Raw genomic sequence first — 445,713 nt, forward strand, 5'->3', positions numbered from 1 at the left:
ATTCAACACAAATAGATTGATGGGTTAGATGAGATTTTTGGTAATAGATACCTTGAAAGCTCGAACTCAAAATATGTAGTCGACTTTTGGTCTATATTAAGCTTAGTTTAGTTATATTTTTTAATCGATTTAAAACTAAGGAATTGAACGTTTAAGCCGCTACAAGAATACATCTTGCTAATTTGATAAAAGTTACTTTTCAGTGAATTTGAAAACTTTGAAAAAGTAAAAAATGCTTTTATAATTTTTTTTAACTTTGAATATCTTTCAAATTGTTAGATTAATGAAAAAAGTATGCTGTACCTTTTTTTGTCGAAAAATCTGTTTCGCCATGCCCCTTTTATTATTCTTCAAATTGTTACGAAATTAAGAAAAAAACGAGTTTTTAATGAGTTAGTTAAACGAAAAAAGTGTGAAAGTCCTTTCTTGTAGAGCGTTCAATTTCCTACAAAAATATGCAAGGAAATTTGCGACAAAGTCGGTTGATAAAAAAAATTATTTTTTGTTAATATGACATTGATGTAAAAATGTAAAACTGCAAAGCGGAGGATCTTCCCATTCTAATTAAGAGCTCATATTTGCTGAGTATGTTCTAAAGGTGTCTAGAAATCGGAGTATAAAATCAAAAAACATATTCCATTTTTTTGACCCACCCTAATATGTATCACGTATGTATAATTGCATATATTTACATATGTGTACTGCATACATAACAATAACAAAATACTTTTGAGGAGATATTTAATTTAAAGGATATCACCCTTTGAGGCTATCAAAACAATTTTTTATTATAGAACTTGAAAAGAAATCTTCACTAAAATGTTAACAAAATAAAATAAATACAAACAAAAACACGAGTTCTTAATATACAAAAGCTTATATAAAAATAAATAAATATTGCAAAACAATCTTAAAATAAAAACCCCACCAACATCAATTCGATCATATTATGAATGATGATAACTTAATTTACACCTTTGGTGGAGGTCTTAGAGCTACATTAGCTTCTGGATCCTTTGCTGAAGAGCTTCCCCGTGATCCTTTTTTTCCATGAGGATGGGGTCCACCACGCTTGCCTCGCTTTGTTGTATGGCGTCCTTGGTATTTGTGGCTTTGACCATGCTGGTGTTGGTAGCCATAGCCTTCGGGATTGTTATTGTACTTTGGCGAATAAGTATCATATTCCAACTGAGGTTTCTGGGGTGCTGAATATGGTCGATTATGGGAGCTTTCCCAGTTTGATGATTGTGCAACAAGAGAAGACGACGATGATGGTTCCTTCTTAAAAACAAACTGGTAGGGATTCATTATTGGATAGCCAGAGTCTTCGGAGTCCTCTTCGGGTTTTGCTTCAGTATAAAGCGCATATCCTTTATAATCTGGATGTTCCTTGGTCTTTTGTGGTCTATTGATTACAAGTTTTTCTGGTTTGTATGGCAAGGAGTTGATGTCTTGGTATATATCTGAATTGAAGAACAGTTTGGGTTTAGTTGCTACTCGTTCCTCTTGAACTACATGAGATAAATCAAATTCTTCCATATTCTTAAGAGCGGCTGAATGGTCAAAAGATTCTACTGGTATTTTAGTTGAATAAGGCCTCGAAGCTTGCATAGACTGTAAAGGAGCTCGTGCCTTGATTTTGTAGATGAATTCTACATTAGGAGCTAAGCTCTCTGAAAGTTCTTGTTGCAATGAGCTTGAATAAGTTTCCTCTTGGCTTGATGCACTTGGTTTTTGGGCTATTTTTGGACTTTGATTCCGAGTGGATGACGATGTGTATTGAAAACTCGTTTGTTTTGGCTTTGGAGTTGTTTGAATGCGTTGGCCACTTTCGGCTTGCTGAAATTTAGCATAGGTTGTCTTTGGTTCAGAAGGGGGAATAATTTTTCCATCGGCTTCCATTTCTTTCATATACTTGATGACAGATTTTTCTATTTGCTTCAGAATTTCTTCTTTGGGAATTTCACTGGAAGCTGCTGCCTTAATGCGATCATTGTCAGATGATGATTGCGGTCTCATGGATGGAGCTACATAAGCGGTTTCAGCATTATTATTTGGTTGGTATCGGTATTTGGTTTCAAACTTTGGTTCATACTGCTGTTCGGACACAGTTTCATAGGTTGAGTAATCATAAACGTCATATGATCGAGTGACTGGGTCTTTTTCATAAACAGGCGCCGATACTGGTATTGGTGCAGGTGTTTGTGTTTCTGGTTCGGGCGCTTCAAAGACATCATATTTATTCTGAGGTGGCATATTCTCTGCAGTAATTCTTATGGGTTCCTTGAGACGACTTCCGTACATTTGCATGGCCTTGGCAACATACTCTTCAGCGGTTTCGACGTCGTCCACTTGACGCTCTTCATTGCCAAAGCTGTATTGAGATACACCGGCCGGATTGGTAGGAAATTGACTCTCAGGACGGACCAAATTTAACTCGTATGGATAGTTTTCTTTAAAATAAAAAATAAATTTGTATCTGAGGGCAAGAATATTATGCAAGAAAATGTTACCTGTCTCTTGATCAGATGTGGCATAAGAGGATGGCATTGCATATCTAGAGGACTCAGTTCGACTAGCCATAGCAATTTGATCAGGTCCAGCAGCTTTTTCTGTCACTTCTTCGACTGCTGTTGCTTCAGTTCTAGCACCAGGACGACGTCTTCCCCGCGCATTGTTTGCTGTTACAAGCAATGGCAAAAGCTGTATGAAGATGAAAAAAGAAAGAATTCAAATTAATAATACAATAAAGTGAAATATAGTCCAAATATCCTTCGTCAAACTTTTGGAGACAAGTACCTAACTTATCTCTTGACACTCTGAAGATGAAAATGACTCAGTTTCAGAGTGAATGTTAAACGATTCACAATGTAAAGTGATTTACGCTCTCAACTGTGCTGGTTTGAAAGAATGGATGGGACCTACAATTTTCTGCCGAGTTCGATCAGCTAAGGTGAAAGCAGGGATGATAGATATTCGACACGACTACTGTTGAGAACTTCGATGTAGTCTTCGTCTTTAATCGCAAACCCCCCCCCCCCAAGCCTTCAAGATCATGTTTTTATTTAGCTGATTTCATCATAATGTACATGATTAACTGAAACTTGTTCGTAAATCTTAGAGATTTAGAGGCAGCACAGATGCTCGAGCCCCCTCCAAATTTTGAAACGGATGTTTGGGTTTGTTTGAGTAAGAGCCTAAGCTGACGATGAGGGTTGGGATAATTTTTGTTTTTCCGATTTCAGTCCAATTCAGAATTCCTTAGATCATTTTTTTAGTATTTTGACTTCCAATTACATCACCGCTAAATTATTGCAAAACTTCTTATGCAATCTAAATAAAAACGCCGTATTTGATCGTCTTAAGTATATTTACTTTTTTTTTTTTAATAATATTTTTCTCAAAGACATATCAAAATCTAAGTGGCCAACAGGTTTGGATTAAACATCAAAAAGAATTTCATTCAAAATTAGTTTTTGAGACTTTCACGTTCTGCATTTCACTTTTTGCGTATTCACTTGCCGAAAGTGGAATAGGTGTTCTGCATTTTTTCACTCATTTAGATTTTCGATCGAATTCAATTCACTATGTTATTGTTCGTGAATTTGGGGGCCTTTTTCTATGAATCTGCAATTGCAGTAATTTCACTTTAGAAACAAATTAAAAATGGAAGACCCTTCAGTTTTGACAGTTAGAAGTACAGTTTGAATTCGATCGAATTGCGGAACATGGGCGTATATATAACGAAAATATTGATGAGTATAGCTCAAAAACTCTTGACGTGATAGGAATAAATCTGTAAACAGTTTTTGATTCAGCACATGACAAAGTTCGAACGAAGGATGACTCAACTCCTTGCTGTTTGTGTAAAATGTTTGGGACACAAGAACTTTAAAAAAACACTAGGTACTCTGAATGTGAAAGGAGGAAACAGTAGTACGAATCTGTCGAGAGCAGTATAATGCTACTATACCACTTTCAGTACCGCAGCACAGCGTTTAACTCTCGATCAAAGAAAAATAAAAAGAAATGAACATTTTTTCGCACATTTACCCTCTAAAAAATGTTTGAAAAATTTTCCAGCCCCCTCCAAAATTTTTTCTGGATACGCCACTGCGTACAGGGTATAAATTAGCAAACAAAACAAAATATTCGTGTTTTACTCCTTGGTTTTGCTGGGAAAGCGAAGAAGATATCATTTCGTTTGCTAATAATATACAAGGGATTTGTACTTAAAATGCAGTATAGACATTAACTTGAAAAAGAAGCGGATTTAAAACAAAAGTTTTCGACAACAAACTGTTAAAAAAGTTGAAATATGAACTTTAATATTTACTGCAATTTACCCCACAAGGTACAAACATCATTCTTCAACTTTGTACTTAAGTAATTGCAGACTCTTTTTTAACATACTATTTCAGAGTCACATTAAACATTAAAGAAGGCTTATAACCCCTTTTCAATCGGACGTTTAAATGAAGAGATTAACACAGCTCCAAAAAACGATAACTTAAGAGGATAATTAATTAATAAATGTTAATAAATGATAATGGGGAATAATAAGAGTTTCTAAATAAAATCAAAGAAGGTAAGTATGATTTGCAATCAATATTTTTTTTTTTTTAATTTAGGTAAGAAACTTTTATATACTTTTATTGTGAAGCAGGTAATGATTTTTTGAAATAGTAATAAAAAATGTATTTCTGTTGATTTATCTACAAAGTACACAAAACGAACAATGGTTTCTATTAAAACATTGTAGACTGATATTAAATTTGAATTATAAATGTCTACAAATTTTTAAATCAGGTTGTGTTCATTTGTCTTAACTGAATTACAGCACTAAATAAATTGATTCTTATTTCGCTTATTTGTTGATATACAGCAGCATTTTTCTTAAGTTTATTCATGAAATAGAAAAATTAAATATTTTGTATTTGAAAATTATTATTTTGAATTATCATTCCTTTCAGTTATCTTTAAAAAACGTTTGCAATGATAAAGGAACACTCGATGTCTTCAATAGTAAATTTTTATCCTCGTACATAATACACAAATTACTGAAATGTTTAATTCTCTTTAAGAAACAATTTTTCAACATTTTTTTTTTCAAATTTGGTTAATCTATGTTCTTGTAGATGTAGTTGATTTTTCAAAAATTTAATTGAGCCTTTTATATTTCAAACAAAGAGGTTTTAAACGCCGATATGAATTAAAGTTTGATCAGCACAATTAAAAGAATTGCTCTCGTTTACAATCGGAAGATATGTCCTTTTTTAAAATATATCTTTAAAATTTTAACCACAGATCTTTTAAATCCGTCTTGAATAGTGTTCATACGAATATCACAATCATTTGTATCACTAAAAACTTTATAATCAAAAGTCTCTCATTTCTTGTAACACACTGCAAAAGTAAATGCACACTTTTATGCGCCCACACATTTCTTTTTAAATTCACTTTTTTTTTATAATCCTTGGGCTATGTGGTCAGCATTAATATTAATTCAAGCCAAAATGACTTTCACTCTCTCTGATGTGTGACGAGATCGTTGAGCTATCATCCACTTGCACTTGCACTTGTTAAACATTAAATTTCTTTATTCGTTTCTTTTTGTTTTTTTATATTTATTTATATTTTGTTTTAAAAATTTAAATTTAAAATTCACTTGATAGTAAACTTACAATTAATTGTAGAATAAGAAAATATTTGATTTTGACGATCATGGCTTAGCAGTATCCAAACATGAATTGTTATCGAATCGTGTCCATGATCAACCTTTTATAAGAAAGTACAAAAAACGACCACCAGGGTGAGAAAAATAGCGGATAAGACAACAGAAGAGCAGCATGCAATAATTGCATCTCCCTTCTTCCATGGGTATTAAACGAGTACGTGCAGTTATGGTTGTTGCATTGGTGCCAGCAAATGTAAAAGATAGAAAACCGATGACGATGATGAGATACAATGTCGAATGGGAAAATGAGATTTTCCACCTTGATTGTTGTTGTAGGTTTTTTTTGCTTTGTTATTTTTTTTTGTTTAGTGCGGATGATTCCGTTTTGAGCTGTCTTGACGTGTGTCCAGTTTTAAACGAAGATAGAAAGAGCTTATTTGCACCACAAATAGTAGCAGAAAAAAAGAAAATTTCCTCTTGAAAACAGATCGGCATAATAGTGAGTTTGAAGAAAAAAAAGTGTTTGGCAAGCTTCGCAGAGCTATCGTTTGGTTGGGCGGTTGGGGTAATGACTTGAGTGCGATACACGATCGATGCAATGATGTACCGGCTAGTACGTTAAGGAGGCAGTTGGAAGAAGGTATTATGGATGAGATAAGCTCTATTAAATAATACTCATAATTCATCTGGCAGCCATATCATAAATGGTGATAATATTTCAACTTGGCAAATGTGGGGAGTGGGTCACATTTGTCGAGTTCTTTTGGGGAGTAAGTAAAAAGTTTAAGACCTTTGATACTCGAAGAGATTTGAATTTAACTATCAAAACTAGTTAGTGTTGACTAGGTGTTTTTATCTGTTCGCAAAACAGTGTTTTGCTTTTGAATAATGTTTTGGTTGAAACTGTTCTAAAAGATGTTTATTGAGTCTGTATGAAGATGCGTTGCGATGTTGATAGGTATGAGACCTACATGAAATACTATACATTATAGAACTGTATATGTATAAAACCAATTTGATGCCGAGGACTTTTTTGTAGAACATTTAAGCCGTTACAATAATCCATCTTACTAATTTAATAATAATGACTTTTCAGTGAAGTAGAAAATTTTGAAAAGTAAAAAAAGTTTTTATATTTTTGTTTAACTTTGACCTCGAATATCTTTCAAATGGTGAGATTAATAAAAAAAAATTAATAAGACCTTTTTTGTGGAGCAATCTGCTTCCCACAAGAATATGTCATGCGCGTTTGATTATTATAATTTTTCAATTTGTTAAAAAATTAAGAACAAAAAACGAATTTTTAAAGATTTTCTCGATTTTTGGACCTCAAAAATCTACTAAACGGTTAGATAATAATTCAAAAAAGTGTATTTAACCTTTTTTGTAGAGCGTTCAATTTTCTACAAGAATATGAAAAAAATTGGCTAAAAATTCAATTAATAAAAAATATTTGGTGAGTATATTCTACAGGTGTCTAGTAATCGAGTTTTCGAGGTACTAAATCAAAAAAACGAATTTCGATGTTTTTGACCCACCCTAAGGGATACCTAGGTGTACTTTTTCATCATAGTGATATTGTTTTTATCTTTGAAAAGAAGTCAAGTCAAGCATGTTGTTGCGAACACAATCATTTATTTATTTGTTTATTTATTTATATTATATATTTGACAACTATGTTTGATGTAAAAAATGTGCTAATTTAATAAAAAAAATCCAAGATATAGCATAAAAAGGGTATAAAAGTGTTTTTCACTACTTTGGTACGTTTTGGTCTTTGTTTTAAATTCTTTAAATTTTGTTTTTCATTGAACATTCTAAACAAATCCAAGAGCGAACATCTTTTTGAATCAATTTAGCTAAATTTCTAGCTTATATTCAGTTTTTTAAAAGAAAATTCTATAACCGCTTATTCTGTCCGCCAGTTGGAAGTTGGAAGATTTTTCGTATTTCTCATACTAATATGCTTCAGTGTCCCAAATTTCATGACTTTTCGTCAAGAAATGGCCGTGTAAATGATTTTTGACGCCATAAAGCACCACTGTGCGACGAGGAGAATGATACATAGTCGAATCCCTTTTGACCAACAGATTTTCAAATCTTTAACGAGTTCATAGCATGTGTCATGTGTCATCTTCATTTTTACTTTAAATTTAGTAAAACTAATAATTTACCAAATAGTCTAAACCATTAAAAAAATTCGTAAAAATAGGAATTTTGCCATATTTCAACAAATTTCAAAACGCATGTGCGACCGGAACTCCTTACCCAATTTGAACAATTTTTTTTTCTGCTAAATATTTAGCTAATATAAAGGTATTCCAAAGCTATTTTATTAAAAAAAAAAGATGTTAGGGTGTTTAAATTTTTTTTGTAAAAATACCATTTTTTTCAAGCTTTAGAGCCGATGCGCGGATTGAAGATATTAACCGATATTGATTATTTTTTAACCCCTTCTTAGTCTTGACCATTCACGACTTTTCCGCGATATTACGATTTGAAATTCGAAAAAAACCCAAAAATGACCCACCTCAGTATACATTAGCAAACAAAAAAAATCGATAGAAGGGTTTTGCTGCATGGTATTATAGGTAGATATGGGCTGTATAAAAGCGAGGAATATCATTTCGTTGGCTAAGAATATACAAGAGATTTTTACTTAAAAAGCAGGATATAAAATAATAAAATCTTGACATTAATTTGATATACATAATATATCGTAGTTCGGGGGAACGTGAAGTCAAGTGACGATTATTCAAAATTTAAAATTTCTCACTCAACCCGTTATTCTCAACGCTTCCAATGTATTACTCACGAAAATTAAAAAGTATACTTCCGAAAAACTACTGCCCGGTCGTGTCGGAAGAACTTTGCATATGCTCATAAATTACCTTATGCTAAATAATGATTGAATGAATTGTTAAGTTTTTTATGCGAGAACCACACATAGGTTTTGCTCATTTAAACCGGAAGAATAAGGAAATATACTCGTAAATTTTTAATAAAACTCTGTCACTTTGTTCTACTTTATTTGCAGTGCAAAATCCAACCGTTTTCAACAAGAATCTCAATCCATTTATTTCCTTATATAATATCAAGCTGAATAGTTCAGAAGAAAAAGATTGAAATCTTTCATCATAGAAAAACCTTTAGCAAAGGACAAAAATGATTGCGAAGTATCGGTTCCTTCAGTCTACCGCTCACGTATTTTTTTCTCTAATTTTTATTAAAATATATCTTGTTTAACGAAATATAGCTAATTGCATTTATGATAAGGCCCAGCAGCTCTGAGGTATGGCATTATTTTTTCTATTTCAAATCTAGACAAGCAAAATAGTAACTCTTCCTGACACACAAAGTACGCCTTTCAAATTATACACATAAGTAATCCAATAAAAGAATTTCGTTTCCAATTTAACTTGGGTTTTCCTTATTGTAATAATGCGATACAAAAAATTGGGTTACATAACTCTAAAATGAACCTAAGGCGTATAGGGAATTTCCTATAATTTATTCATACGATTTTCATTTACAATGTTGTGCCATTAGTAACACTTGTAGTAGCAAAGGAGGAAGAAGATTCAAAATAGCTTCCTGCATTTCATCGGACATTAACTGACATTTAGTTGATGTGGACTGAAAATGACTAAATGAAGTATAGAATAGACATTAAAAAAAAAACTTGGATGAAATAATGATCTTCACATGTATTTTCTCGTTATGGCGAACAATTTTTTTTGCTTTGAACTTGATCACAATTGAGTTTTTTTGTAAATAATAATCGATCAACTAAGTAAAAACTAGATACTCCTGGAAAAAATAATAAATGATAATTTATAGCATAGCATTTTTTTTTCTTAGTAAATCAATTGCTGCCAAACAATTTTCTCCTAATTTGGAGTGTAGATTGTGGTTGTGAGCCGCTACGGTTCTGTGATTTAACAATCAACACATAGCCACGAAAGTATTTTTCACTTTTGTTTTGTTTTTTAAATTTTCCATGTGAATTTACTTCTATTAATTTCCCTAAACGAAAGAAAGTGATTATGGTATTTTGTTTTGATCGTAATTTGCCTGTTTTTTCATTCTCTGGTTTTAAAAGTGTTAATTAGGTTCATTAAACAAAATTAAAGAAGAATACCAAAATGATTAACTAAGGCTTTGCACACTAAACAAAGACATTTTCATACATTGTATATTTATAAAATTTTCTTATAAGTAATGCACTTATGGAAAATAATGAAATCAATCTCAGGACCCAAAACTAAGGAATTGGACAGAGGAGTTGATCATACAAACTGTTAAACATTTTGGTAGGAATTTATAAATTTTTTAATGAATCAGAATATGTTGCTTTTACGGTTTTATAGACCTGTTGAAGCGATTGGGAAAACTAAAACATTGGTAACACTGACTTACAGCCAAAATGGGCACTTAATACCACTTTGATTTCAGGGACTCGGGATATTTCTTAAAGAAAATAAAAATTATTTGTTAAAAATAAAAACAAACAATGGATAGGTACATATGTTTTCGAGATATGATTATTCAAAGGTTTTTTCGTTGTTTTTCCAAGCATACTTATGTACGTAGTATTCGTGCTAAATCTTAAGTAATAAATGACCAATCTGAATGAAAAAACCATCACCTGAGTGCTGAATAAATAAGCAAGAAACATGTTTATACATACCTACATTTACATAATGCTTAATTTTTATTATTAATATCTTAATTTTTATTTTGAAATTTACAAGTTTTACTTTTTCCGCGTGTCTCGACTCTCGACTTGCTTTTAGCCAGCATAAAATATGGCCGCAGCTCGCTTCCGACATTGTTTGGCATTGCCAGATGCCCATTATTTACCATCTATCGAAAGGGGTCGATAGATGGCGTACTATAAAGGTAGAGATATGGAAATTATAATAAACACTAGAATAATTTTTCTGGGTCACCTTAGGTATTTAAGGCCAATGATCAAAACATTAAAAAAAAAAAAAACGATTTTTTAAAGGAAAATTTTGTAAAAAAAATTCTTACCGAAAGAAAAATTCAAAAACTTTCGAAATCTCCATGTTTTAAATTTTTTTTGTGTAGCAGACTTCTTGATAAAGATAACAAGATATTTTTCTTCAAAATCAATTAAAGGTTTTAAAGATAGGACCCTTTTTTGAAACGATAAAAATGTTTGCCTGTTTGCAAGTTGAATTTGAAAATTTTTAAAAAGTAGTTTTTTGTAGGTAGGTAGTTAAAATTCCTATGGTCACGGGTTCTTTAAAGTTTTTTTTTTTTCAAAATTAAAATATTGTAAAAAACTTAAGAAAAATTATTTAAAAAAAGAAAAAAAATTTTTTTTAATTTTTACTTATTAGTTTATTTTTATGAATCCTGAACTTTCCATAATAGCCTACATCGCAAGCAAAAATTATGAAAAAATATCGTATTCAATCTTAATTTTTTTTTGTTATGGTCTTATAATATCAATTTGTAACAGAAATCAAAATGCTACATCCTGTTCCAGGTTTCCCATTTCACCTTCTATGAAATTTTTGAATTTTAATTTTTAGAAATTATTCAAAACAAAAGACTTTGACAACGTAGAAAACTCATCAAAACTATATACTGTCACAATCCGCTCCTTTTTTTCCAGCTGTTCGACAAGCCCACAATAAAATTATCCTCACATTCAACTCACATAGTTCCAATCATTAAAACATTTTATAAAAATCGACAGCGGCGCTCATATCAATATCAAAAGCAATCAGTTGCAAGTATTTTCAATTAATTTTTGGCTCATTTCATACACAAAAATAAAATTATTCAAATTGAACTCAACGGCATAATTCAGATCCCGTTAAATTGTTTAAATTATATTTATTGCCAACAATTAACCAACACCCAAACATGAATCTCGATCGATCGTAAACTTTCCGATCAATGCAGGCGCGCGAACAATTGATCGATACCTTGTCAGCCGTGCAATTATTTGTTTGAAGACCAATGCCAGCCTATTGTCATGGTAAAATGCAGATGTACTTAATGAACTGACAATTGCCAATATTGTTTTTCAATACGAATGGGACACCTTTAATCGTTTGATTGGATTGGAAATGTGATATGAGTTGAGTATGATATATCAACGGTTCATTTATGAGTTGCCATTGCCACAATTAAGTTTCTGACAATTAAACGTTAAAGAGACTTTTGAGAAGAATACCTTATCTTTTGTGTGTAAGAGGCCATTCATCATCAACCAAGTGTGCTGCACGTTAATTGCCACCTTTGCTGGGACTTAAATAAATACATATCTCATGAAGCATGTTTGTTGTTCAGATGGAACAGCACCTACCCGTCCATACATCTCCGAGATACAGTAGGTGCTTTTGATTTTTCTTGTACCAAAATTGAATTTAATAACAATTTCAGTTTTACTCTTTAAAATTCGTAAGTTAATTCGGTTTCATAAAGTCGAGCTTTTGTTGTAATATTCTCCGTGTTAGGCCATTTCTCAATCATAATGAAACTGATTCTTCAGTTAACTGGAATTTAATGTATTTGGAGATTATTATAACTTAATAATTGAATTTATTACTTGAAAATCCCTAAAGGAGCAAGGCTTAGTGGCTTACACGTCTCAACCATTCTTATGTGCTTTTAATTAATTTGTAAGAATGGGAGACACTTACAATTTACCTCCGGCTTCACTTAATACTTAAATAATGCTGTAAGAATTCAGTACCTACTGAAAAAATGGTTCTAAGTAAAGCAATATTTTCTTCATGAACCAAAAGTTGTTAGTAAATAATATTTTATTCATAAAATAATCTCAACATTTTTCATTTTCTCTGAAAACCTATCAATTGTAAATGTTTTTTTATGGTATAAAATTGAATTTCTAAGAAAATTGAATTCTGGTTAAACTAAAATGAAAACGAGTTAATGTTGGGCCTGCGGCATTTGTTTAAAAAACCAAACAGAAGAAGAAGTATAAACTCTGGTTGGCATAATACACTTTCCGCGAGCGAATTACTTTCATTTTCCATGCGAGTGCTTTGTTGTATTTTTTTTTGTAAACCCAGCTCTTGAAGTCTTGAAGTCGGTAGCAAGTTGCAGAGTCTTTGGGCTAATAATGGTGGTAATGGCAATGGTTATAAGTAAAATACTTTAAGGTTATTGATCTGGATATGTTCGTACTCTGTGTTGAGTATAGTTGGAAAATAATAATAAAAAAAAGTTTAGTTATATATTATGACTACAACAGCTGTGATCCTGTCTTGCGGTATTTCAAGAATCGAGTTTGAGTCGCATGCCATCCACTGTGAAAACAATTGATAGACCAGTTTAATTGTTGCATTGTTGGAGACTTGCATTATAGTTACAAGAGGAAAAGATTAACAAGAAACCTAGAAAAATGTTAATTTCCCAAGTTACATACATATAAGGTTTTGAATATTATTGTCTGTACCCATAATACGAAGTAAACGGTGTTTTTGTTTGATTTAGTTAATTATAAGTCGTATTTGGTATTACTTTTTTTGTTGATTTTGTGAAGTACCTACCATATATAGACATAAACCAAATGGTTCCACATCAGATTTTCCGGGCGCGGTGGAGCTAAACTATGTCTGCAAATCATTCTGCAGTCTATATGAAGGGGCTGTTTTCATCGTCAATTACAATTCTACTTTTAGTTCAACTTCCATTTGGATAGCAGAGTTAATTTTACCATACAAAATGCAGGAAAAATTTAAGAGAACAATTACACTTTTTACAATCAGAAGACAAAAATGCTATCTTTTTTAATAAAACTATGTCAAAGCAAAAAAAAAAGTAAGCAAAAAATAGATACGCAATAACTATTAAAATCCGCTGGAAAAATAAAATCGGAAAACCGATGGATAAACAGGAAAATGTTTTGAGTGAATTAAAGTACAAGATAAAAGTTGCTCCTAGACCTCTGCGAAAGTTTTTTTGATACCACACCAAAGAAAAAAGGATGTTGTTTCAGAGTGTAGGTACAGCTGAAAAAGGCATATTAATACATCCTTTTGGTTCTGGAAGATACCTTAGTATCCGTGTGTTTTTTATTAATTTAAATGAATTCACATTTTTATAAATTTTTTGAGAAATTTTTTTTTTTTTTTTGTAATTTAAAAGAAAGATTTTAAGTGAAAAGGAAAATTTGTCAAAAGAAAGGTTAGCTTAATATAACACTGGTTTACAAGGGTTTTGTTGCCGAAACAAAAATATACTTTTCTGAAGGTTTTTGGTGTGCTGAACTCGAATCCGAAGTCACAAACAACTAATCAGCTCCCGTTTTTGAGATATTACCGTTAGAAAATGCAAAAATACGTTTTTTTGAACTATTCGGACCTTCTTCTTTTGTATAAAGAAAATTGTTTGAGCATATTTAGTAACGGTTTCTATAAGAACTGTTTTCCATCTTTCGACACCTGTTTAAATCTTTTCAATATCTTTTATATTGCCCGAGATATCTCAAACTGATGTAAGTGGGTATGGCTTCATATATCATATAGAAGTTAATGACGTTATAAAATTTATAAAAATACCAAACAACTTAGGATATCTCGGGCAGTAAAAAAGATAACGGAAAGATTTAAACAGATTTAGAAAGGTGGTAAATAGTACTTATGAAAACCGTTACTAAATATGCTCAAATTTTCCTTATATAAAAGAAAAAGGTCCGAAGTACTGCATTTTCTAACGGTAATATTTCAAAAACGGGAGCTGATTAATTTTTTTTTACTTCAGATTCGAGTTCAGCACACCGAAAACCTTCAGAAAAGTATATTTTGTTTCAGCAACAAAAAAGAAGTTTAATTTTGTTAACCAGTGTAATTGAATCATCAGGCGTAAGAATAGAATAAGTCCAGTTTTTGTCCGAAAATGGCATCTTTAGACATATTCTAAGTCGAAAAAAAAACAAAACAAATATTTTGACTGTCGAAGTTATAGAGGTGAAAAATCCCATAAGTTTGAAGAAAAGAATAAATTCAGTTTTTTGCGTTGTCCCACCAATTTCCCAAAGTGGACTTATTCTGTTCTAATAACTGATGATTCAACTACTCAAGTCACACTGGTGTATAAATTGGTGTAAATTCATTAATTTTGGTGTAAAATTGAGGAAATTGAAAAAATATGGTGTATTTCTCAAAATTAGTGGTATAAAAATTATACCACTGTCTTTTCTGTAAAAAATTTCAACATTTTTTTAAGATTCCGTGCAAAAAATACACCGATATTCAGTTGTTTTTATAATATGCCATTAATGGTGCATAAAATTATTCGATTCTGAAATCAACCAAAACGGTATATTTTGTACACTCTCTTTAGTGTAGGAAGCACACCCTGTGGACATACAATTCACCAGAGTGCATAAGTGGGAGACGCCATATTTTTCAATGGCCGCCATTTAAAAAAAGAAGACAGCGATTAATAATTTTACTATAATAGTATATTTATCGACTTATTATCCCGCATTCTTAGTTTTTTCGATTCAGTAAATTACACTGGTTAACAAAATTAAACTTTTTTTTTCTTGCCGAACAAAAAATATACTTTTCTGAAGGTTTTCGGTGTGCTGAGCTCGAATCCGAAGTCAAAAAAAATTAATCAGATCGTTTTTGAAATATTACCGTTAGAAAATGCAGTACCTACTTCGAACCTTATTCTTTTATATAAGGAAAATTGTTTGAGCATATTTAGTAACGGTTTTTATAAGAACTATCTTCCACCTTTTTAAATCTGTTTAAATCTTTCCGATATCTTTTTAACTGCCCGAGATATCCTCAGTTCTTTGGTATTTTTATAAATTGTATAACGTCATTGTCTCTTTTATGATATATGAAGCCAAACCCACTTACTTCATTTTAAGATATCTCGGACAATACAAAAGATATTGCAAAGATTTAAACAGGTATCGAAAGATGGAAAACAGTTCTTAAAGAAACCGTTACTAAATATGCTCAAACAATTTTCCTTATACAAAAGAATAAGGTCCGAAGAACTCAAAAAAACGTTTTTTTTTCTAACGGTAATATCTAAAAAACGGGAGCTGATTAGTTGTTTTTGACTTCAGATTCACCGAAAACCTTCAGAAAAGTATATTTTTGTTTCGGCAACAAAACCCTTGTAAACCAGTGTTATATTATAAAATAACTCTTCTTAAAAAAATGTAAAACAACACAAAAATTATAATTTTTGAAAAAACCGATTTTTAAAATCGAAAAAATAAATCATTAATTCACTGACATTTTTGAGGAGGTCGATTTTTAGAGGGGGTAGTATCTAAAATTAGTAGACAGAATGTGTTTCGTTTTTAAATTAGGGAAACAAATTCATATTTAACCATTAGTTTCTTATGGCAAAATTATGAAAGTGAATGAAAATTCATTTTCATTTATTTCATAAGAAATGGTGTGAATTAGAATTCATCAAACTGTTTGAGGTGAAAAAAAAACTTTGGTTCCAATTTTAAATCAGAATAATTTAAATGGTGTATTTTATCCATAGATTAATTGTGTATTTTTCAATTTCAAAGGTATAATTTTCACCAAAAAACCAAATCATTTAATATACCACTACCAAAATCGGTATATTTTTTTAACCACCGGAGTTTATTATGTACGAGAAAATGGTGTATTTTTTATATTCAACATGGATATCACGGAAGTGCAAAAAATACACCAAATATTTTAGTGTATTTTAGACTTTTGTGCGACTTGAGTAAAGATACAAACTTGTAAATTAAATTATTAAACAAAAAATAAAATCGATTTTTGAAATCAAACAAAGACTAGCGGTTGGTCTTCAATAGAGTTTTTTGGTACCACCGCTCCATGCTTTTGTTTTAAGAAAAAGATATAAACTAAGATCGTCAGGCTTACATTTGCTAAGAATTGTTTTACCACCGGGATAGTCCTTGCTGTACCTTTAAACATTTCCATTAAAATTGCCAATAAAAAAATAAAGTTATATCCTAAGATATAACTTTTAATGTTTTCGCGGTTGTTAACACATGACATTATTAGGGTTTTCGGATTATCCGCGTTATATATATATATAAATATAAAGTGAGTTCACTACTGTACTCACCCTGAACGTTTTGCTTCCAATTGCAATGAGCGTGGTCAACGGGGAACTACCAGCGAGATGTTATAAGCGATTTTGGCTACGCAAGTTGTAGCGGGGCGTAGGAGGTTCCGTGTTTTGTTGTAGGCTTGCAAGTTGGGAGCAAACCGTACTCACTGTATCCTTGTTGGTGTGAAGCGGCAATTGTATAGAACGTGACGAGTTTATTAAAGGGACCCACGTACGAGATAGCTGAAAACTGTCATCCCGATTGACGAAAATGGCTTCCACGATCTTTGCTTTTTATTATATCCATTCGCTTCTAGGACTTCGTCCAACAACAAAAGTTCCGTGTTGAGATGATCGCTGTCACAAATTCTATGAGCACGTTGAAAAAGTGTGGAAACGACGGATCTCAAATTTGCTGGATGGTGGTGGGAGTCAGCATGAAGATATCGGTTAGTGTGGATGTTTTTTCGGTAAACCGTGTCTCCTAAGGAGCCATTTTGGTTGCGCATCACTTTTACGTCCAAAAATGCAATGGAACCTTCTTTCTCTTTTTCCATTGTAAATTTTATGTTTGGACGTAGTGCGTTGAGGTGTTCTAAAAAATTGAAAATTGCGGAATTTTTGAGAATGCAGAAAGTGTCATCCACATATCTCAGCCAGACTCTTGGTTTTTCTTTCGAACTGTTCAGAGCTTTTTTCTCAAAATTCTCCATCCAAATATCTGCAATCAATGGAGCTAAGGGCAAACCCATAGCGAGGCCATCTTTTTGCAAATAAAATTGTCCGTTGAAGCAGAAATAGCCCGAAGAGAGACAGAAATCCAAAAGAGGCAAATAGTTCTCATTGATGCCGGCGGTTGAGATAAGCTCACGGATGATGACAAGAACTTCCTGCACTGGCACATTCGTAAAAAGTGACTCAACGTCAAAACTCACCATCATTTCTTCATTTTCTAATCGCAAACCACTTAAAATTGACACAAAATGTGCGGAATCCTTTATGTGATGTTCAGACGAGCCAACCAAAAACGTCAACTAAATGCTTTGATGACAAGGTGAAAAATTTTAAACACCTGTGGTATTAAATAAATCTATAGAAACCTAGGTGGCCAGTTTACTTAAAAATATTCCCCTTAGACGAGAATATTTTAAAGTAAGTTAGCCACCTAGGTTTCTATAGATTTATTTTATACCACAGGGGGCCATTCTGGTTCTGTGAACACGTGAATCGAAAAAAAAACTTTCATTTTCGCTTTCACACATTCTTTTCACTTTTTCGATTAATTTGAAATGAAAAAGCGATTCTCGTCCTGCGAATGAAAACATCGTGTTGAACTCAAAAACTTTCACATTGGTGAATATTTTGAACTGTTTCAAATGTCAAAACGAAAAATAATATTTTTAAATTCTTGTTTCAATTTGGTTGTTATTTCTTAGCATTTATTAAAATGCCTTCAATTTATGTTAGACTTCTAATTCAAACAAATCGGAGGAATACGCAAAGGTTCGATACATAAATATGTACGCTATATTACCATACAAATAGATTTATTCTCTTTTAGAAATAACATGAGAATAATCAGAAGAAATTTAAGAGACAACGAAAATCCTTTCGAGATGATAACGGAGGAGCATTTCATACAGCTATACTGCTTTCCAAAACATTTATGCAGAGTTCTAATAGATGAAATAATCCCATTTCTTGAATCATCATCAAGGATACATGCACTTCCAGCGCACACTTAAGTGCTATGTGCATTGCGTGTTTTTGCTCAAGGATCCTTCCAGCGAGCTGTTGGTCAGGATTACTTATCTTCATTATCTCAAACATCAGTTTCTCGATGCATTACAGAGGTTGCAATTAAATTGCATTGCAAACCGACACGTAAAATTCCCAAGAGCTGCGCAATTTTTGGAGATAAAAAGGAAGTTTTTTGACATAGCAGGTTTCCCGGGTGTTATAGGGTTAATCGACGGTACACACATCAAAATTGCAGCACCAAGAAAAGAAATAGAACACGTTTATTACTGCAGAAAAGGTGGACATTCGAAAAATGTCCAAATCATATGTGGTGCAGATCATTTGATTTTTAGTGCTAATGCTCGATTTGGTGGATCTTCTCACGATTCCTATATTTGGAGATGTTCAAAAACAAAAACCACCTTGGAAAGGTTATTTTCTTCAGGTGAACTTTTATTTGCTAGGGGACAGTGGGTATCCTTTGCAGCCGTGGTTGATGACACCGATCCTTGAATGTAATTCAAATGGTAAAGAGGCGTTCAACAAGGCACACAAAATAACAAGGAGTATTGTCGAAAGGTGTATAGGTATTTTAAAAAGCAGATTCCGTTGCTTGGCAGCGGGAAGGGTGTTATATTACGCTCCTGGGAAAGCAGGCGTCATTATTAACGCATGTATTGTTTTACATGATATGTTAATAAAAGCAAGAATTCCCCTGAATGAAGACCTTATAATTGGAGCTGAATCTCAAGATGAAAGGGAAATAGCTATAAGGGGAAATTTTAATGAGAGCAATGTTTTAGCCGAAGCACGAAATATTCGACAGCAAATTGTACGAAATAATTTCCCTAGGTACAAATAAAAAAAAAAATTAAATTAAAATATCAAATTCAAACAAAAAATTTATCTTTTATTGCATTTAACAAATTAGGAGGTTTTCTAAGGCTATAACATTCCTTTCCTCTAGTTTCAACCGTTTTTCTTTTATCTCTAAATTTTTTTCTTCAAGTTCTATGAGTTTATCATTTGATAAAGGTAACGATTCTCGCTTTCGCTTTTGCCTGTTTGTTACCGCAGTTGCTGATGGCCTTGAAGTTACCGTTTCCGAAACCCCTGCAGTTGCCTGCTCTTCTTGATGGAGGCCGGTAGAAGTCGATGGTCCTACATTTTCATTTTGTTCTTATCAAGTAAATTTTGCAATGTAGACCTTACTTATTATTTGAAAACAAAATTCATATATTAACATTTTAAAAGTTTTTGAACTGAACAATGTAATGTTCTTACGAAGTCCTCTGTTTCAATGACTATTTCTAAAACAGGTTCATCCCCTTCAACATTTTTGTCTGTAATTATTCCAAGTCACTGAGCTCTTTGATTTTGGTGATTCCGTTGATCCCACTGCGGTTTTGGGATTCTTTGTTATCTGCATATTTTTCTTGCTGTTTCTTCTACACAAAAAATGTAAAATTCATTTGAATGACCACAAAACTAGCTCAGTTACTTACTTTAAGTCGCCCCAAGTCTTCCTCCACTGTTCATAGGTTGTGTTAGCTCCTCCCAAAGCATTGAGATCATTTGCCAATGATTTCCAGGTATTGTCCCTTTGACGACCTCCATCTACCGAAACAAATCTACGAAAATCATTAAAACGCGATATCATTTTTTAAAATAGTTTTCTTACTTGTCGTGTGCAATTTCCACATTTTGTTCCAAAAAACTTATTAAAAAATCTTTTTGAGCTTGCGTGACGCTCTTTCCTTTATTTTTTTTCAAAAAATTATCCATTTAAAATGTTTAAAAGTTTCGATTTCGAACATTCACAATCGAATTATTTAGTGAAAGAAAAATATTCATATGAATATTTTTGATGTTTGTTTTCATTTTTTCACAGAACGAGAATCAAATTTATAAATGAACAAGTGAAAAGCTTTTCGTTTCACTTATTCATAGAACCAGAATTGGCCCCCAGGTGTTTAAATTTTTTCATAAAATACTTTTTTACATTTTGCATCGAAAAACAAATTTCACATTTTTTTAAGGAAAATGTGCAATAGCTATGAAATTTTTAAAGTGTTTATGTACTCATCCAATTATTGTAGAAAATTATGTATAAAAAAAGAAATAAATAAAATTAATTTATTCGTGGTTGTAGTGAACGAAAACATAAGATGATTAAATTTAAAATACACTGAACGAAAAAAAAAACATAATTTTATGAACTGGTTGCGATAGAACTTTTTTCTATCTGTTTTTACAACAGTCATAATCATAAGTGTAGCTATCAGCCGATGAAGGGTTGCCCATTGTCTATCGGACACCCTGTATTATATTCGGACCCATTCTAAACAAAAATTACCAAGGAAATGGTTTCGGGAGAATGGTTCCAATCGGAAAAATGGTGAAAATTTCCATTTTTTTTTTGCTTTCTCCATATTCTTAATCATTGAAGAACGAAATTCAAGCTTAAAAAAATAATGAAATTTCAAGAACTTTTTAGTTGGGAGTTTTTTTCAGAATAGGCCTGATTATGCCGATTACAACTCAACTTCAACTTTTTGAATCGTTTTATCTAAGAAGCGGTGGGTCTTAAGAAAAAAAGTTTATTCAAAATTTGCAAACATCATTTTGAATTGTAAAATGTGAAAAAGAAATATAAAACAAATTAAAAAAAAAAAAATTATTATTTTAATTTAGGTAACTTTTTTTTTTTAATTTTTTTTCTGATTTTTTTTGTTGATTTTTTTTTCTCGAAACTAAACAAACTCTTAAACTAACAATAGATGTTTAAGATAAAGATACTTTGAACTGCAAGAGCAAGTACGTGCGACCCAGTCGTGCACTTTATTTAATAAGATGTAATATCATAGGTTTCAACTTTTACTCCTTATTATTTGTACATATGTTTCCCTATTTCATTACCTTCGTTCGAAATTAAGTAATAATCATTTATTTAAAAAAAAATTTAAAATTAAAAAGCCATTAAAATGAGTGTTGTTTCTGATGACTCCAAATACGTCTGTTCTTCTATCTTCATTGATTCGACTACAATTTACAGAAACTTTTACCAAATGTCACACATTTATCAGACATGTTTCAAATGAATACTTGTTTTTTTGAATAAGTATTTTCTGTATTCAACAAAATACGTTAACGCAAAAACCGTAACCGATATAAAGATTTAAAATCGAACCTCAGAGTTTCAAACTCTGAAGAACTTTAAAGCCCCTAAAAACAATTTAACATCAATTTGAAAAAGCTTTATAAACTAGTATAGCATACCTTAAGGAGAAATTAATTTTAGTATTCAAAATTCTTCTTCTCTTTAATTTTCAAATTTTGAAAATAAAATCCAAATACTATGAATTTAATGCTGTTAAAACATTTAGAGCCGTTTGCTGAATCGAAACCTAAGCATTAATGTTCAACATAAATCCTTATGTGACAGTTTGCGCAGATGAAAAAGTATAGAATAAGAGTTTATGTTGAACTTAAATTTTATTTAAGTTTCGTTTCAACTAACGGCCCTTACATATTTAATATTCCTTTACCTTCACTAGTATACTCATGACTAAGTTTTTTTTTCTGAGGTTGATCATATGTAAATGTGGAACAAAAATGATGTTATATCTTTTCTTCAAAACTTAAGAAATAAAAAATGTACACTACGGTGTATACGTACTTTCTTGAATATATTATTTTTTATTTTTAAATTCCCATTTCAGGTGCAGATATGTACATTATACCTTATAATAAGCCCAGTGATGTGCCAAGAATTTCAACATGATACTAGCCTACAGTGGTGCGTTTTATGAATTTCTCGGTCAAAAAATATTATATTGAAAATTATTATAAGATTTTAATTAAAATATTTTTTTTATAAAATGATCGTTTCAATATGAGAGCCAGGCTAACAATTAAAATTTTTTGGTCTCTCAAATGGCCCCCTACATTTTTTTAATAATTGCTCGCTAAACATTGCTACAAATGTCTTCTTCTTGTCCCATTGTGTATAATTGATATAAGTATAATTATGTAATAATGATAATAATAATTGATTAATTAGTAATAATGGTATAATTATGTAATAATGATAATAATAATTGATTAATTAATAATAATGATTATAAAAATCACAGCATGGATAGACTGTGAATTTTATAAGACTTTATTTACTATACAGGGTACGATAGTAAGGTTACTGATGAGCCTAGTGTTATACATATACATGGGCGAAACACATTGGAGTTGTTGTCATTTAAAATTCTAAAATTGAGTTTTGGTTTTAAGTTATAAAAATCCATACTAATAATTTTGCTTCTATAATGCTTTACAGTAGCAACAATTGCATCTGTAAAGCTTTATAACATCAAAATTCTTTGTCGGGATATCCTCAAATGGTTTTGCCCACCAAGAGTAGTATGCCATTAAATTTTTTGTACAATGCAGAATTTTTTGAAGAGAGAAAAATGAAAATCGATTTTAAAGAATAGTTTTTTATGTTTTTGGTAAGTCTTTCAAAATAATAATAATAATAAATAATTAATAATAAACATTTCAATGTAAGAAAAAACGGTTTTTCAAAAAAAAAAAAATGCATTTTGTTTTAAACCCAAAAATGATTTTTTTTGTTAAATATTTTTTTAGAAGTGGACCGAAAAATATTTTTTTTATTACAAAAGTTTGGTCAGATGACAAGAACCGTTAATTTTGGTCCTTAGAAAATGTTCAATTTCCCTTCTAAGGAATCGCCAAAACCCTTAACTACGAAGTTTCATGGGTTTAAGTAGTGGCAGCTCGAAAAAGAGCCTATCAGACAGACAGATAGAATTGCGTGACTTGCTTTTTTGCATTCTTTTTCATCGTAATGTCATGTCTGATTGTTATCTCAAGGTAGATTTATTTTCTCTGTCGGTTTAAGGGGATTTTATAATTAATTTTATCTGAAAGAGTAAAACTTCGAAATAGCTCAGAATGAAATGATGCTGCAGTACGTTTTCGGCTTACAATCGATTTAAAAATTCTTTGTAAGCTTTTTTTAAGTAACGCTAATGCAGCCACTTCCATATAGTAGGTACTAAATCTAAATGTGAAATATGAATTCAGTATGTCCTATTTTCTTTCCCATATTTTCAAATTCATTAAAATTTTAAATCGATTTTATAAAGAAAATCACAAGAACGGTTTTTATTTAATTTTTTTTTTACAAAGTTATATACATATTGCACTGGTTTATTTTTAAAATAAAATACAAATTATATAAAAAAATATCTTACAGTAAGCTTTCAATAGTTTGCATTAAAAATTAGATCTTAGGACTAACGCAAGGAGTGAGATTTCTATACAGTTTCTTTCTTGGCTCGTCTTGATAGATTTTTATCAGAAGTCCTTTGTCGATTCATTTGTGTTTGTACCCTTCTGCGGTTCTGGCTTAAACCTGCTCCGAGGGGAGTTGCATTGCGCTTGGAACTCTTAATCCGCAAGGAGTGAGCGTGATAATTGAATGGCCTTTGAGTTATTGAAACGACCTGTGATGGTGACGAACTTGAAGCTTGATAATATTGCTGGTCTGTTTGTTGATGTTGGTAATCTGTGGCTTGTCCATCATCGGCTTGATAGCTCTCATGGATTGGTGTAGCTGTTGGTGCATGACGTTCAAATGGTTTTATCGACGGCAATGGGTATTGAGTTGAATGGTCTGTATTATCGGAGTCGGTGAAATGAACTTTTGTGTGTGTGCTCCGTGGATTGTTTTCAGTTATTGGGAGTGGGGTATCATCATATCCTTGTGGTAGGACATATATACTTTGATGACCATAATCTGGTGGTTCCATGGCATAATAGTACATTGTTTGATAGGTTTGTCCAGCTGTATGAGTAGGAGTTGGAGCATGAACAGGCTGTTCCTGATCAACTTGCATATAGTAGTATTGCTGCGGTTGTTCTCCATGGACGGCTTGTTGGGTATATTGTTGTTCTACTACTTGGTGCGTCTCTTGTTGTCTGCCCTTAAAGCTTTGATAAACATCATCAATAGCTGGATAATGTTGCTCTGCATATCCATAGTTCTGGGGTTCTTCTGGTTGTTGTTGCTGTTGTTGATGTTCGTAATGGACTTCTTGGGGTTTCTCCTGAACCTGATCGTATTGTTGGTATTGATGCTGTTGTTGCTGCTGTTGCTGATGTTGCTTTTGATTTTCTGTTTCTTCAAGAATTTTAAGGTAGTGTGCAGCTCGTATTTCCAAATATTGTTGGAGTAGACTTTGTAAGTGAGATGCGTATTTCGTAGGTCCAGGAATGCGAAGTACAATAACAGGCTCGTTGTATTGACCATGACCATGACCTTCTCCTTGTGTTTGTGTTAGTCCTTGTTCTTGTACATGGCCATGAGATGGTCCCTCTTCTTGTTGATGATATTCATTTGGTCCTAGATCAGGTTGTGAGGGGACAAATGGAGTTTTAGTTTCATAGCCTCCATTTCCATTCTGCTTTAATTCATACGAATAAGACGGGATAATTGAAATCGTAGATTGTTCTTCATTTTTGATGTGATACCCTGGTGCTGAAGCCGGAATGTCATGTTGTGAGTATGGATAAAACCTAAATGTAGGTTTTGGATAGTCATAACCACCCCCTGACTCTTGACCATTGTAATACCCATAACTGCAAAAATAAAAATCTATATTTATATTGAATGGGAATTTTAAAAGAATACACATACCCTAAGTCACCTTCAACCGTTCGTTTTGAGTTCTTTGTAGTGGTATTTTCTCGTTCGACCTTAATTTTAATTTTGTCGCCATGTAATTTGAATTGCTTATCAAGTTCTTTGATAAACTCTAAATCATCATCTGGCAAATCTTTAAATGAGTCTATGGGTGATTTGGTGATTGGTGATTTTGTTGGTTTTTTCTTTAGTGTTATAACTTTTTTGGGATAAATTTTCTCTGATGTTTTTTCAAGCACTTTTTCTGAGTCCTTATCGAATGATTTAAGAGCTGCTGAAGCCAATCCAATAAGAAGCAAGGTATTTATCTGAAAATAAAATGTAAAAAATTTTTCAGAAAACATAAAACTATAAACAAAACTTTTATAAGACCAAAGCCATTGACTTAAAGGTCGATGAAGGTTAAAAATAAATCTCCATGACTGTCTAAAATTAGTCCCCAAATTGGTATTACAAAAAATTAAAACCTTGATTTATTTATCTACACTTTATACCCACTTTTTTATCTATTTAAAAATATTTTTGTTTTTAAGTACTTTAGTACATTTTAAGTCAAGCTCTTAAAAAAATTGATCGATCAAATATGTCAATAATTCATACATTTTCAAAAAAACACAAAGCTCCTTCAAATTAGTACCTACAAATTCTGGTTTTCTATATAAAATTTTTTATCTGATAAAGGATTACCAAATTTTTTTTGAACAAAATAATTTCTTAGTTAATGGTAACCCTGAAGACAAGAAATTTTATTGCTACATTAAATAGTAGAGTAACTAAAGCAAATTATTAGGGAACCCGGCCGAACAGCTCTGATTTTGACGATTTTTGTTTTCAAACGTAGGTAATTAAAAATACTTTAAAGTCTATAGATTCAAAATTGCCGATGTTGCCGTATTGTTTTTTAAAATTAAAATTAATTTTTTTTTGAACAAAACCATTTTTTTTTGCTTAAATTTCATAAAACAAATGATAGCAAAACATTCCCTAGATAACTTAAGGAAAAAAAGTATAAAGGAGTAAGGGACAATCTTCCATCGTTTAAGCGATAAATGCAATTTTCTCACAATCTGACACAAAAAAAATATTTTGAAAACAACGGCAACACCTACAATATTTTAAAATACATTTTTAAAAAGCCAGAAGCTCATTCGTATCTCTTAAATTTAAATCCACTAAATTTAATGAAGAGTTTTTGAAAAAATGGTCCTCAAACTCAGAATTAGGAAAAAATGTTTTAAAAAAAATTTTAAATGATTTTTTTCCAAACTTTTTCTAATAAAATATGAATTTATTTTAAAAAAATTTTTGGCCATAAATATTATCAGTTGAATTCAAAAGAGGAAAAGGTAATATATATTACAGTTTAAAAAAAAAATTAAAAATTACTTCAATTTCAATGGGTTTTTTTGATAAAAACTGAATTTTTGCATTGAAATAATTGATTTTCTCAAAGACTTTGGTAAATAAGAACTTTAAATTTTTGCTATTTCACTTTCAACAGTAATATAATATAGTAATAAAAAATAATTTTATATTTAGAAGTTGAACTTAAAAAAAAAATAAGTTATTTTTTTTTCCAAAACTTCTATTTAAAAAAGTTCCTCGAAAATGATATACTTTTTAGTTTTTTTCATAAACCGTAATACATATTGACATTTCCTTTTATAATTTCAAATCATAATAAATGTGGCCAAAAAAATTAAAAAATAAAATGCATTTTATATTACGAAAAAGTTTTAAAAACCACATGTTAAAATTTCTTCAATAATTTTTTTTTTCAAAAATCTGAGTTGAGTTACCATTTTTTTAAAAGCCCTTAATTCAATTAACTTAATTTTAATTTTACAAATATGACTAAGTCTCTAGGTTTTTAAAAAATGAACATTTAAATATTGTAGGTGTTGCCGTTGTGTTCAAATATTTTTTTTTGTGTTTGAAGTCAATTAATAAGAAAATTGCATCTATCGCTTGAACGATGAAAGATTGTCCCTCACTCCCAATCCAATCCAATCCCAAAAATATTAATCAATTTTTCCACCAGAAATTGGGCAGAAAAACAGTTAATAACACTTTTTGATGATTTTTTTTCCTTGAATTTCCTAGACAATCTTTTGGCATCAATTAATTTATGAAATTTAAGAAAAATTTTTTTGTTCACAAAAATCTTCAATAAAATTTAAAAAATCAAAACGGCAACACCGGCAATTTTTAATCTATAGACTTTAAAGTATTTTTAATTACCGACGTTTGAAAAAAAAGATCATCAAAATCTAAGCTGTTCGGCCGGGTTCCCGGGTTCCCGGGTTGTAGAAAAAACACGCCTATTGCCAATTTTTGAGCTTTAGTTACTCCACTAAAAATGTAGTTTAAGTTTCAAAGCTATTAAAGGCTTGGCCACACCGAAGGGTACATGCGGTAGCGGTACGGGTACTTGTATGAAAAAAATTCCAAACTGACACATCAACGTTCAGATGTGGAATTTTTTTCATACAATTACCCGTACCGCTACCGCATGTACCCTTCGGTGTGGCCAAACCTTAACGTAAATTAATGAAAATTCGTTTTGAAAGTATTTCTCAAAATATTTTAAAAATATAAGAAAGATAGGAAATTTAGTATTGAGAGGGTCAGATAAATTAATTCAAGAACTCTTATGATTGGTTGGTATTGATCCTGAATTTCATCCTTTATAATAGGTTAAAAGCCCCCCTAAATCTTCTCATTGGCTTTTTTGAACTGTTTTTATTTATTATAAAATTCTTTATTTAAAAAATATAAAAACAAGAATGGCGTGAAATGCTGTCTGTCGAAAGAACTGTTATTACTAAAAACCTCTCAAAGATAAACATTTGTTTTTTTGTATTTTCAACGACTTCTTTGCAAACGCATCTATTGAATTTAATTTTGTGCCTACGGTAAATTGTAATATGCCATTCATTACCTCTTAAGTTACATGTTCCACAAGAGTGCATTAAGATATCAAATAATGATTTACCCTTTTTAGATCCAAAAATGCACACGTTTTCTTTTTAAATCAAGTAGTTGTTGATTTTTTTTTTGTTTTTTTTTTTGAAATTAGAACATTAATTACCTATCAAACTCAATATTTTGAAATATAAAAAACGTGTGTTTTTATTCAAATTGATGTCCATTTTAAGGCCTATTTCAGCGCTAGAAAACACTTGGTCAGTTACATAATCGTGTAAGTAGATACAAATTTTTCATTAATTTTGAGCTGGGGACCAGCCAATATTTCATTTAACTAAATATTCAATTAAAAAAAGATTTGTTATGTTAAATTAATTATGTACATATGTATGTATGTACATTGTACATAATTTAATGAAACCATTATAAGGAATTTAAAAGTAATTTTTATTACATTTCATTAATTTTCAAAGAAATTGAACATAAATTAAATATCGATATCACAGAAAACAAAAACAAAAATCATTACATCTTGAGCGATGGTAGCTAGACCAATTCAAATAACTTGATCAGCAAGAGGCATAAAAACAATAAAGTTTAGAGGTAATTAAGATGGATTTGACACTTGAGCTATAAGCTAGTATTTTTACAGATTCAAATACGTGTAAGCCAACAAATCAGTGGTGAAACTAATTGCGACAATTTTCATTCGTTTGTGCAAACTTGTCATTTTTTATAGAAAATTAAATGACCGTTCGATTGTGTTTTATTTGCACATACAAATAGTTGCGGCTTTATGGCTTGAGTAATAAAAAATTCCATCTTCGATTGTGTGTTTGCTCGTGTTGTATTTTTTTCTCACATAAAACTCCACACATGATGCAAAAATGATGATGGTCGCAGATGCAGATACAAATATTCATGTGGGGAATGTTTTTTATGTGATACCTGATACATGCCTACTGTTTGCGTTTTCACAGTGCCAGCAAACAAAACACAAATGGAAAGTCTCACAAAGCTTGGCCTGTCTTTGACATGAAGAGGGCCGGGGATGATGATGCAACTCTTCAAATGCAAGACAATTATTATTGTGAATCATTTTCTCTGTAGATTAATTAATTCCAATCTCAATAAGATAGTTGCCGCACGATAGTATTATGGTACACAAGTAATCCATGACACCAAAGCTCCAAATGAACTGTAGATGGACGAGACAGACCAAATACAAAAGTCGTTGTTAAAAACAATGATCGTCGTCGTCGATCGACTATGGATTGAACATTAACTTTGAATTTTCAAAGTCGCAACGAGAAAGACCAAAAAAAAATAATAGTTTCAATTTAGCCTGACATGACCAATCCTCGCAGCTGAGACTAAGCGAAACTCTATAATGTGCTTGAAAGCAGAGAACAAGTTACCATTTTTTAACAAAAAGTTAAATAACCCCTCGTTAGCAAGTTGGTTGCGTCATTATGTAAGAGTCATTCATGTAGCATAGAGACACAAAGACCGTTATAGCTGGTGGGCTTGTAAACAAGGAAGACATGTGATTGGTAGCCTTTTTTCTCACTTCCTATAGAAGTCCGGTTAGTTTGGGTGCTTCTTCGCCAATTCAACTTTTCTTTTAACATTTTAATGGTTTTGAAGGTTTTTTGTTTTGTTTTGGTCAATCCATGCGCCTTAATAGATTGCAGAGGAAAGATTTTTCGAGCCTATTTTGGGGCTTGGTAATGAGTTTTGTTACCAGTTTTTACACTTTTTTTCGCTTTAATTTTGATGATAAAAACAAAAACTATTTGTTGACAGAGAAAAAGTCAGTGAAATTAATCATATTAATTTTGCACCACCTTGCACAAAATCCATTTTTTGTCAGATTCGATTCAGTATAAGAAGGACTTGGAATACCTACCTTACCTATTCAAGATTCATTTCACTATTTTAATCTAAGAACATAATATTTCTATGATCCGTATATGGGTTTACAAAGTTGATTGTGAAAACATCTTATATTGTTATGTCGTTCAATATTATTTTTCACTTGTCATTGAAAAAAAAAACAATTCCTAAAAGAATTGCATTTTTTAATATAATTAAACTGACTCCTTTTCAAACGTCATTCATAATGAGAAATGATTAATATCACGATCTTCAACTGAGAAAAATTTATTTTTTTTTGTATATTATCGTGAGATAGAGTAATTCACAAACAAGATACAGTTTTATGTATATCCGCAATATGATTAAAACGCAATTTTCTCACAATACTCGTACCTTTGATGATTTTGCAAGAAAAGTAGTTGAGTGTCACATACGTCCCACATTACTTTGAGCTGCTGAATAAATTGTTTTGCTTCATTTAACTCGGTCAGTCGTAAAGACTGTACCCTGGCTCCATAACGATAGATTGGCGTAGAGTTAAAGGTATTTTAACGATCGGTAATCAAAACATTATTACTTACTTTTTTCTATTTCTTTTTTTTCATTTAATTTCCTGCGTCGCAGCGTACAGGTTGATTATTGCAATAATGGTCCTAATCGGTCAAGGTTTTTTACTGAGCGATTATGGGAGATTTATTACGCTAACATTTTCGGAGGTCTATTAGTTTTGATAGTCACATGTGTGGTTAATAGCAATTATATACATTACTATTTACCATAAAGATAATCTAGTTTGAACATACGCAACGCATTTTTGGTTGTGTATTAGAAAGTAAGCAAATTACAAGATGACCAAGGAATTTCTGAACGTAAGAAGGTATAAGTATAAGGCAATTAACAATAGAAATTAACAAAGCATCATTATAACTTCAATGAGCATATACAAAAAAAAATAAAAGTCTTGAAGTAAATTTCTAGCAACTTACTAAAATTCCTACGGATTTTGACGGAAAATGAATAAAAAGAAAAAAATAAACAAAATGATAGACTGGTTAGCTTGATGATCGCAAATTTGTTTTGTGTTAAACCAAAGGTCAAAAAAGGTCTTTAAAAGCGAGAAATATAGAACTCTAACCCTCATATAAAGAAAGCCACGATCGTGGAATAGTGCTGAAATTAGATGAATTATTTGTTGATAATATATTAATGTAATTATGTTCAAGGAATCATATATCAATCAATTTGTGATTGAAGACTAAACATGAGGCCCTGCTAGTCCGCAGAGTTGAATATGAACATCAAGACGAGATCTTAATGCGTAGAGATAATTCTGTTACAAAAAATTGCGACAATGCAAAATGGTAGATCGATTTGGATGTCATCTGCGTTCAATTCAATCAAAACAACGTTAATTTTTGTCACTACTTGACATTTCAACTTAAGAAATTCTCAATTTAATCTGGCTAAAAGATGTAGAGCAATAGAACATTAACGAAGGTAAAATATTTGAAATTCTAAAAAAAAGATTTGAGGAAAAGTTATTTTATAACAAAGAAAGAAGGCAGAAAGTGATAGTGGTACCTACAGTGATAGAATTTAGCACTAATGTTTGATTGGTAATGATGTTCAAATCGTGCCCGTGGGGAACATTGGGCCCCCACTCCTCAGGAACTCGGAGAAATCACTTCTTTTTTACAATGACTTTGACGAAATCAACGAAACCGGCAAAAGGCAGATTTTACCATTCAATGTCAACGTTGACAGCTACCATTTGCGTCCCTCAGACCTGCTCGAAGTAAAGAAAAACATATCCAAACTTAAGACCAATCAAGCTGCTGGAGCTGACGGCCTTGCTGCAGAGCTATTTTAAGCAGCAGGAGATGACCTGGTTGGGAGTATATACTCAACTCATCTGCCGAAAATGGTCGGAACAAAGCATTGTATTATGTCCGATCCTTTAGAAAGGAGACATTCTGAATTGCACCAATTATAGATTAGTTAGCCTCCTTAATATCGCAAATAAGATCCTATCTGGCTTAGTATGTGATCGTCTGAAGTCCTTCGTCAACAATCTGATAGGCCCTTGTCAGTGTGGCTTTAGACGGTGGCTTTTTGTATGACCGAACATGGCGGTCTTGCCCTCGCTTCCCCTATCCCAAGATAATAAGATTTTTATAAATGTTTTCACTTATTCGCCATGCTCTTGGCTCTACCATTAAAGACTTATTTTAAACTATATTCCTGGAATCAGCTTATTCAAATTTACAATTCGTAGCCGTAAAGCCAAATTGTTCTAAGTCACAAAAACCAAATTTTACAGAGGACGATTTTTAAGTTTCAAATTGGTTTAAAGCATCAATTTTCTGTTCGTTTGCCATTCAAGTTATGTTTTTTATAAACTTTGAACAAAATATACAAGTTAACCTCATTAGTAGGTGCATACTATTTTTAAATATTTTTTAAAACTAAAAACCCAAAAATTGACATAGAACAATTCCTATACAAGTACGCACTTTCCTTAAATAAAAAGTGGACTTAGAACAAAAAATCAAGAATATACTCGGGCTCATTTTCAAAAGTCTACTTCCCTGTTTTTATTGTTCTATGTCCCATTAAATTATATTATCTGCGGAATGAAATTTTTTTGACAAAAACGGTTTTCAAATTCGGAAAGAGCACCCTCAAATTAGTAAAACTGCATCATTAACTCATTTTCGGTAAAAAGTGGATATAGAACAATTTTGCTTTACGCCGACGAATTACAGTTTATTAAAGTCACAAAAAAGTCCCCATTTAGAGTTTAATGCGCCATATGTTTGAAGTTGATGGCAGCTTAATTTCGACAAAGTGGACCACACCAATATCAATAATATTAATTATAGCAATCAATTGGAAACCATGGTACTACGACTTACTACATGCTACGACGACAGAATTTTCTTTTATCTCATCCGCTTTTAGTACCATCTAAGTTACGGCCAGTTGTGGTTGTCCGCAAAATATTGTAACAAAACTTCATGTTTGATTGTGTATTTTGGTCGCTTGGTCAGATGGTGCAATTAATATGGCAATAAGTGTTATACATTCTATTCGTGTGGCTTTTTCACAGATCGGCACTGTGATCACTGATCACCTTGCACAATGAATTTCAATATACAGCAAAAGCATGTACCTAGAGATAGAGCTCTTACATAATAGGCCAGGGAAATCGCTCCTTTATCTTTTTGGACTGAGACATGGCTATGGCTGCTACTGCTACAAGACAACACAAACCACCTGCATGCAACTCTACATACCAGAGTTTTATAGAGGAGTGGAATTGTCTTCTGACAATGCGATGATTTTAGTGCCCCCAAGGCTACTGAGGTCTGGGGAAGCTATAGGAAGTGAAAGGTGGTGTATTGTTTAGGAGTGCTGGCTGCATACAAAAAGACAATAATGAATCATGAATGGATGAGAGGATGCGAGGTACATTGAACTGAAAACATGTTCGTTAGCATGCTGACAAACAGGTGAGGTGATCTTGTAAGTACACAAACATAGCATGTTGACTTTATACTTGTCTTGGCCGTAAACTGAACTGAAAGAAACTCACCGTGAAAATTTTCTTTTTTTGTTTTGGTTTAATAATCCACAGCTGAACCAATCATACCAAATTTAGTAAACTCGCACAGATATAAATGCTGCTGTTTTTTTTTTTTTTCTTAAAACACATCTTGCGTTTGATATATTTCAAATATTAATCCTTACATATTTCTATTAATAAATAAATTCAATGGAATCGGTCATAATATTGGTTTAATGGTTTAGTTTAGAGAGAGAAAAAAAAACTACTTTTCACAAATGGATAGGGCAGGTACTCTGGAAATTTATTGTAGTTTTACTTTAAGAAAAATAAAACTTTTAATAACCAGCAAATAAAAGTGTGACATCGATATAAATTTAAAGCCAAATGTTAGGACTTGTTGTATGCTGGCAATATGGTGAAAACTTTAAACTTGAAAATATCTATCTATATCAATGGGTCTACTTCATTTCATTATTACTTTCTTTCTTATAAAATTGCACACTTTAATATTTTTTGCGATCTTAAAAGCGATGTAGAATAATTGAACAAGTTCTTAATGTGTGTAAATGTAGAATTATAAATCCAAATTGTTTTTTTGAAGTTGAGTTAGAAGTTTACCCATTTCGATCGATCGTGCGATTGTTGAAATTCATGATATTGCATTGTTCAGGTACCTGAAATGTTAAATAAATTTCAGAATTAGTGGGTACCGCGCTTTAAGAGCAGCAAATATTAAATTTAAAATTTTTTTCCAACTAGCTCTATTATTCTTTGAAGTTCCAAAATTATTCGATAATCAGAACTCATAACGTTTGATTTTAATGTCAGCAATTATCACTCATTGTTCATTTAAATTTTCGACATTACCGGTTAAGGAATATACATATGTTTGAATGAATTATCTAAGTTTCTTAGTCTAGCTATTCAAAAGGAATATATTGATGTCTCGGATACTATAGAACTCAAAAACAATTGTTTTTGTACAGCTCAAAACTCATCGACCCCTTCTGATTTACTACAAACAAGCGACTCGATACCTCCTTGGAACCTCTTTTGTTAATGGATGTCATCCTCATAATGATTGGCAAAATCACGCCCGAAAAGAATAGAGATACGCTGTAATAACCGTCAGTAAAATTCCTTAGATTTAAGGAGAGCCGTATTGAATCAGAATTGATTTAGTTCTTTCCAATTAACTACAGCGTTATTGTCCTAATTCTCTGAAAGAAGTTTTTAACAGTTTGATTAGTTTAGTTTTAAGAAAAAGAGGTTGCTTAGTTATAATGTAAGCCTAGGAGAGTTATTGATTTACACTCTGTTTCCTGTAGCAGATTTATGACTAGAAACTTTAAGCTCAAAGGGGTACGTTATCCGACTGATAACAACTGAATGCCTAAAAGATTGCTTTTGTGAAAAGGATTTCTAACTTGCAAAGACCTCTTGGTTATGGAGATTATGAACATATGTTTTAAGAAAAGTATCAAAATTATGAATTTGTGTGAATTTCCTTTTTCTTCTCCAACTTTTTGGTAACAAGAACGAGACTATCCAAAGAATTCCGGGTAGTGCAATTTGCAAAAAGTAAGATAGAATGAAAGAGCGAAAAGAACGCCAATTTATGTGCCGATCTGTCCATCTCCAAAATTAAGAATTATAATAATACTGACGCAATATTATTTAACGACGTTCTTTTCTAGCAGTGAAAACGTTAGTTTTTTTATATTAAAATAAGACTCAGATTAATTAAAACAAGTGGTTACATATATTTATACTGGTCTAAGCCGAATTTTAATCAACCTCATCAATAAAATCTAATCATTATAATATCTATGTACTACGAATACTTTTAAATATGCTTTATCGATTCTTAGCTCAATAAGAATAAGAAGTCGAATGACAAATTTCATTCATTATCTACCTATCAAATCTGTCTATCATAAAGTACCATTTCTTAAATTTGACAAAACAAACATTTTGCAACTTTGTTTTGCTTTTGAATAACATTTCTAAACAATTGCTTCCTATAATATACACTTAATGGACTATAATTCACGTAAGCGACCTAGTCTCAATTTCTTTTTTTTTTACCAATCCATTTATCAAATTTATTAGCCTTGAAGGGTTCCAACCCATTCTCGTTTTATTCAATTTAATAGTTGTTATCCAACAAACACTCAATTACCCTCGATTTGTAACTTATAAAACTCAAAACACCAAACCCCTTTATTTTTCACCGCTGCGAAAATTAATCAAATCTTTAACATCATTACACTTCTAACAGTGCATCTTATTATTTAATGATCAGGTTTCACTTTGCCATCTGATAAAGTAATCATTATCTTAATCTTCCACACCGACAATACTAATGAATCTATCTGCAACACAATTCACCTCAACAAGATGTTCATCTCATCAACATAAACTCAATTAAATGAAATAAAAAAAAGAAAAATAACAAAACATAGTAGAAACGGGCAGACGTAACGCAACCGAACCATAAAGAAGAGGCGTCGAATAAGACATCTAGTTTCACATTTCCGGCAGTTTTAATAGTTTGGTGAAAATGAGATTCACGGATCTTGTGACTTTTGTAAGAAACAATAAAAAGAAGTTTTAGCCAAACGCTGGTATTCAAAAAATGGCACTTTTTCCAGAGTCTATTAAAACTATTTAAATTAACACGTACCACAATAATTATCCACTGCTTCATTTTTCAATTTTTTATTTATTTTGTTTTTTTTTTTTTTCTTTAATTCTTTTAATTATTGAGAAAAGTCTTTAACACTAATAAATGTAACAACACAATTTCCAATATCCCACAGTAAATCCAATCCAGATGCAAAGATGCACACACTATCCGCGCGTAATAAAATCCATAAATGTGTAAAGAGTCAACGGTTACAGGTCTCACGAGCAACTATTGGCTCTGCAGAAGTTGTAATTTGCTTTTATATTCCGTGCCCCTTCTATTTGGATCTTGATTTTTTATAACAAGTATCTTTGCAGACGGATGGGACTTTTTGCAGACTTTTTCGTGAATCATGAATGGCATAAGGTAGAGTTGCAATTGTTTGTTAAATGATAATTATTGAATCTATGTTCATCACAATATTAAAAGCCCAATTTTACCAACCTATTAAGCTCAAGTTTCAATAATTAGGGCAAAACAAAAAATGGTTTGTTTACTAGTGGGTGTCTTTATATCTGACGTGTTAAAATTAAGAAACAAGTGAAAAAAATTGAACATGTTTATGGTAAATCTTTAAATAATCCACTTAAAACTATTGGGGCTTATAGGAAAAATGAAAAGAAACATTGTTTTCAATAGAAACGAAAAAAATTAATACATTTAAATAACATTTAAAAAAATTGGGTAAACAAAGTTTTCAAAAAAAAAAATCATTCGTTAGTTTTCAAAAAAATTGTTTTTTGTTTTAAGTTTTAAACATTTTTTAACATTCATTAAAACCATTTTAATCGTTGAGAAGAAAGTTAGAAATCAAGTAAACGGCATGTACCTTTGAAACGAGTACAAAAAGTATTTTTTATTTCAAAGGTACGATGTTATTTGCCACAGTACACGCAATAATTTTAATCAACATCATTAGAGTCATTTTTGAGAAAATAACGTTTTTTCATTTCGGTTGCATGACAATTGACAAGTAAATACATGCTGTTATTTTTGTCCTAGAAATTAAATTTCTATTTCGCTTAGGGAGTCTCACAAAACTTATAACTACCATGTTCGAAGAAAATCGCTTCCGTAGCTTAGTCTACAGTTCAGTCAGTTTTGTTGAACTGTAGACTAAGCTACGGGAGCGATTTTCTTCCAACATGGTAGTTATACGTATATGTAGCTAATCATATGAACTTGAGTTAAAAAAAGTTCCTCATTTTTTTTTTTTAAATGCATTCAATATAAAACGTAAATGTAATTGTAAGTTTAACCTTTTACGCTATTATGTTACAATCTACTCAGAGAAAATAGTTGGTATATAGATATCATAATGTTTTTAAATTCATCTTAAGTATTGATTTATTTCCATAAAAGCTTTTTTAAACAAAATCTTAAAAATCGAAACCGAAAGTTTGGAAGAAAGAAGAAATTAATAAAAATAATCTTTGGTGAATTTTCAAATCTATTTAGACCAAATTTATTATACTTCACTAAATTTTTAGGTCGCCATTTAAAAAGGAAAATTTTGAAATTTCTATGCCAATTGACAGATTTCTCATTTTTAATAAAGACTTTAAATGGAGAGTGAGTGGGGCTAATTACAAAAGTAACAGAAGTAATAACTCATATTATGATCAGATTTTTTTCACATTTTTACTGACAACGTTTAATTTTATGAATAAAAATCGAATTTTGAAAAACGAAATATAAATTTGAAAATTGCTTAACAAAAAACTTAGAAATAAACTGTGATCCTTTAAGATTAACATTCAATCTATTAAACAAAAAGAGGGTGACTGGATTATGTTGGAACTTTGTAGGGTTTTTGCTGTGGATAATCAAATTGTAAAATGCACAGTCACTTAAAACCTTCACTAGTTTAGATTTTGCAATTAATTGGAAAAAAAACCAAAAGCTATATTTTTCTTGTTTTTTTTTTCAAATTCATTTAAAAATGCCGAATAATTATTCGAATAAAAACATATACAATCTTTCTTAATATGTAGACCTTTACATACAAAAAACAGTGTTTGGCTAGTGACAATATGACAATATGAATTTTTTCTTTTCAAAAAACCTAACTTGAAATTTAATTCTTTGTTTCAAATTATTATAGGTAAACTTCTTAAAAATAAAACTGTTTTCAAGTGAGACATTCTAGTCCAGCACTGAAAAATGTATCTTTTTGAAGTGAAAACTTCTTAAGTATCGTAGTGATTTGAAACAAGATGAAACGAAAACGCGACACGAACATTCAACTTGTTATAACTTTTTTGTTTTAATAGATAGATGAATGAAATTTGTACTGAAGATAGGTAATATAATTGTACAAAATTTCAATTGATTTCATATTCAAAATTCTGAGATAACGGTAAAAAGATGTTCTTTTTCTACACACGTTATATCTTTTGATCTATTGCACATACAAATTTTATTTAACTTTAGTACGCATGCTGATAACATAAACTTTTGTTTGATATATCACACATAACAGTACGTGCTCTACAAGTTACACAATCTTAAATTGAAAAAAAAATTGAAAAATACCTCAAAACACCTGTGGAGATCTGTTGCCGATGACCAGTGTAGGAAGTACCGTAATTTCAGCTCAGATGTTGTATAGACATGGACGATATAAATATTTTGAGCTGAAACAATAAGCTTTCAGATGATATAAAATTAATATAGGTTGTCATATAAAAAACATGTATTTAAAGGAGATAGAATAAAAATAGGTAGATTTTTTCTTTTTTTTTTTGCAAGAAAAATTTTTTTAAGGTTTCACTTCTACCACGTGTGAATTGCACACATGACTTTTTTTTTAGATTGGTTTTCATATAACGTTGTTTTTTGGAAATAGTGCACATAATAGACAAGAAACTCACAGCAGTTATGTGAACGTGATTGGCAGAATTCTTTGGGTTGGTCTTTAAATTGGACATATGAGATTCTCGCAGACTCTATTGGGGTAATTCCAAATTAAAGTTTTTTAAATAACTCTTTAGCAAACTCAATTTATTCATTATTCATTGTACCTATTTGTAAATATTTTGACGCTATTGTTGCTATCATTTATTTACAAGTATTTTTTTTTATATTAAGAATGAAGATATGATATTTCACCAATAGTAAAGATTTTCATTGACATAATGAGCCATTCATCTCAATTCACCTCCTTTTCTCTAGCCATACAATCAAATAAATTTATTTCAGATAAATCAAACATGTGAAGTTGTTAAATCGAAAAAATAAAAAAAAAATACTACGTTGAATTTTATTACATCACTAAGATCCATCATCACAATTTCATCGTCGTGGTCTTTGGCAAAATTTCGCGATTCGCGAGGATCCCCGTCTTATAGGTAGGACTCTATGATTGAAGAAAAAAAAAAATAGTACACTTATACTGAATATTAGAAGATGATCTCTCTTCCGGATCGTTTTCTTTGATAAACAGAGATACAATTGGGATTCATATGCTGCGTCGTTGTCGGCAGTTGGAATAAGATGAGGTAAAAGATACATGCAGAGAGCCATTTATCTGATAAATAAATAAGACTCTTCCTAGTTCGATAGTGTTTTTTCTTTTTGATGGAATCCGAAATGAAGAAGATTCAAGATGGGTTTCTGTGCCATTTTTGGGCAAACGAGTTTGGCTGGCTCTTTGGAAGTTGATTTATTGTCACACTTTTGCCATAAACGTAATTTGTCAAAATAGTTAAAGAAGTAAAAACTATACAAAATTTAAAAATGGTATGTTGCAGACTATTTAATGACAGGTACTTTAATACTCCTTAAGTGTATCTATTAAGGTACCTACATACATGTATACTTCTACATCTATAAAAAAAATTTAATCAAACACACAAAACTAAAAATTTAGCATATTCTAAAAGTTTAATTAATTCCATAAAAAAAGACACGCCTTCATGTGACTGTAGGTATTCTAAAATTGTGTTTATTTTTACCTCCAATAGCTGATTTTATGGTAAACAATTTAATTTTTTTCTTCCGCATGATTTCCGGCTAAACACCATATCATTCACATACAAATATTGGTTTTTATTACTTTCATTTGAATATTTATGCAAATAACACTAGTTATAGTCATAATTAATTGCCAATCGGAGTAATCTTCTGAAAACTAGAGTGCTATCAATAACTTTTACGAAGACTGGTAATTCATTTAAATTATGAAAAATTGATTTGCTTTTTTTAATGAATAACCATATTTATGGCATTTCTTAGAAAAGGTTACCTAATTTCTATTCCACATGACAAGTAAATAATATTATTTGCAAAACAACAAAAACAACCACAGGCACTAATCAAGCAAAAGTGGTTATGAAAATAAACATAAGGAAAGCTTTATTTTATTATGAAATACGCATTTTGTTTAAATCTAAAATTTTAATCAAAAGCACGATTTTTCTTTTGTTTAACAACTTGTTTCATGGTGTATCTTTTATGTTATGAATAAAAGAGCTAAATATATTTGTTTAAAGATCATATAGCACAAGCGTAGGTTATCAAGGTTCATTATAATAAAATTAATGCAATGTCAAAAACTATGAGTCACAGTTCGGAGGGTTTTATTTGCATAATTTCTTTTAATATATAAGACTGGAAATGCCTCCCATTTAATAAGTTTTTGACAAATTTTGAGTTTGTGCATCCATATATACTATATAGCATAGAAAACATTAGTAACATAATGTATGGCTGGTTGCACTTATGAGATTTCATAGCTGCTTAGGGTATACATGCCGATACACTGAAAATAATAAATTTCGTAAAATTACGAAAATAGTTTCATACACTACATTTTCGTTGGCCCAACGAAACATTCGTTGGCTCAACGAAAATATGTAATTTTTCGTAATATGAAAACCTTCATCAATTAATGAAAACGTTTCATACACTTTTTCTCCCTTTTTAGTGCCAAAAAATCCAATTCAATGAAAAGATTCATCAATTAACGAAAAATTTCATACTCATTTTAAAGAACAAAAATACGATTTTTTTCCTTACTTAATCAAAGTTTTAATTAAGTAACGAAAAAATTCATTAACTTATGAAATTCAACATTAACTAACGAAAATCTTCATAAGCTTATGAAAATTCTTCATATACTAATGAAATATTACATTGGCTTATGAAAAAATACATCAGTTAACGAAAAAAAATCGTTGCCTTACAAAAAAAAAAAAAAAAAAACGTAGACTTGGGTGCATTTCTGTTTTAATGGTTGAAAATTGAATCTTGCTGGATATAGTTCACATTAGGTTTTTGTTTAAAAATCTATGTAAGTTGAGCTGAATATAAAAAATATTTGCGTATTGACAAGGTGTCTCACGGATAAGTCAACTGATGAGTCCAAGTGAGCTCCACCGGGTCGAAACGCCATTTTTTTGTTTGGACTGTATTAAATTAATAATAATTTCATAAGTCCAATAAATATTTAACAATAATCTACTAAAAAAAAAAATAATACAACGAAAAGTTTCGTTAGCTAACGAATATTTTTTTCGTAATTTAATTAAAATATTCATTAAATTTACGAAAAAATTCGTTAGCTAACGAAAGTTCTTTCATAAATTAATCAAAAAATACATTGACTAACGAAAAATATCACCGTGGTTAATTAAATTTTACGTTAATCAATGAAAAAGTTTCGTAAAGTGATGTAAAAATTCATTAATTCGCGATCAAAAATGTTTATGAAAAATTTCATTAAAATACGACAGTTTTCGTTAGTTGATGAAGTTCTTCATTAACGTATGAAAGCCATTTCGTTGAGCCAATTAAATTTTTCATCGGCTGAAAATTAATTAAATTTTCGTTGGCTCAACGAATTTTTTCGTTGTATTTACGTAAGGATTTGGTTCAGTGTAGATGTTTACCTGGCGATATAACATGATATTGAGAAGGAAGTTTAATAAGAACCGAGTTTGAACATAAATTGTTGTTGTTCTGGCTGTTTCATTCAAATTAATTAGATATCATGTTTAATTTGATTTTCTATTTGTTTAAATATCCATAATATTTACACGAGTACAAAAGGTAGATTTGTATTGTTAATTCTCAAGTAACAAGCTTAAGTCGTTGTTAATTTGTGAAATGAATGATATTTGCCTTGGCATGTTAGTAAGCTATAAATCTCATTTGTATGGTCAATTCAAGTTCGGTTTTTTTTTCAAGGCAGTGATGATAATATGTAGCTGCTTATAATAAATTGTTTGTGATCAATTCATCACTATAACAATAAATGCAAGGGAACCAAATTTGTCATCCTAGTAAACCATAATTCAAAAAACGAAGAGGGCCTTCTTTGATGCAAATGATTGTATCGTGACAGTCTTGATAGGTTTGTACAAAGGAAACAAAAAAAGTGTTTGGAATAATACTCCAGTCAAAGCGTCATTTGACCTTGCGCACAGAGGCACTGTCAGTTTTCATTTCATGGATCGATAGGGGGACATTTGAAAGGCTTAACCCCAATTTCTCACCACCTGATCATTCTTTTTAGCGGAGTTATTCACAAAAATGCAATTTTTGGGATATTTTACTTTTAAGCTAATATCTTTGCTCCACTTTGTCGTAGACCAAAAAATAAACATGCATTCTCTTCCTTATAATATTTTCTATTCTTGAATGTAATTTCATTGTATTTGAGTAAGTTACTACAAAATGGCAGCCAGTTGAAGTCAAATTCTAGTAGTTAAAAAACAAATTTTCGTTTTTATTTCGAAAAAAGTTTATATTATGGTTAACATTATTCTAACCTATTTTGTAGCCCTATTCATGTCATGCATGCATTTTAAAGAAAAAATCAGCCCTTTATCACCAAAGATGGCCGAGTAATTGATAAATGAATGCATGCAAAACCGGTGCGAAAACACCCAAAAATATCGTTTTTTGGGAATAACTCGGCTTCAGGATGTCCTACAGCAAAAAATAAAGCTATTAATTGTTTGTCACAACATTTTCTATCGATTCAAGCCTTTCAAATGCACCCCTATCGATCCATGAAATAAAAACTGACAGTGCCTCTGTGCGCAAGGTTAGGCCCTTTTTTCCGACGCTTTGACTGGAGTATAAACTAGTTTTTCAGATTTAAATTTATGTAAGGCAATATTTTTCGATACATTTTCCGTTAACCCTTTCGGATCCAGCGTTACTCTCATGTAACATTTTTTTAAAAATTCGTAAAAAATATTAAACTAAAAAATTTTTAAGGTTTCGATGGCTTAATTGAAAGATAATAATGTCTAGTTATTGGATTATTACAAAAAGTTAGTCAAATATCATACCTTTAAATTTTTTAAGGGACTGAAATTCACATTTTTTTTTTGAAAAAAAAAAAATTTTTATACATGGTCATAATTTTGAAAAAAAGATATAAAAAATGTTAATGCAGAAAGTGTTTTATTTTTTTGCTTAGAAGAAGAAGCATACATTATAGATTCATAAAAAGTTATTTTCTCAGTTCTCCGAGTTTTTTTGGTGGTCGTAGGCAGTGCATGTTACTTACATGTAACTTGAGAAAAACACATTAGTTTTGCTATTTATTATTTTGGAAAATTACTTTTTGCTATTCATATCTCTTAGTTGTGATGTTTTTGACCCGATAATACCGAAAAAACATTTTTTAATATTGATTTTCATAGCTTGGGTTCGAAAGGGTTAAAAGTTTAAATAGCCTAAATTAGCACTACACAACCTAATTGTATGGTAGTCGTAGTTCTTGGCTGTGTACACAAAATATTATGTCAGAAAAATTTTATTTGAAAATTTTAATATTCGGGATTTTTAAAAATTTTAAATTTTAGTATGGGTAATCTAGAAAAAAAACTCAAGAGGCGATACAAATATGTTAGTCCAGGCAAATTAGTAATTTTTCGCGTTACAAAATTTTTTTCACGGAATGTGTTCGAGTGTAGGTAAGTCCTCATCATAAAAGTCAATTTGTTGGGATGATAAGACGTCAGGAGCAGCCGCCATCTTGGAAAAGAGGTTGGTTCCGTTTTCATTTAATAGCTCCATTTTTACGCATTTTAACCAAAAATACCAAGGACATACTTATTGACAATACAATTTTCTATAAAATGGTATGCGATTGAACTCCGTGAGTTAGTTATTTTCGACTTGTAAATGTGAAAGCGTCCAAAAAAATGTGCTCCAATGAACCGGGAAGTCGGTGCTGCCTACACGGCCGAACAACTATATTTTAAATTAGCTTAATGGTATTAATTTTATATTCCATCGCATAAGCCAACTTCAATAAATAACTTACTTATCTCATTCAAAAAACAAAAATGCTAATAATTACAAAATATAAAAAAAGTATAAACATTTATTTGTCTTAAAACTATCTACTGATTAACTTAGACGGTATTAAAATATCAGGGTAAAAATTAATTGTTTTCTATGCAACAATTCAGAGAATAAAATAAATATAATATTTTGTTTTATATAGAAAGAACCAATCAGCTCAAAGTCTCAAAGTTGAACTAGTCAGACACCACACTTTTCCATCAAAGTGAGTGCCCTATCCCTACTTCTATTCCACTGCAGTCATCTCCTCATCCGAAGTTGGAACTTTTTTTTGCTGATGGCCTTTTCTCTTAGAAATGGATCGCTTAAAATGGCTGCCATAAATATTTTCATTAGAAGAATATGATATTGTGTTGTAACTATCCTCAGCTTGAGGAGATGTAATAGTATAGCTTTGTTGCTGTGCCAGACCTTCTTCACCACGACGGGAATGTTCTTCTTGCATTCGACGGACCAGCCAACTCGGAATATAAGAATCAAGTAGACTCTTGGATCGACGAGTGTGGAAGAAGTCGGGTAGCGGGGATTGATGACTTTTGCTAGACTCGAAAGTTTGTCCTAATGAGCGATATTTACTTCCTAGGGATGGTCTCGACACATGTATTGGACGCCAGGGATTGACTTCGTTATTTGAAGATGATTCTATAACTGAGGATGTTGACTTTTCAGAAGGTAGTTTCTCTGTCGTAGTGAAGCTAACAAACGATGGAGGATAAGGGAAGCTTACGGCAAAAGATTTACCCGATCGGCCTGAAGATGATGGTCGTCGTGGGGCATAAACGTCTTGGTTGGATTCTGCCACTGGTCGACGGAATGGAGCATCTGGAACCCCATATTCAATCTCAGGTTCTTTTCCAACCGTGTCGGGAGGTCCATAGGTAATGGCAGGCTTTTGAGCACTTTCAGCCTGATGAACGGACTTGATTTCTTTTAAATGATTTAAATAGTACGTTTGAGTCTCAGAAGGTGCTGTGGGCTGTGGGTAGTTTTCATAGTTTTCGCTTAGGACTGGCTTTTCATTCTCTTCAGCTTTTGGGTTGTACTTGAATTCATTCTGATGGCTTAAGTAATAGTTTTGTGATTTGGAGGTGCTTGTGCTTGCTTGTACCAATTGATTTTCATATCCGTAGCTCAAAGCTGACTCCGGTGATTTTTTTGTATTTTGATAGGAATTCGAAGGACTCGAATCAACTTGTGATGGCTGACTTTGATACTCAACAGATTTCATTTGGTTGGAATAACGAATCTCTGGTTGATAGCTAGGTGTTGGCGGCATTTGTGTTGGCTTTGGCGGTGTTACATCTTGAGAATAATCCCTCTGGGAATATTCCTGCTTTTTTAGGTACTGTTTTGGTGGTAGCCCATAGTCTTCGGCTGGTTTAGCATATTCAATGTCCTTTTGAGACTGGAAAAGTACATCTGGAGACAGTCCATACACGTGTTGAGCATAGTTCTGTTCACGAATTCCATTGCCAATTGGGTATTGGATTAGTTCTTGTTGTTGTTGTTCTACTTCTTGATGTGATGGTGGTGATTGTTGATACAGTTGCAATTGTGGTTGCGCAGCCGCATCATAACCCATATCATGAGAGTATGAAACTGGCTCTGATGGAGCAGCAGCTGTTGACGGAACTGTCACTTGTGATGGACCGTGGAAAGAGTGTTGCTGTTGTTGCTCATCAGACCTGAAATGGAAAAAAAAGTTGGAATTTTTATTTTCTTACAAGTCTCATCTTTAGCAGTTATTAAAAAATCAAATAATGCAAAAATCCACCAACAAAAAATGCTGAAACGTGTTTCGCTTTCTAAATGCAAACATCATACTGTGGCGAGTGAATCAATTTGATTAGATAACCTGAAATGACTTAAGGCAATGATGAAGCTGTATGACAGGCATCTCGGAATTCATGTTGCATGTTTCAATTGAATGCAATGAAAATGAAAATATCTACGATTGGGTGCAATTATGATTTGATCTCGGAAGTTGCCACCTTGCTTTTACCAAACGTTTGATTTGGTTAGTCTATTGATGGTATTTGCTGGGTCATGCATGAAGAAAAGCAAATAAAACTTGACGGTGTGTGATTGGTTTGTGTTGTTCATGAGCCGCGATATATAACACAAATAAAAATTACAAATTATAAGGAAGACATTTTTTGGGGCGAGTAGCTTTTTTCATAGCAGGGCTAAAGCCGTGTGCCACCTTCATTGTTAAAGCAAAAGTACAACGTGTTTATGGTTTTTACATAAGTATCAAGTCTTTGTTTTATTGTTAATTGTGTTGATTGGTTTGATGCGTAAATAATAACTAATTTCCCACAGAAAATTGTTGCAGAGACCTTGCATTTAAAACATTTGTGCATTAAAAATCATATGTGAATAAATGCCTCATTCCTTGGTTGATTTTACATTATTTATAGAAACACACTTCAGGCTACAAAAAATAAATTTTTACATAGAAACATTTGCGTGTAAAGGGGTTTATTATTAGGTATTATTATTTAAAATAAATACCTACACACTATGTTATTAATCGAAAACCAAGTGAAAAGGAGGGGCCAAGTACCTAAAAAGCCATGTTTTCGTGATTTGTTAGTGACGACACATAATTAAAATATTTTTGTTAAAATCAATATGATCTATAAATTAAAGTATAACATTCGAAAAATATTATATACCTACAATTTTTACAAAAAATACCAACAAAAAAAAATACGACAGTGGCAGCAAATATTCGGACGTGGAAAAAAGTCGAATTGCGGTCCCCTCGTTACGCGATCACAAGCTAAAAGTTCGCTTCTTTCCTAGCATTTCTTAATTTTTAGCCAAATAATTTCGTAGTAAAAATGAAAAATTAAAAGAAAGAATCAAATTTGCTTTAAAAATTATGTACATCTTTCTTAAGTGTTTTGACAGCTAAACGAAGTATTCAATGATATTTCATAGGTGTAGGTATATGACAAAATAATTTAAAAAAAAATTTCAAGGCTCAATTAATTAACTCTCCATTCAGAAACAAGTGTTCCTAGAATGACGCTAGTTATAAATAAAACTTAAATTCACATGTAACATAAATTTAATTTAGCTATCCATATAAAAAGTAATATGCAACGATAAATCCGTTCAATGCCATTTGAAAATACAAAATAGACATTTGCACGTTACATGATTGAAATTTTAATTGTTTACGATATTATGATACAATAAAACACATTTCTTGGGTCACCATTTATTGAAATAGTTATACAAAATGATTATTTTTTTGCAGGACATTTGGTAAAATTGTTAATTGTACTGTTGAAAAAAAAACTGCCTATAAAAGTTGTACATATAATTGAATTTGAAGAGAACAGGTTTTTTGGTCTATTAGATGGAGCACAATAGAAATAAACACTTTTCAAACCGAAACGAATGAACTTCCAGATGCGTGCCTATTTTATTATAATCGGTAAATAAGAAAATAATTGCCTTGAACTCAAATTGCAGTTTCACAGTTTAAAAAATAACTTATGTATGTAAATTACAAATTGCAGGCCTTAAAAATGGCTACTTCTTTAGGTATATTAAAAAAACAAATCCTACCCTAATTGCCAAATCACTACTTGCTGTGTTGCACTTATAAAAATTATTGCGCCCATAAGAAAAAAATATCATAATTTAATTATTATCTTAACAGAGCATAAAATTATGGCATTAAATAATTACAAATTGCAGTATAATGCGTAACTATGCCAAAAGTTATAGTATACTATGTCGCACGCTTCATAAATTGTTTCTCTTCATGACGGAAGAGTTGCATTGTAATTAAGTAAGTGCGAGTGTGGAATTTTTGTGTACCCTCTCCTCTTTGCAAACAACTTAGATTTGCAAGTGTGAATATGTGGGTTTTAATTACAGACAAATCCTGTCCCTGTTTGTGTAGTTTAAATACAGATTATAAATCCTGTTTTTTTCTTATCTATGCAACCTACATAATTTTGAATTTATCGATTGGCTAATAGAAAATCAAATACTTATACCAGATACCAGATTGTAGGAAAAAAACATTAAACAGGTCAATTTAATAAGTCATATCAGTTGGTAATGGTAAAATACTTTTAATTGCGTTGATTGTAAATTGTAAAATATATCAAAATGTTTTTGATTTGATTTTCATATTTTGTCTGCCTTTATTTGAACACATTTTGGATTTTTTTAAATTTTTATTCAAAACTTTATTTATTTATTATTATAAATTTTAAGTAAATTATATAAAAATAAGTAATAATAAATATAGGAAGTCGACAACATTCTAGAGAAAGAGGTTTGCAAATCGTAAAATCCATTGAAAAAAAAAAAAATAATTTGCTTTCAATTTAGTTTAATTCCGAATCCGCAGTCAGAGTCATAATTATTTTGCTGGCACGCAGACGTCACATTCTTGAAATACTTGAAAATAAGAGGTCAAAAACGAGTTTTTGAGTACTTTTGACGTCGAATTACTTTACCGATAATTTTTTTGCAAAACTACTTATGCAATCTCAAAATTCGACATTTGATCGTCTAAGAGCCATTTTTGTAATTTAGAGATAAAACGAGAAAAACGTAATAAAAACACCTATTAACTCTACTAACTCTCACAATAGTCACTTGAAACCATTTGGATATTACAAGACTTGGAACTTATTTTAATAAAAAATATTAGATTTCGATTTATTTTTTTTTTAAACTTTATAACGAAAATAGTGATGAGTAGAGTACCTATAGCTCAAAAACTAGACATGATAGAATAAATCTGGAAAAAGTTTCAAATTCAGCACACTAAAAGTGTAAGAGCCGGCAGCAGATTTCTTGAGCGAGAGGTAACCGATTTATATTAATAGATCAAATGGACCTCATTTAAAGCGGTTACAAACATGCAAAAGCTGAAACACAATCACGCTTTGCCGTCGATTTTGACAACTGCCAAAAGTTCAACCATACGAAATCTGTGTAACCTCACACAATAGGGGGGTTCACATTGACCAATTTACCGGACAGACCGATTGTCATTTGGCCTGATGGCTGAATTATATTTTTCGTTCACACTCATCAGACAATTTTCATCAAACCCCATTTTTCATCTTATTTTTAATGTATCTTTCACCTATTCTGCTCTCAAATTGAAGAGAATGGATTATTACTGTCTGCCGGACAGACATGTCGTTCAATTGACTAACATGTCCGTCCGACAATCAAAAAATCAAAATTTTTTGAAAACCATCCGGCAAACCGGACAGGCAGTCGGATGGGTGTTCACATTATCAAATCAGCATCAGATCAGACCAAATGGTGGCTGGTCTGTCCGGTAAGTTAGTCAATGTGAACCCCCCTAATGACGCTTTTTCTACGTACGCTTTTTTTGACAAACGTAAGGAAACGTAAAGAAGCGAGCAAACAATTCAACTAGGTTGAACTTTTGCTCGCTTTCTGACATTTATCAGATATAGTTACAGTCACCCACATAATTGTTGGGCCAAATGTGAAAAAAAAATAAATTATAAATACTAGGTGTGCTTTTCTGTTTCTATATATAAATTTTGCACAAAAAAACGACATCGAGATATTTTAAATCAATCAAAAATAACAATAATTTAATGATGTGGTAGACTGAGTTTTATTGTTAGTTCTCTTTAAAAGAGAATTTATTTTGATTGGTTTTGCTTTTATAACTATAGGATTAGAGAATAAACAAATTGTTATGTATTTTTCAATACATTATAATATCCTTCTTCATTTTTCCAAATTCAAATCAAGATAAAGACATGGCCCAATAATTTTGTGAGTGACTGTGTTTTTTTTTTATTTGACAGCACATTTTATGTTTCAATCAGCTGTTCAAATTAAAAGTGACAGAAGCTTTGAGGATTTCTCAACGTAACGCGACGACGCGTCTGGCAAAGCGTGATTGTGTTTCTGCTTTAAGTCTGCCGGCAATGTTATTGCATTTTCTCTCAGAATCGGCGCCGATACAATCCGGCAGACTTACATGTTTGTTATCGCTATAAATGGACCTTCTTGATCTATTAATATAAATCGGTTACCTCTCGCTCAAGAAATCTGCTAACCTAACAAAATTTTTGCTCCCGACATTTTTTTTTAATTTTCTGTACAAATGCCCCACCCGTGACACAAGTGTACCTACCTCTATTGAAATTCTATTTGAAATATTTTTTCCTCTGATAACCAAAACCTTTTGTTCAGTATATACCAGATATTACGTCGATAAGAGAAATCCTCCGTAAAATAATCGTAACATTTTTTGGTGGGTGCATACCGTTTAACAAAATGCATTCATGGTCCATCACCATCATATTGCATAAGATGGAAGTGTCACCAAACATTCCTTGTGCTTTCTCTCAACAGAAACTACTCTAATACCCAGTGAACTCTATTGCTGAAAAAAAAAACAATTTGCATCATAAAATCGACGCGTAAAATGAATGAATTTTCCAACAACTCGTTTTATTAAAATAAAATTGTTGTGATGAAATCCACAAAATCTAATGACTTCCTGATGGGTTAGTTTCAGTTTTAGTTTCAGGAGAAAGCCAAGGAGAACTACTGCGCATAGCCGTTCAAAACAAACTCCTATAGCTTCGAGCAAGATTAATGTATATTCATTTGCTTCGAGCTATAATATTCGGTACGTGCTTCCAACTTGTGTAACAACTCAGTTAAGGATTTGTTTTGCTTTTTATTATTTTTTCCTCAATCGCACCCATGCTCATAAAGTGAGTTTGTTTAATTTATTTGCCAATGACAGGATTTACCTGTCCCCGTTTCACAATTCAAACATTGTAGTCTTAAAGCTTTAAAAAGCTTGTAATATTAGCCAATATCCACACCACTATTTTTATCAAATACACAAACCGAAAACTTACCCGCCATGCTGTTCAATCGGAACAAATTGTATCTGGTATTCGTTTTCGTTAACATTTCCGTTTCCGGCTGACTGCTGTTGAGGAACATCGTGACTGTAATAGAAATGTGGTGCCGGTTGCGGTTGTGGCTGTCCAACATCATACAACTGTTGCGGATTATGAGGCGGCAATTGGCCACCGGCAGGCAGATACATAATTTCTTCACCATGGTAAGCTGGTGATTGTTGATGTTGGTACTCTAAACATGGTAAGATCAATTACAATTAGTAATCAAAGAGTCGAGTCACATGAACAATTTATTGAATGTAAACAAACCGGCTTCTGCTGGTGCAGTCGGTTGATCGGTTAGTGGTTGGACATGCTGATGTGCCCTTGTTGAATAACGATGAGTATCGAATGGATTTGGTATTGGTGGGTAGTCTTCGTTCGAAATGGGCGGATACAGCTGCACTGGCTGACCTTTGGCTGGTTGTTTACTGAGCGGAGGGGGCATTGATTTTGATTGTCTTTCATTTTTAATGTGATCATCTTCGATGTCTTCAAGATTGATTTTTCGAGTTGAAGATTCATCATAGACAGCTATAGTCGTAAAGGGAAGGAGGCAGAATAATAGAACCGGTGGTATTAACTGTGGATATAAGAAAAAAAGGTTATTTGTAAAAGATTGCAATATTTGATTTAAAAGTTTATTTATCTCAAAAAATCGCATATAAACATAATTTTTTTGTGTTTTGGCAGAAGTATCTTTTGAAATTAAATAGGTATGCTTACTATAATATCTTTCACTACAACCCAAATGAGATAATTTCGCAAATAAGATTATATTATTTCAAATTTAATTAATATTTCATTCTATACTATTTAACAGGAAGACCGACACAATCCCGAAATTTTGAATCCAGAAAACCCAGAATCTTGAAAATCCAAAATCCAGAAAGTCCGGAAAACCCAAAATCCAGAAAACCCTAAATCCCGAAAACCCAAAATCCCGAAAACCCAGAATCCCGAAAATCTAAAATCCAGAGAACCCAAAATCCCGAAAACCCAAAATCCAGAAAGGCCAAAATCCCAAAAATAAAACAGAAAAAGTAAAAAACTCTTCAAAATTGTATTTCACTGATATTTTAATTGAAGTATAAAATAAAACACCAATTAAATAACAAAAATAACAATACAAAAATATTAAGTTAAATATTAAAACTTAAAAGTATTTTTTCCAACTTAACTCAATCACAACAAAACACTGCTCAAAGCAGAATAAGTACTTGAAATCATGTAAAAAGAGATATTAAGAGAATTATACATTTATATTGTTTTTTTATGGGTTTACTACTTCACTTCACACTTGTGGGGACTTTTCACTAGTCGATTTTTGCCGTGCGACGAAGCTTTTCGGCTCGTGTGTACGTAAGTCGCAAGCGACTAAAGTGCCATCCCCATAGAAAAATCCTAGTCGACCAACATTCCCGCTTCTATAAAGCTTTATAGAAGCAACTATTGCATTTATAAAGCGTTATAGAAGCAAAATTGTTAGTTGGACTGGCAACACTGATTGTAAACCATCTTGAAACCAACTTGTAGGAATGTTAGAAATCAGGCTAATATTCGAAAAAGATCTTGTGTTTCCGCCGTCATTGGAAGAGAATTCTGCAAGAGAGGGTCATACATTCTCTGACTGAAGCCCATACCAGCCTACGAATACCTATGTATGTACACATATTTTGTACGTAGAAATTTTGACAAACACTACTGTTTCTTTTATTAATATAGATCTAAGGAAGTTTTTATTAGTAACTTAATATGAGACGGGAAAACCAAAATCTGTCAATAATTTACAATTTTTATTTTGACCATTTTTTACTAACGGTCGTGCATTTTATTTTAATTCATTATTTTTTTTTCTGCCTGAATTTTTTAAAAGTCAGTAGTTACTCATTTTTTTATTTTTAGTCTATTGAATAGACCCTTTTTGATGGAACAAATTCGTTCAAGAGTTTTTATTGGCGATTATGATTCCTTGGCATACAAGAATACTCCAGCCAAAAGTGCTACTAAATCCATTGGTGCATTTCTGAGAAAACGGCAACACTGGTCGGTTTTCAGTTTTTTTGATTTAACTCGAAAATCAAGCCTGACTTTGAAATGGTTCAAAGACACTTTTTATAGCAAATTAAATTTTCTGTCAAGTTAAGATGGTTAAAAAATTTTAAAAATTATTTTTGACTAATATTCTAACCTAAAATCAAAGAAAAAAAAGTTAAAAAATTGACAATTTTATTTTTTTTTACTAAATCAAGGGGCATTTTGTGTATGTAGCCGGGACGTCCAAACTTTGTACTAATGAAATAAAGTAGAGGTAAAATCCTTTGATAATATGCAATTTTTAATTTTTTTGTCAAGAAACAACTTAAATGTACCTATTCAAAAATTAGCACTTTTTCTAAATTTTTGACTTTTTTAATTAAAAGCAAGTTTTTAAAACTCGATAAAATCGTATTAATTGGTAACTTTTAGACTTTTAAAGTAAACATACTTCGAGGGATTGATTTAATATAAACTAAATATGACAAACAAAAAAATTTATTTGCATCCTTATGGCTTTTTGTGCAATTTTGTGTATGTGCATTTTTATAAATTCGGGTCGAATGGATGGACGGAGAGCCATTAGCTTTGGTCTATTGCATAGAAGAACATTTAATACCAACTCTTTTACTGTTTTCAATGGCCTGAAAAACAATTCTTGTAAAATCCGCGACCAACGAAAAGTTTCTCTTGAAAAACAAAAAAAAATACTCTAATGAGTTTGAAACAAAATAGCTCAGGCAAATTAGCAAATCAAATTGCACTTTTCGCGGGACAAATTTTTTTCATGGAACGTGTTTAGGTGAATGTCCTTATCGTAAAAGTGAATTTTTTGGGATGATAAGATATCGGGAACAGCCGCCATCTTGGAAAAGAGGTCGGTGCCGTTTTTATTTTATAACTCCATTTTTACTCATTTAAACCAAAAATGTCCGAGGATAGACTTATTATCAAATAAATTATCTAAAAAATGATATACAAATGAATTCCGTGAGTTAGTTAAATTCAATTTTATAGTCGGTCAAAGTCCGGGTTCTTCTCTCAAGGTTAAGACAATATGACATTTTATAAAATATCTGAAGAACTTTTGATTTGTTTGGGATTTTCTAAAAGAATGAAATATAGCACTTTTAATTATCTATGAAATGAGCACTTTATCGTTACTGTAACCAACATAATGTATAAGTTATCTAACGTCGAAGTTCACATTCTACCAGTCAAAAGTGAGAAAATATCAAGTTTTCTTCTATTAGACCGAGCAAATTTTTGAAGTGGAGGTATAACCAAAATATAAGTAAACAGTTTTTTAACTATATTCGTCTAAATATTGAATTCAAAGTTTGAAATCTTTAATGTTAACCTTTATATGGTTTTCGAGGTTTTAAATGAAGTGAATTTTCCAATTAATGTGAATAAGCTAAAGTGACACTATTTAAAATTCTAAATATAAGAACTGATGCCCTGTCATTTTTCCTAAACATGAACACCTCAATCTCAGCATTACGATAAGTATAACTCAAGATATGAGGTGTGTAAGCCGTTATGTTTTCGAGACTATTGTGTTTAATTTTTGATTGTTTATTTGAACTATTGAAATCCCAAATATGTTCAGTTTAAAAATCGTATATCATGACTTCGACGTTTGTTGCTTCTACAATGTGATGGTTACAAAAACAATAAAGGGTTCATTTCATAGATAATTAAAAGTGCTATAATTCATTCTTTAAGAAAATCCCAAACAAATCGAAAGTTCTTCAGATATTTGAAAAAATGTCATATTGTCTTAACCTTGCGAGAAGAACCCGGACTTTGACCGACTATAAAATTGAATTTAACTAATTCACGGAATTCATTTGTATACCATTTTTTAGATAATTTAATTGATAATAAGTCTATCCTCGGACATTTTTGGTTTAAATGAGTAAAAATGGAGTTATAAAATAAAAACGGCACCGACCTCTTTTCCAAGATGGCGGCTGTTCCCGATATCTTATCATCCCAAAAAATTCACTTTTACGATAAGGACATTCACCTAAACACGTTCCATGAAAAAAATTTGTCCCGCGAAAAGTGCAATTTGATTTGCTAATTTGCCTGAGCTATTTTGTTTCAAACTCATTAGAGTATTTTTTTTTGTTTTTCAAGAGAAACTTTTCGTTGGTCGCGGATTTTACAAGAATTGTTTTTCAGGCCATTGAAAACAGTAAAAGAGTTGGTATTAAATGTTCTTCTATGCAATAGACCAAAGCTAATGGCTCTCCGTCCATCCATTCGACCCGAATTTATAAAAATGCACATACACAAAATTGCACAAAAAGCCATAAGGATGCAAATAAATTTTTTTGTTTGTCATATTTAGTTTATATTAAATCAATCCCTCGAAGTATGTTTACTTTAAAAGTCTAAAAGTTACCAATTAATACGATTTTATCGAGTTTTAAAAACTTGCTTTTAATTAAAAAAGTCAAAAATTTAGAAAAAGTGCTAATTTTTGAATAGGTACATTTAAGTTGTTTCTTGACAAAAAAATTAAAAATTGCATATTATCAAAGGATTTTACCTCTACTTTATTTCATTAGTACAAAGTTTGGACGTCCCGGCTACATACACAAAATGCCCCTTGATTTAGTAAAAAAAAATAAAATTGTCAATTTTTTAACTTTTTTTTCTTTGATTTTAGGTTAGAATATTAGTCAAAAATAATTTTTAAAATTTTTTAACCATCTTAACTTGACAGAAAATTTAATTTGCTATACAAAGTGTCTTTGAACCATTTCAAAGTCAGGCTTGATTTTCGAGTTAAATCAAAAAAACTGAAAACCGACCAGTGTTGCCGTTTTCTCAGAAATGCACCAATGGATTTAGTAGCACTTTTGGCTGGAGTATTCTTGTATGCCAAGGAATCATAATCGCTAATAAAAAGTCTTGAACGAATTTGTTCTATTTTTGCTCTGGAGCTCGGGTCTATTAAATAGACTATTTATTCGAAAAATAAAAACAAAGCAAATAGGTACTTGCATTTTGCTTTCAAAAATAAAATTAAAAATGAGTACCTACTGAGTATTAGAAAAATACGGCTATTGTTCATTTATGTAAATATGAGAATTGTTTGAATATTCCGAATCCATCAATACAAAAAATTACATTGTTAGTTGTATGTAGGTACAAATATAGGGATAAATTTCCTTCTTTTAATCATTTAACTTTAAATGAATTCATTTAATATAAAACAATGGTTATTATAAAATCGAGATATTTCTACACTACATTGCCTCCACATTATTGAAATACCAAAGTAATTAGTGAACAATTCATACCTTGTACATAATTTGCAGAAATGAAATGTTAAATTGCTTTTTTGCTTGTTGGATAGCCAATTATGATATCAATGAAACTCTAACATTTAGTAAAGTTATTGCGAATTTATTTGCGACAGCGAGATATTTTGATTTCTGTCAATTTGAGTACGTTTAAAGAAAATTGCATTTTTGTGTTTTATAAAAACTCAATTCATTTTAAATCTCAATTGGAAGTTAAAAATCTTGATTTCTTTATTTGAAAAAATAGCTAACAGCGAGGCTAAATTAAGCGTTAAGTAAAAGCGATTCATTTGAGTTCACTATGGTGTATACGTATTATATAATTTTTTATATATTTATTTTTTATAGGCATGTACAAATGTACATATATGTACCTCGAAATTAGTCCAGTCAATAAGAAAAAAAATTAACAAATGTGACGTCAGCAAAAATAGTATAAATCTCAGTGACGAAAACGAGTTGCCGCAAAGAACATTTGCAAGTATGTTTCCGATATTATGAAATTTACATCCACTTTTTTTTGCAGGAACTATTATAGATTTTTCTGTGTAAATTTTTCTTGGCTCCATATAATTATCCTACAGTTACAGTTTTTGTGAGTTTTATACAATTTAAGGACTGGGAAAGAAAATTTACTGTACAACTGCCCCACCTGTGTTACAAGTGTTCCTGTACTTAAATTCTATGAGAAATATCAAGCGTTAAATAAGAGTGGTTCATTTAACCCTCTACTGCATACGAAGCCAAATATGGTTTTGTCTGTTTGTATGCACTTTTCTCTTCTCTGTCACAAAAAAATGGTAAAGATTAACTACAATCCTCTTCTTTGTGTTTCTGAGAACCCATAGAGATAGTTTTTTCGTGTGTCCGACACAAAATAGAGGTGTATTTTATGATCACAGGTGAGTCGATCAGTCGTGTGCAATGAAATCGAAAGTGTAGAATTTATTCATACTTTAAGTGTTAATTACTGCGTTTGTTTGGAAAGTAAAGTGGAATTAAAAATTTATTTTTGATCGATTGTGTTATTGTGTATGCTATGGATCAATTTTTATTGAAAAAAAAATATTGGCCTGGTCTTGGGAGGGCAAAAAGGACGGAAGCCATATTTGGCCTCGTATGCATTCAGGGGTTGTAAATCTACACAATTTGTTAAATTTTTTTTTTGAAAATTTTGTTTCTTTACATTGTTAATTTGCTTGGAAGCTATGTTTTATTTCAGAAGTGGAGCCCCTTCGCTTTTAGAGACATTTTTCTCATGTTAACCCCATTTCCAGCGGCGTAACCACAAAAATTTTAGGGGGAGGGGGCTCACCTATAATATTTTTCAATAATTGTATTACTTTTTAGTTTTTGTAAGATCTGGGAGTGGGTGAAAATGTTGGAGCAAGACTTACTTCGACAGTGGAAAGAATGTGAACCAGAAAAAATATGTATAACGGACAAAAACAAATTGTTTTTCTCGGTTCCATGTCTTAAAATGAGCCAAATTTGAATTAATTCTTAACCTTTTGTAATGCAATGTATTTATTTTACTTTATTTTGTTTTTAAATGATGAATATTTATCTTTTGATATTTTTAATTGTATTCTTTACATAATCTGAATAAATTAAATTAGTAAAATTTCTTACCCCTTAATGCATACGAAGCCAAATTTGGCTTATAAACAAATTTTTTAAACAAATTAATTTAAACAAATTTTTTTAATGAAAACCGTTTTGAAACAACCCAAAGAACCCATGTAAAGCATTTTTAAATTTTTTCGTCCGCTAATATTAATTCATGCAGTAGAGGGTTAAGGTCACTATGGTGTATACGTATTTTTTATATAATAAAATAATATAGTTTCTACTTTCGCTGTTGGAGTTCAAGTAATTTTTAAATGTAGACAAAACATTTTGGGAGTTTACTATAGGCATTAGGGAATCATCGTAGAAAGGAAGGGATTTGAATTTTATATTTCATATAGTGAGGGACATTGAGACAAACATTTTAGTTTCCTCCGTTTCTAAAATACAGTACATAACGCTTATAAGAAACTCTAAAATTGCACAATATTTGTTTCTTATAACCGAGTGTTTCTTATATTCTTAGAACGGATATAAGAAACAAGTTTCTTATACGGATATAAGAAACAAGTTTCTTATACAAATATACCTACCACAAACTTATCCTCGCCTAAATATTCAATCCAATTATATAACTTAGCTATTTTATATTTTTTTCCACAGATTTCTTTTCTATTTTTTCCCGATTTAATTTATTCAAGGATTATGTATCAATTTAGTTTTAAGTGAAATATTAGCTGTGTTCCTTTGGCCTGAAGTATCTACTGCTAAGTAGGTCTGGTTGTATTCAACACCATTTCTTCAATAGAAAAAATGTCTTTGAATGGATTCAGATGCACTAAAAAGTACTTTGCTGAGCCCAAAGGAACACAGCCATTATTTCGCAACATTTTTAGCAAAGGCAAACACAGCAGGGATATAAAGAACACAAACACAACAAATAACAAATTGAACACTGAACTGAAATTATCTTCAAATAATGTCAAACTCAAACAGTGTCGCCATGAAAATATTTGGAAAAATCTGCAAAAATGACGAAAAAAATCTGCAATGCAGATTTCTTAAAATTTGGGAGACTCCCATTGAAAAAGTTTTCGAATTGGTTTCAACTAAAAAAATTACTTCGAGAGTAATTTTCCTCGCTTGAATTGATAAATTTGTATCATTAGTATCTTCCCTGGAAGTGTGGCTTTATTGTATTGTTGGGCTTTTTCCAATATAAAATCAAAAATGTACTGAACGTTATGAAAAAACTCCAGCTGATTTGACAACTGTATTATTTAAATAGGAAAAATTGTAGGTAGTTTTTGGCAAAATAAATTATGTTTTAGTTCGTCCTTGGCTTTTATTTAATTGACATTTTACTGGAGTTTTTGGAATGTTATCCTTTTTTGTCTTTTAAAGGTTAAGTTTCAGCTGCAGATAAAATCTGCACTGCAGATTTATAGTTCTCAAAAGTCTGGGAATAGGTTAAAAATCTGCAAAATGCAGATAAATCTATTGGCAACACTGCTCAAAAGACATTTGCACAGGTTGCTTTAAATTTTTCTTAAGGGTTCATGTTTTTTTAGTTTCGTGATTTTTTTGAAAGTTTCTTAAATCCAACCAACTTTATGTGTGAGCAAGAAAGTTCGTGGTTTGAAAAATGTTTCTTTTATCAGTGTTTTTCTTATAAACGTGTTTCTTATAAACACATAATTCAACATTAAAATATATGGTAAAGTACACGGTGCTTTTGTTCGAGTTTCTTTTAAGCGAGGTTTTCTTATAAGCGTGTTTCTTATAAGCGATAAATACTGTATTACCGTTATAAAATGCAAAAAATAGAGTTATAACGAGTATGACTGCTAACTTTCTTATTGTCTGTTAGGTATATCTAAATTTTAAGTCAATAACTATGCAACAGCATGTTATTGTAGGTGAAACCTTTAATAATTAATTATTTTGTTTACAAATCAAGCCAATTTTTTAGAAAATTGCCCCTCTTGGCTCAAATGGGGGCATTGGAGCTCTTCCTCCCATACTACACCAACGATTTTTTCCTGCCTTGACCCAGAGTACACGCGACGCTCTTTATGGCACATTCCTCCTGAATTACCTTGTATATTTTTGTGTCCAGATGATGATATTTGGCTTTAACTTGAAAATTTCAATCTAATCCGATTGATAGATGCCAAAAAGCTTTAGTGTATTAGTTGGGTTGAGACAAATTAAATAAAATGCACGACTGGGTCGCACGAACTTGCTCTTAGAGTTAAAGTTGCTTAAATTTTTAAGACTTTTTACATAGAAATTTGGAAAAAAATAAATATGGTTTAAAACAAAAAAATAAAAAAAAAAATCTGAAATCAAATTGCCCTCCAAAGTAAGTATGCCGTTTTGATTGATATATTAAGATGCATTTTAAGAAAAAAAATTTTCAAAATCATTAGAGCCGTTTTTTAAAAAACTAATTTTTTTTTAAATAATTTTTTGGGAAAAAAGTTTTAAAATAAAATTGGTATGCCATTTTGTAGAAATTACTAATCAACATCTTACAACAAAATTTCAAAAAAATTCAATGTCCCGTTTTCGAAAATTTGATTTTCCAAAAAAAAATATCAAAATTTTTTTAAAAATCCAAAAATTATTTTTTTGGAAACTTAATTCTTGGTTCATATTTAAATTATATAAACGCTTCTTCAAAAAAAGTTTCGTTGAAATCAATTAAGCAGTTTCGGAGATAATCGGATTTGAAAAAAACGGTTCTATGGCAGGTACCGTTAATAATGATTTTCAAACAAAAATTTTTTTTTTCATTAGAAGATAGACCTTAGCTTAAAACTACTACTTGAATTTTTTAAACAAAATCGTTATAGCCGTTTTTGAGATATTTCAATTTTACTAAAATCGGTATATGACAAGTACCGTTATTTTTGATCCAAAAAAATTAATTCCAAAAACTCCTCTGGAGAGTCGTCAAATAACGCTACATACCAAGTTTTACATCAATCGGTCCATCCGTTTAGGCTGTAGCTTCTTATATAGACAGACAGACAGACAGACAGACAGACAGACAGACAGACAGACAGACAGACAGACAGACAGACAGACAGACAGACAGACAGACAGACAGACAGACAGACAGACAGACAGACAGACAGACAGACAGACAGACAGACAGACAGACAGACAGACAGACAGACAGACAGACAGACAGACAGACAGACAGACAGACAGACAGACAGACAGACAGACAGACAGACAGACAGACAGACAGACAGACAGACAGACAGACAGACAGACAGACAGACAGACAGACAGACAGACAGACAGACAGACAGACAGACAGACAGACAGACAGACAGACAGACAGACAGACAGACAGACAGACAGACAGACAGACAGACAGACAGACAGACAGACAGACAGACAGACAGACAGACAGACAGACAGACAGACAGACAGACAGACAGACAGACAGACAGACAGACAGACAGACAGACAGACAGACAGACAGACAGACAGACAGACAGACAGACAGACAGACAGACAGACAGACAGACAGACAGACAGACAGACAGACAGACAGACAGACAGACAGACAGACAGACAGACAGACAGACAGACAGACAGACAGACAGACAGACAGACAGACAGACAGACAGACAGACAGACAGACAGACAGACAGACAGACAGACAGACAGACAGACAGACAGACAGACAGACAGACAGACAGACAGACAGACAGACAGACAGACAGACAGACAGACAGACAGACAGACAGACAGACAGACAGACAGACAGACAGACAGACAGACAGACAGACAGACAGACAGACAGACAGACAGACAGACAGACAGACAGACAGACAGACAGACAGACAGACAGACAGACAGACAGACAGACAGACAGACAGACAGACAGACAGACAGACAGACAGACAGACAGACAGACAGACAGACAGACAGACAGACAGACAGACAGACAGACAGACAGACAGACAGACAGACAGACAGACAGACAGACAGACAGACAGACAGACAGACAGACAGACAGACAGACAGACAGACAGACAGACAGACAGACAGACAGACAGACAGACAGACAGACAGACAGACAGACAGACAGACAGACAGACAGACAGACAGACAGACAGACAGACAGACAGACAGACAGACAGACAGACAGACAGACAGACAGACAGACAGACAGACAGACAGACAGACAGACAGACAGACAGACAGACAGACAGACAGACAGACAGACAGACAGACAGACAGACAGACAGACAGACAGACAGACAGACAGACAGACAGACAGACAGACAGACAGACAGACAGACAGACAGACAGACAGACAGACAGACAGACAGACAGACAGACAGACAGACAGACAGACAGACAGACAGACAGACAGACAGACAGACAGACAGACAGACAGACAGACAGACAGACAGACAGACAGACAGACAGACAGACAGACAGACAGACAGACAGACAGACAGACAGACAGACAGACAGACAGACAGACAGACAGACAGACAGACAGACAGACAGACAGACAGACAGACAGACAGACAGACAGACAGACAGACAGACAGACAGACAGACAGACAGACAGACAGACAGACAGACAGACAGACAGACAGACAGACAGACAGACAGACAGACAGACAGACAGACAGACAGACAGACAGACAGACAGACAGACAGACAGACAGACAGACAGACAGACAGACAGACAGACAGACAGACAGACAGACAGACAGACAGACAGACAGACAGACAGACAGACAGACAGACAGACAGACAGACAGACAGACAGACAGACAGACAGACAGACAGACAGACAGACAGACAGACAGACAGACAGACAGACAGACAGACAGACAGACAGACAGACAGACAGACAGACAGACAGACAGACAGACAGACAGACAGACAGACAGACAGACAGACAGACAGACAGACAGACAGACAGACAGACAGACAGACAGACAGACAGACAGACAGACAGACAGACAGACAGACAGACAGACAGACAGACAGACAGACAGACAGACAGACAGACAGACAGACAGACAGACAGACAGACAGACAGACAGACCACTTTTTTGGCATTGTCTACCATCGTAATGTCATGGAAAAATGTTATCTCAACTTTTTTTTTTTACGAATGCATAACTTGATATATATAGTACCTATATCGCAAGTAAAAAAATATTATAGGAGGGAGGTTTATTCCCATCCGTTTAGCCGGAAGGTGCAATATTCGAAAAAATTGACTTTACTTGGAAAAGAAAATATTTAAAATTAACGGTTACCCTCACAATATCGTGTTATACCTTTCTGTAAAGGCAAAAACTTTTTTTTCCAGATTTTGGTTTCCGACAAAAACCAAAAACATTGAAATTTGAAAGCAAAGTTATTACATACATAATTATTACATAAAAATTTGAAATTTCTTTGGAAATTTCGCTATTTTTTCAAAACTTTCAATTTGAAGATAAATTTAAAAAAAAAACTATTTCTTAAAACAACTTTATTAAACAGACGAATTTTGGCTTAACAAAAAAGTCTAAGACGCCATTGTGAATGTAACTGTTGATTTTTAAAAATTCTTTTTCCAACTTAAGTCAATTTTTTCCAAAATTGCCCCTCTCGGCAATACGGAGATGAGTAAAATTTGCCAACCTACACTCTCTAGCTTTTTTGGCACAGTGCTGTATAAAGCATTCGAATTTCCGGTAATGACAGTGTTGTTTTGAAAACCTCTTCAAAAAGTTATCTTAATTTTTTTTTAACTTTCTTGAAGTCCATTTCCGGCTTGCGTTGCGTTTTCGCAACGTCATGTTTGAAGACTTCTAGAACATAACTGAATTTTAATTGAAATGAACTAAAAAATGATTTTGAAAGATGGTTGAATTTATCTAATCGATCTGTTTTTGGATTTTTTTGTTGCTTTTTTAGGATTTTCAAAATTCTAGCTCTAGTAAAATTTGAAGAAGGATTTTTAAACGCATTTTGTTATTTTGTTTTCAACAATTTTTCAATACCCAGTGTATTTTTTATTTATTTCATTTCTTAATAAAAATGTTCAAATAAAACTGATTTATAATTTATGTAAGAAAATTTTTTTAAATAATTTTTATGAGGCCCATTTTCGGCAACGTCAATTTTCCGGAAAACCAGAAACTTTTTCAAATTTTTTTTTCACATTTCTTCTAATTAGACCCAACACAGATAGTGTGTAAAATTTCATGTTTCGAAGTCAACTGGAACTGGTAGCCGGGTTAATTCAATTGCATCAAAAACTACGTAACTTTTACAGTTGTATACTATGTATTCTTTTCTTATTATATCTCCAACATTCGCTAATTAACGCCTTAAGATCAAATTATGTATAATTCCGAATTAAGTTATTATTTTCATGACAGCTTTGGAAGTTCCAACATTTATTCTTGTAATACCTCAACTGTGTTTATTAACACTTTAATTAATTAAAAAGCTTACAACCACAAGCGATACTAAATGAGTGATACACACTTTATACCGAGTTTTTCCTGTCATCAATTTAACTCTTTATCAATCAAAATTATGAGCATTTTGGTAGTGCGCACCTGCTTGCTCTCGAGCACATCAAAAACATGTTAAACATTATTGACCTTTTTGAGTTTAACCCAGCCTAACCATCACCAGCGATCTGTTATCCAATGGTTTGACTTAATTGGATGCCTTGTCATTAATCATTCATCTCCATCATCATAACAACTTACTGAACTACTTCTGGTAGATTGTAAATTGTTGCCTTAAGCCTCCCCTTCCGCCATCGCCATCACTATCGCAAACCTTTACGGAAAAATGTCTATGTCCGATTTGAGTGGTGCACTAAATCGCCCGACGCCTTCGTCATCAGTCGCCGCCTTTGTGGTCGCTTAAAGTGAAAGTTTAATCATAGTATTACCTAAAAATATATATATATGTGTTCCGCATCATGTATCTAGGACCAAACCTAAAAGCCACATAGATATTTTGTCTGTCGTGTTAACATGGCTATGCGGATACGTAATCTCTTTCCGAATAGTCCAGTTTAGTGAGTACGATGACGGGGAGTGAACTTGTTTGTCGGATGTTTTCACGACAGCCGCGACGCAACTTCAACGATCTAGAAATCTAATGTGTCATTTATATCATGCAATAAAACCAAATAAAAATAAAAATAAAACAAATTTAACGCGCACCACCTAACATTCGACTTTCCATTTCACCATCATAATCATAGGCGGCGAATTGCACAGCACAGGTACCTACTTTCAAATGAAAGTGAGAGTCCTCTATATAATAAAACCACTTCTTGCAAATAACGCTGCGGTCCACTTTAGGTTGTTATGCGGTAGGTAGAGGCGTCAGGTTTTCAATATCGATTTCAATTTAAAACGAAAGGACTTTCTAAGAGTGCGTTCCTCCACTCATATCGCCAGATACAATGATGCTCCGGTTAAAATGTGGTTGCGCATTAGGAAGCGCATATAGCTTAAAAGATTGCTGGACCATCACCAAAAGTTCGAGAAAGGATAGATGGACAGCATTAATTTATGACGTTACTTGAAGAAGATTAAATTCACAATGAAAGGCATTTTTTGTAATGGATGATTCCTCTTCTCTTTTGCGTGGTCAAATAGTATTACAGTGAAATCCCTCAATGTTATTAGCTCCTTAGCAAATTTTTGATTTAAAACAAAAGACCTAACCTAAAAATACCTTTACTACTTATTACCATTAACTCCCTGATAGATGTATGAACCTATGAACTGACTTAAGCGGAAACACAAAACACTTGCAATAACCAGTTAAAATGAATTGCAAACCTTTAAAGGAGATTTCACTGTATTGATGGTACAATTCGCAGCATTGGAATCATTGATAAATTAAAGCATATATATACAAATGTTAGACTGTCAGTTTTGTTGTGATTATAATACGCTTCTCCATGATTGATGTTGCTCATTCATACGGAACCGTTAATGAATCGTTCATCTCGATTAAACCGCAATGATAAATGCATATTTGTTGAGGGATTTCTTATTTGTAATATGGTAAGCCGCGCACATTTTGTGGTGAATAATTGATTGGTAAGTAAGTAAGAATGATTTTGTGGCATGGGAACATAGATATTACATAAGTACCTACACATGTCACTTGGTTGTTTAACATTTTGTAAGATTAGTACCTTTGATAAACTGATGTTAGAAATATGCTTAAATAAGTTTTAAAGAAATTGAAAGTCATTTATAAAGAGCATTTAAAGATGAGAAGGGGTTCTCAACTAACAAACAGACAAGCTTCTTTCCTTAATTTAACCATCAATTTGGTAACAAATACCCACCTTTCAAATAAGACAAACGTTTCCGAGAGTGTTTAGGATTAAAATGTGTTTAAATGTACCTAGATTTGAGGTTAAAGGAATATTGAAAGAAAAAGTCTCTAGTTTCTGCGAGATCAGCGAGAGGCCATCAATGTCAAGTTTTACCATTATGAGTCTTATAAGTGCACATGCACATACTTCTTTCAGAAATATGAAGTCCCCAATCAGAGTCGGTAGACAGACAGCCACCGCTAAAGTCTAGCCCGAAAACTATTTTTCGAACGTGCTAGAGGCCCTCTAAAAATGGATCTCTAGTAAAATTGAAATCAGAAGTGATGTTGCAGAAATACTATGATTCATGTCTAAACTACTCTATGTAACTAGACAGAAGGAAAGACGTAGAAGAAAAAGCAGTCCTTCCTGGACTATTTTACTCGTTATACGAGGATACTATGCAAGAATTCATATGAAAATCTGCAAATTCTGTAAATTAAATAATGGAAAAGACATATAGACCGCTGTTATCTTGTTTATCTCCTGGAAGTAGCAATCTTTTTTCTTGAAGCTTGGTGTGTCTTAAGGGCTCAACATAAATCCTAATATTTTCAGGTAAAATTAATTAATTGAAGGCAAACTATTTGCAGACCAAGAAGGTAACGGAGAAGACTCGTACGATCTTCTCCGTTACCGCCTTTGTCTGTGAATAATTTTTCTACGTTAAATGGCTTTTTCCTGAAACTTCTAAGGCAACAACTCTCTAGAATGTAGCATGCTATATATATTTAATATTTATTTAAATTAACCTAAATGGAAACTAACTCTGTTCAAATACATGTCAGTTATGGAAAAGTATTTTTTTTTAATTCACACAATTCTTCTTTCTGAAACCTTTCACAAGCCAAAAATAAACGAAAACAACTCCCACATACAAAGATTTATATTTTATTATAAGATTTAAATCATTCATGTAAATTAGGTCACTAAAAGAATGAAACCATTATACGCTCTCTTTATCTAAATAAACTTTTTCTTTAATTTGTTAATCGCTCACTAAATTATGATGTCCAAGAAAAAAATTATGATTTGAAAGTTTATTTAATACAAATAAAGATGTTACTTTGCTTGTTGCTTTTATTTTTAAGACGATAACATAACTTGCTAACAATTCAATTAGCACCTTGTTCCGTATTAATTACACATTTTATATACTTCCGAATATCAGCAAAACTATGATATTTTCACTTTTTCTTTTTTTTATAAACAACCAAATTTATTTGATTTCTTTCTTCCTCGAAGCTATAAAGCTGACCTACATTAATAGTGCCGACAAAATAATAATAATGTCATTAAATTATAAATTTAATAGAAAGGAAAAAAATTAGTCTCTAATTAGCCCCCGAAACAAAACACATATCATCACCATAGGGATCCATCAACCTAACTCATGATGCGGATGCTTTTGAAAAGAAAATTGTGCGAATTCTCAGACCCTGCCATTGTGTTCCAGAAATATTAGTTTTTCTCGCTCGAAAATGAAAATTCACAAAAAAAAAAAAACAAAAAACTCGACGAAGAATAAATTTACCATTCTTTGCCGTGATATGAAGAAGCATGGTAAATACATAAAACCAGCACGAACAAAAAGTGAATGTACGCATCTGCGAGGAAATACCAACAAACTTTGGGAACTTGAAGATAGTCAGCCAAGCAGCCAGCCAGCATCAGGAGCTTGAAAGATTTGCTCATCGAAAAAATTGTTTCAAATCGCACGCCAGATTGTAAATTAGTTGAATTAACTTCGACAACGATGGCGACCAACGCAAGTACAGTGGGACAGAATACAAATTTGACTATAGAATGAGAACCTTGCAAATGAAGGGAATATAAAAGCTTAGTAAAGTTATAAATAGGGGACTTATTTCGCTTCGAAATACATCATCGATTTCAACATACAAATAGGTTACGAAATAAATTTTAGTTTCCACATGGTTTATTTTATTTTAATATTTTGATGTTCATATAGCTGTTGAAGCTAATATGTAGTTTGTTGAAAAGTAGGTAGGTAGTCCAAAGGATTTAATTGTGGTTTTTGAATTTTGAGACAGGTAGTTCAAAAATTCAGAAAGTGTCGAAATTTGTTGTAAGTGATTAGTGCTGAAAAAAGCGAAACCAAAAATGTTTTTTTTTCTATTTTTACAAAACAAATACAAACACACTGTTCTACTGTGCGACTCTGAATTATTACCTCACACCTGGCCGCTCTTTGAGATGGAAATGAAAAGTCAATGGCAGCGGGTACGCGATGGTCAGAAGAAAATTTGAGAAGAGACACAAAAAATTCGATTAAATCACCGGAGACTGCGCGGCCGGCGATACAGATGTTGAGATTTGTTGGTTTGAGATATTAATTAATGCCTTTAGGTGCAAAGCTGCCTGTTGTATGTGAATTTGGCATTAGAATGTTACCATAGTTGGATAGTTTTTATTATTATTTTTTTTTTAATTTTTGGTTGATAGTAACTTGAAGTAATGATGATGATCATATAGCATTCCAGTTTTCTGTCATAATGTGTTGATTGCGTAGAAGACTTACATTATAATACATATTTTTCCGTACCGTTATCGAAGTTCTGGTTATGTGCAATTATAAGGCGATAAATATTTTATACTCTGTAATGGGCATTTGATGGTAATTTGTAGTTTGCCTTATTATTTAGTTGTTAAAAGTAGGCCAAGTGAGAGGCGTTCATGCGAAGATGCTATTTGGTGTCTTTATGAGTAAAACTCGATTTAATAAAACTGATGGGAGCAGTAAATCAATTTTGTTATTGGACTTAAATTATTCTAGTTGTGTTTATTGTATATTTGTATGATTTTTTTTAATTCATAAATTATTTCTTTCTTTTCAAGTTTGTCTTAATTTTTGGATGCACAATGTTAGAAAAAACATTCAAGTATTTTGAGATAAGGTACGAAGATTTTTTGAAAATGAATCAGGCATTGCAAAAATAAGTATCGCTTCACTGCAAAGACAAATCTTAAGGCTGATTAGATAAGCGCCATTCCTTTTCTTATTGAAGTGGCTAAGACAGCAATATAACTAAGTTTTATTAATCAGTAGGTAAGCAGCACAGAAACAGTTTACACTTTATAACAAAAGCAAAGAAAGTGCTGGAAATGATGGGTAGAAAAGTCAAATTGAATAATTCTTTATTGAATATTGGCAAAGCTTCACGTGTGTGTTCATTGATTTGTTGTTCGATGATCAATCTCGTTTTCACTTAAGCCAGAAAGTGAAAAAAAACCCTTCACGGTAAATAGTTATAGGGTATGTGGAACTTGTCTTCCATTTTCCAGTTGAACAATTTTCCAATATTTCAGAGGCAAGGAGCCAAATTTGAAATATCTTGAGGCCAAAAATAGCCGCTTTCAAAAATGCTCAAAAAAAAACGCATACAATTTTTTTATAGAATTTTTATTTTCAAAAGAATTTATTTTAGCAGATTGCATGTAGGTGTAGGTACCTACAACATACAAGTATTTTATTTTCATTTATTTGATATATTTTGGATTTTCGAGCAAAATTAAAATAATAACAATAAAAAAAAAACGAAAAATGTAAATAATTTGGTTCTATCTGTTCATATTCATAGTGGATTTTTGTTTGCAAAATTCTTTCAGTAAGGGGCCTTACCTTAAATCAACAAATTCAAAGCTTTGAGAGCTAATTTTTGATAAATATGTAGCTATTTCTTGGAATTATTTTGCGTTGAAGATGACATTTTAAAGTAAATGTAGGACATTAGTTAAAAGTGGTTTGTAATTAGGTATTAAAGTTGTTTCAACTTAGAAAAATAGCATCAATTTTAATAAAAAAAAAAATAGGTGAATGCTTTACCAATGTGCTATCTCACTGTTGGAAATAAGGGGGATAAAATGCAACAAACGCTAAAGTCCGACAAAAATTTAAAATTTTCTTACATTTTTTAAATTCTAATTTAAATATTAGATCAGTGCCGACGCCTTCAAAAACATTAAAAAGTAAAAAAAAATCATAGTAGAATGAAACCCATCGGAAAAGGAGGTGAATATGATTAAAATGAAAGGAAAAATAAATTACGGGCGAGCCGAGTTTGGGAAGTGGTTGGGTTGAGTTTGTAATGGTAAAAAATGGTATATCTCGATTCCCAGCCGAACAACAAGTTCTTTGGAAAAAAGGTGTATGGCAAAGCTGTATGTAATAAAAAGATCTACAACTTTTGTGTTGACAATTTTTTCACATAACCTCAAAATGTATGTGAAAAATTTAAATAACCGAGTTTTTGTTTTTTTTTTTATTTTTATCTTTTTCAAAAAAAAAAAAAATTTTTCTAATGAAATTTTGTGAAAACTTACCTAATTATGTCCCAAATACACTGTTATTTATTTGATATAAAATATTTATTTTTTCACCTTATTTTGACTTAATACCAAAAAACACCCTAATTTTCAATCCAAAATTCAAGTGTTAAAATATCAGTTTTTTTGAAAAGCATTTGATTCGTTAAAATGTCTACTTTCTGACGGTGTACAAAAATAGACAAATATAGTTCATGTTCTCGTAAAATGCAAAAAATGAAAAAAGCTTGAATTCGAAATTTTTTTTATCATTGTTTACAATTTTGGCCAATTTATTGAAATATACACTTTTGTTACTCAAAAACCGGAAGATTTATCAATGTAACATTATACGTTGGTTTTTTTCCCTCAGTTTATATGTATCAAATCGATACGTAAAATCTCCTTATCGATTTCAAAGTCCCCTATATTATAACAGAGTAGGTAGAACCAAGCTGTATGGAGCTATATTTCATCTGGTCCTCCTTATCAACTGCTTTTGTAGGTTGACGATAGAGAATTCCTGCTGCTCCGTCAAAGTTGACTACAACATTTATATCCTTGAAACATTTGAGATCGATATAAGGTTACCAAAAGGCGATGCACTGTTATATAACGTGGCACAATTTATCAAATGATCGTTCAACTTCTGATGTCAGTGTCAGTAAGGACCTTTCTCAGAGAACCAATAAGCCCAGCACAAGCCGAAGGCATGAATATTGAGAGAAGTGGATGAAAACATTCTGGGTTGCTTTGAGATAAAAATTCTTCGATGTTCGAATAGAGGAGAAGATTCAACGACAAGCTACCCTCCGTTATCACCCTGAATCAATTTGGCCCAAAGATAATTATGAATAATTGGATTTTATAACAAACTCCCTTTTCATAATTTAGTTAGTATAATAATATTAACATTTTCAATATAATATACATCTGTAATATTCATACTGAACATTAACATATATTTATGATTTGAAAGATATTTGTTTAAATAAATAAACAACTGCTTGAAAGTCAGTTTATTAAGAATTCAGTGCCATGGATTTTTTTTAATATCTTACCGTATAAATATTCATTTATGAACTCTTTAAAGGTTTATGCACTAAATAAATTAAAGTGAAATCATTTCTATGAACTCAGAATGAATAAAACCCAAAATTTCACAATTCAATTACTTAAATTAGAACTTAAACAAAAGAGCTGAGTTTAAATAAATTACATACCATTTTATTGGTATCCAATAATCCTCTTTGCAAATTATTTTTGTTTTATTTTATTAAATTCACTGAGAAATAGAAAATAATACACCAACTAAGAAATTGAAGTCTCTTTCACTTTGAAAGATAAAAGTCAATCACTGAGCGCGCTTTTACTACACAATTTACCCGCCACACGATTTCCAACACAATAAATAGAATCCGATTATCCTTGAAAGCAATTACTGTGTCTCTCTCTTTTTCGATATTTGAACAGGCCAAATTATCGTTTGAACGTTTCAACTTCAACTGCAACAGGAGGATGGTGGGGCCATTTATTTTATACCCACATCCATGAAAACACAGTCAGCTGAGCCAGTTGAAGTTAAAGAAGAACTTCTTCTTCTCACCACTTGCCATCGAAGCTTCAAACACACACACAGTGTGAGCTGCGAGGTGTGTAGAAAAGATGCTGTGGTGGGTTAAATGATAAAGTACTCTGCTTTCAATTAGATTTAAATCAATTGATGGACAGGAAAGTTTGCAAAATTAACACTAAGTACGCTTGTTACGAGTATTTTGACTGAAATGTTGTCTTGATTTGCTACAACCACCTTTGGCAGTTTCTTTTTTTGTATCATTTCACCAAAAATTTCTATTGTGCGATTGATCAGAGATGACAAAGTGTTTACGAGTTCCATGTTCCATCTGTTTGCACACGAGAGAAGCAATTTGTCATGTAATATTGTTCCGAGTTCCGACAGTAGTTATCGATTTACTAATTGCTTGAGTAAGTAAAACAGTGGCACTCACAGGTATTCCGTGCATCTGGAGAATGCGATTGAGGGTCTTTGAGGAGATCAGTAGGGGTATAGATATGGTATTACATGATCATGGTAACCACTTATCAGAGCAAGCTATTGTCTTTCAGTATGTCAAGACTCATTACTCTTGCGGGGCTCGCAGGTTGAGAGAATGTTGTATGACAGGCATCAGATCACAAATAAAGAGTTATCTTTGGGAAATATTTAAAGACAGTTGCGAATTTAGATTTCGATGAGTAGGCGAGTTCTGTTTGGTGAATGTGTAGATGGATTTGTCAGCTTTAGGATGGAGTGTGTAATTGGTGCTGTAAAAAGTGTGATGAGAGATGTAAATGAGGTTGCAAATTTATTTGCCGTGAGTCAAGGGAGACAAGTTTTTGTATATGTAGGTATAGTTTATGGTTTTTGCATAGGAGATGTCAGTTTATTTTTGCTTTGGAATGACCAATATCTGATAATATGTATATGTAAGTCTATACAAGAGGCATTATGATTCCTTAAAAAGCCTATACATATCTTGAGTTATTTTTATTTGACTTAGTCAAAATGACACAGAATATTTTATTAAATGTAAATACGCGAGATTTGTTGTAGAATCTTATTTCACGTAAGCGTCTCTAATACCTCGTAATTTCGTCCGGTCCGCCATAACAAGCTTACAACAACTGCACCTATCTATTTGTGCTAAGTTTTCAATTTTCTTAAGTTTTCCTTTCATTTAAGGATTGTCGTAGCCCAAAATAATAAAAGAGAATGTCACATAATCTATTTTTTACCAATTTTTCATTTTACTTAAAAAAAAAAAAAAACAAATTGCTCAAATAAAATTATTTTTTCAATGCTGTAATCTCAACATTTAAATATTAATAATAGCTTGTCGAAATCTAAATGCATTTTCAAGACATCAATCATTTCTTTAAGCGATATGCACTCCCCTGTAATAATAATTTGTTTTCTTGTGTCTTCCTCCGGGCATATTTTAAGCTAAATTTGTGATTAGACATAATACTTAAAAGAAAGCAATGGACTTAACAAAATTTGAACTCAAGATGCTAAATCTATTATAAAATAATACAAAATAAATTGCACGATTGAAAACCCACGTCGATACTTGGATCTAATCGTTCAAGGCTATTATATAGGTTTTGAGAAAGGATTGAAGATGTGAAAAGATATTTAAATTTCAGCAAAGACACAAATAATGTAAAAAGGTTACTCATATTAAAGAAAAATGTTTCCGTTAAATCTGACACAAAAGTAGCTATAATTTATAAAATATAAAGGAACAACCAATTGATTGAGTCCTTTTATTTGAAAGTGGTATAAGTCCATGTAGTAAAAACCATTTAGTTTACGTTCAACAAAATATTGCAGCCATTAGATGCGTTAGTTACTTGATTTTTTTATTTGAACAAAAAAAAAACGATTAATTTTTGTTTTTGGTTTAATAAATTGATATTTAAAAAAAAAATTGTGAAATGTGAATTATACCACTTTCAAATACAAAGACTCAATTTTCCGTGAAATCAATATTTTTGAGGTTATGTATATTAGGTTTTTATTTTGACACTAGATGGCGCATCAAGAGGGTTAAAGTTTTTTCTCATTTGCAATAGGTATGTGTTGACTTATGAGGCCATTTTTTTATATATATATATATAATTTGCCAACATACTAGTCAAATTCGTCGTCCCACTCGTACAACTCAAAAAAGTATTTACGATTCATTTATTTAATTTTAAAATTAGTACAAATTTTAATTGTTAAATACAAAAAACAAACACTCACATGACACTTGCGTTTTAATGTCATTTGACTGAAAAAAACTTAAGCGTTTCCTCAAGTAAAAAAGTCTCCTCAGACGTTAACTTGAGATAAATTTCGACTCCAGTGATGAATATGAACATGAATAAGCATTCGCTTGAGCGAATGCTTAAGGTATTTCTCAACTCGAGTGATGACTATGAATTCCACCCTAAGTTTTTAAAAAATTAGTTTTAAAACTCAAAATTTTGAAAAAAAAATGATCATGAAATTGAATGTTTTTTGGAATGATGTTTTTTTTTCAAAATTTTGTTGATTTTTTTTTAAAAGTTTGCTTATGTGTTCAATTGACTTAATATACTTTCAGTCAAAAATTTAAGACCAGTTGTTTATTTATTACTCAAGATATAGCCTGAGTACTAAGCATGCTTGGAAAACAACATTTTTTTAGAAAAGATTTTAGAGTTCTGGGTTTAAATCTATATGAAAAGTACAAAAACTAGTGTTATTAAATATTTTCGTCTTTTGATTGCATTCAAAGTTTGATGCTTTAAGGACATCTTTTATGTTGAAATGAATTTTCGACTAATTTGTAATGTACTCAATTAAAATTAAAGTTTTCAATTTGTTTATCCTTATGAATCATTTTTTGTTGTTAAACGTGCAAAATTTAATTGATCTACCTAAGTAGGTACTGAGATTCCAAAAAACACGGCAATTGAAAGTATGTATTGGCAATTTGTTTCTTCTGTTTAAATTCAACTTAAAAAAAATTACCTCTCATCTAAACGGGGGAAATAGACCCCTTACAGGATTATTAAACAAATGTTTCCGTTAAATCTGACACAAAAGTAGCTATAATTTATAAAATATAAAGGAACAACCAATTGATTGAGTCCTTTTATTTGAAAGTGGTATAAGTCCATGTAGTAAAAACCATTTAGTTTACGTTCAACAAAATATTGCAGCCATTAGATGCGTTAGTTACTTGATTTTTTTATTTGAACAAAAAAAAAAACGATTAATTTTTGTTTTTGGTTTAATAAATTGATATTTAAAAAAAAAATTGTGAAATGTGAATTATACCACTTTCAAATACAAAGACTCAATTTTCCGTGAAATCAATATTTTTGAGGTTATGTATATTAGGTTTTTATTTTGACACTAGATGGCGCATCAAGAGGGTTAAAGTTTTTTCTCATTTGCAATAGGTATGTGTTGACTTATGAGGCCATTTTTTTATATATATATATATAATTTGCCAACATACTAGTCAAATTCGTCGTCCCACTCGTACAACTCAAAAAAGTATTTACGATTCATTTATTTAATTTTAAAATTAGTACAAATTTTAATTGTTAAATACAAAAAACAAACACTCACATGACACTTGCGTTTTAATGTCATTTGACTGAAAAAAACTTAAGCGTTTCCTCAAGTTAAAAAGTCTCCTCAGACGTTAACTTGAGATAAATTTCGACTCCAGTGATGAATATGAACATGAATAAGCATTCGCTTGAGCGAATGCTTAAGGTATTTCTCAACTCGAGTGATGACTATGAATTCCACCCTAAGTTTTTAAAAAATTAGTTTTAAAACTCAAAATTTTGAAAAAAAAATGATCATGGAATTGAATGTTTTTTGGAATGATGTTTTTTTTTCAAAATTTTGTTGATTTTTTTTAAAAAGTTTGCTTATGTGTTCAATTGACTTAATATACTTTCAGTCAAAAATTTAAGACCAGTTGTTTATTTATTACTCAAGATATAGCCTGAGTACTAAGCATGCTTGGAAAACAACATTTTTTTAGAAAAGATTTTAGAGTTCTGGGTTTAAATCTATATGAAAAGTACAAAAACTAGTGTTATTAAATATTTTCGTCTTTTGATTGCATTCAAAGTTTGATGCTTTAAGGACATCTTTTATGTTGAAATGAATTTTCGACTAATTTGTAATGTACTCAATTAAAATTAAAGTTTTCAATTTGTTTATCCTTATGAATCATTTTTTGTTGTTAAACGTGCAAAATTTAATTGATCTACCTAAGTAGGTACTGAGATTCCAAAAAACACGGCAATTGAAAGTATGTATTGGCAATTTGTTTCTTCTGTTTAAATTCAACTTAAAAAAAATTACCTCTCATCTAAACGGGGGAAATAGACCCCTTACAGGATTATTAAACAAATTCTCGGAAACTCTTTTAGTTTATAAAATATCAGCAAAAAAATCGAAATGTTTATAAAAAACTCTAAAATAAATCATACAAATTTGGTAAACCTTTATTAAAGTAATACGAAATAAAAAAAAAAGAGTTATATTGACTTTGTATTTATTCGAAATATAAAATGGTTTTCGAATGAACATTAAAGACAGTTGTGTTCTTTGAAAGACAAACTTAAATAAAAAATGTACATGGGCTTCAAGTCTAATTGATTTGGTTGCAACTAAATTGTGCAAACATTTCTGTTACAATTAATTTCTTCAATATGTTGGTTTTGTTATTTAAGTCTTTTTTCAAAGAAAGAAATTAGTTTAATTATTGACGTCATTGGTTTCAGACTGTCATCTTTCAGGGCAATTCGAGATTGTGACAAAAAGTTGTGCCAAAAAGTAATGTTATCCATATGTGATAATGGAAAATTTATATTAGAGATGCCGCTAACATTCGGCCACTATTCGGTATTCGGCCTATTCGGCCTATTTTTTACCGACTTCCAAAAAGGAGGAGGTATTCAATTCGTCTGTATTTTTTTTTTTTTTTTTTTTTTTTTTATGTTTGTTACCGCATAACTTTGGACTGAGTGAATCAATTTTGATAATTCTTTTTGTATTGGAAAGCTGGTGGCTGCAGTGTGGTCCCATTTCAATTTCGTTCACTTTTAGCCATAGGAACTATTTTAAAAACAAAAAAACCCAGTTTTGATCCATGGAAGTCGGTTTTGTTTTTTTGCTAAAAATGATTATTCTATTAAACTATTCGGCCGAATATCGAATACCAAATGGAGAAGAAAAAAGACATACCTACATTATTGTACCAAAATGTGTATTTTATTAAAAAATTTTAATTTTAGTACTTATAATCTACTAAAGGCAAGTTGTGGTGAATGAAAACTATTAGTTCCGCATTTGTTGGTACTAAACGATTACGTTTATCTTCGTAGACTATTCCTGCTTCGAAAAATAGTCTTTCGCTGTAAACACTTGTCCCAGGAGAAGAAAGGTAGACTTTAGCAAATGTTGTCAAAATATGAAATTTTGTAGTATGTGTTGACCACCACTTGTATGGGTCCGCCGCCGTTCGATCTTGGCGAACAGTCCTCATATATAATTCGATTTTAGATGTCTATCTTTGCAGTAGTATGTAGTGTGTTCAGACATTTATCTTAAAAGTAGTTCAGTTATTCATGGTTACAATACGATGTTGTTGGGAATATTTTAAGCCACATCTATTCTTGAGACAAAGTATATTTTTTTTTGAAATTACCAACGTTTTTTTCTGAGTGTCCTTGGCCGAATATTCGGCGGCCGAGGAGCGTGGCCGAATATTCGGTATTCGGCCAAATCAATGTTCGTGGCATCTCTAATTTATATAGGGAAATGTAAATTGATTACCTGGGGAACTTTTCAAGTTATAAATCAAACCCAAATCTAAATATCTTTCACCTTTATTCTAGCATTTTTGGTTACACCCATATTTGATAGGGAAAAATTATTATGCATACATAAGATTAAGCTTTCAAGAACATAACTTACTTAATCCTCAAACAGTTCAGTCTTACTGGTTTGTTAACTATTTTCTTTTTTTATTTTTAAAAATATCTTTAGAGAAAAAACAATAAATTAGTTTATTTAACACGCACATTAAAAATTACTGGTCAAAAAATACATTCAGTTTTAAAATATTTTTAAAATCTAAAAATAAATTTCAAATTTTTGATTATGGCCTTCCTTTGATAGCATGTGTTTTGGGTGCATCATTGGGTGATGGAATATATTCGTGCATGTTGAGGAGCATTCCTACTGGGACATTTATTGGTTTGACATCTCTGTTAAATCTATAGCTGCGATAGTTTTGCAGGGAATTCGCATAAGCCTGCAGGCCATAAGGTATATTACTAGCTGTGTCCGGCTCCGTTGCTGAACGTCCGGCAGCGCCAGCAAAGTCATTGATTTGTGGTTGTGGGATAATTTGTGGAGCGTATGCCTGCTGCGCCATAGGTGACATATAGGGACTGATTGGAACAATGAGTGGACGAGTTGGAATCAACTGAAGGTACTGCACGCCGCCATCGTTAACCTGAGGCTGTGGTAGATATTGCATCAAGACTGGAGTTGGAGGACTTTGTTGAGGTTGAATATGAGCCTGATGATGAGGCTGATGTTGATGCTGATGTTGATGCGGATGCTGATGCTGATGCTGAGGTGCTGGTGGCATAGGCTGGAAATTTGTTTCAAGTGCTGGTGACGTTGGTAGTCGTGGTGGTTGAGCTTCAGTTCGGTAAGTGGTTATTGCGGGTGAATATTGTTGTTGTTGTATTGGATACGGATGAGTGAAGAGCTGTGTTGTGTAAATCTTGGATGGAGTTGAGCTGCTTTCATACTGCTGGGCATATGCATTAATCGAGTTAAGAAGCGGGTCATCGTGCTGGGATACGGTTTTAGTATTTGAAGTGTGCGATTTTCCACTTTTTGTTGCAATCTCTGGATTAGATACGGCATAGGCATAGGTACTTAGTAGACATAATACAAAAATGCGAATCATCTGTGAAAAAAAAGATGACAATCGAGTTATTTTTCTATTGTAGAATTGTTTAATAAAGTATTTCCTACATCTAACCCTAAGATATGGGTGCCTTGTAAAATGTTAAACGATTTTCCTTTGCTAAAATAAGTTTTCGGATTGAAAAAAGTAGCTTTTCGTGCCATTTTTAATAAGAAAAACCCTTGGAAGGGGTTATCGTAACAAAGCTGAATGAGAAAGGATTTAATTTTAATGGATACTGGTTTTTGTCTACATATAAGTTTTTTAAAAAGACATTTTGCAAAATAAGACTTCGCAATATTTTTACAATTTTTTTGTAATTTTAAATCTTTTAATAATTTTTAAAGTATTGCTTAGCTTTTAAATTTTTTTTAAGGCTTGATAAGAAATTGAAAAATAATAAAAAGCAAAATACCGTCATAGCAATAAATTTTAGTGCCAGATATAAATGGAGAAATAAATAATATAAAAAAAAATGTTTTGCAAAGTGGAAACATAGCCTGATAAAATCTAATTACAAATTAATGCAAATTTAAAAATTATACAAAAAACAAAACGAACCTAGTATTCCACCGAATAACCCCTTCCTCTTCAATCATAACATCGTGAATTAATTAATAATAATTTTTATTATAATTTAACAATTAATTAATAATTATAATTAATAAAAAATGGTTAAGTGCCGGTTTGGTCACAGTCGATTATCTTTTAATCAAGGATTATTCCATACAAAAATCCTTGATTAAAAGATAATCGAGTGTCAACAAACCGGCCCTAAATCTAATAAACAAAATTTTTTTATTTCGTCAGCAAAAGAATTCAGTGAAAAACATGCGAATAGTATATGTGGCTGCAGTTATAATTAGTACTTAGATACAAAGGAATTTTTTTTTTCAAACAAATTAAAAGTCCCTAAGTCAAACTTTAAGAATGTTTCTAAGCCGATACTGATTTAATTTCGAAAAGTTTAACTTTTTAACTGACCCAGATCTCAAAAAAAAAAAAAATTAGTAAAATTATTAAGCATTTTTTAGTCTGCTGTTGAAATTTTTGAATTCACTTTTTTTAAGCTTTTATTCTTATTCTTAGCTTACACCACAATTTTGGTTTACAAATTTTTGTTTATCCTTATTTCATAATATTTCATCCCCATGTATATAGTTCTACTTTGAATAAAAAACACAAGGAAACGCCATACAATCACAAAAAAATTATCCTGAACTCAAACGAAAGAGCTTAGCGAAAAACTTTACATGCACCAGAATTATATAAGTGACAAATTAATTTGCATACAAAACAAAACATTTAAATAACACCGTTACCTTTATATATCTATTAACTAGATTTGTTGCAAAAAAAATAAACAAACTAATTCACAATATCACTGTATCAATCTGCAGGAGCTTGATACAAATATTACATTGGTTAACCAACTCTTCCGAAACTTATATACTCTCCGGCGGAAGATCATTCGTTCGCATGCTCTCCCCAATTCATTTAAAAGCAACAAACAGTATAAATCTGGTGGGGAAAATAGGAAAATATTTAATCAATAAAAGTTGCAAAATATGCGGTAATCGTTCAATTGCTCCAGCAGCATTCAACCAAAACTGCGTTGAAAAATGCAGAAAATGAAGGAAAAACTAACAAAGAAAAAACCCGACTATGGTCAAGGTGACACGCTCTACCACCGACCATCGCAAAGTAATTCTCATCGTCATCGCCACCACCAGTGGGTGGGGGTTTTTATTATAAGTTTCATTCCCACTCACAAATGCAACAAATTGTGCAACACACAGATAGCCGAGAGTGTAAAACTGCCACTTGTTTTGCCGGTAGTTCAATGACCAAAAGTTAAATGACTGAAACCAACCTGTCAAATGACCGGTTAGGTGTTAAAGGCAGAGTCCGGAATTGAATTGACAGATTACGATGAAATGGTTCATCTGGAAATAGACAACTTACAACCATGTTTAGACCCACGGCACTGGTGTAGTTTAACATAGAAAAGCAGGTAAAATCGAGAGTTTCAATTGAGATGTTTGGCTGAAAGTCTAGTTTTTAAAACCACTTTTGCGAAACAAGAAAAAATTGCTCATATGTTTTATCCTTTTTGAATTTTTATTTCCTGCCTAAACTGGAATGTAAGAAAAACATTTAAGCTTTTCCATTTTAACTTCAACAATAATGTCTAAGAGTATACAACTATGAAGGTAGAATTCAAATGGCTCCTAAAAGTATGATACTTCCGATGGGAAAAAAAAAATACAAGTTGAACTTTTAAAAGCTCCGGTGAAGAGATAATTTCGTGAATGAAATTAAATATAAAAAATTATACCCTCACAACAAGTTCAATAAAGCAACATTCAAAGGCGATATGAAACTGCAAGTAAAAATATAGATAAAGTATAGGCCAATCTAAGCTAAGGTCAATGCCAAGATTTGCGTATAAAGTTTGCATAATGAGAACTTCAAACACTTTGATTTTAATTCATTCTTTATTTTTTTTTTTTCGATATTGCTAGAGAATAAAAAAAAAAAAACACTTTTAAATGGAAATGGAATAGGACTATAATGCCCTTGAATTACTTACTTGATGGTAAGAGTATGCTAACAATGTACACAACACATATGTCTCTAGCTAGTTGAACAAGGATTATTATAAAGTTTGAATTTTCAAGATTTATTTTTCCTTAAAGAACTACCTTTTTTTGTATTCTATGTATACTATAGTTACAGTACATTCTTGAAGATAAATACGTTTTTTCCCCGAGTCACGGCCGGTTTTAGGGGGGGGCAGCCAGGGCCGTCGCCCAGGGGCTCCGAAGGCGCCCCGAACTTTTACAAAAGTTATATAAATAACACGAAGTCTTTCCAATCGATGTTTTATTTATTTTTTCTTTCACAAAGGCGCCCCAATTTTTTTTCTATTTTACTTTTTCAACTGCGCCCGTATTTTTTGTCCTAAACCGTTTGAAGAATGAAGGCGCCCCCAATTTTAGGTTAATTTGTTTGGCTTTCGGAAGGACAATGGTGTCCAAAATCTTCGTTCATCTTTGAAGAACAAGGCGCCCCAATTTCTTTTGGAAAACTAAAGCAATCTTAATATTCCTCCAACCAATTTAATTTTTGCAAAGGCGCCAATATATATAAATCACTAAATCATAGCTGGTAATATGGAGAGGGAATGCGTTTCTTTATTTTTTCCGGATATGGAAAAGAATAGACCGATGAGACAAAATAGTTTATGGAGAATATCCAGACTGTAATAATGAATAAAGAAACAGAAGGGAGACGGGCAGAATCCCGAAATCCAAAATCCAGAAAGCTCAAAATCCAGAAAACCTAATTGCCGAAAACTAAAAACCCAGAAAACCCAAAATCCCGAAAACCTAAAATCCCGAAAACCCAGAATACCGAAAACCCAGAATTCCGAAAAACCAAAAACCCGAAAACCCAAAAACCCGAAAATAAAACAGAAAAAAAAACTCTTCAAAATTGTGAAATTTTAACTGAAACATAAAATTAAAACCAATTAAATAACAATTTAAACATACAATTATTATAAGTTAAATATTAAAATTCATAATTCTTTTGACGATTTTTCCAACTGAACTCAATCACAACTTTTGTTGTTTTGTTGCTGCTGAAAGCGCAATAAGAACTTGAAATCATGTAAAAAAGAGATATTAACGGAATCATACACTTATATTGTTTTTTACGTGTTAATGTTAACACCTTAATTACACACTAAGGATTGTTTTTGAAACCGAAATCTCGAAAAAATTTTCGGGATTTCGGGATCCCATTCTGGATTTTGGGTTTTCGGGGTTCTGGGTTTTTCTATTTTGGGTTTTCGTTTTAAAATGATTTTTTTTTAGAGTATTTAAACCGGCACTGCCCCGAGTTTACGAAGATTTTAATAAACAGGGTGTTGCACAGTCACCGCTCGGACAAAAACTTGTAGAGTCATTTGGGGTAAGATCTCTCAGTGGGTAAGAGCGCGCAGTGCTTATTTCTCGAGTTGTGTCCAAAAAAAACTAAAACGAAAAATGAGGAAATCAGCGCTTAGTAAGACGTCAATAAGTGATGACCTTCGCGATTGCGTGCTCAGCTCCATTTTTTTAAAAGCGGGTTGAAAAAAAATTATGCTGATATCTCTAACAGAATCTTCACAATTTCGCCTTAAAGTGAAAAGTGCGCGCACTTCCCCAAATGACTCTAGCTTGGACGTAATTATATCTTATATATTTCTAGATTTTGTTTTCTTTAAATAGCTCTTAGTTCGCGTGATTGAAGACTATTTTTTTCTTCTTATTATGAAAAGCCAATTGTGTCTTAAAATAGTTTTTTCTACAAATTTTATTAATATTTTTTATATTTTTAAACAAAATATCAAAATAAGTAAGTTTCAGAAAAAAGTTACATTTTAGAATAAAAATAGATAAAACACTTTAACTGAGTTGTTGTTATTCTTAAAAATCTCAAAAATGTAAAAGAATTTTCAATACCGCTAAAAAACCGGCAACAGTTATTGTGTAGGTATTATTGAAAAATTAAATAATGTTTTATTTTACTTAGAGCCAATTTTTCACTAACCAGATAAACCCCAGTTAAAGCTTATTCCTACGGACTAAAGTTTATTTTTATATTGACATTTTTATTTTTCTGATAGTCATGTCGTTTTCGATTGGCTCTCCGGAAGCGTCCGGAATCAATCATCATTCGCCCAAGTTTGAAAGGCAAAACGCTTCTCAGATTTCAAAACAGAATTCAAATCAGAATTCACTAACATGTCAAAACAAAAACACTCAATCAGTGTTTTTTGTTTTTTCATTCAACAATTTATTGTTTTCTGCAATTCAAATTAATTACAAATCAAAAATGGATACATTGATGGATAAATTACCATTTTCTTCGAATAATGATTCATAATTTTCCAACTCTAAAGCCATAACTTGCGTTTGCAAGAAAAAAAAAAAAAATAATACAAATATTTTACAATTGAAATTTCAGACAAATAAAAAATTGAGTGGAAGCGATTTGGACTGTTCCATTCGATTTCAAAATGAGTCAATTCTTGAGTGAAACCAATCGAAAACTACATAACTGAGGATTCAAAAATCAGGGTTTAATTTTGGGTTTAAAGTGAGTGTATTAATATTATGTCGTTTTCGATTGGACGTCCAAAAGCGTCCGGAAGCATTCAGAAGTCTTCTGAAACCGTTTTATTGGCTTGAAAATGACAGCTAGAACGCTTCTTAGAAGAGAAATTCTCTTCTCGATTTCAAATCAGAATCAAATCAAGAAGCACTAATAAATTTATACTTACATGTCAAAGAAACACTCAATCATTGTTATTTCTGTTTTTCATTCAATTTTTTTTTGTTTTCTGCAATTAATTTGTTAATTTATTTTCAAACAAATAATAATTTATTTGTTTTGTTTTGCTTTTAAAACATTTTCCAAAACGAATTCGACATTAATTGGTTAAAAATTAGGTACGATTTAACGATATTTTTATTGAACAGTAATTATAGGTATATACATATACAATTTGCTTAAGGCTAGTTATCTAAAAATTTACATTGATTATATTAGTATTATGTTGGCACAAAAGGGGTCTAACGTTTTTACATTGTTTTTTTTTCATAAGCTAAATTTACAGTTAATTGTAATTGTGTTTGTTTTAAATATTAATTCTGCTGGCAGCTTCTTAACTCAGGTTGTTCAAGTCCGGTTGTCATTGAAAAAATTAGGTACAATTTTCTTTAAATATTAATAATTTTTCAAGTCGTATGCCATGTTTGACATTTTAAATTTCGCAGAAAAACAAACACAAACACAAAAAAAAAAACAGAATTGAGTGGAAGCGATTCAAACTGTTTTATTGGATTTCAGAATGAGTGAATCCTTGAGTGATTCCAATCGAAAACGACATTAATGTCTTTGAGGAGTGTATTAAAAAAAAACTTTTTTTCTCTGAATTCGGAAAAACGTATCTCAGAAAACAAATTGGACATATTAATGTAAAACGATTTTTATATATTCCAGAATAATCATTTCAAGCTCTGTTCAAGCAAGTAAAAGGAATCAGAATATGCGCTAAATCAGCCAAAAAATGAGAGCAGAACGTTGAAGTTCAAATCAAAGTTGATCAAAATAATAATAAAAATACAAAGCTAAATTATTCTGGACAACTCCATGGAACACTAAATGACAGATTGTAAATAAATTTGGGCAAGGGAATATGTTTCATTTTTGTGCTTCTGCCCACAACAAATCAAAATGTATTCTGTCGAACTTTTACAGAAGCGTTATGCACCAAACAGAGCAAAATCATTTCAATTTTTACTTGCGATATAGGTACTATACAGGGTGTCCCAAAAGTTAACGTCGAAACGAAAACGGTAGATAGAGTAGGTGGTGAAAGTTATCAGAAAAATAATAAAAACAATCGCAGCCATATATTTTGGGAGTTATGGGCATTTGAAAAAAAGTCGAAAAAATGGTCACCCCGTGACGGTTTTTCATTTGCCGTGACTACAAATCTTAATTTTTCTAATTTTTTTCTTTTGTTACGGAACCTTGAATAACCCTGCTATCAAATGCATTCAAAAATTTTAACTCAGCTCCATCAGTTTTAAAGAAAATATTACTTTTTTACCCAACTTAGTACTAAAAAATTTTACATGACTCTAATTCAATGAGCCGTAGTGTAAAAAAAATGCACTAAGATGTTTCGGTAAGTTGCCTTAAAAGTTGGTTTGTTCAATTCTCTTTTCAAAATGGTACAACATTGTTGGGAATATTCCATAAATAACCGAGATACATTTTTTTTTCTTAAGAAATCCGACTTTTTTTTGAGGTAATTTTTCAATATTATTCAAGTTTTGTACCCTTTCAGAACCTTTCAGAATACAAAAACTTAAATAATATGGAAAAATTACCTAAAAAATTTTAGTAAAATTAAAATTTCTCAAAAACGGCTCCAACGATTTTGTTTAAAATTCAAATATAAGTTTAAAGACAAGGTCTATCTTTTAATAAAAAATTTGTTTGAAAATCATTATTAACGGTACCTGCCATAGAACCGTTTTTTTCAAATCCGATTATCTCCGAAAGTGCTTATTTGCTTTCAACGAAACTTTTTGTAAAGAAGCATTCATATGATTCAAGTATAAATCAAAAATAAAATATCGAAAAAAATAATTTTTGGATTTTTAAAAAAATTTTGAAAATTTTTTTTTGAAAAATCTAATTTTTAAAAACCGGACATTGATTTTTTTTGAAATTTTGGTTTTAGATGTTGATTAGTGATTTCTACAAAATGGCATACCAATTTTATTTTAAAACTTTTTTTCAAAAAAATTATTTATAAAAAATTAGTTTTTTAAAAAACGGCTCTAACGATTTTGAAAATTTTTTGTCTAAAAATGCATCTTAATATATCAATCAAAACTGCATACTTGTTTTGAAGGGCAATCTGATTTCAAATTTTATTTTATTTTTTTAAAAAACGAATTTTATTTTTTTTTCCAAATTTCCATATAAAAAGTCTTAAAAATTTGAGCAACTTTAACTCTAAGAGCAAGTTCGTGCGACCCAGTCGTGCATTTTATTTATTTAAAAAGTCAAGAACGTCATATTTCAGGAAGATATATTTCAAACCCTTCATTATTTTCACACGAGAAGATAATATTTAACATTATTAATCGAACTATATACATAGTGATTTCAATAACAATACTGGAATGTAAGCATCGAATAAACATTGAAGGGAGAAATTAATCTGAAGCTCAGATAGTAGTATAAAAATTTGAATAGATATAGTCAGATAAATAAGTGAAGACACTCCTAACCAAATGTCACTTTTGACGACTAAGTACATGTTAACACCACGAAAAATGCAATACTGAAGAATTTTATTATGAAACTACAACTACCATACCTTACCTACGTATATATACGTTTGGCAAAACAAATAGGGTATTACATACATACAGTCTTAAAGCTGAAACACAATCACGCTTCAGGGCGTCGCTTCGTTGCGTTACGTTGAGAAATCCTCAAAGCGCGCTTCTGTCACTTTGACTTTGAACAGCTGATTGCAACATAAAATCTGCTGTCAAATAAAAAAAACACAGTCACTCACAAAATTATTGGGCCAAGTCTTTATCTTGATTTAATTGTGGAAAAATGAAAAAGGATATTAATGTGTTTAAAAAATGCATAGAAATTTGTTTATTCTTTAATCCTATAGTTATAAAAACAAAACCAATCAAAATATATTGTTTTTAACAATAAAACTCAGTCTAAAACATCATTAAATTTTTTTTGTTTTTAATACGTAAATTGTTTTGATTTAAAATATCTCGATGTCGTTTTTTTGTGCAAAATCTATATAGAGAAATTAAAAAACACACATAGTTTTGCAATAATTTATTTTTTTTTATTCACATTTGGCGCAATAATAATGTGGGTGACTGTAACTATGACTGTTAAATGTCAGAAAGCGAGCAAAAGTTCAGTCTGGTTGAACTTTTGCTCGCTTTCTTACGTTTCCTTACGTTTGTCAAAAAAAGCGTACGTAAGAAAAGCGTCATTGTGTGAGGATACACAGATTTCCAATAGTTGAACTTTTCGCAGTTGTCAAAATCGACGGCAAAGCGTGATTGTGTTTCAGCTTTTATTTATTAGATTTCACTAAACAGCTCTAAACGGCTTCATAGTTATACAATGCATAAAGTTTAGTGTAGCCTTTATGCAACGTTACATAAATTTTCATTTATAAAACATTTTCTTATCCATTATAGTTATGCTAGGTTTGTGTCCAAATAAGTACTAAAACTGGAAAGTTAGTACTTTTAATCACGATAAACAACTCCATCTGTCGATAAAATAACTCAATCTGCTCCGAAAATAAACAAAAAATTAAAACAAAACAAAAAAAAAGCAAAAAGGTGAGCGATGTCATACCTATAAGGATGCAAATCTCTAAAAAAAAACAACACATTTCCTCATTTGTTTCACTTGATAACAAATTGTTCACATGAAAATATTTACAATCCAAAAAAATTACACCATTAAAAATGATATACATACATACATATGTACATAGGTACATGAATCAATTTCTATGTAAACAAAATAGAGAAAAGAATAGAAAATACACATATTTACTGCGGGCAAAAGTTAGTTAGGAAAAAATCTCCAAAAAACACAATTTATTATTTTTTGTTTTTTTTTCACTGCAAATTATTCATTACAAATTAATCAAATGCCAAAAATGAGTTCTTCGATTAAAAAAAAATATACAAATCATTTGCTGTTTTGTTTTCTTTTTTTGATTTGATGTTCAAATGACATTTGAGAAAAAAAATATTCTTATTCAGGCTCTAAACAACACCAGCCTTATTTATTAGACTTCACTAAACAGCTCTAAACGGTTGCATAGTTATACAATACATAAAGTTTTATGTAGCCTTTATGCAACGTTACATAAATTTCTATTTATTAAACATTTTCCTAGCCATTATTGTTATGCTAGGTTTGTGTCCAAATAAGTACTAAAAATGGAAAATTAGTACGACAAACAACTCCATCTGTCGACAAAATAACTCCATCTGATTCAAAAATAAACAAAAAAAAAAATAAACAAAAACGTGGGCGAAAGTTCTCAATGTCATATGTAGAAGAAAATCTCTAAAAAAAAACACATTTCATTTGTTTTTGCTTGACAACAAATTGTTCACTAGATTGGATTGGAAAATGTATTTTCCGTCGGCTTTTTTTGGTTCACATGTATGAAAATGTAGACATAAATTCTATGGAATAAGAAAAAGATGAAGAGGTACACATATGAATTTATAAGTACTGCGGCCAAAATTTCTCGTAAATCATATCAGGAACAAACCTCCAAATTCCTTATTTTTTGATTAATTGACTTCAAGTTCTTTATTTTTGGAAATGTAATCCAAAAAATAAATTCTTCAATGAAAAAAATATATACAAATATTGATATTTTTTTCTTTTTCTGAAAATTATTTGATGTTCAAATGACATTTAAGCAAAATATATTCTTATTCAGGCTCTAAACAACCTAAAAACTCGTTTAGCTTATACAACTTCTATTAAACGTTGCATAAAGTTTATAAATGACAATTTTCTGTTTAAAGACAATAGAAAGAGTATATAATGCTATGTACTGTCTATGATGAGTTTATAAATAGGGCTGCACAATTATAATAATAGGCGGCATTGAAAAATTTCTTTCATTCACATACTTCTTTGTTTGATTGAAAATAATCCAGGTTAATTACCCCAAAAAAACATTGCACTCATTTTTGCCAAATTTGATAAATGCACCATTTCATTATATTTTTTTTAAATTATTCCACACTGTCATCCAAAAATGTCATATCACTCTCTTGATTCTTGTATAAAAAAAAAAAAAACTTAAGATAATATAACTCGTTTTAATCAGCCCTTTTTTAATTTTGGATGTGTTTCTTTCTATTATTCTTGGATAATTCAATATTGTTTTTCTCGAATTAAATTATGTATGTAAAAAATTGGTGGCAAAACGCTTTGAAAAGTAAATTATATAATTTCATTATATATGTTTTTTTATATCAAAAGTATCTTATTCCAAAACAATTCAAGTCAAACGAGCCCTGATGTTAACTTGAACAACACGTGCGTACGTCCATTTCACGTCCGTATATTTAGTTTATCTGAGTCGGCATCAATCAGTTTCATTGCAATCCTCCATGCTTTATTGGAATTTGACACCTGAAAATTACTTTATTCATTACAATCACAACGTGCGGGCGATCGAATCATCAAAATAATTTATATTCACCGGCAGCATTTGCATTGCGATCTTCTAATTTTTGACATAAATACGTTGTTAGCTTTTTCTTTTTGACAGAAGCTATTCATCGACAACAAACATCAGATTGTGGTAGTTCGTGTTTTTTAGTCATTTCAATTGTTTGGCAAACGAAAGGAATTTTGATTGATGGACTTAAACAGGAATATTTTTATGTGTAATATATATTTCTTTTTTTGGTAAAGATATCAAATGTTGATCTACTATAATAGTTATTATGTAACAAATAATAGAAAGTGCCAATCCTTTCACTATTAAATTGTATTACAAAATTATAGTGTGTATATGTATAGTGAAACAATATAATAATAATAATTCACTATATAAGTCATCATCTCTCCCACTCTCATTCCAATGCACTCCTCTGTTGAATCGATGCAATTAAGTCATCAATTGGCTGAGTAATTGCCTAATTTGTTCAATGACGACGCTCACCTCACCTACGCCTTTCTATCCTTTCTGGCAATCTAATTTCTCATGGTATAATACTTTTTGCCTAGTCTTGGTGGCACCCAAGCACGATCTTTCTGAAGATCAAGTTCGCTGCTTAGCTCTTTCGTTTTAATTTATATATTTCGATTTTCGGAGGGAAAACAACCATTCAGGCGTGCAAAGCTTCCAGTCGTTGCACTCCCTTTATGTTTGGCTTTGTTTTGTTTTTCTTTTGTTCATGCAGATGCAGCACTACTTTGCCGCTGTGTCGTGCCATCTGTGTGTTATAAAGAAAATTATGGAATTTAATCTTTAATCTTCAGCTTCCTTATTCTTTGGCCAAGTGCAAGAGCTAACATTCCGGTTTAATGTTTTAGTGCAGTCAAATACAAATGAAAGTAAGTGGCACTTTTGTGGTGAGGAAAGCATTCATTAATGTGTGGCGCATATAGTTATGGTTGTGATGAATAAGAAAATTTTCAAAAAAAAAACACGTGTATTGTCGTTGTTGGAGAGATTAATTAACGATGTAACACTTCAGGTTGAACAGGTAAGTTAATGGGTAGACAAATGAGTGTATGCATTCATAATAAGAGATTTAATTGTATGATTTATTATTTGTTTAATAGATTAGTTCGCTCAGTTTACTGTTGACCTTCTCATGGAGATTAGGTTTGTTTATAAGCACAACAACGTAATGATAGAAATAGTATTGTTCAAACCAATCTCGATGATGAATTCATCTTTTTGAAAATATGTTTTTCCTTGACTGCTGATTTTGTTTTTTGATATGGGTGGTGTTTGTATGAATAATTATGTGAAAAATTTTACTGCAACTAAAGGAAGTTCGATAAAATTTCTCGATTTATCCAAACTGAGGGAAAAGACGCTGCATAAAATGTGTTGTGGTCATATTTGATTCTACGTTGTAAAAAACTTAATTAATTAAAGTTGTAACGTATTTAATATTTATATATTAAAATTGTCATCAAGCTTATGTAACATTTTAATTTGTCATATAAATTAAGAAACTTGCATTGATTGAAACTTTTTGTGTTTTGAGCAGTTTAAGAATTTCATGTTTTGATCGTCAATACCATTTAACACTCATATGTGTTAAGAGCGTTAACAAAACATATTGCAGGTTTCATCTACAACTAAAATGCACTTTTTGTTTTCTTAGAGGCTAAGAGTTTTTTTTTAATTTCCAAAAACAATTACACTACAAAAAAATAATGCAAGATCAATTTAACACTGTTATAAAACATAATGAATGAACAGTTTGTTGTTATGGAAATAATTCTTCTTCTTATGATTAATGATAAAGCTATAATTTGGCTAGTCATTTGGATATTTCCCATGAGTATCTTACCATCTTCAATATTATATTAAATTTTGAATCCTAGGACGGTGGCAATATCGCCGCGAGGTGGAAAGTAAAATCCAATATCAAACTCAAATAAATTGAAAACGATTTATTTTAAATAAAATTACAAACTGACCACCACATACATTACTCAATTACTTTTAAGAAAAAAAAACTTAACAAAAATTAATTTTATTGCTCATTTATTAGCACTTAACATTATAAGAAGACACAGCAGAATCATTGAAAAAAAAAACACTCAATAATATACTGCTTAAACGATAGCAAAAGTAAACAAATTCAATACCGACAAACGAGTTTAACATGTATAGTATACATATATAATTTCAAATATGAAAGACTTGAGTCATAGATAAATCGCACATGGTGCCATGACGTCGATGGCAGAAGGAGCCACCATCGCACCGGAGAAAACAATCTCAATAAATCAAATGAAAGTGAATGTCCCGCAGATTTGTTCAACGTGAAAAAATGACTCTGAGGTTAAATATACAAGCGACTCTTCACTCTTTCACTCTTTTAAGTTTAAGAACAAAGAAAAGAATTATGTAATAAAATAACAATGACAACAAACAAGAAAATGTCAGAAAGCGAGACAACTTGTGAAGCGAAAAAATCTAGGTCAATCGTATACGTAATATGTTCATGCATACATGGCTGTCTTATTATATTATATTAGAAGATTCGATAACAATAATACTAAACAGTGGGTTTTTTTTCTAGATTTGGTCTTTGCTAAATTTTTTTTAATAAAATCATATTTGAAGTTTTGAAGCATTGACACTAGTCTCGATAATAAGAGAAAAAAATTATTGCTCTGCATTTGATATATAGAGTTGCCAGATAAGCAACTTCAATAAGTATGTGAAGAATGTAAAATATAGCTTGCGTAACTATAAACATATTTTGTGTGCCTGGTACGTGGGAATCATGATCTACATTTCGTCCATATATGAAAGAGCTGATCAGCAAACTTTAAAAATCTAATAACACAATATACTACTGTATTTACTATTCCAAAGTCTTTATGTATTTAAGTCAGTCATTTGTAAAAAGAATTATATTGTTTTTTTTTTGTAATAAAAAAAAAAATGCTAGATTATGTGTAGTATATAAATAAATAAAGTTTAGTTTTTGGTCGATGATTTAAATATCGTCCCCCATAAGCCATAACTATGAATGTTCAAATTAAATTTTTTGACTTTGCCTCCTTCATTGCTCAATAATTTTCCAAATGTTTAGTTATAATGCATACCATCAACATTTCAAATCGGTAAATGTTGAATTCGGTCACAATTTGCGACAGCGATTAGCTTTAAATGACCATACCAAGTTTTCAATTATACTGCTCACTTTCATAATTAAGAAACGCGACTGATGATGGTTATAAACCGAAATGAGCATATTGCATTTGTTGTCTTAAATAGCATCTAATAAAACAAATTACAACATTTACTAACATTTAAAAGGGTTTCTGTGTTCAATTTTTATTATTTGTCCCTCATTACTTTTGTTCTTATGTTTAAAGTGCTTATATTGATCAGACAAATTATGTTCTCTACAATTTTTTTTTCCTTTATTTTAAGCATTACCTACTGAAATATTCTTAGTTATCAGCTTTTTCGTTTCAGGAATAATTACTACCACTTTGTTACAATTTAGTCACTACGAGTTTTAAAAGCTAAAGTATTTTTCACATTATGCTTTCCATCTTTTCTTTTTATGCGACACAACCTTAAATAAACTCAAGCTATGTAATTACTCCATTTATAAGGTTTTAAATGAAAAGCATTATATAATTCCACCTTAATTTAATTTGACGATTAACAAGTCTATTATCTCATTTTAGACATCACAAGACCATAGAAATTAAGTTGCTCGTCTGAAATGCCTAAATTTATGAGAATTATAAAATTTGTATTAAAAGATTTTTTTTTGGTTTGGACAAATCGTGAGATTTTGAATCAACTTCCTCAACATTGTGAAGTTCAAAACAATGTGATAGACAGTAAAAAAAAGTTTTTTTCAACGAAAATTGTAAAGAGGAAGTATTAACAATATAATGGTTGATGTGACAAAGTTGCGAGTAAGTTATTAAAATGTTGGTTCTAATTTTCAGTATCAAATCCAAAGGTAATTTATAGCTTGATGAAGATTACTTTTTAATTTTTGTTCACAAGGTCGCACGCACTTTATAACACGAATAGAGGTATGAGTTTCTACGAAGACAAGTCACGTATTAAATAGGTGTGCCAGACATATTTCCAAAATATAAGTCATTCTTTTTAGAGTACTTATTTACAGTTGATACTTGGGCTTGATATTGTACTTTGTTTTCATTCTATTCCAAATAGTTCTGCACATAATAACAACAAAGTATTTTTTATTTGAAATCCGTGTCTTGTTTATTTTCTTTGAAGAATTTTATACAGAACTTACTTCTTCACCCCGTCTCACTCAAAACACAAACCTAATTTATTCGTTGATCGTTCTTGAATAAAATGGAAGTTTTAGGGGTTAGAAGCAACAACTTTTAGGCATGCATAGTAATTTTTTTTTACTTTCCTGTAACATATATTTAAAAATTCGTAAAAAATATTCCATTTAATATTTTTTTAGGTTTCGATGGCTCAATTGAAAGATAATAATGTCTAGTTACTGGAATAGTACAAAACATTAGTCAAATATCATACTTTTAATTTTTTTTTATACATAGAAAAAGGGACTAAAATTCACATTTTTTTTTTTTTGCTAAAACTTTTAAATTCTTATAGGTATGGTCACAATTTTGAAAATTAAATTAAAAATGTTTGATGGGTTTCTTGTCTACGTTAAACACAATTTTTAAAAAGGTATAAACCAGATTTTTTGGGTTTTATTTTATTTTTCATGCTATTTAATACCTATGCTTGTTTTAAAAAAACCCAAAAGACTTGTATTTTTTTTATAACGGAGACCAAAAAAATTACATTTTGTTATCAGTGTTACTAAAATTAAAATTATCATTTATTCGATTTAAACAAAGTATTGTTAAGCAGGAAGTACATATAGGTCATTAAATGTTTAGATCACTTTTAGTTAGGTATATTTTGAGTCAATTATTCTTAACCAATTTAATTTATCCCTTCATATAAAAGGATGCTTCAAAGCAAACTCACATGTATCTTTGTTTAACTCAGCCTTTACGCTGAAACACTTAAACAACAAAGAATTCCATTTACGTCAAAACTACAATATACAAAGTAAGAGTTTAAAATTCAAAACAATTCGAGCATAAAGTATTTTTATAGTACTTACTTCACACAGCAAAGATACCCATCGAGTATTTATGTCAATTAAAAAGCGAAACTAAATTTCAAAGAATAGATAGGAAAGTCTCATATCATCGAAATCACTGTGATAATTTCCCATATTGAATGCCAATCACCTTCATTTGCATTCAAACATAACTCATTCAACACGAAGAAGAAAACGAATTCAAATAAAATTCACTTTCTGTGGATTTCCAGCAGCATGCCAGGTATTATTCCCACCCCATCCCTCGCAACCGTCATATCTACTTCGACAAAACCAACATGGCTATTATTTGGCACTAAATTCCTGCTGCTGAAAAAAATTTACATTTGACAGTCTTGTGATTTAGTGCACCCACAACACGAAGAGTGAAAGAGAAAGAGAGAAAGTGACTTTGACTGAAGAAGATTTGCCATGTGCTGAATACCAAATCATTGTTTCAATCAATGAAACTGTAGAAAAAAATTCCTTTATTATTTTTTTATTTATTATTATTTTGTTATTTTATTTATAAAAATAAATACAGCGAACAACTTATGAATAGAAAAAAATATACAATAATGATTTCATGAGATTCTATCTAGAAACTAATAGTTTTGATTAGTGATGGCTGGGCGTTCCATAGCTGGTGCTAGGTGCGCCGTAACTTGTACTGGGTGGCAAGTAACTCTTGCCAGGAGCTGATGGAACTCCATAAGATTGTTCTGGAGTCACGTAGTTGCTGTCATCTGAGCCGGAGTATGATGAAGACTCGTGAATGGGTGCAGCTTGTTCGTAGATGCTCTGGGAGCCTCCACTGCCACTAGGTGCACCATAGACTGTTGATGGAACTTGGTAACTTGAGCTGCTACCACCGAAGTTTCCACTGGATGAGCTTGAAGAGCCTGCAAAACTATGGGATGCGGGAAGGTATTCTTGCGATGGTGGAAGGTATTGGTTGCTGGGGTATGACGCACCACTATCTTGGCTGGAACCTAGAAAAGCTGATGGTTTGAATGGGGCCTTGCCATGACCTCCACCGAATCCTCCACTAAAACTGGATGACGAAACAAAGTCAGTGTTAAGGGCGGCTGGTTTGCTGGAAGAGTAAGAGAAATGACCAAGACCCTTCTGTCCGATTGCGTAATTTGGACTGCTTGATCCACCTCCGATCAAACCAAATGAACTGCCTGATGAATACTTGGGAGTGTAAGATGATAGCACTGGTGCACCATATGATGAAGATGGAACTGAGGTGTGTTTTGGTGTGTAGTAACTTCCACCACCGAGGGATGAACTGCCATGGGAAGATGGCCCACCAAAGGAGAAACCACTTCCGCCGTGAGAAGATGATGATCCACCGAAAGACAAGCTATTGCTGCCATGAGAAGATGATGACCCTCCGAAAGACACACCACTACTGCCGTGGTAGTGTGATGAACCACTGCCTAGCCCACCAGAGTAACCAATTGATGGTGCACCGTAGCTGACTGCTGGAGTTCCATAAGTTACTGAAGGTGAATGACCTCCGGAGTAACTGGCTCCACCATGTCCACCGCTGTACGAGCCACCACTACCACCGCCAAAGGAGAGACTTGGGGATCCATACGACTGTGACGGAATGACGACTTTGTGACCCAAAGTGACTCCGAGACCAGCATTTGGATATTTATAGCCACTTGCTCCACCGCCTCCTCCTAATGAAGATCCTCCAAAGGATCCGCCTCCGAATGAAGGTCCTTTTCCTGCACCAGAGGTCTGAATAATGTATGTTTCAACATTGCCATGACCGATATCCGAACCACCTCCACCACTGTAACCGCCTCCACCATGGCCAAAGTCAAAACTTGAACCACCCGAGTATCCACCACCTCCGCTGCCAATAGACGGTGGCAAATATTTATGCGATACTCCACCAGAATATGGTCCAGGTGGTAATTCTCGTTTGTTCTTCACAGCAGCTTGTGAGTCATGGTCCTTTGATCCAGCTAATGTAGACGAAACCAAAAGCAATACGGCGCAGCATATCTGAATGGTGAGAGAGAGAGAATTCATGAGTTGCAATCGTAACACTTTCACTTTGCCCTTCACGTATCCACATGGAAGGGTCTTGGCTTACACTTACAAAGAGTTTCATTATTTCACGGTTTTGGCTTTTGAATCAGGTTTAAAAAAAAGTATCTAGATAATCCACAGAAAGGTGTTGTGCCGCTGCTCCCAGTTACCAGTTATAGACCCAAGATGGGAATGATGTGGATTTACCTAAAATCAAGTGCTTTTATACGCCATGCGAACTTTCAGCCGCTCGCCGAATTTGAGCGGAAGGTAGTATGCTGGAGTGAGTGAGTTTGGTATTGTGCGCTATTTTGACCCCAGATCTAGTTACGACGACGCCGATGACGATGTCGATATTGAAGAAGTAAGAAGAAGAAGAAGAAGCAGAAGTAGAAGAAGACAACAGGTATGGAGGCGTACCTGATGCGTCTGTTGTCTGTTGTATAGAAGGTATATTATGCAGATTGGTAACATGGCTCAAATGGCGGTCATTGTTTTGGTTTTGTTATTGTTTCAGTGTCTTGTTGACTTTTTATATTAATAAATTGATAAGGGTATTATTACGGTTTGTTGTCTGGGTGTGCATTGGCGTGGCGGCTGCCCGCGACGGCTGCGGCTACGGTGGCGGCGTGTCAGTGGCGAAGGTAGACAGTGAGACACGTAATTGTAAGTTACAAGTACAAATAATAATTGAAGTAATAAATAGAAGATACCTTACAGGGGAAGGAAGTCGGATATGTGCTGCTGTTGTTATTGCTGGCGGCTTTGTTGACGGTTTAGATGATTCATGGTGGAAATAAAATTGAGACGGGATAAGATCAAGAGGTTGGGAAGATTAGGAAGGGCATTCATCAAATTGAATGTTTTCCTGATACTCTTTTTTTCAAATAGAAAGGTGCACATCCGATAGATCAAAACAATAGTGTTGAACGATTCGAATTAGTCTTTTACTTTTTTTTTTGTAAATAATTAATGTGTTTAAAAAGGTTTTGCATTGATTATCTGGAGCATTATTTTTAAATGAATTTAATAAATTTTGATAGTTTTTTTTTTTGTTATTAGAGAAACTTTACTGCTTAGCTTACTGCTTTGCTCATTTCACCTCTTACTTAAAATATAGTAATGCAGTGTTCCGTAAAAAGTTATAAGTTTCATAATAATTTTGAAGCGTTTGGTTATTTTACTGTAATACTTTTGGACAACTTAAAGCTTAATGGCTTTGGCTTCCTAGTAAGTCTGAAAGTGAGTATCGAATACTTTTTATACTCAAACGAAAATTCCTGTAAAAATAGGTATCTACACAAGTAGGTATGTAGAATTTATTTGAGGACTGACTTCCGAAAAGTGAATATTAATCACTTTGCTCCGATTTTCTGATCTGATATCGAGTATCCTTAAAGTCTGTTGAACATAAGTCTGAATACCAAAAAGGACTTAAAAGTCGTAATGTGAAGAAATAAAAATATACTCAAATGGAAATTCATTCTTTCGTTGCTTGTGTTTTCGATTTTCTGTGGGGTGTAGCAAAAAGTGTTTTTATCCCGTTTTGAAAGGTAGAAAAAAAAAATGAAAAACAGAATCATCTTTTTTTTAAGTTTTAGTCTTAGTTTTTAAATGACCAACGGCTGAATTTAAATTTACCAGTTGTTGATCAATAAGCCTTGTACCAAACTGAGACTTTATTTAGCTTGTAGTATGGGAATGGGTTTTAATTTTGTTTTCTTATAAAAACTGCTAACAATGATCAATGAATTTCTTACTTCGTGATACAAGCGCATTTCCATTAGCAAAAAAAAATAAAATGCTCGTCTGGGTCGTATATCCTTGCTTTTGTAGTTAAAGTACCTTTACAGAAAGAAAAATAGACCACATAAAATAGAACAAAAACAATAAGATTTCTCTGGGTATGGTTTGTTTCGCTTTTCTTATTTCGGTTTTTGGTTGTGTCGTCTAAGTCGATTCGCTATTTTATTGTTTCGTATTTTTGTTGTTTAGTTTTTTATTTATTTCGTTTTTCCTTATTTCGACAAACTTATACTCCGTTTTCTTATGACTTCGTTTTTAGTTTATTTTGTTATTGATTACTTCGTTTTTTTATTATTTCGTTTTGGAATCAAGTCGCCTTTAGTTCACTTGGACTTTAATTAAATGTTTTAAATGGCGAAACAAATGGTGGCGAATAATTCGCGTCATTTTGAGTGCCTGTTAATTTTAAAGATGCCCAAAAAAGAAAAAAACAACGAATTCGTTACAATTTAAGGTAACTGATCTCTTATATTACAAGGATTTGCTTATCTATAATCCAAAAGTCTTCAAAACCCTAAACAATCCACAAAACTGAAGACGGAATAACCAGATGCCAAAATAAACTAAAAACGAAATGAACCTTGACGAAACAACTCATTGGACTTGTAATGAAAATGCGAAATAAATAAAAATCAAGAAGACACAAGGCGAAGTTATAGTTGGGCGAAGTGATCGAAATACGAAGTAAACGAAAACCCAAATAAAGGATGACGAACTAATCAAAAAAAAATTGTGTCAAAAACGAAATAACAGAAATCGAAGTAAAAAAGGCTAAACAATAGGCACCCGATTTCTCTATGGTTTTCATCCAAGAAGGAAATCTTATTAAAACAATCAGGTTTTCCTTATTGTGTTAAAATCTGCACTACCAGGCCAGGAATCGAACTGAAGACCTCAATTCATTAGTCGCACACCTTACCACCTGAACCAACCTGCTATACAAATATTGATCGCGCTTTTTGTTCTAGTACCAAGTTGGCAAAAAAATGAACTTTTCACTCAAATTTTAAGAAGATTTTCTGTATAAAAATAACAAGAAATCTCCTTAAAAAAACCTTCTTAATCGTTGATTTTAATAAGATTTCCTGATACAACATATGGGCAAAAAAACAATAAGGCAATCTGTTAGTTTTTAGGTGGTCATATTTTTCTCTGTGTATATTTGCTAACTAATCAGAATGTGACTTTTAAACAAAACTGGTTCAACTATTAACGAGTTATACAAGAAAAAACGACTTCAGTGACAGTTATTTATTTATTATTATTTTTTTCAAAAAAAAACAGTTATCCGTATTTGTTGAGAAAAACTAAAACCGCGGTTTTGTTAGAACTAATGACACCATTGCGTATACAAACTCGTTAGAGCCGTTCGTGAAAATTGCAACTACTCGTAAAATTTGTGTGGGAGATATACATTCTAAAAAAAATAAAACCAACCTCGGACACTTCGAAAAAATCATTTGAACTAAATTTCGTGAAAATTGGTCCATCCGTTTATTCTGCAAATTCATGTACAGATTGACGCACCACGAACCAACTCACCGACGCACAAACCGACAGACGTACACTTACACTTGTACCTAATTTAGAACGCATCGTCAAGTACCTATATGTAGAAATTCTTTCTTAAGTCGTACTACGAGAATATTGAATGCATACTTTTCCCTTACTTATCGTAGTCATTTGGCTGATAAGCTTGGAGATAAGATGCGTGATGCTTTATCAAAGGGAATATCGTTTGGACCAATCGTTTTTCTTTTCTTGAAGTTTACACTGCCATACAAAATTCTTCGACTGTGATGTCTGGTCCTATTTCTTAATTAGAATCGGCTGTTTGCTTTATTGACTCACAATCATAAGCATCAATGTGACCACACAATTTATTGTACGCAATAATGCAGGGGGATCAAAGTTATTATTTGTCCCCTTTCTAATTAACCTGATGTGCGAAGTAGATATCCACTTTTTAACAAACCAAGACATCCTCTTTTATACTTCTTGTTGCGTAATATTATGAATTCATGCAACCAGAAAGATTAATTGTAAAGATATTTTAAAAATTTCTCTGCGTCATCTGATTCACCGAAATTAGGAGCGTACGTAGTAAGAACTAAGGAGCAACTTAAATTAACGTATCCGCAACCGTCAAAGAAACGGCTGTCAGTAACCCCTACAAAATGATTGTTGCATAATAAAATGCTGTGTGTAAGAGTTGTGTGTCCGGTTTTTATTTTGGCTTAATGGTTGCAAGAAAAGTTTAAATCTGTCACAGCTAACAGACAGATGGACACAATTATGTTGTTTCAATTAAAGACTGACAACAATTTTTGTGTAAAGAAGACTGATGTATGTACGAACAAATGTATTTGTACGTACTATGTACAAGAGCCAGTCATCAGGTGTTTTGTATAGTAAAGGTAGCTACTAGCTACAAACAATTTGGCTCAATTTTGTGTGCCACTATGTTACTGGAGTAAATGTGTTTTGAAAGTGATCAACGTAAGTTGGAAAATAAATTTAAATAAAAATACAAATTAGTTAAATTTGTCGATATTTTTGTATTGATTCATATTAAAAACTTTTAACGTTATCAATCTATGTTCACGGTAATTAAAATAATAAATACAATACAAAAGCAATTTAACTGTGTTAGTACGTAATTTGATTGCTCCCAAATGTTTTATCGTTCTCTATGGACAAACTCGTTAGTTCATATTGTTTATGTAGGATACATTATTATAGGTACTAATGACGATTAATTAGTATATAAAGCTTCAAAGTATAAACTTAAAGTGTAAATTCACAAACGCATCACTGCACGTTCATAAACGCAAATAATTAGCATCACTTAAAATGTCGATCGTTCACTATTGCAGAGTTGGATAAACTGATGCGCAAATATCAAACAAAAAAGCATCAAGAATTTTCTTGATAACTTGGTGATGCCGACGCGATTTTTAGTAAAAATGAAGGAAAAGGACAATGAAAAGTATTTAATCAAATTCTAAATTGTTTATAAATGAATAAATTTGAAGAAATTTAGGGAATATTTTACCAGCACACAAATTAAACAACTAATAGAAACTAAATTAATATATGAAAGTGTATTTATTGGGGGCAGAAAATCGAAGTCAGTATTGTGGAGGAAAGTTCTGTAGAAGATAAAATGTGATGCTCCAGATTTTAATTACAACAAAGAGTTTGTATTAGTACATTTCCATCATTAAGCAAAAATTGTTTTTAAACGTAAAACTTTTTGTCAATCAGCATCGCATCGTCATCAGCTGAGCAACGATCAGCATCGCAAAAAAGCAGTGATGCGTAATCACTACCAAAAAATTTGACGTTTGTGAATTTACCCAAAATGATTTAGCTTGTTCTGTTTAATGGCTTACATATCTACTATAATAATAAGGTTATCTTTTTATTTATATAGAATAATTTAAATAAATAATAATTTATTCCTTATTATGTCTAAGATTCATAGATGAAATGTCTCATTACTCTTTTCTTTTCCAGTTCCCAGAGTAGAGAGATCTATTTTTGTTTCAATGGGAAGCGTATTCGATCATTTGTCTAACAGCAAGTTTTCACTCGTGTATTGATGAAAATCTTTATTAAGAAAGATTAATTAAGTACGGATTTTTTTCCAAAATTCTGCGTTTCGAAATATGAATTTTTGAAAAACACCTAGTTTTTTAGGGGTATTTTTGGGTAATTTTTGATTTTTAGCTTTTTTTTAGCGTTCAAAAAATCTCAAACTTATAGGACAAGTAGGTTTTGGTTTTTATGCATACATGTGCAAAAACTTGGAATCGTTTAGTGAGTTTTGACTGAATAATGGAAGAAACAAGTTTTAAAAAACACGTTTTTTGACCTTTTTTAACCGATTTTCATCGTTTTTTTTATTTTTATCTTCTTTTATTTAATAGATACAGGAATAAAGTATATCGAGTAATGATAGACCATGACTACGATTATATGTGTGCGAAGTTTCAATCATTTTCGTCAACACAATTTTGAGATAACGGTAAAATAAAATTTTAGAATTCAACAGGTTATAACTTTTGATTAAGAGTAGATAGAAATTTGATTAAACTTTAATGAGCATACTGATACAATTATCTTTCATTTGGTATATCACACATAACGGTAGTCTAACTACAAGCTACACAATGTTAAATCAAGAAACTTGCGAAAAACCTCAAAACACCAGTGGAGATCTGTTGATCATGAACAGCCACCAGTGTGGGAAGTACCGTAATCTCAGTCTGGAAATTCGACATGGTTGACTTTAAAAAATTCTAACTTCTCTTGTAGCCATCTTTGAAATGAGATTGAAACATATGAAGGGTGAAAAAATAAGCTTTTTTTAGGTTGTCAAACAAAAAAATTGATTCCATAGCCTGAGAACATAAAAATTAATGTGTTTTTTGCTTTTTTTTAATGAAATTTGATCGAGTTCAAAAAATTCTAGCTCTTTTTGTAGATGTCTCATAGATCTGATCGAAATATATATATTCTGAGCTAAGACAATAAGCTTTCAGATGGTATAAAATTTTTTATAGGTTGTTTGGGAAAAAATGGAATTAATGACGTGAGAAGATAAAAATTCATGTTTTTTTTGCTGTTTTTGATGAAAATGATTCGTTTTCAATAAATTATTTTTATACTTTTGCGCATTGTAAAAATTTAAAAATGGTTTTATTCTTAAGAAGAAATACTTGGCTTTTAAATTGCATAATGAGAAAATAAAAAAGGTACTTTTTTTTAGCTTTTTCTTGTAAATTAAAGCTGAAACACAATCACGCTTTGCCGTCGATTTTGACAACTGCGAAAAGTTCAACTATAGGAAATCTGTGTATCCTCACACAACGACGCTTTTCTTACGTACGCTTTTTTTGACAAACGTAGGGAGACGTAAGAAAGCGAGCAAAAGTTCAACCAGACTGAACTTTTGCTCGCTTTCTGACATTTAACAGACATAGTTACAGTCACCCACATTATTATTGCGCCAAATGTGAATAAAAAAAAATTAATTATTGTAAAACTATGTGTGTTTTTTAATTTCTCTATACAGGGTGTCCCAAAAGTTAACGTCGAAACGAAAACGGTAGATAGGGTAGGTGGTTACAGTTATCAGAAAAATAATAAAAAAAATCGCAGCCATATATTTTGGGAGTTATGGGCATTTGAAAAAAATTCGAAAAAATGGTCACCCTGTGACGGTTTTTCATGTGCCGTGACTACAAATCTTAATTTTTCTCATTTTTTTCTTTTGTTACGGAACCTTGAATAACCCTGCTATCAAATGCATTCAAAAATTTTAACTCAGCTGCATCAGTTTTAAAGAAAATATTACTTTTTTACCCAAATTAGTACTAAAAAAATTTACATGACTCTAATTCAATGAGCCGTAGCGTAAAAAAAAATGCACTACGATGTTTCGGCAAGTTGCCTTAAAAGTTGGTGTGTTCAATTCTCTTTTCAAAATGGTACAACATTGTTGGGAATATTTCATAAATAACCGAGATAAAATTTTTGTTCTTAAGAAATCCGACTTTTTTTTAGGTAATTTTTCCATATTATTTAAGTTTTTGTATTCTGAAAGGTTCTGAAAGGGTACAAAACTTGAATAATATGGAAAAATTACCTCATAAAAAAGTCGGATTTCTTAAGAAAAAAAATTTTATCTCGGTTATTTATGGAATATTCCCAACAATGTTGTACCATTTTGAAAAGAGAATTGAACACACCAACTTTTAAGGCCGAAACTTCGTAGAGCATTTTTTTTACATTGAATTAGAGTCATGTAAAATTTTTTAGTACTAAGTTGGGTAAAAACTTAATATTTTCTTTAAAACTGATGGAGCTGAGTTAAAATTTTTGAATGCATTTGATAGCAGGGTTATTCAAGGTTCCGTAACAAAAGAAAAAAATGAGAAAAATTAAGATTTGTAGTCACGGCACATGAAAAACCGTCACAGATGACCATATTTTCGAATTTTTTTCAAATGCCCATAACTCCCAAAATATATGGCTGTGATTTTTTTTATTATTTTTCTGATAACTGTCACCACCTTCCCTATCTACCTTTTTCGTTTCGACGTTAACTTTTGGGACACCCTGTATAGATTTTGCACAAAAAAACGACATCGAGATATTTTAAATCAAAACAATTTACGTATTAAAAACAAAAAAAATTTAATGATGTTTTATTGTTAAAAACAATATATTTTGATTGGTTTTGTTTTTATAAATATAGGATTAAGGAATAAACAAATTTCTATGCATTTTTTGAACACATTAATATCCTTTTTCATTTTTCCACAATTAAATCAAGATAAAGACTTGGCCCAATAATTTTGTGAGTGACTGTGTTTTTTTTATTTGACAACAGATTTTATGTTGCAATCAGCTGTTCAAAGTCAAAGTGACAGAAGCGCGCTTTGAGGATTTCTCAACGTAACGCAACGAAGTGACGCCCTAAAGCGTGATTGTGTTTCAGCTTTTATGATTGTTTGAAATAAGTAAACGCTTCAATTGACTCATTTTAAACAAAAGCACACAACCTGTTTTCTGACGACGTTATGACGTAAAATCATCGTCCGTAAACCGGCTTTACAGACAACCTCTTTTTTCAAAAGTTTAATTAATGCCTGAGAAAGAGCTTCTCAAAGTTCAGTTTAATGCACAAATTTCAAAATGACCCATTATTATTTTGAACGCCTCATATAATAAATAATATAAAATTTAAATACTCTTTCATAATGCCTAGAATATAATTTGTTAATCAATTGATAGGCTATTGATTATGTAGTTTAGAAAGGAACTAAGACGTTCACGGGTTTTTATTGCAGGAATCGTTCAATGGGTTATAAAAGAATATAAAACCGCGGAGTGCTATTAAATGAGAGGGTGGAAACTGAAGATAGGGGTGCAAAAGCCCCCTTTTTGGTTTTTTCAATATACCTCGTAAACCAAGCAAAATTTTGATAAATTCCACATACAACTTTTTGTAGAGAATTAAATTTCCTATTGGAATAATGTTTTTTAAAAATTGAAAAAAAAATTTCCATACCAAAATAGTCGAAACAATCATAAAAAAAATATCAAAAAAATCGATTTTTTGAGTTTTTTTGCTTTTTAGTTGTACATTTTTTTTGGGTTGAGATAGACATAAACATAAAGAAAAAAAGAAGATTAAATTTCCTTCAAAATGCTGTACTCACTAAATGTTTTCATTGAAAATTGACCGAAGTAGGTATGGCCATTTTAATCTATCTTTTTTTCGCATTTTTAGTTTTACTTAAGTAAAACAGAAACATTTGAGGAGAAAGTACGATTACTTAAGCACCAAGAACTGATAATGAGATTTTGTAGAGGGGTTAAATACAATCATTGTTTACTATGGGAGGGAGGGTCAATGTCCCCCCGTTTTGGAGGGAGGGGCAATTTTCTAAAAAAAATACTTAAAATTTAAAAAAATTATTAAAAAACAACGGCAACACTTACAGTTTTGATTGATACTTTTTTCAAAAGTTAGAATTATAAACTTAATATTAATTTTAAAATGAAGTTGTTTTAATCAATTCTTTTTGAAATACCCGACTTCAAAGTCAAAACTTGTAAAAAAATATTTAAAAAGCACATTGAGTACAATTTTCACAAAGACTGTGGACTTCAATACGACAAAGTAAACTGCCTTAATTGATTTCTTATCAAATCATGAAAATCATAATGTTCCTATGCCTTCTACTTTTTGAGAAAATTGAAAAATTGACAAAATACTTTCTTATCGGAATCACTCGTTTATTTCAAAAAGAATTGATTAAAATAACTTCATTTTAAAATTAATATTAAGTTTATAATTCTAGCTTTTGAAAAAAGTATCAATCAAAAATGTAAGTGTTGCCGTTGTTTTTTAATATTTTTTTTAATTTTAAGTATTTTTTTTACATAGAAAATTGCCCCTCCCTCTAAAACGGGGGGACATTGACCCTCCCTCCCATAGTAAACAATGATTGTATTTAACCCCTCTGCAAAATCTCATTATCAGTTCTTGGTGCTTAAGTAATCGTACTTTCCCCTCAAATGTTTCTGTTTTACAAGTAAAACTAAAAATGCGAAAAAAAAGATATATTAAAATGGCCATACTTCGGTCAATTTTCAATGAAAACATTTAGTGAGTACAGCCTTTTGAAGGAAATTTAATCTTCTTTTTTTCTTTGGAGCAATGTTTATGTCTATCTCAACCCAAAAAAAATGTACAACTAAAAAAGCAAAAAAACCTCAAAAAATCGATTTTTTTGATATTTTTTTTATGATTGTTTCGACTATTTTGGTATGGAAAATTTTTTTTTTAATTTTTAAAAAACATTATTCCAATTGGAAATTTAATTCTCTACAAAAAGTTGTATGTGCAATATATCAAAATTTTGTTTGGTTTACGAGGTATATTTAATAGCACTCCGCGGTTTTATCTTCTTTTATAATCCATTGAACGATTCCTACAATAAAAACCCGTGAACGTCTTAGTTCCTTATTACCCTGTTTTTTTTCGACATAATCAATAGCCTATGAACTGTACAAAGAAAAATATACCAACTTAATTATTTTTGAAAACATAGTGGGACTAAAAAAACAGCTTTTGAGATAAGGTATGTTCTATCAGAATGTATGCAAATTTATTTCAATTTCTTATTTAAAAGTTCTTTATTTTCTTACACAAGAACCCAAAGTTAATCAACATAAAAAATGATTGGGTCATATTTTAAAACCAGGACTAACTTATACCATATAATTACGGTGACCATATTTCTGGAATCGAAACCCGGGACAGATAAAAAATTCGTTGGATCGTTTTGAAAATATTGATTTTTTTAAATGAGTTTTCATAATTTTCCCTTATTTTGATATCAAGATTTCCTAAACGATTTTATGGGAGCGTTTTTGTTGAAATCATTTACGTCGTTTATGCAACTAGAAATCAAGAAAATGGACTTATAATAGGTAATGTCTGTTAATAACTTCTTAAAAATATTTTTTTAATCAAAATCGGGAGAGCTGTTTTTTAACATTATAATTTTATTTCAAATGATTTGAAATTGTATGATCTTTAACACATCTTTTAACATGTCCTTAAAAGTTTTAAAACTCATCTGGGTTCTTTACTCTTCCATATGTTGTTCTTTTTTCGAAAACATTTTAACTGGTGTAGAAACCTGACAAACAGCAGCTGAAACTAAATAATTGAAGAACATTTAAAAAAAACTAAAGCCCAGTCTAAACGAAAATTTTCATACAAAACCAGCACAACGACATCGTGAACGAAAATTTTACTTTTCGTTGCACAATACGCAGCCTAGGTAACGAAATTCTTACCTGTGCTAGAATATATGGAGAGTTTTCAATCGTTTGCCAATCCCATTTATTTGTCCAGGCAATTTTTCTTGCAGCAACAGTTTTTTGACTTTGAAGACTTAGAAAAATGTTCGTTTTGCTTCAGCAGCGTACTAGGCTTATTGCTTTATCCGAAAAATTAGAAAAATTAGAAAAATTTTAATTTTCAACCACTGTTTTCTTGTTTTCCGTACAAAGTATTTAAAATATTGAATACAAAAATCAGAGAATGTGCAAATACGGGACAATAACGGGACAAATTACAAAATACGGGACACTTATACGTCCCGGGTTTCTTAAATAAAAACCCGGGACAAGCTGTAGAAATACGGGACAGTCCCGGGTAAACCAGGACGGATGGTCACCATACATATAATATATATAACAAAGGTTAGAAGCCGCTCTTTTCCATAGAGAATTGGTATAGAAGTGGGTCGAAAGTGTCTATGAATATGATAAACCCCAATTTTTCTTAGAATAGACAAAAACACAGCTTATGAAAGAACTATGATATGAATATTATGGCCCAATGTATTAACTTTAAAAAAAATGGGTCACTTTTTTTCACCATTAAACTAATTATTAAAACCCACAGTAGACATATACAAGGTGATATATTCCCAGTTTTCATATTTTTCAAGTTCGCGTTGGTTGTCAAAATCGGAGCTCAAAGGAGAGGAACTGTCACAGTTTTTTTTATTAGTAGTAGTAGTTTCTTTTTATTACATACATGGAATTTGACAGTTCCTCACTTCTGATTTCTTTGTTTGTCGGTAGTAGTAGTTTCTTTTTATTACATACATGGAATTTGACAGTTCCTCACTTCTGATTTCTTTGTTTGTCGGTGTGACAAGATACCCAATATATTACCTTCTATGAAGTGTCACTACTGTGATTAAAACCTACTTGAAAGTGTTTTATGTAAGGTGTATCCACATATGACTTATTAGAGATTATATTATTGAAGAGTAAATTTATACCTTGCCTACACGAAAGTTCATACATATTTCACAATTATTAGCTGGAAACTAACCGGAAATTTGAAAAAGGATTTTATTTATTGCATATAGTGGGATGTTGAATATGAAAACTAAAAATTAAATTTATTGATTTTTCCTAATTCCTAAATAACCAAGGAAGCTATAAGTTTAAATTACCAAAGACTTATGATTACAGAATTAAAAAAAAAAAACATATTTGCCTTCACACTCTTATTTATAAAAGTCTGCATAACGAGACTCGTTTACTTTAAGTCCATGATTTTAATACAACAATCTGCTTAAAAAAAATGCCTAATGCACTCGCATTGATTCGTATCACCCCCGAGACCGCTCACATTCAATTAAGTAATCAGCAAAGAAAAATAACAGCATGTTGGTATAAAGGTGCGACCACAAGAAACAATCAATGCAAAAGCGACCTTGTAGCCGGATCCAAAACAATTCTTTTGCCTCTGGTTGTTACGATTCTCCACTCAATTAGATCCATTAGGTTGTCTATCCATCACAGAGTGACAACGGCGAAACTCACCATCATCGTCATCATCATGATCATGACGCAACGCACACTCTTGGATAAAAAATTGTCTCCCAGGGCGCTGAGATAGTTGAAGAAATACATTCATAGATTGAAATATTAACAACTTGTCGATAGAGTCAATCTAAGTTTTGCATCGGAGACGGAGACACATCGGATGCGAGTCTTTGAGTCTGGTGGCGATTGCGGTTGGCGGATGTGTTGTGAAACTGGCGCAGAAAGTGAGTGTTGAGTGTTTATTGCCTGAGGTACCTATGTTGAGTTGAAAATTGAGTAAAAGTTTAGTATTAAATAAAAAAAAATAATATAATTGATATTGTTTGTGAGGTTACACTACACCTGAAGGACAAAAAGATAGTTTATTTTGAGATTAAATTTAATTGCGGATGAGAAGTTTGTTTACCTTCTATTTTTTCCGCACAATGAATCTAAATTATTTGTCCCATAAACAGTTCAAATAAAAAAAACCTGTTGTTTCCACTTAGATTCGGATGGTTATCTTATGATTGTTATAGTTGACAATAATAATCAAAATTGGAAGCGGTCTTTGGGTTAAGAATTTGCCATGATATAGTAAGAAAATATAATCACCATTGAATTTTAAAAGTTGAAGAAATTATGAACAAAATTATTACTTCGAAACAAAGAGTGGGGATTTGGGAAGTTTCTCAATACTGAAACAACGCACAATAAGTTCATCTAGTTATTTAACCCCATTCAAATCGAGCGGTTGAATGTTGTAGCATCGATCATAGGCACTTATATAGGGATCATTTAGTGGTACCCACAGGAAACTTAACTTCTTTTACACACCATTGAAGCGGGTTGTTGTCTATCGTAAATTAAAAAATATAGTACGCTTTCTTAAAAAAAATTCTTAGCAGGTATTATTTTGTTTGCAAACGCATTATATTTGAAAATCTTCACATGTAATCATTTAAATGATCAGAATGATCAGCAAAAGTCAACTTGAATGAATAATTACCGAAAAATAGAACAATTTGCATTAAGATTTGTCTGCATTAAAAAAAATACGCATACACCACAGTGACCCTCTATAATGTCACTCTAATTTAATCTCTGAATAAATTGTGAGACAATATTGTAGTTTTGGTGACCATTAACAAAATCAAAAAGTTGTTCCAAGAGTCCAGATTTTTCACGTTTGGTTTTAAGATTTTGTAATTTGTACCTAATTTCCGTAACTAAGTAGGCTAGCGTAGTTTTTACCATGAAGAAAAAAAAACATAAAACAAAATGATGGATTTTGGCGAAACTTTTTATTTGAATTCCTAATGAAATGAACAAAGATATTGAAGTACCAAATATTCATAAACACAGGGCGGCTAAAAAATGTTTGATAAAATTTTTCATTTCACATTGCATAAGAAAACTCCACTTTAAAAATTTCCCATTTTAAATGGCGACTTAAAATTTAATTGAGGGTGAATAAATTGGATCTAAGGGCAAAAAAGATCATCTATAAGACTTCTTGGTCCTTATACACCAAACGATTTTTCTTTTAACTTTTAGGGCTGGTTTGTTCACACTTGATTATCTTTAAATCAAGGATTTTTCTATAGAATAATCCTTTATTAAAAGATAAATCAACTGTGAACAAACTGGCTCTTAGTATATCAAACTTTGTATGTTTCCGCTGAAACTGACACGATAAACAGAAAAGACGAATTAATGTAGTCTCGGAATTCTAAGAACATTAATTTTTTTTTTTTTTTTTGCTGCAATCTTTGAAATGACTTAACTTAGACCGTGTGTGAATTGCGTTAAATAGTTAACACCGTGTAAAATTTTTGACACTATTGAGATGAATTAAAAATTTTAAGCTGTTTAAAATTTATTGGGCTCTGGGAGCTGGTTAAAGGAGAATGGACAAGTTTGTATGGAATTTGGACGTTGCGCGGCCAGGAATTGTTATTTTTTGATGTAATTAAGGTTTACATATATTGTGGGGAAGTTTTATCCTTGTGACGTACTCCAAAAACGGATAAAATGCATTTTTGCATATAACATTTTATGCAGATTGCCTCAAAGTTGTATCTTATGTGTGTATTTTAAGTGCAAAATACGAAACTCTCATTTTCCCTAAATCTGAAGACCTTTATCTTGAATATCCAACCACTAGAACCCAAACTATAAGCATTTTAAAACAACAGTTTTAAGACTATTTTGAGAGTTTCGTTATTCAATTTTTTGTTAGTTTGAATTGCTTAAAAACTTTCGAACAAAATCTTGAAGTGGTTGTCTTAAAAATCTTATATTATGAGTTTTATTGGTCGGATTTTCAAGAGTAATGACTTCAGACTCTGGGAAAATGACAGAGCATCATATTTTATGTTCCAAATAAAAATATAAACCAATTTGTCGTTCATACATTGAATAATGCATTAACGATACTAATACTGCATTTTCTTACATTCTTAACGCAATACTGCGAAACGTCCATAGTAAAAGTTTTTCCTAAGTTATAGTCCTTTCATTTGATACCAATTTTATTAATGGCCGCTCAACGTTCAAAATGCCCATTCTCCTTTGAGTTAAATTTTTTTTGCATTATGGTTTTGTTTTTTTTTTTTATTAAAAAGGAGTATCATGGCAGAAAAAAGGCAGAAAAAATTTTAAACAATAATCCATACAGCTGAAATTTTTTTTATTAACCTCAATAGTGTCGAAAATTTTACACGGTGTTAACTATTTAACGCAATTCACACACGGCCTTAGACACATTAGGTATTTATAAAAATATGAAATTTCCTTCTACCAATAACTATCACCTTTCGCTTTTGCATAAGCTTTCATCTCTACTCAAAAATAATGTTATTTAATACCAAGATTTTATTATCCAATTCAGCTTAAAATAAGAGCAAAACAGAGGCATTTCTTTGAATTTATTTACATTAATTATACCCACCTTTATAATCTTGGTGAATAATAAAATCACAAATCAGTTATGCAAACAGCCGGCCGGCAGCAATTAAGACAATTTGCTTATCCAAAATATAATTTATTACTATTTAAATTAATTTAAACAAGCCATGTTTGAATTCGGTGATCGAACTTTAAGTGCTTCGTCGATCCATTGAGCTATCCAATTTACATTTCCTTGGATTTTCGGAATCGTAAAGACTATGAATATGAAGTAAACGTGTGAAGATGCTTTCATCCGGTGATAGTTGTTGTTTCCGTTTATTTTTTTACTGTGATTACTTCACGCAATGGCCATTTGTGTTATTAATAATAATAATTATTTCATTTATTTTATTTTTGGGTTGCTATAAATTTTTGTTACCCTTATCTAATGCGTTCATCGTTAAGTTTGTAATCCAGTACTTGCACTGGTCGACCGAACTGGTGAAAGGTTAGCTTATGGCTGTTATAACATAGGTTTGTAGCTTGTAGATGAGGTAATTAAAGTAGTCTGTTTTTAAGTTTGGTTTAAGCGTAGGTAAGTAGGTATTCATATTTTTATTATTATCCATTATATCAATTATTACAAAAAAAGTAATGTTTTTTTTTTTTTCATTTCCTGAACCTATTTTGAAACTTCAAAAATGCAAACAGCATCAATTTAACTTTCTAAAATTTTGCAAACAATAAAAAAAATAAAAAAATATGTATTTAAGTCTGAAAGATAAGAGCCAACTACAAGGGATGAACTTAAGTAGGCTCGAATGCCTATCCGTTACACTTAGGTACCAAGCCACCTTAGTTCCGATAACAAATACCTCAAATTTCACCCAAAAACATTCACCAAAATTTTGAAGAAAAAAAAAACAAAATTTACTTGTTAGCTTCTTATCAATCCTCTACCTCACAGAACCTATCCATTTATGTATATCTATTATTTTCGGTACTCGCTTCTTATCTAGTTCAGTGATTGATAAGATTACGTAGCGAAGCTATTTAACACTTTGATGACAAAGCCAAAAATTCTTAAGTAGATATTTTGGCTGCAAGTTAATATAATATCAACTTTTGATTTCCTTTAAAAATAGACTTGCCAAGAGGACTTTTAACATAAATTTTTCCTGATCATGACACCCCAACTTTTTTTTTGTTGTGCATAAAAGATATTTAGGTACATCTCCAATTGGTTTGGTGAAGCAAATTTTGTATTTTAATAAAATTAAATAGTGCCTCACTTTCTGTTTCACAATAGTTATTATTTGAAATTCTGTACCTGCCATGGAAAACAGTTGCTCTTTTGTACGTGCCGAAACGAGGTGACATCTCTACTGACCTAAATTGCCAAACAAGTCAAATTTGATACCATCACTAATAACAAGTCAATGAGCTGTCAAAAGTTTATTGCGATAACAATAACAAAAATTGGTAATTGGTCAAGTTATTGGCGGAAAAATGTCTTGATCATCAAAATGGCTTTAAAATTTGCAAAACATGTCCGCACTGTCCGTTAAAAAACAAAATAATTGATTTACGTTTTGATTTGAGTCATGTTTTGTAAACTATCGTCCAAATGATTGTCTTAAAAGCATTTATTGTTTAAATTACGACACAGTTGGGTTGCATTTGAATTACATTTTGAGCTCGTTGGGAATAGAGAGCGAAAGTGTGGGAGAAAATCGCCTTGACAAATGATTATGAAGATTGACGATTAGTCACATATTTAGTTTTGAATTCAAAAGGTGTGGCATAAGGTAAAGGTCGTTGGGTAATTTAACATGATTAATTTTAAACGGTAAAAAGTACTTTAAAAGGAAGGCTATAGTTGTTAACATATGGCTTGCAGTTATTTTGGAAGCTAACATAAGATAATGATGAGATACAATTTAACCAGATATCTTAAAAAGAGGTTTAAATAATGGGTTTGTCAGTTAAGAGAGAAGTTTTGTGTTAAATTACTCGCACACATTTTGTATTCAAAGTGAAATGAATTGTAACTTTTATAATTATCTTAACATAAAGCTACTTTTTAATAAAATAAACAATTTTTGTTAGATCTTCAAGCTTATTTCAAATGAATTAGATATGTAGCTATTGCAAAGATTTCTTGTACATATCTGTCGAAACATAAAATTAAAAAAAAAATCTTCTTCTATCCTTCGGGTGGTGTAAGTTTTAATATAAAAACAAAATTACAGAAATTAAGTTTGAATTCACACGCACCATTAGATTTAGATTATAATTGTGTGTGCATTCGCATAATCACTGTTTATGTTGCTTTAAAGAAAAACTTGAGTTTATCCTTTTAGAACTAAATTGGATAAACCTCAGTTTAAGTTAAACAATAGCTATGAAAATGACCCAGTGAATTCCTTCAGGTTAAACAACAAATCATATAAACGGCGGTTGGTACAGTTAAATACTATATTCAACAGTGTTCGGGAAGTCAATATTCTTTTTCTTGGTGTTGAAGAGTGAATTGTGTTTCTTTTTTTTTTTTTCAAAATACAAAAATTTAAAAACTAAAAATAAAAAGTTATTAAAAATTATTAAGTTTTTGGTTTTAACCAAATTTCTTATAAGAAATAAAATGCACGAAGCCCGACTAAGTCGAACGTACCTACTTGCTCTTGTAGTTCAAAGCTTCTGTATTAATAAATTTTAACAAAATTGGTTTACCCATTAACAAGATATACCTACCTACGTCAACAGCCGATATGAATGATTTTTTTTTTTTTTTTAACTATATCCGCATTTTTTGAGAAAACTCACGTTTTATTAGGATTATATAATGTAGTGGTAGTAAAACATTAGGTAGGTACAAAACATTTAATCCAAATCGTAAGAACCATTTAGAGAAACTTGCAATATCTCGAAACTATTATAGGGAACATATGTATAACAAACGCGATATATGAAAACAAAACTTGGAAATTACGAAAAAAAATCTTTTAGTACAAATCCCAAGAAAACCCGCCTACCCGTTTAGGCTGCAGCTTCGTCATGACGACAGTGCCAAAAATGTGAAGCAAGTATGCCAAATTCAAGGTAATAAGTCTGAATGAATAAATCGACAGTTAATTTATGATAATGTTCAATTTTCTGTTGTCAGAGATCCTCAGAAGATCAATAAAAAAAACAAACAATTAGAGTAAGATTTGTAGTTACCGGTTAAAAGAACATTTACTGAAGAAAAAAGGAACATATGATATTTTTTTTGCTAGGTTCACATTCAGGAGAGAAAATATAATTATTCTAACTGCATATTTTTTTTCTACATGTAAATTTAAATTTTTTTTGAGAGTCCAAATCAAAGCTTCTTTGTTCGTGGAAAGCACTAAGTTTGATAAGCCATATATTTTGAGAGGGGTCAGATGGGAAAAAAGTGTTTTTATTTAAAGAAAGAAAACAATTATATCTTTTAAAAAAAGTAAGTTTTTTCTGCAGAAACTTGCGCTTTCTCTTGCAACAAGTGTTTGTTTACGAGTATTTTTTACATAATGTGTTCAGCTAGGGAGCTTTTTGATGTTTGTTTTTCCAACCCAACAGCCCGATTGCGTGGTGTTTTGCAGTTAATGAAGTCAAAACTAAATATGCAATCAAATTTAGAGCCTGAAAATCAAGAAATCTTAGCAAAACACTTTTTTTTTTATTTTTTTCCCGAATTCCTTTACATACAAGTTCCTGGATTGAATCATGTATACAAAAGTAGGCGTGGCAGGGGGCGAATAGGGTCGACATTATTTTGTATTTTTGAACTCGCCTAGATAATCAAATTTCTTCAATTTTATTCAAATTGTGCAAGCCGTTTTCTAGATATAAATATGCCCACTCAGAAGTGGGCGTGGCAGGGGGCGTGGAAATTTCGCTAAAGTTTGTAAAACGTGTTGTAATAACATTTAAAAACAATTTTTTTTCCAAACTGAACTTATTTTTCCAACATCTCCATACAATCAACGCACTGTGTGACGCCATGACGAAAATCAGTTTTTTGTACTTCTCCATCATCGCAGTGCTTCCATTTGGAAGTTTAAAAAACCATGATAAGAACATGATTTCAGTTCAAAAAACATGACTTATTAACAAAAAGAAAAAAGTGATAGAAAATGAACAACCACGTGATCGTGATCAAAGAGGAATACAAAAAAATTATTTCGAGTTTATTTTGTAAAATAATAATTTTAATAAGGTATCAAAGGTAACTACATATGTAGGCTAGGTACTTTTTGCAAAAAGTCTAAAAGTGAAAATTTTTAAACTCATTTTACGATGCAGAAAGCTTAGAGCTTGGCTTTAAAAATTTTGTTTATAGTTTTTTTTCGAAAAAATGGTCTTTTGCTTTAGTAATCCTCCCACTTTTTTCAAAAAGTGGTCAATGTAGTTATAATATAACTTAAATGATCTACAAAGATGGTTGGAATAAAACTTTAAAACAAATATAGGTATGTAGGTTTATAATTTGTAGTCATTTAAGATTAATTTCATTTATACCTACTTCATGTATTGACTTATTAAAAATAACAGTTCACCTAGTGAAAAAGGTTGTTTGGTACGAAAAGATTGTAAAGATTTTTCTCTTGGATTTAAAAAAAAACATGATTTTGGGCACGAAAACATTAAAACATGATTTTAATTTTTAAAAAACATGAAAATCATGCTATCTAAATTATTTCTGGCTGCCCTGCATCATCGTTATGTTACATTGGCCCGTATGCATAAAAAATAGTAAATACTAGCAATATGAAATTAATAAGTATAAACTAGATTTGATATGCACAAAATGTGGACAAAATACGTTCATACTTTAAAATTTTTCAAGTAACAGCATTTACTATTTTTTATGCATATGACCCATTGTATGATATTTTCCGATCTTCAGCCAACGGCACAAACTAAGTTTGAAGTTCCACACTTCCGAACATTTAAGCCTAGTACGCAGCTGAAGCGAAACGAAAAATTTTCAAGTCTCCAAAGTCGACCACGAAAATGCTAACGAAAAAATATAATCGAGTATTCTGGTCAAAGTCAAAATAAAAAAAATACAAATTAATTAAAAATCTAGAAAAAACAACAGAAAATAATTTTTAAAACAAGAAATAAATGAATTAAGAGTAAAAAAAACGTCAACACTGCTTTTGGAATCAAGAAAAATGCACTCCAATTTTTTCATAGAGCTGCCTCAGCTGCGTACTGAAAAACGAAAAGCAAAAGCAATTATGGCTAAGTTTTAAGCCTTAGGCCGTGTGTGAATTGCGTTAAATAGTTAACACCGTGTAAAATTTTTGACACTATTGCGGTGAATACAAAATTTTCAGCTGTTAAAAATTTATTGGGCTCTGGGACCTGGTTAAATTTGAGTTAAATTTTTTTTGCAGATGGTTTTGTTTTTTTTTTTTTTTATTAAAAAGGAGTATCATTGCAGAAAAAAGGCAAACAAAAATTTAATCAATACATTTTTTTTTGCACTTTTTTTGTTCACCTCAATAGTGCCAAAAATTTTACACTGTGTTAACTAATTAACGCAATTCACACACGGCCTTAAAACTTATTTTCCGATATTTTTTCTTGAACTTTTTTATTTTTATTGTTTTAACTTTGACATAATACCCGATGGTATTTTTTGTAACATGTTCGTGATGCGTTCTTTTATTCGACGATGTTAACTATTGTTAACAATAGTTAACTTTCATCGTTCCTAAATGAGAAAAAAGTTACAAAGTGTAACATCGTGACGTCAAAACATCGTTCCTAAATCCAGTGTTGAAGTGTCAAATAGTTACATTTTGTTACTTTTTCCAACTCAGCTTCTGGACTTGAGTTTCAATGTTAATCTGTCAAACACAACTAAATGAGGAAGAGAGGGGATGATGTGAGAAGAGAATTTCTTGTTTGTTTCCATATTTGAAATTATTGAATGCATATTTTTGTTTCAATTTGCTTAGAATTCAATTAAAAAGAATTATTTCAGTACCAAATTAATTTTTTCTTGTTTATTCATTCATAAAATTAATCTCAAAAATTTTCTTTTGACAGATCAACAAAATGTATCATTTAGTCGTTCCTAAATCAAAGTTAACATTTTGTAACAAAATGTAACAAAAGGGGGGTTCACATTGACTAACTTACCGGACAGACCAGCCGCCATTTGGTCTGATCTGATGCTGTTTTGATAGTGTGAACACCCATCCGACAGCCTGTCCGGTTTGCCGGATGGTTTTCAAAAAATTTTGATTTTTTGGTGGTCGGACGAACATGTTAGTCAATTAAACGACATGTCTGTCCGGCAGACAGTGATAATCCATTGTCTCTAATTTGAGAGCAGAATAGGGTAAAGATATATTAAAAATAAGCTGAAAAGTGGGTTTTGATGAAAATTGTCTGATGAGTGTGAACGAAAAATATAATTCGGCCATCAGGCCAAATGACAACGGGTCTGTCCGGTAAGTTGGTCAATGTGAACCCCCCTAATAACAAATACAACGATTTTTTTGACATAACAACAATAGTTAACATTGTTCAATAAAAGAACGGACCATCGCTGTCGTCTTTGGAGACTTAAAAATGTTTTGTTTCGCTTCAGCTACGTACTAGGCTTTATTTACAAAAAATCTCAATGCAAAAACATAAACTAAAAATCCATCACAATTTATATTCCGAAATAAATTTGAAACAATTTATATATTTTGCTATTTTATTTAAAAATAACGGCCATTTTATTCCGAACATCCTGTTCACCTAAACATAACACATCTTCCACAATCCACAAGAACATCCGCTGTACACGCAAACCCAAACAGCTGACTCTGACACAAGCTGTCACAACAACTGTCACTACAAAAACTTCAACTTGTTTTTGTTTTTTTTTGTTTTTTTATATAACCCTAGTTCCACACCTGTTTGCATTTTTCGTGATTTGGTGAAATACCCGGCAAATTTTCCTAGATTTTCATTCAAAAACTAATAACTTCCTGTTCAAATATTACTTATTTAAATTAAATTAACTGATTTTCTGTCACAAAACGTACAAAAATAAGTGAAAAAGATTCAACTTCAATCTTAAAAATGGCTCGCAGTACTCAAGAACTAGCTGGCTTGCTGCGGGGGCTGCAAATAATTGTCAACGCTGTTGCTAAAGAGAATCAAACTCTCTACAAGCATTTGTGGTCAAATTCTAGTATTCGTGAGCTCATCGAAGGTAATTTAGATTTAAGCCGTAAATATTTGGAGAAAGTAGCAACAAATCCCGCCGAAGAATTAAAGAGTTTACAATCTCTGCTCAAGGAAACCCAAGAGCGAACCTGTGTCGTCGCTGAGGGTGTCAAACAGTTGAATAAGATTCAATTGCCTCAGCAAATGAATGTCGTGAGTCATGGTTTAAAATAAAACATAGAAAATCTTATGACATCTTGTTTCTTCCAACAGGAATCAATTTTAAAGATGAGTCAGAATAGTAGCCAAGGTCAAGGTCCCGAACCAAATCCAACAAAAAATCCGCAACAATTTGCAACTGATGCTGCCAACTTAGACATCTCCTCAATTACTCTCAAAGAACTCGAAAAGATTCTCTCGAAGAGAAGCAAGGATCGAGAAGTAAGCCTTCGATTAGCTACAACAAAAGTTGTCAGTGAACCACCTCAGCCTATGGTTGCTGAGGAAAAGCCAACAGTACCCAAACCAAGTGTCTCCAAATCAATGACAGACGATGAGAAATTCGTAGGAAATGTTTTGAATATCATAAAAACTGGAGCTGCGGAGGAAACTTTCATTCCTCCATCGTCTGAGCAAATAGTTCTTCCAAAGCTTAGCACTGTGGCCAAGCAGAGAAAGGTTCCTTCTAGTCGAATTGGACGAATGGCTACGTTTGGTGGTCTATTCGCTGGTCTGGGTATAGGGACCGTTAGCGAGCTAACCAAAGGTGCCTTGGGCATGGGAGGGTCTAAAAATGTAAAGGAAGCTCTGTTTAGCCCTGCCAATGTCGACAAGATAGTCGATACGCTATGCAGAGTTCGTGGAGCTGCCCTGAAAATAGGTCAGATCTTAAGCATCCAAGACAACAGCTTGGTTTCACCGCAATTGATGAAAGCATTCGAGCGTGTGAGACAAGCTGCGGACTACATGCCCGATTGGCAGGTAGAAAAAGTGATGTCCGAAGAGTTGGGTGCAGATTGGAGAAGCAAGCTGACATCTTTCGAACAGAAGCCATTTGCCGCAGCCAGTATTGGACAGGTGAGTTTGATTTTTGACTAAAGTTTCGACTAATAGTATTAAGTTTTAGGTCCATAGAGCAGTTTTGTTGGACGGAATGGAATTGGCCATAAAGATTCAGTATCCCGGAGTTGCTAAGAGTATTGAAAGTGACATTGATAATCTTGTGGGAATGCTCAAGGTTTGGGATGTTTTTCCAAAGGGATTTTTCATTGACAACTTTGTTAAAGTTGCAAAACGTGAACTAGCCTGGGAAGTCGATTATCTCAGGGAAGCTGAATATACGGCAAGATTCAAGGAAATGATTGCACCGTATCCAGAGTATTATGTGCCAACTGTAATTAAGGACATGACCACCGCTAGTGTACTTACAACAGAACTGGTTCCTGGAGTGCCTCTTGATAAATGTTTCCAAATGAGGTGAGTTTTATGCTTTAGCAAGTAGCTTCTTGTAACATTACAGATACTTCTTAACCATGAGTATCAGACTCCTTTCAACAAAACAAATCGATTTAAAATCGATCTCAATGCGTTTTATGTGTCGTAAAGAATGTGCGGAGCATGTTTTACTGAACAAAAAATCGATATTATAATTATTATCTTGAGCTAGTACTTTCTCCTGACATTTACGAGTTAGTCAGATATTACGTGAAGCCTCAAGAGGCTTGACTCTTTTTTCGAATTTTCTTTTGATAATCATTCTGTGAGGCGCGTACTATTACACGATGCCTCTTGAGCTTTGTATATAAAATACAAAGCTCTTGAGTCAAAGACTCAAATTTGACAATTCTCTTTTGATTTAAGTATTGTTGTTGTATTCCACCAAGAAGCAAAAAGAATGAAAGAGAATGTTGAAAAAAGAAAGAGTGGAAAAAGAAACGTCAAAAAAGAGTCTCAGAATTTTGGCCCACGACTCTCCGGTCGGATAATTTTTTGTTTGATCTTCTATCTCTTTTGCACTCATTAGTTTTGAAAAGAGGCGCGCCTCTTGAGGCTTCATGTAATAGCTGACTTACGACTCAAGTTTAGATTACCTTCGATGAGGTCACGACACTTGTAGTATTACTCAAAAATTTAGTTATATCTTGGTAATAATTTGTGGTGATTAAAATTTAATGTCGAATTCCTTTAAAAAAAAAGAATCGATTTGAAATATATAATATTCTTCTTTTGGTATCTGCACTTATTTTATGTATACTTGACCCAAGTAAAGAAAGTCTCTGATAACTTTGAAATTATCCTGTCCATCATGCATGTTCTTTCTATGTAGGTGTAGAGTTCTATTTATCCTACCGTCGGTCGCGTCGGGATAGCAACCTTCAGGCTTAAAGCAAATGTCCGGACGACTCCACGGCTTACAACTCTCAACCATTTTTGCGTGCATGTAATTAGTTTACAATAATTGAAGGGACCTAGAATATTCTGCCAAGCTCGAACGTGTTAGCGGATATGAACTAGCTTTGTCAACTCCTCGCCCGAAACAGTACTGCTGAATAAATGATATAAACGTATAGGTGATGGAGGCTAGATTTTAACCCATGAAGAACTACAATAGGAATTTTGATTTTAAGTGAACGTAATTATCTGGATGAAATTTAGTGTTTCCTTACTACGATGTTTCCTTGTTCGTCTTTATGGGCTCTAGGATTATAACCCTGAGATGTTATTTTTACCCTTTGGTAAAATTTCTGAACCACACTCCTGCTATAGCACCTCTGTATTTCTTGGTCGCTCCTTTTTGTGGTGTCCTTCTTTTCTTATAGGACTTCCTAGAGTCATCGAAACGCTATCGGAAAAATACCTCACAATCTCTTGCGATTTTAGTCTTCTGGTGTTGAAATTCCTCATAGTGATTCCTCACTAGCTATGACAACCGCAGCAAAAACGATTAGCCTGAATCCTTTATCGGACGTGTTGTCGTGCAAGCTATGCTTTCCGATTGTGCTTCCAAAGATGCCTTCTCTTCATAACTCAGCATTCAAATTAACGAGGACAATAATTTTAGTAGGAATAGCGAACTTTTAATGTTGAAAATAAAGTCCTTGGATGTCTCGAATATTCGTCATTTGGTACTTTTTGTTTTCCTCTTTAATTTGAAGAAATCTGCAGCTAACACCTCAGCTGTTTTTTTTTCGGCAAAGCTGAAAGCAAAATCCGCAACATGATTTCCCAAATATAAACATGGCACAAGTTGACAATGACATTAATATTTATGTTTAAATGAGCCATTCACCACTCGTCTTTATAAATCTATTGAATGACACCTTTTTTTAAATTCCTCCAAATTTATGTTATTGATTCTTGAAGATAGAAAAAATTGAATAAATGAATAAATTTTACACAAATACTTATTATTACCTAATTGCAGTTATGAACACCGACGCATCATTGCCGAATCGACTCTAAAACTCTGTTTGCGAGAGCTTTTTGAACTACAATGCATGCAAACAGATCCAAATTGGTCCAATTTCTTGTACGATGACAAATCGAAGCGACTTATGCTTATCGATTTCGGAGCAACAAGGTTTTACCAAAAGGATTTCATCAAAAATTACCGTCATGTAAGTATTTAAACTCATAATTTCCAAGCTTTAAATTTCACCCATGCGTCTTGTGCTCTCAGGTTATAATGTGTGCAGCTAACAATGATCGGAAGGGAGTCTTAGACATGTCTCGTGAAATGGGCTTCCTCACAGGCTACGAATCAAAGCAAATGGACGAAGCCCACGTTGATGCTGTTATGATTTTGGGAGAAATATTCCGATATGATGGAGAATTTGATTTCGGATCTCAAAATACCACACAAAGAATAGCTACACTTGTTCCTACTATGGTCGCACATCGATTGTGCCCTCCTCCAGAAGAGATATACTCGATTCATAGAAAATTATCGGGAGTGTTTTTGTTGTGCTCACGATTAAATGTTAAGATGAATTGCAAACCCTTCTATAAAGAAATCATTGAAGGAAATTAAGTATTTTAATCAAATCCTATAATGTGTTTAGTTAGAAATGAATAAAGTGTTTTTTTTTTTAAGTTTTAAATACGTTAGAGGTCATAATATTTACTTACCTACTTACTTTGTTGCACTAAGATACTTTTTAAGTTCATTTATTTCAATTTCAAATTAAAGCTGACTTTACTGGGTCTTACAACAATGTCAAATTGAGATATTATACTGAAGCACATTTTCCGGTAAATTTAGCACACTAGCTACGACTTGATATTGTTTTCGCTTACACTTTTGTCTAAACGAGAAATACTTGGTCGAAACGCATTTTATAGGTCGTTTCAAATCAAAAGTCCTGACTCAGAGTTTGTTTTCTCCCTTCCAATAAAATTGAGAACAAATAAACAAAAAACTCAATTTTATTGGCTCATTGCGACAAATCAACTCAAAAATAACAACAAATAATGCTTGTTTGAATGAAAGAAATGCTAGAGAAAAAAAATAAACAAACAAACGAAAAATCTGAATTTGTTTATTAATGATTTCTATGGTGACGACTCCAAAATAATTGAAAAATAAAAATAAGATACTTACTGCCCAATTATACAAATGAAAAGATGTGAATAGAATTTTAAGTTATGAATTGCTATCATATAAACTGGACATTTCTGGTCCATCTTCATCTAGTCCTATAATAATATCTTCGGCAAAGTTATCCCAACTGCCTTAAAATTCAAAATAATTAAATAATTGTATGTTTTTTTGTATTGCCCGCGGATATGGAGTGATGCAAGCCTGGGAGACTTGCCTCCGCTTTCTGAGGCTAACCCAGTGAATCTCACAGACGCATCAATTAATTAAAATAAGGATATCAAGAACTGTTCTTCGTTATTTTATCGTAATTTTAGAAAAAGTTCAGCTGCCTCATAAATGCTTCCTTCCAGTAAGCGAATGAGTTTTTTTTATTTTTGCTCAATTTTCCATGGGACTTTTGATTTGAAACGACCTATAGTTGAGATCAATTGAACTATTCACAGTCTATTCAATCAATCCGCTTAAAATAAAAAATAATTTTCATTATTCAAATTTTGACGCAACGCAACGTTTAATTTACATTCCTATAAGTTCTTTCATAATTGCATGGTTGCTTTGTTTACATGCGGTCATTTGCGATCAGACTAATGTCAGAAAAACTATTTGCGCATGTATTTTACTTTGAATTTATGAACACTTTTTCTGATTTGCGTCATTTGTCAAAATTTTTAAGTTTGCAATTCAGCCTCTTCTCCAAAATTAACAAAATATTATCTTGATTCCATCCTTTAAGAAAAAAACACTTTTTTTAAACATTTCTGTCAATATTAACAAATTTATTATATCCAAGAAATTTGCGGCTTTTTTTGTTATTTTGACTTTCCAATTTCCAATTAATATTTTGACAGAATTGAGAAACAAAGAAAAGCTGTATCATCTTTTCAACATGTTCCTTCTTTCTTTAAGTTTAAATTCACTGCGCATGAGAATTTTTTCATTTGCACATTTGCGCTGCAAATATTTGCGTTTTACATTTATGAACACCTGACATTTGTCATTTGCATTAATGAAAGCTTTGCATTCGTCAGACTTGCGCAACCATGCATTTATGAAAGCGCCCTACCTGACACGTCCACGCTTTTGCCGTGATACACCAATTTCGCCGATATAAAAACTTACGGAATTATAAATGGATCGTTTTGTCAATTTGAAAGCGATTGGAAAAGAACTTTTCGAGATTTGCGAACAAGTGAACATGAGATTTCTGTTGAACACTTTGATTTCTGTTGAAAACTAGAAAGTTATTCTAGAAAGTTCCAAATGAAATAAAAACACAAAACACGTTTATAACGATTGAAAAAAGAATACAGAATAATTATTTTGAATACCTAAATTTTCAGATACAAAACAATACACAAAAATCAATGAATACTAGATTGTTTTATCAACAAGTATAATGTGTTCTTTAAATTCCAACAATTTCAGCTTAAGATTTCTCGAAGAAGAAAAGAGATATTTAAAACGGATTTAGAAAGACAAAACTTAGTTCTTTTATAAACCGTTACAAATTTAATTTAAACATATAACCAAACCCTAAGAAGTAACCTCGAAAACTGATAAAAAGCGGCATTTTCAGTTTTCTAACGGGATTATCTCAAAAACGTGATGTGATAGAACTTTTCTAACTCCGGATTCGAGCTCAGCACACACAAAACCTATAGGAAAGTATATTTTGGTTTCTGTAACAAAAAAAAAGTTTAATTTTGTTGACCAGTGTTATTAGAGGTACCAGTTATAGAATCGTTTTCTTGATTTCTGACTTTTTCTAAAATGACTTAAACGATTTAAACTTTTGGCGTTTTGGTATAGCCGAATAAATGATACACCAAAAAATCATAAAAAATCCCCTAATTTCAAAAATGTCTTGTTTTCAGCTTTCCCTCTGCCAGACTGCTTCAAAAGCATTTTGATTTTTGATATGCATTCTTCTTATAAAAAACATAATAACTTATTTACTGTTAGGTATAACCGTATGATGATAACAAATGTAAGTTCTGCCAGACTTTGTGCGTTAACATACTGTGGTGCATATCTAAATATGTACACACTCGAATTTCGTTTAGGTATACCAAAACTGCCAAAATATGCTGTCATAGACTATATTAAAAATATTTGAAAAATCAATTTTTTGAAAACGAACTGATGATTGTTCTACAGTAATGCTCCATCTGCAAAGTTGATACCATTTAGCGATGGTATTCTTACCCTTAGATACTTTGGTACCTAAAGGTCTATTTTTAAGAAACGTTCTTTGTAAATGTTTTTAAACTGTTGGATATTCTTTTGTTTACTCAGATATTAATTTATAAAGCTGTTCATTTTTTCTTGCCGATGATATTTTTTTTAATTTGAGGCCAATTTTCTCCGAGAAGTTTTTAATCTAATAAACATAGGGCCATATTAATAGACATTGTCTAAGCTGCTTCTAAAAAAGACTGGTTATCCTATAAAAAAAACATTGGATAAACCCCAGTCCAAGATAAACTAGGGTCTAAAAATGACTATGAATATGCCCATAGTGTTTTATTAATTGATTCTTATGAACAAAACGATAATTAAGAAAAAAAATAATTATTCAAAATTCATCATAAAACCTATACATTTTATGATAATTAGGTAAACAAGCACCAGGTAAAAACTTTAAAAATGTGTTTTTTTTATTTATGTCGAATTCCAAACAACCCGTAAATTCGATTTGCAGTCGACTTGCAGTCACTTCTTTTTCCTTGCTACTTTTTAAATCTTGAATTGAGAAAGAAATACAACATTATGAGTGTATGTATATCAAGTGAAAAATAATGTTTTTTAATAGTTTTCACTTTATTGGCTATGTGAAGTTGGAGCCCCCAAATGCTACTTTTTTATTTTCAGACCCACCTGGTTCGATTGCCCAAGGTTAGCCAAAGATAGCCAAACTTTTTTTTAAGTTATAGCCCACCCTTAATTCTAAAATTATAACGTATTTAATTTTTTCACATAAAACCACAAAAAATAATTTTTTTTCCTTCAGTTGATTTTTCACTGTAGTTCGTTTGCCCAGGATAGCCCAAAATTTTATCTAAATCCCACAAATGTTCAAAAGATTAAAAAAACTTTTTTCCTTTCACAAACCGAAAAAATTAAATCGTTGGTTTAAAACCGTGGTTTCTTTGCCAAAGGTTAGCCCAGGATAGCCCAACTTATTTTCACTATCATACTCATAGTTTAAAAATTATATACCTAAGCATTATTCTTTTTCACCTCAAAAACTACAAAAAAATGTTTTGTTTTTTTTTTGTTCAGTGTATAATCAGTGTTATCACAGTGGTTCGTTTTCCCAAGGTTAGCCCAGGCTAAACCACCATTTATTTTCGGCATCCCAACTTTAGTTGGTAACAAAGATCACCCAATTTTTTAGAAAAAAAAGCACACATACACCACAGTGACCTTTTAAGTTTATAATTTGGAAACAAGAATAAATCCACTGGTGTGTACCTCAAATGTTAATTATTTCACATAGAATTCTTACTTGATTAAATGTTAGTCCATAAATTTCGAAATAAATGAAATGAAGTGTAAAAATCATTGATTTATTTTGGTTTGTCATATTATGAGCACCTAGAAAATCTACATGCTTAGTATAATCTATCCAAACTTTTTTCAAAAGTAACAACAAATACAAAATGGTGTGTGACGTGATTTCTTTTTCAGTACACGAATAGTACCTACGTTTTAAACCTTTCTCAACTAAACATGGGAATTCCAACAAATTCCATTACTTTTTTTCGTTAGTCCACCCTTAGTTCAAAAATTATGTCAAAAAACTTTTTTCATATTACCAACTTATATAACTACTGATATAATTTGTTAAAATTACAATGGTTAATTGACAAAAAGTGTTAAAAGGACAATTTGTACACTAAAAAAAAAACACATTTTGATTTTTAAGAGTAATTTGAAAAAAGTTTTTTTTTTATAATATTTGAACTGAGTGTGGGCGTAGTAGATTGCTCCAAAAAATATTTTTTTCGATTTTTGGTCGGGCCACCCGCTAAATTTGTCTTTATATTTTTTTTATTTTTTAAAGTGAGCAATAATTTAAAATAATAAGCAAAATGTGCAAATAAAAAGTCTGTGTACTACATGTTGACGAAATTTACTTGGAAGTGGTCACAGAAATTATTATTTCGATATTTTTTTAGAATAAGTACAACAACCATAACTTTTTAACAATTTTTAACTTATAACAAAAAAATTTTTTTTTAACTTTTTTTTTAATTTTTTTTTTTTTATTTTTTTATTTAATTTTTTTTTAAATCGTGGACCACTCTTTGAGGGGTAGCGAAAAAAAAGACATGAATAAAAAGATTGACTGAAAATACTGAAGAGAACTGTAATTTTTGGATAGGAACAATGGACCTGTTCTCCTGTACTGTTTTTTTTTAATAGAAACGAATGAAATATATTGCTTATTTCACAATTGTTAAATAAGAACAGTGTATTCTCGAACCATCATACAAAAGGTGGCAGCAGTTTGACTCAATTAATATTCGCAATAGGTAAACTTAAAATATCTACTGGCTCTAACATGCATACAAAATCAACATCGATTGATTGAAATAGCTTGATTTTAAAATTTGATATCAGTCATAACTGTAAGTTTTGCCGTTGTTTTTAAATACAATTTTTTTTTATCTCAAGTTGTTTTTTTTAGATAATTGTGGAGATATACCAACACCTCGTATTGAACATCTATACAAAAACTCTTTATCGATTCTTGGTGCCAAAATTATCGTTCTCTCTTCTTAGACTTCCAGGATATAGAGCTTATAGTAAAAACTTCCTTATAAACAAACACACATACCTTTCTGCCCAGAACGTCTAAGCTTCTTCAGTTATTTCCCTTAAATCGAACCTAGTTTAACATTACATTGGTTCTCTTTTCTTATCCTCTAAGCAGTCAATCAAATCCAGAAGTGCCTATTTTTTTAACTCCAAGGCAAAATGTATCTTTGCCTTTACTTAAACAGCTTACACATTAGGTACTACTTCAATACTTAAGCTACATTATTTGCTGTTTACTGGTATAACACAAACAACGAGGATATACCTAGAAGATTAACTATAAGAGTCCTTAAAGTTAATTAAGGATACTTCTCTATCTTCCACCTGTCTTAGCAACCAACACCTTCATTATCATTCGCCACCTATGGTGTCTAACATCTTACTTGAAAATGATGACAAAGAAGATTCACGTTTCACCCATCGCCCCATTTCTGTTGCCGCCATTGTATATCTGTGGCTGACGGACACCTATGTGCGAGTACGTGAAAAGAAAAACTCAAACATACCTAAAACCTATATGTATGTGTTGGTATCACGAATTATTTTCTCCATAAAAGCAAAGAGATAAAAAAGTCCCCAACAATCCTATGGAATTTCAGGAATAAACTAATTAAACCAAGAAGTGTGTAGTGGGTAAATGGAGCAGTTACGAAGGCTGAACTTATAACAGGTAGGGGCCTTGAAAGCTTCATAGGCACAGGAAGCCCACAGCTACCCTACTTTCTTTAATCTTAATAAATGTAACTCAGTAAAACAGCCAGACATGCTTATACAATTTTATTCTCCTAGATAGGTATTTTACCTTATTTTATCGAGATTGAAAAAATATCAGTTCCGAAGATACTATTCTTAAGAAGGTCTTTAACTTAAACTTCTAAGGTTTGGAAATATGTAATAGGTTAGTTTCAATAACTGGCGCAGACGTAATTAAAAAACATACATATTTGTATTTAAGTCTCATAATTTTTAAACAAGATTTTATATAGGTAATGCATATAATCCGGCACTGGGAAGTTTCTGTCGATGTTGTTTTATAAGTGAGTCCTATTTCTATGCCCCAACGCCCACATCTATACCAAATTAACTCGTATCGCTCTGACAACAACTTTGAAGGTGGATTCATATTTTGACTAATTCACTTGTTTTGGTTTTGTATCTATTATGTACCTACATACAACGTACACCCCAGCCTACAAAATAAAGTTGATGGTTCTTTTGAAGCTTTGAACTCTTATTTCGTGTTTGCAGCCAGCGGGAATGAATAAGGTGAAATCGGGGTGCAAAACAAAGGAGCAGAGAGGCAGGCGAGCTTGTTTATTGATCTATTTGCGGTTTTCAAGAACAACTGCGGGTGAAAGCAGGATAATTAACTTTTGTCCTGTGGCAATGTTGTAGCTTTTCTTAGACAAACATTCTGTCGCATTCATACAATAACGGTATGTATTATAGGTATGTTATTGACGAAACAACGATGAGATTGAAGGGAATAGCAAATAGACACACAATCATATGTGTATGGGTGTCTTTAAAGGAAAAAAAAAGAAGAAAGTAGAAGTTCAGTTATTAAAGTAATTTTTGTCGAAAAATACATGCTGAAAATATGTTTGTTTGTGGTCAAAATGGAAATAAGTTCGGATGCGAACATACCTACCGACACGCTGCATCCCTTTAGAAATTGACGACAAAAAAATTAGTTAAAATATTAGTAAGTAGATAGATGTAAAATTTTCAAATAAATTCGAGAAACGTAAACCTGCATTATAAACAGTAGTTCTCCAGCCGCTACTAGGTTGATTAGGAACTGGGGTTATGGCTTATGGTGCTGGTGCATTTTGTTGCAATTGTTCCTAATTTTTGAAATACATTTTTCTTAGCTTAAATAAATTATCTTAAATTTTGATTAAAAATGGCTTATGCTTTGATGAAATATACGGACCTAAAAATATGTTTATTTTTGCAAAAACGGCAACGCCATATTTCCGTTCTCCGAATTTTTGAGAAAAAATAGAAATGCAGTTTTGTTAGAATCAATAAGACTATTACGTACATCAAATTTAATCGAAATCGTTATATCCGTTTGCGAGAAAATTGCAATACCTCGAAACGGTATATCGGAGATATGCGTTAAAAAGGAGATATTAAAAAATTAAAAAAATGGGTCTAGGGAATTACGTAAAAATCATCTGTACCAAGTTTCAAGCAAATCCATCCATCCGTTTAGGCCATAGCTCAATGTACAGATTGACGCACAGACGCACATAAGCCACTTTTTTGATCTTCTCCATCATAGTAATATTGGTTTTGATTAAAACCTAAATTTTTTTTCTACACGAAACCAATACTTACCCTATAGAGCAAGTAAAAATAGTACGTATACACCACAGTGACCTTTTTTAATTTAAAAATAGTAAATACACTGGTGTGAGCACTGCGGCTCAAATGTTATTTATTTGACTTAGAATTCTTATTTGATTAAATATTACTTGATCTAACATTCCTGTTAAGAAGCTTTATTTGATTTGTTCTATTTCACCTTAAAACCACAAAATACAAATATTTTTTCGATTGCAAAAATTATCGTATTTTTTTGGATTTTTATGATAACCTAGGAAAACTACATACTAAGCTTTTTTCAAAAGTAACGACAAATACAAAATGGTGTGTGAGGTGATTTCTTGTTCAGTACACGAATAAGACTTTTAAACCTTTCTCAACTAGCCATGGTAATTCCAACAAATTCAATTACTTTTTTTCGTTAGTCCATCCTTAGTTCAAAAACTATGACAAAAAAATTTTTTCAGATTACCAACCTCTTAAAAAACAAAATTTGTTCTTTTTCAGTGTAAAAATTATCCTTCCATATTTCTTCAATTAAACTTGGTTATTCCAATAAATTTCTTCTCTGTCTTTTTTTCCACTTTGAGGTCTTTACATACACATTTGTCTACCCTAATTTAGAAAATCCAAGAAAATGTTTGTATGTATTTAAGTTTTTTGATTAAAGTTCTTTTTTGCGTATAAAGAAGAAAGCAAAGTATGCAGCTTTGTGCCCCACAGTAAAATTTTTTACTCTTCAACAGTATAATTTTCAGTTATTAAATGGCCGAACAAATTCAGATGTTTTTACTATTCTAAACAAAATCTAAGTAGTCGCACCTAATTAGCAACAAAATAGTAACAGAATATAAACTTATTTTGAATTCGCTAATTTGATATAAACTTATCGAAACACTAAAACAAAACAAAAAACTATTGGAGCCCCAAAATGTAAATAACTATTCAGCAACAAAATAGCAACAAAATGTAAACTTATTTTGGTTAAGTTCATATAAACTCAACGAAATAGCCAAAACACAAAAACTACTGGAGCAAAAAATTCAAAATTACCGTCACGATCCAGAGGGGGGGGAGGTGCTTCGCTAAGTTCATATGAACTATAAAAGAAAAACTACCCGAGCAACAAAATCAAAACTGCCATAACTAATTATCAACAAAATTTGCAAAAAGTGCTTCGCTAAGTTCAACTCATGTTTTATTTTGCTTTTCTTAGACACGAACCTTGGTTTTCGGCGAGATAACCTCCCAACCTTTGAAAATTAAGCATCACAATTTAATATTTAAATATAAAAATCCACTAAAAATAAAAAACAAATAATAAAATGCACAAGTGGGTCGCATGAGAGTAATTCCATGTGAAAAGAATATACGAAAAATACCTATGTCATAAAATCTAATTGTGTCATTTTTTACCGGTTCCTTAGCTCAAAATATGAACTTCTGTATATAAATAATCTTTTATCTAATTTTCTTATTTTCAATTTTCTCAAAAACTAGAAGGCATAGAAGCATCTGGTTTTCAGTATTTGATAAGAAATTGATTGAGGCAGTTAATTTCATTGATTAATTTCATATTTTAAATGACAGTCTTGGCAAAAATAGTATTTAATGTGTTTTTTAAAAACTTTTTTCCCGGTAAAAAATGACACAAAAAGATTTTATGACATAGGTATTTTTCGTATATTCTTTTTACATGGAATTACTCATGAATAAGTTGCTTAAATGTTTCTAAATTTGTTTATTACCATATCTTCTTAATAGATCACAGAGAGTTAAAATAGACAATATAAGAAGTAGTATAGCCTCATTTAACATATGAGTGCCACAGGGCTCGGTTTTGGGACCGATTCTATTCTTAGTTTATATAAACTCATTGTTTAGATTGGACTTTAAAAGCACTCTTACTGCGTTTGCAGATGACATTGGCTGTACTTATGGCTCTAAAAGTGCATTAAATCTTGTTGCTGATTTAAACTGGGATCTAGATTTATTGAGAACTTGGTTCAATGAACATAAGTTAATTATAAGCCCTAAAACAAAAACTATGTTTTTCAATCTGTCTTTGGTAAATGTTTTTGAAACTGATGTTATGTACCATGCGAATGATTGCCAAAGGTTTATGATAAATAGGTGCAAATCATGCACAAATGAATTTTCATTTTATAACAATGTAAGTGGCAGCGCTAATTGTTTTGTGGTAGAAAAAGTTGATAGCTTTAAATACTTGGGCCTTCATATAGACTCGAGAATCAACTTCTCATGTCATACGGAGTATCTAAGAAAGTATTTCAACTAAACATCAAGAAATTTCTTTTATCTTAGTAATGTTTGTTTTTTAAAGCTCCTCACAACAATTTATTATGGCATCTTCCATTCTAAGTTACAGTACGCAATTTCTTGTTGGGGAGGGGCTTATCAGAATAAAATTCAACCGCTTCTTATACTCCAGAAAGCTGTTATTAGAAAAATTTTTAGAAAACACCGTCTACATCCAAGTTTTGAACTTTTTGCTACTCTTAAGATACTTCCTGTTAGACATTTGTACTGTTTTAAGGTATTGAAAACATTTTTTAGGAGGTCAGGAAATCTTAATTTCAGGCTAATTTCCAACTATAATCTTCGAGGTAATTTTGTGAATGTTGTTACTGTACCAGATTTTCGCACCACGGCTTTTCGTAACTTTTGTTCTGTGTTTTCATTTCGTCTTTTTAATAAACTTCCCCAGTCTATAAAATCCATAACAATTTCTGGAATATTTTTAAAACGCATAAAACAATGGATTTTTAATTTTGATTACCTAAATATTGAATCACTTTTCGTTGATATTTTGGTTTGAGAGATTTTATCACTATTTCTTTTCGTTTAGCTTTTATTAAATTTTATTTGGAGAATATACAAATTTCTAAAACATTACTTTTTTTCTAGTTCTGTTAAATTAATTATAGAAATGTTAATTTTGTATGTATTTTTATAGATTTTTATTAATTGAATTCATTAATTTTTACTTTGGGTCACCCCACCCTCATTAATCTTTTGAATTTGTTAAGCCTATTGAAGTGGCATTTAACACTATTTTTAATGCTTTATTGTATCAAAAAATACAAAATGTCATTATTATTTCGATTAATTATTAATTATTTATTTATCTTTATTATAATGTATTTGAATTTTAAGCGAAATAAAATATACTCTCTCTCTCTCTCTAAGTTGTCCATATCCAAAAATTAAAACTTAATGGCAGAATTTAGAAATAAGTTATTTTCATATTTGAAAAGGGTCCTTTATGTTTTTCTATAAAAAAATTGAAAATGTCCAAAGTACAAAAAACCAGATTGGGCACACTGTTAATGTCATTGATCCAGATCCCACAACCACAATAGTCAAGAGAAACAGAGAAAGAGAGAGAGAGAGAGAGTACCTTACTTGTTACTTGTTTCATTATTCATAATTTATAAAGAATATTTTGATGTTTTGCAGCTTGTGAATGAGAATGAGACTAACAAAGAAAAACACAAACTGAAATAGTGATAATCAGTACCGTAAGTCGGTGAAGATTACACCCTTATCAGTTATTATTGTGAGGTCGATGAATAGACTTACCCAGCTCCATCCAAACATTCGAATTCAAAAATACAACACAAATTTATCTGAATAGGTACAAGTTCTTTTTTTAGGTTTTTTTTTTACAAAGATTCGTTATAATTTCGAGATGGTTTTTTCTTCTACAAATAGATAATCTTGAAAAGAATCGAAAATGGGCTGTAAAACGAATTCCTCATCAATTGACAGTTTAGATAAACAAAAAAACATCTTCAAGATTGAAGTTTTCAGACTCAGGGAAAATGACAGCATCAGTTCTTAAGGCCAGTTTTACTCTTTAATCTGTGGTTTTACTTTAATTTTATGAATTTAGTAGTAAAGTTGAGGTTAAGCACTGATTCAGGGTTCATATATCTATTTTAAAATAGCTATGCTTGAACCAAAGTTGATCCACAAATGATCCGCCGAAATCGGCGAGTTAAATTACTGATCCGAAGCTTAACCATTTTTTTGTACAAATTGTGTGAATTTTGCCTATTCATATTAATTGGAAAGTTCGTGTTATTTAAATAAATGCTCTAAAACATTTTTATTTATGTTAATCAATGTTGATAATTTCAAGATAAAGGAAATAAAACTAAAATAAATGGATAACGTGCACTTTTGTATGGGTTCTGTTACATTGTGACTTATATCATTGGTAAGGTTTCAGGCATTAATTTTTATGTATGGGCTAAAAAGTTAATGCAAAAAAAATCTTGTAGAGTATCTTATTTACCCATCTTTTTTTTCAAATAAATTTATTTTCTTATTCTAGACTTATAGTATTGTGAAAAAGAATTCTCATTCAAAAATATTTCAAATTTAGGTTTCGATCTTCTAGTACCTATTTACCTGAGCTGCTGTGTACGCATAGCATACAAAAAAAACAATGAAGATATCTAGGTACTGTACTCCTATTCTATCAATTTGATGGCATTTTTTTTCCAAACGTTATTTCTTTCTTCAAATGATCATATTCAGTCACCTACTCTTTAGATATTTGCTTTTGTCGTCTGTGATTTTAGTTTGTCGTATCTATAATGGGTAGTTTTTTTCGTTTATTATATGGATATCGTTTGATGAGCCGCCTATTTGTTAACGGTGCGATGTGTGCGTCTTTAGTCGCCTTCATTGGTCCGATAAAATACAACTAAATAAAAAAAAAGGAAATAAGTCATTTTCAAGTTGAATTTGAGTTGGTGACAATGTTGTCTGTGTCATTTTAAATTGATGCGTTTTAGGAGAAGACATAAAATATTTTTTGCGCGAACCGTTATAGTAGTCCAGTAATTTTAGACATTTTCAACCCCAATCTGCGGAAAAATTCCTATTGGGCTGAATATTGGTATACACCTTCGTTATGGCGTTGTTAAGAAGATGTGAAATATCGACATTGATATCGTGCCGGTGTTAGAAGTTATAGAGGTAAACAACAGAAATGTAACTGGTCTGGTGAGAGGCTTCCCTTTAAGTGCTATTTTTCATCATAATTATATTCGAATTTTAAACTGTTTTTTCCTCAACTAAAAACAGACTGAAAATTGTTTTAAATAATCAAGATTAGCTGAAACATAAGCGGTAAATGATTGCATCACCTTGTCATCACCAATTAAAGTGAGCTCGCCTCTGGAAAACTAGCTTGAAATTTGACATATGTTTTACTAAATTTTGACATATGAGTTGCCAATTTTTGTTTTTTTTTTTTTGTTGCTTCACTCACCAACTCTATAGGTGTGATATACACCAATTCCTGTACTTCTTATTCAATGGGTAATAATATGTATACATAGTATCTAGGGGTTAATGAGAAAACGAGTAAAAGTTCTAAGGAACAGCATCAAGAGTACCTTTACTTAAAAAAACATTGAAACATCAATTCTAAACGGCAAACATACTTTTATTTTGTATATTCCAAATTTGGCTCTTAAACCCCTTTAATATTGTTTTTCCATCCTTATATTCCTTTTATTCCAATTTAACTATCTTGTTCTCATTTGTTTTTGTTTGATGAAACAAAATCTATTTATTAACTGCAATATCCTGAGTGAATCTGGAATTCGTAAATCAAAACTTAACTTGCTCAAGTTTGATTTCAATATAGTTTGGCAATACTGGTAAATTTAAATTTTTAGCGATTTACTTTTAGTTTATCGGAGTAAATTCCTCTATGCCTCATCTCTCATACTCATCTATGATTACTCTCCCAGTTCACTTTAATTCAATTCGCATTTGTTGAGAGCAAGATTCACTAAAGAGCACTTCAAATCTTCAAACAACAAATAATGTCGATTAGCTTGTTGAAGGTAGTGTTACCGTTAACCGTTTTTAAAAAGGCAAATCTATTTCTCAAAAATAACGAGCTATGAATTTCCTGAAAAAGCTAATTTATCTAATTGGTAGACTTGTGACCGATTTCATAAATATTTAAAAGGGCCTTATGAAATCGGCCATTAGTTTAATAGGAAGATTTTAAATCCCATTTAATTTAAAAAAAACTTAAGGATCGCAGTGTGGTGTTTTCCCCAAATAGGTACTCGAGTCCGATGTTTTCAGCTGGTATCACAGCTGACAAAGTGAAACATGTTAGTTTTCTTTTTGTAGGACATCCAAATACTATTGACATTAGTATCTACAATTCAATTCCTGAATTCTTTCAATTTTATGACTTTATCCCAATGCTACCAGTAAAGTATGTAAGTCTTAGCCATTTTTCCATATAAAATTACATAATTTTAGGTACTTGTGATACAGGTAGGGGAACGAAGCGAACAGTGAGACACTTTTCTTTTAAATTGCTATATCTTTGATGCCGGGTACAAAGTAGTTAAGTCAAAAAAATCGATTTTCGGATTTTTATTGGACTTCAGTCAGTTTTTATTTTTTCTCTTTCGTTTGGTCCTATCGCCATAGCTCTAGCGTATCTCCTTCCGTTAGAAATGATTCGGTACAAAAGGATTAAGTCAAAAAAAATTTAAATTGTGTGGTATGTACTAAGGGCGTAAGTTGACTTAACTCCTTTGTGTTTGCATTCATTTTTAAGCTTTAAATAAAAAAATTGATCCTAAAGCGTTAGTCAAGAGGAAGAAAAAAACGAAAAGCGGTTTTTCTACAGTAGGTATTACATTATTTCAAAAAGAATTTTCACATTTGGTAATTAATCACATTAATATTTCCAACTTTCTTTTATAAATTAAACTTTGTTATCAATGTAAACAAAGATTTTTCTTGACTTAACACCTTTGGACCAAGTTTATTTTTGAAGACTAAATGGCTCTAAAGTGTCTGAAAGTCAACACAAATTTTTTTTAAAAACGGTCATTTTCTGGTCAACACCATATGGATATCATTGTATATATATTTCTATAGTACTATCATGAAGTCGAATTTAGTATTAGTTCATGTCGCCACTTTTTTGAGGTGGCGCTCAGTGTGTTTTTTTCATACAAATTCTGCTTTTTCAAGTCACCACTAGAGTTCCTAAGATCGTTTCACTTCATGATAGTACTATGGAAATATATATACAATGATGGATATTGTAACGATGAATTACCGAACTACTTTTAAGATAAAAGTCTGAACACACTACCTGCTACAGTAAAGGTAGAAATGTGAACGGACCTTTAGTAATTAAGAAACTACCCTCTGAACGCATCCAAAGAAATTCCCTCGACTGCTGAATATCCCAAAATATCCCACTGGACTGGAAGTATGAAGCGCCCCCTCTTGGAAAGGAAGCTTCGAGAAGCAAAGACGAGAACCTTCGAAGACATTCTCGAATTCCGAATTTCAGGTATAAAAGGGCAGCGTGGACACCGACCGGATACAGTTTAATCTTGAATGTGAAAGAGTACAGTACAAAGTGAAATAAAGTGTTGGAAATTGTTAGTAGTAAATAAAGTGATTGAAAAGTGTGTTTGTTTGAGCGAATAATAAAAGTAAATTGATTTGAAATAAAGTGTGTTCTTATTTGAACGGAAAGATAAGTGGAAGTTAAAATAAACGAAATAAGTTTTATTGTGAACCCGGAATAAAACATTACATTGGTGTCAGAAAAGTGGAATAAAACTTATTTATTTGTGCGAATCAGATAATTTCGCGAATAAAATAAAAAGTGCGCGTGTGTTTTAACAATAAACAAAGTGTAAAACATTTTGAAATAAGTAAAAGTGCTCGCGTTTTGAAAAGTTAAAATGGGTAAGACATTGAATCAGTTAAGTTTGACTGAGCTGAAGGCGGAATTAACTAAACGAGGTCTTCCTACTGCTGGATCGAAAAATGACCTCATTATTCGCCTGCAGGATTATTTAACCCAGAAAAACGAAGATTTGGATACATTTCAATTCGAAGTTGAAATGGTAGAAGAACGAGTAAGTACTAGTTCCGATATGTCATCCATGATGGCTGTTCTCCTTGCAAAATTTGAAGAACAGAAAGATCAAATGGAACAGCAACGTAAAGAACAAAAGGATGAACAGAAAAATCTTCTTGAACAAATTGAGACACAACGCAATGAACAAAGAGAACAAATGGAACAACAACGAACAGAGCAAAAGAGTGAACAACAGAATCTTCTCGAAAAAATTGAGAAACAACGTACCGAGCAAAAGAGTGAACAACAGAATCTTCTCGAAAAAATGGAGAAACATCTAGAAGAACATCGCGATGAGCAAAAGAATCTTCTAGAAGAACAGAAAAATCTTTTAGAGGGAAAGCTTGGTGATTTCGAGAAGAAGTTCACTGCTCTTGACGAGCGTGTTGAAGAAAACAAAGAAAAGCTGTTGGCAATGGACACAAAGTTCGAAGAGAAATTCCAAGACATTACTAAAGAGTTGGACAAGGTTCGAAAAATTAAGGCCCGAGAAAGTTCTGGTGAGTATTCAAAGAAGAAGGAAATGCATCCACCAACCTTTGATGGACAAAGTTCTTGGTCGATCTACAAGAAACAGTTTGAGGCAGCTGCCACAACAAATGGCTGGGATGACGAAGACAAATGTATAGCGCTGACTCTTGCTCTTAGAGGTCCTGCTGCTGAGTTGTTACAAACTTTACCACCAGAAAAGAATGGTAACTTTAACGCTCTTGTCCAGGTCATTGAAAAACGCTTTGGAGATGGCCATATGCAGGAAGTCTTCCGCGTCCAACTCAATACAAGAGTCCAGAAAAGAGGAGAAACTCTGCAACAACTTCAAGCAGATATTGAAAGGTTGGCTCATCTGGCATATCCGACAGCAGGAGACGACATTATCAATCAGTTTGCGACAGAAGCCTTTGTACGTGCTGTATCTGATATAAATCTTCAGCGAGCAATTCGAACAGCTGGAAAACGTTCCCTTCCTGAAGCATTAGCGTTTGCACTGACTATGGAAGCAGCAGAACAGGCTTCTCAAGGCGTTCATCGGGTAAGAGAAGTTGCAGTGGAGGAATGCTCTTGTCAAAAACTCGCGTTCCAAAGAAACCAGCGAGACGGAGCTGCTCGATGCTGGAACTGTAACAAGACAGGACATCTCCAGCGGCAGTGCAGATTGCCACCAAGAAGAACTGCTTGCGAACACTGTGGAAACAGGAATATTGCCCAACAACAGGTAAGCGATACAACTAACACTCATGCTCATCTTGTTTCCCATTCGGGAAACGAGTAAGGACCAACTTCGAGGGGCAGAAGCTGGTTTCTGGTATCGATGGCCCCAGAACCACAATTCAAGTCTCACAGAGTAAACGAGACAACAAAAGTCTGACAGTGGAGGCGACCATAAACAACAAACAACACGTGGCTACAATTGACACCGGTGCCACCGCCTCTATTGTACGAAGAGACTTGGTGAAGATGACATGGCTACATAACACCAACAGCTACCGTCTGAAGACCGCCACAGGAGAAGCAGCAAGGGTGTACCGTGAAGTTCGTCTTACGATCCGTATGGCAGAACTAGAGTTTTCGCATGTGTTTTTGGTGGCAGATATATGTGACGAGTGCATCATTGGAATCGACTTCATGAAGGACCATGAAATCATTTTGGATATAGGTAATCAAGTCCTGAAATACAGAAATGTGGAGATCCCAATGGTCTATGGCAACGAAAATTCAACAACAATTAGAACTGTCATCAAAGAAGACATGTGCCTGCCTCCTTCTTCAGAAGTTTTTGTGTGGACGAAACTAAAGGGGAATATTGGAAGCCATCGATACCTCATGGTTGAGCCAGAAGTTAAACAAAGTTCCCAAAACATCATCATCGGGAAGACTCTTGTGGCACCAAAGAACAACATGGTACCTGTACGCATACTTAACATCAAACCGTACCCAATCAAGCTTAAGAAAGGAGAAGTTGTTGGGCAATGTGAATCTGTGGCCGCAATAACTAAGATCAACGAGGTGGATACACAGATGACTATGAACTCGGAGAAACTAAAGAAACAAATTCTCAAATCAGACAACTTGAGTCAACATCAGCTTAATGTTGCGGGAAGTCTTCTTCACGAATATGCTGATATTTTCTCTTCACCCAGCGGGCAATACGGCCGGACACAACTGGTGCAGCATCGAATCGATACAGGAGATGCTAGGCCGATTCGTCAACCAGCAAGACGTCTCCCGTTGGCCAAACAAGGTGAAGTTGAAGAAATGATAACAACAATGAAGAAAGACGGGCTAATCGAAAATTCCAAAAGCCCTTGGGCATCACCGGTAGTTCTCGTCAAAAAGAAGGATGGAAGCACTCGATTTTGTGTCGACTACCGCAGGCTGAATGATGTGACGAAGAAAGACAGCTACCCACTGCCAAGAATCAGCGATACTCTAGATGCAATGGAAGGAGCACAATGGTTTTCGACTTTGGATTTGAAGAGTGGCTACTGGCAGGTAGAAATCCATCCAGAAGATCGGGAGAAGACGGCTTTCTCCACAGGAAATGGTCTGTGGCAGTTTAATGTCATGCCGTTTGGGCTATGCAATGCCCCAGCTACTTTTGAGCGCTTAATGGAGTGCGTTTTAAATGGATTAACCTGGAAATCTTGCCTAGTCTATTTGGATGATGTCATCGTTTACGGGAAAACATTTGATGACCATTGTGAAAACCTAAAGGCTGTATTCCAAAGGCTACGAGAAGCACATCTTAAGTTGAATCCAAAGAAATGTGCACTTTTCAAGACCGAGGTTAAATATTTGGGGCATATCATCTCATCCCAAGGAGTGAAGACTGATCCTGAAAAGGTTGACACTGTGAAGAACTGGCCAACCCCTCAGGACAAGCATCAACTTCGGAGTTTCCTCGGTCTGGCAACGTACTATCGACGATTTGTGAAGGATTTTGCGAGAATCTCCAAAAGCTTGCACCAACTTACGGAGAAGGGTAAACCCTTTAAATGGTCAGGTGAGTGTGAGAAAAGCTTTCAGGAACTGAAGCTGCGGTTATGTGAAGCTCCTGTGCTGGCCTATCCGACTCCAGGCAAACAATTCATCATTGACGCAGATGCAAGTAATGTTGGAGTTGGTGCTGTTTTATCGCAAGTTCATGACGGAGAAGAAAAGGTCGTTGCCTATTTCAGCAAGGTACTCTCGAAACAAGAAAGAAACTATTGCGTGACCAGAAGGGAACTTCTAGCTCTGGTATTGGCAACAAAGCACTTCCATAAGTACATCTATGGACAGAAGTTCCTTCTTCGCACAGATCATGGTGCACTAAATTGGCTTTTGAACTTCAAAAATCCAGAGGGTCAAGTAGCAAGATGGATCGAGATACTTCAGACGTATCAATGTCAGATTCAACATCGAAGAGGAAAACTGCATTCAAATGCAGACGCATTATCTCGACGCCCGTGCAAGCAAGACTGCAAACATTGCACACGACTAGAAGAAAAGGAAGTTGTCGCTGTTAGAAGAACGAGAGCTGATCCCATTTGCGGCTGGAGTAATGAAGAACTCAGAATGGCCCAACAGGAAGATTCGGACATCGAACCCATCCTTGCATGGAAGGAACATCAAGAGAAACCAGAATGGGCCGACATCTCCGACCGAAGCCCCACTCTAAAAGCATATTGGGCACAATGGGACTCACTTCATGTGCAAGAAGGGCTACTCAGGCGTAAGTGGGAATCCGCAGATGGTAAATCCTATGTAATGCAGCTAGTCGTACCTCAGTCAAAGGTAAATGATGTTCTCCGAGAGATGCACGGTGGAACTTCTGGAGGCCATTTAGGCATCAACAAGACGCTGGAAAAGCTACGACAGCAATTCTACTGGTTACGTATGAGAGAAGACGTTGAAAAGTGGTGCCGAAAATGTGATACTTGTGCCGCTAGCAAAGGACCAGCTAGAAAAATCCAAAGCAAGATGCAGCAGTACAATGTGGGTGCACCTTTTGAGAGAATTGCAATAGACGTAGCAGGTCCTTTTCCCGAAACCAACAACGGAAATCGATACATCCTTGTAGTGATGGACTACTTCAGCAAATGGCCTGAGGCATTTGCCATTCCAAACCAGGAAACCAAAACAGTTGTGGATAAGATTGTCTTTCATTGGGTGAGCAGGTTCGGAGTACCCATGGAACTTCATTCCGACCAAGGAAGGAACTTCGAATCTAAGATTTTTCAAGAGGTTTGCTCACTCCTTGGCATCAAGAAGACGCGAACAACACCGCTTCATCCACAATCTGATGGGATGGTTGAGCGATTTAACAGGACACTTAAGGAACACCTGTCAAAAGTAGTCAATGATAATCAACGAGACTGGGACCGACATATTCCATTATTCTTGATGGCTTATAGAAGTGCAACACATAGTTCCACTGGACATACACCATCGGAAGTCCTTTTTGGTTCTACAATACGGCTGCCAAGTGAGATAAAATTCGGATGTGTTCCAAATGAGCCACAGGAAATGGATGAGTATGTTGATAACCTGAAAGAAATACTGGCTGACATTCACCAACGGACAAGGACAAATATAAAAGCGTCTAGTGACAGGATGAAAACAAGATATGACGCGCGAGCGACAGCAACAGGGTTTCAAGAAGGAGAACTTGTGTGGTTTTACAATCCCCACCGACAAAAGGGACTATCACCGAAGCTACAACAAAACTGGGAAGGCCCTTACACAGTAATAACCAGAATCAACGACGTGGTTTACCGTATACAGAGAGGAGTAAGAGGCAAATTAAAGGTAGTTCATTGTGACCGTTTACATCGTTATAATGGTGAAAGAAGCAATGGAGTTGTTCGGGACGAACAATCCTAAGAGGGGGGCAATGTAACGATGAATTACCGAACTACTTTTAAGATAAAAGTCTGAACACACTACCTGCTACAGTAAAGGTAGAAATGTGAACGGACCTTTAGTAATTAAGAAACTACCCTCTGAACGCATCCAAAGAAATTCCCTCGACTGCTGAATATCCCAAAATATCCCACTGGACTGGAAGTATGAAGCGCCCCCTCTTGGAAAGGAAGCTTCGAGAAGCAAAGACGAGAACCTTCGAAGACATTCTCGAATTCCGAATTTCAGGTATAAAAGGGCAGCGTGGACACCGACCGGATACAGTTTAATCTTGAATGTGAAAGAGTACAGTACAAAGTGAAATAAAGTGTTGGAAATTGTTAGTAGTAAATAAAGTGATTGAAAAGTGTGTTTGTTTGAGCGAATAATAAAAGTAAATTGATTTGAAATAAAGTGTGTTCTTATTTGAACGGAAAGATAAGTGGAAGTTAAAATAAACGAAATAAGTTTTATTGTGAACCCGGAATAAAACATTACAATATTAAAATAGATCTTATAAATGATGTTTCTGCATCATTACTTTTTTAAAATCATAATAGCCGTGTTTCAATGGTACTCAGTATTTTACTGAGTAAACATTTTATGCTATAAACAACAACAAACGATTACTTTTATCTATTATTAAAAATCCTATTTTGTTGAACGGTCAAAAATGTATAGGTTAAAAAAACTTTTTTGTTTTTGTTTCCAAAGATTTACAAACAAAAATTGAAACTTCAATTTCATTTTCCTCAAAACTACATTTTCTGACTTAACACCTTTGTACCCGGCGCCAAAGATATTTTAGAATGTTTTCAAGCTATCTTAACCAAACTTTGAGGTCATTTAAAGACATATTTTATCTTAATGTTGCAGAAAAAATTATATTTAAAGAATGAATGAGATCATCACATTAAACTAAAATGTAAAAAAAATTAAAACGTATCACTGTTTGCTAGGGGTGCGATCAGTGAGACAGTCTTAGGTGAACATTGAGAAGGACGTATAAAACATAAACAAATTAACGAAAACGTAAAATAATTAAGTACCTAGTATCTTTTTAATTTAATTTTACTGTAACCCATTTCTTCAAAAAAGTTACAAAAATAAAAATATGATCCGCATAATTTTTTTTATGTTAAAAGAAATGAAGTGGCATCCGAAAAAAGTCACAAAGTGGCAACGCTATTGATAGCCTACACGCCTCTTTGCCACCAGTTCACCACCCCTCGCTACATAATATTTATTTTATTACTGCTGCAACCTGCACACACATTTACATTCCTGATCGTGTCGCCGTCCGTCGTCGTCGTCAGAATTCGTTTATTTTTATTGTTGTTGTTGCTGTTGTTGATATTACTTGCGTTTGCTGTTGGCTGCTGCTGCTGCTGCTGTTCACAGAGATCAGTGATCGTCGCCCGCTGATTTCGCTGGCACCAGCAGATACTTCTCGGCTTTTAGTCCGTGCGTTTGTTCTTGTTTGCTGTCTGGCGTTCCAATGACATTTCGTTTTTTCTTTTTTTTTATTTCTAAATAGCTTACTCTCGTTTTGTATCTTGAATCAAATTTATTTGAATTTTGAAACATATAATTGTTGTTGTTTCTGAAATATATTTTATTCGATACTCAGCAGTGCGTTTTTGTGCCGCCAACGCAAAAGAAAAAGAAAAGATTTTGCCTGATTTGTAAAAGAAAAACAACGATAATAATCATTTATATTTTGTTTTATTTTCTTCATTCGATTTATTCGAAGATCAACGGGACTTCGAATGAGGTATCTCACTTTTTTGTATTGCAAAGAAGATGGATACAAAGTGCAACAGGATGCTGTGAATTCACATGGTGCAGACACATGTTGCTTATTAATGTAAATTGGCTATTGTTGCCGCTACATGATGATAGGATATCGAATTCTCATGAAAATCAAGTAAAAATATTCGAATTTAAAAAAGTGTTAAAGTTCGGAAACGTATCGTTTTACTTTGATAAAGTGTCGTAGGTTGTTTTTTTTTGTGTAATAATCGACGTGTTTTTGTTTTTAACGACAAAAATACAAAAACCCCTATAAGAAAGAGCGAGAGAGAGACCCTCTCAATTTATTTGCAAATTTATAAATTCGTTTGATGTGTTACTCTCCCTAATTCAACTTTAATCATATCAGTGCAAGAGTTGCCGTATATAATTTTTTATCGATCAAAATAAATAAATGATTTTATCAAATTTTAGAAAAAAAACGAAGTGAATTTGTTAAAAAAATCGAGTGTTTTTTTTAAATCTAGTTTGTCTAATTTTTAACGTGCTTTCTACAGCTCAAGCGTTTGAAAGTCATTAAAATCACATTCTACAGAGGGCAACCCTGATTCGGTGATCGTTGATTGTGGTGTTTGGTGTATTGTGCAACGCAAAACAGGCGACAATATTTTCAGTGAGAAAATTATTCAATGAGCTTTTGATGTTTATTTTTTTCCATTTTTGATTTGATTCATTATTATTCCGGTAAAACTTGAGTGTGTTAAAAGTATTTGAGGGAGAGCGAAAGATAGAGAGAGAGAGACAAGAAATCATATTATTATCAGTTGATTTGTTGTTGTGGAGGAATAGGAATTCTTGGTATTCAACTATTTCTCATTTAAAGATTGGAGTTCTCTCTCTTTTTCTCTCTGTGTTTACATTTTTTGCATTGTATTGTTATCAGTTGTCGTCTCTGCTAGCGAACTTGATCTTTTTACTTAATTGTTGTTGCTGTAAAAACTGATAAAATCGAAATAATTTTACCCACCGGTCCGGTTGTTGTGTCAGTGTCAGTGATAAAATAGTATTTGGGCGAATACAAATCACAAAAGGAAATTTAAGAAAAAGAAGCGACCTGTGTGTGGTGAATTTTTAATTTACTGACAGATGTTATTTTGTCTTTGAATATGAATGGATATGGGACATATCTACCACGGATATTGGGTAAGGTTCTAATTCTTTTTTAAGTAGGTACATATACCTATTGATCATAAAGCATTTTTGATATTTGATACCTACCTCTTATTTATTTTCTGTTGACATTATACCTACCTACTTGGCATTGCATCCCAGGTGATGTCGGCGCGCGTCTCAATAATTGTTAGACCGCAGACGGTATGGTGCCGGTTATTATCTATTCATTTACTTTTAAGCAATTTATTTGGAATTGTGCCGATGAAATTCTTTGGTACTTTTTTTTTATATTACAAACAGATGATATATCAAAACCGGATATGTTACTTTTTTTTTTGAGTTATTAGAAGATTTCAAAAATATTATGAAATTCCGAATGAACCGTTTTTTTGATTTCCAATTTTTCAGCATTTCAAAAAAAAAAAAAAAACAAACAAACAAATGGTACACCATGTTCAAAAATAACATGAATTTTGTATACCAAAATTCGGAAAAATTGCAATAATTTTATATTTTATAATTTTGGTACGGACCAAGCGAAATATTAAAATACAACGAAAAAGAACAACTTTCAAAAACTTATAAATATTACCTGCCAATAATCAGAACCTCCACTCTACTACTCGACTATTTTAGTTGCTAGTATCTATTTATTTACTTGTCCTATAGCCTACAGGGCAAGTAATTCACAAAAAACATCGAGGTTATAGGTAGGATCAAAATTAAAATTATGATGATTGAATAATCCAAAAAGTGGTTTTCGCCATGCTGTCCGTCGATGTATCCCCGGTTTCTAATACAATCTTTATGCCATATTTTTAACAGTTCTTTAAATATGCCTTCTTTCCTTGTGTTCTTTATACACGTGGAGTTAAGGAAGGTTTTCCTGCGAGACCAATTTAAAAATACGTTTTTTTTAAGCTTGATTGATAAGCAACCCACGATCATTATTTAGAATGTAAGAATATTGACACACGCATTCCGTATCGAGCCTACTCAGGTTCTAGAAAGGAAGGTGGAAAAAACATCTTTCTCATCTTACAATATCGTGGACACAAAGCCAAAACCACGAATCTGCAAAATTGTAGTTTTAAGAAAAACGGTTTCAAAGTATTGGAAACTAAAGCAATCTTATGTAAACTCGTGCAACGGAAATTGAAAGTTTAAGCGTCTTTGCAACAGATAGAGGATTGGGATCGACGCAGTGAATAGAGGGTCCGATAAAAGCAAAATGACGCATTAAAGCCTAAATGTAAAAAAAATTCAGATTCGCGGTTTTGGCATTGTGCTGAAGATATACACACATGTATGTACCTACATAAAAATTTCTCATCTTACTTTCCTACTTTTAAGATTTCTTAATGTTGTTCTATGTAGGTAATTAAAACACAGTAATCTGACATGATCTTCTTAACAGTTTAAAGATTCCTAGTAACAAACGGAAAAAAAGCGAATTTATGAAAGGAAGCTGCTTAAAGGATAATGATAACTGAGTTTATGTGTACTGACTTATGAGTTATGTTAATTAATAACACCAAACCAAAATATTTTGCTACAATGTATTTTTCCGAAGTTTAACCCCGATTGTGCTTTTTTTCAGCTTTGAAATCAACCAATATTTACTGATTTCTGCGACAAAAACGACACGCATTTAAATGCTTATTAATATTTAGCTAACGCCACTTATACATGTTAGTTATGACATCAAAAAGTATTAGATTTTGCAAAAAGTTGTGTACCTATATCTACTACATATTGTTTTGAATGTAATATACGAGTATATACCTACTTGAAATCAATTCCAGTATCGAATGAAAAAATGTATCATAATAGCTGTGAATTCGCTCTAAATAGCTTAATTTGATGCGTGCTCTGAGTCGATAAATTCAAGGCCAAACCCTGAAATACTTATAACTTCATGGAGGTGATGTGATATTAAGTTACTAGTGACAAGTTTTTACTTGTTTTACATTTTTTTTTTCCTTTTTTGTTTATAAAATCTATTAGTAATAAATCTACGTTTATTAACCAACGCAATTATTTGTAAGACGAGGATGATTGAAATTTAGAACATTACTTTGACAACAGATTAAACTAACTAAACTCTAATATTTTATGGCACCTAAGAACCAAGAACCTACATACAAGTATCTAATGTTATTGAGTTTCAGATTATGAGTATATAGAGAAACACGTTTCGAATTCTTAAAGCTGTCTTTATTTTATTAACTCAATTGTATAAACTTATCTTAACAAATATCATAAATAATATCGAGCGCAATAAAATAAAAAATAAACTCAGATATCATTTTCAAAATTCATTCTCCACACTTTTCGATAAAATCATAACCAATGTTTATATTATAAACAAAAAAAGAAAAAGTTAATCGAATCATTATCGTCACTATCTCCAATCACAAAAATTTCCTTGGTTTTGTGATTAAGGCCCATTTGCTGAAACGAGTCTTAAATATTTATGTGAAACATAAACCCTTAAGTTCTACATTACGGTTTGCACGAACTTCAAACTGTGTCATAAATTCCTCTAAGTTTAACATAACTTAGGGGGAAGAAATAGTAGAACTTAAGCTGTTATGTTCTACCTAGGCACTTTTATTTTATGAAAAAAGCAAGAATGTCGCTCAGAAATTGATGTCGGTAGTACAAAGGACATGAATTATTATCAATTTAATAAAAATAAACTTACATTCATTAACTTAAACCATCCACAGATGGTACAATTTACACCACAGTTTTTTGTATGAGGCACTATTTTGCTGTCATATTTCATTGACTAATTTTGACACACCAGCACATTTACACACACACACGAATAATTTTTGTTTAACCAATTAACACTTAGTTTTGGCTCAAATATACTTTTTTACACTTTTATTCCGCAAGATAAAGACACAAACTTGAAAATTTAACGATATTGTTGTATATTAATTGCTAAATTGCTCAAAATCTATTTAAATTATTTGACGTTTCTATTGATTTGACTTTTGAATTTGAAGTTCTCAGCGATTTATATCATGAAAGTAAATCATTGCTAGGTTAAACATAAATATTTTTTAGCAACTTAGAATAAACTAAGTAAAACACAAGAGTTATGTTCGACCTAGCTAAGATGAGAATTTATGACTAGTATGAGCAAATGGGCCTAAGTATTTAATGATATAACACAATATTTTTTTTAGTAAGAATGCGTGTTTTTTTTTTACTAAACTCTTGAAATGAGGAAATGTGTTGCATCCAATGGAAAACTATTGTTTCGAGTTCGTAGCGTAGGTACTATTGAACATAATTTACTAGCACCCAAAGCTGCGGGTGATTTTAATTGCTTACAGGCATTATCGTACTTTTAATTTTATGAAAGGTACTATTGCAAATTATGGTTTACGTAATTCTAATGTATTAAAATTTATTCAAGGTGTCTTACTTGCAATAAAGGTCCATAACATTCATACCTTGAGTCCTAGATTTCAATCAAACGTTACGATGAAACAAAATCAGGAGAAATTTGCTCCCACTTTTATGTTTGTCAGTCAATTTGTTCAGTTTACATTATATTTAGAATGGCCATTAAAAATTAGAAAAATGTCAAGTCGCATATGAATTTTAAAATGTCCAATTTTTTTGACAAAATCGTAGGTTACTAGGACAGCGCCTTACCACTGTGCTATCTCACTGTTGGAAATGAGTATGATAAACTGCAAGTAAAGCTAAAGTGCGCATATAAAATATTAAAATTTGTATTTTTGGTCGGTTTTTTTAAGATGAACATTCACATTAAAATAGCATGAAGTTCACATTAAATTTAACTGAGTTTAAGTGGAATCACCTAATTTTAAGCGGATATCACCTTATTTTAAGGTGGTGAAATCTAATGCGCGCATCATCTTATTTAAGGTGACACTTTTTTCTCCGTGTAGTACTGCCGATTTTACTTGCTATAGGTATTCAAATTATTGAAATAACGATTTTTGAGTTGTAAATTTTTTTTTAACATTGTATTTTATTATCTTTATTCATACGAAGTACATTTAGGCTAAAATGCATAAAAAAGTGTAATAAGTAAATTAGTGAAACTAAAATCAATTTGTTTTTGTATGAATCCTATTCTTTCCTGCGAGTTTTATTTGAAATTTAATTTGCAAACGAATTTTATAATGATACCTAGTTAAGAAAAAAATGCCCTTTCTAAGTAACATAGCCATAGACGTCATAGCCATCTCTATGAGAAGTATTCGCCCATCCAATCCACTCTTGCTCTTTTTCCACCATTAAAAATAAAAAATTGCTTGACACGATATTTTTGCATGCATAAACTTATTAAAACCTATATAGATGCATAAACAGGGACATTTTCCGTTATCAATGTTTTCAATTATTTATTGCGCCTCAAAAATAGAGAAATCATTCTATAATTTGCAGTTTATTTAGTTTTATATAAACAATATACTAATATTGCATCTCAATAATAGAAATACTTGGACAACCAACTTACTGATGTTTAGAAAGTTCTCTCTGTCACGTAGCAAACAAGTTTCTGATAACAATTTATTTACCATCTGGCACATCGTGTCCGTCGTCATTTACTATTCGCCGCACTCGAAAACTTCCAACAGCTTATTGCATCTCTGTAATTTATTGCAGAAAATGCCATATACCTACGATTCAACTTCAAAACCGACAAACTATTATACATATATATGTAAATCATATAATTTACTTTATGAATAAGTTGATGGAACACTTAATTTTCCGCTCATCTTTCATTTCTCATTTCAATCAAAAATTCTGAAGAAAATATAGGTAGTATTGTTTTAAAACAAACAGAAAAAGGGAAAAATTGCGGTACACATTAACAATTTAACGTTGTTTTGTTTTCGTTTTTTTCTCTCAGTCATATCAACATATACTACAAAGTTAAATCTATGAGAAAAAGAGCGCGTTGCACCAAATTAATTTTTGTTTCATTTGGCGTCCTACAGGTATTTCTTTTAACAATATTTCTGGGTACATTCTGAACTGCATTACAAAAACCACACAATAGTTGTGAACACTAAACAAACTAGAATATTGAATAATTTAATCAAAAACACGAACCTCCAATAAGACAACTGCTCAAGGTCAATCATTTCTTGTCACTCAAGTGTGCATTACATTAAACTTACATTAAATTAAATAACATAGTTTCCGTCTGACTTTTTCTAAATATCAAAGTAAAATATTGTTGGTACCTACTCAAAAGTATCCATATTATTATGATAAAATTTATTTCGCAACCAAAAAGGAAGGAAAAACAACCCCAATGAGCAGAAGGAGCTACACAGAGAAAAATATGACCCGGTAAAAACTAACAGATTGCCATATTGTTTTACCGTCCATACATTTCATAAGGAAATCTTATTAAAATCAACGATTAATAAGGTTTTTTTAAGGAGATTTCTTATTATTTTTATAGAGAAAATCTTATTAAAATTTGACTGAAAAGTTGATTTTTTTTGCAACTTAGCACTAGAACAAAAATCGCGATCAATAATTTCATGGCAGGTTGGTTCAGGTGGTAAGGTGGGCGACTAATGATTTGAAGTCTCCAGTTCGATTCCCAGCCTGGTCATCGTTTTTTTTTATTTTTTTGCAGATTTTAAAACAATAAGGAAAACCCGATTGTTTTAATAAGGTTTCCTTCTTGGATGAAAACCATAGAGAAATCTTATTGTTTTTGTTCTATTTTATGTGGTCTATTTTTCTCTGTGTATAAGATAGTCGACCCACTCCAATGTTTGGGCCTCAGTAAGACCTCCTTGTCTTGAGTTTGTTTATTTATTTGTTATTGTTATCAGTTTGAAATTTTATAGTCGCTGTGCGATAATGCCATATGCCATATTACGGAGAAAGTCTACGCGCGCTACTATATCGGTGGTGGTTTTTGATGACTGTAGAAAAGAGCGATAGACGATAGGGAGAGGTGGGTGGGAAATATAAACTGTCGCCTGATAAGGTCAGCTTGAACCGATTCAAATCGGTATACATCTAGATTTAGTATTCGAAATTGTTGCATCGTTAATGAAGTAAAGTGTTCTAAGTTAACATTGTCTAATACTCTAAGTTAAAGCGGGTAATTACTTGACAAGTGTTTATTGATGTTCGAGTAGAAATATTTACAATCTAAGGGATTTATAATTTGATTTATTATAATTATATTTAATCATTAAGTTTTCTAAGAAAAAAAGTTATATGTTCATGGTTGATTATTACATCTGGTTTTGTTAGTAATTTTGTATTAAATACGCCCTCCTAGATCTTTATACGCTATGTTATCAAATTTTGATAGATATTCTATTTTCTTGTTTTAAGATTTTATTTTTATCAGTTGAGAATTTATCTTTTGTTGAATATTGATCATCGCAACCGAGACAATAAAAAAGTTTTTAATGAATAGGTAACAATTATTTTTTACTTCGTCTGTAGAAGTTGTGAGGTGTAGCAAAAAGTTTCACATGTGAAAAAATTAACACTGAAGACATTTATAATCACTATATACAAAGTTTAACCGTATTTAGAGGCTACGGGATTATTCCACGCAGGCAGTTCGTGCATTATAAGCACTCCAAATTTGCTTTAATTCTTTTTTCTGCATGACTTAGGTACTTAAAATAGCGAATTGGGATTTTTGTTCACTTTTGAGAAAAGTTATAAAAAGTCTAAATAAAGTTTTTTACAAAAATTTTAGCCTATTAGCATCCATTTCGAGTAGGCTTGTGTAGTTCACGAACGAACTAGTTCAATCAGGGCCGGTTTTAGGGGGGGGGGGGGGGCAGCCTGGGCCGTCGCCCAGGGGCGCAAGTATTGAGGGGCGCCGCAGGCGCCCCGAACTTTTACAAAAGTTATATAAATAACGAAGTCTATCTAATCCATGTTTTATTTATTTTTACTTTCACAAAGGCGCCCCAATTTTTTTCTATTTTACTTTTTCAACGGCGCTCGTATAGTTTGTCCTAAGCTTTTTGAAGAATGAAGGCGCCCCCCAATTTTGAATTAATTTGTTTGGCTTCCGGAAGGACAATGGTGTCCAAAATCTTCGTTCATCTTTGAAGAACAAGGCGCCCCAATTTCTTTTGAAAGACTAAAGCAATCCTAATATTCCTCCAACCAATTTAATTTTTGCAAAGGCGCCCCTATATATAAAACACTAAATCATAGCTGGTAATATCCAGACTGTAATAATGAATAAAGAAACAGAAGGGAGACAGACAGAATCCCGGAATTAAAAGTCCAGGAAGCCCAAAATCCAGAATACTCTAAATCCCGAAAACCCAAAAACCCGAAAACAAAAAATCCCGAAAACCCAGAATCCCAAAATCCCGAAAAACCAAAATCCCGAAAACCCAAAATGAAGAAAGGCCAAAAATTGACAGCTTCTCCATTTCTCATAAAAAACTACGTTTGTGTATGAGAATAAAAGAATCGATCTGTTCGTTGTTCCCTCCTCCAGGGCACTCTAAGTCATGTCAATTATTTCATATTTTCATATTTCATATTTATTTATATCAAAATTAACTGTCAAAAAAGTCAGAGTTTCTCCGGTTTTCACTTCACATCGAACACTTCAGGGCTTTAGTTTCATCAGCGAACATCGAACACAGAGGAAATAACTCTGGTTGAAAAAGGAGCTACAAAAAACGCTTGACAACGAATTCGGAGCGACCCAGAGTGCCCTAGAGCTCACAACGAACAAACCTAATACTTATAAAGGTATGTCGTTTTCGATTGGCCGTCCGGAAGCGTCCGGAATCATTCAGAAGCCTGCAACAAGTTTTTTATTCTCCTACTGAAAAAAACAAAAAAAAATTATTTGATTTTTCATTAATACAGATATTAAGATTTAGAATTGGGTGGAAGTGATTCAAACTTTTTTATTGGATTTCAGAATGAGTGAATCATTGAGTGATTCCATTTGAAAACGACATTAATGTACCTAGTTGAAAAAGTTTTTGAAAAAATATTGTTCAAATAAAACCAACTGTACCTACTCTTTAAATGTGTTTAAACAAAAAAGTCAGAAAACATGAATATTTAATTTTTTTTAAAGTTAACCTTATGTACTTTAATAAACTGCACATTGTCAATAAATACATTAACAAGTACATGAGAGTTAAGACATAATCTGCTATTGCCTTTTTCGTGATTTTAAAAAGTAGTTTTAAAATGAATTTTTTTTTTAGAGGCGCCACTTGCAATCTTGCCCAGGGGCGCCGGTAGTGCTTAAACCGGCACTGAGTTCAATGAACCAGTTCATCTTGGTGAACAAGTGAACTTAGTTCACTTACTTAGTTCAATTTAGTTCGCGAATAGCGAAAAGGATTTCTATAACAACAAACTAAACAGCAACCTAAAGCAGTCGTAATATGACATTACAAAATAGCTTGCGCTTGTTTCCTTGTCTTATACGACGCACATAGGAGTATTTGCATCGAAAACCTGGCCAAAATTATTTTTCGTTGCTTTTGTTATTATTTTGGTTTAAAATTGATATTCATGCAATAAAATACAATATATAGTAACTTTTTGTATAATTTAACACATAATTTTATAAAAATGAATGCCAAAAAAGCATATAAGGGCACTTTTATTGTAATTAAGGTAGAATTAATCGGTTGATTCTGCCCATGAATCTTCATCAAATGAATCTTCACTATCTTCAACTTCACCCAAAGACATCAAACTCTCATTGGCTGGAATGGGTTCCTCTGCAAGAAGAAGTTCTAGGGTCTCCTTAGAAAATGAGCGTTTTGTACAGGATGGTGGCTTTCTGAGACAACTTAAGAGTGGATCAGAAGTTAGAAGCAATCTGTTGAGGACATCGATATTGCAATCGGTTCTAGCGAACTTTCTTGCATAATTAAGACGGTATAATCTGTAGGGTAAAATTTTATAATACCAACCTTAGTTGTTCAAAAGTAAACTTACCGGAAATGCTTACTTCTAGCTTCTGATGCTTCTTCTGATAGTTGACCAATAGGAAGCAAAGCCTTTTCTATGACTTCAGATCCATGCATTAAAATTTTATGCATGATTGGAGTCATAGGGTACCATGAATACAAATCGACATAAAGCCTAGCTGTATTCATAGCGTACAACCCAAATTTGCCAGTATCAATTTTGAATTCACTAGAAATGGCCTCCAAAATGATTTTAAAGCGGAAAATTAACTGAAAATCGATCCCCGTTATTTCAGCAGCAAGTTCCGGATGATTAAAAAATCTTCGACTAGTATTGCCGTCATTTGTGTTGCCAAAACCAGCTCGAGGAAAATCCACAATAAGGCCAAATTTTTCCCTAAATTCGCCCTGAATTTGAATTTTTCGAATTTTACACACCTCTTTGTCATCCTGTGTTTGTAACTGCCATTTTTTTATTGGGAGCTTATACGCAATATGCAAAAGGCTTTCAAAAAGTCTGATTCGGGCATGTAAGATTGACAACCCAAACTCAAAAGGTTTCTCATTAATTATGTTGGGTACAGTTAACTTGTTAAAATCTTTTGATGTCAATCCGCAAATGTAGCACTTCTGCGTTGATGTTGTTTCAGTAACGGCATTACATATTTTCCCATCAACCATAGTAAAAATTAAGTTATGCTTTACTTCTATGTTGGTCATTGTAGTTTTGACTAGTGAATCGATTTTAGACTGAACATAGTTTATTTCGCTTTCTGTATTGACAACTTTTCTTCTTTTTCCTTCAGGTTATCGTTATATGCTTGTCTATACTTCTGCGCTCTTTGTGGTGTTTTTAAAATTTCTGTCATTACTTTTGAAGCAACATTCTTCCCAGACTCTCTTAATTTCATCGGAGTTGCAAACGCTAGTTCTTCAGTTTGAAAACTTTCCCTAATACTCTCGGTTTTTCTCCTTTTACTTCTATCGCTTAGTTCTAAAAATGATTTTTCAGGTCTTCCTGGCCTGGTAGTTGTGATTGGAATTGAAAAAGTTCCTTCAAGCCATGATTTATTATTTTCTAAGAATGAGTTTTTTTTTTCTCTTTGAATCTAACCATTTCCGCTTTAGATCGCATAACAATTTTGCTAGTCTTGGCTTAAAAACTGCAAGTTTTTCTGTTGAACAAGAAGAAGTAGAACTTAATAAAAAAAATTTTTAAATAATTGATTTTCTCATTTTTATCCCCTTGGCAGTTCTCTTCCATCATGTCAAATAAATATTGTTTTGTAACAACTCTGGAACCTGATGATCCTAATGCAAAATATTACTATTTATTTCCAATTCATATATGTACATATTTCATACATAAATAAACAAACAAATTGTGCACTCACCACACATTCTTATTAAAAACATAGATTAATGTACCACTTCAACCTTCAACTTCGAAATTATTTTGCTCAATCTGTTTTTTTCCCCATACATTCCAAACAATTCTTTTGTTTTTCTTTTAACCATAATCGATCACAATAAAAAAAAATAAACAAATAAGTTAGCATCTACTCGTACTAATGTTCAATAAAAAAAACGTTGCATACTTTTAGTGCTTTTTATGCGAGAGTGAAAAACTAATTGACCCCCAGTTCTCCAAAGAGCGCCTAATTTTGATTGAATTAATTAAAAGAATACATATACTAACTACTAAGCTTCAATTCACTGCAGAATAGCAGGGTATACTATAACAAAGTCATTAAAAAGAAAAGAATTACTTAACAAAAACATCAGGATTTGATACAATAGTTCTAAACCCGAAATGACATAAAAAACACGGTTTAATATTTCCAAAATTAAATGAAAATCGTTAATATATAATTAGGTATATAATAAAACACTTCTTATCCTCGTACAATAGTTGTATTTATTTACAAACGTTTTCGAAAAGTTAACTTTTCATCTTCAGGTGATAGCAAAAATATAATTTTTAAAAAATTTTTTGATAAGTTTACAAATTAATCAAAAATATTTTTATATAAATTGAAATTTTAATAATTTTGTTAAGTAATTGAAATTTAAAGTTATTTTAATAATGTCTAATACTGATAATATTATAATATATACCTGAAGCAGAATTCTCCATTAAAATTTTTTTATATTTCTTTCACAACACTTCGATATCACTTATTGAATAACACTTACCAAAGCTGCTCGCATTACAAAAAAAACGCAGTGGAAAAAACAGTTAACTTTGAACTCATTTTACAACAAGACATGATCTCCAAAAAAAAAAAAACAAGTATATCATATTGACCCATGTATATTTAGCATCCGCTAGGCCAAGCTTTTAGTTGTCAATTTTACTTTTCAGAAAATCGACTTATGACCAGGTTTTCGATGCAAATACTCCTATGTGCGACGACAGCGCCCTTTCAACCCCGACAGACGTTTAAAGAAGGGGTGCAGAAACCAAAGTGCATATGAAATTGCATCCAATTCTTTGTTGAGAGAAATCAGTTCCTCTGCTCTACCTCAAGATTTAGGTGTAAAACAAAAGGTCGCTTGTGCCAGTATCAGCGTTTCTTCTTCGAGCACCCCTTACTCTTATTTCTGAGCAAGAACAAAAAATAAGTAGCATTTTGGTCCTTGCATTACTATGATTTCCATTTAATGAAAGCAAAACGTACTTCTTCTAGACTTTTTACAGGAACCAGAAAGCTCGACAAGAGTATATGAACGAAATTAAGAATTTTTATAGAAAATAAAATATGTACATCATGTAGGGTAAACTACCCAGTGACCGACACCCTTGCCAGTTACCGACACCTTACACAGTTTTTCCGTTTTCTTAAGGTTTTGTTAGGGTGTAGCGTACGAAAACTATTTTTAACGCGTTCAGGCATGTATATTCCATCAGAAAACACTTTACTTCATAGTTGGTAGTGATTGGTTTTGTTGTAATAAAAGGGGCAAGTTTCGAACCTCTGTGAAGTGCATGAAACTTGAGAAATTCTTAAGAAAGACGTTAGTACAAATCATTGTTTAAACAATATATCTGTATATGGTACAAAAATTAAAATTGAATATTGTGTTAGTGAATTGCTTTGTAGATCTATTTCAATTTAAATTATTACAAAAATGATAACATAATTTAATTTTACGTGGGGTGTTCATAACTAGAATATAATGTTCAACGAAATTGAGTGACCGACACTGGTGTCCATAACTGGCGCAATTAGACACGTTTGATGATATTAGTTATGGACACCGTTCTTTTTCTGCAGAATAGCAGTATAAAATATCTCGCCGAATAGGCACAATTATTTTCAAACCACTTTTTGTTTGCTCCTAAGGCCTAGTTTACAGTTCACCGTGTAAAAAAACAAAAGATTCAAAGCATCGCGTAGTGCTTTTAAATAAGTTAATAAAGTGGGTTTCCTTTCGACTGTGTAAAATTACTTTAAAAAAGTGTGAAAGGAATCTGAAAACGATTCATTCGATTTATGCAAGGTGTGTGTATTGTTTGACAATCATTTTTATGCACACGCTAAAAACTTAGCCCTTGTTTGCCTATTTTTATTTCCGCCTAAGTTCACACATACTAGCTTTTAATTTACAAAGAAAACTTCCACCTTCAAGTTTGAGGTCAAATCTTCTTTGTATTCCTAAATCTTTCTTTTTAATTTTAAGGCATGTAACGTTTTGTCTGGGTCCTTATTCTGGTTCTGTGAAAAAATGAAATGATAAAATTTTCACCATCGGAGTTTTCATTCGACTTTTCATTTTATCATTCCATTTTTGCTTTTAAGGTAACTGTCCCTACATTTTTCTACTGATTAAATAGATACGGCAATAGTCAAAACGTTAACGTATGATCGTAAATACATAATTTTTGACGTATTCTATGGCAACTTTTAATTTTCTTGCTAAAAAAAATGGATGTATTTCCTTTTTCCATTAAAATTTGTGTCTTGATGTAGGTACGCAGTTCAACGGTTGTTTGTATTGCTCGACTGCTAATCTTTTTATGTGGGCTCGAGCTCCTTTTTTTTTTGTTATCATGGTATTGTTCTTTTCACAGAAAATATTTCGATGAGAAAATTATTTTCATGTGATAGAATTTTGACTTTAATTTCCATGTTTCCACTGAATCAGAATCGATGAAAACTATTTTCATCAAACTTTTCACAGAAACAGAATAGCCCACCTAAAGTAGAACAGAGAACAGGGGTCGAATCACGGCACACGGTTGTTAACGTATGAACGCTATCTGTACCTACCTTTTTCTTTTACCGTGATTCGACCCCAGGTATTGAAAATTAAGTTTTGTTATAAGTTGAACTGTAAGCTTAAACAGTATTTCAAAGTACTTGAGTGTTCGTCGGGGTCGACATTTCAGGCTATTATTTATAAAGGCCAAAACAGAAGCAAAACAAAGACGAAGATCTGCAAAGTGCATTAAATGTAGTTGAATGCTTAGCTGCATTTACACTCTCAGTTTTATCGCCGGTGTACGATGTTCCTTCTTGAACTAACACCGTACAACGAGAGAATGTCTGTAGTAAAACCGTCTTGTTGTTCGGTTCTAATTCAAAAACGGACATCTTACACACCGGCGATAAAACCAAGAGTGTAAATGCAGCTTAGATATGGGTGTCCATTACTAAAAAAATCGGGTGTCCACTACTGAAAAAATGGTGTCGGTAACTAAAAAACCGGTAAGGTATTACATTTATAATTTTGATATTTTTAAGGAATTACTAAATTATTTATGCTTTCATTATACTTAAAAACCATTTCTTATAGTTTAATTAACCATTTAAATAATTAAAATTGAAGCAGTTTAGGGAAAGTTATGAATTTTCAAACACAAATTATCCCTTAAGGGTGTCGGTCACTGGGTACGTTACCCTATATCTGTTATTTTTAGGTTGTATTTGTTTTATTATGTAGAATGCGTCAATTTTACATACATTTGGATACAGTTTGTACAAACTAATTTTGTTTTTAATTCTAACAAAACCGGAGTGTTTAAAATAAATTGAACTAAAATGAACTAGTTCAGAACTAGTTCATTAGCGTGATTTGAACTTAAGTGATCGAATCACCAACTCTAATTTCGAGGTCTTCGAATAAAAGAAAAAAGAATAATTTTGTTGCCGCTGTTGCCCTATTACACTAGTCAACAAAATTGAACTTTTTTTGCCACAAGAACCAAGATATACTTTTCTAGAGGTTTTTGATGTGCTGAACTCGTCAGAAGTCAGAAAAATTTCATTGGCCTAAGTTTTTTAAATATTACCGTTATAAAATACTAATAAACGTAATTTTGGCTGTATTCGAGCTTCTGTTTTTATGTGGGGTAATTCATTATAAACAAATTTGTACCGGTGATTATAAGAAAAGATATTCTTCTTTTAAAAACTGTTTAAATTTTCCCGATATCTCTTTAATTGCTCGAGATATCTTAAGTTTTAGTTGCTAAGCCAAACAGGAACTAAATTTAATCTAAAGTTTAAGTCCCTGGTCATAAAATGTTTGCCACAAGAACCAAAATATACTTTTCTAGAGGTTATTGGGTCGCTAAACTCGAATCCGCAATCAAAAAAATTCTATAAGCTTCCGTTCTTGAAATATAACCGTTATAAAGAAAACCTTTTTCTGCATTTTATAACTGTAATATTTCAAGAACGGAGGCCAATAGAATTTTTCTGATTGTGGATTCGAGTTCAGCAACCCAAAAACTTTTAGAAAAGTATTTGGTTCTTGTGGCAAAAAAAGTTTAATTTCTTTGGCCAGTGCTGTTTCTGAGTCAAAGACCAATCCTTAAATTTTAAATATATAAATTTTTTGGAAGAATAAAACCAGTTCTTATAGGAACCGTTACAAATTTTTTCATAAGGAATTACCCCACATAAAAACATAATTTCGCAAACAGCCAAAATTACGTTTTTCGTCATTTTCAAATGGTAATATTTCAAAAACTGAGGCCAATACAAATTTTCTTACTTCAGATTCGAGTTCAGCACATCAAAAACATATAGAAAAGTATATTTTGGTTCTTGTGGCAAAATCCTTGTTGACCAGTGTTATTTATTATGATGAAAACTATGTTCGACATAAAATTAAGAATAGCTACACAGAGAAAAATAGAACACATAAAATAGAACAAAAACAATAAGATTTCTCTATGGTTTTCATCCAAGAAGGAAACCTTATTAAAACAATCGGGTTTTCCTTATTGTTTTAAAATCTGCACTTGAAGAGTTTTGAAAAGAAAAAAAAAAAAACAACGATCAGGCCGGGAATCGAGCTGGAGTGTTCAAATCATTAGTCGCCCTTACCACCTGAACCAACCCGCTATGAAAATATTGATCGCGATTTTTGTTGTAGTGCCAAGTTGCAAAAAAAAATGAACTTTTCAATCAAATTTTAATAACATTTTCTCTATAAAAATAATAAGAAATCCTTATAAAAAAAACCTTATTAATCGTTGCTTTTAATAAGATTTCCTCATAAAACATATGGGCCGTAAAACAGTATGGCAATCTGTTAGTTTCTAGGTGGTCATATTTTTCTCTGTGTAAACTGACAACAAGTTAGAGGTTATTTAAATTCATTCTTCAGTCTTATGTTGTTTTCGATTGGCTTCACTCAAGGATTAACTCATTCTGAAATCAAATAAAACAGTCTGAATCTACTTGGAAATTTGGATTGACGTTTAATTATTTAAATATAAGTGATTTTGAGTGAGTTCTGTTTTGAAATCAAGAAGAGATTTTTATTCTGAGAAGCGTTCTTTCTTTCATGTTCGTGCCAGTGTTGCCAGAGTCGGCTGGCTCCCTGAACCAGAGACGTACACAGCATTGGGGCAAGCGGGGCGGTGCCTCGGTTCCCCCGACACGCCCAGGGCCCCGACTGAAGAGAGTTCGATACTTATAAAAGTAAAAAAGCAAAAAGATAAGATATGTGACATGATTTACTTCGGACACAAATTATATTCTTCAGTGTAATGCAAAATGAATTGCTAGTCAGCCATATAATAATAATTAATTTAAAAAAAATACATATTACCTCCGGGGCCCCAAAAAAATAAATTATAAATTGTCTGAAGGCCCCAAAAATGTTACAAAAAATAAGTAGGGCGAATATGTACTTTTTTATTTTCTATATCAAAGGGGCCCGTCTGTGAGCATAAAAAATAGAATAGGTATATCAATAAAATGAAATACCAATAAAATTAAAATTGAAGACTGCTTAACAAAGGCTATCTGAAAATAAAAAACAAAATAAAATCTCTTACAAAAACAAAATTGTTTGCGTTTTTTTGACCATTTTTGAAAGCGGATATTTTTGGCTCCAAGATTTTTCAAAATCGGCTCCTTGCCTCTAAAATATTCTGGCATCACTGGTTCGTGCGAATAAAACACTTTCAGAAGGCTTCTGAATGATTCCGGACGCTTCCAGAGAGCCAATCGAAAACGACATTAAAAAGCTTGATTTTTGGTGCTAACCTAACTTTTGATTTTTTTTATTAAGTTCAAATTTTGAGAATTTATTTATAGACACTGACTGTGTCATTGTATGACAATAAAATTAAGTGCCTAACGTCATACTGCTACGGTATTTACGTTTTAACAAAATTTAATTGATCATACGCTCGTGTGCATAAACCTTAATCACAGCTGTTTAAAGCCTGGTCAAATAAAGGAAGAGAAGCAAAAGATAAACTTAACCAAAGAAGACCAAAAAGAAAAATAAGTAATGAATATGATGGCCGGTCTCAATTTGTTCCGTTTTGCTGTGTTCAGCTCGTGAATGATGGCGACGACGGACGATGATGTTCTATTATTAGCGCAAAAGACGATCCACCGCTGGACGTGAGGTCAAGATCGTTCGTTGCCCAGTTCTTGTCTTCTTTCTCTTCGAATGCGGTTTTCATCTCTCTCAGATATGCATGGTACCGATCGAGATTTCAGCGATCTTAGAACGATCCAACAGTATCTGAAACTTAATACTGTATAGGGTATAGTATCATCGTCATTATGGAGGATGTGCAGGAATCGTTTTTTTTTTTTTTTTTTTGTAAGACACGGAAGAAACAACCATCGCATCATTTCTGTGGAATCTTAAGAGGATGTCGACCTCAAGCTGCTGTTATTGCAGCAGCAAGTAGACGTCAATCAAATTCCGTACCAACCCCATTATTATTTTGCAATTTGGCACAAGAAAATAACAGATTGTCAGCTGATTTCACTTGATCTCTCAGATGGAGTTGCAAATGATCAGATTTCATTGCAATCTGTTGTAAATGTCAATCACAATATGTCAGACTGGTTTGTTGTAGTTTTTGTTTCTATTTTCATTGTGAATTAGAGCTGAAACTTTCGCTTGGGAAGGCGTTCTAATATAGTGTTTTGTATTTTGGGGTGAGTTTGTGTCATTTCTTTGCAAAAAAGCCCTTTTCCTTGTTGAGGTAGAATGTTTTTCTTTGCATATTATTAGTTAAAGTATGAGAGGTAGAGTTGCATTTTGGAAATAACAATATTATTGACAGTGTGCATATTAAAGACTATTAGAATACATATAACGTTAAAGATGGGTTTAATAAGTTTGTAATTGATAAGGCCATCAAAATTTGGTAGTTTTTGAAGTTATACTTCTTATGGGAGGGTGAGTATGAAAATTTACTTTTTGACAAGAATGTCAAAGGGATTATGACGCGATCACCCTGGGTAGCAGGGCTGTCGTTTCACCTTTAGAGTAGGCAGTACTTTAGTATTTAAAAATGCAGTACGCCGCCGTACGGCAAACATAAAACACACAACACGTTGCAAGTTACATGTTTCATGTGGCAAGTTGCATGTGGCAAGTTGTATGTGGCAAGTTGCATGTGGCAAGTTGCATATGGCAAGTTGTATGTGGCAAGTTGCTTGTGGCAAGTTGCATGTGGCAAGCTGCATGTGGCAAGTTGCGTGTGGCAAGTTGTTTGTGGCAAGTTGCGTGTGGTAAGTTGCATGTGGCAAGTTGCGTGTGGCAAGTTGCATGTGGAAAGTTGCACGTGACAAGTTGCATGTGGTAATTTCCATGTGGCAAGTTGCCAGGGTTGCAAAAAGCTCACATTTCAGCTCAGCTCACAGCTCAGCTCAAATTTGAGCTAGCTCACTTTTGAGCTAGGTACCATAGCTCAGCTCATTTGAGCTGAGCTGAAAGTGAGCGCCCCCAACTTCCAACGCCTACATCTCGGAATTTTGAAGAAAATGAAAAAAAAAAATTTGATGCCAAAAGGTAGCGGGGACTCTAACCTACATTTGGGTACAGCTCCCATCCCTGTAGGTCCACGCGTTCTCAAACCGGGAGAACTTAAAATGGCGCTTTAACATGGAAGGCGATTTTTTAAAAATCTGATAATGTGCAAAGCGTAGGCCCATGACACAAGCTATCATTTGGCATCACTCCGAAAAATTGCTCTCAAGCGGTTTAGCTTCCAGGAGCGTTCAAAGATTCGGGGATTTTTCGAAAAAAAAAATTTACCCCACCTTTCAAACGTGATTTTCTCGGAATTTTGAAAAAAGTCGAAAAACCGGATTGTACCGGAATTTTTTTTATGATAAAAAAAGAAATATTTTAGTAAAAAAATAGAAATATATTTACTATTAAAAAAAACCAAGAAAAAAGATCACGAAAAATTATCTGTTTTATTTATAAAAATATCCATGTGTTAAAATAATTTCATTTATAACTAGAACCAAACATCTTAAGCTATGGTGTTTTATATCATATTTCATTATACTTTCCAAATAAAAATCAATGTATCCTCTCACCCATCACAGCTCAGCTCAGCTCACTTTACCTTAGCTCACCCAACAGCTGAGCTCAGCTCACCCAACAGCTCAGCTCAACCATCAGCTCAGCTCACTTTCAGCTTAGCTCAAATGAGCTGAGCTATGGTACATAGCTCAAAAGTGAGCTAGCTCAAAATTTGAGCTGAGCTGCGAGCTGAGCTCGGCTAACTTTTGAGCTTTGTAGCAACCCTGCAAGTTCCATATTGCTACTACTAGTGCTGAAGCACACACAATTCTCATAAAATTACCATATCGCACATTTTATGCGCAATTCATTTGCTTTCGTTAAGCATATACCGTACGTTCTGAACCGCACAACATGAGTAAATTTCACAGAATAAATTGAAAACTACATGGACGCAAGGAGGATGAAAGAATTAATTTATTGTTCACTTGATAAAAATGTAAAAAAACTAAGTGTGGATTAATTACTTCATAATAGAAATTAAAAATATCAAATGAAATTCATTTACATATACTGAATGAGAAGTATAACTTCAGTCGCGTGTACATGTGTACACACACTCTTTTTTTTGTTGTGGTGGTATTTTTTTGATTGATTTGAGTTTGAAGTAGGTAAATACAATTTATGATATCAAAGTACATAAACAAGTGAAAAAATTTATGACAATGATCATCATAATCATGTTTAATAATGAAGTTTGATAAAAAAGCATAAATAATCGTTTTTATCAAAAAACAAAACCGATTTCCATGGATCAAAACTGTGTTTTATGGTTTTTGAAATAGTTCCTATGGCCAGAACTGAACGAAATTGAAATGGGAGCACATTGCAGCCACCACCTTTCCAATACAAAAATTATCAAAATTGGTTGACTTGGTAAGTCGAAAATGGGACATAGGTCCCGAATAAAGTAAAAACAATTTTATATACATATTTTTAGGTGACGTGAAATAACGCCCTAGGAAATAAGGCCCCATTTGATATGCGGCTTTATTTCCATGGAAAAACCGAAATAACGCCCGACGGACCTTATTTCAGTTGCAATATAGAAATAAGACCATCACTAAATGTTTTGCTTGTGGACGACAAAATTAGCATAAGAAATGTTAGGTGACGTGAAATAACGCCCTACGAATTAAGGCCCCATTTGAAATGCGGCTTTATTTACATGGAAAAACCGAAATAACGCCCGACGGGTCTTATTTCAGTTGCAATATAGAAATAAGACCCCATTCGAGATAGAAATAAGGCCGCATTTCTGGAGGAAGCGAAATCTTGCTTCGTGTTCATAGTACCTAAGTAATAAGAACATTACTTCACTTAGAGTAGGAAATAATTTCACTTTTTTTGGGAAGTTAGTTCTCGCTGAATGTGGGACATACATAAGTTCCGAAAATTTTTTTCGGGACTTCTGTCTCAGTAGGGTGGGACATAATTCCCGAAATGGATTCCTTATGACCCAGTAAAGTGGGACATTAGTCCCGAAAAAAAAATTCGGGACTTATGTCCCTGCGCGTCTCAGGAATCCATTGTTTTTGGAATAAAAGACATTTATAGATTCTAGAAAATTGCATCTAGAGATCTTAACCTAAAGTTTTTCCAATTTATTTAAAAACATAATTCAATCTCAACGCGCTTTGAAAAGCCTTAATTTGATCAAGGTTTTATCAAAATTAGTAAATAAGGTTATTTTATAGTTTTATTTGCAACTTTACTGGCGAGGCTATATTTATTTGTAAGATATATTCTTTCTGTCTAGACGGTTTAAATTCGCCTTTTGTATGTTGATTGATTGTGGGTGAATGCATTTAAACTCCCCACATTTGTTGTTTACGAGTATATCTATCATTTTCTCTTTGAATATAAAAAATACTCACCCTTGGAAGTTATCAGAAGACAAGAACTCAATAATATGAGAATGTATTAGCAATTAATTCTTAATGGGTAGCTACGTTTTATGTATAACAAGCTTCTTTTTTTTTTTTTTTTTGCGAAGACCATCATTTTACTTAACCACCAGATACCAACAAATTGTTAACCAATTATTGAATTCCTATGACATGAGACAAAATTATGGAGGTCAAAAATCTCGCGTTATTGAAAATTCAACTTTATGTTAAAATGCTGAGTAAGGTTATTGTTAAGGGTTCCCCATCTACACTGTGGAAAAAATTGATTTGGAGTGAGGCCTTCTTATATAGTACATAAGCTAATTTCTCATTATTTTCAAACTTGAAGCTAAAAATTTTGATCTAAAATTTATTTATTTATAATTAAGCTAAATATTAGGACCTTACATATTATTTGTATGTTTTATAGAAAAACGGAATAACTTTTTGAATCCTATCATAATTTACCTACAAGAAAAAGCTAAAAAAATACCTTTTTTTCTTTTCTCATTATAATATCAATTTTTAATATGAAAATCTTACAAAAAAATTACACAATTGAAAAGTTTAATATTTTTTCTAAAGAATAAAGACCTACTTTAACTTTTACAATGCGTAAAAGGTATACAAATAATTTAGGTATTGAAAACAATAATTTTTCATGAAAAATTGATAAAATCAAACTTTTTTTCTTCTAAAACCATTAAATCCAATTTTTTAAATATAAATTTTATACCATCTGAAAGCCTATTGTTTCAGCTAAAAATATTTATATCAACCATGTCTGCAACACATCTAAAAAAAGAGCTAAAATATTTTGAACCCGATCAATTTTCATAGAAAAAAGCAAGAAAATCAATCTTCTTTTTTTCAATTACCTTAAAGTCCATTTTTTTTAAATGACAACCTAAAATAAATTTTATATCATCTGAAAGTTTATTATTTCACCTTTTATATTGCTCTTCAATTATGTACCTATATTTCTACGATGCCTACAAAAAAAGTAAGAATTTGTTAAATCCAACCATGTCGAAAATTTAAACTGAGAATACGGTACTTCCCACACTGGTGGCTGGTCTGGTCATGGGCAACAAATCTCAGGTGTTTTGAGGTATTTCTGAAGTTTTTTAATTTAACATTTGTACCGTTATGCGTGATATATCAAATGCAAGGTAATATTATCAGCATGCTCAATAAAGTTAAATAAAATTCTTATCTGCTCTAGATCAAAAGAAAGAACGTGTTGAAATATACCTAGAACTTTATTTTACCGTTATCTAGGGTGTCCATTTGGGACCTTACTAAAAAGAGAACATTTTACTCTCGAACCTTAAAAAAAAAAAGAGTACCTAGAAGAAAAAAAAGAGAACAAAAAAGAGAGCAATTGATAAGAAAAAGCAAAAGCCAACGTAACATAAGCAGTACAAATTTAACACAAGATTATACTTATCAAACAGGAATTACGTTAAAAACGATCAAAAATTTGTTATTGTAAATCGTTTGAATGGATGTTTAACTTCTCTAGAAAAGTAAACTTTGGAATAACTTCACAAGTCTTTTTTTAAAAAAACTTAACATAAACCCAAACCTCGCATCCACGCAATATCTATTCGTGAGTGGAGTCGAGTAGGTTACTAATTAGTATATATATTTGCATAAATATATTCTAAGTTGTCTGTCAATTTATTTAAATTGTTGAAAAGCACCTTGATAAAAAAATTTAAATAAAAAATCCGTAATAGACACCTCATCGTTTTTTATTACCTTTTGAATGGTATTTTTCAAATTGTAAAAAACAAATTTCCCCTTCCGATAATCACTACTTTTTCAAAGGTCTACTTTATGTTTTAGTTTAAAAAAAACATTTATAATTTGGTTTCGGAATTTTAAAAAATTTGTTCAATTCCATTGTTAATCGTACATTAAATTTATCTATAGATAAACAAAAAATCAACGTATCGTATCTCCAATAGTTTATTTTTAATGAATTTTGAATTACAATTTTTGCCTCACTGCTAAAAATTTCAGAAAATGGCGTATCTTTTTCGTGGATACTGTCATGGTTCATCGATTTATAAGACGTTATCACGTCAAAAAACTAAAGGATCTCTCTGCTTGCATTTTGAGCTCTACAAAATATTCACTCTTCTTCATAGTATTCAGGAAAATGGGAAAAATTATTCTCGCCGCTCATTCGCTTAAATCAGTATTAAAAATAGAACTGAACTTCTTCAACACGTCATTTTTGCTTTTACTAAAATTAAAAGTACCTACGTATACAAAAGTTAGTTACTTTCTCTTTCCTAAGAGTTTTTAATTGTTTTTTCCATCGACTAAAATTCCAAAATTTACAATAATGAGTTGGTTTAAGATTAAAATTTTCGGCTTAGATCTCTGAAATTCGAAATTTTGTTAGTAAAAAAATTGCAAAATCCTTATTTTATATTGGCACTTTTTTGTATTTTAAAATTTTATAGGTAGGTCATTCAAAAAAAATCCATTTCCAAAAATTTTTCAATTTCAGTTTTACTTGGTTTATGACTGTTCGGTGAAGAAAATACACGATGTTCTGTAGAGAAATCGACGATTGAATGCGTCGAAAAAATTTTTATCTTGAAAAACAACGAACTTTCATACCAATAGCAATAGGTAGATAAAAGAGAGGAAACCAAACATGCTTGTATAGAGTCGATTCCTTCTAACAATCACGGAAAGTACCTAAATATAAATATAAAAGTAAGCATAAATAATAAATATATTACTAGTTAAAAGAAATTTTAAAAATTGACGGCCGTATTAAAGATTCTGTTGAAATCTAGACTATACTTTCCCCTACATTTTAATTGATTCAATTACATACATATGTTAAAGTTAAGTAATTTTCTCATTTTTCATCCTCATTGGATTACAGTTTGTAGTTGCTCCTGAAAACCATTTCATTCAAAATTTTGATAAAACCAAAACAAGTGAAGTAAGATTTATATACTTCTTCTTCTTCTGGTAATTAATGAATCAATGCAGCCAACACCACCGCACTGTAGTCACTACACACCATCAACAAAGTCATCGCCACCGCACAGAAATCCAACACTCATCGCCAACATCCGGTGGATTGTTTACTCTAAACAACGCGCGAGTCGCCCCCAGGCCTGATTAAATTCACAACGAAACTTTCCACATAAAGTCCGACAAAACAACGTCGTCGACGACTGTGGCGACAAAAAATAAACTAAAACAACAACAAAAACAACTTGACATCAACAGCCGCTGGGAGCTGCCTCCACGCTCTCGGTGCAAGCACTCGCATTCCACATAGATATGGCGCGTCTAGGCTAGCCGACCAGAAAGCACCCAGCACTTTGCTCAGCCCAGCCCCAGCCCAGTGCCCATGCCCACCCTAGATCTTCTAGGTGTGCGCACTTGGTACACTGCGATATCGATTTTATTTTGTTTCATTAAAGTTGAAATATATAAAGAAAAAAAAAAAACAAAAACAAAAAATAAATAAATAAAATTGATATTTTTGTTCCCTTGCGCTGCATCTTCTGTTGATTCTTTCAAGTGTTGCCAATGTGTTAAAATATGAATCATAAATGTAAACTTTTATGAGCGTAAACGTTACGATTGGATCGTAAGTCTAACTTACTTGCTTTGAACTCAAGTTTATTGGCTAGAACAGGCATGTCAAACTTGCGGCCCGCGGGCCGCATGCGGCCCACATCGTATATTTGTGCGGCCCAAGCTTAATTTAGGTACAACTTGCATTTTCAATTTTTACATTTAATTTTAGTTATAAAATAAAATTTAAATGTCTCTAATGAACACGAACAAACCGGGGAATCCAATAAAATTGTTTTGAATTTCTCCATTTCAACACGATGTTAACTGCAGAGATTTTAACTTTTTGCTATTTATGTCGCAATGGAGAATTTCCAGCTTATATGAGTTCTTGATGGGTGAAAAGGTAAACAAACATTTTTTGTATTGAAAACAAGCTTTTTTTTGCTGTATTTAGTATTGGAGTGCAGTTTGACCAATGGGAAAGCAGTGAAAAAGTTCCATACGATTTGTTTCATCCTAAGTGAATTTTCGGGAATAAGCTCTGAATTTGTTTATTTGTACAAAATATTTAAGTCGACTTCCAAGCAACCGAAAATTAGATTTCCAGTCGACTTGCAGTCGCTACTTTTTTCTTAAATGAACACCAATGCAAATATTTTCGCTACTTTGTCCCGAAAAATCCATCCTTTTTTAATCTCTTTTTGAGACGGGTTTATAAATATAGAATCAGTACGTAATCATTTGCAAATGGAGCTAATCGAAATCCAGTGTGGCTCCGTTTAAAGATATAAATTCGATGAAGCTGGGATACCTGAATTTTACAAGTATCTAACAAGCAGATTTGAGAACACTCGAAAATTGGCATATGAAATCATTTGTATGTTTGGAAGCACTTCATCGATGCGAGCAGCAGTTTTCACTTATGAATCGAAATGAGTCACCTGTTAAATCCAGAATAACAGATCTACGCCTTGGGTCTGTTTTAAAAGTAATAACTTCTAAAAAATTTTCATCACAAGTAGAGAAGATGGTACAGAAAAGAGATGCCAAGTGTCAGGCAGAAAACATTAATATTACTACATATTGTTCTTGTTCTTTTATAAAAATAAATCTGTTTCGTAAAAATTCTAATATCTTTTTTTTTTGCGGCCCATAGAAATTTAGATCCTGCTATATTGGCCCGTGAATGCCATTGAGTTTGACAAGCCTGGGCTAGAAGTTATTATGTAGAAAGGGTAGACTAGACATTCATTTAAATATCTTCTAATAACGACTTGCTTGAGTTTTTTACTGGGGTGATATTGTATGAATTCGGTCAAAAAGAATCAAAATCGAATTTTTAATAGAAAACAACATTATGGATTACAAAAGGGGGCACCTGTCCTTCCTTATTATACCTCAGGACTAAATAACTTAACCAAATTAAATAGGACCCCATCTGAACTTAAGCTATGTCATTTTTGAAAGTTTTTGCAAGAAGGTGTAAAATCAAACACTCAACTCTAGAAAGCTTACTCAATGTTGAGATTTTTTTATAATTAATTTAATCCACTATGCCTGCCCGGCATCAACAAGGCATGGATCAGACGAAATTATTATATTCATTTCTAAAAGCTGAAAATACGGCACTTTTTTTCTTCACTCGTCATTAAAAGATGGCCTACATATTTTTAATCGGGTTCAAGTCGGGTGGTGGTGACGACTATTTTAAAACACGAGTACCTACCTACTAATTTCTCTTTTCGAAAATTTTTTTAAAAATGTTATTTATAAAGAGTTTACGTTGGAATTTGCAATATTCGGTGCATAACTTTTTTCAGCTCTGTGTTCTACAATTCTTCGCTTGGATGCTACCTATCTTGTTCAATGTCCATTTTTCAAAATGTTGGGAAATCGATTTTTAAAGTTCAGATTGAACATGAAACTGAACTTTTGTTTCTATTATTTTGATTTAGTTATAAATTAAAATCAAAGAGACAGTCATTTTGGATTGAGGGTATTGGACAAGATAGAAATTATGAAATATAATTCCCATTGTTCAATGTAATACAAAAAAAAATTTACTGAACAAAAATGACATGATAAACTATTAAAGAAATGTCCCATTGAATAAAAAAGTTCTCTGTTATTGAAAACTAAAAGAGATAGAAAGAGCGTCACAAAATTATGAAGACTGCATACTACTTAACTCAATTTCGTAAAAAAATGGCCTTTAGCATCCAAAGCGACGAATTCTTAACGATATTGATGAAAATGACAACAAAATCCGGAATGTTTGGGGCCCAACAATGTCTAGCGACCAATTATGTTATTCGATTCTACAAAAAATGTGTCCGAATTCGTAAAAAAAGGATATCTGTAATTATGTAAAAAATTAAAATTATTCAGCCCCAGTCATCTCAAATCTTTAATTGGGTTTTTTTTTGGAAGATTTAGGCCCATTTACTGAAACGAAATTTAAATATTTATGTGAAACATAAACCCTTAAGTTCTACATAGTGGTTTGCACGAACTTCAAATTGTGTCATAAATTCCTCTAAGTTTACCATAACTTTTAGGGGGAAGAAATAGTAGAACTTAAGCAGTTTATGTTCTACTTAAGCAGTTTTATTTGAGAAATAAAGAGAGATTTTCGCTAAAAAAAATAACGTATAGGTACTAAAATGACCACCAATTAATTTTAACAATATGAGTTAACATACCTTTAGAAATATTAACCATCTTCAGATGTAAAAATTCATTTTAAAAATTGTTGAAGGAATTTTCACTGTTTTGTTGTTTATTCCCTACACAAAATTTGACACACACATACTTTTACAAAGCACAAATACATTCACTCGAATCAATCCATTTATTTAGCAAAACACAAATTTTATATTATTTTCACTTTTTTTTACTTTTGTCTATTAGTTTGAAGACACATTTAACAATATTTTTGCTATAATTGCTCAAAAACAAATAAAAACTAACTGACTTTTGTATTGATTTGACATTTTAATTTGAAGTTCTTAGCGATTTCTCGCATGAAAGTAAATCATTGCTAGGTTGAACATAAATATTTTTTTAGCAATTTAGAATAAATAAGTAAAACATAACAGTTATGTTCGACCTAACTAAGATTAGAATTTATAACTAGTATGAGCAAATGGGCCTTAGATAGGTACCTATTATTCATTTAAGGCCTATTTGCTCATACGGATTATAAATTTGACTCTTAGCTAGGTCGAACATAGCACTTATGTTTTACCTACTTAGTTTATTCTAAGTTGCTAAAAAATATTTATGTTCAACCTAGCAATTATTTACTTTCATGCGGATAATCGCTGAAAGTTTCAAATTAAAATGTCAAATCGACTCAAACGTCAGTTAATTTAATTAATTTTTGAACAATTTATCGGAAATAATTTAACAAATTTGCTATTTTATCTATGTTTATTGCAGAAAATGTGAAAATTGGGAAATCGGCAATAAAATAGTGTTTAATTTAATAAAAACAAATTATTCATTTGAAGATAGACATTTTAAAATCTACGTGGAAAATAGGTTAATTTTTGATGGTTTCGTATCTTAAAGTCACATAAATCAAAGTAGTTCAACTTTGAAATAACGACGTTTCAACTTCAATTTATTTTTTCCCTCAGAGTAATTATTGTTATTTTTATTTTTTTCTCAATTAAAATTTCTTAAGTAGAACATAAATCCCTTATGATCTACTATTTCCTCCTCCTAAGTTATGTTTAACTTAGTCAGATTTAGGGGATACTTTTAAGTTCGTGCAAACCGATATGTGGAACATAGTCCTTTATGTTTTACTTAAATATTTAAGTTCCGTTTCAGCAAATGGGCCTAAGATACACAGTTTGACTAATAACTTTAACTGAAATTAACTTTCGAACAGATGCGAAAGTAGCAAAAAGTTACATAGTAGGGACCCTGTACTTTTTTGGGCATTCTACATTTAAAAATTAATTAAAAAAACCCTTTAAGGGTTTTGAAAGCCAAGAATACCAAGAAAAGATTTTTTTCATTTGAAAAATCAGATCTTCGAACTGCTATACAAAAAGTGAAGTTAAATTAAAAGTGAGTTCAAATTCGAGCGAATTGTTTGTTCGCAGTGGCGTATTGAGGGGGGGGGGGGGGGCTCAGGGGGCTCAAGCCCCCCCCCCCAAGCCTCCAAAATCATGTTACTATTTAGCTGATTTCATCATAATCTACATGATTAACTGAAACTTCTTCGTAAATCGTAGAGATTTAGAGGCAGCTCAAATGATCGAGCCCCCTCCAAATTCTTAAATGGTTGTTTGTGTTTGTTTGAGTTAGTGGCCTTAGTTGACGTTGAGGTTTGGGATTTTCAGGATTTTAGTCCAATTCAGAATTCTTCAAATAATTTGTTTGTTGTTTTGACGTCGAATAACATCACCGTTAAATTTTGCAAGGCTTCACGTCGTATTTTATTTTTTTTTTATTTTATTGTCTTGAGTATATTACTTTTTTTCAAAAATAATATTTTTCTCAAAGATATTGGAAATATAAATTTTTTATATCTCAATATCTTAGTGGTCAACATAACTAATGGTTTATTTAAGCAAATTCCAGTTTGTGCTTCTGATTTGTATTAAAAAAGGAACATATTATTAAAAAATATAAATTTCGGATTAAACATCAAAAGAATATTTCATTGAAAATTAGTTTTTGAGACTTTTACGTTCTGCATTTCACTTTTTGAGCATTCACTTGCGTTGCCGATAGTGAAATTATGTGTTCTACATTTTTTCGCTCCTTTCGACATTCTGATCGAATTCAATTCGCTTTGTTTCTGCTCGTGAACTTGGTATCTTTTTCAATGAATCTTCAATTTTTGGACAAAATATTATCAAAAATTTTTTATTGTTTTGTATGTTTATTTGTTGTTAATTTAATACAAAATACATAAAACACATGAGGCATGAAATATCATGCCTCTGTGTTTGCAACCTCATTCGCTTTACATTTTATCTAATTCATTTTTCTTTGAAAATTTGCAATAATATCGCCCATGTTCTGCATTTCACTTACATATTTCATATGTCTCGCAAAATGTGACTTTTATTTTTTCTTTTAAATTCTGCTTTTTTCCAATAAAGTTGCCAATAAAATTGCATCCATGTTCAAAGTAGCAGTAATTTAACTTTAGAAACAAAATAAAAATGGATGATCCTTCAGTTTTGACAGTTTGAAGCATTTTCGAAGTTTTCGAAATCGATCGAAGATCAATTTCAAGTGAAATTGAAAAGTGATGCCAGTTCACTTTCGGTCAAATTGCGGAAATATGGGCATTTATACCGAAAAAAGTATAGCTAAAAAACTAGACGTGATAGAAATAAATCTGTAAACAGTTTTGAATTCAGCACATGAAAAAGGTGGAACGAAAAAGTGTTTTTTTTTTTAAAGATAACTAAACACCTTGCTGTTTGTGTAAAATGTTTGGGATACAAAAACTTCGAAAAATAGCTACTTTGAATGTGAAAGGAGACAGTAGTACAAAGTTGTCGGGAGCAGTAAAATGCTACTATACGACTTTCAGTACCGCAGCACTGCGCTTTTCTCTAGACCAAAGATAAATAAAAAAAGAGACAAATTTGTAGTACATTTACCTTATAAAAAATTTTTGAAAAATTTTTCAGCCCCCCCCAAATTTTTTTCTAGATACGCCACTGTTTGTTCGTATGCCTTTGTGGAATGCGTTTTGTATTTGTGGACTACGAATGTACATTAGACAGTGCGCAGGTCGGAGTTGTTGGTCACATAAAAAATACTAAAATGTTTTTTTTTTTTGTAATTTAATTAGTTTGACGCAATATTTTACATTTAAATATTATAATACGATATTTTTTTTTTCAATTTATTATGAATGGCACTTTACTCCCACCAATTTTTTCTTTAATAGTCACAAGCATTTTTTTTAAAATTTGTTTTCTAATTCAATCGGGTAAAACAATCGATTTGCAAACCCTTCTTTTGTGGGGAATAATATTCAAATTAACAAAAAAAAAAAAACACCACCTGGCAACGCAGCCATGGTCTTTGATTCTGTATCTTCTACAAAAGAAAGAATAACAAAAAACATAACAAACAAAAACAAAGCAAAAAAAAAAAAACTGCTTCAGTAAGTATGCGTGCCATCAATTACTGTGGTATGCAGAGTCTCAATTAGCCATTTGGCTTTTGCTGTTTTTAGAGAGGACTTCGACCGACCGAAGAACGGATGGACGAATGAACGGATGAACAAATCGCAATTGAACGCACTTTGTTGTACACACACGACCATCCAACTCGAGTGTCCAGTGCACTCCATAATCAAGTTGCAGCAGCGCAGTTAGCACCAGCCAGCAAGCCATTCAGCCAGAAGCAGTTGGAAAGCCTGTTCCGCTGGTATGTCCAATCATCCAATGCCAATGGACGGCACACCGAGCTTATTTAGCTAAAGAATGCAACAGGATTTCATGGATGCACTTTGTTGGATTTGGTGGACTCTGCCTATACTTGAATGTGCATTGTGTGTATATGACCACAGGAATACTCGTTGACGTTAGATATAAACATTGCGCTTCGACAACAGGAAATTCGCTGTACCTATACTCTAAGATATAATGGATACCCGGATCAAAAGAGGAATTCTTAGGAAAAAAGATGGGGCATTCGCATTGTGTACTTTTTTTCGCACTAAATAGTGGAAGGGGACAGCTATTGTTTGCTATTGTTTACATTGTCATTTTGTTTGCAGAAATGTTTACGTGATAATCTATTTTATTTACAAATGTTTTGAATTGGATAGATGTAATAAATATTTAATTACATTGTTGGAATAGTGCAAAAATGCAGTTTATGCCTAATTATTTAGGTATATAAAATAATGAAAAATTTGAGAAACTAAGACTAAGATATTGGGTTTCTTTTTACTTAACTTTTAACCGCATCAATATGCTTATGGTAAAATTATCTTTTTTGATAGTTTGCTCGATATGAAAATATGTAAAATTAATAGTCTAAGACCCCACATCTAGTGCTTCACTAAATTTTTTTGATGGCCCTATATCTCGGCGCAGAAATTTTGAATTCATTTTTAAATAAAATAATTTTTCGAAGTTTTTGTTTGAAAAATTAGTAGGTATGTAATTCAAATTTAAACTCGATAAGGATATCAAAAAATTAATTCTCAACCGTGACTCCTGCCGATGTGGCGGCTACCCAGCGAAATTCTACCTTCTATAGCAGGTTCAAGATCTTCCAAAATCCTACTATTAGCTTTTTTTTAAATCTCATTTAGGCCCAATTTATTGACTCTCCATTAAATTTAAAATCGTCATTAAAACAGGGAATTTTAAAATTAAAAACAAAATTCATTTATTCAGTGTCTTTTAAGGATTTTTTTGAAGTTTGACTTCATTAACTAATTGAGCATTAAATTGAAAAGACCTTTTTGTTAAAATGCCGAATTCGACCTTTTAAGAAGGATTTTTAGCGCAAATGGAGGTTTTAAACAGAATTTCTATTTATTCACTCTCCATTAGCGTCAAAGTCATTTCATTTATTATTTTATTAAAAAAAGTTTCAGTGTCAATTGACAATTAAAAATAAATACCTAAAACAGGGATAAATATGGACAAATAGAATGGTGAAAATGTGTATAACCAATATCATAAGACCAACGTTTGGTAATTGTAATTGGTAATAGTACCTACCTCTAATTATTCGAACGGATGTTGAGCAAAAAATAAAGGAAATTTTTTAATTAATTCTTAAACTTTATTTTAAATTCCATTCGTGATATTGACTATTGCATTTGCTTTTCGCCTGGCTTTTTCGGCTATAAATCGTTTACGGAACATAGTTTTGATGCACGTAGATTAATCCTTATGAGCTAAGGTTTGCCGCGACTTTAATAAACACAATAGTTACAACATTCCTAAGTGCGTTGTATTATTTTCAGAGAGCATGTAACGGTTATTACAACAGATACTAAAATGTATTAAATGAAAATATCCATCTTAAAAGTATCTAAAACCAAGAAAACAAAAAATAAATCTATTTGATATGACAAAATACTAGCTTTTGACAGATTTATTTTTCAAAATAAATTAAAAATCCTTGGGATTTTTTTAACAGAGTTTTAAATTTAAAGTTTCCATTAACAACAACGAATTTAACTAAAGAAGAGTGAATAAAATAAATACTTAATGGAATGTACTTAATGGCGTTATTAGTTAACGACGCCGTTAACTAAAGCGATAAAATTCAATATTTAATGGAGACTCAATAAATTGGCCCTTAGGTCCAATTTATTCACACTCCATTAAATTAAAAGTCTCCATTAAAAAAGGGAAATTTTAAAATTTGTATGCGATTTGACAGTTTTCAATTTTTTAATGGAGATTTTAAATATAATGGAGAGTGAATAAATTGGGCCTTAAAGTGTTATGTTATCAAGCTGGATAATTATTTTGGTGTAATGTTCTGCTTGTTGGTTATACAATTTTTTTGTGTGTTCGCATTGAGATATCTTCAATGCCACATTATTCGTAGTAAAGAATTTTTTTCAGACAACAAGAGAACAAAGATCAAAGGGCTTATGTGACGGCCTTGTGGAACACGAGATGTAGCGAAAATAGTTTTGAATATAGAGTAACTTAAAATAACTAATAAGGGTTTTGTTAGAGTCTGAGTCAAAGCCAATGCCAATAGTTAAAGTTTACTAAAACTTAGGTTTATTTTGTTATAAATAGAGGTCTTCATAAAACGAAGTACCTAATCAAATATCAATAAGTATCTTAGTTTTCTTTTTAACAGTAATTAAATTGTAATCTTGTGATGATAATGTTCAACAAATATTTTAACTAAAATGATTAAAAAAGCATGCCAATTTATTATCTTAAACTTAAAAGCTTAACATTCTGTGTGACTTAACCCTTGTTTTTATAATCACATACAAATATTGCAACTAACTTCAAACTTGAAATCTCAAACCATGCGCCAAATCACCCTAAGGTCGTTTTTCAGTAAACACAACAATTTATACATTGCACGTTTTTGTATTGTTCAACAGAGTGTTTTGTTGATGTATCTACAGCACATCAATGCGAGATGCATTTAAATTATAAATTTAAGATTCATATAAAAATAATTGATAAAAGATCCTCCTGAAATCCGCATCATTCATTCACTGAAAAAGAATTTATCTCATTCCGAAAATGGATTAAAAAAGATATTAAAACTATATATTGTTGAAAGCATAAGTTAATTACAATGTTACGTAATTCATTTATGCCAATTGTGGTGAATGTGGCCGTCACCATATTCACAACAGCAGTCAAATAGCTTTATAAAACAATTAGCCATCACTAGATAACAACAAAATTCAAATAACCGTCAATAATAATTATTGTTAATAAACAATTGAATTATTCCCACAGCCATTAAAATTTACAAACAACGTCCGATTGAAACGAGTTGTCATAAAAGATATCTGCATCTATTAATTCGATTCTCAAACTCACACACATATGACTGTGAAGAAATACAATCAAATTTGAATTTATATTGTTTCGCGCCAATTTTTTGACATTTCCAAGTAAAAACAAAAATAAAAACAAATATATTGTTTTCTTACCTCTGAATTGATTGTCACGTGTACAAGAGATTTTCTTAGATTAAAAGATTCATTCAACGTTAAAAACAACTTTATTTGAATTGGCATGCCATTCCCCACTGTAAGATGAAGTTCATAACTGGGTGGCATGCACTTAATAATTTTTTTTAATGGGATACATAGATACAGAAAGTTCTGCTAATTTGGTATAGGAGGGCAATGTGGTTTATTTTTATTTTTGTTTGTTAATTTTTTTAACGAACCATGTTAGGGCGATGTCTTTTGAATGACCTTGTGGCGACTTTCGTGAAACGAGAAATGCGTTATAAAAAAAAGAAATGCGTAAGCACTTTCTAGAAAATTTTGCCAATATAACTAACTTTTAATGTTGATTTTAAATATTTGTTTCTGTTAGAAAAAGCTCTTGCGTAAAGAAAATAATAAATAAATAAATTAATAAATAAATAATAAATTAACAAAAAAATACCTATATATTTGTACAATTGTTCTAAAATGAAATATAAATAAGGTATATAAATAAGCTCTTATGAACATACAATTATATGTTAAACATAAAACCAAAGAACCCCCTTTGCCTTTTGTGGCAAAACTAATGATTTTCGAATTTTGTATGACTTTTAAATGTATAAGAGTTAAAAGGCACAATTATAGGTCGCCTGGAAATATAAAATTTGATTTTATTATTACCTAAACACTGTTTTTAATGATTTTTACCAGCATTTATTTTTATGAACTTTATCATTTGATTTCTTGTATAAAAAGTTATATACCTATGTATATATGTATATTTGTGTATACTTATTTTTGTTTAACCTTTTTCAAAAAAAAAGTTTCTATGCCATTTTCAGAAAATATTGATCGACATTTTTATCTTTAAAAGTTTATAAATACAAAAAAAAAAAAGGTTTTATGGCTGTTACCGTTAATAAAGGTTCGAAAAATATTTTTTCTTTAATTGGGTCTTATTTTTGTGAAAATTACAACAGCTCGGTGACGAGAAAAAGATACTATTCCCAAATTTAGGGCCACGATATTTGTATTGGGTGTGAACAAGCTCTGTATAATATTTGTTAGATTTTAAAATTACTTTTTGATTTGATATTATTTGCAATTTTTTTTATTAAATGTACACATTTTTTCGTTGTTGGATTTTTAGTAAGAATAAATTTGATAAATAAATAAATAAATTTTCACTGAAATAATGATTGGTTTTATTTGTTTTATTAAAGACAAATTCTCTCTTTCTCTCTCTGTCTCTCTCTCTCTCTCTCTCTCTCTCTCTCTCTCTCTCTCTCTCTCTCTCTCTCTCTCTCTCTCTCTCTCTCTCTCTAGCGAATAAGAAAATCTACATTTTATTTGCATATGACTTTGAAATCAAGCGGTGGTAATTTCTTATCTTTTTTTTTATAAACTAAAGCTAAAAGTTTGTTGAAGAATCAGAGATACAAAATATATTTTTCTGATGAGTTAAGCAAGAAAATCCTAAATGGAGACGATTAATCGATAAATATTAAAGAATTTATATTTTAGAATTGTTAAAGTTCTATATGATTATTAAGAATATACTGTAAATTACTTGTTTTTTATATCTAGCATCAATATTGTTTGTAGTACATATATTGTTATTTTAAAGCTTGAAGATATTTCATTTTTAATTACATTTTCCAACTAGAATTTTCTAAAAAAAGTCTTTATAAAGACTTTTGTAGTCCGCCAGCCTTCTATTCTCTTTTTGAATTTGATATGCGAACTGGGTCTGCTTATTAAGATTACGACCTTGTTAATTAATATTCATTCTCTCATTGCAATCTTATATCTAATCATTTGACGTTTAAATCGTCTAATCTCTTATCTTCGATAAAACTCTTATTGCCTACATACATTCTGTTGTGTGAAGTTCTTCGGCACGTTTCTTAATTAAAAATGCAAACTCAATGTGTATTATACACATACCTATTCGTATGAATATTTATGAATTTTGAAAAAATCAGATTCTCAAACTGAAATTATTCAGAGAAAGAACTTTCTGAATATGAGTGAACAATTATTAAATCAGAAATGGACGAATAAATAAAATCAAATTGGTTCTTTAAACTCTCTAAACAGGAAAAGTTTAAGAAGTTTAAAAAAGTAAAAAGTCAAGTCGTTCTTTTTGCAAAACTCATGGGTATGGTATTCTTTATGGGAGTATCAGTAAAGACGATTTGTTTAAAAGAAATAATTTTAATATTAAACTGTGGATGACAAGTTCATATATTGGAAATGGGATATTCCTGGAAAAGAAAACCAAATTTTACTGTCCGTCAATCTAACAACGCTACATGTGCCAATATTAGCCAGATGCTATTTTCTTTCTTATTTATTTTATTGTTTCTAGTTGTAATAGCAATTCACAAAAAGTGGCACACAATTTGAAAATTTATCAATTTCTTTTGTTGTCTATTAAAACCACGTTTAAGGTTGTTTCTATAAAACGATTTGCATTTTATTGTCATTCATTAAGATGACATTCATTGTCAATTAAGTTTTTGTTGACTTCCATTCATCTCTTGTCATATCTGAGTTCGAACGAAGAAAAAAGAAAACATTTTAAAAAGTAACAAGAAATAACTTTTATGAGAAGCGCGCCAAATAACCGGACAAAGTTCGTTAGAATGCAAAGCGAACTCAATTATTGCATTTCCATTTTAACCTACCACCGCTTTGTGTCATTTGTTTTTCTGTTTTCTATGCGTTACCTTCAACAAGTAAAAGGAAAGAAAAAAAAACTCACCTTGAATGATAGAATTTTTTTTCTAGTTCAATCAACTTTTTTTCTAGGATTTTGAGGGTCTGTCTAAGTTTTGAGAGTATTTGTGATTTAAAACTTTCAAATAAAATTTTGTGAAGACTTGTCATTGGATTTCTATGATTTTTATTAGTAAAGTAAAATTAAGTGTTTGAAACTTCAAATTTGTATCATTTACTGATTAAATGTTTTTTATTTCTCTTTTGTGTTTGCACAAAACTATACAACTTTGATCAACAATATAAAATCTTGTTGTTTTGGATAAACAACTTTTCACATACCTGACATCGACAATTCAAATATTCAAATTCAGAATATAGCCACGATTAACGAAGCGACTATATCAATTCCAACTAAAGTTTTCTGTGCTGCTGGAACATATCCAAATGTGGAAAGGTAAAGGAATTGCAGCAGCAATTCTTCTAACATCACATTTTACCTTCCTGTATCAGTTTGGCTTTTGGCTTAGTTTGGTTTGGTTGCAATTTTATGTATGTTCCATTTGGTTATGAAGAAGTTGGAATGTTAAATTTGTTTCTCCTTATTCGGAAGTTGCACGATACCTTCTTTGCTTTTATTATAGGTATATATAGACAGATATTGTCTGAGTTGGCCTTTTGGAATGTGTTTTGACAGAAATAACAAATGATGATTTGGATGCGAGGACGATGTTAGAGAAACAATCTTATTATTCTAGTCTTTTTGTGCTTACCTATGACAAGATTCATTGCTGATGATGTACACATTCCTTAATAATTGGTTTCAACGCGTGCAAGTTCGAATATAAACTCAGTGACAAAAGTTGCTTTTCCGTAAAAGCCATAGTAAGTCGAGTCAAGTTTGTGTATAGAAAAAAAGAAGAAAAATGTTTTTGTTGTTGTTGTTCTCTTCTAAAGGTTTTCTTATAGTTGTGGTCTTTAGAGGTTACTTAAAATAGTTCCACTTAAAAATTGAAGTTTAAATTTTCATATATTTCACTTAGATTTATAAACTATACTGTTAGGTATGTCAATTTAAACTTTGATATTATTCTAATCAGATTATTATGTTTTGCGTATTAAATTAAGTGTTGCAGTTTCTTATTATAGAAATTAATGTTAAAAAAAAATTATAGTCTTTGAACAACAACAACAATTTCTTGAAGGTGCTTCCACCATATGGCCAGAGTTACAGAACTGTTTCACGGATACCAATCCTATCATCAGACGCCTTTATTTTATTTTGTATGTGGTCTAGTAAATTTTAATTTTATTCCAAAAACTTTTTCCGTCGCAATGAACCTATGCTAAGCGAGCTCACAGACTAGTACACTACGCACTGCGCTACCACACCCATATGATTTGTTTCACTCAATTGTAGGCTTTTTAGCTTATCAACATTTCAATGAATAGACTGAACATTTTTGCTGGAAAACAAATAGTAAAATACTATTGACATTGTTTTATGATTTTTGTGGTATCCAGTCCGTTTGAATGTTTCAAAAGATATCTATATGCAAGTGTAAATCAAAAAATTATACTTGGTACATAAATGATTTTTCTTGGAAATTGAATAAATTATGAAACTGACTTGGAATTGAAATATTTACTATTTATGTATGTGTCCGAAGAAAACTCATCTAATGTATTACAAGCTTATAGTTTTTTTCTCTTCTATTGAGTGCAATCGTATGTATTAGAAATAAAAATCAATTATGAAAGTACGTGTACGCCATAGTGAACGAATAGATTCTTCTTCTAGGACTTTGTTTTTACTACATATGTATGAAGTATAACATTGCCTTTTTGACGGGAATCTCGGGTACTCTGTATTCAACATCTCAATACTAGCTGAGTCTATCGTGTTCTAGTTTTTTAGAAACGTGCAGACTCCCTTGGACTTTCGTGTTTCTTATTCAAACAAGCCTTCTCACTCTTGCTGTCATACGAAACTTTTCACAATTGAGAAGTAGTACTACAGGAATAGGTCTGTTAAAATCAGAAAACTGACAGCGGGTTTCCATGAGTTTGCATGAGTTTCCAAAGTTCGAAGACGTTTTTCTCAAAACTACAATTTTGGTTTTGGCATTTTGCCCTCCTGGTGTACACCTACTGTGATTTTGAATCCTTCGACTACTCATTCTGTCACTTCTGCGACATGTCACTTATTATCCCCACTATGGTTTTGGGGCATCTCAGGGTTACCCATAACAAACCTAGTGGTTGTCGATCGAAAGCTTTTTTTCAAAATCAATCAATAGGTACCTTTTACAAAATAATAATCAAACGTGTTATAGTGAAGTCAGACCATTTTTGTACTGTACATGTTCAACTATCGAGATAGTCAAAAAGTCCACGCGCCCCCAATACGGACGCACTCTCGAAGTCATTGACGTTACTAAATTAATGTGCCGGTTCAAACACTAAATTTTTTTTATATAAAATAAATTAATGAAATGAGCAGGGGCGTACGTTTAGTTGTCGGGCCTTGGGGCAAGACTAAATTTTGGGGCCCCTTTGATATTTGGAGGCCCATTTGATATAGAAAATAGGAACAGTAAATGCTCTCCTTTTTTCTTGGGGCCCTGATGTACCTATCATTTGATGGTCGCTTAGATTATAATTATTCAAGTAATATTTTTTGGATCCCAAAGATAATATGTAATTTTCCTTTCAAAAAAGCCATTTATTTTTTTGGGATTCCAGAGGTTATATTTTTTTTAAGATGAAATATTATGTGGCTGGCTACCAATTCATTATGCATTACACTGAAGAATATAATTTGTCTCTCTTGTGTCCGAAGTGATTCATATCAAATATATTATCTTTTGTTTTGAATTGTATCCTGTCGGGGCCCTGAATGGGGCGTGTAGGGGGCCCCGGGGCATGGCCCCGCTTACCACAATGGTGTGTACGCCCCTGGAAATGACTTGACTTGACCAATTTTATTCAGTATTGCTTATAAAAACTTATTAAAATAAAGTTAATAACTGCAATCTATCAATACATTAAATTCATTTTTGTCAACAAATTGTTTACAAAAGAAAATAAAAAAAATATGTATTTCAATATTTCAAAAAAAAAATACTGTTAAAGAAAAAAAAAACTTTTTGATGTGGCTTTCCCAATCAGGAACAGCAATCAACTCACTTTTCCAATGGTAAATCAATCATCGTTGGCGGAAGACCACCTGAAAAATTTATTTCTTTCATCTCGTGTCCAGAACCCATGCATACCTACAGGCTGCGGACCTATCTGTTTTCATGTCCTTGTTTGTAGTAAAATGAAATCAATTAAATTTCATTCCCTTTACAATGGCAAGGTTCTACAAAAAAAAGAAAGAAATACTATCCATGTGGTTTTTTTTTGAGAGTGTATTTTGTTGTTGTTGGTATTTTTCCCTGGAGAAATTGAGAATTAACCGTGATTGTAGGTTTCACACCCGATCACGTAACATGTGACACGTAAAAATCTCCAGAGATGAGCTAATGTATAGTGTTAGTAGTGAATGTGGGCGGACAGGCGAATGATGATGATGATGATGTGGATATGTACGTATATAGGCATGCCACAGAAGCAGTAGCTGCCAGACTGACGGCAGTAATTTTATCGAATGCATCTTTGCTCCTCATCCTGGTTAAACCCAAGGGAATACATCAGGACCCACCATCAACGTAACTCTATGGTTCGTGATACCTACGTTATGCTCATACACACATACAAGTGTTTTGTCGGCGTGTGGTTAGCTCCTAGATAGGAAGGTATATGACGGTGATGATGCTGCTGCTGCTGCTTCTCCATGATGATGACAACGATGATGATGTGTATTGGAAAGTGGTTGCTGTTGTGGATATTTGTATGCATTTCGAAGTGGCCAAGGTAATTCTAAACAGATGTTGAGGGCTTCCAGGCGTATTGAAATCGATTTTCTCCAATCTTTCGATTCATCTGCCTTTAATAGTTTTTTTTTTTTTTTGTGCTCTGGAATAGGTACTGTCTGAGTATATTTTTCTATTTATTAAGTAGGAATGTTTAAATGAATTCTTAAATGAGATAAGTTATAGATGAGCTTGATCATAGAAAATTGGATGTTTAAACCAAATAATAGAAGTTGTTTGTAGTATTGAATTGGTATAAAATACCTAGAACCAAATATGCTACATCGAATGGAATGGTAAGGTAGGAAGAGGAGCCCAGAGGCCAGAGACCTGGAGCAATAAGAAGGTCGAAAGAAATGTCCTTATAAATGTTGTCCTTGCAACCACAATAAATGAAAGTAGTAGTAGTTATAGAAGCGACACCGGAAAATAAATCAGCTATGAAAGAGATGTGGCGTCACATTAGATTTACAGGATTGTGCGTATTCGATAATATAGAATCCCTGGAAAATACTTTTAGGTTAATAAGTAACCAAAGCTGTAATTACAAATAGTATTAATTCATATTTTTTTTTGTTTTTATTAATGTTTTCTCCTTGTAATTTTCAAAAGTCAGTTAGTATTTATCCCCCAGATAGAGAAAAAAAATCAATTTTTCAACAGGCACATATACATAGCTTATTCCTAAGAATAAAACTATCTGCTTTTTTCAGAGACGAATACAAATTATTCTAAGGAATAATCTCAACAAAAATATTGTGCAATTGTCAAAGCTGTTTTAAAAAAATTTTGGTAAAAAATACAGCGGAACACAAGAAAACAAAAACAATTAAAATGACGCTTAATTTTGAATATTTTTGAAATTGACAATTTTTTATTTGTTAATTTGTAGAATAAATTATTCTTGATTGAAAAAGTCAATGTTTAGTACAGGAAAGATAGACTTTTTCGTAGAACGAAATATAGGACGGCTGAGTTTTTCAAATCTGAAAGAAGGTTATTAGAAAAGCTTAAGTCCTGGTTTTCGGGACGCCACCCCCCTGGCGAAATCCGCCATTTTGAAAAACGCGAATCGCTCTATACCTCCAAAACTATGTGTCCTAGAGAAATAGTTATCAGGACAAAGTTCTTGCAAATTTAATTATCCTTTTCTTTGTAGTACATTATTTTTCAGATCGGGCAATAGTTTTTAGGTTATGTTGTTTTAAATTTTATTTTTTCGTTTTTTTTTAAGTTTTTATCATTAACGGTTATAGTAACATAATTTTTTAAACAGTAAAAGTTATAGACCATCAAATTTCCAATAGTTTGGTATATTTTTGAAAGGGCTCCGTGAAGCCAGAACTGCGACCTCAAAATTTTTGAACCAAATTTGTCTAATTCGTTTGTGCACCGTTTGTCTATGTTTGTCCACCCAAAATTTTCGTTTGTCCACCCTTCAAAAAAATTTTAGAGCAAATTCTTTTTTTTTATAGGAAGTCTGAAAAATGAAAAATCGTCTAAAACGCTCAAATTTTAAGATAGACGTATAAGACCAACTGCAATCGTTTGTCCACCTCGAGTTCTATGTACACACCAAATATTATCGTTTTTCCACCCCCCGTTTAGGAGCAATTCCAAAAACAAATTTTGCACTGAAAAATTGAAATTCCCCTAAAATCCCCAAAAATCCATTTTCATCAAAAATTCAAACTGCTGTCGTTTGTCCACCTCGAGTTCTTTACGTATACCAAAAATCATCGTTTGTCCACCCTCCGTTTAGGAGATAATCCAAAAAGAATTTTTTTATAGCAACTCAAAAAAAAGTACGCATACACCACAGTGTACCTCTACTGAAAATTAAAAAGTCCTCAAAAATTATTATTTTTCAAAAATTCAAACGGCAATCGTTTGTCCACCTCGAGAAATGTATACAAACAAAAAATCATCGTTTGTCCACCCTACGTTAAGGAGATATTCAAAAAATAAAATTTGTACTGAAAAATTCAAAGTCCCATAAAATCTCCAAAATATGACTTTTTTCAAAATTTAAAATTTCTGTCGTTTGTCCACCTCGAGTTCTACACGTATACTAAAAATCGTCGTTTGTCCACCCTACGTTTAAAAGATATTCAAAAAACAAAATTTGTACTGAAAATTTCAAAGTCCCAAAAAATCTCCAAAAATTGACTTTTTTCAAAATTTAAAATTTCTGTCGTTTGTCCACCTCGAGTTCTACACGTATACTAAAAATCGTCGTTTGTCCACCCTACGTTTAAAAGATATTCAAAAAACAAAATTTGTACTGAGAAATCGAAAAAAAATATTACGCATACACCAGAGTGAAAATTTCAAAATCCTCAAAAATTACTTTTTTTCAAAAATTCAAACGGCAATCGTTTGTCCACCTCGAGAAATGGATACAAACAAAAAATCGTCGTTTGTCCACCCTACGTTTAGGAGATATTCCAAAAAGAATTTTTCTATAGCAACTCTCAAGAAAATACGCATACATTCCTTAGTAAAAATAACAAAAACCCCAAAAATTTTTTTTACAATAATTTTAGCACTAATTCTTATTGAAATAACTTAGCACTTTCATTTACCATACTAACTTAAACTATTTATATGAACTAAATACAGTAGCCCAAAAAATTTTAGGAACAAACAAAATTCGTGATTCTTTTTTTAGTGATTTTTGATAAGCTGTTTCTCAATGAAAAATAATCGTATCATGACAAAACAAAAAGCATGTCAAAGCTTCATTTTTCTGGTTTTACAATTTTAGAAGTAAAGATTTTATTTAAAATGGTGAAATAGAAATAGAACTGTCTTATTTTCTCTTAAGGAAGTGAGAAATTTTTTTTTTATAAAGTCATTTGCTTATTTGTTTTTAAAGACTTCATTTTCAGTCTTCAAACAAATATTCATACTCTTGAATTAAACTATTCATACCTCAACAACGGATCACTTTATAAAAAATGAAAGGATACTTTTGAAATACCTAATCATTTAATTTTCAAAAAAAAGTAAGTTAATAAAAAAAAATTTTCTTACTGCAAAATTAAAAATTGTCAAACAAATTTTTGGCTTTTCATACCATTTTTGGATACTTTTTTTCATATAATTAGATAAAGTGAACCTTAGAGTGTCCGCAAGAAATCGATTTTCGAAATTTGGTCGGGGGAACCCCATAAAATGTTCCGCCTTTGCAGATTTTTAGATAGCCAAAATTTAAGCTCGATTGGATAAGTCTAAATGGTGCCGACACTCGCTCAAAGTATCAAAAATCTCTGTTTTTTCACTGTTTTTCGAAGAAAATTAGCTCTAGCTCCCAAACAGATGGGGTTATTTTCACTTTTTATATATTAAATGAAAGGTAGTGTTATTACACATAATTCAGATTCAAAATTTAAATTGATGACAATATTTTTTTTTTTTGTAAAACTAAACAAATTTTGAATCTGAATTATGTGTAATAACACTACCTTTCATTTAATATATAAAAAGTGAAAATAACCCCATCTGTTTGGGAGCTAGAGCTAATTTTCTTCGAAAAACAGTGAAAAAACAGAGATTTTTGATACTTTGAGCGAGTGTCGGCACCATTTAGACTTATCCAATCGAGCTTAAATTTTGGCTATCTAAAAATCTGCAAAGGCGGAACATTTTATGGGGTTCCCCCGAAAAAAATTCGACAAAAATTTTTTCCTATGGGAGTTGCGGTCACTCTAGTGAACCTAGTACTGAGAGGGTGCTTAGTTATTTGAATCAGAATAAGCGGTAACATTTTTGAAACAAAAATTTTTAGGGGATTTTATGGGACCTTGAATTTTTTGTTTTTTTAAATATCTTCTGAAAGTAAGGTGGACAAACGACAATTTTTGGTATACGTATAGAACTCGAGGTGGACAAACGACAGAAATTTTAAATTTTGAAAAAAGTCAATTTTTGGAGATTTTTTGGGACTTTGAAATTTTCAGTACAAATTTTGTTTTTTGAATGTCTTTTAAACGTAGGGTGGACAAACGACGATTTTTAGTATACGTGTAGAACTCGAGATGGACAAACGACAGAAATTTGAAATTTTGAAAAAAGTCAAATTTTGGAGATTTTATGGGACTTTGAAATTTTCAGTACAAAATTTGTTTTTTGAATATCTCCTAAACGTAGGGAGGACAAACGACGATTTTTTGTTTGTATCCATTTCTCGAGGTGGAAAAACGATTGCCGTTTGAATTTTTGAAAAAAAGTAATTTTTGAGGATTTTGAAATTTTCACTCTGGTGTATGCGTAATATTTTTTTTTGATTTCTCAGTACAAATTTTGTTTTTTGAATATCTTTTAAACGTAGGGTGGACAAACGACGATTTTTGGTATACGTATATAACTCGAGGTGGACAAACGACAGAAATTTGAAATTTTGAAAAAAGTCAATTTTTGGAGATTTTATGGGACTTTGAAATTTTCAGTACAAATTTTGTTTTTTGAATATCTTTTAAACGTAGGGTGGACAAACGACGATTTTTAGTATACGTGTAGAACTCGAAGTGGACAAACGACAGAAATTTTAAATTTTGAAAAAAATTTTTTGGGACTTTGAAATTTTCAGTACAAATTTTGTTTTTTGAATATCTTTTAAACGTAGGGTGGACAAACGACGATTTTTAGTATACGTGTAGAACTCGAGGTGGACAAACGACAGAAATTTGAAATTTTGAAAAAAGTCAATTTATTTTCGGGACTTTGAAATTTTCAGTAAAAATTTTGTTTTTTGAATATCTTTTAAACGTAGGGTGGACAAACGACGATTTTTAGTATACGTGTAGAACTCGAGGTGGACAAACGACAGAAATTTTAAAAAAGTCAATTTTTGGAGATTTATTGGGACTTTGAAATTTTCAGTAAAAATTTTGTTTTTTGAATATCTTTTAAACGGTGGACAAATGACGATTTTTAGTACACGTGTAGAACTCGAGGTGGACAAACGACAGAAATTAGAAATTTTGAAAAAAGTCAAATTTTGGAGATTTTTGGGACTTTGAAATTTTCAGTACAAATTTTGTTTTTTGAATATCTTTTAAACGTATTGTGGACAAACGACGATTTTTAGTATACGTGTAGAACTCGAGGTGGACAAACGACAGAAATTTTAAATTTTGAAAAAAGTCAATTTTTGGAGATTTTTTGGGACTTTGAATTTTTCAGTACAAAATTTGTTTTTTGAATATCTCCTAAACGTAGGGTGGACAAACGATGATTTTTTGTTTGTATACATTTCTCGAGGTGGACAAACGATTGCCGTTTGAATTTTTGAAAAATAATAATTTTTGAGGACTTTTTAATTTTCAGTAGAGGTACACTGTGGTGTATGCGTACTTTTTTTGAGTTGCTATAAAAAAATTCTTTTTGGAATATCTCCTAAACGGAGGGTGGACAAACGATGATTTTTGGTATACGTAAAGAACTCGAGGTGGACAAACGACAGCAGTTTGAATTTTTGATGAAAATGGATTTTTGGGGATTTTAGGGGAATTTCAATTTTTCAGTGCAAAATTTGTTTTTGGAATTGCTCCTAAACGGGGGCTGGAAAAACGATAATATTTAGTGTGTACATAGAACTCGAGGTGGACAAACGATTGCAGTTGGTTTTATACGTCTATCTTAAAATTTGAGCGTTTTAGACGATTTTTCATTTTTCAGACTTCCTATAAAAAAAAAAAGAATTTGCTCTAAAATTTTTTTGAAGGGTGGACAAACGAAAATTTTGGGTGGACAAACATGGACAAACGGTGGACAAACGAATTAGACAAATTTGGTTCAAAAATTTTGAGGTCGCAGTTCTGGCTTCACGGAGCCTTTTGAAAGTCATGCGATGTATGAGTCGAAAGTTATTGATCTGAAAACTATAGTCTAAGTACAGGAAAGTTAGTTAAAAAAAACAGGCATTTTGTGGAACGAAATATAGGGAGGCTGATTTTTTCAAATCTGAAAGAAGGGTATTAGAAAAGCTTAAGTCCTGGTTCTTGGGAAGCCAACCCCATGGCGAAATCCACCATTTTAAAAAACGCGAATTGGTCTATATCTACTAGAGCCTACTATTGCACGTGTATTAAGGTACACGTGCTACACGTGTATTTATATAATTCGTGCCAAAGCACGTGTATTTGTAAATACACGTGTATTTATATTTACACGTGTATTTATATTTACACGTGTATTTATATTTACACGTGTAAATAGCGTTCGAACAGGTAGATTTGGTGGCGATTTCCTAAAATATGTATTATATTGAATGAAAAGGATATTGTTCAGGTTTTTGCGGTTATTGGCTAGATTTACACATTGAAATTACACGGAAAATTTAATTGGAAATTCTTATTCAACCCTAGCCATATAAATCTTGGAAAAAATTTTTGACCCGATTCCCATTATCGTATCGAACTGAACTTTGTACACATATGAAGTTTGGATTGCAACGCAATATTTTGGGGTCCGAACTCAGGGGAGGGGCATTGGGGGGTTGAAACACCCCAAATCTATTTTATCCCATTCTAAATATCGCAAAAGCTTTTGTAGGTAAATTGCAAGAGAGGGGCTTTGGGAGCTCATACCACCCAGGCAAATTATCATCTTCTTTCAAATATACGACTAAAAAGTAAAAAAATAAAGCAGATTAGATTAGATTACCAAGCAACAAAACATATAAAATAATTAAATTGACTCCATGGAGTCCCTTTAAATGCCGTCCAAGGGCTCCGGTTGTTCCACCGGGACAAGAAAAACGGTTGTTTTGTTGTGAACTACATAAGTCACAGTAGGCATTTGTCCCTTCTCGGTGGGCATATTGCCATACCCAACTCCTTGGCTTCATATTTTAGTTTTATTTTAAAATTTATTTTGATTGAATTTGTCGCTTTATTTATAAAACACCTTTTACACTTTCACTATGAACTTAGTAAACCATATGATCTTCAAATAAACGGTGATTAACAAAAAAAAAAAAAAAACATGTAACATTTGGTACACTTTCTTCTCAGAAAGACACAGTAGGCAATATGCAAATATATCTTGGAAAAATTTATTAGCTTTTTTTTAATGAAAAGGCACATCATTATTTTTAATTTTTGAATAAATTATTTATAAGGTCTTCAAAAAGTTCAAATACTATTTTTCCAATTCGAACTATTTATTTGCACAATAATCTTCAGTTGTTTAGTTTTAAAAACTTTTATTTTACCCCCAAAAAGCAAAAAAATCATTTTGTTTCGTATTTACACGTGTAAATATAAATACACGTGTATTTAATAAATACACGTGTAAATAAGATACACGTGTAAACGTTTTTTAGATACACGTGTACACGTGTATCGGGTACACGTGTAATTAAATACACGAACAAAATCGTAGGCTCTAATATCTACCCACTTAACTATTGGCTTGACAAAATAAGTTACTTAACCAAAGTAATGTAAATATCTTTTCTTTTGCATTCACTTTTGTTCTGCGTGGACAACACTTTTGAGGTTATGTTGTTTTATTTTTTCGTTTTTTTTTTTTTTTAATTTTTCTCAGTCTCTATGATAAAACGTAATTTTTAGCATCATTTAAGTTGTAGAACATCAAATTTCCATTAATTTGGTATCCTTTTGAAGATTATATGACTTTTCAAACCAAAGATACGGAATAATATTTCATTATTTTCAAAAAATATATAATATAAGATGAAACTTAATATTAGCTGCGTTCCTTTGGAAATATTTATCTACTTTTTAGTACTTAAAGCTGCTTTGAACTACTTTTTCAATATAGCAAAAGTAGTTCAAAGTAGTTTTATGATACTAAAAAATTTTGTTTCTATCATAGAGACTGAGAAAAATTTAAAAAAAAAACAAAAAAATTTAAAATAAAACAACATAACCTCAAAAGTGTTGTCCTCGCTGAAAAACAGTGAACAGCACAAGAAAAGATATTTATATTACCTACAACTTTAATTGGGTAGCTTATTCGGGCAAGTCAATAGTGTAGCAGATATAGACCAATTCACGTTTTTCAAAATGGCGGATTTATTAATGCGGTTGGCATCCCGAGAACCAGGACTTAAGCTTTTCTAATAACCTTCTTTCAGATTTGAAAAAATCAGCTTCCCTATATTTCGTTCCACAAAATGCCTTTTTTTTTACTAACTTTCCTGTACTTAGACTACAGTTTTCAGATCAATAACTTTCGACTCATACATCGCATGACTTTCAAAAATATACCAAACTATTGGAAATTTGATGGTCTATAACTTTTACTGTTTAAAAAATTATATTACTATTACCGGGAATGATAAAAAATTAAAAAAACCGAAAAAATAAAATTTAAAACAACAGAACCTAAAAACTATTGCCCGATCAGAAAAATAATGTACTACAAAGAAAAGGATAATTAAATTTCCAAGAACTTTGGCCTGATAACCATTTCTCTAGGACACACGGTTTTGGAGATATAGAGCGATTCGCGTTTTTCAAAATGGCGGATTTCGCCAGGGGGGTGGCGTCCCGAAAACCAGGACTTAAGCTTTTCTAATAACCTTCTTTCAGATTTGAAAAATTCAGCCGTCCTGTATTTCGTTCTACAATATGCCTGTTTTTTTACTAACTTTCCTGTACTAGTTGTTATCTGATTGCTTATGAGCCTAATAAATTTATTCGTCGAACACATATAACTGACTGTTTATTAGATTGAAAAATCTAAAAAAATTGGATTAAAAAAACTTGCTTCCAAAATAATCAAAAAAATGGTCAAGTGCTCAAAATATATGTATGCTAAATTTTAGTTAACGTACAAAATTCTATCCAAATTCTTAGATCAAATGTATTTTCGAGAGGATTTTGTTTCGGAGCTTAAATTAAGCTAAATTTTTGACAATACATTTTTTTAGAAAAAAATTTTCAGCTGTCAAACATTTACCCTGCTCTGGGAGCCGGTTAAACTTTTATCTTCAGAGTATAAATTGTTTGCAAAAGGATTAATGTATTTTTTTTTAATTTATAATAAAAAACTGAAAATAAAGAAAGAGAATTGGGAAAGTAATGTCGACTTTTCACGAGTCGAGTTTAGCCGCACGATAGCTTACAATAAAATCAGGATTTTGTTTTGTTAGTGTTTCGCAAATAAATACAATGATCTGGGGTCGGACTATGGCATACGTTCGTTAACGTTTTGACTATTGCTTTCTCTATTTAATCAGAAAAAAATGATAGAGACATAAAGTGTCAATACGTTAACGTACGTATGCCGTAGTTCGACCCCTGATCTGGTTCATGAGAAAAATAAAACAAAGCTTTTATTGATGATGCACAAAAATTTTAAGTGAATGTAAACGCAAAATTAAAATTCACAGGTCAACGCTTGGTGAAAGTTTGTAAATTGTTAATATTTATAAATGTTTTATACACCATAAATTCTTTTGTTTTGCAACTAAGAAAGTATTTAGCCAATTCAAAAATGTATCCCGATTTTCACAGCTAAATAAAGCGCAAGATAAATTCTTTATTCAACAGACATAGATACAAATGTCAAAAACTTATCCTCGGCTAAAAATTTAACCAAATTCACACACGGCCTAAACTAAGACTTGAAAAATAAGTTCCGTTTTCGAAAAATTGATATTTAAAAAATATATGTATATATTTTTCTTAATGAATGTTATCTTCTTCGTTGGCTACAGGTCGTATTTTGATTTTACTTTTATTGACAGAGTATTGGATATCAGTGATATTGCCTTTCGTCAGAATAACATTAACAAAATCATGGATACTCTGCTTGCAAATTCTTTTCCAATAAATATAATAAAAACATTATTGAACCAATATTTTAATCGATTGGTTCAACCAAAATTAGTTACAAATACAATAGTAGAGTAACTAAAGCAAATTATTAGGGAACCCGGCCGAACAGCTCTGATTTTGACGATTTTTTTTTTCAAACGTAGGTAATTAAAAATACTTTAAAGTCTATAGATTAAAAATTGCCGGTGTTGCCGTATTGTTTTTTTTAAATTAAAATTAATATTTTTTTTAACAAAACCAATTTTTTTGCTTAAATTTCATAAAACAAATGATAGCAAAAGATTCTCTAGGTAATTTAAGGAAAATATATAAAAGGCAGTAAGGGACAATCTTCCATCGTTTAAGCGATAAATGCAATTTTCTAACATTCTGACCTCAAACACAAAAAAAATATTTTGAAAACAACGGCAACACCTACAATATTTTAAAATACATTTTTAAAAAGCCAGAAGCTCATTCTTATCTCTTAAATTTAAATCCACTAAATTTAATCAAGAATTTTTGAAAAAATGGTCCTCAAACTCAGAATTAAAAAAAAAAAATGTTATTAGAAAAATTTAAAATGACTTTTTTCCAAACTTTTTCTAATAAAATATGAATTTATTTAAAAAAAACTTTTGGTCATAAATATTATCAGTTGAATTTCGAAGCAAAAAAGGTAAAATATATCACACTTTTGAAAAAAAAAAATGAAAAATTACTTCAATTTCAATGGTTTTTTTTTTATTAAAACTGAATGTTTGCATTGAAATAATTAATTTTCTCAAAGACTGTGGTAAATAGGAACTTTAAATTTTTGCTATTTAACTTTCAACAGTAAGGGTTATTAAATGAATAAAAAATAATTTTTTGTTTAGATGTTGAACTTTAAAAAAAAAATAAGTTACATTTTTTTCAAAACTTTTATTAAAAAAAGTTCTTCGAAAATGAAATACTTTTTAGTTTTTTTCATAAACCGTAATACATATTGACATTTCCTTTTATAATTTGAAATCATAATAAATGCGGCCAAAAAAATTTGAAAATAAATGCATTTTATATTACGACCAAGTTTAAAAAACGACATGTTAAAATTTTTTCAATAATTTTTTTTTTCAAAAATATGAGTTCAATTACCATTCTTTCAAAAGCCGTTCATTCAATTAACTTAATTTTAATTTTACATATATGACTAAGCTTCTAGCTTTTAAAAAATGTATATTTGAATATTGTAGGTGTTGCCGTTGTGTTCAAATATTTTTTTTTGTGTTTGAAGTCAATTAATAAGAAAATTGCATCTATCGCTTGAACTATGGAAGATTGTCCCTCACTCCCATATATTTTTTTTCCTTGAATTTCCTACACAATCTTTTGGCATCAATTAATGTATGAAATTTAAGAAAAATTTTTGAAAAAAAATTTGTTTTTGTTCACAAAAATCTTCAATTAAATTTAAAAAATCAAAACGGCAACACCGGTAATTTTTAATCTATAGACTTTAAAGTATTTTTAATTACCGACGTTTGAAAAAAAAGATCATCAAAATCTAAGCTGTTCGGCCGGGTTCCCTATATTGCCAATTTTTGAGCTTTAGTTACTCCACTACAACACAGTTTTCGTACAGAAGTTGTTTATATATTCCTAATCTTTGGAATCTACTTCAAGATGCTCTTATTAGAAACAAAGATAATTCAATTTATAAGTTCAAGTGACCTCAACTCTAAAAATTTATAAAGCGTTTCGCCCAGGTACGACAGTGGGCTCATCAGTTAGATCGCCCCACTTAAAATAAAAATAATTTTAATAATTTTTTATTATTTTTTTTTCTTCGTTATTAAAACAAAGATAATGTTCGTTTAGCTTTTAAATCAGTAAATGTTTTAAGAAATTCACTTTTTTAAAATTTAAATTGAGAATTTTCTAAAAATGATAAATCAAATATCGTATATAAAATAAAATGTTTAGGTGATGGAACAAACATTTGCCCATCAGTTTATGTAGGTACATCCATGCAAAAATTGAAAAACCGTATAGCCGGTCATATATCAGATATAAATAACGGACATTCACAAAAAACTGCTCTAGCTTTACATTGTATAGATGAGGGACATAGACCAGATTATAACAATGTAGATATTTTACAAACAGAAAAGCATTATAGTAAAAGAATGGTATTAGAAATGCTACATATTTTAGATTCAGAGAATACTGTTGATAGGAGAACAGATTGTAAATTGCTTAGCAGTATTTATAGTCAGTTTAAATTCTTAAAGTTAAATTTGATAAGAAAATTCTTTTGAATTTCTTGTCAAATAAAAAAGTTTTTATATTTTGAAATTTCAATGATTAGAAACGTCTTTTTTAAGACATTTTTTATTGAATTTTAAAATATTAAAACAACAGCGAAAACAAACTATATGAAATCAAGCAAGAACTATAAGAAAGCCATTAGGATAAAGATAAGTATAAAATTTAAATATACAGGTTGTCCCAAAAGTAATGGATCAAACGAAGTATGCTGATAGGCCAACTTTAGGGCTCTCAGAATTTAGTAACTTGTTTATCCCAAATCCTTACGGTTTTTGATTTAATGCAGTTTTTGTGAAATTTCGACAAATCCCGACTTTGCAACAGTATTTTGCTTCCTCCGCTCATAATTGATTTTTGTTTTTTACAATTCTTTCACTAAAACATTGCCTAATAATAAGAAATAATTAATTAATCAAAATATTTTTTTCTTCATTCGCCATTTTGATGCAAATTAATTAACAGTTCCATGTTTTATAAAAACTCAATTTCTTACTTTTATTTCAGAATTATGAGTTTTAATATTTAACTTATAATAATTGTTTTTAATTGGTTTTAATTTTATGTTTAAGTTAAAATTTCAGTGAAACACAGTTTTGAAGAGTTTTTTATTTTTTCTGTTTTTTTTTCGGGATTTTGGCCTTTCTGGATTTTGGGTTTTCGGGATTTTGGTTTTTCGGGATTCTGGGTTTTCGGGATTTTGGGTTTTCGGGATTCTGGGTTTTCGGGATTTTGGGTTTTCGGGATCTTGGGTTTTCGGGATTTTGGGTTTTCGGGATTTGGGGTTTTCGGGATTTAGGGTTTTCTGGATTTTGGTCTTTCTGGATTTTGGATTTCGGGATTCTGTCCGTCTCCCAAATATACAGGTTGTCCCAAAAGTAATGGATCAAACGAAGTATGCTGATAGGCCAACTTTAGGGCTCTCAGAATTTAGTAACTTGTTTATCCCAAATCCTTACGGTTTTTGATTTAATGCAGTTTTTGTGAAATTTCGACAAATCCCGACTTTGCAACAGTATTTTGCTTCCTCCGCTCATAATTGATTTTTGCTTTTTACAATTCTTTCACTAAAACATTGCCTAATAATAAGAAATAATTAATTAATCAAAATATTTTTTTCTTCATTCGCCATTTTGCTGCAAATTAATTAACAGTTCCATGTTTTATAGAAACTCAATTTCTTACTTTTATTTCAGAGCAACACCCTGAACAAATTTTTTATGGTGTGACCCTGGTTTATTATTTTAAAAACTTGCCGTGTTATTGTAGATTTCAAAAATGTATAAAAGTTTCCAAATATGAAATTAGAACGAAAGATATTACAATTTGAATGCAAAAAAACAGAGGTTTTCAGAGCAAAATAACAAACAAAATTCGAGGCTTTTATTCGAAAAGAAATAAACAAACAACAGTCGAGAAAATTTGTTTATTTTTCTTTGTTATTTTTCTCTGACAGACCCTGTTTTGTTGCTTTTAAATTATAATATCTTTAGTTCTAACTTCAACTTTGGAAACTTTTATACATTTTTGAAAACTGCAATAACACGGCAAGTTTTCAAATTAAGTTATTGCGATTATGTAGTTATGATAGAGCGTTTGTGGATCGAGATAAATGTAATCATGTAATAGTTATTATATCATGAAAAATTATATGATTTTTCAGGTTTCATTAAAAAAATGTGCAAGAAAACAAAAATTTTTTTTCATGTTCTCATTATATTTACAACTAAAAACGACTTCTTGCTAATATGCCCCTGAATCATTTCCTAAAGCATAGTCATATCATAACAATAAAGAAACCCTTCCTATGGTTTAAAAGTTTCCACCTTTTTGCCTTATAATTTTCTGTTTTTCATCTGAGGTTTGGGGGGGGGGGGTCATGACCCCCACGAGCCCCCCCCCCCCCCAAAAATGTTATTTTGGCACGTAGTATCGACTTTAACTTGTGTGCCAAGATTTTGGCAACGGTTTTTGTAGAGGAGTTCAATACAAATACAATAATTTTGTACTATTAGAGGGGGTCCATCTCCCCCCGTTTAGGCAGGACTGGCAATTTTCTAAAATTAAAATAATTTAAATTAAAAAAACACTGCTGAAAAACTGCTTCAATGTAGTCCTTATCGAACAAGGAAAACTATATCTTTCTTCAAGGTTTTGAGAGAGTTGAAAAAATAAAAATCTCATAAAAAAGTAGTTTTCCTACGTTTTTTGCTAATTACTCCAGATTTTGGGGGTGTTACGGAGTTTGTAAACAACTTTTCGTAATCAGTGCAACTAGCTCTACAAAACGTGATAGGTCTCCGCCCGCGTATATTTTCCAACCCTGTTTTTGTTACACAGTCTTATTTATTAATACTGAGATTAAGTTGTAATTCGCATTATTTGCACGTTATCCATATTCACTGTGGCGTATACGTGCTCTTTTTTGTATTTATTTATTATTTTTATTTAAACTGCATGTGCATGAGTAAAAGAGAAGAGGACGTCTGATCAAGCTAGAAAATTTATGTTCATGCAATCTGGCCATATGACACATTATTTTAAAGTAGTTTTCAATGCTGATTAAGAACGCCATCTCTAAAAAATTTCATGTTTTTTGAGTAGCAGAACGGAACTAAGCAAAAAAACAACAATGTTGAGAAACTATCGGTGTCATTTTTATATGTGTAACTATTCCATCGTAAAATTATCACTTATCCGAAATTTTGACTATTTTAAGTAGGTAACCCTTTGTTTTTAAAAACATCGCACACATACAGGATACTCCGTTTTCGCGGGATAATCTACCCAATTTGGGAAAGAGAACCAACGAGTGTTCACAAGAAGATTAATTATATTTCCATGTTTAATTTTTTTAAGAAGGTGCATGAGGGGAGGGTATACAAAAATTGTATCAAATGATTGCCTCTTGAATAGCAAGTTGACAACCCTATAGGTAATGCAAAAATAAACATATGTAACTGATTCTTTCAAATCTTTTTACATTTTCGGTTAATATTTTGTATGGCAACAGTTGCAAATTTAAAAAAAAAAAACAGGCAAATATAATCTTGTTGAATTACTGGGATCAATCATGGTGGCTTATTATTCCATACAAGTATACATCAGCGATAGACCGTGATTACAGAAAATAAAATTCTGCTCAATTGAATTTAAATTGATTATAATTGACTTAGCCGTGATGTTGGTGTACGATTTGTCGTCTGGCGTGTGCTTTTATGCTGCTTCGAGGTGTCTTCATCCATCGATAACATGTGTTATGCACGACGACCGACGACGACGACGCGAGCAATAACGTGTCGTCAATGACTGCTTGTACAAATGCATAGAGGCGTTTGATGTAGACAAACCAATCCGTCATATGTTTATATGTAATCAGAGGAGAGAGATGCTGCTCATAGCCGTATTTAGGGGGGGGGGGGTTTTGGGTGTTTAACCCCCCCCCCCGAAATTTTTTTTCAGAAAATCAAAAGATACCTATATTATAAACATATACAAGTCTAATACACTTAGGAGCAAAAAAATGGAATCAAACTTTTCGTTCTGTAAAAAAGATAATAAATCAGGATGTAATTGACATTTATAAATGTTAATTGCACCATTAAAAAGCTTGAAACAAAAGCTTTAAATCAATGCTAGGAACTTAAAAACCCGTTCACTTTATAAAGATCCAACCAACATAAATGAAGCATGTAAGGAAAAAAAGACTGAAACTGAAACAGAGAGTATCTGGAAAATTTAACATTTTAAAAAAATTAAGTGCAATTTATTGACAGATAACGTCAATAGTAACGAAAGGAAAAAAAAGACTGAAATTGAAGCAGAGAGTATCAAGAAAATTTAACATTTAGAAAAAAATGAAGTGCAATTTATTGACAGATAGCTATGATACTATCGTATGCATTTATAAGTTTTCACCAACAATTAAAAGTAAAAATTTCAAGCTTTTAAATGAGACCATGAAACTTGGAGAAACATTATTTTATCCATTGCAATTTTTGTTTTTAATATAAATAATTTTTTTTTGATTCCGTTTTTTTGCTCTTAAGTGTATATGCAGCACTAAATAATTTGTTTTTTGTATTTTAGTGATTTGATTACCTATACGAAAATCTCCCTTAAAATCACTACCAATTTTCCATCGTTGCAGAAGCTGTCGATGAAGTTTGTATAAAGGAAAACAAAAATTGTTTGGTCCATTACAAAGAGTTTTTATCTCTTTGAACATTTCCTTAAGCACTATGTTAACACCTTAAAAAGCTCTTTTAAGAACCCTTTAAATACCCTTTTATGCAGGGTTTTTGGTGCCGGGACTAAACTATGCTTTTTCAAAGGGTTTCGGTGGCCAAACTCGAATCCAAAGACGGACTTATTCGATCACATCTCGTTTTTGAAATATTACCCTTAAATCTATTTAAATCTTTCAGACATCTTTTCTACTGTCCGAGATATCTTCAGTTGCTTATTACCCACTTTTGTTCTATGTTAACCTTAAATCCAGTATGTAAGCGAAAATAAATGTATCGATTTATTCAGAGACTGTAGTACCTACCAACGCTAGGAAATAACCTCGAAAACTGGCAAAAAGCGGGATTTTCGATTTTCTAACGGGAATATCTCAAAAACGCGATGTGATAGAATTTTTCTGAGTTCGGATTCGGCACTGGTCAACAAGGTTTTGTTACAGAAACCAGGGTATACTTTTCTATAGGCTGAGCTCGAAACCGAAGTCAGAAAAATTCGATCACATCACGTTTTTGAGATATTCCCGTTAGAAAATCGAAAATGCCGCTTTTTACCAGTTTTCAGGGTTATTTTTTAGCGTTTACTTATTTTTTTTTTTAAATTGAATTTGTAACAGTTTCTAAAAGAATTAAGTTTTGTCTCTCTAAATCCGTTTAAATCTTTTAAATATCTATTTTCTTCCTCGAGAAATTATAACTTGAAATCAAAGTGTTTGGGGCATCTCATATTTATTTGCTTTTAATAGCAAATATCGAAAAGTTCTGTACCAATCGCTTTCAAATTTTGACACAATTCTTTTAGAAACTGTTACAAATTTAATTTAAAAAAAAAATAAGTAAACGCTAAAAAATAACTTTGAAAACTGGTAAAAATCGGCATTTTGATTTTCTAACGGGAATATCTCCAAAACGTGATGTGATAGAATTTTTCTGACTTCGGATTCGAGCTCAGCCTATAGAAAAGTATACCCTGGTTTCTGTAACAAAAACCTTGTTGACCAGTGTAATTAGCTCATGTGAAACGGATTGGGGACAAAATCCCGAAAACCGAAATCCCGAAAACCCAAAATCCCGAAAACCCCAAATCCCGATAACCCAAAAACCCGAAAACCCAAAATCCCGAAAACCCAAAATCCCGAAAACCCAGAATCCGGAAAACCCAAAATCCCGAAAACCCAAAATCCCGAAAACCCAGAATCCCGAAAACCCAGAATCCCGAAAACCCAGAATCCCGAAAACCCAAAATCCCGAATGGGATCCCGAAATCCCGAAAAATTATATAAAATGAAAAATTTGCTCAAATTTTTCATTTTATATAATTTTTCGGGATTTCGGTTTCCAAAACAATACTAAGTGTGAAATTAAGGTGTTATTACGTAAAAAACAATATAAGTTTATGATTCCGTTAATATCTCTTTTTACATGATTTCAAGTTCTTAGGTATTGTGATTTCAGCAGTGTTTTGTAATGATTGAGTTAAGTTGGAAAATCGTTGAACTAAAATCAAAAGAATTATGAGTTTTAATATTTAACTTATAATAATTGTTTTTAATTGGTTTTAATTTTATGTTTAAGTTAAAATTTCAGTGAAACACAGTTTTGAAGAGTTTTTTATTTTTTCTGTTTTTTTTTCGGGATTTTGGCCTTTCTGGATTTTGGGTTTTCGGGATTTTGGTTTTTCGGGATTCTGGGTTTTCGGGATTTTGGGTTTTCGGGATTCTGGGTTTTCGGGATTTTGGGTTTTCGGGATCTTGGGTTTTCGGGATTTTGGGTTTTCGGGATTTGGGGTTTTCGGGATTTAGGGTTTTCTGGATTTTGGTCTTTCTGGATTTTGGATTTCGGGATTCTGTCCGTCTCCCATGTGAAACAACTTGGATTATTTAAAATTTTGGTTTTTAAGTATTGCTAATTTCATTTAGAACTCAATAGATAGAATGTACCTGTCAATTTTCTGCTACAAAATTTCAGTGCAAGAAAAAGTCCATTTTTCAATGTTTTATATATTAAATCATAGGAAATAATTTTTTTTATAAAGCCTTAGAATGGTTAAAATTTGTTTCTTAAAAAAAATTTTCTTGCTCGCTAACGCTCGCAATTTATATCAACTCACTTATCACTCTTTGTACCTACAAAACTAGAGATGCCGCTGAATATTCAGCCATTTTTAAATTCGTTTACCGTAAGCAGGGCTTTTTTAAACTTTTAACTACGAATTCCTCTCCTAAAAAATACTTAAAAAGGATATTGGCAAATTTTTCGCTTCTACACAGTTCAAATGACTATTTGATTTAGCGGGATTTAGAATCGACTGCAGGTACATATAGTTGATACAAAGTATTGTGATTTCTAAAAAAAAATTTTGTTTGGTCTGAGCTAACCCCCCCCCCCAAATGAAATCCTAGCTACGGCTATGATGCTGCTCCTTATCGAAACTATTTGTTCGTATATGAATATTCGACAGTATATTATGCACTTATAGTATCGTGAGAATCGAATGGCGACAGTCACTTTTAATAAATTAGTTTTGAGAATGTGTTAATTGAATGAATGAATTATAAAAAATGAAATCTTCATTTTTACGAGGTTTTTAAATTGATACGTATTATTTTGTTTGTACTCTAACATTTTAATCATTCTGAGAAGTTACAAAACAATAATTAAAAATAAAACAGTCACGTGAGTTCTTATTTGTCTTATAAACCAAGAACTTAACTTTTCAAGAGAGCGTTTGTAAACTTCAAAGTGGTGGTTTGCTTATTTTTTTGAGCCTTATCACAATGATTTGTATGTTTTTTGAAAGATTAGATATTTTCCCAACCTTAGCATTAAGCAACGATAATTTTGGCAATGCAATGACTTCAAAATTTGAGTATTTCACCTCTTCCTAGGAGGAGCTATTATGGGGACGTAAGTCATTTTGTGTGAAAAAGAACATCATTGGATATACGACATTTAAGCACAAATTTTGCATTATTATAAAGCCAGTATTTGTCCTACTGCATACAAAAATGTATAGCTATAGGACAAATAAGCATAAAATTCATCGAACAAATTTGGTCTATAGGACAAAATCATTTTTTTTATCTCTAAAACTATGAGAGATATGATTCTGATTGCAGCAATCGAAAGAGCGTGGTCGAATATATAAGATGGCACCTACAACTCATTTTCGGCAAAAATGGTCTATAGGTACGGTGACCATCCGTCCCGGTTTACCCGGGACTGTCCCGTATTTCTATAGCTTGTCCCGGGTTTTTATTTAAGAAACCCGGGACGTATAAGTGTCCCGTATTTTGCAATCTGCCCCGTATTTGCACATTCTCTGATTTTTGTATTTAATGTTTTAAATACTTTGTATGTAGAACAAGAAAACAGTGGTTGGGAAAAAAAAGTTTCCTTAATTTTTCAGATAAAAGCAATAGTCTTAAAAACTTTCGTCAATTACCCAGTTTCAGCTTATTTTTGTTAGGTTGTAAAGCTACACCAGAAAAAGGTCTTTTTTTTAATAATGAACAATACGAATAAAGAAACCATCTTCTTTTAAGAGCTTTCAAGAATTTATTAAAATTTAAGACTTCACAATTTCAAAATCATATAAAATAAAAGCTGAAAAACAGCTCTCGCGATTTTGTTTAAAAAAATATTTTTTAACAGCAGAACCGTTTTTTTGATTTCTGACTGTTTTGTAACCGACTTAAATGATTTCAACGAAACGTTTTCCTTGATATCAAAATTAGAAAAAATTAAGAAAATTCATTTAAAAAAAATTATTGTTTTTATTGAAAATCAAAATTTTTATTTGGCACTAACATTTTTTTTAAGAACATCATAACAACTTCTGTTTTTAAACCTTTATGTACTATGTACAATGCTCATGGGTAAATATTAAAAAAAAAACTTTTAATTTAGTAACCAGCTCCAATGGTTTTAATTTTTATTTCTTAAATGAGAAATAATTAAATGGCGTAGGTATTTCATTTGAATGTCAAATTTATGTTTTTATGATTTTAAAAACTATTTTTGAATATTTCTTATAAAATAAGAATACAATTTCTTGTGTATGAATTATTTCATAACAGGCTTAAATACTCCCAGCAACCTGCTATCCAATCGAGTATTTTGTTTTCTTTAGTTTTGAGTTTTTTACGTTGTTGATTTTTTGATATTTTTTTCTTCTTATAAATTATCTTATAATTATATAAAGTTCAATAATATAAGATTTTATAAAACTAATTTTTTGTCCCGGGTTTAGCTGTCAGAAATATGGTCACCGTATCTATAGGACAAATAAGAACTCATGTGACGAAATGTTTTCCATTAAAAAATAACTAATTATATTCAAAATAAAGCAAGTTGAACTTCTGTTCACCAAGGTAAATAAACAGCTAGTAATTAAAATGTTTGTTTAAAATTGCAATTCGATATAGTAGTAGTTGAAAAAATACGTTTTTGGGCCTTAGTCATGGTAACCCTAAATTATATCCTAATTTAATTCAAGAAATCGGACTCTCGAAATCAATGATGTAAAATCTGCTTTATTTAAAAAACATTTACTACATAATTAAAATGTCTCGAAAATTAGACCAGCTGGATCAGTTCTGTAATCGGATTGAAGTCAGGGACAAAAACCATTGAGAATAGTATTCTATAAAGTACTTTCGGAAAGTATTGTAGTTGTATCGATATTAGGTACCGGAATGGTGATTTTAAAATTCGAACAATTTCTTTATAAATATAAATAATACGTATGCAAAGTTTGATCCAAAACGGTAAAAGCCGTTTTCGAAAAATTTGAAAATTTTGAATGGTAGGGGAGTTTCAGAATCGTCTATACCAAATTTGAACAATTTCCGTCGCGTGTTTAAGCAGTAGAAATGTATACAGATGGACGTACAGACGTACCCGACAAACAATTTTGGTTCTATAAAGCTTTACACATGCAATTGTTGCTTCTGTAAAGCATTATAGAAGCAAAATTGTTAGTAGGGAACAGACGCACAGACAGACGCACAGGCCAACGGCGAAATAAACTTTTTTTGGAATTCCTTATCATTTTAATGTTGGTTTTGAATTTTTATAGATCAAGTAAAAATAGCGCTGCGTTTTTAAAATTAGATTCTATGTGGCAACCCTTTTAAAGGAAAAACTTTCACGTAACTAACACCGTCATATCTTTGTAGTTTTGTAAAATAAGAACATTTTTGAAATACCAAACAAAAGTCTAAATATCGGAAAAAAAAATTAATAAAATAATGAAAGAAATGTGGGCCAATAAATATAGCGTACTGATTACTTGTCGCTTGTGCGTATTTTAGAGATAGCACCTAACATTTTTAAGATCAAACAGAATGTCAGCTAAAGTTTGGTACATTGTTTAGCCTTTATGTGTATACAAAATTGTACTCTTTTGTTCAAAGAAGATTTTTTTAAAAATAGTATTACCTAAGTATTTTCCGCCCGGAATAGGGTTGCCATATTTGTTGACTTACATTTTTATATTATTTTATTAATTTTGTTTTCACTTTTTGGCTTTTGTTTGGCATTTCAAAAATTTTCGACGGTCGACGGTTTTTACATGTGTGTAAATTTGTGTTTTGTTTTTGGGGGAGTATCAAAACATTACTGTTGAGTCTTCGTCAGTCAAAATAATTGATTTACAATACAAATACATATTCGTGGAAGTAATCTCTTTTTTCTAAACGAAATATGCACTTAAATTATTTTTTGTGCTTCAATTGTTTTAAACTATATTCAAGCAGTTCAGTATATCTAACCACCGTACAACAGCAAGACATTTGTACCTAGTAACATAGTAACAATTCAATTATTTAAAAACAGCATGAAATGCTAAAAGCTTTATAAATATTTTTAATTTTCCCTTCTTTAATATAATGGCACTGTTCCTTACTGCATTTCTCTGCATTTTTTTGCACTTAAAGTTTTAACTTTGAATTGTGAGAGTTTCCCTTAATCAACTCTTAGAACAACAAAATGGCTATTTTTATTCTGCTCAGTTCTCTACTTTTGAAGGACAAATATTGTTAATGGAAAATGAAAATTATAATAAACAGTAAAAGTAATTTAAACGTATACATAAACATACATACATATATTTCGTTAATAGCTAAAACCACATGACCACCAACATTATTTTCTCTCTTAGTTTTTCTTCATCTATAGTCTTTTTAATTTAGTGTTCCCTTAACGAGCCTTATGGTTTGTGGGGAGGGAAATGGGACTCCAAGAAAATTTCTGCCAGAGGGCGTAATGGTTTCTGCTTTTAAATTTATCAAAATTACTATGTGTAGGTACTATGTGCGCGACACAAAGATAAATTCCGTCCTCTGTCATCTCTTCCATGTCCATGATGAGAGGGCAAGTCCCACGATGTTATAAGTTCACCATAAGACGGAAATTAAATTAAATCTAAACGACTGTCGTTTATGCTGCTTATCCCTACCTTATTCTATCTCCCTCTCTCTTATTCTCATCTTGTATCTTTTTTACCGTTTCTCCACTAACAATTGACATCAATGTGCAGCACAAATCTGCTCTCCAGACGAATCATAAATAGCTAACGAAGTGCTGTCCTCTTTATGTGCGCCCTATTACTGCTGCCTGCTGCTACTCTACTTCTGATGCTTCGCCATGTTGATTGTTTTCATTAAGCGCATTTACCGTTAATCACAATATTAGTATTAATATTTAATTGAGTGATCACATAGTACAAAGTACAAATACCTACACTTTTGTACAACATAGAAGCCAAATGAAGAAATTCAAGGGAATGGAAATGGCAACGAGAACTCTCAAGTTAAGCAAAAATAACACTCTTCTAAGTCTATCAAAGCAAGTTGGATGCGAATTGAACCCTTTATGGGGTAATAAACCACACCAATGTACCGCTAAGAGGATCTAATTAAATAGACATTCATTATTGGTATTAATACAAACACACGTCGTCATCCTCTTCAAATTGCTTTGAGAATGCCTGTGTGAGTCGTAGTGACTGCAGATGCAGAGTATTCTGATGGTATTTAACTTTGAGTGTGAGGTTATATAGCAGGGATGGCGAACCTTTTTAGAGCCTCGTGCCATTTAAAAAAAAATACTTATTAGAGCTGCCTTTGGCGTGCCATACAGTTTTGATCTAGTTTTTTTTTGTGACCACTAGAAGCAAAAATAATTAATTTTAAACTACGCAGCGTTTTATTTGTAAACACACCTATTAATTTAAATTTGAAAATAACAGATTATATTATTGTAGTTCGTTAATAAAGAAAAACAAAATTTCAGATTAAAGTTATAACTAAATTGCCACTTTTTGCAAAAAGTGGGAGATTTACAAAATTATTATTTCTTTATAGCGTTATTTGTTTTTTTTGACGGGAGGAAATCTTCAAAAGACACTTGGCAGTATTCGACACCAAGTAGTGTGGGACTCTTAACCACTAAAACCACCTCTTTATCAGGACCAATCTTGAGAGATCGACATCAGACTTTTCTTTCTTAACTTTGTAAAATCACTTTGGGGGAAGTTTAAACTTTTAATACTTTCCCATGTTTTTTTAGACCATAAGCTCATGTGGCTTGGTTCTTCTTAATCTCCGAACATGGTTTCTGGTATTCAAGACGGACACCATTTCAGAATTGGTATGACATTGCAGTCTCTGATTATGGGATACAGCGTATTTTTTAACAACTTCTGTAACCGTTTCTATTTGTAAGTCACGATGTAGATCGCTATTTCTTATGTACCAAGGTGCATTAACTATTCCACGAAGGACTTTGTTTTGGAATTTTTGGATGATTTCGGTATTTGTTTTCTTTGTACAGCCCCATAATTGGATACCATAGGTCCAAACAGGCTTTAGTACTTGATTATACAGCATTATTTTGTTTTGGGTTGATAAATCAGAGTTGTTACCAAGTAACCAGTACATTTTTCTATATTTCAAGTTTAGTTCTTCTCTTTTCTTTTTGATGTGCTCTTTCCACTTTAGCTTTGCATCCAAAGTCATTCCAAGGTATTTGGCCGTATTGGCGTAAGGTACAGCTTGATTATTAATGAATATTGGAATATTGTTTATCTTTTTATTTGTAAAGTTTATATGTGAAGATTTTGTTTCATTGAGTTTGATACGCCATTTTTCGGTCCAATCTCTGACTGTGTCGACGGCATATTGCAGCTTTACTGCTCCCCTATAGACACATTTGTCGGGTACCAAAATTGCGGTATCATCTGCAAAAGTAGCCATTATGGTGTGATTCCCAACTGGGATATCCCTTGTGTATAGTAAATACAGGGTAGGACCTAGGACACTTCCTTGTGGTACACCGGCTTCTATTTTCTTCAATTCCGAATATTCTTGATCGTACCTTACTCTAAACAATCGGTCTGAGATGTACGATTTTAATATTTCATAGTACTGTCTGGGAAGATCCCTTTGCAGTTTGTACTCAAGTCCCTCATGCCAAACCTTGTCAAAGGCTTGAGCAACATCTAAGAAAATAGCTGAACATACTTGTTTTTCTTCTATTGCTTTTTCTATTACATCCGTTATTCTATGAACTTGGTCTATCGTGGAATGTTTATTTCTAAAGCCAAACTGATGATTTGGGATTAACCTTCTTTCTTCTATAATTTTGCTAAGTCTCTTCAGAAGCAGTTTTTCAAAAACTTTTGCCATAATTGGTATAAGCGATATTGGTCTGTAAGACGTCACTTCTGTAGGTGGCTTACCTTGCTTGGGTATGACAATAACTTCAGCAATTTTCCAATGGTGTGGGACATACCGTTGCTTAAGGCATGCATTTATTATATATTGGAGTTTTATGAAGGCTTTCAAAGGCATTTCTTTCATAACCTGAGCAGTAACAAGATCGTAACCTGGTGATTTTTTATTTGATAGTTGATGTAAACACATACTTTTTATTTCTTTTAATCTTACAATTGGTATTTCACTTTCATCTATCTTATCAACAAACTGTAAGCTATTTTCAGCCGCGTTTGTTGGGTTAAAAACATTCGCAAGATGCTCCGCGAAAAGGTTAGCTTTTTCTTTTGGGTTACCGATCCATTTCCCATCTTGAGATTTCAAGGGAGAGTTTAGTAACTGCGGTCTTTTCAGGCGCTTGGCTGCTTTCCATAGTGAAAAATCGGTTGAAGCATCAGTCGTTAAATTCTTTAGGAATGTACTGAGTGAATCATTTTTGAATTTATAAATTTGTTTTTTAAGATTGTTGCTTATACGGTTAAACGTTGATTTATCGTCTGGAAATCTAGTATTTTGCCATTTTCTTCGAGCTCTTCTTTTCTCTATTATCAACTCTCTTATCTCTAAAGGATATTTTATTTCATTTTGTCTTCTATTAGAAAATGTTGGAGTACTTTCTTCAGCTGCCTGTTGCACATCAGCAATAAATTGTTCCACTCCATGGTCAATTTGCTCGATTGTATCCATGGGAGATCTTCCAAATTACTCCAGTTTGTTTTCTTATTTACAAGCTTTGGATTACTTTTTTCTATTACTTCCGATTCACTTAGTGATAGAATCACTGGAGTATGATCTGATGACAAGTCATAATTACCTTCGACACTAATGTGATTTCGTTTGATTCATTTAGCTACGAAAAAGTCAATAAGGTCTGGTATTTTGTTAGTATCGGAAGGCCAGTAAGTAAGCGACCTGGAGGAATAGAATTCGCAATTGTATTTACGGCCTGCTTGGAAAAGTCTTTTGCCTTTTGTTGATATAAGTCTTGAACCCCAATGGGTGTGTTTCGCATTGAAGTCTCCACCAACAAGAAAGTTATGCCCAAGAAGATTTAATAGATCTGTTTAGTCATCTTCTGTCGGGGAGCGCCTTGGTGGGCAGTATATAGCTGCTATCTTAAACTCTTTCTTTTTCATACCAATACTAATAGTTGTTACTTGCATATTTTCATTAGTAAGCTTGGTTTCTTCATAATGTTTTAAGCTTTCTTTTATAAGAATCGCCGATCCACCTCTTGCCTTGTCAGCTGGATGTGGAGCGTGGTAACATGAATAGTTTTCTATTACATTATCTAGACTTTGCCCAATGGAGAAGTGAGTTTCGGACACCAGGCAAATATCTATATGTTCTAGATCTAAAAAGATTTTTCATTCGGATAAGTGTTGTAAAAGACCGTTTGCATTCCATGTAGCGATTTTAAGTGTTCTGTCCATCATTGTTTTTTAATAGCGACTTTTTCGCTTAACTGTTTGATATTCAAATCCTGTTTATCAATTCTTTGAAGAATGAGGTGTAGCATTTCTTTTATGGAAGTCTCTTCATTCTTCCGCACATTTTTTAGAATCTGAGAATAGGCTTTATTTTCATCGCTTTTACTTTGAACGGCTTTTTTAGGCGGTTCATTCTTAGTATTGTTTTCAGCAGTTAAATCGGTATTTACTGTGTTTCTGGGTTTGTCTCTAGCAGATGTATTTTTGCTTCTGAACTCTTGGAATTTTTTGGCAACTGGGCAGCCTCTATAGCTTGCCGGGTGATTACCCTGGCAGTTCACACATTTTGCTTTCTGATCTTTGCTCATCGGACAATTTATAGTTGCATGTTTTCCTTCGCACTTTACACAAGCAAACTCGCGGTTGCAGTATTTTTGGGTATGACCAAAAGCTCGGCAACGATTATTTTCGGTTTTAGAGCTTTTCTGATTTCTTGAACAAATCTCAGGACTCGCGTTTGGTTTACGTTTCTTTGTGATACACTTATTTTTCTTTTTCTCAGTTTCAAACAAGAGCTCTTCTTCATCGGTTTGATATTCACGCTCAATATGTTTTGGACTTAACTGAAGCGTGGACTCTGAATCTTTCTTGTCAAGTAAGGAAACTTTCTCTTCGAGTTTTCTCACTTGCAGCTGAAGACTTTGAACTAGAACTTCAAGTTGTTTTCTTGCTGCTATTTCAATTTGCCATTCTTCAAAGTAGTTCTTTGATTTTGATTGGTCTATCTCTTTGTCTTCGATGGAACTCTGTTGATCTGTAATGTCGATCTCTTCATTTTTATTGGTCCCTTTTTCTCTGATGTGTTTAACATCGATAGTATTGTTTGGGGTTGTCGGTGATGTAACCCCTGAAGTAAATTTGTTTGGGGGAGTTCTTTGCATCTTTGAACTCCGTCTCTCAATATGTATAAGCAATAATTGGTCCTCCCCAGAATCCATAGGACCGACCTCTAAAGAGAGTGGATTTACCAGTTTTACTGGATTGCCACCTGGGGTATTTAATCTATTCGTTTTGTTTATTGCCATAATTTTTTTAACTTTGTTTTCGTACCATAAATAGGTCAGTTACTTCTATCCATAGTTTATATTCAGCCGCCCCATAGGGTACAGACGCTGACCAGTGTGCCGCACAATATGTGTCAGACGCTCTTGGATTTAATTGTGAGCTGGTGCATTCAGAGCGATATTTCTGTTCTTTTGCTTCTAGTTCCTGAAAAGATAACTCAGATGACTCAGCTCGTGGATCGAATGGATCCAACGCTCGTCGTTAGTTGGATATCCAGCGGGCACCGCGAGGAGGTGACGATGCGATTTTGCCACGCCTGTTTTTGAAAAAAAAAACTACAAAAATAGTTTTTGGGCGTATTGCCCTCCACCCTCTCTAGTTTGATTGATTCCAACTATTTCCTCGTTTCGACTAATTTTTGAGTCGATATCGGACAAATTCGTTCAGCTACATTTCAATTTCTTCAATTTCCTACCAGTAAAATTTAGACATGTTAAGTTTATCGAAGGATGTCGTATCAGGGTCCTTAGTAGACCTAGCATTTCCGATAATTCTTTAACTTGTGAAAACCTAATTACCTACCGATACAAAACTGTTCAGTTAATTTTACTTGGTCTGGTTTTTCATGTAAATTCAATCCGTTCTTCAGAACGTGAGTATCTTCTTCTGAGAAGAAGAGATTTTTACAGTTTTACAAAATCTCAAGACAAATTTTACTGGAAAAATCGTTGAATGTCGCTCAAATGACAATTGAATTACTTAACTGGTGGCGTGCCGGAAATATTTTATGGCGTGCCACCAATGGCACGCGTGCCATTGGTTCGCCATCCCTGTTATATAGCAATGACTTGTATTTGATTAGACAAAACACTATCAGAGTGTTAATGCGTTTGCAAAGGATTTGAGGTTATATCCTGTAAGAAGGATCCGTCCAATGCAATGTATTTATAATAGAATGGATTTTTTTATTATCTGAACTTCGATGAGTTTCGTAATTAGATTTGTTGCTTTGCAATAATTCATTGTAAGTGACAGTGGCAATAAAATTTGCAATAATCAAATAAGGACAGTTATCGAATGGAGATTTAAGTATTATTAACTGCTACAGAATATTCCTTCAAATAACTTTCGGTAAAGGGATCTTTGAAGCTTAATTTACTAGACAAGTGATAGCACCGAACCAAGGGTAATCCTACTTTACTTAAAAACATACAATCTTATAATTCATAAGACATGGATGGTCTCACCCTATTAATTAATTTTTTTTTTTGCTTGAGGATACATTATTTTTTAAAGATACATTTTACTTAACCTCAAAGCTGCATTATATGACTGAAGTTTAACCTATTTTTTGCATTATTGATGTGTTTTTAATCAGTGATTAAAAAAAAAATTTTAATTTAGAAAAAAATATTCATTGCAAATAAAAAAAATTGCATAAAAAAGCTTGTATTAAAAAAACTTTTATCGAAACTGAAAAATATGTGCCTTAAAAAAAATATTTATTGGATACATTTTGCATTAAATTATTTTTTCATTACAGAAAATATTTTATTTGCAAACGTTTTTACTTGCGATATAGGTACTATAGGGAAAGTTTAGGATTCGTAAAAAAAATCGAACTCGAGATAACAATTTTACGTGACATTACGATGATGGAGAATGCCAAAAAAGTGGGTCCGGCAATTCTGTCTGTCTGTCTATGTATCTGTCTCTATCTGGAGCTGCAGTCTAAACGAGTGAATTGATTTTCTTCAAACTTGGTATTTAGCAGTTTTGGGTGATTCCCTAGAGAGGAAATTCTGATTTTATTTTTATGACCAAAACTAACGGTACCTGCCATATAACGGAAAAAGAAAAGTTAATTTTTTTTTTCAAAAACGGCTCTAACGATATTGATTAAAATTTTTGTGTGAAGTTTTACACATAAGAGCCAACTTTTGAAATAAAAAAAATATTTTTTATACCGTTATTAACGGTACCTGTCATAGAACGGTTTTTTTGATTTATAAATAACTCGTACAAGACTAATCCGCTTTCAACGAAAATTTTTATACAAGAGCGTTTAAAAATTTAAGAAAATTTTCAAAAACTACACTTTTCGCATTTTTAAAAAATATTTCAAAAATTTTTTTCGAAAAATAAATTTTTTGAAAACGGTTTGACGAAAAATCTTTAAATTTCGTTTTTATGTGTACATTAATTATTTCTTCAAAATGGCATACCAACTTTTTTTTTGAAAAATGTTAGAAAATTTTTATTTATAAAAACATAATTTTTTTTTTTTTAAAAACGGCTCCTACGATTTTCGAAATTTTTTTTCTAAAAATACTTACCTTTTTATACAAGAAATAAAATGGCATACACGTTAAACGGTGTTTAATTAATTATAAAAACAGATTTAATTTTTTTATACTACTTTTGAAATTACTTCCAAATATCAAATTTTAAATTTCTTGAATAAAAACAAAAAGCTTTAACATTAGAGTTACTTTAAGCATAAGAGCGACCCCAGTCGTGAAATTTATTTTTAATGCTAAAAAGTTTTATTTTCAATGCAAATATTTTTCAGTTACAAACAATATTTTTTTTTAATGCAAAACATATTACCTAGTTGTAATAAATATTTTTTTAATGAAATGTTTTTCAGCTGCAATAAAAATTTTTTTAATGCGAATTTTTTCAATAGCAATAAAGACTTTTTTTAATGCATTTTTTTTATTTGCTATAAGTATTTTTTTTTAATTTGCAGGTAATGGAAAACTAATGCATTAAAAAAATGATTTCTTACAAGCCTGGTTCTAATATATGTAGGTAGTTTTGCTTGAATATAATATCAGAATATCCTCACTCCATTTATTATAGGTAAAAAGTATTTTTTTTTTCGAAGTTGACCTTGTCCAAATGTCTATTAATAAAATTCACGATTGGGTAGCACGTTCTTGCTCGCCTTCAATGAAATATATGAAAATAACCAAAATGTTAAAACGCTTCAGCAAAAAGTTGCATATTTCCACTATCCGAATTTTTTGGAAAAACTAAAAATGCAGTTTAGAATTTTATTCACACTCACCAAATTAGGTAATCGAAATCGTTAGAACCGTTTCCAAAAAGAATGTAATAAATCGAAACATTTGAATGGAAGGTACAAGTTTTAGGTTTAGACTGCAGCTTCTGATGGACGCACGGACGGATAGTCCGACGGACGTCATGACTAAACCTACTTTTTTTTAACTTCATCGTAATGTTAGTTTTGATTTTTTTTTTGACACGAAGACAATACCTACTTGTAAAATATTTATTTTACAATATATTTTTGTGAAATAATTATTAAAACTAACATGTTCTAGATCAAGTATACACTTAAAACCGAATTTAATGTGAAAAATAGAATTTTTAGGTTTTTAACCAAAACTTAATTTTTTTGTATCGTTAAAAAGATCTGAATGCTTTTCTAAAACAGTCTTTCTTTAACACTTAACACTCGCAATGGGTTAAAGGTCCCAAACACCGTGTCGCCCTCTAAATTCATATTTCAGGGTGTAATGAAATTTGTAGGCGATAGGGTTCAATTCGGCTATAATTTTTTAGTGGAACACAGTGAAATCTATGACCAAATATACGCTGCTACCAATATTGACACAATGCATCGATTTAAAATTCAGCTCTTATTGAAAGGACACAAAAATCAAAAACTTTTCTTAAGGGATGGTGACCCTTGTAAGCCTACTCTACCCTATATTTGGCTTAAAAATTTTATTTTTCTATGGATTCTCAAAATTGTCTATTGATGAAATATAGAATTTAATATTCAATTGTGTGTTTCGTGGGGTTCTTAAAATTTATTATATCGTCGGTCGTAGGCGTAAAATTTGAGTCACTTCAGATTTGACAACACAAAGGAACCAGAAAAAGAAGAAGATTAGAATAGCACTTTTCCAATTTTGCGGGAAGTGAAATTGATATTATTATTTTTTATCTGCAATTGAATTTGTATTTTAAAAGGAGATACGAAAGAATATACTCCTGCGAAGAGGATGTATTGAAAATGTATTTTATCCTGGCAATTATGTGATTCTTTTTTGTTGTTGTTGTTGCTGAAGACAATCGATAAAAGCACTTGGATTAGGAAGTTCTAAACAACCTCTCTCTTTGGAAAGAAGAAAAAGTCACCCTATTCAAAATTTTCTTTATTAATTTTTTATTTTTCAAAACCAGACGGCAGCAGGCAAACATCAAAGATTAAGACAACTAAGCTTTGACATTCTAAACGGTAAAGGAGCCAATTACTGTGACAGTCAGTTTTTATTTATTTATTTTTCTTGTTGTAGAAAGAGGGATTAATTTTGAACAGCATGTTTAGGAAACTGATCTATATTCGTATATAAAAGTTAGAGAAAGGGACAATTGAGGAATAAATGTTTATGGGATGAAATTTTTGCTTTGAAAAGAAACAAATACTAATTTATTGAAGAAGATTGGGTAATGGAAAGTTAGCTATGTACGTATGCATATTTCTTTTTTAGATTATATTTCTGTACGTAAGCTTCCTTCGTCTAGCTTTTGGAGTTTTTTTTTATTTTATGGGAATATGTTTTTGATAGTTTCTGTCAATTTCGACAGGTGATTATTATTTATTTACCCCTCATGTTCAATGTCAAGAAGGACACTGAATAATTTTAAGTAGGTAGCACAGGTAGGTGCTTTTCGACTAAAAATACATATGGACCTACTCTCGATTCTCGGGACTCTGACACTAAAAATTCTGTAACTTTGTTTATTTTAATAGTTGAATATTAATTATTGAATTTTGCAAATATTTTTTTTTATTTGTCATAATTAGTTTAAATTAAATCAATACCTACCTCAAGGTCTGTTTACTTTAAAAGTCGAAAAGTTACCAATTATTACGATTTTATCGAATTTTAAAAACTTGCTTTCAACTAAAAAAGTCAAAAATATAGAAAAAGTGCTAATTTTTGAAAAGGTACATTTCAGTCGTTTCTAGACAAAAAAAAGTTGCATATATTATGAAAGGATTATACCTCTGCTTTATTTTATTAGTACAAAGTTTGGGCGTACCGGCTTCCTACACGAAAAAAATAGTAGTAAAAAAAATAAAATCCTCGATATTTTAACTTTTTTTTCATTGATTTTAGGTTAGAATTTTATTCAATTATAATTTTTAAAATTTTTTAATCATCTTAACTTGATAGAAAATTTAATTTTCTATGAAAAGTGTCTTTGAACCATTTCAAAGGTTTGTTTTTCAAGTTAAATCAAAAAACTGAAAACCGACCAGTGTTGCCGTTTTCTCAGAAATGCACCAATGGGTTTAGTAGCACTTTTGGCTGAAGTATTCTTTTATGCCAATGAATCATATTCAGCAATAAAAAAAACTCTTAAACGAATTTGTTCCATTCAAAAGGGTCTATTCAATAGACTATAAATGATTTTTTTTTAATCTATTGTAGCCAAAATAATGTCGTTCAGATGTCAGGCTCTATTTTTAGTTAACGTATACTACTTTACTAGATACAAAATATATCATCCTAAGAAATTTAATATTTTGCGCACCTTGCAAATACCCTAGAATGTCACAATTCCAATTCAGAAAACTAAATGGTCTTATTTATAGTTTAAAACATAAATCAAATTAAAGTTAACTTATTTCCTAGAAGGACAACTTCATTTTCGTAGCTTTTGTTTGAACAATTAAAGTAAAACCCTAAATTAGTGTCTAATAATAACGAAACATTTATAAACATTTAATCAAATTAACAGAACATCTATTTTTATACGAAGTAGGTACATCAGCATGTAATTTGTCAGTGTCGATAAATAATTAGCACTTAAAGATGTAATAATAACAAAACACTTGTTCTACTCAACTTACTCTTCTACTTGTACGACATCTTACAGTAAACTTAAGGTTTCCTGTAGAGTAATATAAATATTGGAAGAGTTAAGAGTGAATTTTAATTAATGAAACTAGTTTTTTTTTTTCTTAAGATACCGTCACAAGTCATGCAAACTCAATTGCGCTTTTATGTAAAATGAATTATTCATACACAATTTTTGTTTGCCATTTCAACGCCAATGTTTTAATATTAAAAAAATGGCTTAAAAGTATCTTTAAGTGAAAGTAAAATATCAACAAAAAGATCGCTTTTCTTCTGATAACTTAGTTTCAGAGCCTTGAAGAATATGCAAGCAGAACAAATCAGAACCAGAATCCCCATTATTTGATGGGTTGTTCTCTTAACTCCAGGAAAGGATATGGTCGTCTTTGAGCTCAGAAAAACATGAGGTATTGATTTCACGAATTCGGAATTGGATTTTGAACTGAGAAGTTTCCATATTCTTGCCGATGGGCTTCTTGACAAAACGCTTAGAGTGTCATTTCTCAATGAGAAAAATTAAATTGTAAGATTTTTCGTTTATTAATTTCACAAATCACCGATTTGGCAGAGATAGGATTTCAAAAAAGGAGTAGTTTATTTTCTCCTTGTTTTGTTTTTTTTTTTCTATTCTCCATATTGCTTTTAAATTGTATTAACATTAAGTGCCGCATTTTTCGAAGAATTTTTCCATTTCTATTTTCTACAAAAATACATGTTTAGCTACCTTGAACACATGGTAACATTTGAAAGTACCTACATCAAAAACGACAATAAATTTTGTCATTTTGGTTTAGTCTCCTTGATATTGAAAAAAAAAAATCAAATGATGTGTCGCATGCATATTATCAGTCAAATATTTTTCTTTAAACATACTCGTACAATCCTGCTCTTACCGGTTGGATTTTAAAATTTTGACACGCTTATGAGGTTTTTGAAGAAAGTTGTAGAATGTCAAAAAAATTTATTCACTCAAAGCCAATCAGCATTAATACCCCGGTAGAGTCTGTATGTGTATAAGTATAATTTCACTTAGTTTTGATAAAAAAAAAAATATATGACTATAATTTGTTTTTTGTCAAAATAAAAAATTTAAATTGATATTTTCATTCTTATAGTTCGGAATAATGAATAACTCGTGTTTGTTATCAAACAAAGACTCAAGATTCACCAATAAAAATCACACTTTCTTAAAATTCACGCGCGCATATCATTTTACCACTTAACGAATGCAAACAAATTTTAATTACATAGCCAACAAAAGGAACAATAAATGAAAAAGAAAAGAAGAACAAAATAAATTAAGAAGGTAAATATCTCAAACAAAAGTGTTTGTATCTTTGCCCAGGCATCATAATTGCAGCAATTATAATAGCTTTGTTTACTTGAAAAGTATTTATTTAATTTTTTTGTATATTAAATAAAGCATTTGGTATAAATGTGACTCGAACTGAACATCCTACCATGCAGACCAATTGCTTGCGACATGTGCTCGATGAAGATGATTTTTGTGAATTTTCAATAGAATTTTTGTAAGGTAAGAACGTTTTTTTGATGAAGAATAATTAAAAAACTTGACTGAGCTGCTATCATTTTCTTTTTGAATCATCTACAAAAAAAAAAAAAATTGGTTACTATCCGTCTATTTATTTGACGGTCTAATTTCAGTTAAAAATGATCCCAAATTTCTATATGACTGCGAGATGAATTTTTGACATATTGAACTCCAAATTGTGAGCCAAATATTGAGTATTCATATAATTTATGAACAAAATAGATATATTATACCTACCTACTGCAAAAAAAAAAAACTGTCAATTATTTCAAAATCACAACATCTTTACACAATTAATGTATAGGTTTGGAAATAAAAGATATTTTATTTCTTATGAAATTATTCAATACGTCTTTATTGATTTGATTATAAACAAGAATTGATTATTGAAAAATATGAAAATTGAAAACTAATAATTTGATGAAACGATCGAAATATTAATTATGGTTGTTGAAGGGATCTTCGAATGGGGCCAGTTCTTAGAAAAACATAACTACAGTTGGTTAACAGTTCTTTAAAAACAAATGACCCAGGTTGAGAATGTCTTGAGGCTGGTATAGGTCGTAGGCGTGAAATGCATTTTCGAAGACGATCAAGAAAATGTGAAGGATCAATAACTTCATTGTGTGTCGGTTTTGCAAGAAATTCTCCTGGCAATCGCAGTGGTTCACCATAAACCAATTCTGCTGACGTTGCCTTAATATCTTCTTTGAAAGCAGACCTTATTCCAAGCAAAACAAGTGGAAGTGCTTCAATCCAATTTTCATTAGAATGAGCCATGATTGCAGCTTTTAACTGCCGGTGAAAGCGTTCAATCATACCGTTCGCTTGAGGATGCCAAGCCATGGTATGGCGGAGTTCGATACCAAACTGTTTTGCGACACTTTTAAGGGTGTGTGAGGTAAATTGAGATCCTCTATCTACAGTTAGTTTTTCGGGGCATCCAAAACGGGATATCCAACACGATAATAGTCCCATAGTGACAGACTCGGCTGTAATAGTTTGCAATGGACATACCTCTGACCACCGAGTGAATCGATCGGTGATTGTTAGGCAATATCGGTAGGAGTTAACTGGTGGTAACGGTCCAATTATGTCGGCATGCACATGTGAAAATCGAGTAGATGGTGTTGCGAAATTTCCTAAAGATGATTTAACATGTCGAGATACTTTGGAGCGTTGGCAAGAGATACAACATCGGGCCCAAACACGGCAATCTTTGCGCATTGAAGGCCAAACAAAGCGGTCACCAATTAATTTTGTTGAAGTTTTGGCTCCTGGGTGGCTCATGTTGTGCAGAGTTTCAAAAACCTGACGACGATAAGACTTAGTTAAATATGGTCGTGGCTTACCTGTCGATGTGTCACAATAAAGATGCATCGATGTTCTAGGCATCAAAACTTTCTTTAAAATGAGGGATGTGGTGTTGTTCGCGAGAAGATTTTGAAGTTCTTCATCTTCTTCTTGTGAAACTGCGAGGGCTTGATAATCGACAACGGAAGATATGGCTTCAATGCGGGAGAGAGCATCGGCAACAATATTATCTTCTCCTCCAATATGTTGAATGTCGGTAGAGTACTGAGCAATAAATGTAAGATGATTTTGTTGAACAGGTGAAAGTTTTTCTCGTTTTTGTTTAAAAGCGTGAACCAAAGGTTTGTGGTCAGTATAAATTGTAAATACTTGACCTTCCAACATATGACGAAAATGTTGGACTGCTTCATATATTGCTAGAAGTTCTCGATGGTAAGTTGGCCAAGCGTTCTCTCTCTCAGATAATTTCTTTGAAAAGAATGACAAGGGTTGCCAACTGCCTTTTATCTTCTGCATTATACAGGCTCCAATTGAGTGGTTTGATGCATCAGTAAAAAGACCAAGTTCTGCTGCGTAGCTTGGATGGACAAGAAGAGTTGCGGAAGATAAAGCGGCTTTACAACTCTTGAAGACTTCTTCTAACTCTGGTGTCCATGGAACTGGTTGAGATCCTTTGAGTTGAGGATTGCTGATGGCATTGTGAAGTGGAGCTTGAATCTCAGATGCTTTTGGGATGAATCTTCGGTAGAAATCTAGCATTCCAAGAAAACGACGAAGGCCTTTTGCTGTTTTCGGGAGCGGGTAGTCTTCAATAGTCTTAACACGTTCTTTTGGAGGTTTGATTCCTTCAGAATTTACCGTGTATCCAAGGAACTTTACTTCTGAAGCAACAAAAACGCACTTTGATGGATTTATGACCATACCATAATTTGAAAGTCGTTCAAAAATTAGGCGCAAGTGGTTCATATGTTCTTCTGTGGTCTTGGAATAAACCAGAATATCGTCTACATATGTGAAGCAAAAGTCCAGTCCAAATAGAATTTCATCCATCAAACGTTGGAAGGTGTTTCCAGCATTCCTCAGTCCAAAAGTCATAAACATAAACTCGTAGGAACCAAATGGAGTTGTAATGGCTGTTTTGCATACGTCATCAGGGTTAATGGGAATTTGTTGATATGCCTTCAACAAATCAATAGTTGAAAACACATTGCTTCCATTGATGTTGTAAGTGAAATCATGGATATGACGAGAAGAGTACTTATCTGGAATCGTTCGGGCATTCAATGCACGATAATCTCCACAGGGACGCCAACCATTATCGCCTTTAGGTGCTAGATGAAGTGGTGAACACCATGGGCTATCTGAAGGTCGGATAGTTCCAGCAAGTAACATGTCAGCAAATTCCTTCTTGGCAATCTTTAGTTTTTCTGGAGCCAATCGACGAGGGCGACACTGTATTGGAGGGCCTGGTGTTGTGCGGATATGATGCACAGTTTTGTGCTTAATAACTCTAGGCAAACCAGCAGGACGAGTAATTTCTTGAAATTCAGTCAATAAAGCAGTGCATGGCGATGAAATTTGAATTGTTTTCACACTGTTGTGCTGAATTGAAGTGGTTTTTCCAGTTGATTGAAGTCCAGTGTATGTGTCAATTAGGCGTTTCGATTGACAGTCAGGTAGCAAATGATAGTGGGCAAGGAAGTCTGACCCTATTATAGGAATGCTTACGTCAGCTACAACGAATCTCCAAATGAAACTTCGTCGTAATCCCAAATTCAGATCGAGGTGCAGAAATCCATATGTTTTTATTACGGTATCATTTGCAGCGCTTAAATCGTAATCAGTGGAAGGACGTCGTTTTGGTAAAAGCCGGGTTGGAACGCAAGATAAGTCAGATCCGGTATCGATGAGGAATTGATGTTTTGAATTTTGGTCGGTTACAAAGAGACGGCTTCCAGGAACATTGCAGTCATTCGCCGTCATTATAGACTGCTGTTTAAGTTTCCCTGAAAACTGCAAGTTTTATTACACTTACGTGCATTGTGCTGGTATCTGGAGTGATACCAACAATATCCTTCTCTCTTCGCAGACTTAGAACTGCTTCTTGAATTTTGTCTTCCTCGGGCCTTGGAGCGATTTCGAAAAGTTCTATTCGAAGATAGCTCGGCAACTTGTCTTGTGAGAGTGTCAATGGCTTCGAAAAGGGCTTGTGAATTTTGGTTCTGTTCATTATTTGATGTCGCATGAACAGCAAAAGGAATTGGTGGTGGAGAAACTTCAACGATTTTATCAGCAAGCTCAGAAAGCTGATCAGGAGAAAGATCTGATCTCGATGTAAGGATTGCTTGAACGTTCGATGGTAAACGTCGCAACCAAAGTTGTCGCAACAAATTGTCTTGCAGAACTGATGGACCAGCAAGAGAACGAAGGTGACGAAGAAATTGTGAAGGTTTTCGATCACCAAGTTCTTCATCACTGATGAGTTGTCGGACACGTTGCTCTTCTGATGCTGATAAGCGTTCAATGAGCTTCTATTTTAGAACAGTGAAGGGGTTTTGTTCTGGAATCGAGGTTATGATATCCTCTACTTCGGAAGCCACACGAGTATCCAGCTGTGAAACAACATAATGAAATTTAGTGGTTTCATTTGTTATGTCCGAGATAATAAATTGGGACTCAGCTTGAGAAAACCATAAGCTGCGCCGTTCGGCCCAAAACGGTGGAAGTTTCACTGCCACACGGTTGATTGTTGGTTGTGTTGGAGGTCTTGCGTTTTGTTGTTGATTCTGCAGAAGTCGAGAATTTTCTTCTCGGAGAGCAGCAAGTTCAGCTTCCTGTTCTGCATTCATTTTATATTTGAATTCTTGTTAAAGATTGGAAGGTACTTATTCTAAGTCGGGGTCACCAATTTGGAAATAAAAGATATTTTATTTCTTATGAAATTATTCAATACGTCTTTATTGATTTGATTATAAACAAGAATTGATTATTGAAAAATATGAAAATTGAAAACTAATAATTTGATGAAACGATCGAAATATTAATTTAAAGTAAAACGTAAACAAAGTAGTAACAAGTAATAAAAAGTAAATGTAGTGGCTATCGCCACATAGGTATTGGTTTTGCGCAAAATAACAGATTTTTGTGAAATCTTATTATCATTTACAGTGCACGTTTTGTTTGGCCACTATGGCGTATGCATACTTTGTGAAAATGTGAAATGTACCATGTGAAAATTCATTCATGGCAACATTTTTTAAAGGTTTCCTAAAAAAAAATTATTATTATTTTTTTTTTTTAATTTAATATAATTATGTAAGTAGGTATGTATATAAATGTGAAAACAGTAGAATTAACCCATTTTGAAAGCAAAAACACTCGACATAGATCTTATGCCTTATTTGTGTTTCATCTTCTTTCTTCCATAAGGTAATTTATCTATAGGTATGGTGGGCAATGAAGCGTCATCATTGCCATTAAGTATCTATAAGATCGCATGCTAATAGATGGTTTAATTCTAGGTTAAGGTTATTGGTTTCGTCTATCGTCTGGAATGATTGAATTGCAAACATTCTATCGGAAACACTGTCTCCATTATATTGTATTTAATCATAGTTGCGGTGATTGTATGTTGTATCAATGAAAATATTATGAATTTCTGTCATGTTTCAGCCGATGAAACATCATTCTTTTATTATGTGTGTGTAGATGTATGTATGTTGAAAGGTTTGTTTCTTCATAATTTGATTTAATTGAAAAAAGATGAGTTTTAGATAGATTTTCAGGAATGTACAAAAAATAGATACTAAAACTATGTAATTAATAAGTCTCTTCAGCCAGTTCGGTTCCTATATAGTTCGAGTTGGTTGAGTGTTATAAACTTATACACGTCAACGTCAACCATGATGGGGTCTTCACCTGTCACTTTGTATACCGGTTTTGGATACACTCCATTAGCCCCAGCTATCGTAGTCTATATTTTCAACTGTACGATTAAGTCGTTGTGGCTCTAGGGCCTGTTAGTCTAAGAGCCAGGAGCAGATTTCTTTTCATATGAATGTCAGAGGTAGCGTGGGTCATGGTGATGACGAATACCTTAGTCTGCCTGCATTTATTTGGGCCGTTGCACAGTGTGTCGTCCCCTTATGATAAATCACTTTTTTTGTTGTTAAAAATTAATATTTTTGCTATTAAAATATAATTTAGAAGTGTCAACTCATATGAAAACATATTTATCTTACAAAATAACCCAGGTTATGTATTCAAAATAAGCTCCGAAACATGAGTACCTCGGAAATCGAAAATATTTTGAGGAATTTATGGGAATCTTTGAGAGTATATATTTCACGTTTGGTAATTGTTTGAAAAATTTTGTTAAGGTTATTTTGTTTATTTGAGTGTTGTTGTAAAACGTATAACAAAAAAAAATTAAATTTATAAAATTATATATGAGTTATTAAAATTTCTTTGATAAATGGCCAAAAAAAAAAAAATTTAATTTTTAAACTAAATTTAAAAAAATACTTATTAAATCATATCGATAATTTTTTTATATTATTTTGCCATAGGCCTATACTTAATATTGGCAAAGTTTGGTCTGCTTCTGTTTGCGATTACCAGAGATATTCACATTTATGTGCTACGAGTCAAGTACTCAAAATAATTCATTTTTTGAGAAACATCTTCAAGGGGATCACAAAAATGAAAAGATCGATGTTTTTAATAATTTTTAGCCATACACAAGTAACAAAAAGCTGTTTATGTAATTAAAAATACTTTAAATATTGTTTTCAACAAGAAAAAAATTATATTTTTCTGCATACTAGATTTTTAATATAATAACTTGACCCGGCCACGCTCTACTGTGTATTATAGCGTATTTACCAACCTCGCCGATATAAGAATTTACGAAAATGCAAATAAAACGTTATTTCAAAATTTGAAAGCGATTGACAAAAAACTATTCGAGATTTGCTATGAAACGCAAATAAACATACGATTTTTTTGTATAGAGAATATAAACAAAACAAGTTGACTTCAACTTAAGATTTCTCAAGGTAGAAAAAAGATATTGAAAAGATTTAAACGGGCTTTAAAAGAAAACATTTAGTTCTTTTAGAAACTGTCACAAATTTATTTAAAATAAATCACCACGTTCAAGAACATAACCTCAAAAACTGTTAAAAAACGACATTTCAGATTTTCTAACGGGAATATTTCAAAAACGTGATATGATAGAATTTTTCTGAGTTCGGATTCGAGATCAGAACACCAAAAACCTTACGAAAAGTATATTTTTGTTTATATATAAAAAAAAAATTAATTTTGCTCACAAGTGGCTTCTTCAATAAATGTTAATTTCATAAATTATACTAAAAAAAAAAGTAATAGGTTGTTTAATTTGTTAACTTGTAATTTTTTTTTCTATTCCTGCCATAACAACACAAAAAAAGATATTAACACTCCAAAAACTTAGCTGCAAGTATTTATGATAAACTTTTGTATGGGCTCGACACACTGTGCGTTGTCGAGAAAAAGCGCATCAAAAGTACCATTTTTCTGAAAATCGATTAAGTGAGGGTAACCACTTAAAATTTATTGATAACCAACGCCACATACTCACTGATAACAAATATACCAATGGCAGACATTTTAAGTGTGGCCAAAGCCCCGGCAGACTGTCCCGAAAATGCGTTTTTTTTTGGCGTTTTTAGACTTTGGGGTAACCACCTAAAATTAATCGCATCCTGTAGCGGTGGACTCCCTGATAACAAAAATACCCATGGCAGACATTTTGAGTGTGGCCAAACCCTCGGCAGACGGTTTTGAAAATGCAGTTTTTCTGAAAATTGATTTATTTAGGGTAACCACTTAAAACTAGTCGCATCCTGTAGCGGTGGACTCCCTGATAACAAAAATACCCATGGCAGACATTTTAAGTGTGGCCAAACCCTCGGCAGACGGTTTTGAAAATGCAGTTTTTCTGAAAATTGATTTATTTAGGGTAACCACTTGAAATTAGTCGCATCCTGTAGCGGTGGACTCCCTGATAACAAAAATACCCATGGCAGACATTTTGAGTGTGGCCAAACCCTCGGCAGACGGTTTTGAAAATGCAGTTTTTCTGAAAATTGATTTATTTAGGGTAACCACTTAAAACTAGTCGCATCCTGTAGCGGTGGACTCCCTGATAACAAAAATACCCATGGCAGACATTTTGAGTGTGGCCAAACCCTCGGCAGACGGTTTTGAAAATGCAGTTTTTCTGAAAATTGATTTATTTAGGGTAACCACTTGAAATTAGTCGCATCCTGTAGCGGTGGACTCCCTGATAACAAAAATACCCATGGCAGACATTTTGAGTGTGGCCAAACCCTCGACAGACGGTTTTGAAAATGCAGTTTTTCTGAAAATTTATTTATTTTACTTTTTCACATAACTCGCGTATTATTGGACCTAGCAGAAACAATTGTATAGCAATCTTAAAGATAATTGAATTTCCTACAGAACATGTTAAATAAGTTTTTTCGATTAAACCTTCGGTTTAAGAGTTAGGGTGGTTTTTTTGAAGCAAGTCAAAGGGTGATTTTCTTATTTTTGTCATATCTCTTTTATTTGAGCTTTTTTAAAAATTAATTTGAAGTAAAAGTTGTAGATCTTTTTATTACCTTCATTTATTAAATTAACGGTTTTTCGATTTGACAGACCGTTTTCGATCTGTAGGAAAAAAACTTCAAAAAGTTTTTATATAGGAAAAAGGTTCTACATAGTAGGTACATGTAACAAAAAACCTAGGCGTGTAGGTTGCACTCAGGCAAGAAAAAAATTGTATAGTTTTAGGCGGGGAGGGGTAAAAAGATTGCAATTTTTTATATAGGAAAAAGCTATATAAAAAATTGCAAACTTTTTGAAGTTTTTTTCCTACAGATCGAAAACGGTCTGTCAAATCGAAAAACCGTTAATGTAATAAATGAAGGTAGTAAAAAGATCTACAACTTTTACTTCAAATTAATTTTTAAAAAAGCTCAAATAAAAGAGATATGACAAAAATAAGAAAATCACCCTTTGACTTGCTTCAAAAAAACCACCCTAACTCTTAAACCGAAGGTTTAATCGAAAAAACTTATTTAACATGTTCTGTAGGAAATTCAATTATCTTTAAGATTGCTATACAATTGTTTCTGCTAGGTCCAATAATACGCGAGTTATGTGAAAAAGTAAAATAAATAAATTTTCAGAAAAACTGCATTTTCGGGAGCGTCTGCCGGGGGTTTGGCCGCACTAAAAATGTCTGCCATGGGTATTTTTGTCATCAGGGAGTCCACCGCTACAGGATGCGACTAGTTTTAAGTGGTTACCCTAAATAAATCAATTTTCAGAAAAACTGCATTTTCAAAACCGTCTGCCGAGGGTTTGGCCACACTCAAAATGTCTGCCATGGGTATTTTTGTTATCAGGGAGTCCACCGCTACAGGATGCGACTAATTTCAAGTGGTTACCCTAAATAAATCAATTTTCAGAAAAACTGCATTTTCAAAACCGTCTGCCGACGGTTTGGCCACACTCAAAATGTCTGCCATGGGTATTTTTGTTATCAGGGAGTCCACCGCTACAGGATGCGAATAATTTCAAGTGGTTACCCTAAATAAATCAATTTTCAGAAAAACTGCATTTTCAAAACCGTCTGCCGAGGGTTTGGCCACACTCAAAATGTCTGCCATGGGTATTTTTGTTATCAGGGAGTCCACCGCTACAGGATGCGACTAGTTTTAAGTGGTTACCCTAAATAAATCAATTTTCAGAAAAACTGCATTTTCAAAACCGTCTGCCGAGGGTTTGGCCACACTCAAAATGTCTGCCATGGGTATTTTTGTTATCAGGGAGTCCACCGCTACAGGATGCGATTAATTTTAGGTGGTTACCCCAAAGTCTAAAAACGCCAAAAAAAAACGCATTTTCGGGACAGTCTGCCGGGGCTTTGGCCACACTTAAAATGTCTGCCATTGGTATATTTGTTATCAGTGAGTATGTGGCGTTGGTTATCAATAAATTTTAAGTGGTTACCCTCACTAAATCGATTTTCAGAAAAATGGTACTTTTGATGCGCTTTTTCTCGACAACGGCCCAAATAAATGCAGGCAGACTAAGGTATTCGTCATCACCATGACCCACGCTACCTCTGACATTCATATGAATCGGTTACCTCTCACGCAAGAAATCTGCTCCCGGCTCTCGGTCTATGTACTGTACACCTCGTATTTGAATGTTCTCAACCAATATCCACCGATGGAAACTTGACTGAATATTGCTAAAAGGATCATTTTTTTAAAGCAAACTTGAAGGTTTCATCTGCTCTTGTGAATGTCCATTTTCAGCCCCATATATGTATAAGGATCGAAAGATTAACGTCCTGCCATGGCAGGGACTTACTGCTTCAATTGCTTCGAAGAAACAGAAGTTGGAAAGAGGAATTATTCGTTTCATTTCTTCACTAATGTCATTGTATGAACTTATACCTAGTGGATACAAAAAAAAAGCTTCTGAGTACTTCAAAATTACATTCGTCCTTTGAGATATTTTAGTTATTTTCTGAAATGACACGTATTCCTTATGTAAGACTTCGTCTGACCAACTATTTGCAAGTTAAGAGGTTTGCCAACAAGAGCCAACTCGGCCTCGCATCAACATCATTTTGCATCAACCATGAAGAATTTTTTATTAAAAAGTTGTGCATACACTGAACCAAATCCTTACGTAAATACAACGAAAAAATTCGTTGAGCCAACGAAAATTTAATTAGTTTTCAGCCGATGAAAAATTTAATTGGCTCAACGAAATGGCTTTCATACGTTGATGAAGAACTTCATCAGTCAACGAAAACTGTAGTATTTTAATGAAATTTTTCATAAAAATTTTTGATCGAGAGTTAATGAATTTTTACATCAATTTTCGAAATTTTTTCATCGATTAACGTAAAATTTAATTAACCACGGTGATATTTTTCGTTAGTCAATGTATTTTTTGATTAATTTATGAAAGAACTTTCGTTAGCTATCGAATTTTTTCGTAAATTTTATGAACATTTTAATTAAATTACGAAAAAATATTCGTTAGCTAACGAAACTTTTCGTTGTATTAATCATTTTTTTTTTAGTAGATTAAAGTATTTATTTATTGGACTTGTTAAATTATTAATTTACAGTCCAAACCAAAAATTGGCGTTACGCCAAGGTTGAGCTCACTTAAGTCAACTGATGAGTCCGACTTATCGTAAGACACCTTGTCAATACGCAAATATTTTTTATATTCAGCTAAACTTACATAGATTTTTAAACAAAAACCTAATGTGAACTATATAAAGCAAGATTAAATTTTTAATCATTAAAACAGAAATGCACCCAAGTCTACGTTTTTTTTTTGTAAGGCCACGATTTTTTTCGTTAACTAATGTATTTTTTCATAAGCCAATGTAATATTTCATTAATATATGAAGAATTTTCATAAGCTTATGAAGATTTTCCTAAGTTAATGTTGAATTTCATAAGTTAATGAATTTTTTCGTTACTTAATTAAAACTTTGATAAAGTAAGGAAAAAATTCTTATTTTTATTCTTTAAAATGAGTATGAAATTTTTCGTTAATTGATGAATCTTTTCATTGAATTAGATTTTTTGGCACTAAAAAGGGAGAAAAAGTGTATGAAACGTTTTCATTAATTGATGAAGGTTTTCATATTACGAAAAATTGCATATTTTCGTTGAGCCAACGAAAGTTTCGTTGGGCCAACGAAAATGTAGGTAGTGTATGAAACGATTTTCGTAATTTTACGAAATTTATTATTTTCAGTGTACGCCAGAGTGATCGTTGAAGTTACTCTCAAGCCGCAAACAAAAAAAAAAATTGATTACATTTTTTTTTTCAATTTTGTATTGATATTGTTTTTGAAAGGAAATTTTTCAAAGAATCCAATAAAAGTACTAAAAATCTTTTGCAAGTGTTAAATCAAAACCTTGTTAAAAATGGATTTTAACTTGCTTATACGAATTTGAATTTATGTTAACAAATTCAAGTTTTTTAATTCCTACTCCTTCATCCTCAAAATGAGGCAAACTAAATTCTTTGGCTCATATCTGTTCGGAATTATGAATTTGAAAAAAAAAAAAAAATCAATTCAATTAAAAAAAAAACTATGAATATTTTATGTAAGTCTGTTTTAATATCCTATTAACAAAGTTTAACTTTTATTTTTGCAGTCGATATCATCAATTACGTCAGCAAATTAGATTTACGCAATATTTACTCATCTGCGTCAATGGCTATGTTTTTTAAATCACAGATACCGTAAGTACCTATAGTTTTTGTTTTAATCTAATTTATTGACAATTTACTTACACGTAACATTAAATTTGTTTGACAAGAAGTGTTTATAGTTCCTTTTAATTCCATAAAGATGGATATCTAATCAATCAGCTCGTAATTGTTTACTTTCTTTTTCAATGTTTAGTATAACTAGCTTTTATCCAACAAATGTAAAACATAAGTTGATTAGTTATAATGTGTATTCATTCTTCAACTGAATTTGCCGTTTAAAATCAACTTAAGCCATTTTTTTACATAAATCATTTTTTGCTATAATGGTTCCTCAAAGGAAGATTCGTATTCTTGGTAAAAACCAGGTAAGTTTATATACTTTCCCATTAAAAAAAATACCTCTTGAAAGAAGAATAAGGTAGTAATCAGTTAAAGATTAAATCATACAGGTTAAATTTTAAATTCACAAAATGTGCGAGGAAAGCAAGTTGTTGGGCGTTTAGTCTGGTTAAAATCTTCTCCAATTTATTTTATACTTCTCAGCGCTATGCAACGGTTTAAAAACTTACTAAACTTAATCAGTGCAAACAAGATTTGAAGCAATTCAAACGAAATTTTTATTTCTACGAAAAATTGTATTCTTCTAAAAAAAAATATTTTTTGAACATTTACTCAAGTTAAATTTCTGAAGAGTGGAGATGCACTTACTCTCTCTCAGTTTATCAACAAATTTTTTACCTTAAATTTTGGACGAACACCAATCTTTAATTCTCTTTTTTTAGTTATTTAAACGAAAGGTAACTATCTGGGCTTAACTATACAAATAAACCTATGAAATTTCAATACACAGGCACCTTCAATATTATCGCCTATTAAATAGAATAGGAACTATCAAAATCAAGGTTTAATTCATTGAGTATACCTTTCAAAAGCTTCCATTTTGTTGTTCCCAAGAACAAACAGCAAGTCAAAATTGCAACAGGCAATTCAAATCAATTAATAAAAACATTTACTTGTATTTTTCCACTGAACAAACGATTTTAAAATAAAAACATCTGTTTCATTTAACATGCAAAAATATATGAGAACGAATGAAAAAAAAAATTGCTAAGTCTCATTTTGGTGTGCAACAGGGTGGAGGTGGAAAGCTTGAACCAATACAAAAGGTTTACCTTGGTTGTAGCCAGAGTGTGCGGGTGCATAACATACACAATACACCCCTATTTCATTGCTATAGAGAAATATTGTGACGCTTAATTCGACCTAGAGTCAGATAAAATGATATCTATAAGAAACATGCAGATACAAACACGCACACATCCATTATACATATGTTTTAAGGGAAACTGTGCACCCGCCCACGCGGATGAACGAAACGAGGACGAGGATCCGGGAGTATTGGAGCAGACTGTATGTTTAGTCTGACTTTCCCAGTTACTCATCGGATTATATATTTTTTGTTGTTGCCCTGAACAAAACTAGGAAAGTTTCATATAGTTGGGAATGTGTGTGCCTTGAGTTAAAGAACAATGTCCATTGTATTTTTCCATAGTAATTGGTTCTATTTCCAGCGAAAATGAGTATCCACAAAAAATAAAATGCACGACTGGGGCCGCACGTACTTGCTCTTGTAGTTCAAAGTATCTATATCTTAGATAACTATTGGAAATTAAAGATTTTCGTTAAATTTTGAAAAAAAAAATAAGAGTAAAAAAATTCCATTTAAACTTTTTTTTTCAAAACATTTTAGATTTTTTTTTACATTTTACACTTCTAAATGACAAGAAATATCTGTCTGCAAATTTTGAATAAAATTGGCTTAGCCTTTGATGAAATATACGACATTAACTAAAAAATGCATCAATTTGGCAGAAAACGGCAACGCCATACCGTTCTAGGAAATGTTTGTGAAAAACTAAAAACGCAGTTTTGTTAGACTCATTAAGACTACAACGAATACCAAATTTAATCGAAATCGTTAGAGTCGTTTTCGAGAAAATTGCAATAACTCATTAACGATACACGGGAAGAGCCGACATTAGCGAAAAAGAAATTGTCATATTTCCACTATCCGTATTTTTTGAGAAAAACTAAAAACGCAGTTATATTAGATATACGTACAGCATTACTTGTGTCAAATTTAATCAAAATCGTTAGAGCCGTTTTCGAGAAAATTGCAATACCTCGAAAAGTTTGTATGGGAGGTATACGTTCTAGGCGAGATATTAAAAAACAAAAAAAAACCAACCTTGGAAATTACGAAATAATCATCTGTGCCAAATTTCAAGAAAATTCGTCCACCTGTTTAGGCTGCAGCTTCTTGTACACCTTTTTTTGACGACGCACAGACGCACAGACGCACAGACGCACCGACGCACAGACCGACGGACGTCATGACGAAAACCACTTTTTCAGACTTCTCCATTATCGTAATGTTAGTTTTGATTAAAACCTCGAATTATTTTTTTGACACGAAACCAATACTTGCCCTATAGAGCAAGTAAAAAGAGTGGGAAAAGTAATATTAAAATTGGATGAGATTTTTTTTTTTTTTTTAATTTTAATTCTTGGACTTCTATGCGAAAGAAGATCGTATTGGACAAGCTAACATAAAATGTTCATGCTAACAGTAAATGGAATGCATTTTTTTATAAAAGTTTCCTTGAGAATTGGTGAACTATTTGCAATTTAAGCTATAAAGGTATTTTGTTAATATCGTACACAAAATTTGAAAAGGTCTACGTTTTTGCTAAACCAACATTTTTTATCTTGCCATTATCATTATTTACGTCCCTTTAATCTGAACACTGGTAAATCAATTTTTTTTCGACGAATGGTTGTCCTTCTCCTTATACGTATTTACGAATTTTGAGTCAATAGTAGTTGCAAAAATCAATATTCATTTATTTCTTAAAAAGTAACCTCACAGTAAAAAAAAAGACCAATGTCACAGATTCGAAGTGTATGTCAATATTTTCTTAATAATGGGTTATTTTACTTTTTTATTTTCCACGAAAATGTTGATAAATCTTTCAATGCCATAAACCTGTTGCGATCTATATGACTATGAGAAATGTATTTAAAATGCAGTTGGAGAATAAAAATTGAAAGTAACTTGAGTTTTACGTGAAATCAGGCATTTATTTTGCTCTGCCTCTATCTTATCCTTTATGTATCTTTAAAAGCAATACCAAATGTAGCATTTCATTATCCATATACATTTGCAAAAAAAAAAAAAATCAAAAGAATATCACAACTGCCACATGTCCTTACACCTGTTGTGTGGACATTAAATTTAAGACTCCATCTTAACCGAGACAATAACCTTTCGTTTTTGGCAACACAACGTGAAAATATATATGAAAAATACCATATTTTCACTGCATTGGATTTCGTAAAAAAGCATAAATGAACATTTTATTTTGCACGTAAAATATTCGATAGTAATAACCGTAACACTGTGTACATATGTGTGTGTATACGATTAGTCTGTGTCACACGTCTTTTGGTATAGTACATTATACATATATATTAGAAAAATACTTCTTTCTGATTTGGAATTGTTTGAGAGATATAGCTAGCTGAACTTTAGAGAATATCGCTTTTAAAATGAAACCGTTTAATTTGCTTACCATACACTAGCAGCTGTATTTATTAGATTTGCTTAAATTGGTTCTCAAAGGTTGTTTAGTTAAGCTTGCTTAAATATTTAATTCGCCTTTAAGCAACGTTGCTTAAATTTGTATTTATAATCGAATTTCCACAGATGATTAACTAATTGATAGTTGTGTCAAAAAATGAAGGTTAATTGACTAATCTAGTACAAAATACTAATACATTTAAGAAACATCACGTGGTTTTTGACAGATTGATATGTATTTTTGTAAATAAAAATTCTTAACCTTTGACTGAAAAAAAAAACACATTAGGTCGTTGACGATGATTTTGCTTTCGTCGCCGTCGCACAGTGTGCAATTTTGCCAATCTAGCGGTACTTAATTCTAATTCCAAGTAAACTTAATTTTTTTGATGCAAACCAGCTTAATTTTGTTAAGTATTGTATTTCTACAAGGGTTTTATTGATTTTCAAAATTATATATCTAACTATATGTCCAATACGAGTACAAAATGTACCACAATGGGTGGGGAAGAGCCGACATCGAGCAAACGATTTTGGGAGTTGGTTCTTAAACTGTCTCTATTTCGAAAACGAAGCAAAATATCGAAACATTTTATTTAATATTTTTGTCTTATTTTGCCAACAAGAATCTAAAAAAATCATTTTCAATTTGTAAAAATGGGATGTACGATTTTTCAAAAGATCAAAAAATTGGTTTTTGGCCTATGTACCTGAACAAAAAAAAAAAAAATTTAATGGTTTCGCACTCCTGACGCAAGAAAAGTCAACGAATTCTAACACAGAATACATCAATGGAGATTTTAAGCCCAAAAACAGGACGGATACACGAGGATACATTTTTAAAACGCTTCACAAAGTTAAAGAACACAAAAAAAAAACAACACTCTTTAGGTCTTCACACAAATAGTTTTTTATTTTTTTATTTTTTAGTGCACACAAAAATTAACTTACCTTAAATATTTCTTAAATGTTACTTAAAATAAAAAAAAATAAATTTAATTTACACAACTTTTATTTTACTTCACCACGCTCTTATCAAAGTGACACAAGAAAAGCAATGAGCTTTAAATTTTTTTTCTCTTAAACCAAGCTGATGTTTGTGATTCTGTGGAACGGTAAATACAGTTGTTTTCTTGTTGTTTTTTTTTGCCATTCTATTGTCTGAGGTTTTACCTTTCCATTGATACCAATTTTGTTGGATTTGGGAGACATATATTTTTCATTAAAGTACAGCTAGATTGCGAAAATTGCACACTGTGCGTCGGGTTCCTTAATAAAATGCACAGAGCAAAGTCAGAGAGCATTGATTTTTTTAATTTGTATTAACCATTTTATTTTTTAACATTCTTTAATTTTAATTTAAAATTCAAGCTCTTTTTAGGGAATAATTTCATTTCAAACCAAAATGACGCCTTCTCCCCACACCCTAGATACATATATTATTACCATGATACTGAGCACACGATCTAAGTAAACGAATTTCAATATTTTTTCAAAGAAAAAGTGCAATAGCTATAAACATTTTTAAATGTTTACAGAAATTTATAAAATTCATTCATTCGTGGTTGTGGTGAACGAAAACAGATGATGAAATTTAAAATACACTGAACGAAAAAAAGCTAATATTTTCCAAACTGGTTGCGATAGAATTTTTTTCATTTTGGTTTTAGGTTAGGTAGGTTAGGTTATAATTATGGGCTGACAGTTGATTTTGTTACCGTCACACTTAGATCAATGTAGATCCCTTGTGATACCCTTAAGTATTGTAACTTCATGAAAAAGTGTTAACCTATGAATGCTATGGTTGTTCGAGCCATTTGGAGGACTTGACAAAGTTCAGTAGGCTATTGCCTGAGAGTTCCGATAGTTCTTCTAATTCATTAAAGAAGTAGTTTCCTAAGAATTTTTTTCTAGTGCGACAGAGTGCTGGGCAGTGACAGAGGAAGTGAACAGTGTTTTCCTGTTCGTCCTCATTACCGCAGCCTCTGCATAGATCATCCGTACTAAGCCCCATTTTCCTAGTAGGTTATGTCCCGTTAAGACGCCTATTAGGGATCTTAAGGAAGGTTTACTAAGTAGTAAGATCTTGTTTGATTTTTTCTCGTCGAAGTTCGGCCATTGTTTCCTGGTGTGACCGCAGGTTTCTAGGAGGTCCCATCTTTCATTGGTTTTTTGAGAAATCTTGTTGACGATATTTCGCTTTATTTCACATTGTGGGATTCTGATGTTATGGTCTATGGGAGAGGGATCAAGAACTGGTTTTAGTACAGTCATTAGTTTAGCTATCCGCCATTTCAGACTTACAAATTTTTACCGGACACCCTGTATAATACATAAACTACTCAAAACTAAATAGGAACATCTAAAGTTTTTGAGTTTTTTTTGTACCCTTAAAACGGTCACTTCGCGTCCATTATTACCTATATTCAAAAAATATTCACAAATTCACTTGATTTACAAATTTATATAACTAATAGTCATAATAAGCATTCATCAAAATATGACTTTTATTTTTTGGTATTTGCCATCGAAAACCCTTCATTAACTCAACTATAATAAGATCCTACATACAAAATCCTGAAGCTGGTAGTTATGCAAGTGCTCTTGAAATCTTTTAACATATTTTTCTCCTTATAACATGCGCTCATTAGAACTACCACACATAACTTGAAACATGAAAGCAAAACATATCAAGTGAAGCTTTCAAAGTCGGCTTATATGTTTCATTTTTTTCTAACCACCCACTGACACTCAATGTGTTTGTGGGTGAAAAGTTCAAGGGATGCCCCAAACGATTTTGGCCCCATCCATAGCTTTGTGGCAAAGGACGCGAAAAGAAATAAAAAAGATCATAACCATAATTTAATTTTTATTTGCCTTCATATTTAACTGCTGGTAGCGAGCGGCGTGCAGTGCCTTACATCATAAAAGCTGTTTTAGCGTCAATTGCTTAAAGGACCTTAGCCCTTGGAATTGTCTTATATTATGTTGGTAAAGTGTATTTTCGGTTTTATATTATAATATGTATATTATATTTATCCACCTCCTAAATGACTCTGTGTCTGTGGTGTCGTCGTTGCTGCTGGTAACGATGACGGCGCGGGCAAGGGCGGGTTTCTTAAAAGCACATCAAGGTAACATTTCCATCAAAACTGATTATAATGTACTTTTAATGCGCTGGAAATTATCCTTGCGCAAAATAAAGAAACCAGAGTAAGAACAAAAAGATAATAATACCTACATACTTACCGATATACCATATCTATATACATTAGTAAAAATATCAAAATACAACGGATGTAGGTATCTATGTACCCGGAAAGCAAGTTGTCTAACTGACAAGTACAATGCGAATTTAAATTTCGAATTAATTAATGATACTAGCTCCTTGTAATGAGATTGATATCCGTTTACAGCGGCGGATTGATGTGTGTATCGTATCAGGGGAACAGCAGTAGACTCTATTTTCAGTTCTCCTTTGAATAGGCATATGTTTTTTGTTGATTATTTAATCGATTTTGAGTATTCTCTTATTATTATTAAGCAATTTTAAAAGCTTCTATTTAAACTTTTATTAACTATTCCTATCTATCATCATTTTCACTTGCGACATAGGTACTACAAATATATCAAGGCATACCTACATTAAAAAAATAAAATGCACGACTTAGTAGAACTTACTTGCTGTTGTAGTAACAGTTGGCTGGAATGTAAAGACTTTTTATGGTAACATTCAAATATATAGTTTTAATTTAATCTTAAGTTTGTTTTAAAACATAAAATTTACTTTTAATATTGCGTTATAAATGATTTTAACCCCAAACGAAGTAAGTCATTTGGCTTTTTGTATCTATAGCAAAGAATTTTGAGAATACAAATTCAAAATCGTAGCCGTTTGAAAAAAAAAAAAAAGAGTGTGTGTACACATGTACACGCGACTGAAGTTATACTTCTCATTCAGTATATGTAAATGAATTTCATTTGATATTTTTAATTTCTATTATTAAAGTAATTTATCCACACGTCGTTTTTTTACATTTTTATCAAGTGAACAATAAATTAATTCTTTCATCCTCCTTGCGACCATGTAGTTTTCAATTTATTCTGTGAAATTTACTCATGTTGTGCGGTTCAGAACGTACGGTATATGGTTAACGAAAGTAAATGAATTGCGCATAAAATGTGCGATATGGTAATTTTATGAGAATTGTGTGCGCTTCTTCAGCACTAGTAGTAGCAATATGGAACTTGCAGGGTTGCTACAAAGCTCAAAAGTGAGCTGAGCTCAGCTCACAGCTCAGCTCAAATTTTGAGCTAGCTCACTTTTGAGCTATGTACCATAGCTCCAGCTCATTTGAGCTGAGCTGAAAGTGAGCTGAGCTGATGGTTGAGCTGAGCTGTTGGGTGAGCTGAGCTGTCGGTGAGCTGAGCTGAGCTGTTGGGTGAGCTAAGGTAAAGTGAGCTGAGCTGTGATGGGTGAGAGGATACATTGATTTTTATTTGGAAAGTATAATGAAATTTGAAGATATTTTAAACTTTTATAAAACACCATAGCTTAAGATGTTTGGTTCTAGTTATTAACGGAATTATTTTAACACATGGATATTTTTATAAATAAAACAGATAATTTTTCGTGATCTTTTCTCTTGGTTTTTTCAATAGTAAATATATTTCTATTTTTTTAGTAAAATATTTCTTTTTTTATCATAAAAAAAATTCCGGTACAATCCGGTTTTTCGACTTTTTTTCAAAATTCCGAGAAAATCGCGTTTGAAAGTTGGGGTAAATTTTTAATTTCGAAAAATCCCCGAATCGTTGAACGCTCCTGGTAGCTAAACCGCTTGAGAGCAATTTTTGGGAGTGATGCCAAATGGTAGCTTGTGTCATGGGCCTACGCTTTGCACATTATCAGATTTTAAAAAAATCGCCTTAAATGTTAAACCGCCACATCATGCCTTTTTTTCAGAATCGTGCCTATTTTTTTTACTTTTAAGTTCTCCCGGTTTGAGAACGCGTGGACCTACAGGAATGGGAGTTGTACCCAAATGTAGGTTAGAGTCCCCGCTACCTTTTGGCATCAAAAATTTTATTTTTATATTCTTCAAATTCCGCAATATAGGCGTTGGAAGTTGGGGGCGCGAAAAAACTTCTGGGAGCTGAACGCTTTGATCTAGAGGCAGGGGAGTGGTGCCATATGAAAGCTTATATTTTCAGCTACCCGATAGTGGTATAATCCGGTTTTTCGATTTTTTTTCAAAATTCCGATAAAATCGAGTTTGAAAGTTTGGGTAAATTTTTTGTTCGAAAAATAAACGAATCTTTGAATGCTCCTGGTAGCTAAACCGCTTGAGAGCAATTTTTGGGAGTGATGCCAAATGATAGCTTGTGTCATGGGCCTACGCTTTGCACATTATCAGATTTTAAAAAAATCGCCTTAAATGTTAAATGACCTACAGGAATGGGAGTTGTACTCAAATGTAGGTTAGAGTCCCCGCTACCTTTTGGCATCAAAAATTTTATTTTCATTTTCTTCAAATTCCGCAATATAGGCGTTGGAAGTTGGGGGCGCGAAAAAACTTCTGGGAGCTGAACGCTTTGATCTAGAGGCAGGGGAGTGGTGCCATATGAAAGCTTATATTTTCAGCTACCCGATAGTGGGATAATCCGGTTTTTCGATTTTTTTTTCAAAATTCCGATAAAATCGCGTTTGAAAGTTTGGGTAAATTTTTTGTTCGAAAAATGAACGAATCTTTGAATGCTCCTGGTAGCTAAACCGCTTGAGAGCAATTTTTGGGAGTGATGCCAAATGATAGCTTGTGTCATGGGCCTACGCTTTGCACATTATCAGATTTAAAAAAAATCGCCTTAAATGTTAAACCGCCACATCATGCCTATTTTTTCAGAATCGTGCCTATTTTTTTTTACTTTTAAGTTCTCCCGGTTTGAGAACGCGTGGACCTACAGAAATGGGAGTTGTACCCAAATGTAGGTTAGAGTTTCCGCTACCTTTTGGCATCAAAAATTTTATTTTCATTTTCTTCAAAATTCCGCGATATAGGCGTTGGAACGCTTTGATCTAGAGACAGGGGAGTGGTGCCATATGAAAGCTTATATTCTCAGCTACCCGATAGTGGTATAATCCGGTTTTTCGATTTTATTCAAAATTCCGAGAAAATCGCGTTTGAAAGTTGGGGTAAAATTTTTTTTCGAAAAATCCCCGAATCTTTGAACGCTCCTGGAAGCTAAACCGCTTGAGAGCAATTTTCGGGAGTGATGCCAAATGATAGCTTGTGTCATGGGCCTACGCTTTGCATATTGTCAAATTTTTAAAAAATCGCCTTCCATGTTAAACCGCCACATCATGCCTTTTTTTTCAGAATCGTGCCTATTTTTTTTTTACTTTTAAGTTCTCCCGGTTTGAGAACGCGTGGACCTACAGGGATGAGAGTTGTACCCAAATGTAGGTTAGAGTCCCCGCTACCTTTTGGCATCAAAAATTTTTTTTTCATTTTCCTCAAAATTTCGAGATATAGGCGTTGGAAGTTGGGGCGCTCACTTTCAGCTCAGCTCACTTCCAGCTCAGCTCAAATGAGCTAAGCTATGGTATCTAGCTCAAATTTGAGCTGAGCTGTGAGCTGAGCTGAAATGTGAGCTTTTTGCAGCTCTGGCAACTTGCCACATGGAAATTATCACATGTAACTTGCCACATGCAACTTGCCACATGCAACTTGCCACATGCAACTTGCCACATGCAACTTGCCACACGCAACTTGCCACATACAACTTGCCACATGAAACATGTAACTTGCAACGTGTTGTGTGTTTTATGTTTGCCGTACTGCGGCGTACTGCATTTTTAAATACTAAAGTACTGCCTACTCTAAAGGTGAAACGACATCCCTGCTACCCAGGGTGATCGCGTCATAATCCCTTTGACATTCTTGTCAAAAAGTAAATTTTCATACCCACCCTCCCATAAGAAGTATAACTTCAAAAATATAAACAATTTTCGGCAAATAAGAAGTTTAAAAATGTTTCAAAAATAAATTGGCATATTGAAAAGAAAAGAATAAGAAACAAAATTTCGAAAAATTTCATGGAATAAGAAACAAAATTTCGAAAAATTTCATGGATCCGTTCACAAAACTGATAAAAAAAATTAATTTTCTTAAAGATTTTACATATTATTTTTAATTTAATAAGTACCTATTGATTACTGAAATGCTTTGATATAAAATCGATATCGTTAAAATTGGTTGAAGTGATTAGAAATAAGTCAGAAATGAAGAAAACAGTTATATGTTATAAGGTGTGTTTTTTCTACTACTCAGTAGCTACTCATTTTTTTATTTTATTCGAAAAACAATAAATACAAATACTTACTTGTGTAATTTTTATTATTGTTTTGCGAATAAAATGAAAAATGAGTAGCTACTGAGTATTAGAAAAAACACGCCTATTGTTGTTTGTGAAAGTATGGTAAGGCCCAATTTATTCACACTACATTAAATTTAAACCCTCCATTAAGTTTTCTAATTTTTCATTGAGCCTTTTAATATAATGGAGAGTGAATAAATTGGGCCTAAAACATTTTAATAAAAACTCTTAGAATCGTTTTTGGAAATATTTCCCAGACTTTTAAATAAAGTAAAATGGCGCTAAGATCCTTTTTAAGAATTCAGACTGTATATTCTCAAAATGTTCTCTTTCAACATTAAAAGTCTTTTAAAATAATTTTTGTAATATTAAGAGGTCGCCTTTACTCTGAAATGATTTACTCCGTCACTGAATGACTGAGACTGAAATCACCCGTAGCCATAGCTCGAATCGAGAGATAGAGAAAACATCTTTATTTTTCGTTTTCCTAACTAAGTGTGGCAGATTGTCTGAGTTAATTTCCGGTCGATTAAATTAGAACTACCTTTGCGTAGTCCTGGCACATTATGCGTCCATTTTTTTTTCTATTTTTTTTTTAGCCGACAACACTGTCCGTCCATAGTGGTTTATGAGCGGAAAATTTGCTGCTTATGCTTCTGCCGCTACCTACTGCTGCTCCTTCTTCTTCTTCCAACCAAATAAAATGAGCAATGAAAATAAAAGTGCTTGTCCTTGTGTTTCATTTTCTCAGGCTGTCTACCACCGAATATCGTTCATTTTCAATAAACTTTATTGCGACAGTTTTTCGATTTCAATTAAGGAATATCAATCTATTGTTAATGGTTTTTTCCGATCGATATTAAGAAAAATATAAGTATATCAATTTATGTCCTGCTTTGAGAAAATGGCGGGAAAACTTTTACATTTCCTAACTAAGTTAGAAATGATGAGAAGGGTGTTAGGGATAAGTGTATAGTGGTTATGAAGGAGCAAAGGTTGTTGTTATAACCTCCTGATTCCACAAAAATTGATCGACCTTTTGTTTATTGCTTCATGTAAAAAAAAGTTTCAGGAAGTTTGTTTTTGTTTTATTAACTATAACTTATAAGTTGTAGTCTAAATGGGATTTCTGATACAGAATATATGTATAATCTCTTTTTGTTTAGGATATAAACATTAAGTGGATAAATTTAGTATGGAAAATGCAATTAAATAGATTTCTCTTTCGAAATGCAGTGCTTCCGGTTACTCTTCCGTGTTTAGGAATAACTATGTAATTTTTGTATAAAAACCCACCAAAAGTGACACCTGGAACGGTCATTGATTTTTTTTTTTTTTTTGAATCAGCATTGCGACATTTAAGGGCACATTTTGCTCTTGTAAAAAGTTACAAATTATTCTAGACAATGAAGTAAATGTAAATAAATTTAAAAATAAAAATGAAGTTGTTAAAAAGCCGCTGCTTTTAATTTTTTTTATTTTATCCTTTTTATCAGTTATGGTACTTTTTTTCTTGCTTTGAAAGAAAAATAGAAAAATGATTAGAACACTTTTTGTTAACTTTTAAATGAACTTTAATCTGTGGAATATAATTTTCTCGTAATACTATACCTACCTATTTAATTTAGGAAATATGTACCTTCTTACGAAACTCCAAAAAGCTAAAATTTAAATTAAGGCTTGAGGGCCTGATAATTTTCACATTTATTCAATAATTTTAAGTCTTCATTGACTGGAGTAGCTAAGAAAAAACAATTATAGGAAAAGTTCTTAAGGAGGTATGTTAGTAATACAATGCTTTTATCATCAATTCTGCTAAACTTTTTTACTGCCGTTTTAAATTTTGTAATAATAAATTTTATTTTAAATACTTGATTACAAAATTCTGCTTAAAAATGTATGCACACAAAACACTCTTTGTAATCACAAAGCAACAAACTTGTCAATAACCTTTAGAGAAAAAAAGTCCTTAAAAAGAAAAGATTTTATGAGTACCTCTATGTCCTCTATATCATCTATACTCTCTTAAACGTCAAATGTACGAGACAACATTGTGAAACCATGCTAAATAAGTCTTATCATTTGCATAGTTAAACTGACATAAAAGACTTCGACTACTTTACTTATCCGATGCACATCAATGCTATCCAAGGAGCATAAGAACATTATTCTATCCACTTTAAACATTTTCATATACAGGGTCCGCACTCTTACTGTTTTCATTTCTAAGTCCAAAAGGATAATCCTGTAAAACACACAGAAAGAATACCCCATTTACATACATACATATACATACGTATATCTACAACAATTTTAATATTAAAGCAAAAAAAAAAAAAACAAAACAAAACAAAAAAACAAGAATTTAATATCTTTTTTATTCCTTCCTATTCCTAGTAATACCTATAGCACAATGCTTGTTTTTACGATGATGATGGTGGGTCGGTCATAAAGAAAGAATGCAAATAATTATGAACCTTATAAGACCTGTGCATCTCTGCACATCCAAGGATGGCTTTTGCACACTCTGATTACAGACATGTGCTGGGTATTGATTTTATGCGAGTTATTATGTTTTTTTTTAATAACCATGTAATTAGTTTATAAAGTTAAAAAAAATATTACCATGAATTCTATTTAAAATAACTGGAAATCGAGTTTCTATTTTGCAGTATAGACAGAAAAGAATTCATTGAAATTATGCATCTCAGTAATGTAGTTAATGGTAGAGGAATAAATAAAATAAATGAACTTGCTAAGCAGAAAACTTTATTATATTAAGTTTAATTATTGCTGCTGTATGTGCATGGTTTTGTCATATATTCATTCCAGAAACACTTTAGAAAACTATTTTTAATGAGTTGGTTATTGGAAGAAAATTAAAGGAAGTTCATCTTTGAAATATATTTTAATTTGATCTGTTTATACCAACGGTAAAACAATGAGGTGGGTATAATGTTCTCTTACTGTTTCAAGTCTTGAAAAAATCAGTTTGCTGTGCTATTATTCTAATTCTCAACTCTCGTCAGGGATTAACACCCAATAATACTTTTGTTTTTATGACCGAGATAATTCTGAGTTTCTACAAGTTAATGCCGAATTCTAGTACTTAACCACCATTGTTTGCTAACGTAATTTTGATCTTAAAACAGCCTTGGCACAAATTTTGTTTCGTTAAATGTACTGTAAGCGAGTTGTTTGCCGAAAGGGAGCGTATCGGAATCCCGCTTTTTAAAATCCCGTTTTTCGAAAATCCCGAAAAAAGTTTCAAAATCCCGTTTACTAAAATACCGCTTTTTTAAATCCCGTTTTCTGAAATCCCGCATTTTAAAATCCCGTCAAATCCCGAAAATCTCGATTTCTTTACAAAATACATGCTTAATTCACAAATAAAAAAATCATGAGAAATAGACAAAAAATTAGTAAAACTGATTTTTTGCGTTGTAAAGCAGACATAATATGTACCTTCAACACATTATGAAAACGGTATTTCTTTTATAAAAACATAAAATGATTAAAGCCTTAAATTTCAAAATTGTTGAAATGCATCTAAATATAAGTTGAAATATATTTAATTGAAATTTCTTTTGATTATGTAGTTTGTACTTAATTTAAGGTGTTGTGATCATTTTATGTTATTATTAATCTATGGGATTATCACGATTTGATTGTTCTTCTGAAACTTTAAAGTAAATATTAGTTTGTTAATTGGTTCCTTTTTAGTATCACATTCCTTACTTTTTCTTATTTTGTTTTTTATATATTATATTTTTTGTTAAAGGTTTTAATTAAATGCGTTTAGAACAATCTCTCATTTTTTAGTTTGTTTTAGTATCCCCAATTTGCAAGCAAAACTAGTTGTTTTATTTTAAAAAATCGCGGGATTTTTTAAAATAAAACAAATAGTTTTGCTTGCAAGATCGGGATAATAAAAAACGGGATTATAAAGATCAGGATTTTAAAAAGCGGGATAATGAAAAACGGGATTTTAAAAGCGCGATTTAAAAAAACGGGAATATAAAAAACGGGATATCGAACCCAACCCTTTCCGAAATGCACATATGTGCATCTTTAATTCAAAATTTAAAGAATTGTCAAATAAGAATTTAAATAACTATAAGAAAAAAAAGCTTTCAATAAATGATCTGTACCACAATTGAAATTATTTCACCTTTTTAAGACAAATCTATCCACTGAGTGGCCTACTTTTACTAAAAACTAAAAAAAAAAATCCTCTAAAAACACTATTCCTTAGAACTAAAATTTGAAAAATTCGGCTATTTTTATGCATTTTTTGAAAATCATGCATTCGACAAACCGAAAACTAAGGATGTTCACTGGTAATCGTTACAACTCTGCCAAAAACCGGAAGTATCATAGTTCGCTTTTATAGTTGTCTGTTAGTAGTCTCTTTGAGTTTGTGATTAAAAAGGTCCTTACTTAATTACACTGGTCTACAAGGTTTTTGCCACAAGAACCAAAATATACTTTTCTATATGTTTTTGATGTGCTGAACTCGAATCGGAAGTTAGAAAATTTTTATTGGCCTCCGTTTTTTAAATATAACTATTAGAAAATGCCAAAAATACGTCATTTTGGCTGTTTTCGCGGTTATGTTTTTATGTGGGGTAATTTATTATGAATAAATTTGTAAAGGTGTCTATAAGAACTGGTTTTATTCTTCCAAAAAATGTTTAAATCTTTCCGATATCTCTTTTAGGACCAATTTATTCACACTCCATTAAATTTAAAGTCGCCATTAAAAAAGGGAAATTTTAAAATTTGTATGCGATTTGACAGTTTTATAATTTTTAATGGAGCCTTTAAAAATAATGGAGAGTGAATAAATTGGGCCTTAGTGCCTGAGATATTAAAAATTTAAACAGCCGAAACAGCATTGGCCAACCAAATTAAACTTTTTTTGCCACAAGAACCAAAATATATAGACCGAGAGCGGACAGCATATTTTGGCAGTTTTGATATAACCGAAATTCGAGTGTGCACATATCTAGATATGCACCACAGTATATCAACGGAACAAGTCTGGCAGTGATCTTTTTCAGCTTTCCCTTGCCAGACGCATCCAAAGTGCAGCAAAAAATCAATTTTTGGCGTTTTGGTATAACCGAATAAATGATACACCAAAAAATCATAAAAAATCCCCTGATTTCGAATCTGTGGGTACCGCAAGTTTCTTTTTCAGCTTTCCCCCCGCCAGACCGCTTTAAAGCATTTTTAAGTGCATTTTTCTAATAAAAACCCTGATTACTTATTTTCTGTTAGGTATAACTGTATGATAGTAACAAATTAATATTCTATGTCTATTCCAGGTCTAGAAAATATAATTTTAAGCCAGCTATTTTTCAGCCTTCCCTCTGCCAGACGCATCCAAAGTGCAGTCAAAAATCAACTTTTGGCGTTTTATTAGGTATTACCTCAATAAATGATACACCAAAAAATCATACAAAATCCCCTGATTTCAAAAATGTGGGTACCAGAAGTTTTTTTTTAGCTTTCGTCCCGCCAGACCGCTTTGAAGCATTTTGAAATGTATTTTTCTAATAAAAAACCGAATAGCTTATTTTCTGTTGGGAATAACCGTATGATGGTAACAAATTAAAATTCTATGTCTATTCCTGGTTTAGAAAATATAAGTTTAATCCAGATATTTTTCAGCCTTCCCTCTGCCAGACGCCCTTAAAGGTTTCCCAAACAGGTTTTTCCATACAAAAAACACCTAGTTTCTGTTTTTTTCTTATAAAATTGAAATAATATTTTTTTGTTTAGAGTAACCATATGATGGCCAAATATTAACTTTCTCTGCCTTTTCCTGATTTAGAAAATGTAAGTTTAAGCCAGTTTTGTTTCAGCCTACCCTCTGCCAGACGCACAGTGTGGCCGATGGTAGGAAAAGTTGGCAAAAATTATTTTTCTTCGTTTCTAAGTTTGTTATGGGTAAAAATACTTTATTAAAGCACAAAACTGAGACAACTTTTGTGATTCTATGAAAAATTATCAAAAACGCACATTATAAGGACATAAGTATCTGTTACCTTTAACTTTGAAGTTGTTTGAGAAAGAAAATTGTTATTTATTTGTTCAATACTCAGATTTTACTGTTTTTTTTTTTTAAATAAGATTATTCTTAAAAATCGATTTTAGACCTGACTCAACGGTTTAGTCATAACAAAATCTTCTTAATGAAAAAATACACTGGTCAACAAAATTCAACTTTTTTTGTCCGAAGAACCAAAACATACTTTTCTGAAAGATTTAGGGATGCTGAACTCGAATCCACGAAAGAAATATTCTATTAGCTTCCGTTTTTTGAAATATTACCGTTATAGAATGCAAAAAAACACGTTATTTTGAATGTTTATGAGGTTATGGTAAAAAAGTGTGGTAATTTCTTTAAGCATAGTTTGACGCGGTCATCTTCTTCAGAGAACCGTTTCAAATTTTCCGATCTTTTTTCATGTATGAGATATCTCAAGCTGCGCCTGCGTCTCCATTGTGTAGATCAACACTATTTCCTTAAATTTTTAGCCACAATGCTAACCGTACACACTTTCAGTTTTGGCTAATAGAATAATTCTGACAATGGATACGAGTTCAGAATTTCTAACACCTTCAGAAAAGTAAAATTCTGTTGAACTGTATTGTCAGTACTTCCGGAATCTGAGAAATATATACAAAAAAAAAAGAAAGAGTGTGTGTACACATGTACACGCGACTGAAGTTATACTTCTCATTCAGAATATATAATTGAATTTCATTTCACATTTTTAATTTCTATTATTAAATTAATTAATCCACACTTCGTTTTTTACATTTTTATCAAGTGAACAATAAATTAATTCTTTCATCCTCCTTGCGTCCATGTAGTTTTCAATTTATTCTGTGAAATTTACTCATGTTGTGCGGTTCAGAACGTACGGTATATGCTTAACGAAAGTAAATGAATTGCGCATAAATCGCATATCGCACGGTAATTTTATGAAAATTGTGTGTGCTTCAGCACTAGTAGTAGCAATATGGAACTTGCAGGGTTGCTACAAAGCTCAAAAGTGAGCTGAGCTCAGCTCACAGCTCAGCTCAAATTTTGAGCTAGCTCACTTTTGAGCCATGTACCATAGCTCAGCTCATTTGAGCTAAGCTGAAAGTGAGCTGAGCTGATGGTTGAGCTGAGCTGTTGGGTGAGCTGAGCTGTCGGTGAGCTGAGCTGTTGGGTGAGCTAAGGTAAAGTGAACTGAGCTGAGCTGTGATGGGTGAGAGGATACATTGATTTTTATTTGGAAAGTATAATGAAATATGAAGATATTTTAAACTTTTATAAAACACCATAGCTTAAGATGTTTGGTTCTAGTTATTAATGGAATTATTTTAACACATAGATATTTTTATAAATAAGACAGATAATTTTTCGTGATCTTTTCTCTTGGTGTTTTTTATAGTAAATATATTTCTATTTTTTTAGTAAAATATTTCTTTTTTTATCATAAAAAAAAAATTCCGGTACAATCCGTTTTTTCGACTTTTTTTCAAAATTCCGAGAAAATCGGTTTTGAAAGTTGGGGTACATTTTTTTTTTCGAAAAATCCCCGAATCTTTAAACGCTCCTGGAAGCTAAACCGCTTTAGAGCAATTTTTGGGAGTGATGCCGAATGAAAGCTTGTGTCATGGGCCTACGCTTTACACATTATCAGATTTTTAAAAAATCGCCTTCCATGTTAAACCACCACATCATGCCTTTTTTTTCAGAATCGCGCCTATTTTTTTTTACTTTTAAGTTCTCCCGGTTTGAGAACGCTTAGACCTACAGGAATGGGAGTTGTACCCAAATGTAGGTTAGAGTCCCCGCTATCTTTTGGCATCAAAAATTTTATTTTCATTTTCTTCAAAATTCCGCGATATAGGCGTTGGAAGTTGGGGGCGCGAAAAAACTTCTGGGAGCTGAACGCTTTGATCTAGAGACAGTGGAGTGGTGGGATATGAAAGCTTATATTCTCAGCTAGCCGATAGTGGTATAATCCGGTTCTTCGATTTTTTTCAAAATTCCGAGAAAATCGCGTTTGAAAGTTGGGGTAAAATTATTTTTCGAAAAATCCCCGAATCTTTGAACGATCCTGGAAGCTAAACCGCTTGAGAGCAATTTTTGGGAGTGATGCCAAATGATAGCTTGTGTCATGGGCCTACGCTTTGCACATTATCAGATTTTTAAAAAATCGCCTTCCATGTTAAACCGCCACATCATGCCTATTTTATCAGAATCGTGCCTAATTTTTTTTTACTTTTAAGTTCTCTTGGTTTGAGAACGCGTGGACCTACAGGGATGGGAGTTGTACCCAAATGTAGTTTAGAGTCCCCGCTACCTTTTGGCATCAAAATTTTTTTTCATTTTCTTCAAAATTCCGCGATATAGGCGTTCGAACGCTTTGATCTAGAGACAGGGGAGTGGTGCCATATGAAAGCTTATATTCTCAGCTACCCGATAGTGGTATAATCCGGTTTTTCGATTTTTATCAAAATTCCGAGAAAATCGCCTTTGAAAGTTGGGGTAAAATTTTTTTTCGAAAAATCCCCCAATCTTTGAACGCTCCTAGAAGCTAAACCGTTTGAGAGCAATTTTTGGGAATGATGCCAAATGATAGCTTGTGTCATGGGCCTACGCTTTGCACATTGTCAGATTTTTCAAAAATCGCCTTCCATGTTAAACCGCCACATCATGCCTATTTTATCAGAATCGTGCCTATTTTTTTTTTTTTACTTTAAGTACTCCCGGTTTGAGAACGCGTGGACCTACAGGAATGAGAGTTGTACCCAAATGTAGGTTAGAGTCCCCGCTACCTTTTGGCATCAAAACATTTTTTTTTCATTTTTTTAAAAATTCCGAGATATAGGCGTTGGAAGTTGGGGCACTCACTTTCAGCTCAGCTCACTTTAGCTCAGCTCAAATGATCTAAGCTATGGTACCTAGCTCAAATTTGAGCTGAGCTGTGAGCTGAGCTGAAATATAAGCTTTTTGCAACCCTGGCAACTTGCCACATGGAAATTACCACATGCAACTTGCCACATGCAACTTGCCACATGTAACTTGCCACATGCAACTTGCCACACGCAACTTGCCACATGCAACTTGTCACACGCAACTTGCCACATACAACTTGCCACATGCAACTCGCCACATGCAACTTGCCACATGCAACTTGCCACATACGACTTACCACATACAACTTGCCACATGAAACATGTAACTTGCAACGTGTTGTGTGTTTAATGTTTGCCGTACTGCGGCGTACTGCATTTTTAAATACTAAAGTACTGCCTACTCTAAAGGTGAAACGACAGCCCTGCTACCCAGGGTGATCGCGTCATAATCCCTTTGACATTCTTGTCAAAAAGTAAATTTTCATACCCACCCTCCCATAAGAAGTATAACTTCAAAAATCGTTATTTTTAGATAACTTCACATAGTGACACCAAAAACAAAGCGCCACTTCACACCTTTGTGAACTTTTTCTTAACGAGTTTGTATGACGCACACAAAAAACGAATGATTTTAAAGACACCGAATTCGAATAATTTTTTCAAACAAACTAGACACTCATAATTCAAAAGAGAAATGAGAATCGAAAGCATAAACAAAAAATACCAAGACTGGAAACTCGGCGGTCAACTGACGTTTGCCTACAAGCTGCGCGGGGTGGTGAATGTCGTGAACCTATCGTTGTGTTCGTGTCAAATGTGTGGTGAATGTCGTGAATCTATAAATGTGTGCGTGTTAACGTCATTTACCAACGTGGTGGCTTTCACATATATTCACAGACAGCACTGTACACAAAAGGGTTTTGGGGGGAAAGACGTACGAAATTTTCCAGTCTTGGTATTTTTTGTTTATGATCGAAAGCTTCCCTTTTGCTTGTAATTCCATATTTATTTCAATGTTTTATCTCTTGATTTAACGAAATAGCACTTAAAACTTGAAACACAGACGGGAGCTAGAAAAAGGTAAATAACGAATAATTTCGTCAATGGCGACATTTTAAATTGTAGTTACTCACCGCGTTAGACTTAAACCTTGGAATAAAAACGGGTTTTGTGTAGCTTATTAATCCCTTTATTAAAGTAAATTTGTATTTGGCAGTTCGGTACAATTTGAACATAGCTATTTTTGCCAGCTTTTGATACCATTGGCCACACTGTGAGACGCCCTAAAAGGTATCTCAATAGTACAGGAAAGATAGATTTTGCTATATGGGGCATGGGGGTCTGGGAAAAAATCCGAAATGCATTTTGACTTCAGGGCTCGAAAGGCATAAAGACACGAGTCGTAAACCAAATTTTGTTCAATTGCACTAAGAGTCATTTGGCCGCCATTTTTTTTTAATACAAATTTTAGTTTTTCACATAACTCGCGTATTTTTGAACCTACAAAAAAAAAAAAACAATGTATGACAAACTTGAAATAATTTAATTTTCTACAATAATAGGGTAATACCTAGCAAAACGCCAAAAGTTGATTTTTGACTGCACTTTGGATGCGTCTGGCAGAGGGTAGGCTGAAAAATAGCTGGCTTAAAATTATATTTTCTAGACCTGGAATAGACATAGAATATTAATTTGTTACCATCATACGGTTATACCTAACAGAAAATAAGTAATCAGGGTTTTTATTAGAAAAATGCACTTAAAAATGCTTTAAAGCGGTCTGGCGGGGGGAAAGCTGAAAAAGAAACTTGCGGTACCCACAGATTCGAAATCAGGGGATTTTTTATGATTTTTTGGTGTATCATTTATTGGGGTAATACCTAGCAAAACGCCAAAAGTTGATTTTTGACTGCACTTTGGATGCGTCTGGCAAGGGAAAGCTGAAAAAGATCACTGCCAGACTTGTTCCGTTGATATACTGTGGTGCATATCTAGATATGTATGTGCACACTCGAATTTCGGTTATATCAAAACTGCCAAAATATGCTGCCGGCTCTTAGACTAATAGTTTTCTAGAGGTTTTTGAGTTGCTGAACTCGAATCCGCAATCAGAAAAATAACTCCGAGGTTACCCCCTCTTTTCGTCAAATTTCCATTCCATTTTAAAATTTTGGGGAAATTCGTTGATTTGTATTTAAAAGCCCAGAATTCAAGAAATGATTCACATTGCAAAAACGATTCATTTGCTGAAAAGTTACCCAAGAACTGGTAATGACCACGTTACTGTTGATTATTGATTTGATTTCCGCCGAATTTTCCCAATTACGCATTGACATTCTATAAAAAAAGTCTAAAAATCGTTCCTGCTTAATTCCTCATAATTTTTTTGAGCATATTTTCTTTTTTTCCCTTTTAATCATCTTCGTAATGATTTTAATTTCTGTCAGGCAAAGAGTGACGGTTTATAGGCATCAAACATTCAATTTAAAATCATAAATATATCAGGCGTTCAGAATAATAATGGGGAAAATCCATTTTACATTTGTGCATTATTTTGAACTTTGAGAAGCTCTTTCTCAAGAAAGGAACTTTTGGTATGAATGTTTGAGGGATTAATAGCTGTATATTGTCAATATTTTTATTCTATTTGATATAAAACAAGCCCTTAATTTGTATCTTACAACATCCAACCACTAGAAAAGTGGACCTGACCCATTATTATTCTTAACGTCTCATAAATATCATATGTAAATATATTCCAAAAGTTAGTTTTTGAATGTTTTTTGACTTTGTTAGCTTTCTATAAAAGGCCATAAAGGGGGGCTACAACATGCATGGTGATTTATTTCAGGGCTCTATGTCATAAAACTACAACATTGTATTTGGAAACTTTTTTCGAAAATTTAGAAATATGTATACAACCCAATTTCCTCAGTGCACAAATTATGTAATGTCAATTTGAGTTAACACAGTAAAATAGGTTGCGCTGTTTTCAAGCAAAAAATATTTCGAAAAATATTAAAAAACGATTAGTAAGAAAACTGAGATGATATTTTCTTAAGAATTTTCGGTAATTGATCTGTTTAGTTTAAATCAAGTTATAGAACATTATTTTTTTTCTTAAATGTTTGAACCTTGTATTTTAAAATGAGGCGCTTAAACCTCTTAGGTGATCCCAATTTCATCCTTAAGCATGTCTCAACTCCTCAAAATGTTAACTTGTGTAGACTCCAGTTAAAAAAAGTCCACATCCAAAAATGAAAGATTTTTAATTTTCCATGTCCAGTCCATATGAAGGTTATAATATTTCTAATTTGTTTGAATTCTAACATTTTCTGTTTCTTATTTTTTTTTAAAGACATTTAATTTTTTTTATTTTCACTTTAAATGTATCTGTTTAAATGTCAGAAAAATGTATTATGTATGACATGAATGATTTCAATACCAAGTCCAGGAATCAATGGCGAATTTAAAATAACTCCAAAGTGATATCGTCCTTCGTTTTCTATTACTTAATAAAAAAAATACGTTTTTGCGGATCAAAGCATCCAATCCTTCCGATTTCGTTTAATATTATACTACTATATTCACATCGAACTGAACGCAAGAAAATCTTGCCTAGGGTATCGAATAGGAAACAACATTTTATCAACTGAATACTGAAAGGTTTTTTGTTCAGTTAGCAGAATGGGAACTTATTGCACAGCAGCCGGCGCATTTCATTTCGTTTAAAGCCATAGCTCTCTATAGTTGGTCAACATTCCTTGCATTATTTATTTGAACGGGAAATAAAAATCGACAAAAAAATTGAAACTGGATAAAATATTGTTTTTTTTTTTGACAATTCTGCCTTGACAACTTTGGTATGATTTTTAGACTGTCATCACTTTTTGACTTTAAAGTCAAAAATTTAAGTTCTATTCCTTTCGAAGAACTCTTAGGCCCATTTGCTCATACGGATCATAAATTTGATTCATAGCTAGGTCGAACATAGTCCTTGTGTTTTACTTAGTTTATTCTAAGTTGTTAAAAAAAATTTATGTTTAACCTAGCAATGTTTTACTTTCATGCGAGAAATCGCTGAGAACTTCAAATTCGAATGTCAAATCGATACAAACGTCAGTTAATTTTATATTTTTTGAGCAATTAAGCTGAAATTTTTTAATAATTTTGTTATTTTGTGGTTTTTTATTACAAAAATTAATTAAATATAGTGAAACTGATAAAAAATGTGTGTTTGATTTGATAAATTAATTATTCATGTGATGGAAATTTTTTACAAATGTGTTTGTGTGTCACAATTAAGTGACAGAAAATTGACAAATATATACAAAAAAAATGACAAATACTTCTGTAAACATTTATGCGACCAATTGTATCATGGTTAACGTATAAAAGTGAGTTGACCATTCTTTAATTAATTACTGATGTAAATTTTATAGACAACATCATTTTTAAGGGATGTTATGGCTTTTTGCTCAATAAAAATTTCTTATGTAGATCATAAAACCCTTATGTTCTACTATTTCTTGCCCCTAAGTTATGTTATACTTAGAAGAATTTATGACACGAGTTAAAGTTCGTGCAAACGATTATGTAGAACTTTAGGGTTTATGTTTCACATAAAGATTTAAGTTCCGTTTCAGCAAATGGGCCTTACAAATTCAGATTAAAAACTCTCCCCGCAGAGAGACTTATCAGTGTAAAAAAAACTCACTTAGACATTTTATTTACATTTTCTGTCTAATTCACAGTTCTTTGGCATATTGTTATGATGTATGGCACTAACAGAGGTGTGCGTACAAAAATATGATACGATTTTTCGGTTGTGTGACCTCAATTGTTTCAAAGAAATTAATAAATAAGTAAAAATTTTACAAAAATAATCTTCATCTTGTCTTCGAAGAAAGACAAAATCCTGATCACTAAAAACGAACCAACAACACTGTTAAAAAAATCTCTGCCCAGCACAAAGTTATGATTGTTTTCATAACTTTCCATTGCTGCCTAAATCTTACAAGTTTCGGCATTGCTTTAATAGATTAGCTTGAGATTTGTCGGTTTTGACTATAATTTACCTTAAATTTACTAGTCTAAACAATATCCATCTAACTTCGATCTTCTGCTGCCAGATGTAGGCACACAACAACAAAATAGTATAATTTCTGTATGATCATACTCGGTGCTTTTCAACGGTTGTTCATCAAAATATTTTTGTGTTAACTCTGGAATACCGCAAGGCAGCCATTTGGGCCCTATTCTTTTTATAATATTCATAAATGACTTACCATCCGTCTTGAAACATTCGAATTGCCTTATTTATGCGGATGATGTTACAATCTTTAAAACTGTCTCTAATGTTCGTGATTGTGAAATGTTGCAATGTGACCTTAACTCATTTTTCGATTGGTGTGTTCGTAATTGTTTGCTTCTTAATGTCAATAAATGTAATTTTATGAGTTTAACGAGAAAACTATCTAAAATTCCTTTCAATTATTTGTGAAATGGAGTTTCCTTGTCGAATGTAAGTCAAGCTTCTGTTCTTGGTGTCTTATTTGATCCTAAACTAGAATTTATAGAACACATCAATTCCATAAGCAATAAAGCCAATTCGCTTCTCGGTTGGATTAAGAGAGAGTCACCTCAGTTTTCCGATCCTTTTATTGCAAAACAGCTATTTGTAACTTTTGTTAGACCCATCCTAGAGTACGCTTGTCAGGTTTGGTCACCTCATTATGAGTGTCACATAGCGAGACTAGAACGAGTTCAAAAAAGGTTTCTGCGGTTTGCCTTAAGAGGCTTAGGATGGGACAACCCTTACAACCTCCCCCCAAACATAGACAGACTCAAACTTATTGACATGCCTTGTCTTCAGAATAAAAGGTCTTATTTATGTTTTTCGTTCATTGTAAAATTAATTAATGAGAAAATAGACTCTTTGCACCTTTTGTCTCGCATTAATTTTAATATTCCTCAACGCAATTTCAGAAATGTCCCCAATAGTATTATTAATCTCGAACTATCGTACCAATTACGAACGTTTTTCTACTTTAAATGTAATGTTCAGTTTATTTAATGTTTTCAATAATAGATTTCATAATTTATTTGACCAATCACTTAATTTATCTCCTAAATTTCAATCAAATTTTTACTCGATTTTGTAATTTATACCTAATTATAATGTTTTGTTAAAATTTGTAAATTCATGTAAATTGAAGCTAGTATTTAGCTGTACTGAATAAATAAATAAATAAATAATACTTCTTAATTCATTCTTTATTAAGGCCCATTTGCTGAAACGAGTCTTAAATATTTATGTGAAACATAAACCCTTAAGTTCTTCATAGCGGTTTGCAAGAACTTCAAATTGTGTCATAAATTCCTCTAAGTTTAACATAACTTAGGAGGAAGAAATAGTAGAACTTAAGGATTTTATGTTACTTTTAAGCATTATTAATTAAGAAAAAAAGAAGTAATATTTCTTAAAAAATGATCTTGGTTGCAAAATAAAGAGCAATTTATTAGTCTAATAATAATTAACTTATTTTCATACCCCCTTATCATCAGAAAATTGTTTAATTTCCCGCACAAAATTTTTAACCACTGTTCATCATTTTTTTTCATATTTTCAAAACATATTTTGACACACAAACACATTTACAGATCAAATACATTCACATGAACACATTTTTTAGAATCAGATTTATCACATATTTTTGGTCACTTTCTCTATTTTAGGCTTTTTTCTTGCAATAAAATTCCACAAATGTTAAAATATAAAAAAAAAATGTATTCTAACTGCTAAATTGCTCAAAAACTGATTTAATTAATTGACATTTATTTCGATGTGACAATTAAATTTGAAGTTCTCAGCTATTTATATCATGAAAGTATATCATTGCTAGGATCAACCTAAATATTTTTTAGAAACGTAGAATAAACTAAGTAGAACTAAAGAACTATGTTCGACCTAGCTAAGATTAGAATTTATGACTAGTATGAGCAAATGGGCCTAAGTATTTAATTGGGTTGTTAGAATCCCTTCTATCGAATCGCCCACTTGGGCCTTTAATTTACTTAATAAAAACTCCTGTAAGTAATTCTGTAGATACTTCTTGTGCAGTCCGGTAATGAAAAGTCAAAGTTTTTAGTTTAAAAATTCTTTGAAGACTTAAAATAAACTTCAGTTCAAGACCTCAATTTTGAACTTCTTTTCCATAATTAAAATAAAAGAAACTTTATTAGCTTTTTTTTGACAATTTTTCCACAGCATTGTTTTTAATTTTTGTTTTTTAATTTTTACCTTTAGATAATCGATTTTCCTTCAACGTCTGTGGCGTCCCAATTTTCTTGATATTATTTTCCAATTTCCAACCGTTGTCAGTGGGGTTTCAAACCCCAACATACCACACCCCTTCAAGTAAATACAAGTAACTTGTTGCTATACTTACGTTCGCGTGTGACTCCCGCATATATACCCGAGAAACCAACGTAAGCACGAAAGTAATTTACGTTTAAAAAAAGAAAGAAGACTTTCAGGACAACGGAAAAAAAGTAAAATATGTAATTTACCACCCTTTTGCATACTCGGAGTCAGGTCGGGCTACGGCTGCCGTTTTCGGTTCATTGTATTCCTTGGCAAAACTTAGCGCCACATTTTATAGGGTTTTTCGTCCCTAAATTCGCGTGCTAAAAGATACCTCTACCAAGTCACTCTGTAGGGTTCTTTCTCACTCAACGCTAACGCTAACAATACCAACAAAAAAAAAAAAAAAATAAAAGATCCCAACGCCAAAACCATACCGCCGCCACCGTCACCATTGTCGGTCCAACGTAGTTGTTGCCTCCCCCTTTACTGTGTGTGTGTCTGTTGTGAAATTTCCTGTGTTTGGAAAATTGTCGAGGAAAAATGATTATTTATTCATTTTAGGAGCAAAAAGTAAAATTCTCAGGTGGATGGTGAAAGTCATAAGATGCGTAATGAATAGAAATTTACCGGCACCACTTAGAGGCTACAAGTCTAAAAAAAATATATGTAAAAGTCCTCTCTAGTAGATGATGATGGCGCCGTTAAGTTTTTTTTTTTCAAGTACATTTTTGAAGTACCTAAGTACCTATCTTCCCTATCTGCAAAGTGGTTTGCTTTGATTTCAATCACGTTCCACTTTTTTTTTCAGGAACGTTTACTTAATAAATCGTTCTTAAATATAAAACCAATTAGATAAATTTGAAAGAAAATTAATGAAATTTGTACTGGAGAAAAAAAAAACAACAAATCAATGAACAACGTTCATGATTGTCAATTGTTGTATTGAAAACTTAAGGCTCTCTTTTTCTCAATGTGTTCAAGCAAAGAGAGTTGAAAGCTTATTTTGTAGTTGTGTTTACTCTTTATAGAAATCACTCACTAATAGAAAAGCTTATTTGTATACAATAATTTTCGCTCAAGATTTCATTTAATTTGATAAAATTATATATCTTGATGTCCTAGAATAATTGTTATTATTGGCTTATCAAATTTTGAGACTGATTAGTTTAAAAATTAGTTAATACTTCAAGTACCAAAACCTACTCGTAGGTAAATGCTGTATAACCAATTGAAAACATACGATTAGTTCAATGAACTACTATTCAAAGCTTCGTTATATAAGTATCAGAGGCAACAAGTAAAACACCATAAATCGATTAAGCATAACCGGGTTCTTATAGCCGAATGAATTTATGAGAAAACAAATAGAAATAGTTTTCTTGGATAGTTTTAATTTTCTCTTTGCATTCTGCATACCTACCTACTTAATTTAATCTAAAAAAAATTGTCTCATAATTTGCTTCATCCTAAAGAATGGAGTCATGCTACCTACAGAGCTTTAATATTTTGATATTTATATTTTGTGTCGTATTGTGTAAGCACTGAAAACACTTAGAAGATTAGGTATTTTAAACTTCCAAAGCGGACCATATAAAACTCTTTTTGCTGTACAATAAAAAATACCTGAAATCTAAGAGTCGGGACAAAATTGTGATTATGTTAATAATTTTTTGTATAGGTAGGTATTGTTTTTAAAGTTAAACCTTTCCTAGTCTTTAGGATCTAGAATCAACAGAGACTCAAATATTAACCATACGCCAGTCAAAGCGTCGGAGGTTTAACTTTGCGCGCAGAGGCACTGTCAGTTTTTATATAAAATAAAGATGCAATGTGTTCCTTATACCTAAATGAATCATTGGCTTTTTTGGACCAATTACAGATTTTACTGTCTCTACGAAAAAAAACACCCTTTCACCTAAATTTTTTGTATGAAAACTCTTTATTCTTGCTTTCTATCCCAAATTCAATGTTTTTACCAAATTTCATTAGGGTGACCCATCATTTTTGTTTCCACTGAAAAAACACCCTTTTAACCATGATGTTTTCATAGACCCTTTAGATTCTGGTTTCTTATCTTAAAAGTAACATAATTACTGAATTTCAATAGGGTACCACTAATATTACTCTAGTATTACACACTTTTTCAAATATACCCATATTTTCTCTACACCTAAACAAACATCCTTTCACATGAAAAAAAATTATAGATTTGTTTAATTCGTAATTTCTATGGAAAAAGAACATATGTATTTAATGAATTTCGTAAGGGTACCTTTTATACCATTGAATTTATGGGACTTATCGCGGATTTTCCCTATTTCCAAAAAAAAAAACACCCTTTCACCTAAAATACTTGTATAGACTGTTTGGGTTCTTGGTTTTTGTTATAAAAGTAACATTTTCTCCAATTTTCATTAGTGTAACGATTTTTTCCCAGTTTTTGTGCTACTTATTCGGAATTTCATCACTTCTTAAAAAAAAAAAAACATTCTTTCACTCAAGATAATTTTCTACACTTTATAGATTCTTAATTCTTATATCAGCCAAAACTTTTTCACCAAGTTTTAAAAATGAATAAAATTTAAGTCAGCTGTTATATACCTTTCTCACACATAACTCAACCCATCAAAAAAACACCCTTTCACCAAAAATATTTTTAAGAACTTTTTGAATCCTTTGTCCCTGCTTTATCTTAAACCTTCATTTCGAATTTCATCAGTGTAGCATGTTTTTCATATGGGTTCCGGTTATATTTTACCTGTTGAAGTCCAAAAACAAACGCCCTAGTTTTTAATCGGCAATAACTTTTCTTAGAGCAACCGTATTGATTTTCATTAGATTTCATTAGATTCAGCATCAAAAAATACCTTAAAAACATGTGTCATATGAGGATATTTCACAAACCCCTCCCTCCCCTCCCTCTTGTCCACGAAAAAACACCCTTCCACCCAACTTTTTTTAATAGACTTTTATTTCCTTGGTTTTTTTCCCAAAAGGAAACTTTTTGAAAAGTTAGTGTAACAATGTTTTATTTTCTAAATACGTATTTTATGTACCTAGTTTAGTAGTAACTTATAGTTTTCAAAATTCAATTGTTTTATTTTTTTTAAACGAACACAGAAAACCGAATGTAAAATAATGTCTTGACTTTTTGAAAAATAAAATAACACCAAAACACCTTTTTTTATGATCGCCCTTCATTTTTTTTTTTTTTTTTTTTATTTTCGTGACTAGACTAGTTAAACTAGTAAGTTAATTTTTGAAACAATAACATTCCTTCTTTTATTTTAAGCATTCATAGTTATATAAGGATACCTATATTAATTTTTCTTACTATTACTGGGGCGTCCGCCGACACGATATGGGCTCTAGATGTAAGTGCATAAGATTCAATAAAATCGTAATATTTTAAGAAAAAAAAAAACAAAAAAATCAATGGCAAGAAAAAAAAAAAACTAAGTTAGAGAATTCAAATGGTAGGTACCTATCTAGGAAAAAATATTTCTCTTGAATCCTTCAAAAATCACAAAACATGATTTAGAAAGTCGTTTTATAATGTATAACTGCTTCCTTAATGATTTTTAGTAGTTTTTGATTTAAAAAAATGCGATTTTTTTGCTTTTAGCCCTTACGCCTTAGACCCATTTCACACATAGCCGGCGACCGGCTTACCGACCAGGGTAGCCGGTTTTTCTTCATGTTTTCAATTTATTCGCCCATAAGAACGTGTATCTAGCAACCGGATATCCGGGCCGTTTACCGGGTTCCCGGCTATGTGTGAAATGAGACTTACAGCTAGAACAAATCGTGGGCGGGCGCACCAGATAGCAAGACAAATTTAGAGGGCAACTTTCAAGCGTTATCATTCAGGTTTAATCTTCTCTATTTCACTTAATTATATTCTCAAACATCTCTGAATGTTAAAAAAATAATGAGCATGGTTAATGTCTCATAAATTTATTTACCTATAGGTCCAACCCTGTTAAAAACAAAAATAAAGGGTTTTCTTATAAAAAAGTTTTTTTTTTATTTTTCAAAAAACGACTAAATATTTTCGTTATTAATTACACTGTGCTACAAAATAAAAATAATGTTAATTACTTTGGAAGTGACCTAGCAGAGGTTGTAGGCATTACTACGTACAACATATATCGGCACTTGAAATTTTTCATAGACTCTTAAAATTCCAAGTTATCGACAAAGAAACGTTTTTTCAATGTTCATTTCAACGCTTTTTACTCAGTCATTTTTCGGTCAATTTCCGTTTTTTTTACAGTTCTAAGCAGAGGAGTACTTCTTGTTTTTGAAAATATTTTTTTATTATTTTTTATTTGCTCAAGCACCACATTGGGTGCTGAGACCGTTTAAAGCTGCATTTTGTGTTTTTTTTTATAAACAGTTTTGTTGTTGTATTAATGCTGAATCAAACAAGTTTTTATTCATCAAAATCAGTTAGAAATTGTGGAAGTTATGGTTTTTATACTCTAGAAAGAAATTTCAATTATAATTGATAATTTATCAATCAATACGAGTAAATACTCACTTTTTAAATATTTCGGTACGTGCGTCGACTGAAGTTAGCTGGACGGTTTAGTAACCAACCTTAATTATATAAGTATTGAAACTATTTCAACAAAATATGTCTTCTTAAATGATAAACATAAAAACTCTGTATCTTTTTATAATCTTCATGAAAAACAATTTTTTGATAAATAGATATGTATATGCCTACCTAATATCCACGCGTTTGGCAACATTAATAGCCGCAAGCTTTTTCATCCCTGCCATCACAATTGCAACCAACACCACTTTCTTGAAAGTTATTGCCCCTGAAAACTTTCAACAAACCCACATTTGTTTTTGCCTCTACCTGTCTATCGGTTGCATTTCAGCTGATATCTTTGACAGGTGTGGGTGTGGGGGGCTACAGTGAAAAATCGAACTTTTTGAGCTAACACAAAAACTGTCGTAGAACCGAGGGTTGATTCAGTTTGGTTTTGCTCTCTGCCTCTCTCTGCTTAACTCTCCCTTCTTGTAAGTATGGTGCTCTCTTTTAGCCCGAATCAACTTTTTTCCTCTATCATAAACACGCAGAATTCTTAGCGCTTCGTCATAGCTTTTTGGCTTTTTCCCAGTTTGATTTTACCTACGAAGTTGTTCGGATTAAACTAACGGATGTCGAGACCTAAAAGCGGTTAGCAAAATTCTAAGAGAAAAAAAAATATATAATAAGTAATAGCCTTAAACATAATAATTATTGTTCTTGAAAAAAAAAAAAAAAAACAGGATTATACGCTTTTCTTGACGAAAAAATACCTACATATTCTAATATTCATTGTTTTGTGCGTTTGTGGGACTCCAGTCCATAATTCGTGCCAAACTGGGGCAACTTAATCGTTAAATAAAAAAGTAAAAAAAAAGGATAAATGTAGCCTATCCGACTGTTATCCGCTACTTTCTTTACTCCTGTTCGACAGCTCGTAGTCGATGTGAATGTGTGTGCGTGTCGGTATCAACATTGTAAATTGTTATGTGTTTGTATTTTGTCAATTAAGAGGAAAAGGTGTGCTAAATAACAACAAAGCAGAGCAGTAAAAGGAGCAAAAAAAAGGATACCTAGGTACAATAACAGGGACTAAAATTGTGAAAATATTATATTTGAATGTTTGAATTATCGGCAAAGTTTATTGGATTTGTGTCTGTGTGTTCGTGTGCAGTTTATTCCCGTATACAGAAAGAGTCCTTTGTTTGAACAAGGAAATTTTTATGTGTATGCATGGTAAATGACGAAAAATAATCAGAGTGAAGCGCGATAGGATTACAGTGGAACAAATAAAACGAGAAATCATAAAAAAAAAACAGGATATAGCATACTCGTTCAATCAAATCAAGGTGGCGCGGTAGAGAGCTTTGCTATTGTGTAAGTTTTTTTTTATTTTTTGAAATTATTTCGCTTTGTGTTATTAAATTTTGTATCCTAAAGCACATTAATGCAACTTGGTAGGTTCGCCCACTTTTCTCATCACCCGATAACAGAGCGATTTATGACATCTTCTCAAAGACCTGTTGCAAGAGTGATATTTGTTGTCAATGGACAATCTTTTTTTTTACAGAGGTATACATATGTATGTATTATGAATTATGTATGTCCTAATTTTTCTGTAATCGTAAACCGTTTAATGTGGTGTTGAAAATTGTTTTTTTTTTTTTTGTTTTGTTTTTTATTTAGCTATCCCTTAATCCTTTTTTTTATTTGTGTACAAAATATGCTCATATTTACTAAACATTTTTAGATTTAAAACTTTTGATCCCTTTTTAAATGGATATGGGGCCTGGAATGATGAATAGGCCCAACGGGACCAACAGAATTTATGGTTCCCAATGTAGAAACCTTTATATCTAATATTAATTTTTAGTTTAAGTTTTGGAAAAATCAAAGCAATTTAATCTTTACAAAGGGTTGATATCATCAATGAACTCTGTGAAGACCGTTAAATGCGTGCTAATGAAAGTGCGGGACTTTTATCGCATTACCCCCGATTGCAACTTAGTTCTGATTGGACTTATAAAGAAATGTATCTTTCTCGAAGTTAAGTTACGTATTGAAGGTAGCTTTCTATTGAAGGTTCCTACTAAAAAGCGATTAAAAAGCGGTTCACCAAAACGGAAGGGTTATTTCTGCGGACATGTCTTCTAATACAGTTAGGTACATTAGAACCTATATTTTAAGTAAATAATAAAAACATTTGTATCATAAGAATTAGTTAAAATGTGATACTATCGTCTTCTAATTTGAAGATAAGTTAAAATAAACAAATTGAAACATTATCTTAGTTTTTTTTACCGATAATCGAATGTTAGGTATATACATACATTAATGTTTGTATGAAAAATGATATCAGGTGAGTGGCACGTCTTAATCACATATTTTTCATTGTTGTGTCAGTGTGCCATGCCATCAAAGAACTACCGATCTTTATGTTTTTGGTGTAGAGTTTTCAAAAGGGTGCGTTCAACAGTAACAAAGCTGAAATTATTAGACAAAGTATTTAAATTAAATTTCAATCATAGATAGCCTTGCATGCCTGCGCTAACACTAAAATATTTAGAATCTGATAGCGCCCAGCAAAGTATTGTCTTGTGACATGTTCTTAAATAATGCCAGCAGAGGTTCAAAGTTCAAAAGCTTCCTCCATCACCTAGGTCTTTTTTTTTTACACTGCTGACTCTAATCTCTAACAGTATCATTCTCATATACATTCATAAAACGCATCCCCACCTTAAGCGTTCGACTAGGTATGCATAAAATTGTAGGTCCTCTCCATTTTTGCAAAGTAATTACACTTATGCAATAGTGGCAAGTTTCCCTTGCCTTGCCCTTGCCCTTCTTAAGCTCGTCGGGCCAAATTTGTATACAGTCCGCAACACTTGGATTGCCTCATCCATAGTTCGCTTTTAAATCATTGTTTTTTTGTACTTTCTTGATGAGAAAAAAAATGTTTTTTACGAAGCAATAAGGTGACAAAACTGTGTCTGCTATTTAAAAATATACATCCTATTTTTTTTTTAAGTTAACGGCTTTTTCTGAGATGGTTTTAGTTATTTATAAATTTAACGTTTTTTCTGCGTAACTTCTGGATAGTTCCTTTGTATTAACTAAACGTGAAACGAAATTTATTTGTCAATTTTCTCAAAGTAAATAATTTTCTAATATTTTTTGAAGTTAATCAAATAATTTTACATCTTTAAGCGCCATCTTTTCAATTTCTACCATAAGTTACCTAGTCGCATACTGCTTCCTACGTAAACAAAATACAAACGTGCCAATTTCAAACACTTACCGTTACATTTCAAGCTTAATGGGCAAGATTTCTATTATAGTTGTTTCTAACCTTTTTAGTATATTTGTATCTATATCAGATGTGTGATTCGGTATCCTGCATGGTAAATGATTTGTAGGAATTCTAATCATTTAAGCACATATACTCAAAGCCCATTCCAATATGGTTAACTGAGCTGAGGCTATTCCTTTCAAACTAATAAAAACAAAAAGGATTGAGCCATCAAACTAGTTTTTGAAACATCTATAAAAACATCTAATCGTCTGCCCTGATCCAAGCTATCTTTTAACTCTTCTTATTGTTGAGAGAACCTGGATAGCAGTCACTGTGAAAGAAAATTCACCAAAAATTTCTTGGTAAATTGGAAATAATGTCCAAAAATTTGGAAAAATATACCAGATACATTTTGCTTTGCTGATTCGTCATATTGACCGACGGAAGGTGTGACGAAAATTTAATTTTGGTTTTAACTTTTCTCAAAAAAAAAAAAACAAAAAATAAAATAATTAAAACAAACTTAAAAAATATATAAATAGATATAAATACTCGTACCGATATATTTCAACTATTATTTCTTTTTTTTTTTAATATTTACAAATTCTTCTACACACCACATAAAAATATGCCACTCGCAAGTTCTCAGTCACTTTCGGGTTCAGAATAAGTATACTCTACAAGTTGGATGTACATATTAAGGTCTTATAAATTAATTTTTGTTTTTAAATACAATGAATAAAATGGATTCCGGACATTTTTTTTTCAAAAGTTGCTTTAACGCCTAAAACAGCCTTTCAAAGTTCTGTATAAAGCACAAGCTTCAAATGGAATTCTGGACGGCTTATCTATCAATAGATTGCCGCAGCGTCACCGAAATTGTGTGTGATTCCTAAAAGAACCAACCGGCTGCGTCATCTAGCATCAACAAACGCATGTTTGAAGTGGGTCTTCACAGACCGCACAGACTCCGTGCGTCGTTGGTCTTTCTTTACCCTCCACAGTTTATTATAGCTCTCAAGAAAGTTCATTGTAAACAAGTAAGTTTTTTGTAAACTCTCTCGATAAATTTCAACAAGATTATCTTGGCCGCAAAAAATGTAGCAATTTCCATTAAAATTTCTCTAAATAAGAATTATTTATTGTTAAAATAATGAGTGAATACAGGAAAAAACTGTTCTGCATTCAAAACTGCAAGAGTTTCGAATTTGAATATTTAAACTGAAAAACTTAAACTTAACACATATGTATATGGCACTGAAAATTTGGGTTTGTTTTTGAAAATTTGTTTTAAGTAGAGACAAAAATAACAAAAACAAATTCACTCTTTTGTTTTTTAAATTTAGTAATGTTAATTGATAACCATTTGCATACTCATAATGATAATAAGCCATTAAATCCTTCTTTGTCCAAATTTAAACATTACGAGTTAAATATAGATTATTTTGAAAAATAATTAAAATAAATTTCTTTTTTTTTTAATAAAACTATTAATTTTAAATGATTTATCATCACATAATGATGTATGCGTTGGACATGACATTATTAAATAAGTTCTTTGATGTATTATTTAAGCTTAAATGGAATTTGGTTAGCCAAAATTGGTTGTTGATAATTAAATATCATCACCCATTCATAGTCTACTTACTCATACTTTCCAATCAAGTGCTTATATTATCCAAACAATTTTATCATCAGGTATTTTTGTACAAATTAGAACCCACCCACATTTTTTATAGTTTCAATTTATTAAAAAGAAAACACATTAGGTATACTATCTGTTTAGTTTAAAGAGTTTGTTTTTTGTTTAATAAATTCATAAATCGGAAAAAAATTAAAGAGAACTTAAGAAGTAATAAATTTAATTTATACAAACAAATAATCAATTTGTTGTAAGATTCAAAAATTTCATAAGTAAATGTGTTTGATATTATAATGAAAGTAATTTTTTTTATTGTATATATTTATTGTAATGTATATTCAATGAACATATCTATTAATCAGTTTTTCAGATAAAAAACAAAAAAGGAATGAGGCATTTAAGTATAGGTATAACCTTTAAGATTTGGACAAAAGAAATCAAATTCACATGTTCTCTCTATCGATATTATTATCAGACATATTGTAATTATATAATGTACATACAATGTTCATATTTTTTCCAATTTTTGTCTTTCACATTTCTTTAATAAATGTGTAAAAATATAGTCCTATTACTCGCCTCAACGAAATTTTCTTTTTATAGAGAAGCTTTAACATTTCGTCGCTTATATTCTATATTGTTCAATGTCTATTTTTCAAAATTTTGGGAAATCGATTTTTAAAGTTTAGAATGAAAATTTTTGTTGATATCAAAAAATTTTTGTTTTTAAATGGTTTTTTTCTGCAACCCTTGACAATTTTATTAATAAAACAAGTAATAGAAATAGTTTTTCAATTATTTTGAATTATATTGTAAATTAAAATCAAACAGAAGTAATTTTGGATATTGGACAATGGCATATGGAGTGACAAAAAGCTTTCAAAATATGTGGAATATTGAAACAAAAAACTCAATATTGAACAACATAGAAGAAAACACGAACAAAAAAGTTCATATGCATATTTAACAAACAATCCAAAAAAGTGGATACTGGACAAGATAAAAATTATTAAATTCTTTTTTTTTTTAATATACTTCCATTTGTTCAATGTAATAAAAAAAAAGATAAAAAGGAGTTTATGGAACAAAAATGACATGATAAACAGTGAAAAAAATGTCCTAATGAACAAAAAAGTTCTCTGGAACTTGAAAACTAAAAGAGGTAGAACAAAATAGTTTGTATCTAACGAAAGAGCGTCCCAAAATTATAAAGACTGCATACTTTATTCAATTTTGTAAAAAATGGCCTTTAGAACAAGATAGCATCCAAGCGACGATTTGAGTTGACTTATCATAATTTTTTGAGAAAACATCAAATTTGTTTCAAAAAAATTTAACCAGTTTTAATAAAAATTACTACTACTACTAAAAAAATATTTATAAAAATAGAAAAACTATGTAGGTACCTACTTTCTTATAAGATTTTTATTTTTGGCTGTTTTCGATTATTTTGGCATTGACAGTGCCATACCTTAAAAAATTGTAGTGTGAATGTCTGTTGAAAATTATTTTTATTATTATTTTTTATTCACTGTAAGCCTTTTAAATAGATTTACTTTTTGTTAAACAAAAATCTTGATCTTTAAATAAAAATCATTCATCTTAACATAACGTATTGAAGGTTGTTGCGGTACGCATAATTACTTCTTTTTAATTTGGTTAAAAAATGCCAAAAAAAAAAAAACGGAAACAAAATTATAGCCAATAATTTAAAATCTCTTTTTCAAGGCACTTTGTAAGATATTAAAAATATATTGCGCTGCTTGTTTAAAAAAAATTTCTCATTCACCTAATAAATCAACTTTTTTAATGAGCCTCATTAAATTCTTTTCCACGAATCTAAATATCCTTGAATTTATCACAAAGCTTCGTAGCTACCGCATACATTATCACAATCGTTATTCTTGGTAGTAAAAAAAATCAAACCATAAAATAACCCCTATCAGAAGTTTACCACAATTGTTGGATGGTTTTTTGGTGCCCGAAATGTAATCATTATCAATTTTTTTTTTAATAGGAAGGTGAAAATTCATGAAAAATTGTTCAATTTCATCCCACTAAGGCAGAGTTTTTTTTTTGTTGTTTTTTCTGGTGACTATTATAATTCGTTTGAGCTCTTTGCCTATTAGACCTTAATAATCACAAAAAAGGACGTTTATAAATAAAATTGCTGGTGCGTGCGTCCAAAGTCTATGAGGTTCCAGTCTTAATAGAGGAATTAAAAAAAAAACACTAACAACTGAACTCAATGTCGGACTCAGTGCAATTAGTCATGTGAATAATTGATTGAAGAATTTTACCTTTCTCTTTTCTTTTAATTCCCCTCTTAACTTCTGTTATATTGAAATATACGGAAGTTCTTTTATAATGGCAATATATTGGTTCGATAAATATATTGGTTATTGCACTTTTATTTAAAGTGACTCTGATTTTTTGCAATTTAGTAAAAGAAATCATACGTACAATTTCCTTACCGTAAATCGTTATCCATCACTTAACATTAAAGAATCACGCTTAAAAAAAATTAAATAACAATAATGAGGGAGCCCAAAAAACCACAAAATTGTCGAATTTGAACTTCTTGTTTTGAGAATCAGATAGAAATTGACAGGAAGCTGAGTTAATTTCATTTCATTATGATTTTTTTTCTTGTCTGAAGGGATTAAGCAAATACATGCAACCCAGTAGTTCGTTTTATTTATTTTGGGAACGACCATTTCTCATAGAGGCATTCAAATATTAACTCGATTCTTTTGTAAGAATTTAAAAATTTCCTTTAAGGCTTTTCGAGAAACTTTTCTTGGAAAAAAAGTTAAGGAAAAGGATTTTTTGTTTAAAAATTCATTTGGCACCAGCAAAATCCTTTAAAAGCTTCCATATAATCAGAAAAAAGGTTTTATGATATTATCAGAAGCCTCTTAACTTTAAACAATCGTATACAATACACATACATAACTTTAATAAAAAACAAACGTTTTTAATTTCACTTTTACTGTAAAAACTTTGAAGGTTAAAATTAAAAACACGGCATCAAAGCGATTAAAAGAAAATCATTTTCTTAAAAGAATTAAGGTCTAGAAGGAAGTTAAGTCAAATATATGGATATTAAAGATTTTTTTTCCTGAAAGTTAAACATATTCCTTTGATCATCATCATTCTGCCACAACGTAGATGTGGATTTCTGTTCAAATTGAAGCTTCCTTTTTCCGGTTCCGCTTTGATTGCGATTTACAGCACATTATATCTCCGCTCTGGGATGGTGTACATATTTCCCAACGAAATCGAAGCTAATTTGTTTGATTTTCACGTTGAAAACAAAATAAAAAAATTCGTTGAGCAAAAATAAATAAATAAATCTATTCACACATAAAAGTCAAAAGAAATCAACATTATCAATAAATGAAATGAGAAATTGTTGTTTGAAAAAAAAAAAAAAACGAGGAGAAAATAAATAAATAGGAATAAAAATGTACTTAAGTCCAAGGGCATGCCATGTACATGCTTTCAAAAGATTTCTTACCCTGTTTTCCCCCTTTTCCATAGATGTACACTGTACAGTTGTATTTTTATTCATATATCTATGTACATACTCGTATATGTATATGTATTTGGAGTGGAAAGTGTACATTTGTATTTGTTTTTGTAACACGACTCTTATTATCTTATCGAAAGAAACCTTTTTCTCTTATCGTTCTGTGATTTATTTTACTCAAGAAAAAAGAAAATAACAAAAAAAAAATAAACGAATCAAAGAATTTAAATGGAAAGTGTCAGCACTCGATTCAAATGTGGGGTGTTTCTGTCAAGTAGCTTTTTTACTTGTAGGGTTCAAATATTTACTTATTCATTTCCTTTTTTTTACAGTAATTATATTTTTCTGTGGTAAATATTACTCAACATACCTGTTATATTTGATAATTGAACGTACATAATTATTGGTTCGTCAGTATTTGTTTTATATTGAAAAATTGGATTTTTAGTTGGTGTCTTAGTTTTTGAAAAGGAAATGACAATTTTATTTATTTCGAGACCGACCACAAAATTAAGGGAAAATTAAATCTTCAAATTAAAAAAAGTGAACAATTAACCGTGTGTTCCACTAAAAATCTTAAGTTTGTTTTATATGCCAATCAACATATTCATAAGTACATACATTCATCTATCTTACGAAAAACATTAAAAAACCCAAGACATTTTATTCCTAGGACCACAACCGCATCTCTTTAAAATTAGATGATTATATTTCGAAAAAGTAAAATTTTTCGATCATTTAATTTGTATTCTTACAAACTTGAATACCAAAACGGAAATTCTTATATAAAAAAAGGTTTACGAAGTCGAAAATATACAAGGGTGCAGCCATCTTCAAAATTGGCGCTCAAAGGAGAAGGAATGCTCAGGAAATTCGCTCACCAAAGTTCATTAACGATGCTCAAGGCCTACTACTTGTTATTGACGCCAAAATTCTTCACAGATGGCGACAGTATTGTGACGAAATCCTAAATGAGCAATTTCCCAGGATTTACTTTTCAACAGCCGAACCTAATTTAGAAGAAGTACCCGACCTTACAGTCGAAGAAGTTAGCGTGCCGGTGAAAAACTCCAAGAAAGTAAAGGCGATTGGTCGAGACGAAATACCCTCTGAGTTCTGGAAGAAGATGGGAGACATTGGGTGTAAATGGCTTACGATTCTCATCTCCAAACTCATTAGAGGTGACCAAATGCCAAATCAGTGGAGAGAAATTTTCCTCCTCCCAATCTACAAAGGAAAGGGGGACACACGAAACTGTGATAACTACCGATCGATTAAGCTGATGTCACACACCATTAAGATCGTTGAGCGGATTTTGAACGGCCGACTGCGAAAAATAATACGGCTTTCTGATGACCAGTGCGGGTTTGTCTCGGGTAAATCAACCACAGATGCCATACAGAGTTTAAGAATCCGAATGGAAAAAAAACCGTGATTCCTCAAGGGATTTGCATATTGTGCTGGTTGATTTCGAAAAGGAATTCGATAGACAACCACGAGATCTGATATGGGTATCCCTGAGACAGCGAGGGGTTCCGGAAATCTACGTGCGGATGATCAAGGACATGTACGAGGAAGTAAAAACGAAGGTAAAATGCCCCGCAGGAGTCACCGAAGAGTTCCCAATCAAAGTCGGTGTGCACCAGGGAAGCGTCCTGAGTCCTTTGTTCTTTATTACAGTCCGCGAAAACTCTGCCATCTTCTGTGACCGAAAAATGCCCCCTAAACTGAAAGGAAAGCTCTATACTGCAGTTGTTCGCCCAGCACTTACATACGGTTCACAATGTTGGACAATGTACAGAACGTATGAGAGTAAACTGACAGCAGCTGAGAAGAAGATGCTTCGTATGACAGCAGGAGTAACAAAGCTTGATCGAATCAGAAGCAAGAAAATCCGAGGAAGCCTTCACGTCAAAAACACCATCACCAATACAGCATGACCGTTTAAGCTGGTATTGTCATGTACAAAGACGAAACCCTGAGAACCCAGTTTAAAAGGCGATTGCTTACGAAGTTCCAACGCAATCGCGAAGAAGAGGCAGGCCTAAGAACTCATGAAGAAGACAAATGCAACGACAACTGCATTCAGTTGGCCTTAGACATGGAACAATTCAAAATCGAGAAGCCTGCCGATGTTTCCTGAGGTCAACCCGGTGAACCCCACATGCGGAGCCGTAGTGTGAAGCAGTAGAGTGGGAGAGTTGTGACCCCATCCGAGATCATGACTATCGTCGATAATGGAGAAGAAGAAGGTATCATCATGAATACCAATGCATTATTTACTTCACATACATACATATACCCTTTTAATGCATACGTTTATCGCAAGAAATAAACATAGCCGACATAGTCGTTTTTTAAAATTCGTCTTATATGCTTTCTATTCTGAGCCATAAACGAAAAATTACATTGTTGTATGGAAATTGGGAGATATAATGTACATAATTAATAAATATTTTTTTTTTAACCTAAAGAGCTCAATTGCAGTGTCCCACGGAGTTTTTTTTTAACTAGCATAAGTGCCATTTTTAAAAGCAATAATACCTATTTTATTTATTTATTCAGTATTTCTGACTGGTGATATTAATTTCAGCCCAAAAACTTCTTAAATAATTATTATAAAATGCACGACCGGGTTGTAGATTTTAAGAGCTGGCCCACAACGATATGATAATTTATATTTTCTGTTGAACGCAAATTCACCTCTTTTTTTATTGAAAAAAAAAAAAAAAAATATGTAATGTACCTAAAACAAAATTATAAATTTATAAGATCTCGTGGCTTATATCAGTTACGTAGCTTTTTTGGGACATCAGAAGAGAAATAAGAATTTGAAGCGCTTTCCTACGTGAAATATGTCAAATTTAGGGAAATCTTCATCGTCGTCGTATCAGAAATACAGCGCGGAAAAAAACCTAAATTTTAAAACTGAATATGAAAAAAGGTTTGCAGACATATATAATAAATGCCGAATGATATGGAAATGAAGGCATGCTATATCTAGTGTGACTCCGAAGTAAGTTCCAAATTTCTGTGAAGTGGATATGGCAAATTGAAAACTGCCATATAAAATTGTTTGTAAATTTAACACAACCTGTCGATGCGAGCAGTTATTATTACTTGTTAAGAGGTTTAAGTCGCCTATAAGATCAAGCCTAACTTACAACTTGGTCTTGTGAGAGACCAGTAGAGAGACTAGTAGAGAAGAGATTTAAGGTATCAGAAAAAATCAATGTTACCATTCTTCTTAACCTCCTGCTCAAAATTAACGCACACTTTTTTCTTCTTAAGTTATACCCCTGTATTTTATTTAAAATGGCTTTAACATTCTTTGGTGCTTTTTTTTGTGATTGCATATTGTTTAGCAAGTTGAAAATATGATAAACTGCAACAGTATTAACAACCAAAAAAAAGATAAACCAATTTTAGCAATTTAAGGTCAGAAAACTGATATTAAAATAATTTTAGTATTTTAAGAAAACAAATTTTAAAGAATGCAACTTGCAAGGAAGTGACAGTTCTTTCCAATAATTCTATTCAATACTTGGTATTGTCTCTTCTAGCGCATATGACAACTTGGAGTCATCTGTTCATTCCACGAATTAACTTTTGAAGGTTTTGATGTAACTTTTCCTTCACTGCAGTTTTCAGTTCATCAATACTACTTGGAGGTACATTTCGGTCGCGAATACATCTCTTCAACATTTCCTAGACTTGTTCTATTGAATTTAAGTCCGAATTTCTGTGTGGTCAATCCAAAGCTGGCAAATTAAAATCTTGAAGATATTCTCAAACCACTCTAGCATGCATTATTGTGCATCAGACTAAACTGTGGACCAAATCTAGTGGTGATTGGAACCGCATGCTGTTCGAGGATATCAGTCAAGTACTTTTTGGTACTTAACGTAGGTCTAGCAGAGCTCACTTACTCCGTACGTGTTGTAAACCAGGTTTTACTGCATGAAAATGTATGACTCTTCTCTAAAAGGTTCGCGGGATGACAGACACTTCAGCAAATCTCTCCCACAAACATTATATTCGATACCTTAAATTTAAGATCACTCCTGTCTCATTTGAGAAAATAACCATGATACTGTGACATAAAGTTATAATGGGACTTTTCTGCAAAAAAAAATTGGATGTGCGATAAATTTGAGCAGGAGTGTATTTTTATAAATCTGTTTTATAAAAAATTCTAGGTTTACATTTTGCTGCCCAGAAAAAATTAGATTTCGCTGTTTTGGCCCCTTGTAACCATTGAGTTTGACATACCTGGATTAAATCCTCAAATTTTTTTTTCGACACGAAAAAAATACTTGCCCTTAAGCAAGTTAAAATCACCTCCAGTGTTTGGGTACAGCACTTGGTATAACGTAGGTATTTTCATCCTTAAAAATTAGTTAGTAATTATTGAGTTCGCAAAATTATTTCATTAGCCTCACTCCATCCACAGTCTTCACACTAATTTTCTTTTCTAATGCAACAGTGTAACACTTGTTCATTTACCTCGTCTTCACTTCTAAGAATCTTCCTACACATCTATTAATCTATTTAATTTGTTACAACACTTTGGGAATGTCTTCTTATTTACTCCTACGCGCTACAAATAAAAAAATAAACAATTCAACCGAATCAAAATTTAAACTAAAGAAGTTTTAACTTATGCAGCGCATACAAAAATACATCTTATGCATTTACTTAATATGAACAGTGCTGAACAGGGTTCGGACTTTACTTCGATCGAAGTAGATTTACTTCGATTTTCGGAAAAAAATAAAGTCTACTTCCCTACTTCTCTTTTTCAAGAACTACTTCTATTTCTTGATTGAAAAATATTTTTCAAACAATAAATTTAAAGAAATTAGAGAAAGGGATTTAACTTTAATTTTGAATCTAGTCGAGGCATTGAGAAATAAAGCTCCACTGAAATCTCAAAAGATAAATGGAGGTCAGTTATTATTCGACTTCAAGATATAAATAAAATGTATCAAAGTAATTTTGACTGATTTTGAAGAATTCTTGATCAAAAATTTGTTAGATTATGCTGAACTAACCGTTTTACCCAACCACAACGTTGCAACCACTAGATGAGAAAGATTTTTTTTTGGAAAAGAACATACCTAATAAAAAAAGTTAGGAAAATTAATTTTGTTGAAAATTAATTTTTTTTAGAATAAATATTTGTAAATAAATGTTCTGAAAGTTTAATTTTGAAATATAACTACTGCCGAAATTTTGAATCTACTTCACTTTTTTTCTTTCAAAGTTGCTTCGAAATTTTGAAACTGAAGTCCGAACCCTGGTCGCTGTACTTCTTATTCTTATAAGAAACGAATCACTGACGTGTGTTGGAAATCCTCTTATTCTACTTCAGCACTTTTTGTTGCTAGGTCAAGATTTTTTTGGAAATGAACATACCTAATAAAAAAAAGTTAGGAAAATTAATTTTGTTGAAAATTAATTTTTTTTAGAATAAATATTTGTAAATAAATGTTCTGAAAGTTTAATTTTGAAATATAACTACTGCCGAAATTTTGGATCTACTTCACTTTTTTTCTTTCAAAGTTGCTTCGAAATTTTGAAACTGAAGTCCGAACCCTGGTCGCTGTACTTCTTATTCTTATAAGAAACGAATCACTGACGTGTGTTGGAAATCCTCTTATTCTACTTCAGCACTTTTTGTTGCTAGGTCAAGATTTTTTTTTTTAATGAACATACCTAATAAAAAAAAGTTAGGAAAATTAATTTTGTTGAAAATTAATTTTTTTAGAATAAATTATTGTAAATAAATGTTCTGAAAGTTTAATTTTGAAATATAACTACTTCCGAAATTTTGGATCTACTTCACTTTTTTTCTTTCAAAGTTGCTTCGAAATTTTGAAACTGAAGTCCGAACCCTGGTACTGAACATAAAAATTTGCCTTAAAGCTTTGAATTTAAAATAAAAAGGATAAAAAGCAGTTGTTGACTTGAGTTGGTTAGCATAATTTTTTTCGAAAACAGCTTTAACGATAGTTTTGCATTGGTGAAGGCAATTTACATTTCTCAGGAGGAAACTATTATTAAAGGTTTAACTTATTACATAGTTGCTTATAAAAAAAGCTTATAGATCCATTACTGACCAGTTTTGTGAAACATTGTAATTTTTTTTTAAAAGTGTTTTACTTCGTTTAACGTCAAAAATCGCTTAGATAGATAGATCATTTTTTTGTGTCAAAGAAAATTACATAGTTTACAATATTTCATAAGTCATTACACAGAACACCTCAATTTGAAAAGATCAGCATTTAAATCAATATAATTAGAGTAACCACCCCTTCAACGTTTTACCGAAACCCAATCCTAATCTGAAAAATATCCTCAACTTATTTTGAAACCACCGCCAGTTATTAAAATCTCCATATCTTAAAACAAAACTTTCAGAAAATTATTCACACCACTGTGCCTAAATAGCCTGAAAAATTATCAACAGATAGGTATCGACGACTTGACGATGCGAGACTCTTTTTCTGTTTAAAATCTGTCATCGAAGCCTTATTATTTAAAAGTTATATTATCAAATAATGTTTATTTTATAATTTTAAAATGAAACAAAATGAAAATCGAAATCAGAAAACCGATTGCGTCGGCACTGACGCCGACTCTGTGATGGTTATTTTCGAAAAATTTTCCATGTGACTCGCAGAAGCTGACCAAAGAAAAATAGCGCCAAATAGCACAGTAATTCCCATAAAAATGCCACAGTCTTCAAAAACAATTTTTGATATTAAAATTAGAGATAGATACTGGCCTCCCCACTTTTAAAATATTCAAAGAAAGAGCTGGCTGCTTTGTTTTTGTAGCACCATTGAACTATCTCAATTGGAGAAATTATTGTTTATAGTGGTTTCAATTTTTCACTTTGTTTATTTGATATTTAGAATCTATGGCTTTATATTTTTGTCTTATATTTGTTTATGTGTTAAGGAGGCAAAAAATCGGCAGGTGGGCTGGAAATGGAGGGCTTATCGCTCCTCCTTAGAACATTTAGATCGTTTTGATATTATGATTTGTTTGGTTGTTTATGTAAGATATAAAGTTGTTGCTGACGTAGTCGAATTAATCAAGATCGGAGGCTAATTGGAAGGGAATTTGGTTGCTTGGTTGGAACTTGGAAGTGTGAGAGGCTGATTATGTTTTATCACTGATTAGACAGATTAAATTAAAGAGACATGAATATAAAATTTTACTTATGATTCAGGAAAGTATAGTATTGATTAAAAAAATACCAAAAAATTAAGTGTGACATTTAATTGCAAAACTTATCTATGTTGTGCTTATCTCGAAGTTTAAGATTAGGTTAATTGATTGAAAAATAATAAATCTGAAATAAGATTGTGAAACTATTATTATTAGTCAATGGTTTGATCATTATGAAAATGAGTTTTTAGCTGAGGCTACATTTTAAAATAAAATGCGCAATTAAGTCTAGAATGTTTGCTGCTGTTATATTATATAGTAGGGAAACAATAAGACACTTATTTATGGTTTTGAAATTAATACTAAATTAAAACGTTGTTCACAAATAAGGTTGTTGTATAAAAAATCAAGAAAACGGTATTTTAATTTATTTTATTTTATTTTATTTTATTTTATCTTATTTTATTTTATTTTATTTTATTTTATTTTATTTTATTTTATTTTATTTTATTTTATTTTATTTTAGATATTTCATTTTATTTTATTTTATTTTATTTTATTTTATTTTATTTTATTTTATTTTATTTTATTTTATTTTATTTTATTTTATTTTATTTTATTTTATTTTATTTTATTTTATTTTATTTTATTTTATTTTATTTTATTTTATTTTATTTTATTTTATTTTATTTTATTTTATTTTATTTTATTTTATTTTATTTTATTTTATTTTATTTTATTTTATTTTATTTTATTTTATTTTATTTTATTTTATTTTATTTTATTTTATTTTATTTTATTTTATTTTATTTTATTTTATTTTATTTTATTTTATTTTATTTTATTCTATTCTATTCTATTCTATTTTATTTTATTTTATTTTATTTTATTTTATTTTATTTTATTTTATTTTATTTTATTTTATCTTATTTTATTTTATTTTATTTTATTTTATTTTAATTTTATTTTATTATTTTTTTAGAAACATACATAAGTTTTTAGTTAAAAAAATAAGTTGATGATTATTTTCTTCAAAACTGATAAATATTCAAGTGAAGAAAAAGTTGAATACGTTATGTAGATACATAGGTAGGTACTTAAGGTTATAACCTCAAAATCTCCATTTTTAATCCAAACAAAATAGTTCAATTTTACAAAGAAAAATCGTTAACCGTTTGGAATTAATAATGAATATGAGTACCGCAATTTATAAATATTCCCTCCAATGTACATGTACATTAGGGTATGTCAAAAAAATCGAAATTCTTTTTTTTGATTTGGTACTCCGAAAAATCGATTGCTAGACACCTCTTGAATATACACACCAAATATGAGCTCTTTATATTAATGGGAAGGTCCTCCGCTTTGCAATTTTCCATTTTTACATCAAGCTTCTACTAAAAAAAATAATTTTTTTATTAATTGACTTTTTAGCAAATTTCTTTTCATATTCTTGTAGGAAATTGAACGCTCTATAAAAAAGGCCTTATACACTTTTTTCGTTTATCTAATCGTTGAATAGATATTTGAGGTCCAAAAATCGAGAAAATCTTTAAAAATTCGTTTTTTGTTCTTAATTTTGTAACAAATTGAAAAATTATAATAATCAATCGCGCAAGACATATTCTTGTTGGAAATTGATTGCTCCACAAAAAATGTCTTATTAACTATTTTCATTAATCTAACCATTCTAAAGATATTTGAGATCAAAGTTCAAAAAAATTATAAAACCAATTTTTACTTTTAAAAATTTTCCAATTCACTGAAAATTCATTATTTTCAAATTAGCAAGATATATTCTTGTAGAGGCTTAAACGTTCTTTTAAAAATTTCTTGCAATCAAATTGATTGCTTTAACCGTTCAGAAGATATTCGTATCCAAACCAATGCTCACTGATTTCAATAGTTTTCTTATGACCCGTATGCATTGCGATTTGGATGCGAATATCTTCTGAACGGTTAAAGCAATCAATTTGATTGCAAGGAATTTTTTATAGAACGTTTAAGCCTCTACAAGAATATATCTTGCTAATTTGAAAATAATGAATTTTCAGTGAATTGGAAAATTTTTAAAAGTAAAAATTGGTTTTATAATTTTTTTTAACTTTGATCTCAAATATCTTTAGAATGGTTAGATTAATGAAAAAAGTTAATAAGACATTTTTTGTATAGCAATCAATTTCCAACAAGAATATGTCTTGCGCGTTTGATTATTATAATTTTTCAATTTGTTACAAAATTAAGAACAAAAAACGAATTTTTAAAGATTTTCTCGATTTTTGGACCTCAAATATCTATTCAACGATTAGATAAACGAAAAAAGTGTATAAGGCCTTTTTTATAGAGCGTTCAATTTCCTACAAGAATATGAAAAGAAATTTGCTAAAAAGTCAATTAATAAAAAAATATTTTTTTTTAGTAGAAGCTTGATGTAAAAATGGAAAATTGCAAAGCGGAGGACCTTCCCATTAATATAAAGAGCTCATATTTGGTGTGTATATTCTAGAGGTGTCTAGCAGTCGATTTTTCGGAGTACCAAATCAAAAAAAAAGAATTTCGATTTTTTTTGACCCACCCTAATGTACATACATATACCCAAATACCTCTTCTATAAACCAATCAAATCCCTCGTTTTTAATAGTATTCTATTATTCAAACGAATTCGCCCACAATTATAGCACTTTGTTGAATTTATTCAAAAATATAAAATAAAATAAAAACCATGGAAATGATTGGAAAACAAATTAGATTTTCAGAGATGGAAAAAGGTTTACCGAAAAAAATTTTCCATCCATATACAAACATACATACATGAGTATTGTACATATACATATAATGCATGTTATTATACAAACATGCACGCATACCTTCCAGTCTAATTAATTGACGAACAAATTTTACAACAAAAACAATATTGTGCGGTCGCACAACCACACAACAACCACCTGAGTTTCTGTGCGCCTTTTATGTTGTTTTAACTTTGTTTGCAATACGAATAGATATTTCCGTTCGCACACATAATACGTATAGCTCAGCTTCCAATAAAAATAAAACACTTGTTTTCATACAAAAATATACACTCTGCTTCTGCTCTACAGGATGTGTTTTTGAAATTCAAACAAAAATATCCCACATACAGTGGAAATATAATTTAAATAGTTTGTTATTAAATATGCGGCTACTAAATGATACACATTTAATTGAGTTTATTTAAAGCTGGCAGCTGTGCGGTATGCTTCTGAAATTGTGTGAAGGATTATTGTGGTTTTGTTGTATTTTTATTTTAAATTTAAACAAAAAAGTTAAAATATAATCACAACAAAAACATTACTGTTAAAAAAGGAGCCAAGTTCTCCTATGTTGAAATTATGCTGGCACAAAAAGTACTGAGATGTAAAAGTGTACCAAGTTCTAAAGTTTGGGTTCAAATTCGTATCAATAAAATTTTGATTGTTCTCTTGACAATTTTTCTTTTAATTACCGATTTTTAAAGTTATTTCAAAAATTGCCAAGTAAATCAAAATTTTATTGATACGAATTTGAACCCAAACTTTAGAACTTGGTACACTTTTACATCTCAGTACTTTTTGTGCCAGCATAATTTCAACATAGGAGAACTTGGCTCCTTTTTTAACAGTAATGTTTTTGTTGTGATTTCACTACTTTTTGCAAGGTATGGCTGTAGAATTGAAAATCTCTATATTTGATGAAAATTCAGTGAAAATGGGCGGTTGCCACGCCCCCTGGCTGAAATTCTCAAACTTTAAATTTTTTCCTTTGTATAAACTACCATCTCTACCATTCTACCAAATTTCAAGATTCTACGATAATCAAAAGTGCTCTATAATATTTGATGATAATTCAGCGGAAATGGGCGGATGCCACGCCCCCTGAATTGAAAATCTCAAATTTTCGATTTTTCCCTTTGTATGCACCACAAGCCCTATCACCGTGTAAAATTTCAAGTTTCTACGTTAACGGGAAGTTCTCCATAATTTTGATGATCTGTCAGTGAGTGAGTGAGTGAGTGAGTGAGTGAGTGAGTGAGTGAGTGAGTGAGTGAGTGAGTGAATCAGTCAGTCAGTTACGGTTTTTGCGATTTTTGAAGCCCCATATCTCAGAAACTACTCATCGTAAAAGGCTTAAATTTTGTAAGGATTTTGGTTTTGACAAGCTCAATAAATGTAGCGAGTTTGAAATTTCTAGCATCTTTGGTGTGGAAGTTATAGGGGGGTCGAAAATGGCCTGAGTTGTTTCCTGTAAATAAGGGTGTAGTGCCAAAGTTGCTAGAGAACTTGGCTGGGCACTACCGTGCCCCTTGATATACAAATTCATTATTTATATTAACAAAAACAAAATAGTAAAAGTTTAAAAAGTCAAATATACCTACCTTCTGAGTGCATTTTGTCAAAAAAACGTGCTCTGTTGCTCCTTGAGTTTTTACGTGTTGAATATTAAAAGACCATTTGGATCCATCCATTTAAAGGTCACAAACTTGTTTTCAAAGTCCACTTTGTCCTGTACTTCATTAGCAATGTAATGTTTGTATTAATTACTTCAGTTGAAAAAAAAATGTTGCACATACGCCACAGCGACCCACTACGACAATCGCTTTTTTACAATAAGATATAACATCTTGAGCAAATCAAAATTAAAAAATTAAAATAAAATTAAATAATGCTTATGCTTTATGAACTTTACAACGTCATAACATCCTAATATTACCTTTAAACTAGAAATGATTTTTTTAGGATCACGATTTTTATGATAGGCGATTGATGTTGATGAATATTTTCGTTTTATGTTAAGAATTGTATTTTATATTAGGAGCAATTTTTAAATAAAAATTAATTATTTTTGTATCCAATAAATGAAAAAAGAAAAAAATGTTTTTGTTTTCAAGAAGGTCATGTTATATAAAAAAAAGTTAGTATTAATAAGTTTTGTTAGCATATTCTGAAACACATGTCCTTGAATCGCTTGATATTAAAGCTATTAACATCAAAAAATAGTTGTCCATTACTTAAAATACTAAGAAATGGGTCACATTGTCGTATGTGGAACATTTTTTTTCTATAATTTTCCACTAAACATTGATTGTCCATCGCTCACTAACTTATTATTATTTGATAAATTTATGACTTTTTTTTCAATAAAACTAGTTTTTCGAAACTCAAAACTAAAGAAATGCTATTGGAATTATTACAAAATTTTCGATTTGTATGTGGTTTTAATACTAAACTATAAAAGAAACACAATGTAATAGGCCTTGAGGATATTTATTTCAATTAATTATAACTATAAATAAAATTATATTTTAAACCTGATTCATTTATAAAAGCAAAATGTTTTTTGTCTAGTGAATTGGAGTGTATCTATGTAAATGTAATTAGTGTGAACCTTTTTTTATTATTTTATTAAATGTGCCTATTTATTTTTATTCGTCAACAATTCATTTATTTTTATTTTTGTAATTAAATGTCTATTTACATGAATTTCAAGAAAACAAAATAATAATCCTTCTTGCTTCAAATGGAAAATTATTTTTTTTCTCAATTTATAATCGATATATAAAGGTTTTTGCTTGGTGTGGTTAAGCATAAAATGCTTTGAGTTTTAGGTTACCAAAACGATTAAATATATATGTACGTATTTCATTTTGTAAGCCATCTATACAAAAAAGATGATACCGCTCAAATCCTGAAACACTAATGGACTTTATTCTGAACGAATTATCCTTTTGTGGTTATTTTTAATTCACATTTAATAAGCAAATTAAGGGAAATTCAGAGTTTTATGTTAGTTGTTGTTTCTGTTTATTAAAAATAATTTTAATAATCATTAATGATCTAGCTGTTTTCGTTTGCAAGGTCTATTCGGTATTCAAAGTTATGTATTTATAGAATTAAAATTTTATTATGTTTACCACCCAACTATTTTGAAATATTTAGTCAGACGATTGAGAAAAAAACAAAAAATAATTTGTATTCAAATAAATAAATGAAATACGCAATCCTGCTTAATGGGAAGTTTTAGAGTTTTTTTTTTTTTAATCATTGTTTCTGAAACAAAGGTAAGTTAAGTCAAGAAACAATTCTGAGTATGCAGGAATTTTGTCGCTTGTTTGTTGCAAATTTATTGCTTTAATTTGTCCCTCAAAATTAATAATACTTGTGTGAGTGCTATCTTGAACTCAAGCCAGCACCCACACAAAATTAAATTAAATTCATCTTTTTCAGGTGCAAAATGCTTGTGGAACTTGTGAAACATAATAACCATCAAAATAGCACCCACAAAAGGAAAAACTTAAAAATTTATTTCTTATTTATTGCTGCAATCTTGAATTTGTTCATCCAACCCTTGCCCGTCGAAATTAATAAAAGGTGTATTGAAACGAAATTTTCAAAATCTAAGTATGCAAGGTTCTGATGCTAATTTGTAACCCTAAAGCTGGATCCACACTAGGTTGATCAACACGTTCAACATACATTCCAAATCGACATAATGAATAGTTAAATCTTTCCAAACTTGTTCAATTGATGTGTGGGCTCAGATATGTCCTATATGCATCAGTTAGAATAATTTAGAAATGTTTTGCTAATCAGTATGCCGATTTAGAACTTATGTTGAACGTGTTGATCAACCTAGTGTGGATCCAGCTTAATCTTGAATTTGATGCTCAGTGGTTTGGCCATAAAAATGACAGAAAGAGATGTATAATTTTTGAGAACCTATACTTATTAAAAAAAAAAAAAAAAAAAAATAAAAATGCCAAATTAAAAGAGAAATAAGGCCAATTTTGGATTCACCTCATTTAACTGCACTAAATAGGGTCTGATGTCTTCCAAAAAGAGATATACATATTTAGAGTTATTTAGCACGTATTTCCTTGCACAATTACTTTTTGTTTTATTTAAAATCTCCTTTAGCCGTAATACCAACCCCTTATTAACTTACAACAAATTAAATTTATCAAACAATACTCCCATTTTTATTATTTCCTTTCACTTTCAATCTTTCATCACTTAAAAAATATACATATTTCCTGCTCCAAGATCCTTTTATCCTCTTCTATAAAATATCTATTAAAATCCACTGACAAATAATAAAACTTCCTTCATTACACTTATTGTTTTAATTTTTTCAACACCCGTCTACGTCTCCCTCAGTATTTGACCCTTAACCAAAGTTCTAGTTCCTGAAAAAAAGTTCAGTTAAACCCAACACTGCCTAAGTACCTCATGCCCTTAATTACTTTCTTTCATCATAGCAAGCTTCCAAATGCGACTTTATAAAGGTATGTATATTAGTATCGGTCATCGAAAAGAGATTGTACAAGCACATATTTATGTAGGTGTATACATGAGTAGTATAGAACGACTTGTCAACTGTCGTTGCCGGTCCTCCATACATGCCTAGCTCACTCGCTCATATACTCACTTCGTCTTCGTGACACGACACCCATCATCACCATGTCATTCAAACCCCCATGACATAAATGCATTTTAATTAACGTTCAACCAGTACCACATCACCTCAACCACTGACTGCTGCTGTTAGCATGTGAAGTGTCGGGACCTGGATCTGGGGTTCTGGGAATGAATGGGAACCTAACTACTATTAGTGTTTTACTAAATAATGAGGTTTTTCAAGCACTAAAGCTTAAACCTCAAACCTCAAAAGAGGAAATGTTCTACTTTCCCAATTTTTCTTTCTTTTGTTTTTCTTTGTTTTTTTTACAAAACATTCGGATTTGTTTTTTATATTTTTTTTTTTCAAATTGATAAGAACACGTATCCACAACCACACGTAGATAATCAAATTAAACAAAAAATTGACAACGGCAAGTCGTCTGTCCCTAAAACAACTTCAATAAAAGGAATGAATTCAGCATGTTGCTCATTTAATTGAAATTTTTACGCACGGTTGCCTGTTATTTACCTTAATTAGGTACTTTTCGGTAGTTAAAAAGTGGACGTCGCGTCGCGATTTTTGGTCTTTTAATAAAGTCTGTTAATCCAAGTTTCGGATATCGATATCATTGTTTGCTGTATGGATTGAATTATAAAATTTATAAAATAAAAACCAAAACTTAACTTTTAAGATAAAATCTCTATTTTAATACATATCTTTTTCGCATGGTTTTCAATACTAAATCAATCGAATAAATTTGCAAGTAAGTGAAAAGAAGCATGTGTAGGAAATGAATATGAGTATTTCTATTGAACATTGTTGGTTATTGGAAATTCTTCACTTCGCTTAGAAATTAGTCTTTTTAGCTCACTTTGTATATTTACAAATACACTTATTTACATAATATATGATTGTTAAACTCCCTAAAAACCTTATAAGTGTATGAAAATAATTAAAACAATGTTCAGTCATTTTACTTCTTGTTGGCATAAAATATATCAATCTCTCCAGGTTTTACGACCTATAATTACGGTGACCATCCGTCCCGGTTTACCCAGGACTGTCCCGTATTTCTACAGCTTGTCCCGGGTTTTTATTTAAGAAACCCGGGACGTATAAGTGTCCCGTATTTTGTAATTTGTCCCGTGATTGTCCCGTATTTGAACATTCTCTGATTTTTGTATTCAATATTTCAAATACTTTGTGCGGAAAACAAGAAAACAGTGGCTGGAAATTAAAATTAAATACGCTGCTGAAGCAAAACGAAAATTTTTCTAAGTCTCCAAAGTCAAAAAACTTTTGCTGCAAGAAAAATTGCCTGGACAAATAAATGGGAGTGACAAACGATTGAAAAATCTCCATATATTCCAGCACAGGTAAGAATTTCGTTACCTAAGCTGCGTATTGTGCCATGAAAAGCAAAATTTTCGTTTTCGATTTCGTTTTGCTGGTTTTGTAAGAAAATTTTCGTTTCGCCTCCAGGCTAGGTATTAGTTTTTTTAAAATGTTCGTCAATTATTTAGTTCCAGCGTCTGTTTGTCAGGTTGCTACAATAGGTTAAATGTTTTCGAATAAAGAACAACATATGGAAGAGTAAAGAACCCAGATTAGTTTCAAAACTTTTAAGGAAATGTTAAAAGTTGTGTTAAAGATCATACAATTTCAAAATCATTTAAAATAAAATTAAAATGTTAAAAAACAGCTCTCCCGATTTTGATTAAAATAATATTTTCTTTGAAGTTATTAACAGACATTATTATAAAACCATTTTTTTTTTATTTCTGATTTCGACTTAAATGATTTCAACAAAAACGCTCCCATAATATCGTTTAGGCAATCTTGATATCAAAATAATTAAAAAATTACGAAAACTCATTTAAAAAAATTAAATTTTTTATTGAAAAATCAATATTTTCAAAACGATCCAACGAATTTTTATCTGTCCCGGGTTTCGCTTCCAGAAATATGGTCACCGTACCTATAATAGGTCATAGTTTTGTTATATAAATAAAAATACAAACACAAATTCTGGGAATAATTTAATTTTTTTTTCTAACCTATGTCAAAATGGCAACAAAATTAGTTTTAGGAACTCGAAATAGTAACGGAGTTATGAATACCAGAGTAAACGGAGGGGAAACAGTTTAAAGTGTTGAAAAATTCCCTTAAGGACTTGATACTAATAAAAATGATGTATTATGGCATACATTATGTTTCCATAGTGAGAAAATTTTGAAATACAAATTTACAAAGGTGTATTTTAATAAATAACGTGGTAACAGAACATTTTAACGTAGAAAGTAAATATTATGAGACCGAAACCATGTTGCAGTAAGGGTATTTTTTTTAAATTACACGTACGTATGTATGTGGAGCAGGGTTGTTAAAATATCAATTGAAAAAATGCATCTGAAATTAAAAGAAATATATTTATTGCAAATAGAAAAAATTGCATTAAAAAAAATATCAATTGCAACTAAAAAATATTTGCGTTGAAAATTAAATTAAACGTCAATTGCAAATAAATATATTTTGTTTAAAAATTGTGTTGTATTTTTTTGACGGGAGGAAATCTTCAAAAGACACTTGGCAGTATTCGACACCAAGTAGTGTGGGACTCTTAACCACTAAAACCACCTCTTTATCAGGACCAATCTTGAGAGATCGACATCAGATTTTTCTTTCTTAACTTTGTAAAATCACTTTGGGGGAAGTTTAAACTTTTAATACTTTCCCATGTTTTTTTAGACCATAAGCTCATGTGGCTTGGTTCTTCTTAATCTCCGAACATGGTTTCTTGTATTCAAGACGGACACCATTTCAGAATTGGTATGACTTTGCAGTCTCTGATTATGCGATACAGCGTATTTTTTAACAACTTCTGTAACCGTTTCTATTTGTAGGTCACGATGTAGATCGCTATTTCTTATGTACCAAGGTGCATTAACTATTCCACGAAGGACTTTGTTTTGGAAATTTTGGATGATTTCGGTATTTGTTTTCTTTGTACAGCCCCATAATTGGATACCATAGGTCCAAACAGGCTTTAGTACTTGATTATACAGCATTATTTTGTTTTGGGTTGATAAATCAGAGTTGTTACCAAGTAACCAGTACATTTTTCTATATTTCAAGTTTAGTTCTTCTCTTTTCTTTTTGATGTGCTCTTTCCACTTTAGCTTTGCATCCAAAGTCATTCCAAGGTATTTGGCCGTATTGGCGTAAGGTACAGCTTGATTATTAATGAATATTGGAATATTGTTTATCTTTTTATTTGTAAAGTTTATATGTGAAGATTTTGTTTCATTGAGTTTGATACGCCATTTTTCGGTCCAATCTCTGACTGTGTCGACGGCATTTTGCAGCTTTACTGCTCCCCTAGAGACACATTTGTCGGGTACCAAAATTGCGGTATCATCTGCAAAAGTAGCCATTATGGTGTGATTCCCAACTGGGATATCCCTTGTGTATAGTAAATACAGGGTAGGACCTAGGACACTTCCTTGTGGTACACCGGCTTCTATTTTCTTCAATTCCGAATATTCTTGATCGTACCTTACTCTAAACAATCGGTCTGAGATGTACGATTTTAATATTTCATAGTACTGTCTGGGAAGATCCCTTTGCAGTTTGTACTCAAGTCCCTCATGCCAAACCTTGTCAAAGGCTTGAGCAACATCTAAGAAAATAGCTGAACATACTTGTTTTTCTTCTAATGCTTTTTCTATTACATCCGTTATTCTATGAACTTGGTCTATCGTGGAATGTTTATTTCTAAAGCCAAACTGATGATTTGGGATTAACCTTCTTTCTTCTATAATTTTGCTAAGTCTCTTCAGAAGCAGTTTTTCAAAAACTTTTGCCATAATTGGTATAAGCGATATTGGTCTGTAAGACGTCACTTCTGTAGGTGGCTTACCTTGCTTGGGTATGACAATAACTTCAGCAATTTTCCAATGGTGTGGGACATACCGTTGCTTAAGGCATGCATTTATTATATATTGGAGTTTTATGAAGGCTTTCAAAGGCATTTCTTTCATAACCTGAGCAGTAATTAGATCGTAACCTGGTGATTTTTTATTTGATAGTTGATGTAAACACATACTTTTTATTTATTTTAATCTTACAATTGGTATTTCACTTTCATCTATCTTATCAACTAACTGTAAGCTATTTTCAGCCGCGTTTGTTGGGTATGGCTTAAAAACATTCGCAAGATGCTCCGCGAAAAGGTTAGCTTTTTCTTTTGGGTTACCGATCCATTTCCCATCTTGAGATTTCAAGGGAGAGTTTAGTAACTGCGGTCTTTTCAGGCGCTTGGCTGCTTTCCATAGCGAAAAATCGGTTGAAGCATCAGTCGTTAAATTCTTTAGGAATGTACTGAGTGAATCATTTTTGAATTTATAAATTTGTTTTTTAAGATTGTTGCTTATACGGTTAAACGTTGTTTTATCATCTGGAAATCTAGTATTTTGCCATTTTCTTCGAGCTCTTCTTTTCTCTATTATCAACTCTCTTATCTCTGAAGGATATTTTATTTCATTTTGTCTTCTATTAGAAAATGTTGGAGTACTTTCTTCAGCGGCCTGTTGCACATCAGCAATAAATTGTTCCACTTCATGGTCAATTTGTTCGATTGTATCTATTGGAGATCTTAAATTTATAAAACTTAAAAGCCTTTCTCTAAAATCACTCCAGTTTGTTTTCTTATTTACAAGCTTTGGATTACTTTGTTCTATTACTTCCGATTCACTTAGTGTTAGAATCACTGGAGTATGATCTGATGACAAGTCATAATTACCTTCGACACTAATGTGATTTCGTTTGATTCCTTTAGCTACGAAAAAGTCAATAAGATCTGGTATTTTGTTAGTATCGGAAGGCCAGTAAGTAGGCGACCTGGAGGAATAGAATTCGCAATTGTATTTACGGCCTGCTTGGAAAAGTCTTTTGCCTTTTGTTGATATAAGTCTTGAACCCCAATGGGTGTGTTTCGCATTGAAGTCTCCACCAACAAGAAAGTTATGCCCAAGAAGATTTAATAGATCTGTATAGTCATCTTCTGTCGGGGAGCGCCTTGGTGGGCAGTATATAGCTGCTATCTTAAACTCTTTCTTTTTCATACCAATACTAATAGTTGTTACTTGCATATTTTCATTAGTAAGCTTGGTTTCTTCATAATGTTTTAAGCTTTCTTTTATAAGAATCGCCGATCCACCTCTTGCCTTGTCAGCTGGATGTGGAGCGCGGTAACATGAATAGTTTTCTATTACATTATCTAGACTTTGCCCATTGGAGAAGTGAGTTTCGGACACCAGGCAAATATCTATATGTTCTAGATCTAAAAAGATTTTTAATTCGGATAAGTGTTGTAAAAGACCGTTTGCATTCCATGTAGCGATTTTAAGTGTTCTGTCCATCATTGTTTTTTAATAGCGACTTTTTCCCTTAACTGTTTGATATTCAAATCCTGTTTATCAATTCTTTGAAGAATGAGGTGTAGCATTTCTTTTATGGAAGTCTCTTCATTCTTCCGCACATTTTTTAGAATCTGAGAATAGGCTTTATTTTCATCGCTTTTACTTTGAACAGCTTTTTTAGGCGGTTCATTCTTAGTATTGTTTTCAGCAGTTAAAACGGTATTTACTGTGTTTCTGGGTTTGTCTCTAGCAGATGTATTTTTGCTTCTGAACTCTTGGAATTTTTTGGCAACTGGGCAGCCTCTATAGCTTGCCGGGTGATTACCCTGGCAGTTCACACATTTTGCTTTCTGATCTTTGTTCATCGGACAATTTTTAGTTGCATGTTTTCATTCGCACTTTACACAAGCAAACTCGCGGTTGCAGTATTTTTGGGTATGACCAAAAGCTTGGCAACGTTTGCACTGCGGAACAACTTTAGATTTTCGGAGTGGTTCAATTTTAACAGCTATGCCCAAGATTGATCTTACTTTATAAATCTCCTCGACACTTTGTTTACTATCAAAAGTTAGCATGAATAAAGGTAGTAACCTCTTACTTGTCGTCGATTCTCCAGAGGAGTTTTTTATTGTCTCATTCTTAAATAGATTGACTGCATCTAGGGCTTGGAAGCCTTTTTGTACAAGATCTTCCACTACTTCCTCGGGAGAGCACGAGGAATGAAGACCTCTGGCTATTACTTTTATTGGCCTTGTAGCTTTGTTCTCGTATGAGTGCCATTGAATTTTGTGTTTGCTCAGTTCTTCAGTGACAGATCTATACTCGTCGGCTTCTTCGACTATGACTTTCCAGTTGTCTTTGTTGTACGATGTGTATTTGCAAGCTTTTTTAGTACATTTTTCTATTATTTTCTTGAGATCTCCAAACATTGGAAATCCTGAGATCATAATTGGTGGTGGTGTAATTTTTTTGCTGCCTTTAGCGTGAGATTTTGATTTAGCATCAGCTACCGCATTATTCACTTTTTTAGTTTCTGTAATCAACTCTTTATTATTTACAGCTTCAGAGCTTTTCTGATTTCTTAAACAAATCTCGGGACTACCTGTTGCTTTACGTTTCTTTGTGATACGCTTATTTTTCTTTTTCTCAGTTTCGAACAAGAGTTCTTCTTCATCAGTTTGATATTCAGGTTCCATATATCTTGGACTTAACTGAAGCGTGGACTCTGCATCTTTCTTGCTAAGCAAAGAAACTTTCTCTTCGAGTTTTTTCACTTGTAGCTGAAGACTTTGAACTAGAACTTCAAGTTGTTTCCTTGCCGCTATTTCAATTTGCCATTCATCAAAGTAGTTTTTTGATTGGTCTTTCTATTTTTCTTCGATGGAACTCTGTTGATCTGTGATGTCGATCTCTTCATTGATCTTGGTTCCTTTTTCGCTGATGTTTTTAACATCTGTAGTATTGTTTGAGGTTGTCGATGATGTAACCCCTGAAGTTAATTTGTTTGGGGGAGTTCTTTGCATCTTTGAACTCCGTCTCTCAATATTTTAAGCAATAATTGGTCCTCCCCAGAATCCATAGGACCGACCTCGTAAGAGAGTGGATTTACCAGTTTCACTGGAGTGCCACCTGGGGTATTTAATCTAGTCGTTTTGTTCATTGCCATAATTTTTTTAACTTAGTATTCGTACTATAAATAGTTCAGTTACTTCTATCCATAGTTTATATTCAGCCGCCCCACAGGGTACAGACGCTGACCAGTGTGCCGCACAATATGTGTCAGACGCTCTTGGATTTAATTGTGAGCTGGTGCATTCAGAGCGATATTTCTGTTCTTTTGCTCCTAGTTCCTGAAAAGATAACTCAGGTGACTCAGCTCGTGGATCGAATGGATCCAACGCTCGTCGTTAGTTGGATATCCAGCGGGCACCGCGAGGAGGTGACGATGCGATTTTGCCACGCCATGTGTTGTATTGCAAAAAATATATTACTTTAAAAAAATTCTATGCACAATGTGTACATTAAATATTTTTTTTTAAACGTTCTTCAAATTCCTTACGATTTTGGCTACTTCACATTAGCTAAATAGACAAAATTGTAAGAAGGATATTTAAAAAAAAAAAAACATTTTTAATGCACACATTTTGCATTAAATTTTTTTAATGAAAGGAATCCTAAACTTTCTTTAAAGTACCTACATACATAGTATATGGCAAGAAAATATTTATCCCAACTAGATAGTTAGGTCGTTTTTTTAATGTTTGAGCAATTCGTTCAAACTTGGTCTTTTTACAAGACTTATTTTTTGTTTCTAATATGTACCTTCGTACATATTTAAATTTTATGTATTTCTTCAATATTAAAGTATTAGGGTCAATGTGGGTAAATGTTAACAGGGGTAAATGAAAACATGGCTCATAACAAGCTTCAGTTAAATCTCTTTGATGCATAGGTACATAATTACAAATCGCGGACGCATGTATCTTTTAACTAATACGTCGAGCTCATTGCTGTCAAGATAGAATTCATTCGACGATCGTATTTTCCGTGAAAGATAATTTTTTAAAGTGCCAATTAAATAAATGTCCTGTATTTTAAAATGTCATTTATGCCGATTTGCATGTGTTTACATTTACCCCAGAATATTTTTCATAATGGGTAAATGTAAACAACGTATTCTGGGGGTAAATATAAACATATATTTTTGCTGAAATTATTGGTTTTAATAAAAATAAAGTATTTTTAGTCAACTATTATTGCTAAAGTGCCGCGGAGTCACATTTTGAAGCAGCCAACACACCCATTTTCAGTGGATGATGTTTGCAACATCGGTCTTTGACGAAAAAAAAAAATATGACGTTCAGAGCTGCTCAGGATGCATATTGGGTGCTTATATAAAGAATCAAAGGAAGAAAACAAAAAATTTTATTGGAATTTGAAAAAGTTTTTGTCAAATACCTTCTTGAACGTTTTTCAAGTCGTTATCCAAATGATAAAGAGGAAATTCTAAATTTTAAACCACCGTTTACATTTAGGGTAAGCGGGGGTACATTTGACACCGGGGCACATTTGACTTTGCGTTTTTCGGTATGATCGTGCCCTTAATTAACAGTAGTTTGGATGAAGAAAGAAGCTTAGTTTGATTTAAAGAAATTTTGCGAAATTTCGCAGTCTTTCATTAACTTTTCGCGGAGTACCACGTGTTTTCGTGTTTTCTGTATTTCTGATCTTATTTTTGACCATCGGTATGTAAGTGATTTCTGAACCTAATAAAAAGTTTTTTCAATGCTGAATCAATATTTTGAAAGCACTATGCTTAAAGTTAAGTTAATTAAAACCAGCTTTGTAAAAAAATAGTATTAGTTATTGAAAAAAAGAAAAACAGTTATGAAGCTCCTTCGGGGCACCTTTGACTTTTGCAATTTGGGCACATTTTTACGTTGATTTTGGGGAATTATTTATTTAATATATTATTTAAAAGTAAATCGACATCGATTAATTTTGATTAAAATTGAAATGGAGAGATTTTTTGAAATATTTTATGGTTTTTTGTTTTTTCTTCTTCTTTTTAGAAAATAAATTTTTTGATTTATTATTTTCGTTATATTGTTTAGTAGATTGTTTAAAACAATAAATGTATTTTTTTTTTTCTAATTAAATAATAGACGAGTAAGATCCGCTGATAGTTTTAAAAATGTAATGCACACGATGTGGGGTTTAATCCACCATTGTCAAATGTACCCCTTTGAAAGTCAAAAGTGCCCCGGGATCGGGGCACTTTTGACAAAATGACTTTTTTTAGAAAACATAATTTTTTTTAATGTTGTAATGTTGTAAAACAAAAAAAATTACTGTTAGTATAATCTTGAATAGTCAATAAATCAAATACAAAACAAAACATTGGAAAACATTAACAGTTTTCGAAAATACAGACCTTTAAAAACTAAGTGTCAAATGTACCCCCTTCTCCCCTACCCCGAATTTGTAAAAAAGCAGAAACATGGTGGGGTATTTGTAAAAATGCCATATTTGACAGTAATTTAAACAATTTGGGAAATATTTGTTTATATTTATAAAGAAGAATTGCCATCATTTCATATTTGCATTTGAAGATACCTGTCAAGTTGTTCCGTGAAAACATATTAAAATCTAAAGTCAAAAGAAAAAAAAGACATGAAATTGTTTACATTTACCCACATTGACCCTACCTTTATTTCTTATTAATTTCTTTGATTTCGTAACATTCAAACAAGTCCTTTTTTCAGAGGATGTATGATATGACATTTTGTTTACATTTTTGCAATTTATTTGATCTTGAAAAATCTTCTATTCTATTGTAATATCTTCTCATTCGATCTTTTTCAAAAAGTTGAACATTTTAAATTTATCCGAATGTAATCAGTTCAAATTTTTATTTCTATTTGTTGAAATTCAAATAATTAATTTTATTTTAAATCTTTTTTTGTTTTCAGATAAAGTAAGTGCCGACACAAAGTCTTAAGTACGTAAGTATAACAATAATTTTGAATTTACTTGATTTATGTATGGGTTTAAAATATCAATTTATTAAGAAAAATATTGAATAAAATACAAAGAAATCACATACATTTTGACCTTTCTAACAAATAATATAACAAACCATTTACTTTGATGTCTTTTGCGATCACTGAGCAGAAAATATAAATGTACAAATTTTATCTTTTATTTTGAACATTTTTTAGTAATCTCTATGGAAATTGCCTTTAATTAGCATACAAAACAAACTTTATTACTTTTTTCCTACCCAATAACTTTGAGTTCTTAAGTCATATTCAATAATTAAAATGATTTATTACCAATCCTTATTAAAATTAATTTTTCATTAATACACAAATAGCATTTCTCAATTGTGTTGAAATGCAAAGTATAATAAATTAAACAATAATCCCTTTCACACAATAATTCTTAACCATCTGTCTTTTGTCAATTCCCTGTGCTGCCAACTTACCCATAAAACATTCCCATCATTCATCGTTATGCCCATCAGGACTTTGACTCGACCCGGCCGTTGGTTTTCAATTAAGGTCTTTCTTCGAAAGTGAAAATTTTGTTAATAATCCTCTTCCTCCGCAGTTACATAAACAAGTTTTCGTTGAAAATTTCTATCCTCTTTGTTTTGTACTTGTCGCTCAAAATACGAGTAATATTCTTCGCGTATATATCTATGTTGTTCATAGTTCTCTTTTTTTATAATCCAAAATATCTGAGTCTCCGGAGGGTGGAATTGTAAAGAATACGAAAAGAAAAAAAATGTTTGCATATAAATAACGAATGCCAAGAATACATACTATGTTTCTGGTAAAACATATGAGAGTGTCCTATCTCGGGAATGAATCCTTTATGAAATATTCATTTGAATAGAAGTATAAATGGAATGGATCAGGGACAGGTCCCGGACGAAGAACGCAAAACAAAAGGAACTCCTGGTTGAACTTTAGTTTTAGGTTGGTATTTGGGCTTAAATAGGGCAGTGGTGCGGTGGTGGATATATATTTCTGTTTCTTCTTTTTTCTTCGTTCTTACTTTAAAATTTTCAAGGATCAAATTGGATCTAATAAAATACAACTTAAGGTAATATCACAAGGCTCTTTTGTCGACCTTTCAATCATTTTTATGTTGTTGTTACCTTCGGGATGAAAGTCATTTTCATGGCCAGCTTCTATTTATGATTATCGGAGAGAGAACGGTAGTCTAGGTTTGTTATTGGATGATGCTTTTTTTCTGCAGGATAATGACTTTCTGAAATTTTATTAAGGTTATTTCATTGGATAGGGCTTTTTTATTTGTGTTAGAGAATTCACTATATTTATCCTTTGAAAGAGAAGAAGTAAAATGGATTCTTTTTTATGAGAAATATTTTTGCGTATTCACCTTGAAGGTATTTTGTACCTTTTTCGTACGGTCGTCCTTACTGTCAACGCTAGGCTTAGGCTTTGTGAAAGGGACAAAGATTCAGAATTTTTTTCTGATAAATATCTATTTTTTTTCTTGTTTAATTTTAAAAATAGAATTTTAAGAAATATAACTGAATTATAGCATAGATACCAAATAAAAGAATGGAACACTGATATTGGGATTTTAATCAACTGGAAATAGAAACAAATAAGCAAGATAGTGAGTTTTTGAAAAGAGTAGGGTTTTCACTTTGACACATTATGTTCCAGCGTCTTTGAGTGGATTTAAGGAAAGGTAAAGTTTAATGAAGTAGTCACTAGGGGTTTCAATAAAAATCCAATCTGGCTTAAAAGTTTAGGTTAGATAATAGAATAAGTCTGTCAATATGAGATCTCTAAGGAATTTTTTTTCTAAGTATGGGAAAGGTTCCTGATTAAAAAATATATCTAAAGAGTAATATTATAACTGTAACAACTTAAATAATCCTTATTGCGATTGTCAATGATACTAGTCTACAAATAAAGTAGGCATTGAGTCTAACAACTTTTTTTTAATACCTACTGTACTAAGTTAGAAAATCAGTTAGAAGAAAAAATTGGTGTCAAAAGCTTTTTGAGGTATTATTCTTTGAGTTATTGCAATTGAAACAAAAATCTATAAATATTTGAAAGATTTAATTAAAAAAAGAAGTTGAAGCACTCATTTATTTTTTATTTTGTTAAGATATTTTGTTGGACTTTAAATATGTAGATTGCGATAAGCAAACGGTATTATATTATTTATAACTCAGTAGTCACATCCACATCCAATCACTAGTTATGTACATCTACAATTTCAAAATATACTAATTTGAATATCGTTTAAGCATTTCAATCTAAGCTTTCAAATCAGAACAAGCACTTACCTACACCCACCAAAAATACAATTTTTGCAATTCAAAATATTCTATTTCGTCGCAATTTCCGAAATCATTTTTATTGGCATTTTTTCAAATCTTTCTCCCATAAAACAAGGTAAGTTTTCCATTTTTTGTTTTTTTTTTTCATTTTTGTATAAACCTATATCGCACAAAAAAAAATCAATGTTTTGCACATTTTCTAGCACATTGTAGACAATTTGAGCCTCCTAAAGTGTTACTTACCATAATGGTAAACGTAATAAATTCTAATTGGGTGATAATCAAGTTTGTCAAGGAAGAAAATGTTCTACTTGTTTGCCTGCAGGAATTCACACTGATTTCTTGAATCAGTGAAATGCCACATTTATTTTTAAATATTCCAACAATTTCTAGGTTATCTGAAGGGCTTATTTAGGTACCTTTTTACTTGTGATGTGTACATACGTAAATATTTTAAAGGTTACCTTGTGGATGCATAAAATAAATCTTTGAAGACACAAAATGGTTATGTTAGGTATATGAAGCTGAAATTTTTTTTAATTTAAGTCGATATTTTCTCGGTGCATTGATCGATTTATCAAAAGGTAGTATCTTTTTCTCTAGTTATGAAAAAAATTAACTAAGCCATTTAGGATTTAACTAAGATTTGTTGATTTTTTCTTACTAGTTAAGGTTCCTGATTTAATAAAATATTGTTTTTAACAATTTATTTTGAGAACCATAACCAATATTGCTATATTTTGAAATTCTAAAATAATTTTATTTTTTTCAAGTGCGTGCGACATGCTTGTATCCTTTATTTATATACACCTGGGAGGTACATACATACACATATTTTTTTGTCTTAAGAAAGAGAACTTTCACAATTTAAAGAGCGCGTGTGCTTTTCTTGGAATAATTTCTGCCTGATTTGTGTCAACCCCCTAACTGCGGATCTTCTTCTTACTTTTAAAACAATGATGGCTTAGTACTCCTGAGAAAAAAAATCTGTATGTTTTGTATTCAGTATTACTTTTGAGTACCTATAAGAATCATAATATATATAGGTACATATAAATGTAATATATGCGCCAAAAATATACGTGAGGATTTGTTGGCAATATTTTGTACTTGAAATTCGTTTCTTCATTGTAATGATGGAATTTCTCGGAGATTTCCTCTTTTAAGCACATGGCAAAAAAAAAACAAAAAATTGTCATGGGATATAAAAGTTATTGGCAAGGTTTCAAAAAAGTTTTGCAACAGTAAGGATTACTTAAGTTTTGATTTGTTCGAAAGATAATTTTTATACATGTTAAATTATTTTTTCACGAGTATAAATAATAAAATATTTTTGCAAAACTAGTTTAAAGTTCACTGGTGCCCTTTATGCAAGATATTGAACTATTTGAATATCTTAATCTTACTTTACAAAACATATAAATTATATTTTCCCTATATCAAATAGATGCAAATAAATTTTTGCATACAATTAATAAATCGAATGCATTTTTGCCTTTCGATTTAATTGATGGTAGCAAAAGTTTTAATAGTATCAAAATTTTCCTGCTCACTTCAGTTTTTTAATGAATATGAAACCATTTTTTTTGAATGCTATTTTCAATAATTATTTTTTAATCTTTTATACGGATAAGTAATTTATAAATCAAGATATATCTTCCAAATCCAAATACGAATATTGCTTTGGAATACAAAATTTGTAAACAAGATTGAACACATTTATCACACTTTAAAATGTTAATATTTTTTGAGTGATTCCCTTCAAGAAAGCTCATAGTAAGAGGGAAATCAATCAAAAGCTGTCACATTTTAAAATATAACAAGAATGTTGGACTGGTTTACACATCACCCGTGAGTGAATAACGGTTACATATATTACTCTTGGGTTTACCGTAAGTGCCCTTTGGCACTGGACGTTTACGACCTCCACGACGAACACGGATTCTGTAGATGATGAATCCTTTGTTTGTTCTTGTATCCCAGACGACGTGCCTTATCTGGGCGAGTTGACCTAGGCGAGCGGTGCAATTTTGTCAATTGACGGTATTGCCATAACATCGCTCTGCTGCTTGCGATAAAAATCTTGCATGCACCCATTTTTGCGACCTTTCACGGCGACAGACCTCTTCGGGAAATTCGCCTTTACTCTACAAAGTTAAAGTGAAAAAGTGAAAATCCTTGACTATAAAGCAATTCGCTTGATTCCAAATTTATATATACTTTTTAATCAATTTTAGTGCTTTAATTTTAATTTATTCAAAGTACTTTTTAATATTCAACAAATCAATCTTCTGAGAAACTATTTTTTTTTTTATTATTTTGAGCATTTTTTTTCCTGTCAAACAATAACGATCATTTTAATAAAAGAAAACATTCATTTATGTACTTTCAAAGGTACCTACTTCAGTGATATATGTACATCCCACACGGAAAATAAAATCATTAAAAAACAAACACCCCTCAGAGCATCAAAGACCATTTCTCATTTTGCCATTTGCGATTTGTCCTTTTCACATCCCTGTTTATCCAATCTAATCACAGAAAACCAAAGCATATAGCATTGTATTACAAATAAAAGAATCACATTGTTGAAAATGAAAACATTGTAAGTAGATTTGCTGCCATTTAATCACCACAACACGAATGGCACAGCAAAAAGCCCAGAGAATATATCGATCTATCCCTGTTTTGCAAATCCACATTCAGACGGATGTGGATACGGTTACGATTTCCATTCGTATAGTCAACTTGTATTTTGTTTTCATCTATCACTATTGTTTTTCCTCCTGCATAAGGATCTGTGTGTTTTTTTTTTTTATAGAAAGTGATGCAGAGAATGAAAAACCCCCGCCGGCAATAGCGAGTTGTGAACTATCGGTGTACCATTGACATACAAATTGCTATATTTCAATCCATTTCATACACTGAGAAAGAAAATCTATTAAATCTGGTACAAATAGAATACCTTTGCAATTTCAAAAATGTCATTTTTTTTGTCAACCCCAAAACAACATCAAATTAAAGCATGTGTCTTAAAAACAGCATTGTGTTTAAAAATTTATTCTCAAATAATATTTATTTATCCGAGCGTTTAAGTACCGAACAAAAATGTTAATATACAGCCCTATTCTGCTATTCGATTCACATGAAAGTCTAAAATAAGAAGCGTTCAAAAGGTGTTTAAAATTAATTTTAGACAATTTTTATTTCTTAAAAGTTTCTAAAACAGACGGGAACAACACTTTGCTATTGAAAGGTAGAAGTTTTTCAAAGACAATTTGGCATGATAAAGAAAGGGAATCCTTCGATTCACGTGAATCGAATAGCAGAATAGGGCTGATAGAATAATTCCCCAACTGGATAATTATTTTTCCATACGGGTTTAAGATTTTATTTAATTCGGAGGTACCAACAATCTTTCATTAAAACAAAATTTAAAAAAATGCTGAAGCCTTTGCTACAAAGGTTCGAATTTTCCCAGTCTTACAAAAATTATTGTGGTCACAGACTGCATTGACGAAAAACACACAAGGATAAAAAGCATCGAAAACCTGTTTTTTTTGCATTTAGAGACAAATCGGTAATGGTACCTTTGTGTTTCTTATTAGGAATGCATTCAGTCGTCTATTATTTTTATTTCTCCTATTTTGTATTCATATGATAACTTCTTGTTCCTTCTGGTCTTACATGGTGAAAATTGAACTTCGATTTGTCGTATCTGAACCAAATATTGCATGCAAAAATTTTGAATTATTGACGAGCACGATGACGTTAGCTGCAGCTTGATATTTATCCCGTCACTAATTCTCTTCTTTAATTTTCAACTGATGCGCATTGGACTGAACATAACCTACTAAAAGAATTTTTATTTCAAAGCAACCTAGAAGGTTTTCATTATGATCTTTTAACAACAAGAACATCTTGAAGGTGCTACCGCCAAGAGTTTTATGGCTAGAGTTACAGCACTGTTTCATGGATACCAATCCGATCGTCAGAATACTTTATTCCATTTGTATGTGGTGCTTAGCGTATAGAAATTTTTCATTTTCATTCATTCATTCATTCATTCATTCATTCGAAAAAGTTTTGCCGTCACACTTAAGGTTTGATCCTATTATATCTCTCCATCATGATGTTCTGTTCATCTCAAAACGGTTAATAAATGGAATCTGTTAATGATAGCAGCAACTACATTTTTTTTTTCTCTTTTATGACAATATCCACTATATCGATTTATTTCAAGTTCTCAGAAAAGAAAATTGAATTCCTATGTCATCGACTTAAAGTTTTAAGTGCAAAGAGTTCAAAAGTTCGAGTCACATTCAGGCCCAACTCCTTTTTAGATCGCATGACTACACATGAAAAAAAGCAAAATTATTTACATTGAATTTTCCTCTGTGTGTACTGTATACCTAAATAAGAAAAAGTTATCCCATTTCGAGTTCGCATCTGCATCCATTCGCTACTTTCTCTCGACGTAGTAAATCGATAAAATGAAATATTTACAAAAGCTGCTAGTTTTAAGTGTCAGCTTGTACATATTAGTTGAGATGAAAGTGATGCTGTATACCGTAGGGAGAGAGGAATAGAAGGAGACCAATATCGTCACATGTGTGAAGGAATAAGATATTCGAGGATGCAAGCAGAGTGTGAGAGGATGCGGGAGGAAACAACAATGAAAAGGTTAAGTGGTATTAAAATTTTATAAATCCTCTGTTTGGCAATCTGACTTGGAGTTGTAATTCTTCCAATGCCAATGCGAGGGGGTTGGTTTGGTGGTCATTCAACTTTGTTGCCAAGCAATCTAGGGGTAAAGAAATTAATGGGGAAATGGAACTTTGCCAACTGAAATGTATTTTTTTTTTCTTTTTGTTCAGAATAGAAATGTATCTGGTATAAAAAGCTAACGACGCGACCAACCGACAGGATACCTTGCTCATAGGACTGGAAGGAAGGATCGAAAGTTCCTTGAATATAGTTTCGTTTAGCTGACGAGGGTAGTTTTGTTTTTTTTTTTTTTACTTTTTTGTGTACTTTGCCTTGGCGTAGATATAAGAAGTCAACTTTTTTTTGCGGAGGAGGTTATTATTAATTGTTATGTAAAAGCTAAAATGCAAATAAATAAGTACCTACTTGGCTATCAAAAAGAAAAAAAAATAAGAAAATATTACTATTTCACTCAGAGGCGGCGCTAGACCAAAATGAGGCGTGTGCTAGAGTAAATTTTCGGGGCCCCTGAGAAAATCAATTTGGACTATTATTTTGAAAAAAAGTATCAAATCTTCCGTCCAAGTTCAAGTTCAAAATTCTAATAACAAACTTAAGACAAAACGTTTCATTTCAATGTAAGCCCTGTTCCTTTGGGAGGTGGCAAAGTACTACTAGTAGTTTACTAGCGATTTCCAAGACAGTAGATGATAGTACTAGATTAACCAAAACATCTACTATTAGAAGACTACCACTTCCAATGGAACAGGGCTGTAGATGAAAAACAAAATGCACGACTCGATCTCACGAACTTTTTCTAAAGTTTCAGATTGCTTTAATTTTTAAAACTTTTTATATAAATAAGATTTTTTGTTAAATGTTCTAAAACGTGCATATCAAAAAAAAATAATTCGTTCTTCAAATCAAACAAAAAAACAACATCTAGAATGAACTTCAGCAATTTGATTTCTTTTATTAGGGCGCGTTTTTAGAAAAAATCAAAATTGTTAGAAATCGCTATAAACATTTTTCGGAAAAAAACTATCTTAAGTAAAATTGATATGAAATTTTGCAGAAATTTTTAATCTACATTCCAAATTTCAGAAAAATTAAATGCAAAATTTTCTAAAATTTGACAATTCAAATAAAAATCAAACTTTCTTCATCAAAATAAAAACTAACTCTTGATTTCTTTTTTGATTAAATTGTACTTTTCTAAAATTGGTACAATATAATATAGCTATTTATTTTAATGTAAAAATTCTTGTTTTCGTCAGTTTCTCGGTTTCTTTTTTAGAATATAAAAATATCAATTGAATTACTAATTGGAAAAGGTTAATAAATCCATCTCATCTTATTGTTAGCAAAACGCAAATAACTGCACAACTTCTTTATTTGATGGTTCTAAGAATGTGGTTAGGCTAGTCTCACGTTAGTCTTTAAATTTGAAAATTTATACTTTCAAACAACCTGTAATATAGCTGAGTGCCATTGCTTTATTAAAATAAAAAAATTAAAATTTATCAGTAGGAAGAAAAAAATAAGGCCGGGATTTGTTTCTTTCTTTAAACTAATGTTTTTTTTTTTTAAATCACTTGTATATGTATATGATTTCTATGGAGTTTGGTAATAACAACATAAGTCCAAAATCGTCGTTTTGAGATAAATGCATTTTAAAGTTTGAGAAATGCCCCCAAATCCAATTTTATTTAATGCAAGTATATTGGGATGCAATTATTTTTTAAATTATAATATTTACACAAATAAAGTAAGAATAAATAATTTTTAAGCGTATTTATATGTTTTTTAGTGAGATATGTTGTTTTGACCAAACTATTTTTCGTTCAAGAATAAGATTATTTCGAGTTGTGTCCTTAGTGCCTATATTTTTTTTAAAGAATTTTAATTTTTCGAACGAAGGAACTTAGTTGTGCTGTTTTGACCAAACACTTATTTAAAAGTATAAACATTTTTGATTGGTCAAAACAGCACAAGTTGGAGTTATGCCATTATGATCAAATATAATTTTAGAAAAAAGAAGTTAAGTGTGGTTAGGGCCATTGAATATCTTTAGAACTAGTTTACTTAGAGTTATGCAGTTAAGACCAAACGAAAATAGATTTTCGAAAAAAATGGACTTATGCTCCATAGATTTCTATTAGAAAATCGTTTTTTTTTTTTCTTTCTTTTGTATAGAGACAAGATTTACATCAAAATGTAATTTTAGGAATATTGAGGACTTATTGCTTCTTTTAATTGGTCATTCAATTTTGCTTTTGAGTTGAAGAAGAAGAGACCGGAAAAAACCAAGGGGCTCCCCCTGCTAAATACAGGAAGATATATACAAAATTGGAATTGTTTTTGTTGATGTTTGCTTTTCTCTCTTAGATAGGTACTTATCAATCATTTAATTTTTTTTTACGAAATAACTGATAAATTATTCGCATGTTTGTTTGAGCAAAATTTTTGATTTAAAACGGGTTTTTAAAGTTTGGTGGATTGTAAATCCGTCCGTATTTTGAAACATCAATGAATCCGCAAAATGTGTTCGAATACGGAATTTCGAACAGCGAAAATTCGAAAATTCCACTGAAGAAAATGGTCCTTTTTAATCATTAAATTGGCGGCGGAATCAGAAATGTTCTTAAGTCCTAAGTAACAAAGTGTTCAAATTGCTAGAAAGTGTAATAAATCAGTTTATATAAATTGCGAGCGTAAGCGAGCAAAGAATTTTTTTAAGCGAAGTAAAGTTTACCCATTCTTAACCTTTACAAAAACTTATTTCATACAATTTTAAATACCTATACAAAATTGAAAAATAGAAAAGAGAAAAAAAAACTGTTTTATCACTGAGATTTTGTATTTTAAATTTAATTGGGAATTTTAAAAGCAAAATTTTATATAATCTGGGCAAACTAATTATCTGCTTCAGTTGAGAAAAAAAAAACAAACAATAATCTTAAATTGTTTAATTTATTTTTTCTTTCCTACTTTTGCAAAAAGTGGCCAATGTATGCTTCGACTCATCTCGATGGAATTATAGAAATCGAGTGGAAACAAGCCAATTTCAATTATTTGATTGTTTTGAATAAAGAGAAGAGACATGGTTTTTCGGATTTTATTATTTCGAAGACATTTTCATTTAGCGACCGCGGGGCCCCTCTAATAGCGGGGCCGTGTGCGGGGGCACACTCCGCACACCCCTTCCGCCGCCTCTGATTTCACTAAACAGTCTAGATTAAGAGGATTAAGTATTAATTATCTTAAGTAAGTTGAAACTTGAAGGACGTTTGTGGAAGAAACTGTTATGTTGGTATTGATTTTTTGAATACAAAAATCAGTGAAAATAATTATTTTATTAGCAGGGCACATACAAAAATGTTAGTAAAAGGTAAATGCCTTTAATATCGTTCCTCGCTTAGGAATATTTGTAATAAATTTAAAACTATTTCTTAAAAAAACTTAATTTCACTGATAATTAAAATATTATTTAGTGAATTACAAAACAGTCATCTGGGTCCTAAAACTACCTTATCTTCTGACAAAACGAGTCATTTGTATAAAAAAACACTTTTTTTAACTTTGATTTTCAACTCTTTTATGTTTTGAAATTTCAAATAGTTGATTTCTTTTTTGTTTTCAAATTTCCTGGCTTATTTTTAGCTAAGTTGAATATCCTTAATTTTCGGACAAAATTTTTGAACGCGTCATTTTCAAAATTTTATAAAATATCAAAAAATATCCACTCTTTCATTATTTGAGCCCTTAACGACTTTTTGTTGACATAAATTAGAGTTCGTAAAACTTCATATAATTTGAGGTTAAGTGTTAAGACCGTGTCTGTACGATTTATCACCAAAGACTGACAAAATCGGGTATTTTTCGACATTTTATGCATACGCACGGTCTGATTTACATTATAACTTTACTGTAACTACTACTCTTTGAAGTTCGTTCTTTAATAGTTGTTTTATTTACCATAGGTAACCTAAATGCTTTGCTTACTTTCAAAATCAGGCTGGCAAAGTAATAAATAGTGTTTGTCGTTCCATTAAGCTTAATTAATAGTTTTTGTGATGCCCCAAAAGTCAAAATGAGTCAAAATTTTCTCGATAGCCCAGAAGAATTTAGTATAATATTCATTTAATATAGTACGAGTAATTTCTGTTCTTCAAACATTTCTATTGATCAATCGGCTGTACTATTTTTTCACTTTATTTTGTTGTTGTCTATTCTCGTAAACAGATTTTAGCCATATAACCTAATTTATTCCTAGAAATAAAAGCAACTGATTTTTCATTTATAAATCGACAACAACTACATTTTAGAACAAAAATTATGCGTTAATTGAGTTTCCAAACGAATCGACAAAATCAACAGTCCTAATGTACTTTGTGTACAAGGTTAAGTGTGTCACAATGTGGTTGTTCTTCTGCACCGCAATGTTTGGATACCTCTGCCTCGAAATATATTCTGATGACTTTCAAACTAAATCCCAGTCCTGTCACTGGCGTCAATCCAATTATAATTCTATTCCGATAGAATTGCACAATGAAAAGCCGTCCGAAGCCATAACATGTTAGACTTGATCGATAGATGCTCGTTAGGAGCAGCATATTGATGCATAGCAACCCGATATCATGATGCTGAACGTATACCTTCCCCCATGCCGCGCTTGATTTGGCTCTAATGTTCCGTACACACCCCGTAGCCCGTACCTATGTATATGTTTCCTTTCATCGTCCTAGTCATCGTCGTAGTCGTCATCAGGAAGCTGAAGAACCAAAGAACTGAAGCACCGACGCGTACGCAATACACCCGACGCGTACCGGCCTTAATTAGATTGGGCTTTGATGCCAGGGAAATGCTTTATGAAGTCTATGACGATGACGATGACGATGTTGATGATGGTGATGGTGATGTCAAGTACCCACCAGCCACCACCATCATCATAAAGGATGTGGGGAGAATTCGGTTTTTGGTAGATTTTCGACATACAGAGTTGTCAAGGGGATGATGATAATAATTTCATATAACTTTAGCTAAATTGACGACGACGACGATGACTAGGATGATGGCAGGAACGACCGGCTGGCACAAAGATGGAACAGATTTATCAAGAATGCAAAGCACAAAACACTTGAATGAATTTGATTGTGAATCATGAAGATGATGGAATAAATAAAACTGTTTTCATTTATTTTAATCGAATCCACGAACAATGAATTAATAGTGAAAAGGAAAAAGAGCTTTTGATTTTACGGCAATTTATCCATTTTGCTCATAAATTAGGAATTGTATGGAGTTTCCTTGGAGATAAAACTTTAATCTCCCAATGCGAGGATAATAATTTTTTTTTTAGATAGATACCTACCTAACAGAGGTATAATTAGCAGATAAAGCAATTAAAAAGTTGGTCTAATTAGTGTGTTTTTGTACTTTTTTTTTATTTTTCTGCGCTTAATTATGTCAATTAATTGAAGTGAAGATGAAGAGGAGAGTGATGATTTTGTGACAAGGACACAATTGAAACCAACCGTAATAAATTCAGTTGGTTGTTTGTGTTTATGCGACAAACAATTTTTAAAATTATGCACAAATAAAAACAATTAAGATATACATATTGAATAAATATTATATTTTTGTTGCTTTTATAAAAATAATAATTAAAAGGATACATTGAACATAAAAAATAAAAAAGCACTTTAGAATGTTGTTATCAAAAAATATCTTTTATACAGTTAGAAAATGTGATCTCTTAAATTTCTCAAATTCTTGAAAGATATTAGAGCTGCAGGGAAGAAAGATTAATGTCACATTTGTATGAATCACCAAAATTCAGATATTAATTCTTCAATTCTTATATCTTATATGTCAAATTTTTCAATCAAAATCCTTAAAGCCGTTATCGCAAAAAAATGTAATATGTACCTTGAAAATGTTATATGGAATGTGTCCGTTCTAAGCAAAACGTAAAAATAATATAAACTACCAGAATTCTCGTAACCCCAGAATTGCGTTTTCTTAGCTTTATTTTAAATCCAGATAGAATTATTAGAAAAAATAGGGGGGTCATTCCGTAATTTTGAAAACGATAATCGAATCGATGATAATCGTTTTACAGTTTGAGAATCTTTAAAGCTATTTTAAGTCAATTCTGATTCAATATTTCCAAAATAGTTTATATAAATAAAAGTTTTCGTATCCTTAGAAGTCGTATTAGTCTAGGTGATTTAGTAGTTGCCTCTTACTCGGGTGACCCAGGTTCAATTCCAGAAATTGAAATTGTTTTTTTTTTTATTTTCTCAATAATAATCGTCAATAATCGGCAATAAATAAACGATAGCTAAATAGGTCTCGTTTTTTGAGAATTTATTCGTTTTTGGATGCAATATTTGATTTTTTAAAAGTGTACCTATAGGTATTAATTTATTCCAATCACCGATTAATTTGCAAACTCCACTAACAAAAAAAATATTAATGATTAATTTCTACGAATAACTATAATGTTAGAGTAAATTATTTTAATATGTGTAACAAAACACTTTATGCATTTTCCAAAATTATATTCAATGTATGTAAGTTTTAACTTTTGGGTCATTAAACAATTCATATCGCATTAATTTTGGAAAATGAAAATTTTCAAAAATTATACAGGGTGTCCCAAAAGTAATGGATCAACCGAAGTATGCTAATAGGGGATCTTAAGGGCTCTCAGAATTTGGTAACTTGTTCATCCCAAATCCTTACGGTTTTCGATTTAATGCAATTCTTGTGAAATTTCGAAAAATCTCGACTTTGCAACAGTATTTTGCTTCCTGCTGCCATTATTGATTTTTGTTTTTTACAATTCTTTTACTAAAACATTGACAAATAATTAGGAACAATTAATTAATGAAAATATTTTTTATTCCATAAGCCATTTCGATGCAAATTAACTAACAGTTTCAAGTTTTATAAAAAATCAATTTTTAACTTTTATTTGAGAGCAACACCGCAAACAAAATTTCTATGGTGTGTGAATGGTTTATTATTTTAAAAAGTTGCCCTGTTATTGTAGTTTTCAAAAATGTATAAAAGTTTCCAAAGTTGCAGTTAGATCGCAAAATATTACATTTTGAATTCAACAAAACAGGGTTTTTCAGAGCAAAAAACAACCAAAACAAACACATTTTCTCGAACTGTTACTTGTTTATTTTTCTTTGAACAAAAGCCTCTTTTTTTGTTTGTATTTTTGCTTTGAAAAACCCTGTTTTGTTGAATTCAAATTGTAATGTTTTGCGATCTAACTGCAACTTTGGAAACTTTTATACATTTTTGAAAACTACAATAACAGGGCAACTTTTTAAAATAATAAACCATTCACACACCATAGAAATTTTTTTTGCGGTGTTGCTCTCAAATAAAAGTTAAAAATTGATTTTTTATAAAACTTGAAACTGTTAGTTAATTTGCATCGAAATGGCTTATGGAATAAAAAATATTTTCATTAATTAATTGTTCCTAATTATTTGTCAATGTTTTAGTAAAAGAATTGTAAAAAACAAAAATCAATAATGGCAGCAGGAAGCAAAATACTGTTGCAAAGTCGAGATTTTTCGAAATTTCACAAGAATTGCATTAAATCGAAAACCGTAAGGATTTGGGATGAACAAGTTACCAAATTCTGAGAGCCCTTAAGATCCCCTATTAGCATACTTCGTTTGATCCATTACTTTTGGGACACCCTGTATAGGTACGATACGATTAAGAAGGCAACTTAGAAAGAAATCAAATCTTTTGTCTCTTCCAATCCAAAGAAGCGTTCGTTTTAGTATTAGAAACTATTAATTTAAACAACGGCCGCCGTTCAACATACATTCCGGCTATATCTTGTATTAAAAAACGAATAGTTTTTCGCTACACATATTAAAATAATTTACTCTAACATTATGGTTATTTGTAGAAATTAATCATTAATATTTTTTTGTTTGTGGAGTTTGCAAAAAATCGGTGATTGGAATAAATTAATAAACACTTTTAAAAAATCAAATATTGCATCCAAAAACGAATAAATTCTCCAAAAACGAGACCTATTTAGCTATCGTTTATTTATTGACGATTATTGACGATTATTGAGAAAATAAAAAAAAAAAAAAACAATTTCAATTTCTGGAATTGAACCTGGGTCACCCGAGTAAGAGGCAACTACTAAATCACCTAGACTAATACGACTTCTAAGGATACGTAAACTTTTATTTATATAAACTTTTTTGGAAATATTGAATCAGAATTGACTTAAAATAGCTTTAAAGATTCTCAAACTGTAAAACGATTATCATCGATTCGATTATCGTTTTCAAAATTACGGAATGACCCCCAAGATTTTAAAACTCTAAGTTTTGAACAAAAGTATTATATTTGAAACGAATTTAGCTTTTAAAGAAAGAATGTTTAAAGAGAATTCCTTTTTTATACTTAGAGGAAGGCTACTGTTCAGTGGAGCTAAAAAATAAATAACAACAAATCAACAACGATTTGACGACATAAACATTATTCTGTTATGAAGAAATATGGACGAGATTTAAAAATTAAAATATCATTTTAACCCATCAATAATTTTTTTTAGTTTTGTGTCTTCTGGTCGATAGAATCTATAAATTAGAAGACATTCGCTCTACATCATGACAATGATAAGATAAAACTTCTTATGTTTTATTAAACAGTGTGTTAAGATATAATTTGCTTCGATACCTACTAATACTAGCATTTTGATATAACGATTCATTGTTTGTATGCATATCAAAACCTATATTATTCCTGAGTAGCTAATATAAATTCATACATATAACATAAAAAGATAATGGATACCGAATTATTTTGAAAACTTAACAAAAATTAACAAAACCAAATTTCCTCGAGTGAAAACCCAGAAACTCGAAATCGCAATTTGTCCTTGTAGTTTGCAATCATTCAACTGTAAACAATGTTTATCCTGGGGCCAATCAAATCTATGACCCGATTAGGTCTACTCTCCACACCATTTGTTATCGTTCACACCGGCGCACACACAGTCCTCATCCACAGTGCCATACAACTCAATAAGAGGATTTCGTTGGTTTGCAAATTTAATCGATTTCATTTCTGCCAAACCTTCCCTTAAGCCACCTTCCATCTCTCCACCTATACGAACTGTTGAATACGTCTATTAGAAAAAAAAAGTGTAGGTATGTATATTGTAGGTATATACATAACCAGGCAAACAAACTCCTCCATTTCAAAAGTGAATTTTTCATGAATTCCTGAATTCAGGCTGTCGGAGTGGAACCGACTAGTGAATAATTAATCCCATTCGAATTCTTCGAGCGAAATAATTATTTCGAATTTGGCTCGATTCTTTGTATGGCGTATACGCAACATATTTCTTAACAAAAAAAAAAAACAAAAAAAAAGCACTGCAAATGGAATCCAATTAAAATGACTTAGTTTTCACAGATTTATCAATAAATGGAAATGTCGAAAAGTTAGGAAGAACTTTAGTTTTAAAATATGCATGGTATCTGGTATCTATATACCAGATACCTTTGCATGTATTTTATGGCATCTCATAGTTTGCCAAAATAAATATTTTGAATTTTCATGAAAGTCTTTCTGTCTATTAATATATAACTGTCGATGTCGGTCGGCTCGGAAGACGGATGTAAAAGGTTTCAGATAAAATTGATTCGATTCTGTGGCAGAACACATCAAACGTGACCGACCGCCCTGCGGAGGATCAATTTGTTTACCCATCAGCAGAGGAAATGCGTTTGTTTGCTTTTCATCTGAATTGGGATGACAGCAACCTCACATAAACATCACATTCGAGACTCAAGAATTGCCAAAATCTGTAGGAAATTTTGTAATTATAATTGGGAAAGGAAGTCATTTATTTGCGAAACACAGACCACAGAGACGTTGTGTTCGTGTCGTGAAGTTATGTTACAGATAATATGGTCATCAGAGTTTGTATTTTCGGACTGGATAAGAAAGTGTAGGCTGATGGGAAAGTGGCTGTATTGATGAGTAGTGGGTAGTATAGTGTATTCAAGGGGATTGTTTAATGTTTAGAGTGGATTTTTGACATTAGTTGGATTTGTAGTAATTATTTGTTAATGATGTTGTTTGTACAAATAATTTTGAGCACTTGACGGAACTCACTGTGATGATTTTTAATGTGGATTTGTTTTGAAGTAGGTATTATTTGAAAAGGGCACGACGTGTCCACAAACAAGATTGATATACATAGGTGAAGGCAACTCAACCACATGTGCTTGAACTTTGAGAAATAAGCAAAAGGATGAGAGGTGAGATGACAGAAACCAACCAATGTTATTTTTATTTATAGATCATGATGTCATTGCACAGCAATGCATGTAAGTATAAAAAGTTGTACCTTTGTATCGTCCTACGGGGAGAAAAAATGACACAATTAAATCATACATTTTTATTTTTTTACATCCCAATTTTTTAGGCCAAATTGACAGGATTAGAAACGTTTCCATTATTTTATTTTATTTAATTAATTTATTTTTGTTTTACTTTTTTTGATTTCATAAAATAGTTTAAATTATGTATTTTCAATGAAAATTACTAAAAATACTTGTGATTTGGTACCTCAGACTGTTAATAGGTTTATGCTTGCTCATATACATGAATTGCCAGTAATAGCTGTATTCCATAGGTCTACTTTTAACTGCTTTGAAATATTCAAACTACTTTAACCATACAGTTATAGTTTTTGGAAGTAGCAAATTGGGTTTAGTAGTATACAATGGAGCCCTTAAGAACGCTCCAATTTTGTCCCTAAGGACTTGTCTTTTAGTCTGGGTTTAAAATTATCCCCGAGTTTACTCTGGGTTAACTAATATTTTTTTAAATTTATAATAAGAGACTATTAGGCTTTTCTTAATTTTTTACTGAAATCCATCTTCTTGAGATAGCTGCAGTGAAATTCATTGGCAGGATTAACAAACACTGAGTTAGCCAAGCACTGAAAAACGAGCCCTAATTGTCCTTATTGTTTGTTTTATTTTTTTTTTCTTTATTTGGAAAAGATTTGAAAAAACGAATGAACTCCCTTCGAAGAAAACAGGAAAATCAAAATACAGTTGGAACTCGATTATCCGGGATTCGATTAACCGGGACGCTCTATTATCCGTGATGAAAAAATTGGAAATTTGTTCTCGAAAATAAAGACAACGCATTAGTTTAAACTCTGTTATCCGTAATAAACTCTACTATCCGTTATATATGAACAGGACCTAACAAATTCCTTCACTTCAAATCAGTCCTACGCAAAAAGAAGTTACGAGATATGTGTAGTATTTTGTTTTTTACGAGTATCTTATTTTTGTTTTCGTTTTTTTAATAAGTTTTTTAATAAATACTTAAATAAATATAATTTTTTGTTTCAGAAAAGAAAGTTCTATTATTCGGGATTTTCGATTATCCGTAATGGGCTCGGTCCCGACCATCCCGGTTAATCGAGTTTCAACTGTAATTAATTTCAATACATTTGCAAACTTAAGAGTAATACTTACGGCCATATTATTCACTAGTTTAAAAAATACATCTGGATATAAAATTGTCAAATGTCGAAAATAAATCCAAATCCAAAATAGTTATCCCGATTTCAACTGCGAAAATAGTAACAAAATATAGTTAAAAATAACTATTTTTTTCTCTTTGTGATAGTGAATATTATGGATTTGGATTTATTTTTCACATTTTAATTTCTTTCCATCCAGATGTATTTTTTAAACTAGTGAATAATATGGTCGTTAGGGTCTTTTTTGCAATATTATTTTCATGTTTTTTGTTTTGTTTTAGATACTACTTTTAATTGAGAATACATGTTCGTAGTAGCTTTTACAAAATAAAATTCGATTTTCTTTTCATGAAGTATCATCAAATATCTATCCATCCTGAGAATTCTTATCAGGAATAGGACTTAAAGGCTAAAAGAATTTTTCAGAATCAAAACTTTTTCAAGATACTTCTATATGCAGTAATATTACCTACTTATTATACATTCAAGCAATAAAATTATTACAGAAAGCTTTTTTAAGTTCTTCATAAGTTCAGAGTAGGTAAACAATAGAATAATATGCCCTGTCAGTTAGACTATCAGAAGAATAAATGTCAATATAAAAAAAAAACTTTTATTTCTAGGAATAAGCTCTATCTGAGGTTTATCTGACTATTGAAAAATTGGCCCTTAATAAAACAATTAATTATTCTAAAATCTGAAGTTTCTTAAAATAAATATTACTCAACAAGTAAATACAAACTAAAGTTTGTTGATACTTTCTGCCTATTTCCAGAAAATTATCTAACTTCAAAAGGGAAAATGTTTTTCATTTAAATATTTTGTTTAGTTTTGTATGTAAAAAAAAAAATAGTGAAAAATAAAAATTAAAATTTAATTATCAAAATTATATTTATTGTAAAAATTATATTAAACTTATTAGTTCCTGCAATGGCCAAAATGAGTTAACGGGGATTTGCACTTAATTTCAAGTCGCTAGTTGCACTCGTATTCAATAGGAAAGAAGATTGGATTAAATTTTCAAAGAATATTTTGATTTATAGGGAAAAACACGCGTTTTGAGGAAAATGCGCCTTAAGTTATCGTTCGTAAGAAGTTTGGGTTTGGGTTTGGGGATTGTTAAGTGACTTTTGAGGCCTTAAGCATATGTATATAAGCAAAACCACTCTAGGTGATAAATTACACTGTGTTCGAAAATGGAACTTTTTTTTTCCGACATAGCTCTCTCATATCTACTAAAGATAATTCGAGTATGCTGAACACGATGGCGTACTTAGTTTTTCTGGATTAGGTCAAATAAGAAAGATTTTTGCGTTTGAAATTTTGTTTGCACATGCCAAAAATGAGGCGATAAAACACCATATATTTTCTAATTTTTTTATCTATGTATATGATGGAAAATCTATTTTTTTGGAAGTATTATTCGTAAAAAAAGTTATTTGAAAAAAAATCTGTCGAAAGACTATTTAGTAAGTTGCACTTTTTACCGTGAGATAGTTAAAGTTTTTAACTTATTCTTTTTTATAATGAAAGTTGGATATTCAAGAGTATTTTTTGTGAGAGAATGAATCCTAAAGGTTTGAACCTTAAGAAAAAAAATATTCTAGAATATCAGGTAAGATCGAAAAGGGGCAAAACACCCATGGGCTCAAGTAGCTAAAAAAATAAATAAAAAATAGATGACCGTTAAAGGAGTCAAAACAGATAAGCGTGACAAACCCCCTTAAGTTAGAGATGGACTGTGACAAATATATTATGTGTTGTGTATGTAAGCTCATATAATGCAGTATACAGATTAGACTGATTCAAAAAAATTTTTTTTTCTTTTGTTCAAAGCATTGTTGAAAATATTGTTGGAAATGACGACAAAAAAATACTGTAAAAGTTTCAGCCCTTAATGTTAACATTTAGTACCGCCGCATCGCAATTTTCTATTTCCCATACGATTTGTATGGGAAAGATTGTGTATTTGTGTTTAGAATTTTGTATCTTTTTAATGGTTCATCAAAAAGGCTAGATTTAATCATTTTCTTGTATAAAATTGAACGCTCTACAAGATTGCATTTATGAAATTAAAAAAAAACGGACGCGAAAAATTAATTAAAATAATTTTTAGTTGAAAAAATGAATAATTCGAATTTATTGAAAAAGTCAAATATGATAGTTTTAGGGGTTTGTGAGTTATATAAAAGGGTCTGTGAAACCAAAACACAACATAGAATACAAATATTCGAAAATTTTGCCAAATTTTTTGAAAAACATAATAATTTCGTCAAAAAATCGGAAAAAAATGAGAAAAAATTACTTTTTATATTTTAAAGTTGAATAACTTCGAAACGCGGGGGTAAATCAAAAAAATTAATAAGAGCTTTTTTGTAGAGCGGACAATTTTATAAAAGAAAATGATTTTGTCAAGCCTTTTGGATGAACCATTAAAAAGATACAAAATTCTAAACACAAATACACAATCTTTCCCATACAAATCGTATGGGAAATAGAAAATTGCGATGCGGCGGTACTAAATGTTAACATTAAGGGCTGAAACTTTTACAGTATTTTTTTTTTCGTCATTTCCAACAATATTTTCAACAATGCTTTGAACAAAAATAAAATAATTTTTTTTTGAATCAGTCTAATACAGATGGAAGTAATAGTAAATATGTTTTAATTTTAAAACTAATTGAAAGAATTTAAATTAAAATATTGATACCATGCCTGATTTTTTAATTAAATATCTACATCTACATATGTATAATATTCCAGAGTACTAACACATAAAAGGTGTCTACATAAAAATGTTGAGTTTTCGCATACCTTTATAGTTAAAAAATGTAAGAAAAATTGACGTTTTTTCCATAAAATAATGATTTAAATAGTCATTCGACAGATTTTTTTAAAAATAACTTGTCTTACGTATAATACTTCCAAAAAAAAAAAATAGATTTTCCATCATTTTACATCGATAAAAAATCAAAAATTGGAAAATATATGGTGTTTTATACCCTCATTTTTGGCATGTGCAAACAAAATTTCAAGCGCAAAAATCTTTCTTATTTGACCTAATCCAGAAAAACTAAGTACGCCATCGTGTCGGTTTTTTGAACTATCACAGTGTTATTTTTGCAAAAAAAGAGCGAAATATAAAGTTCCAGAGGGATTTTAACTTTTACCACATTATTAAAAGACCCTTTTATGAATTGTTACACAAAAAACTTTAAAAATTTCATTTTAATTCGTTCCTTTTCTGAGTTTCAAAATTATATAACTCAACATGCTAAATCTCAACTCTAGGTTTCGCACTGCAAAGTTTGAATTCATTCTTTTTTCACAACGACCAAAAACAATCGATAATACAAAATTAGAAATTCAATTTAATGGAATACAAATTTGATGTGCAATAATTATTTAAGTTCTAATTGTTCTAAAATTTAATACTACTATAAAAATATTATTGACATATTTAGAAAAATTAAATACGTAATTATTTGTCATTGTCCGTTAAAATCATCAAAAAAATTAAATCTTATACGTACCTAATTACAAAAACCAAAATCATAATGACAATTAAATTCATTATATTAAACGGCTTTTTATTAAATATTTCTAACAATTTTAACTCGTTAAAAATCCCATTTGAAAACAGACAATATCATTATAACAAAACATCAACTTCACTAAAACACACAAACATAATTGTTTTGGACATTGTAACTGTATGACTACACACAAATGATAAATAATGTTATACCATATTGCATGCCATAGCCATTTGCCAACATAAATACAATTTACCAATTCTGGGCCAACACAATAACATCAATTATCCAAAACATTCTGTCGCACCTACCCAATGGGGAGTAATCCTTTTTGGCACCACTTCGAATGGATCCAGCTGAGGCTGATATGCGTTCTAAATAGTCTCGACCTCATAACCACAACCAAGAAAGAAAACACGACCACATAATTGCATGGAATATTAATTTGGTGGAAACCCCTCTTTGTCTCCAACATGTCGCATCACATCGTCAAGGTTGTCGTCCTTCGTGTCGTCTTGAACGTGTGGCTTTCTTAAAAGCCAAATCGATTCATGCTGCTATTTAATTTAATTATTTTTATTGTTCGCCAGAAAGTCAAGCAGCAATATTTGTGGTGGCATTACTTCACAAAACAAATTAAAGTAATCAAGGGGCACAGTAGTGCCCAGCCAAGTTTTCTAGCAACTTTGGCACTACACCCTTATTTACAGGAAAACACTCAGGCCATTTTCTTCCATACACCAAAGATGCTAGAAATTTAAACATTTGTTGAGCTGTTCAAAACCAAACTCCTCACAAAATTTCAGCCTCTTACGATGAAGAGTTTCTGAGATCAAGGGGCACGGTAGTGCCCAGCCAAGTTCTCTAGCAACTTTGGCACTACACCCTTATTTACAGGAAACAACTCAGGCCATTTTCGACCCCCCTCTAACTTCCACACCAAAGATGCCAGAATATTCGCTACATTTGTTGAGCTGGCCGAACCCAAATTCCTCACAAAATTTCAGCTTCTTACGATAAGTAGTTTCTGAGATATAGTACTTCAAAAATCGCGAAAACCGTAACTGACTCACTGACAGATCATCAAAATTATGGAGAACTTCCCGCTATCGTAGAAACTTGAAATTTTACATAGTGATAGGACTTGTGGTGTATACAAAGGAAAAAATCAAAAATTTGAGATTTTCAATTCAGGGGGCGTGGTAACCGCCCATTTTCGCCGAATTTTCATCAATTATTATAGAGCACTTCTGACTATCGTAGAATCTTGAAATTTGGTAGAATGGTAGAACTGGTAGTTTATACAAAGGAAAAAATTTAAAATCTGAGAATTTCAGCCAAATGGCGTGGCAACCGCCCATTTCCGCTGAATTTTAATCAAATATTATAGAGCACTTCTGATTATCGTAGAATCTTGAAATTTGGTAGAATGGTAGAGCTGGTATGTTATACGAAGAAAAAAATTTAAAATCTGATAATTTCGGCCAGGGGGAGTGGTAACCGCCCATTTTCGCCGAATTTTCATCAAATATTATGGAGCACTTCTGACTATCGTAGAATCTTGAAATTTGGTAGAATGGTAGAGATGTGGTAACCGCCCATTTTCACTAAATTTTATCAAATTTTTTAGAGCACTTCTGACTATCGTAGAATCTTGAAACTTGGTAGAATGGTAAAGCTAGTAAGTTATACCAAATAAAAAATCTAAAATTTGAGAATTTTGGATAGGGGGCGTGGCAACCGCCCATTTCTGCTGAATTTTCATCAAATATTATAGAGCATTTCTAACTGCCGTAGAACCTTAAAATTTGGTAGAATGGAAGACCTGGTAGTTTAAACAAAAGAAAATATTTTTAATTTGAGAGTTTTAGACAAGGGGCGTGGTAACCGCCCATTTTCTCTGAGTGTTCATCAATTATAGAGATTTTAAGTTCTACAGCAAAACCTTGCAAAAAGTAGTGAAATCACAACAAAAACATTACTGTTAAAAAAAGAGCCAAGTTCTATTATGTTGAAGTTATGCTGGCACAAAAAGTACTGAAATGTAAAAGTGTACCAAGTTCTAAAGCTTGGCTTTAAATTTGTATAAATAAAATGTTGATTGTTCTCTTGACAATTTTTCTTTACATTACCAATTTTTTATAGTTATTTGAAAAATTGCCAAGTAAACAATCAACATTTTACTTGTACAAATTTAAAGCCAAGCTTTAGAACTTGGTACACTTTTACATTTCAGTACTTTTTGTACCAGCATAACTTCAACATAGGAGAACTTGTCTCTTTTTTTAACAGTAATGTTTTTGTTGTGATATAGGGCTTCAAAAATCGCAAAAACCGTAACTGACTCAATCACTCACTGACAGATCATCAAAATTATGGAGAACTTCCCGTTAACGTAGAAACTTGAAACCTTACACGGTGATAGGACTTGTGGTGTATACAAAGGGAAAAATCGAAAATTTGAGATTTTCAATTCAGGGGGCGTGGTAACCGCCCATTTTCGCCGAATTTTCATCAATTATTATAGAGCACTTCTGACTATCGTAGAATCTTGAAATTTGGTAGAATGGTAGAGATGGTAGTTTGTACAAAGGAAAAAATTAAAAATTTGAGAATTTTAGCCAGGGGGCGTGGCAACCGCCCATTTTCACTGAATTTTCATCAAATATAGAGATTTTCAATTCTACAGCCATACCTTGCAAAAAGTAGTGAAATCACAAGAAAAGCATTACTGTTAAAAAAAGAGCCAAGTTCTCCTATGTTGAAATTATGCTGGCACAAAAAGTACTGAAATGTAAAAGTGTACCAAGTTCTAAAGTTTGGGTTCAAATTCGTATCGATAAAATTTTGATTGTTTGCTTGGCAATTTTTGAAATTACTTTAAAAATCGGTAATTAAAAGAAAAATTGTCATGAGAACAATCAAAATTTTATTGATACGAATTTGAACCCAAACTTTAGAACTTGGTACACCTTTACATTTCAGTACTTTTTATGCCAGCATAATTTCAACACAAAAGAACTTAACTCTTTTTTTAACAGTAATGTTTTTGTTGTGATTTCTTTTTCTTGATAATACTCACCGAACAGTCAGAAATTTGTACCTACGTACATAATGTTTTAAAGTTGAAAACTCAAGGTAATGAAACTTTTATTTTGATAAAAAATATTAATCAAAACAAAAATAAAATTATTTTCAAAGCAAACAAATATTTAATGTAGACGACTGAGTGTCAAGCACTTTTTAATTCAAATCCTACGAATGAAACCAGGGCCGACAAATAAGAAGAAAGGATATAATGTAATTGCGTTTCTTCAAAATATTTTGATTTTATCTCTATTTGACAACATTTTTTAAATCTCAATTGTAATATAAAATGTTTATAGAAGTTTTTTTTTAAACTCTTTTTATATCTTTTGACATTGTAAAGAAGGAAAATAAAATTATAAAATTCGCTTTGGTGCACGAAAAAATGGCCAACAAACGTACTTAAACACACACAGATTTTTTAAAAGTGACGAATTTGAATTAAAGAGACCTCGATACATGGAGATGTGACATATTTTTCGAACCAATTAAAATTACATTCATAATATTCAATGGAAAGTTAACAATACTCAAAATTGAGGCTATGAGAACAATAGTGGCGTAACGCACTTTTTTTCAATGAGTTTTTCATAAAAATGGGTCTCTTAATATATCTATATTAATACAAAAATGGATTTATGCAGCTAGCTCAAAACGGATGGATTAATTCTCTTCAAACTTGGTATGCAGCAGTTTTTGGGGATTGTGCAGATGATTCTATGCAATTAATTATTTTAGAACCTTAACTAACGACACCTGTGTGATGCACCAATACAAGAAAAGTATAATTTTCTCGAAAACTCTTTTAACGTTTAAAATAAAAAAATTTAGTGTGGGTTTTTGGACAAGACCTATCTTTTAACAAAAAAAGAAAGCCATTATTAACGGTACCTGTCATAGAACCGTTTTTTTTTTTTAAATATATAATAGTCTTAGTATATAAATCAAAAATAAAATTTTAAAGAAATGCATTTTTGGATTTTTGAAAAAATGTTGATTTTTTTTAATCAAATTTTTGAAAACAAGTCATTGGATTGTTTTGAAATTTTGGTTTTAGGTGTTCATCTATATTTACTACAATATGGCATACCAACTTTATTTTATTAAGAATTATAAAATTAAAAAAAATAGACACTTCTAAGAATCGAACCTGGGACTCCCGCGTGTGAGCCAAATAGTCATCGAATATTTTGCACTTGTAGGGTTTTGAAATTGTAGCTCAGGATCGCCGCTCAGGACGTGGCCACCTCGTCACTCAGGATTGCCGCTCAGACGCTCAGCCGCTCAGACGCTCAGCCGCTCAGGACGTGGCCGTAGCCATAAACAAAAAATACCAAGACTGGAAACTCGGCGGTCAACTGACGTTTGCCTACAAGCTGCGAGGTGTGGTGAATGTCCTGAACTTATCGTTGTGTTCGTGTCCGATGTGTGGTCAATGTCGTGAATCTATAAATGTGTGCGTGTTAACGTCATTTACCAACGTGGTGGCTTTCACATATATTCAAAGACAACACTGTACACAACAGGGTTTTGGGGGGAAAGACGTACGAAAGTTTCCAGTCTTGGTATTTTTTGTTTATGGCCGTAGCCTAAGAACAACAGAAGAAGTTGAAGTTGAGTTATTATCGCACAGGTGGTTTCAGTTAAGCTGACGACTTAGAAAAACCGCTAAGACCTCAAAATAAATTTTTAAGAGTCAACTACGAAAACTGCGATTTTTTACTTGGAGCGAATTAAAAAAAATCATTTCTTTGACATGAAACGCTTTCATATGTAAGAAACTCAGATATAGGAAATCTTTTTCAGGATTTCAGTGACGATGTTGTACAAACTCCACGAGTCCTTTCACCGAAATTTTGATAATTTTTGTTATATAAAATATTTTCTGTCTTTCGATTTGCATGGTTGTAACTTTTACAACGAATTTGTAAAATAAAAACAGAAAAAGTCCTTCCTGCATCCATTGACTTTGTAGAGCGAAAAGTAGGTATATTATTATTAAATTGCTATTACCTTCCCAGTGAGTGTGCGTTGTGAGGTAATATTCGCCATGGATTTTTATTTCTTATTTTCCGCCCCCTACCATGTTGGCTCGATACAACTTTATATGTTGGCCAAGGAAACAGAGCATACCTTACTGATCTTGGTTTTAGGCTTTCAATTTCAATAAATGTTTTTATTTGGAACGCATGTTATGGTTGTTAATGGGAATTTTCACAACCCCTTGTTGTTTTTGTTCCTGTGCTGTGAGTAACAGTAGGTGCTTGTGTTTCGTGTGGGTAGGTAGGTATATGTGTGTATCTATGCGGGTGGTATTGAAAGGTATTTCCCTCTACCTCAACCGCCAAAAAAAGTAGGTCGGTATAAATCATATAGGGAAGCGAATACAAAAAAAAACTTGGAAATGGGTGTAAACACATTGCTGGAGCTGTTATTTTCTTTTTATTAAAAAATCGTTAAAACAAATTTTATTCTGCGAAGTTGTAAAATGGCTGTGTTTATATTATATCTTGAGTGTTATACCTACAAACCTATATGGCATTTGGGTTATATAAAGTAGGTACGATGGATATGTTGTCAAGGCAACACGCTTTCTGTGGTCCTCCAGGGATTTGACGAGATATTGGTGAAATATTTTTTGATTTGTCCAGAAGACATAAATCACAAGGGATTTTAAGGGCGTCATTTGGAAGGCATTAATCAAAAACGAAAAAAGTTACTTGGATTTATTTTTAAGACTCAATAAAGCTTGGGATGATGTTCTTTTTTTTCTTGGGATGTGTAAGGCAATTAATATTGGAAAATGTTGGAAGAAGATATAAAAAATATAGCAATATAGAATACCTACCTACATTTTGATTTTATTTTAATGATCTTCTAAAACAAATAATTAATCCACAGCATGTCAGAGGTTATATGCGTAGTATACATATATGTTTCTTCTTAAAAAAAAAAATATATTGATATAGGCTATGTACTTATGTACTTATGTTTGTATGTGGTTATTATAAGTGTCTGTGTTCAAGCTCATCACTGGCTCTATAACGTTGTCTTGTATTTGATTAATATTAGTACCTAATGTAGGGGTTTGTAAGTTATATTTATAAGCCCATACATCGACCTTCACTCATTGAATTGCACACTAATTGATTTAAGCCTAGTACGCTTAATTTGAGCTTAAATTTAGCTCCCATACAAAACTCTTTCCAAAGAGTAGGTAAGTCGAGCTAAAATTTTTTAGGAATTCCAACCCAGTTGTACACAGCCCTAGTTAAAAAATCATATTTTTGCACATTTTGTATCTGTCAGAATTTAGCGCACGGAAAAAAAGTGGAGAAAATCGTAAATAAAAAATTTCAGCTAAAATTTAGCTCCATCTGCGTACTAGACTTTATGTTATATTTTTAATTTAATTTTATAAGTTTCATTAAAAACATAAAAACATAAAATCTGTTTTTAGACAAAAAAATGTTAAATAAAAAAGTTTTCAAATTTTTTTTTTGAGTATCCAAAAATTGAATTTTCAAAAAAATACAAAATTAAAGTCCAAAAATTATTTTTTTGAAAATTTTCCTTAATAAAAAAAAAAATTAAAATAAAATATTGTTTTTTTGGCAGTTCGATTTTTTTGGGGGTGACACCATAATTGACGCCCTGTGTGAAACCCATGCTAACTACGCCGTTTAAAAACATTTTTCTTAAAAAAAAAAATCAAAAACTTTTTTTTAATTCCAAAAATGTGAATATTGTATCATAATAGACAATTATAGTTAAAACTTGGGTATTATATTGTGCTGCCTTCTGCCTAGAGTGGGACTCATACACAAATCCCTAAACTAGCAGTCAAGTCTAACATCCAAATTACCATTACCTACCACTTTCTTGAACATCGCAAATATAAACTTTAAATAAACCAAACCTCTCTATTTTTTTAATCAATATATATGATTAAAATCTATACCTTCTTAAAGTACTTACAATTCTTGTGCAAAGTACATATGCACTCAATCGGTCACTACAATCTCACTTCATGTATTCATAATAAAGTTTCTTTTGTTACCTTAAGGCAGGTAAGGCACACATTTGTTAATTGTATATGTGAAAGAGTATACCTACAATACATCAATGTCACTATGCAGGCGAACAAGTAGTGTGTTGTTTTTTTTTATTTTGTTTCTCACCCTTAGAATTTATCTGTCGCTCAATCTCTTCCACCTTTGTAAATAATTTTTGCGAAACATTGACATACATTTGCCCTCATTCATCATAAACAGTAACGCCCTCATTTTTTATATGATTAATCAGTAACATTAAATCGGAAGTATGCACACCTAGCTATATAGGTGCCTCTACATTTGATATGCGTATAATGTTATATGTGTTTTGTAATGTCTACCTATGTTAAATATGTGCACATGATGACGTCAATGCAATGTTCAATGCTTCGATCGTTCAGTTGCTTTGAATACTTATACAAAAGATTTGCACTTGATAGAAAACAACACAACAATATGAAAATATAGTAAATAAAAAAAACTTCTTATACACAAAACATTCGGCAAAGGAAACTGTCAGACAATAAAAAAAAGTTGGTAGTTGTGAGAAGAAACTAATCGCTTAAGAGTCGTCTCATTAAAATAGCAGTATCACACAATTTATCGTACTATTCTTGAATTGCTCCTTAAAAAATACTCCCAGTTTAATAATTCATCTAGTCAGGTCCTTTCGGGGTTATCACGCAATTCAAATGCACAGTTTCTTAAACAATTCATCCCAAATAGTCGGCCGAAAATGGGTACTAGTACCAGCAAACAACTTCAACTTTACTCGAGTACGGCTACATTTTGGACAGAGCTGTAGCAAATAGTGTTACTAAAATCCTTATATTCACTTCAGTAACGAATAATTATGTTTCGTTACTGGTACTGAAGTAACGCAACATACGAGGTACGAATATTCCGAGATGTATGGAACGTACTAAAAGTACCTAACATGCAAAACATACGAAAGTAACGAAACATACGAAAGTACCGAGTAACGATATATTGATGCGGGTACTAGAACCAAAAGTAACTTATACATGCGGGTACTCATTTTGTATGGAAATTGTAACATTCCAATGAATTTTATTTTCAAAATTATAAACTGTAACGATAATAAACTCGTTCTTTTTCGCAGTAAAAATGAATATTGATTGATATAGATACTTTCTTTTTGGAATAAAAAAATTATTTCTCAAAATTCAATTGAGCATGTGAAGAAATTCTAAAAGTTTTCAAATAAAATTAATAAAGAAAAAATCTCGGCACTTAATTCAACATCGTCAAATTACGTTTTCCCGCATTCCTCATCCGCCATATCTTCAGATACATATCTGTACAGCATCCTCAACATATGCCAACATATTTCAACTTTTATGAATTGAAGGAAAAAAAAGGGTCTTTGTAGAGCCTTTTCAATATAAATATAAAAAACCCGATTTTTATAACCATAAATACCCAAAGGCAGTAAGGAAAATTTGGAGAAGTCATTATGACGGGTTGATTTCATTGATTTATAAATAAGATAGAACGGATCGATTGAAAGGATTCCTACATTTGCATATAGGAGTAAAATTTACTTTGCCACAAAATGAATTGAGGCAAGTTAAGGGTATAGATTGCGAATAGCAATAAAAAAATAAAAGGATGGGGTGTTAAATTTTTGAAGAGACTGCGTGTGAAAAGGTTTTTTTTTGTGTGTCAGGAATATTGTTTAAAATTGGCTCTATAAAAGTTTAGTGTGTCTTTTTTGCTTTATTTTTTTGTTGTACCTTCCTATGATTGGCTTTATAAAATAAACCTTAAAGAATGTGTTTGAATTTTATATGTAGTTAGGTACCAACTGTATTTTGTACAATTTTTACATTACTTGCGATATAGGAAGGTATTATAGAAGGTAGGTATTATATACTTAAGGAATTAAAATTTCGTTCGCAATTATAAGTCGTACTTTCGAAAAAAACGCTTTGAAATATTTTGTTTTCTAAATTTTTCAATAACGCCTTAAAAGATTTTTCAAAAATTTAATACATTTTATTTATCATAAATCATAATAATTGGTATGCAACTGGGACTGTATTCGTTTTTTTTTTACATTGTGACGACTGGGTCTTACATATACAGTATACTTGCCCTTAAAGGAAAACTTTCTTAGATTGTTAAGATTGTATACGTAAAATTTCACAAAAGTAAGATTTTAAAAGCAATGCAAAAAAAAAAATAAAACGAAATCGGTTCATTCGCTCTGATGTAGCCTTAACATTTATCGAAGTATTGACTTCTGATCAAACATTTCTTATGTCTATAGTTCATGGAATAGTGTAGCTACATCTAAGCTTTGTTCTTACCATCACGTTCAATAGCAAATCTTTAACATTCGAGAAAACCTCAAACAGAAGTTTCGTCCTTCAATCGAGAATAATTTTATCTAAGAGAATTTATCAAAGCCAAATGCCTTCCGAAGCCTTGGACATTCATTCCATTGAATAAGTGCGTTGTTGCATGTTAATTCATTGATACAAAAGGAATTTTTACACTACGGTTTCCTTCAACAGATTTCTTAAATGATTTTCAGAAGATGCAAAATCATCTTTATTAAAATTGAAGACATTTTAGAATCAATTGCTAATAGGAGAATTAAATATTTAATGTACATTTTTAAGTATAAATATAATGGATCACTGGTTCTTTACTGGTGTGAATTATTTCTAACAAGTAACATCGACAATCGACACAGATCAGACATCGGATTCTCTGTTTATTACATAATACCCATAAACTTACATTCTGCCTCAAAGGCAAATTATTATTCAGACAACTTTTTTTACCGTACCTGGACTAACCAAGAACACTGTAATGTATTTCTATTTGGCAAAGATAGGCCTTCTATACATATCTACTTAATTAAATAATAAATGTAATCGAATTGAATAATATCTCAGCCCTTATCACAAAAACAGCTGTGGCCAAATTAAATATTAATGTCTGCTTTTGTTTATTTCACAGGAAACCAGGACACCTGTTCGTAACAGTTTGCTGCACATTCGAATAATACCTTTGTCCGTTTGTTTTTTCGGAAGCAAAAGAGGAAAGCTGGCAAAAGGATCATCGAGTAATTATTTCCGCTCAAGTTCTATCGCAATTATCCTTTAAGTAGAAGAAAAAGAATAAGATAGAAATCGTTTCGTTTCGACCCGTTACGTTGATTTTCTTTTAATACTCAGTTTTTATTTTCTGCATCAAATCATTGAAGTGAAATCACAAGGAAGAAAAGGACCGACTGGCAACATTTCGATGAAAAGAAAAAAACTCAATACAATACAGTAGTTATGCAAAGTTCAATGAACATTTTATTCATTTGTGAAGAATACACTTTAGCTTTATTCGAAGGATAATAATGCCTTGGCCCATTACTCCAATCATTTTATAGTACCCATGTACACAGACAACATACCTTTTGAAAGCGCCACTCACCATCATTAAAAAGAGAAGAAGAAGAAAAGAATATCATTGAACCCATCGCACAACTGGATTTTATTTTAAATTACTTTAGTCACCAGTCCATCCTGCCATATGTACAAGGATAATTGCAAATCACCATCCATACCAAATGACGATAGTGACGACGATTCCTCCACCGCCGTCTGCACCGATGTTCAATTAATCCGCAAAATTGGATACATTGCTTCGCGCGTTCGGTACCTTAGCGAAATATATGCGAATTTCAAATTGACGAATCCTTACAGTGACTTAGCAAGTGTGCCATCATACAGTTCGGCCGAGAGCCTCGGCAGTACGGCTACTACGACGACTGTTGACGCCCACCACAGCCAAGAACAGGACCTAAATCAAGCGCTAGACTCTGCCGATGCCAGGTTGCGTCAGCGAATCCTTGAGAATTTATTAGTACAAATTTATGAGGATCATCAGACGGTGACCGTGATACGCGAAACGAGGGGCAACTCGAGCAAGGATCACTGTTTCTACATAATGAATAGCAACAGTACCACCAGCAGCAGTGTCGAGCGTCTGCTGCAAGCCAATGATGACGAGGACGAAAGCAATGACAACACTCTGCGAAAAAACTTTCTCAATGTGACCACCACTACAACCGGATCTAGTCAAAGGGAAGGTGGCGGACGAGGCACAACTATGGTGTCCTTTGCGGCCAGCACTGGTCGGCGCGGCAGTGATAACGCGCTGATTGATTGTCGACGAAGAGGAAGTGGAAGCGAAGCGATGGACCAGTTAAAAGTGAATAACTGTCAACAACTAATGCCAACTTCTTCGAAGCCCGTGCATCGTGGAAGCTGTGGTGCCACAGGGGAGCATCTGCTGGCTGCCAATTCGATTGCGAAAAAGTCTACAATTATTCTTAGTAAATCGTGTAGCAATGTTGATGCAGGTGGTGGAACTGGCAACGGATGTGCATCGCTGTATCCTAAGCAAGGTCCTCTGAATGGGGAGGGAGCTAATGTTGCTGCGTTGGCGGATAGTACTGGTGGAAGTGTTGTGGGTGGTAGCGCTGGGAATAATGGAAATAGCGAATTTAGCGTTGTACAAATGAACAATACAATCATTCAGTGCCACTTTAGTGATGATGACTTTAGAGCCTTAGTCAAGGATTTGAAGCGAAAAGTAGAATACACCGAGCGGACGAATTGGCTATGTAAGTTTTTTTTTGTTCTTATTCATTTATTATTTTCAAGAAAAAACTAAAAAAAAAAACATGAATAGTCGTGGGTAAGATAAAATTATAATAAAATCTTATGACTCTCCCAAATTCAATTTGAATTTAAATTCTTAGTAAAACTAAAAATAAAAAAAAATCATAGATTTAGGTAGATTTAGGGCCGGTTTGTTGACACTCGATTATCTTTTAATCAAGGATTTTTGTATGGAATAATCCTTGATTAAAAGATAATCGACTATGAACAAACCGGCACTTATAGAGAAGCAGAAACAGGTTTTTTTCTTTTTAATTTTTTTAAGTCTACCTAAGGCGAATCGAATCCATACAATTCTCAGAAGTAGGATTTTCAACAGAAAACAAAAACATGTATTTATTTTCTGAACCAATTTAAGGAAAATGTAAGAAGGACGCTCTTCCGACGGCGACGACTTGATAATAATTTTGCAAAGCAAATTGTTTAAAGGGTTTATTTTGAAACTCTTAAAATTAAAATTGTGAAACATTTCAAGGTGATTGCTTTACTCTAAAATCGGATACTTTTCAAATCAATCAAACTTAAAAAATATTACATATAGGTACATACTTACATTTTACTATCCAATAATTTGGCTTTTAATTTTATTCATAAAACACACAGATTGGAAAAAATTAAAAACAAGTCGGGGAGTGGCTGAATTCAAAATTGTTCATAAATTTATTCTATCACGTCTACTTTTTGAGCTTAACTGTTTTTTACATTTAAAGTCTAAAAAACTAATTTTCAATAAAATTCTTTTTCATATTTAATCCAAAATATGTTATTTAGGGTGCTTTTTTTTAAGGCGACCATGGATTTTTGTCGCTCCCATGTTTTTTTTTTAGTTTATACTTAGCATATTTCATGCCTCACTCTATATTAAATTGTTGTTTCAAGAGTTTTGTTAAAACATCTTGAATAAGTGACACAATTGAGAATTTTTAGTTTTGAATAAGATACAGGGGGTCAATTCCCGATATGTGAAAATGTGAAATAATAAGTTTTATCACGTTTTCATAATAAATTCGATTCTTGATTTGTGAGGGAAATAAAACAAATGTCTAAATCTTTTCACATGATAATTTTTTTATCATAACCCAATATTCTTGTGAAAAATAATAAACAAATAAAAAACACAATTAAAAAAAAATAAACAATCTCAACTACACCCGGATTCGAACCTAGGTCGAGAGAGTAAAAAGCAACCGCCATACTCACAAGGCTAATTGGAATTTGTTTTTTATGAAAACTTTTGTTCATATAAGCTATTTTTCTCAAAAATGAAAGTTTTTTCATTTAGTACTTTTTAGTACACATCTTATCACATTGAGTTTGAGAATCGCATAAGACTTGCCTGTGAAGTAATAAAATGAAAAAACGCTGTTAAAATTGAAATGATATTATTTTTATCACTTCACAGTTTCACAGATCGGGAATTGACCCCCAGAAGACCAAAATCCCTTGAAAACTGTATTTTGATTTAACAAAGACCGGCAGACCAGTAATCACATCTGACAGCAAGGACTTGTGACCACGTTTTGAATGCAAGTATGTGTGTTATGGTGTTTTGTTTTCGTTATTCTCTAGATGAGGTAGCTAGTTTGTTCCAAGATACCGTTACCACAATAATGTGTATTTATTACCAAGTTATTCCTTTGTTCTTACTTATGAAAGTTTACCACATGATTCCAAGGAACTTTGGTTGTTCTTTGAACTATAAAATAGTTTAAGGGAAGTGGAATTGTTAAAAACACAAAATAAAATAAAAATATTACAAAGAGCATTTTGAGTTTATACTCTGAACATAAATTTCAGATTTGTCATTTATTGAATTAACAAAACTATCAAATTTATTTTATTGATTTTAGCAACCTTCCCTTATCAAGTGCCGTCCTCATTATGTTTTTTGGACAGCATACATAATGATGGAGATAAGCAGAATCAGATAGGGTTGATGTTGCTATTTTTAAATGTTTGAAAGTTTATTTTTCAAAAAATATTTATTGGAAGTCCTTTTTTTCAATTAAAACCATAGACTATGTTCTTTACATCCCTTCATATTATATTATGTTGATCAACACGAAAAAGAAAAATATTTTAAAATCGCGAAAGCCGGTTGCAACCCTAAGAAATACTCAATTATATTGTTGTGTCAATGTCAAGACATAACATTATCTATATTTTTGCTAATTTTTATTTAAACTGGATTAGGATACTAAAAGTAATTCTAAAAACATGAAAATTCTGACTTCTGAATATGAGGTAGCAATCCTAGCAAGTAGTAAGTTTTGATTAGTTTACTATTATATTAAATATGTACTATAAAGGGACGGTCTACGTTTGGTATTCTTCATCTCAAAAACATATTGGTCGTTAAAGGAATAATCTCACCAATTAGTAATGAAAACTGACGAAATTATCTTTATCAGAAAATGGACAGTCATGTGTCTCACTGTTGCAATGTCAAATATTAAAATCTTGAATTGAACAAAAAAAATTACCCTCATTAAGCTTTAAAAACATTAAACTTACAGTTGGATTAAGCTGTTACCTTTTCATACTGCCAAGGCTTCTATAAGGCAACGTAAAATCCCACCATTAAAAACACAAATCAATACGGATAAGAAAATCCTATGTTTTGTTTTCGTCTTAATTTAAAAAGTATAAAATTAGATAACTTAATACAAAGTAACTTTAATTGATTGTAACGCATTTCTACTTTTGTTTATTCTTCTTCATCTGAACTTTTCGTATTAAATTCATCACGTCTTCGTTAACTACCGAACACACTGCTGTTGCCAGCTTTTTACATTCCACCTTTTGTTTTCGTCTTCCAATAATCCTTTTTTAAGAGAGGCTACCCAAAATTGAATTAAAACTCCCATCCTTTCTATTTATATTTCAAACAAATAAATAAAAAAAAATCCTACCCAAACACTCAAATACCATCCCAGAATATCTGTTCAATTAATCTGAAGCACGTATTGTAATCCTTGCTCCTCCTCAAATTCTTTGATGCATGTTTTTTTCATTTATTTATATATGTGTGTGGGTGTACGATTTCGTATAATCCATGATACGCAGATACTTATGATGATCATATTTAATTTTCGCGTTTATATTGATTTTCCGGTACTTTCGTATATTTCATGCCTATCCCAACCGTTCGCGTCGTCGTCGTCGTCAACATCGTGTCGAATCCCCATCCCCACAGTCATTGCTTGGCATGCAACATTTACGTTCGAAAGTGTTCATTCACTCATCAAAAAGCACTAACTCAGTGACTCATTGGAAATATTTCATTGAAACCGCATTCGACATGATGTGAGTCGGGCCTGTCTTTGCAGCAGCAGTAGCAGCATTACTATTAGACCCCAAGCCCCAATATCAAAATATCTGAGCATTCATTCTGCAGGATACTAACTACCACCAACGCATTCACCACATATGAACGTTTGGGTGGTTGCCATCAAAGAGAGATTGTTTGCGAAACAGTCGAAACTCGAAGGAGCTCTCCTTTGCTGGCAGCGTTTTTTAACGATGCAATAAAATTGTTCGTTCCATTTCCAATTAAATTGCGGGAAGGTCCTGGATCCGGGTCTTCCACTTCATTCCCTACGATGAGGTTTGGTACATTTTATTTTTATTACCTACTTTCACTCATTTTACAAGCGTTTCACCCCTTTTTGGATAATGTACATTAAATCATATAAATACGAGTAGATTCAATGGAGTGCTGAAAGTGGTAGCAGAGAGGGTGTGTATGCTTTTGGAGATTTGTGTATAGTGCAAATATTTTTTAGGTCAAGAGAGTACGCGGTTGTGTTGTTCATAATTTGAAATATTATACGCGAACTCTCGACTTTTAGTACCTACCGACTATGACGACGATGGATGGCAATGATGATGGTGTTGTGGCAAATGTTTACAATATAAATGTGTGTGTATACAATAGACCCACACAAAAAGTGTTACTATAAAATTTCATTACAAAATTAGAGTCGATTTTGAGGTTAATGTTCACAAACACAAACATTTTTATCCTCTGGTAAAATTTAAAACTTAGTTACTTCTACATATCGAATTTCAAGTTCATTTTGAAAAGTTTTCTAGTACTTTGGTACTTTACTGAGTAAAGAGGAATGGAAAACCCAAAAAAGTGAAAAGTTTCGTCTCATAATTATTATTTTGTGGTTAAAAAAAACAATCTCATTTGACATGATTTTTTTACGCATTGGAAAAACTTAAATACACTTTTTCGTCCAAAATGTTACAACAGTTATACATATATGTTTCAACTAAGAAACAAAACTTAAAATTTTTTATTTAAAATTTTGTTTTATTTATATTAATATTATAAAAGCTTTTGTATAAAAAAAATTGTTCAAATTAAACTCCCCATTTGGGAGAAAGTAAACAAACTAAAAAGACCAGTTTTATAGGAGGTACCGTTAACCATGATTTTTGGGAAGAAAAACATTCATTGATATAAATAGTCAGAAAAAAGTTTACAAAGTTAAACTGGTTATTTTATTTACTAAAAGAAAAATTTTGTCTATCCCTACAAAAAAAAAAAAGTTTATAAAAAAATGTTCCACATACGCCACAGTGACCCTTAGAGTTAAAACTAATAGAAAAATTAAACAAATTAGATTAAGTACAGTGGCATTCTAATATAATAAAGGCAAAATGTCAAAGTATTGGCTGGCAATTTTAGTAAAGCCTAACAATAAAGTGTTGAGTCTCGAAATGAAAGCTATGAAGTAGTCAGTTGTAGTGTACAAATGCCTTGCCAGAACTATATTATACTATTGCATAACCAAACAAATTAATTCTTCACTAAACACTGTCTGTACGTGACAGAATTAAAACAAATTGATAAAACATTTTTGTTATTAATACCAACTTTCGTTTTCATTTATAATTGGACTTGAACTTATATTTTCTTTTTATTAATAAGCTCGTCGAGTTCTTAAGACTTGGAAAATTACAGAGCATAATCATAATTAGTTATTAATTTAAAAATTCACGTTTCTCATGCCATGAAATACTTAGAAACTTCACTTCTATTTGCAAGTGACATTAAAAATCATAATTCCTTCGGAATCTTTGTGGTAAATATAATTGGATAAAGCCTCCTAATTGAAATTGAAGAAATAGCACGGTAAGATTTTCAATATCTCCTATGTTTTTTTTTTCAGTCAACTGTGTGTGGTTATTAAATTTCATGATTTTCTACCAATATTTTTGAATAATGCTCAAATCATCTCAAAAAACTCACTACAGAACCTAGGTAAATTCTTGATCTGTAATGATACCTTACCCTTTCCTTTCATCTGTATTATATTTACTCTACTAACTACAACATTTTAGCTTATACAATATACAACTTATGTGTATTTCCATAATTTTCCCTTCACAGCTTTCTTCGATAAAGCATAACGCAAAATATCAAATTTCATTTATAGAAGATGCAATTAAATTGGAATATCGCTTACCTAAATCTCTCTTCAAGTTTTGAATGCCAGGGTCTTAAACCACTGTACATTCTAACAATTTAATGTATTCTCGCCTTTAAAACCTTTTCGCCATTAAAACTATACCTAAAACCAATGAATTTTCTCATAAAAATCAACATATCAACCACTAATTCTTTAAAAAAACGCACAATTTTGTATTCATTTTTATTACTCTTCCTTCAAAATGTACGACCATTAAATTTATCTTGCCTTTTATTGCTTGCAAATAATTTAATGGGCATACAACTCTTTCCATGTATTATCTTGAATGCTTTTCATTTGTCGTTTTCTTCCTGTGACTAAAATAAAGCTTGTCATTTACAAAAAAATGTGTTCTAGAATGTTGAATGTAGAATGCAGCACGTTCTTTGCATATTTTTACTCGTTTTTACTGCCATAACTACAAACTCATACTATGGGTTTTTTGCTAACTAAAAGTCGGTACATACTTTCCTTGTTGAATGACATCAATTTGCACCCATTTTCCTTTGGTAACATTAAAATTCGCATTCCTTTCATAAAAAAACATATTTGTCACATTTTATTTTGCAAATACGTAATCTCAAAAAGGAAACGGAAATGGTCATACTACAGGCATTTGCTGGCTGCTTCATGACTTTTACCAAACACCATTATATACATTTTGAAATAAAAATATCATATAACCGCCTTTAAAATGACAATAAATTCCATTGAAAGGAGCCGCTTTCTTTAATATATAAGACGACCACGCGTGACGTTTGATGAGAAGATAAAAATAGCAATAGTGCCACATAGCTTGTCAAGTTACTTTCGGAGATATCTTTTGCAAATTGGTGCCATTATATTGATTGCAATAACACTCTCGAGGATCTTCTCACATTTCACCGCGGACTCAAAATGAATTACATTCCCAGAATGACGAATGCGTCTTTGTGGCGCGGAGCAAGAAAATAATGAAAAATTTTATTCCATTAGCAATTGTATATTTTTTCGTCACTTTTCAGAAATCTTCTATCAGTATTGTTTTGTGATTCAATTTAAAATTAAAATAGTATGAAAGCTATAAATTTCTCTTACTTTGAGTGTAATGGGGGTGCAAAGATATGGTTCCTGTTTCTTTATGAATTGAATACATTTTATTCTGGTTTGTGTTTTTTTGTTAAGTTTTTTTTTATAATTTTTGCTATAAGAAATTAGGTATTTGTCAAAGATTTCAGTGTTTTTGATCAGAGTACACAAATAGGTCTTTCCATTATTGTGGGCGTGACAATTTTACTCATAAATTCATGAATTATTCAGCCTTAAAAATTCCCATTCTCATTTTCTCCATCCCCATTGCCAACACGTCGAGCGTTCCATCCACGACACGGAGGCGGCCTGTGGCGACCAAAATGAGATACAAAATTACATTTCTCAAAAACGGCTCAAACGACTATGAAACAAAAAAATATAGGTATTTTTAACCTGTCTAAAAAACCGTTTTCTTGGTTTCTGAATTTCTTCTAAATGGCTTACATGATTTCAACAATCATTTTTTGGAAACTGACCATTGGTTTTTTTTGAAATGTTGTTTTAATGTTTCGAATAATAATTATTTCTCTATAATGACATTCAAAAAAACTTTTTTTTTAATTTTTGATTTTTTTTATAAAAATATATTTAAAAAAACGACCCTTAAAAAAAATTCTAAAAAGTATTTGGTATTTTTCTTCGAAATTTCTCATAATAAATTGAAACAAACTCGAAGATTATTTTTAAGGAAAATCTGTTTACTTAGCTATGCATACATAATTTACAAATCTTTTTAAAATTTGTTTTTCGACAAAATCATTTTTAAGCTTAGTTGTTTTTATTCATTTATTTATTAATAAATTAATAAATTAATTAATTAATTAATTAATTAATTAATTAATTAATTAATTAGTTAGTTAATTAATTAATTAATTAATTAATTAGTTAGTTAATTAATTAATTAATTAATTAATTAATTAATTAATTAATTAATTAATTAATTCATTCATTCATTCATTCATTCATTCATTCATTCATTCATTCATTCATTCATTCATTCATTCATTCATTCATTCATTCATTCATTCATTCATTCATTCATTCATTCATTCATTCATTCATTCATTCATTCATTCATTCATTCATTCATTCATTCATTCATTCATTCATTCATTCATTCATTCATTCATTCATTCATTCATTCATTCATTCATTCATTCATTCATTCATTCATTCATTCATTCATTCATTCATTCATTCATTCATTCATTCATTCATTCATTCATTCATTCATTCATTCATTCATTCATTCATTCATTCATTCATTCATTCATTCATTCATTCATTCATTCATTCATTCATTCATTCATTCATTCATTCATTCATTCATTCATTCATTCATTCATTCATTCATTCATTCATTCATTCATTCATTCATTCATTCATTCATTCATTCATTCATTCATTCATTCATTCATTCATTCATTCATTCATTCATTCATTCATTCATTCATTCATTCATTCATTCATTCATTCATTCATTCATTCATTCATTCATTCATTCATTCATTCATTCATTCATTCATTCATTCATTCATTCATTCATTCATTCATTCATTCATTCATTCATTCATTCATTCATTCATTTATTATTTATTTATTTATTTATTTATTTATTTATTTATTTATTTATTTATTTATTTATTTATTTATTTATTTATTTATTTATTTATTTATTTATTTATTTATTTATTTATTTATTTATTTATTTATTTATTTATTTATTTATTTATTTATTTATTTATTTATTTATTTATTTATTTATTTATTTATTTATTTATTTATTTATTTATTTATTTATTTATTTATTTATTTATTTATTTATTTATTTATTTATTTATTTATTTATTTATTTATTTATTTATTTATTTATTTATTTATTTATTTATTTATTTATTTATTTATTTATTTATTTATTTATTTATTTATTTATTTATTTATTTATTTATTTATTTATTTATTTATTTATTTAATTATTTATTTATTTATTTATTTATTTATTTATTTATTTATTTATTTATTTATTTATTTATTTATTTATTTATTTATTTATTTATTTATTTATTTATTTATTTATTTATTTATTTATTTATTTATTTATTTATTTATTTATTTATTTATTTATTTATATTTATTTATATTTATTTATTTTTTCTTAAAAATGAGATACAAACCCAAGCCAGGGCACATTCTTTTTATTGTGAATAAATAAGGCCACACGAAAAACATACTTAGGTATAGAACCTAACTTTGTTGGTTTTTTATTCACGTCACGTTTGACACAAAAAACAAATATTTTAATGAGCTATACCATTTTATTGCCAAGTTTCTAAATCCAACTTTAAGATTTTTACTAAGAGATAATCATAAATTGTGAATCAAATAACGAGATAAAAAAAATATATATATAAATCTATTAGTCTGCATATCTTCGAATTTAACTCATCCAACAAGCTTCATGCTAAATTGTGAAAACTGTATTAGAAGAAATAGTTTCCTAGTCATTAGTTATCAACATCATTAATAAAACTTTTCACTATTGATGTTACCAACTTAATATACAAAGTTTTGAAATCCAAAAGTTATCCTAGGGCACACCATCGTTCATCGTACGCATCAAATGCATTTTAATTAAATTCCATTCCAATCAACTTCATCAAGATAAAAAAAAGGGGAATTAAAAATGAATAACCCTTCTGCCATCATTAAACGAATACGTCCACATGTATAATATACATATATGTATCCACATTGCCGATGGCTGTAATTCCAATGGCACGTTCAAAATCATCCACTAATTAACGCAGAAATCTTCATTAAATACATGCGATTAAGTACCGGAAAATAATATTTTCTCATAAAGTTAATTTCAATGTGATTTCTGACGTCACTATGTACAAAATATTCACATATAAATACTTGTAAAATTAATATACATAGATCTATAGCATCCTTATAACCATTTACGTTTATAGCACCGTATTAAAACGGATCGCTGGATTCAATCATCATCTCAACTATAATTGCCAACATAAATACAAAAATATATATATATTTATACATAATAATATTTAACAATTTAAATAATCCATCCTATTGATTTTGTTTTATTAATTTTGTCGGAATATTTTCAGATATTAACTAATTTCACATTCCGTTGAAATTGAATCGAGAATATTCAATTTCGCCAATTGGATAAACATAAAATAAAATAAAAAAAAAATTTAAAAAAAATCTAATAAGGCGCAAATATCCTTATTCATAAAAAAAAAGTAAATAAAATATCTATTTTAGTAATTTCAGTGAGTCTCAATGAATAAAATTTGAAAAACATGGCAAGTTGTCATAGCAAATGTTTCCAACTCAATGACGATGGTGATTTGCCTACCCTAATTTGGATAACACGGTCTTTTTGTCGGTTGGCAAGAAACTCCGTCGGAATATTGAACGATATTTTTTTTCTTTTCATCTTAGTTATCTTTTTAATATTAAATTTGGAGTAACAAAAAAAATCGTGGATTATTTTGGCACATCATTAAAATTACAAGTTTTGAATATAATTTCATGTCTTCATAAGTCTGTGGCATAAGTGCTATAAAATAAAATAATATTTATCACGATTTAATCCTTATACTTAATTAAATAAAAGAAAAAATCAATCAATGGAAGGGACCTGCAATCTACCATCGAACGGCAAAGCAGAGATGCACTTTTTCATGACAATGATAATCTACAAGGCTTTTTCAATTTTAAATTCTTTGAAAATAAGTAGGTACTTAATATTTTCGTATGGACCTCTTATCTGTTGATATATGCTTGGTTCTTTTGTCAACAAAACGGAAAGCTTTTAAATGTTCATCGCAACAAACAAAATTTTTAAGCTAAAGTTTTTCATTCAACTTTCTAACAACTAAAAGCATTTGGTTCTCAAACATAAAGAAGATCTTTAATTTCTATCATCCCAGTCTATCTTTAATTAAGATTTTCAAATAGGGAATAATTTTGCATTGCGCACGAACATATCCGAATTTCGACTGGGCTTACAATTGGTACTACCATTTCAACTTTCGCCAGTCTTTTAATAGCTTCCACATTTCTTTGACCAAAAAAAAAATCCAATAATCGAGATAGTGTTTTTGATTATTTTCCTCTTTCACCAAAAGTTCTCCTCAAGTCAGCTCTCGCTAGCTCTTGTCTTTATTTCGTCTTGATTGTTGAAATCTTACCACAAAAACTAACCCCAAAACATCTGTCTGTTAGTTATTTAACGTACCTACAACCTTGAAGGTCACGTATATTAATTTGTTGCTCCCTCGTTATTGCTGTTCAAAACTTAAACTTTACAAGTTCCCTTTCCCAGCTTTTGACAAACCAATGCAAACTATTAAAGTTTGTTATTATTTTAGTTAAGTGGCATGAACAAAGTGTTTTTAATTCACGAATGTAATATTTAACATCCCTTTCCCCTTAAAATTAACATAAAATTTGTCAATTTTCTTATACTCATTTCAAATTCTTCAAACAACACACCTAAGGATCGCGTTTAGTAACAAATAAACTTAAACATAAAAATTTAATGTCTACTAAGTAAATATACCTACCGGCCTTGAACTTTAAAAGCTAAAACGTGCGACCTAGTGATACACTTTATTTCAATAAATTTTCGATAGAAGTCATAACTTCCTACTATAGCGCCAATCTTCGATGCAATTGAAAGAGAATCGATTGCTAAAGTTACCATTCAGTCTCCAATATATGTAATTCGTACACGTGCAATGCAGGAACCTAAATGTTATGCATTTTAAAAAGTATAAGTTTCGAACTAAAAGTGTAGACATACAAAAGATTTTTGGAGTGTTCTTTTTTTTTTTTTTCTTAAGTATCTCCTCAGAAAGGACTTTCACCAACTTTTATATACATAATCCTCAAGTTTGTCCAAAAGGTGTTTTCTCGAGATACCAAAGTTACATCCTTCACATTCTCTGTGATGCTGATTTTGAATCCATAGAAATTCTTCAACTTTTCAACATTGCAGGATAACATAAAAAAGATATTCATCCTCTCGTTTCGACACTTAAAAGAGACTTTCTTAAAAGTTTTGATTAAAAATCTTCAAATGTAGTATAAAAAACACAAAGTTGAAAGTCGTATAATCGCCACTCAAACAAATTTAAAAAAAAAAAGTTATTTATGTACCTATATAAAATTCAATTAAAACTATTCCGCCCTTCCAATGCTAACAATGCATTTTATCCAATCTTTGGCCAAAATGAGTTAGATAGCTTAATTGAGAAGTTGTAACATTTTCAATCACCTCACAAAGTTAGAATGCAACAAAACAGCTTTGAGTGTTGGCTTTGCAGCATATAAGCCCCAAATTGAATTTTTGGCCATAAAAAAAAGCAATCAAGCTCTCTATATTCATGAACAAATAGATGGTGTTTACTGCATTTTTTGAGTTTTCAATGACTTTTTATAAAACAAAAGGCACAACTAGAAAAAGTCAAAACACAAAATACCGACAAAATTCCAAAAAAGAAAACCACATCAAAACTAATTCATTATTTTTGCTGCACATCTTTGTCTAGGGTTTTGACCAAGCACCGGAAAAATGTCACTTACAATTGACATGGAAAACTTTATAAAATAAATTTGAAAATATTTTCTTTGTCTTGCTTCTATATAGTCCGCAACCTTGCTTCTGTTGGGCTTTCAAGAAGCAATTTGTGGTTTACGATCGGACTTGGTAATGACTTGCAAAAGTTTCAATCCTTGTCATATGAATCCGGTTCTTTTATTTTTGTTTTCTGATTAAATAAATTTTAATTCAAGAGAAAATAATAAACCCTAGAGATTTTTTTCAATTTTTATTTTGTAAAAAAAAAACACCTACCTTTTATGTTTTATTAAAATGTGAGAGAGATGAGAAATTAAACCTTTACTGCTTTTATTTAATTTCAATCAAATAAATTTTTAATAACATTTCCTTTATCAAATTGTTAGTTCAAGAACTTGAAGTTGAAGAAGCCTTTTATATTTAAATTAATTTTAAAGATAAAGAAGCATTTTCTTACATGGCTAACATACGATACAAAATATAACATAATCCATTTGAAGGATAAGAAACGTTCGTGGGATTTCAAAGTTTCTGCTTGAAGACATCCGATCCTTATGTTACAGAGGGTTTGCTAGATACTTGAATTATGATGAATGGGAAAAATAATGGCAAATTGATAAAAATGATACTTGAGAAAATTTTCGAGCTTGAACAGTTGATACATAAATATATATATGGAAGGTAGCTAGGAACGGATATGATTTCTTTAAATTTTTTCTCAAAGAGTTTTAATAGAATTTGTTCATATTTTATTATTCAGTTAAAATATCGAAGAATAATAAAAAGATACAAGATTTATCAAGGAGAGGTCGTTGAATAAGTCATGTTTTGAAATTATTCAATTTTTCCTTGATATGAATTATTCAACAGGAAATACATTTACTTTATGTAGGTATGTGTATTTGTATAAAAGGAAAATTTTTGGGTTATTTAAAAAAACGAACTACAGAAATTAATCAAAGTTGCAATTGCGATGATAGAGAAGATCGCAAAAGGTTTTACTAATTCGCTTTCTACTGGTGCTATAGAAATGTTCCAATAAGTGATACGTGTTACAAACAACAATTAATTAATGCATTTAAAAAAGTGCGTGTACTTGAAGGAATCTAAAATCTATCTGAAACAAATAGTTTAAAGTAGGTATATCTTACTGTCATGAAAAAGTGCATCTCTGCTTAGCCGTTCGCACTCGGTGGTAAATTGTAGGCGACACATTAAAAAAAAATGTTTTAAGACATTTGTTATCATTTATTTCTTGATAAAAAATTAAACTTTGTTTGAAAAAAAGTTTAAATTGCATATTTCTTTGTTATTATTTATATTCCACAAAATTCTGGCTTAAAAAATCTTTACATTCTGTGATTTTTTTTTTGTGTGTGTATATTTTAAGTATTTTTTTTTATTCCTGCAATTTTATTGATTTTTCGTTAACTAAATTTTCATGAAAATATTCTAATAAAATTGATTCATATCGCTACAAATAAAATTTCATGTTAAGAATTTATATACTCATTTAAATGAACATATGGCTAAAACTCAACGTGAATATTCTAGGAATCTAGAACCTTTATTCAGATTTCAAACAAATAGCTTGAAAATGAATTTTCATGTGTCTATAGATTTACTGGAACTACTAGCTACTTCAATGGGCAATTCATGTATTCATGCAATGGGTTGATTCATGTAAAATGTGTAGCATATGCTTAATGAAGTTGCGTATTGTAATGAAAAGCGTTATTATTTTTTCTTAAAATATCAGACTTGTTGAATGAAGAATAATTCTGTTTTTTTTTTTTTTTTTGAGATAGGTACAAGGTACATGATATGTTAAATTTTTTTTTCATTTAAAGTAGGTATATATTTTTCATAATTTAAAGCAATGTTAAAAAAAAATATTTTTGTAATCTTTAAACGAAATTTCTATTACATCTACTGATTAATGGCAAGCAGTATCATTCAATTTTAAAGTTCAAGTGACTTCAACTATAACTTTGAAATTGAATTACCTATATTAAATCGCTCCACTTAAAATAAAAATAATTTCTGTTGTTTTTATTATTTTTTATTCGTTATTATGGCAAGTAGAAGCAGTATCTTTCACAAATTTAATTTAATTTCTACAAAGCAAACAACGCCCTGCATCCAGAAATGTTTCTAAGCAAAATTGCGCTCATCAGACATGCATTAGTTAGTGCAGTCTTTCTAATTACTATGGAACAAACTGTAAAAAAACGAATACACTGAAATACCAAAATTCCAAACAAAATGAGACGAAAAAATAATATTTAAAGTTAGAAAAAAATATTTTAAATTGGTAAACATTTTAGTAATACCAAACAGTTAAGAAAATTATCAAAATCGGAGCACAGATAAAAACAATGAAAAAGCTATTTTTTTTTTTTTTTTGTAAAACTAAAAGTTAAGGCGTGGAATATTTTTACTTAATTAAAAGAAATAGAAAAAGTGTTTTATCTCCTCTAGAATTTCCATCAAAAACTTTTTTGATGGAGGGTATCTAATGCATTTTATAAAAACGTTTGTTTCATGTTTGACTGTGTTGCAAAGCTTTTGAAATTCAGAACGCCTCATTTATGAGAAATTTAAAAGGTAGCACCTCATTTGTAATATGATTTGATGTATAAATAAATCTAGCTTAAAAATTACCCTTTAGTTGATGTTAAAGAATCTTAACTTAACCAAAATTATTATTACGATATTTCTTTTTTGATAATGTCTTTCTTATCAATTAATAAAATTCCATTTATCTCTTTTCTTGCAGGTAAGTTAACACACAAGGAAATGCATAGTAAGTCAGAGAAATAATGTTCCTTTAGCATTTTTTGTTTGATATTTGTAGAATTTTTCTTTTTTTTTATTTTTCTCTCTAAATTCCTTAAACTTAAAATATAAGTTCTTCTCCAAGAAACTTTCTTGTATACCTTCGCTCATGTGTAATTGATTTTCATCATTTAGTCACATTCGTAAACTCAAGTTTAACACGAAAAATAATTATTCCCTACCATATTATCTAGGAACACGCAATAAAGAAACATAAATTTTCGGTTAGCTTAAGAGATTTCAAGAACTTTGGCAAATGTCGTCTTTATATTTCAATACAAAAGAATAACAAAGAAAATGGGAAATCCATTTCATTTATTGGACCCCACATTTGTAAAGATAAGGTATCCTGTATGTCAACCAATATACAAAGTAAAGTAAACAGGATCCAGGCTATATTTTTCTTTCTTTTTTTTTCTATCTTGGTTTTTCGGCTCTGAAGATTTACGAGCATACTTCAGTTGTTCCCAATAGGAATTAAGAAAAAAGTCACATACCCAAGGAAAGGTGAAATAGAGAAACAAGTTTTGTTTGCTAACTTGTGTGTATTGACAAATAATACTTCACACACAGGAAAAACAAATAACTAACCAGAAGTTTATGAGTTAGACCAATATTGAGAAATGAGATAGTAATTGTTTATGATTATTATTACAATAAGGCTAATGGATTCTTTCTACCAAATAGTCAATGATTCTATGACTTTTATTAATAGTTTCACGACGTGGGATTTTGATTTAGAAAGGGATCGCAATGTAACTTAGTGGGTGCGGGGAACTAAGTCCACGGGAACTAAGTCCACTGAGGGACTTCGTTCTCATTGAGTGGGAACGGAATCCACTTTAGTGAAGTGGTTTTCTTTCCCATTCAAGCTGGGATTGAATTCCACTCTCTAATGGGAACCTAGTACACACTCAACAAAATTAAAAGAGAATTTATTTTCAACAACGATTTAATAAAGAAAAACAAAAGTAATCAAATAAGCGTTATTTTTCGTAAAAGTACTTTTTAGTAAAAAAAACGCGCACTGGCATAGGTCCCGATTTTTTTCGGAATTTATGTCCCACTTTACTAGAATCCAATTCGGGACTTAGGTCTGTCCCTCACTACTGAGACATTTGTCCCAAAAAAAAACAATTTCGGCACTCATTTCCGACATGTTAATGGTTAGTCGAAATAGCGTGACAAAATAAGATCATGGAAAGTGAAAGTCTTTTCGAAAATATTTTTGATATGTCTGTGGCAACAAGGAATAACAACATAAGTCAACTTATGTCGAAATTGAGATTTTCACAAAATCTGATGCACAATAAGCGATTCTATCTACCATATTTTTTTCGTATTTTTATCTTAAGCGGCTTTTGAATTACAGGTAAAAGAAAAATGACATTAGCATTGACTTCTTATGGGAAGCCAAATTTTCAAAACGCTCTCCTGAAAAGTTGTAAAAACTGACTTATGTTGTTTTTCCTTGTTGCCACAGATGTATTCTTTTTGAGTTGATAACAGGGTGAAGGGGGAAAAACTTTTGCTCACATGAGAATCTATTTATTTTGTACAACCCAAACGCGAAGCGGAAAAAAATTTTGCCCAGGGGAGAATAAATTTTGAGGTGTGAAAATAAAAATTCGCGCGAATTTTTATTTTCACACCTCAAAATTGATTCTCCCCTGGGCAAAATTTTTTTCCGCTTCGCGTTTGGGTTGTACAAATTAAATAGATTTTTTGCCAAATTATAACACTTCACTAACATACAAGCATTTGCGTCTGCCTGGCGATCTAACATTACCTAAGCAGAGGAACGAACTTGCGTGAGCGGTCCACTTAGGATATTTAAAGTCGCCAATGTCGGCGTCTTTTTAACTAACTGAAACCTTGTCTGGCTCGCTTCGAGGGTTCTCAGTATTTTAAATCCCTTTTAGGGTTCTCTGTCCCGCTCACGTAACTTCGTTGCTCCGCTAAAGGTATGTAAAGTCGCCAGGAAGGCGCCAATAACAACACTTTTTTAACTAAACTGTGCCTTGTCCCGCGGATGGTAATTCCAAATTAAATGGAACTAACATCCAATTGGGTTAGTTCCGTGGGTGTTACACTCCCTACTAACAATTTTGCTTATATAATGCTTTACAGAAGCAACAATTGCATCTGTAAAGCTTTATAGAACCAAAATTGTTTATCGGGCTCTTTTCAGTTTCCTGAAAACTGGATTTCGAAATGAACTGCTGATTTTCCAGATTCGGTAAAAAGTCAAATTTAAAACTCGCGACTCTTTTTCTTCTTATTTTACTTCTTCTTGGTGAAATGGGAATTAAGTTAACATTTAGAGGGAACGAACACCACACGTTTTTTTTCGGACTTAGATTCCCACCTAGCATGGGAACTTACTCCACTTTACTAAAGTGGGTTTCGTTCCCACTAAGTGGGAACTAACTACCTCAGTGGACTTATTTCCCGTGGACTTAGTTCCCCGCACCAACTTAGTGTGGTCCAAAAAATATTTGTTTCGATTTTCGATCGGGCCACCCCCTAAATTTGTTCCACTTATCTATAACATTAACCTTGTGAAATTTCAATTCGATTTCTTAAGCACAAGAGGGTGCTAGTAACAGTTCAATGTTTAGGTTTTGCAGGTAACCTTGATTTTTTAAAATTTTGTTTGAAAAGCAAATACCTATTTTATTTAAGTTTTACTTGTCTTTATAAACTATATAAAATATTTTTTTTTTCGAAAAAAAAGTGAGCAATAATTAATAATAATAAACAATACTAAGCAAAATGGGCAAATAAAAAGTCGTCTGCGTACTTCCTGTTGACGAAATTAACTTGGAAGCGGCAATAGAAATTATTATTTCGATATTTTTTCAGAATACAACAAACACAACTTTCAAGCTATTTTTAACTTAAAATTTAAAAAAAATATTTTTTTTACTCATTTCCATAAAAATACAATTTTTCAATATCGATGAGGACCCATTTCTAAATAAGATAGGAGGCTGAAAATTCAACAGTATGATACCAATAGGATGTGGAACCAAACTAGGGGGTGGCCCAACGTTTATTTGAAAATTTTATTTTTCCCATACAAGCGTGGACCACCTTAATGTACCTACATATATAATTATTTTTCGGCGTTGGCTTTTAGGGCTTTATTTCGATATCAAGTTAGTTTTGGAATTTTCATTTATATCCAGTCTTTGGGTTGTTCTAATATGAAATTGCAGTTTTATCAATTACATTTACATACACAAAATTGTATAATTAGTCTAACACTTAATTAAGAAATTTAGTTCTATCTCTGTGTTCTATTTCCAAAAATCTACTCAGAGAAATTGACTTTAACTCTATTCAAGTCTAAATAGTCTGCAATTCTATTAAATGAAATGAAATAGTACAAATTAATTACATCTTCCAGTGCTTTAAATACTTTAATTTTCTATCCGGTCTATAAGTTGGTTTACAATTATTGGGCAGCTCTCCTGCATCACCTCGTCACTATATCCGATAGCAGGAGATAACAGAACAGAACGTTCTGAACTCACTCCTTTTCTTACCAGCTCACCAGCGTTTTCATTTCATGGAACAAAATTATGAGCAGAAGCTTATTATAGTCTAATGTTGTTACCAACTAAGAACCTAAAGAACCTTAAAAAAAATCAAATTGTTACCTACTTGCTATGAATTTATTTCAAATTCCGGTTGGCCATTAATGAAATAGGTCTAGGTAACCGCTTATAATTGCCACTACCTCAATTTCGAGCAGAGAATAGCATAGATATGTACAACATTTGAGTCACACAGTAGTCGTAGCTTGGCAGCATTTATCTTCTGGTTTCGTTTGCTAGTGTCATGTTCAATGCCGCCTTCGGTAGCAACAATACTCCACAAATTATTGGATAATCTCTACTTTCACTACCCAGCTGAAAAGAAACATTTATTTGAGATGATGAACCAATATCGAGGTTGTCATCTTAGTTTTGTTTGTGTTGATTTTCAGATCCCACAATTTTCACTTCATTCTTGATGGTATTCTATGATCCTGGAAGATTGTAAGTATTTTTGATTCTACGATCAAGGCTGTGCGTTTTGCATCCCTAAACACCAATAATAACTAAATTGGTGATATGCAGTCCTGTCTGATAAAAATGCAAAATCCATCTCCAGTTTTCGCTTTATGAGGGCTTTCATTTACCATTCGGTTAGTGTTTTCTGAAAAGCTGACCTTTTTTTCGATGTTTATACTGTCGTAATTTTTAATTTTGAACAGAAATGTTGTAGACTCGTTTTAGTTCTACTCGCAGACTTAAGGGTTTCTTCTTCTTCCTTTTTCTCGGCGCTGTTATGATCTCGATGTCGAGGGGATCATAACCTTCCCACGTTACTGCTTCACACTAGTGATCCGCCTGTGGGGTTCGCCGGGTTGACCTCAGAAATCGGCGGCAAGCCTCCCGGTTTTGTATTGTTCCGTTTCTGAGGCCAACTGAATGCTGGTGTTTTTGCATTTGCTTGTACCAGGAGTTTTTAGGCCTACCTTTCTTTTTATTTCGTGTTGGAACGTTATATGATATTGCTTTTTTGACGGGGTTCTCAGGATCTCTCCTTTGAACATGGCAATACCAACTGAGTCGGTCGTGTTCAATTTTTTGGGAGATGGTATTTTTAACATGAAGGCTTCCTCGGATCTTCGTACTTCTAATTCTATCAAGCTTTGTTACTCCTGCTGTCATGCGAAGCATCTTCACCTCAGCTGCCGTTAACTCACTCTCATACTTTTTGTACATTGTCCAACATTGTGAACCGTATGTGAGTGCTGGACGCACAACTGCGGTGTAGAGCCTTCCTTTCAGCTTAGGGGGCATTTTTCGATCACAGAAGATAGCAGAATTTTCCCGCCACTTCATCCACCCTACGCTTACGCGATGATTGATATCGTCATCACAAGTACCTTCGTTATTTATCATAGACCCCAGATATTTAAACTTTTCACACTTGGGAAGCACTACACCATTCAAATAAATGTCAGGAATAGGCCTGTGTGGATCAGAAAATGGGCAGCATAGGTATTCTATCTTTTTCGCGCTTATGCGGTACCCACTACCTTCTAGAACATCCACCCATACATCAAGTGCTCGTTGCAGGGATACCGGGTCTTCACTTATGATGGCTCCATCATCAGCAAAGAATAACTGATGCACTTTTGGGTCCGTCACTTTGCCTTCGAGCAGGTAATCAAGAACGGTAATAAAGAGCAGAGGACTCAAGACGCTTCCCTGGTGTACACCTGTGATTTCGAATTCTTCGGTGACTCCAGCTGCACATCTTACTTTAGTAACTGCTCCATCATACATGTCCATAATTATCCGCACATAGGTTTCCGAAACTCCTCGTTGTCTGAGGGCCACCCATATCAGATCTCGTGGTTGTCGATCGAATGCTTTTTCAAAATCAACCAATACCACATGCAAATCCTCCAAGGAATCTCGATGTTTTTCCATAATGATTCTGATACTCTGGATTGCATCTGTGGTTGATTTACCCGCAACAAACCCGCACTGGTCATCAGATAGCCTTATTATTTTTCGCAGTCGGCTACCCAAGACTCGCTCAACGATCTTCATGGTGTGTGACATCAGCTTAATCGAACGGTAATTATCACAGCTTCGAGTATCACCCTTCCCTTTGTATATTGGAAGAAGATAACTTTCCCTCCATTGATTAGGCATTCGATCACCTCGTATAAGCTTGGAAACAAGAACCATGAGCCATCTAGACCCGATGTCTCCCATCTTTTTCCAAAACTCTGAGGGTATTTCGTCTGGCCCAACAGCTTTTCCCTTTTTGGAGTATTTTACAGCCTCACTAACTTCTTCGACTGTGACATCGGATACTTCGCTTAAGTTAGGTGAAGCTATTGGAAAGTGTAGCCTTGGAAATTGTTCATTTAGAAGTTCGTCACAATACTGTCGCCACCTGTGGAGGATTTCTTCGTTTTCCACAAGCAGTTGGCCTTGAGCATTGTTAATAAACTTTGGCGAACAGATCTCCTGAGCATTTCTTCTTCTTTGAGCGGCTATTTTGAAGATGATTGCGCCCTTATTCACGTTTTGTCGTAGATCTCCTGAGCATTTCTTCTTCTTTGAGCGGCTATTTTGAAGATGATTGCGCCCTTATTCACGTTTTGTCGTAGCTCTTGAATAGCACCAGCAGTCGGGGAAGAAATTTCATCTAGCCCCCGATACAGGTCTTCCGTATTCTTGGCTTGAATTTGGGCACATATCTTCTTCGCTTCTTTCTTGCAGTTTCTGTATTCCACTTCGAGGCGTGACTTTTGCTCTGTATTATTAGAGGGGCACTTCGACCAAGCTTTGAAAGCCATTTTCTTTTTACTTACAACTGCTTTAGCTTCATCATTCCACCACCATGTTTCTTTGCCTTGTTGGTTGTGTCCTTTTGAAACCCCTAACAGTGTTTTGGCTTTTTCTATGCAAGTTCGCTGTAGGAGGTCCCACATACTTTGTGCTGTACTCTCTTCATTTCGAAATATATTGGTGTTGTTATACAGATAATTTTTCATATTCGAAATAAAAGCTTCGCCTTTTTCCTTATCCAGATTATACCATTTGATCTTCCCAAAAGTCTTTGTCTTTTTGTTGTCGTTCACTGTCTCCATAAAAAATTCTGTCAGTAGGAGACGGTGTTGGTGGGCGATGATTCTCCCAGTATCACTTTACAATCCTTGACCCGAGGTTTCATGAAACTAGACACCAAATGGTAATCAATCTGAGTCTCATTTCCACCACTGCTGTAAGTGACCAGGTGTCGGCTTTGTTTGATGAACATGGTATTAAGTACGATAAGACCATATGTTTTGCACGAGCTCAGGATGTCTTCACCAGGAGAGTTCCTGATGCCGTATCCGAGGCCTCCATGGCAATCTTCATAGTCTTCGTTTGTTTTCCCGACATGTCCATTTAAATCTCCGCCCACGAACAAAAACTCTTAAGACTTAAGGGTTTCTATTCGCCAAAATATATCCTTAACGGTGCCCACCGATAGAAGTTGCACGAAAGAAAACTTTAAAGAAAACCCCTAGAATCAGAAAGAAGTAATTTAATTGATCTCAAGAAAGATAAAGAGGGATGGAAATTCCTTATCATTGTGAAGTCTCCTTAAAAAAAAAAAAAAAACTTTTCACAATAAAGTTTGATTTTCAGCATACTTCAACGCCGAATATAAAACAATTTCATATCAAGCACCCGGTTGAGTAGGTACTCTTAATGTCAAAAACCACATAAAACGCCACTGATATCGCTCTCTTGGCGAACAAACAGTATTTCAAGCATCACGTATTCTAGTGAGAAGTTATGAAATTTTGTAAATATATGTATATGAATAGCATTTAACAGTTGACCGAGGGTCCTCATTTTAAATTCTTCAGTTGCGTTTTTTCAACAACAACAACAACCACACAAAAATAAACCAAGATAAGAATAAAAATGTATGTAAATGAGCAGAGTTTTCGAAAGCAATGCTGGTGAAATAATAAAAACCCATATGTAAAAGCATTCGCGTTATAATAATAAAGCTTTTTTCCTTCAAAGAGCCAGAGTGTTAAAAGTGGCAGGGCGCATTTTGTTGAGGGTAACCTCATAATATTTGTCGCAGCATCATCGTCATCGTCGTCGTTTTTCCATCATTTAGGGGGTGTATCGTAAGCGATGGAAAATTTAAATTGCAAAACAGCTTAGATACGGATAAGCCAAAAGAGGCGAAAGTGAAAATCCTTGAAATGGATGTAAACGAACGAGGATGGTTGTTTGTCCTTTCAAAAAGGGACTAGAGATTGAAATTGAAAAGAATCTTCTTTTATTTTTTACTTATATGTCATCATAAATCGGTCAACCACTTATAGAAATCATGATTTATGAATTTTTAACATGTTTGTTGAGTTTTAATTTTTACGTAGACAAACTTTTTTTTAAGTTTTTGAAAAAGAAAAAAATAAAAAAATCAAGTTTTGGGTGACATTTATGACGACAACGTGTAGAAAGTTTCATTTGTCTGCGTCGGTCGTCCATCGGTCGCTGTTGTAGGCTTGTAGGTAAATAAAATTTGAAAGTTTTTCGTTGTCTACTTAAGGCTATTTCATGAATTTTAATCGAGTTCTATAAAACGAATTTTGTCATACAAAAAAGTATCGTTTATGTATAATGTTGACGGAAATAGGAGATGGGAAACAAGCTCTAGGCGTTAAAAGTTTGTCCTTAAGTTATTGCCGAATTGAGGACTTAGCATAGAGAATAACAAATATATATGTAAAAAAAGACACAATGAAGAAAGTTTTTTTCTTTAGAACAAAAATAAAAACAAGTTTAAAAAAAAAAAAAAATACAAAAAATAATTTAAAAACTTTGAAAGTTAACTCAGTTTAAGTGCTACAACTTATGTCAACATAGTTTAAATTCGATAGAAACCTTCAGTTTCTTTATGAAGTGGTATGAAAAAGAAACCAAAAATATTTTGTGTCTATTTTTTTTCTTTTGCTGCACCAAGTTAATAATCTAAAACAGAGGTACTACCAAATAGTAATATCCCGCGAATTGTAACAATTATTGCGAAATAACAAACAACTTTGATTTCCAATATGGTTGATATTGACGGCTGAAAAACACTTCGTGCGTTGTAAATCATCTTAATTCCTACCTTCAAACGCTCCTTTAATATTAGGTAGCCACTTGGGACCGTTGTTGTTTATTTTAGCAATAATCAATGATGCACATTTTCTTAAGGGGGGAAAACCCTCTGGACGACAGCTTTTTCAATAATTTTTTATGAAAAACTGAAAGCACTTATTAAAATTTTTAAAAGAACAATATATTACTGACATTATTAAGTATTGATAAAAAATTTTTCAAATCAAAAAATAACAAAATGGCGGCTCTAGAGGCCTTCAAAGTTGGCGCCTCTAGTTTGCGCCGTGCAACGCACAGGTCCAGGAAACAATCTAATATCAAAAGGGAAATTTTTTTCCGTAAGATGATATTAATACGCATTGCATGAACCTAAAATTATTTTTTAAAAATGAAAAATAAAAATTAGAAATAAAAAAACGAAAAAAAAATGTTTTTCTTACAAAGAAGTAGTTAAAAAAAATATTTACTGTAAAAATTAAATCCAACTTTTAGGTTCATGCAATGGCCAATGATTCAAGTAGTAATTTGCTTTAAATTTTAAGTCGATAGCTTCATTAGTTTTTTAGCTACGTTGCACGGCGCGGAAAAAAATGTGTTTCGAGAAAAATACGTTTATAGTTTTCGTTTTTGTACTGTGGTAGGCTCGGAACGCATGGGTTTCGGGACTATCTGGGGTCCTTTGAGGCTTCATTCAAGGCTAAGACCAAAAAAATGGTTTCTTCGGCTGATAAATGAAATTTTTAGGGAAAAATAATAATGCAAAAATTAAAAAAATCCAGAGGGTTTTCCCTCCTTAAGTGTTATCTATTTAGGACAAAAAAATAATCTCATGTAAAACAAGAAAATAATTAGTAATTTGTTTATATTGTATATAGTTGATCTCCAGATATAAAAAGTTTAGGATTATATTTCAGATTCTTTCGGATTAACAGTTAATAGAAACGGAGCATAAGAGTTATGTTATATTTATAAATGATCCTATGGAGTTTCTCTTAAAAAAATAGTTTTTCCCCCGTATTTATAAATGTTGTATAACTTTATACAACTGTTTAAATTTGGAAAATGTGATAAAAAACCTTGTTTATTGTTGTCTTAAAGCTGCCAAACTTATAAACAAGAGTAGATTGTCTTAACCGCGAATAATGTGATTATTATTTTTATTAGATAAATAAAACATATTTCCGAAAATTTTAAAAAAATTATACACTGTATAAGTAAACAAAAATCTAGTAAATACGACTGTTAAAGTTTAATCTTAATTTTCAACTCAAAGTTTCAAAAATTGCCAAAATTAAACTTTACGTAGATATTCAAATTCCAAACATACTGAACTTTTGTTTTTTAATATTTTTTCATCTAAAAAATAGAGGTATTACAAACATCTTATAGAGGTATTGACGACATGTGTTGCCTATAACGAAATCGTAAATCCGGGTAGGAAAGTTTCGGATTAGGAGCAACAAGCTTCTCGTGTCATGGGTAGCTATTACCATGACAAAAGTACTGAACTGCCCATATTTTTGACTAAAATTCTTATTGTTTTACACATTTAATCGATTACATGAAGCTCTTGAAAAAAAATTGGTGTACAATCCAAAACAAACATAAAATAAACAAAATAAATAAAATATAGCGTAGCGATAATCCCATCTCAGAAAAGAAGTTTACGCTAACTGAACACTAAGCTGAAAAAAAAATATTTAAAATTTAAAAACGAAGAACAAAAATGTGCCTTTTGACTAAAATTCAACTGGAATTACTATTTTAACTTTTCATGTACGTTACTTTCTAATAAAAAAAAAGAGTGTGTGTACACATGTACACTCGACTGAAGTTATACTTCTCATTCAGTATATGTAAATGAATTTCATTTGATATTTTTAATTTCTATTATTAAATTAATTAATCCACACTTCGTTTTTTACATTTTTATCAAGTGAACAATAAATTAATTCTTTCATCCTCCTTGCGTCCATGTAGTTTTCAATTTAATCTGTGAACTTTACTCATGTTGTGCGGTTCAGAACGTACTATATATGGTTAACTCATTTGAGCTGAGCTGAAAGTGAGCTGAGCTGTTGGGTGAGCTAAGGTAAAGTGAGCTGAGCTGTGATGGGTGAGAGGATACATTGATTTTTATTTGGAAAGTACAATGAAATATGAAGATATTTTAAACTTTTATAAAACACCATAGCTTAAGATGTTTGGTTCTAGTTATTAATGGAATTATTTTAACACATAGATATTTTTATAAATAAGACAGATAATTTTTCGTGATCTTTTCTCTTGGTGTTTTTGATAGTAAATATATTTCTATTTTTTTAGTAAAATATTTCTTTTTTTATCATAAAAAAAAATTCCGGTAGAATCCGGTTTTTCGACTTTTTTCAAAATTCCGAGAAAATCGGTTTTGAAAGTTGGGGTAATTTTTTTTTCCGAAAAATTCCCGAATCTTTGAACGCTCCTGGAAGCTAAACCGCTTGAGAGCAATTTTTGGGAGTGATGCCAAATGATAGCTTGTGTCATGGGCCTACGCTTTGCACATTATCAGATTTTTAAAAAATTGCCTTCCATGTTAAACCGCCACATCATGCCTATTTTATCAGAATCGTGCCTAATTTTTTTTTACTTTTAAGTTCTCCCGGTTTGAGAACGCGTTTACCTACAGGGATGGAAGTTGTATCCAAATGTAGGTTAGAGTCCCCGCTATCTTTTGGCATCAAAAATTTTATTTTCATTTTCTTCAAAATTCCGCGATATAGGCGTTGGAACGCTTTGATCTAGAGACAGGGGAGTGGTGCCATATGAAAGCTTATATTCTCAGCTAGCCGATGGTGGTATAATCCGGTTTTTCGATTTTTTTCAAAATTCCGAGAAAATCGCGTTTGAAAGTTGGGGTAACATTTTTTTTCGAAAAATCCCCGAATCTTTGAACGCTCCTGGAAGCTAAACGGCTTGAGAGCAATTTTTGGGAGTGATGCCAAATGATAGCTTGTGTCATGGGCCTACGCTTTGCACATTCTCAGATTTTTAAAAAATCATCTTCCATGTTAAACCGCCACATCATACCTATTTTTTCAGAATCGGGCTTAACTTTTTTTTTACCTTTAAGTTCACCCGGTTTGAGAACGCGTGCACCTACAGGGATGGGAGTTGTACCCAAATGTAGGTTAGAGTCCTCGCTACCTTTTGGCATCAAAAAAATTTTTTTCATTTTCTTCAAAATTCCGAGATATATGCGTTGGAAGTTGGGGCTCTCACTTTCAGCTCAGCTCACTTTCAGCTCAGCTCAAATGAGCTTAGCTATGGTACCTAGCTCAAATTTGAGCTGAGCTGTGAGCTGAGCTGAAATGTGAGCTTTTTGCAACCCTGGCAACTTGCCACATGGAAATTACCACATGCAACTTGCCACACACAACTTGCCACATACAACTTGCCACATGCAACTTGCCACATACGACTTGCCACATGCAACTTGCCACATGAAACATGTAACTTGCAACGTGTTGTGTGTTTTATGTTTGCCGTACTACGGCGTACTGCATTTTTAAATACTAAAGTACTGCCTACTCTAAAGGTGAAACGACAGCCCTGCTACCCAGGGTGATCGCGTCATAATCCCTTTGACATTCTTGTCAAAAAGTAAATTTTCATACCCACCCTCCCATAAGAAGTATAACTTCAAAAATTATTACATACGAGTTAAATTTGTGTATGTTCAATATTTAGTTATGAATGCACTTATCTCTGATTCATGCATTATTATTTTGTTGGTTTCTACCATAAAAACAAAACCAAAATTATAAACTTTTTTTGCAGTCCTTTGGGACTATTACCGCGGCAACATTTCTCATTAAAAATTATGTATTTTGAACGTCCTTTAAAATAATCCTGCACACAAATTTTACATATCTAATTAGAGGTGGATCACGGGAATTTGGTCGCACATGCAAAACTTTATATACATTGTGCGTCATTTAAATAAGTCAACTTGTATTGCATCCTCATTGATGTTCTTACGCAAGTTATGTTTTGCTATATTTTTGCCGACTATGGCAAAGCCAAAAGTAGGGTTATGTGTTTGGCTAGAATGTATATATGTATGTTTTTTTTTTAACTACTCCGTAAAAACTTTTAAACTACTTATTCTAATTCGAAAAATAAAGTATTGTTGAGAGCGCCATTCACCTACGTTGGTTATAGGATAAAATATGTCACATTGAACTGTAGGTTAATGGTGCAGTGTTGTACGTTGAGTTGCCGGAGCCCCGGGGCAAGACTAAATTTTGGGGACCCTTGATATTTGTGTCCCATTTGATATAGGAATTAAGAACAAATACAAAAAGTACGTATACGCCCTACTCTTTTTATATGGGTCCCTGATGTATCATACGTTGGTCGCTAATATTATTCAAGTAATATTTTTTGGAGCTCTAAGTGTTTGGGGCTCCTGAGGTAATATTTTTTTTAGATGAAATAAATATGCATTACACTGAAGAATATAATTTGTCTCTCTTGTTTCCGAAGTGATTCATGTTAAACATCCTATCTTTTTGCTTTGTTCATGTATAAAAAGTTGCCTTCTCTGCACTGTCTCCATTCGGGGGCCTGGGGCGTGACGGGATACTGCCCCGCTTGCCCCAATGGTTTGTACGCCCCTGATATGGCGCCCTTTACAGGTGAAAGTCATGTAAAAGTGTTCAAGTATCAAGTCGAATATTTGTTTTAACTAAAAAATATAAATTATTATTGTAGGTACTCAATTTACTGTCGTGCAGTTTAATTCATGTATAAAAACATTTTTTTTTTCTCTGCATTATACCTAGTTGGAGTTCCTCGCGTGTGTAAGCAGAGATGGATGACTTTTCGTTCAGTATGCTGACACGCGCGTATTAACATCAGGATTTTCTCCATTCAGCTGAGTGTCACAACCAACACAACTTGAATGGCTTTCAAAAGCATGGTGTGGTGAAAGCAACTCCACTTCCTTTTCCACTTCACATCAGGGAAGGAAACTATTTCCAAACAATTTCACTCGAGGATAAAATGTTGTTATCCATATACAATCTTTGCAGGCTCCATGCTGTGTATCTATTTAAAAACATGAAAGGGTTGCTTGTCGAAAACAGATATTTTTCAAGATTTAACTTAAAAAAAAAAAAATCTGTATGCAGGTATGTAAGTTAAGTACATACCTATGTAGGTGGGTAAAATCGTTGAAGTTGTCGTAGTCATCATCCTTTGATCGTATTTTTTGATAATAATTAACTGAAATTCTCTTTTGAAAGCCTAAAAATTAAATTAAAGATTGTACCTGAAAGTGCTTACAAACTACACGCCCCAAATCTTTAATTTCATATAAGAGATATATTGACATCGACAAACACATAAGCAAAGTGAAGGAGGAGGCCTCCGTCCTCTTGTCTAATTAAGCAGAAAGCACGAAATCAATTTTACCTTTGTTATCCTTTGCAAATAACTGTGGGCTAAAAGTTTTCTTTGTTTTTCTTCCATTTTTTTTCAGATATTTGTTGGTGTCTCCAAGGCTATTTTTTTTTTGTTTTGCTTTTGTCATTTCTTTCACCTTTCGCTCTGTTTGTTTTCACATAAAGGACAATATAGGAATTCCTTTAAGTAACCCTTGTCAATGCGATTCCACATTACTTTGTATGCCTAGGACAATACAGTTTGGAATGAGAGAGGAAGAGGTTAGAGGTGAGAGAGGCACTATTCTGAATGCGGTTGAATTACATTTCAATGAAAGCAAAAAGGACTCTTATATTACCTAAATTATATCTGTATAGGGGTCTATACATATCGCCGCAGTGTCCTTTTTTCCAATTCAGTTGAACAATTTTTATGGTTAGGCGCCTTTATTCGAAGGAATTTATTTAATTTAACTTCGATTTGGCTAGGATTTACCCAGTCATTGAATGAAGGTGTACGCCCAAATAGTTCTTGGGGATGATAAGGAATGTTTTTTTTTTGTTGATCATCATTGTTGTGCTTTGAGGCATGATGATTGTATCTAGATGGTGGAACCCCTTCTAATCTCTTTAATTAAAGGCCCAAATGGTTAAATGAGGGATAACAATGATATTGTAAAAAAGGCTTACCCAGATTGTGGGTTCTTAAATGGATTTGTACTGGAGTGGATTATATTCACAATGTACCGATGTTTTTTGTTTTGACGATAATGGGAATTTATTTTTGGTTTTCATTTATAATAAACTTTTATTTCGAATTAGCAGAAAGGGTTAGTTAGACTCAATGTCTGTCCTGTTGTCTATAAATGTGTTTGCCTTCAGTCTCAATACATTTTAAATTATAGAATATCTTACTTTTCAAGTTTTGTACCGACATATTTTTGGAGTTTGGAGAATATAATAAGGATCACACTTATTTTGAGCAGCTCCTTTAATTTATTACTTTAAATGTGCTTAAATTTTTAGAAAAATTGCATCAGACTATCAAATTATTGTTGAGAAAGAAGATCACATCCTTGTGCAACTTTTTACCCACAACCGGCGCCGCGCCGATGTACTGGCACTGATTGCTATTCGTTTTTGATTTGTACACGTAAAAGCGCTCATAAAAAATGTGTTCCCTAAAAACTGGGTTTGCCTTTTACCCGGTTGCCAGTTGTGGGTGAAATGGTTCTAAGGTTTTATTTACAGCATCAGCTTAAATTTATCTACCTAAGTTTCGTTTCAACAAATGACCTTAAAGGGCATACTGTTAAGAGTAAATTTTATAATTTTTTTTTTACATTTTTTCTTAGGTATAACACTAATGATCCAATTATATATTCAAAGAATTTTCTTATGGATGTTTAGTTTACATAAAAAACTTTAAATTCCAAGTTACTTTTATGGTAGGTAATAGTACGTGTGATACAGTCTTGTATTTTATTTACCAAGAGATTTGCTGCAGATGTAGAAGGGTATGGAACATTCAGGAATCTAAAAACCAGTAAATGATTATGACGTTGCAAAATGGAAACATTTATGTTAATTCATGTTTTTGACCATGCAAATTTTCTCCAATCGACAATTTTTGCAAACTTCAAACATAAAAGGCAAGCCTGAGGTTCAAAAATATTTCAATTAAAACAATAGAATATTTTTTAATTTTTCCCTTTGCCACATAGAAGGTTTTCAAACTAATAATAAAAACCCTCTCACCTCTCATCAAGGCATCTGGTAATTTTCAATTTTAATACATTTTTAAATTAACAAAACAAAAAAAAAACATTTCCTATTCCAAAGAATCTCTTTCTTATAATATCTCGTGGGTGGGCGAGTGTTAGGCATTTCAACAAAAGAATATGAATATTTATACAAATAAACTTTCCGTTTGCCTCTTTGACCCAGTAAAAATTCTTTCCATTTTGCCCAACAATCTACCATCTCTATATAGCTATACAAAATCCTTGCTGCCTCCAGCACCGGGACTTCATTCACACAACAAATACAAGGTGATTGTTTTGTGTGTGCACAACACAGTAAAATATCTGACATGATTTGCTGACGCATTTTAATAATAAACCTTTTTTCCTTTGATGATGCAAAATCCTTTGCATATTTTCATTTCTTGGGTGTTTAGTGTTTTTATTTTTCTTTGTTATGGTTAGAGCCTATCGTTGTCTTAGTGAATTTTATTTGAATCCTGGGAAACAAATAAGAAAATTTTCATATGACAACGATGACGATGACTACGATCTACGATACGACGAAGACTTAACACAGCACTTTAATGTCGGCATTTATATTGTAAAACGACAAATTGTTCCTACAGAGCCGTTTGTCTGGCCTTTGCTTGTTTGGAACTAGAAATAAGAAAGGATGATGGTATGATCTTTGCCGCAGGGCAGGAGAACAATGGGGAGATTGCAATCAAAAGCTTCTTCTTTTATGTTTTCCCCAGAAAATTTATAACACATTTTTGCTTCAAAGGTCGTGTTTTTATGGTTCCCTTTGTAAGGGAAATATTAAAATCTTAAATCATACTCGTGCATAAACTGTAGTAAAGTTTCTAATTTTTTTTTTTCTCGTCCTGTGGTTGAAGGAAAGGGAATTTCCTTTTTAGTTTGCCTTTTATTTGTGCATTGTAAAATTCGAAATGGTGATTGGATAAAATTACTTGAGCAGTCTTTCAGCTCCTAATTCTTGTTATATGTATTCAGATCTACATGAAGTAAGTACCAGAATTTTATTTATTTTTCGAAAAATTGGCTGTGTGATTCTGCGTTTCAATAGAAGCGAATAGGATTATTCTGCTAGTCCCAAGCTTCCGTTTACTTTTGTAAGAAACTTTTTATACATAATACTTTTTTGATCCCTCAAGATACAGTGACTTTAAGTCTGCATCTGCGTATTTGAAGAAAGCATACAGAAAGTATCAATGCATAATGTATTTTTAATATATTTTGCTTAAAACTCAAGTTATGTGGTTGAAAACACCCATTAAACAAAAATTCTAACTTTTTTGTTGCAAAACCAAATGCATATTAAGATGTTCAATCGTTCATAATATTGTTTCGCTATTATTTGTTTATCGAACAAACCCTTTTTATTCAAAAAAAATCATCTAGTTTTTAATGTATTCACTTAATCACCCTTGTCTATTTTGGAATTACACAAATTTATCTAATCATCATCCAATACTAATACCAATACCATAAACCCTAGGATATTATGCTTATTAGTCAAGGATCAAAATATTAAATCAACTGTCACATTTGATTATTTTTCTTAATAAAAGATAAAAAAGACTGGGATACATTTTTTTTTACATTTTATTTAAATAGGTTATATACCTACTTACATTAATTTTGATTGTCAGTATGTAGGTCACGTTGTTGACTTATAAGGAGGGTATAAATCATGTGCGTTTAACACAATATTCAAAGATAGGTACCAATTTAAATGAAATAATATTTCCTTTGAAAAAGTAGGTATATGAATTGAACATGTGACCGGAAGTCAGGGGACATAACAATAGTTTCAGCTTCTCTGTGGAACTTAAAAAAAAAAACCTGTTAACTAACCAGGATTTTGTATGACTGTTGAATAGAAAATTGCTTGAGGAAATAAAATTATGAAACTTTTCATAACGATTCAACTCAAGAAAATCCAAAATACTGCTTTTTTCGCATTTTTTTCACTTGGACATCGATTTTATATTTATAAAAATTGGTTGAAAAGTGGTTGAGAAAATTTTTTTGACAGTTCTGACGACCAGAGACCAGTTTAATATAATGGTTAAATGAGTGTTGGAACAGTCGTCCGATAGTTGGAATTAGGTTTTAGTGTGTTGGAACAAACTCGGTTTGACCTAGTTTTAGTAAGACCTTGTTTATAATATTAACATATCAATATAAAGGATGGCATACGTTAAGGTTACAAGTGAAGCTTAAAATTGCTGAAACTTCTAAATGATGTAGAAAATTCGAAGATTGAAACTTAAGATTTTAAGATGAAAGAGAAAATTTTACTTCGATGAGTTTTGTGCGTATTTTGTGAAAAGGTTTATCTTTCTGGGAAAACCATGTTTTCTTATTAACTATCTTTATAAACACTGAAACCCATTCAGCCCGATTCTGAATGAAAACTCCCGGAAGCATGCGTTCGGGAGATTCCAATCAAAAAGTTTAGGGTAATTTTGTGCTTTTTTCACTTTTTCATTGTTATTAACGACAAGGAAACAAAATTAAAACAGAAAGAGAATGATATTTATGGAATTTTTTTCATTAGGAGGCTTTCTCCCATACACATTTCCATAGGATTTTCTCCTAAATAGTTACACGTTACACCCATTCAACAGGCCTAACGAAGCGCCATTAAAGAAAATCGAACACCTTCCATGGAGTCAGTATCTAAATCATTTAATTCTTATTATCCTGTATTCGGATACGTACCTGCCAGCTAAAGTTATGCAAATTTCGGAATTATCCACTCCAAACTTGGAGATGATATTCATTATGAAGCGATTTATTATGCAACCAACAGACGCGTACACGACATTGCAACTATTAAAGTAATTAATTATTGAATCTTATCTGGCAAACTGTTGTACTCATAACACATTACCTTGACCAAAGATGCAATCTTTGTAATACCGCATGATGGAGTAAAATGGTTGTAGCAATTAAAGGGTATGATTGATAACAAACATTACTGATGCCGATCAAGGATGGAAGACTCTGTTATTGTTAATAGTACCTACCTATATTTTTTTTACGTTTCGCGCTACATTAAATCCTTGTGTCTGCTGAGAAATGAATGAGGTATTCAGGCAGGCTCTTTTCAATTCCAAAATAACTACCTACCAAAGGCAAAGAAATTCTTAATGCCTTTCTTCTGCTTGGATACAAATGCCACCTTCGCTTCATATCCATCCGAGATCATTTCCGAAAAACTTCTTCAAGTGGAATTTCTTTGAAGGTGCGTATTTCGCATTATCTTCATTAACTCATCCTTTTTTGCAATTCAATGGCTCGTCTCTGTTTTGATGTGTGTGTCTGTATATGGGTTTGCGTTGTGAATCTAAATCGATTCCTTCGAGTTGCTACATCCTTCATTTCATTCACACGCTTTCTTTTACTTTCATTTCTAACTCACTAAAGCTTTGCATCTATCAATTTCTTTTTCGAAGGACGATTCTTTCAGAATATACACACAGAGATTCCACAGTTTGAATATCTAACTGCGTATGTGCGATGGTGGTGATATTGACGAGAGTGTTATATCGTGATATCCGGATCCGGAATGAAAGTAATTTCAAGAGAGAGGATTTCATCGTCAAAGGAAATGCTTTTGAATGTGAGAAATGTGTGCAACATTGTTTTGCATTTGGAAGCCATCAGAAAACATCAAAAACCAGGGTAGATTTTTCGAATTTGATTTATTGTGATTTTCTTTTATTGAACACAAAAACCTCTTTTAGTATAAGAAGTAGGTATGTGAAATGAACAAGCAATCAAAGTGGCAGACAGGATTGAAGCCCGAGCCATGTGATAAATAGAACTATAAAAATGTATACAATATACTAAATAAATATACATACTACAGGCATTGTGAAGACTTAAAAGAGCTGTATGAAGGTTCTGAATTGGTATAGATGAGAAAAAAGATATTTATAGATCTTTTAAAAATATATATTGTAAAGAAAAGAGTTCTAAATTGGAAAAGGCAGTTAAATAGAAGAATTGTGCTGTGGTGCGTTTGGAGAGTTGCTTCAAATTAATGTTCTTTTATTAGGTATAGAAAATCAATCGTTTCTCTTTTATTGTTGTCTAGGGTTAGAGGTCAAAATATAATTATTAAGAAAAGTTTTAAGTTTAATCTATGTGGGATAGGATTATATCAATAGTATGATGTTTAAGGGTAAGATTTTAATTGTAGAAAGAAAAATTCTTTCTAATAAATGCATTTGGATATAGATATATTGTATTTCGACTTGTCATTGATATAAATAAATGCAAATGTGATTTTTCGGAAACAATATGACACCAAAGGCAAAATTAAAAAAAAAACACTCCTAATCCGCAAGTTCCAATTTTGGATATTCAATCCATGGTATTCGTTGAATAACTTTCCTGATTTCTAACATTCTTATAAACGACTTAGATAATTTTAAAACAAAGCAACATTTTGGAAAAAAGCCTTAAGATTTAATTTTTTGAAATTCTGGTTTAAAATGTCGATTAACTTTTGAAGTACCTAATATTTCAATAGCAAAAGAAAACAATTTTATTAGCATTATTTCGCTGAGAAATTTTTGCTGGACAACTGGAGATTCGTGTTCGTCACCCTTAAACATCATAAATATTCGAAACTAATACACTAGAACTTTCCACTTTTATATATGATTTTGAATACAATTTCACAATGCTAATATTCAAATCCAATTTTGACTCACTTCTGACTCAAAGCAAACAAAAATCGATTATAGTTTTCACTTTGTGAGAACGCTTACAGCAACCAATTAAATCTTGTTTCCTCGAGACAATACTATCGAAGATGATCAATAAAATTGAAATTTTCTATTTAAATGACTGTTGTTTCGCTTAAGAATCATTCGCTTTCTGTATATAGGTAAATTTTAAATCAAACCTTATTGGATTCTGACATTACTAATGTTACATAGAACCACCAAACGTAAAAGGGGTAAGGTGTATTCCTTCTTGTTTCTCCTTCTTATCAATATTTTGTAAATCTTTAAAAATTCTCAAAGTCCGTATACCTTTCAAACTCGATGATCCTAATTTCCGAAAGCCTCTTATGGTTTTATTCCCCAGTCATTGATGAATTGGATTCAAATGAAAAAAAAACCTCCATGTATATAACATCATTTAAATATTTGAGATACCATTACGAATTTACCATACACTTACCCACCACAATCTGCCAATTCTAATAAAGCTGCTCTCTCTTTCGATTTGATTTGATTTCAGGCTTTGGTGTCGTCGTTGGTAATTTTATTTTGAAAAATTGACTTTTGAATGCCATCGCTGATACAGTGATACCAGCAATACAAAAAATGTAGGTATACCCATGTCTCAAGGATAATTCTTCATTTGTCATTCCGTTTGGCATGAATTAAATGTGATAGAAATTTTTGCGTGGGAATAAATGTATTAAGTTAAATGTCATTATAGCCCAGTAGAATTAAACATTTCAAATGGAAATAATTAGATCGTGCAATTTTTTTTCATAGGATGATAGAGGGGATCACTGGGAGCTTAAAACCAGTTTTTCGGGAAAATCGACTTTGTGCTTAAGCCGCCATCTTGGATTAAAGGTAAAACACGTTTTAGTGAATAACTCGGCCATTTTTGATTTTTGACAAAAATTAAATATGTAAAACTTGTAGAAAATTTTATTTTCTATAACTTTTGTCTTAGTAAATTTTTCTATATGACCTATATTTTTCGAGTTAATTTGAAAAAACTATACCCCTACTCAGCTTAAACTTTATACCCGCTTTGATTATAGATTTTAAGATGAACGCAATATGGGAGTGTTTTTATATGTTTTTGGGGATGATAAATCTAGCTGCAATGTTAGTTTTTGCAAATTCATGAAATTTTATAAACAAAAGGAACTATCTCAAAATCGGTAAGTGTCGTTTTAAACAAAATTTGTAAATATTATAATTGATGTCTAGCAAGACAAGCAAGTTTTTGAATTTTTCAAATCGGTCCATTAATGCCTGAGATATGACCAATTGTTTATAATAAAAGCTTAAAAGAGAGAGTGAGTCATAAACAATTGGTCATATCTCAGGCATTAATGAACCGATTTGAAAAATTCAAAAACTTGCTTGTCTTGCTAGACATCAATTATAATATTTACCAATTTTGTTTAAAACGACACTTACCGATTTTGAGATAGTTCCTTTTGTTTATAAAATTTCATGAATTTGCAAAAACTAACATTGCAGCTAGATTTATTATCCCCAAAAACATATAAAAACACTCCCATATTGCGTTCATCTTAAAATCTATAATCAAAGCGGGTATAAAGTTTAAGCTGAGTAGGGGTATAGTTTTTTCAAATTAACTCGAAAAATATAGGTCATATAGAAAAATTTATTAAGACAAAAGTTATAGAAAATAAAATTTTCTACAAGTTTTACATATTTAATTTTTGTCAAAAATCAAAAATGGCCGAGTTATTCACTAAAACGTGTTTTACCTTTAATCCAAGATGGCGGCTTAAGCACAAAGTCGATTTTCCCGAAAAACTGGTTTTAAGCTCCCAGTGATCCCCTCTATCATCCTATGAAAAAAAATTGCACGATCTAATTATTTCCATTTCAGCTTAATTTTTTGTACATCCCGACTGGGCTATTATATTTAGAAGTAACACAAATGATGTTATTAACAGCTCTCTCATACAATTAAACAAGAAAGGAAATTATGTTGATTTGTTTATTTAGATTCATTTCCTTTATAAATTTTACTTCTGAAATTGCAAAATCATGTTTTTCGCTACAGTGAACAGATTTTAAAACTCTATTTGTTACATAAGAAACATAAGTTGAACTTACACATACCGATTTGTGTGAAAGTGTATATACACTCCATTTGAGTTAAATAAGGCCAACTTTATTATATGAATCTGATATCGTTACTTCTAAGAAATATTTAGGTACTAATATTTTATACATTTGAAGTTTCCGAAAAAGTGTTAATTTTGAAAAAAAAAACAAAAAAAAATTGTCCCAATGATGAAATTTCTATGTTATGAAAGACTTATATTTAAACGCGGACATTGAGTTTTTGTTTAAAGTTTTGTTTTACCTTCATATGAGGAAAAACTTCTCAAAATAAAAAAAAATTCTTTTTAATTTTATTCATTACCAGTCCTTTTCTACATAAATAAGAGTAGAATTTAAGTTTATTTCAAACATTTCTCCATCATTACATTACATTTAAATAAAAAAAATACACACTAACTTATAAATTTAGTATCTCCTTTGTCGAATAAGAGTGTTTCTATCCTATAACATATAAAAATATATGTATATATTCATAACTTTAGTCAAGAACGAATGCCTTGTGCAAATATCAAATAAATTTTCATTACTCTACAAGGATACCATATAACATGATTTCGTCGTGTACTGGGTGCCCTCTTTAGAAAACAAAAATGAATATTCCAGTAGCGAAAACTTTTGGTCATTACGTGCGGCATCACATGATGTATGGCTTTCTGCAGAGTTTCAGAGCAATTTGTCATCAGGCTGAGAGTTTTCCTCTAGTCTTTAATAATAAATTATAATTTAATTTCATTTGCATTAGCTCTGTATTTTTTTATTTTAATTTTTTTTGAAACTTTTGTATACTGTTAAAATAAAATGGACTGTCTTTAATCAAATCAAAGTTTAGAATACTTTTGAACACATACATTTTTTAAGTAAAAAAAAACTTTAAACGATTACTGTATTGTTTTGTAGAAAAATTCAATATAAGTACAGCAGTAAGAATTGAACATTGTTTATTAAAAAAAATGCATAAATGTGTTTTTTTTTCTGTTCTATTAAATAGGGTTTAGGTACTTGAAATATTTAATTTAAATCACTTGATAAATTCTTCATAGCATAAAATCACTAATAAACTTTAAATCAAAAAAAATTCAATAGTTGCATAAAGGATTTCACAGTGAACATGAACAAGTTTAAGGTTGACCTAAAATGACGACAAAAAACTAAAAATGAGGCTTTGTTCCTATTTTTTGAAGAGGTATGCAATAAAATTATTTTTTGTTATGGGAAGGAGGAAAACTACTTTCATTATTAGGCTCACTAATGAGCGTTCTGGTACCACACTGGTACCAAGAAATTTTAGTTTTAAGATTCAATTTTAAATGGAAATAAAACCCATTCATGGAATCCAAGTAGATTAAGCACAGTACTTTTTAAATTTTTGATTTTTGATAATGGTAAAGACAAAATAGCCAAGAAAATAAAAATCTGATAAAGAAATTATAATTTTCCTATTTTTTAATTTTCTCAAAAACTAGAAGGCTTAACAACATATGGTTTTCAGTATTTGATAAGGAATTTATTGAGTTAGTTTACATTATCGATTTATCCCGTATTGAAATCCAAAGTCAAAAAAAGACAAAAATTGTATTCAATGTATTTTTTCATACTTATTTTTCACAAATGTTGACTTTGAAATCGACTATTTCGAAAACAACTGATTAAAATAATTTGATTTAAAAACTTAAATTAAGTGTATATTCTAGCAAAAAGGTATCACAGGTATTTGTAAGTGTTGCCGTTGTTTTTTAATAATTCTTTTAGTAGTTTTTTTAGAAATTTTCCCTTCCCTCCTAAAAGGGGGAGCATAGACCCTCCTTCCCATAACAAAAAATAATTGTATTGAATACCTCTTCAAAAAACCGTTTTCGGCCAAAAGTTATCGTACTCGAGCCTTGCGTTGGTATCAATTTTTCTCGAAAACTGATTATTATTGCTGAGGCCATCAGGAACAAAGCCTCATTTTTAGTTTTTGTCGTCATTTTAGGTCAACCTTAAACTTGTTCGGCAGACAGCAGTTGAACATTAAAAAAAAAAAACTAAACTTACTTACAGCTTTTTTGTGTGTAAGCTATATGGAAAAGTTGGTTGTCATGGCGCATGGTACGTTTAAGTAACTTGGATAACTGATATTTTCTATACTACACGCACATAAGGCAAAATTGCCCTGATCCAAAGCAGGTGATGTACGAGCACATTTAAGATAGTTGAACTCAACAGTCGAAGATTGTCAAGACTTCTTCTTCTTCTTCTTCTTCTTCTTCTTCTTCTTCTTCTTCTTCTTCTTCTTCTTCTTCTTCTTCTTCTTCTTCTTCTTCTTCTTCTTCTTCTTCTTCTTCTTCTTCTTCTTCTTCTTCTTCTTCTTCTTCTTCTTCTTCTTCTTCTTGTTGTATTTTGTTGATTTCAACTTTAAAAATTCATTTACCTAACCAATAACAAACTACACTCTTATAATTTCAAGGACTTAATATCGAAAAACTATTTTCTTTTTTCTTTTTTCAAATAAAAAAACTTACCTATTTTTATCTTTAGCATTTGAATATTGTTCCATGAAATCGAATTATTTGGGACCAAATTTAATATTAATTCATAGATTTTCTAAGAAAACCATCAACATCACTTTTGCATTTGCAGATCTAAAAATATTTTAACGCAGGACACGTCCTTTGGCATTGTTGAATACAAATTCTTTGTAAATTAATATTCAATCGTCATGGTTGCTGTAAGCGTCTGAAGTATGCTGTTGGTAATAGCAGAGATTTACCCTCAGGCAATTAGAATTCATTATTTAAAGGGTATTTTCCTAAATAATCCATTTTTGTCAAAGCGCTATTGCTATGGATACGAAAGGACACTACTGAACAGGTGGTTAGCTATCCCTGATTAAGATATTTTTTCTATTCGAGTGGCATGGAAGAATGAGAGATAGAAAAAGTTAGAAACTGGGTGAGCAAGAGATGCATCCCATGACTTACGTGATATAGTTCGCTTTCGCTACGTATGTATAGATCTAAATTGAATTCTATCTATATAACTGTCTGTCACAAGAATTTTTTTAGATATCTTTCCAACGTGAGAAACTTTTCTATGAGAGTGACATGAAATTCTCACCTTTTACTCGGAAGGGAGAGGCGGCAGGATCGGCACAAATACAAACATTGTGTTGAAGCTACTACAAGTTGCTGGGGCATAAGATTACTATCTTACCTTTCTGATTTAATTGAGACAGTAATAATGAAATGATCTTAATCATATGCCGGCCACTGAGGGTCGATTCTCGATCAATTCAGTTTTAACAGCAGTTTATTATTTTTTCACTTCACAATAAATTCAAATGCGATTCCCAAACTCATTATGATAAACAGTCATGACTTCCAAATCATCGTTCGAAGAATTACCAATTTGAAAAAACGTAAAAGATTTAAAATTATGTCAAAATTTTAAGTCGATTGGAGCAAAATTGACGAAGTTATGAGTATTTTTAAATTTCTGAATGTTTTATACCAAAACTTAAAACTTTAAAACGTTTTCAAAGCACCGATTCTTTTGAAATTTTGAACACTATTTTTTTGCATAATTTACGAGATGGACTGTTTATTTTTTTTTTAATTTATTGATAATAGGTATATTGATATTGTACAGTAACAAAAGAAGATTTTCTTCGCTAAAAATCGCGTTATTCCTCTCAAAGTGTTCTAAAAAGTAAAAAACTGAAATTTTAAAAAAACTCTTTCAAAGTTTCCTGGGAAAAACTATTATTTAACGAATGCACTTTAATTTTTTGATTTTGGATGATCCAATAACAAGTTATGAGGAGCACCGCAACTCTCCTTTTTCGAGACACACCCGAATTATTGCAGTCATTGACGTATTTTTTAATATTTCTTCTAGAAAGTTTTTATAAAATATTCTTCAAATGTGCCATTAGTTTAAATAAATAGATTTTAACTGTGTAGTCACAAAAAAATCACGAAAACATGCCTTTTTTATACGAATTACCCTTAGCCCTGCCTAAAAAGATAATCGATTGTGAACAAACTGGTCCTTAATCTTCTGTAATCCTTCCATCAGTGAGTGAAGATACCATCCAGTTTCTCTTCTAACTTCTTTTAGAATGAAATATAACTGGACATTATTCTCCTCTGGAGCTCAATTAGTTCATTAGTTGTGTAACAAAATTACCTTTGAACTTATTAGGAGAGTTGGTATTAGAAGCTCTTATTCAAAAGGATATCCTTCAACAAAATTCGTTTATGTATTAGATTTTGTTTAATTCTGACAAGTTCTCTTGATTTTTTAGATGATTTTCTATTATACGAATTTAATTAAATGAATCAGGCCATTCGCTTACCAACCTTAAACCAAATATACTTTGTGATTAAAATTTGAATCGATTCTTTTAAAAGAAACCTCTTTCATATTTATCTATAAAACTTACTTATATGCCAAAAGGTTATTCGATAAAAATCAATATACAGGACTTATGACAGCATTACCATAAATTTCATAAATTCCCTCCAACGTTGCCTGTCGTTTTTTGATTAATGGACGAAAAATCTCCGATTTCACCTTTTGAACTTACAGCTCTCTAATTGAACAAACACACTGTTATTCCTAGCAAATATTTGTCCTGTCATTTTATATAGCTTGTCGCACTTCTAAAAAAAACACATTTTGTTACCAGCCAGAACAGCAGCTATCGTTATAACTAATTCAGCGTCAAATGGAAAATAACATGAATGATGAATCTCTCCAAGAAGGAGTTAACGCAAATAGATGTCCAACAAGGACAATAATGTACCAGGTGAAAGTTCAAAGAAAAGAAAGAACACGCCACATGATCTTTTAACAATTGCCCAGGGTGTACTGTATACTCGTATACTCTTTTTTTTTCTCCTTTGGAACTCGCATTCGTATTCGAAGCAGCCACCGAATAAAAACGAACGGGTGAAATAAAATAAACAAAGAAAAAAAGATGAGAGATTGATATCGGATCGTTCAATCTATATCATTTGACATATGGCAACGAGTGTCCCAAAGTTCCATTCCGAACTCTCTTCTATTTCCTCCCGTGTCGCGGTCGTCTGGATGTGGGTGGGAACTTACGTAATCATGCAATATAGAATTCTATCATCCATGCTAAAACTGTTTTCTTTTTCGGATACCGGAAAAGGACATGTACGTGCACAACTCCTGTTATTCATTCACTCAATTTCGTGAGAACAATGGTTTGGGTAGAGATGGTGTATGAATGCTGCATGTGGTACGTGTTATGTGCACCGGGAGAAATATACCACTAACGTCTCACTTCTTAAGACGATTGGGAGCGTTTTTGACAAGACTTCCCTTCCTTTTCTTGTCTTTCGACAGGACTCCCTGTCGCCTGCCAACTCATCCCATCACCGCTATAGAATGGATGAAAATTCAATTTTTCCCTGAGAAGGCACTATAAGCTGGATTGTTGTGTTTTTGCGGGCGAAGGCGACGACGAAGTGTGGTTGTGTGTGTGTGTATTTGTTTATTCCTGTGACAACTATATATAGTTCAGTTTGGAATGCAGATGTTTCAACTGTCACGTAAGATGCGGATACAAATTGCATTTCGGGAGACAGAAAAGCTTTTAAGTGAAAATGAGAAAACTAGACGATGGCAGAGGAAATACAAAGGCAACATGATAGGAAAAAAACCAACATTCTATGGTGGTATAGTTGAAAGATCAGGATAAGTGATGTCGAAGAGTATACTTGTAAGTTTTTTGGTAGTCTTGAGCTGGATTAAGTTTTTTTTTCATTTTTTTTCTCCTATACATTTTTACGAAAACACTGATACACATATACATATGTAAGTAAAGTTTGTAAATAGGTCTTGATCTGTCCTATTATATAGGTTGTTTTAGCTATTTTCTAAGAAACGGGAAAGATTGAAGATTAAATTTATCCTTGACTTCTTCATTAAGTCTTGTATTAAACTGAATAAACTTATCGACTAAAGGAGAAACAATTTAAAATTAACGGAAACCATTTTGATTAGCTATTTTTCGAAATGAGTTTGCGTTGAAGATGATCATTTTAAAATCAAAGTGAAACCACGTCAATTTTAAGTGGTTTTTGAAACAAAAAGCTGAAGTCTGAAACAAAATTTAATTTTCAAAGATGATTCAGTTTGTTTGATGTACATTTTTACATTGCGTTTTTTATTTCAGTGTAGGTAACAAACAAGTCTCTCTCTTTCTCTTCTTAGCCAGCTACTTCCAAGTTTGCACACCAAGTTGATTAAGGTCCCATTCCATTGGCGAGTGCCACCTGAGCCGAGGTCTACATCTGCAAGGTCAGTCGCCCTTAGGACCACCATCAACAGAATCAAAAATTGCTTCAAGCAAACAATTTATTTTTCTCCTAGGTCAAAGTCCATGCATCTGCTCCATACAGCAAGACTTTGATGATTAATAGATTTTTGTATAGAGACAATTTGGTTGCTCGAGAGAGGGTCATTGGTTAATTGCATTGACGGACCAAAATTACCAAGAGAAATTTTTCGTTTGATTTTATCGCTGGTTTTGTTGTCTGTGCTTATTCCAGAGTCTTAATAGACAAACTCCATCCTCGAAATAACGGCTACCTTAGATAAAACGGCTACCTTTATTTTAATATAATAGGTATCTAAATGGTTCAAATAATTTGGAATTTATAAGTAAGCGATCGTTAAGAAATATTTCAAATTTGTAGGCCATCTAAACATTGCTCTTTTTCATTTGCTTATACATACATAGAATTTTTTAAGAGCGATTTTTCTATATCCGAATACTTGCCTCTCAAAAATTTTGATTAGCATATATAAAAAGGTATTCAAAATCAGAAAATTTGAAATTACTGTTTTATTCTTTTTCAATTATTACTTGTGCATGTTCTCTCTTATGAGAACTCGATTTAAAACTTGTCAAAAATTTTAAAAACAATTTTTTATTTCTATACAGGGTGTCCCACAGTCACCGCCCCAAATGAAAACCATGGATTCCTGAGGTCATTTTAAGTCGAAAAACTTAAGAGGCAATTTTTTCGTTTTCGTCCCGTTTTCGAGTTTTGACGATTTTTATCATTTTTGATCTCTTTTCCTTTATCTTTGCCAAACTACGTCTGATTCGAATGATTTTTTTTGCAACCAATCAAGAATTTATTAAAATTTTAGTTTGTCTCACAACTTTTTTTTCTGCTGACAACCGTTTCGCCGCAATTTTGCATCAAACACAATTTTCTTCGTTTTTTAAATTGTTTTTTACACTTTCATATCATTTTAGCCAAAAAAAACACGTAAATGAGTTTTAATTTTTTGCACATATGTACCTATTATTAAAGCCCAGTTTATTTTCTTGAAAAAAATAATATTTTTTTCATAAAAAAGATTACTCAAAGTAATTAAAAAAAAAAATAAACAAACTGAGTGAATTAAAAAAAAAATAATTTTAGATACAAAATTAATTTAATTGAACTAAAAACTTTTTATGAGCTATTGTGGTTAAGAAAAGAACAAATAGATAGAGCTCAGAAAAAGTTTAAGTTCATTTAAATAATTTTTTTATTTAAAAATTATTTTTTTTTAATTCACTCAGTTTATTTTTTTTTTTTTAATTACTTTCAGTAGTCTTTTTTAAGAAAATAAACTGGGCTTTAATAATATGTGCAAAAAATTCATACTCATTTACGTGTTTTTTTTTTTTACTAAAATGATATGAAAGTATAAAAAACAACTTAAAAAACGAAGAAAATTGTGTTTGATGCAAAATTGCGGAGAAACGGTTGTCCGCAGAAAAACAAGTTATGAAACAAACTAAAAATGCAATAAATTCTTGATGGGTTGCAAAAAAAATTTTTCGAATCAGACGTAGTTTGGCAAAGATAAGGCCAGTTAAAGGAAAAGTGATCAAAAATCATAAAAACCGCCATAAGTTGAAAACGGGACGAAAACGAGAAAATTGCCACTTAGGTTTTTCGACTTAAAATCACGGTTTTCATTTGGGTCGTGACTGTGGGACACCCTGCATATCTGGCTTAAAATCCAGATTGTCTAACTCACAATTATTTATCCCATAGAATGTCTTTGTTCTGAATTCCTTGAAAAAATAAAATATTAAACACGGCAGCTGTTAAAATATTAACAATCTTTAAGTACTTAATGGCAGCATCTTTCCTTTTTCCATTTTTTTCTGGAACCAACTCGGATATAAAAACCAAAGTTGTACTTAACTTCTTTCTTTTGCCTAATTCAAAAGATTATTCCAGATAAATTATGCTGCATTTTAAAGCTCTTGTCTGATGGTAGAAAGAAATCCTTCTAATTGTTCACTTCCTAGGTGCAAACATCGTATTATTATACAATACTCGTACACTCCATGTTCTATAGGTATACCGTACAATTTAAAATCTGAATTATCACCTAAATAAGTATGCCTATCCGTTCTTAATGTTGTTCTTCAACGTAACATCTAAAAGAACATTACGAGGATATACAGTTGATTATCCCCTTTTCCAAATTGGTCTTTATTACAACACCAGCATTAGAATGAGGAAAATAGAGAAAACACTTCTTACAGCACTGATTTGCATTTGAACCTATTTCCAACCCAATGACTGCCCACTCCTTTTACCTTAATTGAATTTTTATTTAGATTAGCTGTTGTGATCACTACCTACTCCTGGTTAATCCTTATCCACTCTTTTCTAACCAAACCTTTTTTTTTTGTTTTGTTTTTTGTTACAGGTTTATCGAAACGTCCTATGGGACCACCACACCGAAAAAGTAGTTTACCAAAGCACACCGAAGTTAAGAAACGCTTTCTGGAGATATGTGATACAACTTTCTCGGACGAGGTGAAGGCTGCACTACGTCTGCCCTCGTTTGATTCGTACGATTGGAGTGATTCGGATGTCATTCATTTGATGCAGACAATGTTCATTGAATTGGGGTTCACACACAAGTTCCACATACCCATGGACACGTTACGCGAATGGCTTTATGAAGTCTATAAGCACTATAACGAAGTTCCGTTCCATAATTTTCGGCACTGCTTTTGTGTAGCACAAATGGTGAGTGAAGATATTTCATAATAAAAAAAAATCCTTTGACATGTCGATGTCACATGTCAATCTAATACATATATATGTAGGTAGTTATACACGTTTCTGGTAGGTATATTGAGATATAGGGATTTTTTACTGACAGTTTTTATGGACTGTTTTTATGCCTCTTTATCATGTTGGACTATGACACTGACAAGCGTGTGATAGTGATGAACATCGACTTTTATCAAAACTGACACATTGTACGTATATAATCGTATAATAAGTACGACAGCGAAGGTGTGAGAGGGAGGAGAAAAAGGATGAACCTTCTTTCGCCACAACTATTCATTCTATCGTTTGTCACGCTTAAAGGCTGTCAAGGCTATAAAGTAATGATTTTTGGTTCACATATCGGGTGGAAATAATTGGCTAGTTGTGCATAATTAGGAATAATTGAACAAGAACGTTTAGTCTATATGATTGAGCAATGGTGATGGTGATGCTGCTGATGCGCGATGATGATGATTGTGCTATGATTTTATGATGTCTCATATAAAAAATTCAGTTGATTTCCTTGGAGACTACCGGAAATTTAATGCATATGAAGGAGCTCAAAATGTCGTTCTATATTATATACGTGTTTACGTGGTTGTATTCTAGATCCTTGAAGAAAAATTGTTTGCCACCAAGCTTAGGGAAATTGTACTTTGTAGGCGGGAAAAAGATTAAAGTTACATATATAAAAATGCAAAATTTGAAAGATTTACAAAGACAGAAATTTCTTGGTATCCTGAACAACGTCTTCCCTTGGAGAGTGTTTTTTTTTTTTTTTTTTTTCTTTAATACCTACAGCTCTCGGAGGAAATTTGAGGAATCAATAATTTGAAATGCCAGATGCAATCATTGGAAAGAGGAAGTGTATAAGCAATGTGGGAGGCGTTTACAAAAAATCAAAGTGACAAGGTACTCTAAAATGAAAAAATAGAAAAAACAATAATATTTCATAATCTTAAATTACTGCTTTTATTTGATAAATATTGTAATAGTTTGTCTTATTTCGGGAATTAAAATGTGTTTCATGATCCCGTATGGAATCACGACTTAACTGTTCCCACTTAAGGACCACATATAAATTGTTGCCCGAAAAGTGTTTAATATATTCTCATATGATAACTCAAATTTCGGGAAAAAAATAATAGGTTCACGTTTGGATCTGCCACCTTAAATTCAAGTAGAAAGTCAAGAATTTAATAAAAAACAAAGGATTTAATAGGCTTCGCGGTTGCACACCCTTAATGAGGGTATCTTGCCACCTTCGTCTTTACTTCGTACGTGTATATGCTCATTTGCACGTAGATTTCCGGAACTCCTCGAAGTCTTAAGGAAACCTATATAAAATCTGTTGGTTTTTTTATTGAATAACTTTTCAAGATCAACCAGTACAATATACAATTCCCTTTGAGGGAAAAGATAATACGTTTTGAAAAAAACATGTAACAAAAAATGGTCTTGCCCCAACATGGGGGCAAGACCGCTTTCAATCTTAAAATATGGAATCTTTTTGCTATAATCAAAACGTATGCTTTATTTTCATGGGTTCCCAACTTTTATTACAAAAGAAAAGTTAGAACTTTTAAATATTTCATTTAAAAAAGTACGAATTACTTTTCACACGAAACATGACGATTTGATGAAAAATCATAAAATTTACTATAACTTTTCGGGATTTCACCAATCTTGACCATACTTACAGACATAATCGATCTTAACAGAATCCATTTATTTTATATTACAAGTCCTGCTTATTTATTTTTTTTTTTTCATACAACATAGTAAACAAAACTGTCTTGCCCCCAAAGGCGGTCTTGCCCCCACTGCCCCGAGATGAATTATTTTTTTTTTTCACCTTAAAAGTTTGTCTTATTTCGGGAATTAAAATGTGTTTCATGATCCCGTATGGAATCACGACTTAACTGTTCCCACTTAAGGACCACATATAAATTGTTGCCCGAAAAGTGTTTAATATATTCTCATATGATAACTCAAATTTCGGGAAAAAAATAATAGGTTCACGTTTGGATCTGCCACCTTAAATTCAAGTAGAAAGTCAAGAATTTAATAAAAAACAAAGGATTTAATAGGCTTCGCGGTTGCACACCCTTAATGAGGGTATCTTGCCACCTTCGTCTTTACTTCGTACGTGTATATGCTCATTTGCACGTAGATTTCCGGAACTCCTCGAAGTCTTAAGGAAACCTATATAAAATCTGTTGGTTTTTTTATTGAATAACTTTTCAAGATCAACCAGTACAATATACAATTCCCTTTGAGGGATCACAATGCTTTTCAATTCCGATTATTAACCCCTTGTAACCCAAGATCGTAAATTTTTCAACATTTACCGCCAATTAAAAACTATAGGTGCCATTTATTCGATTTTTTTTTTGTACTATTTCGATAAAGCAATATTTAAAAATTATGTTATAAAGTGCCCGACTACGGGTAATTTTTCAACGTTAGGTCCGGCTGTGGTAAAATATATTCTTAGAAACTGCTCATCTCAAAGCCCCCCACAATATTTTCACCACCTGTGGTAAATAATGCCCGTCGAATTTAACAAATTAATTATAAAAAAACGACGGCACTATACGTATACTTTGTGAAGTTGGCTACCCCAAATGCTAATTTTTTTTTCAAACCCACCAAGTTCGATTGCCTTAGATTAGCCTAGGATAGCCCAAGATTTTTTTTCGCTACCCCACCCTTAGTTCTAAAATATATAGGTTATGCGGGGGCAAGACCGCCCCTTTAGTGTTTAACCGTCTTAAAAAAACAATAAAAAAACATCTTTTAATTAGAATAAAATCTTTATTCATTAGTTTTAATGTTTTTTGTAGGAAATCTCATCATTAAAAAAATTTTTTAATATACTAAACAAAAGATAATACGTTTTGAAAAAAACATGTAACAAAAAATGGTCTTGCCCCAACATGGGGGCAAGACCGCTTTCAATCTTAAAATATGGAATCTTTTTGCTATAATCAAAACGTATGCTTTATTTTCATGGGTTCCCAACTTTTATTACAAAAGAAAAGTTAGAACTTTTAAATATTTCATTTAAAAAAGTACGAATTACTTTTCACACGAAACATGACGATTTGATGAAAAATCATAAAATTTACTATAACTTTTCGGGATTTCACCAATCTTGACCATACTTACAGACATAATCGATCTTAACAGAATCCATTTATTTTATATTACAAGTCCTGCTTATTTATTTTTTTTTTTTCATACAACATAGTAAACAAAACTGTCTTGCCCCCAAAGGCGGTCTTGCCCCCACTGCCCCGAGATGAATTATTTTTTTTTTTCACCTTAAATCACAAAAAATAATTTTTTTTATTCAGTGTAAAAATTGTTGGTTTTGGACTGTTGTTCGTTTTCCCAACGTTAGCCCAGGATAGCCCAACTTTTATTTTCGCTATCCTACGCTTAGTTTAAAAATTATAGAACCATTTCAAAATTAGTTTTTTAAGAATTTTTTGTATAATAACACTGTGTTCGAAAATGGAACTTTTTTTCCGACAGAGGGCTCTCATGTCTACTAAAGATAATTCGAGTATGCTGAACACGATGGCGTACTCAGTTTTTCTGGATTAGGTCAAATAAGAAAGATTTTTGCGTTTGAAATTTTGTTTGCACATGCCAAAAATGAGGGTATAAAACACCATATATTTTAAAATTTTAAATTTTTTATCGATGTAAAATGACGAAAAATCTATTTTTTGAAAAGTATTATTCGTAAAAGAAGTTACCGAAAAAAAATTTGTCGAATGACATTTGAAATCATTATTTTATGAAAAAAACGTCGATTTTTCTTCAATTTTTCTTGTATTTTTCGTTTTACTTAAATTAAAATGCAGCACTCGGTGGCAACGATTTGATCTTGTGTTTCGGGATAGAATATGGCTTTGTTTACAAATACGAATAGGCAGAACCTACCTACCTACCTACAATATTGGTTAAGCTTAAGAGTGAAAAAAAAACTCAAATTTTTAGTTTATAAAATAAAAAAATTACAAAATGTTTAAGCCCTAGTTTGTTCACAGTCGATTATCTTTTAATCAAGGATTATTCCATACAAAAATCCTTGATGAAAAGATAATCGAGTGTGGACAAACCGGCCCTAAATGCAATACATATGTAGGGGAAGTGGGGGGCAAAATCGTTTTCTTACTATGTTGTATGACAACAAAAAAATAAAACTGGCAAAACTTGCAATATGAAAAAGGGGCTTTTGGTACGATCGGCCATGTCTGAAAGTATGAGCAAGTTTTTTTGAAACTCCGAAAAAGTTACGGAAAGGAAACTTTTGTGATTTTTCAACAAATCATTACAGTTTATGTTAAAAGTAAGTTGCACTTTTAACAGTGAGATAGTTAAAGTTTTTAACTTATTCTTTTTTATAATGAAAGTTGGATATTCAAGAGTATTTTTTAGTGAAAGAGTGAATCCCAAAGGTTTGAACCTTAACAAAAAAAATAGTTTTTGAACTTAAAAAAAATTAAATAAAAATATTGATACCATGCCTGATTTTGTAATTAAATATCTACATCTACATATGTATAATATTCCAGAGTACTAACACATAAAAGATGTGTACAAAAAAATTTTTGAATTTTCGTATAAATTTGTACCTTTATAGTTAAAAAATTTAAGAAAAAGTGAAAAAAAAGTCGACGTTTTTTGCCATAAAATAATGATTTAAAATGTCATTAGACAGATTTTTTTTCAAATAACTTCTTTTACGTATAATCCTTCCAAAAAATAGATAAAAAATAGCAAAAATCTTTCTTATTTGACCTAATCCAGAAAAACTGAGTACGCCATCGTGTTCAGCATACTCGAATTATCTTTAGTAGACATGAGAGCCCTCTGTCGGTTTTTTGAACTATCACAGTGTAATTTTTGAACTAAGTGATGTAATTTGTTGGTTTTACCATGGTTGATTGAGAAAAAGTGTTAAAAATACAATTTTAACACTGGAAAAACAAATTTTGATTTTTAAGAGGTTGGAAATTGGAAAAAAGTTTTTTGTCATATTTTTTAACTACGGCGGGCTAACGAAAAAAAGTGATGTAATTTGTTGGAATTACCATGGCTAATTAAGATTGAGTATAAAAGGGACAATTTTTACACTGAAAAAAAGAACAAATTTTGATTTTTAATGTTTTTCTGTAATTTGAAAAAAATTTCCCTGACCTAAAGGTGGGCTAACGAAAAAAAGTGATGTTTATGAGAAAAAGTGTAAAAAGGACAATTAATGCTCATACGGCACACCAAAAAAATCAATTCTTCTTACACTTGAAAGAATATTTGTATTTTGTGGGTTTTAAAGGTGAAATGAAACAAATCAACCTAAGCTTTTTAAAAGGATTGTTATATGGACTACATTCAACCAAGTTAGAATTCTGAGGCCCAATTTATTCACTCTCCATTAAATTTAAAGTCGCCATTAAAAATTGAAAACATGTCAAATCACATACGACATTTTAAAATTTCCCATTTTAAATGGCGACTTTAAATTTAATGGAGAGTGAATAAATTCGGCCTTAGTCAAATAAATAACATTTGAGCGAAATTCTCACACCAGTGGATTTAATTTTTCTAAATTATAAATCAAAAGGGTCACTGTGGTGTATGCGTACTATTTTTTTGTGAGGTGAATAAAAACTAATGCTCATATAATTTTTAAACTGGTCTATCCTGGACTTACCTTGGGCAAAAAAACCGCGGTTTTAAACTAACGATTTTTCCACAGAAAATAAAATAACAATTTTTTCGGTTTCTGATATAAAAAAGTGTTTTGTTGTATCTTTCGAAAAATAGTTGAATAAGGAAAAAAGAATGTTGGGCTATCCTGGGCTAACGTTGCCCAAACGAACAACAGTGGAAAACTAACAATTTTTACACAGAATAAAAAAATTATTTGTTGTGATTTTTTTATGGTGAAAAAAATAATTCCGTTATAATTTCAGAACTAAGGGTGGGCTAACGAAAACAAATAGTGGGCTATCCTGGACTATCCTTGGGCAATCGAACTAGGTAGGTTTGAAAAAAAAAGATTGTATGTACACATGTACACGCGACTGAAGTTATACTTCTCACTCAGGATATGTAAATGAATTTTATTTGATATTTTTATTTTTTTTATTTTTGTTTTATTAAAATCATCAAACAGTGTAATTTTTTTACAATCTCAGCTTATGGTGATTTAGGAAATTTTTTTATGCTAGATCTCCTTAACCCAAGACAATCTAACTTACCAGAAAATAGTTATGCATAAAAAAACACTTCATTCTTTACAGTTTTATCAAGTGAACACTAAATTAATTCTTCTATCCTGCTTGCATCCATGTTGTTTTCAATTTGTTCTTTGAAAGTTACTCATGTCGTGAGATTCAGAACGCACGGCATATGCCTTACGAAAGTAAACGAATATCTGGTTATTCTTATGAGAATTGTGTGTGCTCGAGCACTAGTAGTAGCAACAACCAACTTGCCACATGGAAATTACTATATTTAACTTGTCACATGCAACTTGCCACATGCACCTTGTCACATGCAACTTGCCACACGCAACTTGCTACATGCAACCTGCCACATGCAACTTGCCAAATGCAACTTGCCACATGCAACATGCCACATGCAACTTGACACACGCAACTTACCACATGCAACTTGCCACATACCCTTCCACGTGTTGCATACTGAATGCCACATGACTCGTGCTACTTGCCACATGCAACATGCACTTGCACCACATGGTATTTGCCACATGCCACTTGCGACATTAAACATGATACTTGCCACGTGTTGTGTTTTTTTTTTTTTTTGCCGTACTGCGGCGTACTGCATTTTTAAATACTAAAATACTTACAACTCTAAAGGTGAAACGACAGCCCTGCTGCCCAATTTTCAGTCTTGAAGATGGCGATCGCGTCATAATCCCTTTGACATTCTTGTCAAAAAGTAAATTTTCATGGCTCACCGCCGCAAAAGAAGTATAACTTCAAAAATTAGCATTTTGGGGTGCCAAATTCACATAGCCATAAACTGTCATTCATGTAGAACTCATAAGTATGTTTCGCTGAGTTCAATTCGTTGTAATTAGTCTAGATAGACAGATAGATAGAATTAGATTTACTGTTAATTTTCTTGTTTATTTTATGTAACATAAGACATTCAGCATGACTTCGCCGTCTGTTTGAATTAGCCTATATGTACATTAGGGTATCCCTAATTTTAAACAATGTGAATTTCAAAATCTATACGGGCTCAAAAGTTTCTAAATAAATTTATAAAAATATTTCCACAGTTTCAAATCTCTATCATTATTTTTACCCGCGTCGAATTTATTTTCAATGTTATACAAAATATCAATAAATCAAAGGAAGTTTTGAAGTGTTTTACTTAAAAATTCGGCAAAACTGTAAACGTTGATAGAAAATTTTCAAAATTTGTAAATATCTTAAGAACTAAAAAGATCTAAAATCTTTAACCCGTTCAAAATAGCCGATAAAATTTCTTCTTTTTTTTGTGATGTTGACGGCTATTTTTGTATGGCTAAATATTTTTCTAAAAAGTCAAAAATAATTTGTGCAAATGTGATGCATCTAACTGCTAAACCCGTCCCAGCAGGGGCAGGACCGGTATCAAGTTATTTGATGAATTGCATTTGTATGCATAACTGACTCTACGTCGATGTCGTTGTAGAGTTGCAGTTTTGATAACATAGATTAAACATTGACTGGACAATAAAAACAGTATATTGAAAAATAATATTGTTTAAAATATATATGATTTAGACGAAAAATTAGTCTTTATTTGAAAAGCAATATCTTGGAATTTTTAAGCCCATAGAAATAGACATTTTATGAACGTTAAGTACTGGAATTCTTGGCTCATGCCAGAAATTAGTAAAGAGCTAAAACGAAGAATGGAAAATTTGCGTTTTTTTTTGCTATATTTTGCATTTTTGGTAAAGGTTCGTTCCGAAAACTTTTAATGTTCATTTACCCAAAACTATAAGAAGAGTGTCTCTGCAAAAAAAAACTGAACTGCAGGATTCAACGCACTGTCTTATGTATAAGGTTGAAGTACTTAACTTGATTTTAAACTTTGTTATTTATTATTTTATTTTTTATGAAATCTCTGCCTCATGAACTTCCCGTAAAATTCGTTCTCAACTTATTGTTTAAAACATCCGACTGCTACTAAACATTTTAAATTGAAATAACAAACAAGTGCTTCAAATCTATTCAAAAACTTGTTCGGTACTCAATTCCCCATTTCAATGCTTTCTTTAATTAAAAAAAAATACATTTCTTATTTCCAACAATAACTCATAATACTGGCTTGCAAGCTTTATATAGGTATCCCTATCGAACATTGTATAAAACCCAATGACCTGAAAAATAATGTAATTTGTCGAATAGGTATATATCTCAGGTACAATCTCTGACACCACTACATGCAACTTTTCCTCACTTTTCTTTAACAATATGATTTTTAAAGAACAAAGCTTTAGGTTGTTAAAAAAAAACGATGCCAAGAACACAAAATATGTTACAAGGACATTCTGTCAACAAACTCACACAATACATGCACAATACACACTAGGATAAGCATCAAAAGATACGATGTCCTTGTACGAGTATCTTTTCATGCAGGAGCTATCAACATAAACTTTATTTATCCATTTATTCGTTCGGTAGATGATTCTATTCACAAAAAATTCTCTTCTGTTTCGTCTATATTGTGTCCTATTTTTTTCCCTCCAAATATTTGTGGGTATATATGAGTGCATTTATTTTTATGTTCGCACTTAAAAGAATCTTGAGCACTTTTATCTAAAAAGAAAATTTGTCATTTGGGATTCAGCTCAAAAGTCCTTAAACATTTATAAATAAGTTTCGAATTAGAACGATAAAAGGTCCTGTGCCATTTTAGGTGCTGCACATTTTGTGTCCCCTTGGTCCTTTGGCCAGTGATGTGCAACATATTGCATCCTGTTTCATGTACATTGTCCTTTCTTTTATCTATGTCCAATCGATAGTAGTTGTGCAGTGCACAGTACATTGAACAGAAAAACAGTTTGCAATGCATTTAAGGTTCCCATTGTAGTATGTACAAGAAAAAAAAATGAAACAATTTGTATGCGAGGATATGATGTTCCTTTTCATTTCTCTTTGCCCCGAAACTATTCACATACAGTGTATGCATGCATACATGCATACTTTTGTAAACTAAAAGAGCGACAGTAGTGAAATGATAAGAAAACTAAAAAAAGCTTAAAATCTCTGCATCACTTAAGGACCGAAGGATATTGAAACAATTTTCATTTATTTTTAGCACTTGCATTCGTTTTTTATTTTTCAAGTACTCGTACATATACTATGTATAGTATGAATATAGCTTCTTATAACACGTTTGTCTTAAAGTGGCTTTTCTATAAAGACATGTATTTAAGAACGTTCTGAAAATAGAAATAAGAGTACGATAGGTACTCTTGACCTTATGGCGAGGGATATTTTTGGATCACTTTTGATGCCAATGATGGTGCCTGTATCTATTTTCAGTACCTATATTTGGTAATTTTGAGAAATTCTTGATGAGAGGAATAAAAATTAACTAGTCAAAATTTGCGACTTTTCATACCTAATTGTTTTGTTTAAAATTTCATGCTTTTGTTTTTGTTTTTGTCCATGGTTTAAATTAAGTCTTCCTAAAATCTTTGTTCAACTTATACCGTTACCGAATTTACATTGATCTCTTTTAGGCTAGTTTAAGCCAGTGACTATCTCAAGATATAAGTTATTTGTATGATAAATTGCTACTCAAGATCATTATAGAGTGCCAAGTCGCTACTCGCTAATAATGCAATCCATTTAATTAGATTCGTCGAATTTCTGCTCTTATACTGAATGATTACAGTATGCTTGCAATCATCCTTTCTTAAAATATTGAGGTAGTTTATTATCATTAAATTTATGAAATTAAAAGAAAATTTAAAAAATTTGAATAAATTCCAAAAAACAACATGGCAACATCGGTAATTTTTTATCTCTAAAGGTGTTCTCTAATATTATCATTTTTTAGCTTCGGTAACTCTAATGCGAGTGAAGATTATGAAGTTCATAGGTACATAGAGGAACAAAACTCTATGTCTCTTACTAGTTAATGATAAGCAGTATCTATGATCCGTCTTCAAATCATCCGCATAAATAATTGAACGATAAATGTATAATGATTCCTACATTTAACAAAGATGGCTAAATCAATGATGTAGTAGAACCAAAAACTGTTGTTTCTAGGAGCAGGAATTTCCTTAAAAGGATAGAGAAGTCAAAACATTATTCATAAATAAACACAAAACAAAAAATGCCTTAAATATTCAGAAAAACTTTTTCTTTAACAAACAAAAAAACTCATCCTTAACAATATTGCAATCAACAATTTACATTATTTTTAGAATTAATTTTCCCTGATTTATCAAGTTAGTCAGTTGAGTGATTCGCTTTGAGTGAACTATTTAAATGTTAATCGGATTTATCTGAAGCTAAAGTACATAGCCCAACAATTAAAACGCCAGTCTTTCCTCTTTCATACTCTTACCCTTCAATGAGTTTCAATTACGAACTTTTATAAGCTTTGCAGAACTAATTAACAAGACTCTCAATACGAATTAATTTTACTACCACCCCCTTCAATCAAATATCATTTCGAACCTACCGCCACCAGACCCGTGGCCCATTCCATCACCAACGCCATCATAATCTCCCACCTCCCATCACCTGTTTCAAGGTAGAAACATTAAAAATTCAAAATCCTCATTCAAAACCTCAACATTTTGAGTGCGCACATTCGTTTCTGTTGCTTTTTCTCGTTCTTTCGTTTTGACTTTTCTATTGCTCTGTCTTTTTCTTTTATTTTGTGAATATCTAACCGAAGTATCTTTCATTCGGCACTAAAAAGAAAGCAACAAAAAAAAAAAAAATAAAAAAAAGCAATATGAAATGCTGCCATCACAAATTTGAGGAGACTACTTCCATTAAGAGCTGTTAGCCGTTGGGTTATGTTGTTTGTGCTTCATACACTAGTATGCTCGTATTCAGTTACTGATGCCACAGTTGTTGCAAGGATATTTTTAGTTTAGCCTCTTTAGGTGTATCCATGTATAAGTAGGTGTGTATGATATGAATATATGTATGTATGGTTTTTGTACTGATGTGACCTGCATTCACAATTAGTTTTCTGAACACAAATACAATAACAAAAGGATAATAACTTCAAACCGAAGAAAAGGAACAAAACTACTATGACAAGGAGAACAATTTGAAGGTAACAAGAATCTTTGAAAGCACTTAAGTCGACCGTTTTTTCGAAGTACATATTTTCCTCCATTTTCTCGAATACAGTTTAGAAAAAAAAAGACTATTTTTAAGTGTTTCCGTTGTAACAACGAGGACATTTTCAACATAAAGCACTTAATTTCTTTCGTTCTTTCATGCATGTTAACACAATTATTATTTATGTTAAATTAACGCAACGTGTATTTTATTCTAGATGTATGCAATTACACGACAAGCCAATCTGATATCACGTCTGGGGGAGTTGGAATGTCTGATTCTTTTAGTCTCCTGCATATGTCACGATCTCGATCATCCTGGCTATAATAATATTTATCAAATAAATGCACGCACAGAGCTGGCTCTCAGGTAAGATTTACATTTAAGACCAAAAACTAATGCATTTATATAAAATGATTTTTTTTTATTCTTTAGGTATAACGACATCTCACCTTTGGAAAACCATCATTGTTCAATCGCTTTTCGTTTGCTGGAACATCCGGAATGCAATATATTCAAACACTTCAGTAGAGAATCATTTAAGTAAGTTATTTTCGTATTTTTTTTTCGTCCACCTTAATGTTTGATTTAGCTTGGCGATTTTTCCTACCAATTGTTCTGTTTAGTTCAATATCAACCAGTTTTGAGTTCAATTACATCAACAACTGTAAACGACATTAGGTATATTGCAGTATTGAACTTGACGAAGTATTTTCGGTATTTTTTTAACCACAAAAAGTATTTAAATCTACAAAAAATATTGTTTTGTACTGAAATAGTTGATGTAGTTTGATGATAAGTAAGTTCTTGATCTCTTTTCGATTGGTATAAAACAGGTTCAGAGTTCAGCTTGTTACTAAAAATACGAACGAGTAGAAAAAACTCCAACTATCGACCGATCGCATTCGCATTTCTTTGATCCTAGGTCATGAAAAAGCTTAAAAAAATATCAACTGAAGGAAAATCTTTAAGGTTTAAAGATTTTTAATGACAAACAGTTCGTTTTTCAAGTAATAGATTGATGGGCAAGCTAATGGTATCTTACAAAGAAGTTTAGGAGAACGTAAAATAATTTAACTTTGCAGAAAACCTTGAAAAATCATTTGTATTTTAAATGTACGTAACCTTTAAAAAAAATGCAATTGTATTTTTATTAATAAAAAAAAAAAAACAACATACAAAAAAGTGATTTCTTCGTCTTGATAATTCACAAATGGGAAAAAACAATATAAAATTTAAAAAAAAAAACCTTAAACCAAAAATAAAAGCTGAACAATTTTGACCAAAACACAAACCTTTTAAATCAAAGTTAAACAACGTTACTTTCAAGTAGTTGCCTATTTGAAAAATAAATACAAACTCAAATCAAAGAAATTAATTTTGAACTAAAAAATATTATCTAATCCAGGTTGATTTTGTTTCTCTGAGTTACTACGTAGATGTAACTAACGCCATATTAACACGGTGACAAGTCTGTCACCTAAATTTGTGTCTAAAATTTTGTATTTCTTAAACTTTCTCTTTAACGGTGTTTTCATGTTTCTCAGGAGTTTCGATATTTGTTTTAATTTGTCTTAGTTTGATTTTTCTTTATTAAACCTTTCGAACCCAAATTAGGAATATCAATATTAAAATTTTTTTTCAGTATCGTGTCAAAAACAGTACAACTAAGAAGTATGAATAGAAAAAGTTGTTTTCCAAAATAATAAATAGCAACTTATGTCGTCGGCTTAGAGTGTAAACCTGCTAACTCCACTTTTACACTCCTGACAAAATTGTTAAAAAATAAAATATTTCTAAATGTTTTTATAAATTCAAGACAGCATAAAGTTATTCCTTAGATTTCATACTATTAAATGTAAAAGATTTTCTAAGATTTTAAAGCTTTTTGTATTTTTAATCAATTTTTGAAATCATTTTTTATGGAGTTTTGCAGGAAGGAGTTAGCAGGTTTACACTCTAAGCCGACGATGTGTTACTCTCATTTTACATGTAAGTTATATACACTGTCTATTACCACCAAAAAAGCCGGATAACTGAGAAAATAATTTTTTATATAATAATAATGAATAATTCTTTTAAGCTAAAATAACAAAACACTTTCTAGATTTATGTACATTTTTTATGTGTTTTTTTTTTTTCCAAATTATTACCATATAAAAAAAAACTTTTAGCAAAAAAACATATTTAAATTAGTCCTTTTTCGATAAAAAAAAATTAAAAGTATGATATTTGACTAACTTTTTGTACTAATCCATTAACTAGACATTATTATCTTTTAATTAAGTTTATTTTAAATATTAAAGTCATCTCACTACATCAACAATCAATTTTGTTGTTTTAGTTAAGAATAACTTACGGGAAATATATATTTACATTATGTATGTATACATAAATCCAGACACGCGTTGAAAGAAACCATACATACATACCCACTAGTGGCACTAATTAAGAAATTTGCAGTTCAATAAATCTCTGCGACAACCAAATGATAATACCAGAGACAAAGTTTTCCTAGACACAAATTAATCGAATTATCATTGAGAATGATACCTAGACGAAAATAAAATAGTTTATCGATCCTAATTTACATTTAAAATAAACAACAGCAAGAAAAAATATCTCTTCCACCAATTCAATTATAAAAAGAATTTTTTATCGTTTCATTGTTGGAGTTTATAGCATAAAAAATATACATAACTATTGGATGATCAATATATGTATTAGTATATCAAGATTCATTGGAGTTTAGGTACAAGTAGTTTTACTTGACACACCTGATCACTTATTTTTAAAAGAAACAAAACGAATAGTTCACAACTAAACTGTTTAGAAAATAAAATTTATTTATTACTTATCGAATTACAAAAGGACTGAAAATAATTAATATTTACAAAAGGATTGAAAATAATTAATATTTTTTCTAAAATAAAATACTTGTAAAGATTAAATCATATTTTGTATTTCGTTAATGTTAAAACCGCTGTTATGCCTTCTGTTTCAAGAATTTAGAAATAAATGAATCCAACTCTTTGAAATTTTGAAGTTTTGAAATTTCAAATAAAAACAGTTCTGAAAAAGTAAACAAATTACAGTCGAATCCATCTAAGTCGAATTTTCACAGGACACGAAAATTGGGCCGAGTTAGACGTAAATTCGAGTAAAAGGAATCTATTTAGCCTTTTTGCTGCAGGCGGTTTCATAAAAAATTGTGACTTAGAGGGAATCGACTGTATTTGAAATTTAAATTGTTTGTCAAAAGAGCTTTTTTTCACAAATTGACAGGAACTATGTGATAGAAGAGCTACCTTACGGCCTTACGGAAAGGATATAAAATATTGTTTGAATGTATTAGTTTTAAAAACTTTTTGAAAATTGAAAGCTTGATTACGTTCAAGCTTTTTGATTCGACTACTTTTAAAAAATGAGAAAGAGATATACAAATTTGTTGCTAGGGGGAATAAGAAAGAACATCTTGTTTACTTTTTTGTACTTTTTTTAGTTCAGGCTTAAAAGTTCTCCTGGGTTTCGCAGAGAAAAATATAAAGAGGCAATATTAAATCTTCCACGGTGTACATACCTGTACATCAGTGGCGATTCCTCTTAGTTGAAATTGAAATAAATAATTTAACTAATGAAGAACATTGACATTAACTGAAGATGTACGCTTTCAATTTTAAAAAATCTCTTTATAATTCTTTTTCGTTTAAATAGTCCCAAACCAACATGTTCTTCAAGTTTTCAACAGGCATACAATATATGTATTTCTCTGGTTGGCGGTAAAATTTCCGCCAACAAATTCCATACAAATTCTATTTTTTCGGAGATATGCTATCTCTTTTCACCTTCAAGAACCTTACGACAAAAAAATATCAAAGGTTGGCCGTGAAAAAATCGTTAACCAAGATACACAAAATCAAGGTAAAAGAAAAGAAAAAAAAAAAATGAAATATCACAACGGAGCGAGCGTAGAGCATCCACAAACTATATACTCACACAAATTTGATTATGTCGTAGCTGGTGGGTCGGTAAAATTGAAAAAAAGGCACAAGGAATAAATGAAAAGTTTATTACATAATGTGCGTATGCGTATTCGTTCAATTTTTTTTTAAATTTTTTTTTTAATTGGATTGGTTTATTTATTATTGTTTTTGATTGATTGAATTTGATATTTGTTATTGTTAATATTGTAACAAAATTAATAAAAAAATGTACATTGTACAAGTACATAGCCCTACTAACAATTTTGCTTCTATAATGCTTTACAGAAGCAACAATTGCATCTGTAAAACTTTATAGAACCAAAATTGTTTGTCGGGAGGGTAGGGTTTGGGTCATAATTCTGTCTGTGCAAAAATTCGATTTTCATAACTATTCTGTATTTAAATGATAACACAAGTCAACGAAATGAAACTTTCTTTCTGTCACTCGAATTCGACATCGAAAATTGTATTAGACTTCGTTTTTTAAATATCAACGTACCTAATAATACCTATGCAAAAAAATAAATGTTTTTTTTGTGCCTTTACAGAAAAATAGACAGTTTTATCTGTAATCGAATGGTGTAACAAAATGGATAAATCTAAAATAATGTTTTTTTATATTTATCATTGTTACAGCAAATTAGCGATATACCTAATTATTTTTAACATTAAAAATAAACAATTTAAATGTTGATTTTTTTTGGTAAAAGAACCGAACTTTAAAACTTGGTTTAATTTGGGTTTGTAGCCAACCCTAAGCTGAAAACCAGGAATCACCAATGCTGTACATACCTACATATGTACATACATTATGTATATGTATATTTTTATCTGCATCATGTTTTCCACACGTAATTCGTATTCATTGAATGATGATTTATTAAGGATAATTGCGAATCATTATGATAATTTATTGATTAAATCATTGACTCAATTGCTGAAGGAAAGTCATCAGCTATTGAAATCTTTACTCTGTTTACGTGTTTCTCTTAGACAAAAAAAAAACTTGAATTTTAACTATGAGACAATGCAGTTTATACTTCGACAAGGTCTATAAAAAGCACTTTTTAAGAAGAGTTAATATAATTTTCAAAGTCTTTTTTGTAGTTAGGGAAATGCTTGCCTTAATAGAGCTTAAGCATTTTTATTTTAATTTAGTTTTAATTAGTTTCATTTTTAAAACAAAAAAAATATCTCAAAGACGTGAGTAGTTAATGGGTTCTAAGTTTATGCTAAAAACTCTTTCTTGACTTAACCACAAACGGTAGAACAATTTGTTTTAATTAATTAACTAAGTTGAATGCATATTTCTTCAAGCAAGTGGTGGAAGTGGAAGGGTCCATTAATCTCTCGTTCTATGCTTCTCAAACAAAAAATGTTGCATAATTTAACCTTAAAATTCGTTTTCCTTTTGCATTTTATTTGAAATGAAAAACTTTTTGCTGAAAGAGATATATTTGTTTGTAAAATGTAGGAACATCCTATTCTAGGAAAATTCTATTGTTGCATTGTTTGGCCCTTAAGAGGTTACTTTTCCTGTTTTATTGTTTATGATATAGGACTTGTGAAAGAGTAACCAAAATGGTTGCTTGTTTATCACTGTAAACTTTTGTTGCATCATGTTGCGAGGAACTTGAACTAAAACAAAAAAAGTAAAAGTCTAAAAAAGAAATTTAATTTCCCAAACAAAACACAAGACGTGATTATTACTGGTTTTAGTTAACATTGAGAAGTATGAAATTCTTAACTTTTTATTAAAGAAACATAATAGTTCTAAGGAGGTAAAATGGATCCATTACTTTTGTTAGATTTAAGGGTTAAGAAATCGTTGAGTAAAATGCTCTAACAATGTTGGAAATGTTTGTTTCTGATTTGGTGCACTCGGGTGTATGCGTAACTGAAAATTATTTTTTAATTTTTTAAGTTGGAAGTTAATTCAAGTAAAAATGAAACGCACGACTAGGTACTTGCTTATAATTTATAATATTTTATATAAAAGCTTGGTAAAAATAAATTTTATTCTTTTCAAGTGGTAACATAAGTGTGCCTAGAATTCTCAAAAAATGAAAATAATTTTCATCATATTCACCTCCTTTTCCAATGGGTTTCATTCTACTATGATTTTTTTTCGTTTCAAAAATTATCGACCCTGGTCTATAGGTATTGTATAGAGAAAATGTCCCTACTTCAAATATAACCAGAATGTTTCTTTGGGATGATGTTAATGATAAAAAGCTTACAATTAATCCTTTTCATTCAACATTTGTCTTTCTCTTTTATTTATCATTGTTAGTGAAACATTATGGTATACAAGAATAAAGACTGGAGTTTATTTATGGTCTCTTTGTATAGGAAAACATTTTCAAATAAATATATAATTAGGGACAAAATTTAAAGACTATATTAAGCCTCAAAATGAAATATGTTTTATATAATGAGTTTCTTCAGTATTTTATTGAAATATTTTCTTTTTCAGGACATCCAAAGTCATTAAACGACAAAAGTAAATAAATCTGTTCATAAAATAACAAATAACAATTATGTATTGAAATTGTCTACACCAACCTTCATGGAGATTATTTTATTTGATATATTTAAATTTATACATGTATCTTTATGTGTGCATATTTACTGACCACATCTTTTATTCTTAGAAATTGGAAAATTTAAATAATTTCTTGGCTTACAAAACTTTGTTTTTTACAAAACTTGCCTTATAATGCCCTATAGCTATATAACCTTTATCGCAAGTAAGAATGGATGCAGGGTTTTTCAGAGCAAAAAACAACCAAATACAAACACATTTTTTCGAACTGTTATTTGTTTATTTGTCTTTGAACAAAAGCCTCTATTTTTGTTTGTGTTTTTGCTCTGAAAAACCCTGTTTTGTTGAACTCAAATTGTAATATTTTGCGATCTAACAGCAACTTTGGAAACATTTATACTTTTTTGAAAACTACAATAACAGGGCAACTTTTTAAAATAATAAACCATTCTCATACCATACAAATTTTTTTTGCGGTGTTGATCTCAAATAAAAGTAAGAAATTGAATGTTTTTGTAAAGAATTAAAAAAACAAAAATCAATAATGGCAGCAGGAAGCAAAATACTGTTGAAAAGTAGGGATGTTTCGAAATTTCACAGGAATTGCATTAAATCGAAAACCGTAAGGATTTGGGATGAACAAGTTAGTTACTTGAAGTTACCAAATTCTGAGAGCCTTTAAGATCCCCTATCAGCATACTTCGTTTGATCCATTACTTTTGGGACACCCTGTATACATATGTGTGTATATTAATGTGGTTCAAAATATATGTATGTATATTAAGGTGGTTCGCGCTTGTATGGGAAAAATAAAATTTTCAAATAAACGTTTGGCCACCCCCTAGTTTGGTTCCACATCCTATTGATATCATTCTGTTGAATTTTCAGCCTCCAATCTTATTTAGAAGGGGGTGCTGATCGATATTAAAAAATTGTATTTTTTTTTTGGAAAAAAGTAAAAAAATTATAATTATTTTTTTTAAGTTAAAAATTGCTTGAAAGTGTTGTACTTATTCTGAAAAAATATCGAAATAATAATTTCTGGGGCCACTTCCAAGTAAATTTCATCAACTAGTAGTACCTACACCGAAGTATATTAGGTGGGTCAAAAAAAATCAAAATCCTTTTTTTTAATTTTATACTACGAAAATTAGATTGCTAGACACTTCTAGAATATACTCACCAAATATGAGCTCTTTATATGGGAAGGTCCTCGGCTTCGCAATTTTCCATTTCTACAACAAACTTCTACTAAAATAAATCATTTTTTTATAAATCGAGTTTTAAGCAAATTTCTTTACATATGTATTCTTGTAGGAAATTGAACGCTCGTATGCTTTGCAATGCAGTCAAAAGAAAACTATTGAAGTTATTGGGTATTGGTTTGGATACGAATATCTTCTAAACGGTTAATACAATCAATTTGATGCCAAGGACTTCTTTGTAGAACATTTAAGCCCCTATAAGAATACATCTTGGTAATTTGATAATAATGAATTTTCAGCGAATAAGAAAATTTTGAAAAGTAAAAAATATTTTTTTTTAATTTTTTTTAACTTTGATCTCGAATATCTTTCAAACGGTTAGACTTATAAAAAAAATTAACAAAACCTTTTTTGTGGAGCAATCTGTTTCCTACAGGAATATGTCTTGCGCGTTTGATTATTTTTATTTTTCAATTTGTTACAAAATTAAAGACAAAAAACGAATTTTTAAAGATTTTCTCGATTTTTAGACCTCAAATATCTATTGAACGGTTGGACAAATGAAAAAGCATAGGCTTTTTTGTAGAGCCTTCAATTTTCTACAAGAATATGTAAAGAAATTTGCTAAAAAGTCGATTTAAAAAAAAATGATTTTTTTAAGAGAAGCTTGGTGTAAAAATGGAAATTTGCGAAGCGGAGGACTTTCCCATTTATATAAAGAGCTCATATTTGGTGAGTATATTCTAGAAGTGTCTAGCAATGGTTTTTTTTTGTATGACCACCCTAATGTAATTTTGATGATTTTTCTCTTTGTAAGATGCTAACTCTTATGAAAAAGAAAGTTTTACTTTACTACTGACCAAGAAAACAAATTTTCTTTTTATAAAGTCAAGCAGAAAAATTAGTTTAAAACGATCAAATCAAACGGCCTAGTTTTTCCTAAGGATACACTTGATTTGATATTTGTTTTTTTTTGTTTGTCTTTCTTTTTTTCCGAATGATAAGTTTATGGATATTGATGATGGTGATAACTTTCAAGTTTGAATGAGAAAAGTAAGTTTCCTCAACTTGTTTTCCAATTCCATTCTGACTACATTTTCCCCAAGGCCGTCTCCATCGTAGTGGGAGTTCAAAATTAAAATTATCCTTTGAAAATTCAGTTTTTTCCTTCAATGACATCACTGTCGTTGTCTGCGTTTTTGCAAGAGTGTGTGCATGTGCATTTCCTTCAACTACATCCCAGACCAAAAGGTTATCATTTTACAGAAATATTTTAATTTAATCTTGGCAGAAGGAAGAGATTCAGAGTCAGAGTGTCATTAAAGTTTTCTAATTGGACGTTTATTTGTGTTGGACGACTATTTGACGGTTGGACAGACGAAAGCGAATTGTGAATACATTTATACACTTGGAAGGTCTGGCAGTTGAAAAAAATTTAAGGCAACAAGTGTTTGAATGAAGAGAAACGTTAAAGAAAACACTGTCATTTTAGCTTATAGCTAAATCACTTTACTGAAATATTTCTAAAAAAGAAAATTAAAAAGTAACACCTTGGGAAATCAATTGCACAGTACCTTTGTTTATTTTTTTTAGTTTAATTTTATTTTATTTTATATTCTGATGTTTGCAGTATTTTTTTTTAATGTATACTTTTTACTGTTTGGTTTTAAAATACCAAAGTCAAAGAACTTTAGCAAATTATAAAAACTGGCATACAGACAGATTCTTGAACAAAATCTTAGATCAACAATTTCAAAACTGGCCATAGTATCTACTTTTGTTAACGAACTTAGTTCAAAGTTTCATTTATTTAGGAAAAACAGAGTTTTTGAGTCATTATTTTGAATTATTTATTGTAAGGTTTCCACTGTCTGAAGAGGAAATGGTCAAAGAGTTTCAGAAGAAATCAATGTTTTCAGTGATTCAGTTTTTCCGAGAATTCATTCATTTTTTTTGTTTTATCAAAAAATACAACTGCCAATACACATTGCTTTAAAAAAAAAATTGGATATTTCGTAAAACTGCACAACCTTCTGTCCAAATAGTTCGTTTCTTTTTTACAATTGGATTAAATTTGCGTATTAAAAGTGTGTTAGGACGAAACGCATTATTTAGATTTGGACAGAAAGGCGTAAAATAAATCTATGCAATTGAATTTTTAATTCCTTCAATATTCTGCAAAAAAAATAATTTTTTCTCGCATGTTCCAACTATGAATAACACTTCATTTAATTACCAAGCGATATTCCTTGGTCATTTAATTGTTTGTAGTAAACCGTGGCGTAACGTTTATAACGACTGGCTGTCATAATTTTCAGGGATGCTGCCTCCTACGAAGAATAGACAAGAACTCAAAGAGTATCACTGTCATAAAGAAGTACGTCTCACATTTTCCATTTGGATTAAGCAAAAAATTGTAGATCCCATGCATTTATTGCAAACTAAATTGCATGCCCACATCACAGGAATCGTCGATATTTAATAGTACCTAATATAGGAATTTGCTCTTTGTCACAAATTTATTTATTTTTTAACCTTTGATTCTCTAAAATGCATGAATTATATTTATTTTCTTTTTGCCATTTAGGATTATGAAAAAGTAAACTCTTTCAAAAGAATTAAGATGGATCAGGTTACTTTGAATCTACTCACTAACTTTGAGTGAGTCGAAAGTTAACTTAGCTTATAATGACATTATGCGACGAAAATCATTTTTGAATAATAAAAAACCCTGTACCTATAGAAAAATACATATACCTATTTTGAAAAGAAAACTATTTAAAATGACTCAAAAAACGAAATTAAAAAATAAAAACTGTAATCTTATCAAAAGCGTCCTCCCTTTTTTTTTTATTTTAACTATATGCCTGTAAGACCTAAGGTCTTTTAAATGCATACTGCACGGCACTAGTTAGAAGGAATAGAAAGATAGGAAAGAATTTTTTGTTGGTACAGTGAATTAAGAATAAGATGATTATTATCTCTTATAATCACACGGGTGGCTTCCAAGCTGAGGGATAAAGAAAAGAATGCTGCCTGAGTTAGGGCTCGAACCCACACCTCTATAGGCTAGCAGTCAAGCACTACATCCTCTGCACCATTTTCATGATCCATACGTTTTAAAACTATTATATGTGTCATTTGTTCGGCCTATACTCGAATATGGATGTGTTGTATGGTCACCATACTATTCAATACATATTGACAGAATAGTAGGTATTCAGAGAAGATTTATGCGTTTTTCTCTCCGGTTTCTACCATGGTCCCCCGAAATCTCACTACCTCCCTACAATCAAAGAGTTGTGCTACTAAATCTCCCTCTACTCTCAAAGCATAGAGAATACTTACAGCTTTGTTACATCATTAAAATAATAAACGGTTCTATAACATCGCCATCAACTTTGGATCGTTTACATTTCAGTTTTAGCCAAGCTAACATAAGAAGACAAATACCTTTATGTCCATCTTTCAGTAGAGTAAATTATGGATTATATAGTCCTCTTAATCAGTTGATTTCAGTATTCAATAAATACTACTTTATGATCTCTTCTGTTAATGATAACTTTAAAAGTATAAAATTCAAACAAATCTTTTTTAATACGAGAATGTAATGTACATTTAAAATGTACTAGTTTTAAGATATGTTATAAGTTGTTAAACGTAAGTCCTTAACACATTAAATAAATAAATTTACCATTGCCACCCCTTTCCACCTTTTTTCTGAGTATCTGCATTCTAAATTTTTAAGACTTTCAAAAAGTTAGTAGGTATACATACAGGGTGTCCCAAAAGTAATAGATCAAACGAAGTATGCTGATAGGGGATCTTAAGGGCTCTCAGAATTTGGTAACTTGCTTATCCCAAATCCTTACGGTTTTCGATTTAATGCAATTCTTGTGAAATTTCGAAAAATCCCTACTTTGCAACAGTATTTTGCTTCCTGCTGCCATTATTGATTTTTGTTTTTTACAATTCTTTTACTAAAACATTGACATATAATTAGGAACAATTAAATAATCAAAATAGTTTTTATTCCATACGCCATTTCGCTGCAAATTAACTAACAGTTTCAAGTTTTATAAAAAATCAATTTTTAACTTTTATTTGAGAGCAACACCTCAAACAAAATTTCTACGGTGTGAGAATGGTTTATTATTTTAAAAAGTTGCCCAGTTATTGTAGTTTTCAAAAATGTATAAAAGTTTCCAAAGTTGCAGTTAGATCGCAAAATATTACAATTTGAATTCAACAAAACAGGGTTTTTTCAGAACAAAAAACAACCAAAAATAAACACATTTTCTCGAGCTGTTATTTGTTTATTTTTCTTTGAACAAAAGCCTCTTTTTACTTGCGATATAGGTACTATATATCAAGTCATGTATTCGTACAAAAAAAAAAGTTGAGATAACATTTTTCCATGACATTACGATGGTAGACAATGCCAAAAAAGTGGGTCCCGGAAGTCCGTCTGTCTGTCAGTCTGTCAGTCTGTCAGTCTGTCAGTCTGTCAGTCTGTCAGTCTGTCAGTCTGTCAGTCTGTCAGTCTGTCAGTCTGTCAGTCTGTCAGTCTGTCAGTCTGTCAGTCTGTCTGTCTGTCTGTATAAGGAGCTACAGCCTAAACGGATGGACCGATTGATGTCAAACCTGGTTTGCAGCGTTATTTGGCGACTCTCCAGAGGCGTTTTTGGAATTAATTTTTTTGGACCAAAAATAACGGTACTTGTCATATACCGATTTTAGTAAAATTGAAATATCTCGAAAACGGCTCCAACGATTTTGTTTAAAAAATTCAAGTGTTAGTTTAAAGTTAAGGTCTATCTTCTAATGAAAAAACCTTTTCTTGAAAATCATTATTAACGGTACCTGCCATAGAACTGTTTTTTTTTTTTAAATCCGATTATCTCCAAAACTGCTTATTCGATTTCAACGAAACTTTTTGTGAAGAAGCATTTATATAATTTAAATATAAGCCAAAAATAAAATTTTGAAAAAAATAATTTTTGGATTTTTAAAAAAACTTTGAAAATTTTTTTTTGAAAAATCAAATTTTCGAAAACGGGACATTTAATTTTTTTGAAATTTTGTTTTAAGATGTTGATTAGTGATTTCTACAAAATGGCATACCAATTTTATTTTTAAACTTTTTTTCCAAAAAATTATTTATAAAAAATTAGTTTTTTAAAAAACGGCTTTAACGATTTTGAAAATTTTTTTTCTAAAAATGCATGTTAATATATCAATCAAAACTGCATACTTGTTTTGTAGGGCAATTTAATTTCAGATTTTATTTTATTTTTTTTTTAAAACGAATTTTATTTTTTTTTTTTTTCAAATTTCTATATAAAAAGTCTTAAAAATTTAAGCAACTTTAACTCTAAGAGCAAGTTCATGCGACCCCAGTCGTGCATTTTATTTTGTTTGTATTTTTGCTTTGAAAAACTCTGTTTTGTTGAGTTCAAATTGTAATATTTTGAGATCTAACTGCAACTTTGGAAACTTTTATACATTTTTGAAAACTACAATAACTGGGCAACTTTTTAAAATAATAAACCATTCTCACACCGTAGAAATTTTGTTTGCGGTGTTGCTTTCAAATAAAAGTTAAAAATTGATTTTTTATAAAACTTGAAACTGTTAGTTAATTTGCAGCGAAATGGTGTATGGAATAAAACATATTTTGATTAATTAATTGTTCCTAATTTTTTGTCAATGTTTTAGTAAAAGAATTGTAAAAAACAAAAATCAATAATGGCAGCAGGAAGCAAAATACTGTTGCAAAGTAGGGATTTTTCGAAATTTCACAAGAATTGCATTAAATCGAAAACCGTAAGGATTTAAGATGAGCAAGTTACCAAATTCTGAGAGCCCTTAAGATCCCCTATCAGCATACTTCGTTTGATCCATTACTTTTGGGACACCCTGTATATTATATAACCCTGAAGTTAAAGTGTGATGAAACATCCTGAAAATTAAATGCAAGTGAATATAAAAAAAATGTTTCTCACTACCGAACTAGTATTTCTTACATACGTTACCGTGTCAAATACGCGAAATGTGTATTTTCGATCCCTTGTCAAGCTTTACTTTTATACTTTTGTTTGTTCCCTTTCAAAGTTTATGGTTTTTCGTGCAAGTAGTTTATTTTTAAAACAAACATTCAGCTCAACTTAACGTGTCACCAACATGCATGATGGCAACGAGGGTATTTCTCGTAAAACTTATAATCGAACTCTAGCATAAGCTTCGTGAAGTCCTTTTACAACTTTTGTTTACAAACTCTTAAGAATCCAAGATCCTACATCATTGGTGGGCGTGGGATATAGTTTTTTTCTTTCTGCTTGAACACGTTTGCTAGCGTATAAAGTTTTCTCCCAACCAACATAAACTATTTGCGCGAACACAAATACATAAAAGTCTTTTGTTATACTTTTCTATCGTCGGAGACGATGACAAGGACGATGAAGAGGATGAATGCATTTGGGACGGAAAACTGAAAGGACGCGAGAGTAAGCGCAGAAGTTTTCATTAGAACTTTGTGCTGGTTTTTCACTTTTCACATAGTCTTCTTCCTCTCCGTACTCGCTTGTGTTTGATACATTGCACAATTTATTTGGATGCGGTTGTGTTTTAACCGCATTTATGTGTATGTTGTCCTGGGAAAGGAGAGAATAAACACACACGTCACAATGACACAGAACTGCTATCATTCCCTGCCATATACTCACATTACGGTTTGAAGGATGTAATTCATTTTCTTCATCCTCTTTGCTGGTTTTGTTGTATCTTTTACGAGAAAATTTTTTTTTTCTTTCATGTTCCTAGGTGATGATGATGAGAAGGGAACTTCGAAGAGGTTAGTCTAGTTCGTTTTGGCCACAATGTCGAATAAAGTCCTCTGTTGCCCTTGTTATATATAAGTAACGAGTTTGCAAGTATAGGTATATACCAATACACTAAACAATCCTTCTGTTAAGTTCATTTTGTCCCTATACTAGAAAAAGATTGGAGATTTTGTTTGAAGTAGAAGGACTCTTATAATAAAAAAGGAACATACTGGAGGTAACTCGACTTCCTTTTGATAAGAGAACATCAATTTGGAGTGAAATGAAAAACTAATTAAATATATAAAATGATCCTTGCCTTTATTTATCTACCGTACACACAAAAAATGAATTATTTGGATAACTTTCTCTTTGAGATAACAGATGTAAATACAAAACATTTTATTATCATTGTTACTTGTTTTCTAGGACAAAAATATAGGTTTCATGTCAGAAACATATTTCATATACCTACTACATACCTACAAATACAAAAAAAATATAATAGATAGTTCAGAAAATATTAAGTTTTTTTTTTATTTCAGACCAATTTCGGACAAACTTTTGTTAGGTTATAAAGAGTGGTTCAGATTTAACTTTATAATTAAGACTAGCCGACCCCGCACTCAAAATTCGAGTGCCAATTGTAACTTTTATTTATGCTCAAATAAGCACACTATATAAATCACTTTATTTACTACTAAGAATATGCAACACTTAATTTTATTCGAAATTCGAGAATTTCTTCGAAGGTTCTCGTCTTTGCTTTTATAAGTTTCAACTTCGAAAAGGGAGAGGGCGTGGTTCAGTACATTTGTTTTTGTTTTTTTTCCTCAATTTTAATTTATTGTTTTTATCTATTTCGGTAAAAAAAAATAAACAAAGTATACATTCTGCACATCTAGATAAAATTTGCTATCGTTCGGTATATAATTTATGCCCCTTCGGTTTTTGTGGGCCGCGTATTTTGTACCACAAAATAAGTGTTTGCCGTTTTATTATATGATGATAATGTTTAAGAAAAATTAAGCCAATAGTCCAAAAAAATGCTCGTTTTTTAAATTCAACCTCCCTCTAGGACAAATCTAAAAAAGGATTTCATTTTTGAACTCTGTGAAACAAACAAAATAAGAATAAAATAAATTTCCACTAATTTAATAGAATCACATCGTATAATCTAGCAGGTGTACCAAAAGGTCATGCTCAGTTTTTCAATAGAAACAAAATACTCCACATACGCCACAGTGACCTACTTAATAATACATTTTTACGAGCAACAACTTCTGAAACACAATATTGTATTTGTCTACTTAAAGCTGCTATGATTGATAAAACTTTGTCATTGACTTTGTATTTTTTAAGTGGAGCAATAATTTTTTTAACCCTGATTTAAATTCATCATGTTTGATTGGTATTTTTATAATTATTCCATTCCGTTTTTTTCTTACAGTGTCATCCGTGAAGGAATTATTCGTTGTATTTTGGCGACAGACATGGCCCGCCACAATGAGATTCTCGACCAATTCAAGGAGGTCACACCTACATTTGATTACTCGAATAGATCACATGTTAACTTAGTAAGTGCCTCAAAAGATTTTGAACTACAATATGCACTACATTAGGCGTGTATTTAAATTCTATAGCTCTGTATGATTCTGATCAAAGTCGCAGACATCTCGAATGAAGCTCGTCCCATGGACGTAGCTGAACCTTGGTTGGACCGCCTATTGCAGGAGTTTTTCGCTCAAAGTGCCGCAGAAAAATCAGAAGGACTGCCTGTGACTCCTTTTATGGATCCTGATAAGGTTAGCAAACCAGGCTCTCAAGTACGATTCATCGGTCTAGTATTACTGCCATTATTTGAAGCTCTCGGCGATTTGGTGCCCGAGCTAACAGAACTGATTATAATTCCAGTCCGCAATGCATTGGATTACTATAAGTAAATACCTAAACAGATTTCTGATTTTCATTTAATTCTCTCCCATTTCGCTTTTAGACATTTAAATGATGCTCAAAACAAATCACGCAAATCTCTCGCTGAGGCCGCCGAAAATACTAGTTCCGATGGAGGCGGTGTATCCCCACAACTGCCACGCTCTCAATCGGGTATTAGTGTTAAGTCCAGACGTAGTATACCATCACAAAAGTCCGCTTCTAGGAATTCTGTCGATGAGCCCACCTGCATTGCTGCAGAATTGCACGATTTACCCGAAGGCAGTGAGAGTGGTGATTCTGAAACCGCTACGGAAGTTGATGTAAGTATAATTTTAATTATATTTTCTAATATTATAACAATGGGTAAACTATTCGGATGCGAGAGAGAATAAATGATTGATATAACTCCAGAGTCCAGACATTTTATTTTAGCAGGAAACTACAACCCTTTATTCTTCTTAATATCTCTGTCCTGTGTTCTCAGGGCTGGATTAGTAAATACATTTATTAGGATTTATAAATAATTTATAAATTTTATATTTTTGCCTTAAAACGATTCTTATTTGCGTTTTTAAAATGCGATAGTTTGTTATATTTTTTTTTTAAGACCAACTTTTTATGCACAAAAAATCACATTCTCTGGTAAAGGTTGGTGTCTATGGAAGTAGGTTACCAATTTTCAGATTTAAATTTACAAAAGCATGATTAGAAAAAGAGACGGAGAACTCTGAGTTAAAACTTCTAAGATATAAATTTGATCCTGCACTGGTGTTTCTGTGTAGTAATCCTCACTGCGTTTTATAATTAATTTCAAGCTAATTCATCGCCAGATGTCTCTTCAAGAGAGATTAAAAAAAACATAATTTTTTCCTTCGCTTTCTCTCACTCGTTTTCTCTTTTCTGTGGATTTAATTTTTTTTCTTCGTTTTCGTTTAGAGAGACGCCACTGCACAATTATTTAGCGGAATTATGATTAATTAGAACGTCCGGGCTCATTAGTGTTGCTGACTAGGAGATAAAATGAGTCTTTTAAAGCTGGTAGAATTTTAAATACATATACCTATATAAAAATTTACCTTCGGTACTTTGTTCATCCTTGTTTGAAGCTATAAATTATTTCGAAGAAATTTTAATACAATTCAAAAAGAAAATCTAAATGAAATTAAGGTTCAGCAAATGAAAATCGGCTTTTAGAACTTAAGGTTCATACCCTTAACCTTGAGTCTTTAGTCTAGTAAAATAATACATCAATTTATTATTAATGGGTATACCTATTTACTAAAGAAAAAGCTTTTATAAATTTCAGTTGACAAATGTTAATGTTATCAGGAAGTACTTTGTATACCAAATGCTAGGTAGAGTCTTTAAATGGGTTCTAATTTAAAAAGTGACGCAAGCGAAATTACTTCCAAAATTATAACCTCAAATGAAAATTAAATTAACAAAACGAAAATCTATTGAAATTAAGTGTACATTTTTGTTAAATTAAAACAAAAACAAATAAAATTTTATAGTGGAGTAACTAAAGCTCAAAAATTGGCAATATTAGGGAACCCGGCCGAACAGCTTAGATTTTGATGATCTTTTTTTTCAAACGTCGGTAATTAAAAATACTTTAAAGTCTATAGATTAAAAATTGCCGGTGTTGCCGTTTTGATTTTTTAAATTTAATTGAAGTTTTTTGTGAACAAAAACAAATTTTTTTCAAAAATTTTTCTTAAATTTCATAAATTAATTGATGCCAAAAGATTTTCTAGGAAATTCAAGGAAAAAAAATATATGGGAGTGAGGGACAATCTTCCATAGTTCAAGCGATAGATGCAATTTTCTTATTAATTGACTTCAAACACAAAAAAAAATATTTGAACACAACGGCAAAACCTACAATATTCAAATATACATTTTTTAAAAGCTAGAAGCTTAGTCATATATCGTCGGTGAAACCAGAAAAGTGTGTAACTCCATTTTAGCAAATTTTATAGGAGAGCAAAAAAACAAAATCGTTTTGAAGGCATTTGTATGAGTTTTCATTTTCTAATTTGCTTATAAAATAAAAACTATGAACTTTAAGGGGATTCTGAGTTTAAGGAACGGTAGATATTAGATTTGTCTAACAGATGGCATTCAAATCTAATTTTCAGAAAATTTGGAGTTACACACTTTTCTGGTTTCACGATATGCAAAATTAAAATTAAGTTAATTGAATAAACGGCCTTTGAAAGAATGGTAATTGAACTCAGATTTTTGAAAAAAAAAATTATTGAAAAAATTTTAACATGTCGTTTTTTAAACTTGGTCGTAATATAAAATGCAATTATTTTCAAATTTTTTTGGCCGCATTTATTATGATTTCAAATTATAAAAGGAAATGTCAATATGTATTACGGTTTATGAAAAAAATTAAAAAGTATTTCATTTTCGAAGAACTTTTTTTAATAAAAGTTTTGAAAAAAAATGTAACTTATTTTTTACTTGCTCTATATAGGGCAAGTATTGGTTTCGTGTCGAAAAAAAAAATTGAGGTTTTAATCAAAACCAACATTACGATGATGGAGAATTCCAAAAAAGTGGGTCTCGCAATTCCGTCCGTGCGTCTGTACGTCTGTGCGTCTGTGCGTCTGTGCGTCTGTGCGTCTGTGCGTCTGTGCGGTTGTGCGTCCATCTGTACACATTTCCACAGCCTAAACGGGTGGATGGATTTTCTTCAAATTTGGTATAGATGATTTTTATGGAATTCTGAAAGTTGGTTTTTTTTTGTTTTTTTATATCTCGTTTAGAACGTATACCTCCCATACAAAAAAATACGATATTACGAATTTCTCGAAAACGGCTCTAACGATTTTGATTAAACTTTGTATACGTAATATTTAAAGCAGTGGCAATAAAACTGCATTTTTATTTTTTCTCAAAAAAGTCAAATAACAAAAAAAAATTTTTTCATTCAACATAATTTTGCCCTAAATGTCGGCTCTTCCCCAATATCAATTTTTTTTTTTAAATTTAGATCCAGCTTTTAAAATCTACAAGTAGACTAACATAAAAGTGCTTTGAGCTGCAAGAGCAAGTACGTGCGACCCCAGTCGTGCATTTTATTTTTTTAAAGTTCAACATCCAAACATAAAATTATTTTTTATTCATTTAATAACCCTTATTGTTGAAAGTTAAATAGCAAAAATTTAAAGTTCCTATTTACCACAGTCTTTGAGAAAATTAATTATTTCAATGCAAAAATTCAGTTTTAATAAAAAAAAAAACCATTGAAATTGAAGTAATTTTTCATTTTTTTTCAAAAGTGTGATATATTTTACCTTTTTTGCTTCGAAATTCAACTGATAATATTTATGGCCAAAAATTTTTTTTAAATAAATTCATATGTTATTAGAAAAAGTTTGGAAAAAAGTCATTTTAAATTTTTCTAATAACACTTTTTTTTTTAAATTCTGAGTTTGAGGACCATTTGTTCAAAAAGTCTTGATTAAATTTAGTGGATTTAAATTTAAGAGATAAGAATGAGCTTCTGGCTTTTTAAAAATGTATTTTAAAATATTGTAGGTGTTGCCGTTGTTTTCAAAATATTTTTTTTGTGTTTGAGGTCAGAATGTTAGAAAATTGCATTTATCGCTTAAACGATGGAAGATTGTCCCTTACTGCCTTTTATATATTTTCCTTAAATTACCTAGAGAATCTTTTGCTATCATTTGTCTTATGAAATTTAAGCAAAAAAATGGTTTTGTTAAAAAAAAATTTAATTTTAATTTTAAAAAACAATACGGCAACACCGGCAATTTTTAATCTATAGACTTTAAAGTATTTTTAATTACCTACGTTTGAAAAAAAAATCTTCAAAATCAGAGCTGTTCGGCCGGGTTCCCTAATAATTTGCTTTAGTTACTCTACTATTACTAATTCAAATTTGTTCTTCATTTCAAAAGCAAAAGATTAAACATTATGCATAAGTCAAGTCAATTGTACAATTTGTGATGAAAAATGAAAATTATTAAACAAGTTATTACTACAAATTTCGGTTTTATTTATAAAATCATATAAATAAGCTTTATAATATGGCAGTTTCATAAAAACAAAAATGTCACATGTAAAGTTACAAAACTTACAAAACTTTAACTTTTCTAAAAATGGAGCAAAAAAAAAAGACCAAAAGAATAATTCAAATTTAAGTTAGAAGCCTCAACTTATGATGATAAATCGGGTAATATACATCTAAGACATTTTAAAGTTATCAGAAGCCCAAATATTATACATATATATATTAGGGTGGGTCAAAAAATCGAAATTCTTTTTTTTGATTTGGTACTCCGAAAAATCGATTGCTAGACCCCTCTAGAATATACACACCAAATATGAGCTTTTTATATTAATGGGAAGGTCCTCCGCTTTGCAATTTTCCATTTTTACATCAAGCTTCGATTGCTAGACCCCTCTAGAATATACACACCAAAATATGAGCTCTTTATATTAATGGGAAGGTCCTCCGCTTTGCAATTTTCCATTTTTACATCAAGCTTCTACCTACTAAAAAAAATCATTTTTTTTATTAATTGACTTTTTAGCAAATTTCTTTTCATATTCTTGTAGGAAATTGAACGTTCTACAAAAATGACCTTACACACTTTTTTCCTTTATCTAACCGTTTAATAAATATTTGAGGTCCAAAAATGGAGAAAATCTTCAAAAATTCGTTTTTTGTTCTTAATTTTTCAACAAATTGAAAATCAAACGCGCAAGACATATTTTTGTTGGAAATTGATTGCTCCACAAAAAAGGTCTTGTTAACTTTTTTCATTAATCTAACCATTCTTAAGATATGCGAGGTCAAAGTTAAAAAAAATTATAAAAACATTTTATATTTTTAAAAATTTTCCAGTTCACTGAAAATTCATTATTTTCAATTTAGCAAGATATATTCTTGTAGGGGCTTAAACGTTCTACAAAAAATTCCTTGGCATCAAATTGATTGCTTTAACCGTTTAGAAGATATTCGTATCCAAATCGCAATGCATACGGGTCATAAGAAAACTATTGAAATCAGTGAGCATTGGTTTGGATACGAATATCTTCTAAACGGCTTTGACTTTTTTTCTACAACTTTTATTGAACAAATACTTATGACAGTTTTTAAAGGTCATTTAATTTCCAAAAATTTGATGTGCTCATTTTGCAGATTTCTTTTATATAAAGGTGCTGCAATGGTTTTACAAAAAAAAAGTAACCATTCATTTTCGTACTTTTATAACATATTATATTTTAATTTTTTAATTCAATATGACTGATTTCAAAGGAATATGTAAACTGGGTCGAAACAAGAAGAAAATCGTATAGTATAGGGGATTCCAGGTTCTGGGGGACCAGGGCAATTTTTTAAAAAATGTCTTACTTTTGAAAAACAAAAATTATTTAAAATCAACGATTACACTTACTTTAAAGTTTTATACTTTTTTGTAAGGCCAAAAACCTTTTCTCTTATTCTATTTTTAATTAAACCTGTTTTATAAAATAGTTTATGAAAAAATAATTTTCAAAATCAAGACTTTGAAGAAAGTTACGAGAAAAATATTTCGAACTAATTTTGTTCAAACGATTAACCTTGAATAAATCAAAACCATCATAAATCAAAAATGTCTTGTGCACACTTAAAGTCAATGTTTATCTGAGTTTAAATTTTACAAAAATATCTTATTTAAAGGATATTCTGTACGAATGAAACACAGTATTTAAATCCATCAACTTTAACCATTTTTCCTTCAGTTGAGAGAAATACTTTTGAGCAATAAAATCTCAATTTTTTAAATGAAAACAACAAAAAATATGTAAGCAAGCAGTTGATAATAATGAAAAAGACTTTTAGATCATGTTTTCTGATCCTAAAGTTTCAAGAAAATTATTTCTTCCATTTGAATATTCAGTCACGCAAAAACAAAGAAAAAATGGGGTTTCTTGGTTTTTTTTTTAATTAATAGAAATAATGACAAGACTCTTTTGCATTCGGTTTTTTGTTTTTGTTTGAAAACACATATCAGCATTGAATTTTGAAAACTAGATTAGTACTTAATTACATACCATTTTGAACAAAATTAGTTCGAAATTTTTTTTTATAAATTTTTTCAAAGTCTTGATTTTGAAAATTATTTTTTCAAAACCTATTTTATAAAACAGGTTTAATTAATAATAGAATAAAAGAATTTTTGTTGCTCTGCAAAAAGTAGGTGTAACCGTTGATTTATATTTTTTTTTTTTAAAGTAATTTTTTTGAAAATTACTCCTCCTGGCTAAACGGAAGGCCCTTTACTATACGATTTTCTTCTTGTTTTGAACTCGCTTGCATATTCCTTTGAAATCAGTCATATTGAAGTAAAAAATTAAAATATATGTTATAAAAGTACGAAAATAAATGGTTACCTTTTTTTGTAAAACAATTGCAGCACCTTTATATAAACGAAATCTGCATTATCTTTAAAAACTGTCATGAGTATTTTTTCAATAAAAGTTGTAGAAAAAAAGTTGTGGCCCTTCAAAGTATTTTTTCTTGAAAATGTACATCTATTTTCAAGTATAACTTTCCTATTTTCAATTTGACAGAAAAAAGTACCTTGATTAAAATTGTAGAGAAATAAATTATCTACAAAAACGATATTGACAATTTTTGTGGGACAAACGGTTCGCAAGATATTGTTAAAAAACAGTTTAAACCACTTTTTCCAAGATGGCGGCCAAATGGGGGGGCTTTTAACCTCCCCTACACACCAAAACAAAAAAAAATTGTCCTACCCAAAATGCAAGGTTCGGTCAAAATTTTGTAACATTTCAATGGGCTAACATAAATCAGATGAAGATCTCAATGAGCGTATTATTTCTTTGTATGGACAAAAGACTCTATCTCGAGCAGGGGAAGGTGCAGTGGTGCATTTTATTTTCAAAAATATAATTCAACGTTTTTTTTACATGTTTGTGTTTTTAGAACAAAAAAACGTGGAGAAAAGACTAAATCAATGCCGTATGGTTTGTAGTTCAAATTCATAATACCTACCAACATTGTTTTTAGTTATATAACTTATAGTTTGAGTTGCATTTTTAAATAAAATGCACGACTGGGTCGCACGAACTTGCACGAAAATTAAGCAACTTGAACTCTAAGGTTCAAGTTGCTTAATTTTTTAAGACTTTTTATATAGAAATTTTGAAAATGTAGGTACCTACTATATAGGTACAACAAAAAAAAAAAACTAATTTTTTATAAATAATTTTTTGGAAAAAAAGTTTTAAAATAAAATTGGTACGCCATTTTGTAGAAATCACTAATCAACATCTAAAAACAAAATTTCAAAAAAATTCAATGTCCCGTTTTCGAAAATTTGATTTTTAAGCACTTTCGGAGATAATCGGATTTGAAAAAAACGGTTCTATGGCAGGTACCGTCAATAATGATTTTCAAAAAAAAAATTTTATTAGAAGATAAACCTTGTCTTTAAACTTACATTTGAATTTTTAAACAAAATCGTTGGAGCCGTTTTTGAGCAATATCAATTTTACTAAAATCGATAGGTATATGACAAATACCGTTATTTTTGGTCCAAAAAAATTTATTCCAAAAACACCTCTGTAGAGTCGCCAAATAATGCCAAATACCAAGTTTGACATCAATCGGTTCATCCGTTTAGGCTGTAGCTTCGTTTGCAGACAGACAGACGGACAGACGGACAGACGGACAGACGGACAGACTGACAGACTGACAGACTGACAGACTGACAGACTGACAGACTGACAGACTGACAGACTGACAGACTGACAGACTGACAGACTGACAGACTGACAGACTGACAGACTGACAGACTGACAGACTGACAGACTGACAGACTGACAGACTGACAGACTGACAGACTGACAGACTGACAGACTGACAGACTGACAGACTGACAGACTGACAGACTGACAGACTGACAGACTGACAGACTGACAGACTGACAGACTGACAGACTGACAGACTGACAGACTGACAGACTGACAGACTGACAGACTGACAGACTGACAGACTGACAGACTGACAGACTGACAGACTGACAGACTGACAGACTGACAGACTGACAGACTGACAGACTGACAGACTGACAGACTGACAGACTGACAGACTGACAGACTGACAGACTGACAGACTGACAGACTGACAGACTGACAGACTGACAGACTGACAGACTGACAGACTGACAGACTGACAGACTGACAGACTGACAGACTGACAGACTGACAGACTGACAGACTGACAGACTGACAGACTGACAGACTGACAGACTGACAGACTGACAGACTGACAGACTGACAGACTGACAGACTGACAGACTGACAGACTGACAGACTGACAGACTGACTGAAATGAAAACGCGACACGAACATTCAAATTGTTATAACTTTTTTGTTTTAATAGATAGATGAATGAAATTTGTATTGTAGATAGGTAATTAAATAAACTATAATTGTACAAAATTTCAATTATTTTCATATTGAAAATCCTGAGATAACGGTACAAAGATGTTCTTTTTTTACACACGTTATATCTTTATTATCTTTATATCTTTTGTGCACATACAACATACCCTTTTATTTGGTATATCACACATAACGGTACGTGCTCTACAAGTTACACAATCTAAAATTGAAAAATACCTCAAAACACCTGTGGAGATCTGTTGCCAATGACCAGCCACCAGTGTAGGAAGTACCGTAATCTCAGTTTCAAATTTCGACATAGTTGGCTTTACAAAATTCTTACTTTTTTTGTAGGCATGGTAGAAATATGATTGATACGTCATATAAAAAGTGAAATAAGTTTTCAGATCATATACAATTTATCATAGGTTGTCATTTAAAAAAATAGATTTAGGTAATGAGAGAAAAAAGATTGATTTTTGTACTTTTTTGATGAAAAAATTCATTGGGTTCAAAAAATTCTACCTCTTTTTGTAGATGTTGTGTAGACATGGTCGATATAAATATTTTGAGCTGAAACAATAAGCTTTCGGGTGATATAAAATTTATTATAAGTGGGTTGATTTAAAGGTGACAGAATTAAAAAAGGTACACTTTTTCGATTTTTTTTTTGTAAGAAAAATGATTTTTTAAGGTTTCACTTAATTGCACACATGATTTTTTTTTTATTCTTAGGAACTTTAATATTTATTAGAATAAAGTCTTAAGTATTTGACTAAAAACTACCAGGTCATTAAATAATGGTATAAATATGTCCATAATATTGCAAAATTTTATACAAAACATTTTTTTTCTAAATTTCATCTTTAAAACTTAATTTCTCAAAAACTAAAAAAAATAAAATAAAGAATAAATTACTAACTTTAAGAAAAGTTACAGCACAGGATTGTACAAGCATTTTAGGATTTTTAATATTTTTTTTTTTTCCCCGGCTAATCGTGAGGTAAGTGGGTAAGCACTTAAGTGGATTTTACTGTAAGTTTTTCCGAATACCTTTTTTGTCATTTGGTACCTATTTGATGTGGAAAATGTGCCCAAATATTTTTGGCCAGGTTTTAGACCAAAATACCACACTGCGTCGTTAAAATTCGCTGCTTGTCAGTCAGTCGTATGATAATTCACTTTATTTCTAACTGTTATTGCTAATCCGTTCCTTGTGCCAAATTCCTTCTCACAAATGCGGTAACTCAGTGACACACATAAACACTTGCACCTCTTTCAGTGACTTTGAAGATTCTAATTTGTCTATCTAATTCCCTCAGACCAATGATTATCATTTATTTTAAGAGTTACAACAAGTCAAACATCTCTGATCAACATGTTCTAAAAATTTCTTCGAAAACTTATGCCTTTTATTAGGTCATCACCAAAAACATCTCTGACAAAAATCAGAACTACCAGATTAAACGCACGGGCTGATATTATAAGGTAACAGTTCTATGTTCAGTGACGGAAATACTGTCATCTGAACTGCCATTATTTTCCATATCCTGAGATATATAATGTATATATTTTTTCCGACCCAAAGATTTACAATATCTATCAGATATATATAAATTCTAAAAAAAAAACTTAAGAAAACGTGGTTATACTTTTTTGAATTTTTCAAAATAATGTAAAACCTAAAAAATTCAAATACGTGACCTATGTTATGCACACGAAGAATAATCCATTTTCTATATAAAGAAATCATTTATCAACGGTATAGGTAACATAATAGCTACTTACTCCCTAAACCATACAAAAAAACCGTTTGATATCTTGAGCTTTTGACTATAGATGCATAAAATAAAGCATATCGCTGAAGCTAAACAACACATATCCGAAGTTCTGGATTCCGGAGGAAATAAGAATTCTCTTGAATTTCTTACTCTAGGAAGATAACGTGAACTGCATCTAAAATGAGTTCATGATTTACGTTGTTTTTCTTAAAGATATTTCTATCATAGATTTCTATCTTATTTTTTTTTTACTGAAAGAAGTCAGAAAAAAATTGTTTTCTATAGAAATAAGGAAACTGAAATAAATATCTTCTTCAAAACTCTTTCTTCTTGTACTATTAGTTACATCAGACTCAATTTACGTGTATGTGCCTCAGGTGCAAAACAAAAAACCCACCTTCCTACTTGTTACTATATAAATGTTTGTGTTTTTGTAAGTAAGTGTAATGCATCCCAAAACTAAGTAAGAAAATAAACCGCGAACATAACAACGATACTTTCAAGAGGGCGTCTGCTAGAAAAAAAAACATGCATACATATACACACAGGGTGTCTCACAGTCACCGCCCCAAACGAAAACTATGGATTCCTGAGGTCATTTTAAGTCGAAAAACAAGAGATGATTTTCTCGTTTTCGTCCCGTTTTCGAGTTACCACGGTTTTTATGATTTTTGTTCTCTTTTCCCTTATCTGGCTTTATCTTTGCCAAACTACGTTTGATTTGAAAGATTTTTTTTACAACCAATCAAGAATTTATTACAGTTTTAGTTTGTCTCAAAACCTTTTTTTTCTGCGGACAACCGTTTCTCCACAATTTTGCATCAAACACAATTTTCTTCGTTTTTTAAGTTGTTTTTTACACTTTAATATCATTTTAGTCAAAAAAAACACGTTAATGAGTATTAGTTTTTTTGTGCTTTTTATTCGTTTTTTAAGTTGTTTAATATCATTTAAGTCAAAAAAACACATTAATGAGTAATAATTTTTTGTGCTTTTTATTAAAGCCCAGTTTTATTTTCATAAAAAAAAATAAGTTTTATTTCATAAAAAAGGCTACTGAAAGTAATTTAAAAAAAATAAACAAACTGAGTGAATAAAAAAAAAATAATTTTTAAATACAAAATTAATTTAAATGAATTAAATCTTTTTCTGAGCTTTATCTATCTATTTGTTCTTTTCTTAATTCATTTAAGTTATTTTTTTTATTTTTAGATTATTTTTTTTTTATTCACTCAGTTTGTTTATTTTTTTAATTACTTGCAGTAGCCTTTTTTATGAAATAAAACTTATTTTTTTATGAAAAAAAAACTGGGCTTTAATAAAAAGCACAAAAAAATAATACTCATCAATGTGTTTTTTTGACTTAAATGATATTAAACAACTTAAAAAACGAAGAAAATTGTGTTTGATGCAAAATTGTGGAGAAACGGTTGTCCGCAGAAAAAAAGTTTTGAGACAAACTAAAACTGTAATAAATTCTTGATTGGTTGTAAAAAAAATCTTTCAAATCAAACGTAGTTTGGCAAAGATAAAGCCAGATGTGGTAACTCGAAAACGGGACGAAAACGAGAAAATCATCTCTTAAGTTTTTCGACGTAAAATGACCTCAGGAATCCATGGTTTTCGTTTGGGGCGGTGACTGTGGGATACCCTGTATATAGGTATATAAAGATATACATAAGGAGTGTTACTAAAAAATTAAAAAAGTTCAATGCCCACGGAAACTTCACATACTTTTTGTACCAATTCCTTTCATATACCTATAATACTGCAATAAACCCACTTGCTAATCAAATATTCTTAGAATATAATATTTTAAGTGAACAAGCCTTGGAGATATTGTATATTTGAATCCATAAAATTCACCTACTTGCCTAACTTAAATTTCAATTTGTGTAATATAGAAGTATGTACAATGAACATAAATGTATGTAAAAAATATAATGTATAAATAAATTTCCTATGCATCTGATCATACTTTTTCAAAGAGTTTTCGTGTATTATTTCCAAATCCAAAATCAAAATAAATCCGGCAAGTCACGTTTTTTAAAATAAAAAGCCCAAAAAAAACTGTTTTTGAGTACTTTTTATGTCGAATTACATCACTGCGAACTATTCTTTTTCCAAACTGTTTACGCAATTTGAGAAAGCTCTATTTTTTATTTTAAAATAAATGTTTTTCTTATTTTTTTTTTGCTTTAAAGGTCTTAAGACTTAAGAAAAATTAATGAATAAAGACAAATTTTATTTCAAACCAATCTTTTGGTTTAACTACGGTTGAACTTTTGAATAAATAATGTTGAAATTCGGATGAACCACTCAGAAAAAAATCTGTGTCGGTTTGGTTAATAACTCAAAGGTGAACTAAGAATACAACCGTTTAAAACAGCTGATAAATAGGCTTGATGTGACTATGACTACACTTTATTTGCTTGTCAAAAATTACTTTTTGTACAATACTTACAAATTCTAGTATTGATGTTTGATACTTAAGTACACCCATAAGACTATTTTTTTTTAAGTTAATTTGTTGGTACGCTTTTAGTTTTACATCGGTAAGTATGTATCTTTTTCTTTTTTCAATTTTACAATGTTTTGCAAGGTATATTGAAACCTAGGTAGATCTGGTCCAATATATCTCATCCAATAATCTTAAAAGCGACCCAGCGATTATTCATTTTTATACTATGTACTTGCTCTACTATATTATTATTGTTGGCTTAGGGAGTGCCTGGAGTCAAATTGACTTCATCGTCTATTTTGAATTTTGTTGGATATTTTTTTAAATTTTAATTACATAAAATATTTCGTTGTTATAGTTTTATTTTTGTTTAAATTAATTATATTTTTTTTTAATTTTTTCAAATTGCAATTCTGCTTCCTCCACTCCCAATGGCAGATAAACTCAAACCAGGTGATTAGTTTTTTGTTTTGTTCAATGTGCGTCTTATGCCATAAGAATAAGAGTATCTTTTGCCATGCTAGATATCAGTAGTTCAGTTTCATTTAAAATCCCTTGATTCTGAAAATATGCCTTTTCATATCCAGCCATATTATTAAATGCAAATAGAATAGACCATACATTTGGCGGCGTTTTTGTTGTTGTTTATTATTTAAATATTGCTATTCATATATTAATTTTTAGACAGACAACTCATCCCACAATTTTTTTTTTTTTTTTTTTTATTTTCTTGCAGGTGGCAGAGAAGACCTCTAAATTCAAAGTGGACACAGAAGGTAGCAGCAACCGATCGAAGTCATCACACTCCAATTCCAGGAAATCATCCCGAGAGAAACGTCCATCGATGATCGGAGAAATGTGCAGTACTGGGGGTAATCGCATCCGTAATTCATACGGTAACATTCATGGTTATCATACGAATCGTTGTCACTTCAGTTCCAATCGAGCCGTAAGTCTGGACCAATACAGCTGCAACAATCGCCGCCTCTCGGATGGCCTGCAGCAAGTCATCTCTGATAGTAATGTTTTTTACAACCGACAGAATCGAGGTAGCGTAGACACTTCCGATTCCACATCTCACCATCTAAGTAGTTGCATCGAGAGACCAAAGATATCTGAAGGTAGCGGAGAGCTATCCGATGTTGATGTTTTGAATATGAATACTCCACAAGGCCCACACATAAATGTTACATCGTCTACTGCGCTCCTAAGCGCCACCAATGTCACTTCTTCATTGACATCTACTGCACCGTCAATTGACAGCCCCGTCAATAACAGAAACCTCAACTCAAATGGAAATTACTCACAATCCAATGGACTTAACGCTGGCGGAAATAAGTCATGGAAGGCGCGTTTTAAACAAATTTCTGATTATTTCTCCTTCAGTTTTGACAAGGGCAACAAACGCTTTGGCAGTACCCGCAGCAGTCCATGTTCCGTGCGCAACAATAATGCCAGTGATTTGTCTAAGCCAGGTGCCGGTATTTGTTGTACGATTTCTAATAACCTCTCTCCCAGTTTTAAACACAAGCAACATGAGTTGATCAGCGCTGGCAGGAACCGTGCTTACAGTCTTGACGTACCAACGAGAAACCGGTACAGTAGTAGTTCTGGTGGTGACAGTCGCAAGTCATCACGCAATGAAGACAATAGCAACCGGGGACATGATCTGCTCAACGAAGACAATAATAGCAACAATACAATAAGTGGGGAAATGGCACCGCCACCTATCCGCATAGGTAGCGTCGATGCCAGCGAATCAATCATCATTACATCCACCGCACTTCCACGCGTCATAACTCCCAACCTTGGCGATGTTCAGCTGATGTATAGCGGTAGCATCGGATCAGGTAATGTTGGGGAACACAGCATAGACTTGAGTATTCCAAGCGGATCACGCGATCCGCCTAAGATTTGACACCGGAGCTCAGACACATACTCATCATCGAATAATGGTGCTTTTACAATGCTGCAACAACACTTGCTACCATCATCCAATCAACAACAACAACAGCATCAACCACCACCTATTCAACAAGACGACTATCAGCAACAGCAATTGCAAGCTTCCAATTGTAATGTGTCTTCAACAATGAATTTCTGGTCAGCTCTGGGCAATCGTTTGAGTTCGCTTGTATGCCATTGTTGTGAACGTAAGTTGCCAGATCCAGAAAATGTATAAAATATTTGAAATGGGGGTTGATTGGGTGGATATAATGAATGGACTTGTTTTCTGGAAGTGTTTGATATGTGTATAACGTCGGTCTCATAAGGAAACCTCGTAACCTGAATGCCATCCTTTAGAAAATATGTCAGCGGAGCAACCCAGAAAATTTGGGGTAGTTCCGAAAACTCTAAATAGACTTAAATTCAAATTTTGCACAGCGCGTTTCATCCCAACTACTATGCTGTTTGTTTACTCTTTCGTCTCTCCTGTAAAATTTTGATATTGGGAGTTACGAGGTTTCCTTATGAGACCGACGATATGGAAGTTTGATAGGCAAATTGGGGTCCAAAAATTTAATGCAATCTTCTTTCTTTTTGGAGAAATTTTAATTTAACATAAATATTTATTTTTGAAGCTTGATTGTTTATATTTCAGATAGGCCAAAACATTTTCAATAACAATGTGTAATAGTGTAGGTCGTAAATAAGCAAGCCTTGGCCCATTTTGAGGATTGAATATAAGAGCTATTTTCTACTTTCTTTGAAATGATTTTGGCTAAATTGACTATCAATTGACTATTCGAGAATAAAGCAAACATTAGTTAAATAAAAAAAAACCAAATGCGTTTCGAAAACTGGAATTAAACTAAATTAACAAAATTTAAGCAAATATTCCTTTTAAATTTCAGAGGTTATACCACAATATTTTCAATTACATCTGCTTTAGACACAAAACTCACCTTTTGTACAGAAGGATAGAAACTACTGATAAAATCATGTTTCAGTAAATAATAAATGGTCTTATAAGCAGAAGATATGCATACTACCTCTCAAAATAAAAAAGAAAGAAAATTGCTATGCTTTATTGCAAATATTCAATTGAATTTGAATTGAAAAATTTCATCGAACAAATTTTAGTTTCAAAATACTGTGCATGGAATAATTCGATACAATGGTTCAATATATATATGTATGCTTGTGACCCTATTTTGCCAATTTTTTGTTGCATGATTTCAATTATTCTCTCCTTTATTGTGACAAATTATATGTATGTAAATCACTTCTATTTCACAATTATTCAAAACTATCATTCAATTAATTTGCAACAAAAGTCCATTAAATAAAACAAAACCAAAAACTACTATCAAACAATGCACACTATATAAAGAATAGATATAAATTTGCACTCATAAAGAGAAAAAAAAAATTAACAACAAAATGGAACAAACAATAGGTATACATTATATTAAGTAAAAAAAAATTATATTTGTTTTCGTACAAAAAAAAATCTTATTAAAAACAAATTAATCATATACAATACGATTACATTATATTATACCTACTATTTGCCCAAATATTTATATTAAACAAATTAAAAAAAAAACAACTACAACTAACTTGTAATAACGATAAAAAAGAACAAAATAAAAAAAATAATAATTAATAAAGTTAATTAGTAAATTAATTTTAAGTCAAACACAAGCAAATAACAAAAAAATATAATCAAATCGATTTATTATTATCAATTATTTTAATTTTCTTTGTTTAAATGTTGGCATTTCTTTTTATGGATTATTTTTATAATAACACATTACTCTTTATCTGTAATAAATATTAATTTTGTTTTAATTTTTAGAAAAATTATTTTAGTTTTAATAAACAATTGATGTGTACTTTATACAATTTATTTAATGTGTTTCTTATTATCAGTTAAGTGAGAGAAAAATGGCAAGTAATAAAATTGATATTAAAGTATTTATTTTGTTGATTTTTTTATTTTATTTTACTTGTTTAAATTTTTAAATTTATATTGTTTATTATTTATTTTCACATTTTAGCTTTGATCTTTGGATTGAACCATTCAATAAACTTATTTTATCGTTCAATTTGAACGATTTTTTTTTAATTAATCGCTATGCAAACGCAGCAGAATAGGAGGTTTTTTTTGCGAATTGAGAATTGGTTGATAATATTGTTTAAACATTTTTTTTTTTTTTTCAGATATTACCTGGTATATTATTTGAATATTTGGTGAAATTAATAAGCATGTACATTATGTATGTTTAACGACTGATCGATTGTCAAAGTATTGTTTTTTTAGAGTCAAAATCGAACCAAAAAAACCAAATAAATCTCTTTATCGTTTGAAGGGCAAAATTCTAAATGTATAATTGAAATGCATGCCTACAATTTAAAATCACTGATCCATTTTCAAAAAAAAAATGTAATTTTTGAAAGAAAAATGAATTTTCTAAGTTCTCTAAAAGAATTATTCTTTACAAAAGAGTTTGTTGAAATTGGTTGAGTGGTTTACCAGAAACTCAAAATTCAATAAAATGGTTCTATGAATCATAAGTATCGTTAATTACTGCAAAAAAAATTTATTTTCAAAATTACCATCTTATATGGGAGAGTACATACAATAAAAATACGAATGATCAATTATTTGGATTAGATTTTTGTTTCGCCGAATTTTGAATTTCTATGTTTGTTTTCTATGAACAAAAGTACAAAACAGATTCAAAATAATTTATGTTCTGTCAACAAATATGAGTATAATAACCTTTCCCCAGAATAGCCCACTTAAACTAACAACTCATACAGTTTAGTCACTATATTGTCTTACTTAAATTCCAGACCGTCTATCAAAGCAGCGATGCTCGTTGCATTGAATACAGACAGACAATCCTCCATTTGATATTAAATAAAATGCACGACTGGGTCGCACGTACTTGCTCTTGTAGTTCAAAGCATCTTTATCTTAAATATTTATTGGAAATTTAAGATTTTGTGAAAAAAAAAAATAAAAACAAAAAAAAAATCGAAAGTTAAAAAAATTAAATTTTTTAAAAATTTTTTGAAAAACTTTTTTTTTAAATTTTTTTTTACATTTTACACTTCAATACCTATGATGTCTGTAAATTTTGAAAAAATTGACTTATGCTTTGATGAAATATATGAACTTAAAAAACATGTCAATTTTTGAAAAACGGCAACGCCATATTTCCGCTCTTGGCATTTTTTGAGAAAAACTAAAAACGCAGTTTTGTTGGAATCAATAAGAGTACTGCGCACACCAAATTTAAATGAAATCGTTAGAGCCGTTTTCGAGAAATTTGAAATACCTCGAAAACGTTATATGGGAGATATGCGTTAAATTGGAGATATTAAAAAAATAAAAAAAACGGACCTAGGGAATTACGTAAAAATCATCTGTACCAAGTTTCAAGCAAATCCATCCACCCGTTTAGGCCCTAGCTCGATGTACAGATGGACGCACAGACGCACAGACGCACAGACGCACACACGCACAGACCGACGGACGGCATGACGAAAACCACTTTTTTGATCTTCTCCATCATCGTAATGTTGGTTTTGATTAAAACCTCGATTTTTTTTTTCTACACGAAACCAATACTTGCCCTATAGAGCAAGTAAAAAATAAAAGGACATGAATGCATGCACAATGCACATGTCATTGCTGATGTTGCTGTTCAATTTCCAATTGCATTGCAATTTCATATTCATTTGTGATTACATTCATATCTACGACATACGACATGAATATACGTTTGTGCATAGATTTCTGTTGTATATAATGTGTGTGGAATGCTTTGATGTTTCAGAACAGTATGCATAAAGTCCTTCCGCGGTTCATGCTGGCGGGCTAATCCAAATACCAATACCAATCCGAAAAAGAATGAAGGACTGAAAAGCATTGTGTGGAATGGTATCGGAAATAGAAATTTGTAGGTTAGGTTGCGAGCTATACACCTCCCACACTATCAAATCAAGGGACTTTTATTGGATGTCTATAGTTAGGTTCACAACTCTCACCACTTTACTCTATCATGTCCTTGTCCATTTGATGAGAAAAGTTTGATTTACATCTGTCCTTTATATTTGCTCCTGCCTCTTCTGTAATTCTAGTTATTGAAGAGTTTCTAATTTTGTCCGTTTGTATAACTTTACGCAAGAAAAATTGTTGAAGCTTTTTTTGCATCAATTTGCTCTTTATAGGTTTTTGAAAGTTATCTTTTAAAGCAAAAGGTAGTAATCTACCTTGGATATATTGCCTTGATTTATACTCAGAAATGTCTGTTTAAAATATTGTCTATTGCCCCGATTGGTGTCGGAATAACACGCACGCAACCAATCTATAAAATACCTTATTTACCTAATTTCAGCCTATTCAATCCCAAACAAAGAACTTCCGCTAAATTTTTCTCTCGTCACACACTATTCAAAATTTTAAAATATGAAAAAGTCATGTATCCTTATTCTAATTTAATTCAAATCACACATCCTGAACACGACTGCATTTTACAACATCCAAATAAGTGTCTATTAAATTCACTTCACCTTATACATTCATATATAACCACAACCAAAATTTTAGTATAGGTAAAGTAAATTTATCAACCCTCTTTGTACCGGCCATAAATTTGTTGGTTTAATACAATTTGTCATTGCATCGTGTCGTGTCGTTGCGTTGAAAAAAAGTATTTCTGTTTATTTAGTATATTTTTTTTATTTCTTATAGAAAATGGGATAAAATTAAGTATTAGTGAGAAATGGAGAACATATTGATGATGTTAATTAGACAGAATATGATGACACTGATTTTTGTATTCTTTTTTTTACTTAATAACTATTGCAGTTTAATAAAATATCAAAACAACAAAGTTTTTGCAAGAGCAATTTCGCAATTCGTACATTATATGGGAGGACACTCTAAACATTTAAATAAAACACATTTTAATTTTAAAGTTTCTTTAATTTATGTAAGAAAATCAATAAATTTTAGGTAAAATTATTGAAGAATGGAGACCGTTAAACATTTGGCAAAGCTTACAAAACAGTAAATTCTAAAACAATATTCTGTCCAATGGAAAATGTCAGTAAACGGAAGATAAGACGTTTACATAAAACCTAGGTTTATTCTATTTCCATAATATATAGGATTATAAAGGGTCCCATCTATCGTGTATTTTTCAGGATACTTTAGTTTTTAAACCTGTATTTATCCTGTAATTTCAGATTTTACGAATCTGAAGTAAAAATTTCACTGTTTTTTGGGTAAAATATATTTATGTGGTCTAAAATACATTTATTTTGTTTTTCTAAATTAATTTTTTTATACTAGAATTAAAAAATATTAGTATTTCAAAATCTTAGTCGGTACCATAACCAATAGTTTTTTAAATTGTTTTATTTTTGCCGACATTGATCATTTTTATTAAACAAATTTATAAGCTTTATACGATATTTTTTTTTATTAAAAAATAATCTTAAATCATCATAGATAGGGAAATTCGGATATTTTCTCGCATTTTTTTTTGCATTTTTGGCAATTCTGTGTTCGAAACTTTTCTCGGAAAACTCAGGATATAATTTTAATTTGCAATCAAACTTTTTTATGTAAAATATGTACATATATTAAGTTGCTATAGATTTTTTTAATGTAGGTTATTTTTGTAAAGACAAAGGGTTAAAAAAATGATTTTTTACAATCCTGATTAAATTTATCTTACGGATTAACTCATTATTATTATTAATTATTTAAATATTAATGATTTTGAGTGAACAGAAGTTTTGAAATCAAGAAGAAAATTTCCCTGCTGTCATATTTGTGCGAATAAATCACTTTCACAAGGCTTCTGCACGATTCCGGACGCTTCCGGACTGCCAATCGAAAACGACATAAGTAAAAAAACTTAAAGCTTAAGGTATTACACAACTATCAATTTAAAAAAATTTTCTAAAAAAACAAAAATAGAAGAAGACGAGATACAAGTATTGTTTCATTTTCATTTATTCTCATATTCTGCTGTGTTTTGCAATCTTTAATTTTCATCTATTAATCCCAAGGATTCTGAGTCCCTTTTAATTCTTTAATTAAAAAAGCCCGTTATTAATAGTTTCTTATTTATTTTTTTTTAATTTTCAAACATTAATTTTTTAAATTTAACTGCGAAGGAAATGGTTCACACTTAAAAAAAAAACTTCTTTATTTGGTGCTCGGTACAGCGCCGGCCGCATTGTACTGTCGTAATACTGCTGTTCAAATGAGGTTACTGAAAAATGCTGCAAGTATACAAAAAAATTACACCGCATTTTGAGTAGAAGCAGTTAGACCCTTTTTTGGTAATATTTTTTAATAAAAAAAACAGACAAGTATTAATAATAAGATACCACCTAAAGACAAAACTCTAAATTTAAAAAATAATAACACACATATCTCTTAGATTAAACAATTGAAATCTCCTAAATTAACTAATACCTAACTTATTTAAACAAAAGAAAAATGAAAAACAATGCAAGAGATTAATCTAATTTTAAATAAGAACACATCAACCGAGCTGGATCTTGGTACATAAAAACCAAAATGATTAAAAATTATTGATAATAAATTGAACTTATTTATTTAGATACTTTTAGAGAAATCACACAATTGGTGTATTAGTAGGTAAAAAAACAACTGAACGATATTAGGTAGTGTTATAGAAATGTAACGTAGGTATAGATTATAAAAATAAAATATATAAAGAGAATTGTAAGTACAGATACTGTATAAAAAGGTTTGATCATAAAAACTATTGAAATCGTTTTTTTGTGTTTTAATACCGGTAGGTATTACAAAAAAAAACTATGATTGGTATTTTTCTTTTTCGTTATCCTTTTTAAGTATTTCAAGTGAAATTTAATTTCATTCTTCTAAGCTGTTATGTTTTTCTTTAATTCAATAATTTATAAAATGCTCCCATGATCAAACCTTGAATTGAAAATGTTGTTTCTCTTCAAAAGAACTAACTTGTGTCCCAAATTGTCTTTAATTTTTCTTCCACAATTGCCTAAAACATTAAGAATAATTAACAAAAATACCTTTTTTAACTTATAATAATAATGTGTCAATTACTTGGCTTTTTCTTGAACAGTTTGGGAAGAAACAAATCGAACCAGAATAACTCATTTTGGGATTTCATATTATGTATAGCTAATATTCATATTATTTTTTTCTTATTAAAAAAACGATGTAAGATATTATAAATGTAGGTGTATGGCTTTCATTGTTAATTGCAATTTAAAAAATATGTAAGTAATTAAACTAGAAATTCCTCCAATCAAAAAAAAAAAAAAACTAAAATAAATAAACAATATTTTCGACCAAAGAAAGTAACTATGATCTGAAAATTTTATGGGAAAATCTCTTTCCTTTCTAGGATGAAATTCCTAATAAACAAATTATACAATAACCTATCTACCTGTCTTTAATGAAAAGTATGTAAGAATTATAATAAAACTATGATCACGGTTTCTTTTAAACAAAATGATTTTGTCTTTATCAGATTTTTTTACTTAATATAAACAGAAAAAATGACATTATTGTCATTCCCTCCCAAGCAAAGGCTTAAATAACAGAATATAAAAATTCACATACAAACAAAAACTCCTTAAAGTTTTTAACTTAAACTAAAAACTGACTTACGCAACCTATCCAATCTGAAACTTATGAAAAAATAAAAACAAATGACGGAATAAATAAATTAAAATAAAAAAAAAACATATATTAATATAGAACAAAGTATTAAGTGTAAAACTAAACAAAATCTGCATTTCGAGAAAATAATATTTATGGAATTTATTTAAGACTTTTAACTAGCATCTATAAAGTATTAAATTGAACATTAAAATGTAAACGTTTATATGAGCATTGCACCTATGTATATGATGAAACAATTAAACTTCTACAAAAACAAAAAAAAACTTTATTCAACTAGTAAGTAGCTTTACGCTAGTAGATAAAAATAAGTTGAACAAAAAATTAAAAAAAAATGTAGATAAACAAAATATGAATTATTTAAAAGTCCTGAATTATTATGTGTAATCAGTTGTGCTGGAACATTAAAACAGATATAGATATATATACTTGAGGACGAATTTGAGATTATACACAGATATGTAAATTTAAAATTTTGACTTAATACATGTAAAAAATTATTTGATTATTTAAAATGAATTAATAGAAATAAATTGAAAAATTATGATAATGAAGTGTGTTTATTCTATACCAATGAAGCAATACTAAAGATTTATTTGAGCACAGCAGTTGCATAAGTGGGACAGATGACCTAGAAGGAAGTCAAAATCAAAAAAACCTTCTGAGCGAATCTTACAATATTGTTAAAATAAATAATATGCACGTCCTGGTCACACAAATTTGGCTATGTAAAGTGAAATGGAATTTTTTTTAAACCTATCTGGTTCCATTGCCCAACCCGACTAACAATTTTGCTTCTAAAAAGCTTTACAGATGTAACTGTTGCGTCTGTAAAGCTTTATACCACCAACATTGTTAGCTGGGAAGGTTAGCTCAATTTTTTCGTTAGCCCAACCTCAGTTGTTGTTACTTTTGAAAAAAGTTTGGATAGATTTATAGGTACTATGCATGTAGCTTTTTTAGGTGCTCATATGGCAAACCAAAAAAAATCAATAACTTTTACACTTGAAAAAAAAATTGTATTTTATGGTTTTTAAGGTGAAATAAAACAAATCAACTTAAGCTTCTAACAGAAATTTTATATGGACTACATTCTATAAAGTAAGTCAAATAAATAACATTTGAGGGGCAGTGACCATACCAGTGGATTAACTTTTTTTTAATTTCTAAATAAATAAGGTCACTGTGGTGTATGCGTTCTATTTTTTTTTTTTTTATTTTTTCTAAAAAATAATAAAACTAGTTTTTTTTTGATTTTGGTGGTGAACGGTGACAAATTCAAACTTCTTTCGCGACGAATTAAAAACTCTCAATTGAAAGAAATGTCATGAGCAATGACATGCAAAATCAGCAAAATTACCAGTTTTTCAAAAATTGTTTTTAATTCAGGAATAATTAATACGTAATTTGTTAATATTTATTCAAAAATTTCTATTCTTAAGCTTTAAAATGCCGTTTCAAACAAAAAGATATCTTCAATAGACGCAAAACTATAGTAACATGAAAATGACGTTTTGCAAAAGTTCGAATGCGGGTAGCGGGGGAACCACGCAACTTAAAATTAAATCATCATGGAAGCAAATCCTTTCAGTCCTAGAGAATATCCCTACAAAGTTTGAGCAAAATCTAAAATGAGACAGCAATTCCGATTGAACGCTTTCATACGGAATGACAGCAAACGGTCCTTAAAAATTTTTGTAATCGAGAGCGGTGAATTTTTTTTTAACTTTCTTATTTGACCTTTTCATAATGCAGCCGTATACTAGTTTTACAGATTCATCGACTTTCCCTGGATTCCGAGATTTTACCAATTTTATGCTTAATTTTACTCTACTAAAGCTCCGAGAGAAAAACGACAAGTCTGGAATACAAAATCTTATGAAGAGTTAGTGCATAAACAATAGGTCTGTTTAGTTAAGAAAAATACACAAATACGTAAAAACTGTCAGAATAAAAAAGATCAGAAAAGTACAGCTTCATGTTTTACAGCGTTGACTGTTGCCTAAAAGTTCTAAAATTTCAAATTAAAAAAAAAAAATTTGTAACGATTTTTCATTCAAATAAATTATAATTGATTGGCATTTTTGTACAAATTTTTAATTTTTTTCTTCATATCAAGAAGATTAATTTTTTTCTTCTTATCAAGAAGATCAAAAGAAATTCCCATTTTTTTTATATTTTTCTTTTCATATTTTTGTCTAAATAAAATAAATCAGCTGCTGCTTGACACTTTTCTCTCATTTGCTCTACTTAAAAAGGAGGAGCTGGAAAACCTGATCTAAACTCTGCTGGAATAATTCCATGAAGTAAAATGACAGGTTGTCCTGACATGTCCTGCATGTCCTGACTAAACCCCAAGTCCTAAAACAATGGCTTATACCTTTTTGAAAACGGTGTTCAATGTAGACAAGAACCTCATCAAAAAATTTAACTTTATTATGGCCTCATAAGTCAACATATATCTATTCCAAAGGAGAAAAAACTTTAACCCTCTTGGGGCACCATCTAGTGTCAAAATAAAAATCTAAAAAAATTAGGGGATTTTTTTTATTATTTAGAAACAGTTTTCACTTAGGAACTTGATTCTCGAAAAAAAATTTAAATAACGAACGTCCTAATGCATAAATTATAAACTTTTAAATACTTTTCAATCAATGCATTCTGGTTACCTTCCTATTATACCACCTTCTAATCAAGTACGTGCGACATGCTGGTACATTACTATAAATTTATTTACAAAAATAAAAAAAAAGTTATGAAAGTTGAATATGTACTGACCCATATTCTGTACTCGGTGTTTGTTTTGCTTAGCATCGTATTCACTCAACAAGTTAATTTCATTTTATACAAGCAACATATCAAGTAAGTATGATTTGCAAAATCTTACTCAAAAAGCTTCTTTTTAATAACAATTACATCATCAATTTACAAACAAAAGATGATAACAAAGTTTTCAGCGCAAACTGTAAGATAATAATTGACCTCTTGACTCGTAAATAAAAATAACCAAGAAAAATAAAAAAATAAGAATTTATTTGAATTCTTGGAAATTAAGGGGCATAACTAGGTCTTTCATAACTCCTTTGGTGAAATTGATTAATACTAAGTACTAAAATAGTTTAGTTTAATAATTTTTTATGCAGGTATAAACATTTTCAAAATCAAGCTCTTCACCGAGAAAATTGATAAACTTGATGCATTACAAATTATTTCTTGAAAGAACACTTTCAAAAAATCTGAACAAAATACTAAAGTTTCCTCCCATCTTGTATATGGAGTTATATTCCATTATATTTAGGTTTTTTCGAGATTTTATTCATGAATCCATTGGACGTAGAACGTATTTGGAACATTATGAACTAATGTCGAACATATCTAGGAATATCGAAAATTCTGTTCTGTTTCTAAGTCTTCCTTTTTTCCTTTAAGTTCGCAGTGTTTTTTTTATTAAAAGAAGAACATAATAATCCTTTTAGTGATATAGTACAAATATTTCAACAATATGTGGCCAATTGATTAACATCATGAATGAAATATTTTTCGACAAGAAACCAATACTTGACCTGTAGAGAAAGTATACAATTATATTCCATGATATGTTTGATTCAAGAATTTATTTGTGTTCTTTTGTCTGTCCAACGAACGTTTCAATGAGAATAAACTATTAACTCTCCAGAAAAAAACACATACAACCGTCTTATAATGTTTGTAAACACTATTTTCTCCCACTTCTGTAATCGTCATCAAAGTAAATAACTTCGTGGCCATGCTAAAAACATTGCTATTGAGTCACCCACTCAGGTACCTATAGCTCCAAGCTTATGAAACATGACTATATAATCTTTAATGGTCACACACTTTATCATTTGAGTCTCAGTTTTCTGTGTTTATCGCCTCTAAGTCTTTGTTATACCCAGAGTCAGTGAGAGTGCTGATTGCTGAATGAATCTTTATGAGGTACGAAAAAACTGGTTCAAGTTCGAGAGACACCCGACAATCGTTAACTCTAGAAATGATTTTAGTTAAGCTGTGAATTTCAACTTGATCACATCACGAGGCTTTTCGACGTTGCTCAGTAGATTTTATTAATTTTTTTTTTTAGTTTTGATTAAGTTAACCTTTTGCTCTTCCGTGAATATTGCGAACAAAATTTAAAATGAGATTACCATTGATATTGGCGGTTTCGGTCATTTTATTGGTTTTTCAATGTGAAAACGCAAGTAAGTGCTACATACTATATTTGGATTTCTTTTTGTTTATTTTTTAATTTATAATTAATATTTGACTCTCAGATTGTCAAGAAGCTGGTGTTGATGAGCCAACAACAAAAAAACCTGGTTTCTTTAGTCGTTTATTTGGCAAAGGTGGTTCTTCATCAACTACGACTAGTACTACTACGACTACAACAACCACTCCTAGAAATAATCCAGCTGCAGTTCCTACTCCTGCTCGGCAACCTGCAAACCGTGTGCAACCAAGTCCATACAATCCCCTCGTAAATCCTAATTTGGGACCAGGTATGCTTCCAAACTATCCAAAACCTCATCAACAGCCCTCTGGGCTTAGTTTGAGCTATGATCCCACACCACCTCCAAGAGGAGTGCATTCAGGTGGTTCTAAGACACCTCTAGCTCCAATGGCAACACCTCCAATCAGTCCAACTCCAGCTGTAGCACTTGCCCCTGTACCGACTTCGACTACAACAACAACAACTACGAGCACAACAACAACCATGAAGCCAAAACAAATTATTCCTCAAGCTCCTTTAACTAAACCTGAAAGCTTCTCTGATTTTGAGGATCCAAAGAAGTCAATTATGCCAACACCGTCATCCACTACTACTAGAAAACCGACAACAGTTAAAGAGGATTTCCCAGCTCTTCCAGCTCCTCGAAGACCTTCGATTAAAGAAGACTTCCCTGCACTACCTTCCAAACCATCCTCACCCGTACCTGTCAGTCCTACACCCACGTCTCCTTCTGCATGGGGTTCTACTCCTCCAGCCAATGGAAATCGTGTCTCGTTTGTTCCTCATGTTCCTGGCAGCACATCAACTGTATCCCCTGGTTCAGCCACCACTGAAAAATCTCTAGCGACAGATGATGAAATTCGACAGCTTTCTGAGACCCTTTACCAAAAAGAAACTAACTCTCAACTAAGTCAGATAACTGTAAACATTCAAGGAAAGACACGTTCCATAGATACCAGTGACGAAGCTCCTCAACCGTAAGAATATGTCATAGATCTTTCAACATATTTATAGAACACTTTTATTTTGTTCCAAAGTCTACTTCAAGTCGATGAGAAGGCTCTTCAGCCACCAACCATTGCCAAGATGCGGGATCTATTTAACAACTATGAAATCGATACTTCCATAAATGAATATGTTACTCCCATTGAGAGGAAAGAAGAAAATGACTTTGTTGATGCAATCATGGCTACCAATGTTATGCGTCAAGCAATGTTATTCCTACAAAACAAAGGTAAGGATTGAACTCAATCACATTAGCTTGTCAATATTAAACCCACTTGTCACCCTTAAGGAATTGTATCACCCGATCCAAAAACCCACCGGGACCTTGTGAAATCTCTCTGGTTTACACTTTATTCACGAGGACAGGGAAAAATTGGAAGTTCTGGATTCGAGCATGTTTTTGTGAATGAAGTCAAGAACGGCACAATCATTGGTCTACATAATTGGGTTTATTTTAATGAAGAGGAGAAAGCTGGTCGTATCGACTACAAGGGGTACCTTAAAAAGCTTGATTTGGGAAATGTAAGATTTAATGGTTTTATTAACCTGAATTATTATGATTATTAAAAATCTGTTTTTTTTTTTTTTAATCTTGTAGAAAGGAATGGTAGTCAAGACTCGTTTCACCCATAATGGTCTTAACAAACCTGTAAACACCTTATTTATTGGAACAAGTCCTGAACTGGAAATTGCCTTGTATACTGTTTGTTTTGAACTGAGAGCTGATAAGTTGTGTCCAGTTTCATTGGGCGGAAACCCGTTTAGCATCCAAACTTACTCTTGGAGATATCGTGGCAAGAATTTGATTGGTTCTGCCTATCCTGAAATTTGAATGTAACTCAAATAAAAAAATATTTTTTTGACAGAAAAATTGGTATGAGTGTGTTTTCTCTTGATATTGTTTTGAGTTACGTCAGTCGGTTATCGATGAGATTACATTTTTATAAATGATGATTTAATTACTAGACTTAGATTATTTGCTCGATTTCTGCTAGAAAAAAACGCCTGCAGAATTTTTGAAAGATTTTATTTGAATTAATTTTAAGGCCTTGATGAAAAAGACAAAGCATTGTGCAACATGCCACATGAAACGCATGCCAAATTCAATACCAGTGGACCATTATGCCACATATATTCTGCCATAAATCCATTATGCAACATGTATCATGCCATTCCATTGCAACACCAAACTATTGTACCACATGCATCATGATCATGCAGCATTCCGAAGTTGTTAAGTCTGATTTGATTTGATTTATTGAGCACGTTAAAATCCTAACGTCATAACTAAAAACAAGCTAAAAGAATTATTTACAATTTATTGAATATTCGGAATCGACATAATGAAGAGTAAACTCTTTCCAAATTGCCTCCATTGATGTGTAGGGTCATATATATGTCCTATATGCATCAGTTAGAATAATGTGCAAGAGTTTAACAGTTCAGTATGTCGATTTGGAACGTATTGTAATGTTTTATTCCGGGCTCACAATAAAACTTATTTCCTTTATTTAATTTCCACGTATATTTCCGTTCAAATTAAAACACACTTTATTATAACTCAATTTACTTTTATTATTCGCTCAAGCAAACGTACTTTTAAATCACTTTATTTACTACTAACAATTTCCAACACTTTCAGCCCTATTCTGCTATTCGATTCACGTGAATCGAAATATTTTATTCCTTTATCACGTCAAACTGGCTTTGAAAAACCTATAACTTTTTACAGCAAAGCGTTGTGTATGTCTGTCTTAGAGATTCTAAAGAAAACAAAATTATCTTTGTTTTAATTTTAACCCTCTTTTAAAGGTTTCTTAGTTAAGACTTTCACGTGAATCGAATAGCAGAATAGGGCCGTTTATTTCACTTTGTACTGTACTCTTTCACTTTCAAAATCAAACTGTATCCGGTCGGTGTCTACGCTGCCCTTTTATACCGGAATTTCGAGATTCGAGAATGTCTTCGAAGGTTCTCGTCTTTGCTTCTCGAAACTTCCTTTCCAGGAGGGGGCGCTTCATACTTCCAGTCTAGTGGGATATTTTGGGATATTCAGCCTTCAAGGGATATTCAGCAGTCTTAGGGATGTGTTCAGAGGGTAGGTAGTTTCTTAATTATTAAAGGTAAGTTCACATTTCTACCTTTCGTGTATTAGGAAGTGTTGAACACACTACCTACTACACGAAAGGTAGAAATTTATCTTAAAAGTAGTTCAGTAATTCATCGTTACAGTATGTTGAACGTGTTGATCAACATGTTGTAGAATGTAGACCCAAAATTACCAACTAGCTTATTGAATAAAATTTCAAAACACTCCAGTACAAAAAAAATGTTAAAGGCTTGGCCACACCGGAGGGTATGCGGTAGCGGTAAGGGTAGAGGTAACGGTACTTGTATGGAACAAATTTCAAACTGACATATCAACGTTCAGATGTTGAATTTTTTTCATACAAATATCGTTACCTCTACCCGTACCGCTACCGCATACCCTCCGGTGTGGCCAAGCCTTAACTGAGAAATAAATAGATTTGAGTCAAACTGCAAAGCCAATAAATTCCATTGGCTGAAAATAATTCTTTTAGCTTGTCTTTAATCTTATGACTTAAATACTTCGAAATGTAGCATGAGCAAATGAGCAATACAAACAATAGTTTGTGGCAGCTGTTGCAATAGAATGGAATGATAGATGTTGCAGACAATCGAAAACACAGGGGCGTACACCCGGGGTAAATAGTTTTTTTTTTATAGAAGAATTATATACCTTATCTAAGAGCTAATAAAAAAATAGCTTGAATGATCTAAGCGACCAACGAATGGTACATCAGGGACCCCAAAAAAAGAAAAAAAAGAGTAGGGCGTTTACGTACTTTTTTATTTGTTCTTATTTCTATATGAAATGGGACCCAAATATCAAAGGGGCCCAAAATTTAGTCTTGTCCCGGCTACTCAACGTAGGTACTCCACTGGTTCTTTACAGTGAGAAAATAAAGTATTAAGGTACCTAAAAAATAAACAACAAATTGGAATTCGCCTTGTTAGTTTGCCTCTTTCCTTCAGGAACAAAGTTTTTTTCTTTCAACTTTAACCGTCACAGTTCTGTGGTTAACCGTTACAATTTTTTTAATCAAATTCACAAATGTTCATTTGTAAAATAATTATTCCAGCCATTGTATGTGTCAGAATTAACAAGACATACAATTTATCGAAATATTTTTTTTTTTTTTATTTTAATCACTCTTAATTGCACTCACCTTTAAAGATAAATTCCATATTTAACTTACTGTACTTCCGTTCTCCAAAAGCAAAACCTTTTATTGTAGAATAGACTATGACCATTGAATAGTTATATAATTTCAATGCTATGACCATAATATTATAGTAAAAGCAAATTTATATTGCAGTGTGATATAAGAAATGGTTTGTGTCAACGATATCGATATTAAACCCAATATTGTCGACCAAAAATACGGGTTTTCATGACTTATCCAAGAAAATAATTCAGCTTGAAAATAGCCGCTTTAATTTGAAAAGTTGATAGTACTTACTATAATCCAGAAAGAGAAAAATATCATGCGATCTTTTTTATAAAGCAGTATGGTAGGTACTTTTTAAAATAGTGTGAATTGTAAAAACATGAATATAAGTAATTTTTAGATGAAAGCTTCGAAAAAAGCTACCATCTGTGTGGGAGCTATTTTCATTGAGGAAAGTGTTCGAGAGCCAAGAACCTCTGTGAATTGAAATGGAATCCATATTTTTATTTGAACTTCATTCATTTCAAAATATTTCTCTGTCACTTTTCCTGATGTGAGAATGGGCAGGTTCAGAAACGTTAGGGACTAAATATTTAGGTAATTTCTCGTTCTCTGATTTGTCAGCTGTGAAAAAAAAATCATTCCAATTTAGGTAATTTTATTGGAAAGCTATAACTGGAAACTTAGGCAAGAAAATTTGTCCTAAATCTAGAATAGTTTTTTTTTGTCAACATGACAGCTGATTGTTTTTAATTACAAATTACGTTAACAGAATTAAATCTATTTGTGCGAAAAAACGAGTAAAAAGTGCATTACCGAATATAATTAATATTATTTATTTAGGTATTAAAGTAAAGTTAAATTTGGTGGAAATTCTAAAGTAAATTTCGAAACTTGACATAACATCATATCCAAACTAATTTAGGCAATTTATTCCAATTTCCGTTCAGAAAATAAAGTTGCCTAAATATCTAGTCCCTAATATTTCCTGAACGTGCCCAATTAAAGCCTTTTAACTACTTTGATCTAAAAAGTGGAAAAGTACAAAAGTGCAAATTTTCAAACTGATTTTGTGCGATGATTTCTTTACTCTACTTTACAACAAATTGCAGTAGCGAGAACAAAAAATATTTTCACTTTTGTACTTTGCAAAAAGTGGCCAGTAGTTAAGGTTTTTACCCATTCGATTTTATTTTAAGCGTTTTTATGTAAGTCAATTATACTTCTAACGCATGAACATATGCGTACCTATAAAAACGCAAATATCATTTGTTTAATTTTAAGACAGAACAGAATAATTTTCATTTAAAGACAGACCAAAAACAACTACATCCGATGACAAAAATCGCTGCCAACCTACACCTGGGACCTATTTCTCTATGAGCTACATCAATTACATCAGCAACATATCGTCAGCAAAAACGCCAAAACTGCATTTTTGGATATTTTCACTTAAATGCGTCATTTTACTTGTTATCGGTCCCCCCTGTATTAACTGTGTCGATCCCAATCCTCCATTTGTTGTCAGGAAGCTTTAACTATCGATTTCCGTTGCAAGTTTCAATAAAATTGCAAGAGTTTTCAAAGCTTTTAAGCAAATTCGTGGTTTTGGCTTTGTGCCCACGATATCATGCGGCTAAAATTGACTCGAGAAAAGTCGGAATAAAGCTCCATTGAATTTAGGGAAATATTGTTTGTGTTCGGAATAATTCAGCTCAGAGATACCCTGAGGGAGATTAGAAACTTTCGAACGTTTTACCCCCCAAAACCCATTTGTTTATTTCGTGTTGTTGTAATTTGTTTGTACCCTCGTATAATGTGAAATACAAAAACAAAATAACCACTTAACATAAATAAAATATCCTCTTTGCCAAGAGCGTTGAGTTCTATTGGTCGCATCATCAAGATTGATGTCTTCAGGCTTAGGGGAAATGTCAGAGCATCAGCCCTTATATTCAGAATATAAATTTGTGTCAATTTAGCCGACTCACATCAATTGGAAAACTCGAAGTATTTAACCTCCCGAAAATCATATAATGCCGCGATTTAAAGCTGCCAGACTTATTAATTCGTTATTAGAACGCGTAGATAAGGCTATAAAACTGCATACTCACATTTTGGTTATACCACCACTCCCAAAATTTGATGTGGGCTCTTGTACGCAGCTGAAGCGAAACGAAAAAAATTGAAGTCTCCAAAGTCAACAGCGAACATGTTAACAAAAAAATACCATCGGGTATTATATAGCAAAGTAAAAACAATAAAACTACGAATCAAAAAATTCAAGAAAAAACATCAGAAAATATGTTTTAAAGCAAAAACAAGACAAATTTAATGTCGTTCAAGATTTCGTTAACGAAATTTTTTATGGAAAATTTAATTTCGCTTCAGCTGCGTACTAGGCTTTACAAAGTGGTTGACTTGTGTAACCAATCCTTAAACTAAACCCATGAAAGATATCGCTTGCCGAATCCAAAGACAGACCATTTTTGCAATCCTATACCATCGACAAACTATACCAAGACTGGAAACTTTCGTAATACTATGTTTCCACCTACGCTAAATCCGAGATTTAGCTAAGTAGATTTAGAATAAATATCGAGATTTATTTTAAATCTTCTTCTTCCTTTTTCTCGGCGCTGTTATGATCTCGATGTCGAGGGGATCATAACCTTCCCACGTTACTGCTTCACACTAGTGATCCGCCTGTGGGGTTCGCCGGGTTGACCTCAGAAATCGGCGGCAAGCCTCCCGGTTTTGTATTGTTCCGTTTCTGAGGCCAACTGAATGCTGGTGTTTTTGCATTTGCTTGTACCAGGAGTTTTAAGGCCTACCTTTCTTTTTATTTCGTGTTGGAACGTTATATGATATTGCTTTTTTGACGGGGTTCTCAGGATCTCTCCTTTGAACATGGCAATACCAACTGAGTCGGTCGTGTTCAATTTTTTGGGAGATGGTATTTTTAACATGAAGGCTTCCTCGGATCTTCGTACTTCTAATTCTATCAAGCTTTGTTACTCCTGCTGTCATGCGAAGCATCTTCATCTCAGCTGCCGTTAACTCACTCTCATACTTTTTGTACATTGTCCAACATTGTGAACCGTATATGAGTGCTGGACGCACAACTGCGGTGTAGAGCCTTCCTTTCAGCTTAGGGGGCATTTTTCGATCACAGAAGATAGCAGAATTTTCCCGCCACTTCATCCACCCTACGCTTACGCGATGATTGATATCGTCATCACAAGTACCTTCGTTATTTATCATACCCCCAGATATTTAAACTTTTCACACTTGGGAAGCACTACACCATTCAAATAAATGTCAGGAATAGGCCTGTGTGGATCAGAAAATGGGCAGCATAGGTATTCTGTCTTTTTCGCGCTTATGCGGTACCCACTACCTTCTAGAACATCCACCCATACATCAAGTGCTCGTTGCAGGGATATCGGGTCTTCACTTATGATGGCTCCATCGTCAGCAAAGAATAACTGATGCACTTTTGGGTCCGTCACTTTGCCTTCGAGATTTATTTTAAATCTACTTCTACTTTGTATGGAAGCTTATACTACGTTTCCAGCTACCCTAAATCCGAGGTTTAGCTAAGTAGATTTAGAATAAATCTCGAGATTCATTCTAACGGCCAAATTTTTCACTAGTTTAAAAAATACATCTGGATGTAAAATCGTCAAATGTCAAAAATAAGTCCAAATCTAAAATAGTTATCCCGATTTTAACTATGAAAATAGTTTTAAAAAAATAGTTAAAAAAGACTATTTTTTTCTTTGTGTGATAGTGAATATTATCGATTTGGATTTATTTTTGACATTTCAATTTCTTTACATCCAGATTTTTTAAACTAGTGAATAATAGGTTATTGTTTTGTTTATCTATATAGATTTTGTGCAAAAAACGACATCGGAATTTTTGAAATCCGTCCAAATATTTGGCACCACTGTACATACACTTTGGCCATGGTATAAAAAGACAAGGTATGATCATTAGAGCCGCCATCTTACAAAATGGGGTAATAAGGTTTTGACGTTTGGCATTTGGCAAAGTCAAAGTCAAAAGCAACAACAATTTCCAAGACAAATTTGTTTACAACAACAATTTCAATGGGCTGGGCTGTCAAAACCTTAAGTAGCCATAAGTTTTGACAGTTCTCGATACTGAGTTTTTTCTAATGATCATACCTTCTCTTTTTATACCATGCACTTTGGCAGCTGTTTGTCAAAAATTCCAGTCCTCATGTTTTTTTTAACTCCGTAGTGGTATGGCCATTGCATCCATGATGGATTTAAAAAAAATTGTTTCACAAAAAACCAAAACTACTCATTTGGCCATTGCATCCATGTTGGATTCAGAAAATTTTTTTAACAAAAAACCAAAAATTATTTGTATATTCTTACCTACATTTTAAGACCATTAACATTAGTTGCGTCGTTCTTGTGTTATAACTTTGAAGGTAGTTTTTTTTTGAAGGCGTTTGAAGGTAGCCATATTGATTTTTTTTTTCGATTTTTTAAAAATCAAACGTGGAAACTTTTTTATTTTTATTTCTAATTTTTCGAAAAAACTTTGGTAATTATATACTTGTATATATATTTGTTCAACAATCTTATCAGGATCCATTTAAGACTTTTATCTGAAAAGTGCATTGCGTATATCTCGAAATATTTACATTTCAATACAACCATGTCAAACAAATTTTTGATTATTTTTTTCTATGAGAGCTTTTTTCAAACCAAATTTTCACCGCTTTTTTTTGTTAATATTTTCAGATATTTCTGTAAATTAAACTACCTTGGCACTACTGTTTTTATCGAGAGAAAGTAAAATCTGGATAATTATCTGCATTTTTCAAAAATCTATACAGATAAAGTTTTTGTTGTTTTTAACACGTAAATTGTTTTGATTTCAAATATCTCGATGTCGTTTTTTTGCACTTTCGGTGTTCTAAAAATCATTTTGGGTGTACAAACTATCCTTCTCTTTCTTCAAGAAGATAAAGAAACAAGAATATATTTTCACATGAGATTTTCAGACGCAGAGGAAGAACTACAACAGTCGGAAAAAGTATTTTGACAAAATGAACATTTTTTTAACTGATGAGAATAATCTGCAACGGTTAAACATAAAATAAGGAAGTTGACGGTTATATATTAAGTGTGCCCATGATTATGAAAGTGGACTTAGTCACTTTTTGCATTGTTTGAAGAAAAACTTACATAATAATTTTCTTATAACGATTTAATTATATTTCTTTTATGAACTCACTAGAGGAGCAATAAAGAAGTTTATTTAATGCAATTTCGCTTTCAAATAAACTTTACCCCTTAAATAATAATTATTTTTAGGCTAGATTTGATGCCATTTTTAGGAGTGACTTAGTCCACTTTCATAATTAAGGGCACAAGTATTTTATGGTGAATCTCATGATGATCAATGTCAGTCAGTTGGTATTATACTTCTAGGCTGCATTTTTTGTATAAGAAGTACTAGTTTTTGAGGGAAAAAAATATTTTGACAAACGTTCTTTTTCATCGTTGGTAAGGTAAGGTAATGCATTTTACGTGTTTCAAGCATGTATAAAACTGACAAACTTGTTAAGGCCCCGATTTGTAAAAAATTGGGCAAAACGGCAAAAATTAACATTGAAATTAGTGCATCTTCTGTTGCAAGTCATAATTTCGGTGTGTCTGTTGAAAAATCTGTGGAGAACTGAATTTATCACGGGAAACTAAAAATTACCAAATATGAAAACACAAAAATATAATTATACAATTATACTATTCAAAATTTACAATAAATGGACTGAATTTATCACGGGAAACTAAAAATTACCAAATATGAAAACACCAAAATATAATTATACAATTATACTATTCAAAATTTACCATAAATGGACAAAAAATGCACTAAAAAAATAGACGCATTTTGAAGAATTCACTTTAAATCGGGGATTGACTCCAAAAAGTCTGA

The 445,713-nt window shown here is 31.6% G+C and overlaps 9 protein-coding genes and 4 long non-coding RNA genes across 27 annotated transcripts; 6 read left to right on the top strand and 7 right to left on the bottom strand.

Moving 5' to 3' along the window:
• Window positions 1-810: 810 nt before the first annotated feature.
• Window positions 811-8,495, bottom strand: LOC129918956 (uncharacterized). Of its 3 annotated transcripts, none has more exons than XM_055999727.1 (3): window positions 8,387-8,495; window positions 2,514-2,703; window positions 811-2,453 (listed from the first exon to the last, which is right to left on the bottom strand). In XM_055999727.1, the coding sequence occupies exons 2-3, from the start codon at window positions 2,581-2,583 to the stop codon at window positions 970-972; spliced, it is 1,554 nt and encodes a 517-aa protein (XP_055855702.1). In that variant the 5' UTR covers window positions 2,584-2,703; window positions 8,387-8,495; the 3' UTR covers window positions 811-969. The 3 variants fall into 3 exon arrangements, with proteins under 3 accessions (XP_055855702.1, XP_055855701.1, XP_055855700.1); XM_055999726.1 differs by lacking the exon at window positions 8,387-8,495 and adding an exon at window positions 8,061-8,324; XM_055999725.1 differs by lacking the exon at window positions 8,387-8,495 and adding an exon at window positions 5,685-6,218.
• Window positions 4,101-22,396, top strand: LOC129918958 (uncharacterized). Its single transcript, XR_008773029.1, has 3 exons — window positions 4,101-4,354; window positions 4,422-4,588; window positions 22,237-22,396. It is a non-coding gene; the product is annotated as an uncharacterized LOC129918958 (long non-coding RNA).
• Window positions 19,404-20,477, bottom strand: LOC129918957 (uncharacterized). Its single transcript, XR_008773028.1, has 2 exons — window positions 20,020-20,477; window positions 19,404-19,962 (listed from the first exon to the last, which is right to left on the bottom strand). It is a non-coding gene; the product is annotated as an uncharacterized LOC129918957 (long non-coding RNA).
• A 1,304-nt stretch (window positions 22,397-23,700) lies between the features above and the next one.
• LOC129918718 (uncharacterized) lies at window positions 23,701-36,457 on the bottom strand. The gene is made up of 3 exons (XM_055999418.1): window positions 36,299-36,457; window positions 25,233-25,546; window positions 23,701-25,174 (listed from the first exon to the last, which is right to left on the bottom strand). The coding sequence occupies exons 1-3, from the start codon at window positions 36,320-36,322 to the stop codon at window positions 23,851-23,853; spliced, it is 1,662 nt and encodes a 553-aa protein (XP_055855393.1). The 5' UTR covers window positions 36,323-36,457; the 3' UTR covers window positions 23,701-23,850.
• LOC129918720 (uncharacterized) lies at window positions 28,307-52,682 on the top strand. Of its 2 annotated transcripts, XR_008772990.1 has the most exons (5): window positions 28,307-28,440; window positions 28,640-28,769; window positions 39,503-39,801; window positions 39,858-40,042; window positions 52,397-52,682. It is a non-coding gene; the product is annotated as an uncharacterized LOC129918720 (long non-coding RNA). The 2 variants fall into 2 exon arrangements; XR_008772989.1 differs by lacking the exon at window positions 28,640-28,769 and having other exon boundaries at window positions 52,397-52,680.
• On the bottom strand, window positions 44,649-46,700 carry LOC129918719 (basic-leucine zipper transcription factor A). Its single transcript, XM_055999419.1, has one exon. The coding sequence runs from the start codon at window positions 46,206-46,208 to the stop codon at window positions 44,853-44,855; it is 1,356 nt and encodes a 451-aa protein (XP_055855394.1). The 5' UTR covers window positions 46,209-46,700; the 3' UTR covers window positions 44,649-44,852.
• Window positions 52,683-78,675: 25,993 nt separating the features above from the next.
• Window positions 78,676-185,783, bottom strand: LOC129917990 (uncharacterized). 2 transcript variants are annotated; one of them, XM_055998273.1, is made up of 2 exons: window positions 184,768-185,783; window positions 78,676-79,769 (listed from the first exon to the last, which is right to left on the bottom strand). In XM_055998273.1, exon 2 carries the CDS (start codon window positions 79,767-79,769, stop codon window positions 78,945-78,947), a length of 825 nt encoding a protein of 274 aa, XP_055854248.1. In that variant the 5' UTR covers window positions 184,768-185,783; the 3' UTR covers window positions 78,676-78,944. The 2 variants fall into 2 exon arrangements, 1 of the variants encoding a protein (XP_055854248.1); XR_008772909.1 differs by lacking the exon at window positions 78,676-79,769 and adding an exon at window positions 169,432-171,505.
• Window positions 96,258-98,011, bottom strand: LOC129917989 (loricrin). The gene is made up of 2 exons (XM_055998272.1): window positions 97,881-98,011; window positions 96,258-97,783 (listed from the first exon to the last, which is right to left on the bottom strand). Exons 1-2 carry the CDS (start codon window positions 97,890-97,892, stop codon window positions 96,377-96,379), a joined length of 1,419 nt encoding a protein of 472 aa, XP_055854247.1. The 5' UTR covers window positions 97,893-98,011; the 3' UTR covers window positions 96,258-96,376.
• Window positions 98,044-98,810, top strand: LOC129917991 (uncharacterized). Its single transcript, XR_008772910.1, has 3 exons — window positions 98,044-98,260; window positions 98,328-98,476; window positions 98,531-98,810. It is a non-coding gene; the product is annotated as an uncharacterized LOC129917991 (long non-coding RNA).
• On the top strand, window positions 120,331-124,725 carry LOC129917987 (atypical kinase COQ8B, mitochondrial). 2 transcript variants are annotated; one of them, XM_055998270.1, is made up of 5 exons: window positions 120,331-120,835; window positions 120,899-121,702; window positions 121,752-122,101; window positions 124,050-124,242; window positions 124,305-124,725. In XM_055998270.1, exons 1-5 carry the CDS (start codon window positions 120,539-120,541, stop codon window positions 124,653-124,655), a joined length of 1,995 nt encoding a protein of 664 aa, XP_055854245.1. In that variant the 5' UTR covers window positions 120,331-120,538; the 3' UTR covers window positions 124,656-124,725. The 2 variants fall into 2 exon arrangements, with proteins under 2 accessions (XP_055854245.1, XP_055854244.1); XM_055998269.1 differs by having other exon boundaries at window positions 120,333-120,838.
• On the top strand, window positions 146,552-425,285 carry LOC129917985 (high affinity cGMP-specific 3',5'-cyclic phosphodiesterase 9A). 10 transcript variants are annotated; one of them, XM_055998268.1, is made up of 13 exons: window positions 146,552-148,173; window positions 235,278-235,365; window positions 300,143-300,175; window positions 332,448-334,110; window positions 349,119-349,145; window positions 380,674-380,999; window positions 392,607-392,758; window positions 392,825-392,932; window positions 408,394-408,520; window positions 408,587-408,882; window positions 408,940-409,198; window positions 422,293-422,428; window positions 422,493-422,733. In XM_055998268.1, the coding sequence occupies exons 4-13, from the start codon at window positions 333,015-333,017 to the stop codon at window positions 422,507-422,509; spliced, it is 2,544 nt and encodes an 847-aa protein (XP_055854243.1). In that variant the 5' UTR covers window positions 146,552-148,173; window positions 235,278-235,365; window positions 300,143-300,175; window positions 332,448-333,014; the 3' UTR covers window positions 422,510-422,733. The 10 variants fall into 10 exon arrangements, 9 of the variants coding, with proteins under 9 accessions (XP_055854243.1, XP_055854241.1, XP_055854234.1 ...); XM_055998266.1 differs by having other exon boundaries at window positions 146,555-148,173; window positions 422,293-422,505; window positions 422,599-425,284; XR_008772908.1 differs by adding an exon at window positions 424,159-425,285 and having other exon boundaries at window positions 146,556-148,173; window positions 422,293-423,709.
• LOC129918218 (uncharacterized) lies at window positions 227,007-227,873 on the bottom strand. Its single transcript, XM_055998621.1, has 2 exons — window positions 227,613-227,873; window positions 227,007-227,555 (listed from the first exon to the last, which is right to left on the bottom strand). The coding sequence occupies exons 1-2, from the start codon at window positions 227,871-227,873 to the stop codon at window positions 227,007-227,009; spliced, it is 810 nt and encodes a 269-aa protein (XP_055854596.1).
• A 9,935-nt stretch (window positions 425,286-435,220) lies between the features above and the next one.
• LOC129917988 (endoribonuclease CG2145-like) lies at window positions 435,221-437,348 on the top strand. Its single transcript, XM_055998271.1, has 5 exons — window positions 435,221-435,443; window positions 435,516-436,449; window positions 436,510-436,706; window positions 436,767-436,999; window positions 437,076-437,348. Exons 1-5 carry the CDS (start codon window positions 435,380-435,382, stop codon window positions 437,307-437,309), a joined length of 1,662 nt encoding a protein of 553 aa, XP_055854246.1. The 5' UTR covers window positions 435,221-435,379; the 3' UTR covers window positions 437,310-437,348.
• The last annotated feature ends 8,365 nt before the right edge of the window (window positions 437,349-445,713 follow it).

Source organism: Episyrphus balteatus, chromosome 4 (assembly GCF_945859705.1).
Source record: "Episyrphus balteatus chromosome 4, idEpiBalt1.1, whole genome shotgun sequence".
Classification (NCBI taxonomy): domain Eukaryota; kingdom Metazoa; phylum Arthropoda; class Insecta; order Diptera; family Syrphidae; genus Episyrphus; species Episyrphus balteatus.

What these genes read in the sequence shown, in the direction of transcription:
- LOC129917985 (XM_055998259.1), top strand. Translation starts at nt 333,015, where the DNA reads ATGTACAAGGATAATTGCAAATCACCATCCATACCAAATGACGATAGT. An exon ending in GCTTTTGTGTAGCACAAATG is followed by an intron (nt 381,000 to 392,606) that starts GTGAGTGAAGAT and finishes ATTTTATTCTAG; the next exon opens with ATGTATGCAATTACACGACA. An exon ending in AAACCGCTACGGAAGTTGAT is followed by an intron (nt 409,199 to 422,292) that starts GTAAGTATAATT and finishes ATTTTCTTGCAG; the next exon opens with GTGGCAGAGAAGACCTCTAA.
- LOC129918218 (XM_055998621.1), bottom strand. Translation starts at nt 227,873, where the DNA reads ATGAATGCAGAACAGGAAGCTGAACTTGCTGCTCTCCGAGAAGAAAAT. An exon ending in ATACTCGTGTGGCTTCCGAA is followed by an intron (nt 227,556 to 227,612) that starts GTAGAGGATATC and finishes GTTCTAAAATAG; the next exon opens with AAGCTCATTGAACGCTTATC.
- LOC129918718 (XM_055999418.1), bottom strand. Translation starts at nt 36,322, where the DNA reads ATGAAGCAGTGGATAATTATTGTG. An exon ending in AGCAGTGGATAATTATTGTG is followed by an intron (nt 25,547 to 36,298) that starts GTACGTGTTAAT and finishes TTTTATTTTCAG; the next exon opens with ATAAATACCTTGCTTCTTAT. An exon ending in ACGGTTGAAGGTGACTTAGG is followed by an intron (nt 25,175 to 25,232) that starts GTATGTGTATTC and finishes TTATTTTTGCAG; the next exon opens with TTATGGGTATTACAATGGTC.
- LOC129917990 (XM_055998273.1), bottom strand. Translation starts at nt 79,769, where the DNA reads ATGATTCGCATTTTTGTATTATGTCTACTAAGTACCTATGCCTATGCC.
- LOC129918719 (XM_055999419.1), bottom strand. Translation starts at nt 46,208, where the DNA reads ATGGGTTATGATGCGGCTGCGCAACCACAATTGCAACTGTATCAACAA.
- LOC129917987 (XM_055998269.1), top strand. Translation starts at nt 120,539, where the DNA reads ATGGCTCGCAGTACTCAAGAACTAGCTGGCTTGCTGCGGGGGCTGCAA. An exon ending in TGCCTCAGCAAATGAATGTC is followed by an intron (nt 120,839 to 120,898) that starts GTGAGTCATGGT and finishes TTCTTCCAACAG; the next exon opens with GAATCAATTTTAAAGATGAG. An exon ending in GATAAATGTTTCCAAATGAG is followed by an intron (nt 122,102 to 124,049) that starts GTGAGTTTTATG and finishes ACCTAATTGCAG; the next exon opens with TTATGAACACCGACGCATCA.
- LOC129918956 (XM_055999725.1), bottom strand. Translation starts at nt 5,726, where the DNA reads ATGATCGTCAAAATCAAATATTTTCTTATTCTACAATTAATT. An exon ending in TTCTTATTCTACAATTAATT is followed by an intron (nt 2,704 to 5,684) that starts GTAAGTTTACTA and finishes ATCTTCATACAG; the next exon opens with CTTTTGCCATTGCTTGTAAC. An exon ending in CACATCTGATCAAGAGACAG is followed by an intron (nt 2,454 to 2,513) that starts GTAACATTTTCT and finishes TTTATTTTAAAG; the next exon opens with AAAACTATCCATACGAGTTA.
- LOC129917988 (XM_055998271.1), top strand. Translation starts at nt 435,380, where the DNA reads ATGAGATTACCATTGATATTGGCGGTTTCGGTCATTTTATTGGTTTTT. An exon ending in AGTGACGAAGCTCCTCAACC is followed by an intron (nt 436,450 to 436,509) that starts GTAAGAATATGT and finishes TTTGTTCCAAAG; the next exon opens with TCTACTTCAAGTCGATGAGA. An exon ending in AAAAGCTTGATTTGGGAAAT is followed by an intron (nt 437,000 to 437,075) that starts GTAAGATTTAAT and finishes TTAATCTTGTAG; the next exon opens with AAAGGAATGGTAGTCAAGAC.